The 444,915-nt window shown below is 43.8% G+C and overlaps 18 protein-coding genes and 4 long non-coding RNA genes across 50 annotated transcripts; 11 read left to right on the forward strand and 11 right to left on the reverse strand.

Moving 5' to 3' along the window:
* Positions 1-64,273: 64,273 nt before the first annotated feature.
* On the reverse strand, positions 64,274-81,193 carry LOC139561343 (CAAX prenyl protease 2-like). Its single transcript, XM_071378369.1, has 8 exons — positions 80,798-81,193; positions 79,327-79,429; positions 69,609-69,692; positions 69,455-69,533; positions 68,981-69,148; positions 68,573-68,644; positions 68,370-68,432; positions 64,274-68,146 (listed from the first exon to the last, which is right to left on the reverse strand). Exons 1-8 carry the CDS (start codon positions 80,965-80,967, stop codon positions 67,917-67,919), a joined length of 969 nt encoding a protein of 322 aa, XP_071234470.1. The 5' UTR covers positions 80,968-81,193; the 3' UTR covers positions 64,274-67,916.
* Positions 80,683-104,798, forward strand: peli3 (pellino E3 ubiquitin protein ligase family member 3). The gene is made up of 9 exons (XM_071378368.1): positions 80,683-80,801; positions 87,826-88,319; positions 94,587-94,629; positions 96,986-97,186; positions 98,149-98,278; positions 98,545-98,646; positions 99,366-99,611; positions 102,984-103,172; positions 103,966-104,798. The coding sequence occupies exons 4-9, from the start codon at positions 97,014-97,016 to the stop codon at positions 104,566-104,568; spliced, it is 1,443 nt and encodes a 480-aa protein (XP_071234469.1). The 5' UTR covers positions 80,683-80,801; positions 87,826-88,319; positions 94,587-94,629; positions 96,986-97,013; the 3' UTR covers positions 104,569-104,798.
* Positions 104,799-109,545: 4,747 nt separating this feature from the next.
* LOC139561344 (ras-related protein Rab-1B) lies at positions 109,546-117,876 on the reverse strand. Its single transcript, XM_071378370.1, has 6 exons — positions 117,486-117,876; positions 116,097-116,169; positions 115,857-115,952; positions 115,095-115,190; positions 114,116-114,247; positions 109,546-110,975 (listed from the first exon to the last, which is right to left on the reverse strand). Exons 1-6 carry the CDS (start codon positions 117,497-117,499, stop codon positions 110,781-110,783), a joined length of 606 nt encoding a protein of 201 aa, XP_071234471.1. The 5' UTR covers positions 117,500-117,876; the 3' UTR covers positions 109,546-110,780.
* A 4,602-nt stretch (positions 117,877-122,478) lies between these two features.
* Positions 122,479-124,669, reverse strand: LOC139561674 (uncharacterized). Its single transcript, XR_011672185.1, has 2 exons — positions 124,543-124,669; positions 122,479-123,670 (listed from the first exon to the last, which is right to left on the reverse strand). It is a non-coding gene; the product is annotated as an uncharacterized lncRNA (long non-coding RNA).
* A 15,243-nt stretch (positions 124,670-139,912) lies between these two features.
* Positions 139,913-203,869, reverse strand: LOC139561873 (EH domain-binding protein 1-like protein 1). 12 transcript variants are annotated; one of them, XM_071379235.1, is made up of 32 exons: positions 203,584-203,869; positions 193,723-193,780; positions 193,246-193,341; positions 193,076-193,129; positions 192,683-192,864; positions 188,959-189,107; positions 186,716-186,775; positions 185,545-185,799; positions 182,286-182,516; positions 181,881-182,093; positions 180,320-180,466; positions 179,393-179,614; positions 179,007-179,066; positions 178,641-178,797; positions 165,801-166,064; positions 154,911-159,361; positions 154,752-154,818; positions 153,808-153,987; positions 152,854-153,399; positions 150,862-152,262; positions 148,999-150,039; positions 148,031-148,121; positions 146,955-147,121; positions 146,754-146,802; positions 145,368-145,889; positions 145,143-145,194; positions 144,695-144,741; positions 144,454-144,565; positions 144,209-144,308; positions 144,021-144,094; positions 142,480-142,594; positions 139,913-141,894 (listed from the first exon to the last, which is right to left on the reverse strand). In XM_071379235.1, exons 1-32 carry the CDS (start codon positions 203,685-203,687, stop codon positions 141,798-141,800), a joined length of 11,364 nt encoding a protein of 3,787 aa, XP_071235336.1. In that variant the 5' UTR covers positions 203,688-203,869; the 3' UTR covers positions 139,913-141,797. The 12 variants fall into 12 exon arrangements, with proteins under 12 accessions (XP_071235336.1, XP_071235337.1, XP_071235338.1 ...); XM_071379236.1 differs by lacking the exon at positions 165,801-166,064; XM_071379237.1 differs by lacking the exons at positions 179,393-179,614; positions 180,320-180,466 and having other exon boundaries at positions 203,584-203,868.
* A 5,146-nt stretch (positions 203,870-209,015) lies between these two features.
* Positions 209,016-210,860, reverse strand: kcnk7 (potassium channel, subfamily K, member 7). Its single transcript, XM_071378175.1, is given in 4 exon segments — positions 209,016-209,237; positions 209,239-209,401; positions 209,623-210,018; positions 210,377-210,860. Coding segments are annotated over 4 exon segments (1,017 nt in total). The 5' UTR covers positions 210,714-210,860; the 3' UTR covers positions 209,016-209,116.
* A 94-nt stretch (positions 210,861-210,954) lies between these two features.
* On the reverse strand, positions 210,955-218,070 carry taf6l (TAF6-like RNA polymerase II, p300/CBP-associated factor (PCAF)-associated factor). Of its 2 annotated transcripts, none has more exons than XM_071378173.1 (12): positions 217,931-218,070; positions 217,549-217,718; positions 217,285-217,371; positions 216,456-216,606; positions 216,252-216,302; positions 216,067-216,161; positions 215,883-215,957; positions 215,415-215,635; positions 214,998-215,130; positions 214,750-214,878; positions 212,542-213,038; positions 210,955-211,832 (listed from the first exon to the last, which is right to left on the reverse strand). In XM_071378173.1, exons 2-12 carry the CDS (start codon positions 217,684-217,686, stop codon positions 211,496-211,498), a joined length of 1,914 nt encoding a protein of 637 aa, XP_071234274.1. In that variant the 5' UTR covers positions 217,687-217,718; positions 217,931-218,070; the 3' UTR covers positions 210,955-211,495. The 2 variants fall into 2 exon arrangements, with proteins under 2 accessions (XP_071234274.1, XP_071234273.1); XM_071378172.1 differs by having other exon boundaries at positions 217,549-217,732; positions 217,931-218,049.
* Positions 218,071-218,559: 489 nt separating this feature from the next.
* LOC139561217 (uncharacterized) lies at positions 218,560-220,040 on the reverse strand. The gene is made up of 2 exons (XR_011672089.1): positions 219,818-220,040; positions 218,560-219,672 (listed from the first exon to the last, which is right to left on the reverse strand). It is a non-coding gene; the product is annotated as an uncharacterized lncRNA (long non-coding RNA).
* A 566-nt stretch (positions 220,041-220,606) lies between these two features.
* On the reverse strand, positions 220,607-252,132 carry LOC139560960 (metastasis-associated protein MTA2-like). 3 transcript variants are annotated; one of them, XM_071377708.1, is made up of 19 exons: positions 251,720-252,132; positions 245,912-245,979; positions 245,201-245,218; positions 244,876-244,969; positions 241,564-241,681; positions 240,984-241,047; positions 240,585-240,702; positions 232,614-232,716; positions 231,804-231,903; positions 231,388-231,576; positions 231,034-231,108; positions 230,033-230,091; positions 229,847-229,947; positions 227,674-227,813; positions 226,980-227,208; positions 226,767-226,856; positions 226,398-226,519; positions 223,841-223,989; positions 220,607-222,982 (listed from the first exon to the last, which is right to left on the reverse strand). In XM_071377708.1, exons 1-19 carry the CDS (start codon positions 251,745-251,747, stop codon positions 222,829-222,831), a joined length of 2,019 nt encoding a protein of 672 aa, XP_071233809.1. In that variant the 5' UTR covers positions 251,748-252,132; the 3' UTR covers positions 220,607-222,828. The 3 variants fall into 3 exon arrangements, with proteins under 3 accessions (XP_071233809.1, XP_071233811.1, XP_071233810.1); XM_071377710.1 differs by having other exon boundaries at positions 252,053-252,073; XM_071377709.1 differs by lacking the exon at positions 245,201-245,218.
* Positions 252,133-252,563: 431 nt separating this feature from the next.
* On the reverse strand, positions 252,564-281,575 carry LOC139561004 (echinoderm microtubule-associated protein-like 3). Of its 3 annotated transcripts, XM_071377800.1 has the most exons (25): positions 281,389-281,575; positions 281,169-281,279; positions 265,753-265,929; positions 265,425-265,539; positions 264,701-265,198; positions 262,933-263,049; positions 262,618-262,646; positions 260,485-260,514; positions 260,061-260,181; positions 259,554-259,703; positions 259,298-259,367; positions 259,094-259,204; positions 258,066-258,161; positions 256,905-257,039; positions 256,421-256,559; positions 255,916-256,067; positions 255,659-255,784; positions 255,212-255,343; positions 255,053-255,120; positions 254,683-254,771; positions 254,440-254,537; positions 254,174-254,261; positions 253,954-254,052; positions 253,721-253,851; positions 252,564-253,617 (listed from the first exon to the last, which is right to left on the reverse strand). In XM_071377800.1, exons 2-25 carry the CDS (start codon positions 281,191-281,193, stop codon positions 253,417-253,419), a joined length of 2,997 nt encoding a protein of 998 aa, XP_071233901.1. In that variant the 5' UTR covers positions 281,194-281,279; positions 281,389-281,575; the 3' UTR covers positions 252,564-253,416. The 3 variants fall into 3 exon arrangements, with proteins under 3 accessions (XP_071233901.1, XP_071233903.1, XP_071233902.1); XM_071377802.1 differs by lacking the exon at positions 264,701-265,198 and having other exon boundaries at positions 281,389-281,573; XM_071377801.1 differs by lacking the exon at positions 281,389-281,575 and having other exon boundaries at positions 281,169-281,354.
* Positions 275,173-278,579, forward strand: LOC139561005 (uncharacterized). The gene is made up of 2 exons (XR_011672041.1): positions 275,173-275,283; positions 278,187-278,579. It is a non-coding gene; the product is annotated as an uncharacterized lncRNA (long non-coding RNA).
* Positions 281,576-282,941: 1,366 nt separating the features above from the next.
* ecsit (ECSIT signaling integrator) lies at positions 282,942-287,443 on the forward strand. Its single transcript, XM_071379368.1, has 7 exons — positions 282,942-283,035; positions 283,336-283,485; positions 284,784-285,195; positions 285,328-285,609; positions 286,120-286,268; positions 286,491-286,596; positions 286,758-287,443. Exons 2-7 carry the CDS (start codon positions 283,357-283,359, stop codon positions 287,033-287,035), a joined length of 1,356 nt encoding a protein of 451 aa, XP_071235469.1. The 5' UTR covers positions 282,942-283,035; positions 283,336-283,356; the 3' UTR covers positions 287,036-287,443.
* A 526-nt stretch (positions 287,444-287,969) lies between these two features.
* On the reverse strand, positions 287,970-300,592 carry LOC139561927 (uncharacterized). Of its 2 annotated transcripts, none has more exons than XM_071379367.1 (8): positions 300,460-300,592; positions 294,343-298,117; positions 293,016-293,924; positions 292,785-292,840; positions 292,631-292,692; positions 291,743-292,060; positions 291,505-291,616; positions 287,970-291,309 (listed from the first exon to the last, which is right to left on the reverse strand). In XM_071379367.1, exons 2-7 carry the CDS (start codon positions 297,892-297,894, stop codon positions 291,513-291,515), a joined length of 5,001 nt encoding a protein of 1,666 aa, XP_071235468.1. In that variant the 5' UTR covers positions 297,895-298,117; positions 300,460-300,592; the 3' UTR covers positions 287,970-291,309; positions 291,505-291,512. The 2 variants fall into 2 exon arrangements, with proteins under 2 accessions (XP_071235468.1, XP_071235467.1); XM_071379366.1 differs by having other exon boundaries at positions 292,785-292,882.
* A 5,629-nt stretch (positions 300,593-306,221) lies between these two features.
* LOC139561369 (zinc finger translocation-associated protein-like) lies at positions 306,222-311,502 on the forward strand. The gene is made up of 5 exons (XM_071378404.1): positions 306,222-306,746; positions 307,231-307,755; positions 308,055-308,396; positions 308,648-309,133; positions 309,245-311,502. Exons 1-5 carry the CDS (start codon positions 306,611-306,613, stop codon positions 309,733-309,735), a joined length of 1,980 nt encoding a protein of 659 aa, XP_071234505.1. The 5' UTR covers positions 306,222-306,610; the 3' UTR covers positions 309,736-311,502.
* A 343-nt stretch (positions 311,503-311,845) lies between these two features.
* LOC139561201 (reticulon-3-like) lies at positions 311,846-346,930 on the reverse strand. Of its 4 annotated transcripts, XM_071378150.1 has the most exons (9): positions 346,606-346,913; positions 339,938-339,985; positions 327,760-330,357; positions 320,144-320,351; positions 319,275-319,413; positions 317,986-318,055; positions 315,784-315,830; positions 315,048-315,106; positions 311,846-314,423 (listed from the first exon to the last, which is right to left on the reverse strand). In XM_071378150.1, the coding sequence occupies exons 1-9, from the start codon at positions 346,700-346,702 to the stop codon at positions 314,375-314,377; spliced, it is 3,315 nt and encodes a 1,104-aa protein (XP_071234251.1). In that variant the 5' UTR covers positions 346,703-346,913; the 3' UTR covers positions 311,846-314,374. The 4 variants fall into 4 exon arrangements, with proteins under 4 accessions (XP_071234251.1, XP_071234252.1, XP_071234253.1 ...); XM_071378151.1 differs by lacking the exon at positions 327,760-330,357 and having other exon boundaries at positions 313,561-314,423; positions 346,606-346,930; XM_071378152.1 differs by lacking the exons at positions 327,760-330,357; positions 339,938-339,985 and having other exon boundaries at positions 313,561-314,423; positions 346,606-346,896.
* Positions 320,248-325,181, forward strand: LOC139561203 (uncharacterized). Its single transcript, XR_011672085.1, has 3 exons — positions 320,248-320,385; positions 323,911-324,063; positions 324,268-325,181. It is a non-coding gene; the product is annotated as an uncharacterized lncRNA (long non-coding RNA).
* A 1,275-nt stretch (positions 346,931-348,205) lies between the features above and the next one.
* Positions 348,206-357,332, forward strand: LOC139561205 (menin-like). Of its 2 annotated transcripts, none has more exons than XM_071378160.1 (10): positions 348,206-348,283; positions 350,385-350,909; positions 351,165-351,373; positions 351,578-351,706; positions 352,232-352,272; positions 352,447-352,534; positions 352,731-352,867; positions 354,094-354,226; positions 354,426-354,599; positions 355,560-357,332. In XM_071378160.1, exons 2-10 carry the CDS (start codon positions 350,474-350,476, stop codon positions 356,070-356,072), a joined length of 1,860 nt encoding a protein of 619 aa, XP_071234261.1. In that variant the 5' UTR covers positions 348,206-348,283; positions 350,385-350,473; the 3' UTR covers positions 356,073-357,332. The 2 variants fall into 2 exon arrangements, with proteins under 2 accessions (XP_071234261.1, XP_071234260.1); XM_071378159.1 differs by lacking the exon at positions 348,206-348,283 and adding an exon at positions 348,697-349,008.
* Positions 357,333-357,415: 83 nt separating this feature from the next.
* LOC139561204 (mitogen-activated protein kinase kinase kinase kinase 2-like) lies at positions 357,416-374,493 on the forward strand. Of its 4 annotated transcripts, none has more exons than XM_071378155.1 (32): positions 357,416-357,862; positions 361,125-361,182; positions 361,452-361,542; positions 362,410-362,474; positions 362,567-362,622; positions 364,323-364,370; positions 364,557-364,599; positions 364,908-364,980; positions 365,251-365,382; positions 365,885-365,947; positions 366,146-366,227; positions 366,691-366,801; positions 366,947-367,025; positions 368,126-368,184; positions 368,368-368,420; positions 368,760-368,798; positions 369,225-369,258; positions 369,406-369,562; positions 369,846-370,021; positions 370,564-370,605; positions 370,881-370,965; positions 371,058-371,137; positions 371,228-371,288; positions 371,551-371,671; positions 371,792-371,865; positions 371,966-372,069; positions 372,198-372,381; positions 372,485-372,565; positions 372,663-372,749; positions 372,912-372,982; positions 373,105-373,160; positions 373,278-374,493. In XM_071378155.1, exons 1-32 carry the CDS (start codon positions 357,767-357,769, stop codon positions 373,363-373,365), a joined length of 2,649 nt encoding a protein of 882 aa, XP_071234256.1. In that variant the 5' UTR covers positions 357,416-357,766; the 3' UTR covers positions 373,366-374,493. The 4 variants fall into 4 exon arrangements, with proteins under 4 accessions (XP_071234256.1, XP_071234257.1, XP_071234258.1 ...); XM_071378156.1 differs by having other exon boundaries at positions 371,804-371,865; XM_071378157.1 differs by having other exon boundaries at positions 371,807-371,865.
* A 351-nt stretch (positions 374,494-374,844) lies between these two features.
* Positions 374,845-378,798, forward strand: LOC139560964 (RNA-binding protein 4.1-like). Of its 2 annotated transcripts, none has more exons than XM_071377719.1 (4): positions 374,845-374,961; positions 375,733-376,168; positions 376,476-377,303; positions 377,539-378,798. In XM_071377719.1, exons 2-3 carry the CDS (start codon positions 375,757-375,759, stop codon positions 377,285-377,287), a joined length of 1,224 nt encoding a protein of 407 aa, XP_071233820.1. In that variant the 5' UTR covers positions 374,845-374,961; positions 375,733-375,756; the 3' UTR covers positions 377,288-377,303; positions 377,539-378,798. The 2 variants fall into 2 exon arrangements, with proteins under 2 accessions (XP_071233820.1, XP_071233822.1); XM_071377721.1 differs by lacking the exon at positions 374,845-374,961 and adding an exon at positions 375,026-375,350.
* A 143-nt stretch (positions 378,799-378,941) lies between these two features.
* Positions 378,942-383,934, forward strand: LOC139560963 (RNA-binding protein 4.1-like). Of its 3 annotated transcripts, XM_071377716.1 has the most exons (4): positions 378,942-379,059; positions 379,688-380,115; positions 380,551-381,443; positions 383,160-383,934. In XM_071377716.1, exons 2-3 carry the CDS (start codon positions 379,704-379,706, stop codon positions 381,420-381,422), a joined length of 1,284 nt encoding a protein of 427 aa, XP_071233817.1. In that variant the 5' UTR covers positions 378,942-379,059; positions 379,688-379,703; the 3' UTR covers positions 381,423-381,443; positions 383,160-383,934. The 3 variants fall into 3 exon arrangements, with proteins under 3 accessions (XP_071233817.1, XP_071233819.1, XP_071233818.1); XM_071377718.1 differs by lacking the exon at positions 380,551-381,443 and having other exon boundaries at positions 378,949-379,059; positions 383,160-383,356; XM_071377717.1 differs by lacking the exon at positions 383,160-383,934 and having other exon boundaries at positions 378,989-379,059; positions 379,691-380,115; positions 380,551-381,561.
* Positions 383,935-388,763: 4,829 nt separating this feature from the next.
* Positions 388,764-402,209, forward strand: LOC139561859 (splicing factor 1-like). 2 transcript variants are annotated; one of them, XM_071379188.1, is made up of 12 exons: positions 388,764-389,207; positions 389,791-389,922; positions 392,215-392,290; positions 397,774-397,926; positions 398,239-398,328; positions 398,477-398,660; positions 398,813-398,928; positions 399,068-399,175; positions 399,490-399,676; positions 399,844-400,105; positions 400,305-400,469; positions 400,693-402,209. In XM_071379188.1, the coding sequence occupies exons 1-12, from the start codon at positions 388,952-388,954 to the stop codon at positions 401,013-401,015; spliced, it is 2,052 nt and encodes a 683-aa protein (XP_071235289.1). In that variant the 5' UTR covers positions 388,764-388,951; the 3' UTR covers positions 401,016-402,209. The 2 variants fall into 2 exon arrangements, with proteins under 2 accessions (XP_071235289.1, XP_071235290.1); XM_071379189.1 differs by lacking the exons at positions 388,764-389,207; positions 392,215-392,290 and having other exon boundaries at positions 389,792-389,922.
* Positions 402,210-409,601: 7,392 nt separating this feature from the next.
* LOC139561912 (glycogen phosphorylase, muscle form-like) lies at positions 409,602-433,291 on the forward strand. Its single transcript, XM_071379331.1, has 20 exons — positions 409,602-409,977; positions 424,417-424,518; positions 424,899-424,977; positions 425,097-425,200; positions 425,416-425,547; positions 425,636-425,747; positions 425,963-426,045; positions 426,160-426,303; positions 426,526-426,618; positions 426,969-427,115; positions 429,336-429,499; positions 429,610-429,724; positions 429,822-429,923; positions 430,031-430,178; positions 430,262-430,320; positions 430,568-430,709; positions 430,932-431,139; positions 431,444-431,578; positions 431,691-431,757; positions 431,968-433,291. Exons 1-20 carry the CDS (start codon positions 409,735-409,737, stop codon positions 432,118-432,120), a joined length of 2,532 nt encoding a protein of 843 aa, XP_071235432.1. The 5' UTR covers positions 409,602-409,734; the 3' UTR covers positions 432,121-433,291.
* Positions 433,292-444,915: the final 11,624 nt, after the last annotated feature.

Genomic DNA, 444,915 nt, shown 5'->3' on the forward strand with positions numbered 1-444,915 from the left:
AAAGGCACATACCTGTCTATATAAGGTCCCACAGTTGACAGTGCATGCTAGAGCAAAAAGGTTGAAGGAATTGTCTGTAGAGCTCCAAGACAGGATTGTGTCGAGGCACAGATCTGGGGAAGGGTAACAAAACATTTTTGCAGCATTGAAGGTCCCCAAGAACACAGTGGCCTCCATCATTCTTAAGTGGAAGAAGTTTGGAAACACCAAGACTCTTCCTAGAGCTGGCTGCCCGGCCAAACTGAGCAATGGGGGGAGAAGGGCCGTGGTCAGAGAGGTGACCAACATCCCGATGGTCACTGACAGAGCTCTAGAGTTCCTCTGTGTAGATGGGAGAACCTTCCAGAAAGACAACCATCTCTGCAGCACTCCACCAATCATGCCTTTATGGTAGAGTGTCCAGACAGAAGACACTCCTCAGTAAAAGGCACATGACAGCCTGCTTGGAGTTTGCCAAAAGGTACCTAAATGACTCTCAAACCATGAGAGACAAGATTCTCTGGTCTGATGAAACCAAGATTGAACTCTTTGGCCTGAATGCCAAGCGTCACGTCTGGAGGAAACCTGGCACCATCCCTACAGTGAAGAATGGTGTTGGCAGCATCATGCTGTTGGGATGTTTTTCAGTGGCAGGGACTGGGAGACTAGTCAGGATCAAGGGAAAGATGAACGGAGCAAAGTACAGAGAGATCCTTGATGAAAACCTGCTCCAGAACGCTCAGGACTTCAGACTGGTGGGAAGGTTCACCTTCCTACAGGACAACGACCCTAAGCACACAGCCAAGACAACGCAGGAGTGGCTTCGGGAAAAGTCTCAATGTCCTTAAGTAGCCCAGCCAGAGCCCGGACTTGAACTCAATCGAACATCTCTGGAGAGACCTGAAAATAGCTGTGCGGCAATGCTCCCCATCCTTATAGAGCTTGAGAGGATCTACAGAGAAGAATGGGAGAAACTCCCCAAATACAGGTGTGCGAAGCTTGCAGCATCATACCCAAGAAGACTCGAGGCTGTAATCGCTGCCAAAGGTACTTCAACAAAGTACTCAGTAAAGTGTCTGAATACTTCTGAAAATGTGATATTTCAGTTTTTTATTTTTAATAAATTTGCAAAAATGTCTAAAAAACTGTTCTTGCTTTGTAATTATATGGTATTGTGTGTCGTTTGATGAAGGGGAAAAAAACATTTTATCAATTTTAGAATAAGGTTGTAACGTAACAAAATGTGGAAAACTTCAAAGGGTCTGAATAGATTCTTTACTTTACATGAGTGTGTCTCTGTACTGTATGTGTGTCACTGCAGGGTATTTTTTGAGTCCGTCCGGATCCAGCTCGGTCTAGTCTAGGACTCCATAAACATCAAACAACAGCACCCACCCACAAGGAGCCCTGACGACACGACCCAACCGTGACCACAGCTTTGACCCACCGCACCGCCGTTTCTCATACCATCTATTAGCCTATAAATTGGGCAGAGGAATGAGCACTCCATTCTCCACAAGGAATTATAGTACTCTGGGAGAACATTCAAAGCAACATTCAAGGAAAACCACCCAAGGTCCTTGGAGTGAGGAACACAGCCATTGCTTCTCAAGCCACAGAACATATTCAATTAAATTGTCTAACTGTCTTCATAAATGTGTAATAACAGCATTATTAACCCAAACATCCAAATGATGTATATGACTTTAGTAATCCAGTCCAAGTGTGTTCCATTAACATTTATACTATACAAATGTAAATTGATGACTATGGAACATAATTACGGTAAGACGGATGCGACAAATCTAGGCTTATATAGGACAGAGGAATAGACAGAGGAGCGGAAAGAGCCTGCATTACAAAGTGAATCATTGACGCACGGTTTTATAGACGGGCCTCGTGATCCATCTGCAGGCATCGGGTGCTTTCAGCATGTTAGTGTGATTAAAGGGAAGAGCAGGGGCCATTATTACCCAACCTACACACTCATCATGGCCCATGTCTGAGATGTTTGTGTGAGAAAGGAGATGCTCCATATGCTGTAACTCCCACTGTTAGGGGGAATTGAGACCAAACTGCCGCTAAAAGAAATCCAAGGGATGTCTTGAGACCTTGAGTTAAGGGACGATGGGAGACGTTTCTACAAAAAACTTTGACGGAAGCTTGTGGCGGAAAAACATCAATTTGGCCTCTGCTTAATTAGATTTTTTAATGAAATAGATTTGATATTTCAACCCTGCCGCCAACACTGTTGGATTTAAGCAATTCCAGTCCTGTACTCTACAGAAATAAACTTTAAAAAACAAGAGAGCATGAGAAAGCAATAGCCTTCTTCTATATTGAGAAACAAAACTCCCCCCCAACTGTCCATACACCTCTCCCTGGGTCCCAAATTAGTCTTCCAGCCCAAACAAATGATTGATCACCCCATTCCAAATAGGAGGCCAGATGATCAAGCGCAGAACACATGGAGAGCGGAGCCAAAGTCACATCTCCAAGTCTGTCACTAATTCCAGGTCCTTAACGCTGCACGCCTTAAAAGGGAAAAACGTGATATTATTAAAGAATATGATACAGACAGGCCCCACACCCCTACAAGCCAATGCAACATGGGACTCTACGACTCTCGCTGTCACTGTCAGAGAATCTGTGGAATTTCTCTGTTCGTGTCAAACTGAAGAAGCGGAGGCGAAGAAGAGGGAAACAAAAAAAGGGCAACACAAATTGGCAAAATACCCTTGAGCGGATGAATGATTGTGGAACATTGTCTTTTACTCAGCTCCATCCTTGATGGAGAGAGGAAAGAGAGAAAGAGAGAGAGAAGGGGTCTACAGTCTCCCTAAGGGACCCCCCCTTCTTGCCCCCATCCCACTCTGTGTGAAACTGTGACCACCGAGGAATTTGGGGACAGTCAGTCAGAGTAGAGATGTTTTAGAGTTTGTGTGAACTCAAATATTAATAGATGGTCATTCTTTTACTGAGTGGGAACATCTTATACCCGTCACTGAGGGGAACAGATGAGTAACCCAAAGAGATCTAATCATAACACGGACCAAACCTCTACTTGGCCGCTTCGCTCTGATGTTTCTTACTTTTATCAGCATGGTTTGATTAGAAAAAGCCAATTTCAACCGGGTGAAAATCACTTTATGCCTTCAAATGGAATTATAACCATTATGGCTCCCATCAAGATGAGGAGTAGTAGCATAGTTTTGTAATTCACCATCTGTAATCAGTGATGGAAGTCCGCATGACACACATGTCAAACTGGGCTATTATTAGGGTCGTAGTGCTGCCGGAGCGTAGGGGAGCGCTGGTCCCTCACCTTTTTTAATTTGAGAATACACGGAGCTGGTAAAACTATTTCTGGCAAATTCTGACATATTCTACATAGATTCTACACAGATAACACAAAAATTCCATGAAAAACGATAGAATGACAAACAAAATCAATATGTATAGCAGCTTAGAGGTATGTTGGTTTCTTCACTGTCTTCTCTCTGACGGTGGCGAGAATGATGAAGAACTGTAGGCTGTGTGCGCACTGCGGAGGCCCGTCGGAGGCTTAAAAAAATAAAATTCACCGTGTCCGCCTTGATGTTCATTAAACTCCACGGTCCTCTTCTTGCGGAACCCAGAACGATATGCGACCACTTTGTTATGGCGATATCGTTCTACCGAGGACGCCCAAACCAGAGTGGCCACCGCAAAGCCCAAGGAGCCTGATCCTCTCTGGAAGTTGCTGTGGCCCTGCTTGGGATATTTAGATTATATTGGCTATTGGTTGAGACGCAGGGCCCATTCTAGCTTGGTATATCAGGGTGGGAAATTGGAAATGTGAATTTGACGAAGATGGAGGTAATGATGCATGTAGGTTATAGTTTGTTGAGATGCATGAATACACCACACCAAAAGCTTGGCTTTATGGCTGTTTTAAAACTAATATCTTGCAATTCTACGCAGTAATGATTTATGTTCACTATATGGTCAATTGACTTGATAGCCTGTTTAATCTATACAAATCAATTTAATGAACTTCTAGTTCACCTCTCTGTTTCTTATGTTCTGTAATAGGGTATATTGTAACCATATTGTACAAAAGGCCATACGTGTGCACGTGAATTTCTCCACAGTCCTGTTAGGGTGATTTCTCATCTTTTCAGCTGTCTGTCACAGCCTCTTTTACACCAAATTGAGCAATCGGGGGAGAAGGGCCTTGGTCAGGGAGGTAACCAAGAACCGATGGTCACTCTGACAGAGCTCCAGAGTTCCTCTGTGGAGATAGGAGAACTTTCCAGAAGAACAACCATCTCTGCAGCACTCCACCAATCAGGCCTTTATGGTAGAGTGGCCAGACGGAAGCCACACCTCAGTAAAAGGCACATGACAGCCCATTACACACCACGAACAAACAAATATTCTTTGATGTGAAAAGCAGAGTCTAGCTCCGCCCTCAACTTCCGGACTTGTCTCCGTGCTGCTGTGCTGTTGTTGTTGCTCCTTGGCTATCTGCCAAACTTTTTGGTTTTAGTTTTTTCCTCAATCAACTTTTTCACCCCGGACGCTTTAACTGGACATGGTTCTACAGGACCTCCACCAGCCGAAAAAGCTAAGTAGTAACATTAACACTGTGCCATCCAATTGCAGTCGCTGTACTCATAATATGCAGGGGATCTATCGCCTTGTGGTGAGGATAGCCGTGTTGCAGGCACAGCTTCAGATGCAATCGTTAGGCAAGGGCAATTTAAGTGTAGGAAATGATGAAACAGAGTCTGTGCCTCCAGTAAGTACAGATACTAGTATAAATCCCTCCGCACAGTCCCTGCAGACGGACAATTTTCTCAAGGCTTTTGGAAAGAAATGATGTCGGCATGCTCAACCGGTGTTGCTCATTCGGCCGATGGAATCTTTCAACCGGTTCTCCCCATTAACCAACGAGTCGGAGTCAGAGGCCGAGCTTTCTCAGGTCTCTCCTCCATCGGTTATGAGGTCTGAGTGGCCGAAGCCTCCCACCATTAGCTCTGGCAAATTGAAAACCCTAGCCATTGGCGACTCCATTACCCACAATATTAGACTTTTAAAAAATCATCCAGCTGTTTACACTGTTTACCAGGGGGCAGGGCTACCAACGTAAAGGCTAATCTGAAGATGGTGCTGGCTAAAGCTAAAACTGGCGAGTGTAGAGAGTATAGGGATATTGTTATCCACGTCAGCACCAACGATGCTAGGATGAAACAGTCAGAGGTCACCAAGAGCAACATAGCTACAGTGTAAATTAGCTAGAAAGATGTGTTGGCATCGAGTAATTGTCTCTGGCCCCCTCCCAGTTAGGGGGAGTGATGAGCTCTACAGTAGTCTTACAACTCAATCCCTGGTTGAAAACTGTTTTCTGCCTCTCCCAAAAGATAGAATTTGTAGATAATTGGCGCTCTTTCTGGGACTCACCCACAAACAGGACCAAGCCTGGCCTGCTGAGGAGCGACAGACTCCATCCTAGATGGAGGGGTGCTCTCATCTTATTTATCAACATAGACAAGGCTCTAACTCCTCTAGCTCCACAATGAGATAGGGTGCAGTCCAGGCAGCAGGCTGTTAGCCAGCCTGCCAGCTTAGTGGAGTCTGCCACTAGTACAGTCAGTGTAGTCAGCTCAGCTAACCCCATTGAGACCGTGTCTGTGCCTCGATCTAGGTTGAGCATAACTAAACATGGCAGTGTTTGCCTTAGCAATCTCACTGGAGTAAAGACCTCCTCCATTCCTGTCATTATTGAAAGAGATTGTGAAATCTCACATCTCAAAATAGGGCTACTTAATGTTAGATCCCTCACTTCCAAGGCAGTCATAGTCAATGAACTAATCGCTGATCATAATCTTGATGTGATTGGACTGACTGAAACATGGCTCAAGCCTGATTAATTTATTGTGTTAAATGAAGCCTCTCATCCTGACTGCGATTTTGTCTTTTGAGCTTCTAGTCATGAAATCTATGCTGCCTTATCAGGAATCAAGGTAAGACCCAGATGCAGACACGTCGAATTGACAGTGGTTTAATTTTCCAACAGGGGCAGGCAGGTCAAGGAAGGCAGGGGTCAGTAAACCAGAGGTGGGGCAATGGTACCGGGCGGCAGGCAGGGTCAGGGTAGGCAGAGGTCAATAATCCAGAGGCGGGGCAAAGGTACAGGTCGGCCGGCAGGCTCAGTGTCAGGGGCAGGCAGAGTGGTCCGGCAGGCGGGCTCAGAGTCAGGACAGGCAAGGGTCAAAACCAGGAGGGCGAGAAAAAAAGAGACTGGGAATAGCAGGAGCTGAGAACAAAAAGGCTTATTGACCTGACAAACAAGACGAACTGGCAACAGACAAACAGAGAACACAGGTATAAATACACAGGGGATGATGGGGAAGATGGGCGACACCTGGAGGGGGGTGAAGACAATCACAAGGACAGGTGCAACAGATTAGGGTGTGACACAGCCTACTCAATCACATTTTATAGCTACTGTTTACAGGCCTCCTGGGCCGTATACAGCATTCCTCACTGAGCACAACCGTAAGGCTCTCCAGAGGGTAGTGAGGTCTGCACAACGCATCACCGGGGGCAAACTACCTGCCCTCCAGGACACCTACACCACCCGATGTCACAGGAAGGCCATAAAGATCATCAAGGATAACAACCACCCGAGCCACTGCCTGTTCACCCCGCTATCATCCAGAAGGCGAGGTCAGTACAGGTGCATCAAAGCAGGGACCGAGAGACTGAAAAACAACTTCTATCTCAAGGCCATCAGACTGTTAAACAGCCACCACTAACATTGAGTGGCTGCTGCCAACATACTGACTCAACTCCAGCTCACTTTAATAATGGAAATTGATGGAAATTGATGTAAAAAATGTATCACTAGCCACTTTAAACAATGTCACTTAATATAATGTTTACATACCCTACATTACTCATCTCATATGTATATGTATATACTGTACTCTATATCATCTACTGCATCTTGCCATCTTTATGTAATACATGTATCACTAGCCACTTTAAACGATGCCACTTTTATGTTTACATACCCTATATTACTCATCTCATATGTATATACTGTATTCGATACCATCTTGCCGTTCTATGCCGTTCTGTACCATCACTCATTCATATATCTTTATGTACATATTCTTTATCCCTTTACACTTGTGTGTATAAGGTAGTAGTTGTGGAATTGTTAGGTTAGATTACTAGTTGGTTATTACTGCATTGTCGGAACTAGAAGCACAAGCATTTCGCTACACTCGCATTAACATCTGCTAACCATGTGTATGTGACAAATAAAATGTGATTTGATTTGAGTTCTCTGAATTCCTATTCGACCTTGTAGTCATTGTAGACAAATAGTATTCAAATTTTTGGTGACTTTAATATTCATATGGAAAAGTCCATAGACCCACTCCAAAAGGCATTCGTAGCCATCATTGACTCAGTGGGTCTTGTCGAACATGTCTCTGGACCTACTCATTGCCATAGTCATACCCTGGATCTAGTTTTTTTCGTGTGGAATAAATCATGTGGATCAAAATGTTTTTCCTTATAATCCTGGACTATCGGACCACCATCTTATTACGTTTGGAATCGCAAAAAATTATCTGCTCAGTCCCCAACCAAGGATCACCAAGGACAACCCAAAGATTCCTAGATGCCCTTCCAGACTCCCTCACCCTACCCAAGTATGGCAGAGTACAAAAATCGGTTAACCACCTAACTGAGGATCTAAATTAAACTTTTCGTAACACCCTAGATGCAGTCGCACCACTAAAAACAAAAAGCATTTCACATGAAATTTGCTCCCTGGTATACAGAAAATACCCGAGCCCTGAAACAACGGAAATGGCGCTCCACCAAACTGGAAGTCTTCCGACTAGCTTGGAAAGACAATACCATGCTGCTCGATCATCCAATTTTTCCAATCTAATTCATGAGAATAAGAACAATACAATATTTATTTTTGATACTGTCGCAAAGCTAACTAAAAATATGTATGTATCAATGATGTCATGTTGGTCCCGTGTGGCTCAGTTGGTAGAGCATGGCGCTTGCAACGCCAGGGTTGTGGGTTCATTCCCCACGGGGGGACCAGGATGAATATGTATGAACTTTCCAATTTGTAAGTCGCTCTGGATAAGAGCGTCTGCTAAATGACTTAAATGTAAATGTAAATGTAAGAAACAAAGAGATCTGCTGTAATTAACCTTGATGGTTGTACAGTCGTCTCAAATAAAACTGTGAAGGACCTCGGCGTTACTCTGGACGCTGATCTCTCTTTTGACGAACATATCAAGAATATTTCAAGGACAGCTTTTTTCCATCTTCGTAACATAGCAAAAATCTGAAACTTTTTGTCCAAAAATGATGCAGAAGAGCTAACCCATGCTTTTGTCACTTCTAGATTAGACTACTGCAATGCTCTACTCTCCGGCTACCTGGATAAAGCACTAAATATATTTATATTTAGTGCTAAACACGGCTGCTAGAATCTTGACTAGAAACCAAAAAATTTATGATATTACTCCAGTGCTAGCCTCTCTACACTGGCTTCCTGTTAAGGCTAGGGCTGATTTCAAGGTTTTACTGCTAACCTAAAAAGCATTACATGGGCTTGCTCCTACCTATCTCTCCGATATGGTCCTGCCGTACATACTGTACCTACACGTACACTACGGTCACAAGACACAGTCCTCCTTATTGTCCCTAGAATTTCTAAGCAAACAGCTGGAGGCAGGGGTTTCTCCTATGGAGCTCAATTTTTATGGAATGGTCTCAACCTTTAAGTATTTAGTGAAGACTCATCTCTTCAGTGGGTCCTATGATTGAGTGTAGTCTGGCCCAGGGGTGCGAAGGTGAACGGCAAGGCACTGGAGCATTGAACCACCCATGATCTCTCTGCCTGGCTGTCTCCCCTCTCTCCACTGGGATTCTCTGTCTCTGACCCTATTATGGGGGCTGAGTCACTGGCTTACTAGTGCTCTTCCATGCCGTCCCTCGGAGGGGTGCGCCACTTGAGTGGGTTGAGTCACAGACGTGATCTTCCTGTCCAGTTTTGCACCCCCCTCGGGCTCGGGCGGTGGAGGAGATCTCCGTGGGCTATACTCAGCCTTGTCTCAGGGTATTAAGTTGGTGGTCTGTTAATATCGCTCTAGCGGTGAGGGGGCTGTGCTTTGGCAAAGTGGGTGGGGTTATATCCTGCCTGGTTGCCCTGTCCAGGGGTATCGTCGGACGGGGCCACAGTGTCCCCCGACTGCAATAGTCTATGTGCCTGGGGGCTAGGGTCAGTCTGTTATATCTGGTGTAATTCTCCTGTCTTATCTAGTGCCTGTGTGAATGTAAGTATGCTCCCTCTAACTCTTTCCCTCCCTCTCCCTCTCTCCCTCCCCCCCCGGAGGACCTGAGCCCTAGGATCATGCCTCAGGACTACCTGGCCTGATGACTCCTGGCTGCCCCCATTCCACCTGGTCGTGCTGCTGCTCCAGTTTCAACTGTTCTGCCTGCGGCAGACCTGTTCACCGGACGTGCTACCTGTCCCAGACCTGCTGTTTTCAACTCTCTAGAGACCGCAGGAGCGGTAGAGATACTCTTAATGATCGGCTATGAAAAGCCAACTAACATTTACAACTGAGGTGCTGACTTGTTGCACCCTCGACAACTACTGTGATTATTATTTGACCCTGTTGGTCATCTATGAACGTTTGAACATCTTGAAGAACAATCTGGCGTTAATGGCCATGTACTCTTATAATCTCCTCCCGGCACAGCCAGAATAGGACTGGCCACCCATCAGAGCCTGGTTTCTCTCTAGGTTTCTTCTTAGGTTTGTGCCTTTCTAGGGAGTTGATGAGCTGATGTAAAAAGAGCTTTATAAATAAATGTGATTGATTAATTGACTTGGAGTTTGCCAAAAGGCTCCTAAATGGCACCTAAATGACTCTCAGACCATGAGAAAAAAGATTCTCTGCTCTGATGAAACCAAGATTGAACTCTTTGGCCTGAATGCCAAGCATCATGTCTGGAGAAAACCTGGCACCATCCCTACGGTGAAGCATGGTGGTGGCAGCATCATGCTGTGGGGATGTTTTTCAGCAGCAGGAACTGGGAGATTAGTCAGGTTCGAGAGAAAGATGAACGGAGCAAAGTACAGAGAGATCCTTGATGAAAACCTGCTCCAGAGCACTCAGGACCTCAGACTGGGGTGAAGGTTCACCCAAAGACTGGGGTGAAGGTTCACGACCCTAAGCACACAGCCAAGACAGCTCAGGAGTAGCAAGTCTCTGAATGTCCTTGAGTGGTCCAGCCAGAGCCTGGAATTGAACTCGATCTAACATCTCTGGAGAGACCTGAAAATAGCTGTGCGGCAACGCTCCCCATCCAACCTGACAGAGCTTGAGAGAATCGAGGCTCAAGGCTGTAATCGCTGCCAAAGATGCTTCAACAAAGTACTTAGTAAAGGGTCTGAATACTTATGTAAATGTGATATTTCAGTTTTTTGTTTTTAATACATTTGCAAACAAAAACCTGTTTTTGCTTTTTTATTATGGGTGTCACGCCCTGACCTTAGAGATCCTTTTTATGTCTCTATTTTGGTTGGTCAGGGCGTGAGTTTGGGTGGGCATTCTATGTCTGGTGTTCTATGTTGTCCTTGTTTTGTATTTCTATGTGTTTGGCCTGGTATGGTTCCCAATCAGAGGCAGCTGTCTATCGTTGTCTCTGATTGAGAACCATACTTAGGTAGCCTGTTTTCCCACTTTGAGTTGTGGGTGGTTATTTTCTGTTTAGTGTTTGTTGCACCTTTCAGAACTGTTCGTTGGTCATGTTATTAAAAGGTATTATGGATACGTACCACGCTGCACCTTGGTCCTCTTCTCCTTCTCCAGACGACAATCGTTACAATGGGGTTTTGTGTGTAGATTGATGAGGGGGGGGGGAACAATTTAATCAATTTTAGAATAAGGCTGTAACGTAACAAAATGTGGAAAAAGTCAAGAGGTCTGAATACTTTTCGAATACACTGTATAGCCTTGTTCTCATTTACAACTGCGACCTGGCCAAGATAAAGCAAAGCAGTGCGACATGGGATAAACAAGCATACAGTCAATAACACAATAGAAAATCTGTATACAGTGTGCAAATTAAGTAAGGAGGTAAGGCAATAAATAGGCCATAGTGGCGAAGTAATTACAAGTTAGCAATTAACACTGGAGTGATAGATGTGCAGATGAGGATGTGCAACTAAAAATACTGGTGTGCAAAAGAGCAGAAAAAAACTAAAAACAAAAATGGGGATGAGGTAGGTAGTTGGTTGGATGGGCTATTTACAGATGGGCTGTGTACAGCAGCAGCGATCGGTAAGCTGCTCTGATTTGATGATGTTTAAGTGTTTAAGTTGAAATGGTGCAGGAATAGTGGAGGCAGTGCTCCTGTTGTCTTTGTGCTTGCTGTAACCCTGTGGTTCTAAATCCGTAGTTGTTTAGTAAACTGTTGAAAACATGAACTTGCTTGACCATGCTGCAGGTCATATAACTGTTTATTACATGCAATATTTGCTTTGTGGCCTTTACCGGACAGATGTTGCTCTCCGGTTTTGTGGTGAAAGAAACGTATGTGCAGTTGAATTTATTCCACCACTGTGTGACTGTTGTCTTTTTGTTGTCTCAGCCTGATTGTATATCATGGTGGGTATGAACGAACGGGTTATCATAACATAGGTTGTAATATGACTTTTTTTACTGGCTTGCCCACTGATTTAACCCACACACCGCTACTGCCCACATGCTCAGTAAGATTTATAACTCTTTAGCACCAGACACAGATTAGATAAGATCTCCTCCAGTCCTGAGCGAGAGGGCCATAAATCTTGCCTGTCTAAGTAATTAGTTCTCTCTCTCTGCAAGATGTTTATACATATTCTGCTGTAAATGTGTATGCTGTTATGTGAATATCCCTGTATAGATGCTATGCCATTCTTTTTTTGTGTAGATATTCCTATTGCATAGCCTACAACATTGTATATTTGTTCTTACCTTTCAGAACCACAAGTCCATCCTCTGTAACCTGAAGATTTCTGTGTGTGAGTGTGAATAATAGTGTGTGGTGGTGGTGAAGATAATCAAAGTCCTGGACTAAGAAGCATCCATACTGTTCTTGCCGGACTGCCTGTAGCGAGTCAAAACCAATTATATCAGCATTAAGTTCTAGCGGGTGAGGGCATTCACAGCCAACTGCTCAGACGGGCTCCAGCTAGTTATTTTTACATGGTCCTTCGAGCCGGATTTAGAGAACAACAGTTTTCGCATGGGCCTTCGTATCATCGGATTCTGACCTGGCTACAGGGAAGATGTTCCAATACCCAAATGAGGAGTCATTTCTGCGCCCCAGGATGCAGACGAGTTATCCTGCAATCCTAAGCCGTATGGGGCTGCTATCACCACCCACAAAACACACGAAGCTGTCGCTTCCTAGAAGAAGATGAGCTGCTAGGACTTATGCACCTCTCTCATCCTACAGTCGACCAGCTCTGCTCCAAGCTTCCTCAGTGGTCAGGGAGTGACCACACCCTCACCAGTTGGGAGCTGCTGAGAGAATATGAGTACCTGTGTCATGAGCAGCAAGAGATCAGGAGGGCGTACTCTAGGCCCTCCAGGCCTGAGTCACCGCTGCGGGAGCACCGGCATGGCTGTTACTCTCCTGACCACCACCGCTCTAGGCCTCCCCGGCTAGAGCCATCATCACCGCCACGGGAGCGCCACCACAGCCAAAATTCCCCAAGTCGGCCCGTGTACTCCCTTGAGATGGATTACTCCAGCCTGAGCGTTAGCAACCCCCCTGGAGCTTACGTCGTACCTACCAGAGCGTCGGGAGCGCCACTTCCCCCCTGTGGTGGCCCAGTTGCTTTCTTAGCCCCCCCCGACCTGAGCCAACAGAGTGCCGGGTCCGCTTCTGCTGTCCAGAGAGGCCCAGCTCCCCATCAGACCAAGGCAACTCCAGTGTGCACAGTCCACAACACCAAGGTCTGCACCCCCCTCAACCAGCTCCTCGACTAGCCACAGTTAAAGTCACTCCCGCTCAAGTCGTGGAGCCACAGCCAGCCACTGCAATGGGGCTGCTGTTGCAGTCGTCCTCTCCTACCAGTGGTTATCCCCTGCTAGTCGAGGCAGACACTCAGGTGCCCTAGGTTTGACTGTCTCCTGCCCTGCAACCTTCAACCACGAAGTCTTCATCTGCCTCTCCCGCTCCTAGCCCGGAGCCCAAGCCAGCGGTGGATTCTTCTCCTGATCTTAGGATGGATCCACAGCCTGCAGCTGTTGCAGATGTTAAGTGCAGCCTGGAAGTTGAGGCCTCTGCAGCCCTGCCAGCCAACACTGTGCAAGTTCCATCCCCGGGGGTCCTGCTACCTCCAGACCTCACCTCATCACAGACTGGTCGGGTTATTTGAGAACATAGCCCACTAGACAAATCATTACAAACAATAGCCAGCCAAGTAGAACAGTTACACATGTCAGAAATAGAGATAACATTAATCCCTTACCTTTGACGATCTTCATATGGTGCACTCAGCAGACATTCATTTACTCAATAAATGTTCCTTTTGTTCGATAAAGTCTCTTTATATCCAAAAACCTCAGTTTTGTTCGCGCGTTTTCTTCAGTAATCTACAGGCTCAAACGCAGTCAAAACAAGAAGACAAAAAAATCCAAATTGTATCCGTAAAGTTCATAGAAACATGTCAAACGATGTTTATATTCAAACCTCAGGTTGTTTTTAGCCTAAATAATCAATAATATTTCAACCGGACAATAACGTCGACAATTTAAAAGAAAGGCGCTCTCTCGGTCTTGCGCATGAAAAAGCTCTGTGACACTTTAGGGTCCACTCATTCCGATTGCTCTTACTTCTTAATTTTTCAGAATACAAGCCTGAAACAATTTCTAAAGACTGTTGACATCTAGTGGAAGGCATAGAAACTTCAATTTGAGTCCTAAGTCAATGGATACTGTAATGGCATTGAATAGAAAACTACAAAACCAACAAAAAAAACTACTTCCTGAATGGATTTTTCTCAGATTTTCGCCTGCCAAATCAGTTCTGTTATACTCACAGACACTATTTTAACAGTTTTGGAAACTTTAGAGTGTTTTCCATCCAAATCTACCAGTTATATGCATATCATATCTTCTGGGCCCGAGAAGCAGGCAGTTTAATTTGGGCATGCATTTCATCCACAATTCCGAATGCTGCCCCCTACCCTAGAGAAGATAAGCAATGGGGAGATTCTAGAAGTTTCATAGTCTGTCCTTGATGCTCCCGCATGCGCAATAAGATTTATGACTCTGTGGCACCTGACATAAATCTCGCCTGTCTAAGTAATTAGTTCTCTCTCTCTCTCCAGCGAGATGTTACACATATACTGCTGTAAATGTGTATGCTGTTATGTGAATATCCCTGTATAGATTGCTATGCCATTCTTTCCTGTGTATTCGTATTGCATAGCTTACAACATATTAGTTCTTACCTTTCAAAACCACAAGTCCATCCTATGTAAACTGAATATTTCTGTGTGTGTGTGAACACTATAGTGTGTGGTGGTGGTGAAGATGTCCTGGACAAAGAAGCATCCATACTGTTCTTGCCGGACAGCCTGTAGCGAGTTAGAACCAATTATAATGAACACAAATATAAATGAAACATGCAATAATTTCAAAGATTTCTTCTGAGTTACAGTTCATATAAGGAAATCATTCAATTGAAATAAATTCATTTGGCCCTAATCTATGGATTTCACATTACTGTGCAGGGGTGCTGCCATGGGTGGGCCTGGGAGGACATAGCCACATCACTTGGCAACCAGGCCCACCCACTAGGGAGCCAGGTAAGCCAATCACAATGAGTTTTGCCCCACAAAAGGGCTTTATTACAGACATAAATATTCCTCAGTTGGAAATACTGCCAAATTCTCTAAAACCACATTTGAGGCAGCTTATGGTAAAGGGGGATACCTAGTCAGTTGTACAACTGAATGCATTCAACTGAAATGTGTCTTCTGCATTTAACCCAAACCCTCTAAATCAGAGAGGAGCGGGGGCTGCCTTAATCGACATCCACATCATCGCCGCCCGGGGAACTGCCTTGCTCTGGTGCAGAACGACAGATTTTTACCTTGTCAGCTCAGGGATTCGATCCAGCAACCTTTGAGTTACAGGTCCAATGCTCTTACCCGCCAGGCTACCTAGAGAAATAAACATTTAATTATCTGGCAACAGCTCTAGTGGACATTCCTGCAGTCAGCATGCCAACTGCACACTCCCTCAAAACTTGAGATATCTGTGGCATTGTGTTGTGTGACAAAACTGCACATTGTAAAGTGACCTTTTACTGTCCCCAGCACAAGGTGAACCTGTGTAATTATCATGCTGTTTATATGCCACACCTGTCAGGTAGACAGATTATATTGGCAAAGGTGAAATGCTCACTAATAGGGATGTAAACAAATTTGTGAACAAAAATTGAGAGAAATAAGCTTTTTGTGCGTATGGAAAATGTCTGGGATTTTTTTGTTTCAGCTAATGAAACATGGGACCAACACTTTACATGTTGTGTTTATATTTTTTGTTCAGGGTATATCAGCATTAAGTACTAGTAGGTGAGAGCATTCACAGCTGACCACTCAGACGGTCTCCAGCTAGCCGTTTTTACGCATATGTTCAAGCTAATCAAATCAATGTTTATTTATGATACAGCGTAGTGTAAGCTACACAATACAATGAAATGCCTACTCACAACTTAAGCTCTCCTCGCAAAAAGTGCAATGATATTAAACTATATGTAGGCTTTTTGTATTTACATTAGGCTATAGCCTACAAATAGCTATACCACGTAGTCGTAGGCCTATTAGGCTATATGTCACACCCTGGCCTTAGTATTCTTTGTTTTCTTTATTATTTTAGTTAGGTCAGGGTGTGACATGGGAAATGTATGTGTTTTTTGTAGTGTCTAGGGTGGTTGTAAGGTTTAGGGGGTTTATTAGAGTAGTTGGGTTTATGTTTAGTATAGAAGTCTAGCTGTGTCTATGGTTGCCTGAATGGTTCTCAATCAGAGACAGATGTCATTAATTGTCTCTGATTGGGAGCCATATTTAAGGCAGCCATAGGCACTAGGTTTTTGTGGGTAATTGTCTGTGTCTATGTGTAGTGTTTGTGTCAGCACTATTGGTAGATATAGCTTCACGGTCGTCAGTTTGTTATTTTGTTAGTTTGTGTCTAGTGTTTGTTTCGTGTGGTTTTTCCTGTCTTCTAAATAAAAGAAGATGTATTTTGCACACGCCGCGCCTTGGTCCTCTCTCTCTCCCATAGACGATCGTGACACTATACTGCAAATTGTTTTGTTTTTCTTGAACTGGCAAAATAACAGAACTATCATTCAGATGCAGTTCAGCACTACAAGTTGGTTCAACTTTTTTAACATTGCACGATCCTGGCACTGTACTTTCAGAACCACGAAGGGCACTCCAATCATTTAAAATGTTGCCTACTGTCACGCCCTGGCCTAACCAAAATAGAGAATTAAAGCCTCTCTATGGCCAGGGCGTGACTAGGGTGGGCATTCTAGTTTCTTTATTTCTATGTTTTGTGTTTCGTCCGGGTATGGTTCTCAATCAGGGACAGCTGTCTATCGTTGTCTCTGATTGGGAATCATACTTAGGCAGCCTGCTTTGCCACCTTAGTTGTGGGTAGTTGACTTTGTTAGTGGCCTGTATAGCCCTAGTAACCTTCACGTTTGTTTTTGTTGTTTCTTGTTTTTGTTAGCGACATACATAATAAAAAATAAATGTACGCTCACCATGCTGCACCTTGGTCCGGTCATTTCCCTGACGACGTTCGTGACACCTACACCTAATAATCCTACTCATCACTTATTATTATTATAATTATTCAAAATAGATTATGATCACTTCTCACAATGGTGCTTGTTTAATAACATTAGATCAAAGGTTTGCAATGTGTTGCAATATCACATCATGATTAATTAGTATTTTGCATAACAGCACCGAATATAGTAGCATAGTAGCTCTTTAACGTTACTGTTACACCAAACACATAACATTTCTAATGAGATTTTATGATGGTTAACTGAAGCTGAAAAGTCCCTTTTTGTTTCTCATGTGCAAAAACTCAACAGAATGTGCGACTAGGCAGGATACATGCTTTGATTTGAAACAAAATACAAGAAAGACATATTTTTTTAACACCATCTGCTGTAATTCGCTCACAAAACAATAATTCAAGAAGATCGAAATGCATAGGCTATTCCCATGAAACTGATTGAGATCAATCAAATGATTGGCATGCAGATGCAGTTTCACCAGTAAAACATGAAGAATTATCATTCACGATTGAAAGTGATGACGGCCTATTTTGAAATGAGGTATGCCTAACTTGGTGTTTGAGGGTATTAAAAATGTTATTGATAAAATATGTGTGGGCATAGGCAGACATTGCAATTGAAGGATGCATTTTATGCATATTCTATATAATGATAGGCTATTCAATAGGCTAAATCTGTCGGTACAACCTTTGATTGAGGAAATGATGACCTCATTTTTTTTTTATGCACTCCCTCACCTAAAACAATAGCACAACACCACTGGCCATTATTACATTTACATTTACATTTAAGTCATTTAGCAGACGCTCTTATCCAGAGCGACTTACAAATTGGTGCATTCACCTTATGATATCCAGTGGAACAACCACTTTACAATAGTGCATCTAACTCTTTTAAGGGGGGGGGGGGTTAGAAGGATTACTTTATCCTATCCTAGGTATTCCTTAAAGAGGTGGGGTTTCAGGTGTCTCCGGAAGGTGGTGATTGACTCCGCTGACCTGGCGTCGTGAGGGAGTTTGTTCCACCATTGGGGTGCCAGAGCAGCGAACAGTTTTGACTGGGCTGAGCGGGAACTGTACTTCCTCAGAGGTAGGGAGGCGAGCAGGCCAGAGGTGGATGAACGCAGTGCCCTTGTTTGGGTGTAGGGCCTGATCAGAGCCTGAAGGTACGGAGGTGCCGTTCCCCTCACAGCTCCGTAGGCAAGCACCATGGTCTTGTAGTGGATGCGAGCTTCAACTGGAAGCCAGTGGAGAGAGCGGAGGAGCGGGGTGACGTGAGAGAACTTGGGAAAGTTGAACACCAGACGGGCTGCGGCGTTCTGGATGAGTTGTAGGGGTTTAATGGCACAGGCAGGGAGCCCAGCCAACAGCGAGTTGCAGTAATCCAGACGGGAGATGACAAGTGCCTGGATTAGGACCTGCGCCGCTTCCTGCGTGAGGCAGGGTCGTACTCTGCGAATGTTGTAGAGCATGAACCTACAGGAACGGGTCACCGCCTTGATGTTAGTTGAGAACGACAGGGTGTTGTCCAGGATCACGCCAAGGTTCTTAGCACTCTGGGAGGAGGACACAATGGAGTTGTCAACCGTGATGGCGAGATCATGGAACGGGCAGTCCTTCCCCGGGAGGAAGAGCAGCTCCGTCTTGCCGAGGTTCAGCTTGAGGTGGTGATCCGTCATCCACACTGATATGTCTGCCAGACATGCAGAGATGCGATTCACCACCTGGTTATCAGAGGGGGGAAAGGAGAAGATTAATTGTGTGTCGTCTGCATAGCAATGATAGGAGAGACCATGTGAGGATATGACAGAGCCAAGTGACTTGGTGTATAGCGAGAATAGGAGAGGGCCTAGAACAGAGCCCTGGGGGACACCAGTGGTGAGAGCACGTGGTGCGGAGACAGATTCTCGCCACGCCACCTGGTAGGAGCGACCTGTCAGGTAGGACGCAATCCAAGCGTGGGCCGCGCCGGAGATGCCCAGCTCGGAGAGGGTGGAGAGGAGGATCTGATGGTTCACAGTATCAAAGGCAGCCGATAGGTCTAGAAGGATGAGAGCAGAGGAGAGAGAGTTAGCTTTAGCAGTGCGGAGCGCCTCCGTGACACAGAGAAGAGCAGTCTCAGTTGAATGACTAGTCTTGAAACCTGACTGATTTGGATCAAGAAGGTCATTCTGAGAGAGATAGCAGGAGAGCTGGCCAAGGACGGCACGTTCAAGAGTTTTGGAGAGAAAAGAAAGAAGGGATACTGGTCTGTAGTTGTTGACATCGGAGGGATCGAGTGTAGGTTTTTTCAGAAGGGGTGCAACTCTCGCTCTCTTGAAGACGGAAGGGACGTAGCCAGCGGTCAAGGATGAGTTGATGAGCGAGGTGAGGTAAGGGAGAAGGTCTCCGGAAATGGTCTGGAGAAGAGAGGAGGGGATAGGGTCAAGCGGGCAGGTTGTTGGGCGGCCGGCGGTCACAAGACGCGAGATTTCATCTGGAGAGAGAGGGGAGAAAGAGGTCAAAGCACAGGGTAGGGCAGTGTGAGCAGAACCAGCGGTGTCGTTTGACTTAGCAAACGAGGATCGGATGTCGTCGACCTTCTTTTCAAAATGGTTCACGAAGTCATCAGCAGAGAGGGAGGAGGGGGGAGGAGGGGGAGGAGGATTCAGGAGGGAGGAGAAGGTGGCAAAGAGCTTCCTAGGGTTAGAGGCAGATGCTTGGAATTTAGAGTGGTAGAAATTGGCTTTAGCAGCAGAGACAGAAGAGGAGAATGTAGAGAGGAGGGAGTGAAAGGATGCCAGGTCCGCAGGGAGGCGAGTTTTCCTCCATTTCCGCTCGGCTGCCCGGAGCCCTGTTCTTATAGGTATTATTATAGGTTATTGCTGCCCAATACCAGTAATCAGAAAAAATGTATTGATTTTAATTGAAATTATAGATTTAACCTTGAATAACTTCGAGAGATTCCATGTTTCTCATCATGTCTCCGATGACACATGATATGTTAAGGTTGTCACCAAATCTATTGTCATGACTGTCCTGTGAGGATCCAAATAGGTCAGATCAGGTTTGCAATGACTTCAACCAGACCCCCTCTCTTAACAACTCACGCCCTGTTGTAAATCAAAGTAGACGATTCAGGTCTCCCTTTCCAATGTTCACCAAGGGAATGTTCTTGGTTTCACGCACGCGAAAACTGGAACAATATTTCTAACATAGAACGTGGAACGTGGAGAACGTGGGGAATGGTCAGAGGTGATCTATAGAACATTAATGTCATTTAGTTTGTTATTTTGTGATGTCATTAAAAATGTTACAAAAGAAATACTGTAACTTGGAAAGTATACCCACTACATGTATGACGTGTCCATCCTATGCATTGTGTATGAAATATAAACAATTATGAAAGTGTTTTTGTTAAGAGAGGGATGTGATTTTAGGAGCCATAAGAGATAATTGTTTTACATAAACTTTGCACAGTGACAAATCACTCCCCTGAGTGAGGTCAGAGAGCGTGTCAGCCTGATGGAACCGCCTCTTTTGAACAAACTGTATAAAATTATGGGTTAACTTTTACTGCCTCAGAAACCCGGATCCGGGAGCACCCCCCACCCCCCCCCCCCCCCCCCCCCCACTGACTAGCATAGCTAGCATAGCGTCACAAGTAAATTGTAGCATCTAAATATCATTAAATCACAAGTCCAAGACACCAGATGAAAGATACACTTCTTGTGAATCTAGCCACCATTTCTGATTTTTAAAATGTTTTACAGGGAAGACACAATATGTAAATCTATTAGCTAACCACGTTAGCAAAAGACACCATTTTTTTTACTCCACTATTTTTCCACTCCATCACTAGCTATCACCAATTCGACCAAATAAAGAAATAAATAGCCACTAACCAAGAAAAAACCTCATCAGATGACAGTCTGATAACATATTTATTGTATAGCATAGGTTTTGTTAGAAAAATGTGCATATTTCAGGTATAAATCATAGTTTGCCATTGCAGCCACCATCACAAATCTCCCCAAAGCGACTAGAATTACTACAGAGAGCAACGTGTATTACCAATTTACTCATCATAAAACATTTCATAAAAATAGACAAAGCATAGCAATGGAAAGACACAGATCTTGTGAATTCAGACAATATTTCAGATTTTCTAAGCGTTTTACAGCGAAAACACAATAAATCGTTATATTAGCATACCACATGTGCAAACGTTACCCCAGCATGAATTCAAGGCAACGGGAGCGATAACGTTATCATCACCAAAATATATAAATCTTTTCACTAACCTTCTCAGAATTCTTCCGATGACACTCCTGTAACATCATATTACAACATACATATAGAGTTTGTTCGAAAATGTGCATATTTAGCCACAAAAAAACGTGGTTATACAATAGTAGCAAAACTGGCCTGAAAATGTCGGGCGCCATCTTTGAGAGTGATCTAGTCTAATCGATAATAAATCATAAACTTGACAAAAAAATACAGGGTTGACAGGAATCGAAAGACAAATTAGTTCTTAATGCAATCGCTGAATTACATTTCTAAAATTATCCTTACTGTGCAATACCGGGTCCGCCAAAGCGAAGCTACACAAAACAAAATGGCGATATATGCGTTTAACATTTTTCAACAGAACAGCGATTTATCATCATAAATAGTTCTTACTATGAGCTGTTCTTCCATCAGAATCTTGGGCAATGTATCCTTTCTCCGGTCTAATCGTCTTTTGGTCGAAAGATGTCCTCTTGTCCCGTCGAAATGGCCACTAACGTTCGGTATGTACAGGAAAAGTGCCCCGCTCATGGAAGGACGTCACAAATAAATGCCTCAAAATCGCACTAAACGGATATAAATTGCTATAAAACGGTTTAAATTAACTACCTTATGATGTTTTTAACACCTATAACGGGTAAAAACATGACCGGCGATATATTACTGGCTAAACCAAGGCTTGGAAAGAGGCCAGTCCGACGTCCATTGTGCGTCGAGCGCAGGGTCCGAAAGAAAGCTCCTTCCGGTCTTTGGTGTTTTATACAGGCCCTGATTGCGCAATCGACTCCATTCAAATTGTCACCACTTACTGACATCTAGAGGAAGGCGTAGGCAGTGTTTGTATCCTCATAGCATTCACAGGGACATTAAAACTGACCTGGGACCAGAGGCCAAGATTTCTGAAATCTCACTCCCTGTCAGGAAAAGTTCTGTAGAATGAGTTCTGTTCCACTCAGAGACATAATTCCAACGGTTATAGAAACTAGAGAATGTTTTCTATCCAATAATAACAATAATATGCATATTGTACGAGCAAGAATTGAGTACTAGGCAGTTTAATTTGGCAAAGTCAAAAATAAAAGTGCTAACAGCTCCCCCTATTGACAAAAGGTTAAGAATTATTTTATCAGAAAAGCGTTGAGTTGGAGCTGCACATTTAAAGTGGTCTGAACTTTGAATCTCAACACAAGGAAGAGATGATAAAGTCACCTCACGGACAACCACTGGTACAGTTGATTAGCTGTCCTAAGTAGAGTGTCTAGAAGTGTCTGGGACTATTCTACTATTCTGCTCAAAACATCATATTACGCTACTCTCATCACCCCACTGGGAACCATCGACACGGCTGGCTAGCCTATCTTCAATGAGGCATCTTCAGGAGCAAATGGAAGGAAAATCACCGGAAACAGGACAACCGCAGAGGAGAACAACAGTGGAAGACTTGATGGAACCCCTTTTGGACAATCAGATCCTTATAAGCGTGCCACAAAAATGCCCAACCCCCTTTCCAATGCGGCCCGGTTCCGAGAGAGATACACGGCGAACCAAGGAATTTCACGTAAATCCATTCATGATTTCTTACTCCAAGCGGGCTGCGGTTTCGTGTGTAAAGTATAGGAGTACTGTAAGTGAGAGTAGTTTCTAAATATACCAACGTTAAGTTTGTGTCTGTTTCTCTCTCGCCCTCTCTATGTTACCATTTAATTAGATATTAAATAAATTATTAACCCAATTTGTGTAGTACTGAATCATAAGTAAGGCTCGGGTTTCTGCAGATGCAAGGAGGTTACAAATGTTCAGAATGATGATATGATATGAGGTTATGATTAATAGGTTGACTGTTTATAGATGTGATAGGTAAAGACCTTTAGAGTTTAATTCAGGAGATGGTAACTCTTTAAAGAACCACTCTCGTGGTGTCCCAGATCCTAAGGAGTTAATTGTTACATTATTAAATGACTCGGGTAACAATTAAACATATTTAGGTAATTAGATAAACAACAGTCTTCAGATTCATGTTAAAGTCAAGTCACGACACTGTCAATCATTCTAACTCAGCTAAGGGAGAAGGTAAGGAAAGTGAGCAGACATTTTGGATCTTATGATGAGTGATACATGGAGACTTTCAACTATAATAATAATAATTTAATGGGTGCTTATATTTGTCCAATTTATTTTACGCATGAAATGTGTTTTTTGTATATCCCACTCCCCCTGAGACACCCTTGGAGAGTGGGGTCATGGCCAGGGGTCAGCTATTATCAACGGCGACCCTGGAGCAATGAGTGTTAAATACGTTGCTCAAGAGCACATTGACAGACTTGTCACCTTGTCTGCTCTGGGATTCAAACTAGCGACCTTTCGGTTACTGGCCCTACACTCTAACCTGCAAGGCTACCTACAGCTTTCAACAAGTCAACACTGACTATACTATCAACTCTCATGTTCCCACACTTTGACAGGATTTCGAAACACACAGGTCATGTTAATGGAAAACACAGCCTAAGTACTGGCACCGTTTAGCAAGAGAACTAAAAGATTTTCAAAACCACAACAAGCCACCGAACAGTATTTTATCTTAGAGAGTGTGGATATTGGCCCTGAAGTCATTTTTGTCCCTGTTCTTTAGAGCGACACATAATGGCAATCTCCGTTCGTTAGCCAGAGTCATTATGACTTAAAGGTTGATAGAAAAACAGAACCGACCGACTCGTATCTTGGAGAGGACAGCTAATGAACGCAGATGTGTATCACAGGACTTTTAACAAACCGTGGCAGTCAGCAACAGCTGTTTGTACTACGGAACTAAGTGTTGACGTGTTTCCAACGACATTGTACACACTGTACGCCATTACCGTTATTACCAAAACTGTAGATGATTTATGGATTATCATGGCGTTAATATGGATGCTGCATAAAATCCATTAGCCATTCCCAAAAATGGATTGCTTAATTCACCAGATCTGAACATTGAATACATAATTCATGATAAAGCGGGTAATGAACCAAAAAGAAGATTTGGAAGATTTATGCCTCATTAAAGGAGAAACTTACAGCATATGCTACCTTTGTCATTACACTAGAGCAGTAGTGATATATATTTCCAATATATTGGTCTTCCTCATGCATTTGTATCGGTCCATAGGGAGCAGTGACTACGTAATAAGAAAAACACTGATTTACTGGAAAAAAACTGCTAGGGGACTTACCCCCCCAAAAGCCATTGAAAAGCTCACAGAGAAAACATACTCTCTCCGATACAGGCGACAATAACAACAGGGAAGGAATCTCAATTAACTCCCCAAGCAGATGAGGAACCTATTCAAATCAAAATCAAATCAAATGTTTTAAAAATGTATCACATACACATGGTTAGCAGATGTTATTGCCAGTGTAGCGAAATGCTTGTACTTCTAGTTCTGACAGTGCAGCGATATCTAACAAGTAAATCAACAATTCCACAACAACTACCTAATACACACAAATCGAAGTAAAGGAATGGAATAAGAAGATATAAATATAAGCAATGACAGAGCGGCATAGGCAAGATGCAATAGATAGTATAAAATACATAATATACATATAAGATGAGTAATGCAAGATATGTAAACGTTATTGAAGTGGCATTATTAAAGTGACTAGTGATCCATTTACTGGTCAATGATTTCAAGTCTGTATGTTGGCAGAAGCCTCTCTGTGTTAGTGATGGCTGTTTAACAGTTTGATGGCCTTGAGATAGAAGCAATCTCTCGGTCCCAGCTTTGATGGACCTGTACTGACCTCGCACTCTGGATGGTAGCGGGGTGAACAGGCAGTGGCTCGGGTGGTTGTTGCCCTTGATGATCTTTTAGGCCTTCCTTTGACATCGGGCGCTGTAGGTGTCCTGGAGGGCAGCTAGTTTTCCCCCAGTGATGCGTTGTGCAGGCCGCACCACACTCGAGAGAGCCCTGCGGTTGTGGGCGGTGCAGTTTCCCGTACCAGGCGGTGATATAGCCCGACAGGATGCTCTCAGTTGTGCATCTGTAAAAGTTTCTAAGGGTTTTAGGCGACAAGCCTAATTTCTTCAGCCTCCTGAGGTTGAAGAGGCGCTGTTGCGCCTTCTTCGCCACACTGTCTGTGTTGGTGGCCCATTTAAGTTTGTCCGTGATGTGTACGCCGAGGAACTTGAAACTTTCCACCTTCTCCACTGCTGTCCCATCGATGTGGATAGGGGGGTGCTCCCTCTGCTGTTTCCTGAAGTCCACGATCATCTCCTTTGTTTTGTTGACGTTGAGTGAGAGGTTGTTTTCCTGACAACACACTCCGAGAGCCCTCACCTCCTCCCTGTAGGCTGTCTCGTCATTGTTGGTAATCAAGCCTAATACTGTTGTGTCGTCTGAAAACTTGATGATTGAGTTGGCGGTGTGCATGGCCACGCAGTCATGGGTGAACAGGGAGTACAGGAAGGGGCTGAGCACGCACCCTTGTGGGGCCCCAGTGTTGAGGATCAGCGAAGTGGAGATGTTGTTTCCTACCTTTACCACCTGGGGGCGGCCCTTCAGGAAGTCCAGGACCAAATTGCACAGGGCGAGGTTGAGACCCAGGGCCTCAAGCTTAATGATGAGCTTGGAGGGTACTATGGTGTTGAATGCTGAGCTTTAGTCAATGTTCAGCATTCTTACATAGGTATTACTCTTGTCCAGATGGGATAGGGCAGTGTGCAGTGTGATGGCGATTGCATTGTCTGTGGACCTATTGGGGCAGTAAGCAAATTGAAGTGGGTCTAGGACGACAGGTAAGGTGGAGGTGATATAATCCTTGACTAGTCTCTCAAAGCACTTCATTTTGACAGAAGTGAGTGCTGCAGGGCGATAGTCATTTAGTTCAGTTACCTTTGCATTCTTGGGTACGGGAACAATGGTGGCCATCTTGAAGCATGTGGGGACAGCAGACTGGGATAGGGAGAGATTGAATATGTCCGTAAACACACCAGACAGCTGGTCTGTGCATGCTCTGAGGACGCGGCTAGGTATGCCGTCTGGGCCAGCAGCCCTGCGAGGATTAACACGTTTAAATGTCTTACTCAAGTCGGCCAAGGAGAAGTAGAGCCCACAGTCCTTGGAAGAGGGCTGCGTCGTTGGCACTGTATTAACCTCAAAGTGGGCAAAGAAGGTGTTTAGTTTGTCTGTCAGCAAGATGTCGGTGTCCGTGACGTGGCTGGTTTTCCTTTTGTAGTCCGTGATTGTCTGACATTACTGACATTTTGCTTGTTTGATTGCCTTGTATGATTGCCTTTGCTTGTTTGATTCCCAGTCACTTTTCCATGGTTAAATGCGGTGGTTCGCGCTTTCAGTTTTGCGCAAATGCCAGCATCGATCCATGGTTTCTGGTTAGGGTAGGTTTTTATAGTCACAGTGGGTACAACATCTCCTATATACTTCCTTATAGACTCACTCACCGAATCAGCGTATACGTCAATATTATTCTCTGAGGCTACCCGGAGCATATCCCAGTACGCGTGATCAAAACAATCTTGAAGCGTGGATTCTGATTGGTCAGACTAGCGTTGAATAGTCCTTAGCACAGGTACTTCCTGTTTGAGTTTCTGCCTATAGGAAGGGAGGAGCAAAATGGAGTCGTGGTCAGATTTGCCGAAAGGAGGGCGGGGAGGGTCTTGTATGCATCGCGGAAGTTAGAGTAGCAGTGATCCAATGTTTTTCCAGCGCGAGTGCTACATTCGATATGCGGATAGAATTTAGGTAGCCTTGTTCTCAAATTTGCTTTGTTAAAATCCCCAGCTACAATAAATGCAGCCTCCGGGTGTATGGTTTCCAGTTTGCATGAAGTCCAATAAAGTTCCTTGAGGGCCGTTGTGGTACCAGCTTGAGGGGGGATATACACGGCTGTGACAATAACCGAAGAGAATTCTCTTGGGAGATAATACGGTTGGCATTTGATTGTGAGGAATTCTAGGTCAGGTGAACAAAAGGACTTGAGTTCCTTCTCCGTCTTCCTCTTCTCCGGTGGCGTTGTTTTGGGTCAGCCTCTGGAATCAGTTCAAATGCCCTGGGTGGTTCGGGCAAAGGATCTGCTTCTGGAAAGTCGTATTTCTGGTTGTAGTGCTGGTAAGTTGACGTCGCTCTGATATCCAATAGTTCTTCCCGGCTATATGTAATAACACTTAAGAATTTCTGGGCTAACAATGTAAGAAATAATACATTAAAAAATTAAATACTGACAAAGCTACTGGACTCTGTCAGGAGATGGAGACACTGTTGTATTGTATAACTAGGACCTGGAATTTGTCCTGGTTAACCCATGTCATGAAACAAACATTTCTCATCAGAAATATGTCAAAATATAGACATTTAATCATAGTGGTTATATGTCACACCAAAATGACATATTAATGATACACTACATGGCCAAATGTATGTGGACACCCCTTCAAATTAGTGGATTCTGCTATTTCAGCCATAACCGTTGCTGACAGGTGTATAAAATTGAGCACACAGCCATAAAATCTCCATAGACAAACATTGACAGTAGAATGGCCCGGACTGAAGACCTCAATGACTTTCAACATGACATCATCAAAGGATGCCACCTTTCCAACAAGTCGGTTCGTCAAATTACTGCCACGCTAGAGCTGCCCAGGTCAACTGTAAGTGCTGTTATTGTGAAATGGAAACCTCTAGTAGCAACAACGGCTCAGCCAAGAAGTGGTAGGCCACATAAGCTCACAGAATGGGACCGCCGAGTGCTGAAGTGCGTAGTGAGTAGAAATCATCTGTCCTTGGTTGCAACACTTACTACCGAGTTCCAAACTGCCTCTGGAAGCAACATCAGCGCAAGAACTGTTCGTCGGGAGCTTCATGAAATGTGTTTTTCATGGCCGAGCGGCCGCTCACAAGCCTACGATCACCATGCGCAATGCTAAGCGTCAGCTGGAGTGTTGTAAAGCTCACCGCCTTTAGACCCTGGAGCTGGAAATGCGTTCTCTAGAGTGATGAATGACACTTCACCATCTGGCAGTCCGATGGACAAATCTGGGTTTGGCGGATGCCAGGAGAACGCTACCTGCCCGAATGCATAGTTCCAACTGTATAGTTTGGTGGAGGAGGAATAATGGTCTGGGGCTGTTTTTCATGGTTCAGGCAAGGCCCCTTAGTTCCAGTGAAGGGAAATCTTAACACTACAGCATACAATGATATTCTAGACGATCCACTTTGTGTCAACAGTTTGGGGAAGGATCCTGTTTCAGCATGACAATGCCCCTGTGCACAAAGCGAGGTCCATGCATCAATAGTTTGTAGAGATCTGTGTGAAAGAACTTGACTGGCCTGCACCGAGCCCTGACCTCAACCCCATTGAACACCTTTGGCATGAATTGGAATGCCAACTGCGAGACAGGCCTAATCGCCCAACACCAGTGCCCAATCTCACTAATGCTCTTGTGGCTGAATGGAAGCAAGTCCCCGCAGCAATGTCTCTTCCCAGAAGAGTGGAGGCTATTATAGCAGCAAAGGGGCAACCAACTCCATATTAATGCAGATAATTTTGGAATGAGATGTTCGACTAGAAAACTTTTGGCCATGTAGTGTATGTCTGTTACAAGGAAAAACTCATGGCCCTATGTGAATAATCGTTTGTGCTCAGTGGGTCAGACTCACATACAGTACAGGAAATGCATACCCCATTAGGCCGGGAAACGTTTCCTCAAATTCCTCCAAACACTGACAAAGTAATGTATCACTTGAAACTTGAAATGATAGACTATTACTTATTACAGTTTTACTGTTGGGTGGTCTCAAGGTTCTGAATCTGGTATAGATTTCAAAGACATATAAATGCATAGCTTATGTGTCAGCATTTCTGCCGAGAGCGGGTTAGGAGGGCAACTATTATCTCTGCAGACATCTATATAGATATTTTTTTTTTAACTAGGTTAGGGAGCCATATTCTGAAAACATTGAATCAACAGTCAGGCAATTCCTATTGAACTCTCTGCAAATATCAGCAGAAACAATGATTGGGGAAAATTTGATTTAGGTTTGAATTGTTTGTGTGCTTCTGTAAACATGACCTTTAGATAGAAAAGCACACGTTTACAATCATCTTATGTTCAGTGTCTTAGCCTCAGGTTATACAGTAACTAAGGTTCAATTCAGTTATATCATCCTGTGCCAACATGTGATGGCCAATTCCATAAAGGGCAGTTCTGTAATATTAGACCACATCTGCAACAATGTTGTCTATGTAATGCTATGTTTACAACATGGATGAATCACATTCGAAACCTTTGTTGGTGCTCCGACCCCATCACCATTGCGATGACAAAAAAACGGCAGACATGACAGACATATAGTACCCTATAATGTTCGTGTCACATAATATATATGGAGGCCCGGGTCGCATGCCCCAGCCTATCACAATAGCTACGATGAGGTCATCATCCTACCCGCCAACCATCTAGCATCCTATGGCGATAAAAATAAAAATGATTCTGTTTTTCATTTCAGCTTAACAGAACCTCAAAGACAGCACTACTCAAGTTTCTGTGCAGTTAGTTTCTGTGCAGTTCTGTGCAGCAGGTGAGAACAATCTCAATAACACACCATCATTTAAAGCAACTGTCCAGAGTTTCCATATTTCTATGAAATATGACCTATAATTAATTACAATTTGAGTGAAATAGTTTTCCTTCCAATTTATTTTTATTAAGTACACTACCGGTCAAAGGTTTTAGAGCACCTACTCATTCAAGGGTTTTTCTTTATTGTTACTATGTTCTGCCAAGAATGTGTAAAGCTATCATCAAGGCAAAGGGTGACTATTTGAAGAATTTGTTTAACACTTTTTTGGTTACTTCATGATTCCATATGTGTTATTTCATAGTTTTGATGACTTCACTATTATTCTACAATGTAGAAAATAGTAAAAAAATAAAGAAAAACCCTTGAATTAGTAGGTGTTCTAAAACTTTTGACGCGTAGTGTATCTTAAAAAGCAGAATTTCGGTGTTGGAATGGTATGGACGTACCTCATCCACAGAATGGTGTGGGCGTGTCCCAGTTATTAGAAATATTCATGCGATGAGATCATCCCCTATGAGGAAATAGCAAGTCTTTTTAAACAATCTGTTTGAGGTGGGGTTTTTGAAGTATTTTTCTCCAATTTATGCTTGACCACAAATACTACAACAACATTATTTGGCTATGAGTTAACAGAATATTAACTTTCAAAAGTGTGATTTTCACTGGACAGTTATTATAAGGTTGGATGCTAGTGATTTGCTGGTATGTGCCCTTTCATAGATAAGGTGGGGATTCTTTCCATCCATCTCATTAGAGCTTTCAGTAGAGAGGAGGGTGATGACTGACAACACGCAAAGCACACGTCTGGTTTTCTGTCAGACACACGCGCACACATGCACACACTCACACAGGACCATCGCCGGGACCTAATCTACTCCAGATGATGATCCCCAGTGACCCCTTTCCTATACCCAATTTGCACCCCTCCCCAGGCACCCTACGCTCGGGTCTGGTGCAGAACAATATCACGTAGGAGTGGTAGGACACCTCCAAGCGCTACATTCCCCACCGTATGAGGCCCCCACTGATGTTTTTTTTAATCATGCAGAGCTTAAAGGAAGCTGCTGTGTTCACTCAGAGTTTGACCCAGGTGTCTCTGACCTCCATAAGAACAAGAAACATAGAAGGAGGAGTGCACAACCAATATTAATTGGAATGCAGGCTGTCTTGGTGTGGTTGAGGTGTGAATACATAATATCTCCAGCTGACATTGACGGGTCGGATGTTACTGGAGAGAAAGTGTGACTTACATACACATACACAGACATATACAGACAGACGGACACACACATGCATACAGGGTTGGGTAGGTTATTTCTTAAATGTAATCCGTTACAGTTACTAGTTACCTGTCTAAAATTGTAATGAGTAAAGTAACTTTTGGATGACCTAAACTCAGTAACGTAACACATAAGAAAAAAAAGATTATTACCAATTTAACAACATTTAATACAGGATGTTTGAGCCACATTAGAACACATCACAAAACATTGTGACAAAAATGTATTTAAGCCCTGTACACCTGCCTCTAACATGTGTCCTTCATCCTGATCTTGTCCATTTACACCACCTATAAGATCTGATCACGTTCAGACCACAATGTGTCTTTTAATCATGAGAAATAGAAATCAGAAATAGAAATATGAATTTATTTATTTTTTACAACATGCACAGTGTAATCACACATTTAGTCCACCTAGTAGTTTATTAAGTTTAAGCAAAACAAGTGCAGCTATGTGCAATAAACCCACATATCAGACATGGCATTGCAGTAGGCCTATTCTGAAGCTACCCTACTCAGATGATAGAAGGCAGAAATTGCTGTTGTATCGCAGCAAGAGGACATGCTCTAGATGAGCATCAGACATCCTGTTTCGCTAAGGGGTAAACAGGTTTCCACATAGCTGACAAGGCGCTCAACTGGGGCACTGGAGGGCAGAGTTGTACTTCAGAAACAAGTTCCGGACTATGGGGAACGATTTCAAGGAGTCCAAAGACTTGTCTTTATCTTTGAGGTACTTCCTCATCTCATCCTCTGCAGTGCCACTGGCCCTTGTTGTTGCACCTCCGAACACAAAAAAATGGTCTTCTGACTCCCTCATCAACCTCCCCGGAGCGTGTGTTCTGCATAGAAGCTGCTTCTTGAACTAATGTGCTCTGCATTTCCTCTCTCTTTCCAGGGTCGAAAATTTGGCACGGTAGCAGTTGCCATTTTTGCTTCATGGGTGCTTAGCATAGGTCCAAACCGGCGGTCTACAGCCTCAATGAACCCAGTGATGATGTGTACAGAGAATGTCGCAAGAGGTATTTTCTCTGAGAGCTTAGACTTCAAGCTTAGGGATTGTTGGGATAAGAAAGCCAATAAAATACTTATTCTCTCCCTGAAGAAGATCAATAGAGAAGGATGGAAGAATGTCTATGGTGGTTTATATTGTTTGTCTAGAAAAACTTATTATTACTTAAGTATTATACTTTGAGTTATGGTTGAATAATACAGGCATTTATTTGGGTTGAAAAAACAATTGAACAACAGGAAAACTGAAAAAGAATCAACACTTCATCAATACAACATTTACAAATAAGCTGACTGGTGTGTCTAAACAACAGTAGATCATTGAGTAGTAACAAGTAAGCTATTATTACTAAAGCATAATTTCAGGTAAGCAAGAAAACTCCATACCAGTGGTGGCCAACCTTGCTCCACTGATTCCTGATCTACTGGGTGAGCAGAGATTCTGTTCCAGCCCAGCAATAGCACACTTGATTATCAACTCATTAGGTTTGATAAGTTACATCAGGTGTGTTATTGCAGGGCTGAAACAGAACCCTGCACACCCAGCAGACCTCCAGCATGGTTGGCCTGCTCCAATTGTAATAGGTTTATACATTGTGTGTGATGTTTAACTTTATTTTTGTATACAACATGTGCTAACATAGGTAGGCCTACACTATGTTAGCAAATGTTGTATACACAGTTGCTTTGTCAGAAGGTGTTCCAATTCACAGTTAGCCATTGTTGTGTAAATGCCAGCTCAAAAGTACCAGTGGCCTGGCTTTGGACCCAAGTGAGAGCAGGTCTGCCGGAGCCATGGCCCACTGAGACACGGGTGCCCGGCCGAGTTGATGGAAGCAGAAAAGTCTGAGCCTTTTGAGTAAAACACTCGGGTAAATCCAGTATGAAAATGTGCCATTAGTCTCTTGGGACATTCATTAGACCTCTCTCTTCATCTGCACACACAGGCTTTCACAGCGTTCCATATCTGAGGACAGAAAACATCACAAAGAAACAGGATTCGATATACTCAAATTAGAAAACACTGAATAGTATGCTGCTATTATCTCTCTCTCCTCAAAGTTTTTCACTATAGGGACTGGAACTGGAGAATCTTTTCATAATGTCCTCAGACAAAGTGACCTGTCCTATTCAGTAGCCTACACTCTCCCTTTACTTACAGCTGGAGATGCAATTTCACCCTCTTCCATGGTGTTATCTGCAAATGCGTTTGGAGACTGTGTTTTTAATTTACAATGAACACGTCAAGATAGCTAGCTAATAGAAAGTTAGCTTGCTTATGACATTTAATTCACTAAATTAAACAGTGTGTAAAGTTAGCTAGCAGCTCAGTTGAGTTAGCCTATAAAGTTGCGTACAAGTACGTAATACATTATTTTTTTTAACCAAAATGTATTTACTTACTTGAATAAGTTCTCCCACTCCCAATAAGTTCTCCCACTGTGGATGAGGTTAGATTACTTGTTGGTTATTACTGCATTGTCGGAACTAGAAGCACAAGCATTTCGCTACACTCGCATTAACATCTGCTAACCATGTGTATGTGACAAATAAAATTTGATTTGAATGGCGATAAGGCAAAAAGTGTGTTTGTCACCAGAGCGGTTTAGAACGTGTTGTGACGTTTGACTTTACCAGCGTAATCCTCTTTCAATGTCAATACACATACATTTTAGACTGTCGGACACACCTGATAACTTGAAAACTAACTCTTGAAACTAATATATGCAACAACGCTTTACAAAATGTGTTGTACCCAGTGGTGTAAAGTACTTAAGTAAAAATACTTTAAAGTAGTACTTAAGTAGTTTTTGGGGGTATCTGTACTTCACTATTTATATTTTGGACTACTTTTACTTTTACTTCACTACATTCCTAAAGAAAATCAGGTAATTTTTACTCCATACATTTCCCCTGACACCCAAAAGTATTCGTTACATTTTGAATGCTTAACAGGACAGGAAAATGGTACAATTCACGCACTTATCAAGAGAACATCCCTGGTCATCCGTACTGCCTCTGATCTGGCGGATTCACTAAACACAAATACTTAATTTGTAAATTATGTCAGAGTGTTGGAATGTGCTCCTGACTATCTGTAAAATAAAAAAATAAAATTGTGCCATCTGGTTTGCCTAATATATGGAATTCAAAATGATTTATACTTTTACTTTTGATACCTAAGTATATTTAAAATCAAATATTTTTAGACTTTTACTCAAGTAGTATTTTACTGGGTGACTTTACTTTTACTTGAGTCATTTTCTATTAAGGTATCTTTACTTTTACTCAAGTATGGCAGTTGGGTACTTTTCCACCCCTGGTCCTACCCAGACTGAAAACAGTGATGCACATAACACACAGCAACCCGTCTTTGAGCGTGTGGGGAGAGGGTTCTTGAAATGTAACATCCAATTCAAACCATTCAGAACGGTTCTGAAATACATCATTCTCCAGACCACTAAAGGAGGCGTGACAATGTGATTTTAGAGGTATGATAACTCGAGACTGACACAACCAGCAACCTGGTCTCAGAGAAAGATGCAATACTAAACATCCTCCAAGATGTATAAGTTTTGTCATTCAATTTGTATGGCCAAATAAGACGTATGATACTATACGTCCTCTAATTCGTATTATACTGAACAAAAATATAAACACAACATGTAAAGTGTTGGTCCACTGTTTCATGAGCTGAAATAAAAGAACCCTGAATTTTTCCATATGCACAAAAAGCTTATTTCTCTCAAATTTTGTGCAGAAATTTGTTTACATGCCTGTTCATGAACATTTCTCATTTGCCAAGATAATCCATCCACCAGACAGATGTGGCATATCAAGAAGCTGATTAAACCGCATGATCATTACACAGGTGCACCTTGTCCTGGGGACAATAAAAGGCCATGCCAAAATGTGAAATTTTTTCACACAACACAATGCCACAGATGTCTCAAGTTTTGAGGGTGTGCGCAATTGGCATGCAGACTACAGGCATGTCCACCAGAGCTGTTGCCAGAGAATTGAATGTTAATTTCCCATAAGATGCCTCCAACTTCATTTTAGAGAATTTGGCAGTACGTCCAAAAGGCCTCAAAACCGCAGACCACGTGTAACCATGCCAGTCCAGGACCTCCACATCCGGCTTCTTCACCTGCGCGATCGTCTGAGACCAGCCACCCAGACAGCTGATGAAACTGGAGTATTTCTGTCTGTATTAAAGCCATTTTGTGGGGAAAAACTAATTCTGATTGGCTGGACCTGGTTCCCCAGTGGGTGGGCCTGGCTCCCAAGTGGGTGAGCCTATGCCCTCCCAGGCCTACCCATGGCTGCACCCCTGTCATGTGAAATCCATATATTAGGGCCTAATTTATTTATTTCAATTGACTGATTTCCTTTATGAACTGAAACTCGTTGAAATTGTTGCATGTTGCGTTCATATTTCTGTTCAGAAGATATTGTACGGCAGCTATTCTATTCATAATGTAACTTAACGTAGCATATAATGCTAATGAGTGTCACAGATTTACAGAATAATACGAACTGCCCTGAGACCACATTGCAGCGAATGTTATGGAACTATACAGTCAAATGCTCTCAGTATTGAACCGTGCATCATGGATATATCCATAGCAATAAAAACAGACTAATATTGGAATTTGGACCGTAAAAGAGTTCTAACTTCAAAGGAGTTAGCACATATCTGAAGTGCACTTATAATGAGTTGTCTGTAATTAGATGAATATATTTTTTTTAACAACATTTTGGACCAGAAAAACATTCATCTTTGTCTGCAGTTCTGACACCTGTGTTTTTCAGTGTGTCTGGATGTTTGCCACTTCCATAACGAGACAAAGAGCCTTAGCAAGTTCCTGTCGCTCTTTCTCTCTCTCTGGAATGTGAGTGTATCTCTAAAGGTGTGTGTGTGTGTGTGTGTGTGTGTGTGTGTGTGTGTGTGTGTGTGTGTGTGTGTGTGTGTGTGTGTGTGTGTGTGTGTGTGTGTGTGTGTGTGTGTGTGTGTGTGCATGCGTGCATGTGTGTGTGCATGTGTCACACACTGAAAACCTCACAAGAATATCAGGCTCCCCTAACACGATATGTATGCATTGCATATGTTCCCTCCTTCAGAAAAAGAGGAACATTTCAACATCAGATCTAATCCGCTTTAATACGGACTTTTCCATCTAAGCTGGAAGCACTCGCCATGTTAGTCAAACATTTCACAGGATATTGAATCGCCTCTAAGCCAAATCTACTCAAAGACATTTATTTCTCTCTACAGGAGTTTTGGATATTTCTTGGTAATGCACTTGCCATTGGCTGTTCAACCGGGGTATGGGATGCCAATGCCAAGACCAAGGACTTTGACATTCTCCAGCGGCTTGGAGACAACACATGTAACCACTCAGGCTATCACAAGGCTGGTTTTGCTGTGTCGTGGGATGGCGAAATAGAATCATCCAAAATACTGATCTAAGATGAGTGGTGACATCAGTTTGGCCTCCAGGAATATGTGCACTTGTGCATGAGATCAGCACTAAATGGGGGTTGACACATGAAGTACATAGCAGTAGGTTGTACAATGACGGAGTGATTTTACAATTATCTCTGGTATTTGAGTTCCTATGGGACGAAGGGAAAGAAATGTCATCACATTACTAGCGGATGGTGGAACCATATTGCAAAGGAGTTTAAGATTGCAGTGCGTGAGAAAGGCTAACATACACAGGCATGCATTATGTGTGGGTGGGTGGGTGGGTGGGCGTGCGTGCGTATGTACGTGTGGATTGCAGCTTCTGTTTTTCTGTTTATTTTCCTCCTGTCGTTCAAACGGAAGTGAGAAAGGGATGAGTTATTGTCTGAGTTGTTGAGGCCTGTACTGCCTGGAGGATGCATCTCCATCACATATGAAACATTGGCTGTAACTGCAGCGTTCTACAGAGATAGTACATCCTGTCCATTGTGTCACACACATACACAGACATGTGCACACTTTCTCTCCCCTTCTGATAGATGTCCTGAGACAGAAGTGTTTTCCTTCCTTGCATAGATAAATAATCTTTTTAGATGCTCAATAAACAACTAAAGCTATTATCACAGAGTTGCATCTAAAACACGTCTCCACTCCGATGAATTCGCAAATTGTGTAAAATGACTTCTAAGACCAGGAGGAACAGTGTGCCCGGGAGAGTGTAAGAGACAGAAACAAACATATTGAGCTCCTGTATATTACTCCTAAGGCAGGAATCTATCCTGGAAAGACTACACAATCTATACACAACACTACAGACCTTAGACCAGAAATAAGATAACTAGGACATTTAAAACTGCATCTTTCCAGTCAGTTCACAAGGTCAGGGAAAACTCCTGATCCTAATCATTCCTCATGAAACAATAGCTTTAACTCACGAGTGGCGCAGCAGTCTAAGGCACTGCATCTCAGTGCTAGAGGCGTCACTACAGACCCTGGTTCGATCCCGGGCTGTATCACAACCGGCCGTGATCGGGAGTCCCATAGGGCAGCACACAATTGGCCCAGCGTCGCCCGGGTTAGGGGAGGGTTTGGCCCGGGTAGGCCGTCATTGTAAAATAAGAATTTGTTCTTAACTGACTTGCCTAGTTAAATGAAGGTTTAAAAAAATAAATAAAACAATTCCCATGTCAGCACTTGACCATCTTGACTTACCAATCACATGATGGAGAGATTCCATTCCCACAGAAGCTCCATTCTCCTGTCTTGCTATTTAAAGGTGGAGGTATGTATAGTGAATGCAAGGTGTCTCCCCAAGTGAATGTGTAGATCCCATAGGAAAGTACTCTCCAGTTACTAAGGCTATGTTTAGGGTTTGTTCACTCAGCCCTGGTCGCTTATAGAAGGATATAATTGTCAAAATAGAACTATGCCCCATTAACAAGACAGGTCAAATGGATAAATCTCCTCTTAAGCGGGTGGCGGTCACATACTGTATCAACTGCTTCAAGGTCGTATTGGACCAGTGGGAGCTAGGGCAACGGAACTGCAGGAGGACCGTAAAGGGACTACTCGAAGAGGAAGTATGGTCCACCGCATTGTGAATGCATTACGGCTGGAAACCCCCGAAAGTAAGGAAGGAATTTAGTGCCACATGAAAGCACCGTGACAACAGCCTCTCAGTTCAGACATCACCCACTTCCCAATAAAACATGATTTGATTGGACAGGAATGGTTAAGCAGAATCTATGTAGCAGTTGTTGACTATGAATGAATATGGTCAAATCAACCAGGTTCAACCACATTGCGTAGTAGACATCGGAGGTAGGCTACTATTGGCCTTTATGTAAATGTAATCTAGCATGAATTTATTACTGCAATTGAAAAGCAATGTGTCACTACTTGTTAGGATAACACTCAAGGAGATTACCTATCGGGTTAAAGGCCATGGTTCATAAAAAATGTAATAATAATAATAATGAGTAGTGAATGTATGTCTGAATCTGCTATGTCAACTTTTTTTTCAATCTGACATTGTAAATTGGAGATATAAATCAATTACATACATTCTGGGCTGCACGCGCACCATACAAATATGAAATAAAACGTTGCCCAGGCTTGACGTAGATTCAGGTGAATACTTTTGGAACGCTGAGCCATTGACTGCCTGGCTGCACCTAATGGCTGTATGCGAGTGGGTTTCTTTTGACAATGAAGTACCGGACTACAGCCATATCGTTTTGAACCTCGAAGACGATCGAGAGAAGGTAAGAAGGATTCAGCTGAGATTGGCTAAAGTAATGTATGGTTGGTCAGAAAAGTATGGTAAGTTACCAAGTGAGTGTCTTTGATAACTGCCTAGTTGGTTAGCTAACTGCGTTTTATACTTAGCTAGTTAGATAGCTAGGTAATTAACCAAAATGCAATTATTATAAACCCTTATTATCTAGCTAGCTACAGTGGCTAAATATCTGTCAGATGTAATGTAAGCAAGATAGTGGCATGTAAGAAACATTGATTCCTGGCTAGCTAGCTCACGTTAGCTAGATCACGCTAGCTAGCGAGCAAGCAAGCTAATGCCTACAGATGTAACTCGGAGGTGAAGCCTACTTTCTGAATTAAACAATAGAGTTGATACACCAAGACAAATACACGTATAGCTTATGATTTAAAAGGTCTAAAGTAAATGCAAATCTAATGTCCAGAGTGAATACATTTTAATGAATGTATGTCATACAGGTGTCTCAACTAAAATATGTATCCCAGACAAGACTAAAGAATGGGACAAAGTGAATATAAGCCGGTGCTTGCTTACATAGCAGTTTGTATGAATTTCAGTGGTTACAAACAATACATGTTGACAGACTGGCTGTGAGACAGAGAGACTGTTGCTGTACTCCTAGGTAGGGCCCTTGCTTCCGGAACCACTGAAGGCCCCAGTATTCAATCAGTAAGCTTGAAGAAGATGTGTGTCATCATCCAGGCTCATGTCACAGCATACAGTGGCCTGATAGGGAGATGGCAATAAAAGCATTATGTACCTTTCAAACCACAAAGCCATGTTAGCATTTACTGCACATGTTGATGAACAATTCCACCCTTGTTAGTATCATTGATATATGGAAATTCACATACAAATATTCAATTCATAAGCATGGACTGTAATACCGCTAGGGTTCTGTGGTGAAAGATTGCTGTGCAAGGTATTGGGCAACAGCTTTCTTCCCGGGTCCGTATTCACAAAGCGTCTTCAGAGTAGCAATATTGATCTTGGACCAGCTCCCCCTTGTCAATGTAATCATTCATTGTGATATAAAAGGCGAAACTGAACCTAAATCAGCACTCCTACTCTGAGATGCTTTGTGAATACGGGCCCTGGTCTGTTGCATGCTGCTTTCTAGTGATCTAACTCCCTCTCAATCTGATACGCAGCAACACCAAAACCATTCAAAACAATTTGCCTAGTCAGTCAGTAACTGATGAAACACTAATGCAATGTGCACAAGCCTATTCAGTCAAATGATACCACCACAACACAGCCTATTTGCAGTGAAATCAAGAGGCGCAACTTTTTTTATTCACCAATAAACAGGCAAGGGAACGAAGTAGTTAGAAAAAAAGTGTTCACAATAGTCAGTAATAAAGCTAGCAAATATATAGTTGCTCTTTTCGAGAAACCTAGCTACAGGCCACTTAGCTATCTAAGGTGGTGATAGTGGTAGTTAGGTAATGTTAGATAGCTTTCCCCCAGCAGTTTCAATCTAGCAAGCTAGCCTGCTATCTCATGGGAAAAAAAGATCAATCAGGTATAGCTATTCGTTTTACCCTCCAATCTAAAGCTGCCTGATACAGCTTGTCAGTTGCTAGTAAAGTAGCATGAAGTCAGAAGCCAACTATCAATACCAAGTTCATGCCTTTTACCAACAAACATCATGTACACATATAAAAGTGAAAATTACCTTCAAGCAGATCATTTTAGTTCTAGGACTTCAGGCCTAGGAAAAATAGCTACTTGTTTGTAGAACTGGCGCCTTCACCAGTTGCACCAGTTGGACGTAAAAAAGGCGAGACCCAAATGCAGACACAGGAGGCAGATGGTTGAGCTCCGATATTTATTACACCAAAAGGGGTAGGCAAAAGGCAGGTCGGGGACAGATGAGTTCATAAACCAGGTCAGAGTCCAAACGGCATGACCTGGTACTCATAATGGCCACTGGCTGTGTTAAGGGCTGTCTTCCACTCATCTCCTCCGCGTGTCCGAACCAGGTGGTAGGCATTCCTAGGGTCCAGTTTGGAAAAAAATGGTGGCCCCCTGGAGAGGTTCGAAGGCTGAGGAGAGGAGTGGTAGGGGGTAACAATTCTTGATCGTTATATCATTCAGACCCCGGTAGTCAATGCACGAAGGCAGGGTCTTGTCCTTCTTCTCCACGAAGAAAAACCCAGCGCCGGCAGGAGATGCAAACGGACGGATGCCTTCAGTAGCCAGAGAATCCTCAATGTACTCTTCCATGGCCTTGGTCTCCGGGCCGGATAGAGAATATAGCCGACCACGAGGTGGTGTGGTGCCGGGGTGGAGATCAATGGCACAATCAGAAGGACGGTGCGGGGGAAGAGAAGTAGCACGTGCCTTACTGAAGACCTCCAGGAGGTCATGGTACTCAGTCGGGACGGCAGAGACATCCGTGGCTTTGCTTACGTCCTGAGGGGGACGTCTCAAGGACGGCTGTGCCGCTTTTAGGCAATGAGAATGACAAAATAGGCGCCAACCCAGGATGGAGCTCGTGGTCCAGTCAATAACAGGATTGTATTTCTGGAGCTAAGAAAATCCCAAAACCACCGGAACATGGGGGAAATCGATGAGGAGGAACTGTATGATCTCACTGTGGTTTCCTGATACCAGTAAATGAACGGGCACAGTGCTATAGGTGACTCTTCCAATAGAGCGGCCGTCCAGTGCCCTTTCATCCATGGGGACAGAGAGAAGTTGAGTGGGAATACCTAATTCAGAAACCATGGTAGCATCCATAAAACTTTCATTAGCCCCAGAATCATTGAGCCCCAGGAGAGACTTAGATTGGTCTCCCCACATCAGAATCACAAAAAAAAGGTGGATGGGTGATGGAAGTTACGGGATCGCCAGTCTGGCTCACCTGAGTACTTGTAGCCACTAAAAAGGGTTTCTTAACTGGGCAAGTGTCTATATAATGTCCCGCCCCTCCACAGTACAGACAACAGTTAGAATGCAGCCTATGTGAGTGTTCCCCAACCTATAACCTAGCTCTTCCAAGTTGCATGGGCTCAGGAGTATCCAACTCACCCGTCGCCGATGATTCTCTGGGAACCTCGGTTGTTTTCGGCTCTTCTCGGAAATACCAACTTCGGGGATTTCCTGATTCCTTCGGACGGGCACCAGCATCAGCAGACGAACGAGTGTTTCCGAGACCCGACCTCCTCTCACACCGGCGTTCTCGTAGGCGCCCATCAATCCTAATCGCCAGGGTGATGAGGGAATCGAGGTCCCGTGGTGTTTCCCGAGCTGGGAGCTTGTAGTCGCAGTAGTTTTCGAGCCGCCTCCCACCAGGGCACCGAAGAATCAAAAATCTTCTTCACTTCTGCCATGAATTCCTCCAGGCTATGGCACAGTGGATTGCTGCTCCCACTGAGCGTGATTAAAAACACTATCTTCGATCGGTCCGACGGGAACGAAGAGGGCTAGAGTTTGAAAATGATGGAGCACTAGGAAAGGAACGCCTGGCAGGTACCAGGATTGCCTGCATAACACTCCGGAGGTGGTAAGAGGGGTTCTCGAGGATCCCGGGTAGGTTGAACAAATCCACTAGTAGTAGAAAGGTTACTGGGTGGTTGGGAGGTCTCAGAGGTGGCGGGCTGCCTATGAGCTAACTCACTGATTTGCTCCATTATAGCCTTAAACCCTTGGCCGTGGCGTTCCGTCAGGGAATGAAGCCCTTCCAAAAGGTCCAGCAGTAGCTCCTCATGCCTCCCAAAGGTGGCTTCCTGCAGGGAGACAGCGTGACGGAGCTGGTCCCAGACTACTGGGTCTGTCATGGCCAGTTCGTACTATAAGGGCACGAGGCGAGACCCAAATGCAGACACAGGAGGCAGATGGTCCAGGCGAGCGTTCATAAACCAGGTCAGAGTCCAAACAGTACCAGGGAATAGGCAGGCTCGAGGTCAGGACAGGCAGGGGTTCAGTGAACAGGTCCGAGTCCAAACAGTACCAGGCGATAGGCAGGCTCGAGGTCAGAACAGGCAGAGTGGTCAGGCAGGCGGATTCAGCATCAGGACAGGCAAGGGTCAAAACCAGGAGGGCTTGGAAAAAACAGAGACTGGGAAAAATAGGAGCTAGTAGAACTGCTGGTTGACTTGGCAAAACAAGACGAACTGGCACAGAGAGACAGGAAACACAGGGATAAATACACCGGGGACTAATGGGGAAAACAGGAGACACCTGGAGGTGGATGGAGACAATCAACAAAACAGGTGAACCAGGTCAGGGCGTGACAAGGCTTAAATGCTAGGTCGGGCTTAGCTACGTCCGACTTTGGGATCAGAATTTACACCTGTTGCACCAACCAAAAAGAAGTCCTGTGTAAGCAATACACGTTCATGAGAATTGATGTTTCATAATGATGGTTGCTAGAAAGCGCCCGTTACTAGGCTGTTACCATCCTCATGGCAGTTCTAAACTTTGCGAGGCATGTCCCATCACTTCGCAAAGCCCATCACTATGCATATGTGCGTAGTAGCCTAGGCTATATCCTGACTAAAAGCCCTTGACTTGTCTGATAATCAATCAATATGATTTTGTTTCACTGAATCTCAGACTCACATCCTTTTGTAACTAGAGCTTGCTATTATTTTCTGTGCATGTCATGCATATCACTTTAACACCTTATACTAGGCGTAGAATCTACACATCCAGGTGTAGGTCATAGAAGGGCTTATACCCAGGTGGTGGAACAGGTATCATTTTTAGGTCCGGCGTAGAGGACATTTGACGCCGGACGTAGAGTTACGACCCACCGATGACCAACTGGTGCAACCGACCCCAGGTGTTGTCCCCAGTCATCTCCAGCGTCTTCACCTGAACAAACGTCACAGGCAAAATCACAGGCTGTGTCAGGCACTTGCTTACTGGCACACGTGCTTCACAATTATAAAAAAAAAATTGCCATCTACAAATGTATATTTTTATTTATATTGGCAAATTTAACTTGTAACATGGCTTTCAACCTTTCATATCAGCACAAGAGGAAAATTATACAATTTGTGGCACCTATTGCAGAAATAATATTACACTGTAGCTCATTTCTAGTTAATGAACGACCTTCTCCCTTTTTGTACAGTATATCAATATTTGTTCAATGTAAAAAAGCCACTTACTGCATACAATCATTCCTTACTGCTCCTGTGGGGATATGTGTGCATGTGTATGAGTGAAAATATGTTCCTGTGTGCAGGTGTGAGTGTATGGGTGCACAGACCCCCTGTGTCTCTTCAGTCTAGATGGTTGTCCTAAGTAAGGCTGTCTTATCCCAGGCGGTCTCTTCATGGCATATGGTGGTCTTTCTGCATATCATATTTTAATGGAGAAGAGCTATCTCCACTTATTTGCATCCTATTCTGTGTCATGATTGGCTTAATAATGAGATGTGGGGAACACAGCCATTTCACCGAGATGTGTGTCTTCGGTGTGTGTGCATGAGCGCGTAGAGAAACTTAAAGCTCCTTCCTTTTTTTGGCTCATTGGAAACGTGACTGGCAGAATAAAATGGTTGTTCTATCTCCCTACTTCTCACACATTGTCTATCACACTCACTCACACATGCAGAGACAGACACAGACGGGCCTTGAGTTGGTGTCTTGAAATAAATGTCTTTAGGTTGAAACTGAAGTGCAAGGTTATGATTGAGTGTGCATGCTACCATGTGTTTAATTTAGTATTTGTTTGCATCCATATACAGTACCAGTCAAAAGTTTGGACACACCTACTAATTCAAGGGTTTTTCTTTAATGATACCTTACCTGGTTAAATGAAGAAAAAAAACAAAGCACACCTGGTTAATTGAAATGCATTCCAGGTGACTACCTCATTAAGCTGGTTGAGAGAATTCCAAGAGTGTGCAAAGCTGAATATCAAGGCAAAGGTTGGCTACTTTTGAAAAATCTTTTATTTTGATTTGTTTAACACTTTTTTGGTTACTACATGATTGCATATGTGTTATTTCGTAGCTTTAATGTCTTCACTATTATTCTACAATGTATAAAATAGTACAAATAAAGAAAAACCTTTGAATGAGTAGGTGTGTCCAAACTTTTGACTGGTACTGTACATAAGGAGTGTTATTTTTCTCCATTCAAATGAATGACAACTTCCTTACAAGTTTCATTAAGGCAATGACGACAAGAACAGCAAGAAAGGGTATTTGCTCTACCGTTTTTTCACATACTGCTTTTTTTGAGCTACAGACTTCTGGGATTTTGCACAGGATGTGTCTATTTATTCTACATCCACTGATACCAATCATTCGTATTTTTTGGGGTCAGTATTTTGTATGACGGACCTTATTTGTTTATTGACATTTGTTACTATAACTCATGAATGCAACTGTCCAAAAAATTGTTAAACCCTTGAGGCTAAATATGAGGGAAGAGCAAGCAGATGAATGAAAGTAGTGAATTTCAGCTTGTTTTGCTGTGAGAAGTTTGGTTCTAAGGGAGTTAATGCCCACACAAAACACCTTGCAATGAACCTCGTAGCTGAGCTAAAGAGTGTTGTGTAAGCAGCCATTGAATCCATTATAATTAACTGGGATTGAAGGCCTTACATTTTTCCTGACCACATGACCTGACCAGAAATAAGCTCTATGCCAGGGCTCTTCAACCCTGTTCCTGGAGCGCTGCCCTCCTGTAGGTTTTAGCTCCAACCCCAGTTGTAACTAACCTGATTCACCTTATCATCCCGTTAACTATTGGAATCAGGTGTGCTAGATTGGAGTGAAAACCTACAGGACAATGGCTCTCCAGGAACAGGGTTGGAGAGCGCTGCTCTAGGCCCTAGTGATAGCCATAACTAGGGCCTAGGGTCTTTCCTGGCAGGTCACGTGTTCAGGAAAAATGTATGGAAAGTCTGATAGATTTATAGTTCATTTTCCTGGTTGTATGGAATTTGTTTCATTGCTTAGGTTAATGTTAACACTTCCTCTCGATACTCAGCAGTAATCCGGTGTTTCAGCTTTGGCCATGTGGATTATATTACTGCGTTACGAAGCTGTCAAGGCTAGCCCGTCTTCTCCGTTTGTGTACTCAGGGCCTCCAGAGAATCACTGGAATTAGACTTTCAGAGAGGCTGCCCACCACTGTGTTCTGTTCCCCTCGCAAACTGCTCCCCAGCAATGCCTCCCGGCAAACATAACAGGAAGCTAGGAATCATGAGTTCCTATTGGCTGAAAGACGACCTCGAAGAGACGACCAAGAGCGGGTAGTAGGCCGGGCTAGGGGTCGCCTTACTGCATAGGCTGCATAGCTTCCCTTCAAATTGAGTTGGGATGAATGAGTACGCTCACCCAGGCACTCAGGGAGCCCAAACATTGGTCTTTGTTTTCCCTCTCTGGTTACCATTTATTGGGCCTGTTTATTGGCGTGACTGGGATGACAACTGCCGGATAACATTCTGCAAACCACTTAGTGCCTTTATCTAATTTCCAGATCACCGAAGGGTCACGACTGTTCCCGTTTTCTATACTGTCTGACTTTCTGACTGTTTTTGTTGCGCTAATGTAATTCAGGACCCCCCCATCTATGTGGCTGTGCACATCTACCCAGCCATACAAACCAGATGGCTTTCACACAAAAACGCACTGACAGGCAACATGTGGCACGTCCAAATACATGTCTCCGTCAAACCATACACATTCTGTGTGTTTTTAAAGATGTAAATATTTATTTAAGATTCCCACTAGCAGAGTGAAAACCCCCTCTGTGTCTTTTAAATATCCAGTGCAGTCAAAAACATGATGTTCCTGTGTTTTATATACAGTACCAGTCAAAAGTTGACACACCTACTCATTCCAGGGTTTTTCCTATATTTGTACAATTTTCTACATTGTAGAATAATAGTGAAGACATCAAAACTATGAAATAACACATATGGAATCACGTAGTAACCAAAAAAGTGTTAAACAAATACATTTGAGATTTTTCAAAGTAGCCACCCTTTGCCTTGATGACAGCATGCACTTGTGGGGGGACTGAGGCCCTTAACCAAGCAGAAAGACATTCTTTCAACATATTTTTCACCCGGGGAGAGGGAGAGAACGCCAGCCTGTCAATAAGACACACAGAGAAGTAATTTGAAGCCTAAGGAGTTTTCAGCCCCCATAACAAAAAGACTGACCTGACCCTATCCTGTCCCAGCTGAGAGATGAGGAGGCCGGCATGGGGAAAACCCACACACGCATACACAGTACCCACACACACTTTAGTAGAGGCTCTTATCCAAAGCGACTTATTGTATTTATTTATTTTCATCCCAGGCCCCCGTCCCAGCAGGGGGCCTTTTGCCTTTTGGTAGGCTGTCATTGTAAATAAGAATTTGTTTTTAACTGACTTGCCTAGTTAAATAAAGGTTAAATTAAAAAAATCATAAACAGTGGTGAGTGCCAACATTGTTGTACTTCTTTGTACTGGTCCCCCATGGGAATCAAACCCACAACCTTTGCGTTGCAAGTGCCATGCTCTACCAACTGAGCCACACGGGACCAACATGACATCATTGATACATACATATTTTTTGTAACCCTTATTTTGCCAGGTAAGTTGACTGAGAATGTACAGCAACGACCTGTTGAATAGTTACAGGGGAGAGGAGGGGGGATGAATGAGCCAATTGGAGGCTGTGACGCTCAGTCTGTGCAAAAATATATGCATCACGAGACATGACGCGTAAGTCAATACATAGCATTCTAGTCTAAAGCTGCAACGGGCAAATTGGTGATTCATTGGTGTCAGACAGATAGACAGAGAAAGACCGGGTGGCTGGAAGGCAGGCAGGTAGACTCCCTAACACTGCTTGGCTAAAGACCTCAATTTAAAGTCATCCAGGGCCGTAACCAAGATCTGAGTTTTAGTGATGGGCCTCACTAAAAGTTGAAGCTCATTTACTGTGTTTCTATACAATTTAAAACACTCTAAAATGCTATTTGGAGAACAGCAAAAACAAGCAAAAAAGACCCCGGTCATTATCACATTGGTTACTGTTGCTTCATTCACCTCAATCGATCTACAAACACATAGCCTATTAGCTATAAAATTAAATGAAATCACTTGCGCCGAATACAACAGGTGTAGACCTTAACGTGAAATGCTTACTTGTAAGCCCTTAACCAACAATGCAGTTCAAGAAATAGAGTTAAAAAAGATTTACTAAATAAACAAAGTAAAACATATTTTTTTTTTAAGTAACAAGATATTTACATAACAGTAACGAGAAAAGTTATTTGTTTATATTAATTGTTACTTTTTTCTAAACTCCTCTAATTGTCAGAAAAGTGTTTTTGTGTAACTTCCACAGATTGTCTTGAATTTTCCTTAAACTATTTTGTGCTATGTCTACATATGTCTATATACAGGGGTACCGGTACCAAATCAATGTGCGGGGTTACAGGTTAGTCGAGGTAATTTGTAAAGTGACTATGCATAGAAAATAAACAGCAAAGTAAAGTGGGGTAGAGGGGGGTCAATGTAAAAAGTCCCATTGGCCATTTGATTAATTGTTCAGCAGTTTTATGGCTTGGGGGTAGAAGCTGTTAAGAAGCCTTTTGGTCTTAGACTTAGCGCTCCGGTACTGTCTATGACTTGGGTGACTGGAGTCTTTGACAATTGTTGGGGCCTTCCTCCGACACCGCCTAGTATATAGGGCCTGGATGTCAGGAAGCTGGGCCCTAGTGATGTACTGGGCCGTATGCATTAGCCTCTGTAGCGCATTACAGTCAGATGCAGAGCAGTTGCCATACCAGGCGGTGATAGAAACGGGTCAGGATGCTGTTCGGCCCTCCTTTTCCTATAGTCCACGATCAGCTCCTTTGTCTTGCTCACATTGAGGAAAAGGTTGTTGTCCTTGGCACCACACTGCCAGGTCTTTGACCTCCTCCCTATAGACTGTCTCATCGTTGGTGATCAGGCCTACCACTGTTGTGTCATCGGCAAACTTAATGATGGTGTTGGAGTCGTGCTTGGCCACGCAGTTGTGAGTGAACAGGGAGTACAGGAGGGGACTAAGCAGGCACCCCTAAGGGGCCCCCGTGTTGAGGATAAGCGTGGCAGATGTGTTGTTGCCTACCCTTACCACCTGGGCCAGCCCGTCAGGAAGTCCAGGATACAGTTGCAGAGGGAGGTGTTAAGTCCCAGGGTCCTTAGCTTGGTGATGAGCTTTGAGGGCACTATGGTGTTGAACGCTGAGCTGTAGTCAGTGAAAAACATTCTCACATAGGTGTTCCTTTCGTCTAGGTGGGAAAGGGCAGTGTGGAGTGCGATTGAGATTGCGTCATTTGTGGATCTCTTGGGGCGGTATGCAAATTGGAGTGGGTCTAGGGTTTCCGGCATGATGGTGTTGAAGTGAGCCATGACCAGCCTTTCAAAGCACTTCATGGCTACCGACGTGAGTGCTACAGGGCAGTAATCATTTAGGCAGGTTATCTTCGCTTTCTTGGGCACAGGGACTATGGTGGTCTGTTTGAAACATGTAGGTATTACAGACTCGGTCAGGGAGAGGTTGAAAATGTCAGTGAAGACACTTGCCAGTTGGTCCGTGCATGCTTTGAGTACATGTCCTGGTAATCCATCTGGCCCCGCGGCTTTGTGAATGTTGACCTGTAACATCGGTTACGGAGAGCGTTATCACACAGTTGTCCGGAACAGCTGGTGCTCTCCTGCATGCTTCAGTGTTGCTTGCCTCAAAGCGAGCATAAAAGGCATTTAGCTCGTCTGGTAGGTTCGCGTCACTGGGCAGCTCGCGGCTGGGTTTCCCATTGTAGTCCGTAATAGTTTTCAAGCCCTGCCACATCCGACGAGCGTCAGAGACGGTCTAGTAGGATACAATCTTAGTCCTGTATTGATGCTTTGTCTGTTTGACGGTTCGTCTGAGGGCATAGCAGAATTTCTTATAAGCGGATTAGTGTCCCGCTCCTTGAAAGTGGCAGCTCTAACCTTTAGCTCGGTGCGGATGTTGCATGTAATCCATGGCTTCTGGTTGGGAAACGTACGTATGGTCACTGTTGGGACGACATCGTCGATGCAGTTATTGATGAAGCCGGTGACTGAGGTGGTATACTCCTCAATGCAATTGGATGAATCCCGGAACATATTCCAGTCTGTGCTAGCAAAACAGTCCTGTAGCGTAGCATCCGAGTCATCTGACCAATTCCGTATTGAGAGAGTCACTGGTACTTCCTGATTTAATTTTTGCTTATAAGCAGGAATCAGGAGGATAGAATTATGGTCAGATTTGCCAAATGGAGGGCGAGGGAGAACTTTAAGTTTGCCGGCATTAAATTTCCCGGCCACTAGGAGCTTCTGGATGAGCATTTTCTTGTTTGCTTAAGGCCTTACACAGCTCGCTGAGTGCAGTCTTAGTGCCAGCATTGGTTTCTGGTGGTAAATATACAGCTACGAATAATATAGATGAGAACTCTATTGGTAGATAGTGTGGTCTACAGCGGTATTGAGGTATTCTACCTCAGGCAAGCAATACCTCGAGACAACTTCAATATTAGACATTGCGCACCAGCAGTTGTTGACAAGACACACACCCCCGCCCCTCGTCTTACCAGACATAGCTGCACTGTCCTGCCGATACACGGAGAAGCCAGCCAGCTCTATATTATCTCGGTCTTGGTGAAACATAATATATTACAGTTTTTAATGTCCCGTTGGTAAGTCTTAATCATAGATCGTCCAGTTTGTTTTCCAATGATTGCACGTTGGCCAATAATACAGAGGGTATTGGTGGTTTACCTACTCGTCTGCAAATTCTTACAAGGCACCCCACCCTCCTCTCTCTTCTTCTCCGTCTTTTCCTCATGCTGATGACGGGATTTGGGCCTTGTCTCGACAAAGCAGTATATCCTTCGCGTCGGACTCATTAAAGAAAATATCTTCGTCCGGTCGAGGTGAGTAATTGATGTTCTGATGTCCGGAAGATCTTTTCAGTCATAAGAGACGGTAGCAGCAACATTACGTACGAAAGTAGTTACAAACAATGCAACAACAAAAAATGATTGCACGGTTGGTTCGGAGCCCGTAAAATGGCAGTCACCCCCTTCGGCTCCATTATCATACCGCTACACATTCATTAGCCGCTACACATTAACTGATTAACGGATTAAAAACGATAATTGAATATGTACAGCGGGATCTGTTAGCTGAAAAAGTATTTTATGAACAAAAGGCAAACAACTAAGTTAGCCTTTTTTGTTGTTGCAGTTTTACAGCAAATTTCCTGCAATTCTACCCATTTTGCCATGGGGTAGGGAGAAATGTTTGTTGTTTAAAAAGCAAATTTCCTATAATACTACACATTTTGCCATGACTTCTGTGTGAGAGTGACTAATAAAATTAATGAGGGCCCCCTGGAGGTCAGGGCCGCTGGGAGTGTGCCCTGCGTGCCCGGTCGGTAATTCGGCCACGATTACTACAAGTTTAGATAGCTAGCTATACTAATGAGACTAATTTAGCAATCTACAATTGTTTTACTTAACACCAGTCTCAACACCAACAGTGATAGGCGACTCCGGGATGCTGGCCTTCTAGGCAGAGTTGCAAAGAAAAAGCCATCTCAGACTGGCCAATAAAAATTAAATATTAAGATGGGCAAAAGAACACAGACACTGGACAGAGGAACTCTGCCTAGAAGGCCAGCATCCCAGAGTCACCTCTTCACTGTTGAAGTTGAGACTGGTGTTTGCGGGTACTATTTAATGAAGCTGCTAGTTGAGGACTTGTGAGGCGTCTGTTTCTCAAACTAGACACCAATGCACTTGTCCTCTTGCTCAGTTGTGCCCCGGGGCCTCCCACTCCTCTTTCAAACTGGTTCTGTGAAGGGAGTAGTACACAGCGTTGTACGAGATCTTCAGTTTCTTGGCAATTTCTGACATGGAATAGCCTTCATTTCTCAGAACAAGAATAGACTGACGAGTTTCAGAAGAAAGTTCTTTGTTTCTGGCCATTTTGAGTCTGTAATCGAACCCACAAATGCTAATGCTCCAGATACTCAACTAGTCTAAAGAAGGCCAGTCGTATTGCTTCTTTAAATCTGGACAACAGTTTTCAGCTGTGCTAACATAATTGCAAAAGGGTTTTCTAATGATCAGTTAGCCTTTTAAAATGATAGACTTGGATTAGCTAACACAACGTGCCATTGGAACACAGGTGTGATGGTTGCTGATAATGGGCCTCTGTATGACTATGTAGATAACCCATTTTAAAAAATTGCAGTTTCCAGCTACAATAGTAATTTACAACATTAGCAATGTCTACACTGTATTTCTGAAAAAGTAAAGGGCCTTCCCCAAACTGACAATGTTGGAATCACAGAATCGTCTAGAATGTCATTGTATGCTGTAGCATTAAGATTTCCCTTCACTGGAACAAAGAGGCCTGAACCACGAAAAACAGCCCAAGACCATTTTTCCTCCTCCACCAAACTTTACAGTTGGCTCTATGCATTGGGGTATGTAGCGTTCTCCCGGCATCCGCCAAAACAAGAAACATCCGTCGGACGGCCAGATGGTGAAGCGTGATTCATCACTCCAGTGCTCCAGAGTCCAATGGTCGCAAGCTTTACAACACTCCAGCCGACACTTGGCATTGCACATGGTGATCTTAGGCTTGTGTGTGGCTGCTCGGCCATGGAAACCCATTTCATGAAGCTCCCGACGAACAGTTCTTGTGCAGACGTTACTTCCAGAGGCAGTTTGGAACTCGGTAGTGAGTGTTGCAACCGAGGACAGACGATTTTTACGCACTAAGCGCTTCAGCACTCGGCGGAACTGCTCTGTGAGCGTGTGTGGCCTACCATTTCACGGCTGAGCTGTTGTTTCTCCTAGACGTTTCCCCTTCACAATAACAGCACTTACAGTTGACCGGGGTAGCTAGAGCAGGGCAGAAATTTGATGAACCGACTTGTTGTAAAGGTGGCATCCAATGAGCGTGCCACATTTAAAGTCACTGAGCTCTTCAGTAAGTCCATTCTACTGACAATGTTTCTATGGAGATTGCATGGCTGTGTGCTCAATCTTATACACCTGTCAGCAACGGGTGTGGCTGAAATAGCCGAATCCAATAATTTGAAGGGGTGTGCACATACTTTTGTATATATAGTGCATCTGTGACCAACAGATGCGTATCTGTATTCCAGGTCATGTGAAATCCATAGATTAGGACCTAATTAATGCATTTGAATTGACTGATTTCCTTATATGAACTGTGACTCCGTAAAATCTTTGAAATTGTATGTTGCATTTATATTTTTGTTCCGTATAAAAAAAAACATTTTTTGGGGGGGCACAGTTTGGGAACCACTGCATAGAACACACAATGTATGTAGCGAGAAGATCATTTGAACCTCTGCTCACCCAGTTGGTGAGTTTCACCATGGTGAGCCTCTGGGATATAAACATACTGCAGATTAAAATAAAACCAAGCAAAGCTTTGGAAGACATCTCTCACTGGTAGGAAGACAGGTAAAATCCATACGAGTGATACACCGTTTCGTCAACATGAAAGAGAAGAGGATGGCATTGGCATTTCTCTACAAGTAGGGTGAGTCAACAAGTTTTTCTACTTGCACAAACGCACGCACACAAACAGAAATCAGAAGCTTGGACAGCCACATCATATTTAGCTTATGTTGATTGGACTAAATAGTTTTGGGTATCTTTTAGTTGTCACTGTATTAGACTGAGCAGAGGTGATTTGATGATGTTGAAGTTGAAATGGTGCTGGAATAGAGGAGGCAGCTCCTGTTTTCTTTGCGACTTGCGGTAACACTCTGTGGTTCTAAATCAATAGTTGTTTAGTGTTCCGAAAATGTCGGAAACATTACCTTGCTTGACCATGCTGTAGGTCATGTAACTGTCTGTTACATGCAATATGTGTCGTGGACTTCACCGGACAGAGGTTGCTATCCATTTTTGTGATAAAACAAAGGTGTGGTTGAATTTATTCTGCCAGTGTCTTCTTATTGTCTCGGCCTTGAGGCCTATATATCACGGTCGCAAGGCATGTGAATGAACAGGTTATAAAGCAAACAACGCAATTATCACAACACAGTTTGTAATATGGGGGGTGACGTCTAACTTTGACTTCAACTAGAACGATCTTCCTGGCACAAGTAGTTACTGTACTATGGAAGGCTAGTGGACAGGCTTCCCACTCCGTATCAAATGATCCATAGCCTATAGCAAATGCCTCTCGGGTCCATAGGGCAATAGAGGGATTGTTGTTGGGGCGTTTCAAATCCCCCCCACACACACCCAACCTCCCTCTCCCCGGGGGTGTGACTGTGTGAGGATAGAGCCTCATATCCACCACACTGGATGTCTCTGTCCTGCTGACTAATTACAATGGCAACACCTGCTCACTGTAAAATCAGACTCATTTATCAGAGGCGCAATCCAAATTCGGCTGACCTCAGGGCCCTCATGCAGGGGATATAAAATGATATTATCACACACACACACACACACACACTATCCCTCCCTCATTCAGGGGATATGAGATTACATTAGAGAGTGTTGGCATCTCTTATCGGCTCATAGAGGCAACAGCTGTTAAGGGAATTAAGACTTACACCAGGGAAGACACAGATGCCTACGCAGGTAATAAGTCTGTCTTTCCCCCCTCTGTTTCTATTGTATAATATGCATACATCACATATTCTCTTTGCATGACATTATAGTCCATGTTACCAGTTGTCTCAGCATCTTCCAATTAGAATTTATGTTATGATTAGGTTTAAGTTGAAATGTCCAGAGTTTTCCCTACTAGGGATCATGGTCAAGTCAGGAAAAACTCCTGGCCCTATGATGTAATTACACAATTGTCTGTCCATTTATTATTGCAATGAAACTACAGAGTCAGATGAAATGGCTTAGCACTTATATAGCCAGTGACTCACTCATATGGATTTTACCTGTCTTCCTACCAGTGGTTCCCAAACTGTGGGGCGCGTTTGGGAACCACTGCATAGAACACACACTGTATGTATGTAGAGAGAAGATCATTTGAACCTCTGCTCACCCAGTTGGTGAGTTTCACCATGGTGAGCCTCTGGGATATAAACATACTGCAGATTAAAATAAAACCAAGCAAAGCTTTGGAAGACATCTCTCACTAGTAGGAAGACAGGTAAAATTCATAGGAGTGAGTCACTGGCTATATAAGTACTAAGCCATTTCATCTGACTCTGTAGTTTCATTGCAATAATAAATTGACAGATAATTATGTAATTACATCATGGACATTTCAACTTAAACCTAATCATGACAAATTCTAAATGGAAGATGCTGAGACAACTGGTAACATGGACTATAATGTCATGCAAAGAGAATATGTGATGTATGCATATTATACAATAGAAACAGAGGGGGGAAAGACAGACTTATTACCTGCGTAGGCATCTGTGTCTTCCCTGGTGTAAGTCTTAATTCCCTTAACAGCTGTTGCCTCTATGAGGCGATAAGAGATGCCAACACTCTCTAATGTAATCTCATATCCCCTGAATGAGGGAGGGATAGTGTGTGTGTGTGTGTGTGTGTGTGTGATAATATCATTTTATATCCCCTGCATGAGGGCACTGAGGTCAGCCAAATTTGGATTGCGCCTCAGATAAATGAGTCTGATTTTACAGTGAGCAGGTGTTGCCATTGTAATTAGTCAGCAGGACAGAGACATCCAGTGTGGTGGATATGAGGCTCTATCCTCACACAGTCACACCCCCGGGGAGAGGGAGGTTGGGTGTGTGTGGGGGGGATTTGAAACGCCCCAACAACAATCCCTCTATTGCCCTATGGACCCTAGAGGCATTTGCTATAGGCTATGGATCATTTGATACGGAGTAGGAAGCCTGTCCACTAGCCTTCCATAGTACAGTAACTACTTGTGCCAGGAAGATCGTTCTAGTTGAAGTCAAAGTTAGACGTCACCCCCCATATGACAAACTATGTGTTGTGATAATTGCGTTGTTTGCTATATAACCTGTTCATTCACATGCCTTGCGACCGTGATGTATAGGCCTCAAGGCCGAGACAATAAGATGACACTGGCAGAATAAATTCAACCACACCTTTGTTTTATCACAAAAATGGATAGCAACCTCTGTCCGGTGAAGTCCACGACACATATTGCATGTAACAGACAGTTACATGACCTACAGCATGGTCAAGCAAGGTAATATTTCCGACATTTTCGGGAACACTAAACTGTTGATTTAGAACCACAGAGTGTTACCGCAAGTCGCAAAGAAAACAGGAGCTGCCTCCTCTATTCCAGCACCATTTCAACTTCAACATCATCAAATCACCTCTGCCCAGTCTAATACTAAAAGATACCCAAAACTATTTAGTCCAATCAACATAAGCTAAATATGATGTGGCTGTCCAAGCTTATGATTTCTGTTTGTGTGCGTGCGTTCGCGCAAGTAGAAACACATGTTGACTCTCCCTACTTGTAGAGAAATGCCAATGCCACCCTCTAATTCATGTTGACGAAACAGTCTATCACTCTGTCATACAGTATACGCTTTTATTTTTTGTTGTCCTAGGCTACCTAGCGAAAATGCTTGCTTGCTAACCTAACTTCCGTTCTTGGGCAACGTTAGCTAGTTAAAATTTGCTTTCTACATCTAGCTACATATTGAAATTCCATCCTCTCAGGCCAGGGGCACAACACTGTATTTAATATTGATTGGATCAGAATCGCCTTTATAATTATTGGCCAGTACGGTGAATTAAGTAAAAATCACAAGTCCAAATCCCTATCTCCATCCATAGCTAATTTAGGAAAGGGCCTATTGTAGCTAGCTAGCTAGCTAGCCACCAGAGGACAACAACACAAGATGCAACAATTAAAGTTGCTTCTGCAAATGACGTATGCTCTCAAAGTGATTTGATAGGAGAGATGCCAAATCCAAGCTGGCTTCCCTTGACACTTTTTTTTTCTTCGCCAGAATCATTCACAGTTGAGCTTGCTCAGTATAGCTCATCGCCGATTGGCATTTTTTTTCTACTTTTTTTTGTCAAGGGAGGCCAAATGCTCGCTGGCTTCTCTTGCATTCAATGCTACAAGTGAGGACAATATTATTAGCATTACATGCAAGTCAGTTTTTACCATCCCGTCTTTGGTCTCTATGAGAGTTCCACATATTGTATCTGAAAGTGGTGACATACAAAATGGTGCTAACCGGAGACATGTCATTGCTATTTCTACTTTATTTTCCTAATAGGTATAATCCAATATCTGAGTCTCCTGTTGTTCTGAAATCTCAAAGTAATCTGACTTGCATTGAAACTCCGTGTGATTTTAAATGCAGAAAAGTTGAAATTTTTACATCTTAATATTTGTAGTTTATTACCTAAAATGAATAATGTCAAGATCTGGGCCTCAGGCAGACCCTGATATTTTTATTGTATCTGAGACCTGGTTAACTGATTAAACCCCCTGTTTCTATGGATGGTTACAATGTGTTTAGGGCTGATAGGAAAGGCAAAGGTGGCGGTGTTGCTATTTACACAAGGAATATATATTACATTTCACACAGCTGATTACAAAACCCACTCGTCCAAACTTAAAGTACCCAACGAAATCGACTTTGATTGACCTCATATTTACAAATACTCCAGAGAAATATGCTGTGAGTGGGGTATTTGCATTAGATATTAGTGACCACTGTCCCATTGTATGTGTCAGGGATATACGAATGCCTCGATCCAAACCTTGTTTTATCAACAATTTTAAACATTTCAATGAACAGGCCTTTTTTTGGTGACTTTGATTGCATTGCATCTATACCTGACTCGGAGTTGGCTTTGAACCACTTCACAAATGCTTTCAATTGTATTGTAGATAAACATGCTCCCTTTAAAATAAAAAAAAGGTAATTAAAAAACTGTCTTGCCCTTGGTTCAGTCCAGAGCTATCTGAAGTCATACACAACAGAGATGCTGCCTGGGCCAAAGCTAGATTCAAAGCTAGACTCAGATACAGCCTGTCTTTTAGGCGATTGAGAAATATGTGTGTAAAACTAGTTAAAAAATCAAAATCAGATTATTTTGTTAATACACTATCTGAATGTACAGGGAACTCAGATAAATTCTGGAAAGCTGTTAAATCACTGAAGAGTTGTGTCTCCTCTTCTCTCACCCAAGAAATTTAATTTAGATTCTGGCCCTATTACTGACAAAATTGATATCATTAATGCATTTAAAACACCGTTTTATCTCCGCAGGCTTTATATTTGAATGTATTTCAAAGGCAGCTCTTGAAAAGAGTAGTTTGGATGTAGATGGTGAAAAACTATTGAATGATACTGAAAATGCTGGTCAGGAGTTTTCTTTTCAGAAATTCACTGATAAAGAAGTGCTGGATGCTTTGTTAAGAGACAACAAAACATCTACAGGGGCTGATCATTTGGAGCCTGGTCTTCTTAAGTGTGCAGCTCCCCTTATTCCTGGTTCGGTAGCCCACAATTTTTATTTAACATTGTTATCAGGAAGTATTCAAAAAGCATGGAACTCTGCATATGTGCTGGCACTCCATAAGGGTGGGGATACAAATGATCTTCCCAACTATCGCCCCATTTCAAGACTACCTTGTTTAGATAAGATTCTTGAATCCTTGGTTAATGTACAACTTCGTTCCTTTTTATCTGATAATTGTATTCTTAATATAAACCAATCAGGGTTTAGGTCTGGGCATAGTGCTACCACAGCAACCATGCTAGTTGTAAATGATCTTGTCAATGCCTTGTTCATTGACTTGTCAAAGGCGTGATCATTCTGTTTTGCTGAAGACATTTTCAAGAGTAGGCCTGAGATATACAGCCTGTTTGTGGTTTCAGAATTACCTTAGCAACAGAACTCAGGCCATCTTGATAGATGGTGTTAAATCTGAATTTCTTGAGATTCAAAAAGGTGTTCCTCAGGGCTCGATTTTGGGTACATTATTGTTCACTTTGTATATTAATGACATAGGAAACACTGTTAATATTCATCTCTATGCAGATGACAGTTTTGTATTCCTGTGCCACCTCAGTGCAGCAAGCCTTTCGTGAACGTCAGCATGAATTTGATTCAGAGATCTTAAATTAGTGTTAAATACAAGTAAAACCAAGCTCATGCTGTTCTCTAGGTCACGAAATGTTGACCCAGAGGATCTGCATATTTGCGCTATAAATGGAGCCTAAACTGAGCTCGTTTCCCAATAGAAGTACCTGGGTGTCTGGATTGACGACAAGTTGCTCTTCACAACGCATATAAAATCTGACTAAGAAGCTATATCGAAATAAATCATGCCTTAGTATTAAAAATAGGAGAAAGATTGTTCAAACAACACTTCTCCCTGTATTGGATTTTGGTGATATTGTTTACATGCATGCAGCACCCTCTGTTTTAAAACCCTTGGACGCAGTCTACCATTCCACAATACGTTTTATCACAGGGGACAATTTTAGGACTCATCATTGTAGTCTGTATATAAATGTGGGATGGACCTCTCTGTCTGTAAGAAGAGAGCTGCATTCTCTTTTATTTATTTACAAAGCAATATTACAGAAATTCCCTCTATATGTAACTTCATTAATTACGATAAAAAGCATAACTTACCAAACCCGTTCACAGGAATGGATAAGACTAGAGGTCCCTTCAGTCTCCACAGATTAGGGAAAATCTACGTTCTGTTTTTATGCCCCAAATTTGTGGAATAATCTGCAAAGTTCACATGTGCTGGTGCCACTCAGGCAGTTTACATTATTGATTGAGGACCTCTATGTAGTTGAATGTGTTATGTTTTTATTTTTTTTGCTGAATTGTATTGTTTTATACACACGTGTATGTTGTTTTAATATTCTGTTTTTATTGTAATGTGTACAGGGCTCTCTTGTAAAATAGATTTTAATCTCAATGTGACTCCTTGTTTAAATAAAGGTTCAATAAAAAATTTAATAAAAAACAGGAGGCAACAATGTCATACTCGTTTGGACCAGACAAGCCTGGCTTCCCTTGGCATCCAAGAATACACGTCACTGTTCAAAATATGTCCAAATGACCCAGATTGAGATTTATAATGGGCAGTTTTTGGATTGCGTAAACAATAACAGTTATCGTGTGATGGCGGGGATGCAATGTTGTGTTCCAAACAAAACAACTGCAAGTTCGCTTGCTCTAGTTCCTCAACGGCACAGCTGGGAGAGCTCAAAAAAGCACCTTATTGTTGAAGACTTCTTTGAGTCGTGAAAGCGCATTGATCTTACATAGGAACCGTGCACACTTTGGAGAGGTGTGTGTCCACTTACAGACACCACTTATTCCTCTCAATCAATCCCTTGCGTCTTATGTTGCACCTACCCCACATTTTCCATATTACTGAACGTTATCAACAAATGCAGCGAAAAGTACAGTAAATGTAAAAGGCACAAACTCAGTGTAATGTTTGGATTCAGTCTTGTGTCAGGTGAACTGTTGTGTCGTCAAATTTGGTTTAATCATTTCCCCAAAACCTCCAAACTGTTCCCTTTCAATTGCTACCATGGTTATGCATATGCTTTTCATAATTCCTTCTGTAAGAAACATTTAAATTTAGCTCTATCCATATAGGCCAATTCCCACGAGTGTAAAAGGTTACACTCAATCTGAATTCATTCCTAAACTTAACTCTATTTTTTTCCCTATCCCTGGGAACTCCTCTCAAAAACATGTTTGTTTCGTATTTTTAACAATTAGTCCACTGTTGATACAGTACCACAATGTTTTGCATGTCAGCAGTCAAGTTTGATGCATTTTGCAATCTCATGATGATGTGGCCAGTGACACTGTTTCTTGAATGTCCAATATCTTGAAAACTTGACATGCAAAACATTTTAGGACTGTATCAACAGAGAACTAATGAAAGAAAATAACAAAAAGATAGTTTTGAGTGTAGTTTCCCTTTAACCCTTAACTTAATAGATGTGAAACAGACCAACACAGAGTTAGCTAACAGTGTCAACTTAAAATGTCAAAAACCGACATTTACTTGACTTCACCCATAGACATTTGGAAAAACAGACAAACGGGATACTTTGTTGACCTCTGCATGTTCATGTCTCCTGGTCTCTCTTTTCAAACAGAGGGCTGACATTTTCCATTGGAAGAGAAAATCGTCCTCCCAGGCACTCATGATTCATAGCATTGACAGTGAGGTTAAACATGAATGTTTAGCGGTAAACAGCTCCAGGTGCCCCTGAGAAGGTGAGAATGCACGCAAGCACACACACAGACACGCACACATATTACAGTAAGCCCTCGCCCACACTATCTAATGCCGTTAACCCTCAACATCAAACTCCAACTCAAGCTATACCACAATAAACAAAGTTCATATGCAGAGACTCCGAGACCATTGAGAGCTTTTGAAGTGACAGGTTGACGCAAAATCTATAACCCATCTCCCCTAAGCTGTATCAGCACAATGGACAGCGCCCAACACAGTAAAGCAATGCCTATTCGGCAATAGATATTAGGGTACGCTACAAGATAGAACGAGTAATTCACCTATTACAAACAGGCTATGTGAATGCAGCATAATAAACTAGTTGTTTTCCCGCAGTGCATTTCAAATGCTACTTGCAGTGCCTAGCGAATCCTTTGGTTTTATCAATAGTACGCTTCCAGTCAGAATATCCGCCTTGGGCGAAGGCCTTGTCTGCGTTATTCCAGCCACTCTTCCTATAACCAGTTGCTATTAAATTAACCTTTTGGACAGAAAACCTGCGGCTGTAGGACTCTACGCTAACCTGGGCTGGCTCCTCTGTTCCAGTATCGTCATGAACAGTCGGGGGTGGAGGGAACTATGAAGCCATCACCCTGGCGGCACTTGTGGAAGGGGGGGGGGGTCTTCACGCCGAACTAGCAGAGCTCGACAGCATCAACGCTGCTGTGCTTGGCGGCGGCATTGGTGGTTTCATTTCTGATATCCATGGTGGCAGTGGCAAATTAGTTGGTTAGAGCTAAATAGGCTAATAACACAAACGCCTTTTATAGCTAGCTAAGAAGCTAACTATGTAGTGGTGGGGCGTGAGGCAGAGTCGAGTGAAGCAGCTTCAACTAAGCCTGACCCGTCCTTATAAATCAAAAAATTACAGGCGGAGGCATATCTCGTTATTCACGTAGCCTACCATAGATGAGCAGTGTTTCCTCCGCTTTTTATGGAAACCCAAAGGAGTCCTACCAAACCGCCCAGAGGCTTTCCATAACCCCCTACACACAAACTCTGCAGCGCGCTCTTTCTATGGTGCTGACACGTCGCAGCGGAGATACAGATTTGGCGCCAACCTGTCATTCAATCATTTGAACTTTTTTGCCATTTTTAAATTAGGGACATAAAACTAAAACTGAGTTTGGCACAAGTTTCAACAGAGGGCTAAGGCCCCTTTTACCCTCTCGTGGAACCGGGCACATCTCTCTCTCTCTCTTTTCGCTTTCCCAAGTCTGTCCTCAACATTGTCACTTAGATTACCCAGGCCCTCGAAAGAATTGAGGAAGAGAGACATTGCGAAGGACGAGGTGATCAATAGGCAGGTAGTCTGGGTTGAAGAGGACACTTTGTTAGGGGGGGATGGAGAGAGGGATGGCAGAATGGAGGGATAGAGTTCTGGTAGTCATCAACCCACACTGTCCCTAATCTTAACAATTCAGTCACAAACTGGAGGTTTACTTTCAAAGCTGTATGTTTGAAGAGCCTGTAACACTAGGGTAGATTATCACATCTCCACAGATTACTGTATCTAACCAGGACGTCTAGCTCATTCACCATGGGATTTGAAGTACTAGGAACTTGGTGTTATGAGCCAATATACAGTAATACTTCTCTATGGTTTCTGAGCAACTGAGCAAAAACAATCCCCCTCTGTCTCACAGCAATTATCTGAAAGTACAGTTAAAAGGGGTTAGGATTTAGAGAACAAGAGAAACAACACATCTGGATGCTGCAGAAGGAAGGCCAGTAAAAAAAAAAAATAACCAGACCCATACATCAGTATGAATGATAACCTACAGATGGCATTCCAATGGCTGCCAAGACTCAAAATCATTGGTGTAAAAACCTTCAGTATTGATACGTTGTAATTCACTGGGTTATTTCATAGTCGTACCCATATTCTAGTGAGGAGGAATATAAATGACAAACAGGCGAAGATGTCAAGCTTTATTGGAGTAATGCTGGCAACTCCATAATCAGCTCCTTTCATAAGAGACAGTAAGTGGAATTGAATGACACAGACATCATAAAAAACCCATGATGGGAGTCTCATGTAGGCCTACATCCACGCGTATGACACACACTCTCACTCTATAGCCAGCTAGCTTCCCCTCTAGCGCTAATTAATTTAGATTAAAATTAACAGAGATCAACGTTGGAGGACACAGTTTTGATTGCATCAGAGGCATGCTTGCGCCCACACCGCCCCGTTCAGAGCCCTTTTTTTCCCCTTCTGGGACCGAGTAATGTTCGCTCTCCCTCGAGACGTATTTCCGATGCCTGATTCACAGCCCTTGAACACGGGCAGCGTTAGAAAAATAGAGTTTTGCAAAGTGTATGACGACAGATAAAGAAATGGGTGAGGTACAATACGATAAAGGCCACGGGGGACTTTAGTGTGGTGCAGAAAATAAACTATGCAGGTGGAATAACTAGAACACCATCAGAAAACATAATAAGAATCCATGCTTGATGGATCCAGACCACAGAAATAAAGACGGGGAATGGAGATAACATCTTGTTTTATTATCCTCCTCCCAGGACATATTGTTAAATTCAAAATAACTGTGGGGATGACAAACAAAATAAATCAGCGTACCGCACACACCATCGCATACACACACGCACTCTGGGGAGCTACTACAGTATAATGGATACTACTTTCAGCAAGCTAAAGTTTCAGCCAACGAGGTGTCCTCACATCCCCTTTCTGCAATGGCTGATTACCATCTCTGTGCGTCTACTCATCCCCCAGGATGTCTATAACAAAGCGACAACAACTTTCCATCGTGTAAAAGTGTCTGCAGCACCATTGAATGGAGCCTGGCCTTTAACTAATGATTAAATCATCTGCTGGGCTGTTCTTGTGATGACACAAGTGTGGTATTAAGTCTGCCAGGAACAATATACATGTAGATTTTAGTTACACAACTAAAGTATTTGTATAAGGACTAAGAGGAAAGGTATCTACCTGGTCATCAAAAGAAAATCAAGACAAATTCAATTTGATGATCAATACCATATGGACTATAGGTCTAGCTTATATGGTTGGCTAACTTTCAGCACTACAAACTTTGATATGTTGTTCCTAACCAAAGGGAGAAATCTATCATCAGAAACAGACTCAATACAATCATTACATAGAACATTCAACAACTTGCGACAGATCCAGGAATTCAAACGATTCAGTCATTGATTTCAGTGAGAAGCACAACATCGGGCACAAAAACATGACAAAACACCTAGAGACGATTTATAAAATTAGATTAGTTTATTTACGAATGGCTGAGATTCTTTTGCAGTGTGTGATTTCTATAAGATCCCATAAAAGATTGTCATCATAAAAACACTGGCCATTCAAGATTGATAAGTCTCCAAAAAAAATGGCATTGCACACACAAAATACACATGCACATATCAGTACATTCAAGTCCATGTCACCAAAATAGATTTGATTTACAAAATAAAGTCTTCAATAAAAACATCTGGATAAGAGTTGTTTTTTTTACAACCAGGTCAGAGTCAGAGCAAGTATTCAACTAGTCTGAAAAATCCAAGCTTTAAAATCATTCTGTTGTGTCGTTTTACTAAAATAGCAGAGCTACATATTCAGTTACAAAAATAGATATATTCCTGTCTCTACTGCTGTGTTTCCGCTCTATGCATATACTGTAAGTCACTACTTAGAGTACTGTTGAGACGATTGTTTTGCTAGGACATGTGAGAGACAAATGAAGATAAATACATACAACGTGACAGTGTTTTCAGCAGGAAAGTGGAGTCAGCATTTCTGAAGCCTAGTTATGTCTACCGGATTTCAATTCAAGTCAATGACAGGAAAATAAAGTAAGAACCAGTGGTGAGAAGTAGCCTAAAGTGTGAATCCTAAGGCAGGATTCATACAATACGAGCCAGGGACAATCTTTACGAAAAATGTCTCTTTTCCAAAAGGGTACAAGGTTGATGATGTGGGAGAATGATAAGCAACGGTTGAGCGCCAATGAAACTTGATTGTATTGAAACATATACTCTACATGTGCTTCTTCTGACCCTACCTAATACAAATTCAACACAGCTTCGACATTGAGAATGTGAATTTCCACAACAAAGTAAATCTATCAGCTACCTGAACCTGACAGCATGTCTCTGTAGGGGTAAACATCTCTGATTCTCCGAAACCAGTGATTGATTGAACTCCCGAAATGGTTTTCTAGGGGCTAGGCCAACGCCTCAGGCAAAAACATTCAAGGGCATCATTCTGGATGTGAGACGGAGACAGCGAGATAGTTTAGACTTTGACTCTAAAAAGAAAGGCTAGAGTCTTTGTTTAATTGATCAGAGAGAATGCTCAACCGAGAGACAGGTAGCTATCTAAGTTCTTAGGGTCAAACTCCCCTTTCCTCTCTAGGACTATATACAACTTCTCTATTGGGACGGGGCGCCGTGTGATGAGAGGAAGAGGCAATAACAGAATAAAAAAACTGATTGGTTTTTTCAAGTGACGGATGACCACCCATCAGAGAAACCTAATGAACAAATGTGCGAAGGTCCCAGGTTCCTGTGATTCACATTTCTACAGCACAACACCCAGACATGGTCCTCTGGCGCTCTCTGGCGTACATTTAGATCATTACACCCGGTCTGGATGCATGCACCCTGCAGATTTATTCAAGAGAATGCATATTAAAACCTTCAACTTGGGGATATATGGCCCATCTGAGATCGGCTTTGATAAACAATCTACTCAAAATACTGGCTGATCATTATTCTGATGTCAAAACCTCCAAGCACCATAGTATTTAACATTCCATCTCTAAACGACAGGAATGGGCATATATATTTTTTTATTCACATATATACAGCTATTTCAGATAATTCCCTGATTTTGGTCCTTTTCCATCCACTAAGTTATTGCTGAAGAGCGTAATGTAAATACTTCATAGATTATACAGTACACATGCTGACTGACAACTCCTCGCTGCTGTGGTAGAAAGCTTCACAGATCTATCTTTCTGTCAGTGAATGTTAAGAGCCTTTTGCAGGGGCCTCTCCAAAAATATGGATCCAATTTACACAGTGAAGTCTGTTTACAAAATGATTGGTTAATTCATTTGCATTGACATCCCATTTCAATACATTCAGTGTGATGCAATCTTCTAGTTTATAAACCACTCTACACTTCTGTTCTAGTCAACTGGAGTTGTTACATAGTATTGCGCCGGGTTCATAAAAAAGGGGGAAAAGTCCATTAGCGTTCCCCGTAAAAATCCACAAACAACCAAGCATTTCGCTACACCCGCAGTAACAACTGCTAAATATATGTGTCAAATCTGATATATATTTTTTTTAATAAAATAATTTAAAAAATAATAATCTAAAGCCAAATTGTCACCTAAACGCCCCGTCTATACAGTGAAATGGACGACAATGGTCACAGCCTGGTCAAATAAGTAACGCATTTTCAAAAAAACTATGCAAAGTTTCAGTTGAGATGAGTGAGTAAGTGGATAAACATTGCGATGTAACTGTCTGAGTCTGTACATTATCTTATTTTGGAGTATAGCTCGGTGTGCGCGAAGAATGTAAACGCATCGTCTTGTCTGACATCCGTATTACACCATGTAGCAGCATGCGAAGTAGTGGGTAGAGAGCATTCAAAACCACATACATATGACTACACCTGAGTGTTCTAGAGGGTTTGAGTCCCTTGAGGGGGAAACGGTCTGTCATCGCACCCCAGCTTAAGGTACATCCCCCTTTAAACACTCAAATAAAATTAACATGGATAACCCTGGGTAGAACTGTGTGTGAAGCGAATGGTAGGGGCCCCAGAGTCTTTCCTGACCAGGTTCACGTGGTCAGGGAAATACTCCTGGCCCAACAAATGAGCAATGGTATTGTTAGCTTAGTGATTATAGGCTTCTGTCTGCATGACTTGGAATGAGCATCAACTAGAGTGAATGATTGAATACAGGGCTGGGTAAAGACTGTACCCTTTGTGATATCGCCTAACAGGAATTGTCTGGCGTCTTAAACAGCTGGATAGAAAGGCTTGGCAGCCAATTCACATATCAGCTCGAGTTAAAAGCTGAGAGACTCGTGGCTAAACTGTCATAGAAGAGGTCATGGGGGGGGAAAAACTGTCTGCACGTCCAACCCTTTACAATAGTAACAATCCAGCCCAACCCTCAACAGCCCCCACCAATAAAACAAACACTACATTATAGAAACATGCAGATGTGTAAATAAATACTCTTATTCAGCATCTAGGACCTATGAAAAACACTGGCGCATTCACCACTAGAATGTATTACATTTACATTTACATTTAAGTCATTTAGCAGACGCTCTTATCCAGAGCGACTTACAAATTGGAAAGTTCATACATATTCATCCTGGTCCCCCCGTGGGGAATGAACCCACAACCCTGGCGTTGCAAGCGCCATGCTCTACCAACTGAGCCACACGGGACCACAGGGGGTCCCGTTACTACTACAGCGCCTCGCGTCATAGCCAAATAGTGTTCCTTGTTGAGTCTACGCTACAGACAACGTAGGCCTATTGACTGACTGGCTAACTGACCGACTGAAAGCCAATGCGACCTGAACATAAGGAATGGCTATTTAAGTTATCCTGCTCCCCCCCAGCAGCATACATAGTAGAGACAACCCATAGCATTGAGTGTCCATACCTGACATACCCCTAAACCCTCACCTCTGCTCACCTTCCCACATCCCAACAGAGAAATCACACTCAAGCGGGCATGACCGAAGAGCTAAAACACCCCTCGTTCTTGGACCACTTGGACCACTCCTCCTTTTGGCTGGTGGTGGCGACCCGCTCAGTGGATCGGTCCATCTAATACAGAGGGGTGTATGGTGGGGGTGGGATCAGGAGACGCAGAGGGAACTGGGGACGGAGGCCAGGGTGCAGACGGGGGTGGGAAGGCCATAGAAGATGGGGTCTGTGAGGGGGAAGAGGAGAAGAAGGAAAAGGAGGACCCCCAGCAAGTAGCAGGACAGGACGGTGAGGCGGTGGGGGTGCTCCAGGGCCACGCCAAGGGCAGGGAAGCCCATGTGGTTACAGAACGAGTGGCACAGCACCGGCCCCACCAGGTGACCTGACGACCAGAGGGGAAGGGAATGACAAGACTGCATATAATGCATACAGGTTGGTATTACAGTACACAGTAGTGGTGGGTGGGGTGAGTTAGCCCCAAACAATGTGTAGTGCCTAGAGACATAGCATTTATGTAGAGCTTTCACTATCTGAAACAAAATGAATCTTATATATTAGGCGTGTGTGTTTTCAGTACACCAGAAAGAGAGAAACTGTAGGCTCACCTGTTCTGATGAATATGAAGGCAGTGTAAGCTCCAAAGACAGCGGTGTAGGAGAACTGGAATACTGCAAAGCAAACAGCACAACAAGTCATTAACTAACCACTCCTAAACAATCTAATGGGTGCATGGGAAAAGAAAGGCACAACAAACTAGCAGCACATGGAAGTGGAGGTAGAAGAACAATGAATATGGTACGGTCCTTACCTGCAGCGAGAAAGATCCCAGACAGGGTGCCCTGTCTGAAACGCAGCAGCTCGATCACGTGATGAAAGTGGGCTGTGAAGAAAACGGTTGACATTTTGCACAAGCAAAATAACCATTATGTTTCAAATAGTTGGGAAGGGCACACTATCCTAGGAGAGTTCAGAACACTGCAACTCACAATTGATTGCATCCAGCAGTTTACTAAACACAGGTTAAATCATATTCCCCTTATAAAAACGCTCATCTTCGCATATATACACCGCAAATTTAAATGCAGTACATGGCACCGACATAGACTTACATAGACACACACATTTTAAGAGTTGTTCTAATTAGCTATTTTTTTCAGTTGGGATCGAGGAAAGGTCTAGAAGATCCCCCCCGTGCTGTTTTTTGGGTGGGACTCACCCACTCCGAAGAAGAGGGGGCAGGTGAAGATGGCAGTGGAAGGACTGGTGCAGGGTACCAGCATGGGCAGCATACAGGCCCTGAACACCAGCTCCTCAGTCAGAGGGGCCACCACCTGGTTCCTCAGCCAGCGCATGTCACTGAGGCACAGAGCCCAAAACCACGGGTCTGTGGAAGGGAGAGAAAGCTTTAGAGAGATGAGGTATGCGATACTGTGCGTGTGAGAGAGATACTGTACACGTCTAGGAAAAATGGATGCACTTAGGGCTGAATCCTACTTTGAGATCGGCACACTTAACTTATAAATCATGCATTGGTGTCCGTGAACAAAACTCAAGTTAAGCGTGCAAATCTTAGGTTAAGATTTAGGCCATAATCTAAATTTGACATATAGCAGAAATGAATAGTCTCCACTCCAGGATAACACAGTAATAGACATATTGGGTGAATAATAATCTCCAGACAGTATCTCACCAAAGGTCACCCGTATCCCATCCATGAAGCCCCAGGGGCAGTCCATAGCCAGCTGGATCAGGGGGCCAACGAACAGCACCTACCAGAGCAAAGGTCAGAGGTCAACTAACAGTCAGACCATAGGCAGAGGTCGATCAAAGCGAGATTCTATTACCATGGTGAGCAGCAGAGGCAGAATGATGGCTGGGATGAGGCCCTCAAAGCGAATGCCCATCAGAGCCAGCAACGAGGGACCAGACTGTGGAAGAACAAAAGGAGACATACTGATGGAATTCATGGAAATGTTTTCATGTGTATTAGGGATGTGAACGTTTAAACGTTAAAAAAACTTTAAACAAAATTGGGATTCTTAACATTAAGAAAAATCGCTAACCGAGAAAGAGCTTGGATGTTTTTCTTGCCCCGGAAAATTAAAAGCAGAGTGCAGTAATCCCAAAACCTTATATTCTGTGTTATAGCCTAACTAGACGCGAGGCTATAAAGGCCTGGGGAAAGTTGTGTAATTTAAAGGTAGAAAGTAAACAACATTGTGGGTCAATTTCCGCAACAACTAAGAGCGTTGAAGCGCGAGGCTCAACTTCTCCTCTGTTTTGAAGCCCTGGCTACCATGCTGTGAACAGCGTGAAGCGAACCCGTGCACGTGAGAGCAGACACTGTATGTGCGTGTCTGTGTGACAGCATAGTGTTGCATCACACTCATCTCAGTATCCTAGGCCCTGCTTTACTGAAGTTGAGAAACTACAAACCCCCAAAAATTGCAAGATACAGCTTTTGATTCCTGATAGGCATAGCGCATGGTTTTGACTCCGTCTGCCTGGTGTCCGACCTGCCTATACTGTGCCCCTCTCTCTCCGTCCCTCGCTCACTGTGAAAGATGCGAGTGTTTGTGTTCTCGGAAGTACGGCAACTCAAATCAGTCACCTCGGTTTCAAAAATACTGAATACTGAATTCCTAGTGGAATCTAATATTGACACAAAGAAATGGGAGTCGATGTGCAAGGAGTCGAGGAATCCATTTGAGTCGACACTCCACCACTATGTCATAAAAAGTTTAAGATTCCAGTGCATCGGTTAGCGAGAGCCCAAACCAATCCAAATAAAGCATGCATCGTAAGAAAAATGATTCAAACCTTACGAAATCTGCGGTTTTTATTTTTTATTCTAAAAAATGACTTGAATCTGTAGTGACAGAATTGATGAGTCCTCTCCTTCAGCCTAACATTTATGCATGTAACTGCATATGACAATGATCTACAATTCGGATAACAACTGTGCCCACAGTGCGGGAGACGCAGCTGCTCACTCCAACCAGAAGGCGGCCTACCCTATCCCTGTTCTAATTAGAGGTCGACCGATTATGATTTTAACACCGATACCGATTATTGGAGGACCAAAAAAAGCCGAAACTGATTAAATCGACCGATTTTTATATATACATATATATATATATATATGTAATAATGACAATTACAACAATACTGAATGAACACTTGTTTTAACTTAATATAATACTTCAATAAAATCTATTTAGTCTCAAATAAATAATGAAACATGTTCAATTTGGTTTAAATAATGCAAAAACAAAGTGTTGGAGAAGTAAAAGTGCAATATTTGCCATGTAAAAAAAGCTACATGGCAAATATTGTATAAGTATAAGTTCCTTGCTCAGAACATGAGAACATATGAAAGCTGGTGGTTCCTTTTAACATGAGTCTTCAATGTAGGACTATTTCTCTCTATACCATTTGTATTTCATATACACTGCTCAAAAAAATAAAGGGAACACTTAAACAACACAATGTAACTCCAAGTCAATCACACTTCTGTGAAATCAAACTGTCCACTTAGGAAGCAACACTGATTGACAATAAATTTCACATGCTGTTGTGCAAATGGAATAGACAAAAGGTGGAAATTATAGGCAATTAGCAAGACACCCCCAAAAAAGGAGTGATTCTGCAGGTGGTGACCACAGACCACTTCTCAGTTCCTATGCTTCCTGGCTGATGTTTTGGTCACTTTTGAATGCTGGCGGTGCTCTCACTCTAGTGGTAGCATGAGACGGAGTCTACAACCCACACAAGTGGCTCAGGTAGTGCAGTTCATCCAGGATGGCACATCAATGCGAGCTGTGGCAAAAAGGTTTGCTGTGTCTGTCAGCGTAGTGTCCAGAGCATGGAGGCGCTACCAGGAGACAGGCCAGTACATCAGGAGACGTGGAGGAGGCCGTAGGAGGGCAACAACCCAGCAGCAGGACCGCTACCTCCGCCTTTGTGCAAGGAGGTGCACTGCCAGAGCCCTGCAAAATGATCTCCAGCAGGCCACAAATGTGCATGTGTCTGCTCAAACGGTCAGAAACAGACTCCATGAGGGTGGTATGAGGGCCCGACGTCCACAGGTGGGGGTTGTGCTTACACAGCCCAACACCGTGCAGGACGTTTGGCATTTGCCAGAGAACACCAAGATTGGCAAATTCGCCACTGGCGCCCTGTGCTCTTCACAGATGAAAGCAGGTTCACACTGAGCACATGAGCACATGTGACAGACGTGACAGAGTCTGGAGACGCCGTGGAGAACGTTCTGCTGCCTGCAACATCCTCCAGCATGACCGGTTTGGCGATGGGTCAGTCATGGTGTGGGGTGGCATTTCTTTGTGGGGCCGCACAGCCCTCCATGTGCTCGCCAGAGGTAGCCTGACTGCCATTAGGTACCGAGATGAGATCCTCAGACCCCTTGTGAGACCATATGCTGACACATGCACATTTGTGGCCTGCTGGAGGTCATTTTGCAGGGCTCTGGCAGTGCACCTCCTTGCACAAAGGCGGAGGTAGCGGTCCTGCTGCTGGGTTGTTGCCCTCCTACGGCCTCCTCCACGTCTCCTGATGTACTGGCCTGTCTCCTGGTAGCGTCTCCATGCTCTGGACACTACGCTGACAGACACAGCAAACCTTTTTGCCACAGCTCGCATTGATGTGCCATCCTGGATGAACTGCACTACCTGAGCCACTTGTGTGGGTTGTAGTCTCCGTCTCATGCTACCACTAGAGTGAGAGCACCGCCAGCATTCAAAAGTGACCAAAACATCAGCCAGGAAGCATAGGAACTGAGAAGTGGTCTGTGGTCACCACCTGCAAAATCACTCCTTTTTTGGGGGTGTCTTGCTAATTGCCTATAATTTCCACCTGTTGTCTATTCCATTTGCACAACAGCATGTGAAATTTATTGTCAATCAGTGTTGCTTCCTAAGTGGACAGTTTGATTTCACAGAAGTGTGATTGACTTGGAGTTACATTGTGTTGTTTAAGTGTTCCCTTTACTTTTTGAGCAGTGTACCTTTGACTATTGGATGTTCTTATAGGCACTTAAGTATTGCCAGCCTAATCTCGGGAGTTGATAGGCTTGAAGTCATAAACAGCGCAATGCTTGAAGCACAGCGAAGAGCTGCTGGCAAATGCAGGAAAGTGCTGTTTGAATGAATGTTTACGAGCCTGCTGCTGCTTACCACCGCTCAGTCAGACTGCTCTATCAAATCATAGACTTAATTATAATATAATAACGCACAGAAATACGAGCCTTAGGTCATTAATATGGTCAAATCGGGAAACTATCTTTTTTAATTTTTTTTAATGTTTATTCTTTCAGTGAAATACGGAACCGTTCCATATTTTATCTAACGGGTGGCATCCCCAAGTCTAAATATTGCTGTTACATTGCACAACCTTCAATGCTATGTCATAATTATGTACAAGTCTGGCAAATTAATTACAGTCTTTGTTAGGAAGAAATGTTCTTCACCCAATTCGCAACGAGCCAGGCGGCCCAAACTGCTGCATATACCCTGACTCTGCTTGCACAGAACGCAAGAGAAGTAACACAAATTCCCTAGTTAAAAGAAATTCATGTTAGCAGGCAATATTAACTAAATATGCAGGTTTAAAAATATATACTTGAGTATTGATTTTAAATCGGGTATAATCGGTGTCCAAAAATGCAGATTACCGATTGTTATGAAAACGGCCATTCCGATTAATCGGTCAGCCTCTGGTTCTAATATTTGTAAGCAACATCTGCACGGCACCTTCAGCATTCAGATGTTTGTACAATGGTTTAGCAACATTAAATCATAGGCTTGATTAAATTGATGGACGACCAATGTAATTTGCTGGGTCATTGTTACCAAATGCGCTGTAGAAAACGGTGTTATATCAAATATATTTCAAATTTGAGATTCTTCAAAGTAGCCGCCCTTCGCCTTGATAACAGCTTTGCACACTTGGTATTCTCTCAACCAGCTTCATGAGGTAGTCACCTGGAATGCATTTCAATTAACAGGTGTGCCTTGTTAAAAGTTAATTTGCAAAGAGAAACGACAGTCCATCATTACTTTAAGACATGAAGGTCAGTCAAAACGGAACATTTCCAGAACTTTGAACGTTTCTTCAAGTGCAGTCGCAAAAACCATCAAGCGCCATGATGAAACTGGCTCTCATGAGGACCGCCACAGGAAATGACGACCCAGAGTTAACTCTGCAGCAGAGGATAAGTTCATTAGAGTTACCAGCCTCAGATTGCAGCCCAAATAAATGCTTCAGAGTTCAAGTAAGACACATCAATAGTTCAGAGGAGACTGTCTGAATCAGGCCTTCATGGTCGAATTGCTGTAAATAAAACACTACTAAAGGACACCAATAAGAAGAGACTTGCTTGGGACAAGAAACACGAGCAGTGGACATTAGACCGGTGGAAATCTGTCCTTTGATCTGATGAGTACAAATTTGAGATTTTTGGTTCCAACCACGTATCTTTGTGAGACACAGAGTAGGTGAACGGATGATTTCTGCATGTGTGGTTCCCACCGTGAAGCAGGTGGTGTGATGGTGTGGGGGTGCTTTGCTGGTGACACTGTCTGTCAGTGATTTATTTAGAATTCAAGGCACACTTAACCAGCATGGCTACCACAGCATTCTGCAGCGATACGTCATCCCATCTGGTTTGCGCTTAGTGGGACTATCATTTGTTTTTCAACAAGACAATGACCGAAAACACCTCTAGGCTGTGTAAGGGCTATTTAAACCTGGCCTCCACATTCGCCCGACCTCATCCCAATTGAGATGGTTTGGGATGAGTTGGGCCGCAGAGCGAAGGAAAAGCAGCCAACAAGTGCTCAGCATATGTGGGGACTCCTTCAAGACTGTTGGAAAAGCATTCCTCATGAAGCTGGTTGAGAGAATGCCAAGAGTGTGCAAAGCTGTCATCAAGGCAAACGGTGGCTACTTTGAAGAATCTAAAATATATTTTGATTTGTTTAACACTTTTGGGGTTACGACATGTGTTATTTCATATTTTTGATGTCTCCACTATTATTCTGCAATGTAGAAAATGAGTAGGTGTGTCCAAACCTTGACTGGTACTGTATCTACAGAAATAACAGAGCCTGCTTCTGTTGCCTGTTTGAGCGTTTGTTTAATAGCCTACTGATTCCGTGAGCACCAAGCCTAACGACATGTCAAGTAAACAAATGTGGCTATTTTTAATCTTTGCTTTGCTGTTATATAGGCTTTACACTTTTTTTATGTTAGAACAGCTTCTGTTATTATTTATAGTGTATTTAATGTTTACACTGTTTTGTCAGAGAAATGTATAATAATAATTATTATTTTTCTTGATCTCCTGCTTATGAATATTATAATAATAATAAGTATTATCATTAGTAGGCTTAGTATAGCAGCCTTGTATCACCACAATCGAGCTGTAGGCCTTATAAGCACATCGTAGGTCAGGTAATGTAATTATGTGGACGAGCACAAAACACCATTTTAGTCACGTCCGAATCTGCCATGTCCGTTATTAATTACATGGCAGGACAGTAACAATTCTAGCCAGAATAAAATACTGTTTTTTGCCTTACTCCTCTGGTAATCCTAATCCGGTGCGAATCGACATCCCTGTGTTTTGAGAGAAATGTCGGAGTTTGACAGGTGTTGCTTGCGGTTTGCGCAAGAAAACAATAACTGATTGATCTAAGCGCTGCGCATAAGCTATATATGAATGGCCTACAGTACATGTAGCCTATCAACTTTCACAGAATCCTTCTGTTTATATGTTTTGTGCGTATGAATTTAATATTGCTCAACTGCATCAGTAAAAAAAAATATTGAGCCTATTTAATGCAACCCTTGCTGTTCATAGATCGCAAAAGCAGCAGCATATAACTGACCTAATTTACCATTTCCAAACGGTTAACTTTCTCATCCATATAATTAAAATGCATCTCAAGTGCAATTGCACTGTTTAGCTCACATCTGAAGGCTGTGGGACATTTAGGACATCTAGAATATCGCCAAAATATCCCACTGATTATGATCACACTTCCTCAATTCAAATATTATAGCGACACTATAGGAACGATGGTCTGGTATGGTTTAGAAACTTGGGAACCAAGCTAGTGTTAACAGTGTGGCCCTACCAGCTGAACATGTTGAAATACTGTATCTTCATGCCTAGAATAAAAACCTCTAGGCTTCCGTCACAACTGTCAATTTATTGGAGAAAAAAAAATTATTACAGTAAAAACTAATCCTGTCTGAATCGTCCTCTGGAATAACGGACATTCTGGAGTAATAATTACATAGCCAACGTTCTCTAGTAATACTAGTCCCGTGCGAATAGGGCTTTGGTCACGTGCATACCTGTCACGTAAAGAGAGCAAGGACATTCCGAAACAAATTAGGGATTTCCGTAACAACTTTCTAGTCACATGGCTGTAATTATGTTGTCGCTTCTGCAACACGGACAGCGCGATAAACACGTTGATGTTCTGTGGTGTTCGCTGCAGCTGGGAGTAGAGAGGGACAACGGGTGCTAGTCAGTCACTCGCTGTCATTTAAAAAAAAAATGTAACACAGCGCAGCAAGTCTGAGCCTAGCCGGGCACAATCAAATCAATTGCAGGTTGGACACCCTCTAGTTATTTGTGTTTAATTATTTAAATCAAACAGTGTGCCTAAAGCATCAAACAAGCTGAGTGAATATAGTTGATTTGATTAAAACAAATAGGATGTGCCAATTTGGAAAAATACAATTTTCTTGTGGGGGGGGGGGGGGGGGGTTCATTACAACCAATGACACACACACACAATATGTGTAAGTTTACATACACCTTAGCCAAATACATTTAAACTCAGTTTCACAATTCCTGACATTTAATCATAGTAAAAATGCCCTGTCTTAAGTCAGTTAGGATCACCACTTTATTTTAAGAATGTGAAATGTCAGAGTAATAGTAGAGAGAATGATTTATGTATTTCATCACATTCCCTGTGGGTCAGAAGTTTACATACACTCACTTAGTATTTGGTAGCATTGCCTTTAAATTGTTTCACTTGGGTCAAACGTTTCGGGTAGCCTTCCACAAGCTTCCCACAATAAGTTGGGTGAATTTTGGCCCATTCCTCCTGACAGAGCTGGTGTAACTGAGCCAGGTTTGTAGGCCTCCTTGCTTGCACACGCTTTTTCAGTTCTGCCCACAAATGTTCTATAGGATTGAGGTCAGGGCTTTGTGATGGCCACTCCAATACCTTGACTTTGTTGTCCTTAAGCCATTTTGCCACAACTTTGGAAGTATGCTTGGGGTCAATGTCCATTTGGAAGACCCATTTGTGAACAAGCTTTAACTTCCTGACATATCTTGAGATGTTGCTTCAATATATCCACAAAATGTTCCTACCTCATGATGCCATCTATTTTGTGAAGTGCACCGGTCCCTCCTGCAGCAAAGCACCCCCACAACATGATGCTGCCACCCCCGTGCTTCACAGTTGGGATGGTGTTCTTTGGCTTGCAAGCATCCCCCTTTTTCCTCCAAACATAACAATGGTCATTATGGCCAAATAGTTCAATTTTTGTTTCATCAGAACCAGAGGACATTTCTCCAAAAAGTACAATCTTTGTCCCCATGTGCAGTTGCAAACCGTAGTCTGGCTTTTTTATGGCGGTTTTGGAGCAGCGGCTTCTTCCTTGCCGAGTGGCCTTTTAAGGTTATGTCGATATAGGACTCGTTTTACTGTGGATAGATACTTTTGTACCTGTTTCCTCCAGCATCTTCACAAGGTCCTTTGCTGTTGTTCTGGGATTGATTTGCACTTTTCGCACCAAATTAAGGTCATCTCTAGAAGACAGAACCTTCAGGCGTTTGGAAATTGCACCCAAACATGAACCAGACTTGTGGAGGTCTACAATTTATTTTCTGAGGTCTTGGCTGATTTATTTTGATTTTCCCATGATGTCAAGCAAAGAGGCACTGAGTTTGAAGGTAGGCCTTGAAATACATCCACAGGTACACCTCCAATTGACTCAAATGAAGTCAATTAGCCTATCAGAAGCTTCTAAAGCCATGACATCATTTTCTGGAATTTTCCAAGCTGTTTAAAGGCACAGTCAACGTAGTGTATGTAAACTTCTGACCAACTGGAATTGTGATACAGTGAATTATAAGTGAAACAATCTGTCTGTAAACAATTGTTGGAAAAATTACTTGTGTCATGCACAAAGTAGATGTCTTAACTGACTTGCCAAAACTATTGTTTGTTAAAAACACATTTTTGGAGTGGTTGAAAAACGAGTTTTAAATGACTCCAACCTAAGTGTATGTAAACTTCCGACTTCAACTGTACATACATACATACACACACAAAGCCATCGATCATGTGACACCACTTATTCCTATGTAAAGTCTCATTAGCGCATTGAAGACAAATTAAGACGGTTACGATGGCGACTCATGGAGACATAACATGTGCAGTTTGAGCTACTCCAGGGCCTTTTCTCATTTGGGAAAAAGTCCGTCCTCCCTCCTCCGTGACCCGTAAACCAATAAGTGGTTGAGGAGAGTGTCAATACATTAGTAGGCAAATGGAAGACGGTCCTCCCCTCATGATAGTCTCCTTTTGGCAAGGAAGCACAAGTGTTTCCAACCAGAATCCTTTGCAGAAGAGTTTTGAAATCTGCCACACCCCCTTTGAATCAGCTATTGTTTTCTCTAACATTTAATAATTATATTCTACTTATCTTTCTATAAAATGTATTTCACAACTAGCAATTTAATTTTTTATCATTTTATACATATTTTGGGATTCCACCCTGTAAACGTAATTTGACACGCGTTTGGAGAAGGGGAGTCTCATTTCTAACAAATGCATTTTCGTCCTCTTTCCCTCTCCTCAAAGCATCTCCTCGATTACCTTTGACCTTTTTCAAAAGGTGGCCAGAGAGGAAGCAGGAGTTGAGCAAACCAATTGAGAAAAGACCCAGGAAGTGATGGGGCTGGCTACCTCAGTGCTGCCTCCTCTCATTGTGTAACTAAAGTTGAAGGCTGACCCGGGGTACTGCAGGCTGCCATTAGCAACAAACTTATCCTTAGAATTCTTCTGCGTGCGATTTTTTAAATAAAATCAGTTCAAGGACATGCAACAGGTGTATTAGAAGCAATTATTGGTACTATCATTGCCGCCCCCCACACACAAAAAAAAAGAATTACACGAGGATCGCAATTTTTCCATTCACTATAATGGGGGATCCTGTTTTCTGCAAACAATGCCTGCATTAATGCGGTCAGACCTGAACTTCCGTGGCTTCAATGAGAAGGGTCGCTCTCCCCTGATTAAAACAGATCAAAGATTTTAACCAAATTCGTAGTCAATGCACTTTGCCTTTGTAGGGCAGTATAGCAGTCAGCCTATAGCTGGGTTCCATAAGGCGGCGCACAATTGGCCAGGCGTTGCCCGGGGAAGGCTGTCATTCTAAATAAGAATTTGTTCTTAACTGACTTGCCTAGTTAAATAAAGGTTGCTGAGACAGTGCTGTGTAGAGACTCACCATCACACCAGTGTACATTTTCCATGCCCACACGAAGACAGGCGACATGGCAGATACGATCAGGACACTGGTGAATCGCCTCTTGATAACAGCCGGGTGGTCTCTGGGGGGCAAGCACGTGACGGACACACAAGCAGACACGTGTCAAAATTACATTTTGTTAACAAACAAACCCCTCAAGAAGCTAGTATAAGAATACTGTAGTTCAGCAGGAAACAAAATAAATAAACCCAGATGCGTTTGATTGCGTGCTAATTTACCAGCAAATAATGGAATAAGCGAAGGCTTTGATTTCTGGTCAAACAGACGAAAAGGGGTTCTTAGATAACATCTACCAGCAAAAGTATTCAGGTAGGCCCATTAAAAACACAAAAACAGAATAAATGTTGAAGTTAAGAACCCTGACAACTAATATCAACATTTATTTAATGTTGCTGAAATGATTTGCCTTCTGTAAGTTTAAGAAATATTGCCTAGTGTCTTGTCATTCTGTTAAAAAAAAACATCTTTAAAACATTTCTTAATTTCTCTCACTCATGAGATAGTCAGAGAAAAATACTAGTTGGTAGGTATATCAACTTTGTTTATGATTTATTAAGTGATTAAAATGTGTCATTCTGTTACAAAATCCGTAACTGAATAAATCTTTAACAGAATGATTTCAATTAATTGGCTAAAATGGGAAATGATAGTCACAAACCAGTTGGGTCACCTGCTACTGTCCTCCCTTCCACAGGTGTTAATCAACTTCACTTACTGTAGTATATAACCAAAATAGTTTTAAAAACACAAGGTGTCATATTATAGCTGACACCCCATTCTTTCTGCTGACATATTTTAATCTTAATTCAGAGTAGATATTTAACAGTTTTTTGGGGAAAATGTGGGTCACAAACTGAGGAGATTCTGTCATTCTGTTACAAAACTTTACATCTGCACTGTTCTTAAGTAAAATGTTTTTGTAAAATGTTCAGGGGAAATTGTTAAAAGCAGTCCTTGTGCATAGAGTTGTATGGTTTCTTTAAACTTTGGTATCAATTATTTTTGTTTGGCATACATTTCAAGGTGAAAAGTCGGAGTTCGGCTATCGCTCATCCATATATTTTTATGTACATATTCTTATTCATTCCTTTACACTTGTGTGTATAAGGTAGCTGTTGTGAAATTGTTAGATTACTTGTTAGATATTACTGCATGTTAGAAGCACAAGCATTTCGCTACACTCGCATTAACATCTGCTAACCATGTGTATGTGACAAATAAAATTTGATTTGAGTCTCAGCGTCATTCTGTTACGATGGAATTGCCCCCAGACTGCTGCACGAAAGCCATGCTAGCTATTTAGTTCCCCAATTTAGCTAGCTACCACCTAACAGGCGCCGACAGGCTAGCTAACTACAGCTCCCACATTCCTCTACAGCATTTTCTACGAATCAAGAAAGTAAAGAAATTGAATAAACACGAGGCTTACCTGGGTAAGTCACTTCTCCATACGTATAAACTCCCGACGTAGGAGCAGGCAAGCAGCAAACAGGACAGTACAGACACCCAGCATATTCCGTCTGGAGGAACAAACTCGCCATTGCCGCGCCACACTTGGTTTGACATAAGATTTGGCGTTAAATCGTCATCCTCTACCATGGCGAGGGGACAGAGTCAATGGTTGTGTTTAAACGAAGAGCTTATGTCGTGGTGTAGTAATTCGTGAAAAGATTCATAAAAGCAAGATAAGAAAAATGTCAGTTCTCGATCACATATCCTGGCGGTATAATATAACGTCATCACGTTGCGTCGGATGCACACCTTCCCATGATCAATGCACTGAGGATCAATCATAGGGTGCGTTCGTAAATTCACTTTGGAGTGCCAGTAGGGCTCAGAGTGCGCTCTGGGCGTTCGTAAATTCAGAGCGTTGTCAGATTGTCAGTTCGTAAATTCAGAGCGCACACTGGACGCTCTGGTCGAGGAGTAGGGTTGATCCGAGGGTTCTGATCTCACAACGGTAATCAAGCACCCAAGCTAACTCCAGACATATATGAGAGAACACCTCCCTCACTCTGACCATTTTACTCGCCCTGGCAGGGCTGGTTGGGCAGTTTTCATATTATCCAGAGCGTTGGTGACTGTAACTGTTCTGCTGGGAACACTTTAATTACGCTTTTTTTTTGCCGACGTTTACTGACACCGGCCATATTCAACCGATGTTGAGCGTTCATAAATGCATCAGTTATTCTGCTCTCTGGCACACTCAGACGAGTGCTCTGAAATCGGAGTAGATAGCCAGAGTGAATTTATGAACGCACAATAGAGTCCCACAGAGGAGAGCTGTGCTCGAATACCCATACTAACAAACGTTATACTACGTACTTAATGAGTATATACTATTTGTTAATTTTGGTATACTGTAAACGAACGGTATCCTTAAAATTGAGCGTACTAGCTTCGCCTGTGTACCGGAAGTTGATGCTGTTGCTATGCAACCTCTTGCTAGCTTGTTAGCGTAACAAATTACTAGCAAGACATTTTATGACTGGGTATGTTAGAAAATTCAATCTGGAGTGCCAGAGTGCGCTCTGGTCGTTTGTAAATTCAGAGCGTTTTCAGATGGTCTGTTTGTAAATTCAGAGCAGAGCGCACACTGGATGCTCTGGCCGAGGAGTAGGGTTGACCCTAGCGTGCACCCAAGCTAAGAGGAGATGCTCTGAAATCGGAGTAGATAGACAAAGTGAATTTACGAAAGCACCCGAGTGTCCATTGAGAACACACAATGACTACACCACTTCGCGAAGAATGACGGGAATAATCAAGTCAATAAACGTTGGGTAGTTAATTAGATAGCATATAGTTAATATACTGGCAAGTTTGATGTATTAGTAGTCAACTAACGTTAGGTAGCTAGCTAACATACCGGTACATACTGCTGTAATGATATGCTAGGTGGTTCGCAAGGATAGCATAGCTAACAAATTGTCAGCCAACATAATGTGTAAGGTAACTTATTTGAAAAGTCATTACTTTATTACATTGCTCAACATTTTCTTAACATTTGTCATAATTAATTACAACAATGAATTCCGCTCTCGTTGGACTTCGGCTGCATATTTTCCGCCATTTTCTAAAAATCTGAAAACGATGTGAAGCCACGCCTTTTCTGAAGAATTGTATTATGGGCCCTAAAAGCACAGAAATAGTGTCCACTGCTTGTATACTTTGTATTTTGGAAAATGTAGTATGACATCCGGGAACTTTTGGCATACTAACTATATCCATTCTATGACCAATAAGCATACTATGTACTCAATTTACGTCAGACATAGTACGGTTAGTGCAGTTAGTATGAATATTCGAACACAACTGAGGTGTGATAATACCCATAAAATCTAGCGGTCAAACAGGGAAATGGTTCCAATTGTTTTCCACCATAAATTTTTCCGACAGGGTATTTTAGAAACACTTAAAATAAGGGCTGTGTCGAGTGTAGGCTTCCCCTAATGTGATGTTTTGATAACCATGTAAATCTCTCTCGGACAATGTGACTTTTATCAATATATTTGGCTCTATTTACTCTCAGATTCAAAAATGCTAATTAGCATCAAAGTAGACATCACGCAAAACTACAAATCCCTGCAAGCTCCAGCACGTCATCTCTAGCTGGCACCTTTGCTAACAGGTATTGTGTCAATTTAAAACTTGCACAAGACACTTCACAGAATTGTCCATTTAAAAAAACGTAGCCAATTTATTCATTGCTACATTTAGCTAACGTTAGTTCATCCAGAGATTTTTACCTTTTCCTCAAATGGTCTTGTCCAGATCATCATGGCATTTGTAGTTCTTTATGATAGCCACATTAGCAGCTAATTAGCATTTCATTTTTGGGGGGTAAATACAGGCAAATATATTGATTAAAGTCACCTTGTCATAGAGAAATTTACACGGTTATCAAAACGTCACACCAGGGTAAGCCTACACAAAACACAGACCTTATTTGTTTCTAAAATCCCCTCCCCTAATTGGAGTACATTTATGGACAACAACGCTTAGGCTTCTTCTTCCAGCTTCTACATACTATATACATTTGACGTACACAGTATATTTTACAAAAGTTATCTTTTGTTTGTTTTTAGTCCCATCCATCAGCTCCACTCAACCCCTCCTATATACAGTGCCTTTGGAAAGTATACAGACCCCTTGACTTTTTCCACATTTTGTTACGTTACAGCCTTATTCTAAAATTGATTAAATAAAAAAATTCCTCAGCAATTTACAGACAATACCCAATAGAATGCTATTCATTGACTACAGCTCAGCGTTCAACACCATAGTGCCCTCAAAGCTCATCACTAAGCTAAGAACCCTGGGACAAAACACCTCCCTCTGCAACTGGATCCTGGACTTCCTTACGGGCTGCCCCCAGATGGTAAGTGTAGGTAACAACACATCCGCCATGCTGATCCTTAACACGGGGGCCCCTCAGGGGTGCGTGCTCAGTCCCCTCCTGTACTCCCTGTTCACTCATGACTGCATGGCCAGGCACGACTCCAATACCATCATCAAGTTTGCCGATGATACAACAGTGGTAGGCCTGATCACCAACAATGATGAGACAGCATATAGGGAGGAGGTCAGAGACCTAGCCGTGTGGTGCCAGAACAACAACCTCTCCCTCAACGTGATCAAGACAAAGGAGATGATTGTGGACTACAGGAAAAGGAGGACCGAGCACGCCTCCATTCTCATCGACGGGGCTGCAGTAGAGCAGGTTGAGAGCTTCAAGTTCCTTGGTGTCCACATCACCAACAAACTATCATGGTCCAAACACACTAAGACAGTCGTGAAGAGGGTACGACAATGCCCAGGAGACTGAAAAGATTTGGCATGGGTCCTCAGATCCTCAAAGGTTCTACAGCTACACCATCGAGAGCATCCTGACTGGTTGCATCACTGCCTGGTATGGTAACTGCTCGGCCTCCGACCGCAAGGCTCTACAGAGGGTAGTGCGTACGGCCCAGTACATCACTGGGGCCAAGCTTTCAGCCATCCAGGACCTCTATACCAGTCGGTGTCGGAGAAAGGCCCTAAAAATTGTCAGGACTCCAGCCACCCTAGTCATGGACTGTTATCTCTGCTACTGCACGGCAAGCGGTACCGGAGCGCCAAGTCTAGGTCCAAAAGGCTTCTTAACAGCTTCTACCCTCAAGCTATAAGACTCCTGAACTGCTAATCAAAGGGCTAACAATGCCCCTCTTTTACGCTGCTGCTACTGTCTGTTTATTATCTATGTATATTCACCTTAACTCTACCTACATGTACATATTAATTATTAATTACCTCAATTACCTCGACTAACCGGTGCCCCCGCACATTGACTCTGTACCGGTACCCCCTGTATATAGTCTCTCTATTGTTATTTTACTGCTGCTGTTTAATTATTTGTTACTTTTATTTTTTTTAAATTACTTAACACTTTTTTAAACTGAAATTATTGTTGGTTAAGGGCTTGTAAGCATTTCACTGTAAGGTCTACACCTGTTGTATTCGGCGCATGTGATTGGTTGGATGCCACCTGTGATTTTGATTGGATGCCACCTGTGGTAAATTCAATTGATTGGACATGATTTGGAAGGCACATACCTGTCTATGTAAGGTCCCACAGTTGACAGTGCATGTCAGAGCAAAAACCAAGCCATGAGGTCGAAGGAATTGTCCGTAGAGCTCCGAGACAGGATTGTGTCGGGGCACAGATCTGGGGAAGGGTACCAAAACATTTCTACAGCATTGAAGGTCCCCAAGAACACAGTGGCCTCTATCATTCTTAAATGGAAGAAGTTTGGAACCACCAAGACTCGAGCTGGCCAAACTGAGCAATCGGGGGAGAAGGACCTTAGTCTGGGAGGTGACCAAGAACCCGATGGTCACTCTGACAGAGCTCCAGAGTTCCTCTGTGGAGATGGGAGAACCTTCCAGAAGGACACGAATCAGGCCTTTATGGTAGAGTGGCCTGACGAAAGACACTCCTCAGTAAAAGGCACATGAAAGCCCGCTTGGAGTTTGCCAAAAGGCACTTAAAGGACACTCAGACCATGAGAAACAAGATTATCTAGTCTGATGAAACCAAGATTGAACGCTTTGGCCTGAATGCCAAGCGTCACATCTGAAGGAAACCTGGCATCATCACTACGGTGAAGCATGGTGGTGGCAGAATCATGCTGTGGGCATGTTTTTCAGCGGCAGGGACTGGGAGACTAGTCAGGATCGGGGCAAAGATGAACGGCGCAAAGTACAGAGAGATCCTTGATGAAAACCTGCTCCAGAGCTCTCAGGACCTCAGACTGGGTTGAAGGTTCACCTTCCAACAGGACAACGATCCTAAGCACACAGCCAAGACAAAACAGGAGTGGCTTCGGGTCAAGTCTCTGAATATCCTTGAGTGGCCCAGCCAGAGCCAGGACTTAAACCTGATCGAACACCTCTGGAGAGACCTTAAAATAGCTGTGCAGCAACGCTCCCCATCCTATCTGACAGCGCTTGAGAGGATCTGCAGAGAAGAATGGGAGAAACTCCCCAAATACAGGTGTGCCAAGCTTGTAGTGTCATACCCAAGAAGACTCAAGGCTGTAATTGCGTCCAAAGGTGCTTCAACAAAGTACTGAGTAAATGGTCTGAATAGTTATGTAAATTTAATATTTTTACTTTTTAATAAATTAGAAAAAAAATCTAAAAATCTGTTTTTGCTTTGTCATTATGGGGTATTGTGTGTATATTGATCAGGGGAAAAAACGATTTAATACATTTTAGAATAAAGCTGTAACCTAACAAATTGTGGAAAAAGTCTGAGTACTTTCCGAAAGCAATGTATCTCTGAACACCATCCAGTTTTGATTTCTATTTGCCATATATTATTAAACTGTGCTGTGATGTTTCACAAAAGTTCTGAACCTTTCTAGTCTCATAGTATCTACAGATTGTAAATTAAAGATACATTTTTTTAAGAGTATTATTATATTAGGGGCCTCCCGAGTGGCGCAATGTCTAAGGCACCAGTGCTAGAGGCGCCACTACAGACCTGGGTTTGATCCCAGGCTGTGTCGCAGATGGCCGCGACCAGGAGACCAATGATTGAAAATTGGCCCAGCGTCATCCGGTTTAGGGGAGGGTTTGGCCGGCTGGGATGTCTTTGTCCCATCACACTCTAGCAACTCCTTGTGGCTAGCCGGGCGCATACACACTGACTTCGGAGGCCAGTTGTACGATGTTTCCTCCTACACATTGGTGCGGCTGGCTTCCGGGTTAAGGGAGCGTGTGTCAAGAAGCAGTGCGGCTTGGCAGGGTCGTGTTTCGGAGGACGCATGGCTCTTGACCTTCGCCTCTCCCGAGTCCATATGGGAGTTGCAGCTATAGGATAAGACTGTAACTACCAATTTGATATCACGAAATTGGGGAGGAAAAGGGGGTAAAAAAAATTAAATTAAGAGTTATATTATAAAATGTATCGATTGACTATGACCTTTTAAATCACTCAGCAGGGCTACATGCAGAGTTAGCGACAGGTAAATGTTGCAATTCTTCAGCCATTCCCGAACCTGCGACCAAAAACAAGCTACATACAGTATGGACAGTACCAAAACAAGACATTATCTAATGATTCTGTCTCTTCACAGCAAAATCTTCAGAACTGGGATGGTTGTATCCCCCATATAAATAACATTATACTGTTTGCAAGAATTTTGTATAATAATTTAAATTGAAAAACAGCTGTACATTTTTTGGTCCTTAAATGAAACTGGTATGCTTTTTTATACAGTACCAGTCAAAAGTTTGGACACACCTACTCATTCCAGGGTTTTTCTTAATTTTTTACTATTTTCTTAATTGTAGAATAATAGTGAAGACATCAAAACTATGAAATAACACAAATGGAATCATGCAGGAACCAAAAAAGTGTTAAACAAATCAAAATATATTTGAGATTTGAGATTCTTCAAAGTAGCCACCCTTTGCCTTGATGACAGCTTTGCACACTCTTGGCATTCTCTCAACCAGCTTCACCTGGAACCCATTTCCTGAAGATCCCGACAAACACATTGCTTCCAGAGACAGTTTGGAACCTTGTAGTGAGTGTTGCAACCGAGAACATAGGATTTTTACACGCTAAACGCTTTAACACTCAACACTCGTTCTGTGAGCTTGTGTGGCCTACCACTTCAGGGCTGAGCCGTTGTTGCTCCTATAAGTTTCCATTTCACAATAACAGCACTTACAGTTGACCTGGGAAGCTGTAGCAGGGCAGAAATTTGACTAACTGACTTGTTGGAAAGTAGACTTTTGGCCATGTAATGTATTTTCTGTTATTTTTCCTTGGAAAGAGGTAGCACATACGTTTTTAAGCAAGTCAACAACTTGCTCTTTCTTCAATTTTACAACCTCTATTATCACATCACCCTATAATATAGACCTGGAGGTGTTTCTTAAAAGAAAAATACATGATCATTCACACAGAATAATCTACACACTGCCTTGGCAACTGTACCTTCCTGAACAGCGCCTCTTTACAGTAGCCTACCAACTGTACAAGCATCACGCGCATGGGCTGGGATCAGCAGGTAGGTGGAGCCAGCACATTTTGCAAATCTTACGCAAGAATCGCGGAATCCTGATCAACCGCAGAGAGGCAATAATGTGGGCGATGGTGTGTCGGTGTTACTCCTGTGTTTTTCCCAAGGTAGAGTGCTAAAGAGAGATGGGCGTGACAACGGGCTGTCTGGACCACGAATAGTCTCCGGGAGGAAAGAGCATCTCGCAGTCTCCGATGTACCCGATGACAACGGAGAGGCAATGCCGACTGTCCGGTCCACTGGTTGTTCCATCCAGCATAGCTTCGCAGGTGGTGTTTTAACAACGGCACGACGTCCGATATTGAGGCCGCACGGGGATTGACACAATCCAAAAGGGAATAAAAAATCTAACGGACCTCCTTCGGCACACATTAGCGGGTATTTATTGATTAATTTGCCAACCTGTTCAATTAGGCTACTGTCCATCAATGTGTGTTTTGGTGCTGAAGTGGGTTGACAATTGGCCTGTCTTATGTCTTTTTTTATTTTCTTACATTCATGATAGCAGATAGGATAGGCTATTCTGTTGTCTGTGCGTGTGTGCTTGCGTGCTTGGTGATGTCTTATTATTGTAGTATTTATTGTCTGTGCAGTGGATTCCCTCGTGTACTTCCCTGCCTCAAAGACTGCTGTGCTATGGAGCAGAGAAACGTTAAAAACAAATAAACAATTATTACAATGGGTAGGCTATTAAAAAAGCACTAACCTCAGTAGGTCTAAAGATATTGTAATTACCAGCCCATCATAATCACTTTTCACCATAACATGTCATTTTTTAATATAGCCCAATATATTTTTCCTGCGATGGTTCTTTCAACAAGCCTACATTAAACAAGGTTTTAATAGCTGCCATATTTATATCCAACTGAAATGTCATCTTCCATGCTATTACGGATATGATTATTAGGACCAAAATGACAAGTCATTGTTAAAATTATTGCGTCTCCTTGGCTATAGCGATCATAGGCGTCCGTCGTGAGCATAACAGAGGGAGACGCAATCCTCTGCAATCTGGCCCTTGGAAGCACAGAGCAGAACCAGTCATGATCATGTTCTCAGTGCCCAAGTCAGTGTGTAGCTTAGTTGGTTTACATTACATATCAAAATATGTTTAGCTTAGCCCTATCGCATAGCTGAAGGACTGAGCATAGCCTGTTTATTCTGGTTAGGTGTTTGGCAAATGATGTTATTTGTGGAGGCCTGCTTGCCGAGAAAACAAAATCCTGTACGCATGATGATAATGGGGAACAAGATGTCTCACAACTCCCTCAGACTTTGGAGTGCAAGTATACATTGTGGAACCTGGAAGTGTATACATATTATTGAGCAGGTTTGGTTCCATTAGGGCCTCGTGTCCAACACACAGAAACATATATATAATTGTTTAAGATAAAATAAGCTGTATAGATAAAGATCTTAGAAATAAACAAAGCCCCAGTCTAATAAATCTGTGTTAATTTGCCATTTACTGTATTATGTGCACAGTATAACACACACACACAAGCGCACACACACACACACACACACAGCAATCAAATCCAAATATATTGGTCTCGTACACATATTTTGCAGATGCTATCGCGGGTTATGGAAATGCTTTTGTTCCTAGCTCCAACAGTGCAGTAATAGCCTACCTAACAATACAAAACATAGAATTAAGAAATATCAAAATATTAGAGGTCTGGAATATAAATACAGTACCAGTCAAAAGTTTGGACACACCTACTCATTCCAGGGTTATTCATTATTTTTTAAATGTTCTACATTGTAGAACAATAGTGAAGACATCAAAACTATGAAATAACACATATGGAATCACATAGCAACCAAAAAAGTGTTAAACAAATTAAAACATTATATTTGAGATTCTTCAAAGTTTCCACCCTTTGCCTTGATGACAGCTTTGCACACTCTTGGCATTCTCTCAACCAGCTTCATGAGGTAGTCACCTGGAATGCCTTTCAATTAACAGGTGTGCCTTGTTAAAAGTTCATTTGTAGAATTTCTTTCCTTAATGCTTTGAGCCAATCAGTTGTGTGACAAGGTAGGGGTGGTATACAGAAGATAGCCCTGTTTGGTAAAAGTCCATATTATGGCAAGAACAGCTCAAATAAGCAAAGAGAAACGACAGTCCATTATTACTTTATGATATAAAGGTCAGTCAATCCGGAAAATTTCCAGAACTTTAATTTTTTTTTCAAGTGCAGTCACAAAAACCATCAAGCAGTATGATGAAACTGTCTCTCACGAGGACAGCCACAGGAAAGGAAGACCCAGAGTTACCTCTGCAGCAGAGGATAAGTTCATTAGAGTTAACTGCACCTCAGATTGCAGGCCAAATAAATGCTTCACTGAGTTCAAGTAACTGTTCAGAGGAGACTGCGTGAATCAGGCCTTTGTGGTCAAATTGCTGCAAAAAAAACTACTAAAGGACACCAATAAGAAGAAGAGACTTGCTTGGGCCAAGAAACACGAGCAATGGATATTAGACCGGTGGAAATCTGATAAGTCCAAATGTGCGATTTTTGGTTCCAACCGCCGTGTCTTTGTGAGACGCAGAGTAGGTGAACGGATGATCTCCGCATATGTGGTTCCCACCGTGAATCATGGAGGAGGAAGTGTGATGGTGTTAGGGTACTTTGCTGGTGACACTGTCTGTGATTTATTTAGAATTCAAGGCACACTTAACCAGCATGGCTACCACAGCATTCTGCAGCAATACCCCATCCCATCTGGCTTGCGCTTAGTGGGACTATCATTTGTTTTTCAACAGGACAATGACCCAACATCCCTCCAGGCTGTGTGAGGGCTATTTGACCAAGAAGGAGAGTGACGGAGTGCTGCATCAGATTACATGGCCTCCACAATCACCCGACCTCAACCCAATTGAGATGGTTTGGGATAAGTTGGACCACAGAGTGAAGACAAATCAGCTAACAAGCGCTCAGCATATGTGGGAACTCCTTCAAGACTGTTGGAAAAGCATTCCAGGTGAAGCTGGTTGAGAGAATGCCAAGAGTGTTCAAAGCTGTCATCAAGGCAAACGGTGGCTACTTTGAAGAATCTCAAATATAAAATAGATTTGGATTTTTTAACACTTTATTGGTTACTACATGATTCCATATGTGTTATTTCATAGTTTTGATGTCTTCACTATTATTTTACAATGTAGAAAATAATAACAATAAAGAAAAACCCTTGAATGAGAAGGTGTGTCCAAACTTTTGACTGGTACTGTTTATATGTATATGATGGTGTGTATACAGTAGACGTTATGGACAGACAGACACACACACTGACACACACACACACACACACACACACAGACACACACACACACACACACACACACACACACACACACACACACAAACAACAGGTTTGCAGCATCTCATTCTCAATTTGTATGTTCCATATAACCAGTTTCCTATTCCCCATCATGTACTGTAGTTTTGCTGTGGTCTTGTTGTGCTTGTTAAAGAGGCCTCGATGTTCTCCTCCTGTGTCCTCGCTAGAGCCTACTGGGAATCTGTCTGTTTTGTTTCTCTTTTGCCTGCCCCTGTTCCTCCTCCTATTCTTCCTCTTCCCCCTATAGGGTAAATACACAACTTCATCAATACTGTTTACAACTTCAAAGAGTAAATACAGACAATCCTAATGAGTAAGTTCCTCACACTTAAACATAATCCCATTCAAAATGCGTGCTTCGCAGTCTTGTTTCAATGGACGCCTGTCTACAGTCGCACAGATGAATCGTGCATGACTGATGCTTACTCATACAGGCAGTCCGTAAGCTGGTTGTCTGCTGTGACACGTGGGAGAAAGGGAGAGAGAGAGAGACAGACTGAGAGAAAGAGAGAGCGAGGGAGGGAGGGATAGAGAAAGACAGTGAGGACGAGTGACGGGGGAGAGAGGTAATAGAGGAAGAGGAAAGGAGGAAAGGAGCGGGTGAGAGAGCGAGCGAGAGAGAGGGTGTGTGGTACCGGTGAAGAGGTGATGAGGTAACTGGGCGGCCTACCTGTGCGTCTTCTTGTAAAGCCAGAGGGGTCAAGCAGGTAGGTGGAGGTGGCAATAACACAGAGAGATTACATAACGTATACTTACCGACAAAATACTATGAAGTCTTAAGGGGAAGCTCAGGCCAAGTGTAGGCCGAACCCATTTGAACCATTGAGATATACGTATATTAACCTGTAGGCATCTTAGCTATTGAGATATACGTATATTAACCTGTGCATTTTAGTTATTGAGATATTAACCCCTTTTGAACCCGACAAAGAGTAGTCTCAGTAAAGGAAGAGAACATCCTCAACTCTGAACCCTCTTAAACAAGTAAAAAGGGTGCCTGGAACCAAAAATCAATTACCTAAAAAAATGTAAATAACACGTGGCAAAGATACCCCAATGTGACTCTGGGGGAATACAATGTGTTGTCACTGAACGAGGGCCCCTTTTCCCGAGAAGATACAGATCAAACGTGGACTAAGATGTAGTATGGGATGGATGGTTGAACCTGGTAATGGATGATGTTGTTGCTGTTGTTGTCTCAGAGTTTGACTAAGCACTCTATTGGGATACCACAGGCTCTATTAAGCCTGTGTGTCAGCGTGATGTGAAATGAGCATTTCTTTACTCAGAATATTTGTCTCCTAGTGTATTGTTTGAGTGACTTTCCCTGACCTGATTAAGGTGGAACCCTCTTGAAGTTTGTTGGAAAGACACACACAATCTCACACGCACACGCACTTTCTCTCAGTCTCTGAGGTAGTCTGTTGTTCCCGCTCCATTAAACGGCATCATAGCACCCACTGCACAGCGCAGCACGAGCCGGTCACAGACTTTATCAGGCAGGCCCATTAGTACACAACACCAGTGCTATCGGGCTTTGTGTCTGCTTCGATAACAGGTGACACCTTGGCCACCATAGACCATGACCAACCATTGACTGGCAATCAATGCAATAAGTCAGGTTTTGCCGACAGTGTAGTATGTCCTCATGTGCCTGTGCATACTGTGTAGGTTAGATAGCCTCTATCAGCTAGCATTGGACATGGACTGGAATCGCGGTGGAGATATGAATTTAAACATACCAGTCGAGTAGAGTTACGGTATATCTCAGTTTATCTCCTGCCAAACATCTTGCTTTTCTTAGCAAGGTGCTAAATCGGAGTCCCTCGTTGCCATGTTTTCGTCGTGTTGCATACCAAGATAAAATGTATCACAGATACCATGACAGTACGGCCATGTGCAGCGGAAATGTATTCACAGTGATATCCAGTATCAGGAAGAAGCTGACACGAGGCAATACCATGGAAATCACTGCAGTACACTCTTAGGAAAAAAAGGTGCTATCTAGAACCAAAAAGGGTTCTTTGGCTGTCCCCCTTGGATAACCCTTTGAATAACACCCTTTTGGTTCCAGGTAGAAGAACTCTCTTTTTTGGTTTCAAGAAGAACCCTTTTGTGTTTTCTTATGTGGCAAGACACAGAACTCTTTTGGAAACCTTTTTATGAGAATGTAGTAATAACCCTACTACAAGCAATGATAGTGGCACTACTGTTCAAACATTAGCACCACTGCTACAAATGTTAAACCACAAACCATCACTGAATGGAAATTGTTGCCTCTATAATCTTATACAACTGATATGATAGTGGCTACATTTCTCCAGATATGGGAGAAAATGAAAAAATACATGTAAAAAGATGTCTGGAAAGGAGTCAAATGTGATCAATGTTGTCAGGAATTCATAATTTATTCCTGAGATCATTTCCTGGTGTGTATATTTAGCTCTCTGTTCATTTGTTACTGGATGGAGATGGAAGAGCTTCACCCCTCCATTTCACTCCTCTCTCTCTCTCTCTCTCTCTCTCTCTCTCTCTCTCTCTCTCTCTCTCTCTCTCTCTCTCTCTCTCTCTTTCTCTCACCCACACACACTCACCCTTCCTCTGCAGTAGGAGGAGAGAGAATTGTGGTGAAGAAGAGGGAGGGAGGGAGACATTTGGAGAGCCAGAAAGGGGGAGTTAAGGTTGAAGAATGTTCTTAATAAAACCAACCAAAGAAAATATAATAAACGCTAGATAACGTTGTGATACCCTGTGTAATAACTGCAATGGAAATCGTGAAACATGTCGCTATGTTTCATTGTTTTCCTTTGTGTCTGTTGACCTGTGTATTGTCAGTGGTCGCTATTCTTTTCCGGTCCCTATAGCTACCATCCCAGTCTTTTACTGTGGACTGCATTTCTATCTCTCTTTCTCTCTCTCTCTATTATTCCCTTTCCCTTTGTCTTCCTTTGTCACACAGCTTTTCTCTGTTCCTCTGTGTCTTTCTCTCAATAACCCCCTCCCACCCCCCCCCTCTCTCTCTCTCTCTCCCCCTCCCCTCTCTCTCTCTCCCCTTCTCTCTCTCTCTCTCTCTCTCTCTCCCCCTATCTCTCTCTCTGTCTCTCTCTCCCTCTCTCTCTCTCTCTCTCTCTCTCTCTCTCTCTCTCTCTCTCTCTCTCTCTCTCTCTCTCTCTCCCTCTATCTCTATCTCTATCTCTCTCTCTGTCTCTCTCTCTCCCCCTCTCTCTGTCTCTCTCTCCCTCTCTCTATATATCTCTATCTCTATCTCTATCTCTCTCTCTCTCTCTCCACTCCCAGGTTGTGGCAGTGGGTTGATTACAAAGTGCGTGGCAGAGAACAGGTAATCCATCACCCTGCCAAACCCCTGCACTGGCGAGCATGCGCACACACACACTGTCTCACACACACACACACACACGCCCACGCACACCGTAAACTGTGTCCCCTCTCTCAGTCCCATCGTCTGTCTGCCTCCATCCCTCCTATTCTCATTGTCCATCTCTGGTTTCCCATTTTGCCTTTGGTCTTAGTGTCATGCTTTATGTCTGTCTGTGCTTGTACACATCAGTGCAAGGTATCTTGTATTTCCACCTCTCATTTCTCTCCACCTCTCAATCCTCCTCCTCCTCCATCCATCCATCCATCCGGCCATGCCGCCATGGTTTGTCTATTTCAGTCTCATCCTCCTCTCCCTACTCAACCCCTCCCCTCCCTCTTTCTTTCACTCCTTTTTCACCTCCCCTGTGTCCATTCTTTCTCTCCATCCTACTCCTATAACACTCCATCTCCCAGCCATAGCAATGGAGAGCCGTAATGAAATGGCGACCGCCTGCCTAAATCTGCTCTCTGTCGTCCATCATCTCATTACGAGGGGATGTTCTCTGTGTCGGCCTCCGATTAGACGTGTTTATATCGAATAAAGTCTAATGTTCACGTCGCGATGCAATTGACAACTCGCCGGAACAGCTGTGGTCCCCGTGCTCTTGTCTGGTCTGGCCGTTCATTTTGAGGGATGAGGCTTTGAGGTTTGAATGCCCAAACTCAAGATTATATAGGATGTCAGACACATAGACATAGAATGGGAATGTCAGTTCTAGTAAATATATTTCTATGATCAGAGAATTTGTACTTCTGGGGGAAGAAAACATATAGCAGAGTTGGAATTCCAGTCTGTTTATAACCATAACATTATGTTTTTTTGTTGTCGTGTAGGTATGCCATATTCATGATCCATAAATAGTGAACAAGGCATTGGTCTATTATGGCTGGCTGTGTGATGTCACTGGCTTCATTAGATTCGTGGGGTAGGAGGTCTCGCCCACTTTTGATTAATACTAGGGTATTTATAATAAACACTGGCATAGAACCTGTGTTTGCCTCATCGCCAACACAGACAGGGAATGTAGAGATTTGTTTCACTTGTGTACATTTGCAAATGTCAAAGGATTTAAATGTAAACAGACATTTTACTGTATATGCACACCCACTGTTTGAGGAGATAATCATCTTTCCTTTATTCACAATTCATGTGATGTGATGCTTGTTTCTGTAAAGCACCACTAGAATGTGACCCTGTGGTATTATACAATTGCATTAGACTATCATAAAAATGTATTTTTAGTCCAATTCCTTTAATGCCAAGTGCTTGTTTTCATTTGACAGTGCCCCCAATCGAACCATCGAAATGCCACAGCCAGCCAGGCAGCCATAAACCTTTTGTAAAAACTGAAAACCAATCATGTTGAACCCAGAGAAAAGTTGCAGCTCTCACAGGGTTTGTTAAGAATCTCGGACACGACAGAACATCGATTGATGGTTATCTGGTTGTTAACTTTAAAAGCTTTGGGAAACATGTTCTCTTGTTTTGAGTGATTCTTGGCCCTACAAAGGACGATAGTAACACTTGCCAATGGCCATAGAACTTGAGTTCATTTAACAATGGTAGGATATGTCAGACAGAGACACAATGTGGTACAAGCTGAGGCTGTAGATTTAGGCGTTTAACTGCCTGCGTGAAAATGCTTGGCTCACTTGTACCCACCTAGTCCTATTCGTTTTGCCTGTCTTGCGCGTGCACACACACACACACAGGCATGCACGCCCGCACACACACACTCTGCAAATGCACCAAGTCAGCAAAGAAGAGAGAGTACTTCTGTTTTGTCACATAATGCAGTATGACAATTAAACTTCTAAGTACAGCGACAGCATCATGATGACTGTCTGAGTAGGACCACAAATGCTGCGTCTTTGTTGAGGGCCACATGACATTGATTAAGCCTACATATGATTTGTTAGCTATTTTAGGTGCAGGGGTGCTTGATCCTGTAATTACCAAACACAATTGGATGTTAAGATGAATTTAGCCGTTTTTTTCTGGCTTGACAAGCTGTCATGTTAGAGAGGGTACTTCGCATGATCAGCACTAACTGATATTGCCCTTCATGCCAGTGACTTGAAATGAATAGAGACTTTTCATTATGTTGTCCCGATTCAGAAGGGGGGGGGGGAGAAGTTTACAGGTCATGTATATTTGAATATTGAACTCTTTGATGCGCTGATGAGACATCGGTGACTGCCTACAGCTGTATCCTTTTCTTGGTGGACTGATTGTCTTGAGTGTCTCTTACATCTCTTTCTGTCTCTCTCGCTCTCTCCCTCCCCCTTCGGCTCCCTCCCCCTTCTCTCCCTCCCAGCTGTGAGCCCACATTGTGGCCGGCGGGCATGGTTTTGGAGGGTAGCTCGGAGGCCCTGTGTCCCCCGCCCTCACTGGAGCTGCGCCCGTCCTGCAACAAGAGCCAGCCCTCGCCTCCCCTGGGCTCATGCTCCACGCCCCACGACGGACTCTTCCCCGGGGACAAGGAGCCCGTCAAATACGGGGAGCTCATCGTCTTAGGGTGGGTTTACCTGTCCCTCTGGTGTGTGTGGTGGAGAGGTACGGGGTGGGCGGGTGTTTCTGTGCGTGTTTGCTTATGTGTCTTCAACAGTGGTTAATATGTACAACAGTTGCCCATACCATTCATCTCCTCCCAGACTGTGTTATAAACACCATGCCTTGAGGAAACGTTATTTATATGGACTTATAAGTCTCAGTGGTTGTGTGTACACTCTTAAGCAATCCTTGTCAGTTAGAAGAAACCCCCCTTCCTACCTTCTTTACAAAGCCAAAAAGACTAGCCCTTGCAGCTCCTAGACACACACAGTATCTATCTTTCTTTCCGTTTCAGTGGCTCATAAAAAAAGAGCTCATTTGACTCCCTTACAATGATGCCATTGTAAGAGTCTTGGGGGCAGAATAGGCAAATTACACCCTCAACTGCCGAGAGAGAGAGTGAGAGAGGGAGAGAGGGAGAGAGAGAGAATTGTAGACTCATAGAGACACATATCTTACTCACTGCTTACACCATTGATTCATACAGTGATGGTATATAATAATTGTGGATTATGAGTAAGGCTGAATATTCTATGGATTTTATTAAGAGGGAGTGTAATGCCAGCTGCAGACATTTTATGACCCCTATCCAATCATGACATGAGCAGGTAATAGAACATAGGCAGACTAACCCATAGAGGGAAAATTCCCCTCAGAACCCAATGAATCTTTATGGATTGAGATTCAAGCCATTTGTCTCTAGTTTTAAAGGAATACTTTACCCCAAAGTGTGTCACATGTTCACATCTCATAGGTAGTCTAAAGTTGTAGTCTAATTTGTTGTGTAGATCCAACTATATGTATTAGGATAATACATGCAAGCCCCAATCCCAACTGAATGGGAAAGATAGGCTGCCAACTAATACAAATGTACAGTATATTTGGTTGTATATTGAAGTTTTATATTATGACCCATACTGTACTCAGGCACAATGGTTCCTTGGCCAATGGGGATAAGGGGCGAAGGAGAAGTCGCCTGGCCCTCTACAAGAGACCCAAAGCCAACGGGGTCAAACCTGATGTCATCCACAATGTCTCGACCCCTCTGGTGTCAAAGGTGAGAGGTGACTGTCTAAATCACATTAGATTTAGACAGTATTAAACACTATTTAATAACTCAATAAATGTTTACTCATTAACTCTAAAAATGTTCTGAATGCAGGAATGAATAGTACACACTGAATGTACGACTCTGTTTATATAAACGCTTACCACATATGGTACTAATGAATTTCCAAGCAGGCAAAACTTTTGGGATGCCCTTTCCTGAGTAGCTGGCTATATGACCTGGTTCCTGTATATGTGTGTGTTCTGCATCGACAGGCCCTCAGCAACAAAAGCCAGCACAGCATCTCTTACACCCTGTCCAGGAGTCACTCGGTCATTGTAGAGTACACTCACGACACCAACACAGACATGTTTCAGGTGAGTCATCTTTTATATTACCTACACATGACATGCCAAGTCAGCCAGAGCCCCAACACTTCAGCACAACAATGACCTAGAAACTGACAACAGAGTGTGTGCATCCTAAATGACATTTCCTATTTAGTGCTCTACTTTTGACCAGGGGCCCATAGGGGTCAACATCTGTGCATTACATAGGGAATAAGGGTACCGTTTGGGGGCGCACACCATCAGAATAGGAGCGAGGAGAGGGTTTATTTCCTGTGCGTTAGATAGCAGACTCCCGCTCTCTGCTCCCCCTCTCCTTTCGGACAGCGACAGAATGCTCTAGCTGTCTATCTCTCATCCCAGTGATGAATGAAGGAGTCCAAACTCCTGCGGGCAGAATGGATCTGAGGTGCTGCAGGCTCCAGGGCTGCGGTCCCATCTGTTCATCTGTCTGCTCTCTCTCTCTCTCTCCAACCAGGGGCTGTGATGAGGCTGCCATTTTATCTCCTGGCAGCCTGGGAGGAAACAAAACTTGTTTACTGGTATGTTGTGGGCATTTGTCCACAACACACCAGATGATATCCTGACTTCAGTGGGATTGAGTTTTTCTACCTCCCTCCTCCCCAAAGACATGTTTCCACTCATATACACTATTCTATTCTACTCTACTCTATTCTATTCTACTTTATTCTATAATTCTATTAACCATGAATCTCCCTCTATCTCCTATGTCCTACCTCGCCCTACAGATCGGGCGTTCTACAGAGAGCATGATTGACTTTGTGGTGACGGACACAGCGGGCAGCAGCACCAGTGGTGGTGGCGGTGGGTGGCAGGTCCAGGGGGCGGCAGGCGAGGGGGTCGGAGGAGGGGGGCAGTCGGCCCAGAGCACAATCTCCCGCTACGCGTGCCGCATAATGTGCGAGCGCAACGCCCCTTACACGGCCCGCATCTACGCCGCCGGCTTCGACTCCTCCAAAAACATCTTCCTGGGGGTGAGTCGTGGTGATGGCCACAGCGTGAGTGACAGCATGGGCGACATCACACCCCGACCATGTCATCGCGGTGATGAGCGTCACCATGTGTGAGATACTGTGGAGATTGATTGAAGTCCGGGAGGAAATGGCGGTGTGGTGTGTAGGAGTTGTTAGTGGGTGTGTGAATGTTTGTCATGTGGTCTTCTTCTTGGGCAATATTTATTTGAGGTGTATATTCATACACAAATTACCCGTCTGTACTGGACAAACAAATTAGCAATCTCTTGTCCCCCTCCTACGCACACACACACACACGCACACGCACGCACACGCACACGCACACGCACACACACACACACACACACACACACACACACACACACACACACACACACACACACACACACACACACATTCCACTGGTGCGTCTTCTTCGTCTTAGGGCTATTGCCTCTCATTGGCTGGTTGGCCCAGCGCCTAACCACAAAAACAGCCCTGGCCGCACTTTGTTTAGAGATAAGACTATCAATGGTAAATATCAATAGACACACGTCCGGGACGGCCAGGCCGCATTTGCTTTCAGGCTCTGAGGGCCACAGCTTTTTTAATGGATTGGATTTATGACAGCATTGTTGGATTCTATACACACACATTTGCACAAGCTGCAGAGAAATGGGAATTATGGGAATCAAGGAGCCGTGATTAAATTGATTTGTGTGCAGTGGTGGGAAAAGTACTCAATTGTCATACTTGAGTAAAAGTAAAGATTCCTTAATAGAAAATGACTCAAGTAAAAGTGAAAGTCTACCAGTAAAATACTACTTGAGTAAAAGTATGAAAGTATCTGGTTTTAAATGTACTTAAGTACAGTGATGGAAAAAGTACTCAATTGTCATACTAGAGTAAAAGTAAATGCTAGACTTCAAATTCCTTATGTTATGTAAACCAGATGGCACAATTGTCTTAATTTACGGACAGCCAGGGGCACACTCCAACACTCAGACATCATTTACAAATGCAGTATTTGTGTTTAGTGAGTCCGCCAGATCATAGGCAGTAGGGATGACAACGTGTTATATTGATAGATGTGTGAATTGGACAATATTGCTGTCCTTCCTGAGCATTTGAAATGTAACAAGTACTTTTGAGTGTCAAGAAAATGTATGGGAATAAAAAGGTACATAGCTTCTTTAGGAATGTAGTGGAGTAAAAAGTTGTCAAAAATATAAATAGTACAGATACACACATACAGTATGTCGTTTATTGGGGTATATGAGTGACGTGTGTGTTAGAGCTGGGAATTGCCAGCGACCTCACGATACAATATTATCACGATATTATCACGATACCATATTATCACGATACCATATTATCACGATACCATATTATCACGATACTTCGGCGCCGATACGATATGTATTGTGATGCTCACGATTCTCACAATTCTGTATGTACTGTATTATGATTCAATACCTTGATTTTATTGCGATTTGATGTCCCAAACATATTTCTCACCATACGGTATGTCTGCTGTAGGGGGACAAGAGAGAGCCATAAGAAAATGAGTGTTGATCAGTCATGGAAATAAAAGTGCTGAAAACAAAACAAATTATAAAGAAGATGAAGAACAAGCTATGAAGGAAAAATACTGGAGTTTTGGTGCCGCTACAGCCAACTAGTGCAAAAATAATATTGCGATATTGTCAAAATAAATATCCCGATATGTAACTGTATCAATTTTTCCCCCCCGTCAAACTCTTCTGTCTTTATCTGTGTGCAAGTATGTGCACATACGCGTGTGTTTGTGTGTGTGCGTGTGCTTGCCCGCATATGTGCATGGGAGTGTGAGTGTTTGCTGAAAACCACTCCAATCAGCAAACACAACAATACACTGCATTAAAATTACAGTGCAGTGGTCCAGTGCAGTGAAGTAGAGGGGGGTTGCTTGTGTTTGATCCATTCTGGCAGAGGCACTCAGTTCCCCCCTTCTCCCTGTCTTCCCCCATCCCCCTCGCCCATACAGGGAATGAGTTATCGAAGGGGTTCTGCGAGATGAACATGGAGTGTAAATGGAGAAAGAGAGAGAGTTGGCAAGGGAGAGATGGGGAGGCCATTTGGGGGGGGGGGGGGGGGGGTGAAGGGAGAGAGAGAGGGAGGGAGAGGGGCCATTGTCATTGTGGAAGACATTGGAGGCAGGAGTCCAGCTGTACTCATCTCCATCGATGGGAGTCGGCCCTAGGGTCAGAGTCAGACACACTGTACTGCCACACCGCCAGTCTGCCACTGACCTCCACTAGCATTTGATTATGAGGGGCAGGAATGGCGGCCATATTGGATTAGATTAAGGAAGGTGGTAATGTTTTTGAAACGATTGACTGGTCAATGTGCGTCGTGTGCCAACAGTGACCAAGGGCAATGACAGGATAGTTCATATACCATACACAGTTATGATATACTTACATATGCTTTAGTGAATATCACACAAGAAATAAGAGTTTATTCTGAAAATGGTTTCGTTGACTACAGATATACAACAAAATGATGGCATCGATGACAATTATAGCATGACATCACATGCAACCTTGTGACACTACAAAGACAAACGAATAGGACAGTGTGTCCACGTTGTGACATCGTCATGAGATAACATCCGGATGACTAACCTAACCCCACCACAGAGACTTGTATAATTAATCTTAGCATCATAGCATGTGGCCGGTGCGCGGCTATGCAAAGAATACAGGGGAGAAACCTCAGAGCCCTCAATAGCTTAAGAGCTGCTAGCTGCTGTCAATGAAGCGAAGGCTGAATAACCTCCGCACGGCTCCCTCCTCTATAACTGGCACACACACAATGTCCTTGGCAGATAGCGGAGTCAGGCAGGCAGCTCGGCCCACTGCTACTGTGGAGGTGGAGAGGGAGAGAGGGATGGAGAGAGAGTGTGATGGATGGAGAGAGAGAGCGAGAGAGAGAGAGAGGGGGATGGAGAAAGAGAGTTTATTCAAAATATTAGGACATAAATGTTCTGAAAGGCTTACACAATAACACTGGTTGAATGGCTTGTAGTCATGCCTGCTTTGAAATGTATGCCCACTGACAGAAAATATCATAACACTGCCACTGCAGGAACTGAATGCCCTGCAATGTTTATGTGTGCTTGTGCATCGCTGTGTGTTAGTCAGTGTAGTAGTCCTACTCTGGTCTAAATATAGCAGTGCAGAAAAGCAATGTTAGCTGTTTATTTTCTCTCTCTCTCTCTCTCTCTCTTACTCTCTTTCTGCCTCTTCCTCCCCTTCTACCCCCTTCTCTCTTTTTATCTTTCTCTGCTTTTATCCATCACTATCCCTCACCTTGGCTCTCTGTCTGTCTGTTTGTGTGCGGGTCTCCCAGGAGCGGGCTGCCAAATGGCGAACGTCAGACGGCTTGATGGACGGCCTGACCACCAATGGCGTGCTGGTGATGCACCCGGCGGGAGATTTTGTGTCGGAACCGGCGCCAGGCGTGTGGCGGGAGATCTCGGTGTGCGGGAACGTCTTCGCCCTGCGGGAGACGCGCTCGGCCCAACAGAGGGGAAAATTGGTGAGGGGGAGGTCGTCATCAGTGGGATGGGAAATAAAGCCTCAAACCTGTCTGGTTATCAGGACTACTGTTATGTCTGGAGTTATCTGAAGGACACTGAGATTACACTATCCAACTATGAATGATAATTGATGATATTTTATGAGTAAAATAATTGATCAAGGAAACATTATCTCATTATCAAGGCGATCACATGTGTGTGTACAGTATATGTGTATATATATATATATATTTTTTTTTTTCTACATTGTAGAATAATAGTGAAGACATCAAAACTATGAAATAACACATATGAAATCATGTAATAACCAAAAAAAAGTGTTAAGCAAATCAAAATATATTTTATATTTGAGATTCTTCAAAGTAGCCACCCTTTGCCTTGATGACAGCTTTGCACACTCTTGGCATTCTCTCAACCAGCTTCCTGAGGTAGTCACCTGGAATGCATTTCAATTAATTAACTGTCTGTCTGTCTGTCTGAGGGGTTAAATCAAGGACTCCACAGTCAGGCTAAACATCTGATGAGCTTTAGAGTTTCCCAACTATGAGTTATGAATGATGTTTTGTGAATCAATCATTAAAGTTTGATTCGATTCTTGATGGTATGCGACAGGGTAGGATGATCACAGTGCCATAAAGTGGTCGTAGGATAGGGAAACAGAAAAAAACAAGTCAAATGCACAGAAAAAGGAAACAATGTATGCAAATAGTTATGCTTTGACAGCTACAGTTTTGTCTGTATCTGTTTACGAATCCTCCCCTTAATCCTCCTCCCCACCCCGTTTCTCTCCAGGTGGAGAACGAGTCCAACACCCTGCAGGACGGCTCTCTGATTGACCTGTGCGGCGCCACCCTCCTGTGGCGTACCCCGACGGGCCTGCGCCGCACCCCCACCCTCAAGCAGCTGGAGTCTCTCCGCCAGGAGCTGAATGCCGCCCGGCCCCAGTGCCCCGTGGGTTTCAACACCCTGGCCTTCCCCAGCCTGGCCCGGCGAGAGATTGTTGACAAGAAGCAGCCCTGGGTCTATGTCAACTGTGGTCACGTGCACGGCTACCACAACTGGGGCTACCGGAAAGACAAGGGCCACAACGTGGGCCTCGGGGGGACGGCTCCGGCGAGTACCGGGGAGAGGGAGTGCCCCATGTGCCGGCGCGTGGGCCCCTACGTGCCCCTGTGGCTTGGCTGCGAGGGTGGGCTGTACCTGGACGCTGGGCCACCGACGCACGCCTTCTGCCCCTGCGGCCACGTGTGCTCTGAAAAAACTGTGGCGGGCTGGAGCCAAATCCCGCTGCCGCACGGAACGCACGCCTTCCACGCCGCATGCCCCTTCTGCGGCACCTGGCTGACTGGCGAGCAGGGGCACATCAAACTCATCTTTCAGGGGCCCGTCGACTGAGGCTGGAGCTGAGTGGCTGAGATAGGGGGCAGGGTAGAGGGAAGGTGGACTGGGGAAATGTCTAAAAGGACTGTCTATAAGGAAAAGTGAAGGGACAAGAATAGCAAAGACTGTCGAAATGACGATGGACTGAACTGAAGAAAAGAGGCAAACGTGATGCAAGTAGATGATGCATAAATGGCATTTGAGTTGTATTTGGGGAAGATGTAAATAAAAGGTGTTGAAATGAATACGTGACTGGTGTATGGTGATCTTTGGAATACTGATTGTAGGTAAAAAAGCGTGTCATCCGACGCATAGTTTCATCATTAGATGTGATTTCAATATTTGAAAATGTGAAATTCATGGTGAACTGGTTATTGTTTCAGTTAATCCAGATGAATCAGATCTCATGATAAAACCATCCATTGTATCATTATGTTTATAGATCTAAAACAAGTGATGGGTTTTGAGCACTTGATTCCCCATTGACTCCATGTTAGAGCTAGATCTGCAAACTGTTTCTATCCGGTGATTGACTCCTTAGATCGGATTCATCTTAATTCCTACACCAGGTCTAACCAAAAACAGTTAATTGATGACGTGATTGCCATCCACTTGAGGAAACCTATCCAGTGAGGTCTGATTTTAACCTTTGTCAGGGTCCAGCTCTCTGTCTCCCCTGAGGAGCGTCTGGTACCCAGCTCCCAGTCTGCAGCGCCGCCACCAACACCAACGCTATAAATAACTCACTCAAGGTCACCAGCGCCCCACCACCACCACAGGGCCACGACAGGAGAAGAGAGGGATGGATGGAGGGTGGGGGGAGGGAGGGAGGACGAAGGACAATGGGTCAGTTTAGTAATGAGATTCCACATACTGTAGGTCAGGTCAAAGAGCACATCACACTCTCAAAATCAGTACAAATTGCATTGGAATTATTTTAAATAATGGCCTAATTCTAAGCCTGAAATGCTATATATTTAGACCAATGTCTGAGTGAAAATTATGTATTTGCCATATATCACACAATCATACAGTAGCGCCATTGAATTCAACATACAATATGAATTTTTTTTGTACACATGTTCCGGCAATTCTCCATTGTAATGACTTCTAGCTTTATCATTATGTGATGCAAATAGCGCTGGAATGGGATTAGCTGGTATGTTTTTGCTGAGAGGGTCTTCTTACTGCAGACACTGTGCCGACTGCAGCAGTAGTCCTAAGAGGGATGTCTGCAGTACTTTATAGACTGAATAAAATAAAAAAAGAGCCAGCATTTCCCTGCCCACAGCGCAAAACACTCCTCCCCAGCAATATGTGAATTATTCCATTTGAAACATCTCCATATTGAACGCATTCCTTCATACTCATGCGGTGTCAGAGTAGAGTACACCTTTAGATGAGAAGCTGCCTGGGTCTTCTTCAGTCTGACTGTTTATTTATTTTTGTGTGTGTGTGTGTGTGTGTGTGTGTGGATGATACAAGTCAAGGACAAAGTAGAGATGACAGGCAGGCTGCGAGGCAGATACTGGATGTGTTCAGGGTACTGAGCGACCACATGCAGAGGAGACGCACTAGCTGACATGGACTTGTACGTATAAACACGCACACATTCACACACCTAACAACGCCGGCGCACTGATAATACACAGTACATGGTGGAAATAAAGGGACAGTTCACCCATGTTGACATTGATCTTTTTTTATATATATATTTATAATATGTACAGAAAAAAAAACATGATGAAAATCAGCAGTGAGACAGAGCACCAAAGTGGACAAGCGAAAAACAGAAAAGAAAAAAGTACCGACGACCAGGAGGACCTGCATGATGCTCGGTATTAAAGAACAGCCGCGTGCTTCTTTATTAAGCAAACGGAAGAGCAACAAAGTAGTGTGAAAATGACATGGGAAAAAACATTCTAGCAAGATTCTAGTTCCGTCATAATCACATTCATGAGCAAGCTCCCAACCAGAGCCCGCCCCTAACTCCACACCCCATGTGTTGTACCACCCACATTTCCTAAACCCCTCCCTCTCATCCTTCGACGTACCAGACGACACAATATTACCACAGTATATTTTCAATTCATATATTAAAAGCAGTGGAATATGAAGACGTCTTGGAAGGAAAAAGCACATTCAGAACAAATCAAAAGGAGACTCACGCTGTTAATGGCGTGAAATGTCCATTTTACGTCCATTTTAGCATGTCCGTGTGACCAAGTGTGCGCGTGTCGGTTTGTGGTTTCAAACAATCGTTTCATTCGCAGAAGGGCTCATGTAAGATTTTGAGGGAAAAGCCAGTGTTCAGAGAGCAGGAATGTTACACACACAAACCCCAACTCCGTCTCCACCCCCCCTCACCTCCATACTACTGTTCCCTCCCTTCCTACCAGTGACAGTCAGCTGATTACTACCAGATTCTCAAATTCATCACACCAAACTGCCTAAGCATTAAAATGAGCCAGCACAATCCAGTTCGGTTGAGTCTTGCATTGTGTCACGGGGTTTAGCCTAGTTTTCCCACCCTATCTGTAAGGGCTATACTAAAAATACAAGTGCTAAGACGGCTACTGTATCTACTACCCTACATATAAAAAGAGTCACACCTTCTCTAAACCTGCTGTTCACACTTAATGAGATACTGCATTCTGCCCTAATATCACTCTTCTAGACATGAATGCCATAGGCTGGTTGGTAGCCATATGCTGCGGACAGCAAGAGCTCACTAACTCATCGGTATTAATTGGACATCACAGTTTGTAGAGGCTGAAATTGCACTTTGCAATTGCATGGGGAATGCATAGCATACCTCTCTACCTGGAGCTCTGAGCCCGGAGGACAAGGCCGTGCCACCTTAAGTGCTGAGGAATTACAAGTCTCTCTCGAAGACCAACCCGGGAACACCAGGAATGCTCCCAAAGTCCAAGCGAGATTCCGTTATCAATGATAAGTAGTTGGAACCGGTCACAGAGAACATTGTTGGATTGGTTGAGTTTGAATAAATGGATTGGCTTTTACGAGGAGGTTGATGGGAGTTCATACCCGGTCTGCATGGCAAGACCAGTCAGTCCCTCTTAACCCCTCAAGCACAGTCGAACACTTCAACCCAATGAACCAGAACCTAGGACCGCGACCATGCTCTATGACCGTAACATGACCATGATGACGTAACATGATCAAACCCAATGAAGCCAAACTGAACCAGGCTTAATGACCAAATAGCATGACCATAAATTGCTTATATAGTTGTCGTAAAAGTAAGAACCTCCCCGTCTGCACTTTACATAGCTATACAGGCACAAGATTAGAACTGTTACACACACACACACCTGGATGATTTCAGACTGTCAAGACCAAGACAAGGGAAAACCGTAAAGACAAAAGGAATATCACTTTCTGCGTATCAATTCCACACACATACAGGCCCACTATAGTGCTGTCACGTCTTTAGGTCTAGTCCTGGTTCTCAGCATGTCACCCTAATTCCCACCAAAGCCAGAGAACAGATCTTCCCAAAGTCCGATTGTAACCGTGCCTACTTCTAGTCGTAAAACGGTCTTGGGGGAAAAAAGGGTTGAAAACTGAGGTTGTAATAATCAACGAAAGCCAATAGTCTTTGTTGTCTAGAACACAAAAGCTTAGAGGCCTTGTTCACTGTACTGCAGCGCATTCAATTAAAAACCACCAGTGTTGGTTAAGGTCAGGGGTTGAAGGGTTCTCTCCACATCCCTGCGAGGCTCCATAGTTCCATAGGAATGCCGCTGAAAAATCAGGACAGCCGGAACCATTAACACACATTCTGACTTGCCGAACACTTAATGTCTTAGGCTATAGAGGCTACAGGAACCAGCAGTTGACAATGATGAACATTGAAGAACACTATTCACGCACTGATCTAAAGAGAGCTTCTGAGGTAATGAGTTGACATGTGGTCATAGTACAGTATGGAGACTTCGGTCTGAGTAGGGACTCCGCTTGAACATAATTAGGTCATCTTGGGCCATTTAAACCGTGACGCACTAGCTACGCTTCTTAGCAACCACACTAACTGACATGAAACCGTGACAACCATAAAGGAAATGCATTGTTGGACACGTGACGACAAAGGGGGGGGAATGGAAACACGGTCTGAGAAGTCGGTCATGGCCAAGGCATAAAGAACCTGTGGTGTGACTGTGACATGCTACATAAGTAACGCATGCGGTCAGTATCTTTAAGAGACCAGTAAGGCACAGGAGGGAACAGTAGCTTTCATAGACAAACTCCCCCGACCCGGTCAAACCTAGCAACAACAAAAAAAAAACATCCCAACCGACCCACCCACCCAATAACGTAAGTTTGACAGCATTTCAAGCAATTTGATTAGAAAATAATAATAATTCTACAAAAAAAATAACAATATCAAATAAAATCATTGTAATAATACCTATGAAACAATATGAATAATAATCTATTAAGATGAAAACAGAATGTAGGATATTGCCAATTTGTGGTGTCAGAGCAATGTCCTATTAATTCGTTGTTGAATATCAGTTGCATTGCCCAAGCCCCTATCTACGCCCGCCCCTAACTTAGTACTACAGTATGTCATTCCCATTTATCTGTGTGTGTGTGTGTGTGTACTGTCTGTGTATGTTGAAGAACCACCTTGGGTATATTTAAGCAATAAGACCCGAGGGGTTGTGGTATATGGCCAATATACCACGGCGAGGGCTGTTCTTATGCAAGATGCAACGCGGAGTGCCTGGACACAGCCCTTAGCCGTGGTATATTGCCATGTCACAAACCCCAAAGGTGCCTCATTGCTATTATAAAACTGGATACCAACGTAATTAGAGCAGTAAAAATAAATGTTTTGTCATACCCATGGCAGACGGTCTGATATTCCACAGCTGTCAGCAAATCAGCATTCAGGGCAGATTTATAATGTTATAGTGTCATGACAACTTAAAGACATACAAACATGACCTAAGCGTATCTCACATATTTATGTGTTATTTTCTTTATTCTTGTTCTTTAATATGTGAAATCCTAACAGGAGGAGTGATGTGGGCTAACACCATATACTACAGAGCCAAAAAGAAATGTCTTGCTCTCTCCTTTTCTCTCACTACATCCTCCATGTAGAAGGATGGAGGGAGAGGGATTGGAGTGATTCCAAGTTTGACCAAAAGCTCTCATGTTCTGCATGGAGTGTCGAATCAACCTAAAGCACGCAGTCTACGAGAAGTCCCACCACCCCCCAGAATACCCTCTTCACACAGACTGCAGTGTATGAGTCTCTCCTCTGTCCCCCGTCTGTTGATGAGAGGCAGAAAAAGCGAGCGATTGGAGGAAAGCACAACAAATGGGCATCCCCATCAATTAATAACCTCGATGACTCACCACCGCCTCACTAGAATGTTAGTACTCTGGTAGTGGCACAACTGTCTGCTTTCTGCTCCAATGCCAATTCAGTTTGTTTAACGGACGGATAGTCATGAATACATGAGTGTTACTTTTGCATTTGAGCCATAAAACGTGGACCAGACGGTACACGTGACTCAATCTATGCTGTAGACAGACTTTAACATGACTACAAGGCACCCCAACATATAAAATAGACCCAATAGACAGATGACTATTGTAGCAAACAAAACTTAATTTTGCTATATGACTTTCACTGGGTTGCAATGAACGACATAGCCTGAAGGAAAAAGAGACCCATACCTGTGACTATCTCGAATGGCAGAATCACTCCGACCCACTTTCAATGTGTGTGTGTGGGAGAGAGAGAGATAAGCGCTCGCCAGAATCTAAAACCTAATCTTCTATCACCCAGTTCCCCTCTAAATCAATACCAATCTTTTCTCATATCTGTTTACCTTCCTGCCTCATCGCTCAGCAAAAATGAAAAAGAAAAAAAAAGGTCCTCAAACCCCCCCCTCACCCCTACCTACCTATCTAACTATTATTCCCCATACACTTTTTTAGGTCAGATAGTCTTCAAGTCAGCCCCCAGTTCTAGCCCTTCAACTCCACCCCTTTCTCTCAACCTCTCCCTGACCACCCATCCCTCGCTTAACCCTGTTCCCATTGGTTCACTGTAGGGTAAGAGAAAGGGAGATGGAGATGGAAGGGAGGCTGAGGGGTGAAAAGTGGAGGAGGGAGAGGTGGAGGAGGTGAAGCCCCGGGCAGAGAGGGACGGGAGGAGGTGGTGAGCATCCAGAACAGGGCCCGGTTTAACAGCATCCCCCGCCAGACTGCCTGACCGGGGTGCTGTCTATCTTCAGGTTGGGCTTGTCCCCACCGGCCGTGGCCCCGGGTCCCATCCTCTTCTTAATCTCAGCAGCCATGGTCATGAAGGCCTGCTCCACGTTGGTGGCGTTCTTGGCACTGGTCTCCAGGAACGGGATGGCCAGGGAGTCGGCAAACTCCTGCAGGCGGCAGACAGGGACAGAATAGATAGGGGTTAAACATAGATATAAAAACATACAAGGTAATACCCAGCTGTTGTAGTATTGACCATGGGGAAAATAATAATACTAAAAAACAGTATTATGTTCATTAAATATAAAGCAATAGGACGCTGCAGGGAGGGACAGAAAGGATTTTAAAAATATTGGTATTGTGTGAAGTGTCTCAATGTGAAAAGTACGGTCTGTATTTTGTCTGCGTTGAAAATGCATTAAAGAAAATTGTAAATAAGTTAAAGATCCAATATTACGCTATTGATCACCTCAGGAGCCAACTCGATTTTGTATTCCCACATTGATGAGGAAATAGCTTTCTAGAGAAATCAACTGCTCAAAACAACAAAATTAGCAACTTAATTGTTTTGTGTAGTGCCTGAAATGTAGTGTGTTTTGTGAAGTGCCCAGAACCTTTTGATGGATGAATAATTTCAAAATTGCAGGCTGTACATCTGATATGAGTTTCCATAACTTACAAGCTAGGTAGTATGCCATAGGGATATGGTTTCGCTTTTACTTTACTGAAAACTGTGTGCGCCCGAACCATTCAAAAGATATGATAAATTTGACTGGAGATAATATCTTCTTTGCTTGAGGCGTCACCACAGACCCGGGTTCGATCCCAGCCTGTGTCACAACCGGCCTTGACTGGGAGTCCCAGAGGGCGGCGCACAATTGGCCCAGCGTCATCCGGTTAGGGGAGGGTTTGGCCGGGCTTTACTTGGCTCATCGCGCTCTAGCGATTCCTTGTGGCGGGCCGTGCGCCTGCAGGCTGACTTCAGTTGTCAGTTGAACGGTGTTTCCTCCGACACATTAGTGTGGCTGGCTTCCGGGTTAAGCGGGCGGGTGTTAAGAAGCGCGGTTTGGTGGGTCATGTTTCGGAGGACGCATGACACGGCCGAGCCCGTTGGAGAGTTTCAGCGATGAGACAAGATCGTAATTGGATATCACGAAATTGGGGAGAAAAACATTATATAATAAAATAGCGGACTGCGAGAAGCCCATTTGTTTGATACACCATATATACACAAAAGTATGTGGACACCTTCAAATTAGTGGATTAAGCTACTTCAGCCACATGTACAAAACAGAGTACACAGCCATGCAATCTCCATAGACAAACATTGACAGTAGAATGGCCTTACTGAAGAGCTCAGTGACTTTCACGTGGCACCCGTCATAGGATGCCACCTTTCCAACAAGTCAGTTCGTCACATTTCTGCCCTGCTAGAGCTGCCCCAGTCAACTGTAAGTGCTGTTATTGTGAAGTGGAAATGGCTAAGAGCAACAACGGCTCAGCCGCGAAGTGGTAAGCCACACAAGCTCACAGAACGGGAACGCTGAAGCAACGTTAACACAAGAACCGGTCGTCGGGAGCTTCATGAAATGGGTTTCCATGGCCGAACAGCTCCACACAAGCCTAAGATCACTATACGCAGTGCCAAGCGTCGGCTGGAGTAGTGTAAAGGTCGCCGCCATTGGACTCTGGAGCAGTGGAAACCGGTTCTCTGGAGTAATGAATCACACTTCACCATCTGGCAGTCCCACGGGCAAGTCTGGGTTTGGCGGATGCCAGGCGAACGCTACCTGCCCAAATGCATAGTGCCAAATGTAAAGTTTGGTGGAGGAAGAATAATGGTCTGCGGCTGTTTTTCCATGGTTCGGGCTAGGCCCCTTAGTTCCAGTAAAAGGAAATCTTAACGCTACAGCATTCAATTGCATTCTAGACGATTCTGTGCTTCCAACTTAGTGGCAACAGTTTGGGGAAGGCCCTTTCCTGTTTCAGCAGGACAACGCCCCCATGCAGAAAGCGAGGTCCATACAGAAATGAGATCAGTGTCGAGATCAGTGCGGAATAACTTTACTGGCCTGAACAGAGCCCTGACCTTAACACCATCGAACACCTTTGGGATGAATTGGAAAGCCTACTGTGAGCCTAATCACCCAAGTCCCCACAGCAATGTTCCAACATCTTGTGGAAAGCCTTCCCAGAAGAGTGGAGGCTGTTAAAGAAGCAAAGGGGGGGACCAAATCCATATTAATGCCTCTGATTTTGGAATGAAATGTTTGACAAACATGTGTCCACAAACAAGCTTGTTCAGTCATGTTACCTTATTAGCTAACAATCTGGTAACTGGACAGGCAGAAATGTGTTTTAAGACGGCACGTGGAGAAAGATAGTGAACCCAAAAGTATACGTTTTATTCTAATCAAATAAATAATCATTTGGGTAGGGTGTAGCCCTGGAAAGACGTAGGCTATGCCATGATATCTTCAAGAGATTTTCTGTTGAATTGATTTCTTTCACATTAGCTGATGTAAGTCAATGGAACATCTATTCCTTATGATGGGATATCATATTATAGGATAATTAGTGTGCTTCTCAGCAAGAACAGTACTGTTAATCCTCATTCTTTTTAGTATGTCACTTCCTTACAGTTTTGCTGGTGTAACTACTTCTTTGAAATCTATTATGCGCACTTGTGCCTTCGAAAATAAATATGACAAGAAGCTATGCATTTTTTTGCCATTCATGTAGGTAAGTTGTGTCATGGACATGTTGATTGTAAGTCATAAAAAGGAGAATAGGCTATACTGAAATGTCTCTTCCCTCAATTATTCTGTCATTTTAGTCGTGTGCACAAGCTGCTATGCAGATATGGCAAGAGGACTCTCAAAAGCTCGTAAACGTAAAATATCTTGCCTATATACAGTAAGATGACACATTTTTGCAACATGTCAGCCTCAACCACCTTCAGATTGTTGTTGAAGGTGAGGTGACATGGAGTAATTCATTGTTATAGCGTGAATATTTTAAAATCCCTTCCACTTGGGAAACACACCTCCCTGCAGGACTTTTATCAAGCCCTATTTTAAAGGGATTGTTCACCCACATTATTATTTTAAAATTTGTATGTCTTTTTTATTTACAAAAATTCTGAGTAGATCTAATCTCTTAATGTTCATCTCAAAGTGCACCTGATGGATGCATTCATGCAGCAGTTGAAATTCAATTTTTCTTCCGGGGGATGCCCCCGGAACCCTCTGGCTTTGGGGTAAGCCCCCAATGTCCTCAAATCATAGAAATGCCCCTGTAGCCATACCTTGGCTGTTGTGTAGTCCACTACTTTCTTGGTGGTGAGGTCACACTTGTTCCCCACCAACAGCTTGTTGACATTCTCGCTGGCGTAGCGGTCGATCTCCTGCAGCCACTGCTTCACGTTGTTGTAGGACTCCTACAGCACACAGGACAGAATGCGATGAGTCACACAGTGCATGGCTGCCTATCCTACAGGCATGTGAGAAAGTGGAGATTTTTAGAGATTTTTACCCATAAGAGTCTAAGCCCTGTCTAAGCCGGGGGAGGGAGGGGGTTCTACTAAGCTATATGGAATTGTTTTAAGAAGGTCATACCAATGATCATTTTGATATTGAAATGTAAGACCCCTTGAAGTGTCATTTTGGAGAAAAAAAAAGAAAATTGTATTTGGCCTAACTGCTATTAGCCCATACAAAAGCATTGAATAACAGATTCAGTACATGGAACAACAGATAGTTCCCCCCCCAAAAAGGAACTTTGTTCTGAAGTGTCTGTTTCATATCTGAGAGATATAAGAAAGATCAGGAAAAATTTTATATACAGATTTTTTAAAAACATTTATTTAACCCCTTGTTTTTGGCACGAAACAGTTTCCATTATTACTTCCATTCCTTTTTCAACTGGTACAGGGAGACATTCAAAAGATTCTTGTAAGGCCTGTGGACGAAACCGTTCGGACGATAGTTGACTTTGTGATAAGACTGATTTTCGGGATCTCTCATGGTCTGACAAACACCGCTCTAGCTCTGTGTCACCTTTCACCGCAGATGCGGAAGTGCGACATCGACGGATGCGGTGGATTGAGACACATCCAATGCTAGCTTTAACTGAAAGATTTTTATGGGGATTTTTTATTATTATGCCAATTAGACATTTTTGAAAGTCAAAAGAACTTGGGAAGTACAATATTTTGACTTCAAAAATAAACAATAGAGTATTAAGCTTAGGTCTAAGCATAGATCTCCCTTGAACTAATAACCCACCTGATCTGTGACATCATAGACCACGATGATGCCGTGGGCGCCCCTGTAGTAACTGGAGGTGATGGTGCGGAACCTCTCCTGACCAGCAGTGTCCCACTGGAAGAGAGGGAGTGGAGAATTACAAAAGAGGGGAGAGATAGTTGTTTAATGCAAACAAAAGAAACAGGCAAATTTAAATAACTAAACACACACACACACCTGTCATCACCCAAGTTCCATTCATTCCTGTCTTGAAAACACTTGGAATAGCACTAGTTAGGCATCTATGGACATTAGAATACCACACTAACGTCTAAAGTTCCTCTCCTTGCATCTAAAGAGCCATGGTGGGAACAGAACTGGATCCCAGGCCTGTTGTTTAGCCTTAGGGCGAGGTGTTAAACTACAGAGCAAAGACAGGACGTAAAACTAAGCAACATAACTAGGTTACTGAACCGTTTATCAAATCTAATCAAGCCTTTATAACATCAGGAGTTGGCGGGGGGAGCCGCTCCTCCTGTTTAACCAGATGTATCCGTCTGTAACGGTGCAGCCTTTTCTCCTACCAACACAGTATCCTATTACATCCTATTAGACTATAAGAGATCACACATGCACGCGAGCGACGCAAAATAGATCACACAGCTGTGAGCGGTGCAAAACCCTCAAATGTTCATCGTAACAGCAATAGCTGGGGCTAAGCTTTCTAATTAAAACAGCCACTTCTTATTTGTAGTTGGTGGTGTGGGTAGCGGCATGTTGCAGTGTTCACTGTTCACTCACAATCTGCAGTTTGATGGTCTTGCCGTCCAGCTCGATGGTGCGGATCTTGAAGTCTACGCCGATGGTGCTGATGTAGCTCTCTGTGTAGGTGTCATCCTGGAGAAAAGGAAGGAGTTACAGAGGGCAGAAGAGAGAGAGAGAGAACAGTCAGATTCTGGAAGCTGCATTTTGACACAAGGCACCTACACGACACTTACTAAATAACTGTATACAGTCATAGTATACGGTAACTATACTTACAGCAAAGCGGAGCAGAAGACAGGACTTTCCCACACCGGAGTCACCAATAAGGAGGAGCTTGAACAGGTAGTCACTGAAATTAAAGCATCCAGCATTAGACCAAAGACTAGACATACTAAACAGTGTTGCTACTTAACTCCAGTCATAAGCCCTACTGATGTTATGTTGGTCAGTTTATTCCACTTCGGACAGATGGCCTAGAATTCTAGGCTAAGGCCCAATAGAGAGAAAGTGTGGGGAAAGACACTCCTGAGAGACACTCCTGAGGCAACCAACCGATTGACCAATATCAAGTTGTGTTCAAGCAACAACTTCTAAATAGGACATGTAGCAGGGCCACAGCCAGTACACGGTGAACTCATTCACCGATATGGAACTCTCAGAAATGTTTGTGCGTAAGTAAATATTATGGTGTAGTACTTTCACATCAACTCTCAGCAAAACAAGGTCACGTGCATTCGACACACTTCCACTGCACAGAAGTGGCGCAATGACAGAGCTATTCTTGTGTCTACTGAAATTGAGATGTGGCATGTTTTTCCTGCCAAAGAACTTCCATGCTATGGAAACTAACACAGGCTGCATGTATGTGGCAATCTCTTCCCCAAACGCAGACTTTGATGTGATGTGGCGATGTCTCCCACATTCACGAAGATAAGAGGCTTTTACAACAAATCACCTATGCGTTCTGAGTCGACGTCCATACGCTTGCTATGTACGGAAACGGCATGTGCTGGCTAAATTGCTATCACCCGGCACATAGCCAATCTATTCGTAAAGTTAGCAAGTAGCAACCTATGTTTTGGCCCTAACATAACGTTAGTTAGCTAGCTAACGTTACACACTAACGTTAGAGAGCACCATCACAGAACGGAGGGTGTGTGTTTGTTAATGACAAAGCGATCTCAAAGCAAGCATTGGTGTTTGTTAGCTAACGTTAGATCTCCATAGGCAGCAAGATAGCTTTGCTACTGTAAGTTAGTGGGCCGGTACGACGTTTCAGCACCACGTCCTATTTCTCCGTTCGCTACCGCACAGAACAGGGTTTCTATGCGCGTGTTCTCTCATTTCAGGGCCACATACAAGTGACAGGTGTTTGAGGGACTAACTAGCTATGTTCGTTGACAATACTGACAACAATTACATTATAGCTAGCTATTTTTATGTAAAACGTATGCTAGTTAGCCATCTATAGTTAGCTGACAATGTGGCACGAACAAGCGATCAGCTGACGTTGGCTGAATATTAGTTAAAAAACGCTCGAGACTCACATTTATGGAATTGCCCGCGCCCTACTACAATAAAACTACAATAACGTGTTCGATCTATGCATATAAGTTTACAAAACGAAAGGGAGTGTAAAATATAGGAGTGGTAGAGTCTACTCACTATTCTGGATTCATGATTTGACTGACGTTCGGGATATGTTTCTATCGGCGATTTCACTGTTCCTTCCTCCTCTCGCTCACTCCGCTTTCAAAGGCAAATATGGATTGTCGGTCTCAATATCCAAGGCACTTGGACGTCTTTCACCGTATTTTCTAACTCCCCTTGTCCTTCTTGGCTGTCTAATCGTTATGAGGCTATATAACGTTTACAGACATTCCTATTTTCGTCTGATTTGACAGGTTAATTTCCTTCTTTTTCTTTCTTTCTGTGTCCGCTCTTCGCTCAAAGTACAAGATGGCTGCGCAGGTGCGGCAGTGACATCAAATGACGTGGCACTACGGACAAATCTAGAATGACTCTGAATGCTGGGAGTTGTAGTTCAAAGTCTACCTAGACATGGGGGACTTTGTGTTTATTTAACCTTTATTTAACAAGGCAAGTCAGTTAAGAACAAATTATTATTTACAATGACTGCCTACCAAAAGGCAAAAGGCTGGGGGGCTGGGATTAAAAAATGTAAATAAATTCAATAAAAATATTGGACAAAACACACATCAAGATAAGTACACACCTTTTTTATATGCATAAGTATATGGATACAATGTATTATTGCAAATTTGAATTCAATGGAAAAAGGAAAATTTTTATAATTTTATGTAATTATGAGTTTCAAAGAAATCCCCAAAACAATGTTCATTAGAAAAAAGTATACAACTTTATTAAAGTTGACATGTCATGGACAATTAAACATTCAAGTTGGAGAAACATTGTGGCACAACATTAGAGAAGGTAATTCCCTTGCCTGGCTACCCAGACTCCTTGCTCAGGCCAAACGCTACTCCGCGACAACGTTAGTTTCTTCTCCTTCTCCGCAATATGTCTACATCTCAAAATCAAATCAAATTTTATTTTGTCACATGCGCCGAAAACAACATGTAATCAGTGTTAAACTATTTACTAAATAAACTGACTTAAACAATAAGAAGAAGAAAAAAGTTAAGAAGAAGAAAATAGAAACATTTAAAATAATTAAAGAGCAACAATAAAATAACAGTAACGAGGCTATATACAGGGGGTGCCGGTACAGAGTCAAAGTGCAGGGGGCACAGGTTAGTCGAGGTAATTGAGGTAATATGTACATGTAGGTACAGTGACTACGCATAGATAATAAACAGAGAGTAGCAGCAACGTAAACATGGGGGAGGCAATGCAAATAGTCTAGGTAGCCATTTTGTTAGCTGTTCAGGAGTCTTATGGCTTGGGGGTAGAAGCTGTTAAGAAGCCTTTTGGACCTAGAGTTGGTGCTCCGGTACCTCTTGCCGTGAGGTAGCAGAAAGAACAGTCTGTGACTAGGGTGGTTGGAGTCTTTGGCAATTTTTATGCATCCTCTGACACCGCCTGGTATAGTGGTCCTGGAGGGCAGGAAGCTTGGCCCCAGTGATGTACTGGGCCGTACGCACTACCCTCTGTAGTGCCTTGCCATTGGAGGCCGAACAGTTGCCACACCAGGCAGTGATGCAACCAGTCAGGATGCTCTCGATGGTGCAACTGTAGAACTTTTTGAGGATGTGAGGACCCATGCCAAATCTTCTCAGGAATAGGCATTGTAGTGCCCTCTTCACGACTGTCTTCTGTGTTTGGACCATGATAGCTCTTTGGTGATGTGGGTACCAAGGAACCTGAAGCTCTCAACCTGCTCCACTACAGCCCAATTGATGAGAATGGGGGTGTGCTCGGCCCTCCTTTTCCTGTAGTTCACGATCATCTCCTTTGTCATGATCACTTTGAGGGAGAGGTTGTTATCTTGGCACCACACTGCCAGGTCTCTGACCTCCTCCTATAGGCTGTCTCATCGTTGTTGGTGATCAGGCCTACCTACCACTGTTGTGACGTCGGAAAACTTAATTATGATGTTGGAGTCGTGCTTGTCCATGCAGTCATGGGTGAACAGGGATTACAGGAGGGGACTGATCACGCACCCCTGAGGGGCCCCCGTGTTGAGGATCAGTGAGGCAGATGTGTTGTTACCTACCCTTACCACCTGGGGGTGGCCCGTCAGGAAGTCCAGGATACAGTTGCAGAGGGAGATGTTTAGTCCCAGGGTCCTTAGCTTAGTGATGGGCTTTGAGGTCACTATGGTGTTGAACGCTGAGCTGTAGTCAATGAATAGCATTCTCACGTAGGTGTTCCTTTTGTCCAGATGGGAAAGGGCAGTTTGGAGTACAATAGAGATTGTGTCACCTGTGGACCTGTTGGGGCCGTATGCAAATTGGGCTGGGTTTAGGGTTTCAGGAATAATGGTGTTGTGAGCCATGACCAGCCTTTCAAAGCACTTCATGACTACAGACGTGAGTGCTACGGGCCGGTAGTCATTGAGGCAGGTTACCTTGGTGTTCTTGGGCACAGGGATAGTCCCAGTGGTCTGCTTGAAACATGTTGGCATTACAGACACAGTCAGGGACAGGTTGAAAATGTCAGTGAAGACACTTGACAGTTGGTCAGCACATGCTCGGAGTACACGTCCTGGTAGTCCGTATGGCCCTGCGGCCTTGTGAATGTTGACCTGTTTAAAGGTCTTACTCACATCGTCAGTCATCCGGAACAGCTGGTGCTCGCATGCATGCTTCAGTGTTGCTTGCCTAGAAGTGTGCGTAGAAGTAATTTAGCTCGTCTGGTAGGCTCGTGTCACTGGGTAGCTCACGGCTGTGCTTCCCTTTGTAGTCTATATTAGTTTGCAAGCCCTGCCACATCCAACAAGCATCGGAGCCGGTGTAGTATGATTCAATCTTAGTCCTGTATTGACGCTTTGCCTTTTTGATGGTTCGTCGGTGGGCATAGCAGGATTTCTTGTAAGCATCCGGGTTAGAGTCCCACTCCTTGAAAGCGGCAGCTCTACCCTTTAGCTCAGTGCGGATGTTGCCTGTAATCCATGGCTTCTGGTTGGGGTATGTACATACAATCACTGTGGGGACGACGTCATCGATGCACTTATTGATGAAGCCAGTGACTGATGTGGTGTACTCTTCAATGCCATCGGAAGAATCCCAGAACATATTCCAGTCTGTGCTAGCAAAACAGTCCTGTAGCTTAACATCTGCGTTATCTGACCACTTCTGTATTGAGCTAGTCACTGGTACTTCCTGCTTTAGTTTTTGCTTGTAAGCAGGAATCAGGAGGATAGAATTATGGTCAGATTTTCCAAATGGAGGGCGAGGGAGAGCTTTGTACTCGCCTCTGTGTGTGGAGTAAAGGTGGTCCAGAGTTTTTCCCCCCCTATGGTTGCACATGTAACACGCTGGTAGAAATGAGGTAAAACAGATTTAAGTTTCCCTGCATTAAAGTCCCCAACCACTAGGAGCGCCGCCTCTGGATGAGAATTTTCTTGTTTGCTTATGGCCTTATACAGCTCATTAAGTGCAGTCTTAGTGCCAGCATCAGTCTGTGGTGGTAAATAGACAGCTACAAAAAATATAGATGAAAACTCTCTTGGTAAAAGTGTGGTCTATAGCTTATCATGAGATACTCTACCTCAGGCGAGCAAAACCTTGAGACTTCATTCATGTCAGATTTCGTTATTGACAAATAGACACAGACCTCCACCCCTTGTTTTATCGGAGGCAGCTGTTCTATCTCGCCGATGCACGGAAAACCCAGCCAGCTGTATGTTATCCATGTCGTCGTTCAACCACGACTCAGTGAAACAGAAGATATTACAGTATTTAATGTCCCGTTGGTAGGATAGTCTTGATCAGAGCTCATCCAGTTAATTATCCAATGATTGCACGTTGGCTAATAGGACTGATGGTAGAGGCAGGTTACCCACTCGCCGTTCGATTCTTACAAAGCACCCCGAATATGACCCGACCGTCTCTTCTTCATGCGAATTATGTGGATTTGGGCCTTGTCCGGTGTCTGAAGTAAATCCTTCGCATACGAAAATCTTTGTCCAGTATGAGGTGAGTAATCACTGTTCTGATATCCAGGAGCTCTTTTCGGTCATACAAGACATTGAGAAACATTATGTACAAAATAAGTTACAAATAATGCGAAAAAACACACACAATAGCACAATTGGTTGAGAGCCCGTAAAACGGGAGCCATCGGCTCCGGCACTATTATATCAGTGAGGCGATTCGATTAATCCCGGGCACCCAGGTAGGTGTGTTTTACACCTGGTGAAAGTTGGTTACATTCGTTTTGGACACGGGCTGACTCCCAGGCGTGAGCCAGGTGCCCCATTCAAAGCCTGTGACAAAAGTGTCGTAATTAAGCACGTGGAGTAATGAGTAGGATTACGTGCTTTCACATGCCAAAGTGATTGCTTTTGATAAAAACGCTTCATCTGCCTTCCTAATGAAAACTAGTTTGAAAATTCAAACATATATTTTATGTAAAAGATGTTCATAACATGACTTAGCAGCGCAGATTACTGTTCGAATTGAGAAGGGCGCTCCTCCCTCACTGCTTTTGCCTGTTCATGTCAAGGGCCATAGACCGGTGCCTCGTGGCATAATCGAATCCGCCCAGTACCCCCCTGATCCTTCACCGAATTCCGGTCCATTTGATTGGTCCAGAAACCGATGGATTGGGCCAGAGCCTAAAACGTGGGTAAAGCGGTGGTTTTGAAAATTCGTCATTGGCTTTGATACTCTGATTGGTTAGAAACAATCCAATAGCTGATGACTTTGTTTTGTACAACGCTCCTCGTGCCCCTCGTCACCACAAACGACTTCGATGATGGCAGTCTCAGACTAAAGTATGTAGCGAACGACAAAGTAGCGGAATTATTTAGTGTGAGTCGTTAGGCTAGTAATGCCCAGCTGTTGTAATCTGCCTGCAACACACACACACAGAGATACACTGTACATATTTTATTAGGATCCCCATTAGCTGCTGCAAAAGCAGCAGCTACTCTTCCTGGGGTCCATACAAAACATGAAACATAATACAGAATGACATAACACAGAACATCAATAGACAAGAACAGCTCAAGGACAGTACTACATACATTTTATTTAAAGGCACACTACAGATCAATGCATACATACAAGCTATCTAGGTCATATAGGGGAGAGGTGTTGTGCCGCGAGGTGTTGCTTTATCTGGTTTTTTTTAACCAGGTTTGCTGTTTATTTGAGCAATATGAAATTGCTCAAATAAGGAAGTTCCATGCAATAATGGCTCTATATAATACTGTACGCTTTCTTGAATTTGTTCTGGATTTTGGGACTGTGAAAAGACCCCTGGTGGCATGTCTGGTGGCATAAGTGTGTGTGTCTGAGCTGTGTGTAAGTTGACTATGCAAACAATTTCAGATTTTCAACACATTGTTTCTTATAAAAAGAAGAAGTGATGCAGTCAGTCTCTCCTCAACTCTTAGCCAAGAGAGACTGGCATGCATAGTATATATATCTCTTATTACAATGAAGAGCAAAATGTGCCGCTCTGTTCTGGGCCAGCTGCAGCTTAACTAGGTCTTTCCTTGCAGCACTGGACTGCACGACTGGACAATAATCAAGATCAGACAAAACCAGAGCCTGCAGAATTTGCTTTTTGGAATGTGGTGTCAAAAAAATATAAAAGTGTTAAGGTGATTTGAATTGATTGCTAAGTTGATTTGTGCACTGACATCTAACCACAGAGCTAACACATTGAATAAATACATTCAAACACGCTTTGATTACTGTAGTTGACAGAACATTAAACACCAAACTGACTGAAACACAAAAACACCAGAGCACGGTTTAAAGAGTAGATTCTCTGTCACGAAAAGCATCTATAAAAACACCCACGGCTCTTTCATTATCCACCGTCTTCACAGCAGATCCACTTTTAATACCCAACAGATATCCTTCCTCCTCCTTCTCTTCCTTGGGTGAGTCCTCCTCCTCTTTCTTGGGTGGAGGTTTAGCAGTAGCCACAAACCCACAGGGGTGGGCAGGTACACGTTCCCTACCGCGCCCTCCTCGAAAATCGAGGCTGCTGTGTCCTCCGTGCTCGTTGGCACCCCATTGGCAGCCTACAGGCCCTGGTTTATGTATTGGGCCTCCTGGCTAGCCTCCAGCGGTGGCAGCTCACACAGAAGGGCCTTCAGCCTCTCCCCAAGCTCCCTGAAACCAGGCCTCTGTCCCAGTTCCATGTGCCAAAAACTCAGCATCACCTCATACCTGGAGGGAGAGAGATAACTAGATATATAGTGCAGAAAGAAGAAGAGAAATGGAGAGAGACAGAACAAAGGAAAAGTGAGACAGTACAGTACCAGAAAGAGGGAAAGGAAGATGGATTGAGATAGAGAAGGGGAGAGAGAGAGGCAGGGGGGACATCTGATTAATTACACAGACAATGTCACCTCTGTGTACATGCTCAACACTCAGTTACAGCCTATTGTGCTTAAGGCTCCCATTGATTTAATTAGTAAGGGCTGCAGAATTACAGGGGCGGTCCAGAAGCTAGCCAATAAATATTAAGGGGAGAAACCAGCAGCACGTTACTTTGGGGCTCCCAAGTGACGCAGTGGTCTAAGGCACTGCATCTCAGTGCATGAGGCGTCACTACAGTCCCTGGTACGATTCCAGGCTGTATCACATCCGGCTGTGATTGGGAGTCCCATAGGGCGGCGCACAATTGGCCCAGCGTCGTCCGGGGTAAGCCGCCATTGTAAATAAGAATTTGTTCTTAACTGACATGCCTAGTTAAATAAAGGTTACATAGTTACATAAAAACATAATTTTCTTTTACAAATGGGGCCCAAGTTGTCAACAACTCTTTGTGAATCTGAAAACTGGGTGAATCCCTAAATACAGCAAGTTATGTGTGAACGTTGGTGCAAAAATATGTTAACGTATGTTCATATTTCTTGAAATATAAATCATAGTTCTCAATGAATTATTGCACTCACACATTCAATTGCAAACAGTGGCTAATGGCCACAGTATCTAGGGTCACAAAACTAGCATCAGCTGTTGTGAACATGCACTGAGCTACACAACATAGCATGTGATTCCATAACATGTGATGTCACACTACTAAACTAGACTAGAATAAAGTGAGGACTCACAGCTTCTTATCACACTCAGGTGGTTTGAGTCTGTGTCCAGTGTTCAGCATCTCCAGGAGCTGATAGTTGTGGACTCCAGGATACGGTGTCCTTTCCCTGGACACCATCTCCCACATGGTGACCCCAAATGACCACTGTAGTAGAGGGACAGACACACGCACGAACACACACACACTTTCTTCAATTTAAACATGAATTGACATAACAGCCAGTTATAAACATGCATTCATTATGATTAGCCTCTGCTAGCGAATTAGTCAGGCCTTTTCATGGACAGGTCACATGGTCAGGAAAAACTCCTGGCACTACTTATGAGTCAGTCAGATGTCATGCCAGTGATCTCTTAGTCATCCGAGTCAGGTGTGACTTACCACGACACTATTGCTGGTAAATGGACTCTAATAGGCTCTCTATGGCCATCCACTTGACCGGCATGCGGACGACCGCTGTCTGCCTGTAGTATTTGTTGCTGTATATCTTCTTGGAGAGTCAGCCACACAAACACACGCAAGTCATCCCCCAACCTAGGAAAGTCACACACGTATGCAGGCAGGCACACACACAGGCACGCAGACACACACACACACACACACACACACACACACACACACACACACACACACACACACACACACACACACACACACACACACACACACACACACACACACACACACACACACACACACGCACACACACTTTTTTGGCTTTATACTATGTCGTTGAACACCCTTATCCATCCTCATTGAACTTGTTGGTAGCGTCCATCTCATAGTAAGTCCAAGCTGAATACAAATGGTGTGGGCAGATGCAGTCTTCCTTTGAACAAGGAGGCCTTATGTGGGGCTCCCATGTATGTACACTGACTGAATGGCATCCCCTGGTGGACTCACATGCCGTTGCAGTTGCGTGCAGCCAGGTCCCTGTGCAGAAACCCCTTCGAACTCAGATACTGCATCCCTACTGCAATGTCAACCATGAAGCGCAGGAGACTCTGGTGGGGCACAAACTGTGCCTAATATGTGAGACTAATATGTGTGTTTATTTTTCTCTTCCAAGATGGCGTAGCAGTCAGACGTCTTTGTCTTTGTCTTGTCCCGTGTATGTATCGTTTTCGAAGTATATATTTCGTATATATTTTTAATCTCAATTTCAACATACTGTCCTGCAACCCGCCTCACCCAATGTGGTATGGATCTGCTATTTTTTTATACTTTAGAACCGGAACCCCCATCAGTAGCTAGCCAGCTAACTAGCTACTAGCTAGTAGTCAGTTAGCCACTGCTAGCGGTCATCACCGTTAACTAGGACATCAGCCAGCCTCAGCCCGGTCAATTCCTGTCAGTCTGCACAGAGCGATGTCAATCCTGAGCATATCGACAGATTTTTCTCTATCACATCTCCGGATTCCTACCGCAGGCTCTGAAACTTTACACCGGATCATCGCAGCTAGCTAGCTGCTATCCGAGTGGCTACTCCTGGCTAGCGTCTATGTCCCGAAGCAAGCACCAGTTAGCCTGGAGCTAGCCTCGAGCTAGGCCCATCTCCCGGCTAGCCGAAGAGATCCATCAGACATTTCCTGGGCTTCAATACCTCTTTTGCCAATTGGCCTGGACCCTTTGCTGCCGACACGGAGCCCCGCCGATCCATCACAACTGGTCTGCCGACGTAGCTGTTCGAGGTGGTTTCAACAGGCTCGCCCGTTGCGACGTCCCCCTGACGCCCATCTGCTAGCCCCGGCCTGCTAGCTGTCTGAATCGCCGTGTCTCCAGCTCGCCTAGCTACTCACTGGACCCTATGATCACTCGGCTACACATGCCTCTACCTAATGTCAATATGCCTTGTCTATTGCTGTTTTGGTTGGTGTTTATTGTCTTATTTCACCCTAGAGCCTCCAGCCCTGCTCAATATGCCTTAGCTAGCCCTTATGACCCCCACACATGCGGTGACCGCACCTGGCTTAAATGGTGCCTCTAGAGACAAAATCTCTCTCATCGTCACTCAATGCCTAGCTTTACCTCCACTGTACTCACATCCTACCATACCCTTGTCTGTATATTATGCCTTGAATCTATTCTTCCGTGCCCAGAAATCTGCTCCTTTTACTCTCTGTTCCGAACGCACTAGACGACCAGTTCTTATAGCCTTTAGCAGTACCCTTATCCTACTCCTCTTCTGTTCCTCTGGTGATGTAGAGGTTAACCCAGGCCCTGCAGCCACCAGCATCACTCCCATTCCCAAGGCGCTCTCGTTTGTTGACTTCTGTAATCATAAAAGCCTTGGTTTAATGCATGTTAACATTAGAAGCCTCCTCCCAAAATGTGTTTTATTCACTGCTTTAGCACACTCCACCAACCCGGATGTCCTAGCCGTGTCAATCCTGGCTTAGGAAGGCCACCAAAAATCCTGAAATTTCCATCCCTAACGATAACATTTTCCAACAAGATAGAACTGCCAAAGGGGGCGGAGTTGCAAACAACTGCAGAGATAGCCTGCAGAGTTCTGTATTACTATCCAAGTCTGTACCCAAACAATTCGAGCTTCTACTTTTAAAAACCCACCTTTCCAGAAACAAGTCTCTCACCATTGCCGCTTGCTATAGACCCCCCATCAGCCGCCAGCTGTGCCCTGGACACCATATGTGAATTGATCGCCCCCCATCTATCTTCAGAGTTCGTACTGTTAGGTGACCTAAACTGGGACAAGCTTAACACCCCAGCCGTCCTACAATCTAAGCTAGATGCCTTCAATCTCACACAAATGATCAAGGAACCTACCAGGTACAACCCTAAAGCCGTAACCATGGGCACCCTCTTAGATATCATCCTGACCAACTTTCCCTCTAAATACACCTCTGCTGTCTTCAACCAGGATCTCAGCGATCACTGCCTCATTGCCTGCGTGCGTAATGAGTCCGAGGTCAAATGACCACCCCTCATCACTGTCAAACGCTCCCGAAAACACTTCAGCGAACAGGCCTTTCCAATCGACCTGGCCCGGGTATCCTGGAAGGATATTGACCTCATCCCGTCAGTAGAGGATGCCTGGTTGCTCTTCAAAAGTGCTGTCCTCACCACCATAATAACAATTATAGATCTAACTTCATATATCTACAACTTTTTCCAAATGTAAAAACATTTGATCAACTTACCACAACATCGTTTTGTTGAAATTTCTCCAAAAGTTGTGATGACACAGAGGACATTTTCTGTTGAGCAAGAGCAGTGGCAGCCAGGGAAAGTGTTGGGAATGTTTTGTTTTTTGGGGGGTGGGGCAGTTACATCCCCCAGTTTTCCACAACTATGCTAGAGTGGCTAATGCTAGTCCCGGATGTTGAGTATGGCGTTCAGCCATCAAGTTGCAGAAGTCTGTTTTTTCATCCCTTGTCTGATAGATTTAAAATAATCTGTGTTTAATTAGATGTATTCCGTGGTGTAGTGGAGGGTATACGCAGGTATACATTATATATCTACTTATATATACTGAATTCCCCACTGATACTTATTCGTATCAAAGTAGTGTAGTGGAGGTATACCCCATATCAATTAATAGGGTTGATGGAACAGATTGGAATGTTTAAGCTTAAAATGTTGATCAACTATTATTTCTTCACATTTTCAGCGCAGCAATGTACACACGGCCTACACGTGAATGTTCCAAAATTCCATTTGCAGGAAAACGCTGTTCTAAGGAAGACAGAAATATTACAAACTATGTGTTGTGATAATTGCGTTATTTAATTTATAACCTGTTAGTTCATATGCCATGCGACCGTGATATATAGGCAGAGACAATAAATTCAACCACACCTACCAGAGAGCAACCTCTGTCCGGCGAATTCCACAAAAGCATATTGCATGTAACAGACAGTTACATGACCTATAGCATGGTCAAGCAAGTTAATGTTTCCGACATTTTCGGATCACTTAACTATATTTAGAATCAGGGAGAGTTTTTTTTCAACGTTTTTTTATTTCACCTTTATTTAACCAGGTAGGCCAGTTGAGAAAGAGTTCTCATTTACAACTGCGACCTGGCCAAGATAAAGCAACATTTCAATATCATCAAATCACCTACGCTTAGTCTAATACAGTGACAACAAAAAGATACCTAACAAAAATGTAGTCCAATCAACGTAAGCTAAATATGATGTGGTTGTCCATGGTTCTAATTTCTGTGTGTGTGCAAGGAGAAAAAAACATGCTGACACACCCTACTCGTAGAGAAACGCCAATGCCATCCTCCTCTCTTTCATGTTGAGGAAACGGTCTATCACTGTCATACAGTACACACTTTTTTGTTGTCCTAGGCTACCTTGTTAAAATGCTTGCTTGCTAGCCTAACTTCATAGGCAACGTTAGCTAGTTGACATTAGCCTTCTACATCTAGCTACATATTGAACTTCCATTCATTTAGCAGACCAGGTGCACAACAGTGTATGAATTAATGGTTGGATCAGAATCGCCGTTATAATCATTGGCCAGTACGGAGAATTAAGTAAAACCACAAGTCCAAATCCCTATCCATTGCTAATTTAGGAAAGGGCCCATTTTAATTAGCTAACTAGCCACCAGAGGACAACAACACAACAATTCAAGTTGCTTCTGTGAATGAATTATGCTCTCAATGCAATTTGATAGGAGAGACGCCAAATCCAAGCCGGCTGCCTTTGACACTTTCATTCACAGTTGAGCTCGCTCAGTTGAAAGTTGAGCACATTGCTGATTGGCAAATGTTGTATATTTTCTGGTCAAAGGAGGCCAAATGCTCACTGGCTTCTCTTGCATTCAATGCTACAGGCAGTAACAATGTCATATTTGTTTGGACCAGACAGCATCAGATAGATGGCCTACACGTAGAGAGACAGAGGGGCGCTGTTTCGCTCGCTCCAGTGAGATACATTCAGACTCTTGCAAATACATGTTTTAATTGGTACATTTTCTGCGGAAGCCTGGCTTCCCTTGGCATCCATGAATACACGCCACTGTGGGTTGCTAATATGATTAGGCTAATACCTTTGGCTGCTAGACAATGAAAGAATGTTGAAACAAAACCAATAGAACAGGAGAAGGCATATGAGTAAGTCTTTATAAAAAGAACTGCCTCCACGTTTCTATGGTGGAATGTTGGCTATAGGCTACTTTGAAGCAAGGCAAGGTAAGACATGCCTCATAATATGAAGTAAAACATCCAGGTTTCAAACAATTAAGGAACAGGACAAATATAGTGATATTAATGACAGGCCTAACTGTCTTCTGGTAGATGGAAAGGCTTTCCCAAAAGCCTTCTCTATTAATTAAATGTTAACTAGCGACAAAATAACCAAAGTAACCATCGCGTCAATAAAGTGGCCGACTTCTTTTGCAAACTCCATCTCATGTGCTACAGAATCACCACTAATCAAACAATAGCGCTAGGTGCATTCACACTCTCAAAAACCACAATTTCTTAGATTTTTCCCAGACCTCAAAAGTTGTCTCCTGATGGGGTTTACGCATTATTATGGACTTTTAAAAAAGTATGTTTTCACAGAAAAACAACCAAATTTGAGAAAATCTGAAACCTGTGAATTTCTGACTCACTTTATCTGTTTCAATAGTAGGCCTACTATTATCCTACTGCACAGTACAGCTCGGGTTGGCCTGACTGTGAAAGACCAATATGGGATTCATCAATGTAGGTCATTTAGAGTGTATGGCACTGTTTCTCATAGAATTCTTCACACAGGGCACCTTTCCTTCACCGGTTGGGCTGTTTGGAAGAATTGTGACAAAATTAGAGTATACACACACTTCTCCAGGCACCACCACATGTACACTCTTACTGACAGTTGTGGCTGCTTCGCGTGATCTATTGTTGTCTCTACCTTCTTGCCCTTTGTGCTGTTGTCTGTGCCTAATAATGTTTGTACCATGTTTTGTACTGCGACCATGTTGTTTTGCTACCATGTTGCTGTCCTGTTGTGTTGCTACCATGCTGTGTTGCCATGTGTTTCTGCCTTGCTATGTTGTTGTCTTAGTCTCTCTTTATGTAGTGTTGTGTTGTCTCTCTTGTCGTGATGTGTGTTTTGTCCTATATTTATATGTTATATATTTTTTTTTTTTATTCCAGCCCCCGTCCCCGCAGGAGGTCTTTTGCCTTTTGGTAGGCCGTCATTGTAAATAAGAATTTGTTCTTAACTCACCTGCCTAGTTAAATAAAGGTTAAATAAAATCGAATTTACATTTTAAATGCTTACTTACAAGTCCTTAACCGACAATGCCGTTTTAATGCTGCGCCACTCGGGAGCATAATCAATCAATCACATTTATTTTGTAAAGCCCTTCACAGTTTTAATAAGAAAGATGAAACATTTATTAAGTCAAATTATAAAGTTAGTGAGATTTAAAGTAGAATACATGTATGTTTCACCCCAGATGCAATATGCAATTAATGTAATGATTGTTTTGTTAATAGGTGTATTAAATGATATGTTCATAAAAAGTGCAATTGATAGACAAAAAATGATGAATATCGATAAAACAAATTGGATCTGAATGCTCCCGTTAATCACCCTATTCTCTCTCTCTCTCTGTGCCTGAGGGCACCCTGGCCTGATGATTCCTGGCTGTGCCTGTCCCAATCCACCTGGTCGTACTGCCTATCCTGTGCTGCTGATTACCTGGCGTGCCCTGGACTGTTCCCTGACTACCATCCCCCTTACCACCACGCCCACAAACCTTGACTTCCTAAAACATGAAAAGCCATCTAATCTTACAGTCTTGAAGTGTTTGCACCCTCTATGAATTGTGTGTTTTAGGCTGGATATCTGTAAAAAATCTTTGTGACAATTTGCTGATGTAAAAAATGTTTTTGCAAAATAAATATGATTGAAGTGTGCTTTCTTCTATTTCGTGATACAGTACATAATCAGATAAGATTGACTTACAAGATTTGTTAAAAGAAATCCTTCCATATAATATATCACATCATCCAGAGTCATCACCATCATCAAAATGTCACAATTTCCTCACCAAGACCAGAATACGTTGGCCCCTTCAAAATGATGCACAATCCAGTTTATTGTCTATGTTCCCATATATCAATTTTATGTATCACAAAAAATAACAAAGTACACTTCAATTTTTATTTATTTAACAAGTCAGTTAAGAACAAATTCTTATTTTACAATAACAACCTACCTCGGCCAAACCCTCCCCTAACGACGCTGGGCCAATTGTGCACCGCCCCATGGGACTCCCGATCACGGCCGGTTGTGATACAGCCTGGGATCGAACCAGGGTCTGTTGTGATGCTGCTAGCACTGAGATGCAGTGCCTTTGATTGTGCTCCCGAGTGGCGCAGCGGTCTATCAAATTTATTTTGTAAATCCCTTTTTACATCAGAAACCTTTGAGCTAGAGCTGTCAAAAAATGGGGTGGTCTGGCATGAAATCAAAATACTGTGAAGCCCACAGACAGTCTATTTACAGTAGCGGCAAAACTCCTTTCTCTTCTATTTGTATTTTGAATAAAATGATGATTGTATTGATCTTAGCAGTGTAATGTAGGCCTAGTTGGCTACGATGCATTATACAACGGGTGGGTCTAATCCTGAATGTTGATGACTTAAAAACCCAATCCAGTGTCTATTCCACAAATTACCACCGGCTAATAATATGATGTTAAAATGCCTATTTACTCTGTTCCATCTCACTGCGCAATCCACTGTCTCATCATCCCAGGCAGGGAAGTTCTAAACTTGATCTCCACTATAAAAAGCATCTAGACATTATCAATGCACTGTACAAATAAATGTCCATGGAAAAATTGAAAACTAAATGAAGTGCGGCTAATTTGCAGTCTTTCCAGCTTCAGTTTGAAGTTATTGTGTTAGCTGTTTTGTTGGCTAGCTCCTCTGAACAACAGCGTCCTAATGAGAGAAAATGTTCTATGCCAGGCGAAATCGGGCCTCATTCTTCTGGATGTATCCAAATAATTGTCACTAGAAAACAGCTTAAACAAATGCAGCTACTGTTGTTATTCTGACTGCACTGTTTGACCTGACTGTAAATGTGCCGTAGTTGGCTAGCTAGCTAGCAAGGGATAAGAATGTTGCCAGCCAGTATGGGAATGGAACATTTAGAACGAACGACTGGGTCGCACGCATAGATACAGATCAAAAAGACTGAACAACTGGGTCGCGTCTCTGGCAACCGGACCAATGGAAACCATATATTTGTTTTGCGACTATATCTTGTGGAAGGATGAATTTATCAAAATAAAGAAAATATGTAAATCATTATTTGAATATGTTGGTAACCTCTCAGGCCTAACAACACCATGCCAATATATCCCCCAAACACCGGCTTCTCTGGCATTATCATTTAATTAGCATTAGGATACTACTAGAACAATTAATTTAAAAGGAAACGATGATTAATCTAATAAATGTGACACTATACCCTACAGTACAGTGAATTGCAATGAGAGGAGCTTGAACACCTGAGTGACTTACCTCCTTCCTCAGAGGTTGTTTGCGCAAAAGGTACCGACACCATGTATCCATCACCAAAGTACAACTTTCCACCTGATGGCCGACATTGTCTGCATACTTCAAAGTCTTCTCAACGTCTTTCAATAGAAATCAGAACACACTGTCCTCCAGCAACGAAGAGGAGGCCAAGCTAGCACATTTGATTCCTTGAAAATTGTGGGAACGTAACGTTTTTGGTTTCATATTGTTTGTGGGAATTATGCCATATGTTTACGGACCAGTAAAACTTGTTTAAACATTCTGAAAACAGAAGTGAAAATGTTGCCTGTTCTGGGAACTTTATTTTTAGGTTGCAGGGAGGTTCTGGGAACGTTTTATTCTGGTTCCTTGAAAGTCATCTGGGAGGTTTTTACTAACACTGAGAACAGAAAAAAATGGTTAGACAAAAAACTTCCTTAAAACCTTCACTGAATGTTTCAATAAGACTTTTAACACTGCTAGCTTATTTGGGGTTAACTTTAAGCGCAGATAGAACACATGGAAATTAATTTCCTTGGGCATTAATCATACAAACACATATTTTTGTAATTGTGACACAGCATCAGTGAGATTTGAAACTATAATATTCAGTTCTCTGTCCATGGAATTAGTCCACTGCACAACCATGATTTTTAAAATGTATTTACTTATTTAACCTTTAACTAGGCAAGTCAGTTAAGAACAAATTCTTATATACAATGACGGCCTACCAAAAGGCCTCCTCAAGCTCTAAACCCAGAGAAAGCTTGAGAAAGCAGAGAAAGCTTGTTGGACACTAAGAAAGCTTTGTTGTAGAGCGTTTAAACACAAAATCCGGGGAGGGGCCAGCTGAGTATAAGACTGTATCATCTGCATATAAATGGATGAGAGAGCTTCCTACTGCCTGAGCTATGTTGTTGATGTAAATTGAGAAGAGCGTGGGGCCTAGGTTCGAGCCTTGGGGTACTCCCTTGGTTACAGGCAGTGGCTGAGACGGCAGATGTTCTGACTTTATACACTGCACTCGTTGAGAGAAGTAGTTAGAAAACCAGGCCAAAGACCCCTTAGAGACACCAATATTCCTTAGCCGGCCAACAAGAATGTAATGGTCTACCGTATCAAAAGCTTTGGCCAAGTCAATAAAAATAGCAGCACAACATTGCTTAGAATCAAGGGCAACGGTGACATCATTGAGGACCTTTAAGTTTGCAGTGACACATCCATAACCTGAGCGGAAACCAGATTGCATACCAGAGAGAATACCATAGACATCAAGAAGGCCAGTCAGTTGATTATCCAACACTTTTGATAAACAGGGCAAAATAGAAATTGTCCTATAACAGTTAAGATCAGCTTGATCTCCCCCTTTAAATAAAGGACGAACCGTAGCTGCCTTCCAAGCAATGGGAACCTCCCCAGAGAGGAGAGACAGGTTAAAAAGGTCAGAGATAGGCTTGGCGATTATAGGGGCAGCAACCTTAAAGAAGAAAGACTCTAAACCATCTGACCCAGATGGTTTTTTGAGGTCAAGTTTATAGCACCTCGGATTCAGTGACCGCCTGCAGGGAGAAATTTTGTAGTGGGGCAGGGGGAAAAGAAGAAGGAGCATCGGAGCTAGTCACATTAGAATGGGTGGGAGATGAGGAAATGTTGGACGGGCAAGGAGGCCTGGCTGAATCAAATAGGAATTCTGACTTAATGATTAAAAAGCTCAGCCATGTGCTTCTTTTTTTTGTATCTCTTTTTCTCCCCAATTTCGTGGTATCCATTTGGTAGTTACAGTCTTGTCTCATCGCTGCGACTTCCGTACGGCCTCGGGAGAGGCGAAGGTCGAGACCTTCTGGACTCGAACCCAGAATCTCTAGTGGCCCAGCTAGCACTGCAATGCAGTGCCTTAGACCACTGCGCCACTCGGGAAGTCGCCATGTGGTTCTTGTCAGTAACAACCACATCATCAACATTAAGGGACATGGGCAGCTGTGAGGAGGAGGGTTTATTCTCCAGGTCTTTAAGCTTTTTCCAGAACTTCTTGGGGTTAGACCCACAGAGAGAGAACTGCTCCTTAAAGTAACTAACTTTGGCCTTCCGGATAGCCTGAGTGCACTTATTTCTCATTTGCCTGAATGAGAGCCAGTCAGCATGAGTATGCGTGTGCTGAGCCTTTCGTCAAATGCAATTCTTGAGTTGGAGTAACTCTGCAAGATCACGGTCGAACCAGGGGCTGAACCTGTTTTTAATTCGAATTTTCTTTATAGAGGCGTATTTGTTAACAATATCACTGAAAATATAAAAAAGGTCCAAGTGTCTTCGACAGAGGGAATCAAGCTGATTCTATACTAATTTACAGAGGCCAGGTCATGAAGGAAGGCTTGCTCATTAAAGTTTTTTAGCAAGCGTCTATGACACATCAGGACAGGTCGTTTCACTGAGCAGCCATTACTAACACAGGCTGTAAAACAGTGATCACTAAGGTCATTACAGAAAACACCAGACTGATACCTATCAGGATTATTTGTGAGGATAACGTCAAGGAGAGTAGCCTTTTCTGTGTGTTTGGAGTCATACCTTGTGGGATTGGTAATAATCTGAGAAAGATTTAGGGAGTCCCATTGCTTTAGGACTTGGTCAGGTAGTTTAAGCATGTCCCAGTTTAGGTCACCTAGCAGGATAAATTCAGACTTAGTGTAAGGGGCCAGGAGAGAGCTTAGGGCAGGTAGGGTACAAGTGCTGATGGAGGACAATAGTACCCAGCAACAGTCAACGAAGAGCTATTTGAAAGTCTAATGCTTAAAACCAGTAAATCAAATTGTTTGGGGACAGACTTGGTGGAGACAACCGAGCACTGAAGGTGATCCTTGGTAAAGATTGCCAGTCCCCCACCTTTGGAAGATCTGTCTTGCCGAAAAAGGTTATAACCAGAAAGGTTAACATCAGTATTCAAAAAACTCTTAACCACGTCTCAGTAATGACCAACACATCTGGATTGGAGCTGTGAACCCACACTTCACACATCAGTGCTAATTGAAGTTGTATCTGGTCTGTCTCAGTTCCAGGTTGGATGGTATATTAATCCTTCCAGGTAATTTTGTCCTTAATTAGTGTTGTAGGTTTGGAGTTTTGAACTGGAGTGAAGGTTATGCTGTGGAGGGTAGCATCCTGTATATGTCCCTGCCGAAAAATCCAAGTTTATCTAACTCCAGGATGAAGCTAGCATTCCATCTTTGTTTATGCCTACAAAGCTGTTCATTTTAGTCTATTCAAAAATACCCCATTTCATAGGAAACATGCACCCATTGAGATCAGGTGTGGCCAATTAGTGGGCGCGGCCAACACACTTAACAAGATAGAGGATCAAGACAGTTTTGTTCATGCTGAGAAGGAAATGTATATGATTTTAAATAACATTCTTAGAACGTTCTCTGAACTTTACTAAAGTTTTCTTAATGTTCTGAGAACGGAATGTCCCTATGGGACTCCCGATAACAGCCGGTTGTGATACAGCCCGGGATCGAATCCGGGTCTGTAGGGACGCCTCTAGCACTGCGACGTTGTTTCTTAATGTTCTTGCAACAATTTGAGAACATTACTTTAAATAAAACCATGAGGAAACCTGTAGGAAACATTATGCTTGAGTACTGAAATTGACACAGAATAATGTTGTTTCTTAACATTCTTGCAACAATTTGAGAACATTCCCACTGTCAAACCGGTTGGAGAACATTCCTAGAACATTACCAAAATTGAAATGAAATGTAACCATGTTTGAACTTTTAGGAAACTTTCTGTTAAAGCAGCAACATGCAGAAATCGCTTCGTCATTTCCTGGTTGCTAAAATTCAAATAGTTAGGCTCATTTCAGTTTATGTGACAAAACAAGCAGTCATTGTGTAGAGAATCACTGTACCATCCAAACCCCTGTGAAATATATTTTCCATAACCAAAAATGTAGTGTTTTCATCCATTTGAAGCTGGTGTACAAAACCGAAAGTAAAATACACAAAAATGAAACTTAAGAACAGGAAGCATAGAAATAGCACACATAGAACAGATCTACAGCTTCTTGGGACTTGCTTTCAATGAAAATGACAGATCTATAACTCACATTTCTGTGTGAATGTGGTCAGGTTGCCCAAAAAGTTACATATTGTAGCTTTAAAGAATGAAATACCAAGAAAATATTTGTTTGTCAAGTTCCTTAAATGTGCTGAGAATGTTCCAAAGCCAAGTAACTACCCTGCACCATTCCCAGAAAGTTGTGGGGTGGTTGTATGCAAAATAACCATACAACAATCATATGGTTCTCAGAACGTTATGGGCTAGTTGGGTTGTTCCTCAAATCCCATATACACTGAAGCAGCGAGGATAGGGTCCAGGTTTCTGGTACATGGGGTAATATAACTAATGTTTCTAATGTTGACAAAGCTTTGTGGCTATGGGGGACGTATGTGAGGAACACTGTGTAGCCAAAGTGTCACGCCCTGATCTGTTTCACCTGTCTTTGTGATTGTCTCCACCCCCTCCAGGTGTTGCCCATCTTCCCCATTATCCCCTGTGTATTTATACCCGTGTTCTCTGTTTGTCTGTTGCCAGTTCATCTTGTTTGTCAAGCTTACCAGCATTTGTCCTGTCAGCTCGTCTTTTCCCAGCCTCTCTTTTTCTCACCCTCCTGGTTTTTGACCCTTGCCTGTCCTGACGCTGAACCCGCCCGCCTGACCACTCTGCCTGACCCTGAGCCTGCCTGTCATCCTGTGCTTTTGCCTCTGTTGCTGTAATAAACATTGTTACTTCGCCACGGTCTGAATCTGGGTCTTACCTTATCCTGAGACAAAGACACTCCATTTGTGAGGTTGGAGCCTGCTTCCTGAATGAGTAAACAAAATGAACTATTAATTGTTTATAGGAACAAGATAACTTTTCTCACTTCTAATCCCTCACTCTTTCATAGTTTCAAATGCTCTCTTTTCACTTTGAAAAAGAAAATAAAAATCTTAAACAACTGAAATACAAAAGGTTCTCTAGAGCTTGTTGAGTCTTTGTTTGCTTGTGAGGTCAGAGCGGTACACAGAAAGGTACACCTTGGCCAGTAACTTACATAATTCTTTAACCAAAGACAAGGGGTTACCCGGGGTTACAAGATCTTGTGTCAGGAGTGGGCAGTCCTGCTTTGTTCCTGAGATTCAATCTCTTTTCCATTATCTAACAGGAAAACACATTACAACATGATCCAGCACCCAATCTAATCAACATTCCTTTAATGGGGCACCTCTCCGATTCAGAAGGGTTGGGTTAAATACGGAAGACACATTTCAGTTGAAGCATTCAGTTGTCCAATTGACTAGGTATCCCCTTAGAGTTCTAGGCCTACAGCTCTGTGCACTGGACTAACTGAATCCTCATGGTGCCCATAGGTACTGCAAGGCCTGTTAGTGAGATACCCAATGAGGACCAACTCAGTGGAATGGAAATTAATGAGTAAAAGCAACCTGAATGGAAATAGTAACCACACATTGGTTCACTGACACTGGCATTAGCTTTCACTAATGGCTAAAGCTACACTACATGGACAAAATTATGTGGACACCCCTTCAAATTAGTGGATTCTGCTATTTCAGCCACACCCGTTGCTGACAGTTATATCAAATTGAGCACACCGCCATGCAATCTCCATAGACAAACATTGGCAGTAGAATGGCCTTACTGAAGAGCTCAGTGACTTTCAACGTGGCACCGTCATGGGATGCCACCTTTCCAACAGTTCGTCACATTTCTGCCCTGCTAGAGCTGCCCCGGTCAACTGTAAGTGCTGTTATTGTGGAAATAATAAGTGGAAATGTATAGGAGCAACAACGGCTCAGCCGCAAAGTGGTAGGCCACACAAGCTCACAGAACGGGACTGTTGAGTGCTGAAGCACACAGCGCGTACAATCGTCTGTCCTCGGTTGCAACACTCACTACCGAGTTCCAAACTGCCTCTGGAAGCAACATCAGCACAATAACTGTTTGCCAGGAGCTTCTTGAAATGGGTTTCCATGGCCGAGCAGCTGCACACAAGCCTAAGATCACCATGTGCAATGCCAAGCATTGGCTGGAGTGGTGTAAAGCTTGTCGCCATTGGACTCTGGAGCAGTGGAAACGCATTCTCTGGAGTGATAAATCATGCTTCACCATCTGGCAGCGTGACTGACGAATCTGGGTTTGGCCAGGAGATCGCTACCTGCCCGAATGCATAGTGCCAACTGTAAAGTTTGGAGGAGGAATAATGGTCTTGGAGGAGGAATAATGGTCTGGGGCTGTTTTTCATGGTTCGGGCTAGGCCCCTTAGTTCCACTGAAGGGAAATCTTAATGCTACAGCATACAATGGCATTCTAGACAATTCTGTGCTTCCAACTTTGTGGCTACAGTTTGCGGAAGGCCCTTTCCCATTTCAGCATGCCCCCGTGCACAAAGCGAGGTCTGTACAGAAATGGTTTGTCGAGATTGGTTTGGAAGAACTTGACTGGACTGCACAGAACCCTGGCCTCAACCCCATCGAACACCTTTGGAATGAATTGGAACACCGACTGTGAGCCAGGCCTAATTGCACAACATCAGTGCCGACCTCACTAATGCTCTTGTGGCTGAATGGAAGCAAGTCCCCGCACCAATGTTCCAACAACATCTAGTGGAAAGACTTCCCAGAAGAGTGGAGGCTGTTAAAGCAGCAAAGGGGGATCAACTCCATATTAATGCCCATAATTTTGGAATGAGATCTTCGACGTGCAGGTGTCCACATACTCTTGGCTATGTAGTGTATGTATCCACCTTGACGTGTAAGGATTCATGAATGATTTCCATATAAAAATTAGCATTAAATAGACGCATTGTGGTTTCTCCGAGTCATCCAAAATAGCTTTTATTTTCCAAACATTACAAATAGTGCAAATGTACGTAACATTAAAACAAACAAAAAACTTCCCCAAAAAGCTATTTCAGAAAACTAAAAGCACATTTCTCAAACTCACACAGGGGACAGTAAACATTACCACAGTAACTAACAACAGAGTGGCAGAGGAGGCGCAGACTGGAACACAAGTTCAAACACCTCACTGTCTAAAAAAAATCACTCAGTCAAATGGCACCCCAAAATAACTCAGGACAGAATCTAGTTTTTACTCTGTTGTGTTGCGCAGCAGAGGTCAAGCGAATATCAACCTCTAGTCCAATCTTGGCCAATGATAGTGATACTGCAGTAAGGAAGTCCTGGAGTTTTAATCTTAGAATATTTTTTTTGAAAAAGTCAAGTGTATTTTTTTTAGACCATGTTAACTTATGAGGGTTATTTGTTTACTGCGTACCCTTTTGCACATTTCATCTTCTGTAACAACCACGTGCATAAGACTATAGTAATTGATAGCGGTGAGGTAAAGATGGAAATACTACAAAACATGCATTTGCCTGATGTTTTCTGTTTGCATATTGCTGTCCTCTAGTATTTCCGATCATTTCATTCTCAGACTCCACAGCTTCTACGTCAATTAATTAAATTAATAAAACAACAACAAAAAAACAATCAATGGAAAACAAGACATTGCAAGACTAATGTCACAAACAAGTAACTGAACTCAAACTCACTGCATAAACATATCCAAACTAGGAACAAAGTTCATACTTCCAGTCATTTTTAAAACTATGGGTCTGGTCAAAAGGCACATTTGACAGGCAGGATCTGTAAGATTATCTGTTGAATACCTATTCAATAAATAAAACCATAAATTACTTTGATAAGTTCAAACGGTTTTGTTCTTTCAGACACCGAGCTGTAGGTTACGAAACTAGCTACCGTATAGACTCCCGTTCTTTTCCCTTCCCTCCTAAATCTCCCACTCTAGTTGAGCGTTGGAGCGCTGCAAGTAAACATTTAACACCTTCAATACCTAGACCGTGTCAACAATGTCAGTTTTCTTCTCTCCTCGACATCCACGTCGATAAACGATCAGACAACGGATGTCTGCTGTGTGCTGTCTGCACAGCCAACATACTGCAAGAAATAAGAAAAATATTTTTGGCAATAGTTGTTTGGCACAAGACGAGTACTTTCCTTCCATCTCTCCATTGTAATTGGCAATAAATCACAGAGCGCTCCTGTCAGTCTCATGTAACTGTAGGTGAAGACGGGTGAATCAATCCACCTGCTGCATGGCCCTAAAGTAGGTCTTTGTTGTACATAGTAGCTGGAGCCCTGTCGCGTCCATAATATGCCATTCGGTGGAAAATACCTTTTGTAAGTAACCCATTATACAATACACTACTGTAACAGATTCTACAGTAAGGCAACTATCTGGTGATAAGTTAGTTAGGGATATGTCTTTGTGACCTGAAGTTAAATACACAGAATAGCGCCATACAGTCATGGATTGCACTCACAATGGCACGCATCAGCGCACACATTCACACGCACAAACACAGGTACACACAAACTCTGCATCCATATAGAAAAATAAGCGACAAGAAAAACACTTCAATCCAATCAAAACACAATCTGAAGAGCAAAGCGACTGATGATAACCAGTCATAGGTTGGATTGAGGCTCAGTCATATCATGGGGGGGGGGGGGGGGGCGAACATCGTTTTCCATCCTCTTAGTGCAGTCACATAACACTGTTCTCAGTCTCTTCCATGCAGTGTTGATGTCATGAGCCACACACATACAACATCAGTCCCAAAGTGCACCCAGGTGACCTTCCACAGGGCTGCCTGGTTCAGGTGTGTCCGACGCCAGGCCTCACTGCAGCACACACTTCTCCTCCTTGCTCTTCTTGCTGTACTTCCTGCGTCTCTGCTCCAGGCCTCTCTCCAGCCTCTCGTCCTCCTCCAGAGCCCTAGGCGCAGAGAACAGGGAGATAGACCTGCTAGAACAGTAGTCCCATAGAAAATAGTTCCCCTCTCAGACTTAGAGGGGACTGCGTCCCAATTGGCACCCTATTCCCTATATAGTACACTACTTTTGACCTGGGGCCATTTGGGCTCTAGTCAAAAGTAGTGCACTGTATAGGGCAGGGATCATCAATTAGATTCAGTGGCTGGACGATTTTATCTTGAGCGGATGGTCGGGACCGGAACTTAATTACAAATCATTTGTAGACTGCAAATGGACCGCAAGAAGCACAAACAGATATAATATTTGACTAAAACATAATGATTTCAAACCTTGCGTAGACACTTGTATATGATCACGTGTCTCTCTAATATGTGTGGGAATACTTGGGAACAGATTGCAAAAATTTAAATAACTTGCAACTGATTTCCTGGTCTTTTTACAGTCTTTTATGTCCAACCATGAAAATAAATAAATGTTGTCTTTTTTGCTCATAAACTTGAGGGGCCAAATAAAACCACCCGCAGGCCAAATTCGGTTTGCGGATCACCAGTTGGGCAACCCTGATATGCAGACATGGCTGTCTCACCCTCTCTCCTTGGCATCCATGTCGTGGACCAGCTCGTCCCTCAGGTTGACCAGAGACACCAGCTCCTGCAGTAGCAGCTGCTCCCTGTGCTTATGGGCCGCTGTCTTCTGCCACTCTGGAGGACAGAAAGAAGGGAGTGGAAGAGAGAGAGAGGGAGCGGAGGAGAGGAAGACAGGGAAAGAGTGATACAGGATTGAGGGTGGTACAGAGTAGAAAAGACAGTTGTTGCTTTGCCAATATGTAATTTAGTTCCATGACCAGCTTTTTCTTACAATGGTCTTTTTCCTTTTTTTTTTTATTCTATTGGCTTTCACCTTGCTCTAATAACATTCAAATTTCGTGTGAAACATAACAAAAATCCCCTGTAGTTTAATTTTAAACTTCTCTTTAAAGATCAATGAAATATATATATATTTTTTTACCCCTTTTTCTCTACAATTTCGTGGTATCCAATTGGTAGTTACAGTCTTGTCCCATCGCTGCAACTCCCGTGCGGACTCGGGAGAGGCAAAGTTCGAGAGCCATGCGTCCTCCGAAACACGACCCTGCCAAGTCTTGACACACTGCTCACTTAGCCCGGAAGCCAACGTGTCGGAGGAAACACCACACACCTGGCGACCGTGTCAGCATGCACTGCGCCCGGCCCGCCACAGGAGTCGCAAGAGCGATGGGACAAGGACATCCCGGCCGGCCAGACCCTCCCCTAACCCGGACGGCTCTGGGCCAATTGTGCGTAGCGTCATTGGGTCTCTATTGGTCGCGGCCGGCTGCGACATAGCCCGGGATCGAACGCGGATCTGTATTGACACCTCAAGAACTGCAGCGCCTTAGACCGCTGCGCCTAAGGCCCTCTTTAAAGATTTAGAACCTAATGCTGAAACTGGAAGTAAATAAAGGATTCAGATAAATTATGACATTAAAGAAAGGAGCACTTCCTCAAACCAACTCGAGGGCAGATACCACTTGGCACAGTTGGCAGGTCTGGCTTTTCCTAACAGATGAACTAGCCTGAGTCAATCACGCCCAGAGCTTACTGCCATACTTCAGATGTCCTTTGCAGACTCAAAGCTAGAATCCTTAGCTGCTACATCAATTTTTGGACTTGATTGGAAATTGATGATATATATACCCATTGATTCTTGAAGAATAGAACGCCTCGTGAGCTTAGTTCAACTGTCGAACCCCATAAGCGTGTTTTACTCCAATGTTTGTAAACACCGCAAATGTAAACAAACACTGTAAAGCCTCAAAACATGGTTAAAACTATACATTTGATATCATGGATGGTCAGTCATTGCATAATTAGCTCTGTCTGTGAATTTGAGAGGGGTTACATTTATCCAGCCGCCTCCCTTAGCTTTTTAGCAAAACAGGGGCAGGGGAAAACATTGTTATTGTTTCAATGAAGGATTCTAGCTTTAAGACAGATTTTTGCCATTGTATGTCACTATAACCAAAACCGACCACAGTGGTGAGCTGTACTGCAGAAAAGAGTTGCATCACGAATCCTGTAGTTCAGTATATCGGTACTGCAGTTTTACCTTCAATAGCCATCATGTCTCTCAGCTCTCGGTTCAGCATCTCAAACCTCGTCTCCAGGTTCTGCTCTTCTTGTCTGTGGAGCAGAATAACTTTTGGTTAGATCAGTGTAATGGCTCTATGATATGTCCGCGTTGTTTTTGAAGCACTAGGTAACGGTGGAGAACACAGCGGGGATGGTGGGTCATACAGCAGCTGTAGTTGGTCTTGTCTCCTGATGAGGGCGTTCTTCTTGTTGACCAGAGTGAACCACTCCTGAATCAGCTTCTCCTCCTGCATCTTGTCACTACCTACATGTATGGAGACAGAGAGGGCGTCATTATAAAGAGAAGCTTTGACAATACTGAAAGCATTTATTCAAGGGTATTTTTCTTTCTCTTTCTTCATCCCCCTCCTCCCTCCATCCCCCCCTCTCTTCCCCCCATCCCCCCTCACCTGACTCCATCAGTCGGCGTAGTCTCCTTTCCACTATGTCTGCCCTGCTGTCAATGTGCTTCTGCTCCGCCTCCAGGGCCTTCATCTCACTCAGTGCATACTGGCTGGCGTCCTGGATGCACGCGCACACGCACACACACACACAGACACACACTTCTTTCATATACAGAACATTGGCATTTCCTTGATGCACGTAAGTGTTTATGACAGCGGCAGGCAGGGATTTGTGAAAGTGACAGACCTGGCACTCCTCCTCAGCCGATCGTCCTTCTTCACCAGCTTCCCCTTCTATATGGAAAATACACACAAACACAGCGTAAGGAAATACATAGGAACATAATGCAGTAGCTCCACTGTGCAATTACTAGACAAGCATTAAAGTGGCAAACGAGACTGCGATGACAAGAGGCAATTAGCATAGTTTGATAGGCCAAGGACTGATCCTAACGACAGGAAACCATCAAAGTAATTAGAGTGAGTGATGCCAATGCTCAGGGGATGGATGAGTCAAGTACAGCAAAGAAAACTGTGATGACTTGTGTCTGTACTCGCTCTCTCTCTCGCTCTCCTATCCACTGCACCTCTGATGGGTGTTGTGCAATCAAAGCTCCTGGGAAACTGGAGACTCAGTAAGTCTGTGTGGGTGTAAACTCCAATAACATCATACAAAATCAATACACTGTATGTACCTGTTTCTGATTTCCTTCTGGTAGCTCCAACCTCTTCCTGACCTGTAGCAACCTGTAAAGACAACAAAGGAATCACTCACAGAGATGGAGAAAAAGAGTTGGCAGATTAAGTGGCAGAAAGTGGAGAGAGAGAGAGAAAGAGAGAAAGAAAAAGAGAGACAAAGAGGAGCTGGGTGTGAGAGTAAGAGAAGGTGAAGAGAGACAGAGAGATCGTAGGCCACTTACCTCGGTTGAGTCTGCCTCGTCTATTGAGCTGCGTTGCGACCGCCGCTTCTTAACCAGATCTGCATCCTTTAGCTGGGAGAACCCAGACTTGGCAGATAAGAAGTGTGTCCTTGGGGGTGCGACGGGGGCCTGGGCCCCTCCTCCTGCCCCTGCAGCCTGCAGCCGTTTGGTTCTAGGGGGCGGGACCACGTCCCCATTGGTGCCCCCCTTAGTGTCACTATACGCCTCCTTCTCTGCAGCGCCCCCATTGGTGTCCGTTGTGAGGGCCTCATCGTGGATCCGTTGACAGTAGCGTGCAGCGGCCTCCGGGTCGGGGCCCTCCCGGCTCTCCCCGGCCACGCCGTAGCTGGACTCGCTGCTGTCCGCCTCTATGTGCAGCACGCTCAGCTCCTGGCCCAAGAAGTAGGTGCGGATCTGGTTGAGGTAGGTCATGACGATGAGGCGGTCAGGCACGGCCAGGAGGGCCATGTCTGAGGGCTCCATCAGCCGAGAAATGCCCAGCTCAGCAAAGCCGTCGAAAGCCTGGGGGTTAAAGAGGAGATGGGGTGGATGGGTAAAATGCAGTAGTACTTAAGTAAAAATACTTTAAGTTAATACTTAAGTCGTTTTTGGGGGGTATCTGTACTTTACTGTTTCTATTTTTGACAACTTTTACTTTTTCTCTACTACATTCCGAAAGAAAATAATGTACTTTTACTCCATACATTTTCCTTGATACCCAAAAGTACTTGTTACATTTCGAATGCTTAGCAGGACAGAAACATTTACCAATTCACACACTTACAAGAGAACATCCCTGGTCATCCCTACTGCCTCTGATCTGGCGGACTCACTAACCACAAATGCTTCGTTTGTAAATTATGTCTGAGTGTTGGAGTGTGCCCCTGGCTATATAAAATAATAAAACAAGAAAATCGTGCCGTCTGGTTTGCTTAATATAAGAAATGATTTATACTTTTACTTTTGAGACTTAGACTGTCATGTTTACATGAATTCTGATTATTTCCAGGGATATATCCTGAACATCCTGAAATATATGTAAATATCTTTGTTAGAAATAATATTATATTTCCCTTGACGGAGTGATGCAGAATGTAAAAAATGGCTCAACTTACCCCACTCTCCCCTACAGTAAACGCACTCAAAAATGTAACTATATTTCAAACCAAATACTTTTACTCAAGTACTATATTACTGGGTGACTTTCCCTTTTACTTGACTAATTTTCTATGAAGGTATCTTTACTTTTGGGTACTTTCTCCACCACTGGTAAAATGTTAAGGTGCTAAACACTTCATGATAAACATTCTAGGCCGAGGAAATGATGGGTTAGCAAATTATACTCTGACTGATTATCACACGCCGAAATAACATGTGGAAAATCACCTTCTTGTTGTTGCGCTTGATGTCATAAGGGTCCAGCATCTCAAAGTTTCTAAGTAGCGAAGAGAGAAAAAAAATCGACACACAAGAACAGGAAACAAGTTAACGCAAAAAAGAATCATGATGTCATTTTCAAAGGTTAAAGAAACTGTGACATAATGCCTGCTTATGTTCATGTCTAAGCTCTCCACAGACGGTACCTACATCCTGTCCGGGTGGAAGTGGTGTAGAAGGGCACAGAAGGCCAGGCCGTTCCTCCAGGATGTGCTGAAGTTAGTGATCTTGATCCCCTTATGTTCTTTGGTGGCTTCCTGACACCACTCCAGTAGTGACTGGCTGGAAGTGACCAGGCCAGGACTGGCCATGAGACCCTAAAACAACACGACATCAAATATAAACATTATATGGTGGTAAGGAGTCAACAATTATGATGGTGGTAAGGAGTCCACATTTATGATGGTGGTAAGAAGTCCACATTTATGATGGTGGTAAGGAGTCCACATTTATGATGGTGGTAAGGGTAAACATTTATGATGGTGGTAAGGAGTCCACATTTATGATGGTGGTAAGGAGTCCACATTTATGATGGTGGTAAGGGTAAACATTTATGATGGTGGTAAGGGTAAACATTTATGATGGTGGTAAGGGTAAACATTTATGATGGTGGTAAGGGTAAACATTTATGATGGTGGTAAGGGTAAACATATATGATGGTGGTAAGGGTAAACATTTATGATGGTGGTAAGGGTAAACATATATGATGGTGGTAAGGGTAAACATTTATGATGGTGGTAAGGGTAAACATTTATGATGGTGGTAAGGGTAAACATATATGATGGTGGTAAGGGTAAACATTTATGATGGTGGTAAGGAGTCCACATTTATGATGGTGGTAAGGAGTCCACATTTATGATGGTGGTAAGGGTAAACATTTATGATGGTGGTAAGGGTAAACATTTATGATGGTGGTAAGGGTAAACATTTATGATGGTGGTAAGGGTAAACATTTATGATGGTGGTAAGGGTAAACATATATGATGGTGGTAAGGAGTCCACATTTATGATGGTGGTAAGGAGTCCACATTTATGATGGTGGTAAGGGTAAACATTTATGATGGTGGTAAGGGTAAACATTTATGATGGTGGTAAGGGTAAACATATATGATGGTGGTAAGGGTAAACATATATGATGGTGGTAAGGGTAAACATTTCATAAGTCAATGATGAAACAAAATAAATGGTGGAGGATTGGTCAACTGATATGACTATAAATAGCGTACTTCTGGAGAAGCAGCACTGTCTTGACCCATTTCCTGAGAGTTTGCAGGTGTGTGCTCAGGTGTTGTTGGCTCCTCTGCTGCCTCCTGCTGCCTAAAAAGAGAAAGACAGGGATTTAATATGACTTGACTACGCAGCAACAATGCTATACTCTGGATTTTTTTTGTTTAAACTGTTTTGTAGCAACACATTTAAAACAATGGCAATGGATGAAATATATGGCGTTTTCTCAATCAGTTAATTTTCATGCAAGCATAGTAGCAGTAGAACTTTCAACAACTAGGGGAGAGTGTGGTAAGTTGAGCTAAGGGGGTAAGTTGAGTCACCCTTGTTTCTAATCACTTGACCAAAGATTTAGGAAGAGGTCATAATTTCATGGAGTACGTGAAGGAAGAAACCACATGGGAAAAAGTGCAAAGCAAGTTAGGATTCTCACTAAGACTCATTTATTGCATTAGAGGTTTTATGGTGCTTGTATCTAAACCAAAGGAGATCTTTAAAGATCAGTTGGGGGTCTCTATAAGCTTCAATATGCGGTCCTTAACCTAGTATGAAAGTGCATCCTTGAAGCTGTATGGGCAAATATATATTTAATTCAGTACATACATTTGTAGGCGGCTTGATTTAGCCCATCCCACGGCTCAACTTACCCCGTCCCACGGCTCAACTTACCCCATACCCGGAGTAAGTTGTGCCAACTGATCACTTTTTTGGACAAGCTATGTTTTTAAAACGGTCATGTTTACATGAATTCTGATTATTTCCAGGGATATACAACATCCTGAAATATATGTAAATATCTTTGTTAGAAATAATACATTATTTCCCTTGACGGAGTGATGCTGATCGTTAATGTACCCCACTCTTCCACTCTTACCCCACTCTCCCCTACATGTAAATGCACTCAAAAATGTAAATATGTCACGCAACTACTCTTTTGCACATGCGTGTCCAACATAACATACAGTACCTCTCTTTATCTAAGCCACCGTCAGCTACGTCTACTGACTCAAAGCCAAAGTCCACCTCTTCAACCCCCGTGTATTTTCTCTCTACCTCCATCTTCTCTGTCTCTTTGGCTCCCTTAACATGTAACCAGTCGTCCTCAGCTGGTGTAGCAGTGGTTGGAGAGGTCTGGTCAAGAACTTCTGCCTCTGAACCCCTCTCAATGTCCTCACTAACAGTGTCTGCGAAGAACTTAGGGGTTTCTGTGAAGGACTCAGTGACAATGGCAGTATCTGTAAAGGTCAAGCTCTCCATGCTCTGCTCCAGTCCTTTCTCAAAGACAGTCTCTGCCTCTGAACCCCTCTCAATGTCCTCGCTTACAGTATCTGTGAAAGCCTCAGTGACCATAGCGGTATCTGTGAAGGTCCAGCTCTCCCCACTCTCCTCCAGTCCCTTTTCGCAGACAATAACTTCTGGTGATATCTCCTCTGAGTGAAGAATTGTGACAAAGCTCCCTTCGGAGACCATGCTTGAGGTTAATGATATTGAACCCTCTGTGGCTTCCTGACTGGTGACTTGTTTGTCTTCCTGAGAGAGAGACAACAAGCCCTCAAGGGAATCTGTCTGCCTAGTGAATGAGGAGTCCATTGAAGGAGTTCCATCGGAGAAAGTGGAACTGAGGCGTTTTTTCGAGCGGGGAACTGGAACAGGCATGCTTGATTGTTCTATGTTTAGTCTACTCCTCCTACGCAGAGGAGCAACCACCACTTCACCAGATGCTGCAGGCTGGCACCCAGGGGGTACGGGAGGAAGACTACTGCTCCTCTTGCTGCGTCGAGGTGGTTCCAGCACAGAGGCTGAGGCTGCATGTGAACGTCCTCTCTCTCTGGTAGAATCGTTGTCATGCCCACTAGAGGCATGCCGGGTCTTTGGTCTGGTAGCATCTAAATGGACAGGTGGGGTCGGGTCTCGTTTCCCACGAGGCTTTGGGACTGGTAAGTACTCCTGCTTGTCCTCAGTCTTTACTTCTGCCGCAGTGTCCTCTGTCGATACCTTCTGAGCTGCACTGTAACGGAAAACTGTAATTTATGCACTAATTTGGGGTATTATCAACAGTAAAATGCTGTGAAGCATTATACTGCAGCATACTGTAAATTATGGTGCATTGTGGGAAATTGTTGTGGGTGGGGAAATAATTGGTGTATTTTGAATGGTACTGTAATTCCATTCCACAGAATACAGTACCGTACTGTATTTTGGGAGCGCCAAAAACCTTTTGACCACTAGTGGGTGCATGGTATTGTTGTTTCTGGCTCATTAACATATTTTGAGGCATGTCTTGTAAGAGGCTATAGTTGTTGCACCTGTTAGAGAGAGCTGTACCAATTGAACTGGTATGTGGTAGTAGAGCTCCATCAAATAAAAATTTATAGGGGACAGGATTGGAGTGGCAGCAAGTCTTAAACCTTTAATGGTTGAGCATTTTGCCATGTCCTTTTGGTCCGTTTTGCCCTGTAGTCATAGCCTGTTTAGAAGCCTTTGTTAAGGCCTCTAGAAGTGGAAGTGATATAAAACACAAAATATTTATTTGATATGTTGCGATATGTAAACACATTACCTAGCAGCCAACCTGCTTGCACCAATCCCATGTAATTACAGTAAAATAATGTGAAATACATGCCCTAATTCCCTCAATGAATTTCATTCATCCCTCCATCCATCCATCCATCCATTCATTCATTCATTTGATTACGGTAGCATTGACTTTTTTCACGGTATAATACAGTCAATTCTACGATATTGTACGGTATGTCATTGTACAGTAATTGCTTTGATACTGTTTTAAGATTACAGTAGGTGTACTGCAATATGAAATATGGGAACTTACTTGTCAATGAGCGGCCTATAAATTACGGTCAAATTCACGGCAACCCCTTCACAGTGTGGCTTATCTTCAATTGGCTCAGTGGCCATTTCTGTGGCGTTCTGAGACTGCATCTCGGTCTCAACATTTTCAAACGAGTCTATCATCAGATCCTCTATCTGGGATGGTGCTGAAGACCCCTGGTTGGCAGCATTCAGGGCCTCTACAACCACAGCCTCATCTTCTGCTTTGCCTGATTCCACTGGGGGAGAATTTGTTTTCTTGCTGCGCCTTGGCGGGGCTATTTTTCTGATGATCAGGAGGGGGGCAGTCTCTCTCACACCAAAGTCCGGGTACGACTCTGTCGGTACATGATCTGGTGTTAGGGGAACAGTTGTGACCTGACCGGTAGCGCTCTCTAAATCGTCAGCTTTCTGTTGATGTTCGGTAGAGAGAGATGCTTTCCTTGTGCGCTGAGGTGGAATCAGCTTGGTGACCGCCTGGGCAATCAGATTCTCTGGCTCATTGGCTTTCTGAGCTGGCTGTGGTAGAATCAGTTCAGTGGCTCCCTGGCCAAGTTTCTCTGGAGGTTCTGCACTGGAGGCTCTAGAGGTTCTCCTTGGGCGCAGAGGTGGGACCAGGCTAGTTGCCTGTGTTGATGTGTCTTTAGTGAAGCTTTCCTTTCTCCTCAAAGGTCGGTGTGGAGACTCTGCTGGAAGACTACGGTCTCTTTTCTTAGTACGGCAAGGAGGGACCACGTCTGTGTGAGCCTGGACAGGGGCATCAGCTTTCTGTTGGGGCTCTGTTGAAAGACTACGGTCTCTTTTACTACCAGGCCGTGATGGGACCACCTGAGGAGCTGCCTGGGCAGTGAAACCCTTCTGACCATCAGCTTTCTTTAGAGGTTCTGTTAAAAGACTACTGTCTTTTCTCTTTGGACAGCAGGAAGTGACTACTTCAATGGGCTTCTGTGCAGATACATTCTCAGATTTTTGTTTGCGCCCCGGACTGAGGCTGTCTTTTCTCCTTAGAGGCTGTGAAGGGACCACATTAAATACAATCCCTTGATCATCAGCTTCCGGTTGAGATTCTGGAGGAAGACTTCCCTCGTTTTTCTTCAAACGATGAGGAGCGACCAGTTTAGTTGTTACCTGTGCAGCGACATCCTGGGTAGCCACACTTCCTTGGCCATCTGCTTTTTGTTGAGACTCTTGTGGAAGGGATCTCTTTTTCTTTCTGCTTCTCTGAGGGGGGGCAACTTCTGATTGTGTTTCAACTGAGGTGACTGGGGTGACAGTCTGATCATCAGAGGGTTTATCTGGTATGGGTACTATATGTTCTTCAGACTTGCCCTCTACCAGCAACTTGTCTGCAGTAGGTTGTGAGGTAGGGCCAGAGGCTTCTTCTGTGCTTGCGTGTTGGGGGCTTAAAGAAAAAAACAATACAGTCATGTCTCAGGTCTTGCTATAGAATTAGATTCCATTGAAGGCCTAACTTCTCACTTTAAACAACGTTTTTTTGTTTAATTATATTATCCCAAAAAAACAACCTTTCAACAATGATTTTTCACACAAGCCACATTCCATAAGCTAGCAAATTACTAAATAGAGACAGTTGCTTACCCAAATCCACTGAGGAGACACTGAAGTGTTACAAGAGAACAACTCAACACAGTGACCAGTTATAACTCATACAAATCGTCCATGTTCCTTTGCTTAAAATACAAACATGCGCTCACACACATATATTTGTGACACGTCTGACATAGCAGCATAAACAGTGCAAAGACACTGATGACCTGGACCCACAAACAAGTGCCTTAAGCATCAAGAAGCAGCTTAAACCCATCCATTCTGTACTGTAGACTTGTCCATCACAGTTCACTGAGTAGCAAGCATTGCTGAGCAAAACATTATGCAAACGAGAGACAATGTTATAACTGCAAATAAACGGATTTGGATTCTCAAGCCGTGCAGGCAAATAGTTCCGAGACGGGTTTGCTGCCATGACACTCACCCCTTGTCCAGGTGTAATGAAGGTGATAATTCTGTCTCGATAGGTGACCCTGCTGAAAAAACTTCAACATAACCTGTTATCTGTCCAGAATCCTGCACTTTGAATGTTGACTTCTCCCCTATTTGCGCCCATGAGTCAAGGGTAACCTCTTCTTCCCCAGTTACCACAAACTCTCCTCTGGAGATCTCAGTAAGGTCAGCCTCCGTCAACGGCGGCCATTTTCTCATACTGCTTGGGCCTTCGACTCCAACGAACCCATCCTCACTGTCTTGTCTCACTGCCGATGGAGAGTTGGATTGCTTGTCTTCCACAGTCAACAAGGATGGCTCAGCGGTGGTTGGGAGCTCCACAGTTGGTTTGGTTTCACCCTCAACATGCGGTGCCTCTCCAGACACTGCTTCCTGAACAAGGATAGATATATCTGGGACAGGATCAGAGGAGCTCTCTGATGGGACCGCACTGTCCTCTGGGTCCACAACGCTACTGTCGACATCTTCTGTTGGAGGTGAACCAGACGGACCCAAAATGGCTGCTACTGTTTCATAACTGTGAGAGAGGGATACTAACAGTAAGTGAGGGATTGAACCCTAAAAATAAAGAGTGATACACATTTGGAGCATGCCAACCATACACAAAGTCTCAAGTCTTCTCAGAAATCAAGGCGAATGAACACAGATCGTTCAAACTTCAATCATCAAGAAATGTATTTTATTAATCGCATTCGAAAGTTGCTCGAAGGTCTAAATTTGACCAAACTGTGATTTTTCAATCCATGATGAAGATCAAAAATAGAAAATGCCATCACATGCAAACAGAAATCTAAACAACTCTAGTGAACATGACGGTGATACTGGTGAATATAATGACCTTAAGTGGACTCATGAGTCAGAATGCTTCTACTTTATAAGAAGAAAACACGCTACACATTTTGCCTCACACCAATCTCCCACTTACCCTCTGGAGAAGACACCAACAATATTCTGTAGAAGGCCAGAGGCCTCCTTTGGCTTCTCTGCCACAGAACCCTCAGCCTCCAGCACCTCCCACCCCAAGACTAGCTCTGGTTCTGACACTGCTGAGGGCTTCTGGATCTCCTCAGGTGTGGACCTCTCTATTTGTGGGCTGCTGAGGACACTAACATGAGAGGTGAACATTGAAAAGAACATCCCCACAGAATCCATGCCACACACAGAAAAACACTCAGTTGTTGGCATGCACCACAATGACTCACCCGTCACAAATTCAGTAAGAATTTCAATCCATAATTATTGATCGCCATGTAAGAGGCTCCCAGACCTAAAACACATCTCAGATGCAGAGCATCTTGAAAATGACCAAAAGCCATGCAGTCTTTCAAACTAACTTTTCAGTATTTCCAGATTTCTATGAAATATGACCTAGAATGATTTACAATAAGAGTGAAATAGTCTTCCTTCCAAAAATGATAATTAAGTATGTTAAAAAGCAGCTTTTCTCTGTTGGAATGGTGTGGGCGTACCCCAACAACAGAATGGTGTGGGCGTAACCCAACAACAGAATGGTGTGGGAGTATACCGGTCATAGAAAATATTCATGCGAGTAGACCGCTGATTGGCCAGCTCATAGCAAGCACTTTTGAAAGAGTCTGTTTGAGATAGAAGTTACCGGTGGGTTTTTTTCCCTCTCATTTACGCTTTGGCCACAAATATGATTATAAGATGAGTCGACAACATTATTTGGGTATGAGTCAACAGAATATTAACTTCTCAAAGTGAGATTTTCACTGGACAGTTAGTTCAGAGATTTGCCCGAGCTCAAATATCTGGCTTTCCAGTGGCCATGGCAGACCAAATAAGACAAACAATAACATATCACTACCACTGCAATCCATGCAGAGAGTCATATGCTCAAACACTCACCCCTTATCTAGAACATACTCTGCTGGTTCTCCAGCCACCTCTTTCTCCTTTGTCTGCATACTTGTCTCTTAAAAACCAAAAGCAAAAGAATGTTGCTTTCCACTTGCAATGTGAGTCACTGGAATTAGAATATTACATGCTTAACCACACATGTCTTACCATGTGCCTCTACAGACTCTGGACTGTGAGGGGGCACAGATGGAAAACCAGGAATGTTTGCTGCCTCGGGGCAAGATGGTGCCAGTGCAACCATAGTTTTGAGGCCTTCATCTCCAACTGCACTGCCTAGGTCAGGCTTGGAAAGTGCGGTATCCTCTGACCCATCCTTCAATGGTTTTTCATACAATGGCTGCATAGAACTCACAGATTCTTCTCCCTGGGCCAGAGCTAATTCAATTGGCTGTCTAGAAGGTAATCCAGCTACTGTAGATTCATTTGTACAAGATGGGTGTAGAGCAGACATGGTTTGTCCTTCCATTGCTTTAGGTTGTGGTAAGGACAGGAACCCAGGAGTGAGACTCTCACGTGCCACTATATTTTTCATATTTCCTTTGTCTTCTGCTGACCTATCTTGGATTATTATGGTCTCATCTTTCAGTGTCTTCTCAAACAGAGGCTTCTGTTCAACGTGCCAATATCCTGTCTGGACTTTGGCCGTAGATGGCAAACCTGGTAGACTGGAGATTTTGGGGCACGATTGTGTGAAATCCACACGATTTACTTCTTTCTTAGGTTGTGGTGCAGAGGGGAAGCTAGGAATCCCGGCTGCTTCTGTGCAACATGGCACCAAAGCAACCATTGCTCTTGTTTTGTCAATGTCTTCTTTTGATCCGTCTTTTGGGAGAATGTTTTCTTCTTCTTTCTTCTTCTTTTTCTCCAAGTGCTCAAACATAGGCTTGGGGTCAACAAGCCACTCTAATGTTGCAGCCCCCTCAGTGGATGCAAAACCAGGGAGACTGGAAACTTTAGGACAAGCGGGCACAAGACTCAACATACTTAGATCTACCTCAGCTTTGGGATGTGGTGCAGAGGGGAAGCCAGGAATACTTGCTGCGGTAGGGCATGATGGTACCAGATCCACCATTCCTTTCATTTCTTGTTTGTCTTTTTCTGATATTTCCATAAATAAAATCAGTTTCTTCATTTGCTTCTCCCATAATGGTTGATGCTCCTTGGGTGGATTTGTGTGCCAATCTTTTCCTTCAGTTTGCTGATTGGATGGGAAACCTGCAATACTGGAGACTTTTGGACATGAAAGACAGATCATACTTGGTCCATAATATACCTCTTTGGGTTGTGGTACGGATGGGAAACCAGGGGTACGAGACACTTTCGGACAAGATGGTACCAGAGATACTATTCCTTTCATCTTGGCTTTGTCTATTTCTGATCTTTCTGTTATCACAACTGGCTTCACCTTCATTTGCTTCTCCCATAATGGCTGATGATCCTCAGGCAGATCTGTGTGCCAATCTTTTCCTTCAGTTTGCTGATTGGATGGGAAACCTGCAATACTGGAGACTTTTGGACATGAAAGACAGATCATACTTGGTCCATAATATACCTGTTTGGGTTGTGGTACAGATGGGAAACCAGGGGTACGAGCCACTTTCGGACAAGATGGTACCAGAGATACTATTCCTTTCATCTTGGCTTTGTCTATTTCTGATCTTTCCGTTATCACAACTGGCTTCACCTTCATTTTCTTCTCCCATAATGGCTGATGATCCTCGGGCAGATCTGTGTGCCAATAATGTTTGTCAGTTTGCTGACGGGATGGGAAACCTGCAATACTGGAGACTTTTGGACACAATGGAAGAAGGTTGACAATACTTGGCCCATAATATACTACTTTGGGTTTTGGTACAGATGGGAAACCTGGGGTACGAGCCACTTTCGGACAGGATGGTACCAGAGCCAACATTTCTTTCATTTCTTGTTTGTGTTTTTCTGATTTTTCCATCAATAACATCTTCTTCTTCATTTGCTTCTCCCATAATGGCTGATGATCCTTGGGCAGATCTGTGTGCCAATCTTTTCTGTCAGTTTGCTGATGGGATGGGAAACCTGCAATACTGGAGACTTTTGGACATGATAGACTGATCATACTTGGCCCATAATAGACCTCTTTGGGTTGTGGTACAGATGGGAAACCAGGCACCAGAGACATTTTCGTACAGGATGGAACCAGAGCCACTATTCCTTTCATCTTGGCTTTGTCTATTTCTGATCTTTCTGTTATCACAACTGGCTTCACCTTCATTTGCTTCTCCCATAATGGCTGATGATCCTCAGGCAGATCTGTGTGCCAATCTTTTCTGTCAGTTTGCTGATGGGATGGGAAACCTGCAATACTGGAGACTTTTGGACATGATAGACTGATCATACTTGGCCTATAATAGACCTCTTTGGGTTGTGGTACAGATGGGAAACCAGGAGTGCGAGCCACTTTGGGACAAGATGGTACCAGAGCCAACATTCCTTTCGTCTTGGCTTGGTCTTTTTCTGACCTTTCCATTCTCAAAACTGGGTTCACCTTCATTTGCTTCTCCCATAATGGCTGATGATCCTCGGGCAGATCGGTGTGCCAATCTTTTCTGTCAGTTTGCTGACGGGATGGGAAACCTGCAATACTGGAGACTTTTGGACACAATGAAAGAAGGTTGACAATACTTGGCCCATAATATACTACTTTGGGTTTTGGTACAGATGGGAAACCTGGGGTACGAGCCACTTTCGGACAAGATGGTACCAGAGCCAACATTTCTTTCATTTCTTGTTTGTGTTTCTCTGATTTTTCCATCAATAACATCATCTTCTTCTTCTTCATTTGCTTCTCCCATAATGGCTGATGATCCTTGGGCAGATCTGTGTGCCAATCTTTTCTGTCAGTTTGCTGATGGGATGGGAAACCTGCAATACTGGAGACTTTTGGACATGATAGACTGATCATACTTGGTCCATAATATACCTCTTTGGGTTGTGGTACAGATGGGAAACCAGGGGTACGAGCCACTTTCGGACAAGATGGTACCAGAGATACTATTCCTTTCATCTTGGCTTTGTCTATTTCTGATCTTTCCGTTATCACAACTGGCTTCACCTTCATTTGCTTCTCCCATAATGGCTGATGATCCTCGGGCAGATCGGTGTGCCAATCTTTTCTGTCAGTTTGCTGACGAGATGGGAAACCTGCAATACTGGAGACTTTTGGACACAATGAAAGAAGGCTGAGTATGGTTGGCTCAAAATAGACCTCTTGGGGTTGCGGTACAGAGGGGAAGCCAGGAATCATGGATGCTTCTGGGCAACATGGCACCAAAGCAACCTTTGAACCATCTTCCTTCCTAAATTTGTCTTTTGGAAAAACTTCTTCTTTCTTCCTCCTCTGCAAGTGCTCAAACATAGGCTTGGGGTCAACAAGCCACTCTAATGTTGTAATCCCCTCAGTAGATGTGAAACCAGGGAGACAGGAAACTTCAGGGAAAGTGGGAAGACTCAACATATTGGGTTGTGGTGCAGATGGGAAGCCAGGGATCCTTGCAGCGTCAGGACACGAATGCCTCAATGAAACATTGGTTTTAATTTCCTCTTTGTCTACCTTTAAGCTGTCAATAATGACTTTCCTATCCTTTAATGGTATCTTGAACAATGAGCTCTGATCAACAACCCACACTGCTTCCCTATCCTTCTCAATGGATGGAAAACCAGGGAGACTAGAAACTTTAGGGCAGGAGGGAACAAGATTCACACTACTTGTCCCCACTTCAGCTTCTGGATGTGGTGCAGAGGGGAAACCAGGAATCAGGGATGCTTTTGGGCAACATGGCATCAAAGCAACCATTGCTTTCATTTTTTCACTGTCTTCTTTTGATCTGTCTTTTGGAAAAACATTTTCTTCTTCTTTCTTCTTCTTTTTCTCCAAGAGCTCAAACATAGGCTTGGGGTCAACAAGCCACTCTAATGTTGCAGCCCCCTCAGTGGATGCGAAACCCGGGAGACTGGAAACTTTAGGACAAGCGGGCACAAGACTCAACATTCTTAGATCTACCTCAGCTTTGGGATGTGGTGCAGAGGGGAAGCCGGGAATACTTGCTGCAGTAGGGCACGATAGCTCCATAGTCACCATGTGTTTCATTAGCTCTTCTTGTAATCTGTCCAAATGTGGACTGGACCTAATGGTCACCTCTTCTTTCCCCTTCACTGTCTTCTCGCAAATTGCCTCAGTGTTGATTGTACACTCCTCTACCTGACTTTCAAGAGAAGGGAATCTGAGTGTGCCAGCCACTCTTGGACAGGATGGCAATAGATCTGCCATGTTAGGTTCCCTCTCTACCTTGACTTCCTTGGACAGATGTATAGACGGAAAGCCTGGAATGCTGGCAGTTCTTGGGCAAGATGGGACCATATCTGCCATAAATCTCACCATGTCTCTCTCCTCTTTTGATCTATCCATGGCCAGCTGTGGACCGTCCTTTGTTGGTTTCTCCCATAATATGCTCGTGTCCACTGGGCAGTCTTCCAATTGAGCCTCTGAACAGGACGTTTGAGTGGATGGAAACCCTGGTGCACTGGCAACTCTTGGGGATGATGAAGCCATATTTTGAGGTCTGAGGAGAGGGTAAACCATTGTCAGAGGTGACTATAACAACCATGAAAGCAGAGTTTTCAACTAAGAGCAAAGCAATCAATAGGAAATTACCATCTAAAACGATCACACACAAACCAAAACTCATGCTCAAACATGATCTGACTATTCACAAAAATTACAATTAATAATGCAAACATTTCAATCAAGATAAAGCCAATCTAGGTGCATAAATACCACACAATCAAATGTAAAGGTTTTTTCAAAACCATGCTTGCAAAAATGTATACTGAACAAAAATCTAAACACAACATGCAACAATTTCCAAGAGTTACAGTTCATATAAGGAAATCAGTCAAGTTAAATAAATTCATTAGGCCCTGATCTATGGATTTTACATGACTGGGAATACAGATATGCATCTGTTGGTCATAGATACCTTTAAAAAATGTAGGGGCGTGGATCAGAAAACCAGTCAGTTTCTGGTGTGACCACCATTTGCCCAATGCAGCTCGACACATCTCCTTCACATAGAGTTGATCAGGCTGTTGATTGTGGCCTGTGGAATGTTGTCCCACTCCTCTTCAATGGCTATGCGAACTAGAAAACATTGTCGTACTCGTCAATCCACAGCATCCCAAACATGCTCAATGGGCGACATGTCTGGTGAGTATACAGGCCATGGAAGAACTAGGACATTTCCAGCTTCCAGGAATTGTGTACAGATCCTTGCGACATGGCCTTGCGTAATAATGCTGAAACATGAGGTGATGGCGGCGGATGAATGGCGCAACAATGGGCCTCAGGATCTCGTCATGGTATCTCTGTGCATTTAAATTGCCATAGATAATATTTATTTATAATTTATACGAGACTTCCGACGCCGACCGAGATGGCCGCCTCGCTTCGCGTTCCTTGGAAAATATGCAGTATTTTGTTTTTTTATGTGTTATTCCTTACATTGGTACCCCAGGTAATCTTAGGTTTCATTGCATACAGTCGGGAGGAACTACTGAATATAAGATTAACGTCAACTCACCATCGTTCCAACCAGGAATATGACTTTCCCGAAACGGATCCAGTGTTTTGCCTTCCACCCAATACAATGGATCTGATCCCAGCCGGCGACCCTATGCGACGCCGTAAAAGGGGCAAACGTAGCGGTCTCCTGGTCAGGCTTCGGAGACGGGCACATCGCGCTCCACTCCCTAGCATACTACTCGCCAATGTCCAGTCTCTTGACAATAAGGTTGATGAAATCCGAGCACGGGTAACATTCCAGAGAGACATCAGGGATTGTAACGTTCTCTGCTTCACGGAAACATGGCTAACTCAAGAGACGCTAACGGAGTCGGTGCAGCCAGCTGGTTTCTTCACGCATCGCGCCGACAGAAACATACATCTTTCTGGTAAGAAGAGGGGCGGGGGTGTATGCCTTATGATTAACGAGACGTGGTGTGATCATAACAACATACAGGAACTCAAGTCATTCTGTTCACCTGATCTAGAACTCCTCACAATCAAATGTCGACCGCATTATCTATCTCTTCGATTATAATCACAGCCGTATATATTCCCCCCCAAGCAGACACATCGATGGCCCTGAACGAACTTTATCTGACTCTTTGTAAACTGGAAACCACACACCCTGAGGCTGCATTCATCGTAGCTGGGGATTTTAACAAGGCTAATCTAAAAACAAAACTCCCTAAATTCTATCAGCATATCGATTGTGCTACCAGGGCTGGTAAAACCTTGGATCATTGTGATACTAACTTCTGCGACGCATATAAGGCCCTCCACCGCCCTCCTTTCGGAAAAGCTGACCACGACTCCATTTTGTTGCTTCCAGCCTACAAACAGAAACTAAAACAACAAGCTCCCGCGCTCAGGTCTGTTCAACGCTGGTCCGACCAATCTGATTCCACGCTTCAAGACTGCTTCGATCACACGGATTGGAATATGTTCCGCATTGCGTCCAACAACAACATTGACGAATATGCTGATTCGGTGAGCGAGTTCATTAGAAAGTGCATTGACGATGTCGTACCCACAGCAACGATTAAAACATTCCCAAACCAGAAACCGTGGATTGACGGCAGCATTCGCGTGAAACTGAAAGCGCGAACCACTGCTTTTAACCAGGGCAAGGTGACCGGAAACATGACCGAATACAAACAGTGTAGCTATTCTCTCCGCAAGGCAATCAAACAAGCTAAGTCCCAGTACAGAGACAAAATAGAGTCGCAATTCAACAGCTCAGACACAAGAGGTATGTGGCAGGGTCTACAGTCAATCACAGATTACAAAAAGAAAACCAGCCCGGTCGCGGACCAGGATGTCTTGCTCCCAGACAGGCTAAATAACTTTTTTGCTCGCTTTGAGGACAATACAGTGCCACTGACACGGCCCGCTACCAAAACCTGCGGGCTCTCCTTCACTGCAGCCGAGGTGAGTAAAACATTTAAACGTGTTAACCCTCGCAAGGCTGCAGGCCCAGACGGCATTCCCAGCCGCGTCCTCAGAGCATGCGCAGACCAGCTGGCTGGTGTGTTTACGGACATATTCAATCAATCCTTATCCCAGTCTGCTGTTCCCACATGCTTCAAGAGGGCCACCATTGTTCCTGTTCCCAAGAAAGCTAAGGTAACTGAGCTAAACGACTACCGCCCCGTAGCACTCACTTCCGTCATCATGAAGTGCTTTGAGAGACTAGTCAAGGACCATATCACCTCCACCCTACCGGACACCCTAGACCCACTCCAATTTGCTTACCGACCCAATAGGTCCACAGACGACGCAATCGCAACCACACTGCACACTGCCCTAACCCATCTGGACAAGAGGAATACCTATGTGAGAATGCTGTTCATCGACTACAGCTCAGCATTTAACACCATAGTACCCTCCAAACTCGTCATCAAGCTCGAGACCCTGGGTCTCGACCCCGCCCTGTGCAACTGGGTCCTGGCCTTCCTGACGGGCCGCCCCCAGGTGGTGAGGGTAGGTAACAACATCTCCACCCCGCTGATCCTCAACACTGGGGCCCCACAAGGGTGCGTTCTGAGCCCTCTCCTGTACTCCCTGTTCACCTACGACTGCGTGGCCATGCACGCCTCCAACTCAATCATCAAGTTTGCGGATGACACTACAGTGGTAGGCTTGATTACCAACAACGACGAGACGGCCTACAGGGAGGAGGTGAGGGCCCTCGGAGTGTGGTGTCAGGAAAATAACCTCACACTCAACGTCAACAAAACAAAGGAGATGATTGTGGACTTCAGGAAACAGCAGAGGGAGCACCCCCCTATCCACATCGATGGGTCAGTAGTGGAGAAGGTGGAAAGTTTTAAGTTCCTCGGTGTACACATCACGGACAAACTGAATTGGTCCACCCACACAGACAGCGTTGTGAAGAAGGCGCAGCAGCGCCTCTTCAACCTCAGGAGGCTGAAGAAATTCGGCTTGTCACCAAAAGCACTCACAAACTTCTACAGATGCACAATCGAGAGCATCCTGTCGGGCTGTATCACCGCCTGGTACGGCAACTGCTCCGCCCACAACCGTAAGGCTCTCCAGAGGGTAGTGAGGTCTGCAGAACGCATCACCTGGGGCAAACTACCTGCCCTCCAGGACACCTACACCACCCGATGTCACAGGAAGGCCATAAAGATCATCAAGGACAACAACCACCCAAGCCACTGCCTGTTCACCCCGCTATCATCCAGAAGGCGAGGTCAGTACAGGTGCATCAAAGCAGGGACCGAGAGACTGAAAAACAGCTTCTATCTCAAGGCCATCAGACTGTTAAACAGCCACCACTAACATTTAGCGGCCGCTGCCAACATACTGACTCAACTCCAGCCACTTTAATGGGAATTGATGGAAATTATGTAAAAATGTACCACTAGCCACTTTAAACAATGCCACTTAATATAATGTTTACATACCCTACATTACTCATCTCATATGTATATGTACAGTGGGGAGAACAAGTATTTGATACACTGCCGATTTTGCAGGTTTTCCTACTTACAAAGCATGTAGAGGTCTGTAATTTCTATCATGGGTACACTTCAACTATGAGAGACGGAATCTAAAACAAAAATCCAGAAAATCACATTGTATGATTTTTAAGTAATTAATTTGCATTTTATTGCATGACATAAGTATTTGATACATCAGAAAAGCAGATCTTAATATTTGGTACAGAAACCTTTGTTTGCAATTACAGAGATCATACGTTTCCTGGAGTTCTTGACCAGGTTTGCACACACTGCAGCAGGGATTTTGGCCCACTCCTCCATACAGATCTTCTCCAGATCCTTCAGGTTTCGGGGCTGTCGCTGGGCAATACGGACTTTCAGCTCCCTCCAAAGATTTTTTATTGGGTTCAGGTCTGGAGACTGGCTAGGCCACTCCAGGACCTTGAGATACTTCTTACGGAGCCACTCCTTAGTTGCCCTGGCTGTGTGTTTCGGGTCGTTGTCATGCTGGAAGACCCAGCCACGACCCATCATCAATGCTCTTACTGAGGGAAGGAGGTTGTTGGCCAAGATCTCGCAATACATGGCCCCATCCATCCTCCCCTCAATACGGTGCAGTCGTCCTGTCCCCTTTGCAGAAAAGCATCCCCAAAGAATGATGTTTCCACCTCCATGCTTCACGGTTGGGATGGTGTTCTTGGGGTTGTACTCATCCTTCTTCTTCCTCCAAACACGGCGAGTGGAGTTTAGACCAAAAAGCTCTATTTTTGTCTCATCAGACCACATGACCTTCTCCCATTCCTCCTCTGGATCATCCAGATGGTCATTGGCAAACTTCAGACGGGCCTGGACATGCGCTGGCTTGAGCAGGTGGACCTTGCGTGCGCTGCAGGATTTTAATCCATGACGGTGTAGTGTGTTACTAATGGTTTTCTTTGAGACTGTGGTCCCAGCTCTCTCCAGGTCATTGACCATGTATATACTGTACTCTATATCATCTACTGCATCTTGCCATCTTTATGTAATACATGTATCACTAGCCACTTTAAACTATGCCACTTTATGTTTACATACCCTACATTACTCATCTCATATGTATATACTGTACTCTATACCATCTACTGCATCTTGCCTATGCCGTTCTGTACCATCACTCATTCATATATCTTTATGTACATATTCTTTATCCCTTTACACTTGTGTGTATAAGGTAGTAGTTGTGGAATTGTTAGGTTAGATTACTTGTTGGTTATTACTGCATTGTCGGAACTAGAAGCACAAGCATTTCGCTACACTCGCATTAACATCTGCTAACCATGTGTATGTGACAAATAAAATTGGATTTGATTTGAGATAAAATGCAATTGTGTTCGTTTCCCGTAGCTTATGCCTGCCCATACCATAACCCCACCGCCACCATGGGGCACTCTATTCTCAACTCTGACATCAGCAAACCGGTCGCCCACACGACGCCATCTGCCCGGTACAGTTGAAACTGGGATTAATCCGTGAAGGGAACACTTCCAGTGGCCATCGAAGGTGAGCATTCGCCCACTGAAGTCGGTTACGATGCCGAACTGCAGTCAGGTCAAGACCCTGGTGAGGATGATGAGCACGCAGATGAGCTTTCCTGAGACCGTTTATGACAATTTGTGCAGAAATTATTTTGTTGTGCAAACCCACAGTTTCATCAGCTGTCCGGGTGGCTGGTCTCAGATGATCCCGCAGGTGAAGAAGCCGGATGTGGAGGTCCTGGGCTGGCATGGTTACACATGGTCTGCGGTTCTGAAGCCAGTTGGACGTACTGACAAATTCTCCAAAATTACGTTGGAGACAGCATATGGTAGAGAAATTAACATTACATTCTCTGGCAACAGCTCTGGTGGACATGCCTCCAGTCAGCTTACCAATTTCACACTTTCTCAAACCTTCAGACATCTGTGGCATTGTGTTGTGTGACAAAACGGCACATTTTAGAGTGGCCTTTTGTTTTCCCCAGCACAAGTTGCACCTGTGTAATGTGTCAGGCTGTTTAAGCAGCTTCTTGATATGCCACACCTGTCAGGTGGATGGACTACCTTGGCAAAGGATAAATGCACACTAATTGATATAAACTAATTTAGAAAAACATTTTTTTTTTGTGTATGGAACATTTCTGGGATCTGTTATTTAAGCTCATGAAACATGGGACCAACACTTTACATGTTGCATTTATATTATTGTTCAGTATATATATATTCATAAAAATTGTAACTGATAATGCAAAATATTGGCAAATTCAATTAAGTCTAGAAGCACAAATTTTACAATACGATGTCATACCATTCCTGCATTTGGCTAATGCTCTGTTTAAGTTATATCAAATCCAAACTCCAAAAACAGCAATAGGAATGCAACACCATGCAGATCAACACAACTAACCAGCACCATGCCGGCAGGTAGTGAGGTTGAGCGCTGTGGCCCTTTCACACTTACCTCATCTCATAAACTTTCCCCTGCCTAGCCACAGTAACCTCTTCCTTCCCAGAATGCTCTATTCCAGAGACTGACTCTAAGACTTCCTCTACCGCTTCTTCCTCACATATCATGTCCAAGTCCTCTACAACTTGATACTCTACTAGTGCCACAACCTCACACGCCATCTGGCTGTGTGAAATGTCTTTTGGCTCATTGTCAACAGTTGCTCCCATCCCATACGGCAATGGCTGTCCCCCTTGAATGGGAGACTGACACGAAGGGCTGAAAGAGAGTGACAGGAAGTGAGAGACCAAATAAATGGGAAGAATTACACAGTGAAAAGCACAGGGCATGCACCTTGCAAGAATAGTGCAAAAACCACAGTAGTGTCAGTCAGATGTGGAGGAGATGGTGCACAAGCATTATTGTAAGCAGGCAAACAAGAACAGCTGCACTCCTGCGGCAAACCAACACAACCCACCTCTCTCTGACAGTCAAGAGTAATGGCATGTCTGTAGGAATGGAGTGCCACATTCGGCAGTGCAAGTGTCTGAAAACAGAGTTGAAATGCAAGTGTTTCATACTCTATCTGACAGGCAACTGGACAGGCAGAGAAATGTGCTTTAAAGTCTCATAAAAGTGTGCCATAATGCAGATTTAGAATAGTCTGCTCTCCTACTCCCACTCACTCACCCTCTTTCTAGAACGCCCACTTCTTGCGCCTCATATCTGGTCTGAATGACCCCCTCTTCCTTGAGCCTCTCCAAAACTGAGCCATGTTTAAATTCATGTTTGTTCTCATTCACCACTGCTTTGATTAATTTGGGTTTGTGGCTAAGCTCTGTTTGGCCCTCCTTGCAGTCATATATCTCCTCTGCCCATTCAGGCCTTTGACCTCGACTTGACTGTTGATTGAGAGACGAATCACTGTAGAAAGGCGTTTGACAATGTGTCGATGGGAAGCCAGGGTCAATGGCCTCACTTGTGCAAGATGGCAACATAGACACCATTCCCTTCTCTAATTCATCATGAGTGGGAGCCAGTGACTGCACTGTTTTCTCTTTCAGTGACTTTTCCCAAAATGGCCTCTCCTCCACAGGACACTGATGAATTGGAGGATCCTCTTGATTTTGCGTCTTTGTGGATGGAATCCCTTGGACATGTGTAACCATTGGGCAAGTTAACAAAAGACTGGGCATGTTTGGCTCTTGTTCTTCTTTAGGCAATGGTGCTGATGGAAAGCCAGGTATACTAGCTTCTTTTGGGAAAGATAGTAACATAGCTGCCATTCCTTTGGCATCATCTGATCTACTGACTCCAGGAAAGCCAGAGACTTTGGCAACATTGGAGCATGATGATTTAACTGTAGCAGTGATGTATTGCTCTGTCTTGGGTCTTGGGGCAGAGGGAAAACCAGGTATTTTGGCTTCTTCCGGACATGTTGGCTCCAGGGCCATCATATGTCTGTCAAACTCTTTGTCATCTTTTAATCTACTCATAACTGGGGGTGAAAGTACAGTCACAGAGAGTCTCGCCTTCACTGGCTTCTCTAACAATGGCTTTCGGTCAGCTGGCCAACCCATAACTGGATCCTGTTTTGTTAGTTCTATCTTTATGGATGGGAGCCCAATAACATTAGAAATGTTGGGGCAAGATAGCACAATATTCACCATACTTGGAAGCTTCTCTACTATGAGCTGTGGCACAGATGGAAAGCCCGGACTTAGAGCAACACTTGCACAGGATGGTACAAGAGATAACATTGCCTTTATCATATGTGGGTCTCTGTAACAACAGTCTCCCTCAAATGGAGAGCATTCCAGAGTCTCCAGAGTATTAGCAACCCTCGATGGTGGTGTCTTCCAGAGTACACTCTTGACTGTCGGCCAGCCCTCTACATAAGCATGATCAGACGTGACTGACTGTCTTGAAGGAAAACCACTTATACTAGAAACTTCCGGGCAAGATGGGGAAAGATTAGTCATGCATGGCTTTTTCTCTACTTCAACATGAGCATCTTTTGCTTGCGGACCCGATGGGAAGTTAGTAAGGGTGGCTTTTGCTGGGCATGACAGCACAATACTTGTCAATATTTCTCTGTCTCTAAATGACATTTCCTCAGATGGACAAAGCTGAAGAGATGGGAAACCTGGATTCAAAGCAAAAGTTGGACATGATGGTATAAGAGATAACATTGCCTTTATCATGACGTTGTCGCTGTAACAACAGTCTCCCTCAAATGGAGAGCAATCCAGAGTCTCCAGAGTATTAGCAACCCTCGTTGGTGATTTCTCCCAGACTACACTTTTGACCATCGGCCAGCCCTCTACATAACCATCATCCAACATGATCAATTGTCTTGAAGGAAAACCAATGATACTAGACACTTCCGGACAAGATGGGAAAAGGGAAGTCATGCATGGCTCTTTTTCTACGTCAACATGAGAGGTTTTGGCTTGTGGAGCCGATGGGAAGCCAGGATGGGTGGCTTTTGCTGGGCATGATGGTACCATACTTGTCATTATTTCTCTGTCTCTGAATGACATATCCTCAACTGGAGAAAGCTGGAGATTAAGCCCCTCTCCTTTCCTCAATGATTTAACCCAAAATGTCTCCCTGTCAACATGCCAGCCATCATGTCCTGCCTTGGATGGACGTCTTGAGGGGAAACCTGAAGCCCTTGAATATTTCGGGCAGGTAGGCCATAGACATACCATGCTTGGGATCACCCTAACATGAGCCCTATCCGACTTGTGCCGTGACGATGAGGGAAAGCCTGGAATGGTGGCTTTTATTGGGCAAGGTGGTAACATAGACACCATAATTTTAATCATCGCTCTCTCTTTGAATGATAATGTTTGCACTGGACAAAGGGCTAGTGTGTCTCTATTATTTAATGGCCTCTCCCACAGTGGCCTCTTGCTAACACACCAGCCATCTTTATCTGAATTGATAGGAAGTCTAGAAGGTAAGCCAGAAACTTTAGAAACTTTAGGGCAAGTCTGCAGAAGACTGATCATGCTTGGTGTGTCTGCAAACTTCTTCCCAGGTACAGAGGGGAAGCCTGGAATCACAGATGCTTTGGGACAAGATGGCATCAAAGCAAACACTGCTTTCATTTTGTCAATGTCTTCCTTTGATCCGTCTTTTGGAAAAACTTTTTCCTTCTTCTGCAAGTGGTCAAACATAGGCTCGGGGTCTACAAACCACTCTAATGTTGTACCCCCCTCAGTGGATGCGAGACCCGGTAGGTTGGAAACTTTAGGGAACGTGGGAACAAGACTCAACATATTGGGTTGTGGTGCAGATGGGAAGCCAGGGATCCGAGCAGCATGAGGGCATGATTGCCTCAAAGGAATGTTGATTTTCATTTCCTCTTTGTCTGCTTTTGAGCTGTCAAAAATGACTTTCCTCTCCTTTGGCGGTCTCTTGTAAAATGGCCTCTCATCAACTACCCACCCTGTTTCCCTATTCCCCTCAATGGATGGAAAACCAGGGAGACTAGAAGTTTTAGGGCAGGAGGGAACAAGATGCATCATACTTGGTGTCTCCTCAGCCTTTTTGCGTGGTGCAGAAGGGAAACCAGGAATCATGGATGCTACTGGGCAACATGGCACCAAAGCAACCATTGCTTTCATTTTTTCAGTGTCTTCTTTTGATTGGTCTTTTGGAAAAATGTCTTCTTCCTCCTTCTTCTTTTGCAAGTGTTCAAACATAGGCTTGGGGTCAACAAGCCACTCTAATGTTGTAGGCCCTTCAATGGATGCGAAACCCAGGAGACTGGAAACTTTAGGGCAAGCAGGAACAAGACTCAACATACTAAGATCTACCTCAGCTTTGGGATGTGGTGCAGAGGGAAAACCAGGACTCCTGGCCTTCTTCGGGCAAGATGTTAACATATCTATCATGTTATTTGTAACATCTTTATTGTCATGTGGTATTGCCTGTACCAAAGAAACTGTTATTTTCTTTAATGGCCTCTCCAAGAGTGTCATCCAGTTAGCATGCCAGACAACATTTTCAGACGTATGCAGATGTCTAGAAGGTAAACCAAAAACTCTGGAAAGTCTAGGACAAGTGGGCAGAAGGTTCATCATAATTGGCTCTTGCCTTGGTGCAGAGGGGAAGCCAGGAATACTGGCTGCTCTTGGGCAGGATGGTGTAAGAGCAAGCATGGTGCTAGCCATTTCACTATCATTATAGACTGTGCCAACATTATCTAATAATTCTGACCTTTTTCTTGGTGACATCTTCAAATATTCTTTATCTACTGGCCAATCTGGTGCCTGATTCAGATCCAAAGCTGGCAATCCAGAAACAGTCGATACCTTTGGGCAAGTAGGCACAAGATTCACCATACTTGGGGTTTCTACTGATCTCTGCCTTGGTGCAGAAGGGAAGCCAGGTACACTGGTTTTCCTGGGGCAAGATGGTACCATAGCTACCATATGTTTCAGATCTTTGTCTTTATCATGAGCTGGAGAAATGTCTAGAATTGGCACACCCCTTTCCCTCAACGGCTTCTCCCAGAGTGGCAGTCTCTCCACAAGCCAATATTCATCTCTAGACCTGATTCGCTCTATAGAGGGTAAACCAGAAACCTTAGAAAGTTTAGGGCAAGTAGTCAGAAGACTGATCATACTTGGTGTGTCTTCTAGCTTCGACTGCGGTGCAGAGGGGAAGCCTGGAATCCTGGCCTTATTCGGGCAAGATGGTAACATATCTACCATCTTTTGTGTAAGTTCTTTATCCTTGTGTGGCATTTCCTGCACGTAAACTGTACTTTTCTTCAATGGCCTCTCCAAAAGTGGCCTGTTAGCATGCCAATCATCATTTTCTGATGTATGCAGATGTCTAGAAGGTAAACCAAAAACTCTGGAAAGTCTAGGATAAGTAGGCAGATGATTAACCATACTTGGCTCTTGCTTTGGAGCAGAGGGGAAGCCAGGTGTACTGGCCTTCCAGGGGCAGGATGGTGACAAAGCTACCATATTTTTCACAATTTCCGTATCATGATAGACTGTGTCAATATCGTCCAAATGGAACATTGATTCTTCTGGCCTTTCTCTAGATGGCAACAGTGACTCTTTATCAACTGGCCACTCTACTGTTTGTGTCTGTTTGATAGCTGCCAATCCAGGAACTCTAGATACCCTTGGACAATATGGCATTATGTTAACCATACTTGGCTCTTGCCTTGGTGCAGATGGAAAGCCAGGGACACTAGCCTTCCTTGGGCAAGATGGTAACATGGCCACCATATTTTTCATAAGCTCATTGTCCTTGTGTGGCATTTCCTGCATTAGACATGCTGTTCTTTCCCTCAATGGTCTCTCCAAGAGTGGCCTGCTGTTAGCATGCCACTCAACATTTTCAGACTTATTTGGCTGTTTGGAGGGTAAACCAGGAACTCTAGCCAGTCTAGGGCAAGTAGGCAGAAGGTTAACCATATTCGGCTCCTGCGTTGGTGCAGAAGGGAAGCCATGAATACTGGCCTTCCTGGGGCAAGATGGTACCATAGCTACCATATGTTTTACCATATATGTATCATGAGCTGGAGAAATGTGTTGAATCGTTACATCCAATTCCCTCAATGTCTTCTCCCAGAGTGGCATTCTGTCCACAATCCAATTTTCATGTCTAGACATTGTTGGTTGTTTGGAGGGTAAACCAGAAATTCTGGCCAATCTAGGGCAAGTAGGCAGAAGGTTAACCATGCTTGGCTCTTGCCTTGATGCTGAGGCGATGCCAGGAATACTGGCTGCGTTTGGGCAGGATGGTTTCAGAGCTGCCATGTTTGTGACCACTTCACTATCATGATAGACTCTGCCAACATTCTCCAAATGGAACATTGATTCATCAGGCCATGCTCTGGGTGACAGTGACTTTTTGTCAACTGGTAATTCTACTATTTGTGTCTGTTCTATAGTTGCCAATCCAGGAACTTTAGATACCCTTGAACAAGTCAGCATTATGTTAACCATACTTGGCTCTTGCCTTGGTGCAGATGGGAAGCCAGGAATCCTAGCCTTCCTTGGGCAAGTTGGCAACATGGCTACCATGTCTTTCATAATTTCAGTGTCTTTGAATGCCATTTCCTGATCTTGTAAGATAGGTCCTTCTCTTTTCTTCAATGGCTTTTCCCACAGTGGACTGCAGTCCACTTTCCAGTCAATATCATCTGAATTGTTTGGAAGTCTAGAGGGTAAACCAGGTACTCTGGGAAGTTTATGGCAAGTAGGATGAAGACTGAGGATATTTGACTCTTGACTTGGCATAGATTCTACACCAGCTACACCAGCCTTTTCCGGGCAAAAAGGTAAGAGAGCAACCACAAGTTCATTGTGCTCATATGACGTTGCATGTACTACAGAAAGTGAAGGGATCAGCTCAACTGTTTTCCTCAATGGCTTTTCTATTATTGGCCGTCTGATAGCATGCCAGTAGTCAGGTTCTGACTCAGTTGGATGTCTAGAGGGTAAACCAGAAACTCTGGAAAGTTTAGGGCAAGTAGGAAGAAGATCATACTTCATGATCGTTCTTGGGGATCCTAACCTCTGCTTCAGTTTTGAAGGAAAGCCAGGAATACTGGCCTTCCTTGGGCACGATGGTAACATGGCTACCATATATTTCAACATCGTTTTCTCTTTATATGCAATGCTAAGAGCTGAAGAAATTGGTTGAATAATCACATCCATTTTCCTCAATGGCTTTTCCCACAGTGGCTTTCTGTCCACAAGCCAATCTTCATCTCTAGAACTGATTGAGGGTAAACCAGAAACCCTAGACAGTCTAGGGTAAGTAGACAGAACATTAACCATATTTGGCTCTTGCCTTGGTTCAGAAGGGAGTGCAGCAATACTGGCTGCTTTGAGACAGGATGGGGGTTCTTTTCTTCGGGCAGAGGTGATGCCATGAATGCTAGTGATTCGAGGGCAGGATGGTGTCATAGCAAACATATTCCTGGTAATTTCACTATTATGATAGACTGTGTTAACATCCAATAATAATCCTAGCCGCTCTCTTGGTAAATTTGCAAACAATGTCTCTTTATCTACCGGCCAAACTACTGCCTGTTTTGGTGTTGGATTTAAAGCTGGCCATCCAGGAACTATAGATACCCTTGGACAAGTTGGAAGAAGACTCACCATATTCGACACTTGCCTTGGTGCAGAAGGGAAGCCAGGCACACTAGCCTTATTTGGGCAAGATGGTAACATGGCTGTCATGTTTTCCATCAATTTAGTATCTTTGAATGTTTTTTCGTGATCTTGGGAAATATGTAAAATAAGCCCCTCTCGTTCCTTTAATGGCTTTGCCCACAGGGGAACTCTGTCCACAAGCCAATCATCATCTCTAGAACTGATTGGCTGTTTGGAGGGTAAACCAGAAACCGTAGAAAGTCTAGGGCATGTAGACAGAAGACTGGTCATACTTGGTGTGTCTACTAGCTTCTGCCTAGGTGCAGAGGGTAAACCTGGAATCCTGGCCTTATTCGGGCAAGATGGTAACATATCTACCATATTTTTGGTAAGTTCTTTGTCCTTTTGTCGCATTTCCTGCACTACAGAAAGTGCTCTGTTCTTCAATGGTCTCTCCAGAATAGGCCTACTGTTAGCATGCCAGTCAACATTATCTAACTTAATTGGCAGTTTAGAGGGTGAACCAGAAACTCTGGCCATTAAAGGGCATGTAGGCAGAAGATTAACCATATTCAGTTCAGATTCAGAAAGCTTTATTGTCCCAACATTGGGCAATTTGGTAGGCTCTTGCATTGTTTCAGATGGGAAGCCAGGAATACTGGCTGTTTTGGGGCAGGATGGTTTAAGATCCACCATTTTCTTGACCTTTTCACTATCATTATAAACTGTGTCAACATCCTCTAAACGGACCATCAATAATTCTACTTCTTTAGGTAACTTATTAAACAGAGCCTTTGTATCTACTGGCCAGTCTACGGTCTTTGTCGGGTCTATGGTTGGCAGTCCAGGAACTCTAGATACCCTTGGGCAAGTTGGCATTATGTTAACCATGCTTGGCACAACCTGAGCTTTGGGCCTTGGAACAGATTGAAAACCAGGAATAGTACTCTCACTTGGACAAAATGGGACAAGCACTACCATACGTTTAAACATTTCTTTGTCTCCATACACTTGGTCTAAAGCAATTGACGACGAAAGCTCAATAACCGTCTTCTCATCATGTGGTCTCTCCCATTTCAGCTTTTTATCCACACTCCAACCTACATCCTCAGCCCCTTCAGTCTCCTTTGGTTTCCAGGAGTCCAAACCAGGTGCACTGGATACGCTTGTGCAAGTTGGCACTAGATTCACCATACTTGGTTCCATTTGTGTTTTGGGTGGTGCTGCTGGTCTTTCTGTTTTGGGTGGTGATGCTGGTCTTTCTATTTTGGGTGGTGATGCTGGTCTTTCTATTTTGGGTGGTGATGCTGGTCTTTCTGTTTTGGGTGGTGGTGCTGGTCCTTCTGTTTTGGGTGGTGATGCTGGTCTTTCTGTTTTGGGTGGTGGTGCTGGTCTTTCTGTTTTGGGTGGTGATGCTGGTCTTTCTGTTTTGGATGGTGGTGCTGGTCTTTCTGTTTTGGGTGGTGGTGCTGAGGGGAACCCAGGAACACTGGCTACCCTTGGACAACTTGGCAACATGGCAGCCATACTTTCCATTACTTTCTGGTCCTCATCCGATGTTTCAGGGGCAGGGGTGATAATTGGTGTTCCTTTCAGTGGCTTCTCCCATAATGGACTTTTATCAATGGGCCATTCTTCGGGTCGGGCCTTATATCTGTTCCTAATCAATGTGGATGGGAAACCAGGGTAACTGGACACGTTTGGACAAGATGGCAGCGAGGCAGCCATACTTTTAGTTCTAAAGGGACAGGGGACACCAAGGATATATGTCAGAGGAAAGGTGCCAACTGGGAACTACAAAACATGTTCTTGTGTTTAAATAACTAGTGGGACCAGCCCTTAATATTTATTGAAATGCAAACCTATGAGGTACATTAGTACTACATGTCTTCAGGACATGCTAACATGTTTTAGAACTAGTTGAATGACTGACACATTGAGGAACAGGGGTATGTAGTGATTGTGCACCATGCCACACTTACCCCCAATCCATGGTTACCCCTTGTTCTTTTGAACGTCTTGAAACTCTTGTTGTTTTGGGAGAATATTTAGGAGCATCTTTCTTAGGGACCAGTGTCTGCCCCTGCTCTTTCTTTGGGTCTTTCTCATTTGGCAGACCCCTCTGCGACACTCTGTACAACCGTGTGGTCTGCAACTCAGTGAGGTGGGAGGGCGGGGCCATCATCCTCTGCTGCCCACTGGTTACTGTCACAATCTGTTCAGGCTCTGGTTTGGCTAACGGTGTCCCTATCTGCATGGACATCTTGTTCAAGTGACTCCTCGTTCTGTCAAGTGACTTCATGGATGTGACTGTGGGCTCAGGTAAGCCTGGCCTTTGCATGGGTGCAAAAGGGAGAGGTTGCTGAGGTGTTGGAACTGGGAGTGCCCTGATTGACCTCTCCTCTGCCTGACATTTTGCAATCGGTTTTGGCATCTCAAAATATTGGAGCCCCGGAACAGAGGGTGCTCGGGGGCTAAAGGGCAGGAGAGGGCTCATGCTCTCAGCTCTGAGGGACAAACAAATCAAGGTCAGAGTTCAGAGGTCAAGGGAGGGAGGAGATTGCATCTCCATAGCAACAACGCAGTGAAAAACAGGCAAGGTTCCCCATCTCAAGCACGGTCAGAGGTGCTACTGTAAGGGCACAAGCACAACCTTTGCTAAGGATTTTACATGAATTCTTTGGCATACTTCTAGAGTTAGCATACTACTAAATTGCACACAAAGTAGACAACCAACAAGCGCTCAGTCAAAAAAAGTTAATCATGTAAGACAATCACTGGGACAAGACGAGCAGAAATCTCTCTATGTATTTAAAATGTTTACATTTGACCCTTATTTAATAACTAGGCAAGTACGTTTTTAAGGACAAATTCTTATTTACAATGATGGCCTATTGCAACAGCTTTGCAGCTTGAGGAAACTTGACACACTATAAATCTGCCTACCTACCAGAAACTGATACAATCGTTTTGGTTTCACTATTGACAACCAGGTAGTTTCCAATGAATCACAATATTTCAGATGGATACATTGCTACAGTGACAAAATATGTAGTTCTAGCTTTGCAGTGCCAAAGCAAACAAATGGTTATAATTACAACTTTTAACCAGGTAAGCTAGTTGAGAACAAGTTCTCAATTTACAACTGCGACCTGGCCAAGATAAAGCAAAGCAGTGCGACACAAACAACAACACAGAGTTACACATGGAATAAACAAGCGTACAGTCAATAACACAAAAAAAAAAAAAAGTCTATACACAGTGTGTGCAAATGGCGTGAGGAGGTAAGGCAATAAATAGGCCATAGTAGCGAAGTAATTACAATTTAGCAGATTAACACTGGAGTGATAGAGGAGCAGATGATGATGTGCAAGTAGTGATACTGGTGTGCAAAAGAGCAGAAAGTAAATAAAAACAATATGGGGATGAGGTAGGTAGATTGGATGGGCTATTTACAGATGGGCTATGTACAGCTGCAGCGATCGGTTAGCTGCTCAGATAGCTGATGTTTAAAGTTATTGAGGGAAATGTAAGTCTCCAGCTTCAGCAATTTTTGCAATTCGTTCCAGTCACTGGCAGCAGAGAACTGGAAGGAAAGGCGGCCAAAGGAAGTGTTGGCTTTGGGGATGACCAGTGAGATATACCTGCTGGAGCATGTGCTACGGGTGGGTGTTGTTATCGTGACCAGTGAGCTGAAATAAGGCGGAGCTTTACCTAGCATAGACTTATGACCTGGAGACAGTGGGTCTGGCAATGAATATGGAGTGAGGGCCAGCCAACTAGAGCATTCAGGTCGCAGTGGTGGGTGGTATAAGGGGCTTTGGTAACAAAACGGATGGCACTGTGATAGACTGCATCCAGTTTGCTGAGTAGAGTATTTGAAGCTATTTTGTAGATGACATCGCCGAAGTCGAGGATTTGGTAGGATAGTCAGTTTTACTAGGTTAAGTTTGGCGGCGTGAGTGAAGGAGGCTTTGTTGCGAAATAGAAAGCCAATTCTAGATTTGATTTTGGATTGGAGATGTTTGATATGAGTCTGGACGGAGAGTTTACAATCTAGCCAGACACCTAGGTATTTGTAGTTGTCCACATATTCTAGGTCAGAACCGTCCAGAGTAGTGATGCTAGTCGGGCAGGCGGGGGGCGGGCAGCGAACGGTTGAAAAGCATGCATTTGGGTTTTACTGGCGTTTAAGAGCAGTTGGAGGCCACGGAAGGAGTGTTGCATGGCATTGAAGCTCGTTTGGAGGTTAGTTAACACAGTGTCCAAAGAAGGGCCAGATGTATACAGAATGGTGTTGTCTGCGTAGAGGTGGATCAGGGAATCACCCGCAGCAAGAGCGACATCGTTGATATATAGAGAGAAAAGAGTCGGCCCGAGAATTGAACCCTGTGGTACCCCCATAGAGACTGCCAGAGGTCCGGACAACAGGCGCTCCGATTTGACACACTGACCTCTGTCTGCGAAGTAGTTGGTGAACCAGGCGAGGCAGTCATTTGAGAAACCAAGGCTATTGAGTCTGCCGATAAGAATACGGGGATTGACAGAGTCGAAGGCCTTGGCCAGGTCGATGAAGACGGCTGCACAGTACTGTCTTTTATCGATGGCGGTTATGATATCGTTTAGTACCTTGAGCGTGGCTGAGGTGCACCCATGACCAGCTCGGAAACCGGATTTCACACCGGAGAAGGTGTGCAATCTGAAATGGTCAGTGATCTGTTTATTAACTTGGCTTTCGAAGACTTTAGAAAGGCAGGGCAGGATGGATATAGGTCTATAACAATTTGGGTCTAGAGTGTCACCCCCTTTGAAGAGGGGGATGACCGCGGCAGCTTTCCAATCTTTAGGGATCTCGGACGATACAAAAGAGAGTTTGAACAGACTGATAATAGGGGTTGCAACAATGGTGGCGGATAATTTTAGAAAGAGAGGGTCCAGATTGTCTAGCCCAGCTGATTTGTACGGGTCCAGGTTTTGCAGCTCTTTCAGAACATCTGCGATCTGGATTTGGGTGAAGGAGAAGCTGGGGAGGCTCAGGCAAGTAGCTGCGGGGGGTGCGGAGCTGTTGGCCGGGTTGGGTTAGCCAGGAGGAAAGCATGGCCAGCCATAGAGAAATGCTTATTGAAATGTTCGATTATCATGGATTTATCGACGGTGACCGTGTTACCTAGCCTCAGTGCAGTGGTGTTGATACCATGTTGATCGCAGACAGCACAAGATTTTTGTGCAATAACACGACAGCTGCCTTAGACTCAAACACAACTCCTTCAGACAGTTATCCAAGACACTATATCTATGTCACCATTATGACTAATAAGAAGAGTACACCGACTACAGCAACACTGGGAAAACCACAGCATTGACGAGAAGAATTGTTACACAAGACATTTCCTTGAAGTCGGACGTTTACTGTGTTCCTGACATACCACTAAATAGATTTAGGCCTTTTCAAGTTACTACGAATGTGGAATTCACTCCTCACAGTTATCAATAAGTTCAAATGACCATACTTTTGTCTTTCAAAGTGGCCTTCACTGTGTCACCTTACATCGTTGTCTTACAAAACGCCATTGTGCAAAAAAATAACCACAAAAAAACAGACCATGCTCACCATGGACATTGAATGGAGATGTAGAGGTTCAAACCAAACCAGCCGTTCCAAGCATGAACAATGAGCACCACCACCAGTAGCTGTATAACCTTTGAATTCACTCACCCTGCCGTTCCCTGGACAACCTCCACTCCAAACATTGAGTCTGCCCCCCATCTTCCCGCGCAAGCTCTTGTCTCAAAGGGCTTAGCCAATGGGTCAAGTGTGGATGTTGATGGGTCTGCCCTCTGATTGGCAATACTGATCATTCCAGCAGTGCGGGCTAGAAGGGACAACATCATGAAGATTCATCTGACGCCATCAGTACACACCGTCTTGACTGTGGGCCAAATCTTGACTTAAAATTATAGGGCACAGATCTTCATGTTTTGAGCCAAGTTAAGTACACAGATCTCAAGTTAGGATTTGGCCCTGTGTATAGATTTAGGGATGTTCCTAAAAGGTATTGTGGTTGCTTAAGGTCCTACTCACCGGGAGTTGTGGCAGTGGTGTATTCCTCCTCTGTCAGAGTGCTCAACTGCCTCTGAAACTCTAGAAGGGAAAAGACAGGACATGGTTAGACCTGATTATCTTAACGGGAGAGTTAGCTTGGCACCCAGCTTGGCACCCGTGACGTGCCAAGCTGGCAATGAATGAAGGAAACACATTTAATGCTAACATAACATTCGTACAATCAATAACAATTAGCAAGAGACTGTTACAACCAAAACAACTCGATAGGTGCCAAGTGTTCGCATGTGACGATTGACAAGGGAATACATGTTATCATCATAGCATTCTATCATGAATGTCCCCATTATTAAACATGAGGACTTTGTCAGTGAACACCTTTCTGTTTGTCGCCTCAGGTTGTATACCTGTCTCTTGGGGAGCAGTGACTGGTGCTGGGAGGGGGGCAGTGGGGACTTGAGTCTGAGAGCCAGCAGCGAGCACAGGGGAAGGAACAAGATAGGGGGTGAGAGGAGAGGGTGAGTGGGGGAGCTCCAGAGGAGGGGAGACCAGCCTCTTCAAATTGGGGTGGACCATGGTGGGAACCACCTGGTGCATCCATTCTGCAGTCTGGAGCGCAGCAGGGGGGACTGAGGTTGACAGTGAGAAAGAGAGAGAAAAGATAGGACACAGGGAAGACAAGGGGGGGAAAAGGAGAAGGGAGGAAAGAGGAAAGAATTTGATTCATAAGCGTTTCAACCAGTTGGGATCTAAGTACAATTTTGTAGACTGGTTAGACAAGCATTTGTCCAATGTCCATGCTTTGGGCTGAATCTCACTGAGATCTGTACCTGACTGGGAGACAGTGGCAGAAGCAAGATCTGCAGCACACGGCGAAGCGCCGATAGCATGAGGGGAGGGACCAGGAGCAGGGTCATAACATTGGGCAGCGGTAGGGTCAGAAGCAGTAGGAAGCCCAGGGGTGGGAACAGTGGGATCAGAGGAAAGATCAGGGGTAGAGGATAGGGAAGGGTCAGGGGTGGCGGTTGGGGCAGGGGCTGGGTAGATGGGAGTAGATGAGGAAGAATCAGAGATGATGGCAGGCGCAGAAGCAGGGGTGAGGACAGGAGCATCAGAGCCAGAGGAGGTTACGAGAGGGGGGGATGAGGACACAAGAGTGCGGTAAGGTGCTCCAATTGGGTCAGATGCGTAATCAGGGGTGGGGAGAGAGGAGGATGCAGGAGACGAGGCTAGGACAGGGGGGGGTAAGGGGAGAGGAGACTGCAACATGGATGAATGGGACACATCAAGGGAGAATGACATGTAGGAATCAAGCTGAGAGAAAGCAGGATTACATGGTGTCTCCATGGACCACTTTGTCTGCTCTAGAGGCACAGGCTCCACTGGGTCAGGGGGAGAGAGGTGCAGAAATTTGGGGGAGAGGGCCGGCTGGGCCAGAGGGGCCTGGGATTTTGGCGGTCTCCATTCACTCTGCCAGGGTACTGTGAGGGAGGGATGAGAAGGGGTAGAATGGAGGGAGGGAGAGGAAACAAGGGATTAAAATAAGGCACAAGTTTGAGAGAGAGGGACAGGAGAGAGGAGATGAGGGAGAAATAGAGGGATGGTATGTGGGTGGTTAGAAAAGATATTGGAATAGAAAGGGTATTCAGATTGGAATAAAGAAGAATTTTTGCCTTGAAGAATGGGCAAAAATCCCAGTGGCTAGATGTGCCAAGCTTATAGAGACATACCTCAAGAGACTTGCAGCTGTAATTGCTGCAAAACGTGGCTCTACAAAGTATTGACTTTGGGGGGGTGAATAGTAATGCACGCTCAAGTTCCCATTTTTTTTTGTCTTATTTCTTGTTTGTTTCACAATAAAAAATATTTTGCATCTTCAAAGTGGTAGGCATGTTGTGTAAATTAAATGATACAAACCCCCCAAAAATCTATTTTAATTCCAGGTTGTAAGGCAACATATAGGAAAAATGCCAAGGGGGGTGAATACTTTCGTAAGCCACTGTATTGCAAATTTCTAGTCAACAATGGGGGGGTGGTTGCTTCCTACAAAAGCACAAAATATGTGCATTTCTAGCCATCTTTGAAAAGCGAGTCAGGTAAAGAGCTTTTTTATGCTTTAAAGACGCAATTTGGCCCCGTTAAGAATATAGTTGAATAGCCCTGTCATAGCCCTTCTAAGGATACCCTTTCCACTCCCTATTTAATCTTGATCTTGTGACTGACTGGTTTAGAACCAGGTCTCCTGCATGTCATAAGACTGTGTTAGCCCCTGGTTCAAACCCAGTCAGTCACGAAAGCAATATTAAATAGGGAGTGGAAAGGGTATCCTTAGAAGGGCTATTCAACTATTCAGCCAAATTGCTGTTTTTGTGACACTCCTGTCTGACATGTCATGCATGGCCTGTGATCATCATAGATGGGAACAGAAGGTAGGTCCATGTTAAATAAAGGTTAAATAAAAAAATAAAAAATTCCCTGGCTGGCAAAGTACCAGGATGTTGTCTCTGGTTTTGAATCTGAACTGAATTTGAAAACTGGAGAAGTTAAATACATGAAACTTTGATAAACTTGAAATTATAGTTTTTAAACTTGATACACAGACAATGAATGAAATATCTTCCATATTGAAACTAAATATATAAATATTGAATTTGAATATTCAATTAAATTGTAATTGAATTTTTTTACTGAATTAAATATTCATTCAATTCAGTTTCAAATCAGGAAATACAAGTCCAATTTATGAATTAAATGATTCAATTTGTGCATTACAAATTCAAAAATATTACATTTAAATTCAATATCCTAATACAAATTCAAAATGTTGGAATTTAAATATAATTTCTGTTGGCACTGAAATCACTCCATATGCTTTGCCTTGTGCCTGTGTCGTACCTGTCTCGGGGGCTGAGGGCAGGCTGGTAGGCCTAGTGAGGGCAGAGCCCGGCTCTGCCAGGGAGGTGATGTATGCTTTGGGCCGACAGGGGACAGGGAGGGGCTGGGAAGTAGGAGGGGAGGTGCCGAAAGTGGTGGAAGAGAAGGAGGAGGATGAGAAGGAGGGGACGCTCTGGGGTCTCCAAGCACTGGTGCGAGCAGCAGCATAGGTGGCTGAGAGAAGACAGGAGGATGGAAAGAAGAATGTGGGGGGTAGAGAAGATGAAAGGAAAGAGGATGGTGATGAACAGCTACTACAGACAAAAGAGAACTTACAGAATCAAAGACAAATTGCATCCATGCAGTAAATTGAAATGAAGGACAAATGCCTTGAAACTATCCCATCAATTTCTGTGCATGCAGTACCTGTCTGTGGAATATCCGAGAAAGAGGGAGGTGGAAAGACAGATGGGGCAGAGGGTGAAGAGGAGAGAGGAGAGGTGGAAGAGGAGGAAGGCCCAGTGAAGGAGGCTGAGAGGGGTCTTGATGGAGAGAAGGTGGGGAGACCAGGGGCCACATGGCCCTCAGCAAGACTGGCAGGTTCAAGGGCCGGGTCAGTCTGGAAGCCACAGGGCCTCCGGCCTACAGATATGGGCACTGAGAGAAAACGGTAGAGGAGAGAGTAGAGGAGGAAGAAAGAGAGGAGTGAAGGAAAAGGGAGAGGGCAGACAGTGAGAAACAGAAAGCATATTAAAGATGGGTTGAGAAATTAGAATCAAGCTTGACCAGTGCAGAGAGTAGAACAATTGTGTCCTTCAGCATGGCTTAATGTAAAAAAAACAATGTTTTTTTTTTAAAGTACATGCTTTCTCTTGAAACTGGCCTGAGTAAACTAAACTACTCCACAACTAAACAGCCCTATTAACTGTGATCTCACTTCCCTAGCAACAGTCAAGGACCAACGCCAGAAACCATAAATACAGTATGACACCGCTTTGATGAAGAAATTCACTGCGAGCTAAGGCAGTTGCTATGGAAATGAAGCAATTGCCTCTGGCAATCTCTGCAATAAACATTTAACGCCTGGCATTTCGGTCAGTGGAGAAAATAATTATTCCAGACCCCTGTGTGTCTCTAGAGACTCAAGGTAATTCAGGACATTCAGTTCATTCCTCAAGGAATGTGTCGACATGTTTTTCCCAATCTTGCCATAGCTTTACTGATGTAAACAGCAGGGGGTGCTTCAGACCATAGAAAGATAGAGTCAGGTCCAAAATGTTTGGCACCCTTGATAAAGTATAATAATGAATAATACAAATACTGAGCTATATATATGCTCAACACAATGGGAAATGTATATTATTTTATACTAATACAATTGCTCAGAGAAAGAGAGTTTGTTTAACAAGTAATTAAGTTTTTTTTCTAAAAAAGATAAGGGTCAAAATGATTGGCAGTCCTGTTTTCAATACATTTCTATAGACGGGTTGGTCAAAAGCGACGCGTACGCATCTCTGGGCCAAAACAGATGGGGTTGTCTTAGACTCTTGTCTTAAACTATATTTCTGTCACACCTTTCTTTGTGCTTGTCTCCACCCCCCTCCAGGTGTCGCCCATCTTCCCCATTATCCCCAGTGTACTTATACCTGTGTTCTCTGTTTGCCTGTTGCCAGTTCGTTTAGTTTTTCGTCAAGCCTACCAGTGTTTTCCCCCCGTGCTCCTGTCTGTCTCTAGTTCCTGTTTTCTAGCTTTACCAGTCTTTTACCATTCTGCCTGCCTTGACCCTGAGCCTGCCTGTCATTCTGTACCTGTTATACCACCCTGAATTACTGACCTCTGCCTGCCCTGACCCTGCCTGCCGTTCTGTACCTTTCAGACTCTGCTCTGGACTACTGACCTCTGCCTGCCTTTGACCCGTCGTTTGCCTGCCCCCCTGTTTTTGTAATAAAGTTTTGTTACTTTGAAACTGTCTGCATCTGGGTCTTCTCCTGAGCCTTGACAATTTCATCTATATTCAACTATATTTTCGCATTTTTTATGAAAACAAATACATTTGCACAACGAGCACTTGTTGTCTCTCAAATACATCGTTACAGTTGTTGGTTAGCTAGCGAATTTTTGCCATATTAGCTTAGACATGACATCAGTCAAAACAAGACATGGTATCAAGAACAAGATACAATGACCTGAAGCGAGTCACCTACGATTCCCCATATGGCAGCTTCTTGTCATTGTTGCTATCTATTCACGCCTTCTGGCCACATCGATGCGCGCAACATTTTAGTGACGTTATCAGCCCCTCAAAAATGATGAAATTGAAGAATACATTGGAAGGGATCTTAGACCATTCCTCCATTCAGAATCTTTCCAGATCCTTGATACTCTTTGTCTGTGCTTATGGACTGCCATCTTCAATTCAAAGAGCTCTAATTTCACGTCATCCAGCAAATGTAAACGCCTGGAGTTTGCTGAGTTCTGCATATGCAGAAAAGAACCCATTACATACTGTAAAATATGGTGGTGGCTCTTTGATGTTATGGGGCTATTTTGCTTCCACTGGTCCTGAGGCCCTTGTAAAGGTCAACGACATCATGAACTTTACCCAGTACCAGGACATTTTAGCCAAAAATGTAGTTGCCTCTACAAGGAAGCTGAAACTTGGCTGAAAATGGATGTTCCAGCAAGACAATAACCCCAAGCACACATCAAAATCGACAAAGAAATGGTCAATTGAAACAGAAAACATTTTGCAATGGCCATCTAGGTCTCTGGACTTGAAAACCATTGAAAACCTGTGGTTTGAATTGAAGAAGGCAGTCCATAAACACCGATGAAGGATATCAAGGCTCTGGAAAGGTTTTGTGTGGACGAATGGTCTAAGATCCCTCCCAATGTGGACTCCCATCTCAAAACATTTGAGAAAAAGTCTCAGTGCAGTTATCCTCGCAAGGTGAGGTATTGAAAGGTATTGAAAACAGGGGTGCAAATCATTTTGACCTCTATCTTTTTTAGAAAAAAAGCTTACTTGCTTTAAACAAAATCTCTTTCTCTGAGCAATTGTATTAGTATAAAATAATATAATTTCCCCAAAATTGAGAATACAATATAGCTCAGTATTTGTATTATTTATTTTATACAGTCTTTTTTTTGCCCATCTTTATCAAGGGTGCCAATAATTTTGGACCTGACTGTACATGGCATAACATGGTAATGGCCCCTTTACTGTGTTCAAGTGAGACAGAATACCCAAACAACAAAACTCAGAATCAAACATTTGGGTATCCCTCGGCGGTATCCTTACCTTGAATAAAAGCTGCTATTTGACCTTTTACTTATTACAATAGGTGTAGTCTATGATTAAAGCTGTAATCCGTACTTGGTGAAACTGCCACGTCCGTTTGTGATGTCACAACAACAAAGTAACTTCAAAACAACAGACAGTTTTTCCCCCCTCAGACATCATTGCACGTGCGATAGAACAGCAGAGTATGTACTACGATTTTTTTCCCCCCCACGATGCTGGATGCTCATCTCCTACGTTTCACCAACAGAACAAAACAAAACAATAACAAATGTGCTGCGGGCGAACAGTTGCGCTGTTTCACCTTATGCGGATTTCAGCCGGAAATCGATTTATTTCAGCTTTATCACTGTGATGTCTGTAAGTCAGTCAGTCTGCCAGTACCTGAGCCAGCAGCGGGCTGGAAGATTTTGGGCAGTGCAGGTGGGTGGGCGCGGACAAAGGCTGGCACTTGGTAGGCATAGGGGGAGGGTCGTGCCTGCTGAGCGGTGCCCGCGGGGCCAGTGGTGAGTCGGGAGCGGGCGGCAGGGGCGGGAGGCAGGGCGGAGGGGTCGAGGGGTACGGGCAGAGGGGTGCGTGACAGATGTGAGATGGTAGACACAGTGCCAGATGAGCTACTCCAATCCATCTTACTGGCAGCTGGGTGAGAGATGAGGACGGGGTGGGAGGGGAGGCGATGGGCAGAAAAAGGAGGAAGATGGAAAAGAGAGTAGGAGCAAAGGATAAAAGGGAGGACAGATGCAGGAGAGAACAGAATAGAATGGCAGGGAAAGTAGAGAGAGAAAGTGGTGTAGAAAAATGGACCAAAGAGATGAGAAGATAAGTGAGATTCAGTTGAGGAAGAGAAGAGAGGAAGGGAAACAGAAGTGAAAACAGAAGGGAAGAGGAAGTGAGAAAAGGGAAGAGGGGAAGATTGAAAGAATATAAGCAATGGAGAGTGATAGTACTCGGATACTCATACCATACAGTCAAACTGTACAGTTGCTCGAATTACCGATTCTTTCTTACTGTAACTCTTCATTATCAATGATTAAACCCTACTCCCATTTCTATGTGCCAGGGACAAGAATTCCTGGTTAGGCCCCTGCATTCAGTCCCACAGTTGAATTACAGTACATTTGATACTGTACATGAGAAGAATTTAAAAGAAAAAGCTCAGCTCCTATGGACACCTTAGGACTCTGTATTGTGTAACCATACATTTTAACATCTATCAGATTCCATCACTTCAAACAGTGATTTAAACGACTGGTCATTTGTTTGCTTAATTTACCCTTGCGGAGAGTATCTGATTAAATATGAGAATGTAATGAGGTATACAACTTAATTTGAAACCTAATTGGCTAATATCCATTCGGTTTAATAAATATGATTCATCGAACCATACAAATTATGTATATAGGTTGATGATCAATATTTAGACAAATGCTTATAACCCATGAATATCATAATTTCAAATGAGGGATGGGATGTTATATAGAAGGAGAAGGGATAGGGGAAAAAGGCCAATCAGGATTCAGAGGAGGTGGGAGCAGGGGAGGAAACAGGAAGTTACCTGTGGCCTCTGGGTCAATCACAGGTCTCCATGCCTGATCACGTATTCTCCTTGTGGAAGCTTTCAAAGTAGAAGGAAGGAAGGAAGGAAGGAACATATTCAATTAAAGGAAAAGGAAAGAAAAGGAAGGAAATTAAATTGATATACTATGGAAAGGGAAGCTTGGCGTGGAAAGAGAGTTTCTTGGCATTCATACATTTGAAAGGGAAAATGTTGAACAGGGAAATTGGGCCACCGTAGTTGAGACATAGGTGTGAGGCTGGAGAGTGGAGCAACATGTTATGCCGGTGTATTGAGCAATGTTTTTAAACATAAATGCTTAAAATAGAATTGTCACACCTCATATGGCTGGCAATCATATGTGCAAAGTAAACATCTCCTATGACAGTTTTGTTTACCTGTTACTACAGTTGAAGTCGGAAGTTTACATACACTTATGTTGGAGTCATTAAAACTCGTTTTTCAACCACTCCACAAATTTCTTGTTAACAAACTATAGTTTTGGCAAGTCGGTTAGGACATCTACTTTGTGCATGACACAAGTAATTTTTCCAACAACTGTTTACAGACAGATTATTTCACTTATAATTCACTGTATCACAATTCCAGTGGGTCAGAAGTTTACATACACTAAATTGACTGTGCCTTTAAACAGCTTGGAAAAATCCAGAAAATGATGTCATGGCTTTAGAAGCTTCTGATAGGCTAATTGACATCTTTTGAGTCAATTGGAGGTGTACCTGTGGATGTATTTCAAGGCCTACCTTCAAACTCAGTGCCTCTTCGCTTGATATCATGAGAAAATCAAAGAAAAACAATTGGAGACCTCCACAAGTCTCGTTCATCCTTGGGAGAAATTTCCAAACACATGAAGGTACCATGTTCATCTGTACAAATAATAGTACACAAGTATAAACACCATGGGACCATGCAGCCGTCATACCGCTTCGGAAGGAAACGCGTTCTGTCTCCTAGAGATGAACGTACTTTGGTGTGAAAATTGCAAATCAATCCCAGAACAACAGCAAATGACCTTGTGAAGATGCTGGAGGAAACAGGTTCAAAAGTATCTATATCCACAGTAAAACAAGTCCTATATCGACATAACCTGAAAGGTCGCTCAGCAAGGAAGTAGCCACTTCTCCAAAACCGCCATAAAAAAGCCAGACTACGGTTTGCAACTACACATGGGGACAAAGATCGTACTTTTTGGAGAAATGTCCTCTGGTCTGATGAAACAAAAATAGAACTGTTTGGCCATAATGACCATCGTTATGTTTGGAGGAAAAAGGGGAGGCTTGCAAGCCGAAGAACACCATCCCAACCGTGAAGCACTGGGGTGGCAGCATCATGTTGTGGGAGTGCTTTGCTGCAGGAGGGACTGGTGCACTTCACAAAATAGATGGCATCATGAGGATGGAAAATTAGGTGGATATATTGAAGCAACATCTCAAGACATCAGTCAGGAACTTAAAGCTTGGTCGCAAATGGGTCTTCCAAATGGACAGTGATCCCAAGCATACTTCCAAAGTTGTGGCAAAATGGCTTAAGGACAACAAAGTCAAGGTTTTGGAGTGGCCATCACAAAGCCCTGACCTCAATCCCATAGAAAATGTGTGGGCAGAACTGAAAAAGCGTGTGCGAGCAAGGAGGCCTACAAACCTGACTCAGTTACACCAGCTCTGTCAGGAGGAATGGGCCAAAATTCACCCAACTTATTGTGGGAAGCTTGTGGAAGACTACCTGAAACGTTTGACCCAAGTTAAACAATTTAAAGGCAATGCTACCAAATACTAATTGAGTGTATGTAAACTTCTGACCCAGTGGGAATGTGATGAAAGAAATAAAAGCTGAAATAAATAATTCTCTCTACTATTATTCTGACATTTCACATTCTTAAAATAAAGTGGCGATCCTAACTGACCTAAGACAGGGAATTTTTACTCGGATTAAATGTCAGGAATTGTGAAAAACTGAGTTTAAATGTATTTGGTTAATGGTGTATGTAAACTTCTGACTTCAACTGTATATGCATCACTGTCAGATGAAGTGGATAAGTAGACTTGTGTTTTTTCAGTGTGTATGCAAGATTAGTATATAGCTACTGTATTTATCAGCGTGGCAGTATTCCAGACCAGAGCATTTTGAGTGTCTCTGTCTCTGTCACATTTTCTCTAAGCCTGGACTAGATCTCGGAACATGAAAACACTGATGACTTGTGTCATGTCTGCTGAGACCACTACCTGTGACGGGAGTTGCGGCTCCCATGCTGGCTCCTATGCTGGCTCTTCTTCCGCCCTCTTCCTCGTCACTATCGTTGAAGTCATCCAGGTTGCCGATGTCACTCTGCTTCAGGCTCATCAGACTGGCCAGACTCTGCATGTCCTCATCTCTGTAGAGGAGAAAGGAAGCAACAAGCCTTATGACTCATCCCAAAACAGTAATATTGTCTAAACGACAGTTTATGACTAATCATTGAACATCATCAACTCACTATACAGGTGTATACAGGTCAGTAATGGCCAACTCAAACGTTTATATACTGTACCTATCCACTACATACCTACTTGTATTGCACTGTGTGTTATTTAACTGTAAGCTTAGTTGAAAGAAAGTTGGCTCAAGGCTTTTTCAACTTTACATAATGTGGTAAACTGTTTAGTACAGGGTGGTTTGAGTAATAAAACACACACACACACATACATATTCATATACATATGAATATATACATAAACTATATACATATACAGAAAATCTTTGGAGGGAGTTGAAAGTCTGTGTTGCCCAGCAACAGCCCCAAAACATCACTGCTCTAGAGGAGATCTGCATGGAGGAATGGGCCAAAATACCAGCAACAGTGTGTGAAAACCTTGTGAAGACTTACAGAAAACGTTTGACCTCTGTCATTGCCAACAAAGGGTATATAACAAAGTATTGAGATAAACTTTTGTTATTGACCAAATACTTATTTTCCACCATAATTTGCAAATAAATTCATTAAAAATCCTACAATGTGATTTTCTGGATTTTTTCTCATTTTGTCTGTCATAGTTGAAGTGTACCTATGATGAAAATTACAGGCCTCTCATCTTTTTAAGTGGGAGAACTTGCACAATTGGTGGCTGACTAAATACTTTTTTGCCCCACTGTATATATATATATATATATATACACAGTACCAGTCAAAAGTTTGTACACACCTACTCATTCAAGGGTTTTTCTTTATTTTTACTATTTTCTACTTTGTAGAATAATTATTTTTATTGGCCTGTCTGAGATATGGCTTTTTCTTTGCATTTATTTAATGAAGCTGCCAGTTGAGGACTTGTGAGGCATCTGTTTCTCAAACTAGACACTCTAATGTACTTGTCCTCTTGCTCAGTTGTGCACCGGGCCTCCCACTCCTCTTTCTATTCTGGTTAGAGCCAGTTTGAGCTGTTCTGTGAAGGGAGTGGTACACAGCGTTGTACGATATCTTCAGTTTCTTGGCAATTCCTCGCATGGAATAGCCTTCATTTCTCAGAACAAGAATAGACTGACGCGTTTCAGAAGAAAGTTCTGGCCATTTTGAGCCTGTAATCGAACCCACAAATGCTGATGCTCCAGATACTCAACTAGTTGAAATAAGGACAGTTTTATTGCTTCTTTAATCAGCACAACCGTTTTAAGCTGAGCTAACATAATTGCAAAAGGGTTTTCTAATGATCAATTAGCCTTTTAAAATAATCAACTTGGATTAGGTAACACAATGTGCCATTGGTACACAGGGGTGATGGTTGCTGATAATGGGCCTCTGTACGTCTGTGTAGATATTCCATTAACAATCAGCCGTTTTCAGCTACAATAGTAATTTACACCATTAACAATGTCTATACTGTATTTCTGATAAATTTGATGTTATTTTAATGGATTTTTTTTTGATTTTCTTTCAAAACAAGGACATTTCTAAGTGACCCCAAACTTATGAACGGTAGTGTATACAGTGCAAGAAAAAGTATGTGAACCCTTTGGAAATACCTGGATTTCTAATAAATTGGTCATCAAATTTGTTCTGATCTTCATCTAGGTCACAACAATAGACAAAGACTGTCTGCTTAAACTAATAACACACAAACAATTATACATTTTCATGTCTTTATTGAACACACAGTGTAAACAATCATAGTGCAGGGTGGAAAAAGTATGTGAACCCTTGGATTTAATAATAACTGGTTGACCCTCCTTTGGCAGCAATAACCTCAACCAAACATTTTCTGTAGTTGCGTATCAGACCTGCACAACGGTCAGGAGGAATTTTGGACCATTCCTCTTTACAAAGGTCAGCAATACTCTTGGGATGTCTGGTGTGAACTGCTCTCTTGAGGTCATGCCACAGCATCTCAATCGAGTTGAGGTCAGGACTCTGACTGGGCCACTCCAGAAGGCATATTTTCTTCTGTTGAAGCCATTCTGTTGTTGATTTACTTCTGTGTTTTGGGTCGTTGTCCTGTTGCGTCACCCAACTTCTGTTGAGCTTCAATTGGTGGACAGATAGCCTAACATTCTCCTGCAAAATGTATTGATAAACTTGGGAACTCATTTTCCCGTTGATGATAGCAAGCTGTCCAGGCCCTGAGGCAGCAAAGCATCCCCAAACCATGATGCTCCCTCCACCATACTTTACATTTGGGATGAGGTTTTAATGTTTTTTCTTTTTTTCTCCTCACATGGTGTTGTGTGTTCCTTCCAAACAACTCAACTGTAGTTTCATCTGTCCACAGAATATTTTGCCAGTTGTGCTGTGGAACATCCAGGTGCACTTTTTCAAACTTCAGACGTGCAGAAATGTTTTTTTTTGGACAGCAGTGGCTTCTTCCGTGGTGTCCTCCCATGAACACATTCTTGTTTAGTGTTTTACGTATCATAGACTAGTCAACAGAGATGTTAGCATGTTCCAGAGATTTATGTAAGTCTTTAGCTGACACTCTAGGATGCTTCTTAACCTCATTGAGCATTTTGCGCTGTGCTCTTGCAGTCATCTTTGTAGGACGGCCACTCCTAAGGAGAGTAGCAACAGTGCTGAACTTTCTCCATTTATAGACAATTTCTCTTACCGTGGACTGATGAACATCAAGGCTTTTAGAGATACTTATGTAACCCTTTCCAGCTTTATGCAAGTCAACAATTCTTAATCTTAGGTCTTCGGAGATCTCTTTTGTTCGAGGCATGGTTCACATCAGGCAAAGCTTATTGTGAATAGCAAACTCAAATTTTGTGAGTGTTTTTATTAGGGCAAGGCAGCTCTAACCAACATCTCCAATCTTTAGGTTAGCTGTCTCCTGACTCCAATTAACTTTTGGAGAAGTCATTGGCCTAGGGGATCACATACTTTTTCCAACCTACACTGTGAATGTTTAAATGATGTATTCAATATAGACAAGAAAATACAATCATTTGTGTGTTATTAGTTTGTCTATTGTTGTGACTTAGTTGAAGATTTGATGAATCAAATTTGATATCCAATTTATGCAGAAATCCAGGTAATTCCAAACGGTTCACATACTTTTTCTTGCCATAGTATGTACACACACAGTATATATTTTGGAGAAAGAAAAAAAATAAAGTGACTAAAACCAAATCGAAACTGTGTAGAAATTATAATGGACCTATATTCATAGTTTCTTGACAGTCTAGCTCGTTAATAATCACTAGACAGTCAAGGAGCATTGAAAATTCCCAAAACGATGGATAGAGGACTATTTTTTGCAAATTTTAACGGCAAAATCTGTGAGGCCCTCCTGACCTCGTGGTTGAAGACGAAAATGCGCCCCCCCCCCCGGGGCAAAATAAGTTAGACACCCCTGTTTTAGTACCTCAACCTCTGTCTTCTTGACATAAGGCTATTTAAAAGGTTTACCATATTATCTACTTAACGTAATATGGTAAACCTATGATAAACTTCACTGATTTAAATAAATGGTGACTCACGTGGCCTTGCCCTCTTTGAGGAAGACGCAGGTCAAGGTCAGTTTGAGCGTGGCCTCCACCACCTTCACTGACAGAGGCTTGAGCTTCAGCGTCAGGTCATACTGGGCAGGCGTGGCGCTGGCAAACTTCTTCATGTTGACGTCCACCGATGCCAGCACCTTCCTGTGGCCCTTGTTAGTCTCCTAGAAGGACAAAAGACAGGGGTCATTAGCCAATCGTATGTTTTCAAAGTAATGCTGTTTTGAATCCAATATCACTTCACAGTATATAAGAGGCTTTAACTCAGGACATTTTTGGGTAGCATGTACTATGTCAGCTTTGTCAAACTTATTCCACGAATCCGCCTTGACTAAAAATGGAATTCAGAATTGATGGAAACATTCATTCACTCACATTCTCAATGATGAACGTCCAGTCCTTGTCTTCAAATTCGTCTGCAGTCGGGTCCTAAATGAGAGAGATTTTGAGAATAAGGAAACATGTTTTGACAATTCAAATGCTGATTCATCTAAATCATTTCCCCAATCATTCACACATATCATCCTAGGGTTGAGATGCCATACCTTGAAAAGTGTGACATTGATGTCCAGGTTTTCGGGCACCTGCCATACCACTGTGCCCCTGTAGGGGTTCTTGATGCCCGGCTGCCATCCATGCAGCTGAGGATTGGAAAGCCCAGGTCAGGGAAAGGACCAGAGCAGGTGCTGACCATATGCATTTTATATTGAATAAGCCATGTGTATCTCACAGAGTGCTCAATGTTACTAGAAGTTCATGTGATGTGATTAATAAAGCAATTACTGTGATGAATAAAGGCAGATGTATTTATGGCTTAGCTCAAATCTCATACCTATACACTTCTGTATCTAGATGGTTCCATTTCCTCAAACACAAGCAAATCTGACCATACACCTTACAGGCTACACACCCTCAGGTAGGCTACATACCTTCTCAGACTTTATCATGATGACAAGTGTTAGACAAATAGGCCTACACATGCCACTCCTACTTGTTAAATGAAGTAGCTCTCCCCATATTACCTTGGTGCAGTTTCGTCTGTTTCTCCTGGTCCATACTACTCTCAGTTTGTCTGGTTGCCTGTAAGTAGAGAAAGGACAAAACACGGTATACTGTAAGCATTTCTTAATACTGTATACACGTATATAAACACTACAGTGTAGATCAGTGTTTCCATTGATAATGCAGTATTTGGTTAACTAACCCATATAATAGGACCTAAATAGGCCGCTACTGGAGTCTGAGGTATTCTTTACATAGGAAAATACCGGTATTTAGCATAGGATCATTTACAGGACTGAGCTCTCTGTGTATCCTGTTCCTTCAGGCTATAACATGGCACAGTCAGGTTGAATGTAAGCACTTACTATGAACAGTATCAATGCACATACTAATACTGATAAATGCGTTTAGTCCATAGGCTAGGCTGTCTGGAATATTTTAGAGCCATCAGAAATACATGCCCCCCCATCCCCCCAATAGAGTGTTGGAATTTAAGAGGCACAAAGATAAAAGCTCAAGACATGACCAGTTGGCCTTCTCTTAAATACAAACAAGCACGCATGCACGCACAAGCACACACACACACACACTGCTGTGAAAAAAACCCAGCCTGGACAAAAACCTACATCTTGTGACTCTGTTCAGTGCGCTGACTAACAGACATCTCAGAGGAAGAGAATGAGCTCCATAATCGGATCAACGTCGACAAACTAACTTCCCTGCTACGGCCTGAGTTCCTCTGGTATGGGAGACATTAGCTGGGGCATGTTCAGTAGGGCATATCGTAGCAAAACGTTTCACAACATTTCTTATAGGACAAGTTCAGATTGTACATCCCCATTTCAAAACGTTTACTCTTACTGAACATGACCCAGCTGGGGCATTTCTCTTCTTCTTCTGTGTTTACAGTCCTCAGGGCACTATCAATGGAGGGTGTGGCCCTAGCAACCACCAGGGCATAATACTTCAATTTGTCTCCAGCCTCAGCCAGCTACCTCCTACATGTATGTCACACAAGGAGGGTTGTCACTCAACAGATCTGTTCTAGAGTAGAACAGCAATTATGTAATCCTAGAAGATATTCTTTTCAGGGACGTGAAATAGCATTGTATTGTTTACCTTTGCCAACTCCCAACAACAAGAACCAATAGTGAGTGAGCAAGATATTGCTGTTCGTTTACAGTCAGTCCGGTGACTCCGAAAGGTAAACATGCAACAGGCTAATTGCATGTTGAAATGAAACAGAATGCACTGTTACGTCTTGAAGTATGCTAGAATGAACATAGGTACTTAAAAGTCTAGCTGCCCATGAGTAAAACTATACAGTGCCATGAAAAATTATTTGCCCCCTTTCTGACCATCACACTACCACTACCATGCTTGACCGTTGTGTGAGGTCCTTACTGTGGAATGCAGTGTTTGGTTTTTGCCAGACATAATGGGACCCATGTCTTCCAAAAAGTTGACTCAAGTTTGTCAAAAAGCACCTGGATGATCATCAAGATTCCTGGAAGAATGTTCTATGGACAGATGAGTCAAAAGTGGACGTTTTTGGACAACACGGGTCCCGTTATGTCTTGCAAAAACCAAACACTGCATTCCACAGTAATGACCTCATACCAACAAAGGTTCAGCATGGTGGTGGTAGTGTGATGGTTTGGGGATGCTTTGCTGCCTCAGGACCTGGATGACTTGCCATCATTGTCTGAAAAGCAACACAGTTAAAAGTTTTGGAATGGCCTAGTCAAAGTCCAGACCTAAACCCGATTGAGAAGTTGTGGCAGGACCTGAAACGAGCAGTTCATGCTCGAAAACCCACAAATGTCACTGAGTGGGCCAAAATACCCCCACAGCGACATTTATTTTACCTTCACTAGGCAATTCAGTTAATAACAAATTCTTATTTACAATGACAGCCTACACCGGCCAAACCTGTGCCAATTGTGCACCACCCTATGGGACTCCCAATCACAGCCGGTTGTGATACAGCCTGGATTCGAACCAGGGTGTCTATAGTGAGACCTCTTGCACTGAGATGCAGTGCCTTAGACCGCTGCACCACTCAGGAGTTTGTACAATACAATACTGAGTGAGACGTGAGAGACTGATCAACAACTACAGGAAGCATTTGGTTGCAACCAGTCGCGTAGGGGGGCAATTACTTTTTCACACAGGTGCATTGGGTGTTGCATAATTTAGTTGATTAAATAAATGAATTGAGTATCGGCATTTAGTGTAATATGTTCACTCAGGTTGCCTTTAATCTAATATTAGGGTTTGGTTGAAGATCTGACAAGATTCAGTGTCAAAAAATATGCAAATATTTAGAAAATCTGAAAGGGAGCATATCATTTTTAACAACACTGTATTTCTGTTGGCAGAGGGAAAGAGAATTGAAGACCTATAGAGAGGAGAGAGAGTAAGGGCAGAGTGTGAACAGTCTGACAGGGCCTCTTTCTCATGTTGCAGGCCAGTTATAGAAGACGGGAGGATTGAAGAGAAAGGGCACAGTGGAAGGGAAGGGGCTGGGGGAAAGGTGGGGTTGGTGGGATGGCACAGAAATAGACCTGTAGAATGGTTGCTCTTAACCATTAGGTAACTGCTGCTTCAGTTCACCCACCGCCAGCCAAATATCAGCCTACCCCATATACCTGCCAGCCACGCGCTCTAGCATAGTTACACACTGCAGTCTACTCTTGACAAATTGCATGGTGCCTGTAGTTCTCTCGAGCCAATATTCTATAAGAGGTGCCGGGTACTCACGCAGTGGACAATTTGAGGTGGCGGTGAGCACCCGGCCCAACTCAAGCACAGATGTGTTACACAACGGTACCGATTTGTGAAATACATGAGAGACGTAATGGTCGAAAAGCAACCAGAGCTTGCCACTGACCTGTCATCTAATTGGGTCACTCAACATGCTGATGAAACTGAAACTGTGTTTACATGGGTAGCTATACCAAGAAGTAGCCAAATAACCTTAGTTGTGTGAATGGTTCCACATCATCTTACAGGCTACAGTGTTATAGAAGGGATGTACTGTACTGTACTCCCGTATTCCATCATGTCGCATGAGGGTATGTTTTTGATCCCACTCCCGGCATGCATTCTCGAGGAAATACATTTGAGAGACTGATGTGCTGTATTTGGAGAATGAACCTTGAACAGATAACGGGCACACATTATTTCTGCAAACTGACCATTAGTGATCAGCCGTTTTGCCAATCAGTTAAGAGGGACGGCCTGTCTAGCTGATCCACATTTGACACATTCTTCTTGCCAACTGGAAAAATGGTAACCCCAAACACTATGGTCTGGTTACTGCTATACTCTGTATGTGGACAGACACCAAAGCCACAATGTAACAGGTTTAACATGTCTGATTACAACAAAAACACACTCTGACCTATCAGAGAACTTTGCTGAACACAGTAGGCCTAAACATAGAATGTGCACAAGACCGACCCTTGTTACAGACCTGGGCTGCTGAGGCTCATTGTGAGAGAATAATGTGATGTGTGGTCTGTGGTTTCATAGCATCACATGATAGTATTGCTGAACAAGCAGGGCCACAGTATGCAGCCAAGAGTCAGATCCCCAAAACATACAGACTACACCACCAGCAGGTAGCTTTTTATTTAACCAGTGAAGAACAAATTCTTAGTTACTAATACAGCCTAGGAACAGTGGGTTAACTGCCTTGTTCAGAACAGATGTTCACCTTGTCAGCTCAGGGATTTGATCTAGCAACCTTTCAGTTACTGGCCTAACACTCTAACCACTAGGCTACCTGCCGCCCCTAACAAATAACACTGCTTGTGTTAATTCCATATATCAAACAGTCATAAGTGTCACGTCATCTTCTATGAATAAGAGGTTATTAAACTCGCCAGGCTTGATTGTTATCACATTAGAATTAGACAGTAATTAATGATGTTATCATCAAACTGAATAAGTGTAGGATGGTTCGATAGACTGCCATCCCAAGAACATAGGCCTAACATGCTGATACTAGTGAAGTCGGTGTGTACTACAACAATGAGGAGACCGACAGAGAGCTAGGCTAGTCTGCAAGCGAAAGCTCGACGGTTGGAGGAAGTAGGCTACATGCTAGGTGTGGGTAATGCTAACGGAACTCTTAAAGTGACAGAGCCCAGACAGGAACCACAGCACCACTGGCTGTGTGCACATACCATGCATGCATAGGAGCTGACTTAGGTTAAAACCCTGCTGTCGGTTTGTTTGTGTTTGTGTGTGTGTGTGTGTGTGTGTGTGTGTGTGTGTGTGTGTGTGTGTGTGTGTGTGTGTGTGTGTGTGTGTGTGTGTGTGTGTGTGTGTGTGTGTGTGTGTGTGTGTGTGTGTGTGTGTGTGTGTGTGTGTGTGTGTGTGTGTGTGTGTGTGTGTGTGTGTGTGTGTGTGTGTGTGTGTGTGTGTGTGTGTGTGTACGCGCGTCCTCATGAACGCACCGACCGTGCAGAGCAGTCATATGCAGCATTTCATCCGATTCACTGATTGAATCAGCAGAGTGCATCATGCCATCGGTGGGGCTGTAAAACACGCAGCCTCACCAGCCTGACAGTCTGCTTCCACGTGAGCAAACGATTACATGAGTAGATTAGGGTTAGGTTATACTAAGAGATACAGCATCTGCTTAGAATTCTGATTTTTTGGGGGGCATCTAAAGCTCATTTGCTACATTTCTACACAATGTAATATGACCCTTTGGTGTCACTTTTATTGTAAATAAGAATAGAATATGTTTCTAAACACTTCTACATTAATGTGGATGCTTCCATAATTACATATAATACTGAATGAATCGTGAATAAAGATGAGCGTGAAAGTTACAGATGCACAAATATCATACCTCAAAGACATGCTAACCTCTCACCATTACAATAACAGGGGAGGTTAGCATTTTAAATCATACCCCCAAGACATGCTAACCTCTCACCATTACAATAACAGGGGAGGTTAGCATTTTAAATCATACCCCAAAGACATGCTAACCTCTCACCATTACAATAACAGGGGAGGTTAGCATTTTAAATCATACCCCACAGACATGCTAACCTCTCACCATTACAATAACAGGGGAGGTTAGCATTTTAAATCATACCCCAAAGACATGCTAACCTCTCACCATTACAATAACAGGGGAGGTTGGCATTTTAAATCATACCCCAAAGACATGCTAACCTCTCACCATTACAATAACAGGGGAGGTTAGCATTTTAAATCATACCCCAAAGACATGCTAACCTCTCACCATTACAATAACAGGGGAGGTTAGCATTTTAAATCATACCCCCAAGACATGCTAACCTCTCACCATTACAATAACAGGGGAGGTTAGCATTTTAAATCATACCCCAAAGACATGCTAACCTCTCACCATTACAATAACAGGGGAGGTTGGCATTTTAAATCATACCCCAAAGACATGCTAACCTCTCACCATTATAATAACAGGGGAGGTTAGCATTTTAAATCATACCCCCAAGACATGCTAACCTCTCACCATTACAATAACAGGGGAGGTTAGCATTATATATCATACCCCAAAGACATGCTAACCTCTCACCATTACAATAACAGGGGAGGTTAGCATTTCTTTTGGGTAGGATATTTGTGCATCTGTAACTTTCTCGCTCATCATTATTCACAATTCATTCAGGATTATCCGTAATCACGGTAGCATCAACACTGATGTAGAAATGCTTAGAGACATATTCTATTCTTATTTACAATAAAGAGACTCCAAAATGACACAATACATTTACCATTCAATTCTATTGGGCACAAAATAATAAGAAACACAACCAAAACAAACAGCAAATGCATCCAAACAAATTTGTAGAGTCATTGCGTGCTATGAATGTTGGACCAAATACTTAACTTTTTACTACTTTAATAAACATACAAGTGAAGTTGTCCCAACACTTTTGCTCCCCTAAAATGGGGGGACTATGTACAAAAAGTGCAGTAATTTCTAAACGGTTCACCTGACATGGATGAAAATACCTTAAGATTAAAGCGGGCAGTCTGTACTTTAACTTCAAAGTCATTGTTTGATTTCCAAACCAAACTTTAGGAGTATAGAGACAAAAGAAAATATGCTTCACTGTCCCAATAATTACGGAGGGCGCTGTAATTCATGTCATAGGACTAATAGGGCTGTAGAGCTCTTTTTACTTGACACAATACAGCTGGATCGCCCCGTCCTGCCCCTAGGGGTCCACCGCCCTGCAGCGCCCCGACCCAACACACCACACTCAGCTTTAGGATCTTAGTAAAACATTTATTATTGGTTTCAGGTGTTAGGCCAAGGCCAGAGTGACAACCAATAGTACGGCAGAACCCCCGGGCCAGGACTGAGCAGCCCAGCAGCTAGGGATTGCCTAAATAGGTATCTCCCCTGAAGTTGGAATGTTTTCACGACAGACTCCTTTTGTTGTACAGTATTCCACAAAGGCATCCAGACCTTATGAAAGTTGCACAGTATACCCTTAAATCTTGTAATAAATCAAATCTAGCGATACATCACTTGACATTTCTGCTATCCATTGTGACATTGTGGGAAGATAACCAACCCTCCAATTTAACGGCAATGCATTTCTTAGCCGCTATAAATGCTAGGTGACAGTTTCTCCAGATGACAGCCTCCAGTAAGACCATAGTCTTTGCCAGAATTCAGCCAGCCTTCACAAGACCATAACATATACAAATATGTCGCCTTTTGTGTTTTAAACCTCCAGCAGAGGAATAACCTTTCTGAGTGCATGATATTCAGTTCCACTGGCATAATAGTATACTCTATGGATGGTCTTGCACTGCAGTAATTTACGTCTGAGATGATATGAACATGGCTGGGTATTCAAACACATCTGTATCCATTCATCATCAACAATACCGTCTCCCAGGGCCTTCTCACATTTTTGTTTGGCACGTCTTGTGTCATCGGGAAAAGATGCTATCAACCCTTGACACAGTTCGGAAATCAACTTTAGGGGTCAGACTGCCTTTAAATAGTTCCAATCTTTGAAGATTCTGGCTTGTCCAGTTTTTGCCGCACAGAGAGAATAAAGAGTTGCATTTCAGTGCCGTCACAGACTGGTCATCCCTGGTTGCCTGACCCTGCTGTCACCATCTGATGCTGCTCAGATGAAGCATGACAAAAGATTACCTTGGTGTACATTTATACATTGTATTATCCAAGAAGAGAATCAATGGTTCAATAATGGAAATGACCATTATTCCCAGATCCCTGACTGTAGTCTACCCATCAACTCAAGATGGGACTTTGTATTCATTCACTGATTGTTATAATATACTGCAGAATTCACCTGAGCGCCGTGGACTGGTCTTCCCTGGCTGTCTGACCCTGTCACCATCCGATCCTGCTAAGACATGATGAGCATAGTGATGTACACCATAACAGCCTGTAGAGCTGTTTATACCGTGTCAGTGTGAAAAGTAGGGAATCACCTAGGGAAACTGACAGATAAATAACGTTACATTGCTATATTGACTCTAATTTAAAAAAACTCACATTGCGCTGTCAAAAAACGAATAATATCGGTCTTCAATCGCTTGGCTGCTTGTTGCATCATTTGATGCAGGTCTATTGAGCCAAAAATAATAGCTAAAGTTAGTGAGCTAGCTAGCTAACATTAGCCAACTTTTGGCTCTCTCTAATGGTAGCTACATCATCTGGCGAAAACTAGCCAAGTTCATTTACTTCTGTTGAAACAGGACAAAACATTTCCATATACACAACAGCTGTTAGATACTGCTACCTGACAGATAGCTAGAGACTAGAGCTGAACTGGCTGGGGTAGATACTAACTAGCTAACGTTAGCTAGCTAGTTCATTCACTTCAGACAGAAGTCCAATTGAGAAGGGATGAAACATTAGCTAACGTTACATGTCAGTTACACTACTAGCTCAGCACTGGGAATCTTTTTTTTTCTTCCAAACAGCAGTTACCTTGCCAGCTACATCAGTCAAATAAAGAGTAGCCAGTTTCTGCTCTGCTTGCTTTTACAACTCGGAGAAAAAGCATAACACACACAGACAACAGCTGCCTCTGTTTGCATGCTCTGTGGTGTCCGAGCGGTCCTAAATCCAGCCGGCTGAAACCGCCAAACAGCCTACCCGACCGCACCGAGGCATCCGCATGGTCCTAAAGCACACCGTTGCCACTTTTTGTATCACAGAGCAATGATGAAACTGGGGGGGGACAAAAATACAATTTCAGAATGTGGGGGGGTCAAGTCCCCCCTGACCCCAGTGAAAGTTGCGCCCTTGAAATACCGTACCGTACAGTTGTACACACAGACTATATTGTCTATAATGACGAGAGCTCCTGGAGCCAAGGCAACATGCCGGTCTAAAATAGGCCTATATGAAAGGTAAAACTACTTAAATAATAAATGGAGATTAAGTTCAATAAACACACTCCTCTGAATTTGGACAACTGGCCCAGTTAGAACAGAGAGGACACACAGAAAGCCAAAGTGGAATAGTGTAAAAGAAACACAGCCCAGCTGCTGTTGTATAATGTGACCTTTGGGGAAAAGGACACCCATATTAACTCTATACTGCATGGAACAAGAATGTGCACACTCACACACCTGACCATTGAGAGAGGTCTTTCAGCACTGCAGCATACCACCCAGTGTCCCACTGCTGGCTTGCGTCTGAAGCTAAGCAGGGTTGGTCCCTGGATGGGAGACCAGATACTACTGGTAGTGCTGTTTGAGGGCCAGTAGGAGGCACCCTTTCCTCTGGTCTGAAAAAAATACCCCAGGGTAGAGATTGGGGACATTGCCCGGTGTAGGTTGTTGTCTTTCTGATGTGATGTTAAACAGGTGTCCTGACTCTCTGTGGTCACTAAAGTTCCCATGGCACTTATTGTAGGGGTGTTAACCCTGGTGTCCTGGCTAAATTCCTAATCTGTCACCTAATCATCCCCAGTTTACAATTGGCTCATTCATGCCTTGTAACTGTTCCCCAGGTTGTTGCTGTAAATGAGAATGTGTTCTCAGTCAACTTACCTGGATAAATAAAATAATTACATACATTGGTGTAAGAATAATATCACCTGATTGGAACAGGGAAAACAATTCACTACAGGTGCTGTATGATGATGTCATACATACAGGTGTAAATAGAATATGATAATTTATGACATCATCTATTTACGCCTGTTATATGCATGTCATAATCTATTTACAACAGTAACACTTCAAAGCTTAGGCCGACACATTTGGACAAAATATGTTTTGCTTACGCTCAAAACAACAATGTCAATTTAGATGCTTGTCGCATGACGATGATTAGAATGGGAAAACAGCATGAGGACAAATGCGGAAGTGCATTGACTGTTGAAGAAAGCTGTAGGCTACAGTATATTCATGCATAGTGCCCTGTGCAATAAACGTGTACGATCAACAAAAATGGGGGAGTCAATGTGATAGCAGTAAGAAGCGGACAACAAACATATCATTGCGCATTGCACACAAACCAAATATGAATCTGAAAGTATGACCTGATTAAATGACATCTCAAGCAGGGGACAAAGAAATGAAGGACAAGGTGACAAAAGTTTCAAACCCCACGAGGTTGTGTTTTATCGGTTCAGACATGACAACTTTATCAAGGCTAACTCCAGTAAAGGGTGGCAGGTAGCCTAGCTGTTAAGAGCGTTGGGACAGTAACCGAAAGGTCGCTGGTTCGAATCCTCGATCTGACTACGTGAAAACCCTATCGATGTGCCCTTGAGCAAGGCACTTACCCCTAATTGCTCCTGTAATTTGCTGTGGATAAGACTAAGAGCGTATGCTAAATGACTAAAATGTAAATGATGTTCACTTACCATTTCTTCGTGCATTCTACCGTCAGTTCTTGAAAAGTCGCCACAAACTGAAATTTCGAGGCTTTCTTGCCGACACGCTGAAGTCTCTTCCAAACTGAAGTCATGTTTGGAGGCTATAATGTTATTTTCTCAAGAGACATTGGTATAAATCCTCTCCACAGTTCCCCTCTGTCCTCACTGCTTGGGGAAACACCAGTATGTTGCCGCAGCACTTGCGTTTGCTGCGAAAGAAAGACCGTCAACGTTCACTCACTGTTCAACAGTCTGACTGGTGTTCACATGTCCCGAATGTCACACACAGAATTCAGGCATAACAAACGCACGCCACGACAGAGCCGAACAGTGAGACGACACCCCAAGCAAAAAAATTGATATGAACATAACAATTTCTCATTCAATAACACTTTTTTATTAAACATCAATTGAGGTATTGCATTTTCACTTGTAGCCTATAATTATTATTTTTTTTTTTTAATTGACCAGTATGATATTTAAATAATATTCTACTGGTATAAAAAAAAAATACATGTCTGAAAAATAAGAAAGCATCTCCTTATTCCAACTGCAACTAGTCCATTGTTTGAGATGAGTGTGGGAAGCAATTTATATATTTTTGAGTCAAAGGGTGCACTGTGGGGGTTGGGGAGGGGGACATGCCAATGTAATCCCATGGTAATAAACCCACTATGGTCCTGGCTTTGCTGAGGTGTGGTAAGAGGTATTCAATAGGTACCAATAGCCTAAACAAAATAACTGGGGGACATGTAAGTACCGGATATTTGGGGGGCCAGGAAACATGTCAGGGCAAAATGTTCTTGCTTAGTCCCTTCATACAGCAAACCAAAGGCTACAGTACACTGTACCTAATAGCAGGGGACTTTTCAGTTTACTCTGGTGTTTATTTATAAGTTGTGGCGCAACGCTGACAGACACAGGCAGCTGGGGAGTTTATTACTGGCCATGAGAACAAAAGTGTAAGGGCTATATTTTCATGTCATCCAACAAATGTAAACGCCAGGAGTTTGCTAAACGGCATTGACACTTGGATTGGAACCTGCGCTATGGTCAGATGACATGAAAATAGTGCTCTTTGGCCTTATACATCAGTGGTGGGTTTGGCGTCAAAATAAGGATGCATAAGCAGGAAATAACCCCGTACCCTACTGTACAATATGGTGGATCTTTGATGTTATGGGGCTATTTTGTTTCCACTGGTACTGGGGCCCTTGTTCAGTTCAATGGTATCATGATGAACTTTACCTGGTACCAGAATATTTTAGCCAAAAAACCTGGTTGCCCCTACCAGGAGGCTGAAACTTGGCCGGAAGTGGATCTTCCAGCAAGACAATAACCCCAAGCACACATTAAAATCCAGAAAGAAATGGTTAATTGACAACAAAATCAACATTTTGCAATGGCCATTTCAGTCTCTGAAACCCATTGAAATGGATCTGGAAAGATTCTGTATGGCGGAATGGTCTAAGTTCCCTCCCAATGTGTTCTCCAATCTCATAAAACATTTTAGATAAAGGCTCAGTGCTGTTACCACCCACCCCACTCCCTTATTAACTCATCTAGACAGGTTATTTAGAGGTAATATGTTTCCACAACAATCTTTTTCCTGTTGGTGGGCCACCTATTGGTCGCTGCACTTCCTATTTTCCAGCTGCAGGGTCCCACTTGTGTCATTCAGTGCCACCTGGGTCCACAGGATGTGCTGGGAGAAATGGCACTTCAGGGCAACTGTATGCAGACAGCTGACTTAAAATGGAGGATTTAGAGCCAAAATGGGGTACAACATGTCATGTCTCTGACGAGATTGACTGAGCTCCCTTTAAAATAAGGATGCTGTCCAGGTTAGTTGACATAATTGGTAGAGGAGGAATAGGCTGGAAGTCTCAGCCACAAGAGGTCGTCAGAGCAATCGTTAAGGCTGTTAATTAGACTCTGGGCCAAGTTGATTACCTGTCACAAATGTTTCTATGTGACAAAGTTGAAACTGCAGTAAACATTGGAAATTAGAGGAATTCCAAAAGTTGCCAACTGAATAGTTGACTGAGAAAAGGGATGAGGCCATAATGTCCCTCTCTTTCTAGGAGTGGAAAATAACATGGTGGTTATATGAGTCATGGAGAGATCAGAGCCACTGCAGCATGCAGAGTTATGTCCCATAGTCCCCTCCTTGATAAATATAGACACGCAGGGCCAAACACCTGCCGACTGTTCATCAAAATGAAGGGGAGGGTGACAGCGAGAACCCAGAGACATACTGGAAAAATGTTAACAAGGTCACTGAACATCGTAACGCTAATTGAGGCCTACAGGATATAAGAGTTCATATAGGGCTTTTGCAATGCATACAATCACGTGTTCTTGGATTAAAAGAGCAGCTATATATTCCTGGCACCAGATCAGATTTTACACAGTATTCCCCTCCAAATTTAGCACTAAACTACCTATGGTCTTTGAGAGTGCACTATGACATATGCTGTGTCAATAGCTACATTATATGCAACAGCAATCGCAAGACACCAGTCTGTGTCCCATGAGGCTAGGAGTTAGATAATGTTACCACCTGGTTGGGAATCCCCCTTCTCTGTGTACATTGAATGTACAGTTGAAGTCGGAAGTTTACACAAACTAGTTTTAATGACTCCAACATAAGTGTTTCAACCACTCCACAAATTTCTTGTTAACAAACTATAGTTTTGGCAAGTCGGTTAGGACATCTACTTTGTGCATGACACAAGTAATTTTTCCAACAATTGTTTACAGACAGATTATTTCACTTACAATTCACTGTATCACAATTCCAGTGGGTCAGAAGTTTACATACACTAAATTGACTGTGCCTTTAAACAGCTTGGAAAATTCCAGAAAATTATGTCATGGCTCCCCAAAAGGGGGAGGCTTGCAAGCCGAAGAACACCATCCCAACCGTGAAGCACGGGGGTAGCAGCATCATGTTGTGGGAGTGCTTTGCTGCAGGAGGTACCGGTGCACTTCACAAAATAGATGGCATCATGAGGGAGGACAATTATGTGGATGTATTGAAGCAACATCTCAAGACATCAGTCAGGAAGTTAAAGCTTGGTCGCAAATGGGTGTTCCAAATGGACAATGATCCCAAGCATACTTCCAAAGTTGTGGCAAAATGGCTTAAGGACAACAAAGTCAAGGTATTGGAGTGGCCATCACAAAGCCCTGACCTCAATCCCATAGAACATTTGTGGGCAGAACTGAAAAAGCGTGTGTGAGCAAGGAGGCCTACAAACCTGGCTCAGTTACACCAGCTCTGTCAGAAGGAATGGGCCAAAATTCACCCAACTTGTGGGAAGCTTGTGGAAGGCTACCTGAAACGTTTTACACAAGTTAAACAATTTAATGGCAATGCTACCAAATACTAATTGAGTGTATGTAAACATCTGACCCAGTGGGAATGTATTGAAAGAAATAAAAGCTGAAATAAATCATTCTCTCTACTATTATTCTGACATTTCACATTCTTAAAATAAAGTGGTGATCCTATCTGACCTAAAATAGGGAATATTTGCTAGGATTAAATGTCAGGAATTGTGAAAAGCTGAGTGTAAATGTATTTGACTAACGTGTATGCAAACTTCCCGACTTCGACTGTGTGTGTTAGAGGGAGTGACAGATTGTCCACCGGGTCCTCATACATAAGAGCGACCCAATCAGGGGCATGCGTTGGGGGAGGGGGGTCATGTCACCTCTGATCCCTCCGCCGTTGTTCTTCTGACCAGTGCATACCAGCATCAGCCTGTCCGTCTCTCAACCTAAATGGGGACAACTGGGATTGCAAACCTGTGACTCAGGCAGCAAAGGGCGGCACATGACGGGACAGTTAATCCATGAAAGAGAGCAGCTGTGTTCGAGAGCATCAACTCTGATCAGTCTGATCTACCAATCACCTCCCATCCCTAAATAACTACTAATTATGATTTGTAGATCAGTCAGTCTGCTCAGTCGGTGATCAGCTACTAAGTAGAATTGATGCTCTCAAACATGGCCAGTTGCTACAAAACTTAGCAACAGTGAAATTGGATATAGGATTATTTGGGGTACAACAACAACCAGGAAGACACCACCCTCCACCTCAATTCATACCCAGATCCAGTTCAAGGTCCTCTAAATGACCCAATAAGAACTACCGTGGATATGTTTATAGAGGATGCCTGAGAGGCTGCCTGGTAGGGTGCCAGGGCTGCCAGTACTAGGCACAGGCTCTGAATCATGTCCCATGTGCCCCCTCTCTTTCATACAGAGTCAAAGCAGGGCAGGACAGACATTAACTGGGCTGCTGTCAATGGCAAAGGATCATCAGAGAGCTCTACTCACAAGATATGGTACATTTACGATTTTATTCAGTGAAAGGTGCAACCAAAAAAAAACTTGTACAGAGCATGCCCAGTATAAAAGTGGGTGAAAACGACAGACAGGAAAAAAAATTGCCTCACCTGTTTAGTCCATTCATAATCATGACAGTCTTAAGCCATTACATTCATCAGGGACTGACTGTGTTGCAAGTCATTTAGTTGACTACCACTTCTAATAGGAAAGTGTAGGACTTCGATACTAACAATTGTTTTTGGAATACGTCATAAAATTATTTTCATTTTAAGTCATGGTATGGAGTGGGAGAAATGGGAACGCTTTGTTTCTCATAACACCTTAACTAAATGGGTCTATATGACAAAGACAGAAGAACTGGCCCTGCAAATGCAGATGTCTGTTATTAGTACTTAATAAGACTGTCTGGCTTCTCAGATATTACAATCACTTTTCATCTTCGCAAAACAAACAGGGAATCTATTGTCACTGAACTGTATTGTACAATTCAAATAACCAGAATACAAACTCAACCATTCCATCAGGGGTTTACAATCATCAACAACAAAAAATTACCTCATCACCTGTTTCACATTATTATTGGAAGTCTAAATCAATACCATTCACGCAATATGAATATATGATTTTATTTACAAATCAACAATGACCTCAAAGGGATACTTCCGGATTTTGGCAATTAGCCCTATATCTACTTCCCCAGAGTCAGATGAACTCGTGGAGACTATGTTTATGTCCAGTATGGAGGAAGTTAGAAGTCGTTGTTAGTGCAATGACTGGAAGTATATGGGTATCTGCTAGCAGGAAGTCTATGGGTATATATATAGACTTCCAGTCATTGCGCTAGCACTAGCAACTAGCAATTGTGCTAGCTAGCAACTTTCTTCAAACTGCACGCAGACATAAAAAAAAGTGGTATCCACGAGTTCATCGGACTCGAGGGAAGTAGATAAATTGCCAAAATCCCAAGGTATCCCTTTAAGCAGCTAACATGTAGACTAGAGAGGTCAAATTCAAATAACTTTAACAGTTCTTATACAAACAAATAAATACATTAATATATTAGTCCCCAAGACGAAGAATTTTAGCAACATAGCCAAATCATTCATCCATCTATTTCAATGTCTTTGAATGCTAATGGTGGGAGTTAGGAACAGTGTTCTGGCTACCTTAGAATAGGTTTGGGGTCAGGCTCTTGGGGAGTCGGCTGGTCAGGAGACAGGGGTGCAGGCGGTTCCAGAGGACAGGGGGAGATTGAGTCGGGGAGGGTGTACAGGAGCTCCTCTGGGTCCAGAGTCCTCTGCACTGAGTACCATCTTATCCCGGTCTGTTCCCTTCACTTCTCTGTCCTGGGGTCCACAGAACAGCCGGAGCACTGCTTGGACCTGTGGCACCTCCGTGGCAGTCTCCTGGAACGTCAGAATCGCCACGATGCCAGCCATTAAATAACCTGTGGAGAAAAAATAAAACGGCAGACGTATGAGACGGATACATCCGATTATCACAAAGCTGTGAGGACAAGAGGGGAAGCAGAAGCCTGTGTGGAGGACCAGGCACGATTAGCGTAAATTCCATTTCCATCTTGATTACTGCCAATTCTGAAATCGACTGCAAAAAAAAAAAAAAAAGGCTAAATTGAATTGACCACAACTCTGCTATGGCTACTCTCACAGGAGGTGAGGAATTCCATGCACTCCTTGGTCGCCTTGTTGCGCCTTTTCCCCAGTAGGTAGTCCCCCTGGCCGATGGTGCTGAGGGTGACCACGCAGAAGAACAGGGCGTCCAGGAAGCTCCACTCCGGCTCCAGGTAGCAGAGGCTGGTAGCGGGCAGGAAGAACAGGAGTATCACCAGGACCAGAGAGAAGAGGCTGGCATGGAGCAGCACTGCTCGGCCGTAGGGCAGGCCCCAGTAGGTCTGGAGGTGGCGCACAGGGCCGTGGGTAAGGATGGGCAGCATGAGGTCAGACAGGCAGGAGAGGACAAAAAGGGTGAGGGGGATTCCCAGCAGGCAGTAGAAGATGCAGAAAAGTTTGCCGCCATCAGATAGGAGACTGGAGTTACCATAACCTGGGAAAAAAAACAGTTGGCATAAAAAGTGGATTTGAGCAAAACAGGGATTCTGACTTCCACGTGGAACAAGTAACCTAAACAATAACCTAAAGCATGTTTTACTAGGGTAGTTGTGAGATGTGTGCACACATCTACATAGGCCCTAAAGCCATCTTTTAGTTTTTGCACCTGACTTTGGCCTGCGGCAACAGGATGTAGCCTAGCCTACACTATCCTCACTAACAAACTACATTGCACGAGAGAACTATTCAAGAGGTTCAATCTGTGATTATTTGGACCTACAATAAATCATAAAATGTACATCATTTCAATCTAACTGTGGAATCAACAAGCTTTATTTATTTGTTCTTCTTACCACGGACAGTCAAAACATTGATCACAAAGAACATGGACGAGATAAAATCCCAGCTCCAATCATCTCTGTGTGCATCTAAGACAGCAATGTTCCGATTAGCAGAAAATGACGCTTTCACAATAATTGTATCCAGCCTGCTCTCCGGTACGCAGTAGTTGTCCCTCAGAAAGTGCTCTCGGAGTTCAAGGACCTGTGCTCTGAGCCTGTTTTCCTGGGGCTGCTCAATAGCCATGAGCACCAGACCCCCAAAGAGTGTGAAGAGGATGTAGCTGAGGAGCAGGAACCAGAAGGCATGCTTCCGACAGAACCTCTGGAACGAGTCGACCCAACAGACCATGGTTGTTTGTCGGACTGACCTTGCTGTGTATCGCTAGTGTAGGTAACCAAATACTCAGACGCAGGTGAGCCACTAGTTTTAAATATTTAAAACACAATTCAAACACCATTCCACTCATTGAGATAACTCAATAGAATGTCAATTCTGGAAATGAATTAACTCAAATTAAATAGGAAAAAGCTGTCGAAAACATATCAAGTTTGAATTTCACTGTAAATAATGAATGGAAGTGGAAAATATGTAATATTTTAAGAATATTTATTTTAGGATATTGGCTATCGTCCATATACATGTACAGGATGGTAAAATTACTCAGGTACATGGCAGAAAATACATTGTCCGTGTTTTAAGACAGTGTCAAGCTCTCCCCTCGGTGTGAATACTCCTTCCACATCCATGGATTCCACTATTCAACACACCCCAGGCCAGCTCCTGCAGGCAAGTTAGTCTGAAGTTGTCAAACTAGTAGTGTCCTTATGGTGCATTCAAGACAACTGGGAACTCAAGAACAAATGAGGTCAAATCATGACGTCAGTGATGTTCAGGATGGAAAATCGGAGCTCTAGAACGATGTGTACATGAGTCAGTGTCTCTTATGCGAATCCAGTAGGGTCCCTCCCACCTAATGTGCCTATCCTCTAGTCCTAGTCTACCTCTTATGTCATAGGCTGACTAGGGAGGGAGGATATAGGGAACTCCACCTGCACTACTGAGCAGTGAAGTAGCCTCAGCCTGTTCCAAGGCCTTGACCCCTGACCCCCAACCATAGTCTCACTGTTCTCTCAGAGGGGCAGGTGCAGGGAGTAATGGGAGCAGGTCCAGCGGTGCACCGGTTTGCCAACCCTCCCGATGACAGGCAGCTTGTGGGCGTAGGCACGGGGCGGTACGGTGGACAGGGGTGTGGGAGAGCTGAAGCTGGTCTGGAAGCGGCGCCCCTGGCAGCGCCGGCCCATCTGACGTCCCCCGATGAGGAAGGAGAATGTGGGGGGTCCGGTCTGAGGAGGGGGGAAACGGGCCTTGGTGAACACATCGCGGGATGGACCCGCTGAGCGCTGTCCTGGCCGGGAGGAGGAGTTTCTGCGCTGGATGGAAGATGAGGAGGAAGAGCGAGCCAGGGACCTGAGAGAAGGAAATAGAGGTAAAAGGAACATGTTAGCTATAGTAGCTAAATAATTTCAGCCTTCAAAAGGTACATGTAACTGCCAAAATAAAGGAAACACGGGTGTAAATGAGGGATACAAAGTATATTGAAACCAGGTGCTTCCACACAGGTGTGGTTCCTGATTTAATTAAGCATATAGCATCCCATCATGCTTAGGGTCATGTATAAAAAAACACCCAGTTGTCCATTATTTCTGTCAACGCCAAAGATTTTCTGACCAGCCTATTAAGCCACTATTTTGGCGTTTCCTTTATTTTGGTAGTTACCTGTATATATTCTTCAGAAAAACATAAGCACTTCTTTATTTGTTCTAAACGTGTGTGGAGTGTTAGACACCAGCTTTCTGTCTGGACCAGCTGTCTGATTGTCTTTTTTGCTCCCGTTTCTCTATGGTGTGATTTAAACAGGCTGTCTTATGGTCTGCGAGACACCCGCTCTGATCACATCACTCATTATCACTTCTTAACATTGCTTAGTATTCAAAAAATGGCAATGTGGACAATGTGTAAGATGAGATAGAAATCAGAATTTATTTGCACATAAGTGCATTGTAAATTGTACTGTTGTATGCAATCTAAATAAATAAAGGATATTTTGTAATTTATGAGAGAGCTGTGCCTTTGACCCCCACATATAATATAACTAGTTATACAGATGCTACATTACCTTCCTGGAGCAGTGGCAGCTAGACTGGGTGGGGCGGGCTCAGTACGAGGGCTCCCGTCTTGCCGAGGGCTGATGTTGAGGTTAGCAGTGAGCTGGGGCATCTTGCGCGTGGTGTCTGGGTTGGCAGCGGGACCAGGGGGCTCCTTCCTCGTATCAGAGGGCTGGGAGGGGGCTGACGGGGGGCAACCTCCCAAGCTGGGGCCCGTGCTGAAGCGTACCGCCAGGCTGTCGCCGAAGAAGGAGTAGAGCTCACAGTACATGGCGGGTAGGGGGACGGGGGTCCAGTCATCCCAGGGGGTGCCAGCCCCCCCAGGTCCCTGCAGGTGGCTGGCGATGCCCAGGGCGGCCTCGGAGAGGGGCTCTGGAGGGGGGCTGAGCCCGGGGGAACTCATCCTGAAACCCATCACGCCCCCAGAGCCCGGCTGGGCGCTGCTGCTCCCCTCCGCTGGCTGGGACAGAGACAGGGCTTTCATCTTCAGCAGGCGCTCCACCGCCACCTGCAGGACAGAGGGGGGATTGGTACTTAGTGGGCACACTGGAGGTTGATTGGGTGTGTTACCAAACATAAAAAATGTAAAGCCCTTTGAGATCAGGTGAAAAGCGCAACATAAATGCAATTCGTAACAATACATTATTGGGAATCTCTTGTATTACTTTGGAAAGCTTTGATTGCATTAGAGAACGGCAGATATGGATTTTTTTAGGGCCGGTGCCGATTTTGGGGGTCAACGAGGACAGTATTTTAGGCCGATATTCAATATCATTACATTATAACATTTTAATGACAAAATTTCCCAGAGACAGCCGTGTATGCATTTTAAATCAAACAATACATTTGACTTTATTTTTACCAATCTAATTACATAACAATTTCAATAATTTTATTTGAATGGTAAATCTCTTGATAAACTGGGTTAATGGAGATGGCATAGGCCTACTCACAATACAGGTGAACGCATATTCAATAGGAGCGTGTGCATGCATTGAGTTATTGAGCTTGTTTTGGCTCATCGGTGGAGTGTACGGTGCTACAGATGACAAACAATCTGTTAACCTTCCATTTGGGACTCATATTAGCCTACTGATCAACAACATTTGATTAAAAGCATCACTCAAGAGTGTCATGTCTGTATGGAAGGACATAGGCACAGCTGTTAGTTTGAGAATATAAAATAACATATTTTCAATGCAAACGGGCCCAACGTAATGTCATGATTTGTGATCACGGGGGGGGGGCTTACGAAACCAGAAACCATAGTTTGAGAAGAACGCACACACGGGCGCAGATCTACAGCTTTCTTGTTCCATAAACATGTAGGAAGATTCTTAGGTAGCTAAACCTATTGACAACCTTCATTTAGGCATTTTAAAGACACTTCCTTCTCTCCCCATTGTGATAACAATCTAACCCGACTATCAACTGTCAATTTACAGATACGATAGCTACTGGTCAGATCAGCACACCGGTAAATAGCTAACGTTACAACGCAAGTCAGAGGGCTCGCTACCAAAAAAAAGGTGCACGTTCAAAATGAGAACCAGCTAACGTTGGCTATTATCTCCTCTCTGATATCTTAGTACCATGTACATCTAGCCAGCATAGTAGTCCCATGTAGCTCAGTAGGTAGAGCCCGGCGCTTGCAATGCCAGGGTTCAATTCCCACGGGGGACTAGTATGGAAAATGTATGCAGTCACTACTGTAAGTAGCATCTGCTAAATAACGTCAAGTGTCATAGTAGCTAATATAGCTACCTAGCTAACACCACAAATTAATTAAAGGGTTGGTCAGTCATTTTTGCTATCTGCTTAGCTTGCTTGCTTATTGCATGCATGTCCAGACACGTCGACATGAGCTTTATAAGTAAATAAACTAAACTAATCATTTGCAACAGGAGTCACAGTGTCAATTCACCAATACTGCACCTTTCTGTTGGAGAATGAGCTATCGTGCTGCTGCTGATTTTCCCAGATAGACATTCCTCGGCATTGGGCAGTGCTCGTAGCTCAGGCAGTAAGGGGCGGCTGGCATAGCAGCAGCTTTACTATGTCGAGGGATTGTCGACAAAGCCAATAGAGAAGGGCCGAAAGACTAGAAAAGGCAAATATCGGCCCGATATATCGGCCTGGCCGATTGACGGTCGTTCTCTAGTACGCGTCACAGAAAACGCACCACATTTCAGACTCAGTGACTGGTCTGCTGCACTTACCAGGATGGCTCCGTAGACCTTGTGTCCGTCTGCTTTCACCTGGGCGTTGGAGACTGAGTAATCATCCAGGACAGCTTGCAGGTTAGCCCAGTAGGCTGGCAGGTGTGGATATAACACCCGCTCAACAGCCTAGAAAAGACACACACAGACACAGACAGTGATCAGCAAAGATCCTAAAATGAACCAACAGAAATGAAAGAAAACATAGTCTCAATCAAAGACGATCAAGATAGAGGAAACGTGGTTACCTTCCATCCGAGTGCGTGTAGCCCCACGACAGCTCCATAGTGAGAACACAGCGGGCGGACCGGGTCTGACAGAACCTTCTGCAGAGACAGCAGAATCTGATGGTACAGACCACTGACCAGGTCTCCATGGGTCCTGACAAAGACACACGTTTTGGAGAGAATTACGTCAAGATGGCCGTGATTCTGTTGTTGACAGTGTCACAGAGACTAAGATGGTCCACTTTTGACCAAAACATTATTTAAAGGTGGTATTAGGAGCATTACAGTGTGCAGGCCTTTGTTTTTTTCTCTCTCATGAACCTATAGGTGTATCAGTCAAACTGCCATGGTCTGAGGGGCTTTGTCCACAGTCTAGTCATTCTACTGTACACATCTGTACTGTATATATAGTGCATCTTTATGGGTGGTGGGTCATACCAGAAGATGTGGCTGAGCAGCAGTGCTGCGTAGTCCCTTAAGGTCCAGTGGTCGTTGAGGGGGTTGATGGAGGCGGCCAGCGGCTCCAGGATGCAGTACATGACGCTGGACACCAGGCTGCGCACGTAGGAGCCAAGGTATAAGTAGGGGTTCTGCACCAGGCTCTTCACCATGTGCAGCAGACGGTTCAGCTGCTCCAGGTCGTGGCTCACAGACTTCACCTGGTGGGCAGAGTGGAGAGAGGGGTACATATGAAGCACAGTACTAGCTACATTTAGTAAGGATACGGTCAGGACTTTTTCCTGACGAGGATCAAATCCAGGGCCGAGTTATAGGCTACTGTATGATTAGGGTCTTCTAGAGTTTCTCCTGATCAGGAAAAACTGAGTGCCCTGTAGGCACTAAACGACTAGAGATTTGAATGCATCTATGACATTAGATTTTGTGTTTCAAATAAGTATAACATACCCCACTGATGACATATACAAAATATGGCAGGAGGGCAGCAATCTTGGAGTTGGACTGGAGATCCAGCAAAGCCACCTGATGAAGAAATAGTTCATCCACCATGGATTCAAATGTTTGAGCGATTTCAACAGTTTCTCCAATCAAATGAGTTCTATCACATGTCGATGCCAGGACAAAACTCTACCTTCATAAGGTGTGGGTCCTCTCCCAGTATGGCCCGGGTGATCTGCTGGTAGTACTTGAGCAGATCCTCCGAGAGAGTTTGTACAGCACTGGGAACTGTGAAGGAGAGTAAAAGGAGGGATCAACCACTGAAAAAGCCATGGGAGCAAATATCACCCAACGTTCAAATTTAATCTGAGCCCTTACCTGTACCTTGAGGCTCCAGGTTGCCTTTCCCATCCAGATAAGACACGTTCACTAGTAGGAGAACAAATCATAGTCACCATCAATTCTACTAAATCTCTTACAAGTAGAATGAGTATCGATTTGACTATTGATTTGCAGGTGGCGGGTTAGTATGTAGTAAGTCAGTGAGACGCATTTCTATAACAAGCATATCGGCGGTCATACCTCGCACCATGGTCTCTGCACAGCCCTTGGGTATGTTGGTGGCCAGGGCAAGTTCAACCAGGTTGATATCACGGTCGTCCACAAAGAATAGCTCGCCCTCCTTGATCGGTCGGAAAGGTAGGGCATCTTGCGCACCGTAGCCAGCTATGGCCTGGCAAAAAGAGAAGACAGTACAGATAGGAGTTCAGTTAGAGTAACAATAATAAAGACTGACGTCACCCGGCAAGCGGGATCCAGTTGAAACAGGCTCACACAATGTATACACTGAGTATACACTGAGTGTAAAAACATTAGGAAAACCTGTTCTTTCAATGACAGGCTGACTAGCTGAACACTATGACCCCTTATTGACGTCACTTGTTAAATCGACTTCAATCAGTGTCGATTAAGGCGAGGAGACAGGTTAAATAATGTTTTTTAAGCCTTGAGACAGCTGAGACATGGACTGTGTATGTGTGCCATTCAGAGGGTGGGCAAAACAAGATTGAAGTGCCTTTGGTAGTAGGTACCAGGCGCACCCGGTTTGATTGTGTCAAGAACTGCAACAATGCTGGGCTTTTCCACTATCAACAGTTTCCTGTGTGTATCAAGAATGGTCCACCACCCAAAGGACATCCAGCCAACTTGACACAACTGTGGGAAGCATTGGAGTCAACATGGGCCAGCATCCCTGTGGAACGCCTTCGACACCTTGTCGAGTCCATGCCCTGACGAATTGAGACTGTTCTGAGAGCAAAAGGGGGTGCAACTCAATAGTAGGAAGGTGTTCCTAATGTTTAGTACACTCATTGCATGTATACCTTCAATAAAACAGTAGGCATTCTCTCACCTCCACATTGCTCCAGCGCAGTGCTCTGTTGAAGTCCTCTACTGTCAGCTTCCTCCTCTTGGCATGTCTCATGAACTGAGAGCTGCTCTGTGTTGGTCAAAGTCACATCAGACAAACAAATATCTACAAATAGCCAACTTTACATACTTTACCTATGAATGGGGCTCAGCGTTCGTCCTGGTCAGAACAAATGGCGAGTGAAAACTACTGGCCCTCACGACATCGAACAATCAACATCGATTTGGCACCGGTTTTATTGTTTACCTGTGTGGCTTCCCTAAGCCGGTAGCAGACATCTTCAGCCAACAATGCAGCCACATCGTCGCTGAGTTCCACTCCCGCACTCTCAGCCATGAGTTTGACAGACTCTCTGGGGACTTCAGCGAAGCGCCTCTCCTCCATGCTCACGGCAGCGTTCCGGTAGACCCGCAGCTCTGCGGAGAGAGACCTGCAAAATAACCACACATGTGTAACTTGCTGGTATAGTTAGCTTACTAGCTAACGAATATGATTTGTTAGCATTAGCTAGCCAGTTTATTTTGATGCGTGCACCCTTCAATATTAACTGATTCGTGCAGGCAACGATTAAAACTTTACACGAAAACAATGCCAACAGACTGTAGCTCAATGCGACTCAATCACTTACCAACTGGTGCAACTGGACAGTATGAATTTGCAAGGTTATCGCTCTAAACCGCGCACAGGAACCTCACTCGGGTGCGCTGACATTTTCCGGAAAGTCAGCCTTCCAAAGATTGGTCCAATTCCCTATCACTCAAATGTGCGTCACTCCCACAACCGCTACTTATTCTTCTTCTGTGGATTATTTGTTTATGGCGGTTGGCAGCCAATTTTAAGGTATTACCGCCACCAACTGGACTGTAGTAACCCTGCCAAACCCTAACGACGCTGGGCCAGGTCTGCTTTGGCTGTGCAGTATTAAGGGTGATATGGACTCTGCAGAAGTCAGGGCATTGACACTTCTTACGCGCCGCTGAGCAGCGCTGTTGTGAAGGAAGTTATCAAGAAGTGAGTGCGTTTGGTTGTCAGGAGGTCCTGTATTATCCTATCAATACAGAGCCATCCACATCTTAACGAAAATAGAGGCGCACAGAAATAATGAACTCAATTTGCCATCTGCGCATCCCGGGGCGCCGCAATTGCGTCTCATCAGATCAACCATAAAGAGTGTTTGAATTGCCAAAATAGTCATTGTAAGTCCTATACTAGTCTTGATAGATGCGCGAGCCTGTGCAATTATACATGTACATGACATTTTCATTTAGATGTGCTTATCCAGAGAGACTTGGTTGAACGCCACGTTTCAGAGGAAAATAAACGTTACTGCAAGTAGATCCTTAAAGATGTATCTGCAATAGCAGTGCCAGGAAGATAAAACAATGTCTTTAATAAAAGGAGTGCATTCGAATCCACACAGCCTGAAGGTTGCATCCCAAAATAGTCAAGTACATTGATAGAAAAGTTGCCATTGGAGAACATGGTTTATGCAACAAATCTAAAGTAAAGCCTGATGGCCAAATAAACCCAAATAGGTAGAAAGCCTACGCAGACAAAAAAAGCAAGAGTTCATTTAGCAGTGAGAAGTTCCAGATAGTTCAGTGACAGAACATGCATTTAAAAAAAAAAGCTTACTTTGAGGCAGAAGCATCACAATACATTTAAGTGAAAAACTTAAATTAGACATGACATTCATGAATCCAACATTGATAACTGATTCACCTCCCTCAAATAAAATACATAGTACACATATGGCTTTCAATCACTATATACACTATACTTTTCAACGAAAATACTGTGGTCTTGACTACAGTGACCATGGCTTGTTCTCCCATACATCCTGCATGGTGCAGGCAGCAGCCACGGCCTGGCTGTTCGCTAGCTGCTGGAGCCTGAGGGCCAAAGGCAGCAGCAGATCGTTCAGCTGGCAGGAGAAGGTGAAGACATGATGAGCCACAGGCTCGTTCAGCAGGGTGGTCAGGGAGACGACGAGTCTGGCCAGACCGGGCAGGATAGTCCAGAGGGGGATTTGGATGAGCAGGAGGAAAACATGTCTGAGGCTGTAGACAAGGCTCTACCACCGAACAGCTGAGGAGTGCAGGGCATATGGAGCTCATGGAAGCTGTGGGCAAACTGGCAGCGCTTTGCGTGCATGCAGAAGCCCAACTCAGCATAGCGGCTGCAGAGCTGTCGTGTAGCGGGTGGAACACTTGAGGGGATCAGGGGGAGAGACTGAGACTCTACTAGGTGCAGGAGGGCCTCAGCCAGGGAAAAGTCTTCCCCAACACCAGCTGAGCCCTGCTCCCCTGGGAACAGGTCATCTATCCCCTCCTCTTGGTAGTGGAACATGGGCAGGTTGTTACTGCTGGTCTGAGAAAAGCATATTTAATATCAGGGTTAAATTATTAATTTGGATGGTAGGCCTACACTATTTAGGCCCATGAAAAACGGTATAGAAGCAAGGTAAAAATGCAACAGTACACTAGCAAAGTAGATTTTCCCCAATGTTCAACACCTGTTAGCTTGCAACCTCAATGTCCAAGCCAAATTCTATGAATATTATTTCGGTATGCAATTCGTAGAAATAACAGGAAAGATCCGGAAAAGGGAAAACGTATTTCGGTAAATACTTAAACATGCTACACTGATTGCTTTGTTACGAAGTCACATGTACTATCTATCGCTGTGTCCACTGTTAAATTTGTAAAATATCTTTATCTTGACCCAGTTCCCACTCCCACGTCCCCTTTAAAATGAGGCTCAGCTGTGCAGCAAACACTAAACGTCAGTGGGGCGTTCGAATCCAACCAACCAGATAAAATGTAGCTAGTTTTCATTAGCAACCAGCCAATTGCGTTGAAGCTCTGCGACAACGTTGCAGTTTTAGCGCCGGATGAAACCGCCCCTTATCAAATTAGACAGAGGGGCAGCACACAAGCGCAATAAACGTTTGCCAATTACTTCCCTGACTACTAACGGCAAGCCCATTGAGAACAAACACATTTTCTGGCAATTTACACCACAGTTGGTCAACCTAGCTATTTGTTAGTTAAATGCTGTCTGTTGGAGGAAACTATAACCCTTTGTGTGACCATGATTGATAATGCCCTTGTTTGAAATTAATAAAATACTAATTTCATGTTTGGTGGACTCATCTAGCTTGGGTTACAGTATTTATAGGAACACATTTAATGTGAGATGTAAACACAAATTATTAAAATGCTATTCCTTTTGTCACTGACAACTAGGGGACAATGCATTTCATACACACCCAGAAAAAGTACTCGCATGAAAGAGAAATGTGTATATGACCACAAAGAAAAAAAAAACTTTATTTATTTTCTTATCAAGATACATTAAAAGGATACAGACACATTGGAATAAAAAACACTTGAGAAAAAATGTAATTGTAGCATAATTATCTCTCCAACATACAAAATTCTAACTCCCTCTCCATCCCTCCCAACTGCTTTGATGGCCAACCATCCCAGTCTCCCATCCCAAACCCACTCAATGACAGAGAGCAATGTTCACATGTACAGTATTTTAACCTTCTTCAAAATATGAAGTAATTACAAGCTTTTTTTAAAGGTTTTATATTAAAAAAAACTGACGTTATCAATAGGCCAAGTTTTTTTCTTCAGATTAGTATTTTCACTAAGCATTTTAACACTTAAAATTTGTTTTAGAAACATTACAAAAGCCCACATTGGGACCAAACTTGCATATAAATCCTTCATTTCTACCCCAGTACTGGCTGTCAGTTCCCAATGCCTGAGGGAGCATGAGGAATTATAATATCCAATTAAGCATCGATTTAATCTAACGCACCCTTTCATCATAAAACACAAAAAGGTAAAATAAAGATTCAAACCAAATCAATCCACAAGTAAAGACATCACTGGAGATTCCTCTCTCATCAGATCATTAAAAACATGACTTCTGTACCCAAGTCAATACATATTGCTGCTTTAGTAATGACATTCTGACAACCAGCTCGTAACATAATTTGCCATTTCTGTTCAAAAGCAAGAGCCAAACAGTCCATTGTCATAAATGCTGTGACTTTGTCTATGGGTGGGGGATCTGAATGCATGTTTTATACGTACAGGTGGCAACATGCACAGGGGCCATCTTAGAATGGAGTTTTACACACCTTGAATGTTTATGGCTTAAATTCTGTCTCCTTCACTAAAAATAACCCATATTTCTCACAATAAGGGCCTTAAAGACAACAGCATCTATTCCGTATGTCTCAAACCACAGTAACCCATCAGATCCACATCCAGAACACACTTTTGAATATCTTCCAAACCTACATGAAATGAATGTCTTCTACCCTGTTAACCTACATTACACCTTTTCCTAAACCATTACTTTCTCCTACCATTGTATTGATGATGCAAGACCGTTGTACGCGAGAGGTCGTTCTCGCAGGTCAAAACCAACAAGCACCCCAAAGGCTTTACAGAGACAGATCCAGAAAGTCTTGCTCTCCGGATGGGTAAAACGTGGCTGTAACAAGTATGACAATCAAGTGACAGGAGACAAGACAGGACTCAAATTGATTGTGATGACAAACAAGAAAAACAGAGCTCAAACTACTAGGGGTCAACAGCATTTTTTCCCTCACTATCAAACCATCAAACGTAACTTCGGATAGGCTTGTGGAGAGATAGAGGGGGGATCAGTTCTTATTTGGGTGTATGGAAAGGGGACAGGGTGATAGTGCAAATTAAAGTCTAACAGAATGAGTGTCAAAAAGTAGAATATGATTATTTGACAAGTATGCTTGAATGATGAGTCATACAAAGTACTTTACCTCAACCTCCCAGACCTATGAAGGAACATGTTAATGAAACCATCTAAATAGACTTTCCCGGAAAAATAATCAAAGAAACATGCTAAAAACTCCTGTCCCATTTAGCCTTCCCAATAGAAATAAAACAACTAGAACGGACATTCAGTCAAATTGCCGTGGTCTGAGGGACTATGTCCCTTCTAGTATTTCAATTTCTTTCTATGGCCCTCCCACAACCACGTCCCCAACCAAATTGGTGTCGCCCCCTCAAAAAGCTGCAAATATTTACACAAATAAGACCTGGAGGAAAAAATAAGTGTTTTAACACCATTATTTCAGGATGAGAAATATTTCAGAGTTTAAATTACACAGTTAAAAATATTTGCCATTAAAAAAAGGGGAGCAAAATAATTAAGCAAGAGACGGAATAAAATACTACAAAGCCCAAAGCCTAGCGCGTGTACGTGGGTGTAAGTGTGTGTAGAGAAGTAATGTTGGCATGTGTATGTGTGAACTCAATGCAAAGTATGCATGTGGGTGTCACTAAAGTGTGTGTGTGTGTGTGTGTGTGTGGTGAGCAGCACGTCAGCTTTTGGGAGAGAAAAAAAAAAAAGAAAAAAAAAATGACAACAGAAAACGACTACTGGACTGGTATGGCGTGCGCTGCTAGCACTAGCAGTGGTGGTGCGCTCCCATGTCGCAGTGGGTCTCAGCCCCCCCCCCCCTTAGTCCTCCAGGACGATGGGCTCGCTGGTGCTGGATGGCAGGGTGGGGAGAACCAGGGTCCGGGGACCTAGGGGCAGCTTGACCCTGACAGGGAGGTGAGGTTTTCTGGCTGCACGCCGCATCTCAGACTGAGTCAGGTGTTTTCTCAGAGCCCTTGAGGAGAGAAACACACAACACAGTGAATTAGCTATAGGATTGAAAAGATAACACATTTGCACACCTAGGAGTCTAATGTCAAAGTGCACAGGTGCAAAGAAGTGAATCCTTCTCGTCTTCAAACTAGTCGAATGCAATATTACGCATTAATCAACAAATGCAACCTTTTGGTTAAAATAAAATTATCCCATTGAGTGTACTGCCATAGAGACCTGATTGATCCCTTTATGTCAAGTATTCCATATACAACAAATGTATAGAACATTAGGAACACCTTCCTAATATTGAGTTGCAGCCCTTTTGCCTTCATAACAGCCTCAATTCATCGGGGCATGGACTTTACAAGGTGTCGAAAGCGTTCCACAGGGATGCTGGCCGATGTTGAATCCAATGCTTCCCACAGTTGTGTCATGTTGGCTGGATGTCTTTTGAGTGGTGGACCATTTTTGATACAAATGGGAAACGGTTGAGTGTTAACTCAGCAGTGTGGCAGTTCGACACACTCAAACCGGTGCGCCTGGCACCTACTACCCCGCTCAAAGGCACTGAAATATTTTGTCTTACCCATTTCACCCTCTGAATGGCGCACACACACAATCCATGTCTCAAAATCCTCCCCCTCATCTACACTGATTGAAGTCGATTTAACAAGTGACATCCATAAGGGATCATAGCTTTCACCTGGATTCACCTGGTCAGTCTGTCATGGAAAGAGCAGTGTTACTAATATTTTGTACACACAGGGTACAACGCTGTATATTTCTCAACACAAAAAAAAGGACAGAATCTAAATTAGTATCCTCCACTGCTGTTTGCTACTCGATACAGAAAGTACTCTGTACAAAAGGACAGTACCTGGTGTCTTTCGTGGCCACAAACACCACGGGGTTGGGTGCGTCTCCCTGGTTCACTTTCTGACGCTTGATCACCGACTGTGAGGTGGTCCTCATGCCCGATGTGAACGGCCTGCCATTGGTGGGGAACGGCAGCCCTACTGCCTGTGACTAATGAGAGAAGAGCGGTGAGGGAAGAGAAATGTGCGCGCGCGCGGTGTGCCACGCCAGTGAGAGTTTGTGTGTGCCACTTGGCCCAAGCTGTGGTGATGCTGCTTTGCTCAGAGGTGGTGGAGGGAGATGGACAGATGGTCAGTGGTAGAACCCGACCGATATGCAATTTTTGGGTCCGATACCAATTTTTATGGAAGCTAAAGTCACCGATTACCGATACATCTGCCGATATATAGTATTTATTTTTAGAGATGGAATAAAAACATTTTTTACCCCAAATGTGTTGTGCACAAATTGTGCTCCAAGGGATAAACAGACACTCTAAATTATGATTTCTTACCAAAATATTTAAAATGTATATTATTTAAGAACATTTTGTGGTTTACAGAATATCCATCAAATCCAACTTTATCCTCTATAAATATGACAGTAAATACAAAACTATTTTAGTTGACCTTTTTAGCTACCACTTAAAGATATGCCTATCTACGGCAGTGGATAAGAAGTATGTAGAAGTGTTTGTGTTAAACCACCACAAAGGGTGGCTGGCTGAATTAAACTGTCTCAAAGTAAATCTGAAACTGCACTGTTCACAAATAAGCTTTGAAATGCAGTAACATGCCGTTTGTAATGTCACCACTAGGTGTCAGCATTTGTATTGAGTAGATATACTACAGGGTTTACAAGAATCAAAAGGTCATGCAAACGCTTAATGGTAACCTAGCAATGCGAGTATGTTATGACAAGCAAAAGCTAGCTATTCATTACGACAATGTTTGCCTCATTACACTGTTATTCAATACCATTTTTTTTTTAACCGTTTATTTAACCACTTACCAGCTATGTTGACTGAGAACACATTCTCATTTACAGCAATGACCTGGGGAATAGTTACAGAGGAGAGGGAATGAATGAGCCAATTGGAAGCTGGGAAAGATTAAGGGACCGTGATGGTACAAGGGGCAGATTGGGAATTTAGGGATCTTTAGTGACCACAGAGTCAGGACACACGTTTAACATCCCATTTGAAAGACGGCACCTTACACAGGGCAATGTCCCTAATCCCTGCCCTGGGGCATTGGGCTATTCTTTTTTTAAGACCAGAGGAAAGAGTGCCTCCTGCTGGCCCTCCTAGCAGCATCTAGTCTCCCATCCAGTGACCGATCATGATCAACCCTGCTTAGCTTCCGAGACAAGCCAGCAGTGGGATGCAGGGTGGTATACAAAATGTATTGGCTATAAATTTCAACTGCAGATGGCATTCACTGACAACTGAAAACATTTTTTGTAATTTAGCAGATGCTCTTATCCAGAGCGACTAACAGTAGTGAGCGCATACATTTTTCGTACTGGTCCCGTGGGACTAGAACCCACAACCCTGGCATTGCAAGCGCCATGAGTCACAAGGGACATGCAGGCAAATGGTTTCCACACTGGTTTTAGTCAAACGTTCTAATTTAGCTAGCTAGCTAACATTAGCTACTCATCTCATAAAGAATGCAAACACATGGCCTGAATGATAGATCTGCAGAAAATGTCTTGCTTTTTTCAGATTGCATATTTCAGAAAACTAAATAAATAAATCCCCTAGCTAACATAATAGGCCCAGACAGTAAGTGTTGTTTTTGCACCAGTTCAGTGTCAGCACATAAGTAGCTAGCTAGCCAAGCTAACTACCTATAGCTAGCCAAGCTAACTACCTATAGCTAGCCAAGCTAACTACCTATAGCTAGCCAAGCTAACTACCTATAGCTAGCCAAGCTAACTACCTATAGCTAGCTAAGCTAACTACCTAGCTAGCTACCTAGCTAAGCTAACTACCTAGCTAGCTAAGCACCTAGCTAACTATGTTAACTAAGTGAGAATGTGATGAGGACAGGGCTGCTTGCTTGAAGAGTACTTTTGAAGATTTACCTATTCAAATACACTGGCTGTAACAAGCTACTCACCGTCAAACCACCATGCCTACTCTCGCACATTGTGACCTAGGGCTGAACGATGTTCAATGAGCAGCTGGTAGCGAGCCCTCGTGAGGCAACCATTGAAACAAAATATGAAAATGACCACAAATGTGCAGACGTATTTGTTTATTCTATGTATATAATATTTGCGCTTTATCTGTGGAATAATTTTTTTTTAAATAATAATATTTCTGTGAAAGGCTAATATCGGCCGACAATATTGGTCAGATTTATCGGTCGGGCTCTAGTCAGTGAATCTCCCATTGTTACAGAGGAACCAGAGTGCCAGTCTCTCCAAGGTTACAGTAACAGAGGAAAGATAGCAGGCTGTCTATACCAAACAAGAACCAGTCAGTGTCACATATATGGTTTGACTGACAGAGATCGGGGAAGTCAAAATGGTGGTTGTGGTGTGTTTGTGTGTGAGGACTGAGGAGTACTCACGCTACTGTCAAAGGGCCTCTTCCCGAGTAGGCCTGATCCCCCACGGGGCTGGTTGGCCTGGTTGCGGTTGATGGGTGTGGGAGCGCCTCTGGGGGCCTTCAGCTTGAGTGGAGCCTGGATGGCTAGGGAGAGGACAGGAGAGGCATAAATCACAAACCAAAATCAAGACACTTACAATAGGAAGGAGCCTAACTATTGCATTGACGCTATAAAGAGTATTGAAAGAGAATTGACATATAAGTACAAAAGAGGATTGTAGGGGAAAGCTACAGGCAAGTGTTTTGAGTCCCAAAAGTTAACAAAGCTATTTTGAGAAGTAATAAATAAAAAGATCTCTTAGGAGCTCTCTGGTGGTTGGTAGATTCTCACCCAGTTCCTTCACTATAGTGGCCAGCGGTGGTCGAGGGATCGAGCGGTTCTTTATAGGGGCCTTGGTTGCTTTAGGCAACCTTATCATACCTGAGGAAGAAAAGATGACGATAAGCAGTGGATGTGTGAAAATCACATGTCTGAGTGTGTGTGGGTGTCTATACATACACCGTGTGTGTGTGTGTGTATATATAAAGTATCTCCTCTGCTCACACTCGGCCTTGACGGCGTTTGCATTGATGGAGGCGTAGGGGCGGCGTGCCGCGCGGCGGGGCTGCAGGATGTCAGTGCAGACGCGGCGGGCAATACGCGTCAGCTTGGTGGTCTGCAGGATGAACGTCTGCCGGTTCTTGGCCAGCAGCTTGGCGCGCCCCCCGCTCGTCGTGAACGGGGACAGGCCTTGCACCTCCTGGCGGGTCATGTGACCGCGCGGAGTGGACTCCTGAGGGGTCAAAAGAGTCAAGTTAACATATTGCAATATCATGACTGGTCAGACTGACTGTTTAGTGGGTGCATTGCAATAGGGTCCGTGCTATCGGGGATCCTTGGGACATCCATACCCCATTGAAGTTGACATTTTAAATGGTTATGGTTAACTAAGGGTTATGGTTAACTAAGGGTTATGGTAAGATTATGGGTTAGCGTAGGGATGTCCCAAGGACTCCGGATAGCACAGACCATCTCACTAGTCTAGTCTACAGTGGCTTCCTCTCCTCGTCTCCTGCCGCTGTAATGATCTGCTAACACAGTATAGGTGAAAGCAACAAGGTGGATGTCCACCAGGAATTATGAAATGAAAATATGAACACACTCTTCCCTGTTCAATGAAAATAAAGGAAAGGATATCGCTTAAGGCTACTGAGATGAACCCAGGTTTAGGGAAGCTGGTTAGTGAAAGCAGACGTACTGAGACAGATCTTGCGGCGCCCTCTAGCTGTGTGGGGGTCTTCAGGCCTCCGTACTTCTTCCAGTAGATCCAGCAGGAGGCACACAGTCTGCACTGCATGTTGGGAGGACCCCATGCGTACCACTGTGCTGACTGGGCAGCTGGAAGAGGCAAAGTGTTTGTATTAGCTCACTAGAAAAGTAACACTATTTGTATTGTCTATGGAGCTCTGGCAATTAGACAATCGAAAGAATTTACACCAATATCTCAATTTGACGGATCACGCCAAATCTCACTTTGTCGAGACAATGTATATCTCAATCTCTGCCAAAACGCTTTGAAGATCATAGACAAATCCCGGTGGACGACGCCATTTCTTCTGGAATATCTAAACGATTCAGCCGACATGGATGAAAATGATGACTGACAGTCTGCACTTTAACCTCAGTCATCGCATAATTTCCAAGTGCTGGAGTATAGAGACAAAACAACAGAAATGTGTCACTGTCCCAAGACTTTGAGCTCACTCTATCCCTTAATGTAAACGACGCTTTGGTCCGATTGTTGCTCACACAACTCTCTATTCGCCGCAAAATGTTAAAACGACGTAACTGGGAATCCGTACCCATGCCAATATCATGGACTGTAATGGTTTGAAAACATTCCTAGATTTGAAAAACAAACATAATCCAAACCATCAATTTACACATTTTAAGTGTGTTCACAGACTATTTAACAGCAAGGAAACATTTCGCAATGAAATTGGCCCCCAACTCCCAACTGTTCACCGTGTCCCCTAACTCATTTGATGTGAGAGTGCCCTGCAGTTAAATGCTTCTGGGACAAAGTTACACAATTCAGTTTGAAGTGCATGAATGTAAATATTCAATACTTTCATCTACTATGTTACTTAACGATGATAGCTCCTTGAAAATCAATACATCAGAGACTATTACTGCTGGCAGGCAACACTGCTGCAAAAAGCAAAAAAGATGTTGGCTCTTAGATGGCAGTCACAACACCCTCTCCCAATTCCCAAGTGGATAAAGTTACTATTTGTAGTTATAACATAAGAATTATCAAACAGTGCGAATGAATGGTGAGAGGCAACAAACAATTGAGGCCTGGACAAATATACTTGACTAAAGAATAATCTGATCTAAAGCCCAACAAATACAAATAAAACAATCTATTAAGGCCAAACATGAACATATATATGACACACACAAAAAGTAAACAAATTTAAATGTAACATGCAATTTTTTTTTTTACTGAGTTACAATTCATGTAAGGAAATCAGTCAATTTAAATTAATTAATTAGGCCCTAATCTATGGATTTCACATGACTGGGAATACGGATATGCATCTGTTGGTCATAGATACCTTAAAAAAATATTTACTTTAGCGTCTTATTGCAAACAGGATGCATGTTTTGGAAATATTTGTTATTCTGTACAGGCTTCCTTCTTTTCACTCTGTCAATTAGGTTAGTATTATTGAATAACTACAATGTTGTTGATCCATCCTCAGTTTTATTCTTTCACAGCCATTAAACTCTGTCGGTTTTAAAGTCACCATTGGCCTCATGGTGAAATCCCTGAACGGTTTCCTTCCTCTCCGGCCTTCTGAGTTAGGAAGGACAGCTGTATCTTTGTAGTGACTGGGTGTATTGATACACCATCCAAAGTGTAATTAACAATATCCGTTTGAAATTATGGGGTATTGTGTGTAGGGCAGTGTAAAAACAAAATATGGAAAAAGTCAAGAGCTGGGAATTCTTTCTGAAGACAATGTAAATGTACCCATTTTCATCCGTTTTACTTTCTTTGCTTTCAGACCCACGGGGAAGGGGTGGTATGGGGATGGTTGCTGGGGAGGGGTGGGAAACATGGTTTCCAAGTGGTGGGGTGGGAGGTTGGGGGGTGGAGGCTCACCTATGTTTTCTCTCTCTCTTTACACATACTTTTTGGCTCTGTGATGCAAGCCAACTATTACATTGTCTGAACATGTGTATTGTGCGTGTAGCCCCTCCCAACAAGAAAATGAATAAAGATTTGTTCACAAAAGAAAAATAACAAAGTTAATATCATGCAAAGGTATATACATGCATTTATCAATACAGTGAGACAAAGACATGGAGAGAGAGAGAGAGCGAGAGAGACTTTCAAGACACACAAAAACACATGTACTCACTATGGCAGCTCTCGCAGCTCAGTCCTTTCTGGAAGCCAGCGGCCCCGTTCATGCCAGGCTTGTTACCAGGAGCCATGATCTGGTTGGGGTTGGGTTTGGTGCTGGAGGGAGGGGAAAATGTGTCATTATGGTATTTGATGCAAGGATAGTAATATTGAGGAGAGTGCAGTTCAGACCGATACTCACTAGGTGGGGATGTACACCTGCTTCAGCTTGCTGTCTGCTTCTGCTGCCTTTAGTCGTTTCTGAAAGGGTATAAACATTTGATACAATTAGCACAGGAAAAGCAAGTAGGTTATTGGAGCAGGTTGAGAGCTTCAAGTTCCTTGGTGTCCACATCACCAACAACGTCCAAGCACACCAAGACAGTCGTGAAGAGGGCACGACAAAACCTATTCCCGCTCAAGAGACTGAAAAGATTTTGTATGGAACCTCAAAAGCTTCTACAGCTGCACCATCGAGAGCATCCTGACTGGTTGCATCACTGCCTGGTATGGCAACTGCTCGGCCTCCGACCGCAAGGAACTACAGAGGGTAGTGCGTATGGCCCAGTTCATTACTGGGGCCAAGCTTCCTGCCATCCAGGACCTCTATACCAGGCAGTGTCGGCGGGAAGGCCCTAAAATTGTCAAAGACTCCAGCCACCCTAGTCATAGACTATTCTCTCTGCTACCGCACGGCAAGCGGTACCGGAGCACCAAGTCTAGGTCCAGGAGCCTTCTAAACAACTTCTACCCCCAAGACATAAGACTCCTGAACACCTAATCAAATGGCTATCCAGACTATTTGCATTACCTGCCCCCCCCCCCCCCCCCCCCTGTTTAACACCACCGTTACCCTGTTATCTACTTTAGTCACTTTAAGACCTACATGTACATATTACCTCAACTAACTGGTGCCCCCGCACATTGTACTGGTACCCCCCTGTATATAGTCGCGCTATTGTTATTTTACTGCTACTCTTTCACTACTTGATACTTTTTTATTTCTTATTCTTATCCATATTTTTTTTTTAACTGCATTGTTGGTTAGGGGCTCGTAAATAAGCATTTCACTGTCGTATTCGGCGCATGTGACTAATAACTAATAACATTTGATAGGCGTGAATGAAACTACTATTTATACATCAGTGAAACAACTGACGAATACAAGCCATGTCATATAGTCATTGAGAGGAGGTGAATTACCTGTTGGATGTAGCGGTCAGTAGTCTTCCACATGTAGTAGAACTGGACCACACTGGCTAGTGACTTCCATGGCAGCTATATTTTTTACATGTATAAACACCACACAAATCAGAATCATCAACGCCATCTGTGACCAGTAGAACATACACCATAGGTGCATATCATGACAACAAGGAAGGTGTTAAGATATCCCCCCCACCCAAAAAAAAAAGAAGGTAGGGGCACACAATCATTTTTGCGTTTCTTGGCTAAATGTTTCATAGCATTTTCCATTGTGTGCCCTAATGAACATGACCTTGGGGGCATGAATGAAGGACCGTAGGGGTGTCATTGAGATGCGTGTTCACTACTTACAAAGTCCTGGCGGATGTCGTTGAAGTCCTTGCCGTACTTCTCCAGGGCCTCCTCAAACAGCATGGCCTCTGAGGCGCTCCACTCCTCCATCTCGTCACGGCAGAGGACCGGCCCGCCCTGCGGGACCAGCGTGGACATGGCCTTGGCTAGGTCGTAACTGTTCTTCTGCAGGGTGTCCATGGCATGGAACTAGAAAGGGGGGGAGAGATTAGGTCGTGGTGATTACGGCACAGGTCGCATTACTCAGGTTTTTGTAAATATGTGATATTGCATATAGTATTAGATAAATATTACGATATAATGTACATTACTGCTATTAATTACGGCAAGGTAGATATCCGTTAGTTTAGGGGGTAGTGGAGCACTTGCTGATTGTCCATGTCCCATGGTGACTAGACAAAGTGTGTGTGTCTCACCAGTGTGATGTCTCTGGAGGCTGCTGCAGCACTCATATGCAGGCTGGGTTGACGGATGGAGCTACTGCAGTCCAGGGCTCTGGCAAACGTCCCCACAGCACTGGAACACACACACAACCATCAAATATCATAATTAGAATCAATGACAAACCCAGTACTGAAACACACACATTACTAACTTATTTTTGTCTAGGCTTTTTGATACCCAATCAGATGGGATTTAGTAAATGTGTGACTTTACATCATATGGCCACAAGATGGCACTCCAGCTTGATGTAATCAAGGAGTCTTTCACTACAATGTCGATTCCCTCCAAAAACAGGGACAAACATGCTGTGTATTTGACTGGGGTCCTCCTGCTACTACACCGCTTAGGCAAGATCATTCAAAGATGTCTACAGGAAATGACTGTGCTACAATTAAACCAAAAAGGTGGACTTTGAAACTCAAAGCCATCTAGTTCACGTTACTCAAATCAGAATGTGCACCAAGCTCACGAGGCACCCTGACAACAACGTCCCGACGACAAGAACCTCTACAGCACAGGTGTCAAACTCATTCCACGGAGGGCCGAGTGTCTGCGGGTTTTCGCTCCTCCCTTGTACTTGATTGATGAATTAACATCACTAATTAGTTAGGAACTCCCCACACCTGGTTGTCTAGGGCTTTATTGAAAGGAAAAACCAAAAACCTGCAGACACTAGGCCCTCCGTGGAATGAGTTTGACACCCCTGCTCTACAGCAACAGGGCCGGGTTGTAACGTAACCAGGGCAACCTGTGACAGATGAAGGGGGACAGGGGACACTCACCGAGCCACCACCAGGAACTGGTCAATCTGGGGGTCTTTGAGCTGGTTGTCAGGGTCCCAGACCTTGGTCTCCAGCTTCTCCTGGATACGGGTGTCGGTTTCACCTGTGAGGGACAATACCAATAGAACAACGATCAGACATGTTAACCAATGACGCAGCAGATAGTCAAAAGATACTGGTTGTGGCGCCCACTATTTGGGAGACACTGGTCTATGGCTATAACAAGAGAGACTTGAGGAGAGGAAATGGTGAAAGAGGAATAGGAGAGAGGAATAAGCAGAAGATTAAAAAAAACATATGAATGAGCAGAGGATGCGAGAGGAAGGGGACAGAAATGACAGCGTTTGCAGGCAGTCCAGACTCCTCCTACGTCGTCTCCAGAGGATGAGCAGCTACGTCCGTCGGACCAGACTGAACCAGTGTCAGACACACAGGGGCTCGAACGCCTTGCACAAAACGTCAACCTTCAACTTAACACTGGCTACACTAGGGAACATAAAACAAGAGGGCAGCAGCTTACCACAGCACCTGCCTGAAGGGCCCTATCCATGGGCGTGCTCAGCGGGGAGCAAAATCTCCAATAAGAACATGTACAGTTATGAATGTAACTACTGTTCCCTGAAGGAGGGAACGAGGTATAACATAGTATGGGGCGTCAACGCCCAATCCTATTCACCTGAAGCAAACTGAAATCACGCCCAACGGGCAAAGAGACGAAGCCCCGGCTTCCTGGCTATAAAACCCGGGGAACGCATCTTTTTCCTCAATTCAGTACCACTCTTCAGCGAGCCCAACCCCACCTGACTGCGCGGGCCAAAATGTTATACATCGTTCTCTCCTTTTGGGAAGAGTAGTTATATTCATAACTATATGTTCCCTTTGTCAGTCAGTCACTCGGTATAACGTACTACGGGGGACATACAATCATGCCCAAAGCTGGCTCAAAGGGTACCAAACTATGAAGCCCACGGCAGCCCAAGCTGACCGGTTTCACCGGCTACAAAAAGGCGTTACAGAAACCACATTTTCCCCCTAACACTTAGCAGAGAAACTTGAACTCTCATTGCCCAACATATGGAACCAGAACATGCTGCAACTTGGCTATGCGTACTGACACGCTGCCACCACACCCCGAGTCCACAGACCCCACGGTTCCTAGAACAATACTTAACTTGAGTGCCTGAAAATACAAAAAGGAACCACAAGTCCAATACAACAAACACAACACTAGTCATGACTTGGTAAAGCGCACACGCTCGCTACATAGCATCGACCAGAGTCGATGAGCCACGGCAGCAGAGGATCAAACCCGCGGAAAAGCTGCAGTAACCTGGAAACACCGTACCCGCGCACTGCCACAGCAGCCCAAGGTACAAACCCACAGGGAACTGTGGTAACCCTGATAAATGCACACTGTGTGCCGCACATCAAGGCTCAACACCACAGGGAAACTGTGGTAACCCAGACAAAATGCTGTCTAACATCGACCAAGTCCATAGACCTTACCGGTTCCAAAAGGCTCATACAGACACCTAAGGATTTCACTGAATCTGAAAAACTTGAATCTGCACACTGCCGGACACCAAGGCAGCCCAAGGCTAAATCCCACAGGGGAACTGTGGTAATCCGGGTAAATATGCAACCTGCACGCTGAACAGCCAATTCCGGACCCAGCCATAAGAACATTATGAGCCACACTGGAAGCAGTTACAGCCAAGCAATAAAAAGCACATGGGTAGAGTATGTGGGGAACCCCAACTCACGGCAGCACAGATATCAACAATTGTCAAGTCCCTGAACAATGCCCAAGAAGCCACCACACCCCTAGTAGAGTGAGCAGGCACACCGCTAGGCAACCCTTGCCCTTTGCTATACGCCAGGGAGATAGCCTCCATAATCCAATTAGAAAGACGCAGCTTATAAAGCACACTACCCCAAACTGGATTAGCGAAACAGACAAAAAACTGGTCACAAACACAGACATGTGCATATCCATAGACAGTGCATTTGGAAAGTAGTACGACCCCTTGACGTTTCTACATTTTTTTTTACGTTAGTCTTATTCCAAAATGTATTAAAACATCCCCCCAATCAATCTACACACAATATCCCATAATGACTAAGCAAAATCAGGATTTTATAACTTTTTTTTAATAGAATGTATTAAAACATTTTTTTGCTGAAATATCACATTTACTTAAGTATTCAGACCCTTTACTCAGTACTTTGTTACAGCACCTTTGGCAGCGATTACAGCCCAAGGGTCATCTTGGGTATGACGCTACAAGCTTGCCACACCTGTATTTGAGGAGTTTTTCCCATTCTTCTCTGCAGATCCTCTCACGCTCAGTCAGGTTGAATGGGGAGCATCACTGCACAGCTATTTTCAGGTCTTTCCAGAGATGTTCAATCAGGTTCAAGTCCGGGCTCTGGCTGGGCCACTCAAAGACATTCAGAGACGTGTCCCGAAGCCACTCCTGTGTTGTCTTGGCTGTGTGCTTAGGGTCGAGATCCTGAGTGCTCTAGAGCAGGTTTTCATCAAGGATCTCTGTACCTTGCTCCATTCATCTTTCCCTCAATCCTGACTAGTATCCCAGTCCATGCCACTGAAAAACATCCCCGCAGCATCAGACCAGAGAATCTTGTTACATACAGTCAGAGTCCTTTATGTGTCTTTTGGCAAACTCCAAGCGGGCTGTCATGTGCCTTTTACTGAGGAGTGGTTTCAGTCTGGCCTGATTGGCGGAGTGCTGCAGAGATGGTTTTCAATCTTGAAGGTTCTCTGCCGACAGAGCAACTCTGGAGCTCTGTCAGAGTGACCATCGGGCTCTTGGTCACCTCCCTGACCAAGGCCCTTCTCCTCCGATTGCTCAGTTTGGCTGGGCGGCCAGCTCTAGAATGATGGAGGCCACTGTGTTCTTGGGGACCTTCAATGCGGCAGATATTTTTTGGTACCCTTCCCCAGATCTGTTCCTCGACACAATCCTGTCTTGAAGCTCTAAGGACAATTCCTTCGACCTCATGGCCTCAAGTTTTTGCTCTGACATGCACTGTCAACTGTGGGACCTAATACAGGTGTGTGCCTTTCCAAATCCTGTCCAATCAATTGAATATACCACAGGTGGACTCAGATTAAGTTGCAGAAACATCTCAAGGAGGATCAATGGAAACTGGATGCACCTGAGCTCAGTTTCAAGTCTCATAGCAAAGGGTCTGAATACTTTCTGAATGCAATGTATGTGCGTAAAGTGTGCACTGGACACAGGCCATGCAACCTCTGTTGTTCACTGGAAGGAAACGGTGGTGGTGAGAAAGGAAAATACCTGTAAGACTTAGGCATAATGCTGGGCGCAAACTGCAATAGGACGTAACGTCACTTTGGAATGCTTCCAACTTTGTGGCAACAGTTTGCGGAAGGCCCTTTCCTGTTTCAGCATGACAACGCCCCAATGCGAGGTCCATACAAAAATTGTTTGTCGAGATCGGTGTGGAAGAACTTGACTGGCCTGCAAAGAGACCTCAACCCCATCAAACACCTTTGGGATGAATTGGAACGCTGACTGCGAGCCAGGCCTAATCGCCCAACATCAGCGCCCGACCTCACTAATGCTCGTGGCTGAATGGAAGCAAGTCCCTGCAGCAATGATCCAACATCTAGTGGAAACCCTTGCCAGAAGAGTGGAGTCTGTTATAGCAGCAAAAGGGGGACCAACTCCATATTAATGACCATAATCTTGGAATGAGGATGTTCGACAAGCAGGTATACAACTCTCTCGGTAAACCCCATAGCCGTCAAATTCAACCTTCAGGGGCCAAACCCACAGATCCGATATTTGCGGTCGTGGGTGCCAAATCCTCCCGTGCGCCTGGGACAATAGATCCCGACTATATGCTGTCAGAGAGACCACGTCCCTCTCCGCCAGTTGATGCACGCCACCATCGTCCTGTTGTCAGACCTTACCAACACATGCTGGCCTTCCAACATCGGAAGGAAACGTCTCAGTGCTAGCAAAACAGTCAGTAGCTCTAGATTGTTGATATGCAGAGCCCTTTGCGCTCTTGACCAAATCCCTCTTTCAGAGTAGCCCACACACAGCGCTCCCCATCCCAATAAGGATGAGTCTTTCATGATCACCCTGCGAGGACACTACCCGGTCCATGAGAACCCCCTGCAACAGCATTCGCCGGTCTCGCCAAGGAGTCAACGCCCTTAGGCACGACAGGGATACCTTGAGCAATCCATGACAATGGCGAGAAGCGGACAGACACGTAGCAACCACCCACCCCTGAAACAGATGCCTCAGACATACCAGCGGCAATACAGCCATCAAAGAGGCCAATCCGACCCAATAACCATAGGCACAAGCGAAAAGCACGAGTGCCCCAGCTGAAAGCGTGCCAGACAGAGCCGTAACGCGAACAAAGAGCATGATTCAGAAGCGAGTCCAGAACGAGACCCAGAAACTAAATGTGTTAAGCCATAGACAAACTACTTTTCTTGTGATTCACTATCAAGCCCAGAGACTGAATATGGGAAACCAGCCGAGCTCCACTTGTTCTATCGACTCCGCTATGACCAGCCAATCGTCCAGATAGGGGATCAGAGTATTGGCCTGACACCGCACCGGTGCCAAAGCCTCCTCCACCACCATTGAAAAGGTGAGAGGCGATAGGGAGAATGTATAGCACATGAAAATATGCGTCCTTCAGATCTATGGAAGTGAACCAATCGCTGGGACGCACCGACTGCAATATTCGGCGAAGAGTGAGCATTTTGAACACCAGAACCGCTGGGCCTAGATGGACCCCCCCTTCAAGATAATGAGCAGTAATTCTGACTGCAACATTCTAACAGTGTAATTCATATATTTCATAAATGCTATCGCAAAAATAAGTATTTGGTTGTGTTAATGAAGGCCTTGGGTAACAGAATACATTTATTTCAAATAATAACAGCATTTTCATTAGATAATGTTACTGTAGGCCAGGGGTAGTCAACTATTTATTTTTTGAAGAAAAAAAATTCAAAGGGTGGATCAGCTTTAATACTGCATTACCCTAAATGTACGGAGCTTGCTGGTTTTCTATTCTACCTGATAATTGCACACACCTGGTGTCCCAGGTCTAAATCAGTCCCTGATTAGAGGGGACAATGAAAAAAATGAAGTGGCACTGACTTCGAGTTCAATCAATTATATTCATGGAGTGCCTTTGTTACAACTATGAAACAGAAAGGATATGTGCTGGAACACGGTAAAATATGATTTTTTTATAACGACAAAATATAAAAATAGCCCCAACCACCAAAATGTGCGGTCAAATGATGAAAATATCATAAGCGCCAAGTGGCTTTGATAGATTGTGAAACTCAGCACAAAAAGCAATAATGGCATTTTAATGAATAGAAGTGTCGATATGACAGCATTCAAAAACACTCAATTGTCTTCAGCTCGTGCTTACATAGTGTGCGTCTTCACGCAATGGCATCAGTTGGATTTCATTTTGCTGTTATCCCATGCCCTAACAGTTGCGTAACTTTCACTTGCATGACACACCTTTGTTTGTAGTGCATAATAGTCTTTCTTTATTGTGTTCCCGTTGTCATTATTTAGCACCATTGTGGAGCACAATGGCGATGCAGGCGCCTTATTTTATTCAGCGGGAGGGAGCTCCCATCTCACTTTGTTCATGGTGCCAACCAGACTTGTTTTCTTGGCAAGTAAAATTGCTTGCTAATGAGAGTGAAGTTAAGAAATTGTCCATGGTGACATTTCTCCCCTTGCCAATGTAAGGCTCCACAACCCTCATCACCACATTCTCCAACACTCGCTCACCTGCTGCCCGGTGGATATTTCCCCAGATATTAAAAGCCATTAGGCATGTACAACTAACTACGCACGCTCTCACTGTGTAGCCTACCCCAAGTTGGTCAGAGTAGTCTGATAAGACTTCTTTGATTCGGTGGACTGATAGAAGGTACATACCATTTTAAGATTAGAATTAGAATGGAGCAATACAATAGAGTGGCCCGGCCTGTTCGTCATTCACATTTGGTGATTAATAACTATGCATCATTTGCTTCCCCTCGCTCATCACCTCAACCCCCCCGCCCCCATCATACTTTACTTCGTTTATTTAATCTGTTGTTGTGCGTGGGTGAAATTAGTTTTGCATAGTTACGGATCAGTTTCGAAGCAATTATGTGATTATCAGCTGGGCACTGCACTTAACTGTTGGAAGAATGAGCGGAGCAGGCCTTATTGTTGGGAGACGGAGGCGCAACGTGGGAAAACCATTTAAAAAAAAAAAAATCATTACTACGTGCCCTCCTAAAACGGTTTATGACTCCAGTTCTGTTTTGTCAAGGATGGAGGGGGGGATGATAAAAAAAAAAAATGACAGTAATAAATAACTGCTTTAACACGCAAGTCCAGAATGGGACTTTCAGGGCTCTTGGGAACTATGAAGTACCGGCTGTAACAACTACTTTGTACTTCTGACACTGGGACCACCCGAATAGCCCTCTTTTGAAGTAGAGAGACGAAATATCCTCTTAAGACAGCTGCTATGACCTCTGGGAACACTGACATAATGACGCCACGAAAAGGAGGACGCACAGCGCACAAACCATACCTCCTCGTCACCGTCCTCATCACCCATGGTGAAACTGTGCATGCCCGCCACTGGACGGAGCACGCTCAAAGTATCCCATATATTATCTCCTGAAGGTGCAGAGTCCCGGGGTGATTCACTTTTTTTTGTCACGCTTGTTTTCATATCCACCACTCTTGACAACCGTGCGTAACTCGCCACCCAACGGTGAAATCTTTGAAACAGGGGTAAGCAACGCTGCTAGACGAACTCCGCCAAGGGGGAGAAAACATCAAAGTCGCATTCACCTTCAATGGTTCAGTCTCCCCACCGAATCCAAAGTCGGGGCTTCAGGCTGCCCCTGTATTGATGTCATCCGATTCACACTCCAGAGCCAATCAGGGATTGTATATCATCCCCGGAATCCAGACTTTGAACACCGCCAGAGAAACCGGAATGAGCCTCACTCGGGATGACACCCCTATCAACTCCCACCACCCAACCTTCCCGCTCAGTCAGCCCGACTTCCAATAGGAAGTTGAACCCAGCCGGAGACAATGGTCAAACAAACTGGTCCAAGCCGAGGCCTCCTGAGCGTGTTTCCACCCCAAGCAACAGGACAGCATTCGTGAGTATATTTATTTTTCATTGTGAAACAACATGCCCTAGGGCACGGTCGGAGGTTCAAACTCGGCTGGCTAGCCTTTTTGAACTTTTACCACTGGCAATCAAACAAGGAAGCACTGGCTCCACAAGCAGAGCAGAAAGTTGTGGGTTTTTAATCAAACATAAAAACCAATACCAAGACACAAAACGTGCAACATCTAAGGGGACAAATACTCTCTCCCAACTAACAGACACCTATGACGGGGCAGAATCTCATAGCCTTCGTACGCTTGAAAAGTTTGTAAATTGCGTGACGCGTCCTTCCTTCAGGCGAGCTGAAAAGAAAAGAATTTGGGAAATGGATGCGAGCCCCGGTATTATAGCCAGGAAAACGGGGCTTCTTAGGGCGGGCTCGGCATCCATTGGCCCTTTGGGCGTGATTTCCGTTTGCTTCGGGTGAATAGGATTGGTCATTGACTCCCCAATAGTATGTTATACCAAGTGATTGACTTTAAGGGAACACAAATGTCCTTTTTCCCCCATTCCAAAACATTTTCCTGTGTGCCCTACTGAACATGACCCATGTCTCACTCATACAACACCATCAATTAGACGTGATAAAATATCTTCTTTCAACCCAGCACTTTAAGAAGTGGGGTGCAACTTAACCCCAAGAGTGTGTAGTCAGAGCACTATGACCACCACAATAGGATGCAACGTGATAGGCCAGTCTAAAAGGTCAGAGTTAAGCCAGCCCCCCCCCCCCACACACACCTTCGGCTAGCTTGTCAGGGATATCGGCCTGGTACTTGGAGCCTACGCGGATCTCTCCCTGGTCCGCCAGGAGGGTCTTCTGAACCGGGTCAAACACCAGCGAGTAAAAGAAACACTCCTGGACAGAAAGATGAACAACAGATGTTAGGAATGGATTGAGTGGATACATTCTCAGCCAATAGACGTTATATTTCAGTGCTTTATTGTATAAAACTTTTTTTTTTTTTGATACAATGGTCCTCACTCAAAAAAGGTAGTCTTAAAAACATAGACCACTTTAAGCAGAACATGCACAACTCTTTAGCCATAAATTCCTCGACAGTGCAGTAGTCATTGTAATACGCGAGACAGACTTGCTGGTGATGAACAGTGACGCTTTGGAGAGAGACTGAAGCTCACCTCTTTCTCCAGGTACCCGGCGAGGACGTCCGTTTCGTTGAGGAGGGTGACGTTACATTTCCCTCTGGGGAAGGGAGAGAGGTGCCAGGAGAAGAGACAGAGTGAGGGGTATTCAGGAGGTCAAAACGGCACCCTGCAAGTGTCTTCCATTAATCTGAACTGATCTGCACCTAACCCCTGCTGCTGTACCAAGCCTATATCCCCAATAAGGCATTGGAAAACAAAAGAAAGTCTGGAGAACCCGGGAAAGAACTTCAGAACAGGCAAGATCATTTCAACACAGTTAAATGATTTCGACAGTTATAATACCGTCACTTACTGTATTTTAAAATCAGGAGCCTGAACAGTGGTGATAGTTCATGTTATAAAAAGGGACCGTTTGAACACAGTGGCTTAATGATTGTGAATCAGCCAGAGAGGATAACGGTCCAGGTTGAGGGTTAACTGTGCATAGCAGTCCTGTCACATGACACCATATCCCGTCAGAGTTCAAAGGGTTAAACGGCAGCACCCTTGTCTGCAGCTACCGCTATGCGGTGAGACTACGCCTCGGGGGACACACACACGCGCTCTATCTTACCGTATGTGAGTTGCAGGTAGAGACTCAAACTGCCGAGAGAGGAAAAGCTCTCTGTGCTTCAGCTGGTGTTTCTGCTGTTCAGACACGGTGGGCTGCTTGGACTCCTCCTCAAAGTCTCCTATGAAACGCAGAACACAAAAAGACACATTAGCGACAAAGCACATTTCCCAGTTAGATGGGTTCTAATATTCTTGATCGGGGTATGTTCAATCACACAATTCATATCAATATAACCAACTGATACTTGTGGCTACGGGGAGAACGATCCCGCAGTACTTTCATTGTATTGGTTTTGACATTTTCAAGTCTTAAATGACAGATATGGGTTAGAAATGAAGAAGGGGAAACAGAACGAGGGGGATAAAGCTCAGAAAGTGAGTGACGGAACAGGGGATCCAACCGCTGCCTCCATGGGAATATGTGGTCCAGGGGTGGAAGCACGACCAATAGACCAGCCCCCGGCAGTATCTTTATTCAAATCACACTAAACAGCAAAGTGAAACTGACTATATACATTGCCCTTTTACCTACTGTGACAAGTGCAAGTCTACTGTGCAAGTCTATCATAACCTATGACCTGGAACCTTAACTTGTAACTGTACTTATGTGTAACCAATACCAGACAATGAAAATAATTCCCTACTCGGAAGGACAAACTCTTCTAGTCTATTCTAGTGACCTACTATAGCCCTACTGAAGCTTTACAGTCAATGTAAACAAAGGGCTGCATATAGCCTATATGACCTGGTAGGCAAAAATTAGTCCATGTAGATAAAGAAACATTACTTTTCCCCCGTATGGAAATAGTTTTTGTATTATATCTAGTTTTACACGACTAAAATTGCACATTCCTAATTTGAGGCGGGTAAGTCAGTAATGTGTGAGGTGGTGGTGGATGGAGCACTGAGGGGGGAGAGAACGAACTGGGCAGGACTATCGCTCCATCTCCACGGACTCCGCCCCTGCACTCAGCCACAGGAAACCCTGTCAGTAGGGGGGGGGGGGGCAGGACCTCAGGCCACACCTCTTTCTGTTAACCCCTCCTGTCACCCCTCAACCCCCGCCCCCCTTCACCCCTCCTTCCCTCCCCTTGTCCGGCGAGTCCCTGCCAGACTAAGTGGGAAACCCTGTGCGTCAAACCTGAGGCGCCCATCCCCCTCATCATGTATACACCCCCCCCACAACAAAAAAAAATACATTAAAAAAAAGGAAAAAAAGACAGGCACTCAAGGCACACCCACGTGCAGTGGAGCTCCAGCAGAGCAGTGAACGCGCTCTCTCCCTCCACACACACACACACTTTCTTCCTTGACAAAGACACAAGGCAAGTCAGAGTTAACCCGTTGCGTGCCGTAGCCCTGTGGGACACATCAAGGGCCTTTTGTTCTGAGCAGCGTGCCTGGGCCGGAGGACAAGCTAAGAGGAGGGTAGGCAATTGGGGGGGGTCTGGTGGTAGAGGAAGAGAATAAAGGATTTTAATAAAGAAGGAGGAGGGGGGGGTACTGTTGGAGGGAGGGAGAGAGAGAGACTGGGAGAGAAGCCCAAGTCTTGTGTAACAGGACAGTGCCAAAGCGGTGGCTCGTGCTGCCGAGTGGGAGGCGGGAGCGCAGGCGTTTCTCGGGCGCCCGAGCCAAAACACAGGAGAGGGACGTAGAGTAGCGCAGCATAACGCAACAGCCGGACAGTGTGTGTGTGTGTGTAGCGGGGAGTCAGAACAGAGTGAACCAGGCAACCGGGCCAGGTCGCGAGGAGGGCTGGAGCTAGACTGGGCACTAGGGTCGCTACACCGGCCCAGTTGTGACCGTTTGTTTGCAACCCATCCTCAGCCGTCCCTCTCTCTCTCTCTCTCAACTGGTTGCAGCCAGTTTCAGGGCCATCTTTGTGTTTCTCCACTGACCCCCCCCCCCCCCCCAGGGGAGGTTAGATAGAATACCTCCGCAGCACACAGGGGCAGTTAACGCTAACACACGACGGTGACATAACCAATCAGCTAGCAGGGGCTCCAGGGCCGAGGGGGCAGGACAGGAGATCACCTACCTACCGAGCTACCCCCAGCCACCCCTGCCTCCTACTGGAGTTCCTGTCTCCTATTGCCGCTAAACGACCACAGAGAGGACCCATGCTTTTTTGATGACATTTTAGTCATTCAGCAAATAGAAGCTCGTATCCAGAGTAACATGCGATAAGTAGGCTCTTTCATTAAACCAAACTGGAGGCACTGTACAGGTAAAACTTGGAATAAAATGTACACCCAGAGTCAAACAAATTAACTTTGTCAGCTAGACAGGTGTAGTCGTTAACATTATAAAATGCATTACAGATTGCTGGTAAATGCATCCATTTTGGGGTGTGGATCTGAATGTCTTGTCTGGAGCCCTGCCACTGCATGCAGCCCACTATGTTAGAGGACTGTGTGTGTGTGTGTGTGTGTATGTGTGTGTGTAAATGAAGCCGATCAGGGCTCTAGGTAATCTGAGTATCATTAGCATCACAACACTACCTCGGCGGCCGCTTCTCTCTCCCCCTCCATTTCCCCCGCTCTGCATCTCTTCCTCTGATCACTGGGCATCTGCACAAATGCACCACTCAGGGCACTCTAGTAGGCGACCCCCTTTTACTGGAAACGTGTGTGATAAACACCGACACTCAAACCAATAGCCAGCCACTATTACTCCTACAACAACCCACAAGTACAGCACGATTCATGATAGAAAACCAACACAAAAAAACTATTCCCCTTCTCCATTGTGAATGAATCCTACATTAGTATCATACTCCTACTGGCAGCTGCAGTGGAACAGCACTACGCAGTAAGCACACTCTTACACACGCCGTTCTGCTTCAGCTGGAGACAGACGGTCCGCACCAAATGGCAGCCTAGTCCCTATGTGGTGCACTACTTTTGACCAGGTCCCTATGGATCCTGGTCAAAAGCAGAAAACTACACTGGGTTCCATTTGGGAAGCGGGCAGAGCATCCCTCTGCTTAGAGCCAGAGCCAATTGTCTGCTGGTAGTGCAGGGGGAGATCCCAATCTGATTGGAACGCAACACAGTACTCATTCTGGATGGAGATAATAAACTGGTTTATACGAAAGAGTCGTCTACTCTAATAATGCTCTCCAATAACTTCACACAGTCCATAGACCGCACAACATTAGAGTTTGGCATAGAGCTAAGAGTTGACTCTCTCAAGTGGTGTGTGTGTGTGTGTGGTGTAATAGGCCTCTTGATCTCTTTCTGAGCGCAGTGAAGGAGCAGAGCACTGATGGACTGCGATGAGACGACACGGACATAAAGGCTGTTGTACTCACTCGCGTTGCTGTCGGCCAGAGTGTTGAGGTTGCCCGAGATGTCCCGCCTCCGGAACAGACACACCACCTTGGCTTCCACGTTCCCATTGGCCGTCTGAGAGACATATGTGACAAGAGTGGTCAGTCACTACTGGCCAATACTTCGAATGATTGCCATAATCACAATATTATTCTCTGAACGGCATGCCACATTCATAGATACGATTTCCCCATCTATGAATGGAAATCGGCCATTTTGAATTGAATCAAATGTATTGAATATATGCTAGAACTTAAACTGGGGCTGTAAGTGACGAGGGGGTGACGCGAGACTCTCCATCATTACCATTGGATTAACCATGATCTGAAGAGAGGGAGAGAGAAACGACAAACTGAGGCCTCAATGTTGGGCTCCTCATCTAATTCACACTCAAGGTAACGTCCGAAACGGCACCCTATTCCCCATGTAGGGCACCGCTTTTGGCCAGGGCTCTTTCCAAAAGCAGCGCACTACGTAGGGAAGGGAATTTTCAGACGCAGCCTCAGTCATAATAATATGTATTATTGCACCCCCCCCTCCTCCTCCTCCTCTTCCATTAGTGTTCAGAAGGACAGAGTTCTGCTAGTGGTGCTCGCCACAACCCCTTCAATTTAAGAGTGTTATATAAATGAGCTTAATCCTTTGACTGGGAAACAAGCCTGTGTCATACGCCACTACGCTACTGCTATAGCCAGCAGCATTACGTAATGTCTCTTGCACCAGCACCTTGTCACTACTGTAGTAGTCCTGGCTGGCTAACGAAAGCACAACACACCGGGAAGAGGGGGGCAGGGGGCAAGAAGATTGTGGTTAGAACCTAGGAGGTGTGTGTGAATCTCTCTCTCTGGGTGTGTGTGTTTTACCACCATCATCGCCCCCAGAGTTACAAACACACAGGCTCTCAGGTCAGATATGATAAGCTTTACATTTACAAGATGGGGCTGTCAATGTCAGCGAGTTGTTATGTAAACGCTCCGAATCAGAGGGTCGATGTGAAGGACAGATTATTGTACCAACCTTGTTGAGCTCTTCTATTCTGCGGATTAGGTAGGGGTTGCTGGAGGAATTCTCAAAGTACACGTAATCTGAAAGGGAAAGACAAAAGTCTGAGTCATATGAATCATAAAAACCTGTAGCATTTCAATTCAGAGCATGACTTTGAACTTGACCTCTCCGGTTACTCTTAACACGCTCAGATGAAAATCACTAATGCGTCTGTGTGGAGACCGGACTCTGTTGGAGTCTTGGTACGGTCACTTATTGATATGACTAAGGGGAACCCACCACCACTAATGGCAGATGACGTCAACCACCACTCAGACAGGCTTTCACCAGGCAAAATCAATCCATCAAAAAGCCTACAGGTGCTTGGTGGGGAGAGCTAATATCCTTGCACAACACACCCCGTCTGTGTCTGCCATTTCAAGCACAAGTGAGCCAATATTCACTCAGCCATCCTAGGCTACGCCAGACTACAGTACCACTATAAGATGACTTCTGTTTGCATGCGACATCTCGGGTATTTCCCTCATATCTCATGATAGGGCTACATTATTAGAGATGCTGGTGTTACTGAAAAGTGTCCCCCCGCCCACCTCCCCCCCAAAAATGGGACTTCAGTTAAAAGAACAAAGCCCAGCACCTTTGCCTACTCTGTCTTTGTCTACAGAGATGGTGGGCCTCAATCTCTTCCACACAGCCCATTGATAGTAGCCTATGACTGAAGTAGAGAAGTCTAAATAATAGGCGAATCAATTAATTACCCAGAAGAGAAGTCAGTCTTTGAAGACACACCAAAATTGTTTTGGTATGCCCACTATTATAGGCCTAGGCTACTCACACGGTTTAGGTTACAATATCAAAAACGCACCTCTAAATTACTTCTCGCCAGTGATTAAGGCACGACAGGTGATATTTTGGCTCGTGTGGCCAATATTTTAATTCTAGCAGTGAAGTGGAAGGGGAAACCAGACAGTGTGTTTTAGGGGTCATTTGCAGGTCATAGCAAAAGCCAAAGGCCCTGTAACATAGCTCTCAGCAAAATAACTGTCCTGATAAATCAACAGCTCTGTTCAACATCAATCTAGAAAACGCAAGCAAATTATGTGATAATATCTATAACTACCGTGGAGACTGGACATTGTCTACACCAAGACATAGCCAGTCAAACCAGGCTAATACAGAAAACATATTGAAAATGGGTGTCGACGAGCAATGTTGTTGCCTTGCATCTGTTCAGGGACACTAACCTTTAAGATGGACACCAACATTGGCTAACATTGCAATGCATCAGCGATCATATCTATTCTATAGAAGGAGAGTTACAGGATGTAGCCCGGGGGCGATTCCACGCAAGCGGGAGCAGAAAATATTTTCGGTATGTCAGAATGTTCTGGCAACTCTCACATAAAAACTTCACTGGGTGGAAGCACGCTTTTTACATTTGTCTTATAAACCACGTTTGATGAAATTTGACATCTTAGGACAATTTTAGACCCTGTGATCTGTGAACCGTACACAACCCAGATGACATCTTCGTGTCATTAAACTCCATATAGTGTTCTCTCAAATATGGAGTTTGTCTAGATTATGAAATACAAATGTTCACGTTAAAATGTATACGACATTAAAAATATGATTATCAAAACGACCCTTTGATTTTGCTTATTTTTAGACACAACAAACATCATCCCTACCAATTAAGTTTCTATGTGAGAACTGCCAGAACAATCAGAGGTATCAAAAATATTTTCCGCTCCTAGGTTAAAAGAACACGTCGTGGATGACGGGAGAAATGCCTCCACTGCCATTATGTAACCACAGACACTGGGGTGGACAGACTCTGGCTCAAGAGAAAAGAAAAGACCGCACACAGCACTGTCATCCTCTTCTTTCCCTTTCTCCATATTCAACCATGTTCTCGGCTCTCGGTCTAGCCCCAGCGGGACAAATGAAAACATGAAGCCCTCTCTCCACGCTACGGGGGCTCCGTGCCCGCCTGGATGAAAACGGCGAGAGACAGGGAGAGAGCAGGCTAAAGCGGTGCCTCGCGGATCAAAGGACCAGGGGCTTTTTGAACGGGGATCACAATCTGCCCTTCTGAAAAGACAACCTCAGCTCAGACACCCAGAGTCAGTCAGCATTAACCAGATGCCTATGGATGTTCAATTTGTAGGTTATACATTTCAATATGACCAATTGTTGTTTGAAGGACAAATAATCTCAGGAAGAGTAATATGCTTCTCGTCCATTGCAGTTACTGAACAGTGGCAGTTGTGGCGCAGTGTGTTAGGTGCTTGTGGGTGGATTCAGAGTAGTGAGTGGAGGGAGCCCTTAAAGAAATCTGAAGAACTGCCTAATTAGGTCTATACATTTATATTGACTTGTGGTGCCGTTAGGATCTGTCCTTTCATGACGCAATTGATGCTCTATCGTTTTAGGATCACAGTCTTACCAGTTAATCTATTGCTCCTTACAAAACACCCGTGGCAAGCACTAACAACCTACGATCCAGTAATGTTGCTGTTGAGACATTGGACTGAAACACAGGTGAGTGGATTTTCACCAATTCCATTCACATCTATAGGATGAACTCACATGTAACAAAAGCCAATGTCACAAAACAACAGTCAATACTACACAAGGGTCAGCTTGGGGTCCCGGGTCTCAATCTCACTGACCCTGCATTAGCCCCTTACACAGTTGATGCATTCCCAGTAGCACTGATTCCTTCCACGAGCTCTATATTTTTTTATTTAACTAGGCAAGTCAGTTAAGAACAAATTCTTATTTACAATGACGGCCTACCCAGGCCAAAATGTGCGCCGCCCTATAGGACTCCCAATCACGGCCGGATGTGATACAGCCTGGATTCGAACCAGGGACTGTAGTGACACTTTTTCCACTGAGATGCAGTGCCTTAGACCGCTGCGCCACTATATCAACAGGACCCGTATCCAGCCTGCCACTGTTTATTATCTATGCATAGTCACTTCACCCCTACCTACACGTACAAATTACCTCGACTATTCTGTACCCCCACATACAGCCTCGTCATTGTTATTTTATTGTGTTACTTATTTTTTTATTCTAGTTATTTAGTAAATATTTTCTTAACTCCATTTCTTGAACTGCAGTGTTGGTTAAGGGCTCGTAAGTAAACATTTCACGGTAAGGTCTACACCTGTTTTTGGGCCGCATGTGACAAATAAAATGTCGATTTCAATAGGCTCCTCTGGCTATAAAGCAGGACCTAGACCAAGGCATTCAATTCAACTAATGGAGACAAGTAACAGCTTAAAATACAATTCACCAGAAGGGACATGTGGTCTTATATGAGGTAAGGCATGTTTTAATACAGTAGCAAGTCTAAATCCAGCAGACTATCAAAGATCAGATCCAGAGACAAATGGCAACGCTATGACATGTGGGACCCTCAGAAATAACCGCAACTGAGCAAATATAACACAGCGCCCTCATATTCAAAACGAATAACTAGAGCACAATTTCATAGCCAGCACACAATTTGTCAAGAGTGACACGTCATTTCATTACGGAGCAGAAACTCTACCACAGACATGGAGCAACACAGTCAGTAGCTGTGACAGTCATTCAACTATTGAGGGAAGTCGCATCAAAACACATTTTCAAGGACTCTTACTAGCCAAAGGAAGAGAGCAGCCGTGTATGGTCTGTCTCTACCGTTTGGGAAGATAACAGAATAAGCTAACCACAACATTTTGAGTGTACAATGAAATCCCACAAGAACAAGTCTCCTTGACACACCACTGCATACTAGACTAGTGGCCATATGTATAGCGAGTCTCAGAGTAAGAGTGCCGATAGAGGATAAGTTCAACCTTTTAGTTCACAATGAATAAGATTGAATGAACGGGGGAGGGACTGATTCTATATCAGGACTCCTACTCGGAAACGCTGGCCCAGCCCTACCCAACTGGGTAGATATTCCGCTAGGCAGTGGTTCATGTGACCACCTTGACTGGAGCGAGGAAAATTGGCAAGAACATCACTTTCCTCAACAGTGGAACAACAATAGATGTAATGGCTGCCTTATGTGCACGCTCTCTGGGAAGGTTCCCCTCAAGAGGGCCGACGGTGCACAGGTTAATAAGCATTTTGTCGCGCTCTGAGGTGCTAGGATGCAGTGCTGTGAGGGATTAGGCAAGCAGGCCTTGCCGGCAGACAGGCCGGAAGACACTACCATCTGTGGGGCAGTGCCATCTCGGGCACAGTCTCAAGGCCAGGATGACCGAGGGGGGAGGGGCGCTACAGTTAGACCATTTTACTCTCATATGCGCCTAAATATTTTGCGGTGCGACTTCGACTTTTTTATTTAGGAGCACCAGTGCGCCTTGAAAAATGAAGGATTCTATTACCTCGAATATTTTTCAACCTGTAAAAAAAGTCAGCAGAACTCTGTGGGGTGGGTACAGTATAGTGATTAAAAGGCTGAAATACCTTGCTGAAATTGCCATGTTAGTAGAGGTGAAATCAATGACTGCATAATCCTGCAACTAAAACAATGCATTGCAAGAAATAATAGTCTCAGCAGTGTCATGTCTTTCAGACAGTCAGTAGTTAAATCCATCTATACTGTTGCCTGTAAAACAGCCCAACTCAACATCATCATATATTGCAAGACGTCTGTATGTATTTATCAATGGTGTAGAATTCAATGCCTGCTGTAGGCTGTATTGTTCAAGTTATATTATGCACAGAAAGCAGACAGCATCTTCGATGAAACTGCACGGTTTAATCAACGTGACCTAAATACAGACGCTCTTGTGGAACCTTACACAACGATAAAATAGCCAGAATGTATGCCTATATTTCACTGACACAGTAGCTGTTCATCCACCAAAACACTTACTCGAGCCAAGACAGAAAGGAAACGTGAATTACAACAACGTTGCACCAACCGAGTCAAGATCATTGATGTTGATAATCTTTCTCACCAGCAATAATAGTATCGCATATCATTGCAATGTTGATGATCAAATAAAGCTGTCGACCCTAGGGATTGAGGAGCCGGCTTAACTCTGGCCATTTTGCGACCTAACGCAACGCACGTTTACCGGCTTTTTAACATGCAGACCTCACTGTTGTTATTTTGCTAAATGCACTATATTAACCTTGGCAGCTAAACAATGCAGCTAAATGGTAAATAATAGTTTCTACAAAATGTTACAATTTGCAGAGTAGTTTGAAGTTGAACAATACGTCTTCCCAATGATAATACATTTCCTTGCTGTGTATGCTAACGTTAATTTACGCTAACTACAGTAGCTAACTACGTAGCTCGCAAGCTAACTTGCGAGTTAAAAATATACAGCTAGCTAGCGAGATAACATAGGTAGCCTGATTGTAAAAAGGTAGCTAGTCAAACCAGCAAGTGGTAGTTAAGTAAATAAACCATGTTTTAGCTAGTAACTTTAGTTAGCTAGCTAACATACTCAAGTTAACTTGCTGGTTTCAACCAATGATATAAATCATTGGTTTCAACAAAGCAATTAGAGGCAGGCTAGATATAAACTTGGTTGACTATACTACACTACAAGTGGACTAACTAGTCGTAAAATACAACTGACATTAGATTGTTAACCAACGAACGCGTAATAATTTAACATGTCTTGCTATTAAGTTAGCTAGCACTAGCCTGCTAACTTGGTAGCCAGCATTCGCGGAAATAACAATCGTTAGATAGATATCTAGCGAATGCAAATCAGCTAGCTAATTACCCTAGCATAGCTAGTTAACGTTCACCGTGAGGGCTCCTCAAAATAAAAAAAATAAAAAAATACTTACCTCCCACTCGGTACATGTTGGCCGCCATTCTCTCGTTACCCCCAACAAACACTGTCCAAGGGATTCCCCTCTTGCGTTAAAAATGTCGATCTGGAGCTATTTTATCCCTGCATTTATTAGAGACCTCACCCGCCGCGAAACAAAGCCGGGACCCGGCACAGTAGCCAAGCTCTGGCGGGTAAAAGTTTAAAGTTTCCGTTGCAATGTTTCGGGGTTCCAAAATGCGTCTTTGTTTCAGTCCGATAACGACCTCCCTCTTCCACACTCACTCACGCATTCACACTTGCAGGCAGGCATGCATACACAGCCCTTGATAGCTAGCCTGTCTCTTACTCCACTCTTCCTCCCATCCTCAGCTCCCAGCTTCATCCTCCTCTTCTTCACCTCCGCTCAGTTTGCACACACATACACACACACACTGCCCCCCCCCACTCGTTTGTAAACGTCATCTCCGGAAAATGTAACTTAGAATCGGAAAACTCCGGCTACTTATTCCACACACACAATTCTCAGCAAGACAGAGTTGCTCCAACCCTCACCAACATTATTGTGTCAGCCCATAGATATAATTAAAGCAATACTGAAGACAGATAATCTGATTCGCATATTTCGCATGAAGAGTATGCAGATGAGCACATTGATGAGAAACAGCCTTCCATCAGACTTCCTCTAAAATCTACATTCAGATACAGTAGGTACAGTAAGCAAAATGCCAACTCAACGCCCATTATTTGAACAACACTCCCCTCTAGCGTTCATTTCGATAGCATACAGTTTTTAGCACTACAGTGTAACTGGAAATGCAGGCATGCTTTTATAATGAAGGATGCTATGAATTCATAAGCACTAGTTTGTCATTGTTTATTGATAGAAATATCTGGAGACAAAGAAAACCACGACCCATTTAAAAGTACTTTTAAATAAACATAGAAGAAATCCAATACAAAAGCAAAGTGTACAATAAAGGTAAACATTTCTGAATTTGTCTAATACTCAGGAGAGATTAGTTTCAACTACAATATGAGTAAAGAAAATATTTTTGTTATTCAATTCTAAGGCACTTGAGTGATTGTCACCATTTTGCAAAATGCAAAATTGGTCTGAAGCACATAAAAAGTTCAATATTCATAGAGATCGACACAGCACAAGATATGTTTGATTTTATATGACATTTATGAGAAGACAATAACCATAAAACCCCACTAGGGTAAGCTTGCATGGTAAACAAATTAGTAAACAAAATAGGATATTTTGGAATGTTATCAACAATTGATCCCTTTGTCGTCAATTAATGATGGCAGTCCCAACAGTCCCAACAGTTTGACCTTTTTCCAATTGCATCAGTCGAGGACATTCACAAAGATTCAACAGCATTTCACTCATGCTGAGAAGTAAATTGTGCCCAGATGTATTAACGTTTTCATTACATCATGTGTGGCTCATATCTGCATTACAAAACTCCATTGTGTTTGAACAGAGAATCCTATGGACATAAGGGATGTGATTCCTAAACCTGCTTTGATTTAAGAGCCAGACACAAACACTACGCCACAGGTCCAGAAGCCACTCTCTTTCTACGTTGCTCCCTCTCTCTCTCCCCCTCGCCCTCTGTAAACATTCTCTCCCCTTTGTCTCTCTATCAGCCTCTCTCTGTTTCTCTCAGTCTCTGTCTTTCTCTCCATGTCTCCTTCTCTCCCTTAAGGTTCTGGGGAGCTGGTTGAGGTGGAAGAGGAGGAGTGTAGGCGGTCTCCCCCGCTGTCCCCCGTCCCTCCTCTCTTGACCCTCCACTGGAGGATACAGGTGTCCTTGCCGCCCATTGAGAGCACGTGACTGTCACAGTGGGTGAAGCGCACGTTGGTCACGTGACTGCCGTGGCCCTCATAACTGTGGTTTGGAGCCTGATGGGTAAAATAAGACATTTGATATGTGGTGAGCTTTCTGGTGGAAGGAGTAAAAATGATTGAAATCAATTGAAAAATGTGGCACTGAATTATTCCTGACTTTGGGTTTTGGGCAGGGGTACTGGAAGAGGTGGACTTTACAGAAGTCATCGGCCACCGCCACCATTCTCTCATTGTGGGAGCGACAGAGGGCGTTGATGTCTGTACCGTCTGAACCCTCCAACCACACACCTGTGGGACGACACAAAATAACACACAACACATGTCAGCCACAGGTAAAGGGTTGAGTGATATTGAGAGGCTTGTGATAGTTTGAATGCTGGTTCTTCTCACCCATGACGTGGAAGCCCAGTACACAGGTGTAGGACGCCCATTCTCTGTCTTTGCTCTCATAGCGGTTCCTCAGCAGTTTGCAGCCTCCAGCGATGTCCCCTGTTTGAGTAAAATAGTCCTTAGGATAATTGACTTAGGGAAATTAGACATGACAAAAATATACACGTGTTCAAATGAGACATGCACAAATAAAAATGTAGTTGTTTGCACAGTCACTCACAGTAAAGGATTTCGTAATCGCCTGAGTTGGACATAATGTACTTCCCGTCTTTGGACCAATCAAGGTGAGTGATGAAGCTGGAGTGACCCTAAAGGTAACAGACATAACAAAGTGACACAACGCCCAAACACCATGACAAATATGTCCCGTGTCTGACTGAACAACAGGGCCACTGTGCTCTAACTGTAACCCACAACGGATCACTCATTCATGACATAAATAATCCACAACCATTCCAAACATCCCAGGACTGCACTGCAACTTACATTGCACTTTCCGTAGCGGGAGTAGCGCCGTCCACTCTCTGTGACGTTATAGATGTAGATGAAGTTGTCATGGGAACCCACGGCCAGGAAGCTTCCATCTGAAAGGGTAAAAAAAAAAAACATGTTCCAAATAGAGATAAATACAAAACAATAGAGGTCAAACCTAGTGGTGAGTCAGCACATATTACTGAAGCGTGGTTGACATTCGCTCCATTGTGACACTGAAGGAGCTTGACCTCTGACCTGGTGAGTATCTCATTACGGACAGCTGTTCATTCCCGTCGGTGTAGTCTGAGACTACATCTTTGGTCTGCAGGTCAAGGACCAGCCACCTGTTACAGGGAGATTGGGAGGTGGGTGGTGGTGAGGGGTGGTGGGGGTGGGGTTGGGAAGAGAGGAACACAACCAGTGTGAAGGTTCGATCCTCCAGACAAACGATTCTGCTTTATCGTCCCGGAGTTTGGGGTAAATATCTACTGGCGACATCGTGACAAACAGGAACGCATTGATACTGATTAACGCAGTAGATTAGCTGATAGCGAATGAGATACTTCTATTGCCTGCTCTAGTCTTCGCGTTTCATGCGGTTGTATTTCAGAGTGGAGTGTCTCACCTGCCCGTGCTCAGCCCAACAGACACCACAGCCCCATTGGGACAGAAATCAGCACACAGCCCATACTCCTGAAAAATATGAGGATAAGTATTTAAGAATATGTTTCACCTTGTGTGTGTGTGTGTAGGTGCGTGCGTCTGTGCATTAATGCCCGCTCACCTCTAGCGTGGTGCACCAGTCCAGTTTGTGCTCCTCTGTGTTCCACACGCACACCTGTCTGTCATGTCCACAGGTGAGGAAGACATCCTGGGAGGGGTGTGTGGCCAAGCCCCACATCTCATCCACATGGCCCTGCACGGGGGAGAGCAACACACACACACCATCACACATGCTGGCTTTCGGTTTCTATTCTCGAAGCTTCAATGTTCACTCCTCGACACTGATTGGCCTGGAGTAAGACATGGTTGACACCTCCAGTAGTTTGACCCATGGATACAACAATCTAATGCTTTTAAATCCACGACGGGGAGCGAGAAAGTGCGCTGTGCACGTCGGGGGAGAAGTGTAGGGAATCGGAACGCAGAACATGTGCAGACCAGGTGGGTAAACTGCAAACCGCTCCACATATCACTCCACGTATACTCCATCATGCTAATGTTTACATACCTGTACTATGGCCACGAAGCCGTCAGAGAAAGTGCCCCTTAGGATGGCATTTCGGGTGGTACCAACCAACACCTCTTCCCCGTCTACATCCGCAATGCAACGGACCGCCCCGAACTCTTCTGGAATCTATAACAAATACATAAAACGTAGATATTATTCGGAAATAATACATAAATAGCCACAAAAAAAAGGTTTTTAACACGCTCAGTTTGGTTATTAAGAGTGACAATGCACACACACAAACACGCGTCTTTCACCTCGCACTCTCTCTCGGGTGCCAGGTCAGCGCTCCAGCGGATGATCTTACGGTCTTTGCCCCCGCCGCTGAGGAGAGCGCCCCCCTGCAGCATACACAGAGTAAACACACTGCCGTCGTGGGCCCGCGTCTGACGCATGATCTGAAACGTCTCTGCAAAAGGAGGAAGAGAGAAGATGACTTTGTCTATTGTCACAGGCCCTGCGATAGACGAGCGTCCTGTCCAGGGGGTGTAACTTGTATATCATGCTGCCTCACGCTACAGAAACAGGAGATCGGCTCCTGCTCCTATGAGCCGTTCCCGGCTCACACAAGCCAAGGCTACTTACTTACTATTGTCACAGGTCTCACACATTTGGAGAGCAAGGGGAAAAAGAGTCACAGCTATGGAGTCTGGTAGCATAGTTGGTTGAGGAGGTACTAAATCAAATGAAACGATATTTTGTCCATATGTTTGCATTTATTTCATATGGAGAACCTAGTCCTAATTTGGAACAGACAGTTACCTTTGGCCCCTTTCCCCAGTGTCTTGACGTCGCCGGGTGATTTGCCCCAGGTCAGGATGTTCCCCTCGGAGTCCCCGGTCAGCACGTCTCCCGTCAGGCTGAACACAAAGCACTGGATGAACTTGGGCTTCTTGTATTTCTAACAGAGAAGAGAGAGGAAACATCACAAACAAGTTTGAATGGCTATATTTGTGTGGGATCTTTTGTATTTCTGACAGTAAGATAAAGATGATAAACATGTATGCAACAAATGAGTTTGAATGACTATGTAGTGGAGGTGGTTCACTGATAAATAGCCTTGCCTGAGACCTGCAGACGAGTCTAGGCTTCAGCTCAGTGGGCTATAATAGTCTTTCTTGAGGCATCCAAATAAGCCGGGTTTGATATACCCAGTCGGTCATGTTTACAGGGTGCTGTTGACCTTTTGACAACGTGAAAAAGGCTGTCAATGTAATTGTAGGGGCTTATAATGGATTTCACTCACCCCGAAGATGCCCTGCTTCTTGGTGAGTGAGCCGGCACTTAGCGTCCAGAAGTAGACGTGAGACTTGCCACAGGTGATGATGTTGGTGCTGTCATTAGGGTTGAACTCGACTGTAAACACTGCCTCGTTGGTGCTCTGGATTGACACACGCCAGGGGAAGAGTTCAAGTCGGGAAATAATTGATTCAAATGCTAAGTATCAATTGAAACTGTGAATCCCAGTATCTCATAACTGCATTTCTATGAGGACAATTAAAATGTTGTATAAGAGGGTATAATGCATAACACATCTGCACCAGTCTCAAATGGGCAGCAGCTGCACTGTATGAAAAAAAGCATTGAACTATTCCATTACAGTCCCGTGGGGGATGGGCATATATGGGCATGTGTTACATACTGTACATTGAACCAACTGCTATATTTATGTGGGCTGCTAACCCCCCCCCCCCCCCCCCATGTGACCACTCCCAATTTTTGCTGGAGATCCAAAAACTGGACTATTGAATCTATGGCACTCTCATGACAAATTATGCTTATGCAAAATCTATTTGGCGAATCATACATGTGTGCTACAAGAAACTGAGGACCAAAGACAGGAAATGAGCTCATATAAACACCCACCTAATATCCAAACCACCCACCAACACACACACACAGTCACACACGCGCGCACACACACACACAGACAAATTCACTGTCTAAAATATTTACACAGTTGCCGTGGCAACGTTGCTGAACTTACTCTCAGGGAAGTTGAGAAATTTGGGACAGAAGTCTGCGACAGAACGAGGTGACGTGGACGCCATATTTTTTTCTTAATCTATGCAAACAGTCCTCTTTTTTTCAGGCATCTACAGATTCTCACTCCAAGGAACGCTGGCTTTAACAAAGCCTACGCACGCAAATGACAGGCTTGGCTCCCAGCAAAGATACACTAGAGGCTTATTTCATGTACATGGGCAGGTTTGTTATAGCACAAGGAAGCAGATGTATACTGTAAATGGTATTGATTATTACCATTTTACTGCAATAAACCTACTGTGCAATATGAATAGGACTCTCTATGTGTGTTCGTGTGTGCATGCATGTAGGTGTGTCCGTGCCTGTGTGCTTGCATGAATGCCAAGTGTGCATGCGTGTGTGTCTTGGTGCATTGCTTTACCTTAACGTCTGCGTGCTTGGTTCCTTTGGCGCAGTCCCACACAGACAGCATGTGTTCATTGGAGTCATCAATCACACAGAGGAAGGCTCCAGAGTCCTGCAAGCGGAGGAGACGTGAGTACGAGCGAGAGAAGGAACCAGTGAGAGGCCATATGGCAGATGGAGAAGTAATGCAGAGTCACAAGGACAGGGAAACGGAGATCAATAGCTAATGTGAAACCGTCTGAAGGGTCGTGGGTTCATTCCGCTGAGTCTACCCATACAAAATATATGTACACATGACGGTAAGTCGCTTTGGATAAAAGCATCTGCTAAAAACGGCATATATATAAACTCAGCAACAAAAAAATGTTTGTTGCCATGTCCCGTTGTTGTTGTACCTGTCCCGCAGGTGTGATGTTCGGATGTACCGATCCTGTGCAGGTGTTGTTACACGTGGTCTGCCACTGCGAGGACGATCAGCTGTCCGTCCTGTCTCCCTGTAGCACTGTCTTAGGCGTATCACAGTACGGACATTGCAATTTATTTCCCTGGCCACATCTGCAGTCCTCATGTCTCCTTGCAGTATGCCTAAGGCACGTTCACGCAGATGAGCAGGGACCCTGGGCATCTTTCTTTTGGTGTTTTTCAGAGTCAGTAGAAAGGCCTCTTTCGTGTCCTAAGTTTTCATAACTGTGACCTTAATTGCCTACCGTCTGTAAGCGGTTAGTGTTTTAACGATCGTTCCACAGGTGCATGTTCATTAATTGTTTATGGTTCATTAAACAAGCACGGGATACAATGAAGATCTGGGAAGTTATTTGGATTTTTACAAATTATCTTTGAAAGACAGGGTCCTGAAAAAGGGACGTTTCTTTTTTTTTTTTGCTGAGTTTATCCATCTCTCTCAATGTAAGCATGTATTGGTTGTTTGTGAGTGTTGTATGGAGATTTGGTGTCGGGTGTTTTTCAAAAGCCTTATCGAGTTGACAAAGGACAAGGTACTTAAAAATATAGACCGTTCATTTTGTAGTAAGGATGAACACTTACTGCAAAGGAGAAGGCTACAGATCCTACACCTCGCTCAAACGTGCCCAGTCCTATCTGTTGTAGGGTGATCAATGTGGAGGAATCCCATATGTGGACATATGGCTGCAGGGGCTGAGAGACACAATTAGACGTATAGGACTTGATAAGTGTGACCATTTACAGTACATAGATTTGGTAAACATTTTCATTCATAAATTGCCTCACCTTGCCATCCTTATCCACCCCAGCCGTCTGCCCCGACGCCACCCGCACCCTGTCTGGATGGATGGTTAGACTGAAGGACAGACAAATTGTGATTTTATACAGCATCACATTCTTTTAACTTGACAATCAATTCCTCACATTTTGCTTGCTCAACAACAATTTGTGTTGATTTTGTACAGTTTGTTGTATTTTATACACATGACAAATAAACTTGAATTATGACATGAGGTGTCATGGTTCAACGTGAGCCACTCACCAGCGGACACAGTCTGTGTGTTTGCTGTAGTGGCGTTGAGTGCGGTTGTTGATGTGGTACAGCACCACCACACAGGCGATGAAGTATACTGCCTCCCCCGACGCCAGCAGGTACAGGTTGGCTCGGCAGTCACGCCCCCGGTAACCGTAACTACGCGGCTCCAGTCAAGGTGACATCACTGAAACGTCTCATTGGTTCATCAGTCTAAATCATTAATTCAGCCTAAAGCAATTTCACCCACAGCTACACCCATAATAACAGGTGATTTATGGATGACACAACTTCCACTGAAACGGAGGGCTTGGCTCAAGGACATTAGGGAATTTACATACATTTCTCTATCTGACTCATGGGCAAAATTGACTTAATGGCTTTCATCTAATAAACTTTGCACTATAGGATATCAAATATTCTAATCAACCATGACTGGGATTTAAAAACACACAGTATGTTGCTAGATCAAAGCCCCATTGGTCGTGACTTGTGGGAGGGACTTAGGAAGGATACACCCAATCGAGTTCCAGTTTCTCTACAGGTGGCTCCATCCTCAGATCATCGTAGTTCTGGATGTTGGAGGGGACGTACATGGTGATTGGTCGACCGCGGATGAACATCTTGATTGATTGACCTGTCAGCCAATGACAGATGAAGAAAAATGTATGACAAGACTGGACCATGGATACATATTTGTACATCTCCAATTGCTACCATGATTCAATATGAACTTTCGCTAACCTATCCTCAACCAAAGCCCTGGTGATGCTACAATATCCTACACCACAAATCACATTTAGATCCTAATTCATTCAATAATGTTAAGTCAACAGTGCAGTGCCATTAACCTGTATGAATCCTAAGCCCAAGTCTCAGAGCTACATGTAGTTGAACGACATAACAGTTAACACATAACATCCCCCATGATGTCTCGTACCTTGGGTTCCTCGTCTCGATCCGGCTGATCCTACGAGAGGAGAGGAAGAGACAGAGACAAATAAACACAGGGATCCGAGCAGAACTAAATCACAGCCGATTGCAGCAGGGCAGGTCCTGCTCTGACATTACGGATCCACTGGGACCAGTTTCAGAGGCGCTCGAATGTGATCTATGAGCAAACCAGTGGGGTGGATTTCCAACATCAGGCCTCCTAAACCAGTGGTTCCCAAACTGTGTTTGGCGCGCAATTGTTGGTCAAATAAAAAAAAATAAACATCAGAGCCTGCCAAATGTTCGACAGAGAACATAACATATTGTTTTAGGGTGGTGAAAGAAGATGGATTGTCTGAGTCGTGTCTGAGCTTAAAGCATCCTGTGTATACATTATATCGCAATAACCAGGTGAATCTCCTCTTGAAACGGACTGCAATCTAGGACCAATAACGTCTCACACTCTTCAATTTAAAAAGGTTGGGGAGTGGAGAGTTAAAAAAATATGTTTTACACGTGTTGTGGAAGGTTCTGGTTCTGGATGTTTCTGGTGGGAAAAGGGGCTTGACCCATCTGCATGTCTCACTATGAAAAGGTTGTTAGTTGTTAAAACTAAAAAGGCAGGGCCCACGCCACAGGTTGAAGGAGCATGGGAAGGGAAGTCGGTACAGTTGAACTACTGTAAGTTATTATCTAGCTCTTTTATTAGTCATTAGTGACACTACATGGAATTTTCCCATAGGCCTACTTCATACTGCTCCTGGACCCCGTCGAATCAAATCAATGACAGATTTGGATTGGTTTAAAATATAGGGGTATTTCCACACTAGCCATTCACATTTCCAAGTATGGACATTCAGTTAGGATACAGTGAGTTCAATTTAAAAAGACCTGGTTACACTTTTTACAACCCTCTCGTGATGCAGAAGAGACAGTTGCAGAAATGACCTAACTCGTGTTGAATTCAGGCAGACCTGTCCCGGGCCAGCTCAGAGAGACAGTGAAAAAAAAACGGGAAAACGTCTAGTCCTGGCAAGCTCACAGAAAGAGAAAGAGAGAAATATTTTTTGTTGTTGTTGAAAACCGTTCTTCTCGGGTAAAACAGTCATCCATCATCCCGTCAGGAGTCTCGGAGTGGTGCGGCAGCACGGTTAACCACAATGGATGGCTTTCCAGGGAGAGTCCAACGGGAGCGTCCCAACCCAGAACGGAGTGGCAGAGCACTAAACAGACTCTCTTGTGTTTAACATCAGGAATGGCTGCCGTGCTACCTCATAAATAAGCCAGTGTAAAAAAGTGTCTCTGTGATCACAGTACGATGAGGGATATTTCTGACCAGGCTTATTTTAGGTTGTGGCAGAGGGATGGACTGTGATGGACTCCGAGCGACCTTTGAGCCTAGAGACGACTAGAGGATGGATGCAACGTCCAGTGGCCAGTCACTTTTACGACTGTCATTATTATAATGTGTAGAGTATTAGTAGCAGTAATATTGTTGTTGTTGTAGTTGCAGTATGCTCCTAGTATACACAGACGTAAGCTCTTTTGAGGCTCACTCCATGCACCCTTTGTCTAATAGAAACCCCTTGTCTTGTGGCTCACTGATCAAATTTACAGACTATTATGCTAATCGGATGGGCGCATCAAACTGATTTTCCGCCAATTGAATCCCCATTAGGTCCAACTGGTAAAAACACAGAAACAATCAGAGGGAATGTCCTCTTAACTCGCTCTGGTTTAGGAATGAGTCACCATTATAAAGATAAACCATACTTCAAGCCAACGCTCATAAAAGCTACTATCTTTGACATTATACTATCTTTGACATTTAGTATGCAGTTTAGTGTCCCCAACTAAAGAATGGGAATGAGAAGTTAACACACCAAAAATGAGATGGCCTTTCAGCCTATAACTATGTTTATGCATTTACAGGGCCCCTAAATGGAGGCTATGGACACATTTAATAATAGGTAGAGTAATACACAGGTTAGCTGGAGCTGTTATGTACGTATGGGCTATTCATCCAGTCCAGGTCTGGCCTGCAATCAGTCTGTGAGTCATTTAAGCCAATATAGAGACTATGGTTGGATAATACTTTGTAGGGAGTCTGGAGAGAGTAGTGTTGTTGGATATACATTACCTGCACTGGCGATGAGCTCTTTGGTCCGGCTGTGAGAAAAAGAAAAAAAACATAACTGTTAGATACTATATCCAAGAGACTCTTTCAGACACTTGGACCAACCGTTATATTATACAGTCTTTGGGCCCAGCTTACGCAATTGGGATATCCTAAGACTTTTCAAAAGGAAAGGAATTTTATTTTTTATATAAAGGGCACTTGTTTTCCAATGAGTGACTATTTAGTGAAATATGTTTCTGCGCCCGTAGGAAAATGAGATGTGACAATGAGTTTGAAAGCTGGTCTTGCTGATGGATCAGATGGGCCTTCTCTCACCTCTCCAGACTGGGGGATCGGGTGAGGAGGTTGGCCGAAGAAGCTGCTTTTTTGTCCAACTTCTTCTTGGTCTTCTCCTGGGGGTCCTTTGCCAGTTTCTCACTGTTCCTGCGAACTCTGGACAATGAGGATAGGGAGTCTGTATAAGAGGATTTATGTGCAGGGTTTGAGACAGACAACCACACTTGGGAACACAAACACATACTTGCGCAGAGACATGCACACACACACACACACACAAACACGCTTGCACGCACACGCTCAAATGAACTATGAATGTGTCTGTGTTTCAACGTGTATTCTATGACGGGCCAGGGATTTCCTGTAAGCCACACAACCATTTTCCTGATGATGTGCTCAATAAATCAGAGAAAATTGCCCTCGTCATGTGACCAGGGATGTTCGAGGTATGTAACAGGAAGTAGAACTAGGAAGTGAAACCCAGCTGACTCCCTTCCCCTGAAGCTCCTACTGATTATACACATACTAGGTACATTATTTAGACAGTATTTGTATCCAAGTATGTAATGTAACTGAATAGCCTAGTTCATATTACGGTTTGGATCTGGATAAAAGTACTTCATAACTTAAGACTTCCCATCCATAGCGCCGCTGGTTCTAACGGTGTGGCATGATAGAGCTAACTGAAACATATGCTATCAATCAGCAATAGGCCTCTTCCAAGTCATAACTAGCAAACAAAACATCAACACACACACACACAGAACACAAAAACAAATCAGAGGAATAATGTAGCAATTATTTTGTGATTATGGAGCGGCATGCAGCAAAAAAAATTTTTTTTTTAAATTGACCAATGAAAAGCCCCATTGAAATGTCCGCATGCAGGAAATCATGCTGAATCAATCCATGCTTGAAGGAGGAGAACTTCGTTAAAGGGTGAGGCTCAGGTTAGATCATCAGGTTAGTGTGGATTCATGAACACAACCCCAGTGTTATTGTTACACCGTGTGAACTACTCAGCTTGTGTTTAACTGCAAACCCCAGTTGTTCTGAACGTAACCCTTAACATTGATTCAATGTCTTATCTGTAGGGCATGGAGTTTAACTATGGTCCAGAGTTTTTCCTGATCAGATCACATTGACGGTAAAAAAACGTTTTATTTTATTATTATTTATTTTTTAAACTCTGGCCCCTACTCATCTGACACGCATAACTAGGCTACCACTTCTTTGGGCTGAGATCAAGTTTTGTTCTAGACATAACTAGACTGTGTTTTATTCATTTTCATGGATATGCGGTGAAACGGCTGCTGCTTGGACAACGCGGCCATTTTGAAACGTTGTATTCTAGATCCCCACATCAAAGAGGTGTTGACATGGCCCCCAGCTTATCCTGGCATTCACTACTATTATATACACAGGGTTGAGCCGCACGACCCTTAACACATTTTCCACTGCGCTTGATTCGGTGTGTGTGTGTGTGTGTTGTCTCTCAAGGACGTGTCACTCAGCATACGATGAGCGCTGTCATTATGAGACACAGGGCCTTATGTTCCCAATCACACTTATTTAGCCCCCGGCTCAAACATATGGACAAATAACACAGCAGCCGGATCCAGCGGGAGAGAGCACGTAATGTACGCTCCCCGGTCAACAGTCTACCGCAAACGGATTCATAGATTAGAGTTTTGACACTGGGGGGTTTGTAGAAACACAAGCATAGAGAATAGGAGATTTATCCCCAAAAGCCATGCAATCAGGCAGGAATGGAGAAGAGGAGAAGGAGGAGGAGACGATAACGCACAAGGGTTTATTCTGGCCCTCCAGGATAGTGGAGAGAGGTCCGCTCCGGGGACTGGGGGGCAGGTCCTTAGGGGTTGCTGGGGACCCCGGGATTGGGGTCTGGCGGCCTGAACTCAGGCTCTCCGTGGAGCCATTGGGGTCCTGGAGGTCCTCTCTCTGGAGGCTCCTCATGGTGGTGGGGTGGATGGGCTCCTCTACAGAAGACGCCCTGCTCAGGTCCTTTTCAACTTCCTCATCCTCTTCAAGCCCCTGGATGCGGTGGAGCGTGGCCCGGGACCCCTCGGTCGGAGAGATACCCTTGGGGAGGGCATCTTCCAGGGAGAGGCTCTGGATGTCACTGGTGAGAGCCAGGGGGACCCTGTCTAGCCCCTGGTCCTGCACCAGCGGGGTGAGCTCTGTCTGGGTAGCCCGATCATATGTAGGGGGCTTACACATAGGGGCTAGGGATCCATTGTCCCCATAGTGACCATTCTCACCTTGAATGTTGTTTCCCACTTGGCTAGAGACACACACAGTGTAGAGTTGAGATCAACAAGGATAAAACATCATACAATATCAAACTGAATCCAATAAGACTTTACTATAGAAGCTAGAAATCCACATTCCGGCCACTAAGTCCAATGTCTTGACTGAAAAACGATGCCCTATTTACACACGTTGATAATCTAAGAGCCATATCTTTATATAGGTCTCTCCTACCCACTCCCTCTGTGCTGTTACAGTACCTGGTGGCAGGGTGGCGGGTGCCATCCAGGGCTGAGCTGGAAGACAGTTTACGGGAGCTGGAGAAACCATCAGAGCAGAAGACTTGGTTCAGGACACGGGCCGCTGCAGGGTTCACTGAGGTCATATACAGTAAGACACAATCACACACATTGAGGATGGACATGACATTGAAGCACAAGACAATGGTCATAGGGATGGGATAATATTATATTTGATTCGATTCTATTCTATTCTATTGGCTTCTGGTACTGTAGACATGCTTACATTAGTCAAACCAAGTCGTTTAAGACCGCAATCTGATCTAAGGTGTGATGGTTGGCCACCCACCTGCGATGAGCTGCTGTTTGAGCAGGGGGATCAGCTGGTCGTGGAGGCGGAGCCTGCGCAGCGCGTCGGCCAGTGATGACTTGAGCAGAGTGATCTCGTTCTCCTGCAACTGAAGGCGCCCCTCCATCGTGGACACCCGGTCTGGGTACTCAGCGCTGCTGCCTGCCGACACATCATCTGTGCAGATGGACCAAGACAACCAATCAGGAGCTGGTATGGAACTAGACAGTCTGGAACTAGATGAACCATTAGTAAATGCTAAGGGCGCACAAGGACAACCAATGAGGAGCCTATATCCAACTCCATGATGTCATGCCATTGTAACTCCCACAGAAGTGGTATAAACCAAGCAGCAGCAATGCATTCGCGGAATACCGTGAAAGAACTGTAGAGAAGGGAGAACTTCCAAAGATGAGCACACTTAGACATGACCGCAGTGAGTGTTGTAAATACTGCTAACAGCCCACAAATCTTCCTCAAAAGAGACAGGACATACATTGTGCATGAAGATGGGCCTTTGAAGCCAACATTAATGTGCTCATCCAGCACTGTTTATAACTTAAAAAGAACAAGATGAAAGTGTCGATGAGTTTGGAGAGAAATGGTTTATTTACTTCAATATCACGAGGCTTTGATGCTGCTTACTGACTGAATTAAGTCCCATTTTTATCAAAAATAAAGAAGGCAGGAGACTATTGCCAGTATTAGGAGAAAAGGAGCTAAGGGCATGTGTTTCTGCTTCTCTCAACCGTTTGCAATTTCCAGGGGCAGCCTCGCAAAAAGGAGTGGAATGTTCTAATTGTTTATCATCAGTTTGTGTTTAGGGAACAAGGTTTAGCTCAAATGGTTGTTAAGTGTCCGCAGACTTACTTTCTCTAAAGTAGTGCGCACGTCTCGGGCCTTTCCCATTATGATTCTGTATATGTCCACGTTTCCTGCGAATTTCCTGAGACATGGCAGTAGGAAGACTTGTTTATCAATAGGTTGTGTTTAATGAATGGATTTTAATCTGTTCGGCTATTAATCAATCACCACAGATTTACACGTTCTCTGTGTGTACAACATGTTGGGATTAGATCTATTCTATCATCCTGCATGTTTACATTTCCAACTGATTTCCTCAGAGGTGAAAGGGAGACAGAAGGCATTCCAGGGTGTTGCAATCCACATGTCATGTGACTAATGATCAGACTCTGAGCCAACTGCAGCTTTTTTGTCCTTCTTTTTTTGCAGCCTACACAACTTCCTGCTTTGGTTGGCAACATTTGTTCTATTGTGTGTCAGTATGTGTGTGTGTGTGTTTGTTTTTACTATCCTTGTGGGGACCAGAAGTCCTCACAAGAATAGTAAAACAAGGACAATTTGTGGGGACACTTTGCCAGTCCCCACAATTTCACTGGTTCCCACAAGGAAAGAAATGCTATTTTAGGTTTAGGGTTATAATTAGGGTTAGGGGTTAGGTTTAGGAGTTAGGGAAAATAGGATTTTGAATGGGAATCAATTGTAAAACAAACCTGTGTGTGTGTGTGTGTGTGTGTGTGGGTCTACAGTTCCCCGTTGGAAAATCCCTGCTTTTTCTATCACTTTATGAAATACTTCCTCCTCCCTAAATTGGACATATGTTGCTATGGTAACCACGCCGACCAATGACCATGCAGTCCAATAAAACTGTTACGTCTCTCTGGGTCAGGGGAAAGAGTAAGTCGTCTGATTGATTCAGAACCTGATCGTGGATAAATAGACCGATTCTCCGAGTCTACTTTTGTAAAACGTTCTGTGAAAAGAAAGTTTGAATTGATTTAACAAGTACAGAGTCATCTATAGGTCACCTTACAAATCAATACGCATGGTCGTTTGAATTACATAGCCTGCGTATTCTGTATCATGCATATGGATCTGGAAGCACATTGACGATGCACTTAAGAACAGCGTTTCTGTGGGATGAAATGAAAACCGACCACGTGGGTGAATCACCATGAATCGTGTTCCAAACATGCCTTAACAGCTCTGCCATCTACTGGGTTGAAGAGGTGTATATACCTTGAGAATCTGGCACAGCGGGTTAATGTGATGCAATAACTGATACCAGGCCAAACTGGCATCCAGTGGGTGTGGCTTCCGTTCTCCAAAGTCCGTTCCAAGAGGACGCACATGACTGTCAGCTAACGTCAACTATGAACACTGCCACATTCTTCCTCTCTTTCTCCACCTCCTCCTCCTCCCCCAGGCCTTCCCATGCATCATATCCAAGTTGGGGAGCTTATCGTTTCCTTTATTGTATGAAAGTGACTCACAGATCGTTACTTTCCCTTCCTCCTTAACCTTTTACCGACTGTCACTGCAGGTGAGATATAGCATATGCTACTACTCAATCCTCATGCTGACACAAGCACTGTAGCAGTCAAGCGATCATCTCACAGTCATTGTTGTTGATAATAAGTATTTGTAATGCAAGTGGGCTTATTCCCTTTGAGGGTTGAGGAGAGGAGTGGTTCTGACTGAGTGCCTCTCACCCATTTACTACTGAGCACTTGGTGAGGCGTTTCTTAAGAACTTCTAAAGCACTTGACTGTTTTGCCTTGCTTAGCTCGTAAGGAAGGCAAAAACAACACTTTAAACGGTTGGGTAAGAATGCGGTGGCCAAGCAAACATGCAAATCATCCCAAGAGGAGAACCAGTTTGGCTTATCGGCTTGAAAGTATGAAAATATCTCTCGCCTTAAGGCCTTACAAGACTGTTTCGCTTTTCAGAGACAGAGGGATTCCAGTTATGCCTTCATTCGATACATCCCACACACTCAATCTCTGGACCAGAACACCATGGCTCCACTCCACACACAATGGGGTCTTTGAGGCTTGCTGGGAGGGAGTCTCTGTCTGCTGTCTGTGTTCAGACAGACTTGGCCAACCGTGTGCAGGGCCAGGCCTCTCACTGGACACACACACACCACAGAGACAGATCAACAACAGCAATGGAAGAATACAGTGGCATTTCACCCAGTAAAATATGAATTAAATGAGAGAATGACGCTAACGGATAACTTCCAGTTATATTAACATTACAGTAGTAGAAGCTTTTTTTGGATTCATTTAGGTCTATACTTTAGAACCATAACTATATACTGTATATCTAAGGCTCTGGTTAAAAACGGCGTGTTAGACACTATGCCATGGATTTGATACATTACACATATATTCTTGCCAGTTGAAATTCCACACTTTCAATGTAAAATCAAAGGCAAACTGTTTTTTTCCACCAACTCCATGAACTTGGTCATGATGACACACACAGGGAAACATGACTTCACACACTTGTTTGAAGAGGTCTTAGAATTTAGCAGGAGAGCAAGACTACTGTACTCTAATTAAGGATAGGAAACACCTGACTCAAGTGGTTGAGGTAGGGCACAATGTCCTCTAAGGAATATTGATATTCACTAGCATTGTGAAGAGTAAATGCTCTGCAGCCTACAGATAATAGGGCCCTAAAGCAATGAGGAAGTCTAATCTCAGAGTCTACATTAAACAATGTGGTTGTGAGGCTCTATGGCTGAGTTTAGACAGGCAGCCTAATTCAGATTTTTATTTTTTTATTTTACCAATTGAGCTTTTGACCAATCAGATCCGTTCTGAAAAAGATCAGCTCTTTTCACGTTAGATGTGATTGGTCAAAAGACCAATTAGTGGGAAAAAAATATCAAAATTGGGCTTACGTGTCTAAACACAGTTTATGGGACTCAGCTGTATTGTAACACAATAATTAGGATCTGCTCCAATCCGCTGGCTTTAAAACCAAAATCAAAAGCCAGCCTTCCAACTCTCTCTTTTGGCAAATCTCAGCTGACTTGATCAACTGTGCGTGAAGCATTAAGCAAAAAACAACTTGTGGCCAAAAATGTATCCAAGTAATTAGAAACGTACGGGAGAGACAATGCAATGGACTGTGTACAGGAGCATTGAAACATGATCTATTCACTTGTCGATACAGATACACTCTTCAGTATTGCAGTATTGTTCGATCACTCGCTTTCTCCCAGACTCGTTCTCTCTCACACACAGACACACGCACGCTGTTATAGTCACAGGGCAGGAGGGTTTCGGGTCATTAAATATCGTGTGGATGAAGGGCGGGTGGGTGGCGGGTTGCATAAAAAGAAAACAATAGCCTACCTTAAGAGATCCATAAACGTCTCATTCTTATGCAATTTATATCTGTAGGCTACATTGAGGTTTTTATTTCATTAGTGCGTAAACCTAAGCTTTGGGGCATAACTGTCTGGCGCCAAATAGCCGACACGTCAATCACTTTTGGGAACGGGCAGAAAAAGTTCATGTCGAACCACGGAGGCAAAAAGGTCAATGTCAGAGTTGAATTAAATAAGAGTAAAGCTGCGAAAGGAGAGTTGAAAATAAAGAAAAAGGAAGACCGGAAAATTAATGTTTGGGGACGATTTGGCTAAGTGGTAAAAGATTATGATATCAGTGCAGGCTATGTTAAGTGTGATGATTGTGAGGCGCCATACAAATTTGACAGTCACAAGACGGGGACTTCAAATAGGCCTATGACACGTCAAGGGAACTGTAGCCTACTGGGTTAAATGGAAACTGAGCCTATATATTAACTCCTGCAAAATTAAGCATTTCTTGCAGTAAAATGATACACAAAATGTAGGCTAAACTTGGACTCAGGAACAGGAGTGGAGAAATATTATTTATTTATTTCAGCATCTTGAGAGAATGCGAATGTGCCTTTAAATACCGTCTGTATCAGTGGAGACTGTGAAGGGTAGGACGGCTCATAATAATGTCTGGAACGAAGCAAATGGAATGGCATCAAATCATGTGTTTGAAACCATGCCACTGATTCTGCTGCAGCCATAACCACGAGCCTGTCCTCCCCAAGTAAAGTGGCACCAACCCTCTGTTCGTATAGAGGTGCTATCTTTATTAGTATCATGAAAGCTGATAGTATTTCAACCACATCAAATATGCATCCAAGCCAAACTGAAATGTTATCAGAAACATGTTGGGTCTGGGTCGTTTTCAAATCGTTTTGTTTACAACCTGTCAAATTGATGTCATATGGACATTTTGCACAGAAAATCTTTACATTTTTATATATTTTTTGAGTTAACCCATTGCATTTTCTCCCCGGTCCCTAAATCTCTTCGCTCTGCAGAGATGACAGAAACCTTTACCGATGTCAACTACATTGAAGCATTCATTCCATCAATTTATGACATTACTTTGGTGAGCAAGAGTTTATTTAGTCTTCTAGGGTAACATTTAATGACAGAAGAGAAGCTACATGTATCTAAATTATATACAAGCTGACAAAAAAAAAATTTGCCTACCAAAATGTCTGAAATTATAAGCAGAAACATCTAAATCTGGCAAAATAAATCTGTCACCCCGTCAAAAACTCATTCAGCTGTCTCTGACTGTAGCCTGCAGCGCATTTTCTATATTAGTGGGTTAGGGTCGGGTGCGGGTCACAGATTTTCACTTTAGCCTATCACATACGGTGCATTCGGAAAGTATTCACAACCCTTCTCTTTCTCCACATTTTGTTACGTTACAGCCTTATTCTAAAATGGATTGAACAAAGCAAATTCTTTAAGTCAATCTACACACAATACCACATAATGACAAAGCGGACAGGTTTTTAGACATTTTTGCAAATGTATGAAATAAAAAAAACAGATATACCTTATTTACATATGTATTCAGACCCTTTACTATGAGACTCGACATTGAGCCCAGGTGCATCCTGTTTCCATTGATCATCCTTGAGATGTTTTCTACAACTGGATGGCCTCCATCATTCTTAAATGAAAGAAGTTTGGAACCACACACTAGAGCTTCCTAGAGCTGGCCGCCCGGCCAAACTGAACAATTGGGGGAAGAAGGGCCTTGGTCAGGGAGGTGGCCAAGAACCCGATGGTCACTCTGACAGGGTTCCTCTGTGGAGATGGGAGAACCTTCCAGAAGGACAACCATCTCTGCAGCACTCCACCAATCATATCTTTATGGTAGAGTGACGAGACGGAAGCCACTCCTCTGTAAAAAGCACATGACAGCCCACTTGGAGTTTGCCAAAAGGCACTTAAAGGACTCTCAAACCATGAGAAACAAGATTCTCTGGTCTGATGAAACCAAGATTGAACGATTTGGCCTGAATGCTAAGCGGCACGTCTGGATGAAACCTTGCACCATGCCTACGGTGAAGCAAGGTGGTGGCAGCATCATGCTGTGGGGATGTTTTTCAGTGGCAGGGACTGGAAGACTAGTCAGGATCGAGGGAAAGAACGGAGGAAAGTACAAAGAGATCCTTGATGAAATCCTGCTCAGGACCTCAGACTGGGGCGACGGTTCACCTTCCAGAAGGACAACGACCTTAAGCACACAGCCAAGACAACGCAGGAGTGGCTTTGTTGAGTGGCCCAGCAGGAGCCCGGACTTGAACCTGATCGAACATCTTTGGAGACCTGAAAATAGCTGTGCAGCGAAGCTCCCCATTCAACCTGACAGAGCTTGAGAGGATCTGCAGAGTAGAATGGGAGAAACTCCCCAAATACAGGTGTGCAAAGCTTCTAGCGTCATACCCAAGAAGACTCGAGGCTGTAATCGCAGCCGAAGGTGCTTCAACAAAGTACTGAGTAAAGGGTCTGAATACTTATGTACATTTGATATTTCAGTTTATTTTTTAAAACGTTTGCAAAAATGTCTAAAAACCTGTTTTTGCTTTGTCATTATGGGGTATTGTGTGTCGATTGATGGGGTGGGAGAAATGACTTAATACATTTTAGAATAAGGCTGTCACGTAACAAAATGTGGAAAAAGTCAAGGGGTCTAACGCTTTCCGAATGCACTGTATAGTCGGGCGGTTGCGGATGGGTTATCAGCTATTGCGGGCGGATGAAAAAAATGAAATGCTGACCCGCGCACCATTAACACACACACAGAGACAATGATTATCACATCCTAACTTCAGGCCAAACACATGTACGAAAACAATCTCAATGGAGCAACAACACTCCCACAACCCCAGTGTTTCTGCAGGAAATGGGGCTTAAACTTCATACACAAATGACTGACGTAAACTTTGCACAGGACAAACATTGTATGACAGTGTGTGTATAAGGTCTTGATTAACCTCAGATTGTGTGGGCCTGCACCTCTGAATCATAGGGCTTTGCACATTATCGTTAATATATTTTAATGAACACAGATATTAACGATAATGCACTATCATTATCTGTTGTGAAAGGAGCCATACTAGTAGTTCATGCCAATAATCACAGGTCTGATCTAAGCAAACATTGCTTCTATGAGTCATAGGGGGGGTATGAAAGATGTAGCCAAGAAGGTGGGCAGAATCTTTGAGCAATTGCATGAATGCCAATATACTGTATGTAAGGTTAGCCTTGCAATATTAGCCCTCTCCTGGTAGCCCCACAGCTGCTGTTGCTAATGCTAACCATTCAAACTGCCACCACTAATGAAACCGATAATAAAGAGCTTCATTCCAATACATGTACCTATAAAGCTAGTGTGCGGAGTATATTTTTCATGGAAAACAGTATCTGTCATAAGACTCCTACAGCAACCAGTGGGTGTGCCGGTGGGGTACCTATAACGTCTTCACCATAACAATTGGGTGAGAGACCTTAGCCATTTTTAAGATATACTACATGACCAAAAGTATGTGGACACCTGCTCGTCGAACATCTCATTCCAAAATCATGGGCGTTAATATGGAGTTGGTCCCGCTTTGCTGCTATAACAACCTCCACTCTTCTGGGGAGGCTTTCCACTAGATGTTGGAACATTCAGCCACAAGAGCATTGCTGACATTGGGTACTGATATTGGGCGATTAGGCCTGGCTCGCAGTCGGAGTTACAATTCATCCCGAAGGTGTTCGATGGGGTTGGTGTTCGATGGGGTTGAGGTCAGGGCTCTGTGCAGCCCGAACCATGAAAACAGCCCCAGACCATTATTCCTCCTCCACCAAACTTTACAGTTGGCACTATGCATTGGGGCAAGTAGCATTCTCCTGGCATCCGCCAAACCCAGATTCGTCTGTCGGACTGCCAGATGGTGAAGCGTGATTCATCACTCCAGAGAACGAGTTTCCACTGCTCCAGAGTCCAATGGCGGCAAGCTTTACACCACGCCATCCAACGCTTGTCAAAGCGCATGGTGATCTTAGGCTTGTGTGCGGCTGCTAGGCCATGGAAACCCATTTCATGAAGCTCCAACAGTTATTGTGCTGATGTTGGTTCCAGAGGCAGTTTGGAACTCGGTAGTAGTGTTGGAACTGAGGACAGGCACTCAGCGTTCCTGTTATGTGAGCTTGTGTGGCCTACCGCTTCGTGGCTAAGCCATTGTTGCGCCTAGACATTTCCACTTCACAATAACAGCACTTAGAGTTGACTGGGACAGCTCTAGCAGTTCAGAAATATGATGAACTGACTTGTTGGAAAGGTGGCATCCTATGACAGTGCCACGTAGAAAGTCACTGAGCTCTTCAGTAAGGCCATTCTACTGCCAATGTTATTTCCTATGGAGATTGCATGGCTGTGTGCTCAATGTTATACACCTGTCAGCAATAGGTGTGGCTGAAATAGCCGAATCCACTAATTTGAAGGGGTGTCCACATACTTTTGTATATACAGTGTACCTTGTAACTATGCATGTATTCATGATGAGGCATCAGCTCAAGAACTGTTGCAGTTCAAGCCACAGGCCATCTTTGACTTTAAGGGGGATGTTCAAGAACGTAGCCAATAGCACTCCTGAACACATCGGGAAGTAATTAGAGGTTTGTGTTCTTGGTCCGTTTTTAGGGGAGGTATGGTATTTATAGTTGTGAACGGGAGCAACAGATGGGGATAGGATGTCCAGGAGGCGAAAGGGAATAGGGGAACATGTTTCCTTTCTTCCTGTGCAATAATGCTGTACTTTGTTAAAGAGAACCAGCGAGGGTTATTTGCTTACACACACGGTAACACACACACTGAGGCTAAGTGTACAGGCAGCTCAACTCCAATCTTTCAGCTCTTTCGCCAATACTTGGGCAAAAGATCAAAATTGGGCTTCCTGTGTAAACGTAGCCTAACAAGCATGCACACACACACAGCTATTACACATTTCCCTGCTTCTCTTTTTTGTTGTTGTTACAACTGGCCTGAGGGTGAGTCACAGTAGTTTGGAAGAAGCTGGAGAGGAGGGATTCACAATGGCTGACTAGACGGGGCTGGAAGCAATCGAGAGTTGGCCACAGCTAGAAAGCTGAGTTGGAGTGTGGTCTCTGGTCTGATTGGAGTGAGTGAGTGACACTCTCTCCCTCCCTCCCTCCCTCTCTCTCTCTCTCACTCCCCCTCGATGACAGTGAGAAACTCATACTACAAAATTGTTATTCAAGCGCTCAGTTAAAGCCAATCCAGGGTTTGTCCAGGGTTGAACGACATATCACAAAGACAGATCAGAAGCATCACAAAGACGATATGCTGATAAACGACAATGCTGGTAGGAAATGAAAACAACATTCTCTGCTGGCTTTATACTGACTTGATGACAGTGACTGAAAGACCGTGATTGAGTGAGAAAGTAACAACACCTTAAACTACAAATTGTCATTCAAGGGCTCAGTTTAAGCCAATGTTTTTCAGAGATTGACGCCTTATCACAGAGACAGATCAGAACCGCCACTGATTATTGGCTGATAAAAACAACAATACTGGCAGGAGAAGAAAACGACACAATTACGACTGAATCTTGAGTGCGGTCAGGTTTCGAGCTAGTTTATAACCTGGTAGGATGTTGCTCTAGTCGTCAATTTCACTATCACTTACTGTATATGCTGAGTGGCCTGGGTCATCTCATGTCTTGTTCCATGAGGAGCCAAGAGGGTTTGGACAGAGCAAACGGACTCTTTGTTCAGAGTGCATTTGCCCAAGCCGCTACCTTTCTCATCCAATTTGGAGAATGTTTCAATTATTTTGCTCAGCTCCCTCTCAAAAAGGCACTCGTGCCCAGGCCGACTTTTTGAGAAACGGTAGTTTCATTCAAGGAAAAAGTACTTTTTAATCAAGGTAGGGGTTTTATGGTTATGGGGACGCTATCGTCTCTATCTTTATGTTTAAAAAAAAATGTTTTCTCTTCTCCAATTCCACTTTATTCTTATGTTGCTGTATCAAAGTCAATTTCCTATATATCTAGAAGGTCACCTTAATATTATGGGCCTATTTGAGTGATTTATCATAATCTCCACCCGGCACAGCCAGAAGAGGACCTCCCCTCGGAACTTGGTTCCTCTCTAGGTCCTTTCTAGGGAGTTTTTCCTAGCCACTTTTCTTCAACATCTGCATTGCATGCTTTTGGGGGTTTTAGGCTGGGCGTCTTTATAAGCACTTTGTGACAACTGCTGATGTAGAAAGGGATGTGTCAAATAAATGTGATTGATTGATCATTGTTATTTCATTGTCGTTTCAAACAGTCTAAATTGAGAAGTGGCTATTTTTCCAACCCAGACTCTCGGTAGAGTCAGCAGTGACAGCTGGTTGAGTCTCTCTCTCACATACACAGACACACGGCGTCTTCCCACAGTTCGCCCACCCTGTCAGCTCCTTCCTGTGAACACCACCACCATGGCGGCATCACCACCTACAGAGAGCGTCCGTCCCCGTCACTCGTCCTCGGGACCCGTGTGATCACGAGCACGTCGCCACCACAACACATCCTGTGCCGTACTGTACTCCCCTGCACGGGCGGTGGGCGACGCCGTCTTCAGTCTAACTCATCACTCTGAACCCGAAACAGACAGACATGTCACAGTCGAACACTCGCTGTCTCACCCCGCGTTAGAGAATTTATGCAGGGAAATGAATACTGCCTGCTGGTATACCTCCCTGTCCCAAGTTCAATAGAAAACACTTTTTTTTACGATCAGACCTTATTATCATATGAGAGAATTCAGAGTAGAATTGTCTGATTGAATGGCGGTAACTGTGGACTTTCATCTTCATCCATCATAACACACCCTCACCAAAGCCTACCATATAATACTCTGTACTTGATACCAGCTGAAGATGAAATATTGGCCGCAAATATTGAGGCTAAACACAAGATAAAGAGGATCTAAGCAATCTAAAAATAAAGATTTAAAAACGCACAAGGAGATTTTTCTTGAGCTGTTTGGGGTCAACACTGTCACTGAGCTGATTGTGATGCCAAGTCGAAATCAGAGGGAAATTATGCAAGACCAGGCTTGCTTTGCTTGCAGATAACAAAGCTATGAAGTATTCTGTTGACTGCTTGTACAGGCAGCATAAATCTTACAGAAATAGAGGTATGATCTCTCACACACACACACAGAGAGAGGATGGTAGTGCAAAGAGCTTCTGGATATAGTCAACTGTTAAAAGCCCCTACTTTTTTCTCTGTCAATTAAAAAATATCTGAGGTGGAGTTTGTTTTTATATGTTTACAGTAGATTTCGGCTTTATATGGGTGATTAATGTAACAGCTTGGGGTACTCGAGGGACTGGGACACAGATCTTGTCAGAACAATGAACCGATTTGCAATTTGTGAGAAACACAATTATAAACTGCAATGAAAATGCAGTATTGAATGAAGTTATCGCACATTGACATGTTCTTAGACCCTCGTCAGCATTGATTTGTGATTGGTGACTGAGCAGCATGGTAGTGTCAGCTTGCTGTGGAGAGAGACAGAGATGCCAGTGATTTGATGGACAGTTCAGCCTAACGCCCACAGATGCAGACAATGACCCCTGAATGTAAACTTGCTGACTCACACTGACACCCCGATCCTTCTTACTGAATAACACATAGGGCTGATCTGAGGGCAGTTTTGTTTCTTAAGCCCTCAAATGGTTGAGTGTAGGATTGCTGTAGGGTGAGCTGATCCTAGATCTGTGCTAACAAGGACGTATTCTAGTCAGCGAGACATACTGACAGACAGGCCTTGCCCACAGATGCTAACGGGGCGTCTGCCCACGTGATGTTGACTGTTCCCCTGTGTGTTCCCCTGTGTGCCTGACCGCCCACTATTTTACAAGACGGTAAACAAAACATCAGCACATGAGATGGGACAGTAACAGATGTGCCACAATGGCTCCCATTGAACTTCGTCATTATAGAAGCAGTAAAAGTTTCATTGTCAAGGCGCTAGCATAACCAATGCCACTGCAAAAAGGAGGCATAAACAATTTGTATAACAGCCACAGACTGACGTTTTTGTCCCATTTAAAACCATGGCGAAGACATTTGGAGCCCAGATGTTGGGGTTATCACAAATTGGCACATGCATCGTGGTAGGGGATACTCTTAAAACTAATAAACATCCTGTTTCAATATGCTGATGATGCGAATGACTTTTTAACGAGTTCCTTTCTTGCTTAACCTAGGAACATGTGAAGTTTCTCCGGTGCAGCTGATGGTCCAACAACTACAGTAACTGTAGAGAGACAGATGCAAACTGAGGAGCAAATCTGGCATCCAGCAATTTGTTGGCATCGAAATGGAACTTGATACTTTGTAGCCTCCTATCCATTTGGGAGAGTAACAAAGTAACATTCAAGATAACATTCAGTTTCCCACGCCTGCCATTCCATTCACTTGAACCTCACACACCCGATCTCCGGAGAGACTATGGGGGATGGAAGTTACTTTGTTTCACACCTGTCTATAGAATACAACAAAGTGCAATTTCATGATTGAAAACAGTGAGCAAGAACATGTTGTATGTACTATCAGAGTGTTTTGCAATAAAAATCCCCTGGCCCTGGGTTATCATCAAATGGATGTTACTCATTTATAACAATTGCAAACATATGTTTTCTGTTTTGCAATTGCATGTTATGCACATAAAGTTTACATGCTGTTTTGTAATTTGCAAAACGGATAAACCCACATAAGTAACTGTTCTATTGAGTGGGCTTGACAGGTGAAAAGCACACAGCAAATTCTCAAGTGTTAAATCAACACAGACTGTTAAATGTCACACTGTTACAGTGTCTATATGGGTCCACACTTTTCAGTGTTAAATGAACACTTTGCTTCGTGTAAAGCCTTACTTGCATATTTCCCAGTGTGCCTTGCCTTTCGAGTGAATTGCAGAGTTACCATCCATGACTGTATTTGTCAGTGACAGAGACATGGTTGTTGCATTCATTCATTTTCCGACCTGTGGCCTTCACCTAGTGAAATCCTAAGTGAATATGTAATCATTAAAATACAATTATTTAAGACAATAGAATATGTATTTCATAAGGCTGTATTTTAAGGGCCTAGTTTAACCTTAATTCGGTGGCCTGAAACTCATGGTTTACAGGCCACACCAGGCCTGCAACTCACATTATTCTGGCTTGCAAAGTGACTTAATTCCTATTGGAATCCAGCCAGAGTGGGGATCTCCAACGTTTTTAATTTTTATTCAGCCGCAACCTGCATTCAGAAAGACTGCCCGGGATTAGGAAAACCAAGAAACACTACACGGCCCAAAGTATGAGGACACCCCTTCAAATGAGTGGATTTGGCTATTTCAGCCACACTCGTTGCTGACAGGTGTATAAAATTGAGCACATAGTCATGCAATCTCCATAGACAAACATTGGCAGTAGAATGGCCCATACTGAAGAGCTCAGCCACATAGTGGTGGGCCACACAAGCTCACAGAACGGGACCGCTGAGTGCTTGAGCAAGTAAAAATCATCTGTCCTCGGTTGCAACACTCACTACAGAGTTCCAAGCTGCCTCTGGAACCAACGTCAGCACAATAACTGTTGGTCAGGAGATTCATGCCAGGAGAACGCTACCTACCCCACTGCATAGTGCCAAATGTAAAATATGGTAGAGGAGGAATAATGGTCTGGGGCTGTTTTCCATGGCCGAGCAGCCGCACACAAGCCTAAGATCACCATGCGCAATGCCAAGCGTCGGATGGAGTGGTGTAAAGCTCGCTGCCATTGGACTCTGGAGCAGTGGAAACTCGTTCTCTGGAGTGATGAATCACGCTTCACCATCTGGCAGTCCGACTGACAAATCTGGGTTTGGCGGATGCCAGGAGAACGCTACCTACCCCACTGCATAATGCCAACTGTAAAATATGATAGAGGAGGAATAATTGTCTGGGGCTGTTTTCATGGTTCAGGCCCCTTAGTTCCAGTGAAGTGAAATCTTAACGCTACACCATACATGTTTCCACATGACAATGCCCCAATGCACAATGCGAGGTCCATACAAAAATGATTTGTCGAGATCGGTGTGGAAGAACTTGACTGGCCTGCACAGAGCCCTGACCTCAACCCCATTGAACACCTTTGGGATGAATTGGAACGCAGACTGCGAGCCAGGCCTGATCGGGCCAACACCAGTGCCCAACCTCACAAATGCTCTTGTGAGGTTGGGTCCCTGCAGCAATGTTCCAACATCTAGAGGAAAGCCTTCCCAGAATAGTGGAGGCTGCTATAGCAGCAAAAGGGGGAACCAACTACATATTAATGCCCAAGATTTTGGAATGAGAAGTTTGACAATCAAGTATTCACGTGGTGTATTAGACTACCTAAATCATCTAAACCATTTCAGTAATGGGTGCAATAAGGCCTAGTAACAGATAGGATTAGTTTAGAAAAATGTGTTATTCATAATTGATTAGCATAAGATTAATGGATCAATGTGCATGCAAAAACATTGAAACAAACCAACAACAAAAAAATCAACCTGCAATTGAGCACGCTGGGAAATATGATCAAATATGGCCGTGGTTTTGGTTCAACTCTGGTTATTAAAGGGGCAGAGCAGTCAAAAACGAAATTTCCCTGTGTTTTATATACATTTCCACATGAGGTTGAAATAATACTGTTTATTCTGAAAATTATGATAATACACTTTTCCTGTAGCATGTGTTTGAAAAGAGTGCATGAAATTTTTGCTTGTTTTGCTGGGTGGGTTTTTTGGACCGCCTGTATAAATTCATAGAGTTTGCCCTGCTCTCTGCCAATCATAATAGCTAGTTCAGGTTACACATCCCTCCAGTTAAGCTCTGCCAATTAGTCCCCTCTCTCAGACCATGCCCAGGAAGTCCTAGCAAAATTGTTGCTTGAGAAATAGCATTTTGCTAAGAATACATTTTTTGTTGATTTTTGACAATTTTAATTGAAAACTATCACATTAAGGTACTTAATTGTTACCGAGAAATTATTTGATATTGAGATAAAAACAGCTGCATAGGGACTACACTGAGGTTCTTTTAATTCACACCATCAACACTAGAAATGTTACAATGAAAAATCTAAACTAGGTAACACTGGCCAATTTACTGTGTAGAGTACTCAAAATTAAATAAATATAAGGTTACCTAAAAATAAGATTTTAGATGCTTGACTTACCTAGACTATTCGTAGAACCATCCATGATTGCTTGTCCAGGAGTTATTTACTGTTTCTAGTAGTGAAGTTTGTTTTTTGGTGTATTTTCCATACTGTATGCCGCTGCTTTACCTGAGGGTGTCAGAAGTCGTTCTTGAGAAAAGAGAGGAGGCACGCATGGCAACGAACGTACGCAGTTGCCGGAGAGGATTGGCCTAAAAAAATTCACTCAAATACTTACTGTACATAAATCCAGGAAATGAGCTGAGCATCGGGTGGGCAAATGCACAATCGCCCAATAGATTCACATCGCACTAGAATTGCCAAAAATATTCTCCTGGAGACAAGGATGGGTTAACTATCCCCTCGTTTTTATATGACTACACGTGCATGCAATAATATGCTTCTTACTGAAACTTGTAACACAACTTTTTGGGTTACATACACCGAATGATGTATATAAACACTGGATTGCTAACGCTATGTATTGGCCATTGAAATGCTCCGAAGAAACCGGTCGGCCATATTGGCACTCCCCAGTAGGAGCAGTCCTCCATAGGAATTAATGCAATTCTACATTATTTCAATTAAATAGACATAGACAAAGACAAAATTACATGTATTTAACTATTTTGTCGTTGTAGTGGGGACAGTAACATTATTCATCGAAAAAAATGATACTTTAGAGAATGTTTGTAAATATTTCTCTTTCATTTTTTATTTGTGTTTAGCTGACATAATATAATGTTAAAGTGTCTGTAATAGAATACACGTGGCAGAAACGAATGTAGACATTAATAAGTGTATTTCTATAGTTTCCCCCACAAAATTACGCCGGTAAGGGAGTGCCAGTATGGAGGTGAGGTGGCTTCGACACAGTGGCCCCAAATAAGTATTCTAGTGTATATATAAATCATTGGTTACACCCCCCTGTCGTCCAAAAGTTCTGTTCAACTGATTTGATTTTCACATAGATTTCCTGCCGCCTTGTAGCGTGTTTGTGTACTGCATGTACACATAATGGCGGAATGGAAGTCGGCGTCCTTGTTTCTGTTATTATGGGGGAATGAAAACGTGGTTGAAACAGGAAATGCACCCGGCATTCTTACAGAAACACTTTTGAGGAGATGGAAAACTCGTATTAAAGTGTAATGTGTACGTTGCCCATGCGTCGTCAATGTGCCACCTTGCATTCTGGGCGATTATGGGACAATGAGAGCTCTCCTACAAGGAGTGAATGGGAGTCAATTGGGGGTTTGCTCAAAAAGTACAACATTACAAATATTTTCCGAGATGTGAGATAATTAACTTGTTCTCTGTAATATCGTATAGCTTTCGAATCGTGACATGATATACTTTCGTAAAAATAGGCAGGTTTCTCGACTCATACCCTGACTATTCTGCACATCTATAACTCCAGTGTTTAATTGCTATATTGTAATTATGTCGCCACTATTGCCTATTTATTGCCTCACCTCCCTTATCCTACCTCACTTGCACACACTGTATATAGACTTTTTCTATTGTATTATTGACTGTATGTTTGTTTATTCCATGTGTAACTCTTTGTTGTTGTTTGTGTCGCACTGCTTTGCTTTATCTTGGCCAGGTCGCAGTTGTAAATGAGAACTTGTTCTCAACTAGCCTACCTGGTTAAATAAAGATGAAATAAAAATAATTTTTAAAATTACGCGATTAGTCGACAGTCTGCTGGGTGGGGTGTTATACGTTCCTCCATTCATTATCAAATGGGATTCCTATCTCATGCATTCTGTAATATCTCTGGTCCTTATACCACAGCGGTTTCAACATGGAGGTGCCCATGGAGAGACATGTCTGAAGGAGACTTGATACAAAGGAGATTAACCTCACCCTTTCACGTCCCCGTGTAAGTATAGCGCTTCTTTCACACACACATTGATAACTTGAACATGGCTGCTTATAGCTAGCGTGAAGATAAGTACTTAGTTAACTAGCATTCCACAGTGCGTTACAGTATGTCGGTTGTCTCTTTTACTGTCAATGATCGTGTCATGCACCCCTCAAAACCACCGAGATTGATCAGCAGACTGCACTTATTTGTTTGCAATTTGTAACAATAATCATGTTGATGCAGATTTATAATAGTGTACATGTACTATTTGTCCCATCTGCTTATCTTATTCATCATGTCACTATTTTCTCTTAGGATCCACATGATGCATGTACTATGAACTGTGCCCGCTGTCTACTACGGCTCCAGAGTGTAGGGTTCCTGGCCCCCTCTGTCAGAGCAGCTGCCCTACTTCAGCCAGCCACAGCACTGTCCCAAATAACAGTACACAACACATGTGGTCAGGTAAGAACACTCCCGAGAGGGGGGGGATTAAAATATAGTCCTCTTTAAAGTAAACTCCGGGGTAATGCACAGATAACGACAGTTAAAGATGTCGTGGTGTCTTTGTAGTGCACGATTGCCTTTGTCTTGTAATATGTGGATCTCATAGTATAGACTATGAGAGCTTCATAAGCGTTCATTAATTGTGGGGTTTGAATAGTGTGAGAAGAACGTGAGAATCATAACAGGGTACAAAATCAATTCTAGCTCTTAAAGAAGCAGTAGCCTACATTGGGTGTACAATTTTCAATTACAGTATTATTTAATCTGTAGTTATTCTTCTGCCATTTATTCTGTTACCAATAATATTGACATGTTAATACTATCTTCGGATTGCATTTAGTTAAAAGATTAGACGTAATTCTAATCTATTAACTTCCAAAATGCAAGTAGGTATAGTTAGCTGCCCGATAACACGTTCTGATGGAATGGCTTGTCCTGCACTTTGTAAAAACCTTTCGAAACATAGCAATGTGAATTCAAAAGAGGACTCGAACCACAAAATAGATGAAGTGAACTGAGTCCTCTTTTGAATTCACATTGCTATGTTTCGAAAGGTTTTGAGGAATTGATTTTGTACCCTGTTATGATTCTCACGTTCTTCTCACACTATTCAAACCCCACAATTAATGAACAGCTTATGAAGCTCTCATAGTCTATACTATAGATCACATATTACAAACAAATAATCTTTCACTAAAAACACCACACATTTTTTGTCGTTTCTGTGCATCCTTAAAAAATATATATATGTTGAAAAACGGCATACGTTTTTTCCGCAAGCCTTCACATCATAATTTTCTCTCTTTTGTGGCACCAATGTGAGGGTTTAAGGCGGGGGAAACGGTGTTGAAGTAGTCTAGTGTGTGGTGCGAGAATAATCACAAGCGAACCTGGGGGGCTTTGTGTTCACATTGGCCTAAAAAAGGGAACCGGACCGCGAAATACAAGCAAACCGAACTTTCGAGATGCTCAGTTTGGTTCGCTTCGGGGGCTATTTTTGAGGGTTCTGCGTTCCTTTGGAGTGTTCAGTGTGAACAACAGCACACAAAAAAAATCTCAGGGGGACTAAGGGTATAACCCTTAGGAAGTTTCCCAGTTAATCACATCATGGTCGTTCGTTTTTGAGTTGATAATGATCATTATCCTCAATTGTAGGGTTAGGATGACTACAATATCAAGTTAACCTTTTATGCATTTTGTTTAACTATGTCGACTGCTTGTATCTCCTCGTCAATGTATATCTTTGTTGTCAACAGGCACTCAGGCGTTTCCATGGCAGCCCTGGATGTTATAAGAGCCAGCCTGTACCCACGGACCCTGGTGAAGCGCATGAGGATAGAATAAAGAAGGACAAGTCACTGATCACTCACGATGACCTGTTTGAGAGGGTGGCCAGGGAGGCCAAGACTAAGGCCACCTTCAACAGAGTGGTGGATGTCTTCAGTAAGAGGGACATACGGCGTCGGGGTCACGTAGAGTTCATATACGCTGCCTTGAAGAAGATGCCAGAGTTTGGTGTGGAACGGGACCTTACAGTCTACAACAAGCTGTTGGATGTCTTTCCCAAGGAGGTGTTTGTCCCCAGGAATTTTATCCAGCGCATGTTCAACCACTACCCCCGACAGCAGGAGTGTGGGGTGCAACTGCTGGAACAGATGGAGAACTATGGTGGGTGGGGAGGGAGTGAGAGATTGAGCCAACCGTTTTTCAGAACAGGGTCTTTTAAACGATTAAAATAAGTAGCTAGTATATTTTTATTGATAGACTTTTTGTCATGCATTCATTTTGTTGTGTCATCAGGTATCATGCCAAATGTCGAAAGTAAGGTCCTGATCGTCCAGATCTTCGGGGACAAGAGCCACCCGATGAGGAAGTACCAGCGCATCATGTACTGGTTCCCCAAGTTCAAGCACGCCAACCCCTTCCCCGTCCCCCTGCAGCTCCCTGAGGATCCTGTAGATCTGGCCCGCCTCAGTCTCAACCGCATCGCCAACGACCTGGACGCTAAGGTCACCGTCTACCAGATGCCCTGTACCGACATCTCTGAGTCAGGAGAGGAGATCACCTTCCCCCACGTCGTAGGTAGATAACCAAAGTTCCCTCTCCTTTTACATACAAACTCTGATCCGAATCCAAGGTTTTCTCACTCTTTAGTTGAATGGTTTTCAGTTGATATAGCTCGTATTTTTGTGGTCAGCAAATATTTAGGTTAGCAATGATCAATGGTATTAGAGCATGTGTCAAACTCATTCCACGAAGGGAAAGGGGGATACCTAGTCAGTTGTACAACTGAAATGTGTCTTTCGCATTTAACCCAACCCCTCTGAATCAGAAAGGTGCGGGGGGGCTGCCTTAATCGACATCCACGTCTTCAGCGCCTGGGGAGCAGTTATGAATTAAGGTCACTGATTAGTAAGGAACTCTCGTCACCTGGTTGTCTAGAGCTTAATTGAAAGGAAAAACCAGCAGACACTAGACCCTCCATGGAATAAGTTTGACACCCCTGTATTGGGGGGTGCAAACATATGATAAACGTTGTTTCTGTCATCTCAATGTTAATTCCTATCTCTCTGCTCTTTCCCCCCGTGTTAGGGATCCAGAGCCCAGACCAGATGGAGCTGCTGGCTAAACATAACCCCAACAGGCCTGTGTTTGTGGAGGGCCCCTTCCCCCTGTGGCTGAGGAAGATCTGTGTCTACTACTACATACTCAGGGCTGACCCACTGCCCCCTGAGGAGAAGGTGGGAGACCCTGTGCAACTCTGTTAAAGCCAAAGGAATGATAACATGGTGTATTTGTAAATAATGGTGTATATTTTAATGGTAGCATTTACAATGTTATCATTTTGATGATGAATATTGCCTCAGTAGTATCTGTCCCGTACTATTACAATAGGGTTATTGTATGTTTTTGCTTGAGCAGTAACAGTTGATTTATTACCGTACCCGTTTTCTCCCTGTCAGGTGGAGGAGCCTTACGACCCTGAGAGGTGTTTCGACTACCCTCTTCAGCTGGACCTGGACTTGGACCGGGACATGGGGGACGACGACAGCTTCAACGTGGAAGACGGTAAGATAAAACACCTAGGACCTAATCAGTTCAATTCAACAAAGCTTTAGATATCTCACAAACTAAAGTGATGCTGGGCACAGCTGTAAGAATCCGTACAGGACTTTAAGGTGCAGTGGTGTATCGTAAGTGGTAAAGGATATACGTCTTGTTTTCTGCAGTGGATGAAGGGCCGGTGTTCGCCATGTGTATGACGAGCCAGGGGGATCAGGCCACCCTGAACCAATGGATCTCAGGCCTGCAGGAGACCAACCCCATCCTGGGCCGCGTCCCTACCCTGTTCCGCCTGGAGGCCGGTCCCAGGGAGCTCCAGGGAGTGGCAGACCCAGGACCCGGGTACAGGGAGGAGGGCGAAGAGGAGGCAGAGACACAGACGGAGGTAGAGACAGATATTGTTGTGGAGGAGGAGCATCGGCGTAGCCAGGGAGTGAAGCAGTGACCAGCGCCAGGACTATGATACAGCTCACTTCACTACCAGAGATTACCCGGAGAGCTAGCTTTCTGTCACAGCGCATTTATCATAACTAGGAGTTCTTTTTGTCAGGTCACTTCTGGCCCTCATCATAACATCTGGTAATCATAGGATGTCTTCAAGTTAAAGTGGATGTAATACCTAATTATAATGTACCCACCTATAGTCAACTCATGTATGATCTTTCAAGAAACCAAGCTTAAGTTAGCTATTGGGAAAATACTGTAGATGATATGTACGGCTGTAACCTGATGCCCTCAACTAATTTGATGTTTCTGTAAGAAGGCCTTTGATAAGACTCTTGAAGGAACTTTGAATTTGCACTGTGTCAAGACATGCTCAAATCAACGCAAAACAATAAATGATTTACTTCTATAGACGTTTCTTTTGTATGGCATGTAAGATGGATGGTAACATATCGAACGAGTTTTGTTTCACAGGCCTCTCCCAGCCCACCTTACTTGATAACACCTACCTCCCATTAAATCATAGAACCACTTTAAAAGTTACCAAAAGGGTTTATTAGTACCTTAAAAAAGGCATTTGAACATTCCCTTTCAAACAAACAAGGTAGGAACCAATTGAAAGTGGTACATTCTCAACAGGTAAATAGTACAGCTTGGTCAGTGTCCCCTGTACATTTTAAAGTTCACTACAGCTGTACAAGAAAAAGTTCACAGTACATTCTGTTTTCAATGCATTTTCAGTCCGTTAAGACAGACTGTGCTCTATTGGACATTATTTTCAGCATATTGGTGAACCAAAAACACTGCAAATAAATCTCTTCCACATGATTTCTGATACTTCCTAAATGTATATACATGTCCAACACTCCACATCCAAGCAGCAGGCCATTGGATCATACTTTTGTTGTTAAGTAATTTTGACTGGGGAAAAAATGCTGATTTGTTGATTGTTTAATCAAAGATATTAAATACAAATGAAATAGTCATGTGTCACTGACTGATTGTTCAGACCAAATAAATACATTGAAAGAGTTAATGTACACAGTATGTATAGAGACAAAAATATTAACAAAATCAGAAGCAGTATGAGTACCACTAACCATAAATGGTTAGGTTTATTTTCATAGGAAATCAAATAATACATTAAGGGTATTGACATTTAACCACCCCTTTAAACAAATGTTGTATTTACAGTGCAGGCATACATGTGTCAAATCACCATTACAAAAACTTAAATGTTCAAAAAGGAAGAATTCTTTTACATTCCAGAAAAACGTTTTACGAAAACTGTATTTTTTTTTAAGTCACAAGTATTTTGACGATTCAGTGTTGTAAAGTATGGTGCATTAATATCTAGAAAAATCGGTCCCACTTTGAACGAAGTGCAACTTGTATAGCATACACAAAGGCTTCATAAGCACTAAATAAATGCTTCACACATCATCTATACACATATGTCATACTCTCCAAAGGGTGACAATTCCCACTGTTGGGTAAATTGCCAAATGTGACGACATGCACTGTTTGTACACCATTTATAGAGTATCACATACGCTTACAGATGACTTGAACCTTGTTTACATTTGTATACGATCGCATCTCTCTTCTGCTTGGGAATACTTTGGAACAGATTTCCAAAATTAAAATCTCAGAGCTGATTTGCTGGTGTTTACAGTCTTATGTCCAACAATAAAAATACAAAAGTAGTATTTTTTGGCTCAGAGAACTGAGACAAAAAATGGCTAATTTTTGGGGGTAAATAAAACCAAACTGGCGTAACGCCAGTTGGAGGACCCTGCTATATAAGTTGTTCTTCGTTTTAAAGTGGGACCGGGGGAAAAAATCACAACTTTTTACGGCATATTTAAAATAACCCCATGCAAGGACATCCCTTGGATCTGAATAACAAAACTGATAGGAATTGTGAAAAAATATAAAATGAAATGATAAAATGTACAGTAACAGTCAAAAGTTTGGATATGCCTACTCATTCCAGGGTTTTTCTTCTCTTTTTACTATTTTCTACATTGTAGAATAATAGTGAATATGTCAAAACTATGAAAAAAAATATACGGAATCATGTAGTAACCAAAAAGGTGTTAAACAAATCAAAATAGATTTTAGATTCTTAAAAGTAGCCACCCTGTGTCTTGATGACAGCTTTGCACACTGTTGGCATTCTCTCAACCAGCTTCATGAGGTAGTCACCTGGAATGCATTTCAATTAACAGGTGTGCATTGTTAAAAGTTAATTTGTGGAATTTCTTTCCTTAATGCGTTTGAGCCAATCAGTTGTGTTATGACAAGGTAGGGGTGGTATACAGAAGATAGGGCTATTTGTTAAAAGACCAAGTCCAAATTATGGCAAGAACAGCCATCATTACTTTAAGACATGAAGGTCAGTCAATCTGGAACATGTCAAGAAGTTTGAAGGTTTCTTCAAGTGCAGTCGCAAAAACCATCAAGCGCTATGATGAAACTGTCTCTCGTGAGGACCACCACAGGAAAGGAAGACCCAGAGTTACCTCTGCTGCAGAGGATAAGTTCATTAGAGTTACTAGCCTAAGAAATTGCAGCCCAAATAAATGCTTCACAGAGTTCAAGTAACAGACACATCTCAACATCAACTGTTCAGAGGAGACTGCGTGAATCAGGCCTTCGTGGTCGAATTGATGCAAAGAAACCACTACTAAAGGACACCAATAAAAAGAGACTTGCTTGGGCCAAGAAACATGAGCAATGGACATTAGACCGGTGGTAATCTGTCGTTTGGTCTGATGAGTCTAATTTTGAGATTTTTGGTTCCAACCGCTGTGTTTTTGTGAGACGCAGAGTAGTGTAACAGATGATCTCCGAGTGTGTGGTTCCCAGCGTGAAGCATGGAGGTGTGATGGTGTGGAGGTGCTTTGCTGGTGACACTGTCTGTGATTTATTTAGAATTCAAGGCACACTTAACCAGCATGTCTACCACAGCATTCTGCAACGATACGCCATCCCATCTGGTTTGCGCTTAGTGGGACTATCATTTGTTTTTCAACAGGACCCAACACACCTGACCCAACACACCTCCAGGCTGTGTGAGGGCTATTTGACCAAGAAGGAGAGTGCTGCATCAGATGACCTGGCCTCCACAATCACCCAACCTCAACCCAACTGAGATAGTTTGGGATGAGTTGGAGCACAGAGTGAAGGAAAAGCAGCCAACAAGTGCTCAGCAAGTGCTCATGAAGCTGGTTGAGAGAATGCCAACAGTGTGCAAAGGCAAAAGGTGGCTACTTTGAAGAATCTAAAATATTAGATTTTGATTTGTTTAACACTTTTTTTGTTTATTACATGATTCCATATGTGTTATTTCATAGTTTTGATGTCTTCACTATTATTATACAATGTAGAAAATAGTACAAATAAAGAAAAACCCTGGAATGAGTAGGTGTGTCCAAACTTTTGACTGGTACTGTATGTACAGACGAATATCAAACAACTGATCACCCGTAGACAATTTCAAATGACGCATGGTCTCAAGTCAAATTTACATGTCTGCGATTTGCCCTTAACTTGCATCATATTGATTCTGATACATTGAGTAAGACCAAGGACATGTCATTCATTCAGATTGAAGAACATACAGTGGGGCAAAAAAGTATTTAGTCAGCCACCAATTGTGCAAGTTCTCCCACTTAAAAAGATGAGAGAGGCCTGTAATTCTCATCATAGGTACACTTCAACTATGACAGACAAAATGAGGGAAAAAAAATCAGAAAATCACATTGTAGGATTTTTTATGAATTTATTTGCAAATGATGGTGGAAAATAAGTATTTGGTCACCTACAAACAAGCAAGATTTCTTTTTTTTTTGCCCCACTGTAACTGACCTGTTCGTAACCCATTCAGTTGACTAGGAGAGCCCTCCTGTCTGCTTTAGTGTGTTTCATAAAGCACAATGACATTATTGAACCCAGTGACGACGTGAATATTAACTGTTTGCTTCGGGCATAGAAGACTTGGTTTAGTAGTAGAGAATGACAATCGCTACAAAACTGCGCTTTCAAAAACAGCGAATGTGTGTGTATCCCAAAGTTAATGAGGTAAAGCTTGTCTCTTGTGGATCAATGTCACCTATGTATGCAGTTCAAGTTTAGTTTATCTTTTGTAGAGGTGAACTGCTCTAAAAATAAACAGACATTAAAAGAAACCAGCAGCCATGTTTTCTTTTCCTCCTCCACTTCTGAACAATGTTGTTTTTTACGCTGTCTGGCATTTAGTGATTTGTGCTTCTGCAAATCAAGACAAATAAGTAGGAGTATGTCAAAAAAATATATGTGCCATGTCAGAAATATGTTTCCTGAAAATGTGTTCTTACAGACAGATAGGAATACCTCCCTTGGTACACAGAGCTGTGGTGAACATGGTGATATTTAGACATGGATGGTGTCAGTTCAACGTACTGTTAAGAAGGCTCAAATGCTCACCTTAGCTCTCAGAGTCTGTTGGTGGTTTTGGGGCTCTTGCTGTTCTTCAGGTATGATGAGTCCTCTGTGTCAACCATTACTTCTACTTCTGCTGGGAGGTTGGCACTGTCCCCTGAAACAAAATGTGCATGGATATGTCAGAAACCCTCAATCCCAAATGTCCCCATTGCAAGGGACCGGAGCCTTTCTTTACCAGGAAGAACTCTGGGCCCTCTAATATATAATAGGTCCTTATTACCTCCCATCCCACCGCTGTGCTGCTGCAGCTGGCTGGTGAAGAAAAGTTCTCTCCTGGACACCTGCTCGTCCCAGGCCTCCAGGATGTGCCGTCGCTCCGGGGGCACCAGGCTCAGGGTGTCCGGGTGGGCCTCCTCGATGTGGGCCCTCACCCCCTCCAGGCTGTGGGAGTACTGGAGCTCCCCGCACACCATGCACACCAGCAGCTGGTTCAGGGGGTCGTAGTCCATGAGGTAGCAGTTCCTCCATACGGCATCTGAGATGGGGCCGTTGTAGTTGTCGTTATGATCATCGTCTGGGAAAAGGAGCTCTGATTCCTCTGCGGGAAAGAGAGTGGTATTGTAAGACAGGGGTTCCCAAACTTTTTCACTCAGGCCCCCCTTCTAGCATTGGGGAACATAGCTCTCTACGGAATGCAATGACTGACATGACAATAACAGAAACTGATGGTGCACTACCCAATTTCGAAATTGCACCTTGTGCAATCTACTATTACAGCTTTGATGAGTAAGTTGAAAGCCGAACCGAGTTCAAAATAATAAAACTGCACGTCCACAGTTTTTGGGCACTAGTCAGTCACAGTAGCCCATGAAAACATTCTACTAGCCAAGGGCTGAACATATATGTACAAATATTTAGGCTAGTTTGCAACAAGGTTACTCGAAGAAACGACTATAGCTGTAGCTAGACAGGGGTATTCACTCTGACCCTACGAGGTCCGGAGCCTTCTGGTTTTCTGTTCTCCCTGATAATGAATTGCACCCACCTGGTGTCCCAGGTCGAAAGCAGTCCCTGATTAGAGGGTAACAATGAAAACAACGCAGTGGAACTGGCTTCGAGGACCAAAGTTGAGTTTGCGGGATCTATACTGACGTTTCAAATGTATTACCTTCTGTAGGTTCCGTATGGCTTGGGTCAGGAAAGTAGCCCATGTCTGTCTCTCTGGAAGTACTATGGAAAAAGACACCACAGTACTGGTTACTACCGGCATACACATTGAGATAAGAGAAACGTCAGAGGGAACCTGAAAACGACTCTCTCACCTTAGATGTAGTTCAGAGTCCTCCGAGGTGTTGACCCACCGGTCGGGATCCTGTTCCTTTGGTTGAGAAAAATTACGGTCAGCCCTAATGGAAATTAACTGACCAAGAGGAACCAAAGTTACCCAAGGCTGAATCCTCACCCCTTGGTACCAATGCCTGATTTACCATATAGTTCAGACTTAAAATATGATAGGGTGTTTTCTTTGAAATATTCACCATTGTAAAAATTACCTGTGTATCCAGCCCCTGCAGCAGGTGTTGAGGCTGACTGCTGGGGAGGATGGGCCTCCAGTTGACAGAAGCCCTCTTCTCAGTCAGCTCCCTGTCCCTCATGGACTTCCTGGCTCTCTGTTCCTTCTTCTTCACTCTCCAGTACTCCCTCTTCTTCCTCAGAGTCTCCTCTTCCGACTCCCCCGGCACTGGCTTGGGCGGACCCATGGAGCTTATGTAGATGGGGCTTCTGGTGAGCCCCTGCATTGTAGGCAATCCTACATTTTGTAAAATCCCACTTTGAGGAATCTGAGCACCTTGACATTTGAAAGGAGTCTGTGTTGGTGTGAATGTGGACGTTTGACTGGGAGGATGAATTGGTAAGAGCTTGATGCTAGTCAGAGGGTTGGGCGGAGGTGTGAGAGTAGCGATGGGTGAGGCGTCAGCGTCTGAGATTTCCTGCACTTGCAATCGCCATTTTCTTACACGTGGCGAGTCAGGGCTGGACCCCGGGGCCGCTTCCTGTTTGCTCTCCACCAATAGCAGCCCGCCTTTCTTCCCCTCACCCAATGGAGGGACAGTGACACCGCCTCCTACAGGGAGAAACACGCTATTGAAGCTATGAGATGTCTGGGGGGACCCTGTGTGGCCAATGGATGAATTGGAAATACTGGTAGAGTTGACCGGAGGTCTGAGCTGTAGTGTATCAGATGGTTGTCCCATGTTGGAGGTGGTGGGGCTCACAACCAGAAGTGTAGGGATGTTGGTGACCATGCTGAGGCTTGCCTGAGGTCCAGAGGCAGGGGGAGATATAGGCTGGAGAAGGGGGGAGGGCTGGGGTTTGAGCAATGGTGCAGCTTGTAGACTGAAGCTCCCGCCTATCTGCACTGGCCTCTGTGTTGGTGTCTTGACAATATGGAGATTCGGAGCCTAAAAGACAACAACACAATCAATGGACAGCTTTACATTCGTTTTATGTCACAATATATAATTTAGAACCAGGGTTATTTGATCTATTTGTTTATCTTTACAAACATTTACTTGTTTATGGTTGTTTATGTTCAGTTCTCAGAATCCATATACCTCCTTCCCCTCTCCCTCTATTTTCGTTGCTTGTGTCAAATGCCAGAGAGAGATCCATGGCATTTTAGTTAGACTGGACAGTGGCCTTGTGTACAGTATTGCATTGAAAAATACATAATAGTTCCTCATTCCAATTAACATAACCACAAAATGTACTTTTACCTCAAATTAAATTGAAATGATAGGTATTGGCCTACCATGTGAGTCATGAAATCTGCACTATGATGAAATCTAATAGCATGGATTACAAATTATATCCACCCACCTGTGCTGCTTTGAAGGCCAGTCGTCTGCTGTAGTCCCCCTGCCTCAGCCCCCCTCCTCCCTGCCGAGCCTTCCTGGCTCTCTGCTGCCTCTTCATCATCCTCCAGTACTCCCTCTTCTTCTGCAGAGTCACATTCTGGTCTGTCACCACTGGGGCGTGGTGATGTTGCTGACGCTGCTGCTGTTGCTGTTGCTGGGGGTGTTTTTGGTGTTGTTGACGCCGGTGTTGATTTTGAAGTTGGCAAGGTGGTTGTTGTTGTGGTGGCTGGTGATGTAGCTTCGGAGGTTCTGGGGAGCAGCAGTGGTGGTGGCCTGCTTTTTTGGCACGCAACCTCTGGGCTCTACGAGGGACAGGGAGGAGTGGTCCTCCGGAGGCTGCCTTTTGGGAGCAGGATTGTGTGGGTGTGTGAGAGGAGGGTTCAGACCGATTGAGAGGGGAAGCTGAGAAAGAGAGGGTGTTCGTACAAGGACTGGATAGGGGAGAGGCCTTCGGATGAGGACTCAGTGGACGAATGGTCACCTGACATGGTGGCGGGGCGTCAGCATCCACCTGCCACCCTTTGACCTCCAACAATAGGTCACCAGATATGGAGGCTTTCTCCTCGTCTCCCAGGGTGAGCAGAGGTAGATTTGGCTTGACCTCAATCTGGAGGGCATTCTCCTCGGAGGAACAAGCCTGGGGTTCACTTTTACAAGGCAGCTGTTCTGTAATACAGTCGGGCTGTTCCGTTTTACAGTCAGCCACAGTGCTGAGAGATTCCTCCAGAAGCTTCTTCATAGAGGCCACTGCCAGGAGAGTGGTGGCCTGGCTGTCAGCATTCAAGGCTAGGTCTGGTGGCTCTGGATGTGGTGGAGACTGGGACAGTTTGATATCAACACAGAGTGGTTGTTCCAGTGGAGGATGTGTTGAGATTGTTTCTCTTTCTTGTTTTATTTGGTTTCCCTGTGGAGGCATGGGCAGACTGGTGTTTGAGAGAGGCTTGATAGTGTGTGTGTGGTTGACAGAGGTGTTGACATTGGGATTGGCTGTGGCTAATCGTGCTAACCTTTGGTTCCGCCTCTTCTGTGAGGCAGCATTTCCCCTAGCTTGAACTCCTTGCCTTAGGCGGATGGCGCGGGCTGCCCTCTGCTCTCGTTTCTTTACCCTCCAGTACTCCCTCTTCTTAGCCATACTTTCCTCCTCTGTTAGCTTTGGGTCCAAGTTAAGCACTGCTGATGCTGTAGAAGCTTTGACAGCCATCTGCATGACACAGCTAGCCGGCTTTGGCATCGCTGTAGGCACACCAGGAAAGGTGTTTTGGATGTTTTGAGGGTGTGTGAGGGTGATATGACTCTGGGGCTGGAAGACTGTGTGTAAATTCAGTAGGTTTTTCGGTGTGCTGCGAAATTCAGTCCTCGGTCTGATTGAAACCAACCTGGGAGGCTTCATGATCGACAGGCCGACGGGAGGACAAGAGACTTTAAACTGAGCAGAACGGATTAGAGGAGGTGGTGGGTTGTCCTGTGTTTGATGACTTAACACCACATTACTAAAGGTATCACCAGTAGGTATGGGAAACAGTTGGTGTTGGCGGTGTGTGTTGGTAAATAAATTATTAACAGGCATCCCACTACTGCTACCAATTTCACCCCCAGTCTCTTTTGCTTCTGTAGTGAGATCAATTTGAGGAATGTTATTGGTCACTGTACCATCCTCCATGATGAAACCTCCAATGATCTCTGAGGCGCTGGTGTGAGTAGGCCTATTTTCTGTTGGTTGTGGCAGCATTTTGCAGCTTGCTGTTCTGGCCTTCCTCATATCCTCCAGGATGCTCTGGTAACGCTTGACTCTTTGCATCAGAGCATCCCTCTCCTTCATCTTAGCTCGGACTTCGCCAGACAGCTTGGCTCGCTGCTCCCGCTTCTTGACACGCCAGTATTCCCGCATCTGGGCCGCCCTCTGCTCGGGGGTCTCCTTTGGCTCATCTCGTGGTGCGTTGTGAGTTGTTAAGGCTTTGGCATGACAGGGGGACTTCCGCATCTTTCTCTGACCCAGGAAATTCCTTTGGGTTTCAATGAACCTCTGTCTCGGAGTCCTACAACGGACCATACCTCGGTTAACGTTGGCAAACTGCACTGGACCAGGGAGCCTTCTGCTTGGTTCCCCTGCTGGTTTATAACCAATGATATTAGATGCGATACCAGTCTGCATTGTTGCTTTAGCCTCCTGCAGATTCTCTGCTCTTAGCTGAACGGTCTGTTCATTAGCGTTGACTGTGGTTAGCTTAGCCAGGATTGAATCGTCAGACTCCCTTTTGACAGCAATGCTAGCCACTGCTCTGGCGTTCTTCAGCAGCCGTCCGGCTGAGATGAACGGGGCACTGACCCTACTAACACACTGCCTCTGGCCCTGTCCACTCAAAAAGGACTGGGGACGTTCAACGTCCACATTTGGTAACAGTTCTACTTTCTGCAACGATACCTCCATGTTCGTGATTCTTTTGCTGGCCTTGCTTAACCTAGCCGCTTGCTTCGCTCGCTGTTCTCTTTTCTTGATGCGCCAATTCTCTCTGCGCTTGGCGGCTCGCTCCTCCTCAGTTTCCAGTGTAGCTGATGTGTCGTTGATGCTTCTAACTTCTTGGGCCGCGACCACTGCACTCTTTTTCCCGCCTAGCGGTGTTACTTTCATCCCTCTAGGCCTAACCCCTGGTTTGTGGACGAGCATAGGGGCAGATTGAGTGGTCACGATGGTCATCCCTGTGGTAATGTTAGTGGTTAGCGATCTAGGCTTAACAGACACTGTAACTTGCGTCTTTGTCATTGCACCAGGCCTTGATACACTCTGGGTGGTCAGATGCTGCTCAGATGACACTACAGGAGAGCTGCCATTGAGAATAGTCATGCCGGTCTGTGGTTGGCGAGGTGCAGAGCCTGAGGCTCTCACCGCCACTCTTACCGGAGGCACAAAGGAGCCACTGTTGAGAAGCACTCCATTGGGTTTGGCTGAGGTAACTGTTCCAATCACAGCGCCCCCTGTTGGATAATTTTTCACTGCCATCTTGCAGACCATCGCACCTTCTCCTGGGCCTGCACTGGACGTTGGGAACTGAGGCAAGACTTTGTTGAGTTTTATCCTCTGGAACCAACTCTCCTTTTGGTTTGCTGAGGAATAGTTTTGGCCCCCTTCCCCAACACTATGGTTCTGATTATAGGAGACAGCAGAACCCTTTCCCTTCAATAAGACTACAGGTGCACCGCCGACATAAGTTTGGTAGGAACCATCACTATTCAACAAAGGGGGGGCAGACCCTGCTATTGAACAAGAGGCACCGGAATTCAACCCCATTGAGGTTATGGTTTTATGGACTGCATTACTGTCCAAGGATTTACTTCCTCTGTTTGTTGCTTTTGACCTCTCCTTCTTGACCTCTGACAGCTTAGCCCTCTGCTCTCGTTTCTTGGTCCTCCAGTACTCTCTCTTCTGGGCGAGGGTGGCGTTGTCAAACTCCGAGGCCGGACGGTAGCGCTGAACCCGTGGGCTGCCAGCCCCTCCAGTTCCCTGGGTGGTTGGCATGATGGTCGTGTTGCTGCTTGGTCACCGTTCCTACTCTTCACCAAACTGTGCTGGCTGCGGAATCCTCACTCATCCTACTATTTTTCGTCCAATGTCCTCCAGATATGGATATCGCCAGCCTTTAGCTATTGAGTAGCATCCTATAGGTCTTGTTATGTCCGTCTCCCATCTCTGGTGGTCACCGGCCACATCTTGACATTGACAGACGCCAGATGGTAAAGTCCTAAAAGTATGAAAATAAACAACACGTGAATAAACAACTGAAGTTCGCATTCAGATATTAATCATAACAGGGCTTGCGATTGGATTGTTAGCTGACTTATCACTTCTTGAAATAGTTTGTTGGTAGTTGATAAAATAAATAATGAAAGGTACTTCTTCAAGCCACATATCATCAGTGTTCGCAAATCACACCCAATTACTTTTTTCACATTTTGTTGTGTTACAGCTTGAATTTAAAAATTGTTAATTTAAGATGTTGTGTCACTGGCCTACACACAATACCCCATAATGTCAAAGTGGAATTATGTTTATAATGAATTAAAAGTGGAAAGCTGAAATGTCTAGAATTAGTAAGTATTCAACCCCTTTGTTATTGCATGCCTAAATAAGTTCAGGAGTAAAAATGTGCTTAACAAGTCACATAATAAGTTGCATGGACTCACCCTGTGTGAAATAATAGTGTTGAACATGATTTTTGAATGACTACCTCATCTCTGAACCCCACCCATACAATTATCTGTAAGGTCCCTCAGTTGAGCAGTGAATTTCAAACCCAGATTCAACCACAGACGTCCTTGGTGTAAAGTACCAGTGGTGTAAAGTACTTTAGTTTTTTGGGGTATCTGTACTTCGCTATTTATATTTTTGACAACTTTTACTTCACTACATTCCTGAAGAAAATAATGTACTTTTTACTCCATACATTTTCCCTGGTACCCAAAAGTACATTGTAATTGCTTAACAGGACAGGAAAACAGTCCAATTCACATACTTATCAAGAGAACATCCCTGGTCATTCCTACAGCCTCTGATCTGGCAGACTCAATAAACCCAAATGCTTTGTTTGTAAATTATGTCTGAGTGTTGGAGCATTGCCCTGGCTATCCGTAAATGGGAAAAATACAAGAAAATGGTGCTGTCTGGTTTTCTTAATATACGGAATGTGAAATGATTTATACTTTTACTTTTGATACTTAAGTATATTTTAGCAATTACATTTACATTTGATACTTAAGTATATTTAAAACCCAAATACTGTCATACTTGTACTAGGTCACTTTCACTTTTACCACCATTGGTCCTTCCTAACTCAGTTGCTGGAGAGGAAGGAAACGACTCAGGGATTTCACAAATGGTGACTTTAAAACCTTTACAGAGTTTAATGGCTGTGATAGGAGAAAACTGAGGATGGATCAACAACATTGTAGTTAATCTATAATACTAATCCTACTCTAAACAACAGTGAAAAGAAGGAAGCCTGTACATAATAAAAAAATATTCCAAAACATGCATCTTGTGCTGGCACTAAAGTAAGACTGCAAAAAATGTGGCAAAGAAATTGACTTTATGTCCTGCATAGAAAAGCGTTATGTTTGAGGAAAACCCAACAACACCGAGTACCACTTTTCATATTTTCAAGCATGGTTGTGGCTGCATCATGTTATGGGCATGCTTATCATCGGCAAGAACTAGGGAATTTTTGATGATAAAAAAAACGGAATAGAGCGAAGCACAGGCAAAATCCTAGAAGGAAACATGGTTCAGTCGGCCTTCCAACAGACACTGGGAGACAAATTCACCTTTCAGCAGGACAATAACCTAAAACACAAGGCCAAATATACACTGGAGTTGCTTACCAAGTCAACATTGAATGTTCCTGAGTGACCTACTTACAGTTTGGGCTTAAAAATCTAATGGCAAGACTAGAAAATGGCTGTCTAGCAATGATCAACAACCAACTTGAAGAACATCATTACTGTACTAACAGCTCTGAGCTATCTGTGGACATTTTCATTCATTTGTTCTACTATAGGACAGATTTTCAGACTAGCCTTAATGCAACCTAAAGGAGACAGTGTTGCAAAACACATTTTCTTTGGAGACAACATGATCTTTGGCAAATAAAATCTGAAACGCTTCCAAAATGCAGGCTGTGTTCCTAGCAGCATGCACTACAACCAGGAAGAGAAAAATGGCACTGTCTCTTTAAATCATGTCCCTCGTCTATCACAAAATATGTCTGTCGTGTGCCGTTTTTCATTCTTTATTTATTCTCGTATGAATACCAAACGCAGTGTGCTGACGAGTGTCCAAGTATCGTCACAAATTCCAAAGAAAAGCGTCCGGAAGATTGGACAAATTTGGTGATATTCATGCCGTTACCAGCGCTGTCTCTACCAGCATACAATGGACAATATCTTCCTCCTCCCCTGTCCACACGGACTGGCGCCTGTCTGCGTGTGTGTTCCTTGTCGAAATGAATCGAAAAGCATAAAACGAAGCCAGCGGTGAAAGAGCAGGATGTTTGGAAACGTGTGAAAAAAAAACATGCATATGCATTACCTGGTAGTTACACCTAACTTTCCGGGACAGTTTGTTAACGTTTGGACAGATATACTGTCAGGACACTGCAGATACTTTCCGCGAGCCAGCCTTTCTCTCTATCGCTGCCTTGACAACGGTGAAAAATACCAGGATGTGGGACCTTGCTGCTTGTGTGTAAACTGCGTCGCGTGGACAGATACAAGCCTCTTAAAGCAATACTACACGACAGGGGACATTATTGTTTATCTGGACAGCAACATGTATTTCAAATAGATGGACAATGAAATTGAGCCATTTCTATCCATATCCACGATGCCAAACATTTCCACTCTATAATACCATTTTATTATAGGCTATTGGTTATATAATTTTAGACCATGCTGAAAATGTTGTTGATATGTACAACTGGGACTGCACCCAATCAATCAATTCATCTATTCGAATCCAATCAATTAAATCATTTGTAATTTAATATACACCTCCCTAATATTGGAGTTGCGCCCCCTTTTGCCCTCAGAACAGTCTCAATTTGTCAAGTCATGGACTCTTCAAGGTGTCAAGCGTTCCACAGGGATGCTGGCCTATGTTGACTCCAATGCTTCCAGAGTTGTGTCATGTTGGCTGGATGTCCTTTGGGTGGTGGACCATTCTTGATACACAAGGGAAACTGTTGAGTGTGAAAAACCTAGCAGGTTGCAGCTCTTGACACACAAACCGGTGCGCCTGGCACCTACTACCATACCTGGTTCAAAGGCACTTACATATTTGTCTTGCCCATTCACCCTCTGAATGGCACACATACACGATCCATGACTCAAGGCTTAAAAATCCTTCCTTAACCTGTCTCCCCCCTTCATCTACACTGATTGAAGTGAATTTAACAATTGACATCAATAAGGGATCATAGCTTTTACCTGGATTCACCTGGTCAGTCTGTCATGGAAAGAGCATGTGTTCCTGAAGTTTTGTACACTCAGTATATTCTAGCACATTTGACTGATGCAAAATTGACCATGGATTTCCACAAAATTACAGGGTTTCTTATGTGGGGATAAAAATAATAGACAATGTTGCCACTCCCGTTGTATTTATCCATGGTTGCGAATTTACGCATTTTGGCCAGTATTTCTCTCAATATCTCACTATAAAGAACATGAAGCAATGATAAGCAAGATAGAAGATAGATTGTTATAATATCCCCTGAGATTATGCAAAGTCCCTGTACATAAGGAATTGTTCATAAATAGTGAAAATGTATGTTGTATATGGACACCCATTTGAAAGACAGTAGATCCCCCACCCCCCACCCCATATTCATCTCATAAACGTCTCTGTAACAAAACAAGTAACATAACAACCCCATTGGCAAACTGTCACATTTGTCCCAAGAAGACTCGATGGTGTGATCGCTGCCAAAGGTACTTCAACAAAGTACTGAGTAAAGGGTCTGATAACTTATATAAATGTGATATTTCAGTTTCTTATTTGTAATAAATTAGCAAAAATGTATTTTTGCTTTGTCATTATGTGGTATTGTGTGTAGATTGATGAGGGGAAAAAAACAATTTAATCAATTTTAGAATAAGGCTGTAATGTAACAAAATGTGGAAAAAGTCAAGGGGTCTGAATACTTTCCGAAGGAAAGTGCCTATAGTGCATGTATAGTGCCTATAGAGTGCCTATATAAAGTCTACATCCCCTTGACCTCAAATTTTGTTGCGTTAAAAAGTTGGATTGAAATAGAGTTAATATATATTTTTTGTCATTGATCTACACAAAATTCTCCATAATGTCAAAGTGAAAAGAAAATTCTTCAAATTGTACAAATGAATAACAATTAAATAAACTACAATATAATAGTTGCATAAGTATTCCCCCCCTTTATTTAGGCAAGCCTAAATTAGTTCTTCACAAATCACATAATAAATTACAATGAACAAAAATATAAACGCAACATGTAAAGTGTTGGTCCCGTGTTTCATGAGCTGAAATAAAAGATCCCAGAAATGTTCCATACGCACAAAAAGCTTTTCTCTCAAATGGTCCACAAATTTGTTTACATCCCTGTTAGTGAGTATTTCTCATTTGCAAAGATAATCCATTCACCTGACAAGTGTGGTATATCAAGAAGCTGATTAAATAGCATGACCATTACACAGGTGTTGGGGACAATAAGAGGTCACTCTCAAATGTGCAGTTTTGTCACACAACACAATGCCACAGATGTCTCAAGTTTTGAGGGAGCGTGCAATTGACATGCTGACCGCAATAATGTCCACCAGAGCTGTTGCCAGAGAATGGAATGTTCATTTCTATACCATAAACTGCCTCCAATGTCGTTTTAGAGAATTTGTAATGCAGCACATCCAACCGGCCTCACAACCGCAGAACACGTGTAACCATGCCAGCCCAGGACCTCCACATCTGGCTTCTTCTCCTTCGGGATTGTCTGAGACCAGCAACACAGACAGCTGATGAAACTGTGTGTTTGCACAACCGAAGAGTTTCTGCACAAACTGTCAGAAACCTTTCTCAGGGAAGCTCATCTGCGTGCTTGTCATCCTCACCAGGGTCTTGACCTGACTGCAGTTCGGCGTCATAACCAACTTCAGTGGGAAAATTATTGCCTTCAATGGCCACTGGCACACTGGAGAAGTGTGTTCTTCATTTGGATAATCTCAGTTTCAACTGTACCGGGCAGATGGCAGACAGCGTGTTTGCTGATGTTAACGTTGTGAACAGAATGCCCCATGGTGGCAGTGGGGTTATGGTATGGGCAGGCAGGAGCTACGGAAAATGAACACAATTGCATTTTATTGATTCAAATTTGAATGAACAGAGATACCGTGACGAGATCCTGAGGCCCATTGTCGTTCCATTCATCCGCCGCCATCACCTCATGTTTCAGCATGATAATGCACGGATCGCAAGGATCTGTACACAATTCCTGGAAGCTGAAAATGTCCCAGTTCTTCCATAGTCTGCATACTCACCAGATATGTTTGGGATCCTCTGGATCGATGTGAACGACAGTGTGTTCCAGTTCCCATCAACCTTCGCACAACCATTGAAGAGGAGTGGGACAACATTCCACAGGCCACAATCAACAGCCTGATCAAGTCTATGCAAAGGAGATGTGTCGTGCTGCTTGAGGCAAATGCTGGTCACACCAGATACTGACTGGTTTTCTGATCCATGCCCCTACCTTTTTTTGAAGGTATCTGTGACCAACAGATGCATATCTGTTCTCCCAGTCATGTGAAATCCATAGATTAAGGCCTAATTCATTTATTTCAATTGATGGATTTCCTTATGAACTGTAACTCAGTAAAATCTTTGAAATTGTAGCATGTTGTGTTCATATTTTTGTTTAGTGTATATGGACTCACTCCGTGTGAAATAATAGGGGTTGACATGATTTGTGAATGACTACCCCTTCGTCTGTCCCCCATGCATACAACATATGTAAGGTCCCTCAGTCAAGTATTGATTTTTAATCACAGATTCAACTACAATGACCATTGAGCTTTCAAAAGCCTCAAAGAAGGGCAGTGATTGGTAGATGGGTAACAATAACAAATCAGACATTGAATATATCTTTAAGCACTGTCAAGTTAATAATTGTGCTGTGGATGATGTATTAAACCACCCAGACACATCAAAGATGCAGTCGTCCATCTGAACTGAACGACAGGAAGGAAACTGCTTAGGGATGTCGCCATTAGTTCAATAGCTGTGATGGAAAAGAACTGAGGATGGATCAACAATATTGTAGTGACTACACAATTCTGACCTAAATGACAGAGTGAAAAAAATTATAAAAATATACAGCATATGTATGCAACAAGGCACTAAACTAATACTGCAAAAAACACGGCAAAGGAATACACTTTTTGTCCTGAATGCAAAGCCTTATGTTTGGGGCAAATCCAACACAACACATGCTTATTTTCAAGCATGGGGGTGGCTGCATCATGGTATGGGTATGCTTGACATTGGCAAAGACTGGGGAGTTTTTCAGGATGAAAATAAATGGGATGGAGCTAAGCACAGGCACAATCTTAGAGAAAAACATGGTTCAGTCTGCTTTATACCAGACACTGGGAGAGGAATTCACCTTTCAGCAGGACAATAACCTACAACACAAAGCCAAATGTCCACACTGGAGTTGCTTACCAAGAATACAGTGAATGTTCCTGAGTGGCAAAGTTATAGTTTTAACTTACTGTTGAAGTCGGAAGTTTACATACACCTTAGCCAAATACATTTAAACTCAGTTTTTCACAATTCCTGACATTTAATCCCAGTAAAGATTCTCAGTTTTAGGTCAGTTAGGATCACCACTTAATTTTAAGAATGTGAAATTTCAGAATAGTAGTAGAGAGAATTATTTATTTCAGCTTTTATTTCTTTCATCACATTCCCAGTGGGTCAGAAGTTTACATTCACTCAATTAGTATTTGTTAGCGTTGCTTTTAAATTGTTTAACTTGGGTCAAATGTTTCGGGTAGCCTTCCACAAGCTTCCCACAATAAGTTGGGTGAATTTTGGCCCATTCCTCCTGACAGAGCTGGTGTAACTGAATCAGGTTTGTAGGCCTCCTTGCTCACACACGCTTTTTCAGTTCTGCCCACACATTTTCTATGGGATTGAGGTCAGGGCTTTGTGATGGCCACTCCAATACCTTGACTTTGTTGTCCTTAAGCCATTTTCCCACAACTTTGGAAGTATGCTTGGGATCACTGTCCATTTGGAAGACCCATTTGCGACCAAGCTTTAACTTCCTGACTGATGTCTTGAGATGTTGCTTCAATATATGTACCTAATTTTCCATCCTCATGATGCCATCTATTTTGTGAAGTGCACCAGTCCCTCCTGCAGCAAAGCACCCCCACAACATGATGCTGCCATCCCAGTTCTTCACAGTTTCTGGGATCTTGGCTGATTTCTTTTGATTTTCCCAAGATGTCAAGCAAAGATGCACTGAGTTTGAAGGTAGGCCTTGAAATACATCCACAGGTACACCTCCAATTGACTCAAATGGTGTCAATTAGCCTATCAGAAGCTTCTAAAGCCATGACATAATTTTCTGGAATTTTCCAAGCTGTTTAAAGGCACAGTCAACTTAGTGTATGTAAACTTTGACCCACTGGAATTGTGATACAGTGAAATAAATGAAATAATCTGCCTGTAAACAATTGTTGGAAAAATTACTTGTGTCATGCACAAAGTAGATGTCCTAACCGATTTGCCAAAACTATAGTTTGTTAACAAGAAATTTGTGGAGTGGTTGAAAAACGAGTTTTAATAAACTTGCGACTTCGACTGTAAATCTGCTTGAAAAACTATGGCAAGACTTGAAAATTGCCGTCTAGCCATGATCCCCAAAACCTTGACAGAGCTTGAAGAATTTTGAAAATAATCTGCAAATATTGTACAACCCAGGTGTGCAAAACTCTTATGAAAACTCACAGCTGTAATCCCTGCCAAAGGTGTTTCTAACATGTATGGACTCAGGGTGTGAATACGTATCTTTTTTTTCTTCATTAATCACATTTTTTGTTTTTACATTTTTCTTCTCCTTTGACATTATGATATTTTTGTAGATTGTAGACAAAAAATGACAATCAAATCCATTTTAATCCCACTTTGTAACACAATAAAATGTGAAGAAATCCAAGGGGGGAGGAGGGGGGTGTGGACTTTCTATAAACACTGTAAATCATTGATCTGGCCCCCGGGTCTGCGTGTCGCTGCGTGAATGCCGCTACTGTCTCTTTAAATTTACCCAGGAGCCCCTTAAGGAGCCCCAGGGGCCCCAAACTCGGCTCCCTACCCCGAAGACAAGCAGAGCCTTAAAATACATACAGGAGGCCGCTATAGCTTACCATACACAACAGATACTCACACCCGCAGACTCGAAGAAGGATATGACCGACCAAATGTCGAGCTGATATATGAAAAGTTAACTTGGCTCCAGAGCTGAGCGCGTGGGGGGACGAGGGGCACATTATAAAGACAGCACGGGGGCACCCAAAAAGCGATGGGTCCGAACGTGTTCAAGATAGCTTACAAAACGCTTGCCGAATGATTCTCCAAAAATACCGTGCCGCCCTGGTTTATCAAGGCGAATTGAAGGCAATCGTAAATAGTGTACCGTTGCAGAGTAATGGAAGAGAAAGAGACGGGGGAGAGCGAGCCCGTGGTCCACCCGTGTGCTGAGCAGACAGATTCTCTCTCATTAATAATAAGCGGAGAGGAGGAAGCAACACGAGAGCCGAGTGACTTGGGACACTGTTCAAGAGGTAAATATTGTCATGTTTTTGTTTCGAGATTATGGACACTCGAGCCCTCATCCGCCCGGCACCATTAGACACAGTTAATCCGTGTGACGGACAATGCCATCTAGCAGCATGTCCTCTTGTGTCAGTGGCTCCACTATAAACAAAGGCAAAATAGCATGCTGGCTGCTTGCTGTGATGCACAGTCGCCACCCAGCGGAAACCAGCGGCTGGCTAAATCGGCTAAATGGAGTCGCTTCCCCCGCTCTGATGGCTGTGGTGCTGTGCGCAGTATTATCCACAGATTAACGAAATTATTATGAATCCCTATTTTTGTCTCATCCTATTTCTAGCGCAATGAATATCTGGAATGTCAGGCAGAGTATGTACCACCAGTCATCTGAGAAATAGGCCATGAATTATAGGCTATAAAGCTTTTAAATGTGCAGTTTCATTATATAACCTATACCTACTGTACTTGCATCTTCTAACACTCTCTCCCTCCTAGAGGAAGACGATCTGACCAATGGCCACGTGGACAATGACGGCGATGAGGAGATGGTTACCCCACTCTGCTCCCCGGGCACCAGCTACTGGAGTGTCACAGAGGGTCCCGACTCCCCCTTTCTCCTGTCCCCCGTCCCGGGCCCCTCGGGGATCAAGGAGAGGGTCCAACGTGCCTCCCGTCCCGGCTTCAGCCGCATCCCGGGCCGGGACCACCGGCGCTACTACCACGAGTACTGGCGCAGCGAGTTCCTGATGGACTTTGACCCCCGTCGCCACGGCATGATCTGCATGGTGTGTGGGAGCTCGCTGGCCACTCTCAAACTCAGCACCATCAAGAGGCATATTCGACAGAAGCACCCAGATTCCCTGCTGTGGAGTTTGTCCGACAAGGAGGTGATTCGCTCGGGCTGGGAGAGCCACCTGAGTCTGGAGGGGGGCCAGAGGTTGTACTGTCCGGCCGGAGGGGTGGTCACCGTCTCGCAGGGTCAGGAGGAGCAGCTGCTGGACTGCGCACTCCGCTCCACCGGTGGGTTGGGGTTTCTGGAGACTGGGGGGGGGGGGGGGGGTGGAATGAAATGACATTGGCCTAGTTTTATGATAAGATTATTGAGTTTCAGGATTTTGCGCTTGGTGGCAGTATGAGCATGTGTGTATGTTGTACAGTCATGCCCATGCTGCTAACATCCACTTTTACAGTAATGTAAGATGGTGATGTCTTTATGCAGTGGCTTGGTGTAGTAGTAAGGCATTCCCTTTGTGGCCTATTCCGTGATTCACATTAACATACATTTCAATTGCATTTCCCCTCTCCATCTCTACCCACAGGAAAACCCGATGGTATGGTGACCCCCAAACTCCAGCCCCGGTCCACCACCCCATCTCCCCCTACACCGGCCCCCCTCCAGCAGCAGGAGGAGCTCCCCGGGCCCTCGGCCCAGACCCTGGAGCGCTACCTGAACGACTCGCTCCACGCCTGGTTCCGACAGGAGTTCCTCATGGAGTACCAGGCGGAGGTGGGCCGGCTGGTGTGTATGGTGTGCGGCCACCCACTGCCCTCGCTCCACCTGGACCACATCAAGAGCCACGTGCTGGACATCCATCCTCAGTCGCTGGTCTACAGTTCGGAGGAGAAGCACTGCATCCTGCAGACCTGGGCTCAGACTCATGGTGAGACAGGGGAGGAGGGCGTAGTTGAATATAACAGTACAGGGAAAGAGGCATTCTGTCACTGCGGCTCTAGTTTTTTATATGCAATATGTCTTGTGTCTTGTATAATGCTAGAAAGAGTTAAGTGGACTCTTCAGCACAGAATTAAAAAGCTTTTGTTGAAAAAGCGCTTGATATTCTGTTATTCCCTATTGATGTCTTCACTCACTCATATACTCTCTCCCCACCCCCACCACATGCCCCAATTTCAGAATCTGACCCTTTGAACGACTTCATCAAGTCGGAGCCCAACACCAAAGACGAGAGAGAGGCTGGGGTGGACTTCTTCCCTGATGACCTGGAGACCATCCAGATCGGCGTGGACAACGATGAGGCATTGTCCCAGATACATGACATGGTCGGTAGCAGGGATGGAGGTGGTGTTGGAGCTCCAGAGGTGACCAGCCCCATACATCCTCTCCCTCTCCGCCAGCCCAGGAAGAGGCGTCTCCGCGGGGGCTTCCCCTGGCGTCTGCGCCTGGACTACCTGGTGGCCTATGGGCCTCAGGGTCGTGGCACCTTCTGCATGGTGTGCTCCCAGGCCCTGCCCGTGGCCAAGGTGAGCAGCTTCCGGCGCCACATTCAGGAGTGCCACCCTGAGACCACCAGCCTGGCCCGGGAGGAGAGAGAGGCCATGGCCGAGGCCTGGACCAAAGAGGCCCACACGGAAGACCACCTGGCCGCGCAGATGAAAGAAGGTAAAACTTACAAGTTCCCAAAAAATGTAAAAGACAGACTGTAGCTACTCTCAGAGAAAAAATGAAATACTAAGTGATTCACCAAGTGGTTTTTGCCCCCCCCCCCGACAGAAGTGGACCCCAGTGACATCATCAGCGTCCATGTGGCAGGAGAGATGGGTGAAAAGGCAGCACCCGACAACAACAACAACCACCGGACCCCCAAGATGTCCGCCATCCAGACAGTGAAGAAGGAGGAGGGGGTCGCCACCATACCTGCCACTCTGGGACGCCACGGACACTACCCGGGCAAGGACCAGCGGCGGAACTACCAGGTGCGCTGGCGGATGGAGTTCCTGATGGACTATGACTGCCGGCGACACGGGCTGATCTGTATGGTGTGCGGGGCGACGTTAGCCACTCTTAAAGTCAGCACCATCAAGAGACACATCCAGCAGGTCCACCCTCACTCTCTGGAGTACAGCCCTGACGAGAGACAGCAGGCCCTGCTCAGCTACAACCAGACTGCCCCGCACTTCGTCCACTCGGACGACTGCTTCTCCTCCCAGGACCACGGACACTCGGCAGTCGGAGAGACGGCCGCCAGCCTCTTCGTCAGTTAAGATGAGGGGCGACAGGCACGGTTGTTCTCTGTTCTCCCCGCTTCAACCCCAAGTCTCTCTTTCTCAGGAAGTTAGAAACATGAGGCTTGGTAGAGCCCTGTCGCGAGCGGTGTCTGGCACAGTCGGTGATTGATGTGTCAGGGAGCGTACAATATAGCACTTTCTGTCCCAAAAATGTACTTAAACCTAGCTTTGGGTGTGTAGGTGATTGAATGAGAGGGTGTTTGAGGTTTATTGCTTAAGACAATGAACGCCACTTAAAGATGCGATTTATCTTTATTCACTTACGTCAAATACATCAAGTTATTTCAGAAATTCCTTGTTTACAATGAGGTAAATACATACATTTTTCTCATTCTTGAATGAGAAGATCTTACCTTGCATGTCTTTTCCAGTGTCACAGTACTGTTGTTGCACCGGCCAGCAACTATTTTTGCTTCTCATGAGTCTTTTTAGCGAAAAGTTTCACACACACACAAAAAAATCTATTTTATAGTGTTGAATATTAGCTTCTTTTTTTTTTTTACAAGCACTTTTAGATATGTTTTTTACAAAAGGGTTTGTAATTGTGGCCATTTTGTCTACTTCATTGATCAAAGTAAACGATGCCACGTAAATTTCATTTTGCATGGCAATTCTGAAGTCATGCATGATTGCGGAGGGATTGCCTGGAATGGCTTAGGTGGTTTTATAAGAGAGCATATTTATACAAGATTTCACATGCAAGACTTCCATTTCAGTAACTCACCTATTACAAGGTTTATGCAACAAAGTGATTAAAAAAAAAGTATAATATTACAACAGCGTCAGGAAATAAATCGCCAAATTGACCACCTATGAAATGAGCACCTTGGTTGCCCTTATTTCAGTGATCTTTAAAATATCTCCACCAGGACAGGAAAAGCACAACTCAGGGATTGTCCATTTTCCATCTGTGCTCGCTCTTTCACTCGCTTGTTATAGCGCATTAAAATTACTACACTAAACATGACAATACTTTACAACCCATGGACTAATTGATTTGTTCAAAGAACCAGATGGCAGCATTTCTCCAGTTATGTGGAGAGGAGGGACATGAGTGTTGAATACCACTCTTTCGCTAACCTAAGCTGCCTTAATTGGTGACTCGGGCTGGATCTGAAATTGTTACCAGTCAAATCTGTGCTTTCTCCGTCCTTGTTTCATGAATTCCTCTCAAAGCGCATTGCAGGGCCAGAGGGACCTTGAATCCTCTCCTCTAATGCACTTCAATAGGAATTGAGGAAACAAGGAGAGGAAGCAAGGATTTGACAGCTAGTAATGTTTTTAGACACAGCCCTAGTTTGTGCAGTGGTCTTTTTAGCATGCAGGGAATGGGCAAGGAGGGGTGAAATACTTATTACATCTGGGCTTTGAGCCACGTTGGCCACAGAAAGGTTAAAAGCTTTGTGACTCAGCACTTATTATTTAAATATGAATAGAACTTAAATATGGTGAATATATAATTGAATAAATAAGAATAAACCTTGTTTGTTGCAATGATTTACGTGTATGTTTGTGTCGGTGTGTATAAGGGGCACGTTAAAATGACCCTTTGGTGGTACTTAGTTGGCTTGGATGAGGACACAAGCAATGATCTTCAGTTTTATTTAGGGACTGAGTCCCTCATCTTTCCTCAATTTCATATGTTTCAAGTATCCGCTCTGCATTTCGTCTGTACATGGCGAAAGGTTGTTGAGACATGCATTCTGTCATAAATTATACCTGTAATAAAGTGTCCGAATAATATTGTCTGACTGGTTCTCTGGGAAATGATGGCTAAAATTGACTCGGTCATTTGCAGCTGGTAATAACTCATAAAGCAATACATTTGCTGATTGGGTTGACCATGTCTGTGTTATCTCAACATGCAAACCTGGTCTAAAATGAGTAGCTACAGTATTATCTTACCAAAACCACTCATATCACCATCCCATCCCTCTGTCCAGACGGGAGTGCGAAGGCTGGACTCAATCTTGTTTTCAAACTTGACACAAATGTATTTCCCCGTGGTTCAGACATGCTGTAATGTTTAGTGTTTAAATCTTGTAGAGCAGACCACAGATGGACAAACAAATCAGCCAAAACTGTGTCCTTTGAAATATGTTTATTAATTCCACTTTAACATCACTACAGGGACCACAGATTTATTTTTTGCTAATTTTCTTCATCCCCCCCTAAAGCTCCAAAATGTGATCAAAAGTCATTGCTAACAGACAGAGCTGGAGATATTAGTTAACACACCTAGTTACCAATATAGTCAAAAGCTAAACAAAGAAAGCCTCCTGCCAACCCCCTCCAAGAAAGGAAAAAAACAGCAGGAAAAATGAGAAAGAAAATACATGCTTCAAGGAAACCAGTTTAAAATGTAGAATTATATCGTAATTGACAAAGGAAGAATAAAGACACTAAAGTAAGAGGTCTGTATTATAATCTATTGAAAACATAGGTAGCATTGCCTTCAATGAAAAGGTTGAGGGGGAGCGCCCATGAAAAGCCTGACTGGAACACCTTGTAATCACGAGGTCATCATGGCAACTGAATGTATAATTAGTTCAGCATCACAAGGACACAGTGGTTTACAGACATTGGATACGTTCGACTGTGGGTGAGCGTGTATGTGTGCGCGTGTGAAAAACAAACATCCAGAACAAACATGTCCAATAGCTTGAGTCGATGAATTGAGGGTAGAGTTAGACCTTACCCTAGTGAAGCAAGTAGAGTGTGTCCATTGGCTTGAATGAACAAGGGAACCAATAAGCATTGTTGCACCACATCTCTGTGAGGCGTTGTGCACACTGACAACATCAGGGCCACTGTGAAACACTGGTTTTCATGCATGGGGAGGAATGTTCTATCATTGTTGCAGGGTAACATTCAGCAGTTAACATACATTTGAGTAGTAGTAGTAGTAGTAGTAGTAGTAGTAGATGCATTGAGGCAATGCGAAACGGTCATTGTATAATTTATGTTACAACATTAGTGTTTTATCCTTAGTGACCATCCAATGTAGAGGGATTCCTCCCAAAATTACAACGGAGGTGCAAACTTACTTCGAGCACAAAGGAGTATTGACGATCAGAATAGGAACAGTCTTAATATTTTTCAAATTCAATTTCTAAAATCCCTTTCGAAGACACTTTGCCATTGCAGAAAAGTAGCCCTAAAATTGATGTTTTTTTATTGATACCAAAACACAAATTTAAGCAATCACAAATAATGATCATCTTATAAACAAAAACAAAATGGGTTAAGAATATGATACAGCCTACATAAAAAAAGTGTGCGAATGTTTCCAGCTCATGCAATGACATGCACTACATGCCATTCAAAGAAAAAATGAACTAAAACCCATTACAACACCCACCAAATATTTTCTTGCATCTATCGTTCCGTCATAGTTATACGTCCAGCTACTGTCAAAAACTGGCCGTTCTTTGAACCCATATCCAAGATGTCTCACTGGAGAAGTCAAGCGGTTATGAAGCAACTATGAAGCTTTATGGAGCCTTTACGAGGCTGAAAGGGAGTCAAAAGCAGCAATCCTATAAGCAATAAGAATCATATCAATAATAGTAATAATATACTTTTACAGGCGACCGTGAAACATTGATGTCGACTTGAACAGGTGCGACAAAACACAAGTTATGACCGCTGTAAGAGGGAGTTCTCCTTTCATAACAAGCAAGGCTAACTCGTTTCATACAGCAGAGAAAGAGGGACCCCGTTGTAGTGTATATACAGAAATATTATACCAAATGCATTCAAATCAAACAGGGTGAACTAGACCAAAAGTATCACAGCTGGTTCAGTGTTCCAATCCTTTTATTTCAACCTGCTCGTGGGATAAAAATTAAAAAAAGTTCAGTGCATTGCAGAAACGTTATACATACATAAGTGCCTTTAAGGTGAACAAAACACAATAACACCAAAACAGGCCAATCCGTAACAGTGAAATCCCAGTACCACGTTCCAAACACAAACTTGATATATATTTTTTGTTTATCCACACAGCTGTCACAGAGCGAGAGAGCAGGAAAAAGACAAGCCACAATTTACACCCAAAGGTACGTTTTTAAAATCATTTTGCTCTTTTTATGCGTTTTACTTTTCTACTTGTTTTGTTTACTTTCAGCTGAATATATTAGTTAAAAGTACAGACATTTGCTTTTTTTGCGAGACTAACACTCATCCTCACTCGTCAATGACAAACCCTACACACTCCAACTGTACACTACAAAACCAGGTCATAGATTCCATCTAGTTCACTTGACCCCAGCATAATTTTTTAGTGTGCCCAAAGACAGGCGTCCTGCCACGGCATTACATAATTTCCTCCCGCTAGACGTGTTTCCTGTCGACACAGTAGGCGAAGTTCTTTCTCTAAATGCTCTTAGTTAAGCTGCACGGTTTTACATTGAATATTGAGTAGCATTACTTGTTTTCTTCTACCTAGCTGGTTCAGTGCAGATGGTATGGTGGTTGGTGGAAAAGAGGGAGGGAGTGGGGGTTAGAGGGTGGATAGGGGGAGGAGGACTGAGAAGGAGGGGAGGGCAGGGAGGAGGGGATTTAAGATGGGATAAATGTGATGAGGATGGTGATTTAGATGTCTGCGGGCCGCTCATTCAGCTTTCGTACGCTTGACGGCTCCAGGGAGTTTCTCTTGCAACCTGGAAGAGAAAAGGCAAAGAGAACATGTCAACATACACATCTCTGATATTGTATATGAAACTGTTAGTTTAGGTAGATTGTATTATTTATTTTAAAGAAAAAAAAATTACCCCCTTTTTCTCCCCAATTTCGTAGTATCCAATTGTTAGTAGTTACTATCTTGTCTCATCGCTACAACTCCCGTACGGGCTCGGGAGAGACGAAGGTCGAAAGCCACGCGTCCTCCGAAATACAACCCAAACAAGCCGCACTGCTTCTTAACACAGCGCGCATCCAACCCGGAAGCCAGGCGCACCAATGTGTCGGAGGAAACACCGTACACCTGGCGACCTGGTTAGCGTGCACTGCGCCCGGCCCGCCACAGGAGTCGCTAGTGCGCAATGAGACAAGGACATCCCTACCGGCCAAACCCTCCCTAACCCGGAAGACGCTAGGCCAATTGTGCGTCACCCCACGGACCCACGGGCCGGCTGCGACAGAGCCTGGGCTCGAACCCAGAGTCTCTGGTGGCACTGCGATGCAGTGCCCTAGACCACTGCGCCACCCGGGAGGCCCTAGTTTAGGTAGATTGTAATCGGAGACATCCTGTTGGCATTTAAAAAGTTTTGGTTGGGATCACTTACTTAGCCATTGTGGTGTTGACTTGAGTGCGTGCAATCTCCATGTAGCGATCAATCTGGGTCTGGGGAAGACAGAGAGGAAGACAAGTGAGTTTTACATTAAATTACAGATCGTCTGGGTCAAAAACAGACCTGATCCGAATAACATGAAACAATACCTCATTGTTCAAACAAAATGAATTACGAGATAAAAAACACAAGTAGACAGATGCCACGACTGTTACCGTATTATGGTTGTTATGGTATTAGGGGTTGTTATGGTTACCGCGCGTGTGTTTAGAAGAGTAAAATGCCGCCATTAATCTAGGCCTCCGTGAATTCAACAGACCTATACAGTTCACAGTAAGCATGTAAAAGATATGGAAACATTAAGTAAAGGTGACGACTTTATTCAACCGGACACTTAAAGCCATCTTGTAACTGTGACAGCAAAGTGACTTGTCCCGTCAGCCTTGTCCTATGCAAAAATAGCCTCCAACGACTCGGAGAGCCCAGTCATCCGGTGAGGTCACACAGAGTAGAACCGCGGGTGATGACTTGTACGTGCCCGCAAAGTGATATCATCATCATCACTGTTCATGGGTGATCCAGAACCATATATAGGTCTAGTTCTAGGTAAATGGTATGTTTCACCAGCATGACTCATCTCTACATAGTTCTAAAGCACGTAATGCAATAATAAAGTTCTCCACTTCTTTGATGTTATAAGACGACAAAGGGTCAAGGGTCAGACTCTCACCTTGTTCTTCTCATAGAACGGGGGCACGGCAAATAGGAGGATGTCAGCTGGAGAGAGAAAGAAAAACTTTGAAATAACAAAAATAACAACTGACCTCTACAAAAGGCAAAAAGCATCACAGGACTATATAAAGTTACCATTTATAGTCCATCACAATAATAATAAAGTCACTTTCAGGGAGGTAGACAAAGGACAGTGCAGAACATTTTACTAGTAAGAAATCCCCCCACAAAAACAACCAATTAGGCTGTAACACCTTGTAAACTGCGATGGCGTGACATGCCATTAAGCAAGTTTAGATCAATAATCCAGTGTTTGTCAGAGCAGCAGGCTATTGGGTAGTGCTTGTCTAATGAGCCAATCATATGAAGGCCACAGTCTGTCCCGCCAGTGACCTCCGACTATCATCAGTCTTGTCAATATAGGGAAAGGTCACGGGTGGACACTGAACAAGTGTGACACGCTAACAACACGCTAACAACACCCACACAGTGTTCTAGTCTCACAGCAATTGTCCTGAGTTTCTATTCTAAACGATGCCGTTTACCAAGCATTATAGCGATGTAATTGCACAGTAAAAGTGCTGGGACTGGGTTTTTAGTAATCCAGTGAGATTCTGAACTAACGTTAAATTATTATAAATAAAAAAAAATCTAATGTAAAGGAAAATGTTTGATGATAAACCTTTTATAGCACATTTCATGAACTTTGACCCCCTTTCAAGTGTGTCCCATTGCCCAGGTTGGTTTAAACGTGCATGAAACATTTGAGCATGAACCGGAGAGGCGAAGGAATGTGAGAGTGGACAGTTACCGTATGTCCACAGGCGCCTGAGAAATGGAGGAGCTACATCCCCACTTTCAAAATAGGCGTGCAAATATTACATGATTAAATATGTGAAATAACTGTGTGTCTGTATGCACCTATGCGCAAAATGAAAAAGCACAAGATATGTGTACCTTGATAAAAACCGCTCTGCTTTGCTTGGTAAGTGATAACGACCAAATAAGCCATTTCTACCCTTGTTGCATCAAATATGTATGCTACCGAGACAAGTTTTAAACATTTTCATGGTGACACTGACAGCGCTTTAAACAACGGCGCCAGAAAAATTCCATGTCAGATGAGAAGCGGAACAGTCAAGCAATGTGTTTGCTAAGTCTACACTTTTGTTATTGCTCTTATTTTCATGATTATTCTGTTTCTTCCCAATTTGTTGTCAAATACATTTAGCCTACTCACTGTGGTGTGTTGTTAAATAGGCCACTATTCAACAGAATGACAATTAAACATTTATTAGAAATGAACTTATAGCAGCCTGGTCCTGTAACTGCGGAAGACACATTTCAGTTGAAGGCATTCAGTTGTACAACTGACTAGGTATCCCAAAATGTGTGGTTTTAAGGACCAAAACGTAGTTACATCATGTATGCAATGCTGTTCTTTGTTTCTATTCATCAAATTAGGCCGACACAACAACAAAATAAAACCACATTTTATACGAGTAGCTTGAAAAAACATGTTTTTGTATGAAGTAGCTATTATGAAAGAAAAGGTTGGAGACCACTATTCTAACCCAAACTGTTCAAATATGACACATATTACCAGAGCTACATTTTGTGTGTGTATATATATATATTGCAATATTATTTTTATGTTAATATATGACAAACCAAAACTCCAGTTTGAATATTCAAGATTACAGGTCTTGTTCAATGCCATACCAGATAACACTGCAAAATTGAGAAAGAAAATTGTTAAAAGATCAATTTAAATTCACATTTGTAATTGTACTACATTATTGTGATCACATTATTTGGGTAAAAAAGAAAATGAGAATTTAACGTGCAATATAACTATGTTTTTTCTTAACCGGACAAGGTACAAAATTGAAATTGTTATTGGGGAAAACAATATTATTCCTCCCATTTTCAATTTCATTTCCTCATTGTCATGTGCTATCCTAGCCACATTCTTAACAGTTTGGCCTCTCAACTAATCACCGAGGGTGGGATTGTCAGGGGAGGAGCAGGATATTTTTGAGAGTCACAGAGTTGGTAGGGTTTCAGACCTGTCAATCAATCGCTGAGCTACAATCAATCATTCAGCTGCTGAATTCAAAACCTTTCCTCTCGGGGCCCTAGCTGCTACTCTGATTGGTTGCAGTGCGGTGCTGAGTGCAGTGCTGAGGTAGCCTCTTACCCAGGATGAGGATGGTGATGCCGTTGAAGACGGCTCCTACGTAGGTCAGCAGCCACATCACTACAGCCAGCTGGGAGAAGAAGAAAGACCCGGGTCAGAGCCAATGATGCCATATTAAGTCAATGATTAGAACACTGGGTGCCTGGGGCCTATTCAGAGGGGTGAAGCGGTTCAAACGTCGCAGAGTGAAATGTAGAACAGGCACGGTTTTCTGTCATGTAGGATAGGGAATCGTGTCATTTCTATGCGTTACATTTCTATCTGAACGTTAGGTACAGTTGCATCCTCCCAAATTCATCCTCGGTTTATACATACTCATGGTATCCATACTCAGGAGTGGGGGGATTAAGAAGTTGCCCCTTAACAACTGTTCTAGGGTCAAATATTGTAATATTTTCTAATCCCATTGTTGGTTTATGCTATGGCATGGGAGGTAGGATAATCTGATCCTAGATCTGTGGTTAGGGGCTACTTCTACCTCCGGCTAGGGAAGGGATGGAATGTTGATTTAATAGGCTGGGAATGGAGCCACAGCAAGGAGCATTAACCCTTCATGAGTGGCCATGGGATCGACCAGCAACAGTCGTCTTGGTCTGATGGGCTGGTATGTCTGGGCTATAATGAAGTGTTAAGACTGGCAGTAGCTCTCCTCTCCTCTCTTCCCTCCCCTCCTATTCACTCACTCCACAGAGAGCTAGCTGTGAGCTGCATTCTGGGTCAGCTAGCTAGCTGCTATCGGATGGCCGCGGTGCTCAGCCAGGGCTAGTGTCGCGCCTGCCCTGTGTGATTGACGCACACGGACATGCCATTGACATACCGTGAGCTCTCCCGCTCTCTGTCATAGTCACATGATGAAGGGCTTTACAGTAGATCACTGTCCCACTAACGCTGCAGCATACAAGAGGGTTGAGTTACTAACTACATGACCAGGGTTGGTGGTGGAGAGGCTTATTATAGACACAGCAGGGATCGCTCAGTGTTCAGATTGCGTGAGAGTCAATAAAAATAATTGTGCGGCAGGAGAGGAGAGTTTAAGGGGGAAAGAATAGACATAGGCCTATGGGAACAAGTCCGGATTGTCACCTGTTTAGGACCGTCTTGCCTGACACCTTGTTTAGGGCTGTGTACGTAGATTTATGAACGAGGTAAACGGGAAAAACGATCCACCCACACACACCAGGGTACGATGGAATGGATTACTGGTCTACCAACATATCCATCATAGTCAGAGGCTCCAGATACAGGGAGTGAACCGCCTGACAGGCAGCTGGACAGACACTTAAACCCACCTTTAGGGAGTCGATGAGGTCCTCGACCAGGAAGAGTTTGCTCATCTGTTTGAGGAATCGGTTGATGTAGGTCAAACTGACGTCCACGTGCTTGTGGAAGGTCTCGGGGGGAATGCTGACATCCTTCTCCATTAGAGCCCTGAAGAGAACCAACCACAGCAGGAGTGTGAAGCTGTGAACTCAAAAATCAGGCTAACCTTCTATACGTCAACTCCAACATCGGCTTTAACTTGATCATTTAATGCTAACCCGCTAAGAAGTGCTAAATCAGCTCAGCCAACCCGAGCTGCTTTCGTTTTATAACTTGATCAAGTCACTGGATTTGAGGATTTCACTGGTTTGCTTTTCTCTACTCCAGCAGTTGTTTTCACGTGCATATACTGAGTGTACAAAACATCAACACACACATTCTCTTTCCATGACAAACTGACCAGGTGAATCTACTTGCCTGGTCAAAATAAGTGTTGAATAAATAAACAAACAAGAAGTCATCATTCTGTGTTTGACTGGGCTGTAGTGAAATAAGCCCCCCTCCCACTCTGCCTGGACCATACATGATGTTTCTATTAATAAAAGCAGCAGGAAATGAGTCACTCAGGCAGGGATTGCGATGACAAGCACAAACATCCTGCTTGGAGCTAAAAACAGCAACGGCAACAATGATAACATAAAAATAGGGAATTTTGTTTTTTCTGGTCATGTGGTGAGAAGAAAGAAAACTCCTGGCCCTAGTTAAGACTACTCAGCTAGACGTTTTGTCAAAACAACCACTCCTACCAAGCAACCTCTTACCACTTTCTCCACGGTCGTTCTAATGAATACAATACTTAGTAGCATCACAAGTTTCCAGATGGAGTGTGCCGCCTTACTTGAAGGGGTGTCCGTCGTTGGACTTCTGCACGGCCTGGACGACGGACTTGTAGATGCGGAAGGTGATGGTGACACAGAGCAGGGCGAGGAGCAGGTAGGAGATCACACTGATGACGCTGAACGCCGCCAGGGACAGGAGCGTCAGCAGGGACAGGCCGAACACCACGCCAGACTTCTTGGGGTCTCGCCAGTGCACCAAGTCCTTGACTAGAGTGGGTGAAAGAAAGGGTGTAGCAGAAAGGTGTGTATGTGTGTTTAATGGAAGGAAAATGTGTGTTTGTATGAGTGCATGTTTTAGTGTGTGGAAAGCGGGTGAGAGGGCATTATTGTTTATGAGATTAGGAGGGGGAGACAAGAGGGAAGAATTCAAGTTGCTTATTGCACAAGACACATTTGGAATACAAGACCATTAAATGGTGATATCCAACCGCCAACCTATAAAAGAAACTGCTGTTTTCCCCCTCTGGCAACTACAGTCTAAGAATAACATACTGTATACAGACTGCATTAGATACTGTTACCACACCTGCCCCCACAACCCTGTACATATTTGTGTGTGTATACAAACTCAACTGATATTCCCTATACAGTGTTGTTACGCAACCCTCTTATTGGACTCTTAAATATCCTCCCTCCATCCTTTGCATGAAAAGGAGGCATTTAAAGAAACCTTGTATCAATGGCTGACTCCACATGGGACTGCGCCTCTTCGGGCTCCAGGCCTGGGCTGCTGTGCGTTTCAGCCAATTAAGGGGGAGAGAAAGCAGAGCAGAGAGCACGGCATACACAACAACCCTTCCCACTCCCCCCACTCTACAGAAGATCCATTAATGCAATTCGGTTGGCGTTTCCGTTTCACTCTTCTTCGAAGGCTTTTCTACGTTTTTGACACTGTGGTGGCAGGCTGGGATGACTACCAAGAAAGAATCTTGGAGAAACCGTAGGGAACGGAGACGCCCACTTTTTTACCACTTCTGCCTTTCATTCCCAACTTTGTTCATCCCACACTGTGCTAGACAGAGCACCGTTTCTACCCAAATCTTTCTACCCCTGTGCATAGGCTACGCAAACAGACACACAGAAGGCACACACACACACACACACACACACACACACACACACACTCCTGGGGTGGGAGGTGCCTGGCACACTGCTCGCCCACCATTACCTAACTCTGCGAGTGTGTGTGTGTGAGAGAGAGAGTGACTCATGCTCCACTAACATGTAACGTACAGCTGAGAGAGAGCTACTGCGGCTCTGCATCATCTGGTCCCACATACAGACACTGAGGAGATGTAGCATGTCCCGCGGGCAGGGCTTGTATAAAAAATTTTAAAAACAAGGCAGCTACGATTAGTATCAGCATATGTTATGAGCTTGTAAGCAGCCTCGTCGTGGGGCTACGCTACAGAAGGGTAATAGGAATTGATCCAGGGCTGCACATAGTTGAGGCACTCATGTACACGAGATTGTGTAGAGGCAAAAAAAACAAAAAACAGAATCACTTAACTATATCCTGTTACAGTAACAGGATTGTGTTGTGAAATTAGGCTACACTGCAGCTGGTTAGTTTTCCATGATTAAAATGCTCACTTACCATATAGGCTTCAGTATCATTAACTGATAGAAAGATTTCCAACTCCAGACAACTATGTGGGGTTTATTGGCGGGAGGATTGAGTGAACAAATGTAATAAATATAAACTTTTTTTCTTTTTTAAATGTTTACAAAAATCTAAATTTCCATTATTAAATATCAAAATATACTACAATAGAGAGTTAGGAGCAATATTGTGTATCAGTTCAAATGTGGAGCACAGCTGCAAGGCAGTGGAAAAAAATGTGTTTACAGACAAGTCATCCTGACAGAGCAGAGAAGCAAAGCAGGACACAGACAGCACTCCATTGTTCCTGATGCTGCCTGGCTGGCTGGTGAGTGGTGCTCAGAGAATGAGTGGGGTTTCCTCGCCCAGCACTGCAGGGGTCAAAGTCCCTCCCAGCATGCTTTGCTGGTACCCACAGGGAGGCAGCCTGGGCTGACAGCCCTCGTTAATCATCACTCCCTCCCTCCCTCTCTGCGTTATAGGCCCCAGATCTAGCAGCGAGTCCCAGTGGCAGCAGAGCCGCAGTGGCCTGCTTTCTACCTCACTGTGCAGTGAGCAGCTCTTAAAGATACAGGCACCACACCACATTTCCTGCATTCCAGTGTGTGTGCGCGCGCGTCTATTTGCGTCAATGTGTGTGACCCCATTACAACATAGCCTGGCAACAGATTTCAATGTTTTACTCCTGCAAAGCTAAACCAGCTTCTAAAGCAAGTCAAATACCATAGGTGATTATATACACATTGGCATGGGTGAATAAGTCTGACTCAAGTACTGACATGATCCACTCCCTCCCGACTGACAACGACTGGCTGGTCCCCGCCCTATCCCTCCCAGTCCTAGTCTAAACAAGCACACAAATCATCCTACTACCAATGGACTGGCTGATTAGAACTAATCTTTAAAAGGCCTGGCAGAAGTCAAGATTTGGGAGGATGACTGATTCATATCACCTTCGGTGTGACAATTTCTTGTTGAGGCCTTTTGAGGGAGAACTGGTATGTCCACACCGCATTATCATTATCAATAGAGCCAAGCCAACTAAAACAGGTAGTTACACCCACTAAAGTAACCTTAACTCACCTAGCCAGGCACACCCCGCCTAATAAACCACTGAGTTGAGGCAGCAGCAATGCAGAAGGATGACTAAAATAGAATGGTTGGCGGCTGAGGGAAAGGACAAGGTTCGAGAGGTAAACGGGGTACTTAAGAGCCAACTGTAGCAGATTGAGGGAAGATAACCCCCAAAATGTAAGCTATGCTACTTGAATTTTGGTCTTTTAAGTATACAGAAACCACTAGTAAAAAATAATTAAGAGTACATTATTATTTGATATGTTAGAACAAAAATATGCGCTATACCATCTATATGTATTGTCCTAAAGCACCTCTTTAACAGTAGCTGACTGTAATGCTTCATTATAATTCCCTCCACGACTCCCGCATGGCGTAAACCTTCCCCTAGTTACTGGTTGCCTCAGTGATGACCTACAGTTCCATAGCGTGCCCGTGGCGTAGGTTACGCTCGCGGCACATGAACATGTTTGAGTGCATACTTCAGGCATCCTGCCGTTAACTCGTGTCTACATACCAGTTTGTGTGTGCCAGGTTTGGATTTCATGTTTGCACTGAGCAGGCATAGCATAGGAAGGGGTTCCCTATTGGGGGGGGGGGGGGGGGGGGGGCTGATCTGCTTCAACTCTACACTGTGAGTTTGAGGGCCTTGGGTTAAATCAAATCATAGACGACGATTACACAAAAATGTACAGTTAGCTGTGACCTAGTGTTTTTAGAGTATATGTAACATCTTGTAAGCTAGTAAGTAATAATGACAGCATTGATAAGGCATATTATATTGGCAGGTGTGATATATAAACCAAATGAAGCTCAGATAAGAGCCATATTCAAGCTTTTCACACTGAACAAAAATAGAAAACGCAACAATTTCAAAGATTTTACAGAGTTACAGTTCATATAAGGAAAACAGTCAATTTAAATCAATTCCTTAGGCTCTAATATATGGATTTCACATGACTGGGAATACAGATATGCATATGTTGGTCACAGATACCTTAAAAAAAAGGTGGGGGCGTGGATCAGAAAACCAGTCAGTATCTGGTGTGACCACCATTTCCCTCATGCAGTACGACATCTCCTTCGCAGAGCTGATTGGGCTGTTGATTGTGCCATGTGGAATGTTGTCCCACTCCTCTTCAATGGCTGTGTGAAGTTGCTGGAAATTGGCGGGAACTGGGACATGCGGTCGTAAACGTCGATCCAGAGCATACCAAACACGCTCAATGGGTGACACGTCTGGTGAGTATGCAGGCCATGGAAGAACTGACATTTTCAGCTTCCAGGAATTGTGTACAGATCATTGTAACATTGGACCTTGAATTATCATGCTGAAACATGAGGTGATGGCGGGGGACAAATGGCATGACAAATGGGACTCAGGATCTCGTCACTGTATCTCTGTGCATTTAAATTGTCATATACAATTGTGTTTGTTGTCCGTAGGTTATGCTTGCCCATTCCATAACCCCACCAACACCATGGGGCACTCTGTTCACAACGCTGACATCAGCAAACCGCTCGCCCACACAACGCCATACACGCCATCTGCCTAGTACAGTTGAAGCCGGGATTCATCCAAGTGAAGAGCACACTTCTCCAGCTTGCAGGTGGACATTGAAGGTGAGCATTTGCCCACTGAAGTCGGTTATGATGCCAAACTGCAGTCAGGGACTTCAGTCCCTGGTGAGGACGACAAGCACGCAGATGAGCTTCCCTGAGACGGTTTCCGACAGTTTGTGCAGAAATTCTTCGGTTGTGCAAACACATAGTTTCATCAGCTGTCTGGGTGGCTGGTCTCAGACGATCCCCGCAGGTGGAGAAGCCGGATGTGGAGGTCCTGGGCTGGCGTGGTTACACGTGGTCTGCGGTTGTGATGGCGGTTGAACTCACTGCCAAATTCTCCAAAATGACATTGGAGGCAGCTTATGGTAGAGAAATTAACATTTAATTCTCTGGCAACAGCTCTGGTGGACATTCCTACAGTCAGCATGCCAATTGCACGCTCCCTCAAAACTTGAGACATCTGTGGCATTATGTTGTGTGACAAAACGGCACATTTTAGGGTGGCCTTTTAATTGTCTCCAGCACAAGGTGCACCTGTGTAATGATCATGCTGTTTAATCAGCTTCTTGATATGCAAAACCTCAGATGAATGGATTATCTTGACAAAGGAGAAATACTCACTAACTGGGATGTAAACAAACTTGAGCACGACATTTTTGGAGAAATAAGCTTTTTGTGCACATGGAACATTTCTGTGATCTTTTATTTCAGCTCATGAAACATGGGACCAACACTTTACATGTTGCGTTCATATATTTTTGTTCAGTGTATATAACATGTATTTACTGTGTCCTTTGTGCCATTAAAATCAAGGAAGGTCACAATAACTTTTTTATATTCTACGTGTATCATTTTCTAGAGGAGGTTGGGAGGGCTGTGCCAAGACTCAAGAGGAGGGCAAGAGGGCAATAAAAGCTCTTATGACATCCAGCTAATTACTGCGGTTGGTACCCTGCCTCTGAGCCAAGTGACAATTGTAACACAAAATAAGAGGACCAATGCCCCCTAGCCTGGGCCCTTCTGTATGGGCTTTTGCCAACTCAAACTGGCATGGCAACGTTAGTCAGGGGAGTTGGACAAAGCACGAGTAAGCTGTTATTTTTTTTTTTGCAGTTCCTCCAGCGTGTCTGGTCATGCTTTTGTAATATCCAATCCAGCTCGTCGATAATAATGACCATCATAAAAGGTAAAGTAAAGTCTGCGCCTTCAAATTGATCACGCGTCTCTGGAATGATCGTCTCCTGTCCTGTCTAAGTGCAGTGTAGTGTGGAAAGTTGCACCAAAGCAGAAACCCAACACTGGTGAATCGACTGTTCCGCCTGACATCCAGGGGCATTGCAAGCAGACACTGGAACGCCATGTTTGAACTCCCCACCCCCCACTGTCCGACCATGATTACTCCAAGCTTTTAAGGACATGGGGGGGTAGGACAGGGTCAAAGCCTCAAAACAGGGAGGGGATTGTTTTAGAATACATACAGTTGACATGTTCACACACACCACCCAGTATAGTTTGACCCTTTACTTTTGTGACAACTGCACTCTGTCTGTGAACGTGGAGACCTTCATAAGGATTGACAGTAAGAGCCAGATTTCAGTCTGGCACATACAGTCCCAGTCAAAAGTTTGGACACACCTACTCATTCAAGGGTTTTTCTTTATTTTTACTATTTTCTACATTGCAGAATAATAGTGAAGACATCAAAACTATGAAATAACATATGGAATCATGTATGTAAAAATCATGTAACCAAAAAAAAAAGTTAAATAAATCAAAATATATTTTATATTTGAGATTCTTCAAAGTAGCCACCCTTTGCACACTGTTGGCACTGTCTCTCAACCAGCTTCACGAGGTAGTCACATGGAATGCATTTCAATTAACAGGTGTGCCTTGTTAAAAGTTAATTTGTGGAATTTCTTTCCTTCTTAATGCATTTGAGCCAATCAGTTGTGTTGTGACATGGTAGGGGTGGTATGCAGAAGATAGCCATAGTTGGTAAAAGACCAAGTCCATATTATGGCAAGAACAGCTCAAATAAGCAAAGAGATTTGACAGTCCATCATTACATTAAGACATGAAGGTCAGTCACTCCAGAAAATTTCAATAACTTGAAAGTGACTTCAAGTGCAGTCACAAGCACTACGATGAAACCGGCTCTCATGAGGACCGCTACAGGAAAGGAAGACCCAGGGTTACCTCTGCTGCAGAGTAGAAGTTCATGAGAGTTACCAGCCTCAGAAATTGTCAATTAACAGCACCTCAGATTGCAGCCCAAATTAAATGCTTCAGAGTTCAAGTAACAGACACATCTCAACAACAACTGTTCAGAGGAGACTGCGTGAATCAGGTCTTCATGGTCGAATTGCTGCAAAGAAACCACTACTAAAGGACACCAATAAGAAGAAGACACTTGCTTGGGCCAAGAAACACAAGCAATGGACAATAGACTGGTGAAAAGCTGTCCTTTGGTCTGATGACTCCAAATTTGAGATTTTTGGTTCTAATCGCTGTGTCTTTGTGAGACGCAGAGTAGGTGAACGGATGATCTCCGCATGTGTGGTTCCCACCGTGAAGCATGGAGGACGAGATGTGATGATGTGGGGATGCTTTGCTAGAATTCAAGGCAGACTTAACCAGCATGGCTACCACAGCATTCTGCAGCGATACACCATCCCATCTGGTTTGTGCTTAGTGGGACCCAAAACACACCTCCAGGCTATGTAAGGGCTATTTTACAAAGAAGGACAGTGATGGAGTGCTGCATCAGATGACCTGGCCTCCACAATCACCCGACTTCAACCCAATTGAAATGGTTTGGGATGAGTTGGCCTGCAGAGTGAAGGAAAATAAGCCAACCAGTGCCCAGCATATGTGGGAACGCCTTCAAGACTGTTGAAAAAGCATTCCAGGTGAAGCTGGTTGAGAGAATGCCAATAGCAAAGTTGTCATCAAGACAAAGGGTGGCTACTTTGAAGAATCTCAAATATAAAATATATTTTGATTTGTCTAACACTTTTTTGGTTACTACATGATTCCATATGTGTTATTTCAGTTTTGATGTCTTCAGTATTATTCTACAATGTAGAAAATAGTCAAAATAAAGAAAAACCCTTGAATGAGTAGGTGTGTCCAAACTTTTCACTGGTAGTGTAAGTAATACAGCCATGGCGCTGTATAAGGAAAAATGCGAAAATCTGTTATCAAAATTCTCAGACACATGCAACCATGTGTTTTTAGTTAGTGTACTCACACTTCGAATAAGAGGTCCAGATGCTAGGAGAAAGGTGCAAGTGAGAGAGAGGAGTGTGGTCATTGTGCTATGCTTGCGTGAGGTTAGCAGGCATAGAGCCCAGAGGGAAGGCATGTTACCTGACAAGTGTGTTAGTATTGCTGCCAAGACATGCTCTGCAAGGTGGTAGGCCTCGGCCACCCACACGTCGATGGCCTCTACCTCTTTGGAATACGCGCTGTCGGACGTAGGTTTGTTTTGGGGAGCAGGATGGTCGGAGGTTGTTGAGGTGAAGGAAGACTGGGATTCCTCAGAGGCCTTGATACTAGACTGAAGGTCATCCTCCTCTTCTTGGCTGCTGCCCAACTCTTTAAGGGCATTGATAGTGAGGTGTTCCTGCTCCAGATCCATGACCATGGTTGGTGTGGACTGGGAGGGAGGACACTCATCCTTGGCTGTGAGACCTTGACGAAGGTCTTCTGGATCTTCATCCTGTCGTGACTTCAGGCACTCCCTCATGAACTCGACGAAGCTGTCCGTGGCACCAGAGACCGAGCAGTCCGGCTCAATGCTTTCTGGATCACTGGTATTGTCTGGCGAATGGTGTCCTGCTTTAGTGTCCTTCTCCGCCACAGCTTCCTGTGGTGGGAGAGTCTTGCTGTTGACCATGCGATCTGCAATGATGTCATCGTTAGGTTTCTTCTCAGTCTTGGGCTCCATGGTGTTGCCAGGCAGTTCGCTCTGGAAAGAGGAAAATGGATCTTTAGGAAACTCCCTGGGAGATGGCTGGCCACCGACTGGCTTGGGGAAGGAATCTTCATCCATGGAGGTGAGATTCTCAAAATCTGAGATCATGGTAGTTGCATTGTTTTGAGGGAGTAGTGTTCCGATATGGATCTGAGAGGTTGGATCTGAGGGAGAAGGCTCTGGTACGGTGTCAAAGTCCAGCTCTTTATTTTCAATGGTGTCATCCGTGGCGTCCAGTGCGTCTTCGTCCTCTTCGTCCTCAAAAGATTGTCTGTCGTATTTACGGATTGTGTCATCCTGCATGTAGTTGGATTTTGAAAGCTCAACTGTCTGCATATAATCTTGTTTAATATCAGACTTGGGGTTCTCTTCAAACTTGGATGTGGGGTGAAGTTCAGGATCCTGAGAAGTAACGTTAGCAGAGCTAGACTTCACTAAGATTTCTTGTGCGTCAGTTGACCAGTCATCGTCATCATAGTCTGTAAAGTCTGAAAGGTTCTCTGCGGTTTTCTCAGAAGGTTTGGCAGTGGACGGAGAAGACTTTTCATTAGACTCATTGGGGGTCTTTGATTTATCAGACTCAACTTTCTGGGCTTGTGACACCTCAGAACTAGAGCTCTTTGACACAGCAGCACCTTGCATCCCATCATTAGATAGTGTTGTCTTTTGATTATCCGTATCGCATTCAGATTTCAAGATCTTGTGTTTAGGTGAGTATTCAGCATCAGAGTCGACAGGAGAGGAGGGAGGAGAGTAACCCTCATATTCTAAGGGGGGAATTTTGGAGAATTCCTTTTTAGTCACATCTGGTTGTGGCTCAGGGGTTTTTGGTGCCTCTTTCTCGGTGTCTTTCACAACTTCAGAACTTTCCTCCTCCTCCTCTTCCTCCACTTCCATCTCCATCTCCTCATCGCTGTAATTCGGCTCGTCTGTCTCAATAACATTGATGGTAGGGACCTGCATTGGCTGCTTTGCTGGAGGAGTTTCCTCTTCTTCGGTAGGGAGAGAGGGAACAGAGGGGTTGGGGGCAGGTGCAGTATCACTTGACAAAGAGGGGGCAGGGAAGGAAGGGGCATGGATGGAGACTGCATCCTCAATGACAGTGTCATCAGAGTCCCCGGAGCTGTCGACTTCGACTACCTCATCACCCCATAGGGCCTGCTTGGTCATTGAGTCCTTCTCTTTTGAGTCAGAGGGAGGGGGTGGTGAGGGAGAGTTAAAACCAGCAGGAGGGGCAGGAGAGGCAGGAGAGGCAGGGAGCTCAGAGTCAAGGTCAGATGGGCCTTGGGTGTCTGTCATGTATGCTGTAGGTAGGAAGCTCAGGTCAAATTCAGATTCGTCCTCAACGCTAGACTGCTGCGCTGGGTCTTTGAACACATTTTTAAGTTTAGGCCCTTCGATGGGAGAGTCCATGAAAGCGTCAGGGACACACGCAAATGCCTCTGGAACATTAGTTATAGCTTTATCTTCCCCTTTTATATCCTGGGATCTGCCATCGTTCTCTAACACAAGAGCATCTTTGTTTGAATCTACTTTGTCCTCAAAGTCAGGCACAGGGGGTAAGTGAGCTCTCATCCAGTCTGCGGTATCTTCAAAATCACTCCCTTGTCGTGCTTCTCCCAGGACCTCAAAGGGAGATTCTGGTGAATCCTGATCAGTGGAGGCTCCTTTTTTCTGGAAGGGTGAGGTGGTCTCTGCCGGCACCTCAGTAGGAGACTTTTCATAGTGGCGCTCTTTGAAGTGAGGAAAGCCTCCATCCGTCTTGGGCTCTGGCTCCTTCTTTGCTGCCAGGGCCTCCAGTGCCTTTATCCTTTCAGACACGGGGGATGTCACGATTGGCGAATCAGCCTTTCCATCAGACGGACCTGATGATGCTTCGCTCCCATAGTTAGCGGGCGAAAACGAGCCGGACTGAGAAGGCCCGGCGAAGCGAAGGGAGGTGGTCACGGCTTCTGAGGAGGGCTTGTCAGAGCCCAGCGCCACTCTTTTGTCTGCATCGGCCATGCACAGAGGTAAGGAGGGGAAGGGGGAGAAAGGAGGGAGGGAATAAAAATCACAGACACACTCAAACTCCCATGCACTTACAGTTATATCCGGCGGAGGCCATTTTGTTGCAGCCCAAGCAGTCATGCATTGCATGGCACTGTATAACTGCAGCAATGGATGAGGGTGTGTCAGTCGGCATGCTGACTTAACATCTCAAGTTGTTGCCATTGAAGAGCATTTTCAATGAGGCAGCGTTCGAAATGACTTGCATGGTCGAAATGAAGCAGCTCCAAACAAAATAACAAAATTGCATATGTAAACAATACTGTTATACAACTGTGTGCCCTGTGGTCGTATATTCATTTATCTAAATGTATATTCATATATTTACAGCTATATAGAATACGGCTGGGGTTTTGTTAATCAGGTACTCTGTCTGACATGTTCTACAAAATACATGGCACTTTATTACTGAAAAAACATACAAACCGCTCTGTTTATCTGGCAGCCCTATCAACTCACCACCCAAAGTTGTCACATCTGAAGAAACAAGATTGGTTAATACACAAAATGTTCTTCCCTCATCATTCCTTCCGCTATCTGGGTTATACCAATGATCTCATGAGAACCGTTGAGCAGTATCTCACATATCCAGAACATAAAAGACCACAGGGATGATATCATAGAACTGAATGTGACACAACGGGGACGAGATATAAAACGTGCCTGGAAGACAAGTCCGGAAGCAAAGGTCACATAGGATAAACACTCCTTGTTTGAACTCGCAAGGCAATTTATGGGTCAGAGACTAGGGTTAAGTGACTGCAGCCTGGTATAAAAGAGTTAAATGATATTACACTATTTCCATAATGGCCTAATTAACACATACAGTGGGTTCCATAATTATTGGCACCCTTGATAAATTTGAGCAAAAAAAAAAAGAAGGTATTAAATAATACCAATACTGAGCTATATTGTATGCTCCCCAAAAATTGGGAAATTATATTATACAGTTGCTCAGAGGAAGATATTTTTTTAAGGGCAATACCGCCACTTTTCAACCTCATATTCATGATCTCCAGCACAATACCAGTGTCTAGATATGTGAAAATGGCGCATTTCTATGATCTGTGGTGAAAAAGTTAAGAACGGCCCTAAAATAATGCTTCTCCGTGACATCACACGGCAGGATTAAAAGTAAGAAAAATGTTGTTTTTCAAAACCCTGCAATGAGTTTCTAGCCAGAGGAACGGTATTTTCTTGCGCCCCACGTCACAGCAAATTTCATTGTATTTGGAAGAAGAAAAAAAATCACTGTTTTTAAAATGTTTCAGCTTTTGATGAGGTCATCGGGTTCTTTTTCGACAAAACATAAAAATGCGCCGTTTTCACATATGTACAAACTGGTATTGTGCTGACATAATGAAAATAAGGTTGAAAAGTGGTGGAGTTGCCCTTAAAACAAGAAAAAAAAGATCTAAAAAAGACGGGTCAAAATGATTGGCACCAATGTGCCCTCTAAACTCTGCGCAGGAGCGCAATAGCCCGGGACTGCCTTGTAGAATAATTACAGCCCATAGAGAGGTACGAGATTAAACTTCACTCAACTTTCTAGATTGGTCCCTATTAGTTAATACTATAAACGTTTCTCTTTACTGTGGCAATTGGGATCGAATCAACGCAACATACCGAAACAAAAATGAACTATGCAAGAGAGTTCGTCACATCTGAGTAAGATTCTATTGCGCACTACTCAGCCGCACTCTCCACAGAACGTGTGGCATAACCAATCAGAGCTGCAGTACACCTATATGCAAATTAACCATTGCCATATATGGATCTGTGCCATTTACTTTAAACTGTAATGTTTTTACACCTGTGGTCCTGAGTTTTGAGGTCAAAGCAAGAGATGCATGTAGCCACGTGTGCACATTTTGTTCAGTTATTATCCCAGTTATAGATCATTTGTAGTCAGCAATAGGGGGGTGATTGCTACCTACAAGAGCACAAAACATGTACATTTCTAGGAAAAGCGAGTCAGGCAAAGAGATGTTTTTTGTTTAAAGGGGCAGTGTTGTATTTTGAGACAGGCTTGAATAAGCTAAGTAGCCAATAGGCAGAAGGTAGCATAATTTGTCTGATTCACTGTAATAATGGTATGGGAATAATAATGTATTTTATTTTGTTAAGTTGTATCTTTCATCAAACAAACACATTTTCAGGTTAGGTTTCAGGTACAGGTTAATGTCAAGCCCTGCAAGTGTTTTTCAAAAGTCTAATGGAATGTAGGCCTACATTGAACACCACACATTGGCTGAATGATAGAACAGCTATTTCCATGTTAAAATGTTATGGGATGGATTTTATCCATTGTTTTTGATTGTAAGCCACTCTGGTAGGCCTACATTATGATCAAAATAGCCACAGTAGCCTACATGGCCACTGTTAAAACTGTAACTTAAAGCGGGTACACCCTCAGTGTTCACAGCAAACGCCAGTTTTCATTACTAGCACCCTCCCCCCTTGCGAGGATAACAAGCCTTTTTCTAAAATGTTTTAGGAAATTGGAGGACACGTTGGTTAGGATCTTAGACCATTCCTCCACACAGAATCTTTCCAGATCCTTAATAACCCGATTTAAGAGCGGAGCAGTGGTCTAAGGCACTGCATCTCAGTGCAAGACGTGTCACTACAGTCCCTGGTTCGATTCCAGGCTTTATCACATTCTGCCGTGATTGGGAGTCCCAAAGGGCGGCACACAATTGGCCCAGGTTCGTCCGGCATTGTAAATAAGAATTTGTTCTTAACTGACTTGCCTAGTTAAATACAAAAATGCTTTATCTTCGTCTGCGCTTATGGCCTGCCTACTTCATTTCAAGCTACAGGTATTCAAATGGGGTTCAAGTCCGGATACTGAGATGGCCCTTGCAAAATATTGATTTTGTGTTTAATTAGCCATTTCTTTGTGGATTTTGATTAGTGCTTGGGGTTGTCGTCTTGCTGGAAGAGTCACTTGCATCCAAGAGTCAGCCTCCTTGCAGAGACAACCAGGTTTTTGGCTAAAAATAGTTAATGATGCCATTGACCTTAACAAGGGCTCCAGGACCAGTGGAAATAAAATATCCCGTAACATAAAAGATACACCACCATATTTTACTGTAGGTATGTGGTACTATTCTGCATTTGCTTCTGTTTTCCAAACACACCACTGGTGTGCGTGGCCAAAGAGCTCTATTTTCATGTCATCTGATCATAGAACTGGTTTCAATCCAAGTGCCAATGACGTTTACCAAAATCAAGGCGGTGCTGTGGTTTGAGTTGAAGAGGGCAGTCCATAAGTGCAGACAAAAGGTTCTCAAGGATCTGGAAAGGTTCTGTATGAAGGAATGGTCTAAGATCCCTCCCAATGTGTTCTCTAATTTCATGAAACATTTTAGAGAAAGGCTCAGTGTCGTTATCCTCGGAAGGGTAGGGTGCTGGCGTATTGAAAACAGGTTTGGCAATCATTTTGACCCATATCTTTTTTAGATTCATTTTTATTACCTGTTAAACATACAGTATCAGTCAAAAAGTTTGGACACACCTACTCATTCAAGGGTTTTTCTTTATTTTTTTACTATTTTCTACATTGTACAATAATAGTGAAGTCATCAAAACTATGAAATAACATATATGGACTCATGTAGTAACCTAAAAAAGTGTTAAACAAAATCAAAATATATTTTATATTTGAGATTCTTCAAAGTAGCAACCCTTTGCCTTGACAGCTTTGCACACTCTTGGCATTCTCCCAAGTAGCTTCACGAGGTAGTCACCTGGAATGCATTTCAATTAATAGGTGTGCCTTGTTAAAAGTTAATTTGTGGAATTTCTTTCCTTCTTAATGCATTTGAGCCAATCAGTTGTGTTGTGACAAGGTAGGGGTGGTATACAGAAGATGGTCTTTTACCGAATAGGTCCAACCGCCATGTCTTTGTGTGATGCAGAGTAGGTGATCAGATGATCTATGCATGTGTGGTTCCCACTGTAAAGCATGGAGGAGGTGGTGTGATGGTGCTTTGTTGGAGACACTGTCTGTGATTTATTTATTTTTAGCATGGGTCCCCAGATCCTCAAAAGGTTTTACAGCTGCACCATCGAGAGCATCCTGACCGGTTGCATCACCGCCTGTTGTGGCAATTGCTTAGTATCTGACTGTAAGGCGCTCCAGAGGGTAGTGCGTACGGCTCAATACATCACTGGGGCAAAGCTTCCTGCAATCCAGGACCTATATACCAGGTTGTGTCAGAGGAAGGCCCCAAAAAATTGTCAAAGACTCCAGTCTGTTCTCTCTGCTACCACACGGCAAGCAGTACTGGAGCACTAAGTCTAGGTCCAAAAGGCTTCTTAACAGCTTCTACCCCCAAGCTATAAAAACAGCTGAACAATTAATCAAGTAGCCACCCAGACTATTTATATTGACCCCCCCCCAATTTGTTTTTACACTGCTGCTACTCACTGTTTATCATCTATGCATAGTCCCTTTACCCCTACCTACATGTACACATTACCTTGACTAACCTGTACCCCCGTACATTTACTCAGGGACCGGTGCCCCCTGTATATAGCCTTGTTATTGTTATGTAATTCTACTGTGTTACTTTTATTTAGTAAATATTTTCTTAACTCTACTGCACTGTTGGGTAAGGGTTTGTAAGTAAGCATTTCACGGTAAGGTCTACACCTGTTGTATTTGGTGACAAATAAAATTGGATTTATATTCAAGGCACACTTAACAGAGTGAAGGAAAAGCAGCCAACAAGTGCTCAGCATATGTGGGAACTCCTTCAAGACTGTTAGAAAAGCATTCCAGGTGAATCTGGTTGAGAGAATGCCAAGAGTGTGCAAAGCTGTCATCAAGGCAAAGGCTGGCTACTTTGAAGAATCTCAAATATAAAATATATTTTGATTTGTTTAACACTTTTTTGGTTACTAAATGATTCCATGTGTGTTATTTCATAGTTTTGATGTCTTCACAATTGTTGTACAATGTAGAAAATAGTACAAATAAAGAAAAACCCTTGAAAGTGTGTCCAAACTTTTGACCGGTATTGTATTTTTCCCTGAGCAATTGTATTAGTAAAAAATTATATTTCCTAATTGTTTTTAGCATACACCATAGCTCAGTATTTGTATAATTTAATTTTTTCTCATCTTTATCAAGGGTGCCAATAATTATGGACCCACTGTACATCCTTTACCCATGAGCTGTGGCTCCCATTTTAACACAACCTCTTTAGGCCTACATACCAAGGGGAATACACTTCCTGATGTCTTTAATACTGCAGATGTATGTATGTAAGTAAGTAATGTAATGCAGAGCTCATTATAATAATCATGTTAATGCATCGTACCTCAATCTTGTAAATTAGGTACGATATTAATCAAGCAGTTTAACGCAGATCCAATATCTTTAATGTACTTGAATGACTCATCCCTGGAATGTATACAAGCATTAGAGCAAGAAATATAACGAATAGAATGCGGAATGAATGTAAAACGTAATTGATTTACAGGACTCGTCTCATTCGCAGAGGAGGGCCTATGGGCCAACTTTCATGGCTGTAACTTGCACTCTACTGGCCTCTGTCTACCCTGCTATCTGTTAAATCAACAGGAAGATGTAACTGAACCGCAAATGCTACGTTTACACAGGCAGGCTAATTATGGTCTTTTTTTTTCACTAATTGGTATTTTGACCAATCAGATCAGCTCTGAAAAGATCTGATGTGAAAATATCTGATGTGATTGGTCAAACGACCAATTAGTAGAACTAAGATCAGAATTCGTCTGCCTGTAAAACGCAGCCAGATTTTCTAAACACCCAGCTAACACAACACAGAGAAAAAGCTGGACAATGCCCCTGGTGTGGGGAGGCTTCCTAAATAATGATGTCCCGCCTGTGCGTCTGTCTGTCAATCACGTCACTAAGCGAGCTAACCCGCCGCAATCTCCTCATGCCAGAGCAGAGGTGACATTAGAATTGGACTGGAACAAGGATCCCCCTCCAATGACAGAGTGCCACAGGTATCCTGGGGCGGGGGGCATACATACATAGTCTGCAATAATCACATGATCCCTTTTCAGTCCCATGGTCCGCCCCTGTCAATTTCAACACAGGGCGACAAGCGAACATGGAGAATTGGCAGCTATAAAAACCAGACTGGACATTAATACGAATTAGTCAAAAAGGTATGACAGAAGAACAAATCAATGGTGTTTTCATTTCATATTAAATGTGACCGTACATTTCATAAACTAGCCTACTCAATAACTTACATCAACGAGTTATCTGTAGTATTTTGTAATCCCTAATAACACGACCCAAAACACTTCATAAGAAACACTGTCAAAGGGGAGTTTTATCTATCGTCACCCACTTGAACTGTTTTGTAATACTCATTCATCCTCAAATGAGAGCATCACTGAACTTCCACGCCTCACTCCTCTTACGCAATCTACTCCCCATAGTCATTGGAGTTGAGTGAGAGTGTTAAAGTGTGTGGGCTTCAAAAAGGGACACTTTCAGTACTAATCCCCATTTTAATGGACTGTTGAGCAGAGGCAGAGCTGAAGAGGCAAAGTGAGAGGTTTTTACTCTGCCCAAAATCTGTCCATGAAATTAAGGCCACGAAGTGAGGAATTTTTGTAAGGATGTCATTGACAGTGTCGAATTTGGTCAACAAACCGCTTTATTTCTAATTTTCTACGCAAGGCTTATTTGACCGAATAGATGTTTCATAATGTTAGGTTGTTACGAATGCACTGATAAGTGAATGGCATTTCGGCAACTTTGAAAATTACAACTATATTGCCATTGTGCCTGTTGTCAGAGACATCCACGATTGTGTCCTCACTTTCTATAACCCGTTTTAGCATGGAAATTGCCATTGAGGGCTTCCACTATTTTAAAGTAGTCAACTGGATGGGGATTCCTATTAGTTGGTTAGCAATAGGCCAATGAAAAAGAAAATGAACTGCTTTAAAATGGAGATTAGAGTTGGACCGGGACAAGGACCATACATAGTCACAAGATGTCCCAAGCAACTGCTCCAATAATCACGATTGACTACTTTAAAATGGAGATGCTGTCAAAGATGAGTCCTATATCTCTTATGGCCTGTTGTTCACACGCTTATCTGCCCTCCCGTTGGCTAGAATGGTCCAACCTGATATCGTCTCCTCCCGCCTGCCTTCCATTTTTGAGGACATGCATTTCCATCGTTAGAGCGGTCACTTGACTATTTGTCAATATAATAGACAATCATTGGCACAGGCCAACCAACATCTCACATCTCATAATATGCCTAGGAAAGCAACTTAAAAGGGATGTGCTTCTTCACGATGAGAAAGTCTCAATCACCTCAATAATTTTGACACTATGGGAAGGAGTCAAATTGTTTACTTGATAAGACAGTCTTCCAGTAATTCCATTAAGGATTCCATCTTAGCTAGGATGCACGTTTGCCTCTCGTCAAGCAAAAGTTAGATATCTTTATAAGGACCAGAACGGCATGTTACATACGCACTTCAAGGCAAGAGGATATTGTGCCTCTAAGTCACATTCCACGTGTGCATCAAATCCCGTGGTGGTAGGCCTACAATCTGTTATTGTTAAGCATTCGCCAAAAAAGTCTGAATCCAGCCAAATATTTTTGCTGCAGAGGAATCACATAATGATAAGAGATCAAATTCCATTGGGTACAGCCCTGTCATATCCAATTAGTGATGAAGGGAATAGGTCCCAAGGCCCATCTCCCTCACTGTGTGATTAGCTCACTCTTTGACTGTGTGAATATCCTAGCACTACATAGGATAGATTTTCAGTTTCTGCCCATCTAGTCGGGGGTTTAATAATCTCTATACTATTCATTCTTTAGGTTACTTCCTAGGCCTACAAACACACTGTATTATTATAAATACTACAAAATTGTGTTGTAGAAAAGAAACCCAAAAAAGCCAAATCAAGAGATAAAATCAAAAGAACAACATCTAAACAATGAAACCATAAAAGAAAACCTACTTTTTGGCTCCAGCAGAGGTCACATGCAAAAAGCATAAGAAGCAATAAGCAGAGGTGGTGGTACAGCGGGCAGTCAGGGTCCAGGGCTCAGACCCCGGCCTGGAGAAGGCATAGAGCAGAGGTGGTGGGACAGCGGGCAGCCAGGGTCCAGGGCTCAGACCCCGGCCTGGAGAAGGCATAGAGCAGTGAGTGGAGTGGATCCCTTCACAGTGCTTCTCATCCTCCAGTGCCGGTGATGGTACTGGGGCGGGATGGATGGGGAGGGGGGCTTCTAGAGATAGGGCCTAAGGCCTGGAGGGAAGGGGCCATCTATCCAAGGACAGCTAGGGTCCCCTGGGACAACCAACCTGATCCATTTTTAGAGTTCTAGCTCCTCCCGCACACAAAGTGATCTTGAACTTCTCTCTGCTTTCTTAAAATAAGTGGCAATCTTGGGATTATCTTGGACCTACAGTGCCGTTGACCTAAATAATGTGACAGAGCAGGCAGTAAAGACTGGAAATGGATCAGCTTGCTGTTATACAGTGGGGAGTGGAGACGTTTTTTCCCACATCTTTGATTTCTAGGTCTTGTCAGTTTTCTGATGGGGTAAAAACAGAGCAGGTTGCTTTTGGAGGGGAGTACGAGAGCTTGGGGGAATGACTAAACTAATTTGAAACATGATCTTCTTCACTGTATTGCTTGTTTGAGTACATAACGGTACTCTAGGTCACCCTTTTCAAGTGTTTGATGCCAATTTATTCCGATCGAAATTCCAATCTATTCCATTGAGAACGGCTCTATTCCAAATTGGGAATGTCAATACATTCCATTGGGAATCAACGTACTGTAGCACTACACCATCAATAGATGGCTTACTAATTTTCTGTACATAACAATTAGACCTGTGGATTAATCACCATCACGTATCCGGCTGTGTCTAGCCTATATACTGTAGACAATATAGTACCTAGGTTGGGTACATTACATGTATGCCCGAAGAGATGTTTCCTCTGGCAACAGAGATTAAAACGTTTTTAAGCCTGAACTCAAACCCTAAAAACAGTGATTCTCCCTTGACATGCACCATCGGTGTCAGTCAGGGGCTATGGGGTTAGCCATTTCGCTGCTATTAATTGAGTATTTCATGCCTCCAGTTGGGGGGGGGGGGGGGTTAAAATTCCAACTGTCAGACACTGTTGAAAGCGGGATGGGCCTTGCTGCCCTGCTAAATTGCAATTAGTGCAGGCAGCAGAGGGTCAGCAGCATAGGAAACAGATGGGATGACGTTACAGGGCTCCTAGAGGGAAGGAGCGGGGTGGGGGTTGGTTGACGATTGCGGAGTAGGGGATGATAGGTTGCAGGTTTCTTTGCAGGCCTCTAGTATGAAGTTCTTGGTCTGGTCTGGCCTAGAGGAGGAGAGGGGCACTAGAGAGAGGGATGGAAGGCATTACAGTGGCAGCCGAGCAGAAGAAAAGGACAGAGAAAGAGAGAGGGAGGATAGAGGACAGCAGGCGAGCACCGTAAGAGAACCATACACTTGCCTTGCGGAGACTGAATGAGAGATACAGGCGAAGAGGAAAGAAAGGAATCTGAAAAAATAAAAAGGACAGAATAATGAACATCCTACAGTGGCAGAAAATAACTCCCATCTCCATAACAACCCGTACCCACCCTGCCCAATTTTAAACATTAACAAAAACATTGATTAACTGGATGCCTGGTGGGGCTTCCACTATCCAACCTTATAACTGTACAATATGCTCTATAAACTTAGTGTCAGAAACTACAGTGAAAAATCTACTAATATACTCTAACCCCATGCAACTGTTAGCGTCCACAAATTTACTACCAATAAACACCTAGAATCAATTTAATCCATGCACTTAACTTTTCCTATGCAGGCAAAGAGAAGACAATAACAGCGATATGACCAACAACAAACTATGACAAACACAAATTCTATTTTACTACACACAAATAACAACGATGCTTCCGACAACGCATTCTATAACAGGCAATTATATGGCATTTTCCACGCAATTTATTTGCAATGTGCACATATTTCTCCCGTGGTTTACGACACCCGATGCCAACCAAGCAGCAACACTGCACTCACTTGATGGCAATTATGCAGAGAGTGATCAAATTTTCTGCCTCACTTCTGAATCTCATGTGATCTTGATGAACAAGAACAGCCTTTGTAGAGCACCATTACCATCAAACAGCTTCCTTGAATATCAAACTAACAAGAAGTGCACGGCTTTGCTCTTTCCTTCTCACACATGTCACGGTTCGGGAACACCGAGGGGAGACTTTCTGGGGAATTTTCTCAGCCGTGAGTGGGATGGTATGTAAAGTTCATGAGCTGGATGATCAAGAAGCAATTTGGTCGCCCAAACTGAAATCACATCAGAGACTGGCTGGGCAGGTTGGCGAACTCTTGCTGTACAGCAGTCCTTTGTTAAAAGACTCGCCCAGACACGTTAATCCTACCTATGACACACCTTCATTCTTTCCCACAATCAGAGATGAGTCAACATTCTTCTTCTTTCGCTGACATTTCCAAATGGCCCGAAACCATTGCAAGAACCACTTCAGACCGAAGCGTCCACAAAAGGCCATCCTCAAAATGTCACTTATCTAAGAAGATCTATGCAAGAGAAACAAGGCACATTTTTTGTTGCCTTTTTACAGACTTGGACCATGGCTCTAGACAAGGTTTAAACATAGCTTCATATAGCTCATGTTTTCAACACTTTCAGCCGTGTGATAAATCTATCACGGGCAGCTGACCTGAGTAGGAAGAGAACCTGCTTTGGCACTACGCAGCCCTATACTCTACTACTAGATCTGGATGTCGGACTATGCCCGAGGGCCGATGATACGGAACTGGAGGAGGCCCTAACATGGCATCCCAGTCACGCCAGCCATTTCTGTCCCTTCCCGAGGAGAGCCAAGACATGACACTCAAATACCCCCCGGGGTCAGTTTGCTGCCTCAGCCCGATTCACTGACCTTAGAGATGATATGGTCTGTTCCCGAGCAGAGCAGCAGTCTCCCAGAGAGGGGGAGAAAATGAGTAGCAGAGATAGAACAAGAATGGCACAGAGGGAAAGGGAGACGAAAGTACCCCATGTTCTCTCCAGACTATCTCACATAAACTATGGCCATATCTGCATGCTCCTCACTGCATAGGACTAGATTCCAGATCATTCCTCAGCATGTATCTGTACTTTTATCGCTCTCAAGATAAAAAATCAGCAGCATGTTGAATCCCTACTCAGGGAAATACAACATTTCACCTGATTAGATCACTGGTCCAAAAGGACTCCCTAGTCACTACTGTATATTTAGTGTCATTTGGAAGTGCACGTGTCTGTCAAACTAAACAGAAACCTCGTCGTTGTCTCTGACCTTGACCGTCTTTCTAATTGAAAACAGGTGCAGAACCGCAATCAAATGTGCATAGCCTATGAAACCGGAGAGCCAGCAGAGCACTGGGTTTAGCTTTGATAGCGGCCGGTAAAATTACTTTATCGATGAGTTTGAATAATGTTTCTCCAAGAGTTGCATTGGTTTTACTGGCAGTGCAGGAAGAAACGAAATACAGCACTGACTCAAGCAATTACGAGTTTGACACCATGAATATCGTTTCTCATTCAGAACTCATTGTAACGCGAATTCTTCCGTACCGTCTAAGAGTAGAGCTATGGCATTCTGCCTGCTGTCGTAGATAAACGGTTCCATTGACAGAGCTTGCACAATCACCTTGTCAAAGTGACATGAAAAGAATAGGGGATGCTTTTCATGAACTTAACAACCCTGACAATCAGACTCAATGCAAATTTAGACGCAAGATATCTTGAGCCTTAAGATCTCTCTGGTCACTTCCTTAGTGACCAGTGCAACAAATGCCACTCAAATGTGTTGAGAAGGAAGTACTAGGCCTAAGAGAGACTGACCAGTGGTCTAGCAGTCTGGTGCAACACTGGGCATCAACAGATGGTATGATACCAAAGTAAAGGACCCAATGAATAACACAGCACTACCCTGGTCTGGGCCGTATTGCATTCAGCTGAATACTCTGCTGGATTCAGTAGATTTATATAGTTCCATTTGGATTCCTCTAGACTGGGTGCTGTGTTAACTCAGCCATGTGACATCTGAAACTGTATGACAGTAGCGGCAAGGGTCCAGTGACATCTTTGGTGTCATCATTGCCTGATCATACAGCCGAGGTAAGGAGGAAAATGGCACCGATAAGTCAGCAAGAGACTTCCGCATGACTGGGGTGAAATGAAAGAACACGTGAACATTTGGTTTTTGAAGGATTTACTTCAGAAAAATGCGAAGGCAATGCCAATTTCTTGGAGAATTGCTCAAAACCTTAGTTACACTTTCAAAACAGAATAAAATGAATTATTATTCTCCCCGTTGAAACATGTATTGGTTAGTAAATACCTTTGTTGTAACATAACAACTAACGTACTCTTTTCAGCATGGCTTTTAAATTATATACAGTAAACTATATTTAAAACGAGGTTTGTTATTAACGGATGCTTGTAAGACATGGTTAGCTGAATATATAAATTAAATCGATTTCAAATGCCCCTCCCTAATGACCAATAAGCTGTCAGTTTGAAGATCGTTGCAGAGGCAAGAGTGTCCATTTCTTTTCATCATATGGGCCTAGACGGCAATGTTCGCTGTAAGCTGCACGGGTGCACAGTAGCCCGAGATGGCCGCGTAGCTCCCCCAGGACTGCTGCGCAGAAGAATGATCAGCCCACGGAGAGAAGCACGAGATTAGAAAGTTGAGTTAAGTTCAGAGCAGTGGTCACCAAGCGTTCGGTCGTGATCGACTGGTCGATCTCCAAGACATTCCTAGTCGATTGCCAAACATTTCTGTTAAAAACCTAAGATAAAGCCTTTTTTCCCATTATTAGTCTGGGCTGTTAGCAGTAGGTGCACCGGATTCAGCTGCCCTGCGTGCCGGGTAGGCACACTGTTGCCATTTTGAACCATTTCATGTGTCTGAAGGTACAAACTCTGCCTTCCCACTGGGCCAGGGGGAGCAAATCAAGTGCCCTACCGCTGGCCAATCGGGTGGCTCAGATTACCGTGTCTGCAGTAACGTAGAAGGCATAAAAGAAAGCTACAGCAAAGTTGATACTGTGAGATTTCAAAACGTTTAAAACCACGACTAGAGAGAAACTGTCAACAAATAAAACAAAGAGCTGCTGTTTTTATGAGTGAGTGAATGTTTAAGTTCTTACTCAGCACTTAGTACACTTTTATAAGCCATAAAATACACGTTCTTCCTATTTCCACTCAGGGCTACAAGAAGCACTGCAGCAGTAATGAATGAGTAGGAAAGTCTATTGATAGGCTTGCGTTGTTGTTGTTATTATTAGCAACTTTGGTCTTTTTTAATATTGAGAAATATTTCAGTTTCTCTGTTCATAGGAGTAACAACGTGCATTTGTGCATGAGGCAGAAACAATGAGGTGCAACACGAGTTTCGCCATCAGTTGGAAGGTGTCCCTTTTTGGTCAGCGTCTGTGGAGGAAAGGGAGAGCGGAGGGACGGTGAGAGGCGGACCCTCAGCCTGCTGCTCTCTCCTTCCTCTGAAACTGACCATCAGACGTAGGCATCATCAGCCCAGTAAAATAAAAATAAAAAGTGAATTATTTAAATGTATGCTCACTCAGCTGTGCCTCACAAGTAATACAACAACAGATCTATTATCGGTGTGATCATATAGCCTACCGCAAATTTTGAAATATATATTTTTTAAATGGCCCAAATAACAATGCAATGGCAGGGCAATTTAAGCGAAGCCAACATGTGGTGATAATGTATTGGGCCTATAGCTTACTGCACAAACCTCATTGCTACAGTAGTGTTTATAATTGGTTAATGTTGCATAGGCTTACATTTTTTAAGTCATGTAAAAAGAAAATCTGAGCAGTAGATATCAGCTTGCAATTTGACTCAGAAAGTGATCTTGACTCAGAAAAGGTTGGTGACCACTGTTCTAAAGTTTTCCCTGTTAACACCATCAACGTTTCCCTTCACTGTGGCAATTGTGATCAAATCAACGCAATACTCACTTTCAATGCAACATACCCAAACAAAACAAATTATGCAAGAGATTCTGATGTAGGCAGAACGCATCGGAGTAGGATTCTATTACAATGATACACATGACTCAGCCCGTACTCTATACAGACCGGTGTGGCATAAACAATCACAGCTGCAGGAGGCCTATATGCAAATAGACCATTGCCATGTATGGATCTGTGCCATTTACTTTGAACTGGACTGTGTTTACAGCATGAGCGGTCGTGAGTAGATGCGCTTATTTTGAGATCAAAGCGAGAGCTGCATGTAGCCACGGGTGCACATTTTGTTCATATCCTTTGCCAGTTAATGAGTTCTTAGCCCAGTTATAGATCATTTGTAGTCAGCAATAGGGGAGTGATTGCTCCCTACAAAAGCACAAAACATGTACATTTCAAGACATCTTTGAAAAACGTGTCAGGTAGATTGTTTTTGTCTTAAAGGGGCAGTGTTGTATTTTGAGACAGGCTTGAATAAGCTATGGGGGTAGTATAATTTGTCTGATTTTCTGTAATAATGGTATGGGAATAATATTGAATTTTATTTTGTAAAATGGTTTCTTGTATCAAACACAACAATATGTTCAGTCACCTCCTTGTCTAAAGGACAAGTGGATAAACGGGTTAATGTCAAGCCCTGCGTGTGTTTTTCAAAAGTCCCATGGAATGTAGGCCTACATTGAATACCACACATTGGCTGAAAGATAGCTGTTCTATTTCCATGTTAAAATGTTATGGGATGGATTTTCTCCATTGTAGGCCACTCTGGTAGGCCCCCATTACGATCAAATAGCCACAGTAGCCTTCCTGGCCACTTAAAATTGTAATTTAACGCGGGTACACCCTCAGTGTTCACAGTTAACATTCAACGTTCAAGCTCAGCAGACGTGAAATTTGCTCAGTGCTGGAAGAAAAAAAATACAGGCGCGTGCGCAACTATGGGGCAAAAAAGACGGTTGGCTTAGACCGTTGACATGTAAACTATATTTAGTCTCTGAGTGTTTATTGAAAACATAAATACATTTGAACTTGTCTCAAATACATCGTTACAGTTGTTGGTTCCAAAGATAGCTAGCGAATGTTTGCTGTATTAGAATAGACATGACATCAAAACAAGACATGGTAATATGCCGAGTTCAAAACAACTAAATACTCGGAAATCTCCGATAAGTGAACGCACTTTAGTAGGAAATCAGAGATTTCCCAGTTTCCCGTTGTTTAGAACACGCCATAAAACCTACAGTAGGCTACACATTCTAGGATTAAAGAAAAGAAAAGCAGACCATAGAATAAATGCATCATTGTAACGAATGAGAGGGATTGGACTGTGAAACACTAATCTTCTCGCATGGGTTTGTTTACCAATGCCGAGACGATTTGGAGGTCCTCCCTTCATTTGCCGTTTCCCAGTAACAATGCATCTGCAGTGCAGATTACCGTCGCCGCAACATGTAGCCATTTCACCGCGGGCCAACTAGGGAGTAAAATGTGTCACCATGTTCTGCTCCCTTGTCTGATACTAAATAAAAAGTTAGGTCAAAGTAGAGGTTGGAGGGGACGTTGACAAAGCACACAAAAGACAGCCCCCGAAGCCTTGCAACCAGCGGGAGACTGGTTTAGTGTTCCATCCAATCGTGGTGCGTGTTTCTCAAGCCAACTATCTGTGTTTTTGAACAATTTCTCGTCAGTGTAATATCGTTCGATTCCATAACGGGCGATGGGTGCTTACTGGTCTAGCAGAATTTCTAATAGAGCATTTAGGCTAACACCCTTTTAACGCCCACAATGAAGAAAATTGCCTCATATCTGCTTACAAGGCCTGCACTTGTCCCTCTTCAACAACTTTACCATTTCAAGTGTCTACAGGGAAGATGCCAATATAAGTCTGCATAACAAACGAAAAAATAAGTGCAAGTATTTTCATTTAAGTCCCTTTTACGGACCTAAAAAAATTGTGGTTTTGACGGTCTGCCATTAAAGCTACGGGCTACTTTATCTCAAAGCACCTGTGTTATTGAAAGTTTAAAACACCATGTCTATGTTGACCATTTCAACGTTTCCGTTGAATTAGGTACAGCTTTCTCTTACCAGACATTTTTGAGTCTTTGGCCGCAACAGAGTTTTGTCCATCGGCCAGCCCCTGCGACGATGATATCTGGTCGAACTGGGTCATTGGATCTGCCATTTTACTATAATTTCAAAATATTCTGCACGGTGGCGGCGAGAATTTGTTGTGTATTATTGCTGTCCTTAAAATGTCTTCTTCCAACTTGCCTCGTATTCCCCAAGACCTGGACGCAGTGTCACCGAGCCTGTACACCTTCACGCGCACTGTGTGGATGGAGGGCACTGTATGGTTGAGGACTGATCGAGAGAGCAAAACAAGGAGTGTATTCATTCCGCCAATTCTGTTGCAAAACGGAACGATACGGGGAGGGACCTACCTAAAATTGTCCAATAGAAACTCTAGTTTTAGTTACAAACTGTTTGGCGAATGAATGTACCCGAGATTGATATTTGCCATTGGCTCATTTAAAGGGCAATACCCAACATTTTCTCGCGTTTCAGGGCAACAGCGTGTTATATGCCGCGTTCAAGTGCTAGTCGGAACTAGGAAATGTTCGACTTAACTAGTTGTAGTTATAAACTGAACCAGATTCTGGCCTTACATGAGACGTTGAATATGGTGATTCTCCTTTAAGCCCGGGAAGTAGCTGTTCAATTTGCTATTCACCAGCTTTTCAAGCTTAATAATGTCAAAATATGTTAGGTAGCCTACTTATCAAAAAAAATTGCGTTTCATTGAGCAACTATCATCATTATTGCCGGTAGGTAATTCCAAAAAGGGTCTAAATAAAAAGTTGGAACCATGTGTTTTATGTATTTGATACCATTTCACTCCAACCCTTACCACGAGCCTGCCCTCCCCAATTAAGGTGCCACCAACCTCGTCTGTAGTACACTGTTGTAGGTGATAAAACAGATCTGTATAAAATAACGAGATGCTCATGTCTCCGTCCTAACAATGTTCGTTGTTCCAAAGGCAGGTGAAACGCATTTGGGCTTATTTTGGACAGATTATGGCTAGAGTGAAACCTCTCGCTTTGCCTCTTCCTCGCCGGATAAATCAATGACCTTTCGATGTGTCTCGTGTAGGCTTACCCTGGCGTGACGTTTTGATAACCGTGTAAATCTCTTTAGGGCAAGGTGACTAATCAATATATTTGCCTGTATTTACCCCCCAAAATGAAACGCTAATTAGCTGTTTGACCGCTAGGTTTTATGACACTGCCACCGTGGCGCTCTATAGAGGCTACATCCCATAAGAATTTTCACCCAGTTGACTACTTTAAAATGGTGGAAGCCCTCAATGGTGGCAGGTAGCCTCGTGGTTAGAGCGTTGGGCCAGTAACCAAAAGATTGCTAGATTGAATCCCTGAGCTGACAAATGTAAAAATCTGTCGTACCCCCTCCTAGGCTGTCATTGTAAATAAGAATTTGTTCTTAACTAACTTGCCTACTTAAATAAAGGTTAAATAAAAAAGAAATGGTGCTTCCCATGGTAAAACGGCCTTTTGTGGCAACTAGAGGCCTCTATGGGACACATTTTGGATAGCACCAGAGAGTAAGAGATCCAACTCGGCGGAACATCTGTCTCCATCCAACAGATGGCGTATTTTCGTTGTTTCGCACACCAAGCAAGGAGTTTGTATGGAGAGAGTCGACTTTGGTCAACAACAACAAAAATGAATGGCTTTCTTCCTAGGTGAGGTTTATTTGATTGAATAGAAATGTAAAACTACTTAATTTGTTTGTAGTGTACTGATAGGTAGGACATGTGACATTACAGCAACTTTGAGAAAAAAAACGTTATATCGGAGATGGCTTTGGGTATTCATGACATGAGGCTAGTAGCAAAGCAACTCACTCAGTTTCAATGTATGGGGCTTTATTGGCATGGGAAACAGATGTTTACATTGCCAAAGCAAGTGAAATAAACAATACACATTTACAGTAAACATTACACTCACAAAAGTTCCCAAAAAATAAAGACTGTATTCTCTCTCCATTGAATACAGGCGGTTGACGTCAACAACCCTGTTTGAATATTCAAAAATAATTACAATAATGAGATGTGTCCACCAATCAAAAAAAAGGATACGTGGGAACTAGACAGCCCGCGGTGCCGTGGACAACGGCTCCATTGTTAGGGCGGAGAGAGATGTATCTTGTCAGTATATCCATAATCTTTTATAGCACTAACACAGAACAAGGGGGTTTGTTCAAACGTTTAAACTGAGCGCTGGGCGTGCAGCTTCGTAGATATACGGATACTCTGAACTAATATTACATTGAGCGCGACTCAATGTAAGATTAAGCAAGCGCGCCAAATCTTCCGAGTTCTGACAGATTTGAACAGACCAACACAGTCATAGCACTGCGCGGCAAAGGCACAAACAAAAACATGTGGGTGCAGCTTTGAACAAACTGGTGCGTATAAGGTTTATTTTGACATTTTAATGCGCATACGAGCGGGCTATGAGTTTGGTAATGTTTGTAAGTAGATTGAAATACACAAGCTGTGTTTTTCATGTTGGCATGATTACTGCTAGCATAGCTTGCTAGCCATATTACATAGTATATTTGCATATTTGTAGCTGCCCGTTTTAGCTTCAATGTAATTGCCTCCACCTGCATGTTTGGTGTTGACCAGAAATTAATAATAAGCTAGCTAACGTTACATGTTTTTAATTTTCTAGTCCTGTGTGGGTTGTTGAAACCGTTCAGTTTCAGTAAACTATCTAACCTACCTAGCTACTGTAACGTTAGTTAGTTGCCTGGAAACCCAACGTTGAATTGCATTGAAGTCTACGTCAGGGCAGAAATCAAATTACATTTTGTTGTTCTCATACACATGTTTAGCAGATGTTATTGGGTATGTTCCTTGCTCCAACAGTGTAGCAATTGCTAACTATACACATATGTCTGTGTGATTGGATGTATAGACATTATGGACCGTGTGTGGATAGAATATATAACGTTAGTAACGTCGTTATCTGAAGAACGTGGTCAGAATAATATATGTACAGCAATAGTTGAATAGGATGGACTAGAAAACAGTATATACATATGAAATGGGTAAAACAGTATTTAAACAAAGTGACAAGTGTTTTCCTTATAACTAAGATGTAAATATGGTTGTTGCTGGAAGCTGTTGCCGTAGTGATAACCAAATTATACCTGTGCAGCATCTTAAGGCGTTAGAATGAGCGTTTGAATCAGTAAGGTTTACTCTCACGAACTCAACAAGCCAGAATGTTGAATACAATTATATTTTAATGTACTTCACTGGTTGTCTGTGCGGTTGGTCCTTTTGGTGGTAGTAATGTGATACAATATATCCACAGGAAAGTATAATTACAAACTTTTCAAACCGCTGGTGTCACCTGAAGCATGCGCAGAACCATTTCGCTAAACAATTGCAAGAGCTCGGCAAGTATGCCCTCTTGTGCATGTATCTAACTTGTGCGCATGCTTCAGGCGATAAAAATCCGATTGCACTACTAGCGCTTTGAAAAGTTAGTTGGCTATAATAATCTGGATTTGTTATTAATTGAAACCCTTGTTCTTAACTATCCCAGTTTTGTATCCGATATCAATATTTGTTCCCCGTATTAGTTTACAATTTTTAAACACATTTTGCATAATGAATGGATAAGTGGGTAAATGTCACGCCCACTAAGGCAACCTAGTCTATTCTATTTAATCCATAGTGAAAAAAAGACGTTTGAATTTTAAAGGAAAAAACAGCTCAAGTGATTTTAAAGGTGTGTGCTGGTACTGATTCCCACATTGCTCTCATCCAGCCCCTATGACATCACTACAGCTGAGAGTAGAGAAGACACACTGGCCAAGTGAGTGAGTGACTGAGCTGTGGCAGAGGAGAGGAGTCAAAATGGGGCTACACTCAGCCCAGAAGAAGCACTTTCCCCTGAAGGGGATTGGTGGTGTGGTTGCGCTGTTCGACGCGGAGCTCCGTAAATCTGAACCGGACCTAGCCCTTCTCTCATTGGTCCTGGGCTTTGCAGAACACTTCCTGGCTGTCAACCGGGTCATACCAATAAACGTCCCGGGGGTGCGCTTTGAGCCGCTGGAGCCAGACTGCCCTAACTCCTGCTTTCCTACAGTGGAGTTAGGGATGCTATCGGCCCTGCACGAGCGCTTCGCAGCCCAGATCCGGGGCGCTGTGGATCTGTCCCAGTACCGCAGGCCTGCTGGCGGGTCCAGCAGGGAACTGGTGAAGAAAGTATCTGACGTCATCTGGAACAGCCTGAGCCGCTCCTACTTTAAGGACCGCGCCCACATCCAGTCCCTCTTCAGTCTCATCACTGGTAGGGGTCATTAGATGCAGGGATGGGATATATGGGGGTACAACTACATTAATAGAATATGATCTATAATATTGATACAGTCTCTCCTATGTTGGATGATTAGCTATATTGCATTTGTGGCCCAGTATCTAGTATATATTCCTTGGACAAACATGTTTCTGTGTCATTGCAGTGTGTCCATCCTCACACCAGTCAGTTGTCTGAAAGAAGGGTAAAGCTACTAATAATTTATCATATTTTTGTCATTTTGAACAGGCACAAAGCTGGACAGCTCGGGGGTGGCGTTTGCGGTGGTGGCAGCATGCCAGGTGCTGGGGCTGCGGGACGTGCACCTGGCCCTGTCCGAGGACCACGCCTGGGTCATCTTTGGCAAGAACGGAGAGGAGACTGCAGAGGTCACCTGGCACGGAAAGGGCAACGAGGACCGGAGGGGGCAGACAGTTGCTGCCGGTGTCGGTGAGAGGGTAAGTAAGATAGCGATACTTCCATCCCCTGCAGAAACATTATAATAACATGCACTCTCACATACCTTTTTTTAATATAGCTACATATCAACTACATTTAACAGCTGTTCTACACACACACTCCTTTCACCTTGAATTTGTAATCACAGAGTAAAACACAACACCTCTCAACCCTAACCTTTATCTCCCCCCCCCTTTCCCCAGAGCTGGCTGTACTTAAAGGGTTCCTATATGAAGTGTAACAGGAACATGGAGGTGGCCTTCATGGTGTGTGCCATCAACCCCTCTCTGGACCTGCACACTGACAGCTCCGAGATGCTACAACTTCAGCAGGTCAGACCACCACCAATATTAACAATAGATGTACAGTAGCACAGGGGTTCCCAAAGTGGGGTCAGGGGTCCATGGCCAGATCTCAAAATATATATATTTTTTAAAATGTAACCTTTATTTAACTAGGCAAGTCAGTGAAGAACAAATTCTTATTTACAATGACGGCCTACACCAGCCAAACTCAGACGACGCTGGGTCAATTGTGCGCCGACCTATGGGACTCCCAATCACGGCCGGTTGCGATACAGCCTGGATTCAAACCAGGGTGTCTGTAGGGGCCCCTGATGAATTTGCTATCACAAGGGGTCCCAGACGCAAAAATGTTTGGGAATCCCTGCACAAGCACATGTGTGATATAATGAATAGGAGTTCCTGATATTGTAAGGGGAGAGTTGCACCTGTCGGCATCATCAAAGTCCAAGACATCAAGCATGCCCGAACTGTAGTTTATATTTACCTGATCAGTGCTTCTGTGTGATGTCCTCTTTCTGATCTCTCTCTCTCTCTGATCTTTTTTGTGCACAGAGGCTTCTATGGCTGCTGTATGAGCGAGGAGACCTGGAAAGGTGATACTTTTTGTAATGTACCAAAAAGTATCTAGGAAAAAAGATCAGTAGTTTTTGAATTGTTGCAGTGAAAATGTCTCATGGTTATATCCAAATGAATTATTTTCTGTAGTAAACATGTTCTTATCGTGTCAAATCAACCAACTCGAGCGCGTTTCCCTTGCTGTTCCACAGATACCCCATGGCCATGGGCACCCTGGCAGACCTGGAGGACCAGGAGCCCATCCCTGGCAAAGAGAGCCCCCACGCCATCCACCTTAAAGTGAGTGTGGAGAGATGTACATATTCTTGTAAAAAGCTTACTCAAAAAGCCTTAAGTCAAAATGTCACGATCTTAAAATACAGGTTATTTCATTAACTTTGGTCAATAATTAATATTTTTTTTAATGGCTTTTACTCCTTCACTTATATCATTATTGTGAATTTGTTTGCTTAAAGTGTGTTTATTTTGTTTCTAGGCTGTGAACTCTGCTAAGAAGTACTACAACAACGAGCACATCTACCCCTTCATGTACCTGGCCGGCTACCACTACAGACACAGGGAGGTCCGGGATGCCTTGGGGGCCTGGGCCGAGGCTGCACAGGTCATGCAGGAGTACGTTACTGGAGCAGCTAGCCTAGCTACCTTCTCTATGCATCTTACACACTACTGCTCCTTGTCAACTGTCTTTCTTATTGCAATAAGTGTGTTTGACCCACAGAAATAACCTTTAGCATCATTCATTTAAAAATCCTTGCTAGGTGGTTATGATAATGCCTTATATGGTATGATAAGTTATATTGAAATCTGCGTGGATGCTGAGACAAAGCCTCTGGCTGAGGTACGCATTGACAATTTACATCAGTTGCTGTTTCACCTTTCTGACAGCAGAGGGCAGCAGATCCCTAGCGGTAATGTTTTTGAACACTTCCTCAGTACTTTATGGTGTTAGTTAGTGTTTGTAGTCTCAAATCTGGAACAAGTTGTCTGAAATTGTGATTTCATTCTAGCTTGAGGTTTTGCATGGCAGTATTTCCATTTTGTATGGCGTTATTTGTAAGTCGCTCTCCAATTTGTAAGTCGCTCTGGATAAGAGCGTCTGCTAAATGACTTAAATGTAAATGTAATGTTATATCCCTTTATATAGCTTGAAAAGGTTCTCTTTTTCTTATGATTTTAGTGATCATAATGCATGCACGTCTTCCAGGGGTATAATTTTGTCTAACTAAAAACGATGTCATCAGGACATGCAATCACAGGAAACTTCCTCCCAACCATCCAGCCTTGGCACTAGTTCTTAGATGGTGGGGGGGGGGCAGTAAACATGCACTTTGCTTGCGCTTATACACTATTCATCGGGCCGCCAGGGCTATAAAAAAAAAACTGGCCGACCGGTTCACAGGGAACATCCGAGGGGCTGATCCCTCCCGTCTCTCTGTCTTCTCTAGCATGTGTGAGACTGGCACGCCCAGAGCAGTGTAACAGTCAGTGCATTCCGTCCCTCTTTCGCCTTCCCTTTCCCCCTCTGCCTTTCCTTTCCCGTTTCACCTATTGTTCTTTAATCTCGTCTCCATCTGTTCGCTGTCACGACAAAAAGGAACATGGTGTGTGATCTACAAACATACACAAAAGTCACGTTTTTGAGTATTTGCTATAGTATTTTTGATTTCCTGCCAAAAAGACGGGATAGATCAGTGTTTAAGTGCACACACCTTTTAATACTCCTTGTCCTGCTCATGTGGAAAACAAATAACAGAACAATTATATTAGTGATAATCTTGAATTGCCAATTTTCAATGACTGTGTTTAGAACAAGGTGTGATTTCTCACCTGTCTCTCAGCTACAACTACTTCCGCGAGGACGAAGAAATCTACAAGGAGTTTTTTGACATTGCCAACGACGTCATCCCCACCCTCCTGAAGGAGACGGCTGCAGCCGCCGAGAGCGGAGAAGGGAGCGAGGGAGGGGAGAAGGTAATGACTCTCGCCACCAAGGCACTATTGGAAATGTACATGAAAATGGAATAAAATGTTTCTCCTTCTCATTTTAATCTCAAGTCAAAGAGGTCAATGAGGCATTCATATTTCATATTACAGCTACTGCCTCTCAAGCTATTCTCTGAAGGTTTCCTTTTTATTCTCCATAACACACTATTTCCCCCACCCCCCTTAGGACCAGCCCATACAGGCCGCTGCCCTCTCTGCCCTCCAGGACCCAGAATGCTTTGCCCACCTGTTGCGTTTCTATGACGGCATCTGTAAGTGGGAGGAGGGTAGCCCCACCCCTGTCCTTCATGTTGGCTGGGCCACCTACCTGGTCCAGTCCCTCAGTCGCTTTGACCCACAGGTAAAACAACACAAACCTGATTTTTTTTAAATCCGAAACCCTTCCCCATTTACTTTAAAGAGATATAGTGTTCCACTCATAATACAATCAATCTAACTTGGTCTTTTCACAAACGTTGGCTGTAGATGGTAGTGGTACATCCCTTTGAAACAATGTTATTATTATCCTTTTTTTTTCTCGCCTTTTAATTATGTTGTCTCACATTGGATTCAATGTAAATTACACTACATGACCAAAAGTATGTGGACACCAGCTCGTCAAACATCTCATTCCAAAATCATGGAGTTGACCCCCCCCCTCTTTGCTGCGTTCTCCTGGCATCGGCCAAACCCAGATTTGTCCGTCAGACTGCCAGATGGTGAAGCACGATTCATCACTCCAGAGAACGCGTTTCCACTCCTCCAGAGTCCAATGGCGGCGAGCTTTACACCACTCCAGCTAACGCTTGGCATTACGCATGGTGATCTTAGGCTTCATGAAGCTCCCAACGAACAGTTATTGTGCTGACGTTGCTTCCAGATGCAGTTTGGAACTCTGTAGTGAGTGTTGCAACCAAGTACAGACGATTTGTATGCTCTACGCGCTTCAGCACTTGGTGGTCCCGTTCTATGAGCTTGTGTGGCCTACCACTTTGCAGCTGAGCCGTTGTTGCTCCTAGACGTTTCCACTTCACAATAACAGCACTTACAGTTGACCGGGGCAGCTCTAGCAGGGCAGAAACATGACGAACTGACTTGTTTCAAAGGTGGCATCCTATGACATTGCCTTGTAGACAGTCTCTGAGCTCTTCAGTAAGGCCATTCTATTGCCAATGTTTGTCTATGGAGATTGCATGGCTGTGTGCCCTATTTTATACACCTGTCATCAACTGGTGTGGCTGAAATGGCGAGATCCACTAATTTCAAGGGGTGTCCACATACTTTTGTGTGTGTATATATAATGTATGTACATCCTCCACAGATCCGTCAGAGGGTGTCCATCATCACCAAAGAGCCTGAGCCCCAGGACGACGATGACCAATCCAGTGAGGACCCTCGTGAAGGCCGGAGACGTGGCCCGAGGCGTGAGTCCAGACTGGAAGACCAAGCTTCCCCTCCTACACAATCCACCCCCACCACCCCTGTCCCACCGCCAACCCAACCCAACCAGGCTAAGAAAGTAGGTGGCGAGGGCGGGACGCGGCGTCGCTCTTCAGGGCTCCGCGGTGGAGACCCCGAAGGCAAGGCCAAGTCGGCCAGCCCGGTGCCCTCTCCTCTCCAGCAGCTGCCCTCCCCCAGTGGGAGTCCTCTAGTGGCCTTCCGGAGCAAGAAGATGAAGGGCATGAAGGAGCTGCTGTCTGCACCCAAGGTCAACGCCAGCGCCATCAAGCTCCAGCTCACCGCCCAGTCACAGGTGCAGATGAAGAGGCAGAAGAGCACGCCGTCGGGAGACTACACCATGTCCTTTATGAAGCGCCAGCGTAAATCTCTGTAGAAGGAGGACTCTGTCTGTAGAACATTCCTCTAGCATGGTTCCCGAGTCTGGTTGTGTTGTAAAGCCAACACTTATGGTCATTTATCATAAGAGTTGACTATACAGCACACAGAGATCTGGGACCAGGCTAGACTTTCTCTTCATTGGGAGAGAAACGAGGAGAGGCTGTCTGTAGGACATTTCCGTTGTGCTGTGACTGTGAGAGGCGAGGCAGCACAAAAAAGACTGCCGCATCAACTTGCTAGCATCTGCTGCGCATTCTGCGATTTACTTTCTTTTTTCATCCAAAGTTTATTTTAGCAATCATATCATAAGTCCCAATAAGTAGGGCCGGGACGATACCAGTATCACGATACTCGTTAGTATTGTGGCAAGGAAACAAAACAAAGCAGGTTTAACGTGTATTGGAAAACCTCCCTAATGTTGGAAACATAAATCATTAAGTTGTAGGCATCCACAGTCACATTTGTTTATTTTCCAAGCTATAGTGCACAATATTGTACGTACAGCAGGTTTTGTATGGTTTGTGTTTTCATTTTTGCCGTGGAAAAATATTGTGCTGCTGGCATCGTCCGGGCCTTACCAATAAGGTCATACGAGGGTCGGTTAGCACATGACGTGTGTGTTTAAGAGGGGAGGTAGTCACTTTAATCAAGTTTGAACATATGTTGACCAAGTTGCTCCTCTTAATCTTGTGATTCAATAATGATTGTGTATCATACAATTTTTTTTTAAATGCTATCACTTTGTGAGGATCAACTGGGAAGTGGGGCACATCAACTGTTGAGTTCTCGTTGACTTGTGTGGAAGTTATTTTAAAGGCAAAGTAATGGGCGTTTAGATGATGAAAACACCCTGTCCCTGAACATTTTATGGGATGGGAGAATTGCTCTGTTAAAGCAGTCAGAATTCCATTCTATATTTTCTAGTCTTGACTAAATTTTCATCTTTTTGACTGAAATCCCTGGAAGTGATTCGGACTATTACTGTGTAACAATGTCCAACCCTTCTATGTTGTCTCTTACATGCTAGCTATTGGTTGCCTTATACGTCGCCTTTTTTATTTCAAATTTAGGTGGCTTTTTTTAGTTTTGAGACTAGCCAGAGCTGCAATAGGCCACCTCATGATTAGAAAGTGACCAGAAAGACCATGCACTGTTTAAAGGGTATTGCTGTAGTTTTCCCAGCTACTACATACAGTAGTATTTTGCTTGATTTAATTTTTTTTATTTGCAGGTAATAAAATAATTTCAAATATGATACCCTTTCTGTTTTGAATATAATGGGAATACTGTTGCACGTGTCATAATGGGCTGTTCATAGACGTACAGTGTGCATCCTCTGCTAGTCTGCTTTAATGACCAGGAAAATTCCGTCATGCGCCTATAGTCGAAGACTTGAGAATTGAGATCACTTGACTTTGCATGATCTGGCGGGCTCGCCTAGGGTAACATGAATGACTCGGAAGAAGGATATCTGTGGTGTCTGGCGACGTAATCAATACCGATACTGTCAGGCTATCAGTTATATTTGCTTGGTCAGAAGAGTCGTGGTGTAGTAGTATTTCATCGAGACTGCACCCCTGGGTTTACTGCAACTATATCTCGCGTCCAGTTGTTGATTCGCTGTATGTATTGTTGTCATGAGTGAATATAAACGTGCGTGAGTGACCAGGCGCAGTTCTGTCTGCAGGCATGGATAATACTATTGGAGTCTCGTTTTTGGACCCGTTGAATGATTACGAGTTAATTCATCGTATTGGGAGTGGCACGTACGGAGATGTGTTCAAGGTGAGTCGTGAGTGGGGAAAATATCAGTTCCCGCGTATGCGTATGTATGCGTTTTAATTGACTACCTATGGGGTTAGGCTAAGCTGTTGACATGTCAAGTCATTAAACCAACGTAGCCTAGCTGTTAATAAACACGTTTTTTTCTTCCTGTATTCCACAATGGGACATTTTTATTGAATTTTATGTTGACAGGCTCTAAACATTCAAAGGTGGATAGAAGCACAGCCACCATACTTTAACGCTCTTAACATAATCTTCTATGTTAAACTTTATGTATGACCATTCAACAAATCATGTGTATGCAGGTAATCAATAACTGGTAAAAGGTTGAGTATGGCGCCCCTGCAAGTGTGACTGCTATGTGAGTATAATGCGGGTATAGTCAATGAGCCCCTAATCTTAATGATGCCTTTAGTGCCTATGGTTAATGCCCATAAACTACTGGCTGGTAGTTAATCTTCTGCTATTCAGTATTCATAATCAGGCTGGGATAGCATCCGGGCTGGTCCATTAGTTCAACATCCATAAGGACCCAGGCCACTACAGGAACTATTATCAGGGCTCAAGGCATTTCATTATAACTTTTTATTAGCTCTCTCAGCAATACTATAAAGCTCTCTAATATACTCTCATTTTGTGCTGTTTTTTTTAATGAAGGTAGAAGAACTTACTTCATAGATCACATTTTGAAGACCGGGGGATGTAACAAGAAATCTAGTCTGAAGGGCACCGCGACATTTATCAGCATTTATGTTTTATGTATCTTGACTATCGATAAGGTATTTTTCAGTCAGTCTCGTCTATTTTGACTTCGTGATGTGAGCTGCAGGATAAAAAAAAAACATCCTGTGATCCCACCCTGAATGTAAAATACATGCATCCTGCAAGAGCAACAGACTCAAATTGCTGTGTGCCTCTCCTCCCCTGCCTGAAACATTTGGTATCCAATAGACTACAAAAGTAAAACAGGTACAACAGACAACATGTACTGCAAGCACAATTGTTAACTTTTGGGCTAATGCTTTATGAATATGAATAATTCAAAATGTCCCCTAGACATGTCCTCTGTTTCACTCAGTCTTGACGTTATGTAATGTTGTACCACCCCGGCCATGCCTTAGCGCCATGTCACTGCCCGGGCTATGCCTGCCTGCCTGCTGTGAATGGAGAAACTGTTACTGTCCCATAGACAATGGCCTATTATCACCTCCCACTACCTCGCTGTTCTCCTCCTCTCCTCCACTGTTCTGTTTCTCCAGCCGTACTGGAGCTCCGTGGAGGTCAGGGTTCAAACCACTGGCCATGTGACCTAGTGGGCTCTCTGACTCTGTGGACATTCATTAGATGACCATTGTTCACAAGATCCAGGAAACTCTTCAGCTACTCAGCTGAGGGTTCTGCTCTCAAGTGTGTGACCTGTTGCAGCTACGTAAATAAAGAATGAAGCCTATGTCAGACAAGAAAGCATAGATTTCATGCCTCAAAAGTAGCCCTGATATTAATCTCAAAGACCACAGTGGGAGGTTGCTTTTACGAGTGAATAGTTATTTTTGTCTTGTAGTCTAGTGAAACTATGCCAAAGACAGGTTGAGGAGTCATACGTACGTACATTCATGGTTATAAACTTGTGACCTGTGACCTGACTGAAATTGCCTGAGGTTCGATGGTAGGGGAAACCCACAGAACAGAAATATGTTTCACAAACCAGCAGCAGCACTGCAGAGCCCAGTCATCACTGTCACACTGTGGGCTGCTAGTCGTTTGTTATTGCAAGTTACATCACACACACACACACACACACACACACACATTTCCAATTATGCTGTTGTTGCAGTTGTGGGATCTGTCTCACTGAATATCAATTATGTCTTGAGGCCAGTTTAGTGCAACATACTTCCGAATGATTGTATGGAAAAGCAGGGAAAAGCCGTCTGTGTTTTTATTGTGTGGAATTTCAATCATCAGGCCCTGAGAAATAACTACTTTTGGAACTTTGATCAAAGTGATTAAGTTTTATTTTCATTACCATTGTCTGTAAACTCTATCCCACAACACACTGTTATTTCATGCTGCCCCGTGGCGAACCTTAAAGAGACATTACTGTCACTTTAGTCACAGGAAGTGCTCTGTTATAACAGGAAAAAAACAGGAAGTCAGTGTAGCCAAGCTTCAGGTTTTGTCTACAGGCAATCTGATAGACCATTGGCTGATTCTATGTTTGTTGACCATAGAGTTAAGGGCCTTACGACCTGACGTCACTTCACCGTTTGACCTGTCAGAAAGAATGGGAGCAATCCATGTTTTAAAGGATAAAACGAGAGGAAATGACGGACGAACGTCGGATGGACATTGTAAACAACATCCTCTGGATTCAAAGCCAGGGACTTTTCCCCCTGTTCTCTCTTACGCCCTGACATAGGCCATGTCACTGAGCATGACACTTAAGGCTCTGGGTCTGCGTCTGAAGTGACACACTATTCCCTATACAGTGCACCACTTTTGATGCGGGCCCTGGTCACAAGTAGTGCACTATAGAGGGAATAGGGTGTAATTTCAGATACAACCTGGGACTGTGTAGGAAATACCTCTCACTACTATGGTGTCCCCAGCAGCCCCTGTCTCCTGCTGTTGCATTTCTACAAGGTGAAGCTGAAGGGCAGAGACAGAATGCGACCAGCCCGGCCAGACCAGGGTCTAATAATGGGTCTTCTATCATCAAGATGGCTGACTAGGGGGTTCGGGTTTTGAATGGATGCCCAGGGCTTCCTATAGTGATGGGAGGAATGTGGCAGATCTCCAAACTGAGATGAAAATGCATTTAGGAATGAGTTACAGAGAAAATTGCATTTTGGCCCCCCAAAAAATGGCTTTTCGTTTGAATTTCACAAATAGGACTATCTTAACTATATAGATCGAGATATTTAGTGATTTAATTGCATTGGCTGTTATGTTTTCCATTGCCAATACTAAGAAATTGTATTTAGAGTTAGAAATTGTGAGAAATAGACAAATTAAATGGTTGTAAACAGCTAATTGACTGTTGTAAATAGAACAATTGCAATGAGACATCAGCAATTTGATGCAATTGCTTCGAGGAAACTGATTCCTGTTGGTGTTGTTCCACTCTCCCCAATGTAGGTGTCTAGTGCTGTAGGCTTATGTACTGCTGACTAATCCATGGACATGTCATTCTGTAGTCTGTATTCCCTGTATAAAGTTCACAGTATTAATCACTCACAGCTAAGTTCACCCTTTCTTTCAGGCTCGCAACATCAAGAGTTCGGCAATGGCAGCCATCAAAATAGTTAAACTGGATCCTGGTAAGTGACCAGCCTAGTCTTGTCGGACCTGTATTATGGGCTATTTATAGCATGTTTTGCCTTCCTGTATGCTTTGTGTAGTACATTCTTAAGTCTTTGGAGACAATCTATTGTGTGTATGTGACACAGTTAACTACTACTACTAGCAGCAGTAGGCTAGTAGTAGAAGTAGCTAGTAGTTCTAGTATCAGTATTAGTGTTGAGATGTCAGGATATGGCCTATATCTGTGTCTTAGTTTGGTCATGTGACCTGCATGCTCCCTGTTCAGGTGATGACATCACATCCATCCAGCAGGAGATCACTATGATGAAGGAATGCAAGCACAAGAACATTGTGGCCTATTTCGGCAGCTATCACAGGTACATGTTTATGCTCGTCTAATTTTACACTTCACGAGAGTTCCACGTCCATCCGTGGAATTCCTTGGATGGAGAGTGTTCTTGGATGTGTTGAATTTCACTCTTTTTATTTTTTATTTAACTAGGCATGTCAGTTTAGAACAGATTCTTATTTTACAATGACGGCCTACCCAGCTCAAACCCTCCGCTAACCCGGACAACGCTGGGCCAATTGTGCGCCGCCCTATGGGACTCCAGATCACGGCCGGTTGTGATATCGCCTGTGATCGAACCAAGGATCGAACCAGGGTCTGTAGTGGCACATTCCAGCACTGCGAATCAGTGCCTTAGACCGCTGCGCTACTCACTCACTGCCCACTCGGGAACGCTCTTACCTCAAACACCCACTAGGACTTAGAATGCAACATTCTCTCCCACACTACAGAAATTGTGGCTCTCAAAATGAATGTTATACACACAAAAAGCTCTGTTGTTGATAGAATACGGTCACTAACAAGCGCATGCATACACACAGGAAAAAACGTATGCATGTATGCATGTCGCATATGTGTGTGTGTGTGTGTGTGCGTGCGTGAATACACCCACACTGTTGCTGAGTCTCAAATTATTTTGCTCAAGGTTTTCACCGTTTTATCTTAGTCCTCTTGGAACGTCTGAATGTTACCTCTGTAACATTTCAAGGTCGTATAATATTGCGATTTTTTGGGATGGCGAAACAGTCCCTACTCAGTTCTCCTCAGCAACGAAGGTCATAGTAATTGGTTAAAAAAATCCATATACCGATTTATTTTTATTTATTTTGTCTGGAAAGTCAACAAAATGCATTCCCGACTGGTAATCAAACTGTGTATCTCCCATTTTTTGCAGAAACACTAAATTGTGGATATGTATGGAGTACTGTGGAGGGGGGTCGTTACAAGACATTTACCACGGTATGTATTGCTACAACTTACTTTATAGCCATGTATTTTCCTTCCTCTCTTGTATGGCCATTAATCTAAGGTCTCTACTTGTATTTCCACAGTGACTGGGCCCTTAAAGGAGAAGCAGATAGCCTACATCTGCAGAGAAACCCTCCAGGTTAGTTATCCCAGGGATGTACTATAAGTTATGAGCTCTGTCACTTTCCTTTCTGGGACAGACGGTCACAGTATAATCCAGTAGCAGTGTGTGGATAAAATCACTGAGGAAGCCAAGCCAGGAAAAAAAATACATATTACAACTTATGTGTTGTGATAATTGCGTTGTTTGTTCTAAAAGCTGTTAGTTCATATCCCTTTTCACCGTGATGTATAGGCCTAAAGGCCGAGACAATAAGATGACACAGTGGCAGAATAAATTCAACCACACCTTGGTTTCATCACAAGACCAGAGAGCATCTGTCCGGTGAAGTCCACAAACAGACAGTTACATGGTCAAGCAAGTTAATGTTTCCAACATTTTCTGACCACTAAACAACTATTAATTTAGAACCACAGAGAGTTACCGCAAGTTGCAAAGAAAACAGAAGATACCGCCACTATTGCAGCACCATTTCAACTTCAACATTTCAACATCATCAAATCACCTCTGCTTAGTCTAATAATTACAACTAAAAGATACCAAAAAACAATTTAGTCCAATCAACGTAAACTAAATATGATGTGGCTGTCGATGGTTCTGATTTCTCTGTGTGTGTATGCGTGAGCTTGCAAGTAGAAAAAAACATGTTGACTCACCCAGAAACGCCAATGCCATCCTCCTTTCTTTTATGACAGTACACACTTTTTTTATTTTTTTATGTTGTCCTAGCCTACCTGGCTAAAATGCTTGATCGCTAGCCTAACTTATTTTCATGGACAACGATGCGCCAGACCAGCTAGTTAACATTAGCCTACTACATCTAGCTACATGTTGAACTTCCATCCTCTCAGGCCAGGGGCACAATATGAATTTATGGTTGGATCAGAATCTCTGTATTAATCATTGGCCAGTACGGAGAATTAAATAAAACCACAAGGCCAAATCCCTATCTCAATCCATAATTTAATTCAGGAAAGGGATGATTTTAGCTAGCCACCGGAGGACAACGACACTACGAGATGCAACAATTCAAGTTGTTTCTGTAAATGACGCTTGGCTCGTGAGTTGTGTGAAGAAAAATCCAAACTGGCCTCTTTTCTTTTTCTTTTTTTAAAGTTTTTTTTTTTAACCTTTATTTAACTTGACACTTTGTTTTTGGTGCTCCGGGACCATTCACAGTTGAGCTCTCTCAGTTCAGCTCAATGCTGAACTGAATCCTCGCTGGCTTCCCTTACATTCAATGCTACGAGCGGCACCAATGTCATACTCTTTTTGACCAGACAGCATCAGATAGATGGCTTACAGATACAGAGACAGAGGGGCGCTGTTTCGCTCGCTCTGATGTTTTCTCCAGTGAGATAAATTCAACCTCTTGCGAATTGGAGAAAAATGATAAAACACAGAGAGAAACAAAATATATATATATATTTTTTTTCTTTCTTTGTCTATTCTTTAGGGAAGGCTGGCTTCCCTTTGAAATCCTTCACTACACGCCACTGGTATAATCATGTGTTTCTAACCACAGGAAAGCAATGCAGCATGTTTCATGACACCACACACACAGCACAGCAACATAACATTACCTCCCTCATTCGTGTCAACACTTTGTGATTGTTGCACACTGTTGTGTTGTGTCTGGCTCTATGGGCTTGTGTGGTGAACTGAGGATGAGATTGAGAGATTTGTCAAACTGTTTCTGTGTTTTGGTTTTTCAACAGGGCTTATACCACCTGCACGAAACAAGTAAAATGCATAGAGACATAAAGGTATAATTTTGACATACCGGTATGTTATTGTCAGTGAATGGCTCTGATCTGCATCTTTGTGAGCTCATATCTTTGTGTGTGTGTGTGTGTGTGTGTGTGTGTGTGTGTGTGTGTGTGTGTGTGTGTGTGTGTGTGTGTGTGTGTGTGTGTGTGTGTGTGTGTGTGTGTGTGTCCATCTGTCTATAGGGAGCAAATATTCTTATCACAAAACGAGGAGATGTCAAACTGGGTCAGTGAACATCTATTCTATACCATCAATCAATCAATCTCACACACACACACACACACACACACACACACACACACACACACACACACACACACACACACACACACACACACACACACACACACACACACACACACACACACACACACACACACACACACACACACACACACACACACACTCATACACATTGTCTGCGATAACTTTGAGGTTAACTAGCGTGGTAAAAATAAACCACTCATAAGACCTATTGGATTCTGTATTCTGTCTCCCCCTGCCACAAGACTGTCTTCTCTGTTTCCATGTAGCCGATTTTGGAGTTGCTGCAGAGATCAGTGCTTCTGTAGCCAAGAGGAAGTCTTTTATAGGAACTCCCTACTGGTAAGATAACTGGGCTCAAACCACGACCTTCGACGTCATGACTCTCCCTGAAAACGATACACTTCAAGGCTTATTTACGCTGTCACCGATACGTCTTACAGTAGTCATACGTTTCCTTCTTTGCACATGTTCTTTCAGGATGGCTACGAGACACTTTATAAGGTGGTCATATGTCCTTATGACAAGTCTTATAATGCATTATAACCACATTATAATTCCTAACCCCCAATATCCCATTTCACCTGACTGGTGTTTATGTACCCATGCCAGGATGGCACCGGAGGTGGCAGCAGTGGAGAAAAAGGGCGGCTACAACCATCTGTGTGACATCTGGGCGGTGGGCATCACGGCCATTGAGCTGGCAGAGCTCCAGCCACCCATGTTTGACCTCCACCCTATGAGGTGAGCTCTGAGACAACGGACAGAGTAACAGACACAAACTGAGACGGAGGCAGAGATCCAGGCAAAGAAAAGCAGAGATCCAGACAGAGACACAGACACAGACAGGCAGACTCCGTACCAGTCCCCTCTACACTCTAGCCTTGACATCAACAATAAATAGTTTCCATCCCCTTTTCATTCACTCCTCTAAATCCACAATAATTCCACTGAAAAGAAATGATGATGGATATATATTTGTGCTGTGTTGCATTTCGCGGGCTATCCACATACCTCTGAATCCAATATGGTATCATAGCTTTGTATGTGACGACAACAACAAAAATCTCAAGCCTGGTAGCAGATCTGTTTGTGCTTTTGGAAACCCCCTCTAGTGTTTGTCGTTATGGCAAAACATGTCAGCGAAGGACAAAGGAGCTGGCTAAGGCACAAAACAAACAGATCTACGAAGAAGGCTAGGCTTTCCACCGTGTTAACGTTTCTAACGATTAAAACTATGTTCCAGAGCCTTGATGTTAATGTCGAAGAGCAGCTTCCAGCCACCCAGGCTCAAGGACAAGACCAAGTGGTGAGATGAACATGAGCACACCACATTCCCTGAACAATTCAGCCACCTCACCGTACATCATACTGTATGTGAAATACCTCTTCTCCGAAAGCATCCTCCTGACTGTTCTTTTGAATGCAGCATTGATATTCTCCATATTTCTCAATATGGTTATACATTTTTTTTTGCTGTCTCCCTCCCTCCCTCCTCTCTCTGCAGGTCTGCGGGGTTCCAGAGCTTTGTGAAGATGTCCCTCATTAAGAACCCCAGGAAGAGACCGTCGTCTGAGACCTTACTGCAGGTACACTTCTGTACACCACTGAGAGCACGTTGCTTTCCTCTCTCTCTCTCTCTCTCTCTCTCTCTCTCTCTCTCTCTCTCTCTCTCTCTCTCTCTCTCTCTCTCTCTGTCTCTATGTCTCTCTATCTCTATCTATCTATCTATCTATCTATCTATCTATCTATCTATCTATCTATCTATCTATCTATCTATCTATCTATCTATCTATAAAACAAGCGGAGGAAACATTCATGAAAAGCCCCTGAATGGCGATCAATATTCACCGTCATTATAGACCGAGCCTCTGGACTAGAGCCTCTGACTGAGGTGCTAAAAGCATAGCGATCCTGTATTCATGTCTATAGCTAATAGGGACCCCTAACAGGGTTTCGGGAGCTGTGAGAGATCAATGAAATTAATGATGAAGTTATTTATTGATGTAGAGCTTCTTTTTAAATTTTTTGTATCTGTTGTCGTATCCCCAGCATCCGTTTGTGACCCAGCTACTGACTCGTAACCTGATCATTGAGCTGCTGGACATGGCCAACAACCCGGACCTCCACTCCACACACGGCATGGATGATAACGACCTGGAGGTGAGGATAGGTGACGATAGACAGACAGACGCACATGCATGGCCATCACCCAGAACGCTCAGGAACATTGCTTGTTCCTAGTGTGATTTATTATGTGAGTGTGTAACCCATCTGTGTGTGTGTGTGTCTGTGTGTTTGTCTGCAGAATGGAGAAGCTGCTCCTGATAAGATCCAGTCTGCAGGGAAACACCTGCCTGTGGAGAGGACTCTGTCTGAAGAGCAGTGTGAGTCTTCAAATCCCTATACAATTATGACACCGAAGCATCATCCTCAGCCCACACATGGCATCATCACTACAATTTGTGAAAAGGGTTATTGAAGTTCTATTTGCAAAACCATCAAAATCAACATCAATGAGGGTCTTCTGCCCTGAACACTGTACATGGGCTTTGACTGTACATCCATCCACGATAATTCAAGTGGACACTCATCTATAGTTAGAGAGGGTGTGTGTGCGTGTGTGTGTATCGTGCGTGCTTGGAGAGTTGAGGTCAACATCACCCTCGCTGCCTTAATGTATGGAATTGGGGCCGAGGTAGGAGAGCAGAGCAGCACACAACACAAGACTCTTGGGGTCCTGACTCCTGTTACAAGACGCCCATTGAGACTTGAAGGGGGAGATGAAGTCACCAAGTCACACGGTCACCCAACACAGAGGGACGCATAGAGGTGGCACTGTCCGCACACGCACATGCCATGTCTCCTTTCTGCCATGACTCTGACGTGCCTGGCGTCCCACGTGTGAGGAGGAGGTGGGGGAGGCGAGGAGGTGGGGGAGGCGAGGAGGGGTGACTGAGGAACTATTGTTATGTCTCCTATCAGTGAGATTACGGCATACACAGGGTGCGGTGATGGTGGACAATGCGGCCGCTCTACAGCAGCCTGGGACAAACAGTGTATATTTAGACAAGCATGTCAACATGAAAACAAATAGATGGTGGGAGTGGAGAGGGGTGTTGTGACTCGTCTCTTATGCAAATACAATAGGTTCTCGGGCATGTTCGTGGAAAGGGATGTGGTGAGTCATTGTGAATGGGCATCACAATAGGTTTTCTGGGGTGAGCAGGACGGTGAGTTGCCTGAAGCCGAAGATAGTACTGTAACACATGATTGAGGTTGTGATGTGTGACATAGCCTGTGAGAGTGTGCCCCTGAGCAAGAAAGTAGTTTACCAATCGATTGGAATATATACCAAGTGATAATAAATGATAGTAAAATGAATCCCATAAAACATGTTTTGTATCAGCAGTTAGTAATTATAAGTACATACTTTGTATTTAAGTGTAACTTTTCCTCATGGTTAACTAAGCTGTGCTTGCCTTAGTTGACCAAATGAAGTTTGGGCCACCGTTGAGGAAAGTCACAGAGCCTTATCCTGATATGGTGAGTGACATTTATTTCCTGTGTTTGACATGTAGGGGGTTAGAGGTCAATTCAACATAGAATGGCTATTTGGGGAAGTGGGATTACGAGATGTATGAGTTCTTGGATGGCATATTTTTAAGATGTTATTAATAGGGATACTATGAATGTGTATGTTGTTGATGTTTTCTTGTCATATTTCAGCAAAGCTCGTATGAAGACGATTGGGACCTCTCAGAAGATGAAACTGAATCACCGTAAAATGCTCCTCTTCCTCACCAATTTTCTCAAATCTAGTAGCATTACGTCAAAGACATAGTATTTCAGAGCATTATCTCAAATCTACTATCAGTGTTTGTGTGGCCACGGATGTGACGTCTCCACTAGAGAGGGAAAAACATAGAAAAAACTCCCGATCCATAGATGCCTTATTAATAGACTCATATTTGCAGTAAAAGGAAAAGTTTGCTTCCTCATTGAGAGAGAACACGGGCTGCAACGCTCCTATTGTCACAGAACAGGCGGTGCTCTGTCACATCATGTACACAGAACAAGTGGCTCCATAGAGACATTAACATCTTGACTTCCTATTTCAGGAGCCTGTTAGAATGTGTGGAGGAGGCTCTGCAGCTGAGGTAGGCCAGCAGTCGTGTGTCCCCCCCCCCCCCATTGTAAAAACACTATTCAACACTATTCTACCCTGTGGCAACTCTTATCAAGGAAGCAATGAAAGTTTGTTCATTTACATTGAAATGAATACCTTTTCATGGTAACTTGACATTATATGGTAAAGAAGTATAGAATATTTGACCACTGATTATTATTGTTGGGTATGCATATTTTAAATTTAAAAAAGAAAATGTAAAATTGTATATTTTTTTTTACAATTCATTGAACCTGCCCTGCTCCAAATGTTGTCCTATTAAAATCCAACATAATTGAGCCCATGTCAGTTTATTGACTGTGACAGCAAGTATCCCACATGGAAAGGAAATCTGATTTACCTTTGATTTACCACAGAGTGCTTCAGTAACAATATTACCATTGACTATTTCATCCAGGAGCTTAACCATCAAAAGAGTGCCATCTACTGACGTAAGTGCCAATAACACAACCCCAAGAAAACAAAGAGTACCTTCTGAAATAGTGTAATGCAATACGTGAACACAATCCTTCTGACCTTTCAGCTATTTCCTATTGCATTATATGATGGTGTTTTGTCTATTGTCTTTGGTTGTGTAGGGGGGTAAAGGTGGGAGGAAGAGTGGGTTATTCAGCCCTTCCACAGCCTCCCTGCCTGCCATCGGCTCCTTCTGTCCCACCCTGGAGGACAAGGACCTCACCCTCCGCCCCAGCTCCACCCTGGGGCCCGACTCCACACCCAACAACTCCATGTCAGGTACTGAACCTCCACACACAGAGTAAATGTTTCCAGGTTATATGTCAATCTGTCATGACAATTGATTTGGTTCTGGGTCCCGAGATTATATGTTGACGTGAATATTTGACTAGTGATCAGTGTATTCTAATGCAATCGTAATATGTTCAATTATACAGTATATCTTATGTGTGTTTTAAATCCGAATCATTGTAGCTTTTCTCATTCATGCTAAGATTGACAACATGTCTCAACATGAAAAAATGGGTTCTCCCATCTCTCCTCCTCTCGTGTGGTTCTCTAGTCTTGGCCAGATGTTCTGCTACCCAGGACATCAGCAGACAGTGGTGCAGTGACCCCAGTGTTTCTGAGGGGAGCGCCGTGCAGGCGGAGAAGAAGACCGGGGGAGTGGCCTCTCCGAGCAGGGAAACCTCTCTCTCTCCAGAGTGGAGCACACTGAGGAGAAAGACAGAGGACTCGGTGAGTTTACAACACAGGGAAATGTTGGCCCACTACATATGAGTCCATTAGTTTCATATCCATACTGTATGTGCGGATGCCGATAGTTGACTTCAGGATATAGTATGGATTCGAGGCTGTCAGTATATAGCATGGTTGGGGTTAAATCCAATGTAAATTCTGACAGTTGGGATGAAGTGGAATTTCAACGCAATAGTTGAAAAGTGCCATTCATCCAACCCTGGGACATAGTGACAAAAAGTGTGTGGTTTGTTAACCAAAAAGTGTGTGGTTTGTTAACCAGCAAGTGTGTGGATTGTTAACCAAAAAGTGTGCGGTTTGTTTAACCTAATAACCTGTTTCAAAACATCCAGTTTGATCTCCTTTAATAAACAATCATTTTGTACCATTAATATAGGAAGAGAGAATTCAGAATAGTCAACAAACAAACAGCCAGATCCCATGACATTGCTGTTTTGTTCCATTCATTTAAACAACATTATCATTTGAACTACACAGTTACCCCTCTTTTTGTTGTTGTGTGTAACCTTTTTAACTTCTAGAGAGCTGATTGTCATGGACTCCCTCCTACCCCTCAAGTCCATGTAAGTGCAGAGGTCTAGTCTAACAGCATGTGCCCTACAGTACAGGGACATGACCAATGACAGTGCTGCACCAATAACTAACAACACATGCTTACATACAGACCTAGCTAATGGCTGTCGGTCTAACGAACGCTTGATGGAATGCTCACTGCAACATTGCTTATGTGTAGATGGACAGTGGATACATTTCAATATTCTAACCATGCCTATTTTACAGTAATGTAGAATTAGTCAACACAATATTAAAACATACAGTATATTGTTTTGTTTAATAGATGGGTGCCTGTTTCTCTAAAGTCTTCAATGGTTGTCCTCTGAAGATCCACTGTGCTGTGACCTGGATCCTCCCTAAAACCAGAGGTAGGGTTACAGAAAGGGTTGAAGAGGTTAATATAAGGTTCTAACATACGACCTAGAATATGAACCAAGACATGATCTTATCTCTTCCTCAGATCAGTACCTTATTCTGGGTGCAGAGGAGGGTGTATATACTCTCAACCTCAACGAGCTCCACGAGGACACTCTGGAGAAGGTAGTGGTACAGACATTTATGAATATGGTAAAGGGGGAATTAATGTTGAATTCCTGACCATACCACTATTACCTTTCTCTTCCCCCACAGTTGCTCCCACAGAGATGTGCCTGGCTGTATGTCATGAACAACGTTTTGATGTCCGTATCAGGTAGGACAATCGATCCCCATTTTTCGTTCACCCAATCGCACACCTATCCGATTGGTCATAGGATCCTACACCATCAACTACACTACTCCAAACCAGATCTGGGTTCAAATAGTATTTGAGTGTTTGCTTGAGCCTACTTTGACTGCCAGGTGGGTGGGGTTTGCACTCCATTGGTTCCATTGTACCAGGCAAGCTCGAAAAAGGAGTGCTAAATTGGAACACTGGTTCTTACCATTCCTTCCCTCTCCACCCCCATCTTCAGGGAAGTCTTCCCAGCTGTACTCCCACAGTCTGATGTCTCTGTTTGAACAGAGAGGTCACAAGCAGCAGAAACAGAGTCTGTCCCTCAGTACCAACCGCCTCACTGAGAGGATCAACCCCAGGTAGAGTGAGTGTGTGTGTGTGAGTGTGTTTGTGTGTGTGTGTGTGTGGTTTAATGTTATCGGGTTAAGTTTGCCTTCAAATTATGTGCATCTCCTAATTTCACATTTAAAAAAAAAAAGTTTGTCTATCAGCAGGAAATATGCTGTAACTGTGAAGATACCAGACACTAAAAGCTGTCGAAGATGCAGTGTGGGTAAGTGTAATTTGACATTGTAATATGTTCAAGAAGGTTTATGAAATTGACCCAAAATGTATTCAGTTGCTCTTTCTCCCTCCCTCTCTCTCTGCCGCAGCAAGGAACCCATACACAGACAGCACGTTCCTGTGTGGGGCTGTACCGTCAGGTCTAGTTCTACTCTTGTGGTATGACCCCATGCAGAAATTTATGCAGCTCAAGGTGTGTATTGACATAACTCAATATTGTGGTATTAAAATGATTACTTACAATTTATTTAGATGAACCATGTCTGTTAGACTTGTAAAATGTATCCTCCTATGCTCTCTTCTTCCCTCTCCTTCTCTCAGCATATAGACATACGTCTACCAGATCCGCTCCCTATCTTTGAGCTACTGGTGTTAGTGACAGATGAGTTTCCACAGTTGTGTGTTGGTGTGAGAGACTGCACTGCAGAGAAAGGGAAACCGCCAACCAACCAGCAACTGAAGTTTGATATCGTAGAGTTGAACGGCACACCAAACTCTTCACCAGGTAGCACAGATATGTTAGATGTCAGGATTTCAACCGTATAACATTGTGTAGAAGAATTGTATAATTATCTCTATTTCTCTCTTTCTGTCTTGTGCGTGTGCAGAGAGTATGCCTGTCGGAGCCGGACCTGGAGCCGTGCAGGCGACACAGCTGGACAGAGACACGGTTCTCATTGCACTGGAGAGTGAGTCTATTGGAGCTCCATTGGAATATATTATATCCCTGGAGTATCATTATCACTACCTACCCTTTAATGACCAACACTAATGGTATTTTTACAGAGACTGTGAAGATTGTCACCCTACAAGGGCTTCCTTCCAAGGAGCTGGCTTTTGAACTGGTCTTTGACTTCCCCATTGAAACACTAAGTAAAAACGTCATTCAATCCCAATTATCATTCTTTACTGCATAGAATGTTCTCAATTCATCACCAAATCATAGCTACAGGGGTGAGGTACTGTAGCTACAGCTACACACTACGTACTGTATGTGTGGGTGATTTCTTTGTGACATTACTGTTGTGTGGCTAGTTTGTTTACAGGACAGTGTTCTGGCTTTCTGGAAGCATGGTCTTAAAGGGAGGAGTCTTCACACAAATGAGGTGATTTATAATGCCTTCTCTCCACCATGCGCTTGTGCGCTTATTCAAACCAAAAATGCTTGATCTGCATTGTAAGTATTTTATCTCTCTGAAACAGTGAAATAGATTTACATTCATCTTAGGTCACGCAGGAGATCACAGACGAAAGCAGAGTATTCCGGGTCTTGGGGACGAACAGGTATGCTCCAAACTCTAGCTGGCCTGTTACCTTGAAAACTACATTATGTGTGATCCCATAAGGGGTCAAAGGTTATTTTGAGAAAACCAATCACGCTGTCTTTTGTCATTTCCATAGGGATATTGTCCTTCAGAGTACCCCCACAGAGGACCCATCAGCAATGAGCAACCTCTATATCCTGACTGGCCATGAAAGCAGCTACTAAGAAAAGACAGAGAAAAAGGACTGAGGAAGGAAGGAAAGAAGAGAAAGCTATATTAAAGGAAGAAGTGAAGAAGAGTGTGTCCCAGAGATGGGCAGCTTTTATTGTGTGAAGAAAGGAGGCACTACAGGCCACTGGCTCTTCCCTGGCACCTAATAAACTGGAACGAGCCCCCTCAGTGTAGACTTGTCTCAAACTGATGTAACCCCCTGTACCTGCATACTGGGAACTGACAGACCATATGAGACTCTCACACAATTAGCCACAGGGAGAAAACTGAGCTGTCATTTGTTCAAGGAAGAACTTGTTGAAAAAGACTTGTCAGAGAGAGCCCCCCCCCCCCCCCCCCCAATTATGACCCCTAACCCCTTGATTGCGCACACACTACTTTTAACCTGGTTCCAACCCCATTGTGTTTTCTTACTGGTGTGCCATTGGAAATACACTAACTGATGACTGAAGTCTGCATTGTCTCCTGATACAACATTGTGAAGTGGAAACCAACTACATCGGTGAACGGAATACACTGCTAGACCACCATGCTCTGTTCACTACCTGTAGTGGCATAGGTGGCACCGCTCCCAGATGTCAACATAAACAGTTTTCACCTCATATGCTTGAAAATATGTCACCTAAAATCAGATTGCTAATACATTTTAAAAGTGCTTTGAAAGACTTTTCTGAGATCAGATAAAGACTTTTCCAGGATTTAAAGTGTTTTCAATGGAGATCTCTGTTGAGCATGCTTTTTAGGACAGGATTGGGCTTAATCTGCATCTGGGGAAACCAGCCCGAATGAAGTTGAATTGTATGATGAATTCCAATATTGTTCTGTTGTGTTTAGTCTCAAACCAGACATGGTGTGTTTGCCACAAAGTAAGACTACGTTGCGTTTAATGATACTGGTTTGCTTTTGTTTGGTTGTGGATGGGAGGGACTGGGCCCAATGTAACACTCGTCATCTCTGAAAGACACTTGAAGGAGAATGCATGTTGCTATTTAATTGTTTCTTTTAAGCAAAAAATTTGAGAATATGGATTTGAGAGTTTTTATGTATACTTTGTTGAACTTACGCCAAAACATTGAATTCCCAATGATAAAATAAAACGTTTTGTTTTTTGTTTTTTTAAATGTGAGTCGACTGATGCAAAGATAAAAGATGAATGTGTTTTTCTAAAGACAGACAACATTACCTATGAAGTTAGTCTAGTTTAGCAAGCCTCAAGAATGTGTGTGACAAGTGTCAAAATAGATTGGCATGCTAATTAGTATTAGTATAAATTTAATTATAGGGCTCTTTGTACAATTAGTTGATAAAAATGTAATCCTTTTTATCCACTTCTAATAAGAAAATTAAACAAGATCAGAATCGTTCCTATACAAAATATTATTTACAACAGTATTATGAAATGGGTAAGCTTACGTAAAAACATGACATTATGCTTAACTTTATAATTGATGTAGTATCTCGACTGAACAGACGGGGGCTCCATTGCTTATTTTTTGATCCCCTTGATTGCGTCACACACTTCCTAAAAATAATCACGGCGCCATTTCAGAATTCATTCATTGGCATTTGCAGTTTGAGTCGTTATTCAGGTAAGGGACATGGTGGAAATTGACATCTCAATCAGTGTTGATTTGTATTCAACAAGTTTTTAGAGGGAGGACTAAGACTGTACGATATTATCACGATGTGTTTTGTTTGACCAGAATTAGTAATAGCTAGCACCATGCCGTGCGAACGTTTCTTTTCAACAACAAATAATATATGTATAATGTTAGAAACTAGTTAACGCAAACGAAGACCAAGCTAGTTGGCTAGGTTAACAACCTCATTTGAATTTCAGTTGGAGGTTTTAGAGTGTCAGTCAGGTTGTTAACAGAACAGGTAGCTAGCTAAACTAGCTAAGTTAATTCCGACAGAACAAGCAACTAGCTGACGTTAACTGGCTAAAGTGAGGGAGTTTCTACTTTTTATAACTACGGTAAGACTTACGAAGTTAGCTGCAAGTTTAAAAAAAACGTATTTTATAAATATATTTATCTTAATAGCCAAGAAAAATTACATGGAAAGTTCTCAATACTAACGTTAACTTTTCTATTTGGCCTGGTCAGCTACTGTTAGTTGGAGAATTAGCTAGCGGTAGGTTAACTAGGTAACATTAGCTAGCTTAAGTAGCTAGCTACTGTACGTCAGATAGCTTGCAAACTTATTCTCTTTTGACATTTTATTAAAGTAGGCCTATAATCATAACATTAGTTTTAAAGTTGTCTTTCATAGCTAATTTTGGACGTGGTATTTTTCTTCATGCTTCACATATTTGAAATTGACTTGGTAAACAAACAACTGCTTGTCTCCACTGCCAGGAATAACACGACACAGATTTGAAGATGGTGAAAATATTCATAGGCAATCTTGACTCCGACACCACCGTGGACGAGCTACGCACTCTCTTCTCCCAGTATGGCAAGATCTCAGAGTGCGACATCGTCAAGAACTTTGGCTTTGTGCACATGAACGACAAAGCCGAAGCGGAGGAGGCAATCAAGAACCTTCACCACCATGAGCTCAACGGGGAGCAAATGAACGTGGAGATGAGCCGCGGCAGACCAAAGTCCACCACCAAGCTGCATGTCAGCAACATCCCAGAGGGTTGCACCAACGAGGAGCTGAAGACAAAGTTTGAGGAGTATGGCCCTGTGGTGGAGGCTGACATAGTGAAAGACTATGCATTTGTCCACATGGAGTCTGTGGATGATGCCATGGAGGCCATCAGTGGGCTGGACAACACAGCCTTCCAAGGTGAACCCGCAGATAGTCTGAGCTTTCTGTAGTTACAGAATACACTTCCCTTTAGATGGCATAAAGATCGTAAAGTGATGCCGAAAAGCATTTTGGTTTAATTCTCTGAGTTTAATGGATACATAATGGCACTGTAAAGTCGTGAGTCTTTCGTGATTATTTTATCCGGTTTCAACGTTACAGTGCAGGTGAACTAATTGATGCTAATATATAAGTATTTGCAATGAGGAAATAACAGCCGTTAAGAAGCAGTGGTGTGCGTGTCAGAACCCAACCGTCTCATGCGTCTCTTCTCTCTCCTCAAAAGGCAAGCTGATGAGCGTGCATCTGTCCACCAGTCGCCTGCGCACGATCCCGGGAATGGGAGCTCAAACCGGCTGCTATGTCTGCGGGAAACAGGGTCACTGGTCGAAAGATTGCCCGAACGGCGGTCAGAACGGCGGTAGCTATGGTGACCGTGGTGAACGCCCCAGGGGTGGCCTAATGATGGGCCACGGCAGGGGTTTCCCACGGGGTCCCCCAGGTTTCAGCAGGAGTGCCGAAAGATACCCGAGTGGCTACGGGTTGCCCCCAAGAGCTGCGGAATCCTATTACATGGGCAGGCTAGGGTATAGCAGGGCGTCCAGTTATCTGGGGGGGCCGCCTCTTCCCCCTTTGAGCCGTAGGCCTAGCTATGGCTCTGCTCGGGAGTACAGCGCCGATGCCAGGGATCGGTACAGCGGCAGGCTACCGAGCTCTTATCCCGAGAGGGTATCGGCCTATGAGCGAGACCGTTACAGCAGCCATGTTGACTATTATGAGAAGTACAGGGCACGGCCATACGGCTCGAGCTATTTTGAAGAGCGCCGCCTGGGCTATATCCCCCCTCCCCCCTCTTCCTCCCTCTCAAGGCTCTCCTCTAGTGTCGACCCGTACGAGCGTCGCCCGCTACCACCATCCTCGGCGGCCGCCTCGTACTACTTGCGAGACCGCAGCCCGATCAGACGAGTGCCTGTCACCTCTGACAGCTATGGTTATGAGCGTTCACGGCTGTCCCCGGTGTCGTCCTCCAGAAGCTCCTCGTACGCCGTCCCACAGGCCAGGGACCCTTACACCGATCGGACACGCTATGCTTACTGAGCTACATACTGCCAAGGTGAGCCAACCAACCAGGAGTACTGGCCCATTGCTCTGTGACATCTGGAATGGTGCGTGCCATTGAATGTAAAACGGGTACATGATGATGATGACACAGTGGGGGCTGGGAACTGTAGACTCGTGTTCATCCTAATATTTCTTCAATGAAGAACAGAAACTATGTCCCCCCCACAGTGCTTTTAAACCGTAAAACACAATCCAATTCTCAAAGCGAATGCTCTGCTCTTTTCTAGGTGTGTATGACTCGCCAGACTTTTCCTTTGCTACCATTCCTCCTCCGAGCTGCATGGTTCCATCGAGCTGTGCCACGTGCCGCAAACAAACCTTTCGTGACTCGGAATGTGATGGCACGAGAATGACGCAGGCGGAAATCGGCATGTGCATCTTCCTGGCACCTGTGTGCCAGCCGTCGGCAGATGAATCTTCATCTCAACTGACTAATCAATCCATATTCAAGTCAACATACTTCCTTTATTTACAGTTGTCACTTACAAGGACACTTAGCTATCTGGAACCACAGGTCTGGCACTGTGTGTGTGATGTTAATACTAGCTTAACTATACCGGCTTTCCACTCGCTTTGTTTGTCTTTTTATTTATTTTTATGCTTCTTTTTATTTTTAAGATTCTCCTCAAAGCAAATTGGCCATTGAATTTGGCGTATTGAGGTGACCATAGTTTAGAGACATTTGTCTTACTTGAGGAATATTTTTCATTCATTTAATCGTTTTCAGCTATTAATTACAAATTATAATCTCATTCATGCCATGTATAGCGCAGTAATTCAACCACATTTTTGTTTAGAATTTTCCCCAGTAATACACCATTTTAAGAATAGACCGGTATGAATATTTGTCAAATTCATGCACTGGCTTTGAGAACGTTCATGTACATCTGTTTTCTTAAGAGGACATTCCACTTAGTGTTGAGGAAATCCTCGTCATACTGCTTTTGCTTAGAGTTGCTATCGGCTGTAACGGTGACATCCGTATCCCAAAACAAACTTTCCAATTTGTGTCAGTTGATTTGGTTCATCAATAATATCTGCATAGGTCTCCTAACTAAAAAGAAGCATTCAGTTTGTACTAATTTGAACAGTGTGCATAGCACATATAGATTCATGCACCGCCAAATGTACTCTTCTTGCGTAATTCGGGAAGGCCCAATCTGATATACACCAATTCAAGAGGATATAGCAATATATTAAATATTGTTTTCTAACAGTCTTAAGTTTTAATAAATCAAATTCACCTGTGTTCATAAAATATTCATTGCTACTCAACATAAACATGTTCAATACAGCAAATAACATGAGCATAACTCAGGGCTATGACATAATCATTAAGGTAAGGGGCTCTTGTCTTAATAATCACTTTCTATGGGTGCCTTTTATAGCTAAGCTATTTTGGGAATTGTAGTTTGTATTTTTCCTAAATCCAAGCGTGTACGTTTTTCGCATTACATTTTTTAATAAACCAAGTATTTTGGTGCGAATTTTCTTTGTGTATGCTCTCTTCAGCCTTTATCCACATCTACACTAAATTGAAATGAATACTTTTCTGATAATACCTACTGAAACTAAATCAAGTACAGTCGGAAAGAAATGCACTTATGCTTCTTTCGTCCAATCAACCGGTCTGATTTCGACGCCCTCCAATCTGGTTTTGCCTTTTGAGGGGATGGGCAGAGATTGTGCTGTGGCTAGCAGGCGCGGCGCCATTTCATCTCGAAACCAGTGGCATTCGACAGTGAAAGGTACGAAAGTAGAAAATGTGATCTATCGCATAATTGTTTTAAATGTGAATTGTGACGTTGCATATTGCCCTGTGTGAACAGCAAATAACTGACTTACAGCTTTGAAGGATATGACCATGCAACGCGTTTCGGATCTATTGTTAGCATAGCATCCTCGTTATGCATGCATATGCGGACACTTGCTAGAGTTGCCACAAAAGGCAATTCGGTGTCGCTAGCTCTCTTGCACGTTACAAATTACTACACGTGCAAATATATGCTTTAACTATGCTGGTCGCTGAAATGGCGATGTATTTTAAACGTTCGCTTACGTGCCTGAATCATTGGGCTGAATTAATAACCAATGGACAGCTTGTTTAGTTCCAAACCTGCTCGCTACTTCTGACAGTGGTGGCAGAGAGTAACCATCATTATGATTAGTAAATTGGTCCTGTTAATGATCCAATGCATCCACTTGCACTGCACAGTGGATTATCGATAGAGCGAATTTATCAATCAATGTGATATTCTAATAGTTTGGTTAATCAATATGCTCTGAGGTTCATAAGACTTCCTGAGCCAAGTTATTTAAAATGTTTCAATTTGTTTCATCTGTTTAATTTCCTCTTCCACTGTTTATATACTGAAGCAGGAGCATCATCACCATGGTGAAAATCTTCATTGGGAATTTGTCTCCAGACACCACGGCAGAGGAGCTGCGCTCCCTCTTCTCCCAGTATGGCAAGATCTCAGAGTGCGACATCATCAAGAACTTTGGCTTTGTGCACATCGACGACAAAGCCAAGGCGGAAGATGCCATCAAGAATCTCCACCACTACGAGCTCAACGGGCAGGCCATGAATGTGGAGATGAGCCGCGGCAGACCCAAAGCCTCCACCAAGCTGCACGTGGGTAATATCAACAGCAGCTGTACCAACCAAGAACTACGGGCCAAGTTTGAGGAGTACGGCCCAGTGGTGGAGTGTGACATAGTGAAGGACTACGCCTTTGTCCACTTGGAGCGTGTGGAGGATGCCATGGAGGCTGTCAGTGGGCTGGACAACACAGCCTTCCAAGGTGAACTCACATAGGCAGGGCTTGGTTGGTCAGTGCCCGGTGTGGTGTAGGTCCACTCTGATAATTAGAATGAGTTCTATTCACTAAGAAAAGGTCTTAACAAAACTGATAGGTAAGTCATTGATAAAGGTAAGTGGTGAAAGTAAGGGGCAGTCAACCGCTATCTCCAAATGCACATGTTGTACTCATTTTTGTATCTTTAAAATTCCAGAATATGGACCTGTCAGTTGTGGATATATTTCCGTATACCTGGGTCAGTGTTGCTTGGCTGGAACAATCGTCAGTGTTTACGTTCAGAGGTGTTTTAAAATATAGGCTATTAGGGTAGTGTTTTAGTACGTGCCCGCCTTCTTTCTGATTCCGTAGATCATATGCATAGATATAGATGGAACAGTTTATTGTATCGTCGTAAACTCTTGCGTCTTTTTTTTTAAGGCAAACTGCTGAGCGTGAAGCTTTCGACTAGCCGCCTGCGTACTACGCCTGGCATGGGAGAGAGGACTGGTTGTTATCGGTGCGGGCAGGAAGGCCATTGGTCCAAAGAATGTCCGCTCGACACGTTGGGCAACTACAGAGAGGGTGCCGAGCCAAGCTCTGACGGATTCGATGGCGGTGCCCCCAGGTTCGGCGGGGGCAGTCGCAGCGGCCGCGTTTATCAACGGGGCTTCAGTGGCGGCGATCCAGGTTACAGTGGCAGCTACGCTTCCGTGCACGACTTTGGCAGCAGAGGGTCTGCTTACGGCAGCGGCAGTATACCCGGGTATGGCAGGGGCGCGGGCTACGAGAGCGCCTTGAGTTACAGTGTCCCGCAGGGTTATGGAATGAGCGCTGCCGAACAATGCATGGCCCGGACATACGCCAGCGAGGCAGTGTACGGCGGCACCAGCTCGAGCTATGGTGCGATCCCAGCCAACCCAGTGCGCCGGTCATCTTATGAGGACCGGGATCCTTATGGTGTTGTGGACTTCTACGAAAAGTACCGGGCTCGTTCGTATGGAGCCAGTTATTTCGAAGAGCGCCGGTCTGTCCCTTTGCCAGCCCCACCTCCCCCCTCCTCGGCCATAATGAGGGAGCGCCTGCCGCCCTCTAGCCTCGACCTATACGAGCGCTGTCCCCTCCCTCCTCTACCAGCCTCCATCTCCTCATACTACTCCCGCGACCGGAGCCCGATCCGGCGAATCCCTGCTGATGCTGAGGGCTACGCGTACGAGCGCGCGCGCCTCTCCCCGGTGTCCTCCCTCCCCAGAAGCTTGGCTTATGACATCCCGCGGGACCCCTACGCCGAGCGGGCGCGCTATGCTTACTAACCTTTTTCCCCACTTGTCCAGGTGAGACTAGCTTTCACAGGTTAGCGTGATTTTAAGTTCCTTGGGAACTACACTCAACAAAAATATAAACGCAACATAATAAGTGTTGATCCCGTGTTTCATGAGCTGAAATAAAAGATCCCAGAAATGTTCAATACCCTGAAAAAGCTTATTTCTCTCAAATTTTGAACACACGTTTGTTTACATTCCTGTTAGTGAGTATTTCTCCTTTGCCAAGATAATTGATCTACCAGAATGGTGTGGCATATCATGAAGCTGATTAAACGGCATGATCATAACACAGGTGCAGCTTGTGCTGGGGACAATAAAAGGCCACTCTAAAATGTTCAGTTTTGTTACCCAACACAATGTCACAGATGTCTCAAGTTTTGAGGGAGCGTGCAATTGGCATGCTGACTGCAGGAATGTCCACTAGAGAATTTAATGTCATTTCTCTACCGTAAGCCGCCTCCAATGTCACTTTAGAGAATTTGTCAGTACGTCCAAACAGTCTCACAACCGCAGACCACGTGTAACCACGCCAGCCCAGGACCTCCACATCCGGCTTCTTCACCTGCGGGATCGTCAGACCAGCCACCCGGACAGCTGATGAAACTGTGGGTTTGCACGACCGAATAATTTCTGCCCAAACTGTCAGAAACCGTCTCAGGGAATCTCATCTGCGTGCTCGTCTTCCTCACCAGGGTTTTGACCTTACTGCAGTTTGGAGTCGTAACCGACTTCAGTGGGCAAATTATCACCTTCGATGGCCACTGGCACGCTGGAAAAGTGTACTCTTTACGAATGAATCTGTTTCAACTACCGGGCAGATGGCATCGTGTGGGCAAGCGGTTTGCTGATGTCAAAGTTGTGAAGAGTGCCCCATGGTGGCAGTGGGGTTATGCTATAGGCAGGCAGATGCTACTGACAATGAACACAATTGCATTTTATTGATGGTAATTTGAATACACAGAGATACTATGACGAGATCCTGAGGCCCATTGTCATGCCATTCATCCGTCGCAATCAACTCATGTTTCAGCATGAAAAGGCACGGCCCCATGTCACAAGTATCTGTACACAATTCCTGGAAGTTAAAAATGTACCAGTTCTTCCATGGCCTGCGTACTCACCAGACATGTCACCCATTGAGCGTGTTTGGCATGCTCTGGATCGACGTGTAAGACAGCGTGTTCCAGGTCCGGCCAATGTACAGCAACTTCAAACAGCCATTGAAGAGGAGTGGGACAATATTCCACGGGCTGTAATCAACAGCCTGATCAACTCTATGTGAAGGAGATGTGTTGTGCTGCATGAGGCAAATGGTGGTCACCAGATACTACCTGGTTTTCTGACCGAAGCCCATACCTTTTCTTTAAGTTGTGTGACCAACAGATGCATATCTGTATTCCCAGTCATGTGCAATCTGTAGATTAGGGCCTCATGAATTTATTTCAGTTGACTGATTTCCTTTATATGAACTGTAACTCAGTATCATCTTTGAAATTGTCGTATGTTGCGTTTTATATTTTTGTTCGGTGTAGTATTAATGTAAACACTGGGTGTTTGATCGTTTCTTTAGGTAATGTCTTAGATCAGTCAGGTTTTCTGTCTTGTCATAGGTTGACAATGCCGACGCTACCAACCTTGTTGATCGAATAGGAGAGAATGCATGCCGTAGAACTTGAATGGATCTTGTGGATGACCGTGTTACTATTTGGTATGCTCTCTTTTCAGGTATCGCAACAGTGTCGTGCTCGGTTGGCCATCTTAGTTCCGTCTCGCTATGAGTTTCGACTTGGCCGTGGGATGGATGGGGAATGTGCAGACATTTAGCTTCACTGTTCGATATCTGTCTTGTGTGTTAACTGATAGCTTAGTAACGTTTGTATTTCCCCGCTGAAAACAGAATGTAAATATAGATTTCAGGTATTATTAGATTTTGGGTATTTTACAAAAAGCAACCAAGTGCATGTTGTTTATTTTTTTAAATGTGAGTCCTTCAGTTGGAGGTGATGTAGTTGAATCGGTCATTGCACTTAACTCTAATTAGCAGTTTTATGCATTAGTGCGATGAATGCAATCATTTGCTAATCACATTCGCCTTTTAAAATACATATAAAACCATTAAAATAATAGATACAGGTGTTGTGAATGAATGTGTAAATAATATATATTTTATTTTACTCCACACCTAAGGCAGGGGAGGCATATTATGCATTTCGGCTGATATTTTTCAATACCTTTTGAAAGTGAAATTGCACTCACAAGGGAACTCCTGCTGCTTCAAATCTAATTTTCCGCTTAACATATGACTGTATTACTCAAATGTGTTTGAATGAAATATTACACTTTGTATACATTCTGAACAGTTTAGAACATTTCTAAACAATAGGTCCATTCCATCTTGAAGGGAAAAAAAGTGTTTTAGGAGTGCATTTGGCACTTTGCCCTGAATGATATGAGAAATATTTGTCCATTTGTTTCTCAATAAAATCACTCTGAAAAGGTGTACTATTTGTCATTTGATTCATGATTTCGTTCCATGTTTTGTTCACTTTTACTCCCCCTCTTCTTTTGGAATATAGTTTTCAAGCTCAAATGTTTCCCCTCAGTATCTCAGCAGTAGCATGAATACATTTTAGTGTGTATTTTAATATTGTATGGCCATGATCTATTCTATACTGTAGGTTAATTAACACACCTGATAGGTTGTTAATCCAGGACAAATGTTAAAACATACCATTTGGTTAGGTCTACACATTGGTTTGATGATTGACCAAAAAATTATTCCGAATTATTTTTCCTTTTTTTCTTGTCATGGTCAAATAACTCAAGCATAGATTGGTAGCTTTTCCTAATTTGGCACACAGAAACTAGAGGCCATGAGTAACTTGGTAAAAGAACAATAGCACCGATTGGCCTATAGGTGGCACTGTTATAAGCAGTTTCACTTAAACCATCATATCCGTTGACCTAGAGACTAAACTTTGTTGGTAGCAGGGGGGGGGGGGGGGGGTTATAGGTGGATGGGCTCATTGGAACGGCTGGAATGGAATTAATGAAACCGAGTCAAATGTGGTTTCCATATGTTTGATACCGTTCCATTTAATCCATTCCAGCCATTAACATTTACAGTCTTGCCTTAGATTTTCAAGTTGATTTAAGTCAAAACTGTAACTCGGCCACTCAAGAACGTTCACTGTCTTGGTAAGCAACTCCAGTGTAGATTCTACCTTGTTTTAGGTTATTGCCCTGCTGAAATGTGAATTCATTGCCCAGCGTCTGGTGGAAAGCATATTTTTTTTTTTTTTTTTCTCTTTTTTTTTTTTTATCCCCTTTTCTCCCCAATTTTTCGTGGTATCCAATCGCTAGTAATTACTATCTTGTCTCATCGCTACAACTCCCGTACGGGCTCGGGAGAGACGAAGGTCGAAAGTCATGCGTCCTCCGAAGCACAACCCAACCTAGCCGCACTGCTTCTTAACACAGCGCGCCTCCAACCCGGAAGCCAGCCGCACCAATGTGTCGGAGGAAACACCGTGCACCCGCCCCCTCGGTTAGCGGTCCGTGGGGAGGTCCGTGGGGCGCCCGGCCCGCCACAGGAGTCGCTGGAGCGCGATGAGACAAGGATATCCCTACCGGCCAAACCCTCCCTAACCCGGACGACGCTAAGCCAATTGTGCGTCGCCCCACGGACCTCCCGGTCGCGGCCGGCTGCGACAGAGCCTGGGCGCGAACCCAGACTCTGGTGGCGCAGCATAGCACTGCGATGCAGTGCTCTAGACCACTGCGCCACCCGGGAGGCCCGGTGGAAAGCATATTGAACCAGGTTTTCCTCTAGGATTTGCCTGTGCCTCCATTATGTAATTTTGTTTTATCCTGAAAAACTCCTCAGTCCTTAATGATTCCAAGCATACCCATAATATGATGCAGCCACCACTATGCTTGAAAATATGGAGAGTGGTACTCAGTAATGTGTTGTATTGGATTTGCCATAAACAACACTAGGTATTCAGGACAAAAAGTTAATTGCTTTGCCACATTGTTTGCAGTATTACTTTAGTGCCTTGTTGCAAACAGGATGCATTTAAAAAAATTAGAAAATATTCTGTACAGGTGTCCTTCTTTTCACTGTTGATCCATCCTCATTTTTCTCCTCTCACAATCATTAAACTGTTTTAAAGTCTCAATAGGCCTCAGGGTGAAATCTGTTAGCGGTTTCCTTCCGCTCCGGCAACTGAGTTAGGAAGGATGCCTGTATCTTTGTAGTGACTGGGTGTATTGATACACCATCCAAAGTGTAATTATTAACTTCACCATGCTCAAAGTGATATTCAATGTCTGCTTTTATTTATTTTTTACCCATCTACCAATAGGTGGGTCTTTGTGGTTGAATCTGTGTTTGATTTTCACTGCTCGACTGAGGGACCTTCAAGATAATTGTATGTGTGGGGTACAGAGATGAGGTAGTCATTCAAAAATCATGTTCAACACTATTATTGCACACAGAGTGAGTCCATGCAACTTAATATGTGACTTGTTAAGCACATTTTTACTCCTGAACTTATTTAGGTTAAAAGGGGTTAAATACTTATTGACTCAATAGATTTACCCATTTTTTCTCCCCAATTTTGATCTTGTCTCATCGCTGCAACTCCCCAATGATCTCAGAAGAGGCAAAGGTCGAGTCATGCATCCTCCAAAACAAACCGAGCTTCTTAACACCCGCCCGCTTAACCCGGAAGCCAGCCGCACCAATGTGTTGGAGCAAACACCGTTCAACTGACGACCGAGGTTAGCATGCAGGCGCCTGGCCCGCCACAAGTAGCTGCTAGAGTGCGATGAGCCAAGTAAAGCCCCCCTGGCCAAACCCTCCCCTAACTGGACGACGCTGGGCCAATTTGTGCACCTCCCTGTGGGACTCCCGATCACGGCTGGTTGTGATAGCCTAGGATCAAACCCGGGTCTGTAGTGACTCCTCTAGCACTTAGATGCAGAGCCTTAGACCGCTGCGCCACTCAGGAGACCCTCAGCTTTTCATTTTTTATTCATTTATAAAGATTTCTAAAAACATAATTCAAATTTGGCATGGGGTATTGTGTGTAAGCTAGTGACAAAATTATTATTTTTTAAATAATGTTAAATTCAGGCTGTAACACAACAAAATTTGGAAAAAGTCAAGGGGTGTCGATACTTTCTGAAGGCACTGTGTTTTAATCCCATAACCATGTTTGTGAGGTGTACAATTTGGTTTCAAAGTAGATTTGTTTAAGACTACCAAGAAACACTCTGTGTGACCCTGATTTAGCCTACTTCAGCAAAATTAACTGTCCTCCAAGTTTAGCTGGAATTTAGCCCATAAGGATTTGACAAATGTGATTGGTTGGTGATATGACATTGGCATACGTCTCTTGCGCTGCGCACCATAGCAGATCTCAACAACGATAGGAGAAATGTTTAACATCACCAGCACCACATCCATATGATATAATATCTTGTCATAAGCGCAACGTGACTGCAAAAGAGACAGGTTGGAATGTCACTTTTCATCAAATGAATAGGAAGTCTGACTGAAATATGGGACAAATTGACCTTTTTTCACAATTAGTGCGTTTGAATTCTGTTGATAAAATGCGGAACATGATTGGTTGGTTGCGCAGGAAAAAGGGCCTATATTCGGGACTGTCCCGCACAATCCGAGACGTGGTCACCCTAGATACTAAAACAATAACTATTGATCAAGTGGACTTTGTCCTTCAAATTAATGATAGATTTAAATTATGCAGACTAACTGTGAAATATTGTGATTAGTAGATCTGTATAATCACATATTATTGCCCTATTATGTGGTCTGAATTTAGTGAAATGTAGATATTTTATTCTGGAAAATTTCTGCAGCTTGAGCAGTCAGCGTTTTACAGCTGTGAGAGTGTGTTTTAGTATTTTGGAATGCTAATGTGGAGTGTACCAACTCAAATGTAAATAATTTACACCACTCGGGGCTCCCGAGTGGCGCAGCGGTCTAAGGCGCTGCATCGCAGTGCTAGAGGCGTCACTACAAACCCTGGTTTGATCCCTGGCTGTATCACAACTGGCCGTGATCGGGAGTCCTATAGGGCGGCACAATTGGTCCAGCGTCGTCCTGGTTAGGGTTTGGCCGGCGTAGGCCGGCATTGTAAATAAGAGTTTGTTCTTAACTGGCTTGCCTAGATAAATAAAGGTTAAATAAAAAAATACACAAACAGATTTAGACAAAATTAGTCCCAGTATTCAAAGATGCCTGCAATATACCAATACACAAACGCTGAGAATATTTCACAAATGTTAACATACACCATTAGTCATGACCCCAGAATTTTTATATAAACTCAGTATATTAAGTAATGACTTTAAGAAGATTACCTGCTGCATTCAAAGATAACTAACCTACAGCACTAGATTAAACTTCACTTGAGTCATCCTTCTGGTATTGATAGATAAACATGGCCATTTTCTCTGATTGTACATAAAGGAATATAGTTCCTACATGATAATGCTTGCTTTGTTATCCAACTGCCATCCTTCTAACTCAGTTCATTGCTGCTGACGGCTATATTTATAATAATCTAATATCAAGAAGAGCATACCCACCATAACTAGTTTTTTCAATGTTTTGATCTACTATTTGCAGTATGGAGTGGTGATAATCCTAATTTCAATGCAATCATGTTTTAAGGTTTGTCAGTGCATGTTTATTTTTTTATTTAAATGTATTAATCCAAAGTGACAAGTGAAGTGCTTCCCTGACCCAACCCCTCCCTGAGGTATAACAAAAACGGGCACCAGGGGCACAACTGGGCTGTCTGCGCGCACGGGTAATGGTAGGCTGACACCAAATGTCAAAGCCCAATCAAAGAGTGTGGCTCAATGGTTGTCAAGCTTAGAGTCCAATCGTTTTTCTAGAAAGTTGAGTGACGGCAGATTGACGCTATGTTTTATCCAATAATAACGGGCACCACAACTGGGCGGTTATGCGCGCGTATAGGCCGACACCAAATATTAAAGCCCAATCAAAGAGTGCGGCTCAATGATTGTCAAGATTAGAGTCCAATCGTTTTTCGAGGAAATTGAGCGATGGCAGATTGACGCTATGTTTTATCCAATGATAACAACGGGCACCACAGTCATAGCTGGGCGGTTGCGCGCGCGGGTAATGGTAGGCGGACAACACGTTTCAAAGCCCAATCAAAGAGTGTGGCTAAATGATTGTCAAGATAAGAGTCCAATCGTCTTTTGAGGAAGTTGAGACCCTATGTTTTATCCAATGAAAAGCGGGAACGTTTCGGCTGGCACTGCGCTACACCAATAGCTGAGCTTAGCTGTACAGTTCGTCCTCCTTTGTGATAATTCCGCCGTGCGCCATCTTGTACACACCCCAGCGCGAGTGGAGAAGGTTGTGGAAGTCGTTGAATTTCATATTTCTTAATATATTTACAAGCCTAATTTAATTTGATACAAACTTCATTTGAAACAGAGCACATTTGGAAATGGCTACGGGAGCAAATGCAACCCCTCTGGGGAAGCTGCACCCGAGTATTGGCGCTAAACGAGGATTTGAAGCCGGGCCCGGTGCGGGCTTAATGCCTACACCGGGGCCGCCCGTTTCCTTTCCCTCGCTCCCGAATTTTCAGCCCCCAATTCCAAACGTCTCTTTCCCGCAAGTTCACCCAGTATTTACTGCGGTGGCCGCTTTTCCCACCCCGCCACAACCACCCCAAGGAGTAGGAATTCCGTCTCAGTCAGGTAAGCCAGGCTAACTAACGTTATCTAGAGAAAGGTCTTGAGTGCAGGGCTGTATGTGCGAGGCTGGTGTTGCTGGGCTTAGCTAGCTAGCTATGTTTTAGACGCTGATAGCAAACGTTAACTAACTGATCATTGACGTTTATGCGAAACATTGTAACATTATCACCCTTGCAAGTGAAGTGAGCAAGATAAAGATAGCTAGACATGAAGTAGTAATAGTTAACGCTAGTTAGCAAACAATGCGCGGTAGTTACAAGTAACGTTACCTAGCCATCGTTAGGCTGGACACATTACATTTTTAACAATGCTATTTTGTAATAAAAACGAGTTCATTGCATCCGCGGTGGAGCCCAGTTTCATAATATTACCATATGTCCCAGCTGCCTGTCGTAGTTTTGAAGTAATCACGAAAAAAAACAGGCCTTATTTTTAGGGCATTTCCACCCTGGCATCGTCTTAGCTGTGTAACGTTAGCTAACGTTACTAATTTAACATTTAGCTAGTTGTCTGTTAATCCATTTGTAAATTCAGTGAACATGTATAAATACTCAAATTGAGAATACCCTCTTATCTCATCTGTCAGACTTCGGTCAGAAAAAAGCCAGGAAAAGGAGCCGCTGGAGTAGCGAGACACCTGACCAGAAGACGGTCATTCCTGGCATGCCCACCGTCATCCCGCCTGGACTGACTCGGGATCAGGAGAGGGCCTATATAGGTAACCATTTGTTACACTACTGTATAACATAACTGAACTGTAAACTGCACTGTACTAGTGTTTTAGATGTACAGGAAATCAGTCAAGTCAAGGGGCGTTACTGTAGTGTGTTCTTCTTTACCTGACCCTGTGGGATCCAGTTGCCGTGATTTCCTCACGTTTTGCATATTGAAATATTATGCATAGTTCCTGACATGTTTGCTAAATTTCATCAGTTAGAGTTTATTGAATCAGATAACAGGACATGTTGGGTCACTCACTGGTAGAGCTGGGAGTCTGACCAAAGTCCAGACTGGTGCATAACCACAAACTGGTTGAAATGGATCATGAACATGATTCAAGTACAGTATTTGCCAATAAATTGACAAAGCTTTGTCAAAAATTATGCATCTGAAGCTATAATTCAAAATCCTATTCCTCAGATGAAATTCAGTATTCTAATCCACTGAGTATACTAACATCCTATTCCTCAGATGAAATTCAGTATTCTAATCCACTGAGTATACTAACTTGTTGATGTGGAGTGTAAAGGAAGGCCATTGTCCTTAGACAAGGAGGTACAGTAATGTGGTTCTCCTATAGCATGCTTTTTGTGTCATTAAGGTTTGCATACCACTGGATATCCATTAGCAAATCAGAAGGGTGTTGCTGCTTGCCGTGTAATTGTTTTGGGCTGCAGGTCACTGTCCCCTTGTACTTCACCGACTGCCCTGGCATGAAAGGGTTTTACCCATGTTGTCCTTGTAACATGCAAAATGATTCCTTTATATCATACATGTGAGTTTAATGTGTGAGCAATGGCGAAAGCATCATGCTCATTTCCAGTGCATCCTTTAAAATAGGCACTCGTCTGGATGTTTTCAGGAAATTAATTTAAGAAACGGTCGGCTTGACAATAAATGCCTTTCAGCAGTAGTGTAACACCACCAAACTGGCTTGAGACACTTGTAGGGTGTGTGAATCAGGTGAGTCTACCCCTCAACAACAGTAGGGGTTATCAATGTATGTCATTGTTTATGGTTGGTACTCCTTGGTATGTAAACATTCATTTCTGCCAGGGTTGGGCGGTATCCAGATACTTATTTTTTTCTTGGTCCAGGAGGGGATTGATTGTCTGCTGTACCCTAAGAAGCTTGATCTTGCAAGCTAGCCGTTTAGTTGGCAAGCCAAATGCATAGCTGGAGCCCTGAGCTTGAGAATTTATTTGGCACATCTTGGATCCTTAACTTAGTTATTAGCAATTTCTTTCTTATTTTGTATTGTGTTGAAAGTCATGCTGTCTGTATTTCAAAATACCTCAGAATATGGCATACCGCCCAAGCCTAATTTGTGCCTGCCTTATGTTCTCACCTCTGTTTACATTGCTCATTCAAAACAAAAACTGCAGGGGGGAGTCCAAAGGGATTTGTTTGAAGCCCGTAAGATGAAATAGCAGTGAAATATCAATTCATAGGGGCTGTCTTCATCTCTGGCATCATTTCTCAATTAAAGCAGAAACTTCATAATTTAGTCATTGTTGAATCTTGTCAGGCAGGGGTGGGAGTTTTTGGCAGTTGGGGGGGGGGGGGTAAATTTGTCATGATCCCATATAGACAGAAATGTGCATGTCTTGAGTGATTTATTTTTGTTCCTTCTCATTTTACATAACAAATAACTCCTCCGCTGTAGCTCTACAGGGGTGCAGACAGTGACTCTTCAACTTTATTAATGTATATTGTGTTAGTCCTACTTGTGGATCAGGTTCCCCTTTTATGCCAAAGCCACATTCAACTACTGTCGTATGACAATCTCAAATTGAAATTATTCTTGAATCGTTTGGGGTGGGGTTTGGAATGTGGTTAATTAATGCTGGCGGGCATCAAATGGAACCCTGGTCTAATAATCCACGCTAAAATGTTGCTGTTTAAACCCTTCATCACTGGGATGACAAATGTTTCACCTGTGCATTTGTATAACATCCTGGAGCTTGTTGTTAGCTATTGACGACAGTTTACTTTCAGTTCAGTGAATTGGTTCTAGAGTTTTGCATGGTCATTTTGGTACCTCCGTTTCCCAGAAATGAAGAAGGGTTTTTACTAATGTAGAATATTTGCTGAAATTCAGAAGTAATTTAATTCCCCTTGTATTTTCATGTAAATGATTCATTATTCATTGTAGTCATGTGTTTTTGCCTCTCAAACAAATGAGACAGTGCTTGAATTTAGATTGCACTGTCTCCAGTTGAATGTTATTGTTGTAACCACATTTCTCTCCATCCTTCTTGTTTTTCTTTCCTAACCTGAATTCTTCCAGTCCAACTGCAGATCGAAGACCTGACTCGTAAACTGCGTACAGGAGACCTGGGAATCCCTGTTAACCCTGAGGACAGGTCGGGAAAAGTTTTAAACCCACGAACAGTAACATTTTCTCTACCTTCTTGTCGTTCTTTTGACGCCAAATGTTGGTCTTTGGTAAAAAATTATACATATTTCTCAGAAGATGCTTTAGGTCCTGAAGTTTAGTAGGTTTAGTAGCCACTGTAAGGATTAGTTATTATCCAGCAGTGTTAGTGCCATAATATAACATTATATGCTTCTCCTTCCAGTAGTATTTAGGGATGTCATACTTCTAGGTGCTTATAGTCACAACTTCCAGTATGACTGAAGACTAAAATTTTGCTCAGAATTACTTTTCAGTGTTACATCCCAATCTGCGGAGTTGGGTAGGTTACTTTGTAAATGTAATCCGTTAGTTACTAGTTACCTGTCCAAAACTGTAATCAGTTAGGTACCTTTTGGATTACTCAAACTCCTTAATGAGATCACTTCCCCTTAAGAAGCATTAGAAGAAGACCAAAAGGACCCATTCCTATTCCTGCTCTTTTCCGGCAATCTATCAAACACATTTGGTGTGCTGTCATAGTGGTCTCTGACCTGTGGTCAGTCTCGCTCAGGTGGAACAAACTCAAACGTGCACCTTTTTTCAATGCTGAATTGAATGTCATTGAGAATACAAAGGTGTTCAAATGTACATTTTAGTCATTTAGCAGGTGCTCTTATCCAGAGCGACTTACATTATTGCCTTAATCTTAAGACAGCTAGGTGAGACAACATATCACAATTGTAGCATGTACATTTTCCTTCAACAAAGTAGTTATCAGAAAAGTCAGTGGTAGTAGGAAAAGACAAGTGCATATATATGTGTGTGTATGATTACTTTTTTACTCCCCGGACAATTTGTTAGATGTAGATCTTCATTTATGAATTGGTAGGAATCCAAATTGGAAGGAGTAAAAAGTGGTAATTATATGACCCTCATGGCTCTGCGTTAAGGTGTGCTGTGAAGTTGCCATGGTCACCTCTGGTTTACTTGGTGTTCAAGCATTTCCAGTTTACGTTTATACCCATCTAAATGAGCCTCGTAAGAGTTTGTATCCTTATAATATTCTTATATTCCATAATTATTTTCTTATACTTAAATGGTGTCATTGTCTCCTGACAGATGGAATTATTACTATGCAGTACTTTGTGCTCTGTCAAAAGACAATTGCCCTAATATTCTGACCTCCCCTATGTATTTATTTGGACAGTGAAACTAAAATGTTTCATTTGACTTTATACTCCAGCGTTTTGGATCTGGTATTAAATGTTTTGAGGCAAAAGTACAGAATTTCACCTTTCATTTGTGGGGATTTTCATACATATCTGTTTTACTGTTTAGAAATGAATGCACTTTATGCATGTAGTCTCCCCGATTTGAAAGTGTAAAAACTGTTTTCAGGTGGGTATGGGCCTGGTTGCATAAAACATCTTAAGTGTTTACCCTATGGAATCATTTAGCCTTACCTAAGGGAATTGTTTAAGGGCGTTGCATAAAGCCCCTCAAATATTTCCTTAGGTAAGGGCATACTTAAGGGGTTTTACGGTAGTTTGAAGGCACATATGGCAGAAGGAGTATCTGGTTACCATGGAGATGGCCTGATTCACTGACTAAACATCTCAAAGAGATCACTTTCATTTTGTGAGATGGCAAAATTAAGTTTATACAGCCAAGACAGGATAACCAAATTGCTTCAGAAGATAATAAACCATGTTTCTTGTAGTTACTTTTCTTTTTTCTCAATTTGTTTATATTACTTTCTGGTGTGTCAAGCTAGCTTACAGAGTAGCTGTAGCTAACTAGCCAGCTAGCTTTGTAGCCATGGATTGTGCACCTTCCATTGTTTAGCTAAGTAGCTAGCTTGTTGACGTTTTCCTTTTGTAACCAGAGCAGATGAAATCAACATTCACCTCTACAAATGCTGTTTCCATTGATATCCATACATAATAAGGCAGTTAAGGGGCCTCGTGGACACCCTTAACTTTTGTACTTCATTTAACGGGGAAAGTCACCCTAAAATGTTTTGTCGAACTGACTTAAAGATGAGGGGAAAATTTACCTACGGTGTTTTATGCAACTGGGCCATGATATTTGTTCCACTGTAACTTTCTCACTCATCATTATTCACAATTAATTCATGAATATCCAGAATCATGGTAACATCCACCTTAATGTAGAAGTTTTCAAAAATGTATTATATTCTTATTTACAATATAAGTGACTACAAAATGACACAGTACATTATTTATCATTTAGTTCCTATTGGGCAAAACAACGTAATCTGAAACACAATCTGCGACTGCATCCAACAAGTTTGACGTGCCACAAGCTTGATGTGGTCATTGCATGCTAGGAATATGGGACCAAATACTACACTTTTGACTACTTTAATACGCTATGAGGGGAATGTAGCCAAATACTAATATGTATTTATTCAAATTGGGGGACTAGATGCATGAAGTGCCTTCATTACTAAATGGTAAAACATATGAAACATTTGATCTCTAATCCAAAATGCTAGACCAAAGAGCCAAATGTCGCTTCACTGTCCAAATAAATACGTAGGGGAGTGTTTATCACACTTACTATATATTTCCTACTGCCTTAGCTGTGACCTCTTGTTTTTATCTATCATAGGCTTATTTATGTTGACTATAATTGAGCTAATATGTCGACGTGTGCGTCGTGGTTTAGCCATTTTATGTCAACTCAGATGTTGACAATGTGTTTGAATTTTTTAGAATGCATCTTAGATTAACAGTTTCTTCAATTTAAAAGTAGTTTTGGGTCTGTACTTATGACCGAGTTAATCTATTATTGGTTTAACAGCTTATTATGATTGCTTATAATTTAGAATTTGTGATTGCATATTTCTCCTTTTGATAGTCATAGAGCTGTAAGTTAAAGTGAGGAAGTAGACCTATATCTAACATCTTAAATAGTTACCCAATGATATACAGATTGCTATATGAACAACCAACTAGGACAAGTTTAGTTTTCAGAAATGGGTTTCTTTAGAATAACCTGTTTTTGCCAGTGCTTGACCTGACTTTAATCCTAATGTGTTACCCTTTTTTCTTGGCTTGTCTCGTAGATTCAAATGGTCCAACCATTGTTAGATTCCACCTGAAACCTGACAAATGAACTTTTAACCGTTGGCTGTTTTTCCATGGTTATTAATGGGTTTTCTATAATGAAGCTTCCCAAAGTTCCGCCCAGTGGGTTTGACCGTATTCCAGTTGGAACTTTGAGGCTCTGGAGGAGAAACCCCTCTGATCCTGGCTATTCCGGAACGACACAGATCGGCTTCGACACTAGTAGTCTGCATCTATTATTCCAGCAGGAAATGTCATATTATTTTTATGTGTGAGATTGATATCTCTTTGTTGGCCACTGTCCCTGTCGTCTGTATTTTACATAGTTTCATTGTAATCTTAATCAGATATTTCCACAGCGACAACAAAAAGCTCATCGCAGGATGCTAATAATGTCACTCCAACAAATAACGGGAGTGTTTCAGGTTGTCACAGGTGGAAATTTCAAGATATAAAAAGAGAACCCTTTCCTCTATTTAGATTTTTCTACTTTTTCTCTCCTGAATTGTTCAACCAAATGTTAGCTCTCTTGTGTGTGAGCGCACTATGAAAAGGGTTAACTTCTAATCATAATTCATTTTCTCTAACCCCAAATTACCCCTCGTCACCTTAACCTTTTTCAAACGCAGAGCCTCTAACGCAGCGTAACAGGTTTTCAGGTGTTCCATCCAAGAGGAGGTATGGACCTGGCTTAAACACCCACCACCTCAGCATCCAATATGGCACCATCCGACTCCCAAACCAGCAGTTCCTTGAGGAATGCACTCTTTTTTTGTTGTTGCCATAATTCTGTCACCCACTCCTTTTTTTCTTCTATACTGAACAAAAATATAAACAACATGCAACAATTTCAAAGAGTTTACTGAGTTACAGTTCATATAAGGAAATCGTTCAATTGAAATAAATCCATGAGGCCCTAATCTATGGATTTCACATGACTGGGAATACAGATATGCATCTGTTGGTCACAGATACCTTTAAAAAAGGTAGGGGCGTGGATCAGAAAACCAGTCAGTATCTGGTGTGACCACCGTTTGCCTCATGCAGTGTGACACATCTCCTTTGCAGAGTTGATCAGGCTGTTGATTGTGGCCTGTAGAGTGTTGTCCCACTCCTCTTCAATGGCTGTTTGAAGTTGCTGGATGTTAGCGAGAACTGCAACACGCTATCGTACATGTCAGTCTAGAGCATCCCAAATGTCTGGACTGGTGAGTAAGCAGGCCATAGAAGACCTGGGACATTTCAGCTTCCAGGAATTGTGTACAGATCTTTGCAACATGGGGCTGTACATTATCATGCTGAAACATTAGGTGATGGCGGCGGATGAATGGCACAATAATGGGCCTTAGGATCTCGTCACGGTATCTCTGTGCATTCAAATTGCCATTGATAAAATGCAATTGTTCATTGTCCGTAGCTTATGCCTTGTCATAGCTTAACGCCACAGGCACCATTGGGCACTCTGTTCACAATGTTGACATCAGCAAACAGCTCGCCCACACGATGCAGAGCACGCCGTCTGCGGTTGTGAGGCCGGTTGGACATACTGCCAAATAGTCTAAAATGACGTTTGAGGTGGCTTATGGTAGAGAAATTAACATTCAATTCTTTGGCAACCGCTCAGGTGGACATTCCTGCAGTCAGATGCCAATTAGTGGCCTTGTGTTGTCTCAGCACAAGGGGCACCTGTGTAATGATTATGCTGTTTAATCAGCTTCTTGATATGCCACACTTGTCGGGTGGCTGGATTATTATATATATTTTTATTTAATTTTTTTGTGTCGATTGATTATCTTGGTAAAGGAGAAATGCTCACCAACAGGGATGTAAACAAATTTGTGTACACAACTTGAGAGAAATAAGCTTTTTGTGCATATGAAATATTTCTGTGATCTTTTATTTTCGCTCAAAACATGAGACCAACATGTTGCGTTCGTATTTTTGTTCAGTGTAGATAGATTTAGTTGATGAAGTTGTAGAGTAGTCTTTATTGCATATCACAAGTTGATATGTCCCCATTTTTCAGACGTGTATAAAATACCAGAACCCAATTGGCCAGTTAAACGCCTATTGGCAACCGAAATTTCCTTTTGAGAATGCAAAAAGTAACACCAATATTGATATCTCATAACAAGCCCTATGAGAGAACACTTTCTTTTCTCCACCAGTGACCGAAATGCTTGCTGTAACCATTGTTTCTCTTGCATTGCCTTCCCTTCACTGATAAGTGGCTTGGGGACATGACCATGCTATTATGAAGTGTTCCTTAAAATGTTTTATTTCATGGTAACATTATTTAAGGCGTAGTTAGACATAGGGAAACTTGTGTATGATTGTCAGTGGTCTTAGAGAGATTAATGTTTGTCTGTCTGTACTCTCTCCCCCTCCCCTCCCCAAGGTCTCCGTCTCCAGAGCCCATCTACAACAGCGAAGGGAAGAGGCTGAATACCAGGGAGTACCGCACACGCAAGAAGATCGAGGAGGAGCGTCACTCCCTCATCACCGATATGGTGGCACTCAACCCCGAGTTCAAGCCCCCCGCGGACTACAAGTATGTTTTCTCTATCTCCTAACATAGTCTTGTTTATTTGGATCCCCGTTAGCTGTTATTAAAGCAACGGCTGTTTACCCTCTTTGTTTCCTGCTCTTACAATTGTTTATTACTTGTTTGTTCCCTATGGTGTTGTGGTGATATCTCATTTTCCTTTATGGTTGATCTGAATTTCAGAGCTATTGCTGTAGGTCTCTGGTACTTTTCACATGGCTTCTGAGAACAGCCATGCTTTATTTTCTTCGCCTTGTTATGAATGTGTAGAGACTGGGTTATAGCCTTCACTATACTGAACATAGTTGTCCTCCACAGGCCCCCAGCTACTAGGGTCAACGACAAGGTGATGATCCCACAGGACGAGTACCCCGAGATTAACTTTGTTGGGTTGCTCATTGGGCCACGGTGAGTTATAGGCCTTTACCATGGATCTATCTAATGTTCCCATTTGTGTTGTGGGTCTATTTGGGGATTTGCCTAGAAGTCCAGTAGGTGGCGCTTTTGAGTCCTTACTGCAACACACACACTGAGTGTGTTACTTGTGTCCTTGCAGTGGCAACACCCTGAAGAACATAGAGAAGGAGTGCTGTGCCAAGATCATGATCCGTGGCAAGGGCTCGGTGAAGGAGGGCAAGGTGGGCCGTAAGGACGGTCAGATGCTGCCAGGGGAGGACGAGCCGCTGCACGCCCTGGTCACCGCCAACACCATGGAGAACGTCAAGAAGGCGGTGGAACAGGTCAGCTCACACCCCCACACCCATTATACTCACAACTCATTATCTACTACTAGCTTACCTTTCAGTGTCCATTGAGTTAGATTATACTGCTGCTATGCAGTTTTATTTTGATTTGTCCACACATACTGAGAGTGGTCCAATCTTCTCCGTAGATCCGTACCATCCTAAAGCAGGGCATCGAGACCCCCGAGGACCAGAATGACCTGAGGAAGATGCAGCTGAGGGAGCTGGCCAGACTCAACGGCACCCTGAGAGAGGACGACAACCGGTGAGCCTGCCACATTTTGACAGCAGCCATTCTGTGACGGTTGCATAATCACATGTACCCTGCCTGGCCTGGATAAATCTGCTCTCCTCTTCACTTCTCTTGGTTAAATATGAAATGCTTCGCTTTGTTCCCCACCCAGGATCCTTCGTCCGTGGCAGAGCACTGAACCCCGCAGTGTCACCAACACCACCCTCTGTACCAAGTGCGGTGGCGCAGGCCACATCTCCTCTGACTGCAAGTTCACCAGGTAACTAACCAGCTACATACTGTTGTGTAAAGGATTTCTGGTCAGAAAGCAGTCTTTTTGCTTAAACACATTGAATGAAAGATCATTTTTTGCTAGCCCAATCTTGTACTAGAGATGATGCCAGGAACCTGCCCCTTGAGGCGTTGCAGTCAGACTGTAAGTGTGGAGTCATGAGGGGTGTAGTGACATGTCTACACAGAGGACCCAGAACAGTGGCTACTTGGGGTGATTGTAGCTCTGACGGAAAATAAGGCCATTCAGGATCTTTTCCAAAAATCGATCATGTATTATAAGGACCTCTCTCCTCTCTCTAGCTCCTTTGCGGCGCCGAGGGCCGGTGAGCCTCCCCAGTCTGCCCAGGACAAGGCCCGTATGGACAAGGAGTATCTGTCCCTCATGGCTGAGCTAGGCGAGGCCCCTGTTCCTTCCTCTGGCGGGGGACACTCCAACAACCAGAACAGTGGCCACAACAGAGGCAACAACAACAACCAGCCACCACCGGTGAGTTAAATGAAGTGACTAGCACGACCTGAGCTTCCATTTTCTTAGTCTATCCATAAAAATAGGCCTTTACATTCCAAGTTAGATTCATGGATTTGAGTTTCATCAGCAGACGAGACGATAAACGATACAAGTGCCTCTCGTCTCATTCTGTGTTTGTACTGCAGAGCCGTCCTCCCTGGATGAACTCTGGCCAGTCTGAGAACAGGAACTTCAACAGCATGCACGGAGGCCACGGCGGTCATGGCAACCAACACGGCGGTCATGGCAACCAACACGGGGGTCACGGAGGTCACGGAGGCCACCACAACTTTCCACCCCCCATGTCCAACATGGGAGGGCACAACATGCCCCCCAACAATGGAATGCCACCCCCGTGGATGCAGCCCCCACCGCCCCCCATGGGCCAGGGACACGGACACCACATGGGTAGGAGGAAGACAGCCTGCTGTCGAAATGTGCCGTCTTTGTTGTTGTAGCCTGTTTCCGTTTTGTTATCCCAGTTTGTAAATTGCGTTGGTGGTGTCATGTACACACAAATGTAATAAACACAGTCTGTGCTTTGTCTTTGTAATCCAATCGGTTGTGCCATCTTGTGTCCATTCATATTTTCTCCGTTTGTCTTCAGGTCTGCTGCCACCACCCATGGGTATGATGCCACCACCACCTCCGCCCCCCAACAACCAGCCTCCCCCGCCACCCTCAGGTCCCCTGCCACCATGGCAACAGCAGGCCCCTCCACCCCCTCCCGCCAGCAGCATGGCCACTAGTGCACCACTGCCATGGCAACAGAGTAAGAACACAGGCTCTTTGTTTCTGAAGCTTTGACCAGTTAAACAGAAAAGTACAGCCAGTTTCTCACACTTTTCATGGTAGCTTTTGTAGATTTGACACATGGCTGCTTTATATAGAAAGTGTTTCATCATTCCTGTAAGATCTTAGAGGGATTTCTAATGTTGAGTAAGTGCAGCATGTTTTTCGTTATGTCCTTCTAACTAAAGTGATTTCTTCCCCAGATACCACCACGACATCCAGTCCTGGCAACCTGCCCCCCTGGCAGCAGCCCCAACAGTCCGCTGCCTCGGCCACCCAGCCCCCTCCCCCCATGGGCAACCCCTCCATGGTCCCCCCTCCACCCGGGGTGCAGCCCCCTCTCCCCCCCGGCGCACCACCTCCCCCTCCTCCCCCACCCCCCGGCTCGGCCGGCATGATGTACGCCCCTCCTCCCCCTCCGCCCATGGACCCCTCCAACTTTGTCACCATGATGGGGATGGGGGTGACGGGCATGCCCCCCTTCGGTATGCCCCCCGCACCACCACCTCCACCCCCTCAGAATTAAACACCCTCTGTATCCCCCCCAGGTTCCTCAGTCTCAACCACACAGCCCTCCCAGATTTTACCCAACACCATGGACTCGCAGCACACCACACAACCAGCTACCCAATGGACTGATACGCAGCTCTGCCCAGGGCATATAGTTTTTGTTCAGTAAAATGACATGACCTGTGCTATACTCTATTAATCACAGTCCTGGTTAACGTGCATAGAAACTCCTCAAACATGGGAGGTGGTGTGGTTGAATTTGTACATTTTCTTTACAGAATTTTTCTGTTTTTAAAAGTTGGTGTTTTTGTTGACTCTGTGTAGGCTTTCTGTGTCCATCCAACACTGTTGCTGTGCATAGAGTATATGGTATGCCTTGTATCTATTTTGCAGGGCTTACTCCCTCCATGGTTGGTTTATAACTGTCTCACCATCTCTCACACCAAATAAATCACCTCAAACAAAAGCTTTGGTTTGCTGACTGGACTGGAGCTGAAGCTTAGTAACTATTTGTTTTCATTTCCGTGATCTTTTACTGTTCTGATGATCCAGCCGGTTTAGTAGGCATGGCAGTCCAATGGACTCGAGCTTCATTCATCGTCATGTTCCATTCATTTGCTGTGGTTTCACGGCGCTGAATATTTTTGTAATTAAACCTGACGTGAAGTGTAATTTTTCAGATCTTTTGGATGTGAGAATCTCCTTCCTAATTATTTTGTCAGAAAAACGGGTCTTTTGTAATACTGTCTGATTTCATATCAATTTGTTTGCATAATTTCTAATCCCCTATAATTTTATTTAGTATTTTTTTAAACCCTGTAAGCTGTTTCTAATGAACTTTTTCCCCAGATGCAAATTAATTTAGGTCCATGAGGATGCAGCAGGGAATAGGACTTTGCATCCTAGAGTGAGTTGGCGCAAAAGATACTCTGAACTACTTCTGATTCTGATCGTATGCTTGATTGTTCTGTTAACCTCTCCCCTCCTTGCTATGATCTGTAGCTGTGTGCAGTGCTTCTATCACTTCCGCAACATCACCACGCCTTCTGTTCCCTTTTTGTTTGCTTAATGAGAAAAAATAAGAAATGATGTTATACAATTGTATTTTTACTCTATTTTTGGAAATGGTTTGTCAGCCCTGTTTTCGGTCTAGCCTGAATGAATAGTCCTTGCAATGTTGCTTGATTGTTATTAAACTGAATATCTTTAATTTTGCTGTCATTTTCTTTTTGCCTTGCAAAGTGTCTTTCATCACTGACACTTGAATACAGCTTCCACAGACCATCGTTTTAATCCGTGTAGACAGAATGCTTGCTCAGCCTCCCTCAATTATGTAACATCCCAGTCATGAGGCTGTTTTTCTGTGTACTATATCTGCAGTCCTACATCCAAGAATACAAGTAGTTTTCTTGGTTTTACTTTAGATTCTTTCACGTGTCTTGTGTAAATCAATCTTGCAGGTAAAAACAACAGGCAGCATTGCCTTTAAATTGTTTAACTTGGGTCAAATGTTTTGGGTAGCCTTCCACAAGCTTCCCACAAGTTGGGTGAATTTTGGCCCATTCCTCCTGACAGAGCTGGTGTAACTGAGTCAGGTTTGTAGGCCTCCTTGCTCACACACACATTTTCAATTCTGCCCACACATTTTCTATAGGGTTGAGGTCAGGGCTTTGTGATGGCCACTCCAATACCTTGACTTTGTTGTCCTTAAGCCATTTTGCCACAACTCTGGAAGTATGCTTGGGGTCATTGTCCATTTGGAAGACCCATTTGCGACCAAGCTTTAACTTCCTGACTGATGTCTTGAGATGTTACTTCAATATATTCCCATAATTTTCTTGCCTCATGCCATCTATTTTGTGAACTGCAGCAAAGCACCCCCACAACATGATGCTGCCACCCCTGTGCATCACGGTTGGGATGGTGTTCTTCGGCTTGCAAGCCTCCCCCTTTTTCCTCCAAACATAACAATGGTCAATATGGTCAAACAGTTCTATTTCTGTTTCATCAGACCAGAGGACATTTCTCCAAAAAGTATGATCTTTGCCCCATGTGCAGTTGCAAACCGTAGTCTTGATTTTTTATGTGGAGGTTTTGGAGCAGTGGATTCTTCCTTGCTGAGTGGCCTTTCAGGTTATGTCGATATAGGACTCGTTTTACTGCGGATATAGATACTTTTGTACCTGTTTCCTCCAGCATCTTCACAAGGTCCTTTGCTGCTGTTCTGGGATTGATTTGCACTTTTCGCACCAAAGTACATTAATCTCTAGGAGACCGAACGCGTCTCCTTTCTGAGGGGTATGACGGCTGGGTGGTCCCATGGTGTTTATACTTGCGTACTATTGTTTGTACAGATGAATGTGGTACCTTCAGCCGTTTGGAAATTGCTCCCAAGGATGAACCAGACTTGTGGAGGTCTACGATTTATTTTCGGAGGTCTTGGCTGATATCTTTTGATTTTCCCATGATGTCAAGCAAAGAGGCACTGAGTTTGAAGGTAGGCCTTGAAATACAGCCACAGGTACACCTCCAATTGACTCAAATAATGTCAATTAGTCTATCAGAAGCTTTTAAAGCCATGACATTTTCTGGAATTTTCCAAGCTGTTTAAAGGCACAGTCAACTTAGTGTATGTAAACTTTGACCCACTGGAATTGTGATACAGTGAAATAAATGAAATAATCTGCCTGTAAACAATTGTTGGAAAAATTACTTGTATCATGCACATAGATGTCCTAACCGACTTGCCAAAACTATAGTTTGTTAACAAGAAATTTGTGGGTTTTTTTTTTGTGAATTTTACCCCCCTTTTTTCTCCCCAATTTCATGGTATCCAATTGTTAGTAGTTTCTATCTTGTCTCATCGCTACAACTCCCGTACGGGCTCGGGAGAGACGAAGGTCGAAAGCCATGCATCCTCCGAAACACAACCCAACCAAGCCGCACTGCTTCTTAACACAGCGTGCATCCAACCCGGAAGCCAGCCGCACCAATGTGTCGGGGGAAACACCTGTGCACCTGGCAACCTTGGTTAGCGCGCACTGCGCCCGGCCCGCCACAGGAGTCACTGGTGCGCGATGAGACAAGGATATCCTACCGGCCAAACCCTCCCTAACCCGGACGACGCTCACGGACCTGGGCGCGAACCCAGAGTCTCTGGTGGCACAGCTAACGCTGCGATGCAGTGCCCTAGAACACTGCGCCACCCGGGAGGCCACATTGGTACTAAACAAGTTTTAATGACTCCAACCTAAGTGTATGTAAACTTCTGACTTCAACTGTGTGTATATATATATATATATAAACTCAGCAAAAAAAGAAAATACCCTTTTTCGGGACCCTGTTTTTCAAAGATAATTCATAAAAATCCAAATAACTTCACAGATCTTCATTGTAAAGGGTTTAAACACTGTTTCCCATGCTTGTTCAATGAACCATGAAAAATGTATGAACATGCACCTGTGGAACGGTCGTTAAGACACTAACAGCTTACAGACGGTAGGCAATTAAGGTCACAGTTAGGAAAATTTAGGACACTAAAGAGGCCTTTCTACTGACTGAAAAACACCAAAAGAAAGATGCCCAGGGCCCCTGCTCATCTGCGTGAATGTGCGTTAGGCATGCTGTAAGGAGGCATGTGGAATGCAGATGTGGCCAGGGCAATAAATTGCAATGTCCGTACTGTGAGATGCCTAAGACAGCGCTACAGGGAGACAGGACGGACAGCTGATCGTCCTCGTAGTGGCAGACTACGTGTAACAATACCTGCACAGGATCGGTACATCCGAACATCAAATCTGCGGGAAAGGTACAGGATGGCAACAACAACTGCCCGAGTTACACCAGGAACGCACAATCCCTCCATCAGTGCTCAGACTGTACGCAATAGGCTTGTTGTAAGGCAGGTCCTCACCAGACATCACCGGCAACAACGTCGCCTATGGGCACAAACCCACCGTCGCTGGACCAGACAGGACTGGCAAAAAGTGCTCTTCACTGACGAGTCGCGGTTTTGTCTCACCAGGGGTGATGGTCGGATTCGCGTTTATCGTCGAAGGAATGAGCGTTACACCGAGTCCTGTACTCTGGAGCGGGATCGATTTGGAGGTGGAGGATCCGTCATGGTCTGAGGCGGTGTGTCACAGCATCATAGGACTGAGCAAGCAATCTCAACTCTGTGCGTTACAGGGAAGACATCCTGCTTCCTCATGTGGTACCCTTACCGCAGGCTCATCCTGACATGACTCTACAGCATGACAATGCCACCAGCCATACTCCTCGCTCTGTGCGTGATTTCCTGCAAGACAGGAATGTCAGTGTTCGGCCATGGCCAGCGAAGATCCCGGATCTCAATCCCATTGAGCACGTCTGGGACCTGTTGGATCGGAGTGTGAGGGCTAGGACCATTCCCCCCCAGAAATGTCTGGGAACTTGCAGGTGCCTTGGTGGAAGAGTGGGGTAACATCTCACAGCAAGAACTGGCAAATCTGGTGCAGTCCATGAGGAGACCTAGTCTATGCTTGGAGTTATTGAGAGATGATTTGGCAATGTGAAGATAGGAATTCCAAAGTATGGAACCTTTATCTGATAGAGAATGGACCATGTGTGGCAGTGGGGAGGGTGAAGGTTATCTGTGTGTCTTGTGTTGTATGCATGGATTCCAGAATTAACCTGGAAGAATCCATTGAAGAGTTTGGGTGGGAGGTATTTGTAGATCAAGGTGCAGTCAACATGTAAGCGCAAGTCTGACAAGTTGGTCAGTGTGTAATGTGAAATTCTAGCAAATGGTCATTGACCTTTTTACAATATGATATATGGGTAAATCCATTTGAATTCAATCACTTTTTGACAACATCCATTTTGATTTAAACAAACAAAACTTTCCATACATATTTGCTCATGGAAGAAGTGGTCAGAAAGTGACTTTTTGGACCTGAATGCCAAAACATTCAGGATATTAAGGTGCTCATACCCCACCATACCATGAGACATCCATGTCTTTATCACTGGAAAATATACACTTGAGTTTGATATAATTTAAAATCTTACAAACAGTGTTGTCAAACTATTTAATGATTTATTGAAAAAAAAGTTTTTTTTAAATAAAAATTGACATTTTTACACATTTAACATGAATGATCTAAAAACGCTTAAACTCAGATTTTTTCATATTCACATATGTTGTTGCTTAGACCCGATTTCACATCATCTGAGGTTTTTGTGCTGTGCCTGCCATCAGTTGAGACAACATGCTCTTGAATACAACAGGGTGGGTTTCATTTCTATCACAGAAATATAATTGATAGAATGGACCTATCCCTTCAGACCACTGCAATTTAGCTGGTACACCAGTTGCATTTGAATTTCATTGAAATGTTAACTTCTAATTGCTACAACAAAGATGACCACCGGTCCACCCACGGTCGAATTTCAAATGTCTTTCTATTACATTGATCAACAGATATATGGGACCAGAAATCGTCCCTGGCATTTCCAACACAATGGCCTATTTGTTTCCTTGAGGCTCCCATACCGGCCAATTGTTTTCCTCGATTCCCCCACACCAGCCCATATTTTCACTTGAGGCCCCCATTATTAGACAGATAATGATCTGTGGGCCTGTATAACTAGTTTTTTTGGCGCAAAATGATCAGGATATGGCTAATAATTGGGGCCTCGGGGAAAATATGGGCTTGTGTGTTGGAAATGCCAGGGCCTATTTCTGGTCCCAGTCCGTCCATGAGAGGCTGAATAGAAATTTGATAAGAGCTCAGAACATATTTAATTGTCTGGTATGGTTTTCAGGCAGACAGACTCTTACTCCCAAATAATAGGCTATACATCACGCAGTCCCGACAGCTGATAGGCTACATGGCTCACACCCCTCATGCACAACCCCTCAATGCCATCATCCCTTTTCAACTTTTCGAGGGAGTTTTGGGGGCTTCTCAATTAATTATGATTAGCTCTGCATATTGTCATTAAGAGGGTCAACTCTTAATTGGGCTGGAGCTTCTGTAAGACCCACGCTGTACTTGAAATAAATGATGGGTGCATTCATAGAAATGCAGACGTGCAGGACTGGCATACCAACTCCGGTGTCCTGGTCCATACTTGAAGAGACAATTGGCAGGGGTTCAGATTGGCCATCTGGCAAATAAAATAAAAGTTTATCGGTCTTGTATACAAAAATCTGTCAGACGCCAGATGGGCTAGACCAATTTTTAGGAGGGTATGCTGGTCCAATTTTTTATATCATTTATTTGGGGGGGAAAAGAGCGTGACACAGCCGGCGGCCAATGGGCCTGTTAATATAGACTACATGACCAAATGTATGTGGACACCTGCTTGTCAAACATCTCATTCCAAAATCATGGTCATTAATATGGAGTTGGTCCCCACTTTGCTGCTTTAACAGCCTCCATTCTTCTGAGAAGGCTTTCAACTAGATGTTGGAACATTGCTGCGGGGACTTTCTTCCATTCGGCCACAATAGCATTAGTGAGGTCGGGCACTGATGTTGGGTGATAAGCCTGGCTCGCAGTCGGCATTCCAATTCATCCCAAAGGTATTCAATGGAGTTGAGGTCAGGGCTCTGTGCAGGCCAGTCAAGTTCTTCCACACCAATCTCGACAAACAATTTCTGTATGGACAGAATCGTCTAGAATGTCATTGTATGCTGTAGCGTTAAGATTTCCCTTCGGACCTAGCCCCCCCCAAACAGCCCCAGACCATTATTCCTCCTCCACCAAACTTTACAGTTGGCACACACTATGCATTGGGGCAGGTGGCGTTCTCCTGGCATCCACCATACCCAGATTCGTCCGTTGGACTGCCAGATGGTGAAGAGTGATTCATCACTCAAGAGAACATATTTCCACTGCTCCAGAGTCCAATGGCGGCGAGCTTTACACCACTCTATCCGGCGCATGGCATTGCGCATGGTAATCTTAGGCTTGTGTACGGCTGCTCTGCCATGGAAACCCATTTCATGAAGCTCCCAGCGAACAGTTCTTGTGCTGACCTATCTTCCAGAGGCATTTTGGAACTCAGGAATGATTGGTACAACCGAAGACAGATTATTTTTACGCACTACACGCTTCAGCACTCGGCAGTCCCGTTCTATGAGCTTGTGTGGCCTACCACTTCGCAGCTGAGCCGTTGTTGCTCCCAGAAGTTTCCACTTCACAATAACAGCACTTGTAGTTGACCGGGGCAGCCCTAGCAGGGCAAACATTTTACGACCTGACTTGTTGGAAAGGTGGCATCCTATGCAGGTGCCATGTTGAAAGTCATTGAGCTCTTCAGTAAGGCCATTCTACTGCCAATGTTTGTCTATGGAAATTGCATGGCTGGGTGTTCGTTTTTTATACGTCAGCAACGGGTGTGGCTGAAATAGCCGAACCCATTAATTTGAAGGTGTGTCCACATACTTTTGTATATATAGTGTATTTTTGTAGAAGCCTAGGCTATAGCCTACCTTTTTCTCTGTTGACATAATCTATCAGATTTCTCAATTGGGCAGATGCAGTGAGGAACAGCCCCCCTACCAGGATTGGCCGGCCCAGTTGAGTTCAAAGTCAAACGTGTCAGTTAACCAGCCTACTGAAGTTGCCGAAATGACCGGTAAAAAAATGTAAAGGTTGATGCAGAGAACAACAACAAAAAAAGCTCTCAAAGCCTGTGCAGCAAAATGTGGGCTACCAAATTAACAGGTGTTAATGTTTAAAAAAAGTTATGCTGGTGCTTTTGCCAGCTGAACTAAAGAAGTAAAAAGTGAGCAAGGATTGTGAGGGAAATGCTACTACACACTACACGAGCCGAGTCAAATTTGGATGATGAGGACCAAGAACGTGATTCTAGGCTCACAGACAGTTTAAACAGGGAATCTGCAGTTGCTCCATACATTTTTGGATTTAATGATATATATTGATTCTTGAAGAATATAACTTATAAATGCCTCATGAGCTTAGTTCAACCGTCATACCGCATCAGAGCTCAAAATATTAGCTTGTTTTACGCCCATATTTGTAAACAATGTAAATACAAACAAACACTGTATAGACTCAAAACATGGTTAAAACTATATTTTTGATATCATGGATGGGCAGTCCTTGCGTCCATGGCTTTGTCTATGAATTTGATAGTGGCTACATTTCTCTAGACCCATCCCTCAGCTTTTTACCAAAACAGAGGCGGGGTGCTATGTTATTGTTTCAATTAAGGATTCTTCTAGCTTTGTTTTGTGGCTATAAAGTGTTTATTTACATATACATTGTTTACAAACATTGGAGTAAAACAAGACAATATTTTGGGTTCTGATGGGATACAACATTTGAGCGGTTGGTGCCGGGGCTGGCGGTGTGATACAATAATGCCAGAGCAGTCCACCACTTGACGGTCGTCCCAAATTACCACGGCCATAAAGTCATAAACCCCGCCCATTTCTACAATTATCTTCTTAAAATCGGATTTTTAACCTAACCACAGTGCTAACATTATGCCTAACCTTAACGTAAGACCAGAAAGCCCATTTGTGTTTTCTTGAAGCGTTACGATATAGACTTTGTGGCTGTGCTATCAAGTGGAAACCCCACTGGTCAGAGGGAGGCAGGGCAAACACTGTGACAAGCATAGGCATAACGCAGTTCGTTACTTGCCATCTCTCCTCACCCTAGGTCGATATTTGCCATTCGGACCTACAGTCGTACAATAGAAAATACGCATTTACCAAGATGCCTAAGCCACTGACAGACCAGGAGAAGAGAAAGCAGATATCGGTGCGAGGGCTTGCAGGAGTGGAAAATGTTTCAGACCTCAAGACTAATTTTAATCGCCATCTCCACTTTACGCTCGTAAAGGACCGAAATGTGGCGACCAAAAGAGACTACTACTTCGCGTTGGCCAACACCGTACGCGACCATCTGGTTGGCCGATGGATCAGGACGCAGCAGCACTACTACGAGAAAGACCCCAAGGTAAGCGGTCGAGTTGCCGCAGTGACACAGTGTTCCCGTCCCATCGCAATCTTCCGCACATATTGCAGGCTTCGGCACGTAGGCCTGCGCCGCTGTCAGACTCCGGGTAAAGTGGGGAGGGGGTGGCTTTCCCAGGGAAATATCACTGCGCATTACGTGAAATTATGCTGAAATCTAGACTCTGCGCTTCAGACGCTAAAATTACATAAGTGTTATGCTCATAATATCAATTGAGGGGAATGTAGACTATTTCATCCTCAATGTGATTATGCAGGGAGAATGGTAAAGGAATGCCACATTCTACATTAAGCGCTCCATCAAAGCTCCTTGCCAGTTAGGCTACATAATGATATGTTGCATCTCTGGATGAGAAGACATTCAGTACATTTCTGTATATTATCTCATTCTTAATCACTGAGTTTATAAATAAACCGGAGACAGCATCCAAGATGGACGCCTGTCGTTTTCAACATAATCTACTCACGTTCGCATACTCTATTAAAAGAAAATGTCATCATATAAATTCAATACATTTTGAAGGATCTAAATTTAAATCTGTACATTTTTTAAGAATGTATAGATTTTTGTAACACAAAACATCACAAACACGCAAAAACAAAAACGCATACAGGGTTTTACATTCAAATACATCTAAAATGCTTAAAGCTGCAATATGTAACTTTTTGGACGACCCGACCAAATTCACATAACAATGTGAGTTATAGGTCTGTCATTCTCTTTGAAAGCAAGTCTAAGAAGTGGTAGATCTGTTCTATGTGCGCTATTTTTATGCTTCCTGTTCTTACGTTTTTGTGTCTTTTAATTTTCGGTTTTGTACACGAGCTACAATATTTTTGTTAATGGAATATATATTTCACAGCGGTTTAGTTACAATGATTCTCTACACTATACTTGCTTGTTTTGTCACATAAACTGAAATTAGGATAACTATTATAATTTCATCAACCAGGAAATGGCGGAGCGATTTCTGGATAGTGCATCTTTAAGAGTAGCAATAGATTTAATTACTTTCTTATTCTTACAGAGCATATTATTTAATGTGACAAAGTAATTATTTAATTCAACCTTTAAAAATATCGAATATTATTTGATATGTTCTTAAAGAAAGTCATTTTATGGATGTAATATTGAGCAAGAGTTATGAACAAATATACTTTGTTTTTCGGTTCATTAGTTCATTTGTTGAGCATCTTGGATTATTGAACACAAAAATAACATCATACATTTGCAGATTAATGTCTACCCAGAAAATAGTTACATACACACATTGGAAAAATAAATGTTACATTGATTCTGTCCAATTCTAGTGAATCTTTTTTTAAAAATGTCAACAATTTACTACCCGTAATGTGCTAGAAGCCTTGCTTAAGACTGATGTCCACTGGGGCTGATATGCTTGATCCATTTTTGCTGCAGATCTCTGCCCCCTTGATTGCTGAATCATTAACCCATATTTTTTACCTGCCAAATATATCTCCCCAAGGTTTGGATGGCGGCCCATGTACTCCCCGTTCACAAAGGTGGTGACCCTAAATAATTATCACCCAATTTCTTGCCTAGGTAAAATATTAGAATTCTTGATTATTTCTCAGCTAAGATCTTTCATATCTTTGAAATGTATTCTAAATGTACTGTACATCAGACAGGTTTTAGACCAGGTCATAGCACTATCTATGCTGCATCCCTAGTTATAAATGATTAACTGTATGGATAAAAGGCAACATTGTGCTGTCATCTTCATTGACCTGTCAAAGGCTTTCGATACTGTTGATCACTCACTGCTAATTCAAAGGCATTCCTCAATTGGCCTAGACCAGGCTGCATATAACTTGTTTAAAAGTGACTTGATAAATAGAACTCAATGTGTATCTACTGATGGTGTTACATCAGGTTTCCTCGACACTACGAAAGGTGTCCCGCAGGGTTCGATTCTGGGTCCTGTACTTTTTAATGTTTACATTAACAAAATTGACTTGTCTGTAAAAAAAAAGATGTAACCTGCACTTGCAGATAATACTGTTGGGTATGCTATTGCCCCCACAGTTGACCAGGCTCTATCTGAACTACAGTCTGTCTTCATTGTATTACAGAAAAACTTGATTGACCTGAAATTAGTATTGAATGCAGGTAAACAAAGTATATGTTGTTCTCTAGAGCGCATAAAAACAACTCTAATGATTTAAGCATATGTACTTTGGATGGTGTCTATATTGATCGTGTCCCTGCTTACAAAAATCTGGGCATCTGGATAGATGAAAAGCTGTCTTTTTTAAAGCATATTGATGAGTTAGTGAAGAAGCTGAGAATATAAATGGGCTTCTTCTATAGAAATACAGTGCATTTGGAAAGTATTCAGACCCCTTGACTTTTTCCACATTTTGTTACGTTACAGCCTTATTCTAAAATGTATTAAATTGTTTTTTAATTTAAGTAAAAAAAAACTTAAATATCACATTTACATAAGTATTCAGACCCTTTACTCAGTACTTTGTTGAAGCACCTTTGGCAGTGATTACAGCCTCAAGTCTTCTTGGGTATGACGCTACAAGCTTGGCACACTTGTATTTGGGGAGTTTCTCCCATTCTTCTCTGCAGATCCTCTCAAGCTCTGCCAGGTGGTATGGGGAGTGTCGCTGCACAGCTATTTTCAGGTCTCTTCAGAGATGTTCAATCGGGTTCAAGTCCGGGCTCTGGCTGGGCCACTCAAGGACATTCAGAGACTTATCCCGAAGCCGCTCCTGCGTTGTCTTGGCTGTGTGCTTAGGCTCGTTGTCCTGTTGGAAGGTGAACCTTCTCCCCAGTCTGAGGTCCTGAGTGCTCCGGAGGAGGTTTTCATCAAGGATATTTCTGTACTTTGCTCCGTTCATCTTTCCCTCGATCCTGACTAGTCTCCCAGTCCCTGCTGCTGAAAAACATCCCCACAGCATGACGCTGCCACCCCCATGCTTCACCGTAGGGATGGTGCCAAGTTTCCTCCAGATGTGACGCTTGGCATTCAGGCCAAAGAGTTCAATCTTGGTTTTATCAGACCAGAGAATCTGTTTTTTTCAAGTGGCTTCTGTCTGGCCATTCTGCCATAAAGGCCTGATTGGTGGAGTGCTGCAGAGATGGCTGTCCTTCTGGAAGATCCTCCCATCACCACAGAGGCACTCTGGAGCTCTGTCAGAGTGACCATCGGGTACTTGGTCACCTACCTGACCACGGCCCTTCTTCCCCGATTGCTCAGTTTGGCTGAGAAGCTAGCTCTAGGAACAGTCATGGTGGTTCCAAACTTATTCCATTTAAGAATGATGAAGGCCAATGTGTTCTTGGGGACCTTCAATGCTGCAAAAAAAGTTGGTACCCTTCCCCAGATCTGTGCCTCGACACAGTCATGTCTCGATACAGTCATGTCTCGGAGCTCTATGGACAAATTCTTTGACCTCATGGCTTGTTTCTTTTGCAAACATTTCTAAAATGCTGGTTTTGCTTTGTCATTATGGGGTATTGTGCGTAGATTGATGAGGAAAAAAACAATTTCATCCATTTTAGAATAAGGCTGTAATGTAACAAAATGTGAAAAGGTCAAGGTGTCTGAACACTTTTCGAATACACTGTATTATGTGACTTGTTAAGCAAATCTGTACTCCTGAACTTATTTAGGCTTGCCATAACAAAGGGGTTGAATACTTATTGACTCAAGACATTTCAGATATTCATTTTTTATTAATTTGTAAACATTTCTAAAAACATAATGACATTATGGGGTATTGTGTGTAGGCCAGTGACACAAAATCTCATTTTAATCAATTTTAAAATCAGGCTGTAACACAACAAAATGTGGAAAAAGTCAAGGGGTAAGAATACTTTCTGAAAGCACTGTGTGTACAAAATGATTGACAACCTTGATAAAGGCTGTATCACAACCGGCTGTGATTGGGAGTCCCATAGGTCCCAATTGGCCCAGCGTCGTCCGGGTTTGGCCGGTGTAAGCCGTCATTGTAAATAAGAATTTGTTCTTAACTGACTTGCCTAGTTAAATAAAATAAAAAATACAAATATAAAGATGAGCTATATTGTATGTTCCAAAAAATTGGGAAATTATATTATTTTAAACTAATACAATTGCTCAGAGAAAGCGATTTTGTTTAACAAGTAATACTTTTTTTTCTCAAATGTAGGGGTCAAAATGATTGACACCCCTCTTTTCAATACCTTTCAATACCTCACCATGCGAGGATAATGGCGCTGAGCCTTTTTCTAAAATATCTTATGAGTTGGAGAACACATTGGACACATTGAGAGGGATCTTAGACCATTCCTCCATACAGAATCTCCCAGATCCTTGATATAGTTTGTCTGCGCTTATGTACAGCTCTCTTCCATTCGAACCACAGGTTTTCAATGGGTTTCAAGTCCGGAGACTTAACAATTTCTTTGTGGAATTTGATGTGTGCTTGGGGTTATTGTCTCGCTGGAAGATCCACTTGCGGCCAAGTTTCATCCTCCTGATATCCGAAGTCTATGCCGTATTCTGAGGCCTTGAACCTCTTGCAAACTTTAGTTTAGTCCACTTTAGTGTTGTTTGTGAGATTCACAAAGTCCCCCAGCATGTAGGGCTCCACTGTCACACAGTCCACCACCTCACCCCGCCTCCAAGATCTGAAACACAACAACCAGCTGTCTAAACAGGAGGCAGGTTCACTTCCTCTGAAGATTTCTAAACATTGCTAGTGCATAACATTTGTCATTTAGCAGACGCTCCTAGGACCAGTGGAAGCAAAATAGCCCCATAACATCAAAGGTCCGTCACCATATTTGTAGGTAGTTATGGGTTTTGATTTTGCTCATGCATACCTACTGTAAAATATGGTGGTGGATCTTTGATGTTATGGGGCTTTTCTGCTTCCACTGGTCCTGGGGGCCTTGTTAAGGTCAACAGCATCGACGTTGTTGCCTCTGCCAGGAGGCTGAAAGTTGACCGCATGTGGATCTTCCAGCGAGACCATAACCCCAAGCACACATCAAAGTCCACACAGAAATTGTTAATCAATAGCAATATGCTAAATGCGCTTACATGAAAGAAGCTATGCAAATATAGCAACAAGATAACAATATGAATTTTAAAAGTGGGATGCAATTACTTGGCGTGATAGGCCAAAGTTAGAGCAGGCTAAATTGGCAGTGGCTATTAGTGTGGCATTATACTGTATGTGGGGTTGGCATTAAATCAAATTTTATTTGTCACATGCGCCGAATACAACAGGTGTAGACCTTACAGTGAAATGCTTACTTACAAGCCCTTAACAAACAATGCAGTTTTAAGAAAAAAGCAACAAAAAAAAGTAAGAGATACGAATAACAAATAATTAAAGAGCAGCCATAAATAACAATAGCGGGGCTATATACAGGGGGTACCAGTACAGAGTCAATGTGCGGGGGCACCGGTGTTGAGGTAATTGAGGTAATATGTACATGCGGTATGTACATGCGGTCGGAGGCTGAGCAGTTGCCATACCAGGCAGTGATGCAACCCGTCAGGATGCTCTCGATGGTGTAGCTTTATAACCTTTTGAGGATCTGAGGACCCATGCCAAATCTTTTCAGTCTCCTGAGGGAGAATAGGTTTTGTCGTGCTCTCTTCACGACTGTCTTGGTGTGCGTGGACCATGTTCGTTTGTTGGTGATGTGGACGCCAAGGAACTTGAAGCTCTCAACCTGCTCCACTACAGCCCGTCGATGAGAATGGGGGCGTGCTCGGTCCTTCTTTTCCTGTAGTCCACAATCATCTCCTTTGTCTTGATCACGTTGAGGGAGAAGTTGTTGTCCTTGCACCACACAGTCAGGTCTCTGACCTCGTCCTTATAGGCTGTCTCATCGTTGTCGGTGATCAGGCCAACCACTGTTGTGTCATCAGCAAACAATGATGGTGTTGGAGTCATGCCTGGCCGTGCAGTCATGAGTGAACAGGGAGTACAGGAGGGGACTGAGCAAGCACCCCTGAGGGGCCACCGTGTTGAGGATCAGCGTGGCGGATATGTTGTTACCTACCCTTACCACCTGGGGGGCGGTCCGTCAGGAAGTTCAGGATCCAGTTGCAGAGGGAGGTGTTTAGTCCCAGGGTCCTTAGCTTAGTGATGAGATTTGAGGGAGCTATGGTGTTGAACGCTGAGCTGTTGTCAATGAATAGCATTCTCACATAGGCATTACTTTTGTCCAGGTGTGAAAGGGCAGTGTGGTGTGCAATAGAGATTGCATCATCTGTGGATCTGTTGGGTTATGCAAAATGGAGTGGGTCTAGGGTTTCTGGGATAATGGTGTTGATGTGAGCCATGACCAGTCTTTCAAAGCCTTTCATGGCTACAGACGTGAGTGCCATGGGTTGGTAGTCATTTAGGCAGGTTACCTTAGTGTTTTGGGGCACAGGGACTATGGTGGTCTGCTTGAAACATGTTGGTATTACAGACTCAGACAGAGGCAGCTTTGTACACGTCTCTGTGTGTGGAGTAAAGGTGGTCTAGATTCCCCCCCCCCCTCTGGTTGCACATTTAACATGCTGATAGAAATTAAGTAAAACTGATTTAAGTTTCCCAGCATTAAAGTCCCCGGCCACTAGGAGCGCCACCTCTGGATGAGCATTTTCCTGTTTGCTTTTGTCGGTATACAGCTCATTGAGTGCGGTTTTAGTGCCACCCTCGGTCTGTGGTGGTATGTTGACAGCTACGAAAAATACAGATAGTGTGGTCTACAGCTTATCATGAGCTACTCTACCTCAGGCGAGCAAAACCTTGAGACGTCCTTAGATATTGTGCACCAGCTGTTGTTTACATAAATGCATAGGCCCCCACCCTGTGTCTTACCAGAGGCTGCTGTTCTGTCCTGCCGATAGAGTGTATAACCCGCCAGTTGTATGTTCTTAATGTCGGCGTTCAGCCATGTCCCGTTGGTTGGATAAACATGCTTTCAGTTCTTCCCATTTCTTTCCCCCAGCAATTGAACATTAGCTAGCAGGACGGAAAGCAAAGGCAGATTAGCCACTCGTCGCCTGATCCTCACAAGGCACCCTGATCTCTTTCCGCGAAATCTCAGTTTCCTTCTTCAGCGAATAACAGCGATCTGGGGAGTTTGTGTTATATCTCTCCCGTCCGACTCATTGAAGAAGAACTCTTCATACAGTTTGAGGTGAGCAATCGCAGTGCTGATGTCCAGAAGCTCTTTTTCAGTCATAAGAGACGTTAGCAGCAACATGATGGACAAAACAAGTTACGAACAACGCGAAAAAACAAACAGGATAGCATGGTTGGCTAAGAGCCAGTAAGATGGCAGCCTTCCCCTCCGGCACCATCGCCTAAACAATATGGTAGATAAAGTTAGTAGGCAAACACGCAAGCAGTATTAACTCAAAAGCAGGCCTTAATTCGCATAAAAAACAAGTGCACAAAAGTTGCAAAAAATTCCATGTCAATGAACAACTACATGTAGCATCAAGAGAACTAATCAATGAGTTTAAACTGCTTATGGCAGTAGGCCAGGCACGTGCACAGATAGGGGTCTACCTGTGCCTCCCACTTGGTCCTTTGCCGTCCCACTCGCCAAGTGCCCTTTTGGGTGGTGGTATAATTCTATTTTTGAATACAGTTTTTGGCATTGTTCTGAACCCACTGCCCGCAAGTCGTCATGACATCGTCAAGTTCGCCACCCTCTACCCCCACCCAGTCCGTTTGTTGCGCCTGTTGGTCTGGCCCGTACAGAGCTCGCACGCACAAAACAAGCTCTCAGTCTCATGGCAGAGTTAGATGTTCATCCACGTCTTCCAAACTTTTTGTATTTGCAGTTGCTCCAAACGTCAAATTTCAAAGCGTTTTTGTTGCTCCTGCTGCTCGTAAGTTTAGGCACTCATTCCAAATGGTTAAGGTAAGGGTTACGTTTTGGGATAGGGTTAAAACCAAAAACCGGCTTGCACGATGGGGATCGAACACACAACCTTCTGATCCAGAGTCATGGGACCACCCCCGTCCACAACACCCTAACAAAACCCAAGCCTACTTGATGGTAATAGCGCTCACTATTGCCCCAGTGGCCGGTTTTGAAGGCATTTCCCGACGTCCTTAGGACATGGATAGACGTCAATCTTGAACTACCTGGCTGCGCACGCTTTGCAGCTGTCCGGTATCCAAGTTTGAGATGTGGTCACCGGTCGAGGGTGTAGCTAGCTACCTAGTTTAAATATCAACAGTACTGCAACAGCAGCAAAACATTTGATTAACACTTGAATACACTTGATTTACATCATCAATATTCGGGTCTGGTTGGCTGATACACGCAGCAGAGAGAGGCAGAAAGAGAGAGGATCGGCTGCGTCAATGACCCCTCCGACTCAACTCCATCCCTCCAGTCGGGAGTTGGACATGTGTGTCAGGCCAGCAGCAACACAGACCACAATATACTAAAATATCCAAACAAGCCAGCCTGACATTTATCATGAGTTGAGAGATTATGAATATTACATTATTAAAGTTATTATTTAAAAATCGAAGAGCATTGAAGATGAAAAAACAATCAGTCAAAAAAAAAGGGGGGGGTTGCGCTCTTTTTACATTTTGAGCACCTGCACCCTGAAAAGGTCTGTGCAGGGCCATGCAGTAGGCCTGACTGGCATTACTAGTCATATAAACACCGTTCTGTTTATATTAACCGGCGTAAAGTCATAATCGACATAAGCAGGTCTCCTGCAACAGGGTGATCAAATGAAGACCCCGAGAACATATTTGACCAATACCTCCATGCCCCGTAAGAAATATAAATAACAATTTGTTTACACTAATCCTTAGTTCATAACCCCTGGTCATCGAGTTCAATTACATTTTTGGTATTCGTTCCATTTCTTATAATAATTTCTCATAATCAATCCATTCTTCCCAAAGTCTTCATGTTTACTAATGCATTAATAGCTGTAGTAATAGTAGTGACACCGCTATTAGTAATAGTAGCCATCCTGTTATTTAGAGTGTTTATGTAACCCCATCTCCACCAATGATTGGCATCTCCCTCCCTAGTCGCTCTAACCTTTTAGAAGGGACCACTAATGCGACTATTTTTAACAAGGGACTAGATGCCTTTGTCACTTTATCATGGTCACACTCAATGGGACAGTAGGGAGCTCTGTTTTCCATGTCCTCATTTGCATGCCCTCCTATTGTCGGAAAACCCCATTTGAAATGTCACAGGTCAATCGAAGTCTCGGGTGTCGTTCCCTCCTAGATTTTCATTTAGGATATCAAACACACCATCCTGATCAATTATGTTTTAGCACTTTATACAACGGGTGAGTCTAATCCTGAATGCTGATTGGTTAAAACCACATTACAGCCGGTGTCTATTCCACAAGTTATCACAGGCTAAATCTATGACGTTAAAATGCTTATTTACTCTGTTCCATCTGACTGTGCAATCCACTGTCTCAAAAGCATCTAGACATTATCTCACATTTATTTTAGAATAATATTTCATTTTCAACAGCAGAGATTTGTATAAAGCTTGCTGTCTGTCTCTCTGACATTTGCAACATTGTTTCAGTATTCAAATTCGATTTTCAGCTGTCCCATAGTAAAGAATGTGTCGGGAGTCGGGACGAGACAGACAGGCAGCCAGCGTTTCTCAGCCAGTCAAAATCATGACTCAGCTGGCATAATTTTTATAGATATATACAGGGCACGACAAAGCCTATTCCCCCTCAGGAAACTAAAAAGATTTGGCATGGGCCCTGAGATCCTCAAAAGGTTCTACAGCTGCAACATCGAGAGCATCCTGACTGGTTGCATCGCTGCCTGGTACGGCAATTGCTCGGCCTCCGACCGCAAGGCACTACAGAATTGTTCTTCTGAACAACAGTGTCCTGACGAGTGAGCGCACTTTCTATGTCAGGCAAAATCGTACCTCATTAGCTCATTGTTATGGATTTATCCAAATAAATGTCACTAGAAAACAGCTTAAACAAATGCAAATGCAGCTACTTAGCTGTTATTCTGGCTGCTTTGACGTGACTGTAAGTTAGCCGCAAGGGATAAGAATGATGCCAGCCAGTATGGCAATGGAACATTTGAAATGAACGACTGGGTCGCGTCCATAGATACAGAACAAAAAGACTGAACGACTGGGTTGCATCTCTGGCAACCGAACCGATAGAAAGAACGACCAGCTGGCTTGGGTAGCAACCTTAGATTTGTGGAAGGATGAAGGAAGGATGAAATAGTATGAATAAATTCATCAAAATAAAGTTTTTTTTATAAAAATATGTAAATCATTATTTAAAAATGATAGTAACCCATTGTATAAAAGCGATAATGCCCTCAAAGCCGGTGTTTGGAGGATATATTGGCACGGTTTGCCGGCCCTCAACTTCTTCTCGGGCCTAACAACACCCATGCCAATATATCCTCCAAACACCGGCTTCGAGGGCATTATAGCAGGGTAGCAGGGTAGCCTAGTGGTTAGAGCGTTGGACTAGCAACCGAAAGGTTGCAAGATTGAATCCCCGAGCTGACATGGTATACATCTGTCGTTCTGCCCCTGAACAAGGCAGTTAACCCACTGTTCCTATGCCGTAATTGAAAATAAGAATTTGTTCTTAACTGACTTGCCTAGTTAAATAAAGGTACTTAAAAAAAAAGTATTGACCTTAGAAATAATGAAGTGAAGAGGCATTTGCAACTAGAGGCAAAAAAACTCTAGTTCACCTTTACTCCACACACAGAGATGCGTACAAAGCTCTCCCTTGCCCTCCATTTAGCAAATGTGACCATATCTCAAACAGGAAGTACCAGTGACGCTCTCAATACGGTAGTGGTCCGATGAAGCAGAGCCTAACCTACAGAACTGTTTTGCTAGCACAGACTGGAATATGTTCCGGGCTCCATTAATAAGTGCCTCGAAGACGTCGTCCCCACAGTGACCGTACGTTCATATCCCAACCAGAAGCCATGGATTACAGGCAACAACCGCACTGAGCTAAAGGCTAGAGCTGACGATTTCAAAAACCGGGAGACTAATCTGGACGCTTATAAGAAATCACGATATGCCCTCCAACAAACCATCAAACAGACAAAGTGTCAATGCCTTTTATGCTCATTTCGAGCTGTTCCACAGAACTGTGTGATCACGCTCTCCGTAGTTTATGTGAGTAAGAGCTTTAAACAAGTTAACATTCACAAGGCCGCAGGGCCAGACGGATTACCAGGACGGCTACTCAGAGCATGTGCTGACCAGCTGGCTAGTGTCTTCATTGACATTTTCAACCTCTCCCTGACCCAGTCTGTAATAGCTACATGTTCCAAGAAGACCACCATAGTCCCTGTGCCCAAGAATGTCAAGGTAACATGCCTAAATGACTATCGCCCTTTAGCACTCACATCTCTAAAAATATAATGCTTTGAAATGCTGGTCATGGCTCACATCAACACCATCATCCCATACACTGGACCCACTTCAATTCGCATGCCGCCCCATCAGATCCATAGATGACGCAATCTCTATTGCACTCCACACTGCCCTTTCTCACCTGGACAAAAGGAACACCTATGTTAGAATGCTGTTCATTGACGTCAAGCTCAGCATTCAACTCCATAGTGCCCTCCAGGCTCATCACTCATCACTCTCCCTCTGACACTGGATCCTGGACTTCCTGATGGGCCGCTCCCGGGTGGTGAGGGTAGACAACAACACATCCACCACACTGACCCTCAACACGGGGCCCCTCAGGGGTGCATGCTTAGTCCGCTCCTGTACTCCCTGTTCACCCACGACTGCGTGTTTGTGCACGACTCCAACACCATCATTAAGACACGACAGTGGTAGGACTGATCACTGACGACGACGAGACAGCCTACAGGGAGGTCAGAGACCTGGCAGTGTGGTGCCAGGACAATAAGATCTCCCTCAACGTCAGCAAGACAAAGGAGCTACTCGTGGACTACAGGAAAAGGAGAAAAGGAGGGCCGATCAAACCCACATTCACATCGACGGGGCTGTAGTGGAGAAGGTCAAGCGCTTCAAGTTCCTCGGTTTGCACATTTACTAAGGACCTATCATGGTCCAAACACACCAACACAGTCGTGAAGAGGGAACGACAACACCTCTTCCCTCTCAGGAGGTTGAAAAGATTTGTCATGGACCCTCAGATCCTCAAAAAGGTCTACAGCTGCACCATTGAGTATGTTTACATGCACACTAATAATTCAATATTAAACTGATTATAGAAGAATGCCGAGTACGACATTAGTCATGTCAACATCTTACTCTGCTTATCTTAATCTGCATTAGGTCATAATCGAAGTAAGCATACGGCGAGCAATCTTTCAAATTATTAGAAGATGTAAACGGCTTAATCGACGTTCCAGTGGTGTATTTGATCTGCGCATGTGCCAGGCCAGTCCCGGGTAGCGCAAGCTTCCGTCTTATGTGCGAGTGAAGTGAGTTAGGAAAAACTGTAAGTATGCATCTTATAAATCGTTTTCACATACACACTTCATATGTCCCAACTCAGAACCAAATAGTCTTCGCAAAAATAACATGGTCACTGTGGTAGAACGTTTATTTTGAGTGCCCGATTTTCTGCATTTAACACAAGTCCCATCAGATGTGTCCATGTAAACAGGATTGTTAGGGACATCGTTCTTGCAAAGCATGTAAACGTTTTAAACTAACTCTTATATTAACCTGACTATCCACAATAACTGTATTATTATGTGCATGTAACCATGCCCATTGAGAGCATCTTGACTGGCTGCATCACCGCTTGGTATAGCAACTGCTTGACACCGCAAGGAGCAACAGAGGGTAGTGCGTACGGCTCGGTACATCACTGAGGCCGAGCTCCTTGCCATCCAGGACCTCTAAAGCAGGTGGAGTCAGAGGAAGGCCCTAAAAATTGTCAAAGACTCCAGCCACTCAAGTCATAGACTGTTCCCTCTGCTACCGCACGGCAAGCGGTACGAGGGCACCAAATCTGGGACCAAAAAGCTCCTGAACAGATTCTACCCCCAAGCCATAAGACGGCTGAACAGTTAACCAAATGGCTACACAGCTATTTGCATTGTCCCCCTTTTTTTGCACTGACATTCTTGAACTTGCTCTATGCACACTCACTGGACTCTACCAACACACTCACACATACTACACTCACACACTATATACGCTCACACAAACAAAACACAAACACTCACACACAGACACAATTTCACACTCTTCACATAGTCTGCTGCTACTCTGTTTATTATCTATCCTGATTGCCTAGTCACTTTTACCCTTACCTACATGTACAAATTACCTCAACTACCTCGTACCCCTGCACATTGACTCTGTTCTGGTACTCCTTACAGAGACTGGACTCTGTTTATCACGCGTCCTTGCGCTTTATTACAAATGCCAAGTCACTCACCCACCATTGCACCTTGTACCAAATGGTAGGTTGGACCTCACTTCATATGCACAGAAAGCTACATTTGTGTGTGTTCATCTACAAAGGCCTTTTGGGTAAACTTCCTCTTTACCTCTGTAGTCTGGTCTCCTTCACCACCAGCAGTTGTTGATTGTTGCTGCCTTCTTGGCCAGGTCTCCCTTGAAAAAGAGACCCCGGGTCTCAATGGGCTTTTCCTGGTTAAAAAAAAGTTAAATAAATAAAACAATAGAAACTCCTTGTATATAGCCTCGTTATTGTTTTTTTTATTGTGTTACTATTTCCTTTTTCTTCTTATTTGCTCATCTTTTCTTACTTTTTAACTCTACATTGTTGGGAATGGGCTCATACGTAAGCAATTCACGGTAAAGTCTACACCTGTTATATTTGGTGCATGTGACAAAAATGTATTTGATTTCATTGCATAGCTTCAGTGTGAGTTACATACCCCATACATTAATTGGAATCTGAATGAGAATATGATGTAAGAACCTGTATGTCCTCGGTGACGTTGTAGTAGGTGGAGACCAGCTGCAGAGAAATCCTATACGGACATAAGTTTAAAAAAACTGACACTGTTTGCAACACTCTTTACGTAGGTTATTGTGAGACCTTGGGATGAATCCAAGTGTGTTATAAAGAACTTTTATCTTTTGAAACAGTTGTTGGTGTACACTAGTGGTATTAATAGAGGCTTGTGAGTTAGTTGAACTCATTCCAATGCTCTCTCAGAAAGAGCTGTTGCTTGACGGGTCGCCCAAGTATAGCACTGCTGTTTTTGGCAACACCGGCTCTCCCCTCTTGGCTACAGCTGCCGCCTCTCTAGTAGAATTGGAGAGGCAGAGATGTTGCATTTCTCAGGGCAACCACATGGGGGCACACTACTGTTGGATGGCTGAAGGTGTGTTGAATGTAGAGGATATTCTGCACTGTACTGTATTGCATTAGCTTTCCTTGATGTACCTTCCTCTGTTGTTCCTCTCCAGCGTGTGTACTACCTGTCCCTGGAGTTCTACATGGGGCGCACCCTGCAGAATACCATGGTGAACCTGGCACTGGAGAATGCCTGTGACGAGGCCACCTATCAGGTGACTGACGGATAGGCCTTAGGGCCATAGGACCCTTCTGGACCATAACAGTGTCCCATCATAGTTACCTCAACCTAGTACCTTGTCTGTGACATACACTGTGGAGGGTATGAAACTGGCACATTGAACATTAATGACACTGGCAATGAGTGCTTTTTTTCACACTTCATGTAAGATTCAAGAATACTTTCTGATTTTATATAATAATTTCAGGTCCATGGCCCTACTCTGAGATTGAACGCTGCCCCCATCCCCTTGTATTCAGATGCTAAAGCTCGACTTATTATACTATTGTAGCTCTCATCCTCCCTCCATCCTAAAATGTATAATGGCTAATAAAGTACTATAAATCTGAACAATGTATCTTCGTCTTTTAACAGTTGGGTCTGGACATGGAGGAGCTGCAGGACATTGAGGAGGATGCCGGCCTGGGAAATGGTGGTCTTGGACGGCTCGCCGGTGAGTTTCTCCTCTCACTGGTTCTTCCCTGCAGAAATAGTGTAGCCAATGACAGTGATGCTCAGTCAGTGGTCAGGACAACCCTCACCTCATCTCTCCCTCCCCACCTGTGCTCTCAGCCTGCTTCCTAGATTCCATGGCGTCTCTGGGGCTGGCAGCTTACGGCTACGGCATCCGCTATGAGTTCGGCATCTTCAACCAGAAAATAGTCAATGGCTGGCAGGTATGACTGACTGGCAAAGTTGACCATATTTATGTACATGTCTGTGAGTGTATATGGTACTTTCCAGTGCTTGTTGGAGTCATGTGCTTTAGATGGTCCACTTATTTGATGAATCATTTCTCACATTTTCACATTTTTGTCATCTACTCACAGTAGAGTCATGATGCTGTATAATCAACTCATAGTTCATTGTAGTGACTGACATCTCTTCACAGGTGGAGGAGGCTGATGATTGGCTGCGCTACGGCAACCCCTGGGAGAAGGCCCGCCCTGAGTACATGCGACCCGTCCACTTCTATGGCCGAGTGGAGCACACCCCCGAAGGGGTGAAATGGGTTGACACACAGGTGAGAGGTCACATAGAAAGGATGCCACATAGAAAGAGTCACCATTGCCGACGTAACTAAACATTACATGACCCTGCTATGTTGACAGGTAGTGTTGGCCCTTCCTTATGACACCCCGGTCCCTGGCTACAGGAACAACGTTGTGAACACCATGAGACTGTGGTCTGCCAAGGCCCCATGTGATTTCAACCTGAAAGACTGTGAGTTACTTCTGGACTGTTTGGGCTTGTCTGGTTTACTGCTTGAACCTGCTGATTCAATTATGCATTACTTAACATCTTTACAACCTTTGTAATTATATTGTCAGTCATCTAATTCACCAGTCAGATTGTCAGGATTGGAGCTGGGAAAAACAGTATAGTGCAAGGCATTTTAAATGGATGATGTGGCCAGAAGTTTTTCTTCCATTCTACAGTCAATGTTGGTGGCTACATTCAGGCTGTGCTGGACAGGAACTTGGCTGAGAACATCTCCCGTGTCCTCTACCCTAATGACAACGTGAGTAGAACCCAGTGTTTATGTAACCTTTTATTTAACCAGCCAGCAATGCACTGTTATGAGGAATTGATAATAAACAAGTGTGATGGACTGTGGATCTGTGTTTGACCCCAGTTCTTCGAGGGCAAGGAGCTGCGTCTGAAGCAGGAGTACTTTGTGGTGGCGGCCACTCTGCAGGACATCGTCCGTCGCTTCAAGTCCTCCAAGTTTGGCTCCACCGAGGTTGTGCGTGTGGACCTGTCCACCCTACCTGACAAGGTAAGCTAGATACAATAGATATCCTTAGCGTCCTAGACTATGTTGTAACCGGACGATATGTATCAAAGCACCATACACTCTCTAAATGTCTTCGTTCATTGACCACTTTACGGTACTATGCCAAAGACACAATGGCGGAGTGTGAGACTATATGCAAAAGTTTCCTTCCCTAACTGCATTGTATCTATTGTGCTGATGTCCTCTCTCTTGCCTATATTGTAGGTGGCCATCCAGCTGAACGACACCCACCCTGCCATGGCCATCCCTGAGCTGATGAGGATCCTGTTGGACACGGAGCACCAGACATGGGAGAAGGTATAGTGCTGGTCCCCCTGCTTAAGCAAAAGTGTTGCACAAAAAATAGAAGTGTAAAGAGTACTCACCACAAAAAGGGGAATGCTCCCAGAGATCTTTATATAATGACGAGATGCTCATGTCTCTGCCCTGACAGTGGGAGTCGTTGTCCCAAAGGCGGGAAGGCAGGTCACAAGCTTAGGTCTAAAATAAGCCAATAGAAACACATTGGGCTTATTTTGGACAGATTTTGGCAAGAGTGAAACCTTTCGCTTAGCCTCTTCCTCTCCGATGCCCCTAAATTGATTGACCAAACATTCACTAAGACAATTTCCTTCTACATGCATCTTTGTGTTTTCCCCCTCTCTCAGGCCTGGGACATCGTTACGCGTACATGTGCCTACACCAACCATACAGTCTTGCCTGAGGCCCTGGAGCGCTGGCCCATCGACCTGTTCCAAAACCTTCTGCCCAGACACCTGGAGATCATCTTCGAGATTAACCGACGCCACCTGGAGGTAGAGAGAGGAAGAGGGCGGGAGGGAGGGGGGTGGAGTGGGAGAAAGAAAGAGAGAGAGAGTGAGAGAGACATCCAAATGATCACTCCATATTACAGTGTGGGTCAAATAATAAAGGCATGGATCTTAAAACCACCAGACTGTACGATTTTAGCCGTCTTATGCCATGATTTTGCAGTCTCAGACAAAATGTCCACATCATGGGCAAATTCTTAGGTCGTAAACGATTGTCGGACATCTTGGCTCATTCAGTGTGACAGGGTCTAGGTTTGCCAATTAAGTACCATTACGTGTGGTCGTAGGCTCCAACAAAGTTCTGTCAGTGTCTGAAATGTTGAGCCTTTATCGTATAGTGTGGCTGATGTTACGAGCCGATCCTGGTGACTGACCTCAGCCACAAGGCACCTGACGATTATTGTGAATAGTCAGATTAATATAACAGTTTGTTTTAAACATTTTCAGGCTTTGAAAGAAGAGTGATGTCCCTTATAATCTAGTTTATGTGATACATCTGAAATCGGGCTACCTGGTGGGATTTTGATAAGTGTACAAAATCAGCAATCAAAATAAATGTTCATGTTCTTTTGGGGAAGCCTATTTAATTCTGAGTTCGGACACCAAAAGAATGCAGGCACCTGCTCGTCGAACATCTCATTCGAAAGTCATGGGCATTAATATGGAGTTGGTCCCCCCCTGTGCTGCTATAACAGCCTCCACTCTTCTGGGAAGGCTTTCCACTACATGTTGGAACATTGCTGCGGGCACTTGCTTCCATTCAGCCACAAGAGAATAGTGAGGTTGGGAACTGATGTTGGGCGATGAGGCCTGGCTCACAGTCAGAGTTCTGAATCCTCAGAAAGGTGTTCTATGAGGTTGAGGTCAGGGGCTCTGTGCAGGCCTGTCAAATTCTTCCACACCGATCTCGACAAACCATTTCTGTAGGGACCTCACGTTGTGCACGGGGGCATTGTCATGCTGAAACAGGAAAGGGCCTTCCCCAAACTGTTACCACAAATGTAGAAGCACAGAATCGTCTAGAATGTCATTGTATGCTGTAGCGTTAAGATTTCCCTTCACTGGATCTAAGGGGCCTAGCCCGTACCATGAAAAACAGCCCCAGACCATTATTCCTCCTCCACCAAACTTTTCTGTTGGCACTATGCATTCGGACAGGTAGCGTTATCCTGGCATCCGCCAAACCCAGATTTCTCCATCGGACTGCCAGGTGGGTAAGCGTGATTCATCACTCCAGAGAATGCGTTTACACGGCTCCAGAGTTCAATGGCGGCGAGCTTTACACCACTCCAGCCGACGCCTGACATTGCGCATGGTGATCTTAGGCTTGTGTGTGGCTGCTCGGCCATGGAAACCCATTTCATGAAGCTCCCGACCGAACTGTTCTTGTGTTGACGTTGCTTCCAGAGGCAGTTTGGAACTCAGTAGTGAGTGTTACAACGGAGATCAAACGTTTTTTACGTTCTACGTGCTTCAGCACTCGGCGGTCCCGTTCTGTGAGCTAGACATTTCCACTTTACAATAAAAGCACTTACAGTTGACCGGGGCAGCTCTAGCAGGGTAGAAATTTGACAAACTGACTTGTTGGAAAGGTGGCATGCTATGACGGTGCCACGTTGAAAGTCACTAAGCTCTTCGGTAAGGGCCATTCTACTGCCAATGTTTGTCTATGGAGATTGCATGTCTTTGTGCTGTATTTTATACACCTGTCAGCAACGGGTGTGGCTGAAATAGCCAAATCCACTAATTTGAAGGGGCGTCTACATACTTATGTATATATAGTGTATATGTGTATGTGAAAACTATTTCTAAAATGCATATTTTGTTGTTCCGAACTCACTTCACTCGCACATAATCATAGAGTGAGGCTTGTGCCGCTGGTGCTGGCACATGTGCAGATCAAATAAACCATTGCAGTTGACGTAGCCTATGTCAGCTGATGTAGCCTCGCAAGCCAATCGCAGAATGTGACTACAGAACTGGAGTAGATTGTACAATCTGTCCAGGTTGACATCAAGATCTAATTTGGGAACACCACACAGTGTGACGTGATGAAAGACTCAATCCGACGTACCGTCTGCAGAGCCTTTTAGAGGGATTAAAAGTTAGATACAGTCCAAAACATGCCTCAACATTTTATGTGCTAGCATCTCTCGCTAAAGGGCCGTACAAATACTATAAAATCCTTTGTCCCTCCTCCCTCAGCGCATTGCTAACCTTTACCCTGGGGACGATGACCGTCTGCGCCGCATGTCCCTGGTGGAGGAGGGCGACCAGAAGAAGATCAACATGGCCCACCTGTGCATCGTGGGCTCCCACGCCGTCAACGGAGTGGCCCGCATCCACTCGGACATCATCAAGGCCACTCTGTACAAAAAAAACGTTGTTTTATTTTGACGTTAGCTATACTGTACTTTGCTATCCCATTGGTCAATGAGATGTAGAGGGGCATTTGATCATTCGTTCATTGTGTCCACAGGTTCAAGGACTTCTACGAGGTGGACCCCCACAAGTTCCAGAACAAGACCAATGGCATCACACCCCGACGCTGGCTGGTCATGTGCAATCCTGGACTGGCTGAAGTCATTGCAGAGGTATGTGGCGGAGTATACAGCCAAAGCGAAGTAAGAGTGGCTTTGACAGTAGTGTTTGAGAGAATTCTTCTAAACATGGGTATTTTTGAATGTGCAGAGGATCGGTGAGGATTACATCCGCGATCTGGACCAACTGAAGAATTTGCTGGAGTTTGTGGACGACGACTCTTTGATTCGGGACGTCGCCAAGGTCAAACAGGTCAGAACGCAACAGTCTCTTTTCATATGTTGCCGTTGTCATTTCAGTCAACATCTCAGTCGGAGACGATGACTCTCACTCCTCCTGACACCTGTTTCTATCTGTAGGAGAACAAGCTGAAGTTTTCTGCCTATCTCGAGGAGCACTACAAGGTGAAGATCAACCCCAACTCCATGTTCGACGTTCAAGTCAAGAGGATCCACGAGTACAAGAGGCAGCTGCTCAACTGCCTGCACATCATCACTCTCTACAACCGTGAGTTGTACTCCATTCTTTCACAGCTCTACTGAGAGACATTATTCAGTAAACCAAGTTCGTCTGTCTTCTTTTTCAATCAGGCATCAAGAAGGAGCCCAACAAGGATTGGACCCCCAGGACTATCATGATTGGAGGAAAGGTGAGTAGCAATTAAAGTGTGATTACATTACAAAGGATACACAGTGTATTGTAAAAGTCTTAGTCATAGATATATTTTGTTAGCCTGGTCCTACATCTGTTTGAGCTGTCTTGCCAACTCCTATGGAGACAGCGACTATAGTTTAAGACAACACAAACAGATCTGGGACCAGGCTAATCTTTTGAGCTACCCTGTATGAGATTTTGGCATCCATGTGCTTCCATATGTTTTTCTAAATTTTTCCCAGGCTGCCCCTGGTTACCACACTGCTAAGCTGATCATCAGGCTGATCACGGCCATTGGAGATATTGTCAACCAGGACGAGGTGGTGGGCGACCGTCTCAAAGTCATCTTCCTGGAGAACTACAAGGTCACTCTGGCCGAGAAAAGTAAAAAAGTCACATACTTGTTGGTTTCTTTCTTTATGCGCCCATAGGAGCTAAGTAACCCTCCACGTCTTCCTTCTTCGTTTCAGACTTCGCGCTAGCTAGCGCCGCCAAATTTTGTTAAAGGTTCTAAGACACATCTTTCTCTGCCTGGTCTCATCTCTCTATTTCTGTTTATCCCTGTCTCTCTCTCTCCCTCCCCATCTCTCTTTCTCTCTCTCCCAGTCATCCCTGCGTCCGATCTATCTGAGCAGATCTCCACAGCTGGCACAGAGGCGTCTGGAACTGGCAACATGAAGTTCATGCTGAACGGAGCGCTCACCATCGGCACAATGGACGGAGCCAACGTAGAGATGGCTGAGGAGGCCGGGGAGGAGAACCTCTTCATCTTTGGTATGAGGGTGGATGACGTGGACGCCATGGACAAGAGCGGGTAAGACAGTGGGGGGTGTGAGTGGGTCAAAGAGGTTCTGGTTAGGGATGGTGGAGAAGTCAAAAAGATTGGCATTGGATGATGGCTATGGAGAGAACTTTTGGATGACATTGAAGGATGCTTACTTGGTAAAGTTTGGTGGAGAAGCCAAGACGTTTGGAATGGTGAAGGATGGAACTGAAGCAGATTTTTTGGGGGGGATGACTTGGAAATTATGATAGATGGAAAAATGACATAATGGAAAAATATGTTTTATCTTCTTTATAAATGTATCCTCTTCTTTATTAATTTATCTATCTTCCAGATATGATGCCATGGAGTACTACAATCGCATCCCTGAGCTGAAGCAGGCCATGGACCAGATCGCTGGTGGATACTTCAGCCCCGACCAGCATGACCTCTTCAAGGACATTGTCAACATGCTACTGCATCATGACAGGTGGGGTAAAAAGCTGAGTCACCGAAAGAATACCCAAATGCTGACACACTGTACTCAACTGATACACACGCAGCCACACAATGTCTAACCGAGCATGATGTTTGTGTTGCAGATTCAAGGTGTTCGCTGACTACGAAGCCTACATCAAATGTCAGGACAAAGTCAGTGCTCTCTACAAGGTCAGTTTTTCATAGACTATCATTTTATTTTTTCTTAATTTCTTTCTTTTTTTGTAAAGTGTGTTAAGACCTGTTTAAATGCACTGTAAATAAAAGGTGACTGGACTATTCGCCTGTCAATTCTAAGAGTTTTTCCACATACATAACATAACAGTATTCCTTCCTTCTGCAATGGTTTTAATTCCCATCTCTTCCAATCCATCCCAACAGAACCCCAAAGAATGGACCAAGATGGTGATCCACAACATCGCCGGTTGTGGTAAATTCTCTAGCGACCGCACCATCTCCCAGTACGCCCGGGAGATCTGGGGCATGGAGCCCAGCCTGGAAAGGATCCCTGCCCCAGACGATCCTCGCCAATAAGCCCCAGCCCGAAAACCAGCCTCAGGCTTGTCCACATTCCCAACCTCTGTTTTTCCCACAGCCCCCAACTTCTGCCTTTACCTCTGGCTATTCCACAAAAAATGAAATGTTAACTTGAGAAATGGGTTAGAAACCTGAAATCTCCCCTATAATTAGTACTGTTTCATTGTGTTATTTAATTGTGGTCAGTATTAGTTAATCATTGACTATAGCAACCCCCTGTCCAGCTATGTGATGGCCAATAACCTGATACCACTTTTAACCACAACGTTCAGTATTCATTTTCAATGGGCTGAATCAAAATCAGCATTCACTTTCTCAATGCATGGCTGTGCAACATCAGTAACACTGTTCACCATCGTTTAAGACAATTTGGCCAGAGAATACACCCTTTAACAGTCATTGGGGTCAACAAGTAGCTGGAAACCTCAACACTGTGTAATGGTACCAAAACCATGTCTTCCAAGGATGAGACAAGGGTTAACATTAGAGTGGCTTATCATAATACAGTATTGAAAATATGCATGGTCTTCTCACATAGACACTGTGATTCTACACTACAGCGTTGGCCTGCCAATGACCACCTCTTTATTCATATCTGCACCAAATAACGAATCAGGTTCAATGGACTAGGTTGACGTGCTCATGTTTTGGCTAGCCCCCACACAATGCTTATTACACAAATACTTTCTGCTATAAGCTGTGTTTTGTTTAGCATGATCCCATCAGTATATCCTCAAAACGTTGTTCCAGTGTCGAAAATGATGATCCTTCATTTAGTGCAACAAACTAAGCCTTCTCTCCTCCACCTTCTCTGCCTAATACCTCTATGATTGACTATAAAGCTGCCTTAACTAAGCTGTGTGTGTAGTTGTACGGCCTAAAGTGAGCCCGTGAACACCTTGACTGCTCACGTAAGCAGCTCGTTTTTTATGTTAAAATGAATAACAATTTCTGGTACAATAGTATTTTTCAGTGTTTGGAAGTCTTGGACTTAAAGTTAAGATTATACTAGTAATTGAGTGTGTAGGGTTGATGTAAATTGCACTTTCCATTAGTTTATTAATGTTTATCTTCCTTTAGGGAGAGTCTGAAAAGCACTGAAAGCTTCAAAACCCTGCATTCTCTTGTTAATGTGAAACAATCGTCAATAAAGGAGACAAAGTTACAATAATTGTTGTGATATTTTGTTACATTCCAAAATAGCTACATTCTCTCATCACTTTTTGTCTATACATTTTTGTGTCTATGAATAAAAACGGAGCAAATTACACCGCGAAAATTAGGTAAAGATCATATGGCGGAGTTACAGCAGGACTATAAAATTGCAAACAAAGCCAAAGTGAAGTACACACAACAAACTCACAAACAAGCTAACTAGCTGTATAACTGGAACCTGTTGCTGCGTTTGAATCATGTCTGGCCTCCTGCAGGGAATGCTGAATGTACGGTTTGGTTGGCTGTGGCTCTTCTTTGAGATTGAGTTGGTGGATCGTGTCCAACTTTTAAGGTGCATACACCGCCACCTAAGAAGCATGCACCGCCACCCAAAATACAAGAGCCACACGGGACAACTTTGTTTGGATGTCTGGACGATACATTAAATATTTAGCTAGCTAATGACCTCCTTTTCCACATGGAAAAGACAGACAGAGACTTGCTAGCTATGTTAGCTAGTTAGCTGGGATTTTCTACAAGGAATCTGCGTCCCGAAAAAAGCTTCTCCCAAGTGGGTGTGACACCTACTCCCATTGCCTGCTGCACTGCTGCTTGGATTCCATCTGGCAATTTATTCACCGTCTGCCCTGGCCTGTCTCCCCCTGTCTGGTATAGGTACCCCCACCACACTCCCCTCTATCTCCCAAGCTTTCGCTCGCCTCCAGCACACATGCACTGTTGAGGCGAGTGACTCTGAACTTACAATGGCTTACAATCCCCCTTGCGTGACTTTACCTGGCAACAACATTTTAATAAATCTAACCTCCCCCTGACAGCAGCAACCATCTTGTCAGCAATTAAAAGCTCAGAAGTGGGTTTGACCGAAACTTGACCTTTCATCACAGGTATAGGGTCATAACAAGGTGAACGAGTCTAAGCATCTTCTGTGGCTGTTTTCATCAGGTCTGTGGCAGCCTTGTGTTCTCAGAAAACCAGTCGTATTCTCAGACGACGAGACGGCCTACAGGGAGGAGGTGAGGGCCCCCGGGAGTGTGGTGTCAGGAAAATAACCTCGCACTCAACAACAAAAGAAAGGAGATGATCGTGGACTTCAGGAAACAGCAGAGGGAGCACCCCCCTATCCATATCGACTGGACAGTAGTGGAGAAGGTGGAACGTTTTTAAGTTCTCGGCGTACACACCACGGACAAACTGAAATGGTCGACCCACACAGACAGCGTGGTGAAGAAGGCGCAACAGCGCGTGGCTCCTCTACTCAGATTTTGGACCATGTTTACACATTGATTACTGGTTTTCAATTGGTTCCCCTGGATCTCTATTCCTCCGAGCAGAGACTGCTGGTGCAGAATAAGAAGAACCACAAACATGTACCATAAAAGTTTACCCCAAGTTTTGTTTTTAACAATGTGGTCATGTGTAACAACATCTGGGTCTGGGTGTGCACTCTTATCTGTTATGATGGTTGGGACATCTTTTGGCAGTGTGATAGGTGGTGCCTCACCTGACGCTCCTGGACCTTCACTGCTGTAGGTGTTGTCGCGATGACCTGGTATCCATCTGGGGTGGTTCCATTTCCTTTTTTGGACCTTCAGCTTGATTCATTTTCCAACATCAACAGGTAGGCTGTCTGGGTCGCCCTGTTCTGGAACTGTCTGGGCCTTCCTGTAATGGGAATACAAAGACCTAACAGCATGGGTTAGTTCCTTCATATATTTACTCAAATCATCATTCAGTGCAGTCAGGTCAGTCAGTTTTGGAGTCATTGGTCTGTGTAATGGAACGTTCATTGGACGGCCAATTAAGAGCTCATGTGGGCTAAGCCCTGTTCCCCGGTTTATACTATTGTGCATTTTCATCAGGACTAAGGGAAGACACTCTACCCATGACTTCCCTGTGGAGTGGCATGCTTTGGCAAGCCCCCCTTTTATGGTTTGATTAGCCCTCTCAGTAATCCCGTTACTTTGTGGGTGGTAGATACAAACAAACTTCTGATCAAATTTATTTATATAGCCCTTCTTACATCAGCTGATATCTCAAAGTGCTGTACAGAAACCCAGCCTAAAACCCCAAACAACAAGCAATGCAGGTGTAGAAGCACGGTGGCTAGGAAAAACTCCCTAGAAAGGCCAAAACCTAGGAAGAAACCTAGAGAGGAACCAGGCTATGAGGGGTGGCCAGTCCTCTTCTGGCTGTGCCGGGTGGAGATTATAACAGAACATGGCCAAGATGTTCAAATGTTCATAGATGACCAGCATGGTCAAATAATAATAATCACAGTAGTTGTTGAGGGTGCAACAAGTCAGCACCTCAGGAGTAAATGTCAGTTGGCTTTTCATAGCCGATCATTAAGAGTATCTCTACCGCTCCTGCTGTCTCTAGAGAGTTGAAAACAGCAGGTCTGGGACAGGTAGCACGTCCGGTGAACAGGTCAGGGTTCCATAGCCGCGGGCAGAACAGTTGAAACTGGAGCAGCAGCACGGCCAGGTGGACTAGGGACAGCAAGGAGATATCATGCCAGGTAGTCCTGAGGCATGGTCCTAGGTCTCAGGTCCTCCGAGAGAGAGAAAGAAAGAAAGAGAGAATTAGAGAGAGCATACTTAAATTCACACAGGACACCGGATAAGACAGGAGAAGTACTCCCAATATAACAGACTGACCCTAGCCCCCCGCCACATAAACTACTGCAGCATAAATACTGGAGGCTGAGACAGGAGGGGTCAGGAGACACTGTGGCCCAATCCGATGATACCCCCGGACAGGGCCAAACAGGCAGGATATAACCCCACCCACTTTGCCAAAGCACAGCCCCCACACCACTAGAGGGATATCTTCAACCACCAACTTACCATCCTGAGACAAGGCCGAGTATAGCCCACAAAGATCTCCGCCACGGCACAACCCAAGGGGGGGCGCCAACCCAGACAGGAAGATCACGTCAGTGACTCAACCCACTCAAGTGACGCACCCCTCCTAGGGACGTCATGGAAGAGCACCAGTAAGCCAGTGACTCAGCCCCTGTAATAGGGTTAGAGACAGAGAATCCCAGTGGAGAGAGGCGAACCGGCCAGGCAGAGACAGCAAGGGCGGTTCGTTGCTCCAGAGCCTTTCCGTTCACCTTCACACTCCTGGGCCAGACTACACTCAATCATATGACCCACTGAAGAGATGAGTCTTCAGTAAAGACTTAAAGGTTGAGACCGAGTCTGCGTCTCTCACATGGGTAGGCAGACCATTCCATAACAATTTAGCTCTATAGGAGAAAGCCCTGCCTCCAGCTGTTTGCTTAGAAATTCTAGGGACAATTAGGAGGCCTGCGTTTTGTGACCGTAGCGTACATGTAGGTATGTACGGTAGCACCAAATCGGAAAGATAGGTAGGAGCAAGCCCATGTAATGCTTTGTAGGTTAGCAGTAAAACCTTGAAATCAGCCCTTGCCTTAACAGGAAGCCAGTGTAGGGAGGCTAGCACTGGAGTAATATGATCAAATTTTGGGGTTCTAGTCAGTATTCTAGCAGCCGTATTTAGCACTAACTGAAGTTTATTTCGTTTTTTATCCGAGTAGCCGGAAAGTAGAGCGTTGCAGTAGTCTAACCTAGAAGTAACAAAAGCATGGATACATTTTTCTGCATCATTTTTACAGATGGAAAAAATCTGTCCTTGAAACAGTCTTGATATGTTCGTCAAAAGAGAGATCAGGGTCCAGAGTAACGCCGAGGTCCTTCACAGTTTTATTTGAGACGACTGTACAACCATCGAGATTAATTGTCAGATTCAACAGAAGATCTCTTTGTTTCTTGGAACCTAGAACAAGCATCTCTGTTTTGTCCGAGTTTAAAAGTAGAAAGTTTGCAGCCATCCACTTCCTTATGTCTGAAACACAGGCTTCTAGCAAGGGCAATTTTGAGGCTTCACCATGTTTCATTGAAATGTACAGCTGTGTGTCATCCGCATAGCAGTGAAAGTTAACATTATGTTTTCGAATGACATCCCCAAGAGGGGAGATCTATCTCCAATTGAGCAGCCACCTGTGCAAACACATCTCCAACCACATCTCCTGTGAAATGGGTGCCATTTCGGTACACCAAATTTAGGGATGATTTCCCTTACCAGAAGATTTGCTACTGTTTTGGCATCACAGTGCACGGTTGGAAATGCTTCAACCCACCTGGTAAAATGGTCAATTATTACCAGGCAGTATCTCTTTCTTTCTTTTCGTTCATGCATGTCTATGAAATCCATTGCTAAATGAGTGAACGGGCCGGCCGGCGCTGGAAATTTCCCTGGTTTCAGGGGGGTACCCTTACCAATGTTGTATTGCATGCATGTAGTACATTTATACACGTGTGTTTTGCAAATTTCAATCAGATTTGGACAAAACCAGGTGTCAGATATTAGTCTTACCATCTCCCCTCTTGGCCCTGTGGGCCAGGCGATACACAAAGGAGACGAGAGGTAAGGGCAGAACAGGTTTGCCAGGGAGGGACTGCCTCCACAGGCCATCAGGGCCCCTAGAGCAACCTCTAGACTCCCACAAAGGGTGATTAAGTGCATCCGCAGTCTGGTGTTGGTCCAGATCAGCGATTTAAGACGTACACGGGGAGGAAAGCATAACAGCATGAGAATGGCAACGAGAAGCAGTATTCTTAGCAGCAGCATCAGCAGCTGCATTACCCAACCTAATGCTGTCAGGGTTGCCTGTGTGGGCACGGACCTTAAGAATAGCCAACTTGGCAGGAAGCAACATAACGTCAAGCAGGACATCTATCTGTAAACGGTGTTTAATAAGGGTACCAGACGCGTTAACAAAGTCCCTACCCTTCCAAACGCCAGCTCAGGAGAGGCAAACACCAATGGCTATGCAGAGTCAGAATGTTAACTTTCAAACCACTACCTAATACACATGCTTCAGTAAGTGCTAGAAGCTCAGCTTGTTGTGCTGAGCAATGTTCTAGCAAAGGCTGTTCAATCAATACTGTCCTATCTAATGAAACTATACCAAACCCCACATGTTTCCTACCAGTCTCCCTATCAATAAAGGCAGAGCCGTCAGAAAAGAGAGTAACATCAGGGAGCTCAAGAGGTTCATCATAGAGGTCAGGCCTGGCTTTAGAATCACGTTGGACTTGATCAGGACAGTGGTGAGGTTTTCCATCTTCCAGAGACACGTGCAGTTGTGCTGGATTCAACAACAGAGCACTGTTGAATCGTAAGGTGAGGCTGTGTCAGGAGACATTCGTACCTAGGCAGTCGTGCAGCTGTAAGGCATGCGTTTTTCTGATTCAGTAATGCCATCACAGCATGGGAGACGTACACAGTAGTAGGGTGTTGTAACGTCAGAGTGGCAGATTTCTCAACTGCATAAGCCGTAGCTGCCAGTGCCTTATCACAGGGATGCAGACCTCATCTTTTGGGGTATCCCAGTGACTCCCATTGTCCTCGCTGACTTAGATGTGAGTCCCAGGCCGAGGTGTTGGCCTGTACATTTACATTTACATTTAAGTCATTTAGCAGACGCTCTTATCCAGAGCGACTTACAAATTGGTGCATTCACCTTATGATATCCAGTGGAACAACCACTTTACAATAGTGCATCTAACTCTTTTAAGGGGGGGGGGTTTAGAAGGATTACTTTATCCTATCCTAGGTATTCCTTAAAGAGGTGGGGTTTCAGGTGTCTCCGGAAGGTGGTGATTGACTCCGCTGACCTGGCGTCGTGAGGGAGTTTGTTCCACCATTGGGGTGCCAGAGCAGCGAACAGTTTTGACTGGGCTGAGCGGGAACTGTACTTCCTCAGAGGTAGGGAGGCGAGCAGGCCAGAGGTGGATGAACGCAGTGCCCTTGTTTGGGTGTAGGGCCTGATCAGAGCCTGAAGGTACGGGGGTGCCGTTCCCCTCACAGCTCCGTAGGCAAGCACCATGGTCTTGTAGCGGATGCGAGCTTCAACTGGAAGCCAGTGGAGAGAGCGGAGGAGCGGGGTGACGTGAGAGAACTTGGGAAAGTTGAACACCAGACGGGCTGCGGCGTTCTGGATGAGTTGTAGGGGTTTAATGGCACAGGCAGGGAGCCCAGCCAACAGCGAGTTGCAGTAATCCAGACGGGAGATGACAAGTGCCTGGATTAGGACCTGCGCCGCTTCCTGCGTGAGGCAGGGTCGTACTCTGCGAATGTTGTAGAGCATGAACCTACAGGAACGGGTCACCGCCTTGATGTTAGTTGAGAACGACAGGGTGTTGTCCAGGATCACGCCAAGGTTCTTAGCACTCTGGGAGGAGGACACAATGGAGTTGTCAACCGTGATGGCGAGATCATGGAACGGGCAGTCCTTCCCCGGGAGGAAGAGCAGCTCCGTCTTGCCGAGGTTCAGCTTGAGGTGGTGATCCGTCATCCACACTGATATGTCTGCCAGACATGCAGAGATGCGATTCACCACCTGGTTATCAGAGGGGGGAAAGGAGAAGATTAATTGTGTGTCGTCTGCATAGCAATGATAGGAGAGACCATGTGAGGATATGACAGAGCCAAGTGACTTGGTGTATAGCGAGAATAGGAGAGGGCCTAGAACAGAGCCCTGGGGGACACCAGTGGTGAGAGCACGTGGTGCGGAGACAGATTCTCGCCACGCCACCTGGTAGGAGCGACCTGTCAGGTAGGACGCAATCCAAGCATGGGCCGCGCCGGAGATGCCCAGCTCGGAGAGGGTGGAGAGGAGGATCTGATGGTTCACAGTATCAAAGGCAGCCGATAGGTCTAGAAGGATGAGAGCAGAGGAGAGAGAGTTAGCTTTAGCAGTGCGGAGCGCCTCCGTGACACAGAGAAGAGCAGTCTCAGTTGAATGACTAGTCTTGAAACCTGACTGATTTGGATCAAGAAGGTCATTCTGAGAGAGATAGCAGGAGAGCTGGCCAAGGACGGCACGTTCAAGAGTTTTGGAGAGAAAAGAAAGAAGGGATACTGGTCTGTAGTTGTTGACATCGGAGGGATCGAGTGTAGGTTTTTTCAGAAGGGGTGCAACTCTCGCTCTCTTGAAGACGGAAGGGACGTAGCCAGCGGTCAAGGATGAGTTGATGAGCGAGGTGAGGTAAGGGAGAAGGTCTCCGGAAATGGTCTGGAGAAGAGAGGAGGGGATAGGGTCAAGCGGGCAGGTTGTTGGGCGGCCGGCCGTCACAAGACGCGAGATTTCATCTGGAGAGAGAGGGGAGAAAGAGGTCAAAGCACAGGGTAGGGCAGTGTGAGCAGAACCAGCGGTGTCGTTTGACTTAGCAAACGAGGATCGGATGTCGTCAACCTTCTTTTCAAAATGGTTGACAAAGTCATCAGCAGAGAGGGAGGAGGGGGGAGGAGGGGGGGGAGGATTCAGGAGGGAGGAGAAGGTGGCAAAGAGCTTCCTAGGGTTAGAGGCAGATGCTTGGAATTTAGAGTGGTAGAAATTGGCTTTAGCAGCAGAGACAGAAGAGGAGAATGTAGAGAGGAGGGAGTGAAAGGATGCCAGGTCCGCAGGGAGGCGAGTTTTCCTCCATTTCCGCTCGGCTGCCCGGAGCCCTGTTCTGTAGATCCAATGCAGGAGGTGTGAGCTCCAGTGTCTATTAAAAATGGTACCTCTTGATCGTTGACCTTCAGAGTAATGATTGGTTCTTTGGTACATATCCGGAAATATGTACTGGTGACACTGGAGAAGGGGGTCAGGGCATCCCTATTGTTGATTATTCTGCAGTGGGAACCACACCTGGTTTGTCGCAGGAGGCTGTTGGGGTCATCCATATTGTCGACCATTCATTGGTTGAGTCTGGGAAAAAACAGGTTGAGGCTGTCCATTGTAGGCTAGTCTTCCACCTCTACCACCTTGGAAGTTCCCTCTGTCAGCATTCCCTTTCCATTGACCTCTTCCTCTCTGCTGCCAAGGTTGCTGCTGTGGTTGTTGTCGGCACATATTTCTCATATGACCTGTCATTACGCAATTCCAGCACACCAGCGGTTGTCTCAGTGGTGGTAGGTATGGTTGTGGGTTCCCATATGGCTGAGGAGGGAACTGAGCTGTAGGTGCTTGGTGAAACTGTGATGCAGGCGGTTGAGGAGGTTGTGGTGGTGGTTGTTGTTGCTGGGTGGCTGGTGTTACAGCTACCAATAGATTGTTGGTTTTTCCTTTGTCCAATTGGGCTAGTTGGGCTTTCTTCAGCTGTGTGTCAAGTCCAGCCTTTCTCGCTCTTTCCTCAGTCTTCATCTTTTTCCAGGCTCTGCAGTGATGCGGGGCAATTGTTTCGCTGCTGTGTCCAAGTCCCCAAAACTCCATGGTTTGTAATCATAGTATGGTTGTCCCGTACCTGAGGTCTTTATTACCAGGGGATACGTTCCCACAGGACTGTCATCTTCACCTGGCTGTGTCTTCAACCATTCAGTCCGTTTCATCTCCATTCTCTGTGATGTTCGAGGCTGTATGTTTTTAAATTCACCCTGCAATAGTGCTACCTCACTTTGCACCATGTTTGATAAGCGCCTTAGTTCTGCCCTCGGGGCGATCCAGCTGTTGCTGCATACTCTGTGAACTGGCAGCACGTGCATGAGAGTCCTTCAGACTATCGGCAAACTCGCCTTCTTCAATTTCAGCTCCACTTTCGCCTTATCTCCTATTCTCTTCCTTTGTTAAGTTGCTTCCACTTATCCTCTTGTCTCTGTCTTCATCATCGCAATGTCGTCTGATTTTGTCAACAGCTTTATCCATTTCCCTCTGCACCTTCTTTTCTTGAGCTTCCATGAGGTCCTTTGCCGTGGTAACTCTAGGGTAGAGAGGTGTTGATTGTGTCCTGGCATCATTCCATATATATCCTAGTTCTTGATACATCTTACCCGGTGGTGGGGGAGAATTTTCGTCTTGGTCTGGCAGGGGACCAGGTTCCCATGTCTCCCTATTCAGAAAAGTCAAGTCTCCAGTAAAGACAACATTCCTGGTACCATCAAATCAAATTTGATTTGTCACATACACATCGTTAGCAGATGTTAATGCGATTGTAGCGTAAAGCTTGTGCTTCTAGTTCCGACCATGCAGTAATATCTAACAAGTAATCGAACCTAACAATTTCACAACAACTACCTTATACACACAAGTGTAAAGGAATGAATAAGAATATGTACATAAAAATATATGAATGAGCGATGGCCGAATGGCATAGGCAAGATGCAGTAGATGGTATAGAGTACAGTATATACATATGAGATGAGTAATGTAGGGTATGTAAACATCATATAAAGTGGCATTGTTTAAAGTGGCTAGTGATACATTTATTACATCCAATTTTTTCCAAGATTTCAAGATTTCAAAATCTCTCAAGCGCATTATCTCGTCAGCAACACCACAAAAGTACTTCTGGGTGACACATGCAATCATCAAGCGTGCAAATTTATCCAGTAAACCACCCAAAGACAACATTGACAATGCAGTGAGTGGGCCATCGGTGCAGCTAGCCAGCTAGCTCAGACCATAACTAGCTGATTTGACATGCTCACTGAATTTTCTAAACAAACTTATCAAAATTTGGTTTTAAATCAATGCATTTCTTGCATGCCTTATTATTGGCAATTTGACAATAATATTTCTTGACAACCTGAGTGTTCTTGGGTGACCTATATGACAAAGTAATGTCTTGCCTGCCTCTGTTTACAGGAAACAGTTTCCGCCATGAGTGTTTTCCACTGATCATACTTGGACCTTCTGGTTGGATCCTAGTCAATGTTCAAAACTACCAGAAGTGCTTAACTGTTTCACTACCACCTGTCTTGGTCAAAGTCTACTGTGCTGCATACCTTTTTCTGGCCTATGATGCTTGAACTCATCTAACAAAAGGACTTTTAGACATTTTTCTCAATAGAAACATGTAATCAAAATCTAGTGTCTGATCATTCTGTTTAAATTTTTTTGCGCGACATGCAATATTATGAGGTGAAGCAATTTTAACATTATCTACAGTACCAGTCAAAAGTTTGGACACACCTACTCATTCAAGGGTTTTTCTTTATTTTTTACTATTTTCTACAATGTAGAATAATACTGAAGATGTCAAAACTATGAAATAACATATGGAATCATGTAGTAAACAAAAAAGTGTTAAACAAATCAAAATATATTTTATATTTGAGATTCTTCAAAGTAGCCACCCTTTGCCTTGATGACAGCTTTGCACATTCTTGGTATTCTCTCAACCAGCTTCATGAGGTAGTCACCTGGAATGCATTTCAATTAACAGGTGTGCCTTGTTAAAAGTTAATTTGTGGAATTTCTTTCCTTCTGATTGTGTTTGAGCAAATCAGTTGTGTTGTGACAAGGTAGGGGTGGTATACAGAAGATAGTCCTATTTGGTAAAATAGCAAGTCCATATTATGGCAAGAACAGCTTAAATAAGCAAAGAGAAACGACAGTCCATCATTACTTTAAGACACGAAGGTAAGTCAAACCGAAAAATTTCAAGAACTTTTAACGTTTCTTCAAGTGCATTCGCAAAAACCATCAAGCGCTATGATGAAACTGGCTCTCATGAGGACCGCCACAGGAAAGGAAGACACAGAGTTACCTTTGCTGCAGAGGATAAATTCATTAGAGTTACCAGAAATTGCAGCCCAAATAAATGCTTCACAGAGTTCAAGTGACAGACACATCTCAACATCAAGTGTTCAGAGGAGACTGCATGAATCAGGCCTTCATGGTCGAATTTCTGCAAAGAAACCACTGCTAAAGGACACCAATAAGAAGAAGAGACTTGCTTGGGCCAAGAAACATGACAATGGACATTAGACCGGTGGAAATCTGTCCTTTGGTCTGATGACTCCAAATTTGAGATTTTTGGTTACAACCAACCATGTCTTTGTGAGACGCAGAGTAGGTGAACGGATGATCTCCACATGTGAAGTTCCCACCGTGAAGCATGGAGGAGGTGGTGTGATGGTGTGGGGTGCTTTGCTGGTGACACTGTCAGTGATTTATTTAGAATTAAAGGCACACTTAACTAGGCATGGCCTAGTTAACATGGCTACCACAACATGGCTACCACAGCATTCTGCAGCAATACGCCATCCCATCTGGTTTGCGCTTAGTGGGACTATCATTTGTTTTTCAACAGGACAATGACCCAAAACACACCTCCAGGCTGTGTAAGGGTTATTTGACCAAGAAGGAGAGGGAGGGAGTGCTGCATGAGATGATGTGGCCACCACAATCACCCGATCTCAACCCAATTGAGATTATTTGGGATGAGTTGGACCGCAGAGTGAAGGAAAAGCAGCCAACAAGTGCCCAGCATATGTGGGAACTCGTTCAAGACTGTTGAAAAAGCATTTCAGGTGAAGCTGGTTGAGAGAATGCCAAGAGTGTGCAAAGCTGTCATCAAGGCAAAGGGTGGCGTTGATGAATCTCAGTTTAAAATATATTTTGATTTGTTTATAACACTTTTTTGTTTACTACATGATTCCATATGTGTTATTTTATAGTTTTGAGGTCTTCACTATTATTCTACAATGTAGAAAATAGTTTAAATAAAAATCCTTGAATGAGTAGGCGTGTCCAAACCTGGTACTGTACATCAAACCATGATATAATAGGTCATTTGCACATGCGCTGACCCAAGTGTTTTG

Source organism: Salvelinus alpinus, chromosome 31 (genome assembly GCF_045679555.1).
Source record: "Salvelinus alpinus chromosome 31, SLU_Salpinus.1, whole genome shotgun sequence".
Lineage (NCBI taxonomy): Eukaryota > Metazoa > Chordata > Actinopteri > Salmoniformes > Salmonidae > Salvelinus > Salvelinus alpinus.

Excerpts from the sequence above, each read along its gene's own strand:
- LOC139561343 (XM_071378369.1), bottom strand. The coding sequence starts at position 80,967 with ATGGTAGAGGATGACGATTTAACGCCAAATCTTATGTCAAACCAAGTG. Across the intron at positions 68,645-68,980 it reads CCCCCTCTTCTTCGGAGTGG|CCCACTTTCATCACGTGATC; the intron begins GTGAGTCCCACC and ends TTTTCTTCACAG. Across the intron at positions 68,433-68,572 it reads TGGGATCTTTCTCGCTGCAG|TATTCCAGTTCTCCTACACC; the intron begins GTAAGGACCGTA and ends TTTGCTTTGCAG.
- peli3 (XM_071378368.1), top strand. The coding sequence starts at position 97,014 with ATGGTTTTGGAGGGTAGCTCGGAGGCCCTGTGTCCCCCGCCCTCACTG. Across the intron at positions 99,612-102,983 it reads CCAAAAACATCTTCCTGGGG|GAGCGGGCTGCCAAATGGCG; the intron begins GTGAGTCGTGGT and ends CGGGTCTCCCAG. Across the intron at positions 103,173-103,965 it reads CCCAACAGAGGGGAAAATTG|GTGGAGAACGAGTCCAACAC; the intron begins GTGAGGGGGAGG and ends GTTTCTCTCCAG.
- LOC139561344 (XM_071378370.1), bottom strand. Across the intron at positions 115,953-116,096 it reads GTCTTCTGCTCCGCTTTGCT|GATGACACCTACACAGAGAG; the intron begins GTAAGTATAGTT and ends CCTTTTCTCCAG. Across the intron at positions 114,248-115,094 it reads TCTATGATGTCACAGATCAG|GAGTCCTACAACAACGTGAA; the intron begins GTGGGTTATTAG and ends TGTGTGCTGTAG.
- LOC139561873 (XM_071379233.1), bottom strand. The coding sequence starts at position 175,421 with ATGAGCCCTCTCCTGCCCTTTAGCCCCCGAGCACCCTCTGTTCCGGGG. Across the intron at positions 150,040-150,861 it reads TATAGGCCGCTCATTGACAA|TGCAGCTCAGAAGGTATCGA; the intron begins GTAAGTTCCCAT and ends TTTCCGTTACAG. Across the intron at positions 142,595-144,020 it reads AGACATGATGGCTATTGAAG|AGTGGCAGAAGACAGCGGCC; the intron begins GTAAAACTGCAG and ends TCTGTCCTCCAG.
- taf6l (XM_071378173.1), bottom strand. The coding sequence starts at position 217,686 with ATGGAGGAGAGGCGCTTCGCTGAAGTCCCCAGAGAGTCTGTCAAACTC. Across the intron at positions 214,879-214,997 it reads TACACGCACTCGGATGGAAG|GCTGTTGAGCGGGTGTTATA; the intron begins GTAACCACGTTT and ends TGTCTTTTCTAG. Across the intron at positions 211,833-212,541 it reads GCTGCCACTGCTCCAGGAAG|GTCCCTGGCTCGCTCTTCCT; the intron begins GTAATGTAGCAT and ends TCCTTCTCTCAG.
- LOC139560960 (XM_071377708.1), bottom strand. The coding sequence starts at position 251,747 with ATGGCGGCCAACATGTACCGAGTGGGAG. Across the intron at positions 232,717-240,584 it reads CCCTGACAAGCTAGCCGAAG|GTGAAACCGACACCCGTATC; the intron begins GTGTGTGTGGGG and ends TGTCCCTCACAG. Across the intron at positions 227,814-229,846 it reads GAGCTGCGAGAGCTGCCATA|CTGCCCAGTCAGCACAGTGG; the intron begins GTGAGTACATGT and ends TGCCTCTTCCAG.
- LOC139561004 (XM_071377800.1), bottom strand. The coding sequence starts at position 281,193 with ATGGATGGTTCTACGAATAGTCTAG. Across the intron at positions 265,199-265,424 it reads ACCCGCCACCCTGCCACCAG|CCAAGTGGGAAACAACATTC; the intron begins GTACTGTAACAG and ends GTGTGTCTCTAG. Across the intron at positions 254,262-254,439 it reads CCCGCTACGGAAAGTGCAAT|GGTCACTCCAGCTTCATCAC; the intron begins GTAAGTTGCAGT and ends TGTTACCTTTAG.
- ecsit (XM_071379368.1), top strand. The coding sequence starts at position 283,357 with ATGAACTGTGCCCGCTGTCTACTACGGCTCCAGAGTGTAGGGTTCCTG. Across the intron at positions 285,610-286,119 it reads CACCTTCCCCCACGTCGTAG|GGATCCAGAGCCCAGACCAG; the intron begins GTAGATAACCAA and ends CCCCCGTGTTAG. Across the intron at positions 286,597-286,757 it reads CAGCTTCAACGTGGAAGACG|TGGATGAAGGGCCGGTGTTC; the intron begins GTAAGATAAAAC and ends TGTTTTCTGCAG.
- LOC139561927 (XM_071379366.1), bottom strand. The coding sequence starts at position 297,894 with ATGCCAACCACCCAGGGAACTGGAGGGGCTGGCAGCCCACGGGTTCAG. Across the intron at positions 293,925-294,342 it reads TGGCCTTCAAAGCAGCACAG|GCTCCGAATCTCCATATTGT; the intron begins GTGGGTGGATAT and ends GTTGTCTTTTAG. Across the intron at positions 292,883-293,015 it reads TGCAGGGGCTGGATACACAG|TTAATTTCCATTAGGGCTGA; the intron begins GTAATTTTTACA and ends CCTCTTGGTCAG.
- LOC139561369 (XM_071378404.1), top strand. The coding sequence starts at position 306,611 with ATGGAAGAGAAAGAGACGGGGGAGAGCGAGCCCGTGGTCCACCCGTGT. Across the intron at positions 306,747-307,230 it reads CTTGGGACACTGTTCAAGAG|AGGAAGACGATCTGACCAAT; the intron begins GTAAATATTGTC and ends TCTCCCTCCTAG. Across the intron at positions 307,756-308,054 it reads CTGCGCACTCCGCTCCACCG|GAAAACCCGATGGTATGGTG; the intron begins GTGGGTTGGGGT and ends CTCTACCCACAG.
- LOC139561201 (XM_071378150.1), bottom strand. The coding sequence starts at position 346,702 with ATGGCAGATCCAATGACCCAGTTCGACCAGATATCATCGTCGCAGGGG. Across the intron at positions 330,358-339,937 it reads TCTCATTCAGTCTCCGCAAG|ACAAAAGAGTGGCGCTGGGC; the intron begins GCAAGTGTATGG and ends TGGCCGATGCAG. Across the intron at positions 315,831-317,985 it reads CATCACCATCCTCATCCTGG|CTGACATCCTCCTATTTGCC; the intron begins GTAAGAGGCTAC and ends TTCTCTCTCCAG.
- LOC139561205 (XM_071378160.1), top strand. The coding sequence starts at position 350,474 with ATGGGGCTACACTCAGCCCAGAAGAAGCACTTTCCCCTGAAGGGGATT. Across the intron at positions 350,910-351,164 it reads CCTCTTCAGTCTCATCACTG|GCACAAAGCTGGACAGCTCG; the intron begins GTAGGGGTCATT and ends CATTTTGAACAG. Across the intron at positions 351,374-351,577 it reads CTGCCGGTGTCGGTGAGAGG|AGCTGGCTGTACTTAAAGGG; the intron begins GTAAGTAAGATA and ends CCCTTTCCCCAG.
- LOC139561204 (XM_071378155.1), top strand. The coding sequence starts at position 357,767 with ATGGATAATACTATTGGAGTCTCGTTTTTGGACCCGTTGAATGATTAC. Across the intron at positions 361,183-361,451 it reads AATAGTTAAACTGGATCCTG|GTGATGACATCACATCCATC; the intron begins GTAAGTGACCAG and ends CTCCCTGTTCAG. Across the intron at positions 367,026-368,125 it reads GACTCTGTCTGAAGAGCAGT|TTGACCAAATGAAGTTTGGG; the intron begins GTGAGTCTTCAA and ends TGCTTGCCTTAG.
- LOC139560964 (XM_071377719.1), top strand. The coding sequence starts at position 375,757 with ATGGTGAAAATATTCATAGGCAATCTTGACTCCGACACCACCGTGGAC. Across the intron at positions 376,169-376,475 it reads GGACAACACAGCCTTCCAAG|GCAAGCTGATGAGCGTGCAT; the intron begins GTGAACCCGCAG and ends TCTCCTCAAAAG.
- LOC139560963 (XM_071377716.1), top strand. The coding sequence starts at position 379,704 with ATGGTGAAAATCTTCATTGGGAATTTGTCTCCAGACACCACGGCAGAG. Across the intron at positions 380,116-380,550 it reads GGACAACACAGCCTTCCAAG|GCAAACTGCTGAGCGTGAAG; the intron begins GTGAACTCACAT and ends TTTTTTTTTAAG.
- LOC139561859 (XM_071379188.1), top strand. The coding sequence starts at position 388,952 with ATGGCTACGGGAGCAAATGCAACCCCTCTGGGGAAGCTGCACCCGAGT. Across the intron at positions 392,291-397,773 it reads CCTGTTAACCCTGAGGACAG|GTCTCCGTCTCCAGAGCCCA; the intron begins GTCGGGAAAAGT and ends CCCCTCCCCAAG. Across the intron at positions 399,176-399,489 it reads TCTGACTGCAAGTTCACCAG|CTCCTTTGCGGCGCCGAGGG; the intron begins GTAACTAACCAG and ends TCCTCTCTCTAG.
- LOC139561912 (XM_071379331.1), top strand. The coding sequence starts at position 409,735 with ATGCCTAAGCCACTGACAGACCAGGAGAAGAGAAAGCAGATATCGGTG. Across the intron at positions 424,978-425,096 it reads TGGTCTTGGACGGCTCGCCG|CCTGCTTCCTAGATTCCATG; the intron begins GTGAGTTTCTCC and ends CTGTGCTCTCAG. Across the intron at positions 431,140-431,443 it reads GACGCCATGGACAAGAGCGG|ATATGATGCCATGGAGTACT; the intron begins GTAAGACAGTGG and ends TCTATCTTCCAG.